At 45.0% G+C, this 471,548-nt stretch overlaps 3 protein-coding genes, 1 long non-coding RNA gene and 1 other non-coding gene across 19 annotated transcripts; 2 read left to right on the plus strand and 3 right to left on the minus strand.

Moving 5' to 3' along the window:
* Positions 1-245,550: 245,550 nt before the first annotated feature.
* On the minus strand, positions 245,551-359,283 carry PTPN20 (protein tyrosine phosphatase non-receptor type 20). 14 transcript variants are annotated; one of them, XR_015241687.1, is made up of 13 exons: positions 356,025-356,161; positions 333,951-334,104; positions 333,582-333,629; positions 306,451-306,548; positions 300,625-300,719; positions 294,635-294,744; positions 275,788-275,936; positions 272,695-272,785; positions 260,410-260,744; positions 256,233-256,448; positions 249,419-249,481; positions 246,792-248,556; positions 245,551-245,630 (listed from the first exon to the last, which is right to left on the minus strand). XR_015241687.1 is itself a non-coding variant. In XM_086680220.1 (13 exons), exons 4-13 carry the CDS (start codon positions 319,360-319,362, stop codon positions 248,491-248,493), a joined length of 1,260 nt encoding a protein of 419 aa, XP_086536346.1. In that variant the 5' UTR covers positions 319,363-319,380; positions 333,582-333,629; positions 333,951-334,104; positions 355,813-355,918; the 3' UTR covers positions 245,551-248,490. The 14 variants fall into 14 exon arrangements, 13 of the variants coding, with proteins under 13 accessions (XP_086536346.1, XP_086536345.1, XP_086536343.1 ...); XM_086680220.1 differs by lacking the exon at positions 356,025-356,161 and adding exons at positions 319,326-319,380; positions 355,813-355,918 and having other exon boundaries at positions 245,551-248,556; XM_086680219.1 differs by lacking the exon at positions 356,025-356,161 and adding an exon at positions 359,137-359,283 and having other exon boundaries at positions 245,551-248,556.
* Positions 356,345-372,942, plus strand: LOC147576038 (uncharacterized). Its single transcript, XR_015241688.1, has 4 exons — positions 356,345-356,822; positions 362,009-362,083; positions 366,906-367,145; positions 371,043-372,942. It is a non-coding gene; the product is annotated as an uncharacterized LOC147576038 (long non-coding RNA).
* On the minus strand, positions 366,271-371,026 carry LOC147576039 (FERM and PDZ domain-containing protein 2-like). The gene is made up of 3 exons (XM_086680228.1): positions 370,689-371,026; positions 370,070-370,193; positions 366,271-367,573 (listed from the first exon to the last, which is right to left on the minus strand). The coding sequence occupies exons 1-2, from the start codon at positions 371,024-371,026 to the stop codon at positions 370,121-370,123; spliced, it is 411 nt and encodes a 136-aa protein (XP_086536354.1). The 3' UTR covers positions 366,271-367,573; positions 370,070-370,120.
* FRMPD2 (FERM and PDZ domain containing 2) lies at positions 371,816-468,018 on the minus strand. 2 transcript variants are annotated; one of them, XM_086680215.1, is made up of 29 exons: positions 467,706-468,018; positions 452,937-453,062; positions 451,224-451,381; positions 447,132-447,197; positions 444,502-444,693; positions 442,818-442,950; positions 442,068-442,155; positions 439,649-439,784; positions 437,674-437,745; positions 435,374-435,548; positions 431,874-432,024; positions 431,114-431,252; positions 424,252-424,404; positions 419,115-419,300; positions 413,455-413,602; positions 407,542-407,764; positions 401,818-401,918; positions 400,361-400,453; positions 399,651-399,758; positions 399,445-399,561; positions 395,913-396,085; positions 392,005-392,115; positions 390,882-390,975; positions 389,933-390,018; positions 386,394-386,541; positions 384,228-384,442; positions 381,580-381,678; positions 376,184-376,527; positions 371,816-371,927 (listed from the first exon to the last, which is right to left on the minus strand). In XM_086680215.1, the coding sequence occupies exons 1-29, from the start codon at positions 467,728-467,730 to the stop codon at positions 371,879-371,881; spliced, it is 3,909 nt and encodes a 1,302-aa protein (XP_086536341.1). In that variant the 5' UTR covers positions 467,731-468,018; the 3' UTR covers positions 371,816-371,878. The 2 variants fall into 2 exon arrangements, with proteins under 2 accessions (XP_086536341.1, XP_025773856.2); XM_025918071.2 differs by having other exon boundaries at positions 424,252-424,407.
* Positions 393,547-393,665, plus strand: LOC112854896 (5S ribosomal RNA). The gene has a single exon (XR_003222979.2). It is a non-coding gene; the product is annotated as a 5S ribosomal RNA (ribosomal RNA).
* Positions 468,019-471,548: the final 3,530 nt, after the last annotated feature.

Genomic DNA, 471,548 nt, shown 5'->3' on the forward strand with positions numbered 1-471,548 from the left:
TCAGAAGGTCCTGAACTTCATCCTGCCTTTAGTGTGGTTTCTTGTCCATGGAGAGAATTTCTGGGGGTCTGTGAACTTGGATGGGGAAAATTTACATTTTTATTTTCAATAACCTGTAACTGAAACTTAGCATTTTCTAATATTAGAAATGTAGGCAACCAATCACAGTGGCATTAAACATACCTGAGACTTCCATTAATTAATAAAAAGGCAGTTAGATTACTATGTTGGAAAGTTGTTTTTAAAAATATTTGGAGTGCTCACTTCGGCAGCACGTATACTAAAAATATTTGGATAACTATATTTTAATGGAATTGGCTTCCTTGTATATTGTATATTAAAAAAAAAAAACTCTTTTGAAAAAGTGTCCACAGGTTTCATCAGACTGAGAAAATTGTCCAAGGCCCACACAAAAAGTTTACAAATCTCTGTGAAGGAAGGAAAGGACCTCTTCAAACCCATGTTCTTCCAGCACTATCTAGGATACTGCCTATGCTACATTTCAAAGGACTGCTTGCAAACTTGTGAACACCCTGTTCCCTTTACTTGGTAACTTTGGGCTCCGTGGGCCAGAATCGTTACTTTTCTTGGAGGGCTCACAATGCAATAATTGAAAAATTGCTGGAAAAAGCTTCTGTTAGTGTGTAAAACACAACCTATTTGTAATTCTTTTAAATCTTGCAGTGTCTGATTAGAGGCCATCCTATTGAAAGCCTCTGACCCTCAGGCCTGTAGCTTTTGGAAGACTATAGAGAAGCATTTTATTTATTTGGATAATTATCTCACATCACATTCAACTTCCCGTTAATGTAGCTCCCGTTTGTTCTGTGAAACAGCTTTCAAAACGGCTCGCCTGGAGGTAAGATGATCAAGTCACAGCCTTAGACTTGATGGATCTGCCCTTATAAACGATCCACACAGACTTTTACAGCTCCTTTTCCCCCACCCCCACCCCTGCTTTCCTCCTTCTCCATGTGTCCCTCACTTCCCCTCTCCCCTCCTCTCCCCTTCTCCCCCAGAATGCCTCTGACCTGTACCGGCTGGGGGTAACCTCTGCTCATGGGTAGTTTTGTCTCTGCTGGAGCCATACACAATCGAGGCCTGTGAAAAGGAGGGTTAGTCCGCAGGAGGCCGGGACAAGCTGGGCTATTCGGGATCTGTGTCCATTAAAGCCTTCTTGCTCTCCTTAACTCATTCCCCCTCCATTCAAACCAGCCTGAGGGTCAGGCTTTAGCCAGCACTAAAACCTGTAGGGTACAGATTCTCTGAATTGTTGGGAAAGAATTAAGGCATCAGCCAGGGACGGCTAATATTTCTTGCCTCATTTTATTGCTGAACAGCGGGACTTTAAGTCTTGAACACTGGAGCACTATGGCCCCCTTTCATGTAGCCGAGATGATGGGATAAAAATGTGTTTGGTGAAGCAATTCAGATTACCACCGGGTCACATCCTCGCTGGCTCCCAGCACGGCCTGCAAACAGCATCGCTAAGACAAGAAACAATTGCTGTGCAATTTCAGCTCATGCAGAACAGTGTTTCTAGCGTGGAAATGAGGCTAATTGTGGAGCTTGCCAACGAGAAGGTTTTGTTTTTAATAGCTCAGGCTGTAGCTCAGAATAAGAGTTGAGATGGCGGACTCTGGATTCCAGTCCTGAGAGCTGTGATTTCTGACAGCTTCCTCCTAAAAGGATCGGGGTCCTGGGGGCGTCATACACTGTTCTTATCGGGAGCCCCGAGGTCTTGGATTTGACGACTGGGATGGGGAGGAGGGCTCTCTTCAGAGAGGTGAGAAATTGTTAGGGGGCCCTCAGTCTTCCAGGTCTGTCTGCCACACTCTGGTTCCCTGAAGCTCAGAAAACCCCAGGGAAGAAGCGAAGAAGCTCAAATAGTTAAGAAGCTCGGTGTGTGAGTAAAGGAGAAACCAAAGCGGACAGTTCTGAGAGGGAGGCTCATTTGGTTTCTTCCAGAACCTCTACCCAAATAAACACCGCGTGAAAGTTCCTGAGCAACCGTTTCATGATCTTGTCCAGTGAGCTGGTGGGAGGGTCAGTTTTCGGCTCTCACTAGCTGGGTCCCCAGCCCCATCGCCTCTTTGGAACCCCAGCAGCCTCCCATTTACAAGAGAAGCCTAACCCCTGGGCTCTGTTTCAGTTCCAACACTGGATGCCTGAGGCTGTGGCCTCAGGTCAACCCATCCTTGGAAGTGAGAGAGACATTGTGACCTTTGGAGTCAATTGGGACTAGATTTGTGTGCCTGTTTCCCCCACTACCCAGCTGTATGGCCTTCAGCAAGCTGTTTGAGCTTTCTGGGGCCTCAGTTTCTTTAGCTCTAAAATGGGGACAGGAGCAAGGTATTCTGAGGATTATTAGCAGGGTTTTAGCATGAGAGAGTCCTAAATAGCATGGATCCCTGTTACAACTCTTTCTTTGTGTGTTCAGAAGAGATTGTAGCCTATTTAAAGTGGACGCAGACTTGGAGAAATTTGGTGAGAGGTTCTGCCTAGCCTCGCTCTGCAGAGGAAATGCATTTCTTAGTGCACAGCGCCAAGAGCTAAAAAGAAAGGGAAAGGAAGGAGAATGTTTCTGTGATTAGGAAGTCATAGACCTCTACCGGCGGTATCTGTGGGTCCCTGTCCGGAGATTGGTGGGGGCGGGGGTGGGTGTGTGACTGACAGCCCTTCATCTAGACTTCCAAAGCTCTGGGCCCTCATGGACAAAAGAGATGTGAGTGAGTTCCTTTTCTCTTTTAGGGTATGAGCTGTGAAAAAGCAGCCAACGGGTTTGCAGGGGCGCTGGAGACAAGAATCCCAGGGCCTCCCCAGGCCGCCGGGTCCGAGTGTAGTAAATCTGTGAAGTAACAGGCACAAAGGACTTTATAATCAATGACAGATTTTATTTTTGCTCCGGCAAAACCCATCCGTGGAGTTAACATTTTATAGGGAAATAGCTACCCACTTTGTGACTCCTCCTCAGCCCATATTCTCTTTCTGAAAGTCGGGAAAAGCTCGGAGAATCAAAGTCAGCTCCTCTGAGAACTGTGGCAGGAGAAAGCATGACTTCCCCTGGGCGGGAACCCAACCCTCCCGTTACTTCCTAGGGTGGCTCGGGCCATTCATTTCTGTTTTGCTAAAATACCCGTGACATGTGAATAAACCAGGATTATAGAACATTGTCTCGGTCAGTAATCTGAGCCGGCACGGGCTCTGGTTTGATGAAATATGGTGCTCTCTGAGCAAACATGGGAATTGGTATTACTTCTCGTTAAAGTTGAACAGTGGGACTATTTAGAACTGACGCATGAATGCGGCACTGTGGGGAGTGACAATCTGAAGGGGCCGATTTGGGGGAGGGGGCAGCGGTGTGTGTGAGTTGGCCAGAGCAAGGCAGTTAGGAGACTTCTGCGGGGGAGGCAGCCAAAGAGACACTTGGGAGTTAGGACCCCCTTTGGGGCTGCATGGGCTCCTTACAACCCCAAAACAATCCTTCTTGGAACCTTTGCAGGAAGGACAAAGCCTTACATCCTTGTCCTGGCATTTGAGCCCTTAATGTCTGGCCTGACTGTCCCCCGACTGTCTCAGTGAGCCTCTCTCCAGTCCTGCCAGTTCTCTCGAGCCCTGGGTTTGGAAGGACCCACATTCTCTCAGTACGATGCCAGCCTCCTCCGGCCATGCTTTTTCTAGAGTCACACTGTGCTATGCCACCCAGCACCTCTTTCAGAACCCAGGTGCACATCCCCCCAGCTGCCAGGAGAGCAGTCTCCTGATGGCTCACACCTGAGAACCTCCCCAGGCATTGCATCACCCAAAGCCGTCCGCTTCCCTAGGACAGCCCAGATGCAGCCACTAGGCTGAAGGGTGCAAAGGCCCGACCCCCTTGTCCCAAGGCAGGACAGTTTTGAAGGGCCGTGGGCTCCAGGACTCGCCGTGGGCTCTGCTGAGGCTCCTGTCACAGCCACATCACATTCACCTTCTCGGTCTGATGAATCCCGTTTTCCACGTGCATGTTCCCATAAACCTCTGCATGCACATTTCCATCGCACAGTCTGTTTCCTGAGACACCTGACCTATGATAGTTGGTACCAGGAGAGATGTGAAGAAGTGGGCTCTAAGATGGGATCTGGGGGCTACATCTACTGTCCAAAGGCAAAGAGGACTCTGATTGCTGTCACTAGAGTCCAGATAGCCCTTGGCATATGTGGTGGGGAACCAGAGGGCTCAACGTCTCAAATATTAAAGGTTCAGGGAAAGTGATCATTATAAAGACAATGGAAGTAGTCGGTTCCTGCTGAGTGGGATGGATTCATGGGAGAGAGATAATGAAAGGTTGAGGGTGATCAGTCACTAATTTAAGCCAAAGTGTGCAAATCAGAGAGCCTTCCCAGCAGCCTGTGAAGAACCCCCTGCAGCTGGTGCAGCTGGGGAACAGGCCCAGGACTTACATATGAAGGTAGCAGAGCTCAAGTGATGGCTGAATTTTTCAACCCCAGCAAGTCCGTTATGCCAAAGTCAGGGTCCTAGTTGGGAAGGAGAGGGACCCTGAGACTTGGAATGGGGGCATCTCGATTGATGCACTCAAGAACATGAAAACTCTATACCTGCTTGCATGCTCTGGGCCCGAGGAAGTATCTCATGCTCCCCTTGCTCGAAGATGATGCAGGTATAACATGTGTCCCTCTCGTAATCTACCCATCACCCCCTTTCTGGCTGCCAGGGTCATGTCACCACATAGCTCAGCCATGAGAGCGCTGGGCCCACCAACAGGGAAAGGTACAATAGATTGCAGTGTTTTAATACGGAGTCAACATGCACCAGCAGAAGATGATTGGGACTGGCTCCTGGTGGTGCAAGGGGGCAAGGATATAGAGCTGGATAATGGAGTGTTTCTCATTCCATTATCAGCCCTGTCCCATGCTGCAGGGCTTACACCGTGGCAAGGGCCCCAGTAGATGAGGCTAATATGCTTATGGGTTGGCTCTTGGATGCTTGGGAAAAGTAATGGCCCTCACTAAGTGAAGTAACAGTGACAAATTGCCATCGTAAACGCTGGAGAGACAGATTAAAGGCTCAGAGAAGTGGATATGTGGCAGTGGAGAGGGTCTATAAGGGCAGAAAACCACAAGCCTATATGTTCCATGGAAGGTCTCAGAGGACTCTCCACTTACCAAAGTGACACACAATTCAGTGGTGAGAGGAACACCAAATTATGAAAAGCTCAGTGATGGCTGTTCTCTGTGGGCTAGGGCTCAGGTTGGGAGTTGTTATTGATGAATTGGGACATCAGCAGAAGTGGGACAAAGGGATCCCCAAATAATGGAGCGCTAAACTATTCAAGTCAAAGTTAACACAACCTTCAAAACAGAGGGCATATGTAGAGTGTAGCCGGAGTACCTAACTCACACAGAGATGGGGAGGAGCTTACTAGAACACAGAGACCCTAGGGGGTAGAGAGATGGGCAACCAACAACAGTATTGCTTACTTCATTCAATCAATTTGTACAATCAGAACTAAACCAAGAATGAATGAATGAGACTGAGGGCAGTTACCTTAATAAAAGTCATACTCCCTTCCCCAATTTCTAGATCTAGACCAGTTTTTATGCCTGGGTCACATTGACTAAAGAGGCTAGATCTATGGGAGGAAGGAGCCGGCAACAGCACAGCAAGGATGATTGGTGATAATTTCTCATCCTTCCCCAAAGGGACCTATGGCCATTTGCTTAGGGAACAGCTATATATGGGGGACGGGCAGCATCCAGACACTTCAAGGATGGATAGACACAGGGTCCAACTTGACATTGATACTGGGTGCCCCAAACAAAACTATCCCTCTGTTAGAGCAGAGTGTATGGGGGTTAGTGAGTAAATGGATCCTGGCCCATCCCAGATCACTGGGCCCACAGTCTCATACAATAGCCACTTTCCTAAACCTCAGATGCATAGCTGGAGTGAACGTCTTTGGTAGCCACCAGAATTTTCACAATGGTTTCTTAGTCTGTAGGGTAAAAGCCATGGCAGTGGGGAAGGTAAGTGGAAGCTTACAGTAGGAAAGTCTAGGTAGAAGCCTCTGAAATTGTTCCCTCATTGCTGCCCTAACCATATTAAGAAATCAAAATCAGTATTATGTCCCAAGGGGAATGGCAAACATAAAAAAAAAAAAAATTAAAAGCACAAAGGATGCTTCACCAGACTGGTCTCTGCAGAAACCAGACAGACACTGGAGAATGACAGTGGACAACCACGAACTCAATCAAGTGTAGTGTCAATCACCCCAATTGCAGCATTGGTGCCTCAGCAGTGTCTCAGCTAGAATAGATTGACATGGCTTTGGGTACATGGCATGCAGCCTTTGATCTGGTGAGTTTGCTCTTTTCCATATCTTTCAAGAACTTAGTTTGCATTTATGTGGGGAAGATGCCCTTATACATTTACTAGTATGTGTATTTCTTTCCCTAGGGCCATGTTAATTCTACTGCCTCTGTTGCAATAGATCAAATGGACACTGGCAGGCATAGAAAGCCTAACCACGGGACATCACATCAGGTGATCACCCGAAGTGTCCATCATGAGCTATGTTCTCTTACGCTCACCAAGTCATGTGTTTGGGTGGGTGCTGTAGTAATTCTTCCGAGAAGGACACAGTCCATCTGAGACTGGGCCTGAATAGTGCCAAGGGTGCAATGAAGCTGTGCGAGCAGGTGGCTCAGACCTCTGTGCCATCCACAGATGACCACAAAGAGAGAGAAACCATTGCTCTTGTCTCTCTCTTTCCGCTTACACCTATGACCACTTGGAGCGTTCCCTATGATCAATTGATGGAGAAGGAAAATGTATGGGCTTCATCCGTGGATGAGTAGGCTCTGTATGTGGGCACGAACTGAAAATGGATTTCTACTGCATTGCAGCCTCACTTAGAGACGGCCCTGAAAGCCAGTAATGAGAGGAGATCCTCCTTACAGGCAGAGCTTCATGGGGCACACCTGGTCATCACCTTGTGTAGAAAGAAAAGTGATGTCAGGTAAGAATATAGGTAGATTTGTGGGCGATGGCAAATGGCTTGCTTGGTCAACTGGGGACCTGAAGAAAACAGACTGAAGTATCAGGGATAAAGGAGCCCAGGGAACAGACAGGTGGATAATATATAGGAGTGGGCAGGAGGTGAGAGGATCTTTGTGTTGTATGTTAGTGTCCACCAGAGAAAACTCACTGCAGAAGAGGCACTAAACAGCCAAGGAGATAGAATGGCTTGGTCGGTTGACGTCAGCCAGCTTCTGTCATCAGTCACCCCAGTGCTGACAAGTTGGTGTGTGAATGGAGCAGCATTAGTGCTCGCTGCCCACAGCTAACCTGTGCCCGCTGCCCACAGCTAACCCTGAGTGAGGGGCCATCTCACTCAGTTGTCCAGCCTACCAGCGAGGGAGACCAATGCTGAGCCTGTGCTACGACACCACCCCAGGATGAGCTTAAGTTATTTGGTGGATGGATGATGTCATTGAATTCATCCCACTCTTCCCTTAGCACCTCAGCCAATGCCACCAGACTTTCAGAGGGTTTGATGCACTGACACAGGGTCCCACATAACATAGTCTTGCACTGACGGACTAATTTTCAGCAAAAGAGGCACAACAGTAGACACAGGCCAACGGATCTTTTGGTTCTGTTACAACTCATCAGCTGCCAGCCTGGTCGAGCATTGGAAAACATGGCTGAGGTACCGTCTTGAAATGATACTCAGAGAATGGGGTGCCAACACTTCAGAGCATAATACATACTCTGAATCAATGATGAATATGCGATGCTGTGCCCTCAGCTGGTCGAATTCATGGTCCAGGAACCAGGCTGTCGAAGTAGGAGTGGCACTGTCACCATCACTGTCAGTGGCCCACTAGGGCAAACTGTGCTCCTGAGTCCTTAACTTTTGACACCCAGGCCAGAAATGCTTCTACTAGGATGCATAGTAGGATTTCCTTTCCATGTTCAGTGCCAGGTACTGGCCAATCCCTCCCAGCAACTGTGCTTAGAGGCCAGTGGGGAAGGACAGGAGTCACCATCCTACACAGGTAATTGGTCCTGTGCTGTCACACACTGGGGCAGAGAGGCTATGTTTAGCACCCAGTTGGCCCAGTGGGACATCTCCTGGTACTCCCTACACAGTTCCAACAGCAAATAGACATTGGCAGGAGCCACAGCTTGAGAAGGACACAGTGGCCTCCAAGGGTGACATTCTGGGTCACCCCACCAGGCAAGCCCTCGAGCCCAGCAGAGGTGCTAGTGGAGGTGGAAAAGAATCTAGAACGTGTAGTAGGGGAGAACGATGATGAGTATCGTTGGTCCTAAGCCCAGCTAACTTTCCTTATCCCTCTAACCTTCCTCTTATATGTTTTCCCAGGACAAGAGACCAAGCAAAATCTTTGGGACAGGGTTCCCAGATAGGGTGGGATCAAGACAGGAAGCAAATGGACCCAAGCTCCAGAGAAGGCAGCCTGTGTAGGTGGTGTGGTGCCACCCAGCTGCCCCTTCAGGACCCAGCCACTTACTCCTCCCACATCTGGAGCGTTGTCTGCAGATGATTCACTGCTGAGACCCTCCCTGGGAATAGCCCCAGCTGCCTGAAGAGCTGCCCGGCCCGTGGTCATCATGCTCTTTTTCTCCAGGGCCACCCTGTGTCCTTTGGCTGGTCCATGTGATGGTACAAAGGCTTGGGTTCCCTTGGCTTAATTTTGGACCCTTTTAAGGGGCCATCTCACTCCAGAGGCCCCCGTGGGAGCAACCACAGCCCCCACTGAAACCACTTCTCCCTCACCTTCTTGCTCTGCCCAGCCTGTCTCTTCACCCCTCATGGGTGATGTTCCGTGTGCCTTCCCCATACACCTGCTGCACTAGAATCCATCTCTGCACCTGGTTCCTGGGTGGCTGGACGAGAGACTGTTGTCCTGTGTGCCCACCCCATGGGTCATTCTCTGGGAGACATCCCAGTCTCATCTCTTCTTTGCGCTGGCGGCTGCCGTCAGTCCCCCTGGCCTGTCCCCCTCCCCGTAAGGTCTGGGCTGGGAGCGGAATGTGCCCACCGTTGCTCTTGTGGACCCTCTGAGGACAGAGCACCTCTCCCTCACTGCTGCAACCAATCCTTCTTCCTTGACCTTCACTGTGAGCACCCGGGATGGCCTGGCCTCTCTGGGATGGTCCCACCTTCCACCATCTACCCTTCCTCCAGCCAGCAGCACTTGGACCTCCCCTGGGCCACCTGCCAGTCCCTACCCTGGGTTTTTCAGAGCCCCACGCTGGGCCCAGGCTACTGGCTTCTCACCCTGCCAGCCTCACCCCGGCATCCTCCTGCTCCTCTCAGCATGTCTCTCCCCTTCTGCATGTTCTCCAGCTTCACACCTGTCCAGCCTCCCTTTCCCGAGTGGAAGGCCCAGCGTCTATACCCCTGAGAAAACTGAGGTCCCTGCAGTGGCCAGCTGTTGTTTCGACTTCCCAGGTGGTTTCTCCCTTGCTTTGTGACACAGCCCTCTGCTTCCCGTGCAGGAGGGAGGCCCCCCCGCCCAAACCACACATGTGGCTCAGTGTGGCTGCCTAAGAGGCTGCCCTCCAGCTGTATCAGTGGGTCCAGTTCACGGTAGCCAGTCCAACACCTGTCCTGGTCACGGTGAATCCCAGAGAGGAATCGCTAGCCGGCTCAGTCATTACTGATAGGATGTTTCCAAGCGGATTGGATGGGATAAATAAGCCCTATTCGTCAGGTTGCTCATGTGGAATGATGCCTGTTCCGGCCATGTTCTCTGTAACACAGAGATGCCCATCTCTAACAGAAGACACCTGTGCCAGCCGAGGGAGGAAGCGGGGAGGGGCAGAGATGAATACAGGGGGGAAGGGGAGGATAGTCATCTATTGCTGTGTAACAAATCACCCCCAGACTTACAGTGGCTTAAAATAGTACACTCTTATAGTTTCTATGGGTCGGTAATCTGAACGTCGCTTAGATCAGACTCTTTCTCAAGGGTGTAGTCAAGGTGTCGGCCGGGACCACAGTCATCTTGAGGTTCAAGTAGGGCAGGATCTGCTTCAAACCTCCCTCATGAGGCTCTTGGCAGGACTCTGTTCCTCGTGGGCTGCTCGGCCCAGCGCCCCAGCTTCTTGCTAGATTCTGAGCTCCCGCTTCTCTGCTGTTCCTCTACTCCTCTTTTTGGATGACTCCAACCAATCCCAGTTCTGAATGTCCATCTGGACCTAGGTCTGGATCACAGGCCAGTGTGTCCCATCGGCTACTGGATATCAAAACGCTTTCTTGGATCTCAGGCTTTTCCCTGCACACCTGCTTCTGCCGTGATGGATGTATGTAGACCTGAAGCTCCAGGTTCACTGCTGGCTCCTCCCCTCTTTAACCACACCCCTAAACCATGCACACGGCCATCCCCTTCTCCAGGTCTTTGTCATCTCTTGCTTCCTGTCCCCATCTGGCCTTACCTCTCATTCCCCTCCTCCTGGACAACACAGTAAATCCTTCTCATGTCAGAGTTGACTCCGTCGCTCTCCTGTTTATAAAGCATTATTCGTGCCCCTCGCCCCTGGTACAACAGACCCTCTCGGGCTAGCCCTGCCTCCACCACCAGTTTCCTCCACACCCTCTCCTCTCTGCACCCTGGTTTCGCCTGTCCCTCCTACCTACGCCCATCATTCCCCCAAACAAGACTTTCCTCAGCCTAAAATGCCCCCCCCACCCTAGACCCACCCTTGTAATCTTATCCCACCTTCAAGATTCAGGGTCAAGCTCTGTCTTGTCCCAGAAGCCCCCCTACAGCCTCCTAAGCCTCCAAAGCTCTTTCTTCACCTTCAGAATGAGACTTGCTCCAGACAGACCTATATATAGAGAGGTTCCTGCATGTGGCCCGTCCCTGTACACTGGGGGCTCCTGGGGAGACTGTGGCTGTTGAGCGTCTGTCCTGTGGAGGTGCTTAGGGAGCAAAGACAGGTCTGCTCCAGGGCTGCAGGAGGGGAGAGGGAGACTCAGAGGCCTGGGGATGATGCTTCTGCAGCCATTTACAGCTCCTTGCCCCCTGCTTCCCTCTTGCCTCCCCTTTGAGACCTCGAACACAAGGCAAGAGAGAAGAAGAGTAATGATCAGCTCTGAGCATGTTGGTAGTTTCCTCTGGTTCTAGAAGGTTGCTAGTCCTCCGTGATTTACTGAGGATTGATGGAAACCAAAGTTAAGCTAGCACAACTGAGAAGGAGGGGCTCACCAGCTCGGATAACCAGATTGTCTAGAGCAAGCAGTGCAGCTGGCCTTTGGGAAAACTCAAACCCCAGACCTCCACATTGCTAGAACCCTCCCCCGCTTCCTTCCTTCTTTCCGTCCTAAAATGAAAACAGCTCTAAGGTTAACTGTTATACAGTTACTACTTGGCTATTGTAAAAAAAAAAAAAAAAATGAGAACGATGTATAAGTCACCCCTATTAACATCCTGGTTACCATCTGGACCCAGAGTAGGCAAATTTTCTTTTTTTTTCTATAAAGGGCCAGTTAATAAGTATTTTAGGCTTTGTGGGCCACGTGATCTCAACTCTGCCTATGAAAGCCATCGTAGACAATATATAAATGAAAGGGCATGGCTGTGTGCCAATAAAACTTTATTTACAAAAATAAGTGCTGGGCCAAATTGGGCCAGTAAGCTGTAGTTTGCCACCTCCTGGTGTAGACATTTTCTTTCTGCCTCAGTTATCAGCTTCATTCTCTCCTATGCCAGAATGATGGGGGGTAGGAGTGGTGGGGTCATGGGTCCAGCAGCTCTCTGTTCTGTCCTCCATTACTTGTGGCCAATGAGGAAAGGCATGACTCCCTACCAGCCCAGTATGAAAATCTGGGGGGAGGACTTTGGCCTGGCTCAAGCCAGATGCCCAACTCTGGAGCAATCTGGAGAGAGACCTGTAGGAGGGGTTATTTGACCGCTTCCTGGTGGCGGAGTGCCGCACCATGTCTTAGATGAAAGTATGTAAAACGCAGTTTGAGATATAGAAAACAATCAATGTGCAGTACATTCTATATCCCTTGAACATAGCTCAGCTTTTGTGAAAGCAGTCTTGATTATTACTACGGCATGATTTTAAAAACCCAGATTTTTTTTTCACGTATCGTATTCCATCATCTGCGTTTTCTTGCTAAGAGTTTAGTTGGTCCCCTGACCACTTTTCACCTTTGTAAATGCACTTCAGGCTGTCGTATGTTTCTCCCAGTTGGTATTCTTCCATCCAGATGGACTCATAATTTTGCTCTCCTGGGACCTACTTGGTTTCTTATTGACATTTCCTCCTTTCCCCACAGCCCTTCTGCCAGCCCCACTTCCTGCCTTTAAGAGGTCAGATTCTAGGGGGCATGAGTAGGCTCATGTCCAGTCAGACCCTACAATGGCCAAAGCTGTGCTCTGTGACCTTCCTGCTTCTGCCCCTGTTGGTAGAGCCCCCCAAACCCCATACAGTGGACCCAGTGGAGCCCAGCACAGATTTGGGCATCTTTCTGGGCCAAGGCAAAAGTGCTGTGGATTCAGGCTGTTTGTCGAGCCCTTTGGCACCTTAGAGACCCAGGGGGAGACCCTCTCCTCTGTCTCCTTCCCTGGTTGCCCAAGGTCTTCATGCTGGGCTCACCTCCGGGGTCAGCCCATCTGTGTGCAGTTTCCTCTTAGGCCGGCCTGTCTGGTCTGGCTGACTGCTCTCCCTTCCCTGGCTCCCATTCAAATCCGGCCCCAGCTTAGACCTCAGTATTATTTAAATTCTGGCCCCCTGGAAATCACCATGGCCCTTTGGAAAGAGACCACATTGGGGTTTGTGGACCAGGGTCTGGCTGCTGGCTTCATCCTGGAGCAGGTGTGGCAATTTGGCAAGCTCTGTTTCCTCTTCTGTAAAATGCAGATAATAATGAACTTACCTCATGGGGTGGTTGTGAAGAGATAACAACTGAGATAATATGTACTGTTTTGGGCCCATCACAGGACTAGGGCGCCATGTTGATTGGCCAGGGACCTTCCGGGTTTTAGCACTGAAAGTCCTGCCCCACCCAGGGAACTCTCAGTCTGGGACAAATGAACACTGCAATAAATGCTACAGGGCCATCAATTCTAGTTTCTGCCTCTCTCCCCATGGCCCTTCCATGGAGACCAATATCCTAGCACACCTCCATTTCCAACTTCGAGACGTTCCCAGGCCATCCCATGGTTCCTTGGCTGCTGTGTGAAGACGCCTGAGACAATCCCATGGTCTGATATTCTCCATGTGCTGGGCTCAGTCTTAGCTTTCCCTCTAGCCTGGCCTATCCCAGGAGGATCCGGGCCCCGCTGGAAGGGGGGAGGCCATGCCCTGCTGCCACTAAGCCTATGTCTGGGCTCCCCCTGTGCTCATGCTGATGCTCACTCAGGCCTGCCTGCTGGAGACGGGGCAAATGTGCCAATGGAAACTTCCACCTCCCTGCCACCACCTCTGTCCTCCCCAGCATCCCGCTGCACTGCCAGGGCATCGCATAACCCAGCTGCCTCCCCTGGATGCCAGGTGCTACCCCTCCGGACTCCCTCTGTTCATAATGATACACATTGGGCTTTTTTACGACCCTTAGCTATTTTCAGGGAAGAGTAAATGGTTTGGTGCACTCAACATGGGGAGCACGGGAGGGTGGGGAACAGAGTGGGAAGGGCTGGACTGAGAAGGCAGCTAGGCACCAGTGTGCAGCCTCCGTGAACGTGGGAGCCCTGGGGGGGCTTGTCTGTGGGAAGGGGCTGACCAGGAGGGGCTTGGAGGACTGACTGGGGAGAGCCTGGGCTTAGGAAGCCCCCTGGGAGGGAGGTAATGAGAGGCCCCCCCACCCCCCTGCCTGCTCCCTGGAAAGGACTCAGACGGTTAAGCCTTCTCTCCTCCCGTGTTCCCAGTGCCTGCGGAGAGCTATGGATGGAGGATGCAAGGCCATCAGTTTCTGCCACTTTCTCTATTGCCAGGGCTGAGTTTAAGAGAGTTAAAGTCAGTTCCCCTCAAAGCGAGCTAGACTCACAGGCCATTCTAATGCCAGTTTGCCCAGAGGCGCCCTTGCCTCAAATTCATATTAGCCAAATTAACATTTTGTACGGCAGAGGATCGCCCTATATGAGATTGGTGGTAATCTCTTAGGATTTTCCCCTGCTTTCTGCTTTGTGAGCATTTGGTTTTACCCCACCCAGGACTCTAGAATTTATCACATTTGCCTACTTCAGGTAAAACTCATCAGATGTAGTGCTTTTTTCAATATGTGTTCCTTCGTGTGGTGTAATGCTTACTCTTGCTCCCTTTTGTGCATGATACAGAGTTTGGTGTCTGTCCCTGGTCTCGTGGGGACACCTTGGTGACCAGGGACCCTGAGCCCAAGGTTGTATTGGTTCCAACTCAACACATCATCAGACTGTAAAGCAGAAGTGCAGACGTGGGCAGAATCCTTTTAGCTTTGCTGAGGAAGGGTATTTGCTTATTTATTATACATATACTTAAAACTCATTGGAGAGCATGTGGTGAATATAAAAAGGCACCTGTTGGGATGAGCACTGGGAGTTGTATGGAAACCAATTTGACAATAAATTTCATATTAAAATGAACAAAATTAACATACAAAAAAAAAGCAAAGGTAAAAAGGATTCCTTATTTTTTTTTTTTTTAAATTTTTTTTTTCAACGTTTATTTATTTTTGGGACAGAGAGAGACAGAGCATGAACAGGGGAGGGTCAGAGAGAGAGGGAGACACAGAATCGGAAACAGGCTCCAGGCTCTGAGCCATCAGCCCAGAGCCCGACGCGGGGCTCGAACTCACGGACCGCGAGATCGTGACCTGGCTGAAGTCGGCCGCTTAACCGACTGCGCCACCCAGGCGCCCCATGGATTCCTTATTTTTGAACCACACAAAGTCATTTTTGACAGGCTATTCAATTCTCTCCCATCCTTACTCTGTGAATGCCTTCCTGTTCACACAGCTGAGATCATTCAGTGTTCGCATATTTGGGTTTTCCTTTTGCGACCAAACATCGGAACATAAGCATTTCTTTATGTCACAAGAAAACTTTTCAAAAGCATATTTTAATTGACAGCATATTTCTCTGGTTTGCTTTACCATGGTAGAGTTAACCAATCTTCCCTCATTGATTATTCCCGATTTTCCTATTATAAACAATACCAAAAGGAACATCTTTGTGCAATAAAATATTCCCCACATTTAGATTTATTGTGGCTTTGGCAAATTATCTGCTAAATAATGCCAAATAACAGATTTACGGTAGTGAAATTATATGATCAAAGAATAAAATAGTATACGGATTTTGTACATATTTTAGACTGTTATCCCCAAAAGCAACATCACTAAGATCAGTTTTTTAAATGTACCAAGTTTTGCATACTTTATAAAATCAGGTCTAATTCTTCTGGTACCACTGATGCTTCTAAGCCTGTCACAACCCCCCACCCCCACAGGGGTTAAATATTGAATTATATTTTCTTCCTGTGTGGTTGACTCTATTTCATCCCCTGCTGTTTGGTGTGGGTGGGATTTCCTGGGCCCATGATGTGAGGTGAGGCAGGTGAGCTTCGATGGCTGACTTATCACTTACCTGGGGCATGGAAGTTAGGCATAAATGGACCTCCTGAGCCACATTCCCTCCTCTGAACCCATTGGTCAGCCTTTGTACATCCTTCCTGGTGACACAGAGGGCTTCCCTTCAGGGTTGTAAGGAAGGATGAGATGCTGTGATGCTCCATGGAGCCCTCTGGCAAGGCTGCACTGTGGAAGAGGCAGCCCGCACCCCCAGGTGGCCACGGAGGCCTCCTTCCTGTGTGGTCGAGCTGTCTTCTCTGTATCCCTTCATCCCCCCCCCCCTCGTTCTGGGGAGCCCCAAGGTCCCTGAGCAGCCAGGCTGGCCCCTTACCCCCAATCCTGGGCAGCCACTCTGCCAGCGTGGGGTCTGGTGAGAAGTACCAGCTCTGGTCCCCCAAGCAGATAGATGGCAGGAGATTGGAGCAGGTGCCAGAATGCCCCGTCACGAGCAGCTTGGGCAGGCACCGGCACTACCCTCACCCCAGCCTGGCTCACAGGGCCCTTTGGAGTCCTATTTCTGGACTCTCACTGCACTCAGTGGGATTTGGAGATATTTCCTCTTTCACATCCACTTGACAGTGTTTCCCAAGGGCCTACCATGAGCTGAGCACTGTGTGCAGGTAGTTCTGGGGGTGCAGATACAAAGAGCAGGAGCCCAAGACTATAGGCAGTGTGGCAGCTCCTAGGAACTGAAAGCATAGTGGGAGGGGACACAGATGAGGCTGGAAAGGTGGGCATGGGGCAAGAAGGGAGCATAGCTATCTCACTGGGCAACCCTAACTGAGCCAGGGTGAAGTCCAGTAGGGATTCCTGGAGGAGGTGGTAGCTGGCTGAGAAAGAAACTTAGGGGGAGAGGAAGAAAAAGCATTCCACGTCTCAGGATACAGAGAGGCAGACAGAGAGGGAATAGGCATGGTCTTCCCAGGAAAGGCAAGTAACTGGGTAAGATGAGAGACAAGGATACCCTTGACTCTTGCAGACCTTTCAAACAATCGCAGCCACCAGGACCACTGAGCTGGACCATTGGGAGAGAAGGAAGAAGCACATGGCATTTCCTGAAACAGAGAGTGGGTTTGCAGTACGTGTCAGAGGAACATAAGGACCCTCCGTGGACAGAGGCATAGAGCTGGGGTCCTCCTGCCAGGCAGTGAACCAAAGAATGTGTGAAGCAGGACTGCCATCCATCAGCCTTCCAGAGCCCATGGCCTTATTGGGAGCTGGGATTCTAGAAACAATGGCTTTCTACTCTACCTGGGGAGGGTATCTGGCCTCTCACAGACCAGGAGAAGGTTCTCTGAAGCCTCGTCCGTGGAGGAGAGCAGGCAGGAAGAGTGGCCATCCAAACCAGACAGCAAAGGTAGAGGATAAGCCTCTGCCTGCCGTCTGTGTGACTCTGGACAACCTTGAACTTCCCAAGCATGGCGTCTGTGTCTGGTATACGATCCGCCCCACCAGTGCATGCCCAGGTTGCAACATCATTCCCTAAATTACTTGTGATGCCTGGCCTCTTCCACCTCAAAGACAGAGGGCCCCCAGGCGGTGTTCTTGAAACCTGCCACCACAGCCTTACCTCGGCAGCTTTCTGTGCCAAGGTGCCACGTGCCTGGGGATCCTGCGTAGCCCAGCGTGTCCTGGACCCTTGCCACCTGTCTCGGGCTGGTGAGCATCTCTCTGGAGCTAGCAGGGGCATCCGGCAGTGGGCTGGCAGGCTGGTGGCTTTTATATGCCTAGTATTGTTGGACTAGGCAGACCTGCGTCAGACAAGGCATATGGGTGGCTGTAGGCATCTGTGCTCCTGGCTGGGCCTGAGCAGAGAGCAGAGGACACTGGGCCATGCCAGCAGGCACACCCCAGGGAGGCCCAGCCACAGAATGAGGACACCAGACCCTCCTCATCTATGGCTTTCTTCTCCTGAGATACTTGTTTCCATTTGTTCATGAAAGGGCTGGACTGAGCCAGGCCCAGGGATGGAGAACGTGGGGTGGGCAGGCCCCAAGTTGGGACCTGCTGTGTCTTCTTGTGCAGGCAGAGGGCAGGCTCCTAGTGGGGAGCTTCCGGGCCACGAGCACTTTAGAGCAGGAGGATGTCCCTGGCCCATTCAGCCAGGTTCCTCTGACCCCCTGGAGGGCCAGTTCTGAGCTCTGGAAACTTATGGTCCTGCCCCGTGAGCTTGTATTCTAGTGGAGGTGAGCAGATAAAGTATGAGAACTCTTCCCGCAGGGTGGGCTCTAAGAAAGACCCGAAGCAGGGCCACCGGGAGAGCATGACAGCAGCAGGTTGGTCAGGGGGCTTCTGGGGAGGAGAGACTGTTGCGACTGGATGAAACCTAGAAATTGTATTAAACATATCAGCATGACTGCTTATGGGAGGGTGGGATCGGGGAAGGGACCGTGGATCGCAGCTGCAGGGAAAACAGATGGACGGACACAGACAGGGGTTTGCATGGACCAGTGGTGGGCTCTGAATGGAGGAGTTGGATGTGCTCAAATCTGTCTTTCTAACATCAAAGCAAAATACAAAATTAACACCCAGACCGAGGCACCAAAACTGATTGGAAACTCTGGGTACAAGGTATGCACGGGGCTGAGGATTGGAGGTGGTCTGGTGAGGGTCTTCCAAGTGGTATGGTCACGTGGAGACATGCCCGTTCCACCGGGGGACCCAAGATGTCAGTTTGCTCTCCCACGGGCAAATGAGGAGTGCTCCCATTTCTGGGCACAGGCGTGCCTGGCTGCCAGGGTGGCCGAGCAAATGGACGGGGAAGGAGCTGAGGACTAGAAGGTTCACCTCTAGAAGTCCAGTTATCCCCCCTTTTGGTCAGGCGCCTCCCCTGAGTCTGTGGTGGTAATTGTTGTCCCTGAATTCAGAGCTGCTTCTCTCTGCTTCCCCAGAGAGGATGCTGCACCTGTTTTGAGGGAGCACCCCTGGCTGTGCGGGGTGGGGACAGGATGGAACAATATAACCTTCCCTATCCCGGGCTTCCACAGCATGTCTGTTTTCAGCCCACCTCTCATTCCGTTCACCGGTCCAGGACCTCGAGTTCCAGAGCCTCCCCATGTTTTATTGAGATAAATCAGCAGATTTCTCATTGCCCACTTTACCATAAGTGTAACTTCTGCTTTTCTAACTACCCCGAAGTTCTATTGACCTCTCTAATCTGCCACCATCCCTCTTTTTCTTTTTTCCTTGATAGATTTATGGCTTTAATTGTTTTTCCTTTGGCCATTTTAATGGAATTTGGGAGAGTAAGTGGACAGAATGCCACATGTACCCACCACGTTTGGTTGAAATTGACACCTCACCATTTCTCTGACCCTCGGTTTTCACCCTAACATGGGGGTGATGGCACGAGAGTCAAATGAGCTCCTGGAGGCAACCACATCGGGGGTGCGGGGGAGGGTGGGACTGAAGATAAACATTCCTGGGTTTGGGCCTGGCCCTACCACACGCTGACTAGGTAGTTTGACCAAGTCCCCTACTCTCTCTGAGCCTCAGTTTCCCCATGAGTAAAAAGGAGATGGTGACACTGCCCCTTGGCAAACCACCAGGCATATGGTGGGTGCTCCCTCTGTGCTATTTTCCTTCCATAAGGGACTCAGCACCATCACGGAGACGTCTGTTGTATGTCCTAGTCATGGCACTGTGACCACTGCACTGAGTGTCCACAGCAGGGCAAAATCCGGTGGGGTTGTCTCTAGGGATGTCTCTCCCAGCTGTCTGCCCTTCGCAGAAGAGGCAGATTCCTGACCCACCATCTGAACTCTGAGGCCTTCAGGTAGAAGGTGGGCTAGTTTCCATGTGGGAACTCATGGGTCTGAGCATCACGGAGCAGGATGGAGAAATAAGGAACGTCTTTCTTTTATGTGTCTTTATGTAGTGGGTGGTTAGGGAGTAAGTAGCCCACTAGCTGGCAACTGAGGACAGAGCTTGCAGGTAGAAAGTAAGAGTTCTTTGAGTTCTGAAGGGCCCAGTGGTTCCAGAACGACTCCACCATCCGCAAGTGATACATGAAGTTCCAGATATCTGTTTCTTGGGTCATTTTCCTGCTTGACTACATTCATGAGAACAGTGGCCCTTTGATTACCAGGTTGCCAATGGTAGAATACATCTTAGACCCTGTCCTAGTTCTATAAGGAATGTGAGTCAGCCAATCCCCTTCTCCCCAAGCCTCAGTTTCCCCCACGTGTAAGAGAAGCAAGGGCACAGCATGAAGACACCTTAAGTATGCAGCTCTAATGATCTCTGGCCTGAGGGCCCCCACCCTCTGTCAAAGTCTCCAGCTGTCCTAGTTGGACATAAGTCTTCGTGTTGATCAGTAAGAGATTTTCTAGCTAATCACTTTGCTTATGGCTCTTAATCCCTTAGGAGACAAATGCTCTTTGAGGGACTACAATATTATTTTTGCACAACTCTGCAGGGTCCGGAAGCACATGCAACTGAAGGACAAAAACATCCTCCTTTGGTGGGGATAACAGGAAAATAACAGTGGTGATGAAGAAACCAAAGAGGCATGCCAAGTCCTGCCACGTGTGAGTCATCTGACTACTCCTCTGGCAAAATGGTCATGGCCTCTGGGGCTGGCAAATGGGACACATGTGGCAATTGTGTCTCTCTGTCCTGGGGCCAGACCAATGGTAAGAGTGAGGAAGTCTTTTATTGTGTGACCACCAATATGAGGAGACAGGGGTGAGATTTGGTAGACTAGGAACACACAGTCAGTCCATTGTTGGGTATGTCCATCCACAGGCTGTATCCAGAGGCATCCAGGAAGGTAGCGGTCGCCTCCCCTGTAGCCACATGGGGGCTGAGCATCACCCCTGGAGAATAGTCAGGTTTCTCTGGGGCCCTGTGGGGACTCCTGTCAGGATGGCAAGGCAAAACCCTGACCAATGGAACTAGCTAGCAACTTTGTCCTCAGGCAACTTTCTATGGATTATGAGTCTCCAGGTTCCATCAAGCCCATCAACATGGAAGTCTCCTGCATCGAGAAGCTTCTCTGTTACCGGCCCACTTACAGAGGCATAGAAAGTCTGCTGATTTGCTTTAAGCCTGAAGTTACTTTGTAAGACATCAAAATAATTATCAGACATATCCACTCATCGGAGGCAGTTTGGAACATACCAAAAAGAAAAATATACATAATCATCATTCCTATCATACAGAGTTAACTACCGTTGTTATACCATTCCATCCTTGACTTTTCCTGGTTGTGTTTTCATCCTTTTGTGCAGCCATGATTATACCATTGTACATTTTCATATCGTGAGGTTATATTTTTTACAAATGTTCCCTAAATAGTACAAGTTTGGTCAATCCTGATTGTTGCTTAATTAGTCCATTTCAAGCTTTGGCTGTTGTAAATAACAGTGCAGTGATCATCTCTGGGTATTTTAATTTTTAAGCCTGGGGTCAATTCTTTAGCATCAGTTTCTAGAGTGGAACTGTTCCATCAAAGGGTATGAACACTTTTATGTTCTTTATCTCCTATGGGAAAGGCTGACCTTAGGATTCCACCTGCCATGTGCCCAGAGGGAGCAGGGAAAGTGCTCTGTTCACAAAACTCTTGTCCCTTTGTCCTAGACCAGCCAATTGGCCTGTGAGTCTGCCCACAAAGTACGCCATGAGCCCCCCACAACCTCCCCCTATTCCCTCCATTCTCCTCTGTTGTCCATAACTGTGGGTAACCATGGTCTTCAGAAGCCTTGAAGAGCATTCTGGGCTGGGCGTGCTTGGCTAGTGTTGGAAATTCCACCAGAAGTCTTTGTTCCTAGGCATGCTGGTGCCTGCCCGTGGAAAGGCCTATAGTGCTAACACATGTGATCAGGCATTGCCCCCCAGCATGGCCCCACAGAAAAGGAGTGACTAACCAGAGTGCCTTCCTGTCTTCTCAAAGTTCAGGCCAGGGGTCCCAGGTTCAAAGAACTGTGTCTGACTCATTCTTTCCCATTCCCCAAAGGCAAGTGCAGTTTGAAAACACTGAGAGCACCTCCCACCCTATCCAAACAGAAGCCCATTCCTGGGGTTCACTTAGTCCAGGGTCCAGGCACGGCTGGCAAAAACAGCATCCAGGCCAGGGCAGGCACTTACTGTGGCTCCAGCTCATCAGAAGAAGGGCTGGTCTGGGAGTCTCTGTCAGCCTGATGGGGGGCCAGGACCCTGAGGTCACTGGGATCTGGGGAAGGGACAAGAAACGTGAACTTTACTAAAGGGAGATGTATTTTTCAGAAGAGAAGAAGGTTCCAGACAAACTCTCTAACTTCACAAATTTGCATGTGTAGCTGATGAAGGGCCCCAGTGCTTAGGATACTGAGGAATAGGTAGTAGGTGGGCCCTCTGAGCTCCATGGAGACACCCCAGCTGTGTCAGGAGTTGTGTCTACACTTCCAAGCTGAGGGTTGGAGGTCCTCACTGAACAAAGGTCTTCACCCTGGAGCACACACAGCAGCTACTCAGATATCTCTGGGGACCCAGAGCCTACCTACAGCCTCACAAAACAGCTTGCTGCATTGGGCAACCCCCCGTTCCTTTCACGTATTGTCAATCTTTGTAGGAATAAGGGCAGAAGTAAATAAGTACATTCCTCCTCATTGGAGCGAATCTTCTCTCTCCCAGAGAGCCCACCTGCTGGCTGCTCTCCCATCCAAAGGAGCCCGCAGAGTGAGGCTAGAACTTTCTTCACATGCTGTGACTCCAACATTTATTGACTCTTTTCAATGAAACACTCTATTCCTCCAATTGTTTCCACGAGGCATGGTTCCTACCTGTTTATCTTCCTTGGGACAGGCTCTGCATTTAAATTTCCCTCTTAGAATGTGGTATAGAGAACTAGACCGTCCTTCAGATGAGCCCACATGCACAGGAGCTGTTGGTGCCTATGTTCTGGGCGCCCCATGCCTCCAGAATCCATCTGCCACGTTGAGTAGTGTGGACAGCCACAGCCCAGAAGGGTCTTAGACCCAGCTTAGAGTCACTGCCCTGAGTATGAACGGCCAGACAACAAAGTCAGGATAAGACATGACACAATATTCAGTGTATCTCAATTGTATTTCATCTCAGTTATATTTTATAGACTGGCTGTATGAGACTGTTTATCTCCAGGTCTCAGAGGTGTCGTCACATGTAGCTCCAGGAGCTGCTTCGAGGCCCCTGCGACCAGGAGGTGAGAGCCCTGCAGGTAAGAAGCCTCGGAGGCTTCTGAGCAATGTGTGTGGAGTGGAGGATGGGGGAATGTGCTCTGTGCAGCCGTTACTCCTTTATATCACACCACAGCAACACCGATCTGTCACAATGCTCTACTCATCAAGGACAGATTCCACGTTTCAGAGCCCACGTTAAAGAAATATAAGCAGATCAAGTCAAATAGAAACTCCCCCTCAAAACTCTAAACTTTTCACACAGAATAACACCGAGGACTTTCTTTGTGTGGTTTCACATCTGCTCGCTCACTGTGCTTGCCCAGAAGCCCATCCTTGCAAAGTCACCAGCCCTGCACTTGCGCCGATTAGGAGAGTGTGGACAGCCTGCTTTTCCCTTCCTGTTGACTAGGGGGTTGGAAACAGACATTGAGGGGGTTTCTCCTAGGTAACAAGCTCCTGGTAGGCGTTCTGTATGTTGGACTCCTCCTGGTCCTTGCCACATCATGGGGAAATGCATTCTTATCTCCACTCCACATATGGGAAAACTGAAGGTCATGGAGGTTAAATCATTTGCCCTTGTTGACAAAACTGGTAATGACAGTTTGGATTGGAGTACAGAGCTGTTGACTCAGAGGTCCATGCTTTGTCTATGGCCTCAGACTCTACACCAGCGCCATCCAATAGAAATAGAATGTGAGCCATAAGTATGAGCCAAATACGTAATGTTATATTTGCTTGTAGCCACATTAAAAAAAGGGAAACCAGGTGACTCATTCCAGTAACATCTCTTTTTTAACCTCTGTCGATCCAAAATATTGGTACTTGAACATGGTAATCAATATAAAATTATTAACTTCACATTCTGTTTTTGGAGTATGTCTCTGAAGCCCATCGCGTAGCTCCCACTCACCGCACATCTCAAGCTGGGCCAGCTGTACCGCAAAGTGCACCATCACCACACATGGCTGGTGGCTATCATCCTAGATAGCTCTGCTATTAAATACAAAACTATCGCTTCATGTTCTCCCTTAGCCATTCTTTCAAGAGAATTTCATTTTTTTTCTTAGTGCTTTTGAATATATTTGCACTTTTTATAAGAAATAGACTGTAAATGGGGCGCTCGTGTGGCTTGATCGGTTAAGCATCGGACTTCAGCTCAGGTCGTGATCTTATGGCTCGTGGGTTCGAGCCCCGCGTTGGGCTCTGTGCTGGAGCCTGCTTCGGATTCTGTGTCTCCCTCTCTCTCTGCCCCTCCCCCACTCGTGCTCCATCTGTCTGTCTCTCTCTCAAAAATAAGTAAACATGAAAAAATTAAAAAAAAAAAGAAATAGACAATGAATTCCTATTAAAAGTGAAACTGGAGTGCTTTCTGACTTGTCTCAGTCTGCTCGGGCTGCCATAACAAAACACCACAGGCTGGGTGGCCTCAGTAACAGACACTGTTTTCTTCCACAGCTGATGGGCAGAAGTCTGAGATGAGGGGGCCGTCACAGTTGGGTTCCTCTTCCTGGTTTGTACATGGGGACCTACTCTCTGCCCTCAGGTGTCAGGGAGATAGGGAGACAGAGAGGATTAGCTCTGGTGTCACTTCGTATAAGGGCACTAATCCCACTATGACGCGCTACCTGCATGCCTTCATTTAATCCTCACTATGTCCCAGCGTCCCTGTCTCCAAGTACCATCATATTGGGGGTTAGGGCTGCAGCTTATGAATCTAAGGGGAGACAGACCTTCAGTCCAGAGCATCACCGAATAAAAGGCAGGATGAGAACATTTCTCAGCGCTCTGTGTCCTTGCAGTTACCTCGGGGGGACAACTTGGAAACTTCTGTTGGTGTGAATTGTGAGGCCTGCATGTTGCAGAAATGCCCCTGCGAAGTAAACCCGTGCATTCAAGCCCTGCCCTTCACAACTCTTGGCCCTTTTCCCCCGAGTCTTTACAGCAAGGGGCAGTGTCCTTAACCTCATGTTTGCAAGTCAAACCTGGAAGCTCTGAGGTTTGGTGACACGTTGGCAGCTGAATGGGTAGATAGAGCGGGAGCCAGGACTTAACCGCTGGCCTTCTGAGTACAGGGTTCTCTCCTACAGTCTGCTGTGCGAAGACTTGCTGATGCCTATTGCTATCCCCCGGGGATACTGGGGCTGTCGTGGACCCCATTCTGCTCACTCTGGCCTTTGTGTCCTTTCTGAGCGGCAAAGAGCTCTCACAGGTGTTGGGTCATTATCTGTGCCAAGTGCCTGGTGGCTTGGCCAGTAGGCATCCATGCTAGTGTCCAGAAAGACAAGATTCCTTTGCAAGCGACTGGGGGAGCTTCTGGGGAGGGACACCGGGGCAACAGGCCTTCGAACTGGTTTCACCTTGTTATTGAAGCTGCTGGTCCACTCTTGGGGGTATATAGTGATGGTGTGGCAGATCTTGGTTTTCAGCAGTCACAGCACAGAGACATTACGAGGACCAAGGCAGACATGTTCCTAAACAGAACCTGTGTCAGCAAGGGCATTGGTCTACCAGAAGATGACAGTAGGCCCGAGCCCCTGGGGGTCAGGGGAGATGGCGCTGGCCACCCAGGAGGTAGAATGCCAGGACAGCCTTGCTGAGGGGCAGGTGCACAGGACAGAAGCAGAGTAGTGTGGGTATCACCCCACCTGGAGAAGCCACCTCAGACAAGGGGGTCTCTTTCCCAGATTCGTCAGCTCTTTAAACCCAGATGATAGCAAGAAGAAATACGATATGCCAGTCACTTTCCGTAGGTCATTTGTTATGGGTTGAATTGTGTCCTCCCCAAATTCCTATGTTGAAGTCCTAACCCTTAGTACCGTATCTGGAAACTAGTAATTAGAAGTAATTAATTAAGACAAAGTTATTGGCCCCTAATCCGACAGACTGTCCTTATTTTAAAAAGGGGGGAATTTGGGGACATATATACGCACACAGGGAGAACACCACGTGAAAATGAAGGCAGGAATTGGGGTTATTCTTCTACAAGCCAACAAACATGAAAAGACTGAAAGCAAACCGCCGAAAGCCACAGGGCTGTTAACGTCCACATTCTTCCGTATAGAGTTCAGAAGGAACCCAACCTGCTGACACCTTGCTCTTGAACTTCCAGCCTCCGGATATGAAGCCTCAGGCCTCTATCTGGCTCAGGCCTCCTCTGGTGTAACTGTGAAACAATGAATTTCTATTTGTCAAGCCCCCAGCTTGTGGCACTCTGTTAAGGCAGCCCAGGCAAACTAACAAATCATGTCATTTCATAAGTATTCTGGTCCTGTGACAAAGGTGGTTCCGTGCCCACTTAATACAAGAGGAAAGCAAGGTTCAGAGAAGTGACTTACCCAAAGTTACTCAAAGGTGTCACACCCCAGCCCACTACATCCTACAACGTTAGTGGTTATTTCCTCTCAGGCTTTGTGCGAGTGTTCAACTCAGGGAAGGGCCAGACCATTCCCTCATGAAAACACTACCTTCTCTTAGGTACCTTCTCCAGATTCTTCTGAAAGGCAAGACGACCCACTGGGAACAGGGGCTGTGGATCACTTTCCAGGAACCTAGCTCCTGGACAAGCCAGCTCCACTGGTCCCTCCGAGCCAGGCAATAGACCCCAGCAGTGGACAAAATGTTTATCTAGTTCAGGCCTCCCCCAGATGGAGCTGTGCTCCTGCCTCAGAACCCGCCCTGGATGAAAGTCTCCGTCTGACACAGATGAATGGATACCCCGATCGTGCGTGGCTCATGACTTTCATTCACTCGGTCCCCTTACAGGCATGCACGCCTTTTCATCTTCTCTACAAAATGCAATGGAAAGCGAGGCTAAATCTCTAAAGAATTTTTATTGGCCCCGCCTGTCATTTACTTTGGCTTCATAAATCAAAGAGACGTCAGGCTGCAAAATACAGGCAGCCCCCTAGTAATATTCCATCAGGATGTGCTGTGGGCACTGTATATTGTACTTACTGGGTCAAACAAACACCTTTTCAGCTGTCTGTGAGTCCGGGTATTGGGAGGGGGCTTTCTTTCCAGTTAGTTTCACTCCTCTGGTGACACATTCAGGGAACTGGGCAGTTCTTATGCAAGGTAACTATTACTCTTTTCAGCGTTTTCCCCATTAGCTTGACCTAGACTCAGAAGCAATTTTTCAGAGGCCATAGGATAAAACCAATTACCCCTTCGGCCTCCTCCACTTACCCCCACAGGAAGACATAGGACACAGTGGAAGGTCCGACCCATACTCAGCCTAATACTGAACAGGTTCACTATGACACATGACGACGTCAAAGTACTCCTGGTGATTTATCCCTAAACGGATATTCCTGTCAACTTCAATTCCTTTCTACTTTTAGTTTTTTTCTGAAGAATTGCGAAAGTAAAACACGCTCGTTTTATAATATTGCCTGTTTACAGAGGTGTGTGAGTAAAACATGACCATTATTTTGATGAGAAAACAAATCATCCCGTATAGAATATTTTGCAATTGCTTTTTTTCACTGAACAATAAACTAAAGTATCCTCTAGAATGGGGAACCTGGGTGGCTCAATCAGTTAAGCGTCTGACTTTGGCTCAGGGAATGATCTAGTGGTTCATGAGTTCAAGCCCTGTAGCCAGCTCTCTGCTGACAGCTCAGAGCCTGGAGCCTGCTTCAGATTCTGTGTCTCCCTCTCTCTCTGCTCCTCCCCTGCATGCGCTTAGTCTCTCTCTCTCTCTCTTTTTTTTTCTCTCTCTCTCACTTTCTCAAAAATAAATAAAAACATTTAAAAAATAAAAAAAAAAGAATCTTCTAGATCAGTAGAGATTATCAACTCATTTGAATTCCTTCTGTGTTTTCCATATTTTGTTTAACCATTCCCCTGTAGGTGATATTTAGGGTGTCTACAATTTTTGACTCTCATGAATAATCCAGCTATTAGCATCTGTGTTTTTTGTTCAAGTATTTCTATAGGATACATACTTAGAATTAACTATTTTCGAACGTTTATTTATTTTGAGAGAGAGAGAGAGAGAGAGCAAGAGCATGAGCAGGTGAGGGGCAGAGAGAGAGGGAGAGGAGAGAGAATCCCAAGCAGGCTCTGTGCTGTCAGAGCAGAGCCTGATGGAGGGCTCGAACTCATGGACCGTGAGATCATGACCTGATCAAGAGTCAGACGCGTAACCAACTGACCTACCCAGGCACCCCTAGAATTAACATTTTTGATGAGAAGAAACTCCCACTTCAAGTATTGGGAAATGCCACCCACTTCCCAGTCAAAGCCATACTTCTTTGTTTTCCCCAATGCCCTGGAAGAGAACCTATCTTCCCACCTTGTTGCACCTTGGATATTATGTATGATTTACATGTTTTGCTAGCCTGAAGGGCAAAACTGATATTATGTTGTTTTAATCTGAAGGTGTTTGATTATTAGGGAGATTGAGCGTCTGATGCATCTATAAGCCTTCCTTCCTCTGTATGTGCCCTTAATAGCATGGCCCTGCCTTTTGCTATTAGATTGTTTCACGTTTTTATGCTTTCCTCAGCCAGACCTTTGTTTTCAAAATAATATGTCTGGTTCGTGTCTTGCTTCCAAAAGCCTGTCTTTGACTCAAGATTAGAAACTCCTTTGTGCCTGTCCATGTTCTTAGTTGCGAGGGATAGCAACCAACTTTATTTAACTCAGAAAAGAGATTTATTAGAAGGATGCTGGATATCTTAGTGAAAGGATGGGGTGTTTGGAAACAAGTTTGGGGGGAAAAGTCAGAGTGGAGGGAAGTCAGAGAACCAAGAACACAGCAAAATGATACCACGGGGACAGCGTGGTCACATGAGAGTCCTTGTCCCTGGATGCTTCCTGCCAAGAGGCTGTTCTCTTGATTCTGCTGCCATTGTCTACACTAGACCCTGGCTACTGGATGCTGCTCTCCCACCAATACCACCCCCACCACAGCACCGCCATTGCTGCCAGCACCTGCCAGCACCATCTCCGTCACCACTGCCGTTAGAGGGAATTCTGAACTGTCCCGATTCTGCGCAGCACCGCTTTCAGACTCCGTGTTCTCAGTGGGAATCTTAAGTTGTCCACACGCAAGCTTTAGCTGTCAGGAGTCAGGGAGAATAATCTAACGTTTGGATTGCTTGTGGGGAGATTGGTATCCTCATTAAGCCTTCCCATCTAGGAACATGGTGTGTGTTAAAACCAGCCACATTTCCAACAATTTTCACTCATCTGAAATGCAAGTCTGATTTGTATTCATTTATACATGTTTCTTTTCCTCTTTATCCTTTGTGTTTTCAAATGTTATCTGATATTTTTTTCACTCATCCTAATATGAGTCATTTTAATATGAAGTTCCTTTTCCTTACCTTTCTGCTCTATGTTTTGCTAGATTTCCTTGGTTTTATCGTTTTGTTCACTTAGCAATGAATATTTTGGGCATGTGGCATGGTGGAACCCATTTAAAATGTTTAAGAAGATGTTTCGTTCCAGAATATTCTTTTATAGATGTACTATCTTCCCGAATTTTTGAGAGTACTAATTAGAGTTTTTAGTTTGTTTTGTTCCCTGAATGATCTGTATGCCCACTGTGTCTATTCTACTATCGGCCTCTTCAGTCTTCACTTTGTAGACTGTAGACGCTAACCTGCTTTATCTTCCTGGTGCATCCCTGTTTGAAAACTAGGTTGGTTTATCCGATGTGGGTATAGTGGTCCTTTGCCCAGGAGGCTTTTTCTCTGATTGAACTGGGTGCTTTGGGGATCTGGGCACCTGGGCCAGGCCAACAGCCTCCCCCAGCGAGCGAGGGAGAGTAGGTGTTTAGGCTGAAGACACAGCTACTGAATGAGTTCAGTAGTGTTGAGGTCAGAAAGTAGGAAACTTCCTCTGGGCCCACCTGCCTCCTTTCCAGCCCCTCGGGCTGACCTGGGGTGTGCTGGCTGCAGAGGGGAGACCCCTTTTCCCGTATCCATTTGTCCAGAGGAGCTGACAAATGGCTTCCTCTGAGTTCCCACTTTGTGCTGGTGATTTTCCATCCCAGTCTCTGGCCTGTGCCAGTAATAACATTTCACACTTGTCTGACACCTTTTCTCTTCTGAGCTCCAAGCATTTTATAAGCAAACAGTTACTATTATTGCCCTCTGAATTCTGATGGAAAAGCTGAGAGTTACAGGATCAAAGCTGCCACAGTTGGGGGTGAAGGTGAGGCTCCCAGACAATCTGACCTGCTCCCAGTGCAGGCAGGACTGACCGAAGAGAGCACCCTGACCCCCGGGGAGAGGGGGGCCTAGGCCTTTAAAGAGGTCCTCGTGGAGAGGTGGCCCCGGGGGAAGGCTATCAGCCCTGGCTCCCTGGAGGCCCCCTCAAGGCCCTCTCATTCCAGTGGGAAGCTGGGGCCTTTGTTCTTTGCAAGTGACAGCAGAAGAGAATGGGGCTTTTGAAGCCATTCCCTGAAGGGAAGTGTGGGTGGATGTTTGTGGGGTTTTCTGGGGGATGAGAAGACTCACAGAAGCTGCCGAGGGTCCGTCAGCTTGCATTGAGGAATGAGGAGCAGATATTTGCTGTGTGGCCCCAGACAGGAGATAGGATTCAACTACTGAAAGCTACCTGAGGCCGGGTTTCCCTCTACAGAGGCCCTGCTGAGACAGTGAGCTGCCTAAGTGGGGTGAACGCCTGCTCCTGGTGGAACCTCAGTGGAAGCTTCTTCGGCTCTCAGTGCAGATGTGCATCAGCACGCGGGGCTCGGGCAGGGTGACACATAAGACCTCTTCCACCCAGACATTTGCATCCTAAGATTTGACTCTCACCCTCTATCCTCTGGGTGCCAGAAGCTCTGAGGCTGAGACCCTGAAACCCTGGGACACGCTGCATCTTGCTGGATCTGCGAAGCTTCTGGCTGTCGCCTCCTTCTTTTGTTCAGCAAGCCTTGATTTGGGATCTGCATCTCCCCTCTTTTGTAGGCAGCTTTGCCCAGTGGCAGCTAAGGATCCAGCTGGAAGGAACCACATGATTTTCAGCAGCCAAACAAGGCCCTGTTGACTCAAGTATCTGCTGAGTTGGAGTTGAGAGTTAGCAGTGAGTGGAGGGAGTGGTGTGTGTGCTGAATTCAGCTGCTCCCAGTCAGGTGGCTGGAAACTGGCCTTTATTGACCTGGGAATACATCTATTTAGGGAAGGATTCAAGGTGCCATGAGGATGGAGGGGACACGTAGCCAGGCAGCACCTGAAAAGTGGCCATCTCCTACCCCACAGAAGCAGGAGGAGGCAGGCAGCTGGGGCAGACTGACCTGTGTGATTACAAATGTGTGACTACATTTGCTAAGCAGATACAATGCTGAGCACATCTGTATATGTTATAACCCAGTTAGACCTTTCACAACTGAGTGATGGGTCTTATAATTCCATTTTACAGGTGGGAGATTGGGGGTTAAGTAACCAGACCAAAGTCTTAGCACCAGCTCCGAGCAGAGCTGGGATGTGAACCCAGTTGTCCTTGTCTCTGAGGCTCTTTCTCCTCAGTAACTGCCTTGAAGTTAAGTGCTACTAGCGGGGTCCCACAGACCGTGCCTGACAGGCCTGGAGCCTTTCCTGGCGAGCAGAGCCCTCCCGGGCCCCAAGTACTCTTTCCCAAGGGCTGGCTGCCCCATGAGCCCCGGGCAGCTCCTCGTGGGTCCGCCCCTGAGCCTCGCAGACACTATAGAGAGCTCTGGGCCCAGGCCCAAGCACAGCAGGGCAGCCCTTGTCCAGCCCTGCGGTTTGTGATCTGGCCATTCAAAACTGGCTCTGAGCAGGCACTTATCATTCTTCCGCGACCACCCAGTCAGCCCCACGCTGCCTGGAAATGAAGGCTGAGCTGCCCAGGCCAGCGGCTGCTCAGCCCTGGGCTCTGCTGCTCCCGCCTCTGTCCGCCACCCCCTCTGCAGCTGGCCCAGCCTGCCCAGCCCGGGGGATGCCGGAGCCCAGAAACAGCAGGGCCTGAACGTCCCCCACCAACCACAAAGGGAGATTCACAAATCAAAGGGGTCTGAGAAGACAAAGCTGTCACATCAGCCCATCATGGAGCCGGATCTCAAAATAACGCCGGGCCAGAGGCCTGCCAGCTGCGAATCACCACCCAGCCAGAACAGCCACGGATGGCCCCCGGCCGTGGGGAAAAACACCTTGGTGGCCAGCTGGCTGCTCCCGGCCAGACCTGGGAGGTGCGGGTGTCTGCCGAGCGGTTCCACGCTTCATGTCACGGCGGGGGTACCGGGAGCAGAATTGGGGGGCAGGAAATGGCCGCAGTGATGGCTCCTCTGCCTCTCCCTGAGGACAGTCTGGCTCCCTTCATCCCATCACCTGCTCCCAGCCTCCATGATGAAGAGGGCGAGGCTGCCACAGCCTTCCAGGTCACTCTCTAACCTGACCGTGATCCTATGCTGCTGGCCCTCTTCTTCTGCGGCACTGAGGGGAGTCGAGATGCTGAAATGCGTTGAGCTGAAATGATACGAGGCCTGTGCCAACTTGTAGACCTCAGGTTCAGCCTCAATGTTCTGGGTCCCTCACTGTGCGCCTCCTTCCCCTCAATGCTGATGGCCCGCGGCACGGACAGGGAAATACGTGCACGTGTCACCATCTCCCTCTCCTAGTTTAAGAATTTCCCTGACGTTCCTCTTCCCAATTGTCACACCATCCTGGACCCTTGTTCCTTCCTGCACCTTTTACTTCTGCTGCCTTCAAGCAATGACTTCTGCTTCCGTAAATATGAAATGGACAGGATGACAAAACACGTGGTTCCAATTGTGTTTTTGTTACTAACTCCTTTCTTTTTTCCAGGCCTCCTTTCTTCATTGCTGGGATGACGAGGTGCTCTCAGAGAGATGTATTCTAAAGGTTCAGGGGGCCAGAAGATGGTCTTTAGTGGACTCAACATTACTTAGGAGAATGTGTTTGATCTTGCGGAAAGGACGTTAATCTAAAGAAGGGTAAGGAATCCCTCCTTGCTTCTCTCCCTGTGAATCGTCTTGCTGCCATTTCTTCACTGGTTTTCCCTACCCACTCCCCCACCTGGGGCTACACACTGGAAGAACTGACTTTGGGCACCGTGGTGATCAGGCAGAGGGGGGCAGGGCATTGATTTGAGTGAGGTTTCGCTCACAACCATGCCCCAGACAAGTGACCAGGACCTTCTTCACCTGCAGCCAGAGTCCACCTGTCCCCAGCCCACAAGTGAGCAGGTGGGGGATGTGAATTACAATGTCCTTTTCAATCTTGGCTGGCCCTTTCCATCCACACATAGCTCCTCTCTGTGAGGCTGACAGGTGATATTCACATAATATACAACCAACAAAGTGGACAATTGAGTGGTGTTTCGTGTATTCACAATGCTGCACAGCACTCTGCTCTCTCTAGCTTCCAAAGTCTTTCATTACCCCATAAAAGTAGTAGTCAGTCTCCATTCCCCCCTCCTCCCAGCCCCTGGTAACTTCTAATCTGCTTTCTGTCTCTGGATTTGCCTATTCTGTATAGATCATATAAATGGAAACATACAATGTGTAACCTTTTGCGCCTGGTTTCTTTCACGTAGCAAGATGTTTATGAGGTTTATCCCAGTTGTACCGTGGATCAGTACCTCATTTCTTTTTTATGGCTGAATACTATTCCAGGGTCTAGATAAACCATAATTTGTTTATTCATTTATCCCTTTATGACATTTAGGTCGTTTCCATCATTTGGCTATTATGAATAATGCTGTTATAAAACTTCACATACAAGATTTTGTGTGGACAGATGTTTTCATTTCTCCTGGGTATATGCCTGAGAGTAGTCATATGGTAATTCTCTGAGGTCATATGGTAATTCTTTGTTTAACTTCTTGAGGAGCTGCCAAAGTGTTCTCCAAACAGCTGCACCATTTTACTCTCCCACCAGCCGTGCAGGAGAGTTTCAATTCCTCCATATCCTTGCCAACACTCATTATCATCTGACTTCGATTATAGTCATCCTAGTGGGTGTGAAGTGATATCTCATTGTGGCTTTGATTTGCATTTCCCTAATGGCTAAAGATGTCAAGTATCTTTCACTGGCCACTTGTGCATCCACGTTGGAAAAATGTCTGCTCAGATACTTTGCCCATATTTAAACTTTTTAAAATCATTACACTCTGGGAGTTCTTTATATACGCTGGATACTAGACCTTTATCAGATATATGATTTGTGACTATAGTATTTTCTCTCACTTTATAGGTTGTTCTTTCACATCCTTGATAATGTCCCTTGATGCACAAAAGTTTTAAAGTTTTTTGAAAAATTTTTAATGTTTGTTTATTTTTGAGGGGCAGGAGAGGAGCAGAGAGAGAAGGAGACACAGAATCCAAAGCAGGCTCTAGGCTCTGAGCTGTCAGCACAGAGCCCGACACGGGGCTTGAACTCACAAACCATGAGGTCATGACCTGAGCCAAAGTCAGACACTTAACCGACTGAGCCAGCCAGGTGCCTCATAAAAAGTTTTAAAATTTTACGAAGTACTCAACCCAGTGTTTGTGTTTGTGTGTTGACATCGTATCCAAGAATCCTTTGCCAAATCTATGATCATGAAGATTTTTCCCTATGTTTTCTTCTAATAAAGTAATAGCTTTAGTTCTTATATTCAACTCATTGGTTGATTTTGAATTCGTTTTTGTATATGGTGTATTGTTGGGTCTAAATTCACTCTTTTGCATGTGGATGTCTCGATGTCCCACTCGAATGGGTGTTTGGATGAGAAAGAGAGCTTGTAAAGTAATTTCTGTACCAGAGTTCCTACGTTTTGTTTTGTTTTGTTTTGTTTTTTGGTTTTTGGGGTTTTTTTTGTGTTTTGTTTTTTTTTGTTTTTTGTTTTTTTTTTGGTTTGGGTAAACACAAGTGTCTGCATAGAAATACATGCAGGTCGCTTCACGTTTTTTCAAGTTCATGGTTGTTACGTGAATTAAATTCGATAGTGTATGCAACACTTATCCAGCACAGAGTTCAGTGGGATCTAATAGTGGCAGTTACAGTCAGTTTAGGGGATATAAATTGTCAGACTCTTAAACAGGAAAAAAATTTGAGAATCCATCTCCTCCTGGGGAGATTTTCTCTGTTTCTCTCTGAAGCAATGGCCGCTCCAAAGCCCTGTCCTATATCTCATCTCACACCCACCAGATGTGCTGGTGACATCTCCCCTTTTGCTGGGTCATTTGGGTGGACAAGGCCAGCCCTCAGAGACCTTGCCTTGGGAAAGCAAGGCTGCTGCCCTGGAGCATCCCTAGAGACCACAGTGCCTTGCTTCTGACTGTGGGCTCAGCCCTGGCTGTCTCCCCATTAGTGGAGGACTGGTTCTCAGAAATCACCTCCACGCACATAGCTGTTCATCAGCAGCAGGAACGTGCTGTCCTGAGAACGTGATTTTCCATGAGTCCACAACCCAGGAACGGGATGCCAGATGAGTCTCAATGGAGCTGAGAGGCTAAGTAGTCATTATCATAGGTGGCCACTGTCAGGGGTGATGGTCCCCTCTCCTGGACTCCAGCTCCTCACCTGACCAGCAATAGTGACTACGACTGCTCCTGTTCTTCCCACTGATGCTATGGTCCAGAACTAAATGTTCTCACTTTCCCCTTAACGTCCTTCTTTATAGCTGTCTCAACCCATCATTCTGGAGTCACAGCACTGGATGCCCCAGACCAGGGAGCCCTCTGCTTTCTCCCCTCTCCTGGGCTCCTGCCTGCCTTCATCCATTCCTCTTCTGCTGAAGTCCATGAAGCAACTACAGCCTTTCTCTTACAGGCATCTTCACGTCTTTTGTTTGCTCTCCCCAGGCTGAGTCCTCCTGGCCACACCCCAGTCATGAACTGACCCAACTACCCTTTCTCAGAGCTGATATTCCGTGTGTTCTGTGTTGCTGGAGAAAATCAGTGTGTGCCCAGCGTAGCCATCAGAATCCCTTCACCACCATGGTTACCTCCAATCTTCCTTTTTGTTCTCACCTCCTACCTTGCAGCCCCGAGGGAAGAGGGGTAAACTCCCCTTCCACTGTCTCTTACACACTTCCCTGTGCCTCCTGGGGCTTTGCCTTTGGGGGGCTCTTCCCCCCATCTTGTAATTTTCTTTATTTACCCTTTCCTTGCTGGTTTCTGCTTCACCCTTCCTTCTTACAAAGAAATGAGTTTCAATTTCCTTCCCCCTGCCCCCCAATTACTGCTTGGACGCTCTCTTTTCTGACCAAATATCTTATTTCCCAGGCTCACGCTCACACCCCTCCTCTGTCCACAGGCTTCCACCCCCCTGTCCCCAGCAAACCTGCTCTGCTGGGCTGAGGGCTGCAGCCCGCAAGCTGAGTGAGCACCTTGTGAAAACCAACCCACATGATACCTTTCAACCTTCAGCCTCTGTGACTTCTCCACGACACTGGAACATGCGAACCATTTCCTCCTTCATTTTCAGGATGCTACGTGTTCATCTCTCCACCCTCCTGGAGCACTCCTTCCCCATTTCCTTCGCAGGCCCATTTTTCTGCTGGTAACTTAGATGTTGGGTCTCCTCCAGACCTGTCCTTGTCTGTCCTCTCTCCTGCACCTGTCCGAGCCTCCTGGCACACCTTGTCCACTCCGAGGTCTCCTGCGGTCTGGGAGGCATGGAGGTGGGTGTTCCCTTCCTAGCGCTCTGGGGGTCACACACAACCTGCATGGTGGCTGGGCTGGGAGGATCCGCTGCCTCTACCAAGGATGCCATGTAGACTTTGGCCTCTGGGAGTCTGAGCAGAGGACCCTCTGGAGAACAGAATTCTGGCGAGATCCTCAACTCTTGCTGCTGTGTGGCTTGTGGGGCAGCAGGGTGGGCACCGCCCGGGAATGTGTCAGATACGCAGGGTCTCAGCCCCTCCCCGGGGTCCTGACCCAAACACGTGCATTGACAAGGCCCCTGGCGGCTATACGTGCACAGCAGAGCGGGACAGGCTGCTGGGACCTGCGTCAGGCAGAGCAGGGGAGAGTCCCAGAACTCAATTTCCTCAGATGCTTTGCCTCCAAATAGAGGTCTGGTTTCCAAGAGAAATCTGATGGAAGGAGCCCTATATTATTTTCTGATGAGGTGGAAGCTTATGCTCAGTAAACAAGACGGATTCTTGTTTGAAAATAACTCTTGCCCCAGCTTTGCGGGCTACCAGGGGGAATCAAATTAAAGGGAAAACAGTAGCAGTGTAGATGTGTGGCTGTGCCAGAGGCAGGCAGATTGCAGGCTCAAACAGCCTGGGCCTGATAACAATCTGGGGGAAGGAGATGAGGGGGGTTTTCTTTGAGGGGCTGGGCGCACCCCTAAATTCCAGCCTCCAGGGTTCCGCTTCTTCCCCGACCCTCCCCACTCAGGCCCTCAGTGCCAATATGCATACCCTTTGCTCGCTAAAACCAGGCCTGTAGAGCACACGGCTAAACACGACCAAAATCAACCCTGGCTTTTGAGTCGTCTCCTGAGGCCAAAAACAATGGTCCCTCCTGCTGCACATTAACAGGGCGGTCTGGGTTTAGCTGGTAACTCACCCCGACGCCAGCCCTGCCTCCATAACCAGCAACCCCCCGGCCAGGCAGACAAGGCCAAGGCTGTTCGCAGGAAACAAGAGCTCCGCTGTGGGGCCTGCGTGCTCTGGTTCCACGCTCCAAATAAAGATGATGGGGACGGGGAGGAAGTGAGTTGGGACAGCCCCAGGCTCAATGGTTTCAGGCAGAATTGAGAATCCTGAAATAGAAAGCTCCTGCCAGCGCCCGGAAAGGGCCACGGGATCTGGGCTCCAGAACAGTCCCACAGCCGCAATCCGGGGCCTCTGCTGTGACCAGCTACCATCTTGTGACCTCCTCGTATGCACTGATCCCAGGCCAGTGGCCTTTTGTCCTTTCTCACTGGGTACCGGTCACTCACTGTTTAGCTCAGGTCTTAGCTGTCACTCTCAGGAAGGCTCCCTGTCCCCCCAGGGCTGGGGCCTCTGGCATCTTAATAGCACCTGGGCCCGCTAGTTCCTGGGGATGGGGCTCTGTCACAACCGCATCTTGCCTTCACTTGTAGGGCCACTGTGGTGGGCTCTGAGGCATACTGCTGGTCCCCCTTTAAGGGAGGCTTTGCTACTGCCTAGCTGCCAGAGGTATGGTTAGTTGACAGCCTTGGCTGCTTTCCCGCCTTATCACACTCTTCCTAGGACAGGCTCTGTCACCACTGAGCAAAGTGGTGATACCAGGGCATAGCTCTTCTCACTCACTGGGGTCTCCTCTATGGCAAGTGTCTGCTCTAGAGCCCCCAGGAGCTGGTGGAGACTTGGTCACTTCTGCATCCCAGCCTGACCACTCCCTGACCAATCCTCTGCCCTGGCTACCTTCACAAATGGTACTCCCCAGTGAAACTTTTATCGTCTTTAACTCTGCCTCCAAGCCTGCTCCCCGGAGAACCCGGTTGGGCTTGTCTGGCAGGGATGGAGCTTCAGAGGGCCTCAGAGAAAATAAAGTGGGAGAAGGAATGGATGGATTGATGGATGGATGGATGGATGGATAGGTGGATGGATGATGAGCTCAGCGCAGCATGTCTGTCCCAGCGTCCCACAGGCCCAGGGAAAGTTCTGGGCCTCAGTGCCCACTTTGGAGAAGACCTGATGGCCTGGAGGACCCTATGAGGCGCTTGCTTTTGAGGATGCGGCTGTTGAGATCTGAAAGGAAGGTAATAAAATAGATGCAGGGAGGCCAGCAGCAAAGATGACATGGACGGTGTGGCCAAGCTGCAGCACACAGAGCTGTAACCCTCGCTGCAGACCATGTTCCCACCTCCTGGAAAGGGAGTGAGGAGCCAGGCTATCATCGAGCCTCCTTTCCTGCTTAGGCTGCCTGAGGCACACACTCCCTGACAACAAGGTTGCAGGATGCCTATGGCGCATCCTGTGGCCAGAATCAACCTCAGATGGGTCTGTGTCCCCACTGGGAGTGGCATAAGAAAGGCCGGGAGAAGGTCCTGACCCACGGGCACCTCCCTGCCTGTCTTCTAAGGCCTAACACATCACCATTTGGGAGGCTTGTCTTTGTACCTGCAAAGCTTCACTTTTGGGGGGCAAAATGCTGAGGACATTGTGCAGCTTTAGGACCCTGATCCGGCCTTAGAAAAGCTGCCTCAGGCTTCAATGCCTGACCCCTCACGCCCTCCCCTGGGCTGCTAGCCCCATGTTGGGACTCCATAGCAGTGATGTCCCCTGGGCTACAAGTCTGCTGCACAGCAGAGTCTTGATCAATTATACGCCTGCCCCTTTCAGCTGAGGCTCCCTCATTTCTCTCTCTCCTCACCTGGCACTGCCTGGCACAGTGAAGCTCATCTAATGGAGAATGGGGTGGAGTCAGACCCAGGGGAGCAGGAGGTAACACCGTCAGTTAAGGCTCCGCGTTGAAGGCTGGTTTACTAGGTGTTGAGGGAACTGTCCAATTTTTTTCACTTAATCCTCATAGCAGGAGGTCAGTGCTGTTATTGTCTCCATCTCCTGAGGGACGACTGAGACACAGAACAGTTAAGAACTTGCTTGGAGTCACACAGCCTGGGGGTCAAGACACAGCAGGAGGGGGAGGGCTCCCTGCAGGCTGATGCTGGGTGGCCTACACGGGCTCCAGCTGTACCTCCAAGAGCGGTTTGTCCCCTTGCCCCGTCCAGCGTGCATTGTCCTAGTGGATTGTCACACAGGCCCAGGAAGCCTGGCAAAGATGAGAAAGAGCACTTCGATCCGGGGCATCTGTTTCCAATGATACGTCCACACTGTGTGTGCCGCAGCCAGACCTCCCTCCAAAGTGTCAGCTTCCAGTGCTGCTCCCTGGACGTGCCTTCTTGGGTCTGTGCTGTGCTTACGGGCCCCATCTGCCTGGTTGTCCCAAGGAGGCTGGGGGTATGGTGTGGCGTGGTATGTGACGGGAGGCCTGGGCCTCGTATAAAAGCAACCTTAGCCCACTCCTTGTGTTTAAGCTGCGAGGGCCCCTTCCTGGAGGACTTGGGCACAGCACCACCTTAAATTTGTGCCTAAGTGCTTGTGAGCTGCAGTCACTCCCTCCACGTGTCCTGAATCCCATAACACCTCTGGCATCTCCCTTTTATAGATGAGGCAATAGACTCTGAAATCAGGTGACTCTCCAAAGGCCTCCCAGAGGGATAGCAGGACAGCAGCCAGGATTCGGACCCAGCACACGTTGTGTGTCTGAGGCTTATTGGTAAGGTACTCAGTGTCCCCAAGTCAATCTAGACCATTCTCACTTGGGTGAGAAATTTCAGAGGCATGTGAAGGAGCATCCAAAGAGCCTTGAACCCCATGCACATGAGGGGCCATGCCCCAGCTGCTGGTCCTGCCTATGTGTCCCATTTGTCCTGGGTGTTTCCTGAGGCCATATCTTTATGCATAGGAGGGGGTGCAGAGGGAGGACCGTCATTGGGTCTGTATATTAGACAAACTGCTGGCAGCAGAGGGATCTCCAGGGAGAGGCAGAGGGGCTCAGAATCTGTGCGATGCACCAGGCCCTCACATAGATGCCCTTGTCCACATGTGCAAGAGGCTCCTAGAGTCCCTCTGACAGGGAGTCTTCACGTGGCCTCCCTCAGTCTTGGCTTCCTCCTCTCTCAGTCTGGAATACAGGGCGCCTGGGTGGCTCAGTCGGTTAACTGTCCAACTTCAGCTCAGGTCATAATCTCACGGTTCGTGGGTTCGAGCCCCACATCGAGCTAGCTGCTGTCAGTGTGGAGACTGGAGCTTGCTTTGGATTCTCTGTCTCCCTCTCTCTGCCCCTGCCCTACTTGCACTCTCCCCAAAATAAATAAATACTTAAAACTAATATATATATATATATATATATATATATATATACATATACATATATATATATTTAATAATAACACCTCCTTGCAAGGTAGTAGGGAGGATGTGAGACATGGTATAAACTTTAAAAAGCTGCAGATATATTAACTATTACTATAATGAGAAGCTGGGACAAGTATGGGGGCAACATTCAAGTATGCAAAGTGAGTGTTGGTCTTTAGAGCAGGGATTTGCAAATTTCTGGCCAGGGGCCTCATCCATACCCTGCCTGTGGCCAATGTCAGGAGAACCTTCAAGGGTCCTAAGAGACTTGGCTTGGCTTCTATGACGCACTGGTGAGATGCCATCTGGGCTTTTATTGAGCCAGTCAGTAGCCGTAAGCCAGGCTGTAAAGCTGACGCTGGGCCTTACCTTGGACATGTCTGTATGGGTGGGTCTGGTCCAGGGGGCGCCCTGGGGGCTCTAGAGAGGAGGTCGGCCATGCTGGGAGGAATGGCCCATCAGTCATTTTTCATCATTTCAAGTGACGACAGGCTGCCACTAGCTCTGCCCAAGAAGACACAGATGACACAGCCCAGTCCCTGGAGGCCCGTAAGTCAACAGAGGCCTGAGTGTCTTGCCTGCTGTTGGCGAGGTTTCCCTGAGTCCTAGGCGGCTCCTCCTGGTTTCCTGTTCCTTCTTTGGGGCCTAGTAGGCCCCTTCTTTCTGCATCTTGGGCAGAGGGGCTGGGAGAGTTCACTTTCTACTTCTACTCGGAGCCTCTGGCTTAGGCCTGGGTTAAAGCCTTCCCTGTGTCTGCCATTCTCCCCTCCCCTCCAACATTTTGACTAGTCCTGGTGGCCTGCTCTCATCAGAGAGGTTGCCATGCTGAGCCACATGGAGCTAAGGAGGAAGTGATTGGCAGTTTCACTAGCTTGTTGTGGGGTCAGGAGGCCTGGGTTACTCTCAAACAGAAGCAGCAAAAGGCCAGAGAACCACACAGGTGTCCATGTGATAATGGCAGATGGCACTTGTCATCCCCCAGTTACAGTGTGGAGAAATACAGCTCAGCGATCCAGAATGTGGGCTTTGATGCAGCAGGACCTGGATTTAAATTCACAGCGTTTCCAGCTGCGTAACTTGTTCCCCGAGCCTCAGTGCCCCCATCTGCCAGCTGGGGAGAACATTTGTCTCCCAGGGCTATGTACGGGTGTCCTGTGTGGTTAAGAGAGATAAATCCTTTACTCAAATGTCTGAGCCTTGTGTGCAAAGTCGTGGGGAAACCATGGGATCAGTACCGGTGTCATGGCAGGTATATGGTTCATCTCAGTCCTTAGGATGGAAGGTGAGGGATTATGGTACCCATTTGACAGATGGGGTAAGTAAGGAAAAGACGGCTATACATACGATTTGCCCCAAATCTAACTGTTAGTAAGAGGCAGAGCCAGGTTTGGAACCCAAAGTCTGAGCTGCTGTTTACTACCTTTTACGTGATCTCCAGGAGGTGTGGTTTTATGTACCTGATCCTCAGAATGCTAGCAGAACTGGGTTCCTCCGGGGTGAGACTTAGAGCAACAAGCTTGTTTTGGTACAAACCCAGCCATTATTGTGCACTTGAGAGAGATGAGGCGGTATTACCTTCTCCTTCCCCTCACGCCAGCTCCACCCCCACCCCCACCCCCAAATCGAGGCGGCTTCTAACAAAGATACATATAATAATATTATGATACCACAAAAATAACAAGCCAGGCCTAGGGGAAAATCAGTAAATGGAGAGAAGCAAGACTAGGTAATAACACACATATATCAACTGTGAGGACCAACTTCGGTGCTATAAATGAGCTTTGAGTTTCACTCTGAGCTTTGGCAGCAAAAGAGAACTTTGTTGATTACATCATTCTCATGGTCACAAAGAGAGCCCACCAGTTGCTCAGGAAACCAGAGGTTTCCACAGTAGAGCTTGGCAATGTTCTTCTTGTGTGGCACTTACACAGGGGCTTCTAGAACTTTCTAACCACAAACACAGCAATAGGACTCCCTTGGCCACCCCAGAGGCACTTCCTCCGTGGAAGCTGAGACCTCCGACTGGACGAGGTTTCTGCCTTGCTGCAAAGGGGGAAGGTCTGCTCCTCTCCTGCAGAACGCACCCAGACAGCTGGTCAATTCCGTTCAAACTCCATCACTGGATTCGGGAAGTTATCTAGTGGAGAATATCCATCCGAAAGGCTGTTTGGCTTCTACTGTATCTGTCCCAGAGGATCCTATTTTCTAGAGACATTCTGGCTTCATGGACACCCGTGGCAGTACCCACACAGAAGCAGGCAGGAGATTCTGACGTTAAACTTGGCTGCAAAGGGCTGAGAGGTGGGCTTTGGGGCACATGGGGCCATGGTTGGAAAAGCGATATTGTTGGTGAACCAGTTCATACGTCCTCTTGCTTCGCTCTGGCCACCTCAAAGGGAAGTCCAAACATTTTCTCAGCAACATGTACTTAGCTGTGTGCCAGGGGTGGTTCCATTTGACCTTTCTTGAGGGTGATGCCACAGAAAGATTCCTCTGAAATGCAAGTCTGTTTATTCCAGACTCCAGAGGGTGTTCCAAGTTCAAATGCCCTGCTCCAGTCTACTCTCCTGCCCTTCCCTAGAGGGGTCTCCGTTATGAACCCGAGAGAGAGCGAGGGGCTGCCTGGGCTCTTTGCTTGAGCAATTCTCCAAATTTCATTTTAAAAATAGAAGTGTGAGCAAGGAGGGTAGCAAATAGTTCCTGAGCACTCAATGTGTTTCAGTAGGATGGCCAGCTATCCCAGTCTGCCTGAAGCGGAGGGGTTTCCCGGGTCTCTAAAACCGGGACCACCCAGGCTCTGTTGCTCCCACAGGATTCCTGCCAGGCAGGAACTGTCACTGTCCATTGCGAAGGATAAAACAGGGGCTTTGAAGAGGCCATTTGACCCACCTGCGATCCCCATGGTCGAGTTCTTTCCACTAGCACATGTTGTCACTCCTGAGGGGATGGGGAGACTTTCAGATGCTACTAAGAAGATGAATCTAAGTTCTCTGGGAACTCCCAGATTTCCCAGGGCTGCTCCTGTTTGCTGGTAGGAAGGATGTTTCTTCCCTTGACCCCATGTTTCTATGGAGAAGGAATCCCCCCAATAACACTCTGGGCCTTACCCTTCTTCCCTCGAGGCTCAGAATGGGAATTGCCAGGCTGTGCTCAGACTCCCTTCTCTGTCTTGGGATCTTCCTGTCTTGCAGAGAACAGGTGTTCTGTGCACTCTTGGCCACATGGGATTGGAGAAGAAATTTCTATAGGCAGGCCCATTTTGCTGCATATCTAAGGGCATCTTCTCCAATCAGCTTTGCTAGTAATAGAGGTGACGTTTGACAGCCTTTGGTATGACTCCTCTGTTTATCTCCCGATGGATGTGTGAGAGAAGTACTATATTTTGAACGCCCATGACTTAGGGAATTTTTTCATCTGTCCTGAGACCTCTGGCAAGATTTATGTGTGCAGACCTTTGCAGCTCATCCCAGACACCCCATGGAGACCACAACCTCCTTCCTTAGAAGAGAGGAGTCCAGTGCAGGAATTGGTGCAAGTCCTATGGGAAGCCCAGGAAAATAGATGCTGAGCCAGGGCCTTGGGGCCAAATCCTCCTGCTGCTCCCAGAAATAGGAAGGAATTGACAGCCCATGGTGTTGCTCAAGAATGCAAGGGCTTTAGAAATTTCCTCCCCAGAAATGCCATGTGGCGCTGCAGGAGATCTCTGTATCTTTTCTGCCCCAAGACATCCTGCCCCTCTAGTTTCTGGCTGGAGCCAGAAAGAATTCTGCTTTCCTTCCCCTTCCCTCCTCCTCACTCTGCCTGGAGATCCTGAAATCAAAGGGGACCTCACGCCTGGCTTACACTTATCCTGATTGGTACCCCAGGCTGCCCAGCTTTGCATTTTCTATTTTCAGAGGGCTTAGGTTAATCTGAAAGTCCTGCTAGAGACCACCCACCTCCCTTAAACAAACAGCTCACCTTTCAGCCCAGAACCAACCTCGCTGCCTGGGATGTTTGATAAGCCGGGTGGCTAATTAGCCCTAACATCTGTGCTGCTTTCACAGGCATCAGAGCCAGAAAGCCAGGTCGGTGGAGCCACTTCTTCTGAAAGCCATTTCTTTGGCCAGGCTCCCTGCTCCTGGAGAGTGAAGGTCAAAGCTGAGGAGGCATGTGGAGGCGATAAGCGCCGCAGACTCTTGGTTGCAGGATGGACATGCAGAGCCAGGAATGCTCCAGACCACCGAGTCACACATGGGGATCCTCATGCTTCTCTGCTCCAAGATGCTCCTGGGGCAGGGATTGGGGGCTAAAGGTCAGAAGGAGCTCTGAATTTGTTCGCAAGACTTCAGGAGCTTCTCCTGGTTATCATCTAAAGAGGAAGTCACCACCTTGGGCTAGGAATGGCATGTATGGGGTATGCTGGATATTTCTGATGTCCCTTCTATGTGCTTGTCACTCTATCATCTCATCTTTGCCCCTGCAGGGAAGCTGTAGAAAGAGACTTAAACTGGGGCGCCTGGGTGGCTCAGTGGGTTAAGCGTCCGACTTCAGCTCAGGTCACGATCTCGCGGTCCATGGGTTCAAACCCCGCGTCGGGCTCTGGGCTAATGGCTCAGAGCCCAGAGCCTGCTTCCGATTCTGTGTCTCCCTCTCTCTCTGCCCCTCCCCCGTTCATGCTCTGTCTCTCTCTGTCTCAAAAATAGATAAACGTTAAAAAAAAATTAATTTAGAAAGACACTTAAACTGACAAAATCCCTGGGCTTATCTGTGGGTAGGGCAGGCAAGTGGGGAGTAACGGGGAGTAATGCTAAGGAACAGAGAGGAAGCCACAGTAGGAAAATGAAAAAGCAGTTCAGACTCTAGGGTTCAGGCAGGGGAACCAGGGAGCCTGGGTGCATGTAGGTCTACGAAAAGCCGTTTCAAGGCTCGGCTGGATTGTTCTTATATGGGGTGTCTCATGTCATTGCAGTCAGACGGTGGCTGTGCTGGAGTGTCTGAGGGCTTAGCTAGGCTGGACATCCAGGACAACTCACTGACATGGCCAGCTGTTGTCATGGGAGCTCAGCTGGGATTGTCACACCTGCACCTGGCCTCTCCATGTGGCATCAAAGTGAGCCGCTAAGAGGGCATCCCCCAAGCAAGTGTTCCAAGAGGCCCAACTGGAAGCTGCGAGGCATCTTTTGGTGTAGTCCCAGAAGTCCTTGAATATTATTCCCCCCACACACTGTACTGTCAGGTGGGTCTGCGGCCAGTCTGTTTTCCAGAAAGGGGATTAGACTTCATCTCTAGATACGAGGAGTAGTAGCGTGTGCCTCCAGGGAGGGAAGGACAAGATGGTGGCAGTTTGGAATCTTTCTGCTCCTGGACTTGCCAGGTAGAATGTGGAAGGCTGGCATGAGGGGTTTCTCTGGGTCCCGTCTGATGTTGCTGTTGGCTACAGCGATAATGGTGAAGATACTTCACATATGTACTTTACAAGTGACTTTCCTTGCATGAGGTGAGTCTGCTGCCATTGGCTCAAGCTCAAAGCCCGCTCGTCCTGGCAGGAGATGCCCTCGCTGGATTATGCATCCTCTTGCCTCAGCCTCTCCAGCACTGTCAAGCCCTGGTGGCTTCTCTCCATGCCTCTTGGGCAACAGGGTCACTCTTGGGTTCTGACCTGGCTCTCTTGCTCCTTGCTTGATGCCCAGCTCGCTGGCTTTACTTCCCGATGGCTCAGTTTTTCCATCCTTAGTGTGAAACAAGGCAGGACAGGGAAGCAAGAAAAGGAGTCAGAGAAAGCAAAACCTCCCTGGGTGGTGCAGAGTGGGCTTTGGGAATTGCCAAGAGGCAAACAAGGCAGCCATTTCTAGCTGGCCCCACTGGTCCCTCCCTGGCTGACTTTGGGCTCCTCCTTTCTAGGCTGCTGGTCCAAAGGGAGCACAAATCAAGGGCTGCGGGCCAGATTCCCAACCCAGGACAAGCTCTGAACTTTCAGTTGTGTGTGGAACCTGCAAACTGCACCAGTTTCTGGGCAGTGGAAATATGAAAAGTAACACTACCAAAATGCACTTAACTCACTCAGGGGCACACACACGCATTTGTATGTGTTCATGTGTATGTGTATGTGTGTTTAATGAGTTGGTCAATAATTTGAAACCATTGCATTAATAGGCTGTTTGCATTTACCATTCCTACTCCAGCCCCCACCCTATTTCCTCCAGGTCTTAACCATCTGGGGTTGGCCTTGGCTAGTAGTGGGGTAAACACAGGTGAAGACCATCAATCAGTAACACTGAATGTGACAGCCAGTCTGGAAATCATGGGCACAGATGCCAACAGCATTGACGGCTGGCCCCTCAATGTCACGTATTCGTACCTTTCTGGGACCCTCGACTTGAAACTCTGGAGAACATGATGGTCACGCCGATGAGGAACCACACTATACCTGTGGTGGGGGGCGACGAGGGCTTCATCTGTGGAGGGTGTTAGTTTGTCTCCCAAAAAGGAGAGAAATGGAATTTTCACCCCAAGAAGTAAGCCCTGGGACAGGACAAGGAGGAGAAAGCTGACAACATACAAAAAGGATAAATCTCTGAAATATGACTTTCCTTCCCCCAAAATGTAGCCCGGGAAATGCCACCCCCAGTTGCCAACATGAATACTTAGGTGCAGCCTCGGCTGAGGGCCAGAAGTAATAAAATGTAAAATACACACAGTCCAAGTCAACAAGCACAGAGAGTCAGGGCATGCGGTGTGTTCCAGTCTGACCTGGAAGATTCTGTTGGGCACCCGTTCCTACAGCCTCCTCCCTTGCCAGGTCTTTCCCATATTTCCTCGGTGAGGTCTCCCGGGGCCTGGAATAGGCAGCAGCAGGGCATCTCACAGCTCTAGGGTGAAGAATTGGAGACTCAGCTAGGGGACGCACGACAGGGTCCTAAGTGTTGCTCAAATCATGGTGCGCCTCTAGAGGAGTTAGCAGCCAGAAGCAGGCAACCCCTGTGGGTTCTGTGAGCTCTGGCGAGTCTCTCAGCTCAAGAGAGAAATGTGGAGAGGGCTGGTGTCTATGGATGCTCCACACCTGGGGAAGCTTTTAAAGCCACTGGGGGGCAGGGGTGACAGCTCGCCTCTTACCCTGATCCATGAAAATGGTCTGAGTGTCTGCAGAGTGGTCCACACTTGGCTCTTTAGGTCAGTGTTTCGGTTATCTATTTCTGTATAATAAACCACCCCAGAACTTAGAGACAAAACATTTTGTCATGTCCTTTCATGAGTCTGTGGGTTGACTGGACTCAGCTGGATGACTTCTCGCTCATTCACGGTCATCTGGACTCTAGTCATCTGGAGCTAGAGTCAAATGAAGACTAACCTAGGCTGGACATCCAAGGGGGCTTTTCCGCTCTTGTGCCTGGTGCTGGGGCTGGAATGGCTAGGACATCTTGGAGCTGGCTGGGAATCTTTCCCTACACACGGCCACTTCTTTTGGCTAGTATGGGCTTCCTCATATCATGGAAGCTCCAGGATGGTTGAACTTCTTCCAGAATGTCAGGCTTTCCCCACAGCAAGAGTTCCGAGAGACAAAGGCAGGGACTTCAAGGATACTCATCACCTAATGTGGGAAGTCACACTGTGTCACTTCCGTTGCATTTCATTGGTTACGTTGGGCGAGGCCAGATTCCGTGAGGGAGTGGATTAGATGAAGATGTGAATACTGAGAGGCATGATTTATTGGGGGAGGGGTGTCTTAGAGACCAGCTGTCACAGGTAGAAAGAGAGAATCTAAGATTGGGAAGGTTTGGAAACCTTGATTCCTTCTTATACTCACCATAGAGCCAAAACGACCGATGGTGGGGGTCGCCTGATTCATTACCTCTGACTGACAGATGGAACTTCTGGAATCCTGAGGGTTCCGGAGCCATGTCTGGATAGACCCCTGATCTATGGGTCATCCCACTATCACTGTATTCTGAAAGGCTCCTCAGACAACTCTGTTCCTTGTTTTCATGTGGCCTACTGTTCTGTTTCCATAGAAACTCCGTATTGGTCCTTGGCTCTTCATATTTTGTAGCGATTTTCTCTTCAATTGCTTTCATTGTCTGTAGCTTCTCATCTGTCTTCTCAATCTATGGAGCACAGGGTTGCCAGAATAATTCTCATCCGATGCTGCTCTTAGCCTCATGTTCTCATATACACATGAAATACAATTCATATGACCACAGAATTCACTCTTTTAAAGTTTACAATTTGATGGTTCTTAGTATAGTCACAAAGTAGTGTAGCCATCACTCCTGTCTAATTCCAGAATATTTTCATCACACCCCAAAGAAAGCACGTACCCATTAGTATTTACTTCCCCTTCCCCCTAGCCAATGCCAATCACTAATGTACTTTCTGTCTTTGTGGACTTGGACATTTTGGACATTTCCTTCAAGTGGAATAAACACATGGCCTTTTGTGACTGAATTCTTTCACTTGGTATGTTTTCAGGGTTGATCCATTTGTAACACGGATCACTACATCACTCCTTTTTTATGGCGGAATCATATTCCAGTGTATTGATATGCCACCATATTGATGCATACTCGGTTGTTTTCCACTTTTTAGCTGTTATGAATAATACTGTTATGATCATTCATATGCAAGTATTTGGGTGGACATGTTTTCATGTCTCTTGAGTATATACCTAGACATAGAATTGCTGGGTCATATGGTGATTCTATGTTTAACTTTTTGAGGAACTGCAAGCCTGTTTTCCAAAGTGGCTGCACCATTTCACATTCCCACCAGCCAAGTGTGAGAGTCCAGCTTCTCTGCGTACTCACTGACATGTGTCGTTTTCTGTATTTTGGATTTTAGACATCCTAGTGGGTGTCAAGCAGTATCACATTGTGGGATTTGTTGCATTTAAGAAAGGGAAATGAAAAGATAGAAGCATAGTTGGTCTACATATGAACAACTTTGGGATTATGAGGGCAGAGTTGCAATCCAAACACTCAATGGGGAGAATTCTGGCCTGTTTGCATCATCAGGTCTAACGTGTCCTTCCTTGATGGCACAGAGCTGAGCCTGACGGCTCAGAGTCGGGTCTCACAGACTCCTTTCGAATCCTTACAGCATTGACTTCCTTCAAAGGAGCCAGAGTCCCGCTCGCTTTTACTTTTTTTTATGTTTATTTATTTTTTTTTGAGAGAGAGAGAGAGAGAAGGTGGAGGAGGGGCAGAAAGATAGGGAGACAGAGAATCTGAAGCAGGCTCCATGTTGTCAGTGCAAAGCCCAATGTGGGGCTGAAACCTACGATGTGAGATCATGACCTGAGCTGAAGTCGGACACTCAACTAAGTAAGCCACGCAGGATCCCCCCTCCTGCAATCCCTTTTAACAGAATCAACTGACCAGCATTCTCTTCACGGTGGGTAGGACCTGGCCCACTGAGGACTTGACATTTTGTGGAGGCAGGGGCCTCACTGATGCATTTGAGCCAATAAGAAAAAAAACCAAGGCAGGATGCTACATGAACAGGCAGATGTGGGAGGACCAGCAAAGCAAACGCATTGACCTTGAGGCAAGTATTCTGGGTTCCCTTGGACTCCTCTCTGGCTCAGCTGACACATCTCAAAGGTGAGCAAATGGAACTGTTGACCTTTAAGCTACCTTCCAACTTTATTGCATCTGAAAGAAGAAAATCAATATTCTTTACCTGTGTTAGTTTTCTAGGACTGCCATAACAAAGCACCACAAACTGGGGGGCTTAAAACAACAGAAATTTATCTTTTCACAGTTCTGGAGACCCGAAATCCAAAATCCAAGCACCAGCAGGGCTGTGCTTTCTCTCCTGTTTTCTGGGGGTTCCCAGCAGCCCTTGGTGTTTCTGCAACTGCCTGCACAGCTCCAGTCTCTGGCTCTCCTGTCACCAGCTATGGTTTTCTTCTTTCTGTGAGTGCCTGTCTCTGTGTGCTTCTCCTCTTTTAGGGACACTGGTCATGTTGGATTAAGGGCCCGCCTTACTCCAGCATAACATCATCTTAACTTACATCTTAGTTACATCTGCAAAGACTCTGTTTCCAAAAATGGTCGTAGTCACAGGGTCTGGGAGTTAGGATTTCAATATATCTTGTTAGAGGACACAATTCAATTCACGATACTGCCCATGACCCAGTTTCTCTTACTGTATTTTTTTATTCTGCTTCTGGGTCCAACACAAGTGCCTTCTTTTTTTTTTTTTTTTCCTATTCCCCCCAACGCCACCAAAATCCCCGAGTTGGGTTCCTTCAAACTCCCACCATGGTGGTGCCTTTCTCAAAACCCTCATGGCAAAAGCCATAGACTTAGCCACCATCTAACACCTGTCACTAAGTCAGACCTTTCTCTGAAGTTCAACGACATGGAGTCTTTGGACAGTCTCTTCTTATCTTCAATTTCAGAAAGCTTGCAGTCCTTCCTTGCACTGACCTTGGCTTTTTAGCAGGTAGGGAAATGTAGAGTTGCCTAGAGAAGGATGTGCAGTTGGTTCTGTGGTTTGCATAGAACACAGTGTTCCCCCAACCACTAGCATGCCTGAGACCATGTCAATAACGTCGTTTCTCCACCCCGCCCCAAATCTATTGTACCAGAAACTCTGAGAGGGGCTCAGCATTGTTTCCTAACAAGTCTTCTGGGTGATTTGAATGCACACTGAAGTTTGAGAGCCATTGGCATACAGAAGTACTTTAGATTTCTTGGAGAGGTTGGTAAGTCAGAAGACAGGGAATGAAATGCAAAAGACGGAGAGTCCGCAAGTGATGAGTCCTAGCCCTGTGCTGTCTGGAGTATAGCAGGTCCAATATGAGCTGGCCTGGCAGGAACTGTCCGTAGGGACTTCCAGACTCTGGGGCCTCAGAAAAGGCAAGCCGTCAAAGAGCTGAGGAATTGGTCCCAGTTGTGCAGCCACGGTGAGACAGCTCATCATTTCTACATGGGGGGAGGATCTGAATTCAGGGATGAGATGTATCAATTTTTCCTTGCTCTGAATCTCAGTTGCAGGTGCTGAGGTCTGGTGTGTTGAAGTAATTACAAAGGGTAGGAAACCCCACCCTTTCCCTAAAGATACAAAAAGTAAGCCTCTTGAAAGGCCCTATTCAGGCCTTTTTTTTTTTTACCTGCAACCGAAATGTTATGTTAACTTTTCCAACAGAATTTATTCTTTTGTTCTTAGACCCATCAAAATCCCTCAGTTTAGGGATTTTACTCTTTGATCTCTTCAGTCTCACTTTTCTTTCCTTCTGTCACCAACTACTACCACCCTAGCACCTCCATCAGAATAATGTGACATGAATGTTCTGCTGATGGAAGGTTTGTGTATATGAGTGTGTGGGAGGAGGGGAGAGAGTGTATCACAGGACCAGCAGTGACAAAGGCAGCGACCACAATAATTGCCCATCAATTCCATTTAACAACTGAAATAGATTAACCTTTACTTAAAAGAGGCAAATAAAAAAAACCCCTCTTTTAATTATAAATAATACTCATTACAATTTAGAAAATACAGAAAATTAAAAAAGTTTTTGTTAGTACCACAACTCCAATATTTTAAAAATATTGCTTTCCCTTTTTTTTTTTGAGGCAACCTCTTATTTTTACATAGTTGCTGCTGAAATGAACATAATTTTCTATCTCATATGTTTCACTTAACATTTTTTTAATGTTTATTCATTTTTGAGAGAGACAGAGACAGAGAGACAGAGCACGAGCAGGGGAGGGGCAGAGAGAGAGGGAGACACAGAATCTGAAGCAGGGCCCAGGCTCCTGCTGTCAGCACAGAGCCTGACACCAGACTTGAACCCACGCGCAGTGAGATCATGACCTAAGCATAAATCGGACATTTAACTGACTGAACCACCCAGGCACCCCTTGCTTAACATTTTTGTATCATTAGGATCTTTGATCTCTTCATAGATTTCATTTTAATGGGTCTAAGTGTGTGTGTGTGTGTGTGTGTGTGTGTGTGTGTGTGTGTGTGTGTGTGCTTGTGCGCATGCCTATTTGGGGGCACAAGGTCATTTCTCTGTGGTTGTAGGAGGAGCCTTGGCTTAAGTTCACAGCTTTTATAAATAACACCTCCATATATATACCCTTTAGCTTAAAGCCTTTGTTATGATAGAATGTTTCTTAAATTCGCACAGATGGAAACAGGGAGTTGAAATATGCTCCTGGGATTGACACAGAATGCCACATTTTTTCTCCAGGGGCTCATGGCTGTTTACACTTTCACCCCAGGGCAGAGGGGGACCCACTTCATTAAACACTGCTCATCCTTTTGAGTATTCCTCCAGAGGAGAGAAATCATTCTTCAAGAGGCTCTGGCTTTTGTTCTCATTGTTAACTAATGAGGCTAAAACTTTCCCTTCTTGTTCATTTGTATGTTTTGCAACCATGTAATTTGCTGCTTCTGTCCTAGTGTATGGGTCCAGGGTGGCCACCCCCAGCCAGGTTTCATCCTGCTCAGCTTTTCAGCTGTCAGGTCACGGGTCAGCTATCTGTCCCTCCATCTCGGTCAGCTTTCTGAGCACCCTGGGAGGCTCTTAGGTTAAGATCTGTGAATGAAATGAACTAAGTGAAATCTTCATCAGGGCAGTGAGGGCTGTTTTGCTCTCCGTGTATCTGAGGTGCCCACACAGCGTCCCTGCCTCGTCTGTGCTCGGTGTTGAGGGAGTGTGTGCCCTCGTCCCCGTGGTATCTGATGAGAGTTACTTTGAGCTGTTATTTCCATCTTGGCATCTTGGTCTCTGGTTCTAGAAGTGTGGCTGCTGCTAGCTCTTCCATTTTCTCACAAAGTAAATCTATCTGAGCTTTGGGAATCTTCAGTGCCTTCTCTAGAAGTCCCCCACCCCCACCCCACCCAGGCACATGACTGCTCAGTTAATCTACCTGGGAAGCCCATCTGTCCCAGAGAGTTCAGGAAACTGAGATGATCGCATTTATCAGTTAGTTAAAGGGTTCATTTAGCCCCTGCCCTGAGGCATGCACAGAGAAACGTTTTCTTGGGCAAACTTAATTATTGCATCAGAAGAAAAAACATGTTCTCATGTTAGTCTTGGGGAGGTAGCAGGAGTCAGCAAGGCTTCCTGTAATTTTCATTACCAGTAATGGCATTTTCCACGATCCTGAATTCATTGGGTTATTTTTATTCTTTTTACATTCCTTGTCTAAACGGTGGCAGAATCTATCAAGGGTAGGCTTGATTAGCAGTTTTCATAAACTGAAGGAATTGTCAGGAATTTTGAAAGGTCACCTAATCCATGCCTCAACCCTCTGGCAGCGGAGTCATGGCTAGGTCTTTGTGGCTAGAAACCTCACTGATGGGTCAGGATTTCCAGAGAAATGACTTTTGCCATCTCCCATAGAAGGAGCCATTCTATGGTCTAGAAACTCCCAGTCAGGGAGACCTCTGGAGGTCCAACAGCTGCCGTTTGGAATACAGCTGAGGTGGAAAGGTGCCTTTCATTCCGTCACAGGGCTCTCGATCTGGGCTGGATACTGAGGTCATCTGGGAAGCTTTAGATCCTGAAGCCCATGTCACTCCAGATCAATTAAATCCACCTGAATGGAGCCAAGGTGAAGCCAGAGTTGACACTCACGGTTCTGTCTCTACTAATTCCTCAGATGCCTTACTTGGAAGGAACATTGAAAAAAAAAAATCTGCAAAGGTTCATTATTCCCGCACTGTCTGATATTAGAATCATCTGGAAAGACTAAACAGCCTGTCGATGTCCAGCCCATCCTCACAGGTGCTGACTGAATTGATCTGGGGCTTGGCTACTTTTTGAGAGTTCCCAGGGCTCTCTGTCTAGGCTTAGGAGTCACCCAGTTGATCCTTTATGAGCCTTCGTTGGTCCCAGGCCTTCAGAGGAACTAAGGAGAGCTTCAAGAAGTATCCACATATGCATGAGACCAATTGTGCAAGAGGTCTACAGATGAGGCCCATCTGGAGACTCTAGTGGTTCATGGAAACTCATATAACTCCACCTGTTCATTTATGAAACAGAAGGAAAATACTTAGAGAGATATAGTGACTCACCCAGGACTAGGACTCAGTGACAGCAGCTCATCAGGAATCCTGAGGTCTTCTGTCAACTAACAGCTCTACCAGAATCAAGCTGCCACTCCATGTGGGTTACTCAGAAGGATGACATCTCACTGCCTAGTGTGGTAGCCTGAGATGTGGCCCCCAGAAGATACCCGTATCTTTATTTCTGAAACCTACGGATATTAATTTACACGTGAAAACAAGGTCTTTCTGGATGTGTTTAGGTTAAAGATCCATCTTGTGTTGGAGAGATTGTCCTGGGTTGTCCCCAAAGGCCCCACATGCAAACACAAGTGTCTGCAAGAGGGAGACCAGGAGAGATTTTGTACACAGAGAGGAGAAGGTGATGGGAAGACTGAGCAGAAAGATATTTGAAGATGCTGGCCTTAAAGGTTGCCATGGTATGGCCACAAGCCAAGGAGAGTGGGAAACCACCAGAAGCTGAACAAGGCAAAGAATAAATACTCCCTTGAGCCTCTAGAAGGAGCAAGACCCCGTGACACGTTGATTTTGGACTTGGTTTCCAGAACTGTGGGAGAATAAGTATCTAAATATGCCACCAAGTTTGTGGTAAACTGTTACAGCTAGATAATGAAACCTTAGGATTATGCAATGGAGTTTGGAGTATATGTCTATGGGACTATTTCTAGACCACATTTTCCTGGGGTACCAACTCAGGGATGCAAAGTTACAGTCCATGCGTGGGGTCCAGATCTTCCCACAAGGCCCTCCAAAGTTGATTCCTGGCCCTCCAGTGGCTTACCTTGGCCTTTCAGGGAACATCCCTCACAACCTGGGAGCGCGAGACCTCAGGCTCCCAGGTCTACCTGTACGGAAAGTCTCCTACCAGGATGGGCACCAGCAGACTCCTGGTCCCTGCAGTGCTGAAGGAATGTGAGCTGCCTCTTACTCTTTCTTATAGCTGAGCCCAGGCCCACTGACACCTTGTCCAGGTATGGCTAGAAGAGGGAGGGCTTCATGGGGTCCTCCTCTGCACCACCGCCACCCTCTTCACTATAACTTCAGGCTCAACAGGACCTTCCTTACTGACCAAACACACATGTTGGATCTGCCCATTAAGAACAACTGGAATTTCACCCTTCGGAGTTCAATTCAAACATCCTTTTCTCTGAAAGCTTCCTTGACCTCCCAGTCTAGGTCACTGGGTCAGTTGGGGTCCCAGCAGGAAACAGATGGTATATTTAAATTGCGTAATTTGATGAGGGTTCAATGAAGACACTGGCTACAAAGTGGAGGCTGGGGTTAGGGAAGCCTCGAGGGGTGGGGTGGTCCTCCGAGGCAGTGGGGCTCACTTTTGGGGAAGGGATCCCTATCTCTCTCTACCCACGTGGGCAGAGCAGGAGTGGTTCTCAGAACCTGGAGGTGGTCTGGGGGCAGAGAGGAGCGGAACCTTCCGCAGAGGACGCGGCCAGTCTGGGCCTGCAGCAGGCCCACGTCCCGCCTCCTTCCTCCACCATTTGGTCTCCCTTGGTGCACCCGTGGGTGAACCCAGCCGTAGGCTACAGGCCCTGCGGGGGCTCAGATCTGCACACTTTGCCTGTGGGCCTCGTGTGTCTGTGTGACCGTGCGGCGACTGCCCGTCTGACGCCACACGAGTGTGAACTCCGTGAGGAAGTGAACGGGTGCTAGTGCTGCTTGCTGTGTGGCACTGGACCACACCTGCTGTTCACCCCATGTGTGCTCGCCGATGGGGGTGCCACAGAGACAGGTGGAAACCGGAAGACACCCGGAACCCAGTACGTGATCACAACCCCTCACTTCCTCTGTCCTCTGTCACCTCTTCCTGTACCTCGGGAGGGCCTGGAGGAGAGGGCCGAGGGGCAAACCCCCCACCAACATAGCATGCTCACCTCCACAATGCTGCGCGCTGACAGGCCATCCACGGGGCTTGACGTTTCCTCAAACATACGGCGACTGTCCCGAGATATTTTTGTTCTTCCCCTGCTAACTCCCCTCACACCCCCCGCTATGCACTGAACGTGTCTCCCCCCCAAATCTGTGTTTTGAAGTGCTAACCCCCAGTGTGATGGTACTTGGAGGTGGGGCCTTTGGGAGGTGACCGGGTTTTGATGAGGTCACCAGGGTGTAACCCCCATGTGTAGTGTTCACATAAGGGGACAAAGAGACCAGAGCCACTCTCTCTCTCTCTCTCTCTCTGTCTCCCTGCACCATGTGATGACACAGCAAGAAGGAGGCTCCCGGGATGGGAGCCCTCACCAGACCTGGCCATGCCAGCATTCGTGTCTGGGGTTTCCCAGCCTCCAGAACTGTGAGGAATAAGTGTCTGTTGTTTGAGCCGCACGGTCCATGGTATTTTGTTAACGCTGCCCAAACTGACAAAGAGCCCCTGACAGCCTCCTGCAGGCCCCTGGCTTCCCTGGGCCTATCCCCTGACTCTACTCAGGAAGTTTCTCTCCTGTCCTATGTGTACAGCTTCTGGGGGCGGGGGGGGGGGGGGGGGGCGGTGAGGGGGGACGGGGAGGAGGATTAGTGTCCCTGTGTGGTGGTGGCGGTGTCCCTGCCTGGAAAGGACACTGAATGATGAGAGGAATGGCTCTGGTTTCCCACAGAGCAAAAGTTAGCTCTGGAGCAAGGAATCTGCCATGCGGGGAACCGACCCCTCTCCATCCTCAGGGGAAGACGCAGGTCCTCAAAGCTGTCTCTTCGCATGGAGAGGGGGACAGGCCCACCAAGTGATGAAAGAGAAGCAACTGTGGCTCCAGGTCCGTGGGCTAGCCTTGGCACCATGGACAGGAGGGGCGCAGCCCCAAAGGGCTTGCACCTGACCACCAGGCAGACAGCCAGAGGCCATGTTAAGTGTCAGTCAAGAGCAGTCTGGGGAGAGTGGAGGACTTGAGCTGGACGCCAAGAGGACCAGGCCATTTGCAAGACTCAGAGAAGATTCTGGAAGAAGCCCTGAAGAGAACCTGTGTCTGCTGAGACCAACAGACAGACGGCTGATAGGGTGAACTCAAAGGCATGATGACTCTCAAGTCCTAGCTTCAGGTAGGTCTCAGACATCCTTCTGTTGTCTCCAGCCTCTTCTCGTTTGACTCACGCACATAATAGCTTCACAGTCTCCTAACCAGGTGTCTTCAACCCTGGCTGCCCACTAAAGTCACCAGGGACCTCTAGGAAAAGATGCTGACCCTGGGACCCCTCCCCCAGAGATAAGTATTGACCAGGCTGGGGTGCGGCTGGGTGACATGACAGTTGTTAAACCTCCTCCAGTGATTTTGATGTGTAGCTGGGGGTGAGAATCACTAGTGTAAGGGGTATCTTAAAGGGGGGGTGAGCTCTCTCTGTGCACGTCCCAGCCAACAGGTGGAAAACACTATCCTGGAGTCCATTCTTTCTGCCTTGGGAAACAAGATACCATCCCGTTGATCTTATTTGTGTGTTTTTCAAACCAATGCTGTTCTTCGGAAATGAGTGTTCATAGGCTCCGGGAGGAACAAAGGCTGAGTGCCGACTTTTCTTCCCTTGGAACATCAGCTCACAAGCTCACAGGCGGACCGTCTGCAGGGTCACTCTGCTGAGCCTGGGAGGGAAGCTTTGACTGCACCCATGAGAGCTCTAGAAAAAAGCCACCATGAGATATTAAATGTCATCACTTCCAAATTGCCATGATTATATACATATATAACTTAGAATAATTTTAAAAGCCACTTGAGAGTTCATCTGAAGACGTGTGGACAGAGTATTATGCACAGATATGCACACTGGGAACCACCGGCTTCTTCAGCGAGAAGGCGGAGGTTATGCAGTGGAGAAGACAGTTGGACACAGGGAGATTATGTCTAATGTCAAGCCAAAGGAAGATAAATAAGATCCGTACATGAAATATCAAAAATATCATCTCAACTGTGTAAAATACAAGGAAATGGGCCACAGTTTTCAGGTATTGAAGTCTTTCAAACATCAGCTCATGGAGTTATGGAGGAATTACTATTTCATTTTTCTTGTTTTTTAGTATTTCCTAGATTATACATCAGGCGTGTATTATTTTCATAATCAGAAAAGAAATTCTCCTTGAAGGTAGGGTTTCTATATTTAGCAAATATAAAGGGTATTTGGTTACATTTGAATTTTAGACAAGCATCAAACTTTCAGTAGAAGTATACCCCAAATGTTGCATGGGCACATGCCTACTAAAAAAAGTATTCATTATTTACCTGAAGTCGAAATGACCTGGGCATCCTTTACATTTATCTGCCAACACTACTCAGGGGAGAAAGTGAGCAGGCCCAGGCCAAGAGGGTGGGGGGAAACTTCCAGCAAAGGCCCCTGAGAGCTCCCAGGGCACCCGGGACAAGGGCCCTGCTGGCCTCCCTGCCCAAGGTGACGGAGGGCACTGTGCATGCAACAGAGCACCTCCTCTCACACTTTCCCCCAAGTCCTGCGACCAACATGCTCCTGGTTGCCTAGACCAGCAGTACAGCTGCTTATGTTGTATGTTAAACTTCCCAATGGACATCATATTCATTTTTTAAAATATTTATTTATCTTGAGAGAGAGAGAGAGAGAGAGAGAGAGAGAGAGAACAAGCAGGGGATGGGCAGAGAGAGAGAGAATCCCAAGCAGACTCCCTGGAGCCTGACTTGGGGCTCGATCTCACAAACCATGAGATCATGACCTGAGCCAAAATCAAGAGTTGGATGCTCAACCGACTGAGCCACCCAGGCACCCCTGGGCATCATATTCATAATTGCACTTAGGGATCTGTATCTCTGATGGGTCACTCAGCAAGTGGCAACTCCTCATACCTTCTGTAAGGTAGGGACAATTCTCAGCCCCGTTTAGAGGGTGAGGAAACCGATGCTCAGAGACAAGGGCAGAAAGGTGCTCATGTAGCTGGAGGATGGCAGCGCTCACTGCCCCCACTCAGGTCTGGCACGGGAAGTATGTCTCTGCATGGTGCTCTGTCCCCTCATCATTTTATCCCTTTGGCCTCTGAAGCGACTCGTTAGGTAACTATGAAGAGGGAAAACTAAGGCCCCTGAGTTCCCTCCCCATTCCAGCAAGATCCCATTGCTCTCTCCTTATCTTCCCCCTCCCCCTTCCTTCCTCTTCCTTTCTTCCCCTCTCTTCTTTTCCTCCCTTTTCTTTTCCTCCGTCCTTTCTCCTCCCTCCCCCTCCTTTCCTTCCTCTCTCCTCCTTTCTCCCCTCCCACCTCCTCCTCTCCTCACTTCTCTCTCCCTTTCCCTCCCTCTTTCCCTCTCTCTGGCTCCATATCCCCCCACCCCAACTCTGCAAGCTGCAGCGAAGGCTTCTGGAATATTCTAGTTCTGCTAGATTCCATCACTTGCCCCAGGACCTCGGGCAAGTCACTAGAGGGTTCTGTACTTCAGAGTTCTTACTTGCAAAACAAGAAGAACAACCCAGACTCAGAAACTTGGCTCTCAGTGGAAACCCCCTCCCCCACTGGAGTCATGGGATTCCCAGGTCGATTTCAAGAATCCTTCCCCCCATTCTCCAAGGCTTCTACTGCTTATTAATGGTCCTAATCAAAACACACAAAATTGCGTTCACAAGGTTGTTGAGTTTCTGGCTTGATTTCTTGCCAATCTGACCTTGTCCAAAGAGAACCAAGATCCAGACTTTGCAGGAAAACCCCTGCATCCATCCAGTTGTACTTATTTCTTGGTGAGATCCTTAGACTGAAGTCTTGTTGCAAACAAATTGCTTCCCATTCTTTTTCTTTTCCTCAGCTCCTTCAAAGTCTTTCACCAAACCAAGTCCTGAAACTTTTTTGGAAATCTAGAAAATTAAGTGAAACGAGAGCGCTGTAGAAACCTAAGAATATATTAAATGGTCTGGCACAAATTAATGAAAACCTCTTTGCTTGTAAAAGAGAAATAAAGATTCAGTTCATTCAAACAAGGAGAGCTCTGTGGAGGAGGCATACATTTTCCATTTGGCTTCAACACCTCCAGCACCGTGAGGAGGTGAGGAGCACGTGCCCACATCGTCTACACGTGCGGAGTGGAGGCCGAATCCTGTCGTGAATGCTGAGAGAGGGAGGGCCATTTTCATTTTCTGAATGAGGAAACAGGCACCAAGTGGTGTAGCGACTTAGCCAGGGTCACTCAGCCAGTGGTCGTGATCTTGGACCTGACCCTATTTGCTCCCCAGGGGGCCCGATGCCTCCAAAGCCTAAAGAAGGAAGGCTGCATCGGGGTGCCTGGGTGGCTCAGTCCATTGAGCGTCCAACTTCGGCTCAGGTCATGATCTCGCAGTTCGTGAGTTTGAGCCCTGCATCAGGTTCTGTGCTGACAGCTCAGAGCCTGGAGCCTGTTTCAGAGTCTGTGTCTCCCTCTCTCTGTTGCTTCCCTGATCATGCTCTGTCTCTCCCTGTCCCTCAAAAATGAATAAATGTTAAAAAAATTTTTTTTTAAAAAAAGAAGGAAGGCCGCATCAAAGGTCAGAACTGACCCCATGAACCTGTGGTTGGCCATGGACCATATCCAGGTCCTGCCTTTTGGGCCTACCCTCAATGCTCTGGAGAACCCCCTGAAGATTTCTCATCATCTTTATGGTCATTCTCGGGCCCCTTCTTCAGCCTGTCCAATTACAATATTTTTTCCAGCTTCACTATAAGGGAGAGTGCAAAGATCGTTGATCTCAACCAACAAATAAACTGTCTTTGAGTCCTTTTCATGAACTTGGTGGGCTGGGGCAAGTTATTTGACCTCCAAGACTTAGTCTCCTCATCTGCAAAGTGGGTATGCTAACTATCTCTCCCAGGGCTGCTCTAAAGATTAATTAAATGCTGATGATGCCAAGTAGCCTCCTCCTGTTCCACTGCAGATGCTATTCCCAACTCCTCCCAGCCTCAGAATGTTCCAGATCAGCCAGAGCCCTGCATGCATGAGGAAAAGAGCATGTGCAGAAAGCTTGCACACGGAGACACACGACATCCCTCTCTCAGCACACAGTAATGCGCATCTAGTCCCGAGAATCAGCCTGGACTGCAACTGTGTCTATGGTAGAATGATGTGCAAGGACATTCGATCTCTTTCTGGGGTCAGTGGGGAGTCAGGACTTGGAGAGATGCTCTTTGTACAATCAGGGTTCAGATCCAACAACCAGGCACCTGCTCCCTGGTGCTCAAGTAACCATCAGGAAGCTCTTGGAAAAGTGAGATCCTGGTGACACCCTGAGATGGTGGTGTGGCCAGTTCAGGTGACAGACTCCCAGAGCCCAGGAAGAGTAGTGGAGGAGCTTCAAACTGTTTCCTGGCCCCAACCAGAAGGAAATGTCCCTGCCAGGCGTCCTGGTGCTGGCCTGGCTCCGCGTCCCATCCACAGCCCTCTGCCAAAGACTGAAGTCATGGCCACCTCCTCTTCCAAGGCCCGCTCTGTGGCTATGCCAGAAGTTGGGCATTAACTTCCTTTCACTTATTTAGAAGGGATGAATTATGCTGGGGCCGCGCTAACCATCATTTGGAGATTATTTTTGGAGACAGAAAACTCTTTAGCAGCAGGCGTTGGAGGTTAACAGTGACTATGAGAGTGACATCTCGGTTAGTCCAGGCAGAACTGCCAAGGGGAGGCCGTCATCAGATGGCACCCAGGGGACCGCGTTCACAGACTTACCTTTGGAAGACGCTGCAGCGAGCGTGCCATTGCTCCAGCCAGGATGGGGCCTGCTCTGCTAGGACTGGACTCGCCCTCATTTATGTTGGGGTGGTGCTCAGGGGTGGATTGATGGAAGGAAATGGAGCAGGATCCAGAAACACCCACTACCTCACTCATGTTATCACACACAAGGGACCCAGTGTCAGCTGAATGAGCACCTGACCCTGACGTTTCAAAAGCCCGGTTCTTGGGACGCCTGGGTGGCTCAGTTTGTTAAATGCCTGACTCCCACTCAGGTCATGATCTCGTGGTTGGTGAGCTTGAGCCCCACGTTGGGCTCTGCTGACAGTTCAGAGCCTGGAGGCTGCTTCGGATTCTGTGTCTCCCTGTCTCTCTGACCCTCCCTTGTTCACGCTCTATCTCTGTCTTTCAAAAATAAATAAACATTAAAGATAGATAGATAGAGATAGATAGATAGATAGATAGATAGATAGATAGATAGATTTAGATAACAAAAGTCAGGTTCTTTTTAATCCTTTGCTGCAAAGGGCTGTCTGGCCCCTGGACTCGTTTGGCTAGCTCCCACAGACTTTGTGTGTTTCCGTGTTCATGACCACAGCCAAAGCTACAGTCTTTGAAAGCTTCTCAGAGGACCACTGTACACCTTGTCTCTACCCTGCGCAGGTCACACTGGGGGGCCCTCATGGGAGGTGCTGGTGGCTTCCAGAGACCCCGAAGGAAGGTTCTTTGCAGATTGGAGAGCAGGGCTTTATTCTTTTCAACCTCCAAGGAGTTTTAAAATTGGGAGGAGGCTTTGAGGTCATCTAAGCCAGTGACTGAATCCACCATGAGAATTGCATTATATGTCTGTGTTAGTTCGCTAAGGCTACCATGACCAAATACCAGACTAGGGGCTTTAACCACAGAGATGTATTCCTCACAGTTCTGGAAACCAGAAGTCCAAGATCAAAGTGTCAACAGGTTTGGTTTCTCTGAGGCCTCTCTCTTTGGCTTGCAGACGGCTGCCTTCTCCCCGTGTCCTCACATGGTCTTCCCTCTGTGCACGTGTGCCCCTGGTGCCTCTTTGTGCTTCCAAATTTCCTCTTCTTACAAGGACACAAGTCAGATTGGATGGGGGCCCACCCTAATGTCCTCATTTGACTTAACCACCCCTTTCAAGGTCCTATCTCCAAAATACGGTCACATTCTGAAGTACTAGCTGTTTGGGCTTCAACACGTGAATTTTGAGGGGACACATTTTAGTCTGTGACAGGGTCAAAATTCAGTACATCGGGATAAGTTTTAATCAAAATATGCTTTATAGGAACCATACTTACCCTTACCGTGTGTGAAGCAATGTGATACTTGCTGTCTTATTCAAAAATAGGATTCTATTAAGTGCTGCGTATGACCCACCAAAATGACTTCACAAACCACTAATGGCTGCAATCCACAGTTTTTCAAACTGTGGTCAAGGCCAAACACGGTGAGGATTGATTTCAACACTGATCTCAGGAGATATGCAAATGCTAATCAGGGCCAAAGCCCTTATCGTAATGACAAGGGAGCTGAGATCCTGAGTGGTTTTGAGCAGGCCTGGCCAGGGAATGCTGGTTATGTCTGCAGCCCAGGGCTGGGAACCTGAGGATTTGGGCTCATTCCAGAAAGGACAGTGACAAGAGAAAGTCAGGATAGAGGGTGACTGAGAACGCTGTCTGAGACACAGTGCCAAGGGTCAAAGTAGACCTAATTTGCTCCTATTCAAAAAGCAAGTGCAGGGCAGACAGTAGGACCCCCTCCCTGTGTCTCCCCACCCCCCCCCCCCACCTTGTCCCCAAAAGGGTCAGAAACTAGGCAGATGCAAAGATAAAGAGACAAGCCAGGGACAAGTGGCATGAGAACACCCAAAAGAAAGTCAAAACTCATCTATATTAGGTGCTGGCAGGTGGCCTGGAGATCAGTTCCTGCATACCGTGGGCTAGGTAGGTTTTGTCCCACAAGACCACCTCAGTTTATTAGCCATTTTTTATTAACATTTTTTCTAAAGTTTGTTTGTTTTGGGAGAGAGAGATAGAGAGCACAAGCACAAAAGTGGAGGAGGGGCGGAGAGAGAGGGAGAGAGAAACCCAAGCAGGCTCCATGTTGTTAGTGAGGATACCGACCTGGGGCTAGATTCCACGAACTGTGAGATCATGACCTGAGCAGAAATCAAGAGTTGGACGCTTAACCGACTGAGCCACCCAGGCAACCCCTTATTAGCTTTTTTGCTAAAGGACAAGGAGGAGTTCTGACTGGGAGTGTAACAGGACATCTCATAACTGAGCAGTGCCTTAATTCTTCACAATGAAATGCTCAAGGAAGACAAGGAGAGAAGGCTTTAACTTCTGGAAAGTCACTAACGTATGTCAAGCTATATAGAAAGCCATTTCTAAAATTCCAAGATAATCACCCTAGTACTTTGCCAGTTACCTTCCTAAAACATAGATATAATTCAGTCAATCACTTGCTTATATATACATTTATTGCTTCTTAATAGAATATACAGTTACTCCTTTGGAACAGAGTAAAAATTCTTCAGCATGGCATTTGAGATCCAGGGCCCTTCGATGTCTTCCTCCTATTTAAAATTTTCCAGCTTTCTCATTTGCCATTTACAGCCCCACCACTATTACCATAAATGCGTGTGCCTAACATGACTGGAATGATGCCAGATACACATACGGTGTTCTGCTTTTTTTCATAATAAAAAATAATCGCGAGCAATACCTTACATAAAAGAGTATGCTGCTTTTTTAATAATAAAAATAATTGCAAAAACAAATCATACCTTAAAAAGGGTGCAAAAAGAGTAACTGTACCATTGCAACAAGAAAAATAAAATCTACCACAGACTCTTATAAATGCATTAGAAGCCCCCTGTGTACCCCTCCACAGATGCACTTCACCTACTCTCTCCCAGCAATGGTCATCCTGAATATGGTCTGAATCGTCTTTCACTTTTCAGTGTGGTTTTCAGGATATTATCTTTTTTAAAAATTACATTTTATATATTGCTGGTGGTTAGAAATGCAGTAGACTTGTGTACTGATTTTTAAAAATTTTTTTAGCATTTATTCATTCTTGAGAGAGAGACAGTGCGAGCACGGGGGGAGCAGAGAGAGAGGGAGACACAGAATCCGAAGCAGCCTCCAGGCTTTGAGCCAGCATCAGCACAGAGCCAGATGTAAGACTCGAACTCACAAACGGTGAGATCATGACCTGAGCCAGAGTCGGACGCTTAACCAACTGAGCCACCCAGGTGCCCCTTGTGTATTGATTTTTAAATCCAACAAACATGGTAAATTCTTTTATTAATTTTAAACTATATTTGTGGGTTCTTTTGGGTTTTGCATATACAAAGTCTTAATGTCTATAAATAATGAAAGTTTTGATTGCTGATTTCCAGTAGCTTCCACTGTTTTTCTTTTTTCTTATTGAACAGGATAAGCCCTTTACTGTATCACTGAATAGGAAAGTGAAAGCAGGCATTCTTGTCATTTTTCTGCTCTTAAAGAGAATGCCTTAAACACCTTTACATATAATTTGTTGTAGATTTTGTTAGGTGCCCATTAGCAAGTTAAGAACAGTCCTCTCATTCTTTGTTCCCTAAAAGTTTTGTTTTGTTGGTAAACCATGAATGGATGTCAAATTATATGAAAGAGATCTTTGCATCCATAAACATGAGTATTTGATCTTGTGTCTTTCATCTGCTGATATGGCGAATTACACTAACTCATAACTAGACCAATTTTGTATTCCTGGGATAATCTCAAAATGGTCATGATACCCATTTTGCTTTCAAGTATTTTACGTTCTATATAGTATTCTGTTTAGAATTTTCCATTTCTATTTATAAAGGAAATAAGCTGTAGCTTTATGTTTTTCGGTTCCCTGTCAGTCTTAGTAACAAAGACTATCAGGTAGCCTCCTAAAATAACTTAGTGTGTGGTTTCACGTTTTCAGTTCTTTGGAATGATATTTATGATGCAGAATTGTCTGATCTTTGATGTTTGATAGAAATCAACCTTAAGGTGGTTTGGGTCTGTCGTTTCCTCGGTGGGAGAATTCTAGGAACTAGTAAGTTCCCCATTTTCATCTTGAAATATTTTTAATAACTTGTATTTTTGTAGACATGTACTATCTCATCATTTGTTGCCATGAAATTACTCATAATCTTTCTTTGTATTGGTTTAGTTTCTGCAATACTTGAGTTATATTCCTTCTCTTTCCCAATTGTGATGTGCTTTACCTCTTTTCCTTCATGCATCTTGCCCAGACTTTGTCTACTTGATTAACATTGTCAAATACTTGATTTAAATTTTGCCTATCCTCTTTATGTTTATTTTTATGTCATTAATTTCTGCTCTTGTATTTGTTTTCTTCCATCTATATTCCTTGCTGTTATTTTTCTGATTTAATATTTTGGATGTGTAATTTTGTGCCTTTTTCTCACTGTATTTCAGGCTATAAATTTCCCTCTAAGTACCACAAAAGTAATATGGAGTATTTCTTTTTAAGTTTATTTATTTATTCAGAGAGAGAGAGAGTGTGTGTGAGTGGGGGAGGGACAGAGACAGAGGGAGAGAGAGAATCCCAAGCAGGCTCCATGCTGTCAGCAAGGAGCCCAATGTAGGGCTCAAACTCACGAACCATGAGATCATGATCATGACCTGGGCTGAAACCAAGAGTCAGATGCCTAACCTACTGAGCCACCCAGATGCCCCATACACAGTATTTTTATTATAGTCATTTATAAATATTTTCTTATTTTTATTTTCTTCCCATGAATTATTTAAAAATGTCTTTATATAACTTTGAAGCACATTTTACCTTATCTATTTTATTACTTATTTCTGACTTAATTGTGTTGTGGTCAGAATATGTGATTTGTATAATATAATTTTTTCGAAATTTGTTGAGGCTAGCTTTATGATCGGTATGTGGTTAGATTTTGTAAATGTTTCCTATGTGGGAAAAGTGTATATTCTCCATTTGTTAGGTGTTATAGCTGCTTCTTGTATCAAATACTTAGAGATGCTGTGTTAAAATATTCCTTTAATAAGGTACATTTATCAATTTCTCCTTGTTGTTCTGGCAATTCTTGCTTCATATATATTTGAAGCTGCTATTAGTAGTACTTGTTTAGAATTTTCTTCTCAATTTTGATTTCAACTATTTTGTGTCTACGTTTCACAGTTAGCTCTTCTAAACATTACATAGTTGGAATTCATTTTTATTTATTTTTTTTTTTTCTCAGACAGATGGTTCTCATATTTTAGGAGTATTTTTGTTCATTTATATTTAGTGTGATATGCATTTATGCCTTCAATCTTACTATGCAATTTCTATTTGTCGCATTGTTTTTTTCTTTTTTATCTTCTCTTCTATGCCTTAATTTAGATGCTGTGCCTTAAAATCTGATTCCATTGTTTTCCCTCTACTTGTTTTAAAGGTATACACTCTATGTTTGTTCTATTAATGGTTACCTTAGCTTTTTCAAATGCATATTTAAGAGTTTCTAAAACTTATCAGGATCTTTATTGCCATCTCAAATGGTACCCTTAATATACTTTCTCTAGGTTGGTTACTTTTAGAAGCAGATTTACTGTGAAACTAATGAAACATGAGCTTCAAGACTCCTCATTACATGGGCTCTTTCCAAGATGCTGAACTTCATTCTGTTTTTAAAATTTAGTGTTCTTTCTCTTAAAGAGGTCATTTAAATTTTATAAGTTTAAGATCTTACAGAGAACCAGGATTGGTCTCTGATATTTCTAAATCATTCTGTGGATTTCTAACTTCTGTGCTAGCTCAGTACTACATTTGACAAGATGTTTCTTACATCTATTGTCTTATCTGTTTCAGTGAAGAGGTTCATTCAAGGGATCTAGATGGCCACATTGCTACAGCAGGGACTGAGATTGTGAAAATCCCCCAAAGACCTCTGGGTCCCTAAATATCTCCAGGCAGCAATCAGGCTGAGAAAGCTACTCAGCTGCAAACATAGCCGTTTCTTATAGAAAAGGGAGAACATTGAAGAGAATGGCTCCAAGAGCTTGAGAGAACAGTGAATTAGAAGCCAGTTCCCGGGAAAAGAACAAGTCCCTGATCAAGGGATGGTCCTACAATCCAGTCTGCAGTTGTCTAGCTGGATTTCAGTCGCTGTGACGTGCTTCTGCTTCTTCCTCCTCTGGGTGGAAGGGTCTATTGAGTTATCCTGCTTCATCTCATCTTTGTGTCTTGGGGTGGGGATGGGAGCAACCAACTTCTCTTTTTAGTTTGCAATCCCTGGGCCTGGCTTAGACAATAAGACCCTGGCCTTTGAAGAGCCTGATTCTGTAGTGAGAGGAGACTTTTGAGGGCAGGAGTGAGGACATTTCATCAGACGCCCCTGCTCTGGGCTTCAGAACGCCCCTGATCGCAGACTGGTTCGGCTCCCTGGAATGGCTCCAGAGTTGTTCTCAGGGGCTCCTGGAGTTGCTCCTAGTTTGTTTCACATCGAAGGCTGATGGTTGCTGGAAAGAGATGCCCATCTGGGCTTCCTTTTCTTCACATAAAATATAGTAAACTTAATTATAACTAAATATAAATATTTATTCATGGTGTTATATCATTTTTAACAACTGAACAAAATATTTTGGGGTGGTTACCAGAGTCAATTAAATTGTCTATTTAATTTAAAATCTCCACGCCCCTCTTCACATAAACCACAAACATCCATGCTTGTCTTCACATAAACAGTTACTGGAGGTACTCATGAAAGCTAATATGGGTTAAAATAAAAGTCAGTGTGGGTTAAGAGGGTAGAAACAATAAGATGAAACATGGGATGTCTGCTGCAAGGTCTTATATGTTTAGGATCTTAAAGGTGTTTCTGAGGTTCCAAGCAGCCCACAAGAAGAGGAAGCCATGATCACGTGACATGATTTGGTGTCCTCAGTATAAACAAACCATGACAACTACCCAGGACATTCACTTCAGCTTATGCTGCTGAGACTCAGGACTCCCATGGCCTCCAGCTGAATACTCACTGTTCAGGGCAGGCGACAGATCCTTTCCCAATGTCCTCACAGAGTCAGCAACTGGAAGTTTCCCTGGTTGTCTTTGGGTTTGCTTCACCTGATCCTGTGCTCTAACTCCAAACTGAGTGACTTAAACAACAGAAATGTATTGTTTCACAGTTCTGGAGGCCAATTGTCCAAAACCAAGATGTTGACAAGGTTGCTTCCAGGTCCTCTCCTTGGCTTGTAGATGGCCATCTTCATGTTCACGTCCACATGGCATTCACCCGCTATGCATGCCTATCTCTAAATTCCCCTCTTTATAAGGATACCAGTCACATTGGGTTAGGGCCCATTCTAACCACTTTACCCTAACTCGATGGCCCCTGTAAAGCCCCTATCCAAATAAATTATATTTAATAGTGTAAGCAAATGGTAATATAAACAAATAAATATACAACAACAACATATAAAATGTTTGGACGGAGGACCTGATTCAACCCATAACACCATTGTATCTCCAGTTCCTAACAGTGTCAGGCACAAAACCAACCCAAAAGAATATTTAGAGAGCTAGTGAACAAAGCCAGAAATTGGGGTTTACTTTATCAATAGACAGAGTGTGTTCAAGGCCCAAGATTTTATGTTATAGCAGTAATTCTAGGCTGGAAAGTCTAAAATAGGTGTTACTAAATGCTCATGTTAGTCATAAAAGCCTTAGTAAAGCTTAGCAAAGGATGTCTTACTTTAAGTTATGTGACTTCCTGATGAACATTCCAAGATAAACCAGTTGTAAAAAGTACCTCTAAGTAAATGAATGAGTTGGACCTACACAGGGTCATTATCCAAACGTAGTTAAATGTGAGGGGAAACCTTGCAAAAGTGATGACTTCGGCTTTAAATGGCTGGTCTTGATCTGACACTAATGAGATGCCTGGTTAGCTATCTGTTCTCATGGCTTCCAAAGGAACGTGCCTGCTTCAAGAGACTCCACTCTTTGCTCTCTGTACGTCTAAGCCTGGGAGGCTGGCAGGGGGGAAGGCGTTCTTCATCCCTTCCCTCCTCAAAAGTGGCTGTGTTTATTTTACTTTTCTGATTAAAATGGTAATGTATTGTGAAGCAGATGTCTAACAATTTTTGAAAGTGAAAAAGAAAAAAATTCCTGGAAACTTTGAGAAGTCCGTGATAGCAACTATTATGATTAAGGTATGTATAATTCCAAACGCCATCGACATACATATTTACATTTTATTTTACTTTATCTTTTAATGTTCTTTTTTTTTAATTTTTGAGAGAGAGACAGAGTGTGAGTGGGGGGAGGGCAGAGAGAGTGGGAGACACAGAATCCGAAGCAGGCTCCAGGCTCCGAGCTGTTAGCACAGAGCCCGAGGTGGAGCTCGAACTCATGAACCATGAGATCATGACATGAGCTAAAATCAGATGCTTAACTGACTGAACCACCCAGGTGCCCCCATATTTACATTTTATATATGATATATATATTCACCCAAATGAGATCAGGTAAGAGACCTGTTTTATTGCTTGAATTTTGAACTTAATAAACCATGGCCATGAACCTACCCAGAACTACTAAAACATGCTGAAGACTGTGGGTACCACTGTAAGAGGTAGCTCTCCCCAGTGCCCCAGCTCTCTGCTGATGGACTTGCATCATTTCTAGTTTTTTGCTACTATAAATACCATTTAATATAATTCCCCAGCTATATATATTTGTATAAATGCTGGATTGTATCTTAATGTTAAACACTTAGACGTAAAATTACCTTGTCAAAATGAGTGCATTTTATCCTAAAGATTTTCTTTTTAAAAAAATGTTTATTTTTGAGAGAGAGAGAGAGAGAGAGAGATGAAGACAGAACAGAAGCAGGGGAGGGGCAGAGAGAGAGGGAGACACAGAATCCAAAGCAGGCTCCAGGCTCCAAGCTGTCAGCACAGAGCCCAAGGCTGGACTACAACAGAAGAACCATGAGATCAGGACCAAGCCAAAGTCAGATGCTTAACCAACTGAGCCACCTATGCACCCCCTAAAGATTTTCTTAAAATATCCTTTAGAAATGTTGAGCCCATCCTCTCACCAATAGAGCATAAAAATTGTGTTTACCCACATCTTAGACACAACATTGGACATTTTTCTTTTAAAATGTTCCCAATTTGATGGATAGAACTCATAACTCATTATCATAATAATTTACATTTCTTTGATAATATGATCTCTTTACTGGTCACTTGCATTTTTTTCTCAAGCTTTTTCTCCTTTTTTTTATTGTTAAGAATTTTGCAGGGGCGCCTGGGTGGCGCAGTCGGTTAAGCGTCCGACTTCAGCCAGGTCACGATCTCGCGGTCCGTGAGTTCGAGCCCCGCGTCGGGCTCTGGGCTGATGGCTCAGAGCCTGGAGCCTGTTTCCGATTCTGTGTCTCCCTCTCTCTCTGCCCCTCCCCTGTTCATGCTCTGTCTCTCTCTGTCCCAAAAATAAATAAACGTTGAAAAAAAAAAAAAAAAAAGAATTTTGCAGTTGTTTTCAGGTTTTTTTTTTTTTTGTTATTATAAGTAGTAGTATAGAGAGCACGTTGCATATGTAAATTTTCCTGTTTGAGAATTATTTCTTTCAGACCCAGTTCTACACATGGAATTTCTGGGTTAACGGAAGTGACTTTTCATGTGGTTCTTAATGTCAGATGATTTTCGAAATAATTAAATAAGTTTGTTTTAGATTATTTAGAGAATATCAGCTTTATCACCATCTCTTTGGCTTTCAACGTGAAAATGCAAAAAAAAAAAACCAAAAAAAAACAACAAAAAAAACCCCACAACTGTTTTATCTCTGTTCTTACTCATTTTTTTCCTTATAAAATATATACTTTTACAATCTCCATTGCCCCATTTTGAAATTTTAATTCTTCCAATTTGGGATGTACATGTATTTTCCTTTTGCTTTATACTCTGAGAGATTTCTCCCCTTTTATTTTCAAGAATGCCTAATGAATTTGTTGTATTGGCAAAAATATCTGGGGGCGTCTGGGTGGCTCAGTCGGTTGAGCAGCTGGATTCAGCTCAGGTCATGATTTCGCGGTTTTTGAGTTCGGGCCTGCATCGGGCTCTGTGCTGACAGCTTAGAGCCCAGAGCCTGCTTCGAATTCTGTCTCCCTCTCTCTCTGCCCCTCCCCTGCTAATACTCTGCCTCTCTCTGCCTCTCAAAAATAAATAAATGTTAAAAATATCTGTACTCTCTAGGATGTTTTTACTGTTTTTGTTCTCTTTTCATGGTAGCTTCTTCCTGCTTTAAGTATGTTATTTTTTCAATTTTTATTTCTTCTTAACTAGCTTTTTCATCTCTATCTATCTATCTATACTTAAATCTTTTAATTATTTTGGTTTCTGAAGGAACAGATTATCAATGCTATTATTTGATGTTAGGTTGTCCATTCCTTGCATTTCTAGCAAGTTCTGCACTATTTGTAGGTTCCATACTCTGCAGAGTTTTTGAAAGCTCAGTGAAAAAGAGAAACTGGTGGGTCACTGACCACTTTATGGTTCCCATGATCCTCTGTTTCTTCTTTCTTTTGTTTTTAAAACATTCGTTTTCCGAGCAGCCGAGATGACTCTATTAGTTAGGGCCTGCATTTTGCCACAAAAAACAAAATCCACTCAAGAGTAACATAAACATATTACAGTTTTGTTTTCTTTTTTTCCCCTCATGTACCAGATCCTGGTTCAGTGGCTTGGGACTGACAGGATCAAGGTGTCTGATATCTTGTGGCCTTTCCTAATTGGAAACAGACCATGTTGGTTTCTAAGAGGGAGGGGAAGACGAGACAAGGAAGGTGTAACACAGAGCAGAAAGCAAAGCTTGACGGAAAGGCCCTGAAGACATCTGCTTTCATCTCATTGGCCTTTGAAAACATTCTTTTCCCAGCAGCCCTATAGCTAGAGGTGATCATGTGACACCATGACTATAGCAGATGCTGTCAGCTCCTGTCTGTTGCCCACTCTTCTTTCTTACCAATAAGCCTTGGATTATTGTTTAGTCTAGGTGTTGTTTGTTTGTTTGTTTGTTTTTCCTGATGGACTTTTGGGGCATTTAGGGGACGCCATGAATTACCTTACTTTAAACCCCCCTAGACCTGAGCACACAGACTGTTCACAGTTCTTGGAATTTGCTTGGCTGCCAGTCAAGAACTTAGTAAAATATAAATACTACTTTTTGAATACTTACCATATGCTAAGCATTTTTCCAAATGCTTTACATATATTAACACATTTTATCCCGCAACTGCCTTGTGAGATATATCCTATTATGATACCCACTTAACTGATGAGGAAATTAAGGCACGTGGTGGTTAAGTAACTTGCCCAAAGCCACACAGCCAGGGACAAATGCAAGAAACTGGGATTTGAAGGCAGGCAGGCTGATTTTTGAGCTTGTACTCTACTCAACTGTATCAGTAAGCCATAAGTGACTTTCACCGTCGAGTCTTAATTATGTGATGAGAAGGGATAACAAGCAGAAAAAAAATACACAACTATTTGAAGCCTATACTTTAAAAGGAAAGATGACAGATGTTTGAAGCCAGGGAGTTAAGGAAATCTTTGTGCTGAAGACTGTGTATGCCTCATTTCTCGTCAGTGTAGATGAGGTTAAAAACATAACCATCTTCTTCCTCATTCATTCTGTGTTTGTGGAAACTTCATTGTGATCAAAGCTGTCTTGGGGCAAAGTGTGAGCCCTGCTGTAAACGGAGCTTCTGTAAGGAGCACTGCCTTTCCTCACCAGCCCAGGGCTGTTGACATGGTGCCTGGGGAGTGTTGTTTGATTCTCCTTTGAAGAAATATGTTCCTCATGCAATCGCCATAGCATGGCCTGGTGAGAAGACAGAACGTAAAAGGACCCTGTTTCAAGCTCGCTGGAAACTGTGAGATCTCAGTTTCTACAGACTCTGTGTCGACCCAGATATGCTTTGTTTGCAGACAAAATGGTGCTGGCTTCTTCTCACAAAGGAGCCATCTTTGGTCTTTTCACAGAACGAAGGTGGCAACTCCAGAAGACTAGTTTACCTTCATTTGAGATCTGGGGAGACTCTCCAGGGCAACTCTTCTCCATATTTAGCAATTTGGATGATCTCCTTCTTTTGGCCTCTCTATCTCAACGCCTCTGTGTTGCAGATGAGGAAAGAATCAGAAGGTCAAGCATCTGTAGTTAATTGCTTTGGGCCAGAGTGATACATCATTTCCATTCACATTTCTTTGGTAGGAACTAGCTGTATGGTCAACATCACTTCAAGGAATAGAACTTGTACTCCTCTGCATAAGTGAAAGTAGGAGAGAACTAGACATTGATGAACAGTAGCTGCATTGAACATATAGACCAAAGCTCTCTTCATTAGGTTAAGATTTCATCTGGCTAACTTCTGAGCATCTATCTTTAGGCTACCCAGATTCACAGTTATGGAGTGTTGGCGAGGAAGGAACTTGAAGGCCACTAGTTCAATTAATTCTAAGTCAGGATCCTTGGCATCAATCCTAACAAATCAATCCTAATAAATCCAAACATCAGACCTCTCTTTTGCCACTTCCAGTGCTGGAGTCTCACCATCTCATGAACTGGGAAAACTCCATGCTTAGAGAGCTCATTGGAAAATTATTCCTTGTTCTGCACCTATCCTTTTTCTGGCACAACCAGTTCCCAGAATTAGTTCTCTACCTTAAATGGAGCTGGTTTTGTCCATTGCTCCTCCCCCATGACCCTTCCAATGCCTGAGGTCATCAATATGTCTCCTTCCAATCTAGGTTACATACATTCAGTTTCCTACTCCATCCCAACGTGACCTCCATCTTTTCACTGTCCTGATTCCCACTCTGTGTATCGCCTCCCTTTAGCGTGGAGCTCAGAAGCAAGCACCATCTCTCTATAGTCTGACCGCTGCCAAATAAAAGGTTATCACTACTCCATTCTGGTTTCTGCACAATTCTGGCAATGCCACCTCAGATAACACTAGTTTTCCCAATAGCCGTGTCACATACTGGGCTTGTAGTCCATTCAGACCTATTGGGAATTGACACCTAAGACTTAGCCCTCTTCCCTCACAGAGTTCTGTCCAATGGTGTATAGACAAAAACTGATGAAAATAAAAATGAGAACTCTTTATTAGTGGTTGGGCATGCATCCCAAGATCTAAGGCAGGCTTCCCTGATCTAAACTGGAACAGAGACCTTGTTTTAGTTCACCAAGGCTGAAGAGTAACCTCAGTTGTTTCCATCCTATATTGAAGACAACTGGGAAACAGTGTAAGTCTGACTTAACTCATCCATTTTAGGGTAAAGAAGCTAGAACGCACATAGGTGTGCACACACATACACACACACACAGCAAGGTGCCCTGATATGCTTACAGAAGACAAATCTTGGGCCCTGACCATCTATACTTAGATAGGAGAGAAGGAGGAAGAGAGATTTCTGGCCATGACGCAGGGAGTCCAAAATAATGGGTAAAATAGACAAAGTGGCCCTGTCCAATATTTAAAGGCTCTCAGTGAATGCACTTGATTTCATCTTGGCTTCAGATCTTTCCTCTATTTAATAGGATTGTTTTGGATCATGAGCTGATGATCCATCAGAGTAACTACCCCGATGGGTTTTGCATTATATGCTTCCATGTCATGTAATGCAAGGGGGTAAAATAGTCCTTACATATGTTCTGATAAAACTTAAATCAACAGAGAAATAAATACACTGTTATGCAAATCAAGTTGGTCTGTCATGGCTTGTTCTTGTTGAACCCATGCTGACTCACCTTCTTTCCCAGGTATGTCACCTTCTTCTATTTAATAGTTCCATTTAGAAACTTCTTAAAAAACAGTGTCTTATCTTTCAGAACCTATTATTTTCTTCGTTGTGAGCACCAGAACATACACCCACCCACTTCTTCACTAGACTTAATAGACTCTTTAACCTTTAAGGGGTTCTGGGGTGCCTGGGTGACTCAGTTGGTTGAGCGACCGACTTCAGCTCAGGTCATGATCTCACGTTTCGTGAGTTGAAGCCCATGTCGGGCTCTGTGCTGACAGCTCAGAGCCTGGAGCTGCTTCGGATTCTGCATCTCCCTCTCTCTCTGCCCCTCCCCCGCTCATGCTCCGTCTCACTCTGACTCAGAAATAAATAAACATTAAAAAAAATTTAAACTTTAAAGGGTTCCTTGTGCAGATTAGCAATATATTATATATATTAACAGTCAACATTTTCTCTAAATATACATCTAAAGTAATCCTTCATAATTATGAATGTGATTGAAATATGAACGAAAAATTTCCCAATATGGATACATTATTAAAAGCCTATTTAATCGAACTTCCCAAATAGTTAATTAAAAGTACAAGTCAAATATATAAGATTCTCTTTGATGTCTTAAATGCTTTGTAGTGGAGGCTTATAACAGTTATCCATATCTGAATTCTCTCTTCCTGTGTGCAAGGACCTTGCAGTTTGGCATGAAACTTTGGCCAATTCTGGCTGATGGGACAAGAATAGAAATTAAATGCACCTCTTCTGGGCTAAAACACTAACTTGCCAGAAGAAAACTCTTCAATGCCCTCTTGCCCTAACTCAGTGTGTTAGTTGTTTATCACTACATAACAAACTACCTCCAACACTTAGTGGCTTAATATAGTAAATATTTATTATCCCACAGTTTCTGTGGGTCAAGAACTCAGAAACAGCTTAGCTGGGTAGTTTGGGCTCAGAGCCTCTCCTGAACTGAGAGTCACGATGGTGGCCAGGGCTGTGGTCACCTGAAAGCTTGACTAAGGCTGGAGGATCTGCTCATGTGATGGTTCACTTACATGATTATTGGCATGAGGCCTCAGTTTCTCTCTGACTGTTGGAAAAAGGCTTTAGTTTCTTGCCATTTGCGCTTTTCCATAGGATTGCTTGAAGGTTCTCATAACATGGCCACTGGCTTTTTCCAGGATGAGTGATCCTAGACAGAAGAAGGAGGAAATCACAATGCCTCTTATGATCTGGTCTCAGAAACCATGTGTCATTACCACTGCAACACTGTATTAATTAAAAGCAAGCCACCCAGTACATTCTGCACTCAGAGGGAGGGAGATTAGTCTTACTTTTTGAAAGGGAAGTGTACATTAATTTGTGGTCATATTTTAAAACCACCACACTCACTGCATGTTCCAGGTGAGGTAACTAACTATAAGACCATGGAGCCTCTATCAGTCCGGGTCCCTGGGTGACTTAATGGAACAGAGAGCCCTTTGATGAACCAAGATGTACATGGAACATGAGATAAAGTCATTGGGATGTCGAGATTATTTGCAGTTACAGTGTAACCTAGGCTGTCCTGACTAGTAGTCATTTAAAATGTAAACATTAACACGGGTGCCTGGGTGGCTCAGTCAGTTGAGCATCCAACTTTTTATTTCACCTTGGGTCATGATCCCAGGGTCATGGGATCAAGTTCTGTCTCTGTGCTGAGCGTGGAGTCTTCTTACGTTTCTCTCTCTCTCCCTCTGCCCCTCTCCCTCACTTGCTCACTCTCTCTCTCTCTCTCATATATATATATATAATGTATATATATCTCATGTGTGTGTATATATATATCTCATGTATGTATATATATGTCTCATATATGTGTATAAATATATATCATATATATATAATGTATATATATTAACAAAACCACAATAATTGATATGTAAAAGTGGCCACACAATTACGAATCCCCTACATTGACATGGTTATTATCTTTACTTGTAGTATTCCAAAGATTTCATTTTTTACACCCACATGGGACTTCAGTAATTCTATCGGATCCCAATAAGTTTAGCAGATCTCAAAGTAAATGCATGTATACCACTTCAGAAGACAAGAGGTCGCCGATTCTGATCTAGGACAAGTTTGTATAGTCCGCAGTGATCCAAACAAAGTTACTGGCTGAGTTCCTTCAGATAATGAAGTTCTATTTGTTATATCCGGACTTTAAAGCCACTGCTTTTCAAAATCTAAATTCAGAGATTTAGTTTTTTGAAACTTGGTGTCTTTCCCAGAAATGATGTATTTCTAAAAGTTTCTTATGGCTAGCACTACCTAAACTATTGTCCTGTCATTATGATGAATTGGCCTACTCTATAAATATTAACTGGAAACTTAAGTATGCCTTATCAATATTGCATTATAATTAGTAGGGTCATCTTGAGGTCCCATCTATTAGGAGTTGAGAGATGGAGTATGTGTAATGTTCAATTAATTAATTATCTTAGAATACTCTGTGGGATTCTCTGTTTCATTAATTTCTGTGTGGGACCACAAAAGCAATCAATTTCTGGACTTTTCTTCCACCTGCTTATTACATGACACAGTACCCATGGTTGAGGGATTATTTTCATTTATTTATAGCTCCCTGTGTTTATTCTTTCTCATCAACAGAGAGGGTGAGAAACAGAACTCTATACTTTGTAAATAGACGTATGCTTCATAGAAAAATAAATACAACATAATCTTCCACTTATTAAAAGCAATACAATTAAACATATCTTAATACATGCGTTCTTCTTTTGCACACATTATATTAACCGTCTTCTTTTTTTTAATGTTTATTTATTTTTGACAGAAAGACAGAGCATGAGTGGAGGAGGGGCAGAAAGAGGGGAGACACAGAATCTGAAGCAGGCTTCAGGCTCTGAGCTGTCAGCACAGAGCCCGACGCAGGGCTCGAACTCACAGACTGTGAGATCATGACCCGAGCCGAAGTCGGACGCTCAACCGACTGAGCCACCCAGGCGCCCCTTGGAGTAACTGTCTTCTTTTGAATGCTATTATGATTTCGTGGCCTTCCCCAAAATCATTTGGTGTCATGCAACCTTCATTAGTATTTTCTTTTTCCTGATCATCTTGGTTGATGGGATCGCTTCAAAGCTGCTGCTTTGTCCATTCCCTAGCAACTTTACTGTCATTTTTTGAAAGCGGACATATTTATAGGCATTAAAAAACATCTTCCCTACTCAGTAATACTTTTGCAGCCCCCAGATTTGAGAACAAGAGTCCTGCCTGATTCCTCTTGGTGACAAATAGCACTGAAGACCCAAGCCTGAACCCCAAGGCACACTAGAGCTATGACGGGTTCTGCAGCTGTGTGGCCTGGATTCGTTCTCACCTTCCTCCCTATGAGAACTCTGACAGCATTCAGGTGGCAGTGTTCTCGGCCAGACATACTGACCATTGAGGATGCTTGCAGCTGAAGATGACCCAGGCTGGCCTGGTCTGGGCTACCATCATCTCTTGCTTGGATGATTTTAGTAGACTTCTGTTTCCTCCTTCCTCCCCAACCTCAATTTTGCTCATAATGTACAGACTAATTCACTCACAGTGTAGCCTGGGTCATATCAGTCTTCTCCCAAGATTCTCCCACGGCCTCTATCCAACAAAGGGAAAGCAACACTCCTACAGTGGCCTCCGAAACCCCTCACCATCTCTCCCACCTACTTGCCCTTCATTTTCCTTCTTGCTCACCCGTGTCCAGAACAGCTGGTTCTCTTACCGCTGGTCTGGGACAGCTAAGCACATTGGGGCCACAGGATTTTGTCCTTGCCACCCCTCTGGAGGGAAATGCTGAAATGCTCTTCTCCCAGGGTTTCCACGCAGACCACCCTCCCTAAAAAGGCCCTCTCGGGGCGCCTGGGTGGCTCAGTCGTTAAGCGGCCGACTTCGGCTCAGGTCACGATCTCACACTCCGTGAGTTCGAGCCCTGCGTCGGGCTCTGTGCTGACCGCTCAGAGCCTGGAGCCTGTTTCAGATTCCGTGTCTCCCTCTCTCTCTGACCCTCCCCCGTTCATGCTCTGTCTCTCTCTGTCTCAAAAATAAATAAACGTTAAAAAAAAAAAAAATAAAAAAAAATTAAAAAAAAAAGAAAAGGCCCTCTCCCTTCTTCATCCTCTCCTTCTCCTAAGCCTGCTCTGCTTTCCTTAAAAAAACGCATCGCCGTTTGTTCATTGCTACTCCCCGCCAGGTAGGTGCTGAGCCTCGAGGTGAAAAGGGCACACCTGCCTTGTTCCCTGCCCTGTCCTCAACTCTGAGGACAAATAACACTCAATTCAGAGTAGGTCTACCATAAATATTGTGGAATGATGGGGCGCCTGGGTGGCCCAGTCTATTGAGTGTTTGACTCTTGGTTTTGGCTTAGGTCATGATCTCACGGTTCGCGGGATCAAGCCCTGCGTCGGGCTCTGTGCTCACGGCACAGAGCCTGCTTGGGATTCTCTCTCTCCTCCTCTCTCTCTGCTCCTCCCCCACTCCCGCTCTCTCTCTCTCAAAATAAATAAACATTTAAAAAATATTTGTGGAATGAACGACTACATTAAACAGATGGATAAAGATGTGGCTCTCCAGGTTGTGACGTGTCAGGCATGCTTTGAACATGGAGCAACACTCTCAGAATGGAATCCAGGTCCTACTCTTCTGCCAAGACTCTGCAATGGCCTCTCCATTCCTACAAAGTAAGAACGAACTTCCGTACAGACACCTCCAAAGCCCTGCGTGATCTGAATATTAAAAGCATGCCTTAAACATGAAAAGGAATTAAAGTCTACTTCTAATTTCCGTCAAGTATCCACTTCATTGTTCTTCAGCAAAACAGCAGCGTGTGCGGAAAACCTTTCCGAGTCCTGTGGGATTCACACTCCTGAGGCACAGTTGTCCCACATTGCATAAGCTTGGTGCCAGCTGACTCGCTCCAGGCCTCACAGCCTGTCCTCACGGCATGCTGGGTCTGGTGTATCTCTCAGGGTAGACCACCCCCGTGTGACGGTCTTGTGAGCTCTGGTGCCTTCGAGGAGAACTGCTGATGTGAATGACCCATAGGCAGTGCTCGTCCTTCTGTGTTACTGCCTTGGACTCCTTGTATAAAGGTCCAGAGGGCACAGCATGACAGGTGGTGCAAGTGAGAATGACATCAACTTGGTATTTCTTTCTTTCTTGCATTTTGTCCCACAGCTAACTGGAGCAAGCTGTTATTCTCGCTTAGTATTAGAAACAGCATCTGACTCTTGACTTTGGCTCAGGTCACGATCTCGTGGTTCGTGGGTTCAAGCCCCTCATTGGGCTCTGCCCTGACAGTGCAGAGCCTGCTTGGGATTCTCTCTCTTCCCTCTCTCTGTCTCTGCCCCTTCCATGCACACACACTCTCTCTCTCTCAAATAAATAAATAAACTTGGAAAAAAAGAAAGAAAGAAAAAGCTGCCCAACAAAGAGTTCTAATGGAATAGGAGATTTTAGCAGACAGTGAGTTCCCCATCTAAGCAGGTATTCCAGCACAAGCTGAAGCATGGGTTTTACCAGAGTTTCTGGCAGGTATACCAAGAGCAGGCCGCATGGATGCTCAGTTTCCCATCCTGAGCACCGGTCCCACTGCTGAACTCCCTCCTTCTGTGCCCCATTGGCTAAGTTAAATGGCAGTCCTGTCCCTCGAGAAAACCCCGAAAATCCAAGGGCCTGCCCGATTACCAGGAGCATACTCATAACCGAGAGACACCCTCATGACTTCTGCAGGCTCATTTGCAGACAGCGGCAGTGCTGAGGGGAGGGAAAAGCTAGAACCTCGTACCTCCCAATCATACCACATGGACGCCTTAGAGGTCCGGCTGTCCTCCAAACCAATAAAATGAGGTTGATCTTCCCATCGGTTCTTGAGAATGCCTCCCTCCCCGTGGCTCAGTCTAGAGGATTGATATTTAAAAGTTAGTTTTGGCATCTGCTGGTATACATTCCTTCCAGATGTTACCCAAAGGTCCCAGGCCAGTTGAACTGACATGCAAGGCTCAAGAAAGTCCTACGACTTTGAATAGAGTCGCAATTGGCAGTGAGGCTACACTGTGCCTTGAACAGGGTTTTATTTGCTGAAAGCAGCAAAGGCAGTTTTAGCCTGTCCTCAACTCTCTACTGGCCAAAAATATTATTTACATTTAAAGAAAAATAATCAACTGCTTTTTTTGGTGCTCACACTAATTTTCCCTCTGTTTAGACTGGGGTCAGTGCAGCTCTGTTTTCAGCTAACCTCGACATCCCCAGCCTTCTGGTCTCATCTCTAATTAAAGAGATAGGACCAATGGCATTTTCAATTTCTTTAAAAGTGTTCAATAAACAAGCGTACATTTCAACATGCAGCATTCTATTTATTCTAACTCCATTCCTCCCTTCATATTCTATGTCTTTAAGGGACTTATCTCCACCACCACCCCCACACACACACACAAGCTTTCACATCTGACATTCATCCCAATTGGATGGGATGGGGATCCTGAGTTGAAAAACAGTGTCTCTTTTAGCTCGTCCAAATTCCTACAGAAATGAACAAAGTGGAACCTGGGAGTTCTTGGCTGGAAGGAATTTGTTGATGGAGATTAAGACCTAATGTTCTTCTTTCAGTTTTCAAATGTAGATCAAGAAACCGTCTGATTCTGGAAACTACCCTGTAGGAAAGATGGAAGAAATAATTTCTTTGTCACAGGGTCTGGGATGTCATATTTTAAACATGCACAAGGATCTGTGCTTGCAAAGGATTTTTGTTTTAACATATTTTTGGAGCCATAAATGAGCTCAGTTACGTAAATCTATTGGTACTTGCCTTCTTTCTTGTGCTGAAAACCTGATTTTGGAGATTGAGGGTGGGGAAAGAGAAGAAAATTTCAAATTGTATATATATATATATATATATATATATATATATATATATTCAAATTGTATATATACACACATATTTCAATCTCTCACCTATTCATTTTGTGGCAGATTGGATTTCTGAAGACAGGTACAACAATATCATCTGTCCTACATGCTCCTTTACAATGTGACTTTGCCACCTTCACACGGACAGGTGTCTTCTCCTCTTGAATTTGGTGGGCTTATGAAAAAAAAAAAAACAGAAAGGAAAACAAAAAGACAATGCCGCTTCCTCCTCCACTGGAATGCTAGTACTGGAGACCAGAGCTGCTGTGTAAAAAGTCTGACTGTCCTGAAGCTGCCATCTTGTGGGGAAGCCCAGGGGACATGGAGAAACCACATGTAGGAACTGAGTGAAGGGGTCATCAGATGATGCCAGCCTTTTGCCATCAAGTCACACCCACTTTTTCCAGGCTTCCCAGCAGAGGTCACAAACCTCACAAAGGAGAGATAAACCATCCTACTGCATTGTGACAGAATTCCAGACCCACAGCATCCATGGGCATAATACAATGGTGGTTTCACACTACCACGTTAAAATTTTATTTTAACATTTATGTATTATTGCGATACAGAGAGAGACACAGCATGGGCAGGGGAGGGGAAGAGAGACAGAGGGAGACACAGAATCCAAAGCAGGCTCCAGGCTCTGAGCTGTCAGCACAGAGCCCAACGCAAGGCTTGAACTCACAAACTGCGAGATCATGACCTGAGCCAAAGTCAGACACTTAACCAACTGAGCCACCCAGGTGCCCTTATGCTACCACACTTGTGGTGGTTTGTTACCTAGAAAGATGACCAGAACACCTTGCTTAACTTAGACAAGTAACATGCCATGACTACCATGCTGGACACTGTGGCCACGGAGGCTTTGGCACAAACCCTGTCAATCTAGGGCATTGACCAGGCATGTGGATAGATGTGGATGAGCAACCCTAGAGGTGGAACCCAGTAGAACCCAGTGAGAACATGGGGCTGGGGGTCAGGGGTGGGGTCGGGGGAGCAGGTAGGAGTCCATCTGTTGGCAAGAATCCCAGAGGGTATCCGAGAAAGATGACATTGGATTGGCTTTGAGTAGGATTTGGTCAGCAGATGAAAATGAAACAGCTCTGGGTAGAGAGCACAGCCTACTCATGGGTGCCAAATCATGGAAGACTTGGGATGGAGAGGGAACTGACTTTTCTCTGGGCTCGAGCTCCGTGTACATGAGGAGAGGGGAGTACAGCAGGATGCAACAGCATCAGACACGGCTGGGTCACAAAAGGCCAGGGTACTAGGCCAAGGAGGTGACATGTGGCAGTGAGGCACTGCAGAAGATGAGGAGATAGAGAAGAGTATGGCCTGCATTTCTCCATGGAAGCCTGTGTGTTGGGAAATAGAGCCCATGACCCAGTCCATTTTCCAACTCGTTATGGCCCTGACATGCCAGGAACTTCTGGGCAGGCTCTTGGGAAGAATCCTGCATCCTGGATTCTCCAAAAGACCTTCTGGCTCCAGCCAATCAGGCTTCGGTGGGGGGGGGGGAGGGTGTTCCTATGGCAGGGGACATCATTTCCTCTTCAGCAAGGACGTGGACACTCTTCTCACATGGGCTTTTCCAACCATGTCACTTCCTCAAAGTAACACAGGGCTCGGGTCTGGCTGCTCCACTAGAGAGCCCATGACACTCCTGTCCCCAGGAGACGGCCGGGGCTCTGCTGCCTCCCACATCCTAAACAGCAAGCCTGGGCCAGTCTCAGGCAGAGGCCCCCGAGCAGCCTCTCTGATGAGCTGTCTGGCCTGGGGCCCTCCCTGCCTTGCAACAGAAGCCGGGGCCTCCTGCCGAGACCATGGCTGCACTGAAACAGATCTGTCTAGGGGCCGCTTTGCTTTGAAATCTAGTGCAACCCCAACAGCAAAAAGTACCATTTACCTGAATGGCCGATCCTTGCATCCATGTGAGAAATTCAGCATAATGGTTGATTTACATTTACGGAGGGACTATAAGTAAACCCACATTTATGAGCACCCCCTCTGCGTTGGGTCCTGGGGTAAGATTCTCTCAGCTGCAAATCCTGGGCTGTAAGACCTGAACCTCAATGAAACTCAGTTTCCCAGAGGCGCTCAGTCTGTAGGGCCCAAGGCTGACTTGACAGACAGGCGCAGAAAGGGTTTGGCGTGTACCCAGTACTGGACAGGGCAGAGCAAATAGTCACGGCTATTATTATGCCTTTACCCAAAGGCAACTCTGCGAAGCACTGTTATCTCTTCCTCACAGTTAGCCTGCAGAGGCTGAGGACTTTCCTGGGGCCACAGAGCTCTGAGTTCTTGGGCTGGACTCCAAACCCAGGTCTGCCCTCCAGGCTGGGCATCTGCCGGCAGCCACCACCTCTGGGCAAGCAGGCTCGTCTTTTGCTGGGGCTTCCGTGGCAGCCACTGGTGAGATCTTTCTCTTCTGCAGCTACAGCGGATGGCTAACCCGGCCCCTCGCCATGTCACACTTCCCGGGTTAGGACTGAGGCCCCTTGCTAGAGGGTCACTTCCAGATGCAGAGAAGAGAATGGTGGTGGCCAGGACTGGGAGGAGGGCTGTAGAGAGCGGTTGTTTTACGGGTGTGGAGTTTCGGTCTGGGATGCTTGGAAAGTTCTGGAGACGAATGGTGGGGATGGCTGCCCAATGACATGAATGCACTCGATGCCATTGAACAGTACACTTAAAAATGGCGACAAGTGGTCACCTGGTTGACTCAGTCAGTTAAGCGTCTGACTCTTGCTATTAGCTCAGGTCATGATCTCATGGTTCATGGGATCGAGTCCCACGTCAGGGACATCTGATGTTCTGCGCTGACAGCAAGGAGTCTGCTTGGGATTCTCTCTCTCCCTCTGTCTCTGCCCCTCCCCCACTTGCACCCAAACTCATGCTCTCTCTCTCTCTCTCCTCTCTCTGTCAAAATAAACAAATAAACAAATAAACATTAAAAATGGTAGACATGGTAAATTTCAAGTTACATCTATTTTACCACACACACACGAAAGATGCATCCTTCAACAGAAGAAGCCCAATCTCCTGAACTTGTCACATGAAACTTTTACAGAAGGTCATTTAGTCAGGCCCTGTCACCCCTACCAGCTTCGTCTGTGTCAGTCCGTCAGTCCTTCCAGTCTCTCCGTTACGCCCTGGAAGCCCAATCTCTTCAGCTTCCTTGTACGCACACACCACACTATTTCTCCATCGTTTTCTTATTTGGGCTGTTCCTCTGCCTGGGATTCTCCTTATTTCTGCCTTACCAAACTTCTGGAAGACTCTACCCAGGCAAGACCTTAGCAAGGAAGCCTTTCCCCACCAGGCCTCAGGGTCCTACCCACACTCGGCTTGGCCATGTTCGGGCCCACCTTGCTAAGGACTGTGGTGATCACGTCTCTCCCCACTAACGGGAAACTACCCCCCATGTCCTCCCTGTGACTCCAGCTCCTTGTACCAGGGGCTGGCCCCATGTCCACCAGGCTAAGCCAGGAAGCTACTGTCAAGGCAGCCAGCAGAGTGGCGGGCCTTGGGCTGTGACCTGTAGCCCTCCCCTGGGAGCAGAGGTCTCAGAGGGGACTGGTCAACTCTGGCAACGGTGGTCTCTCCCTTTGGGCAGTGACATCACATGGGGGCTGGTGGGCAGAGCTCCCGGGCAGGACTGGCAGCCCGGGCAAGGACTGGAGGTGAGAGGGTAGGAAGAAGGTGGGGAGGTGTACGTGTCACTTCCCTGCAGGGGTCAGCAGCTGAGTGTGATCCGGCACCCTGCCCAGGCCGGTCTGAGCCCACCATGCTGCTGTCTACAGGGAGACGGGGGATCCAGAACCGAGCGGTGACCTCCTTGCCAAGTAGCTAACACAGAATCCTACCCTTAGCATCTCCCCACAGCGAGTGTCTTTGGGGATGCCCAGCAAAAGAGTGATCAAGAGCATGAATCATGGAGCCAGCCCTCCCAGGTTGGAATTCAGGCTCTGCTGCTCTCTGCGTGACCTTGAGCAAGCGGCTTAACCTCTCTGCGCCTCAGTGTCCTCAACAATACAATGGAGATCATAATAATAACAGCTTCATCCTGGGACAGTTCAGTGCCAGACCCATGGACACCACTATGCAGATCTTCGCTGGTATAATTATGACTGTGCTCCTGGCGTCCCCCTGCCAGCTGGTGGGAGAGTTTTGAATTACCGTTTTGTAGATGACAGAGCCAAAGAAGCCAGGTGACTTGCCACCTTGGGGACAAAGCCAGGTCACTGCTGCCTCAGGATAGATAGCTCACCTGACTTTTCTGAGATGGAGACGCCGAGCTGGCTGCACAGAAAGGCTTGGAGCCTAGCTCCGGCGGGCGGCTTTCCTGCCCTGCGCACAGCAGCCGCCTCCTGTCGGGGGGCAGGTCTGGAGGTCTAGGTCTGAGGAGCAGCGGGCCTGGGGTCGGGGCAGGGTGGGGGGGGGCGGGTAGGGCAACCGATGTCGCTCCCCACCCCCACCCCCCCCACTGTGCAGGCTGGCCTGAGCCATGCTGGGGGAGGCGGGACCGCTTAGAGCCAGAAGATAAACATATTAACTGAACTTTCCATCTGTCATTTCAGAGAGTCATTTACTGCCTAGCTGTGGTTGGAAAAATTAAGTCCTTGTAATTTAGAGTCAACATTTCTCGCGGAATCATGTTAGACGAGTTGGCGGAGTTTGCAGCCTCCCAGCAGAGCCGCCTGCAATCAAAACAAGCTGGCTGCGGTGCGCTGCCTCAGCTACCCTGCCCGCGGCCCGGCAGGCTGGCCTGCGCTGGGCACCGGGTGCTGCAGGCCCCAGGGCGGGCGGGGGCTGCCTGGCCGTGGGCCACACGGGGAGGGCAGCGGGGACAGGCCTCGGCTTGGAGGGTGGAGCTCCAGCCCCCTGGGCCTTCCCCTCTCTGCCTATTGCAAAACAAATCTTCCCCCGTGCTGGGTGACCTGGGGCTGTCCTAACAAAACACCACAGACTGGGGACTTAAGCAGCAGATATTTATCGTCTCACAGTTCTGGAAGCTGGAAGTTCCAGACCAAGGTATGGACCCAGATGGTTTCTTCTGAGGCCTCTCTCCTTGGTTTGTAGATGACCATCTTCTCCCTGTGTCTTCAAACTGTCTCCCCCGTGTGTGTGTGTGCATCTGCGTCCTAATCTCTTCTTACGCTGACATCAGTCGGATTGGATTAGGCCTACTCTAATGACCTCATTTTACCTAATCACCTCTTTAAAGGCCCTGTCTCCAAATATAGCCTCATTCTGAGGCCCAGGGCGTGAGGGCTGCAACGTGTGGATTTAGGGGTACATAACTGTGACCGTAACACCCTGTAAACTGTCCATTCCAGAGTGGTTCGCTTTCACCCTACCCAGGAGAAACTGGGTTTGTTGGTTCCATTTTGCAGAAGAGGAAAGAGGCTTCGGAAAGGCAGGTGGTTGCCCCGGCTCCCCCAGCCAGCTAAGGCACCTGGTGGGCCGGGGGGTGGGATTTCAGGTCCATGAGTTTTGCATCACAGCGTAGCTGTGTCCACCCCAAGGCCCCAGGCTGCTACGTGCCAGGCACCGCACAGACTCCTCAATCCCTGCAAAGGCTGCCCTGCAGAACGACAGGGGGGCTGCCTTCAGCTTAGGGCAGAACCATCCAGCAGTGAGTGAAATGAGGGCTCTGGGCATCCATCCCTGGGGAGAGCCATGCTGAAGGCCCTGCTTGGGTTGGGATGGAGTCTTCCATGATGGGCTCTTCCAATATATAGTCTCCTCTTGCTATACCCACAGATTTACCCATCTTGGAGGTCTTCCCCAGAGATTTTCCTGCCTAGATTTTCAGTCTAGTTTCACTAAGTAAACCTGTGGGGCCCACAAAATGCTAGATCATTTTGTTTTAAAATGATGGTTAAAATCACAGCAGGCTGCCCCAGAGAGGCTCAACCCTAGACCTCACACAGTATAGTGGATGTTTTAGGACTAGTCCAACTCCTCAGTTTGAGACGGAGAAGCTGAGGCCCTAAGTATAGCCCCGATTTATCAGACCTAATCGGTGGCTCAGGCTCTGGCTTTGGCATAGCCGTGTTGTGTGGCCTATCGGTCACGGGGCCATTTTGACTTTCCTGACCCAGTCTGGCAAAGGCTATCAGAACTGTGTGGGTGAAGCAATAGGTGAAGAGGAGAGGCATTCTTTGTGGTCCACCTGGACCCCAAGCAGAGCTGAGCCAGCCACGGGCACAGATATGCAGTGGGACATCCAAAAGCAAAAGGTGTGGGGGGGTACTAACAATGCGTGACGGACTAGAAAGCTGCTTTCTCAAAGGGACCTCACTCCATCCTGCCTCTTCCCTCTATAGAGCCGGAAAGCGAGGCTCAGACTTGCCCAGAGCAACAGCCAGCTAAAGGGAAGAACTGGAACGCAAGACCCTTGACTCCAACCCAATACAGTCCCTGTGACTCAAAGCTATTCAAGTCCCCACATGGTTTCCCAGCTCCCAGGGAAGAGGGTGGGGGAACATTTCTGAGTGATGGCTGATGGAGACTTCTGCATAGAGACCAGAGAGTCTGTTTCCCAAGAGCAGGGTGTGGGGGAACTTCTCTGACACCCCTCATGCAGTCAACTGTCAACCAAGGCCCCACTTCCTCACCACCTCCCCCCACTGCCCTCCGCTTCCCCTGACTGGTGAGAAGAAAATATTAATGTGGCTGCCCCAGGGATCCAAGGACTGGTAGCTCTCTGTGCGTGGTGTTGCTCTGCTCTGTTGGTCCTGCCGTCCTCCAAGGCTGCCCTGGCCCCTCTCTGTGCTGTCACACAGAGAAGGAAGGGCAGTGCCTGTGAATTGGAGGCTCCCATTTTCTGCTCAGAGATGCAGAAGGCTCCTCTCTGACCATGAGAACAAAGAACTCTCCTAGCAAAATGTGGCTCTTTTTCATGTCCAAGACAGCTTCGAGTGCCCTGCTTAGAAGCTCCCCCTGGCTATGCACTGAATCTAATCATCATAGAAATGCAGACCCCCTGCTGTGGGAATTTGAAGATGTCCTTGTGATTACTGTCCCTGGGGTTCATGCCTTTTATAATGTCTTGCCTTTGAGTGGAGACAGGACCCACGAACATGATGCCATATTGGTCCAGGGAGTAGGTTACATTATATGGCAAGAAGGATTGTGCAGATATGATGAAGGTCCCTAATAGGCTGACTTTGATTGAATAACAGTGGAGATTGTCCTGGGTGAGTCTGAGTGTCTCAGGTGAGCCTTTAGGGAGTTGGGCAGCTGCAGCCCTTCTACTGGCTTGAAAGAAAGCAAATAGCCATACCCGTGGAAGGTACCATGGTGAGGAGCCATGAGGTCTCTAAGAGCTGTGAGTGGCCTCTGGTTCACAGCTCCCAAGGAAGTGGGGACCTCAGTGCCACAACCACAGGTCCTGAATTCTACTAACAACTTGAGTGAGCCCCAAACAAGAATGCTGATGGTTGACACCATGATTTCAGCCTGGTGAGCCCCTAGGCAGAGGACCCTCCCCTCAAACTGCACCCAGACTCTTGACCCCAGGAAACTGGGAGGTGTCTGTGTTATTTTAAGCCACTAAGGCTTGTGGTCATTTGTTATCCAGCAATCAAAACTCAATGTATCCTCTTGCAGGCTTCTACTGATAAATCTCTCAGCGCCTATGAAGTAAGGTTTGACCTAAGCTTGGCACCTCAGTGGTGCCTCAATATATCTCAGCTCAAGCATGTTTGATAGGAAACGACTCTTATGACAACTGTATGCTTACAGTTGAAACACGATAATGGGACAGAGGTGGGAATAATGAGAGAGGGGCAGGAGGGGGACAGAGAAAGAAAGAGAGAAGGAGAGAGAGAGAGAGAGAAAGAGAAGAGAGAGAGAGAGAGAGAGACTCCTGTAGCTTTCCCAGACATAGCGCTTTTGCTACAACAAATGCTGTTGTCTTAGTCTTCTTTTACTTATTCACTCATTTTTAAACCTCTTTTCTAATAGTGCCAAGAAGGAAGCAAAACTCAGTGAATTAACCTTCACAACCTTTGATTAGAACTTTTTCTCTGGAGCATGGAGCATCCCTGCAGAATGAATTACTCTGGAGGGAGAGCCCGTCTGGGCACGGACCTTGCACGGCTCTGTGCTGGCCGTGGCCTTGGGCTGTGTGCGTATGAAAACATTGCACATTCTGTAAAGTGCCCAAGGAGGAATAATTTTGGAGATGGTAAATATCTCCACTTTGCAGCTGAAAAACAAAAAACAGAAAACAAAAAACAAAAAACAAAAAAAAAAAAGGGAGGGGAAGGCAGTCATTTCTTGTGGTTTTTGGATCCAAATGTCTGCTGTTGCCTTTCTCAGCTGGTGGTCAAAACAGGGAGGGTGATGCTGGACCATCAGCACCGAGAAATCTTCCCAAGAGATTTCCTGGTACCACTTGGGCTCCTGGAAGGCCCTTGTGGTGGCCAATGGTGCTGCCCTGAGACAGTTAGTTGGTTCTCTTCCTCTTTCCAGCGCAGACGAGGTTGGCCTTCCCTCTGGAGGAGAGGGCCATCTGACTCGTTCACTAGCAAGCTGTGAGTGGGAGTGCGGTGCGTTGCTTCTGGGGTGGAGCATTTAATTGTGGGGGAGCAGCCCACAGTTCCTAGCCCTCTCCATCTGCACCCCAGGTGGTAGAGGCTGTCAGCCTGCATTCTGAGTGCGGACAGGAGCAGAGTCCCCCGTCGCCCTTCTGTGGACGGGTGACCTGAATGAGGAATCAAGCTGTGTTGTTTGAAGCCATGCAATTTAATGGTTGGTTGTCACTGGATCACAGCTTCACTCGTACTGACTAATGGAACCAGTCGGGGCCCCTTGGGGCAGGCATTCACCCCTACTGCCCAAGTGTCTGGACGACAGAGCACAGTGACCTAAACCACACAGCAGTGCTACCTTATAGAGAATCGTCTGGGGTGAGGGTGTCCTGGACAGCTAGATTTTTTGGTCAATAGCAGAGCATCAAAACGTATTAAAATTCTGAAGTCACGGCGTTTCATTTCTTCTTACTTGTATACAGACGCAAACATTATATGTGAATTCTGTTTCCCACTTTTTCACTCATTTTAAACATTCCTTCATGTTGTTATAGAATTTGTAAGCACCGTTTTTAATGGCTGAATAAATATTTCACAGTGGATTATGAAAGAACTTACTTAATCGTCATCCTCTGTCCTGGGACATTGAGATTGTTTGCAATTTTACATTAGCGTAAGTACCACTGCAATAAACATCTTTGTGCATAAAGCTTGTTTTCTGTTTAATATTATTTACTTTGGCTGAGTTCCCAGAAGTGAAATACCTGGGCATAAATGTCATGAAACCTTACCTTTTTCAAACATTCATTTTCAGAGTAAAGCATTCATCCACCCCGATGCCACAGGATGGCCGGTCCAGTGAAAGTAACACAGTCTTTCATTAATGATGAAAATGGAGTCAGGCCTTGGCCATCGTCCTGTCTGTTGGTTATCACTCTCCAGGCCCACAGTGATGTGAGCCAAGCCCCACAAGGCCAAGCCAGCCTGGGGGGTCTGACCAAGGAATGAGGCCCCAACAACTTCAGCTCAGTACTCTCTGGTTCTAGCCTGATTTGTGACATTCCTGAGGGCCCACCCCCAACCCTTCCAAACACTTCCATTCTGTCCACGGGACCCTCAGGTGCTGCTGCCCTGTGAACCCCAGGCCCTCTACAGTCCCAGAGCTGACATGCCCTTTCCAGACTCCTGGAAATGGGTCCCAGTCATAGCTTGTCTCTCCAAAGGGCAATGCCCACCACTCACTGGGGTCTCATGTGCTGAAGCGTGAGAGGGATACTCTAAACTCACTCATATGAAACACCTTGATTGGACTACATGCCAGGGTCCCCGGCCCAGATTGTTCCTACCACCTTTTCTAGACCCTTCCTCTAACACATGGACCTAGTTTATATCCCTGGAGGCCTGAGACACGTGTGGATGGCTTCTCTAGGTACTCAACTCAAAACTGTTCTCTCCTTCCATCCCCAAGCCTAACCCATGTCCCAGACAAGCCTTTCTCTTCTTAAAGGTGTCAAGGACACCCTCCTTGACCAAATGATAGTCAGGTTCCTCTGAGCTTTCATCTTGGCCTCATCCTTGGCCTTCCAGGCCCAGTTCAAGTGAAGAATCCTGCTCAACCAGTTTATCAAGAATTCCCCCTGCCCTAGGTGTCCAACCTAGCTTTTCTTAGAAGTTTTTTATGCTGTCCCCCATCCTGCCTGCTGGCTGTAAATCCTCTCTCCCCCTTACTTCAATAATCTTGAGTAAAGTCCTGCTCTATTTAACACGTGTCAGAATGATTGCTCTTTGATGAGGGACATTCCTTTCCTTCCAGAATATCCTCACGAGGGAAGTTAACTGGTGTGGGGAGTGCTTTAGCCCTGTGGAATAGCCGCCAGCCTCACTTACCAGGTGTGTCCTTGCTACAAAGGACACTGTAATTGGTGCAAAGCCAACACCGGCCAGCTCACCATGCCTGCTGCCATAGTGATGCCACTCCGGCCATCATATGCACACCCAGACGGTGAGTCAGATGGCCAGAACCCTTTCTGGCCCATGGAGCCTTCAGTATCTCACTAGACATCTCTGTTGTAGAATTTCTGTGCCATCATCCTTTGGGAGTTGGAGAGGTAGTAAACTCTGGTAAAAGAATGTGCTGAGAGTCTTCCCTGGAGAACTAAGAAGCCCACACCACATTTACATGGCGTCCCAGCCCCACCTTCACCCCGCAGCATTTCCTTTAAGATCAGTTCATTCATTCACTTGACACTCACTTATTGAATTGTTCCCATGTTATTCTGTCTTAAACTATTGATGGGGATTTGATGTGTTCAGAGGGCTTTTTTTCCTCCACTTTTAATTTTATTGCATTTATTCAGCAAAGACTTTTGTGCAGCTCAGTATTCGTGAGGTTCTGGGGACACCACCATGAGGTATAACATGTGCCTAGGCCCTGCCCTCTTTCAGCCCCCAGTCTCAGAGAAAACTCTGGCAAGAAGCTGAGGCCTCATGCGGAGGGAGACAATGCCTGGGCTCATTGCCAAAGATCATTCTGGTCGCAGGGCAGACAATGGAGCCATTAGACAGGTGTTCCTTTGTGTCTGTGCACCAAACATTTAGAGTAGATTAATCGAGACCGTTTGTAAAGTGTGACAAACAATAAATGCTTAATATTTTTCCTGCTTCCTTCCTCACTCCCCACCTTCTTCTTTCCCCTTCCCTTTCTTTTCTTCCTTCCCAGGAGGTCCTTGAGGTCATTTGACTCTGGCCATGTAACCTGAAAGGAAGGTGGGGTTCCAGATGTCCCAGCAGAAATTAAAAGGGCACAGCCATTATCCAGAGTTCTCCAGGGAGAAAGCCTTGCCTTGGGGGCTGGGCCCTCATGAAGCCCCTCCCTGGTCCTGTGATGAGGAGACACCTGCCTCACTTCCTTTCCCTGTGGCCCTGGAGCCCAGTGATGCCGTGGCTGGGGCTGTTGGCAGAAGTCTCTCTCTTACCACCCAGCACCAAAGTCCAGTCTTCTATTATTTACTTAATATTTTCTTTAAATTGATTCACGTATATTGCCTACATAAATGAAATTTAAAAAGAAACTTTATACCAGAAGTATAAATATAGAATTATTAATATTTGCCATAAAGAGAAGAAAACTATATTAAAAAGACAATGAAAATAAAATAAGTTTATTAAACTCTAGCAAGATACTATTTTGCCAAGTTTTTCAGACTAAAACTGTTCTCTCTTTGTTCAAAAGGGAAATTATCATGTGTCAGAGCAGTGTTACAGACATGTTTTTATGGATCCAAAGAGAACTGGAAAGAGAATAACACTCACATTACAAAATTCAGTGTTACTTTATTCATTCATTTATTAAATATTTATTGGGTGCCTGAGTGGATGGTCCTTGGTACTAAGAATACAGCATGAAATATAAGATAAATAAAGTTTCTTCTCTGTAGGGCTTAAGATGTAGCAGGGAGGACAGACAGGGAACAAGGAAAAAGATGAAAAATATCTAATTGTAAGAAGAAAATTAAGAAAGAGAATGGAGAATACAGTGTATATTCTAAGTAGGGGTATGTTTTGCAGCAGGGGAGGGCTTGATAGATCCAATATGCTTTGGGCATATTGAGTTTGGGACATATTGCTTCCACGTAGGTGTTCAAATGATTAATTGAACCAGGCCAGTGTGAAGAGGTTGGGGCTGAAATGATCAACGTAAGGGTGTTGACTGCATCATCGGTGTTTGAAGCCACCGGCCCAAATATGACTACCCAGGGAGCGAGTGTCAATAAATGCCTGAGCCCTTGATGTCCCCCAAATTAATGGGTGAGGAAGAAGAGAAGGCCCAGCCAGGCTGAAGTAGGGAGACAGCCCAGTGTGGCCTTCCGGTTCAATGGAAGCATCAACGAGGGGAAGGTATTTGCAAAGGATGAAGTGATCACTGACAAATGTTGCTGAAGGATCAAGCCAGATGAAGACAGAGAACCCACCAGTGGGTTTAACAAGATGGCGGTCATCTTTGAGATGTTGGTGGGACAGTGGGGGTGAACACCTGATCAGAGCATGTTAAAGAGAGGTCAGGGATTGAGGGAGGGGAGGCACGGAATAGAGAGGGAACGTGCTGGTACTTCAGAACTCAGGTACGTAGCAGTACCTGGAACACCTCATGAACCACCGAAAATCAAGCTGTGGAAAACAAGGCCTAAAAATACATCCTGGCTGGGCGCCTGGGTGGCTCAGTCAGTTGAGCTTAGGACTTTGGCTCTGGTCATGATCTCGCAGTCCGTGAGTTCGGCCGGGCTTTGGGCTCTGGGCTGACGGCTCAGAGCCTGGAGCTTGCTTCGAATTCTGGATCTCTCTCTCTCTCTCTCTGCCCCTCCCCCACTCGTGCTCTGTCTCTCTTTCTGTCAAGAATAAACATTAAAAAATTTTGTTTTTAAAAAAATTCATCCTGGAAACCCCAGACGAATGGAGCGGAGCTTCTTCCACCCCCCCCCCCCCCCCCCGAGACTGGCAACGCTCCTGGAAGGGTGCCCCCCCCAACCCCCCCGAGGTGTGCTTTATCCCTGGGAAGGTTCTTTCCTCACTGGGTGCTGGGGAGCCCGCACACAACACGGACGTGTGGCGGGATCACCCGGTTCCAGGGCTGCAAGGCCGCGCACCACCAGGGCCCCTGTTCCAGAACGTAGGGAGGCGCCGGGGCGAGTCATGCTCCGGCACAGATATTTATTGATCTTGATTTTCACGATCCAAGAAAAGCTTGGCCACAGAGCTTTCTGGTCCATTCGCAAGGATGTGGGGGTTGGGCAACAGGGAAGGAAATGGGATTTTAAAAAATCTGTTCTTAAGAAAATAACTCTTTGTAAACCTGCGCTCCGCGTGCCCAGCGCACGCAGTAGTGAACCGCTCTGTTACTTGGAGCGGCGGCAGTGAATAGGGGCTCTGTTAGCGGCTGCTGGGGCCTCCAGAGGCAAAGCATGCCGGGCAGATCGGAGAACAGCCTTCCTGGAGTCCATTGTGAGTAGAGCCCGTGAGGAAGTGAGCCTTCCTCCTGCAAACCCTCTGCCTAAGTGAGGCAGAAAAGCCCTCCTGTTTATGTGCGTTCCCATGATGGCTCAACAGAGCAATTAAATTGCACCAAGGCCAGATCTGCATTTTCTCCCTGGGCTATTTCAAAACGGAGGCTGCCCTCAGACGGTCCTCATCTGCACCTGCCTTTGTTTTTGTATCTTTGACCACCAATATTTAAAAATTTTTTCTTTCATGTTTATTTCTGAGACAGAGAAAGACAGAGCATGAGAGGGGCAGGGGCAGAGAGAGAGGGAGACACAGAATCCGAAGCAGGCTCCAGGTTCTGAGCCGTTAGCACAGAGCCCAGCGTGGGGCTCGAACTCATGGACTATGAAATCATGACCTGAGCCGAATTCAGACGCTCAACCAACTGAACCACCCAGGCGCCCCTGACCACCAACATTAAGAAAAGCCTGCACTAACCCTCAGAGAAAAATTGGGGCAGTTTGACTTTTTAGTTTGTGGGAAGAAAAAGTCAAAAACAATGACTGAGAGCCTGCCCTGTGTCTGGCCTCTGGAGATGGCATCCCCTTCCATGGTCGATGACACTCTGTTCTGCAGACGGAAAAGTGAGGCTTAACGAGGCAAATGACTTGTCCGAGACAATGGGGTGACAGAGAGGCATACGCCGTCTCATAAATGGTTTCTTCTGATGTTTTCTAACCTGTCTGATGCACTGGCAGCCAGTGGAGATTTCCATCTTCAACAGCAAGAATTTCTGTAATGATGTATAATGTGAAGTTGTGGGCACCGATCGCCCCTAAGGTTATATCTAGCTTCCCGAGCCTGGCCTGCTCTGTTTGGCTTGCACAGTGAGTGTGGTTCCTGCTGGGGGCGGGGTGGGGGGGGTGGGGGGCATTTGTAACCATGAAGGTGAATGCCTTCATCCAGGCAGGCATGCCCCAGCCCCCCTTTCCCACCACTATTTCCTCCCACGGGCTCCCCTTCACTCCTGCACCTGTCTGGCCCCCTGGGCGCTGGCTTTGTGGCCCCGCCTAGAGCTCTGCTCACTCTCATATCCCATCTCTCATGTGATTCTTAGGTTTTCAGTACCATAAGCCACCTTTGTCTAGATAAAGAAGCTGAGGCCCAGAGAGGTTCAGCTACTTGCTCCAGGATGTAGAGCCAAGACTCAAGCCTAGGTCTCAAGGCCTTAGACGGCCATATTCAAGCTGTTTCCCTGCTCTGCACCGCCCCACCCTGTGGGTTATAAAGACCTCTGCTTTACTCTTTTCAAACATGCTGCGATGGAGAGCAGAGCCCTTGAGGCCTCAGCCAGTCAGTCCACAGGGCCACAGAACTCTGCTCACTTACCAATGGCAGCCCATCGCCATCATCATGTATTATTGTTTATTAAGCACTATGTGTATATTCTCCCAATGATGCCAAGAGGTTATAGTGTTACACCCATTTTACAGAGGAAGAAACTGAGGTGAAAGGATTGGCCCAAGGTCACATGGCTAGGAGGGGGTAGATTCAGGATGCAACCCCAGGTATGTCTGGCTCCCCTTCAGGCCCCCTGCCTCGGTGGAAACGAGAGCAGTTCCCAACACCACGCATTTCGCCTGTTGACGCACGTGTTTCCTTCGGGATACCAACACTGTGCCAGCTGTACAACCAAGGGGCAGATCTGGACAGACCCCGAGCGGCATAGTCCAGGCTATTCCTGAAGTGTTTTATTGGAAGGACGTAACTTGCTCTACCTCCTTCTTTCCTTCCCTAGTGTGTGGCTCTCCAGAAAGACCATGTTTCCTTCCATTCTTCTTCTGGGCTACTAATACGAATTTGGAAGCAGAGGAATTCGGATCCCCAGTCATGTTGCCCTGCTCTGAACCTCAATAGCCGTGGCGCTGACGTGTTAACAGTGTGGGAAGTGATTTCACCCTGTCAGCTTTGGAGACCCTTTCCCCCACCCCCCAAAGATCACCCATGACCGATGAGAGCCTCTTGGCAGTGTTAGATTGTATCTTAACATGGCAAAGCCCAAGGGGATCTGTAGTGAGCGTGCATGGAACGTGCAGAGGCTGAACGTATAATGGCTTCAGCCCCTCCAAAGAAAGCGTCCTCTCTGGGTGCATCTGGGTGGAGATGAGAGCACTTTCTCTGAAACTCGGCTTCCACTCAAGCCTTATGGCTTCAGTGCTACAGACCCAACGTGAACCTTCTGCGACGCCAACTCGTTTACTCTTGGCAACGCTCAGCTTCCTCTCACAATAGAAATGAAAGCGTGGAAGGCTTGTAAAGCAGACTCCAAAAGCATCATGCATATCTACGAACGCTTAAAATCCAAACTTTGGATGAGCTGTGCGGAGATGGATCAGAAACACATGGAGTAGTTTTTCTTTCAACTGCACCGCGGGCCTCAGAAATGAAGGGAAAAGAGCTTGGCATGGTCCACTGGGGAGTCACCGATCTCTGAGCACTGGAAGCATCAGCAAATGTTCCCCAGGCAGAAGATCGTTTGGCCGGCTTCCCCCGACTCTCAGTTCCCTCCCTGTGGGACCTGTTAAGGGAGAGAGGAAATGAGGGATAGAAGAAGCCATGAGCAGGTAGGGAGAAGGTCCTCAGGAGGGCGGACCGTGATCATGGGGGTTATAAAGCCGTGTGGGTGATTTGAAGGCTTTGGGACGAACCTCGAGTGTTTCTTAAAATCCACGTCTACAAACAGGTTCTATTGTCTTTTTCCTCGGTGATTCAGGCAGCATTCCTTCCGTGCTGGCTGTGGACCTTGCAAATGAGTGTGCACATCATTTAGAAACTATTCACATCCTGGAGTGGCCAGAGCACGTAGAGTGATTGGAACCATGCGGACCGTTTCCATGAAGCCTGGTAACACATAGGTCGTGCTGTCATGGGCTATTACTCGGCTGATGTTTGAAAGCATGATCTGTTATTTTCCACCTGTTTACTTTCAAAACAAAGCCCTATTGACGAAGTGAATTCTATTTTGAAGACCTCAAATGAGACTTTGAGATCAGGTCAGCTTTCGACATCCAGCCAAGACCAGATCCCATATGTTCAAGGTTAATGGCCATCTGGTCTAGAAAAGGCCAGAAGGATCACAAGATGTGTGGAAAACACATTGAAGACCAGCTCTGACTGTCTGAAGCACTTGCCGACCCACCCTAGAGTCGACGACCCCCTCACCGAGGCCACCACCACAAGACTTGTCGGGCTACGTGTCAGACTCTGGCACCAGGCACCAAATCCCATCAGAATAGCCCGATGCTTGTTTGTTGCTGGATGGGGGCAGAGTGCCGCCATGGTCAGAGCAGGAGTTCAGGCACCAGACTGGCCCGGGATTTAATCTCAGGCGAGTCTTTCAGCTTTGGGAGAACTGTCGGCTCACTGTATTCCTGCTCTGCTCTTTGTGGCACGCAGCTCACAAGGAGCCACTCAGCTCTGCTGCCCTGGATCCTGGGTCAGAGCCCTAGGTTTACACACCTTCCCCAAGCCTGTGGGCTTCACCGTCAGCACTCTCCCTCTGTTTCTCGCAGCTAAACATTTGCAGCAAGCAGGCAGCTCGGGGTCCGGGTCATGACATTGATCTCCTGTCGCCCTTCTCCAGGGGCTTACAGGAGGCAGAGTAGGACTGTAGGAAAGACACATCGCTGTCTGGGACCGAGGAACCAAAGGGTGTAGGCTTTGGACATGACCCTGAGAGTGAGTGGGGACCTCCCACCTACTCTCTCTAGCTCTGTAGCAGTGACTCCTGCCAGGCAGGGCTCCACAGGGGAGTAGGGTGACAGCGCCTCCAGGAGAGCCCTGCGTGGGGAGACAGATGTAACCATGGAGTGACTGAAATACACACCACAGCAGCCTGGTGACAGCGCACGACCGTTCTTGAACTTGTGGGTTCCTGTACTTTCTATTTTATGGTAACCATGTGGCCCTCCGGTAATTAGGAACAAAGGATGAAAGGTTTAAAAAAGGACAACGGAATACACAAAATGACAAGACAGAGGAGGGAACAGATGTGCAGCATCAGAGTGGAGTGAGGGGTTTAACTGTTGGGGTCAGGAGAGGCTTAGGGAAAGAGGATGAGTGGGGGCTTGTCAGACCATCTGCAGACACTGGGAACCAGGAGCGTGCGTCCCCAACCAGGAGACAGGGCTGCAGGGCTTGGAACCAGCATCAGCTCAGAGCTGCTGAAATGCCCAGGGGAGGGGTGGCGGGAAGGGAGGAGGAAGAGATCCGGGCTCGGTGGGAGAAATCCTGGGTGCCAGCTGAGCTTTTATCCTGAAGGCAGTAGTAAAAGGTAACTAAGCGAGGGCCTGACCCAGGGGCCACATTTGCATTTTAGAGTCTCTTTGGGGTGTGTGGAAACAGAGCTGGGGTCAGGAGACAACTTCATTGGGGTTTATTTTTAACCTGCTTATGAAGGCCAGCAGTGAAGACAGCCCATTTTGCTAGCGGTTTGTGGGAGGAGTGTCAGCACCAAGGCCGTCACACCTGCCTCCCCCAGGCTCCTCAGAGTCTCCCTCCTACTGTGGGGAAGGGGCCCAGCGAAGGGGCCATCAATCTTCATTAAGTTGGTCATTGTCTTCAAGAGGAAGGCAGTGCTTGGAAAGGCTGTTTCAGGGCAGCGCTGTGACCCCCAGGGTATTTAGAAATAAAGGCTAATTGACCATAGGAAAATCAAACAGATACCATCGCTGGTGCTGTGGCTGTCCCCCACCCCCACCCCCACCTCGGCCTCAACAATGGAGATGCCTGCTGGGGCCTCGCAGTCCCTTCCAGCCTGTGGAACTACCAAGGGACAGAGGGACCCCTCTTCGCCTCTTCGCTTGGGGATGTCCAGTGGCCGCGAAGTGGGAAGAGGGCACGCTGCCAACGTAGGGCGGAGCCTCTCCAGGAGGGCACGAGGCCCTTCCCTGCCAGCCCGGCCCAATGGGACACTCTGCCCCATCATTTGGGAGATTTTATCATCAGAATGAAAACCCCACTTCTAGAAGGAATTCAGAGGCAGGGCCATGCTAGGTGTTGTATTGTTCTTGGCTGAATATTTGATAGCATTCAATCTGTATAGAAATGGATCATTGGCAAAGTGCTTTCTCCTACATCATGTAGTAACTTCCCACTGGGCTGGGACTGGTGACTGAGAGGTGAAGACTCTGCTCTCAAGTAGCTCAAGGTCACTGTTGGTGTTTGTGTGTGAGTGTGTGTGTGTGTGTGTATGCACATACATGCATGCATGTAGCAGACATTAAACAGCAAAAGTCACCAGAGAAACTCAGGATTTCTGAAGGAAGTTCAGGGACAGATTGAGAGCATAGATAGGGTCAGCTAACTAGACCAGAACCCATTTTACAGTTACAGCTGGGGAAACTGAGGCACAGGCTGTTTAGGACCTCACAGCTAAAGCAGAGATTCAAATCCAGGCAACTGGCTCCGGCCCCTGCAGGCCCCATCACTAGAAGGCATCATGTCTTGATGGACGTGAGCACCCCACCTTCGTGGAACTGTCAGCAGCCATGCCTGGAGGAACCGGGTGGAATCCCACGTGGGTCCATGCTCACGCGTTACTACTGTTCTGCTCGAACCACTGGGGCAATGAGACGATCGTTCCTAACCTCCAAGGTTGCTGCTCTACGTGGGGGTGTGTTTGGGGAAGGGTACGTGTGACCTCCGATGAGCCCCTGACTTCACATGTTGCACCCATTTCATCATCCACAGTGGGGCCTAGCTTTCCAATGAGATGTTTCTCCTCGCCGATGTGTGTCGCCTGATTTTCAAGTGCACACCCTGACAAGATCACACGCTGTCTGTGTCTCACAGGTCCACCAATGAAGGTGAGTTATGTCAGGATCTTGCTGGACTTTCATTCCGCTGCTATCCCTTTAGCTCTTGGATAGCCGCCCTTCTCAACACCAGGGATGGAGCAGTGAATAAAACAAAACCAACAAAAGGAAGTGTTGCTCAGAGTGTTTGGGGTCAGAGCCGACTTCGAGAGGAGCACAGAAAAGACACCACAGCAACCGATCCTTATACATGTGACTTGCCAGGTGCCATACTGAGAAATTCCTGTCCTCTCCAGGGACAGAGGGTCCATACCCGCTGACCCACCACTGGCCAAAATAGCAATTCTCAAATTGCATCAGCTTCTCACGAGGGGCTTGAGACAACACTGATCTCTGGGTCCTGTCTGGGGCTCCTGATGCACTGGGTATGGGCTAGGGTCCCAGACTGCCCTGTTAGCAGGTTCCCAGGAATGTGGATGCTGGTCGGGGGTGCTTTGTAGAATCACTGCCCTGGAACACACTATGAGGAGAGTAAGATCAGAGGGGGCTGGGGGCCGAGGCAGACCCACAGGCAGAGCTGCCTTGGAAGAGGGAGAAAGAAGAAGCAAATGGGCACCCACAGACTGTTTCCACATGGGGGGACCTGGGTCAGGTGTGGCTTTCATCCTGGGAAATATGGCCCAGCTATGTCTGAACATTCACAGGGATAGGGTCACTGAACAACAATGGATGGAATTTACATTTTGCAGGATCTCAGATGAGAAGGGGACCACAGAACGTCCTTGGTTGTGTGAAGGGCAAGGAAGGAGCAAGGCGTGAATATTTGCAGGCTGCACCCTTTGCCGAATACAGCACTGTGTGTCTGACGTCCGTGGTCTCCTGAGTCCTCCCCACAGCCTTGAGATTGGTGCCGTGCTCCCTGTGTTCCAGATGAGGAAAGGAAGGCTCAGAGAAGTTCGATAACTTTCCCCAGCTCATACAGGAGTGAATGGGAGAGCCTGGGTGAGAACTGACAGTCACAGCCTTGTGGCCACACGGTGCTATTCCAACATGAAAAGAACTAGATAGAAACCAGGAGTAGCCATGGTTTTCTTTCGAATAGATGGAAGTTGGGTTCCCTAAAGCCTTTTTGTGGACGAGGAGCAGAAACAAGCTTGATCCTCAGAGACAGGCTGGTTGTACCCCCAGTGAGGTGAGAGAGTCCCAGATCACTGTGGATACTTGCGAGATATTTTTCTGCTCTCCTCCACAAATAATGGCCACTGGTCCTCGTACACATGGCTCTTAAGGCACTGGACAGAATCGTGACCCCACCCCCCACTTCTTATGTTGAAGCCCTAACTCCTCATGTGACTGTATTTTAATATAGGGCCTTTAAAGAGGTGATAGAGGTTAAATGAGATCATGGGGGGGGGGGGATCCCTGGTCAGATAGAATTGGTGTCTGTATAAAAGAGGAAGAGATGCTGCAACTCTCTCTCTCTCTCTCTCTCTCTCTCCCTCTTCCATGTGAGGACACAGCAAGAAGGCAGCCATCCACAAGCCACGAAGAGCCCTCCCCAGAACCCAACCATGCTGGGATCCTTATCTTGGACTTTCCAGCCTCTAGAACTGTAAGAACATAAATTTCTATCGCTTAAATCACTCAGGCTATGGTATTTGTTGTTGTAGCCCAAGCAGACTGACATAGGAGCATTTCAACTGGGCAATGGTCCTTCAGTTTAAGGAGCTGACTAAAAACTTAGGGCATTAAAGGGTCTCAGAATAGTGGGATGGGCTTTGCTCCTGAAACCCTTGCTCACCTGTGTTGGCTCTATAGACATGGTCCCATGTGGTTGGAGAAAGGGAATCCTGTGTTTAAAAAGACCTTTCTCTCCTCCCTAAAAATTTAATTAACAGACCCTTTATCCAAATATTGTTCTGTTTCTTATTTGACACACTGTGGGTCAGCGTTTTTCAAGCCAATGTTTTCCAGATGGAATCAGGGGACTTTATACACAGCCTAACGTTCAACTGCTTGTCACTTGGGGGACAGCATAATTATGTCACCTTATTGGTAGATTTCACTGACCTTTAATGACCTTTAATTTATTGATGTAACTTGGTTATGGACAAAGTCACATGAGGTCAACAAAGGATTTTGCTTTTGCATCATGGGCCAAGCTTGCAAGACTCGCACTATGAATAAGGAGGAATCATCTCTCAGCAGACACTTGATTTTTCTAGCCGTTATACTAGTTCAAAATGGTTGACTATTTATCTATCTATCTATCTATCTATCTTCCCCAAATTGCTAATGAAAACATGCTAAAGAACATAGAGGAGAAAATTTCACAACAGCAGTGAGGACAGAAAGAGTAGGGACCAGCACACTAAAAGGGTTGTGCCTGGCTCTATAATCAGGATCCTAATTCAATCACAAATAAGAACAACTAAAGGTCATCTGATGCTTGAGGGAAATCATTAACAAATTTAAGTACACTGCGAGCAAACCTCCTGCATCCAGCCTCACCTGGCCCTCACTCCCAGAGGTGGCTGGGGACCGCTAGCACCCAGCCTGCAGAGGGATTGAATGCTCACCATTCACCCCTGGAGGTTTGGGATCCTGCTCAGCCACTCACCATTCATTTTTCCACTTTTTAGCTTACGGTATTTATTGATATTAACTACTCTCCTGTCTCTTAAACAATGTGCTTTAAAAAGCCACTCTATTGTCATTTCAGTGGGGTTTGGTAAGAGAGCAGAGGTCAATGAATATGCGTAATCAGAAACACACTTTCTTATTATTCTTCTGAAAAACATTACATGAGGGTACGCTACAAAGTAATGAAAAGGGATCTAATGGAGAGAAGGACATGTGTACCTTCAGGAAAATGAAGCTAGAAAGCAGTACTCCGTGCTGGGACATCTAAGGATGGCAGCTATGTGGCAGGGCTACAAACACATTGGTCAAACCAAAGAGTCCCAAAAAGAATATTTTCGAGAAAAAAGTAGATTTCACAACATATAATATGATTTGGGGGCCAGACCATCTCAGTGCTAAAGTGAAGGCAAGGTATTCCTTTTTTTTTTTTTTAAGAAGAAGAAGAAAAGTGTATAATAGACATTCCAGGAAAGATGTATTAGAAAACCATATGAAAAGCAAGAAAATGTTGCATGATTTGGGGCAAATTGTAGACTACAAGAAAAGGGAATCTCTTTGACATGGACCAGTTCCATCTGAGAAGCACATGTTTCATGACAAAAGCTATATTCCTTCTCTGCAGTCCTAATCACCTACCGGAATATTACACAATGATAATATTATAAAGGCAGTTCATTTCTATATTTAGAATTAACTTATAAATAGGGCAAAACACCAGAGACTAATTACCGTCTTTCATTGATTCTAAGACACATTTTCCCCCATATTTTAGCCTCTCTGAAACTAGGATATGCTTTTAATGGGGTATCATTGGCAGCATGTGTGTATTTATTTACTTTTACTTACTGGAACATAAAGCAATGTGTGTCCTAGAATTCATGACCGCTTCAAATCAATAAAATATGATATATTGACAAAGGAAAAAGAAAATATTATAAACCTTAACAGTTTGAAGTAAGAACAGAAATGACAGGGGTACGTAGGTGACTCAGTCGGTTAAGCATCCGACTCTGGCTCGGATCATGATTGCATGGTTCGGGGGTTCGAGCCCTGCGTCGGGCTCTGTGCTGACAGCTCAGAGCCTGGAGCCTGCCTTGGATTCTGTGTCTCCCTCTCTCTCTGCCCCTCCTCTGCTCACACTCTGTCTCTCTCAAAAATAAATAAACATTTAAAATAAGTTTTTTTTAAAAGAATAGAAATGATAGTAGATGAGATGGAGAAGTGGGAAAGAGCAGGGAAAGCAAAGATTATAATTCCTTCAGCTCACATGGCTGAAACATAACAGGTGCTCTGTAAATAGAGATCAAGAAATAGCTTTGAGCATATTTTAAAATCATAAGGGTGAGCTTGGAGAACTGAAGAACTAAATGATATATGGAGATAAAGTTTAGACTGAGTAAAATCTGATGTAAGTAACTTAAAATTTCTTAAAAAAATTTTAATGTTTATTTATTTCTGAGAGAGAGACAGAGTGTCAGGGGGAGGGGCAGAGAGAGAGGGAGACACAGAATCCGAAGCAGGCTCCAGGCTCTGAGCTGTCAGCACAGAGCCCGACATGGGGCTTGAACTCACAAACCATGAGATCATGACCTGAGCTGAAGCCGGACGCTCAACCAACTGAGCCACCCAGGTGCCCCTAAATTTTTTTTTTAAACAGGAAGAGCTAAGAGGTGCTCTTGAGAGTTGGCAGGTCAAGAAAAAGAGCTCTGGGCATATTATTTAGAGCTCTGGAGGTCACCACCAGGAAAAGCAAAATCAGACATTTTGAAAAGTGATTGCCCTTGGAGAACAGGATGCACAGGGAAGGGGGCGGGGGGAGAGATTTATTCTATAACTTTCAACATTGTTTGGATTTTTTACTACTGAAGTGTCTCAGTGTTATAAAATTGAAGCATTAGAAAAATGTATTCTGCCACTGAAAAAGATACCACCAAACTTATTGTCTTATACTCTCTGGGGTAGGTGGATATGTAATTGCCTGGTATAGGGAATGTGGGTAATATAAACACATGCTTTGTCTTCTGTGTAGACGAGAAATGTAGCATCTCAGTCATCTGCTGGCTGAAACAGCCATGCATTGCTTGAACATAGAGTCAGCTACTCAAAATTTTCTGTTATAGTTTTTGTAGACAATTCTCTACCTGGGTGGCTTATAAACAAATATCTCTTTAACTAAATCGTTCATTTCACTAAAAATCTACTTGCTTTCCCTGGGATATAGCATTGTTCAAACCCAAGTGTGGAGTGCTAGAATTTATGGAGATTATTTGACTGGGGTGGTTCACTGATTTCGCTGGCTCCGAACATACTCAAGACTGAAACTATTGTGTCCATTTAATAAGGTGTGTGGATGTTAGGGAATTCGAGCCCTCATTAAAGTCTGTATTTTCTAGTGGATTCAAAATAATTTTCTATAGAGGATTATGGAACACACAGACACATACACACACACTCCTAAGCAAGAGCTCGGGCCTGAGTCACGGTCGGGCATCACGGTTTTCCCAGGAGGAGGCCAACACTTCCCGTGTTCCACTCCTTGCCAAAACTTACGGGGTCTGCGTTTCATCAGCAACCAGGAGCGGCTGCCCATCCTGTAGCGATTGGAGAAAACAGTCTTCAATTTGTCGACACGTGAGAGGATAATTTCTTGAAAGATCGTTCTTCCCAGTACTGTGAAATCGACATCCAAATCTCCATCTGGCACATTTGCTTTGACTGAATTGCTTTGCTGTGTGATGCTATTTATCCAGGTCGCGAGGGTGCCCCCTGTCAGGACTGATAACATTTTCTTAGGACATCCGTCATTATCCCACACCGCATTCTCTTCAAAAAGACGAACAGGCTTAATTCCTACCTCGTCTCGGTACCAGGAATTGTTGAGGTTCTTGTGGACTTGTTCTGCTTCATCATGTGACCTCCACCAACTGTGGAGCCCACGGGGTCCCTTTCTCATGTCGGCAACAAGAATTCTTAGAGGTATAAGTGTTCTTCACCCCGAGCCTATGATGTGGCATCATGGCGTGCGGTTCTTAGCCTTATTCCCAGATTCACTGTCTTCTCCTTTGCTCCTATCCTTCTTTTATTGTTGTTTCTATACCATTTTCGTCTATCTTATGTATCCTTATAAGTCACTTATAAGCGGGGAGGTGCAAAGAGAGAAGGGGCGGGGCACAGAATCCGAAGCAGGCTCCAGGCTCTGAGCTGTCAGCGGAGTTTGCTGCAGGGCTCGAACCCACAGACCGTGAGATCATGACCTGAGCCAAAGTCAGACACTTAACCAACTGAGCCACCCAGGCACCCTTATCCTAATCTTTTTGTAACAAAAAGGGATACATGAGTAACTAAAATAATGCTCACACCAAATCCATAAAGTATCTGTCCTTGTGCCCATTCCACAGATAAGAAAACTGATGAGTGGAGACTGAGTCCGCTAAGAAGGTACAGTTGGAACCATTGCTGTCTGAGTCCAAGTCCGTTGGTCTTGGCACCCTTTCCTGTCATATGAGAAAGGGCCTCCGCGATACTGTTTCTCGGAGACTGCAAGGAAATTATTAATGAAGTGACCACATTGTAGGGGATGTTTGTGTATGAACCACCAAAGCTAGGCGACAAAGCCAGTCACTGCTACGTGTCACCTGCGTCCAGGCCGTGATGGTTAGCAAGGCCAGTTGTCTGGGTCAGGGCTTGAACACACTGCCCGCTCTTCCTGGTGAGGCCAGAGGTGGGGCACAGCACCCCTCGCTGGGGACGGGGGCGCGGGCTAGCACTGCTGGCCCTCTCGGGCTCTCAACACGTCCTTCTTCACTGCCCTTCTGTGTCCTGCCCTGGGCGGCCGTGTTCTCCTGGGGAGCATCCTGCGACTCGGCCAAGCACAGATCCGCCTGCACACAGATGGGGGCAGAGGAGGATGACTCAAGACCGCGCCCCTTGGCTTACACAAATTCGTCTCCCCTTGGTCCTCAGAGGTGATGTGAGGACGGAGCCCCAGTACCAGCTCAGCTCTGGGTGTCCACATGGTCAGAATTCCTCAGCCCTTTGCTCCCCGCGCCTTGTAACTATAGTTTGTGAAGCCTTCCCGGCAGGAGTCAGGGCAGGTGCCCGGCTTACTTCGGTCTCTGGCCGCTGGATTAGCCCAGCACCTGGCACGAAGTGGGTGCTCGGTAAACACGGGCTTCTTCCTGTTGTTCAGTCCTGATTTGGCCCAAGTGGCTCTTGCCCTTCGGTCTTCCCCGGAGTGGATTCTGAGGCCTGTGTTGGCTCCTCCTCCTTCTCTTGGGTTTTGCTCTCACGCGCTGGACCTGATAAAATCTCCAACATGATTTATCAAACACCTCCCTCCTCCAAGCCTGAGACTCTTGGGGATTTTGAAAGGAAACAGGCTCCATGTGCTTCCAATTGGGCTCATCATGTTGTTCTGTCGGAGCTGGGGGATGTGCAGAACGCCCTGGAACTAGTTCATGGCTCCGCTTAAAGATGTTTTTCTTAGAAGCAGGAAGTTACGTCCTGCCAAGAAGAAATGAAAATAAAGCCCCCAAGAGTTCACTCGGGGTTCGCTGGGAGCTGTGCTGGGCTGTGCCGAGCTGTTGCAGTGGGCTGGGCCCCGCCTGGGAGGAAGTTGAAATGGGGCCTCAGCCCAGAGCCCCCCAGGACGCAGGCAGAGCAGGCCTTGGCAGGGCACCGTCTGGGGCAGAGCAGAGACGCATGTCCTCCCCCTGGCCCAGGGGCTCCGCGTAGGCCCCTTCCTTCTCTTGGGTCATCTGCACGTTCAGCGTTGCTGGCTGCTTCATCGGTTCCTCTGAATCTCCAAAGAGGCCCAGGGGCACGTGGGGAGGGCCCAGGCAAACCTGGAGTCCAGATCCTGGCTCTCATCTGATGGACGTGCTTCCTTGGACAAATCGCTTCACGCTTTGGGCGGCGGACCTGCCCTATGAACTCAGAAGCTTCTCTTCACTGCCCACACTTCCTTACACGCTCACCCCTGGCCCCGGCCCCCCAGCCAGGTTCACATGAGGGAGGCTATTTATTCAAAGTCATTTGCTGGGTGAGTGGAATTGAGCAAACAAACAACCCAGGAGTGTGAAGAGGATCCCCGCAGGCCTTCCTGGGGATGGGAGGGTGGGGGGAGTCCTCCCCAGGCTGTGGGCAGCACTGGCGTGGTGCTCCCAGGACAGGCCGCGCAGACCCCCGGACGGGAGCACCAGCAGCCCCTGCTGGAAAGGGCCAGGGGAGCGATTGCTCTTTCTCTTCTTGGCAGATGCACAGAATTTATATCTACCTTTCTACATCCATTCAATAAATACTGAGCCTTCCGTTTGCTCAATGGAAAAAAAAAAAAAAAAAACACCTAGGGATTTGGCATAGAGCCCAAACCAGTTCTGTCATTTACTGACTTTGCAATCTTGGGAAAATTATGTAAAAGTCTCAATTTTCTCCACTGCAGAATGGGGTAAACATCGCTACCTTTTTGGGTCCTTATGTAGGTTAAGTACTACCTAATGTCCCCTGCTCCCCAGGGAAACCTGGCCACTGGATCCACGTAGCTTTCTGCTCAGATGCCCAGCATAGCCCCAATGATTAACGGTTGCACGTTTGTCACCAAAGCGTGTTCTTGAACTCCTGGAGGACGGGGACAGCGTTTTATTCCTCTATCTGTCCCAAGCTCAAGAGGAGTCCCCTGCTCACTCCAGGATGGGTGAAGTGAATAGAAGAGTATTCTTTAAATAGTCTACATGTGATTTATTTTATTTCCCTTATCGTGTCCTGAGAGGGTCCCTGGGCTGCAGAGATGGACATATCACATCTGTTTGACAATGGTGGGTGGGAAAAAGGGGCTATGGAAGCAATCTAGCCAAGTTGAGGTGTCGATTATCCCCAAGTTGAAATACAGTTTAGTGCCGTTTTATCAAAATCCCAGCAAGATATTTTTTGTGAATATAAGCGAAATTATTCTAAAATTATTCCAAAAAATACATTCAAAATGTATATGGAAAGAAAAAGGAACTTGAATAGCTAAAACAATTTTTAAAAGTACTAATAAAGTGGGAAGAATCAGTCTACCTAATTTTAAGATTTATTAGATACCTATATTAGTCAAGGTTGTGTGGCATGGGTGGAGAGACAGACACAGAGATCGATCAGTGAATGAGATAAAGAACTAAGAAATAGATCCACCCACGCCCATGTACTTTTTTGACAAAGGGGCAAAAGCTATTCAACGAAGAGACGATGCCCTTTTCAACAAATGGTGCTGGAGGAATTAGGCATTCATTCACAGGCAACAGAGAAAAAAGAACAAAACAATTGTTGATAAACTTAAATGTAAAACATTGAAAGCACAAAACTTTTAAACAACTACAAGAAAATCTCCAGGAGGTAGGGCTGGACAAAGAATTAGACTTGGTACAAAAAGCACAATCCATAGATGGAAAATTGATAAATTAGACTTCACAAATATAATGATGTTTGCTCCACAAAAGACCCTGTGAAGAGCATAAAAATATAAGCTATAGACTGGGAGGAAATATTTGCAAACCATGTATCCAACAAAGGACTAGACCTATAACTAGGACCTAGAATGTGCAAAGAACTCTCAAAACTCACCAACAAAAATTCAAACAATTCAATTAGTAAATAGACTAAAGACTAGAGGAGACATTTCACCAAAGAGGGGATACCGATGTGAAATAAGCACACGAAGAAATCTTTAACACCATCAGCCGTTAGGGAAATGCAAATTAAAACCACAATGATATATCACTACGTATCTATCAGAATGCCTATCTCCAGTGCTGGCAAGCATATGGAGAAACTGGGTCACTCATGCAGTGCTGATGGGAGTTTAAAATAATACAGCCACACTGCCAAAGTGTTTGTCAGTTTCTTTCAAAAATAAATAGGTAGGGGCACCTGAGTGGCTCAGTCCGTTAAGCGTCTGACTCCGGCTCAGGTCATGATCTCGCTGTTTGTGGGTTTGAGCCCCATGTGGGGCTTTGTGCTGACAGCTCAGAGCCTGGAGCCTGCTTCGGATTCTGTGTCTCCCTCTCTCTCTGCCCCTCCCCAGCTGGCACTCTGTCTCTGACTCTCTCAAAAAATAAATTAAAAAAAAAAAACTTAAAAAAAAATAAAACCAATTCAAAAATATTGCATACCAAACAGTTCCCTTTATGGAATGCTCTCAATATTACAAACTTGTAGAAAAGGAAAACGGATTAGTGATTGTGAGGGATCAAGGAGGGGATGAGGTGGGACGGGAATAAATGTAGTTGTAAGAAGGCAACAGGAGGGATCCTTATAGTGATGGAAATATTCTGTATCTTGACTGTATCAGTGTTAATAATCCTGGCTGTGATATTGCACTACAGTCTTTCAAGATATTACCATTGGGGAAAACTGAGTGAAAGATATAGGGATCTATTGTTTCTTACGACTACACGTGAATCTGAAGTTATCTCAAAGTTAAAAAAAAATTTAATTGAAAACTAGTAAATATACTAAAGTTGAAATTAGTCCATTAAAAAAAAAAAAAAAGTAAGTAGAGCTCCTGGGTGACTCAGTTGGTTAACATCCGACTTCGGCTCAGGTCATGATCTCACGGTTCGTGGGTTCATGCCCCGCAGCAGGCTCTGTGCTGACTCTCAGAGCCTAGAGCCTGCTTCGGATTCTGTGACTTCCTCTGCTTCTGCCCCTCCCCTGCTCGTTCTCTGTCTCTCTCTGTCTCTCAAAAATAAATACGTTAATTTTTTTTTAAGTGAAAAATGTTAATGACAAATGGTCCATAGATATGGCAAAACTTTTTAAGGCATCGCTCAAGTGACTGATCATGAGAGGCACCTCCCGATAGGATGGTGTGGGCATTTGGAGTCAGAAACCCTGGCTTTGGGGTGCCTAGGTGGCTCAGTCAGCTAAGTGTCCGACTGTTGATCTCGGCTCAGGTCATGATCTTAATGGTTTGTGAGTTGGAGCCCTGCATAGAGTTCCACGCCGACGGTGTGGATCCCACTTGGATTCTCTCTCTTTCTCTCTCTCTGTCCCTCCTCTACTCTGTCTCCCTCTCTCACGATAAATAAATAAACATTAAAAAAAAAGAAATCCTGGCTTCAGTCCTGCTGTCAACACTGAATGGATCACAATGCTGGACAAGGCATCTAAGCCCTCCAGGATAGGGGTGAAATTTAAGGTAGATAAAAGAATAAGATGTATCTTCAGATAGGAATGAAAATGATCTTTTATGCAATACTGTTGTGAGACTCATTGAGAAAAAAATATTTATGAAACAGTAGCTGTAAATATCAAGGTTCTGTGTCATTGTGAGATCATATGATTTTATGTTAAACCAGAGAGTTCCTACCAACACTGTTCATTCTAGTTCTTACGTAAGAGGCTGCGTGCAGGTCCAGGTGGGTATTCTTTCTTCCTCCCACTGTCCCCCTCTTCCTTCCCTTCCTCCTCCCCTTCTTCAGCAAATGCGTATTGAGTGCCTATTATGTATCAGCTTCAGTGCTGGAGGCACGAGCTATAAAGCCAAATGAACATACTCCATGCTTTGAGAAACTCATAAGTATTCTGGTGGGGGTAATAGATATGCTCCAAATTACTACATGGGGTGGTGATTTCCATTCTACCAAAGCCCAAGGGAGGGTTCCTAATTCTTCCTGGTGGGTTAGAAAAGGATCGTTGGCGAAAGGGATGTTTAAAGCGCATTTTGAGGGTGAGGAAGGAGGAAGAGGAAGAGGAGTGAGCTCAATGTCTTTCATTATTCAGAAGGTTCTCACACTTCATCACATAGCAAGACAGCCCCAAGAGCAGCAAGAGGGAAAGCCCTAATGAGCAAGTAAATCTCTGCTTAGGTCACGTCTGCTACTCTCCCACTGGCCCAAGCAAGTCACAAGGCCAGCCTGAACCAGGGGTGGGGAAAGACTCCAACATGCCACGGGAGTTGCTCTAAGCTCTGTGGCCATTTTGGAGTCTGCCATGGTCTGTGAGCTTAATAAAAACAGCTCAATTCAATAGTTCCCCAGACTGCATCTCTCCAGGGCTTTTGGTCTCCCCTCTGCCCCTTACTTGCCACTGTTATCTCTTTTGGCCACTCAGTATTTATTTTTAACTTAACGCAGGGTCTCATCTCCCTCTCGGCTTTTCACACTCCTTTATTTATTGGAGGACGTGTCCTTTTGTAAGGTCCCCATCTTCTGGAGGCACTGGTCAGGCAGGAGACACTCACCTGCACAGGGGGGCTCTTTCCAGGCTGCTTCTCCTGCTGCCCTCCCTACGTGTCAGAGCTCAAAGAAAGTCCACAGACAGGGACCCCAATATGAAAGGGCACAAACTGATACTATTTTTATAAGGACTGTGCACCATTGGAAAAACTCTTCTCCCTGCCTTCCTACCCCTCCAATCATGGATGAAGTGTGTTCCTGGTCCCCAACCAACCTTTTGATGGCTGCAGAGAGGGAAGTTAGTAAAGTCCCAGTAACATAGGCTCACCGTTCCGCTTACCCTCCTGCCCACCCCGTCCTGCGGCTCATGGCCCCACTGGACACACTCAGGACCCTGAGCCTGGTGGCCTCAGGGCCCACATCGTCCTCTGCTGGATCTAGCTGGAGCTTCCTCCCAGGTGCCCCAACTCAGCAATGTCCCTTTAAAACCTGTACCTCGGGTACACACCTTCGGTGGGTTCCAGATGTCGCAGTCCGTGTGAAAGAGCACAGCCCAGCCCCCATCTAGCTGGGCCCATTTTCTGCCTTGTCTCTCTGCCAGAGGAACCTCCTGAAAACCCACTCCTTTCCACAGTAAGGATGCCCGGACTCAGCATAAGAGATTCCCACAACACACAAACAACATGGAAGGTTGTATTTTTACATCTCGTCTCAGGTGCCTGCGCATCCCTGCCACTGCCTCCCTTGTGGCAAGGACAGTCACCAGCCGTCCTGTCCTCTGCACTTCAGCATCAATGCCGCTGCGACTTGGGAAGGCCCTTCGGGTGTACTGACTCCACAATAGAGAGGTGGTGGCGGGACTTACTCCCCGTCCAACACATCCTAATGGTTTGGAGATCCTGGCCCCAAACCACACCGACTCACCAGCAATACCCTCAGCCAGGGGCGTGAAGCCTCCTGGGGTCTGTCACTTGATTGCTGACATGTGTGATGGCACAGAAAACTGCTCTTTCTGTAACTTATTTGGAGAGATGAGGAACAGGTTTAGCCAAAGTCTTCTGACAGCAACTTAAGAAACTGTGGGATGAAGGATCCCGGATGCTCCCTGATGCTGTTAGCAGTATCCCTCGTGGGTACCTAAATGTGATCTGTGGATAAACAGAGCCTCGTCAGAACCCAGACTTCTGCCAGAGAGCATCGTGCAGCCAGCTGGGGCCCGGGGAGCACTCTGCACTCTGGGATTGCTCTGGGAATCTGAAACTCGGTGCAAGACTCACAAGCACTGGGATGAAACCCCTGCACCTAGATAAATCTTGACCTACTGGAGTGTCACTCAAGGAGCTTCACTCTCCAAGCTCCTTTGTGAGGGTGAGCCTCCTGACCCAGCAGCAAGCAGTTGGCAATTGAGACCGTGTTTGGTTAGCGAGCAGGGAGAGAAGGCGATGAAAAGCAGATGAAGGCAGGAGTCGGGGATGGGGCTCCTCCTGGAGGGCATTCCACTCTGGGCAGAGGGGCCTGCCAAGCTGAGGAGGTCTCTGTGTCTCCAGCGTCAGCTCTGGTTTGGCCAGATTCCTGGGAAATGTTCCCATGGGGGGGGGGGGCACATGTCCTGTGCAGGACAGAGAGTTCTGATGTTGCAGCTTGCTGCACAAACACTCAATGCCCTTGATGGCAGGTGGCACATCAGTCAGTGTGGGTGACCTCCGGCTCCTCCCCGGAAGCATCTGCGGTCATGGATGAGCCCAGCCCCACCCACTGGATGGGAGACTCTTACTTTCAAAGGAGTGGAATAAAGATGCCTCGCTCCTGCCTTACCAGAGGGGCCCCTTCTGCTGCTCTCATCGCCCCCTTCTCCTGGCAAGCTCTTGTTCACTCATCAAGGCACCACTCAGGGGACACCTCCTCCAGGAAGCCCTCCTTCCCGGCTCCTCAGGCTTTATCACGCTGCGTGCATCACGTGGCATTGGCATAGGCGGCCTAGGCCCAGACTGGACACTCCTTATAGGCAGGCGGGTGTTGATTCTCTCTGACAAACTGGTGCTAAATAAACAAGTGTTCAATCCATAAATACACACTTTTGCCTTGGTTTCCTTAACTTCAAAATTGTGGAGGCAATTCATGAGCTTGGTATGCAAAATGAAATCTCGTTTAACTTAAAATTTAACTTAAAATAGCGTTTAGAATATGAACACTTAAAATAGAAACATTTAACTTAAAATAGCATGTGTCTACCCCCCTCGCACCCTCCCCAAGGCATATCCTTCCTCCTGGAATCAGATCACCAGCCCTTAAAAACCCAGGAAGGCTGGCCCAGCCCCTGGTCAGGCTGATGGCCTCCCCCCTCTGCCCCGGTGCTGCTGTCTTCTGAGCGTTGTTCTTGCTGTTGCACCCCGCTTCTACACTCCTTAAGCAGAGAGTGCTGGGCTGTGGACACGGGTGCATGGCAGTGCTAGGTCAGGGCAGGAGGCAGGGCAGGGGGGTCTCTGGCCCTCCTACAAGCTCTGCAGTGACACACCCACGTTCGGCGGGCCTAACTCCCTGTGTTCAATTACTCAGGCAGACGCCTGCTGCTACTCACCTCCATCCACGTGCACATGAACACACTCACACCCACACCCACACATGTTCCCAACACCTGCCCAGGGAGGCGGGACAGGAGGGCTGTCCAGGCTCAGCCACATCCTTCCCTGCCACCTGGGGTCCATGTGGGGCCAGGGTAACCAGTCCCTCCTTCTCTGCCTCACAGTGAATTTCCACTCCTGTGTCCTCTCCTGCCGGCCCTTCAGTAGCATCCCCTCAATCCACTCCCTCCCGTTAAGGCTTCAAAAAGAGAGGACTTGGGATCTTGACTCCTTCTCGTGAGTACTATTGCGGAGAATAGCCTCCCCGGCGCAAAACGGTGAGTGTGGGCAAGAGGCACTTACCTGCTAACGTCAAGTTCCCAGAGGGGCCGTGGAAGGTAGAACAGAGCAGAACAAAGACGGTCTGCGCCAAGGTAATTGACGTCTCTGCTGGTAACCAGCAGCTGTCTCACTAGGGTAAAGTTCCACCTCCCTGGGCCCCTCTGTTCACTCTCACACGAGGTAGAGATGTAGAGGCAGTGACAGTGTGTGTGTGTCACCTTCGATTCACAAAAGGTGTTGCTTTCTTCTTGTCGATGACCACCAACAAGAGAAGCACCAAACAAACGCCCGAGTGTGCACACTCACTGTTTGCCACTCTGTTTCTGTTCGGTTCTCACACGGCTTCTGGTAGGAATGCTATGGGCTGAGCTGTCTCCCCACGCCCGCAAATTCATAGGTTGAAGCCCTAATCCCCAAGGTGACTGCATTGGACGTAGAGCCTGAAAGGAGGTAATGAGGTTAAATAAGGTCATAAGGGTGGGGCCCTAATCCACTAGGGCTGGTGTCCCTAGAAGAAGAGATAGCAGAGTGCTCGCTCTCTCTCTGCACGCTCACTGAGGGAAGGCCACGTGAGGACACAGCCAGAAGGCAGCCCTCTGCAAGCCAAGGACAGAGGCCTCAGGAGAAACAAACCCTGCCAGGACTTGATCTTGGACTTCTCGCCCCAGAACTGTGAGAGAATGGCCTCTCTTGTTCAAGGCACCCAGCCTGTGGTATCTTATTATGGCAGCCCAGTGGGCTAAGATGAAAACCTGACCCGCTTGTCCAAAGGACATGATGCCCAGGTTGCCCAGTGAAAGACTAGGAGAAAAAGGGACCACATACAAGGGTATTTGTGGGGGATAATATTCTCAGATTTTTAGAGATGTTTATACGTTTAGTTTCAGTCTTTATGGGCTCAGAGAATGGTCATGAAACTATAATGCAGAAGAAAGGAAAAGAATCAGTCCTTGGCTTTTTTTTTAGAGTGAAGAATTTTTTAATGTTTATTTATTTTTGAGAGACAGAGCACAAGCAGGGGAGGGGGAGAGAGAGAGGGAGACACAGAATCCAAAGCAGGCTCCAGGCTCTGAGCCATCAGCACAGAGCCCGATGCAGGGCTTGAGCTCACCAGCCTGTGAGATCATGACGTGAGCCGAAGTCGGATGCTTAACTGACTGAACCACCCACGCTCCCCAGTCCTTGGCTTTTGAATTACAAAATAGATTCATGAAAATCGTGGCAGTGAAAAAAGGGTAAGAAAAAAAGTATTTTTAGAAATCTGTTTTTAAAAAGGATGGTGGAGATCGAGCTCACAACCAAGCTAAGCCTAAGGCCAAAAACAAAGACCTCATCTACAGGGAGAAAGACAAAGCAATCTGTATAGTATGTTAGTTGATAAGTGCTCCAGAAAAAATCGACAACAACAACAAAACACAGAACAAAGTATGGTGGATCCGGAATGTGGGGCTGAGGGACAAACTGAGAGACCATCCATCTTGAAAATAAAGATATTTATTGTTTTCTAAGAGGAAATGAACTACTAGCAATCAAAACAACAGGTGTTTACAACATAAAAACACGTGACTATGAATCCAAACCAAGTGAATGTATAAAAGGAAAATAATTAGAAATCCATGAAATAAAAAATAGAGTCCTTAAAATAAAACAAAGCAAATCATTAAGATCTATGAAAGATAGGATAAAAACTGGGCCCAGTGAAAGACAAAATTAATAAACTGGAAGATAGGGCTGTAAAATTGAAAGATAGTGTTGTCAAATACACAGCAATCAAAAAGGCTAGTAAAAATGGAAAAGTCGAGTAAAGCCAAATTTTGGTAGGGGTAAGGGATACAGGCACCTTATACACATCTAAGGGAGGCTTATGCTATATCACAACTGTTATGAAAGGCGGTCTTGCACTAATTAAATTAGGCATGTTCCTGGAGACAGGTAGAGGGTACAGATGGATAGATGAGTAAATTGGTAACACATGGTTGAGGCACATATAACATTATTATGCAGCAATTAGAAGTAATGAACTTGATGAACACGCAACATGGGGATGGCTCTTACAAAATACAGTGCTTGGTGAAAAATTAAGAAACGAAATGATCTAAGTAACACAATATGTCCCCACAAGTTAAAAATTCATGTTCAGGAAACAATACGTGTTTTTTAAGATCACATCCGAACAAAACACTACTCATGAAACAGACTGCAGGGGTCCCTCTTGTGGGAGTGGGGGAGGGGGAGGATCACGATGAAACAGAATAGCTATGTGAATAAAACCAGAGAGGGACCTTGCACGGAGCAGATGGAATGAAGTGAGGTTTATGATTAACTTGATCCTCTGAGTCTGAGCTCCATAAAAAGAGAAAAATAAAAGGGGGAAAAGGAAGCATGGATATTTGGAAGGGAAGCCAGAGTATAGGGAGGGGATTGGGAATCTCTGACATTCATCTAATGCAAGTTCCAGAAGTTGAGGGAAGAGGAGGGGCAATGTTTGAAGTGGTGAGAATTTTCAAGAGTTAACAAGGGACTGGGCATTCAGATTGAAAGCACATACTAAAATCAATGGGAATAAATCTATATCTGAGTACACATTGTAACCAAAAAATAACATGTCAGAGAGAAAGCTGGAGTCACAAAATTTACTTAAGAGATTGCTTATGAAGGAATCAGGCTTAGCACCGTTCCATCAGCCACAACAGGGGCAAGAAGACACTGAAAATTATCTTTAAAGGAACTGTCAGCCTAGAATTCTGCACCCAGTTAACTCCTATTCCAGAGTATTCAAAATAAAGGCATATTCTGACATAAAAGACTAAGATAGTTTAGCATCTATTTACCTTCATTGCAAAAAAAAAAAAAACAAAAAAAAAACTGCTAAAAGATGAGCTTCAACAAGAAGGTAAATAAATCCAGAGAAGAGTGGGATACAAGAAGAAATGGTCAAGATAGTTGCTCAACTACGTTGGCAGATACTGTTAATTCTTGATAGAAAAAATAAATATGGATCTCAACTTGTGGAAGGCGAGGGGCAGGGGTGTTCGCGGGGCGCTGGAAATATGCTGGAGCAGTGTCTTCTCTGGGATGAAGATAGAGATACCGAATAATTTTAGACATTGCTGGACAAATATAAATGTGATTTTGCCAGGCGGAAATCCTAGAGGATACAGACAGTGAAATTGGATTTTCAAAATGATAACATAAGCTGCCTACAAAAGATTTACCTGAAACAAAACAACATAGAGAGGTTGAAAGTAATAGTGGGAGAAAGGCAGGGGTGGGAATGGGAGCTGAAACGAGAGAATCCAGGCCAACGCTGACTCTGTAAAGGAATTAAGATAATCACATACTTATTGATACCTAAAATATAGTTTCAACATATCTTAACTGGATATACATTTGTAAATATAGAAATACATGAGATATATACACACACAATGTAATTGAAAACTGATGGCTACAACTGGAGGATTTTAAGGAACTTTTCTCAGAAACTGGTCAAGGTCAAGAAGAGCATTTTCAAAGGCCAAGAAGACAAACCCTCAACCTGGTGGCATGGCGTGATCATAATACTGCAAAAGTTTTGTGGTTGACCTCCAACAGGACTCTTTACTGGTCAGGCAAATGCCACTCACCTGTCCGCTCATATGTGGCAGGTGCTGCAGCAGGTATTGGAGGGGACGATGAGGTGATCAGGACCCGTCATTTGTCCTCAAGGAGCTCACAGACCCTCAAACAGACAGACTCATTAGGGTCCAGGATGGCATTCTGGCTGGCAGAGAATAGGAGGCTTAGGTGATCCAGGAAAGATCCTTGGGGCAAGAGCCTTGGAGACAGGTAAGGATGAGCGAGGTGAGGAAGGCAGGTGGGGCCACAGTGCAGAGGGATAGACTCAGGGGTACGAGAGAACATAGTATGCCGGGCAACTTGGCTGTGTTTCCTGGAACGTAGCAGGCAGGCGGGAGGGGAGGAGAACAGAGGAGTGAATGAGGTAGCAACTCGGTCATAAAAAGACGAGTTGCCTAGACGAGATGTCTGGACTGTTCAAAGACGATGAGCCAAGAGCATGAGAAGGGACAAGCACTGGGTTTCCCCAGCCCTCTGTCAGCAACTCATCCCCAGCATCAGCGGGGAGAGAGACTGGGGCCAGCTACAGACTTGCCTCTGGGCTGCTCTCACTAGGGGATGGTGTCGATCAAGCAATTACTTGTCACGTTGTTTTTTCTTCCCTTCAGCCTTTTCCTAGCACCTACACTGCGCTAATCCGTGCTTGCCACTAGGGAAAGGGAGAAAAATAAGACCTGGCCTGTTCTCCGTGGGTTAATAGTTTAGGTGGGGAGATTGGCACGTAAGTTAAGTGGTTGCCATCTAATGCAGTAAAAACTGTAATGGAAGTAGCGGCAAGGTTTCTGGGACGATTGAAAATGAGCGGGTAACTCTCCCGGGGAGAAGCAGGGAGGGCTTCCTGGGGGAAGCAGCCTCTTACCTGCTGAGTCTTGAAGGATCACAAGCCTCTGGCAGAGGGACCTTCCCGCAAAGGCACGAAGGCATGGACACTTACGGCTGTGGGTGGGTTGCGAGAGTTCAGTGGTAGAGGTGGTTTCATCATCCACGCTTTTCACGGGTGTGGAAACTGAGAGCCAGAGGAGTTAGGCTGCTCGTCGTAGGCTTTGCAACCTGTGACAGCAGCCACGGTCAGAACCACGGTCTCCTGACCCAAGCCTCTGCTCCTTTTGCTACTCCAGCTACATTCTCTTTCTTCACTGCTGCCTTAATTTTATTCAAAGAAATGATAATGGAAATGTATTTTCTGGAGCGACGCATTTGGGGAGTGTGCATGTGCATGTGGGTGTGGGTGTAAATTTGCTGCAAATGAGTGTGGTTCTGGGTGCCGTGTAAGCCAGATATCCATTAGCCGACCTCTGAAACCATGCCTTTGTGGGTGACAGATGTTTGGATTCAATTATGATGATGGGAAAGTTGCTTTTCCTTCCAAGCAAAGAAAGCATTATTTGAGGGTGAAAGGCAGCCATATATAACCTCGGTGATGAATATTGTTCATTGTGGAAACGCTCTTTAAAAGTGCCCTGTTTAAAAGAGGGTAATGCATTCAGAAGCTTTTAACCCACCGGATTTAATTGCAACCGAGTGCCAAGATAAACCCCCTGTTAACAAACCTCCAACTTTCTGCTGATTTCTCGCACTTGCTCCCAGCTGTGAGTGGAGAATGGAAGTCAGATGCTTGGACTGCTTGCAGTGCATATAAAGATTTCACGTGTGAGCCTCCAGCTGCTGTACAAACAGGAAAGTGTCCTTTCATGAAAAAGATGTCCAGGCTGGGGGAGGAGGCGAAAGCTAGCATCACACCGCAGGGTTATCTACTGACCAGCTCCAGGGTCTTACAAGTAATCCAGACTTCGCCAAACAGCCACCAGTTACTGAACTAAATGTGAATAATTTGCAGCTCACCTAAGGTTCATTGAGAGTAAATAGTTTTCATTAAACATCTAGAATGATATTTTCATTTATGTTCCAAAGTTGTCCCGAAGGGCTTGACTTGAGTTCAACTCTTATTACAGTACATTTTGTTCATTTTAGCAGATACTCATCAACACCCAATGTATGCCAGACCCTCTGAGTTGCCCAGTGCTCCTCATCAGAACCGTAGGGGAACGGGAGAGAAAAGTCTAGCATAAGCTCTTTTACTGTCAATCCTGATTAGTTCATCAAGTGAAATTAAAAAAGATTCTTTTCGTATTTATTTATTTTGAGAGAGAGAGAGACAGAGAGACAGAGAGACAGAGAGCAAGCCGGGGAGGGGCAGAGAAAGAGGGAGACACAGAATCCGAGGCAGGCTCCAGGCTCTGAGCTGTCAGCACAGAGCCCGACGCGGGGCTCGAACCCACAAACTGTGAGATCATGATCTGAGCCGAAGTCAAACACTTAGCTGACTGAGCCACCCAGGTGCCCCCATCAAGTGACATTTTAAGAATTAAGAGCAGGTGGACAAAGTTGAGAGGGAAGGAAATTGGTCCATTGTCTCTGTCCAGCTTAAGGTCCTCCATGCTCTCTGGCAGCTACAGACACGTGCATATTTCTTTAGGGTGGCATTTATCCCTCTCCATGGTCCACCTCTGGCTCCTTGTCTTACTTGGTCTCCACTGTCACCTGTAGACTCTTCCAATATCCAATTACACATAGTGTCTGTTCATGCCATTGCCCCTTGCTAGACACATTTTTTTCTCACCTGTAATATGTCAAGCCCCTAACACACATTCTCTCACTTAACTGTCCCAACAATTGTGTGGAATGGGTGGTCTGTCCCCCCCCATACAGATGAAACTTAAGGAAGTTCACTTGGCCAAGATTCCCCAACAAAAAAATGATGAGGCACAGAATTGATCCTAGGTCCATCTGCTTGCCTCAACTGTACTGCTCTGAGTTGGCCAGAGGAGGCTGAGACACCAGCTAATACTCTTTCCTGGGGATCTCTCTGATCCCCATCTGCAAGTAGAAGAGACCTTCTGTCCTCACAGTCTGGAGTCACCGCTTCAACTGCGGGTGGCCACACGGTACATGAGCATCATTCAGTGCTCTTGCTGCTGTGGCTGAGACAACATTAGACCAGAAGGACATAGGAAGTGTTTGGCTGAGTTCATGTTTTCAGCTCTTCTATAGTTCGGGGCAGCCAACAAGGAAAAGTCATTTCCAGATGATCTGCTGGCTTTCCTAGGCACCTGAGCTGCTCTTGGGAGGTCATCCTGAGCCTTCACTAGATCCAAACAATACCGCTGATACAATGTTTGGAAATTGCACTCTGCCACGATGGCCCACTCCTTCCTGCTTCCAGAGTGATTGGAAATGAATGTGAAGTGGTCATCGGTGAGTTTGGCTCATCTGAATTCAGGCCCGGCCTCAAAAAGTCCTTGCTGTCAGGTTTAAGAGCATCCTGACAGCAAAACTGTGACTGAGCGGCTCAGGAAAACAATTATGTGAGGGCAACTCAGAAGGGTCACCCCACCCGACCACCCCCAAAGCTGCCCTTGAATGCTAGGGATCTGGGCACAACCTTGTCTGAGGGAGGACCCTTCTCTGGAGGGTGAATTCATTCCCATGGAAAATCTTTTCAAAGATTATAAATTGAACTCAAAATCTGGTGACTTAATAAGCCACCTTACTAAACCCAGGGTGGATGAGAAGGTATCATACACCAGAACGGAAGGCCCTCGTTCACCGGCGTCACCCCTACCCATTCGATGAGGAGACACACACCTTGTCACTTGCCCAGGTCTTGCATGAGGGATGACAGGGCTGGACTGTAAACTTGGGCCCCTCAACTCATAAGTGACACTCTTCTGAGTAACTTGTGCTGCGGACCAGAGCTGCGTGGGCTCAGGGGACCTGGGGGCGGCGGTCGTGGCGGGTTTATGGGCCTCTCCGACCCATGTGTGCATGCGTATGTGTGTGCTTTCGTGTGAATGTGCCCCCAGAGCCCAGAACCTTTCCTCATTTCAAAAACCCCATCACACAATTGGCACATTCAAAAGATTTTGGGCTCCAGTAGGGACTTCAAAGGGCTTTACAAAAGTTCTCTTATTTGGTTTATAGGTCTCTAAGGCTTCATGTGTTTTTATTTTTTTGCACCAAGTGGTGGAGAATGTAATTAAACATGAACATTAAAATGTCAGGTAGTAATTAGCAAAGAAAAAGGGCCTGTGCTGCCTCCCAGGGGTCCTTTCCTTTAGGCTGGCTAGAGAGAGTAGGGCACGGCCCCCAGGAGTTTAGGCAAGCCCCAGACCTCCCAAAGTCCACCACACCAGTCCACAAGGGGGGTCGTCAGGGTCCACGGCTCTGGGGCCTAAAGATCATCTTTTCCCGTGCATGGATGATTATTACTGAGAACCTGCTCTGTGTCAGGACTTGGGCTGGACTTGGGGACAACAGAGGCCACAGACCAAGCTCCTACTCTGACAGACGATCTCAGTGAGGCCTTCACCAGGACCTCACCAGTCCTCGCCAAGCCTCCCCAAGTCCTCTCCAAGGCCATCAGGGCCTTGCTGCCTCTTCGGCTTTCACCCCTACTGCCCCTCAGGCACCGACAGCCACTGTTTGGTGTCCGCTCCTCCAAGCACGTGTGGTTTGCCTCCTCAGGGGCTTGGTCTATGTTGTTCTCTCTGCCAGAAGCCTTTCCCTCACTCTTTACCTACCAACTCCTACTGGTTTCTCAGGATCTGACTTAAAAACCACCTCCTTGGAGGGCCCTTTTCCCACTGGGCCTATTAAACACCCCCCCCCCACACTCCATCTTTTTCTCTCAAGGTAGCACGTATTCTGTTCTTTCCCTCCACTAATGAGAGCTTACAAATCTATTTTTCAGTATGTGTTTATCCTTCGACATGCCTTCACCGCCTGCTGCTGCCCATTGGGTGGGGCCGCCATTGGGTGGGGCCAGTGGACGAAACCAGAGCAGGGGGATCCGTGGCCATTCGTGGCAGTTACAGACCCTGCTCTTGGGTTAGCTCAGTCCTGAGCAGGCAGTGGGATCTGTCACCCCTGCAGCAGATGGCAGTAGGGTGCTGGGTTCTGTCTTGCCCTTCTGTCCCTGCTGCCCTCCTTCATTCAGGCCTCCCCCCTCCCTGCTGGACTGTGGCCACAGCCTCCTCCCCTACACCCTCTGGGAGAGTGCCCCCTGGCTACCAAGGTCACAGTTCCCACAGCAGAGTCTGTTGTAAATCCTTTGGTGGCTCATTGTGTGTTGCCACCATATTGCTGACACCCTTCCCCTAGCACTCCCCACGAAGGCCACCCATAAGACGTCCTGAATATGCCACGTCTGTCCTCCACACTCCCACACCTTTACCTGAACCCCCTCCCAAGCCCTCCCTTGCGTCTTCCCAGAGGCTGTCTTTCCTGCTTTCAGACAAAGCTGAAACATCATCTGGGACCTGCCTGAGCTCCCCCTGCTCTCCGAACAGAGCTGGGGGTGATAAGTGTCACTTCGCCTTCCCTCCTCACTAGGCCGGAAGGAGTCAAAGGCCCTGAAGGCAGGCCTGGCCCGTCACACTTTGGTTTTGAAATCTGAGCTCTAGGTTACAGTTCAGGCCCCACCTCAAGGAGGAGACGAGGCCTAACTCCGTGGTTGTAATTCACGCTGTCGCAGAGGTGTAACACGCATTTCTGCTGCAGGAGTGTGTGACCTCAGCCGCAGCACGAGTGTGTGCTCTCGGGAACCCTCACGGGGAAGGCCTCCTTCGGCAGCTCTCTGCTCCTGTTTCTGTTTCTGACACAAACCAGGAATCCTCACATCTTCTCTGGACTCCCAGAGGTGTATCCGGAACAAAGAGCAGCCGACTTTCTGCACACTCCATTTCACAGAAACATAATAGTTATAGTACATGAAAGCCACTCCTTTAAGATGGTCAAAAGCTATAGAATCTGACTACTTCATTAAGACCCCACAGGCCCAACGGTCCAGCATTCAGCATCTCCTTCTGTATTTGGCATGGGGCCTTGGGGTACCAGAGCTCCTGCCCTCACAAAGATCACCTTCTAGTGGCAGAAGGAGGCAGATATTAAACCAAGGAGGACCCCTCCCTCTCAAAAACAAGAAGTACGGCTGTGGAAATGCCATAATGGACCATGCCTGTTGTATGCATGCACACTAACGCATTTTAAGACTGTTTCCTAGACAGGGAGACCAAGTATCTGAAGGATGAGCGAAAACCACAGGAAGAGGAGAAGGAAGAAGAACTGAGTGATGAAAACAGCATGTGTCAAGGCACTGGGGCAGATGGCAGTGCGGTGATAACTGGGGAAGGAAAAGGCTTGGGAGGCTGAAGAGACAGTGTCAGGGAGGAGGCAAGAGAGGAGGGCGGGGAAGTCCACAAATAGACTCTGGCCAGGGGCAGGAATCTCTCTCCATCCCACAAGCAAGAAGAAACCCAGGAGGGGTTGAGGAAGGAGCAGCCCACTTAGAGTAAGGTGTGGCTTCTGCCGCAGGGAGAACAGGGTACCAAGGATCCTCAGGTCTCTGACACCTGTTCCTGGATGGTGGTGCCCCCTACTGACCTTGGAGAAGCCACTTCCCCAACAGGAGCCATTTCCTCCTACAGTCCCCACCCCCACCGGTGAAGACTCCTTACCTCTCACTGCTGCCGCTTTGTCCCATCTCTCAGCTTCCCTCCTTGTTCTCTGCCTCCTTCGTCTCTAGGACACCGACCGCCTGGGTTCCCACTTTCTCTTCTGCCCCCAGAGCAGCCTCTCAGCAGTCCTACAGGGAGGCATCACTATCCTTGCTTGGCAAATGAGGAAACTGAGGCCCAGTGAGCTTGTGGTCCGACCTCAGCTGGGCCTTCCAGCCAGGCAGCAGCAACTCCAGAGCTCCTGTCCCCACAGTGTGCTGCACTGAGGTGTGCCAGACGCCGGTGAGGACAGGTCCGCTGAGCGGTGGCCTGGGCACTCTTGCCCACCCGACCTGGACAGCTGGAGGTGGTGTGGAGGCCCCCTGACATCTCCAGCCTCAGCGAGGAGGGCCGAGTGGCTGGGGTCCCAGGCCCAGAGGCCCGGGCCAGCTTGGGATACTTGTTGGCTGGGAATTAAAAGCGGAATATGGTTTGTTGGATAGTGTTTTAAAAACACACCCTCCCACCAGGCATAATCAGGGGTCTGTAGTGCGTGGCTGCCTTGTGCTGGGTGGGCTTTGCCTCCTTGGCCCGCCCTTTCGTGTCTCAGAGCCATGAAGATGAAATCGGCTGACAAGTGCATATGGACAGCGACAGCCATCAAAAGGGGGGACCCCCGCAAACTGCTGGTGAAGGCCATCTCACGCGCCGCACGGCCCCTGAACAGCAAGTAAGTGTCCCCCCACACTCAACCTGCTTTCCCTTCGGTTTCCATGTCAGATTATTCACCTGGGATGGCTTTTGAGTAATGTACACTTCAGCCATTTCCTGCATCTGGAGAGCGTCAGGGGAGGATTTCCAAAGTGAAATATGTCAGCTTTAAAGTGCACCACATCCTCTCCCGTCCAGGCCCTCCCTCAGGTGGCGTTGTGCCCTGAAAGGCCCTTCCCCTACTCTGCCAGGCTGGGTCTCCTCCAGTCTGTCTCCAGGCTCCAAGAGAGGAAGAGAGAGCCGTTGAACCGGCCTTCGGGAGCGCAGACCCTGTCGCACAGAAGCCCGGACGAGCCCGCCTCGCTGAGTCTCAGTTGTGTCCTCTGTAAACTGGAGACGACCAGGGTGCCAGCCTCACAGACACGTGAGGGTAAACGAGTTAAGTGCCTGTGGAACAGAGCCTGCCGCAGGATAGAAAGAATATGTGTGTTAGTTGCTAATGTCTCAAACACCTTCCAGTTGCCGGCCACTGTGTCATTTATGTTCCATACTTATCCTGGCGAGTTGTCTCTACAGCCGGGGGAGGGGGGCATTGCTGCTGCGATTCGCTGGTTAGGTTCCTAGTTGCACAGTGGCTTGGCTACGTCAGCTCCGTGCCCTTGTGGGGCTGGCAGGGCTGGCCCGTAGGTCAGCTTTTGCAACAAAGCTTGGCTGGGTTGGTTCACGGGTCAGGTGAGCTTGGACTATCACCGAACTTCTCTGGGGCTCCATTCCCCATGTGTATAATGGGTAAATCATGAAATAAGGAGTCAGTGACCTCTCAGGTCCTTTAGAGACCACGGTGAGGATCCCTGCTCAAGATTAGGAGAAAACAGGGTCCCGGTGACTGCAGAGCTCTGGACAACAGGGCCCTCGGGACTCAGGAATTTCTAGATTCTGGCCCCAGGGAGGGAGAACCAAAGTGGAGTGCAGACAGAGTGCCCAGGCCTGCTGCAGCGAGGGTCACACACAGGCACCGTCCCCAGGGTCCCTATTGGGGTGGGTTTTCTGCCACCTCCCGAGAAGGCAGCTCAGGAAGTGGGGAGGCCTGGATGCCTTGGGCATGTGAATGGGCTTCCCTGGACCTGAATTTCCACACTGGCCTCGCAGAGCTGTCGTGAGGATAAAGTGTGTGCCTGGCACATGGCACAAGCTTGTCAACAGTGGTCCTTTGTGGTCTTCGTTTTTGGAGGGAGGCCTCTACCTACGAGCTCACTTCCTCTGCAGATCCTGCAAGGTTTAATGGGCTGTCCCTGTTGGAACTTTGCTTGGGCTTCCATGGGAGGCTACTGAGGTCTCGTGAGTGGGGGGTTGGGGAGGGCAGGAAAAAGACACAAAAGCAGGGACAGTACCTGGCCCCCATTCTCTCCAGTGGGACAAAAGAGAGACCAGACATCTGCTCTCAGATATCATAAGGACTGTGGAGACCCCTCTCACAGAGGGGAAAACAGAGGGTTGGAGAGGACCCGTCACTTGTCCCAGGCCACATGTGTGTCATTTGCAGGGCTCAGCAGATCCCAGGCCTCATTGCCTAGTGCTGGACACTTCCAGCTGAAGACACTGTTCCAGAATCCTGTATCGGCATCCATCCTTGCCTTTTCTTGGTTCCCATTGTCCTTTTTTCATTGAAGGTAAGGGTCCTGGAAAGTACTCAGCCAGCCCCCCTGAGGCCCTGTCCTTGGACCACAAACATCACAACCCAGAAATCCTGCTGACCTGAGGAGAAACGTGGTCTCGGGCTTTCTCCTGAGCTTGGGCAAAAATTACATTTGTATTTTCTCTTTCACGCCTTTCTTTTTTTGGCCAGGAAAAGAAATATGTCAACACAACTTTTTTTTTTTTTTTTAAGAAATCACTGAGTTATTATCATAAGCTTCAGCAGTGTGGGGTAGGAATGGCTGTTTTGTTACTTAAACTTTGATTACAGAGTAAACTTTGCTATGAAATGTGGTAAGTTGTTTCTGGAACTATCGCACCTCATGGGAGAATTGTTTTAGGAGTCATGTTCTCTGTTTTGATGGCCTCTTGGGGAGGGAGCTTCAGTGGGGCCAAGAGCCCTGGACACACCCAGGAGTCCATGAGCATACAGCTTGAGGCCACTGGGCCCCAGGCTTCCCTGCCTGGAAGAGAGCAATGCCCCTGGTCAGGGACATAAGGGGACAATTATTGAGTGACTGTGGTTGAACTAGCAGAGCAAGAACAGGGGAAGTGGGGTCCTATATGTACAAGATACCTACAGGGTGTCAGCCTCCCCCAGATACCTTCATAAATCACCCTCGCAGATTCCAGCATCCTCAAACCAACATCAACGATTTTCTCCATTTGATGAAAGCACAAAGGTGTCATTCACTTGCCAAAGACACTCAGTGAAAAGGTGGTACTCAGGCGGTTGAGCGTCTGACTTTGACTCAGGTCATGATCTCACAGTTTGTGAGTTCAAGCCCCATGTCGGGCTCGCTGCTCTCAGTACAGAGCCTGCTTTGGATCCTCTGTCCCCCTCTGTCTCTGCCCCTCCCCCACTCGTGCTCCCTCTCTCTCAAAAATAATAAATAAACATTTAAAAAAAGGTGGGAGAGCCCCCAAGGCTATTATGTCATGAAGAAAGGCCCATTGGTTGGTTTGGGAGAGAAAAACAAGTTGACAACATCTGTTTTTTTTTTTTTTCTCAGAACAAATGAGGGGGGCAGACCAAATATGGCAAGGGGGTTAGGAGCACTACAAGCTTAGGCCAAACTTCTGTCATCTTGCAGGAGGGCCCAGGCATGGGAGGTAGGAGAAAGGGACAGGAGAGGTGATGGAGAAGGAAGAGACATCAGAGCTACTGGTGTGCTGGTCCCAGCACACCCACGGATGGCCTAGCAGAGCCCAGCTGAGATAGTCTCAGATTCTAGGAGGAGTTAGAGTAAATGTGGGGGCTAATGATGGCAGCTTCCCAGATGCCAGTTCCCCAGCCCTCAGGGAGGATGACCACCCCAGCTGAAGGGGTAGGAGGAACCGATTTCTTGGCCTTTCGCCTCACATCTTGAAGAATCTCTAAGCCAATCTGGAACTACAGGTGGGGGGAGGGGCAGTACACACAGTCCAAAAGAACTCTCAGAAGGTGCCTGAAGTGGCACTTTCTATGACTCAGTGGGCTCCCATTCTTGCTCCCAGGAGACCAGAGAAGGGCCAGCTCCATTTCGAGGTCCAGTCTTTCAGACTCCCTCCAGTCTTAGAAGCTCACAGAAATTTATAAGCAAATTCTATATACCTGCCTATAACTAGCCCCATATAAATTGTCTGGGGACAGACACATGCAGTCACAGATGCCACTATCAGTGCAGATGATGCTCCCAACAGTACCTGACCCAAAGTCAGTGCCTATAGCAATACTAAACATGCATGAGTCAACCTCTAAGGTCTCAACCGTGGCTTAAATCTTTCTTTTCTGGGATCCCCAAACTACCTTTTGAGTTTCCTTGGGATTGGTTGTCCATGAAGAAATCTTTGTTCCAAGATTACAAGACTTATAAAATCACAGGAATTAAGGGGCCATGAGATTAACAAGTGTGGACAGTGTATGTTTATGGCCAGAAATTAAGGAGTCAGGGTAGACCAAGGGTAAGGTAGGATCTAGCCTCTGCTTAGATTTTGGGGGGGGTGGGGCTGGTTTTTCTGGAGTGGGGGAGGGTCCAGAGATAAGTTGTCAGGCAATTAGTCTCAGTGCCTCATTGTTTTAATGAAAAAGCCTGAACTGAAAGCTGAAAAATTTTTTGGGCAGATAAGTGAGGCAAAACAGGACAGAACCCCAGGGCCTGGATGAGAGCACTGAAGAAACATATTAAGCAGACTGGTCCACTTCTAGTCCTTTCTTTACATCTGTCAGAGCCCTGAACCATGGGGTAAGGTGAGAGGTCTGGAATGTTCAGTGACTTCAGAAGCCGGTTAACTACAGAGAACCAGGTGCATAACCTCAGCTGGCTGAGTGGCTCTACTCTGTGTCCACCCTGGGAGTGAGGGGAAGGGTGAGTGGGCACTTCCAGGCCCTTGCAGCCCCCCATGCAGCCAGAACCCACCGAGGACACTGTGTTGAGACAGCCTCTGCCAAGCCCAAGATGCCCGATGAGTGATAACGAGACAGAGGCAGCCCAGCCTGGCCTGGCATTCAGTCTCTGGGCAGAAAACCAAACAAGACCCGAGTGGGTTAGGTTTCTCCCGGGGCCACTCTCTCCTGCAGTCAGGAGAAAGAACGGGTTCTTATGAATTCAGGCAGGAACTAGGGGTCGTTGATCCGTGTTTTGTCAGAGCTCCGTGTGAAGGGTCTGCAATAAGGACTTAAGAAAGCAAAGGCCTTACCTGGACAATCAGGCCCTGTTCTGGGTGTTCCCTACGAGGACAAGATGGGACACAAGAGCACCAGCTTTGAGAGGGCCCAGACATTCCTCGGCAGGTCGTCTGAAGGCCCTGAGGGTCTCTGGGCTGGGGAAAAGCAGATGCAGTGGAAAGTCTGATGCAGAGGAGAGAACAGGCTTGTTTCTTCCAGAGGTCAAGTTAGGGCCCACAAGTGCAAGTTAGAGGGAGCCTGATTCCCGTGGGATCTAAGTGTGTCATTGGGGGTTCACTCTGAGAAGCAGAACCAGAAAGAGATGCGTGCTTTGATGGAGGGGCCTGACCTGACCCAGTGATGGAAGGCGGTTTGGCTAAGCCATCCCTCCAAGGCTGCTGTCCTCACAGCTGCTGCTCAAGTTTGCCCTCCATGCAACAGGCTGTCAGGAAGGGAGGGGCCCAGGCAGGCCAGAGCTACCAATGGGAGCTCGGGCTGAAACCATGTCCATCATGTGGCCTTGGACCTGGTGACAAGGGTGTCCTGGGCCCTCCATGGCAGGGTTAGGCACACAAAGCTGCCCTCAGGATGAATCAGCAGTCAGCAGCAATGGATGTGTGTGCCACTTCCCAGCAGACCTTTCCAGACTCCCAAGATCTTCCTGGGACTCACCCTAAACAGAAACATAGCTGAAAATGAGTTCTGGGAAATGCAGCTCAATCCAGCCACGCTGACACATTCTGGAGCCGTCACAGTAAGGAAGACCCTTCTTACTGTCAGAGCAGCCCTGAGCGGGGGTGGACGGCTTCTGGAGCACCTGCCCAGAACTCACTGCTTAGCATTGGCCGTCCGTGACATGAACCTGCTCTTATAAGGGATCCCCCGAAGGGGTCTCTGATGGTGGAATAAAATGGGAGCCTCCTGGAGTGAGGGTCAGGTAGAGAGAAGGGGTCCCCAACGGCCCCCATCACTAGCAGCGGCCTGATGGTACATATTAGGCAGCCATGTCTTAGCCTTGACATGCGGGGTGGCAGCCGCTCTGGGCACCCAGGACAGCAGCCTGGGTGGAGACCATTAAGATCCAAGCTTTCCCACCTTGAATGCTCAGTCCCAGATCCAGAGTCCTGGGTGGGAGGTGCAGAGACATTAGCTGCTGCTGGAAAAAGGCCTCAAAAAGCCCACAGCAGGAACCCTTTGGAAGGGACTCTCCTGGTGAGGGGAATGTTTGTTTATTGACTCAAGGAAAACTGTTGGAACTAATTATGTCTCTCCCCCAAACTCAAATACAGCACTTGGCTACCTTCACGCACAATAAAAAGGCGTCAGCCAGGCTGGCCCCATCCATCTTCCACTTCCCGATTCAAGATGATGGACATCTCTAAACTTCAGGTTTCGTACCTACCAATGAGGAGAATAAGCTGATCATCAGTGCCCCGTGCACAGGACTGGCCACGTAATCTGCAGGACCCAGTGTAAAACGAACATGCGGGGGCCCTTGTGCAAAAGTCACTGAGGATCTCTGGTAACAGCATGGCATTCAAATGTGTCCAGAGCGCCTCTCAATGCAGAGCCCAGAGGGTCGGACAGCTGTCACACCACAAAACTGGCCCTTGCCCACATGCATTCATTGCCCACAGCAGTGTTTCTGAAGCTTATAAAAATGTGCTGTCACCTTGAAAAAAAGTGAAAAAGAAATGTGTGTGTATGTATGTGTGTGTGTGTGTATTTATAAATATATAAATATAATCTCATAAGCCTAACAGTATGGATAATGCAGCACCCTTTCTTAGCCTAGACATATGGGTGAATCTATGTACAGAGAGAGGGGGAGGGAGAAGGGGGAGGGGAGAAAGTCTCCATAAGACTTTGGTTCCAAATTTCCGGGTGACCAAGAATCTTAGTTTGAGGTACCGTGGCAGGATCCCGACTTAATGAAACTAAAATCTGAGTCAGTTAAAACGTCCTCCAAATGCAAACTATCATTTTAAAAGAGCCTTTTAAAAACTATAAACACAAAGCCACAAAGTTACTAAATATGCATAGGTTATGCTCCCCCTGAGAAGACATCCTGTGAACCTAACAGAGGTCTGTGGACTCCGGCCTGCAGGGCTAAGTCTGTGGACCTCAGCCACCATTTGTGGCCTTCCAACACCTGGCCTCCAAGGGCCCCTGGCCTTTTCTCTCTCCATGCCTGTGCCATTAGTACCCGACTGCTTTGAATTTCCACGAAGGCCACATGTGTCTCCTGTCTCTGGACCTGTGTACATGCTGTTCCTTCTACCTAGAATGCCCTCCTCATTCTTAAATCGCACAGAAAACATTGCTATTCCCCTCCACAGTCCAACTCCTGTGTCACCTCTTTTGAGAAGCCTTCCTAGATTCCCAGGAGTTATTAATAATAATAATGAATAATGATAGTAAGTAACATGCATGGAAGACTAACCACGTGGTAGTCACTAGTGTAAATATTTAACAGGTGTTAACCACTTCTACTTCCTGGAAACCCTGAGCCAAACACATTATATCATATTATTTTATCTCCTATTAATTTCCGTTCTGCTGATGATGACCCTCAGACCCGAGAAGCACAGGGGCAGGGTTAAAGACCTCCATGCTGGAGTGTAGCAACCCTTGTTAGAAAACCATTAGTGGTGACCAGCTCTCTCCTGTGAGGGAAGTGTTGCTGTTGCCCCTAAATGCACAAAAGAGGTGCCCAATAAATGGCATGGAAATAATAGTGATGAGAATTATGGTTATTTGAATTCCCCTTATTGATAAATCATTTGGTATTTGACATGGATGCCTGGGTGACTCAGTTGGTTGAGCGGCTGACTCTTGATATCAGCTCAGGTCATGATCCCAGGTTCGTGGAATCAAGTCCCCATTGGGCTCTGAGCTGAGCATGGAGACTGCTGAATACTCTCTCTCTCCCTCTCAAATAAAAAATTGAGAAGATTTAAGGCATGGAAAATAATATTCCTATAATTTGTACTTGGATAATGTCCGATTTATTTACTGTGTGAATATACCAAACAATTAGGTTTTCTTTGAATATGAAATAAGCATGCCTCCCACTATTTAGTTCATACTGCATACATATATCATTTAACAAACTAAATTTCCCTAGGCGTTTAAATATAGCAAATGTAAACACTTCTTATCATTCAGTTAAAATCAGAAGTCTAATGTGACCAATTCTCTTAAGAAACTCTTAAATCTTTTAAGAAATCTTAAAATTAAAAAAGAAACTTACAAAATATTACAACGATTTAAAGCTAGTCAGTTGCATTACACAAAAGGAATCAGTTACAAAAAAACTAACCCAAGGATTTAAAGGTGTGCTTTCGTAGCTCCATTTTCATTTTAGTTTTTGGTTCTTATCCTTACTCTCTGCTAAGGGGTATAGCCTTACCTATGCAGCAGAGAGTGGGGGGCCCCACACCAAGCTGGCCAGGCTTGCTGAGCATCTCACTGACTCAAAGTCAGGGTAGACGTGGGGGGAGGCTCCGTGGTGAGTCGCCCTCAAGGTTCCTGACTTGCTCAGGATCTTTCTTTTAGGTACCACTGTCTTGAGTGTCAGATGGTGCTATCGCTTTTATTTCAATAATCAAAGAGAATCTGTAAAATTCACGAGAAAGATAGTCTCTAATATGTGCCCATATTTCTGCTTTTTCTATTGTTCCATCTTCCTGATATTCTCACGTTCCTTTCTTTATCATTTACATCCTGTTCAAAGAATTTCCTTCAAAACATCTCTTTTAAAGAAAGTCAGCTGATGACAAGCTCATTTATTTTTATTTATTTATTTATTTTGTCGGAGAGTATCTTCGTTTTGCCTTCATTCCTGAAGGTATGGAATTCACAGTTGACTTCTGGTCTTCCTGTACTTACAAAATGTTGCGATATTTCCTTCTGGCTTCCAGGGTTCCAGATGAGAATCCTGCTTTTAATCAAATTTGTGGTCCTTATAAAAAATGTGTTGTTTCTCTCTGGCTGATTCAAGGTTTTTCCCTTTAATTTTCAATAGCTTAATTACGATGTGTCTTGGCACAGATTTATTGGAGTTTATTTTGTTTTGAGTTTGCTCAGATTTATAAATCTGCGCTAAATTTGAAAAGCTTTAAAGCCAGTATTTCAAAGACTTTCAGCCCATTTCTTTCTTCTCTTTTTTTTTGAAACTTCAGTAATAAGAATATTGGATCGTTCATTATGGTCCAATAAGGCTCTGAAGCTCTGTTCCTTTTTTTTTTTTTTTGGTCTATTTTATCGCTCTTGTCAGATTGAGTAAAATTCTATTGAGCTGTCCTCAAATTCATTGACTCTACCCTCTACCATCTCCACTCTAGCACTGAGTTCATCTAACAAGATTTTATTCCTGCTACAGTATTTTTCAATTCCATAATTTTTATTTGGTTCTTTTAAATAAGCCCTATTGGTTTGCTGAGATGTTCTATTATTCCATTTGTTTCAGGAAACTTCAGAATTGATTATGGAAGCATTTTTATGGTGGTTGCTTTGAAATATTTGTCAGATGATTCCAACATTTGATCCCTCTCAATGTTAAGGTCATTTGATTGTCTTTTCTCATTCAGGTTGTGATTGTCCAGGTTCTCGTTGTAATGGATGATTTAGAGTGCACCCTGAGCATTTTGGCTACTCTAACAGTCTGGATTCTACTTAAACATTTTGTTTAGCAGGCAGGGTCCCCATGTAGGGTTAGCCCAAAGGCCTGGACTACTTTTGTCATCGTAGTTCCAATGATGATATAATTTTCAGGGTCTTTGTGGTATTATTTTGGTTTACTTAGTTTATCTCATTTTTTTCTGAGGCTCCCACTCCTTTCTGCTGGTGCTACCTGAAGGGAAGAAGGAATTTCCCAGGCCAGTATATGAATAAAGGAAGTCCCTGGGCTGCATTTTGGAGAGATCTCTCCTGTCTATGGTGCATGGAGAGCACTTCTTTGTCAGGTGCTTTTTGTGACAGGATCCTCTTGTTGGTGTCACCCTGCACCTCAGTGTCTCTCACTGGGGGAGAGGAGTCTTGAGCTTGAGAGGACAAAGAGGCTTCCAGAGTTGGGAGCATGTCGGGCTGGGATCTCTCTGCCAGTGCTGCCGGGCTTTCTGTGATCGATCCCTTAGGGGAGGAGAGTCTTAAGCCCAGTAGGAAAAAAATGCTTTGTCTGAGCAGTTGTTCAGTAGAGCTTGCCTGAATTAGTGCCTGGAAGGACCCCCATCTGAGGACAAGCCCACCTGGGCTGACTTCTGCTACCAGGCTGGCTGCTGAGAAATACTGGGCCTGGGTTTTCTTTTTCTTTCATATGAAGGGGTTGCAAGACCTGCAGCCATGTTGCTCCTCCCACTCTGAGGCTCCTAAACAATTTGCCTTCTCCTTTCCACCTTTCAAAATTCTTTGGCTGACTCTTCATTGTTTTCAGGGTTTATCATTGTCTTTAGTGGGAAGGAACAATGGGAAACAGGTCTACACCATCTTGTCCAGGACAGAATTTTCTTTTTGTTATTGATTTTTTGGCTTAACTTTCTTATCCTAAAAGACTGTGCATGAAGTGACGATTTTGGAGAGTCAGTAACATGTATCATGTCCAGAAGTAGCCTCCCTTACTGATAGAAACAAAAGAGAAGCCAGCCACAAAATACAGATTTATGATACTCTGATGGTTACAGTGTGGCAGAAGGAAAGCAGAGGTGGTTATCATGGTGAGATGAAGGATGGGAGCATTTATAGGAATGAAACAGCATTTTTACTGTTGAAATCACTAGCAAGAGAGAAGCACAGAGATTTGTTTTATGGTGTTTGAAATGATGCTACCTAATAAGTGTGAATATCCCAGAGGCTTTGGATCCTAAAATGACCCTCAAATTTTCCTAGCTGGAAACTTAGGAAAACATGCATAAATCTACTGAGAATGGGAATTTGAGTAGACTTTTGGCTTTGACATATAATCCACAGATTTCATGGCTGTTTCATGCTTCTCTATAAATGAATCTCTTTCTATAATCTTATATAATAGTGCTTACAACCAGGTGTGGTGAGACCAGCAAAGCAATGTTTATCCCAAATAACAAGTATTTTCAGAAGTGCTAGGCAGGAGCATGTCCATGAAATTCAGGATCTGGGGGCTCTGTGGGTAGGTACTACTGAAATATTTAAACTGTAGCAAACATTCAAGATTTATTTTCCAGACACCCTCAAATCAATTCACTTTTCACTTTGTGGTTTGCAGTTTAGTCTGGCTCTTTCTGATGGAAAAGCTTACTCATTAAATTGTGAATTCTACATCTCACCTATCAGTAGGTTTGACCTATTTCTATCACACTTCTATCATATATACAATGAAAGAAAATTTAGTGACCATTACTGATGGCAGAAAAATTTTGTAGAACTTATATATAAATGAATTAAGGTTATACACAAAGTTGTAATCATTATTTATGTAAGTTTCAAAGAAATTAGAAACCAAAGAAAGCACACAGTCTTAATTCTGTGGCAACAGCTTTCACTTTTTGTGTTGGCTGCATCTTTTCTCATTGGTTAAAATGTAATTTTATGGCTTTAAAAATGTTTGTTAGAAAAATGCAGCTGGACATAGGTTCTGGCTGAAATGACATTCTTATTGGTTATGAGAGTTTTAAAGATGAGACCTAGACCATATGTTCAAGAGACAAAAACCATTTTAAAGATATTATAACTCCTTAGCAAAAGCACCTGTGAATATTAGGTGTTACCAAATGAAATTGTGACTGACACGTTTCAAGCTGGTTTGGTGAAACTCATAAAAAGACAATATAGTCAATAGGGTCATTACAAATATTCCACCTTTCCACCCCAAGTACCTGCTAAAATTTGCTTCCCTCCCCAAATATAAAGCAGTGTATGGCTAAATGACTTGCTTGGACAATGAAATGCATGGAAGCCCTTAAAAGATTACCAAAAATGCCTTGCTCCTTTTCCTCTGTCTCAATGTTTATGAAAGCCCATATAGAAAAGTAGTCTTGATAACCTCACATCCTTGAAAAACTACAATGAGCATAGTTCTCTGCCCTGAATTTGACATGTTATATGAGTAAGAAACAAAGTTGGTTGTGTTGAGTCTCTGAAATTTAGGTATTGTTTGTTACTTAAATGTAACCTAGACTATACTGACTGATACAAGGTTTAAGGTTTATTCAACAATGTTGGTCAAGAAAGCTACTACTCTCTACTTTGCTTAAGTAATAAGAAAAAAAAGTCTTGGGGCGCCTGGGTGGCACAGTCGGTTAAGCGTCCGACTTCAGCCAGGTCACGATCTCGCGGTCCGTGAGTTCGAGCCCCGCGTCAGGCTCTGGGCTGATGGCTCGGAGCCTGGAGCCTGTTTCCGATTCTGTGTCTCCCTCTCTCTCTGCCCCTCCCCCGTTCATGCTCTGTCTCTCTCTGTCCCAAAAATAAATAAAAAACGTTGAAAAAAAAATTAAAAAAAAAAAAAAAGAAAAAAAAGTCTTTAATCCAAGAACTGTTAAGTCCCATCTTCTATAATTTCTTTATCACATCAAATTTTTAATCACTTAAACATTTAATCACTGTAAAAATATGTCTTATACTGTAGCCAATAGATTTGTTTAGAAAACTAGCAAGTAATGTTTATAGCGCATCTGTTTGTCCACATCTAGGAGGGCATTCATTCATGCTTGGAGGAGGCATATGATCCCCCCAGTTGATGGTAGAAACAAAATGGGAGGATCACAATGAAGACTGAGCATCAAGTGACAACACTCACGCAAAGACTGGTCACTGGGGCTGTCAGACCCCACCTGAGTCCCAGAATCTTTCATTTTTCTCTTCCCAAACCCCAGAGCCACTTGACCATTACACATATCATTATGTCTATCCTTACAAAGAATGTTCAAAAATGTTCAAATTCAAAACACTTAGAAAAATTTTTGGCACGGAGTTAGACTTCTATATTTATAAGTTATGAGCATAAGTGTTCATATTATTATCACTGCCTCATTTTTAAATGAGAAAACTGGAACTCAAAGTGATTAGTTAATCGGTCTAAAGTCATAAGCTTGTAAGTGACTAAACTAGGACTTTAAATTAGATTTTCTCAAATCCCATGTTCTTTCCACAGCATCGCCTACCTTTCCAATAGCTCACGTCTGAGCTACAGAGTTACCTCTCTCCAAAAAGAAATGTCAAAGAGCCAACACTGAAAGGCAAGTAGAAAGGGTTAGGAAAAAAAGTATTGAGATCTTGAACCAAAATGAAAAATGATCCGTCAGGATTTCTGTTCCTGATCATCACAGAGTAACTGGTTCCAAATTTGTCCTCCCACTGAAAATAACTGTAATTGAACAAAATACAAGAGGTAACTCTTTAAGAGCAGACTGGTGATATATAAGAGAAGAGAATTGCATGAAGTCAGCTGCACATTAATCCTGGTTTCTGCCCGGAAGCAACTTTCAACCATCATGCAGAAAGGTAGAGGTGGGGCTCAAGCAGAAAATATTTCACTAAGCTGAAGAGGCATAAATGAGAGAATCAGGAGTTTCCCAGTGAGCCCCAGAGGTCTGCATGGGGTCACCCATGGGTCTTTTGTGAGGTCCAGACTGTGAATATGCAAGATGAGACTCCAGATGGCCTGGAGGTAATCACATACCAGGGAGCTGAAAGCCAAGTAGAGACACAGGTTGTGCAGAGCTACAGTCTCCAGAGCTCCAGCCAGCCAGAGTTCGGAGATAAGTCTGACTGCCTCAGACATTCACCCGAGAACCAGAAAGGCCAGATCTAAGAGTAAGGACCACAGCCTAAAGTAAGGTTCTTACTTAGAACTAAGTTAAGAAGTTAGATTAAAAATGAAAACAATCAACAAACAACATTTATACTCTTCCCCTAACAGAGACCCACACTAAGCCTGACAGAACAGAAAGGTTCTGCTAGTGATTCAACTGCCCACCAAATTCAACATCCTATGAAGGAAAATGATACAACTCAGACACCCTGCATTACCTAAAGTGTCCATGCTCAATAAAAAAATTCTTATATGTTTTCGCTCTTATGTGGATCCTGAGAAACTTAACAGAAGACCATGGGGGAGGGGAAGAAAAAAAGAAGGTTAGAGAGGGAGGGAGCCAAAACATAAGAGACTCTTAAAAACTGAGAACAAACTGAGGGTTGATGGTGGATGGGAGGGAGGGGAGGGTGGGTGAGGGGTATTGAGGAGGGCATCTGTTGGGATGAGCACTGGGTGTTGTATGGAAACCAATTTGACAATAAATTTCATATTTAAAAAAAATAAAAAATAAAAAAATAAAAATAAATTAAATAAATTAAAAAATTCTTACATGTGGGGCACCTGCAAGGCTGTTATTTGAGCATCTGACTCTTGATTTTGGCTCAGGTCATGATCTCATGATCTCAGGGTCATGAGATCAAGCCCCATGTTGGGCTCTGTGCTGAGCATGCAGCCTGCTTAAGATTCTCTCCCTCTCCCTCTCTCTCCCTCTCTCTCTCTCTCCCTTTGTCTCTCTCCCCCACTCGTGCTCTTTCTGCCTCATAAAAAAATTCTCACATGTGAAGCAGATGGAAAATATGACCCATTATCAAAGAAACAGGAAAATGCATTTCATAATAGAGGCAACAAAGGGGCAACAGGAAGAGAATCCAAGGTGGTCCAGATGTGGAATAACAGGAAAGGTCATTAAAGTAGCTGTTACAAATATTTTTAAGGACTTAAAAATATAGTCATATTGAGGTAAATGAAAATTCTAGAATTAAAAACTAAAGTATCTAAAATGAGTAATTCATTTGATAGGAAAAGTCTTCTGAAGAATGAACAATTAAATGTGATTGCAGATCAATTGACATTTTCGAATCTGAAGACCAAAGGGAAATAAGACTGAAAAAAAAAAACAAAAACAGATCCTCAGTCACCTGTGGGATAATATCAAGCAGTCTAGTGTACATATAGTTTGAATTCAGGGAAATTAGAAGAGAGAATGGGGAAGAAAATATATTAAAAAATACTCCCAATATCCCCAAATTTGGTGGAAAATAAACTTATTGATTCAAGAAGTTCAGCAAACCACAGCAAGATAAATACAAAGAAAATCACATGTAATTAGATCATAGTCGACATGCTGAAAATTAAAGATAGTGGGGAAATCTTTAAAGCAGGTAAAGAAAAAGGACACACATTACAGACAAAGATCAATGATTACAATGATGGCTAACTTATTATAAACTACAGAAGCCAGAGGATGATGAAACATCTTGTAAATGATGGGTGGGAAAAAGTGTCAATCCACAATTCTATATCCAGAAAACAATCTTTTAGATGTGTGAATGAATAAAGACATTCTCACATAAAGGAAGGCTGAGAGAATCTGTAACCAGTAGAAATACTAAAGGAAGTTCTTCAAGCTGAAGGGAAAAAACAACAGATAGAATTTTGTATCTGGGAAAGGAAAAGTAACCGAAATGGGATGGATTGATTGACTGATAGATAGATAGCTAGATAATAGATATATTTATAATTATATAATATTTATGTTGAAAACTAGAAAGTATAATTATAAAAACTAGCAACATAATTATATACATAATGTATATAATTTCATTCTTTGTTGTACATAAATATAAAATTCCAATATATTTAAAGTATATATGCAATCCCATTCTTTGTTATTATCACCATAAATTTTATATCCTTATACATAGTAAATATAATATAGATAGAGAGAATGGAGTGTTATCATTTTGCTTTAACCAATCATATATTATTTTATAAAAATAAAATATAGTCTTTATAAAAACATGTTTTAGTTTTTTCTTAAATGATATAAAATATGTATAGATATACAATATAAAATAAAAATATCAAATAAAAATTTAAAAATTTTATAGTCTTCATAAAAGACCATATATAGGGTTGCCTGGGTGGCTCAATTGGCTAAGCATCCAGCTCTTGATTTCGGCTCAGGTCATGATCTCATGGCTCGTGAGATCCAGCCCCAAGTCACTGTCAGCATGGAGCCTGTTTGGGATTCTGTCTCCCTCTCTCTACTCCTCCCCACTTGTGCTTTCTCTCTTTCTCTCTCTCAAAAATAAATAAAGTTTAAAATATATATATATATCAATTTTATTCAATTAAACATATATGACTAGTCAAAGCAAAACGATAGCTCTGTATTCTCTTTGTATCTTTATATGATCTATTCTATTACATTACATTACATCAAATTATATTTGTGGTGATAATTGCACAAAGAATGGACTTTCAATGTTTAAGGTTCTCATACTTTACATGAAGTTACTATACTAATTCTCTGTAGACTGAGGTAAGTTTAGTATGCATATTATTATCCTTCGAGAAACCATTTAAATAAACACAAACATTTATAACTAAAGAGCAAAAGAAATTAAAAATTAGAATACCCAAGAAAATTCAGTTAACTCAAAAAAAAAAAAAGACAAGAATCAGGAACATAGAAGTAAAACAATTGGCTGGGACAACTAGAAAACAAAATGATAGATTTAAATGCAATCTACCAATAATTGTATTAAATGTAATTGGACGGACTAAGCACTCCAATAAAAACACAGACGTTATCAGAATGGAAAATGAAATAAATCCAACCACATGCTGACTATAAGAGATGCTCTTGGAATACAAATACACAGAAGCCAAAGGTAAAAGATGGAAATATATGCATTGTGCAAGCAGAAAAATAAGGTATGTTCACATTAAAATCAGAAGAAGTAGACTTCAAGACAGAAAGTATTTCCAGAGATACAGAGGTACAATCTTATAATAATTAAATGGTAAATTCATCAAAAATATATACAATCCCAAAATTGCATTCAACACATAACAGCATTCATAATACATAAACCAAAAAATAACAAATGGAGAAATGGAAAACTGTAAAATTACAGTTGGAGATCTTAATACCCCTTTCTCAGTAATTAGAAAAGCAAGACAAAAAAAAAAAAAAAAAAAACCAGTCAGATATAGAAGGTGGGACAAAATTAACAACCAACTTGACCTAACTGATATTGTTGGAACACTACACCAAACAATGGCAGAACATAACTTTTCCATGAGTGGACTTGGAATATTCATAATACAGACCACATGCCAGGCCATAAATTCAAAAATATTAAAATATAACAAAATATATTATCTTACTATAGTGACATTAGAAATCCCTAACAATAAATAGAAAAATCCCAAATATTTTAAAATTAAGTAATATACTTAAAAATAATCTATCACCAGGGAAGAAAGAAAATTTAAAATTTAGAAAATATTTCAAAATGAATGATACTTAAAATACAACATGTAAACATTTGTGGGATGTCATTCGGTGGTACTTAGGGAAAAATTTATGCTTTTGAATATTTATATTAGAAAGAAGGAAGATTTAAGATCAGTGGTCTAAGTTTCCATGTAAGGAGCTTGAAAAAGAAGAACAAAGCAAGTAGAGGAATCCTTGAATAGATACTTTGCAAAAAGAAGTTCAAAATGGTACAGCTGCTTTGGAAACTCTTTTGAAATTTCTTCTAAGTTTAACCAACAATGACCCAGCAGTTGGACTCCTAGGTATTTACCCAAGAAAAAGTACATCATATGTTCATAGCAAGATGTATACATGAATGTTCATAGTACCTTTATTCAACTCTATTCAAAAAAGCATAAAACTAAAATGACCCAAATGTGTATCAACAAGACAATGGATAAAAATAAACTGTCACATATCCATGCAGTGCAACTTACTCATCAATGAAAAAAAATGAATTATTGATCATGCAGCATAAATTAATCTTTCAGACGTTAAATAAATGAAGTCAGGCACAAAAGAATATGTACTGTATGATTTCATTTTTTCTGAAGTTCAAGGGCAAAACAAATCCATGGTGATTGTATTAATCATTTACTATTATGTAATAAATTATGCCAAAACTTATCAGCTTAAAGTAACAAAGCCTGTATTATCTCCACTTGTGTGGGTCAGGAGTCCAGTCATAGCTTGCCTGGATGCTTTTGGTTCAGATTCTTTTGTAAGGTTGTTTCAAGGTGTTGGCTAGGGCTACAGTTATCTCGAGGTTTGACTGGGGACGGACTATCTGTTCCCAAGTTCACTGGTGTGGCTGTTGGGAGGTCTCTGGTGCTTAGTGGCAGTTGGCAGGAGACATTAGTTCCTTGCCATTTGGGCCTCTCCTTTCTTATAGGCCTCTCCTGTGTCACTTGACTTCCCCCAGAGCTGGGGCTTCAGGAGAGCACAAAAGATTGATGAGCAAAACAGAAGTCATAGTCTCTTTGTAACCTAACCTCAGAAGGATAGCAAGTTACTTGCCACAGCCCATACACCAGCAGAAAGGATCACACAAGAGCATGAAGACCAAGGTGGAGATCCTTATGACCCATCTGAGAAGCTGCCCACCATAGTGACAGAAATCAGAACAGCAGTTGCTTATGAGTAACGACTGGAAGAGGACACAGGTAAATTTTCTGAAGTGATGGAAATATTCTCTAACTTAACTGGGTTGTTAGTTAGATGTCTTTTTGTCAAGACTCCTTAATTTATACACTTTAGACCTGTACATTTCACTACATGTAACTTTTTCCTCAATTTTAAAATATATTTGAAAGGATGCAATTTTAAGATATTTTTTAAATGATGATTTGTCATGTTAGATATCATTCGAATGAATACGGACCCTTATAGAGCAAACTAAATAAAGGTGACCACAGAAAAACACATTCATCTATCATGCTACGCTTCAGGTACATAAACTTCATAAAGTCAAAGAAATACAAATGCTGTATTTTCACAAGGCTGTATTTACTCTCCTCTGGGAAGGGTGTTCAAAGTTTTTAGCCAAACCTCTAAGACTTGGTTGGGGATCTGAGGACAACTGCACAGCCTCTTCTTTTAAAGTCAATCTCTACTTCTCAAAGATGGGGAAAGACAGGCAGCCCTGTTTAGGAACCTGGGAGCTCTCCAGGGAGATGAGACATGAAGCTGAAATCAGGATTTGGACCAAGGGCTTTTGGCCACAACCAATTCCCTGCCTTAGGATGCAATGTTTCTAACAGGGGTCACAAGGATTTTTGGACAACAAACACCTCTTACAAAAGAGTGTTTTGACAAATCAAGGATAAGTGAATTAGAAACAGGAAGCTTGCATTTCTCTTAAAATAGACATGGATTTAAAAATTAAGAGAGGAGTTGCTTGGCCAAGTACCTTTGAAGTTTTCCAGAACTAAAACATTTGGAAAAATAGTTCCACCTACTTTGAAAACCCAGAGTGCATGCAGATTGTCATCTCTTGGAATTGGAGCCATTGAAAATGAACCATTTTGCTCCTTTTCCTTTGTCATTCTTGGATGGTGATAACGGATAGTTCTATTAACATGAGTTGTAGTGTTCCCCTTTAGTCACTGAGAGCCACCTATTTTCCAGGCACCAAACTCGGCATGGGAAAAACCAGCTGGGTAGGTCTCTTACTGCCTATAATAGACTTAGCCAAAGGAGGGGATTTGAACCCTCCTCCCAAAGATCTGATTGGCTGAACATACAGTCAATCCCCATGGTAGCCTTGGGATCTTTTCTCTGGTGGTGGGATTTTAGCAGGAGTGAATTCAAGCACTGGTCTCCAGTAAACTAGTGACCCTGAGGACTTGTGGCGCCAATATCAAATATTTCCTGGGTTACAGAACCCATGAGGTCATCTATCAGAGAGGAAATGTGCAAGGGTTTATGCGTGTGTTTGCTAAGTCTTCAGCTGGGCTCCATCCTCTCCCTGTGAAGCAGTGGGTAAGGATGCCTGACAGTGATGCAAATTCTAAGTAGCATGGTTTGGGAACATCACATTCAATAACAGTGTAACACAACCCTGGGGCTGTTTGAAGTCCAGAGAAAACTCTGCCTGAAGGATAGTTGCCATACTCAATCTCAGTAGTGGTGGAAGAAACTGAAGAATCATAGGCCAGTATCCCTGTACACAGATAGTCTAGTCTTGGGTGTCCTCTCAGGACTCAGCCACTCCGGCAATGGCAGCAGACATGAGGCAATCTGGGGGCAGTAAAGCCACAACTAGTGTATGCTTATCATCTCCTCTCTTTGTACAGGGAAAAAGGTTAGGAATCTTTTCAGTTAATCCTAGAAATGCCTTCGATGTCAAATTTCAAGGACCTACTTGCTTTCTACAGCTTTCTTTAACAGTTCTTGGTTGCAGCACAGTATAGCAGAAAAAGGCATGGACTTCAGACCATTCTCTGGAGCATTTTCTTATGTAAATGACTTATTGTCTCTGGGCCTTAAAAAAAAGTGGTAATTGCAAGGGGTATAAGACAATAGGAGAGATTTCTCAAGATCGGAAATGGGTTGCAATGAGGGTCATCTTATTGCACAATTCTAGAGGGCACTCTTGACATTTTATTCCATGTAAGTGGTGCCTCTGGAATTGTGCAACTTGGTGCTACTCACTGATATTCATAGGTTCAGAGACTGGGATTATAATTTCTCAGAAGGCAAGATCTCTGAGCCCTTCTATAAGACTTTGATCTGAGATGCAGACCACAGGAAGCCTGGCTGAATCTGGAAAACCACCATGAAGTAAGAAGAAAATTTGGTAAGAAAACATTTAAAATAGCAACCAGAAAAATAAAACAGCCAGATGAGCCCATAAAGTTAAAGGAATGAAATAGGAAAGTATAACACTTGGAATGACAGTTAACAAATCCAATAAATGGGAGAAGTAACCTCCAGAGAAAATGGAAACAAAAAAGTTGTCTAAAAGGACTTTGAAATTGGTGAGTTTAAATTCCTAAAGAGACAAAGGAAGGAATACATTTATATAATAAGAGCAGGAGGTTATGAATCAACTATCAGAGATTATGAACTAGAACAGGAACATACAAAAATTAGAAATCTGGAAAGTATAGCTATTAAAATAAAAACAAACGATGATAAAAGAACTAAACAGAAGATTTAACAGAATCAAGGAGAATTGATGGTTGAGAAAACCAAACTGTGAAAAATTTCTTATAACCCAGTTAGTACAGAGAGAAGAAAGAGAGAGAGAGAGAGAGAGAGAGAGAGAGAAAGAAGAGAGAGATGAAAAACATGACAATGACAAAGATGCTAACAGACATGGAGGATAGATTAAGAACTTCCAGCTAACAGTCATTCCATAATGAAAGAAAAAAAGAGGTAATACTTAGAGTATAACATTCCAGAAGAGAAGAAAGTCAAATGTCCTCAGATTGAAAAAGTTCACAGAATTCCAAATAAGATAATTTTAAAAATTAAGCTGGTACATTTCCAAATACTAGCTAAAGGGGCTACCCTTTCACAGAAGGAAAAACTGCCAAACCCATCAATCCATTCTAAGACAGGGTGCCCTATGCTGTGCACACAATCACTCCCAAACTGCACACCCCACTCACCCTCTCTCCTAGCACCCACAACATGAGCACCCTCATATGACTTCCATCAATCATCCTCATAGTCTACACTCCATGCCATCATTCCCCTATAGCACACCTGCTCCCACACATCAGCCAGCCCCCTCAACTCTACAAACCCCATTCAGTCACACAAGCCATAGGCTTGTCAGCATGCTGGCCACCCCACCTCGTTGACCCACACAGACCCTCTCTTTGTCAATACCATCTTCTCTCCAATTCCCAAATCCTCCACCTTCCTTTACCAACCTTGTATTTCCTATGGCCTTTCCCCTCAGAAATGAAATCAAAGACCATGAATTTTAGGTAGCTGGAAAAGACATTTTAGAGTCAGAAAATTTCAGGCTTCCCTCTGAACCTCTCTTGCCAGCTGTCACCTATCCACCTGTTTGCATTCATGCAGAGTTTCTAGATAGGCCAATCTCTAGCCAGCATGTGTATTTCTTCTAGGCATCCTCAGCACAGGCTTATCCAGTCCCTGCTGGAACATTTCAGAGACAGTGAACCATCTACCTTTAGTACCTATAACTAGTAGGGCGAAATTTTTCCTCACATTAGAAGGCAGACTCTCAGTCTACAAACCCAATTTTTATTTGAAATCTCCATGCTGTTAAGGTTTTGGAAAAGTTAAATTGGTCAATTAGGATCTTCCTTTTTCCTCTGAAGCTGTGATTATGTTCTGGAGGGTCTTAGGTTGAAGCAGCACCAGACTCTCAAGACTTTTGCTTACCTGGTGTCTGCCAAGATGAACACAGTCACATCTGCTCCTGATGTTGGGCATAAGGTGCTCCACTGATGCCCCTCATCCCTGTTGCTGTGGCTCCTGCAGCCCACCCGTGCTATTGCTGGGAGTCTCAGGAATCTGCCTGTATCTCTGAGGAAACTTGAGGCTCTCAGTGTTGCCAACTAGTGCTCAGTTACTCCCTGGGGTCTCACTGCCTCCTTGAGGCTCCACCAGACTTTGCCCCAAAAGTGAGCATCTCCATTCTAACCATATACCCTGGTTTCTCCATGTGCCCATCCCTCTCCATACCCACCTCACTCCCCATGATTTTTTCTAGCCTCTAGAAGTCCTTCTTTTCCTTGGTGGTGATAATTTTTATTCACAGGCACAGAATGTCTCCATAACAGGCAAAGATCTTTTAGAAACACAAAAGTCAGGAAAAACCATTACCTCATCATCACCAAACTTGGACACCAAGAGGGAAAGGGGAAAATGCTTGAGAAAACAGACAATGGTGGTTAAATGCCCATCATCTGATCCACTGCATTCATATTAAATTGAATGCGTTTTTTTTCAGGCTTCTCCAGAGAAACAGAACCAATAGGAAATATATAGATCCAGAGAAAGAGACTGATTATGGGGGATTGGCCCATGTGATTATGGAGGCTGAGAAGTCCCATAATCTGCCATCTGCAAGTTGGAGGCCCAGGAAAGTTCAGGGTGTCCAAATTGTCTAAACCTGAAGGTCAGAGAACCTGGAGCACCGATGTCCAAGGTCAAGAGAAGATGGATGTCTCAGCACAACAAAGAGAGCAGATTCACCCTTTCCCCACCTTGTTATTCTAGTCAGGCCTCAGTGGATTGAATGATGTCCAACGACAGTGGTGAGGGACCTTCTTTACTCAGTCTACCAATTTAAGCACCAAACTCTTCCGGAAGCACCCACGGAGACACACCAGAAATAATATTTTACCATCTATCTGGGCATCCTTCCTTCCAGTCAAGTTGCCACATAAAACTAACCATCACAACCTATGTCTCCTTAGCTGCTATCCATGGCCACCAGCTATTCCTCCAGGCCCATAAGAAATGCCCTCTTGAGTCTTCCCTTCTTTAGGGAACACATCCCAAGATCTTTCAGCTACGTGACAGCTCTGTGATCCTCTCCCACTTTGGAAAACCTTAAGAAAGTCGAATAACCTTGAACAAATTTCTCCACCTTTCTTTGCCTTGGTTTCTTTCTCCATAAGATGGGGACAAGAATAGCTCAGGCCACATGGGCGGCCATAAGTGACACAGGTTCATTCACTCAAACTACAAAAACCCAAGAGGCAGGTTTTTGTTATCCTCCCCATTGTGCAGAAGGAGACAGGTACAACAAGTCGTTTGGGGAACCTTGACTGAGGCCAATGGAGCAGCAAGTGTGGGGTTCTGCAGTATGGCTTGGAAGCCCCCCACCTGTTAGCTTTCCCACAGTGCCAACCATGGCCTCAAACCATTAAATCATTCCCAGTGTTTCATCAGCCTTTTTCCTTTCTAGCATCATCAACTTCTCTTCTCTTCTCTTCCCTTCCCTTCTCTTCTCTTCTCTTCTCTTCTCTTCTCTTCTCTTCTCTTCTCTTCTCTTCTCTTCTCTTCTTTCTCTTCTCTTCTCTTCTCTTCTCTTCTCTTCTCTTCTCTTCTCTTCTCTTCTTTCTCTTCTCTCTCTTCTCTTCTCTCTCTTCTCCTCTCCTCTTCTCTTCTCTCTCTCTCTCTCTCTCTCTCTCTCTCTCAGAAATATTTCCCAAGATACCCGGATAGCTCAGTTGGTTAAGTGTCCGACTCTTGATTTCGGCTCAGGTCATGATCTCATGGTTCATGGGATTGAGCCCCATGTCCTGCTCTGTGCTGACAGTGTGGAGCCTGCTTGGGATTCTCTCTCTCTCCTTTTTCTGCCTCCCCCACCCCCACTCTTTCTCGCTCTCAAAATAAATAAACTTAAAAACAGTATTTCCTCTGTCAATTTGGTAAACTTATTTTTCTCAAGCAGTTAATCCAAATCAGTTAACCTGCTGTCTCCCTTTCTAGTTCATTTCTCCATGTTGTTTGGATTTCTTTCTTCCTCCCTTGTTCTGCGAACAGGCATCTTTGTTTCTTTGTTCACTTTTTAGGTCATTAAAGTTCCCTTAACATTTTCATTAAAATTGCCATTTAAGGAAATTACTTTCCCTCTGAGAATGGTTTGGCCCAAGTCCACACACTTTGTTAGGGTATCTACATTTTAATTATTTTCATAAATGCTCTTACTTTCTTTGAATTTCCTCCCTGCCTCGTTGATATTTAGGAAACTATTTTTGGATTCCATGTGGTTGGGTACTTTTAGGTCCTGGCTTTTCTACTTATTTCCAGTTTTATTGTTTGAGGCTCAGAATGTGGTACATATACCCTAGATTTTCGCCTGCTCTGGGAACCTCTTGACTGCCTGGAAAGTTTCCCTGAGAACACTTAATCCCCCACAAGGCCTCCTCTGGCCTTCATCATGTTGGAAGCTAGGGGCCATTTCCCTGTGGGTTTGCCCCAATTATTTTGAACCCCCTAGGGAGAGGAGTACAATTGTCCCAGGTAATGCAGGGGCAGTCACAAAGGTAGACACAGAGGGGCCACTGGTAAAGGCAGCTGCTGGAATGAGGATGCCAACCTTTGGTGGCTACAGCCGTAACAGCCTGGATCCCTCTGCAGACTGTAGGCAGAAGCATCCGAGACAACCGTGACATGGGGACTTAGTGTTTGGACTCTGGGGAAGCTCAAATGGCAAAGGCTGGTGGGAACCTAGCCTACACAGGAGCAGGTGAACATCCCTTGAATCAATGGAGATGAACAAGGACACAGAGCATTTAGCCTTGACCAATCACTCATTCCGTCCTTGACTCACTTATGTTTGTGTGCATTCCTATCCACACACAAGGTATGGGGGCTCCACCCCTCCGGGCTCTCATGAGCATGTACTGAAGAAGGCCAAAGACAGTAGAGTGACATCTTCACACCAACAGGCTGGGTGGTTATTGTCATAGCAGGAGAAGTCCACTGTCAGACCTAACCATGCCATGACCCAGAGTCTGCAGAAATAGCAAAAAGCGATCCATGCAGCTACGTGAATGTACTCTCTCCTGGAAGGACTTTGTGTGTGAAGATGTGTGGTCCTTCTCCTGTGGTGCTCGGATGTTATTTCCAGAGAGACAAGCGTATTGAATGAGAGCCACAGCAAAGTGAATAGAGAAGCTGAGTGCAAGAAATACGGGCCTGCATCTGTCTCTCTCTTCTTCACCGTCCAGGCCTGATTTCAAAGAAGGGCACTTAGACAGCCCCAGTGTTTCCCTTAGGGCTGAGTTTAGGGTCCTGCCTGCTGTGAGTCCTGCTCTGGGCCTTGTGTTCCACTTCTGGTAACTGGATATCTGCCTTGGTCCTACGAGCCCATTCTCGACTGGACCCCAGCTCCTCCTTGAGGATACCTCCCTGCAGCATGTGGTACTATCCCATTCATTACACAGTGAGGAAGCTGAGACCCCAGGAGGTCAGCGATTCTCCAGTGCCAGAAGCCGGTTAGCCCTGGAGCAGGGCTTACATCTATTTTTGTCCAAGAAAAGTCTCTTTGTTATGCCAATTGCCAGACAGGTGCCTGGGAACCACCTGACCCCAGAGTGCTGATAGGAGACACCTGCTGTTGGTCCTGGAAGTGCAGGGAGAAGTATCAGAGGGGGAGTCTGATTCCCAAACCCAACCAGCTTTAAACACGTGACCTTGGACACTTTATTAGCATCTTTGACCATTTTTCCTCTTTAGTGGATTAAAGAAGACAGACTTTGTGTGGATAATAGAGGAAATGTGCCCCCAGGCAGTGTCCAACACAGAGCGGCCGATCTTCCCCGTGAGTGCCATCGTCCCCTCCAGGCACCTGCTTGGTTCACGTGTGGTAGGTTTCTTGTGGCCTCCATTCGGCCATGTGACCTCTGCACTCGGGCTTTGCCACCTGGTCCAAACAACAGCAAACGCTTTGATTTCATTGCAGCAGGAAAAACAAAATCTCTGCCTAGCTTTTAGCATCCTTGTGGCCTTAGTCCTATAATTAAGTGTATATAAAAAACACACAGCTTTGACCACAAACAAGCCTACATAAACCAGTCCACATATCCTGAACAAAAGTGCTTTCAAACGACAGAGGCATGATTGAAAAGCTTACTGAGAATAACCGCACTTCACAAAAAACGAAATCCGTGACTCAGCCTGGCTCAGAGGTGAGAATGGGGAGGGTTGGCAATCAGAGGCTGTGGAGTGATCAAACCTTTCCTTTGGGGCGACCCATGTCAGGACAAAGAGCTCTTTAGAGAGTAGGGGCGTTGGGGAGGGGTCGCCACTGGGGTGGGAGCTGACAGGCTTGGCCTGAGACAGTCCCAGGGGAGCCCAAAGATCCTGCCAAAGCTGGTCACAGGAAGCATCAGGGAACATGACATATGACACCAGGCTTTGCAGATGTCCTGCTGAGGTGCTGGGGGATTGTGGCTACATGGGAAGGAGACATTTGGGGCCCAGAAAGTTCTCTTTATAATTCCAATTTCAAGAGCAAAGGGAGTCCATAAAACATGTAGGGGCCTCTGGTTTCTGACTCTGCTGTGTGTTCAAGTGTGAAATAGAGCAGTGTTTAGTGCAAGGCAGAGAAAACTTCTCAGGACGTACCTCCTGGCTCATAAGTCATCTCTGTAGGATCATACAGCCAGCTGGATTTTAGGTCAATGGAGACGTCGCATTCTCATTTTGAAAGCTTGTTTAAATGAGATATATATCCCAGATTCCCAAGCCGTATCTTCTAATTTTCTCCTTAGGCACCCGTCCATGCTTATATCACTCTGTTAAGCAACACTGCTGTATTTCCATCATCTCAAGGACCTTTGGGGGCATATCGCTGCATCATTTTTCAAGAAATCAAGACTAGAAATCGAGTGCACAAGGATGAGAGCTTTCCCTGCAGTCACATAGCTAGTAAGGGGTTCAGAGCTGGCCGCCGACTCAGATGGACTAGCTCCACGGGCCAATGCTCCAACTATAACAGGCGTGAGGGTAACAGGAGGCCAGGTCTGTCTCCTGAGAGGCCTCCTGGGTTAGTCAAGGCTGCAGGACCAGATATACTGAGTGGATCTGAGTTCAGAGACAGAGTCAGGCTGCCCCAGCTCCAGTAGACAAATGTAGCAAACCTCTATCTGGTAATTTGAGGGCAGAAAGGACTTTGGGGTGCTAATCGGGATGGGATCCACGCTTTCTCTGGAAAATGCCTACTCAGCCTATAAGAAATATGCAAGAGACAGAAGTAAAATCAGAAGGTTACCAAAATAGCCTAAGGCTTACATATCCTATGTCCAAATTTATACCTGACCCAGGAACCTAACAGGCTGTGACCTGGAGCCAGCAATGTCCCTTCCCCAGCTCGCTCTTCTCAGGGCGCATGCCGAGGCTTGTTGGCAGAGAATGGGAAGAAACTCTGGTTTGTTGGAGGTTTTAAACACAGAAGATGGCAAGATGTGGTACTTGGACCAAAAGAAGTGGCTGTCTTAAAAAGAAAAGAAATTCTTAGGGCACCTGGGTGGCTCAGTCGGTTGAGCGTCCAACTTCGGCTCAGGTCATGATCTCACAGTCTGTGAGTTCGAGCCCCGCGTCGGGCTCTGTGCAGACAGCTCGGAGCCTGGAGCCCGCCTCAGATTCTGTGTCTCCCTCTCTCTCTGCCCCTCCCCTGCTCATGCTCTGTCTCTCTCTATCTCAAAAATAAATAAAAACATTAAAAAAACCAATTTTTTTAAAAAAGGAAGGAAATTCTGATCCATGCTGTAAAATGGATGAACCTTAAGGACATTATGCTAAGTGAGATAAGCCAGTCACGCGCGCACGCGCACACACACACACACAGAAAACCACCTTACAATCCCCCTCGTATGAGGTTTCTAGAGTAGTCAATCAAATGCGTAGACACAAAGTAGAATGGTGGTTGCCAGGGCTGGGGAGGGCGGAATGAGGAGTTGTTTAATGTGTATAGAGTTTCAGTTTTGCAAGATAAAAAGAGTTCTGGAGATGGATGCTGGTGATGGCTGCACCTCAGTGTGAATGTACTCACTGCCACAGAACTGCACGGTGAAAAATGGTTCTTCTTTTATGCTGTGTGTATTCTACACAATAAAAAAATTTTTTTGAAAGAAAAGAGAAATGGCTTGAGTGAAAAGAGAGAGAGACACAGAGAAAGAATTCAAAATACATGTTCATTTTCTTATCACTCAACTGAAAAGAAATAGATCCCCAATTTAAAGTCGAAGCTACATGTTGGCCTTGTAAAGACAATCGGACTCTGAGGTGGATGGACCAAGCCTCCTGTCCCACTTCTTCCAGTTGTTGGCTCAGGGGACTTTGCCTCTGGGACCCTCAGCCTCTTCATTTACTAAATGCAGCAAAATAATAGTCAGGTTGTCATAAACCCTCAGTAAATTGTTATTAAAAGCTCTTGATGGCCTGGTGCCTCCTGCAAGCCACTTACAAAGAGGTTTATGAGCCTGGATGATAGAGCAGATCCTTGACATTAGCAAAGGAATTATCTAGAGCTCTCAGTGAATCCCACAATTCAAAAATAGTATTATAACAAGAACACATTTTAAACCATTCCAAAAAATGTTTATGCTGTGACCGGAGGTGTTATTATTTATATTTTAAGTTGGATGTCCAACAGAGGATAAGCAGTTCTTATTCTTGTCTTTTAATGCCCAAGAATTGCCAGACCTTTGGGAAAGCCCTGTGCAATGGGGAAGGCTTCCAGGTGACAGTAAGGGCTGGGGTTGGCACCTCTTTATTCACTGGGGTCAGCGGGTAAGTACTGTCATCAATTTATATCTTTCTCCTGGGTGAGCTTTGTATGGCTTATCTATTGCTGTACAACAAACTGCCCCCAAACTTAAGTGGCTTAGAACAATAACAGCCCTTTATTCTGTCATAAATCTGTTGTTGTATATTGTGGCTCGTCTCTTCTCTGTGTAGCAGAACACTGAGGGTTGGAGGGCCACCTTCCAAGATGGCTCACCCACATATCTGGCAATTTGGTGCTGGTTGTTGGCTGGGAGCTCAGCTGGAGCTATCGGGGGGGGGGGGGTGTCTCTGTTTCCCTTCATGCAAGCCTCTCCACAGGCTGCTTAGGTTACCTCACAGCATGGTGGCTGGGGTCCAAGAATGGGTGGACCCCAACCCCTGAAGGAAGTGCATGACATCGTTATGACTTAGCCTCAGATGTCACATAATTCCACTTCCTCCATATTCTATTGGTGAAGGCAGTTACACAGGCCCAGTTCAAGGAAGGGGTCATAGATGCCACTTCTTGATGAGGCAGTGGGGTGGCAAGCCTGAAGAGCATATAGGACAGAAGGTACTCTTACGGCCATCTTTGCAAAACACAATTTGCCACAAGTTTTGTCCTCAGTTCAGAGTAGTGCCTCTCCTCTTTTCAAGCCAGTAATCGTCTTTAAACCTCTCTAACTTCGCTTTGCCAGAAGGAAGGGCCTGTCTGGAGGACTCTCTAATGCCTTTCTCACTCTCCCAGAGGACTCTGAACAGCTTTCTGGTTTTCTCCCAATCTCGGTCCTGCTGAGAAGCAGGAGTGCGGCCTCCTGTGTATACCACTCCTCCACCACCTCAACTTGCTCTAAACTTCCTTCTCACTTGGTGCTCAGTTTCCAGCTGGAGAACTCCAGAACCTCTCCCGGTGAGGGCACCCATGTTAACCTGAGTTTAGTCCCGTGGCAGCGCCTCATAGGCCTGCTTCCCAGACTCTCCGTCAGGGCCGTGGCAGAGTGCTTCCCACTGTGGCCACTCTCACAGGCAGAGGGCCAAGAGCCCTGCTCCCTTTATCTGTCACTGCCTGACCTTTGCAAATATGTCGTCTCCTCACGGGGCTGAAGCCAAGAGAAGGTGCCAGCCCACGAAGCCATTCAGACATGCAGACAGACACAGGTCCAGTGGGCTGGGCTTCTCAAATCAATGATAAAGGACTGGTGAACATGACCAGTGAGGTGGTCCTCATCATTAGTCCTCTCTTGCAGGAGAGGAAACTGAGGCACAGAGAGGTTTAATGACACGTCCATGGTTATACAACTAGAACACACCAACTAACCATTTTTTAAAATTTATTTATTTTGGTTTTGATTGAGAGAGAGAGAGAGAGAGAGAGAGAGAGAACAAGTAGGAGAAAGGCAGAGAGAGAGGGAGACACAGAATCCAAAAACAGGCTCCAGGCTCTGAGCTGTCAGCACAGAGCCCGACGTGGGGCTTGAACTCATGAAATATGAGATCACGACATGAGCCAAAGCTTGCTGCTTAGCTAACAGAGCCACCCAGGTGCCCGTAAACATTTTTTAAGTTGAGTCCGGCAGGGCACCCAGGTGGCTCATTTGGTTGAGCAGTCTACTCTTAATTTTGGTGGTCATGATCCCAGGGCTGTAGGATCGAGCCCCATGTTGGGCTCTGCACTGAGCCTGTTTACGATTCAAGAAAGAGAAGGAAAGAAAGAAAGAAAGAAAGAAAGAAAGAAAGAAAGAAAGAAAGAGAAAAGAAAATCCAGAACATTTCCTATAATGTTACACTTTTGGCTTTCCATAAAAATGTAATGGATGTACTTCTATAGCATTTATCTCATGGATCAAAGTATGATGTAAGACTGACAAAAAGGAAATGAACTATTGGTACAGGCGACAACATGAATGAATCTTAAAATAACGCTGAGTGAAAGAAACCACACAAAAATGAATATTCGTTCTTTCATTTATAGAAAACTCTAGAAAATGCAAACTAATGCATAGTGACAGAGAGCAGATCAGTGGTTGCCTAAAGGTGGGGTGGGGAGGTGGGAGGGAGGAGGAACAAAGGGGTGTGAGGAAGGTTTGGATGTGCTCATTGTTCTGACTTGGCAATGACTTCACAGATGTCTGCATGGGTCAAAGTTGATCAGCTTGCACACTTTAAACGCATGTAGTTTACTTCATGTCTATTATACCTCAATAAAGCTGTTAAATACGAGTAAAAATTATTATGTGAGAGAGTGCTAAAATTATTTTGCAGCCAGGAAAAAGAATCAGGATTCAGTTGTATGAATCTTTTTGAGCAATTTTAGCTGGCAAAAGATCTACAACAATTTCTTAGAGCAGCAAATGTATTAATAAATGCTGAAAATGGAAATAAATCCCTTTTCCTGGAAGGTGGAACCACGCAGGAGTTTGGTTGTCCCTCACTCCACGAAAGGAATGTGTCATGGTGCTTTTGTTCTAAAAATGAAAAATGTCATCTCATCGCATCCTCAAAACTACCATAGCAAGTAGTATTTTTGTTATTCTTTTACAGATGAAGAAACTGAGTCTCAGAAAGTTCTAGGACACTTCTGATGGCAAATGGATCAAAGTCGGTTTGCCTGGTTCTAAAACGCACTCTCTTTCATCCATGACACATCAGTTCCCTCCACATGAAGACAAGGAGGAAGGAGGAGCTTGGATGGGCAATTGTGTTCTTTTCCCCCAACTGCCCCCAGAAAGGGAAAAACAGCTTCCACTGAAATACCAGCCCAGGGAATCAAGATGTGGGGGAGGTCAGACCATCCGTGTCTTAAGGGGTGACAGAGCTGGCAGCCATCCTTCCCCTCCCATTGGCCTCTCTGGCTCCCAAGGAGGCCTTCATGGGCCTGGATGCAGTCTTTTGGTGGGAGTGATAAGAACTGTGATGCTCTCACTCACCCTCCTTCCTCATCTTCTGGAATGGCATTTTGGTGATAAGAACAGAAAAGGAGCTGCAGGATGTCTTCTGACTGGGAGGCCCCTTTCACCCTGAAGGAGGTAAATTATGGCCTAAAGATAAGAAACAAGAAACTGACCAGTATCAGCCAAAAGGCTGTAGGCCTGGAGAGGTGGGAGTTTCAGCAGTGGGCTCTCCCTTCAGGTAGACGACTTCAGCAGGGTGCAGCAGTAGACTGAAACCAGGTGGGAGTTCAAGGCTGACCCCTATGAGGACGAGGAGACCAGTAGTCTCCATGGTGGCCAAGGTTGTATGAGTGCCAGGCCAACAGCTCCACCAAAAAGTCTGCTGTGTGGGCAAACAGAGCCTTGGGTGTCTCTGACGGGTGGCTGTGCCCAGTCACAGGTATCTTATCTCCAGATTCAATTGCTGAGGGTTACAAGACTCTTTCTAGATTCTCCTTCCATTGGGAAAGAGTTTGGACCATAGGTATGGGAGCTGGGTAGCCGAACCTTCGGGAGACCATCCACGGAACCAGCCTCTAGGGCCACATCCACAAAGTAGCTTCTTTATGGCTCTCCTCTCCTGAGCTGCACCAGACGGTCTGTGAGGAAGAACAAGGTGTGGGTGCTCAACGTACGTTCTCGAAAGGCTAGGTTAAACAATGTCAAACAAGCCTCCTTACGTTGTAAGTGTCCAAGGGAGGCATATGGTGCAGGGCACCTGCCAGACCTATTTGATCATTGTCATGGAAGCTGAAGTGCACGCCCACCAATGCCCTCGAGACAGTTTGGACTTACTCTGCAAGCTGCCGAACCAGCTGTCAGAAGCCGACCGTTGGCCCCAGCCCTTTACAGAGCTGTCTCAACTGAAAAGAGTCACCATGGCCCACACCACACTTCTTCCTGGGGAACCTTCATCCAACTGGCCAACAAAAGTTAGGAAGTCCTATCCTCCCACCTTCCACCTGCCAATGCTAGAGGGCCATCCAGCCTCAGGGATCCCAGTGGGGTCGGTGAGGCCTTTGCTAACTGTGCTGCAGCCAATCTCCCCCGCTCCTAGCTCCTGCCTCTGCCCCTTCCACAGTGCTGATCTGAGAGCATCTCTGCTCAATCTGCTGACATTCGTCTCTTCCTCATCTGGTGTATGTCTGCCCCTGACCCCCAACCTTCCTAGATTAGACTTATCAGAGTTGTGCCTATTTTATTGTCACTTCCCAAAGAGCTCAGCTGGGACAAAGTTTGACTCCTCCCCGAGCCCCAGGATCTAGAATGGTGCTTAGCACAGAGCACCTTGGAGAAGCTGCTGGAGTAAAGGAATGAATGAATGGGTAGGGCAGCTGTGAGTGAACTGGGGCTTTCTGTGTCTCCAGGTCATTCCACCACCCCCAGGACCACAGTATCTTTCTCACCTCCCAAAATATCAGGGCTAAAGACACATCTCATCTGGTTCTTCAGCCGCTGCCTCTGCCTGACTCTCAGATGGAAGGCCTGCCCCCTGCCGCCCCCCACGGCCCAGGTCTCCACCTTTAGAAGTAAATGTTCTTTCCTGTAACCTAGACTCCTGGGCGTGAGGGTCCTGAATGCCACGGGGGTTTGATGGGCAACAGAAATAAATGCTGAGTTTCGGTGAGGATTCTGGATACTGAGCCATCTCTGCCTTCCAAGTCCCAAGTTTGCTCCTTTGTGATTTTGTATCCGATCCTAAGGGTGCCCAGCTTGAGCCTAAATGGACGCCCAGCTGGGATGTAGGAGGGAAGACTAGCAGGTGGGTCTGCCAGAGACCCCAGGTAGTGCTTAGAACTTCAGGACCAGAGACATCTCATGAGAGCGCACTGGCCTCATGGGAAGAGGGAACCACAGTGCACTTCTAAGACAACAGTAGTGCTGCGTGACCTGCCAGAGGGGTGCTTCACAGGTGTAGAAAGGAAGAAGGGAAAGGCACAGTGGTATGGCTTCCACTACAAGTGTTCCCAGAACCCCATGCACTGACTAATGCTTATGTCTCATGTGCTACTCCCATTTGCAAAGGAGGTGAGAAAATATGGTCTCTCAGCTGGACATACCACTGCCCCAAATAAAATGGGCCTATTGTTAGTGAGCAAGAGGGAACAGTGCATACTGGGCAAGCAACTTAACCAGGCAGCTTTTCTGCCTCCATCCACCCTTTAAACTATGCAACATTTACACATCACCTTCCTATCCATAGAACATACACCTCCTGTCTTCAAAGGACACGACCTCAAAGTGCCACCAGTGCCACCAGCCGACCCTGAGACCTCAGAAGATCTCAGTGAGCTCAGTGGTGTCCAGCCCTCTCCATCAGGTGTCGGCATAGCTCATCACGGCCTGGCAAGCTATAACCCCAAAGACATTATCTTCCCCAATAACCTCAATATCAAAGGCACAGAAGGAACAGGATAAGCCCAGTATAAACTAACGGGAAACACTTTAAATTGCTGCTGGCCAGAGCAATGATCGAATCCAGCTGGTCAGAAAGAAGATTCCCTTCCCTAGCACTGGAGTGAATTCCAGGCTAAACAATAGGGTGGGGTCTCACTTGTCCACTGTCTTTGTGGCCCCTGCCACTTCCCAACTGCAGGATCTCCTTTGTCTGTTACCCCCTCGTCCGAAGTGGGGAGCCCCCTCCCCCTTCCAGGGGACTGTCTACTCACTTCCTATTGGTGCAGTTTGGTGGCCTGGAAACAATTTCAGGTGGTGAGAATCCAAATCCCGTTCATTTTTAGCAGACGATACTCTACCCTTGCAGGTTGGGCCCAGACCCTCTCTCCCCACCCATGGCCATTGGGCTCCATTGCAGGCAATGTGATATCTGATTGAACCAAATAACATTTTCATTTTTCAGAACAAAAATGATCGATGGGGGCAATTTCATGATTTAACTTAATTAAATGTTAGTTACTGTTGATGATGGCTTCCTTTTAAACATGGTTTAAACAGCACTCAATATTGACTATTTATTGATATTGCCCTTGAACATGCGCAATTAACATGTGTTAATTACTGTGGAAAATTTAACTGAAATTGGGGAAAGGTATTTTAGACTCCAAGTTACTCTGATTAATATTTCTTCTCCATTGCACCCAGGATTAAATAGTGCCATGCTTCATGTTATACTGTCTGTCGTGATTGTATGAATTGAACTCTTGTTGTCTCAGAATTTGTCATCTTTCCTAGTTCATCCTGATTGAATGTTAGACTTACCTGAGGCAATCGGTAAAGTTGAATCAGAGTCTTAGGGGTGAGGCTTGGGCATTACTGTGATTTAATATAAGGCAAGGGTTAAGAACCACAGCCCTCAACTGATATGTAGAATCTATGAAATTCTGGGCTTTTGTCTGGTCTATTGATGCTCCTGGAGGGACAGAGATCCACTCAGTAAGGTGTCTACCAGAGCTCTGCAGAACAGGAGAGGAAGGACCCTACTAAAGTGAGAGGGAGAATGACTCCTCCTTGGTGCTAGAGGAGTTACCCATGAGAGGGGACCATGGGCTACTGCAGTGAAAGAAGGCAAGGCTATTATTATTCGTTGTATGGATGTAACAAAGTTTCTTTTTCCACCCTATTATAACTGACAATTGGATTATTTCTTGTTTGGGAAATTACGTAGAAATTGTTATTCTTATAAATTTATTTAAGTATTAAATAGACATAAGCAATCTCTCTCATATAACTATAGACTCATGGATTTATTTTTTCAATGTGTTACACTTCTTACTTAAATTGTCTGAAATATGGCCAGTGGGATCCTCTTAAAGTTGGCTCCTGTATGCTTTTGACACATTTCTATTCTTCAACTACATCCTTACTTCTCAAATAATAAGATGATCCAGGCTCAGCTTCTACTTCCCCTGACCCAGACCTGGAATCAGGCATTTCACCCAGGATGGTTTATTTTAGGGGAGAGTCCTATCGAGAAACCAAGATCTGTTGTTACTGGAACTTTGCCCTTTCAATGGACAGAGTTGGGATGGATGGATGGATGTACAGGTGGTCACACATAAAATCATGAATTTGCAGTGATATTTCCAATTCCACTTTAATGGAACGGGATTTTTTTTCTTTATTTTAGCTTGTACCCGTATCTCCTTTATTTTATAGTGAAAATCTCAGTTCTCAATATTAATATATTTACACATTTGTTTTATCTTATAGTATCCAATCTATTTCCTGATCCAGGAAATATAATACGTATCTTGGGATTCCTCACTAATTAAATAAGTAATTTTGTGCCCCTGAAATTCCATCTGCCTCTCCTCACCCTTCCACATCCTAGAATACATGGATTTTATATTTTCCAAGTTTTTACCATATATATCTTACTCTGCAAGTTGTGTCTTCCATCTTTTATTTATTAGTTGATTCTGAAAATCAAAACCCAGCATATAGAATTTTTATAGTATGATTATGTATTCAGTTAAATCATATGAGCCATATGAAATCCCTTCTATTCAATCTCCTTTCACCTACAAAAAAATGTGGTAATTTCCTGTGGTTCGGCCAGATATTTTTATTAGACAAACATCTACATAAAGACAAGAATGTTTTCATAGGTCACTGAATCTTTGCTGTTCTACTGAGAATATTCCAAAGTTAAAGTCAAATGGATTCCCTTTTTTAAATGCCATTAATTGCTTAAGATTATGCCAAGTTTTAGCTCGTCTCATATTTGTACGATGACTTTTTTTAGAGCTTTTTGTTTTGTCTGGAGAATCTGATTGCCTTTCATTTTTCTTGACGACAGAAAGATCACTTGCCTTCTAAACCATATTCCTGTGATCTTGGAGTTTGTTAATCGTATCTTTGTTGAGTTTACTAATGTTTTGGAGGCCTGCTGCCAGCTTTCATTAAGCATTTCTGTTCATAGCTCTCCTGGGTTTCTTTTACCATCTCTTGGGTGTATGGTTATGATTTCTTGATTTCTTGATTTTTTTTTTCTGAATATGCCCCAATAAAATTTGTTGTTCTTTTATCAGGTAAGGTGCATGGAAGGGAAAGTTCCTGAATTATTGTAAGGCTGAAAAGTTCTGCCTTTACTCTCACATCAATTTGACAGATTTATAAGTGGATAATAATTTCTTTTTAGAATATTTAAGACCTTTCTGCATTTACTTCTAGTTTTTGGTGATGTTGGCAAGAAGTCCAATTTAATTCTCCCTTTGTAGCTATTTTATTTGTTATTTCTAGAAGCTATTGGGATTTTTTTATACTCTTTCTTCCATCTTCCCTGCTTAGCAGTCAGCAATTTTTTCAGCCTGAAGATTTTTTTCCTTTCCTTTCCTTTCCTTTCCTTTCCTTTCTTTCTTTTTTATTTTCTTCTTTCTTTCTTTCTTTCTTTCTTTCTTTCTTGAGACAGAGAGTGCATGCACATAAGTGGGAGGGGCAAAGGAAGAGAAAGAATCACAAGCAGGCTCCACACTCAGGGAAGAGCCCAACATGGGGCTCAATCTCACCACCGTGAGATCATAATCTGCCCCATAATCAAGAGCAGGATGCTTAACTGACTGAGCCCCAGGTGCCCCAAGATTTTCTTTGCTTTTGCCCAGAGAAACCTATTATTTCCTTACTTATTTCCTCCTCCCCATTTTCTCTGTTCTTACTTTCTGGAACTTCTCTTGGATACTGACTCTTGCCCCTTTTCATTTTCCAGTCCATTTACCTTTTTTCTAATATTTTTTGCACCTTTTTATATGATTGTTTCAAGTCTTAGGAGATTTTCTTTACATTTTCTTTGAGGCCTTATGCTGAATTTTGAAGTTTGGGGATAATAATATTCTAACTTCTGTATATGCTTTCATGCTCTCTACTAAGACACAGAAGTTTTCCATATAAAGTGGGGATATTTTTTGTCATGGTTTGTGGATGCAATATCATAATATATTCTTTGAATAATTCTGAGAACAGTAATCAGGATTTTATAGGGCATTTCACTTAAAGTCAAACTACTGACATATATTAAAGATTTCATGAAAATAGATAAATGTTATTAGGAAGAAGATCACAGTTAAAGGCAATACAACCAGGAAAAAAATAATGTCTCAGAAATCACAAAATATGAACAAAAACATGTATTTGAAGATAAAAAAATTTTGATTTCCTGAAATGAAAGAAAATCTTAATCTGCATATAAAAAACACATAACATGTAAGCAATAAAATAATTGCAAAGCTAGACAGAGCTTTCTTAAGAAATTGAATATAAGGGTAAATATAGAAAACCTCAATCCAAGAAATGGAAAACACAAGTCATGAATACTGCATGTCCCACAGCTACAATAAATGTTAGAAGATGATAAGAGTATTTCTCCAATGTGCTGGAGAAAATAATTATACCTCCAACAGCTAAGTCTTATTAAATTATAAAAGCGGTAAAAAAGACATTCTTAAATAAAACAAAACAAAATAAATAAAAAACAAAAAACAAAAAACCTCAGGGCACCTGGGTGGCTCAGTTAAGCTTTCAACTTAGGCTCAAGTCGCGATCTCACAGTTTGTGAGTCTGAGCCCTGCATTGGGCTCTCCGCTGTCAGCACGGAGTCTGCTTCAGATCCTCTGTCTCCCTCTCTCTCTGCCCCTCCCCTGTTTTCAATCTCTCTATGTCTCTTTCAAATAAATAAACAGTAAACAGTAGAAAAAAAAAAAAAAAAGCACATGGAATTTAGAATCCAAACCAGACATCATTGTCCATTCTTTTTTTAAATTCTTTTTAGTATTTATTTATTTTTGAGACACAGAGAAGGAATGGGAGAGGGGCAGAGAGAGAGGGAGACAAAGAATCCGAAGCAGGCTCCAGACTCTGAGCAGTCAGCGCAGAGCCTGACGCGGGACTTGAACCCACGACTGGGGGATCATAACCTGACCCGAAGTCAGACGCTTAACTGACTGAGCCACTCAGGCACCCCTGTGTCTGTTCATTTAAAAAGTAAAATCACTAGGAAGGTATAAAAGTGAATACCAGTGCCTTTTACCTTTTGATGACACTTTTTCTCAAAGGGTGAGAACTATCTCCACTTTCTCTGAACAACCAGTAACAAGATGCAGAAGAGGATAAGGAGGTAGGGCTGTATCCAGGATGGGCACTGGCGCCATCAGCTGCTTTGTCCATCCCTGGCTCCTTCCCAGTGTGGCCAGTTGTATTGTAGTCAAACTGCAAAGGCTGTTGCTGGTGCCCTTAGTCCATTAGTCTCCTCCATTACTCTCATCGCTGACATTGAGGAAATCTGTCATGGTTGCCTAGTAACCTTTCTTCATTTTACTGATCATGACCCAAAGAGCCATGATTTGATGAGGGATCAGTATGTCTCATTTGCTCATTCCAATCTGGACTGTGGATGATCGCCCCGGTTGGCTCATCCACTTCCTGTCACGTCACAGGTACCTGAGTTTGCCTTTTCCATTCTGGCAATGCCATCTGATTGCCATTTCTTACAGCCACTTTCCCACTGCAGACATTGCTGGGAAGACAGAGCCAGCCCTCATCTGGAAAAAAGAAGAAAGAAGAAAACAAGACAACAAAAAAAAATATACTGTCAAGGGGCTTGGAGTGGACACCACGTCCTTCTAAATACAAAATGAGGTCAAAAGAGGTGTGAGAAATTAAATTTTATGAACATTGACAATATAAAAATAACACTACAATAAACATTGGGAGACAGAGGACACATGAGAGTAAATCTCCTCCTCTTCCGTAGTATGAAATTAAGACAATCGCAAGATACTGTCGGGGCCAGTGTCACCAGTGCAGGGAGAAGACACGCATTTGGGAAATTTCCCAAATGTGTTTCCTCCTCCATGCACTCTGCTCTCCTAGGGGAGCATTTCCCCTCATCATTTTGGCCATGTCTGTCCTTCTTGCTGAGCCCTGGTGTCCACGCACCCCCTGGTCTCCATTCCTGCCTTCCTTCGAGCAAGAGGCCACCTCTTTTCCATCTCCAAGGTGAGGATGTAAGAAGCTGGGAGGTTCTGTATTTTTGTGCATGGTCCTGGGTTGCCTGGTGCAGATTCCTCACTGCCTTCCTGGGTCAGGACTGGCTCTCAAGCAGGCGGGAGCCTGCCCCGGGGGCTGAATGGCAGCACCTCTTTGGGACGGCATACTGGAGGCCACCAGGACCCCCTCAATTTTGGCAGGTCGGAACAGCCCTGATGGCATAAAAGGAGAGCGGATGATGGGGGTCAGAACCAGGGACACAAGGCGGCCATCTGCCCCACCCTCTTCTGGGCAAGCCTGCTCTGATGCCCATGCTCCCTGCCAAGCCTCCCCTCTGACCTGAGAAGACCCCTCCCACACCCATGCGTCTGGCATCACCTCTGGTCCCCTGACATGGACGCCTTTCCCCTGCTTGATGAAAGACAGGGACTGGAAAATCACTTTGGACTTGCTTCAAGCAGATTCTGTTTTGCATTAGAAACTCATCTCTGTTCTTCTGGGAGATTGGCTGCTGTTGTCAGAAAGGGAAATGGAAACTGAGAGCGAGGCCAAAGGCTGATTGAGGGCAGGCCACTCACTGCCTCCCAAGAGCAGGGTGGAGTACAAGGGAGAAGAGGAGCCAGGCCTGCCTCTTCCCTCATAAACTGCTTGGGTCCCAGCGTGGGCTGGCGGCCACCAGCGCCCTCCCTCTCTCTGGGCAGGTGTGGCAAGGCAGACCCAATCAGGGGTGCAGCCCTTGCCTGAGCCCCGTGCCAACGAGCCAAAGGCCAGCTGGTTCCACCTGCTTTTGAGTATTCTTACGACAGACGAAGAGCGTCCAGTTAGCCCTCTTTCACGGGGACTCTCCGAGAAAGAGATTATATGAAAATAACATAATCACATCTTGAATAAACTTTGAAACTAAATTCTTCTGAGCAGTTAAGTCCACCAGAAACAGCTATTTAGGGGAAGAATTTCCCAACACGGGTTTGCTCTGATCACCTACCTCCGCACGCCCACCCTATGTACGCCCACGACGCACCCCCACAGGTATCTGCTTGCACACACAGGCATCAGCTTTGGGGAGCAGGAACGTGGGGCCAGGGGGGCACAGTCTTGGGTCCCCAGTCTGCAGCGCTCACACTGTGGTTCCAAGTCCGTTGTCTTACTGTCGGTTTCCCTGCCCTCATTGCAAATCTTTTCGCGAATGTCCTGTCTCCTTGATCTAATTGCTCTCTCCTGGTCATAGCAGATGCCAGAACTATCACCCCAGAACCTTCCTCTCTCTTCTTCTGCTGGTATCTGCCCAAACGGGAAGGGGGCCACATTTATCAAGTGCCGTCCAAAGAAGCAAATATGAGGCCCACTTTCTAGATGAAGAAATAGAGGCTTAGAGATACATCTTGTACTGCCAGAACCATACAGATGTGCCTGGCCTGCGGGTGGGTGGACACTGACGCTCCCAGGTCTCCCCTGGGTCTCTGTCCCTGTTTGTGGCTGCAGCTGCTCTCTCACCAGGGTCCCTGCTTGCCCTGGACTGCTGCTGAGGATTTCTGCATGTGGCTTCTGAGTGGCTCAAAGGTGCTCATGCCTCTTAGGGAAGCACCATATATAAGTTGCAAACGTGGACTTCCTCCCTGAGTGACGTCAAAGAGCACAGCCCCTCAGGAACCAAAATAAGCCCTAGGAATCAGTCTGCAAAACTTTCTAGACCTTTAACCTGCCTCCCCATGACTTGTGAGAACCCAGGGGTTCTTGACCACTTAGACCTAGACTACTCTAGAACCTCCCAAGGTGATATCTATGGCACACCTGTGGGAGTTCCTGAGTCTCAGCCATTCTCTGAACTTTCCCTCGTACAGAAAAAAACAAGTCTGAGAATCTTAGAACAGTGACAAAGTAGAGAATCAGTGTGGCTCCCTCAGTAGACGCACCTGCCAGCACAGAGAACACTGAACGGTTGCTCCAGCGGGAGGCAGGAAGCTCGTATCAGCCTCTCTCAACCCTCCACCCAAGCAGAGGATTCCTCATAAAGATACTGGGTGCCATTAAGAAAGGAAGTAGAGGGGTGCCTGGGTGGCTCAGTCGGTTAAGGGTCCAACTTCGGCTCAGGACATGATCTCCCAGTTCGTGAGTTCGAGCCCAGTGTCGGGCTTTGTGCTGACAGCTTGGAGCCTGGAGCCTGCTTCAGATTCTGTGTCTCCCTCTCTCCCTGTTCCTCCTCTGCTTGTGCTCTGTCTCTCTCTCTCTCTCAAAAATAAATAAAGTTTGGGGCGCCTGGGTGGCGCAGTCGGTTAAGCGTCCGACTTCAGCCAGGTCACGATCTCGCGGTCCGGGAGTTCGAGCCCCGCGTCAGGCTCTGGGCTGATGGCTCAGAGCCTGGAGCCTGTTTCCGATTCTGTGTCTCCCTCTCTCTCTGCCCCTCCCCCGTTCATGCTCTGTCTCTCTCTGTCCCAAAAATAAATAAACGTTGAAAAAAAAAATTTTTTTTTTAAAATAAATAAAGTTTAAAAATGTATTTTAAAAAAAAGGAAGTGAATACTGGACACAGGAAAACATTGAATATGTGCCACAGGACCAAACCAGGGTCCCAGCCGGGAGCCGTGGGTCACAGTGCATATGGAGCAAGGGGGCCCGTGGGTCATGTATGGGGAAGAAGATGGGGAGAAAAGCTGTTGGCACGTCCCGGACTCCTCGTGCGTGCACCAGCGGCTTTCATCTGCTCAATCCTTGTGAAATTGCTCTCATTATCGTACAGGAAAAGGAACTCAGGGCTCACCGAGTTGAACAGATTCACGCAGCTACATGCTACAGTTTGCTAACCCAGGCACGTTAGAAAATTACTGTGCAAATGAAAAGAACACATCATGTGAACAACTTGGAAATGTGTTTTATTAAAAACATATATGTGCCGAGAGCTGCGTGTGCCTAAGGAACATGGCAGTCCTGTATCAAAGAGGCCTGTCTCTTAAAAGTATCAAGAGTCTGTGGTGTCCTGAAAAGGACCGGTGTGTTATAGGAGCTTTGTCACGTGACAATGTTTGAGAATCACCAGGCAAAAGGATCCAGCCCAAACACCATGGGATATCCAAACCTCCTCCCTGCCACCTCTGCCCTTGCCCAAGGCAGAAGGGAAGGGCATTTCAGAGAGAGGGCACAGCATGTGCAAAGGGAGAAGTTTGGGAAGGATATACTGCGTTCCCCCAATGCAGAGAAGGTTGGCGTGACAGGGCTTGGGCTGTAAGACCGGAGGGGAGGGAGAGAAATGTGCTTCCGGGCAGGACAGAGTATGGAGGGCCCTGGTTCACCCAGATAAGGACAGGGGTTTTTCCCCCCAGGCAGGCAGGAGCCCATGGTGGACGGTGGGCAGGGAGATATGTGAGCAGATTTCCACCTCGGGAGATTTTCTGGCAGCCACGGGAAGGGTGCATTTGTGGAGAAGGCAACAGACAGAGCTGTTACGAGAGACGAGAAGACGAGAGAAGGATGCGCAGTGGGCAGGGCGGGCAGAGGCCGGGGGAGAGAGGCAGCCCGAGGTATTTGGGAAGCTCTCACCAGAACGTGAGGTTGGCACCCGTGTGGACTGGCGTGCACCTAGGGAGACCTCAAGCTGTTGCTCTGGGATCAGGGTTCTTTCTTCTCCTTGCCTTCTTCCTGTACCGTGGAGGCAGCCTGGGGGCAGCACCAGCCTCCGTGCCCTCCTCTGTTGGGAGGTCAATGATTTGAAGCCCCCACCAGGGGCAGTGGGTCCAGCCTGCCCGGGAGCATCACTCTACCCCTGGTTGCCACAGCCCCTCTCCCACCAATTCCTCTCCCTCCCTGCTGTCCTCCATGACTCAGCAACAGTTCTCTTCTTCCTTCTGCACAGCAGCCCCTGAAGTTCGGTAGGACTTCTAGATTGGAACCATCCTGGATTGGAAACACATCCAGGTGAGCTTTTCAGGAGACAACACTGTAGCATGGGGCCTGAAGAAAGGGCTGCAGTCAAGGGGGGACCCTGAGCACGTCTGGGTCCAAGTATGGGTGTGGTTGGGGCCAGTGTGGGCGTGGCTGAAGGTCAGGTCAATAGGACACAGAAAGGATTCAGGATGGGGTGGAGGCTGTGCTTCACAATCACACAGGGGCAGAGGGTCCCAGTACAAGGGCACCAGGATGGGCCACCACGTGTGGCACAGGCCATTGAGGTGAGTCCTGAGTCACTCAGCCCACAAGGAAGGACACTCAGGGCGTCAGAGGGCCAGCAAAGGAGAACTGCCAGAGTCTGAGCAGGTGTGCCCACCCCCTCCAAAGGCTTTTCTCATAACGATCCCTGAGGCCAAGACCTGCCCTCCTCCCTTCTCTCTGAGACCTTCCACAGAGATGTGAATATTCATCAGCCCCGGAGCAGAAATGGCAGAAACTCCCAGTCCCCTGGCACAGCCCTCGAGGGACAATCCCAGTCAGTTACCTCCATCACTTACCCTAATCAATCCATCACCGCACCAGTGTGCCTGCCCAGGCTTAGGTTTCCTCCCTCTCCCCCACCCCTCGTCCTGTGCCACCTTCACCCCCCACCTCAGAGACAACAAGCTTTCTGAAAAGCCCCCACACAAACCCTTATCATTTACATCTTTGTGTAACTCAGTAGTCCGTGTATTTGATGAACACCCTCTGACCCACCGTCTGCACCAGAAACAGTACAGGGCCAGCAGAGGGGAGTAGAATAAAGACGAGCAAGCCACATCCTGTTCCCTTGGAGTCTCTAGGAAGGGAGAAGGTGCGTGTAGCTGCAGTTAGGCAGACCCCGTGGTGGGGCTCCCAAAGACCAGACCGATTGTCACGGGGGAGGTGACGTGGAATCAGGTCTGGGGCTGCTTATGCTCCCATAGGCAGAAGCAGGAGACGCCAGGGAATTGGGGAGGACATAAACCAAAGCAGGGAATAGGACAGTGCCAGAATCTTTGAGAAACAGCTGGACGTCCAACTGGTAAAACACACTGTAGGTTTATGTAGGAGAGAAAGGGCAAGTGAACTTGGACACAGACTGTAAATGACCCGGAATGCTAAGCTAAGCTTGAACTTTACTACTCAACCGGAGGCACATGGGATCACCTGGGGTGAGGCAGGGCAGAGCACAGAGGACTGCACGGAGGGGCCCAGAACCCCAGCACCTGAGCAGGCAGCCCAGGGTGTGAATGGCAGCAGGTCACGTGAGTGTGCCAGGGAAGCTAAGGAAGGCGGGCCAGCAGACAGACAGCAGGACATCTGGGCACACCTGCATCTCCTGCCACACAGCCAAGCAGAGAAGGGTAGAGTTGGGGACCTCCTTCCAGGAAGACTGGGCCAGGGGCGCTGGAGACCACCCTCCCCCACATAACCCCCCCCCCCATCAGTGCCTCACCTCTTTGTTTCTGCTATATCCCAGAGCATCTCTGCTGGGGAGAAGGTGGGCAGAGTCTCACTTTGTTTTTCTTTTGCCTGTCTTTTCTGTCTTAATCACCTAAAGTCATTTGAAAACAGCCAAGCCCATAGCAAAGATCGAGGAAGAAATACTTGGTCTTCTGAGCTGGTCTCCGAGCAGAGGTTCGGGTCGGAGGCCCGTGCAGCCTCCAGCACGCCTACTGTGCTGTCTGTGCGGTCTCTCTCCAGCCGGGAAGGGCACGTCCAGCCTGGGCGAGCTCAGCTGCGGCCCACCGCGGGGACTCCTCTGCCCTTCACGCTCCACTGAGAGTTTTCAATTGACTGTAGCTTCCTTTTCAGAAATCCCATTTGGCTTCAAAGTTACAGAAGATTGTTCTCCTTGGGGACTGCCGAGATGTTCAAAGTTTGCCTCCCAGAGATGACCGGAATTTGCTTGAAGTGTTTTTTAAAAAGCCATAATAATACCACTATTGTCCTTGACCCTCAAATGCAAAAATTCAAATCCTCAGCCATAAAGCGATCTTGAAAATCTCATGGAAGTATATTTTCTTTGGAGCTGAGGCCAAAAATTGAAAATTTCCTCCCCAGGAGGGCTCTCGTCAGCTTAAAAAAGAGGGACACAGAAGGCACAGGCGAAGAGAAGATTGTCTCAACGTACCGAGACCACTCCAGGTCTCTCAATACAAAACTTCCAAGACTTCACAGACCTTAATAAGGGGCAAGACTGGAAACACGGAAATAAATAGCATCTGTGCTATCATTTCGGTTGGAGACGAATGAGGGGAGAAGGGGTTAAAGAGCTTGCCTGGTTGCTATTGAAAGGGGTCAGGCGGGACCCCCTGAGCAGGTGCTATCAGAGAAGAAGCCAGAAGGACAGGGAGGAGTGGGCTGTGTTAAAAGTGAGGGAGGAGGATGGTGGGAGGACGGAGTGTGCAATGGTCCTAGGTGGGAGTGAGCTGGGTACTTGCAGGAATCACAGGCTGTGCAGTGTGGCTGGAGGGAGTGTACAAGGGGGAACGAGGAGAAATAAAGTCTGGGGGGAGGCAGTGTCCGGGTCCTTTGAGATAGGAGTCAGCAAACTGACTTTGTTCCACTAAAACTTTATTGATAAAGACAGGCGGTGGGCTGGATGTGGCCAGAGGGCGACAGCTTGCTGACCCTTGTTCTGGAGCCTCGTAGGCCAGGATGAGAACCTTTACCTTTCTTGTTAATGTGATAGAAGCCATTTGAGGACTTTGAGCCGAAGAGTAAAGTCATCTGATGTATGTTTTAGATCATTCTGGCTGTTGCATGGATAAGGGATTATAGGGCAAGAGCGGGAGGGGAAGTGAGGAGACCAGTTTGAAGCTGTTCAAGGTCTTTGTGCAAGAGAGAATGGAGACTGGCTCGGCAGTGACTGGGCACATATGTGGCCCACCTGTGTCGCTAGGTCTCCTCCCGGGTCTGAGGTAGAATTGCCCTTCCCCCCTGGGAAAATTAGGTGTGGACATGTGGTTTGCTTCAATCAATAAAAAGTGAGAAGTAGAAACCTCTAAGAGCTAGTGCACGATTCTCCCTTTCTTGGCCATATCATGGTGACATTAGAATTCTAGAAACCCCATCTGCCTGGGCCCATAAGTGAGAATGACATGGAGCAGAGGCCCCCACGTATCTGTAGTTCATGTGTAGCAAGAGCAAGAGATAAACTTTCATTAAATTAAACTGCTGAGAGATGGGGGCTGTTTGTCACTGAGGCATAACCTAGCGCCTCTGACTGAAATACACTTGTGGTTGGGAAATAATACTAAGGGGCCACGTTGAGGAGAAAGGTTCAAGGCAATGCTTGTGGGGCTTTGCTGATACGTTAGTTATAGTTAGTTTGAGAATAAGAGCTGGAGGAGGAATCTTCGGGAATGAGGCCTGAACGGCAGGGGGGAATGAAGGCCCCATGTAATGAGAAGCAGAAGGCTTGGGAAGGGCTAGTGTAGGACTGTCTGGGTTTAAATAACTGTTCATCACTTACCCGCTAAGTAACTCGAGCCCCTCGACTAGCCTTCTCACGGTAAGTTCCCTCATCTGTACAGCGCGAATAAAAATAGTATCTACTTGATAGGTCTGTCAAGAGGATTAATGGAGCTAATTCAAGCAAACTATGTGGCCTGGCCGGTGGCACAAAGGAGCTCCAAAATAAATGTTAGCTATTGTTATTGTCGTCATTGTCACCACCGTTACTATTTTTATCAGTATCTTAAGAGCCTTGTTTGTTTTGAGTCAATGCCTTGTGCTGGGTCTGTTCCAGGCACCCCGAGAAGTCCACGTTCTGTACCTGCGTCGCTGCCCAAAAGAGCCCAGCCTGGCCTGGCCTTCCCCAAGCCCCTCCTCCAGACAGACTGAGCCCAGATGCTAGCCAGCACCCCCCCCCACCCCAGTCTGGCTCCCACTCCCTGGCTCAGCTTCAAATGGCCGTTGCTTACTGACCATCGACAGGGGGCCTGGCCTTGCTTCCGTCTGCTTTTCCCAACTCCAGATGGCCTGAGAGGACCAGCATGGGGGACTCTTAGTTCTGTAGTGAATCCGGGGCGAGAGAACAATCCCAGCTGGCATGACTCTGGCACCGTCTTCTCTTTATCCTGGATTGCCCCTGTCTGGGGGGTAGGTGGAATCACAACAGAGGTTCTAGTAAGTTCTAGAACAGCATCACTCAATAGTTGCAGCTTCCTGGTCATAAAGAGGAGGGAACAGGAGCACAGCTTTTGCAACTGGTCTTCCCAGGATGAATCAAATGATTATTTTTCCAGGCCAGAAAGAGACTGTGGTGTACCCAGAGTTCCCCCCCCCCCACTTTAGGACCAAGTCCCTATTCCCCCAGCTGCCTGTAGTGTTGGCCATTGGCAGCCTGAAGCGGAGGTGATGGCTGCCTCAGCTCCCAGATTCAATGACTGATCAGTGCAGGGGTACAAAGGCCCAGCCCCCTCACCTACCTCGGGACCGTCCCACAGGGCCATGCTGGCACCTGCCCTCCCTGCATGAGTGGCTGAGGCGCCTGTGGGAACTGTCTCCCGGCTCGTCTTTTCTCTGTGTCCAAGCCTGCTTCCCTAACCCCTCACATGTGTTGTCCTGCACACTATCCCCAACAAACGTCCTGCGTAAAAATCTCAGACCCAGAGCCTTTTTCCAGGAAACTTCATCCGTGATGAAAACACACGAGAAGGACCCAGATCAAAGTGGCACGCCCTGTTTTGTCACACAGGGAGGGAAGTCGGGGCTCTTATCACTTAAAAGCAAACATATTTAGGGGCGCCTGGGTGGCTCAGTCGGTTGAGTGTCCGACTTCAGCTCAGGTCACGATCTCACGGACCGTGAGTTCGAGCCCCGCGTCGGGCTCTGGGCTGATGGCTCAGAGCCTGGAGCCTGCTTCCAGTTCTGTGTCTCCCTCTCTCTCTGCCCCTCCCCTGTTCATGCTCTGTCTCTCTCTCTCTCAAAAATAAATAAACGTTAAAAAAAAAAATTAAAAAAAAAAAAAGCAAACATATTTAGAAGAGAAGAGAAAAATCCTTCGTGTTACCCTGGCCACTACATGCAATTCTTCCCCTGAAGGTGCTGATGTGTTGAGAAAATTTGACATCTGGGGCCACAGGGGAGACCCTGCCTGGTACTGTAGGGAAGTCCTAAGCCCTGGGTCCCCATATAGGCTCTTGGCCCTGCAGGGTCCCCTTACCATGTTCCCCCCTACCTCTCTGTCACCGCAGCAAGAAATACATTTCTCAAATGGCTGCTGTCCCAGACAAAGGCCGATCTCCCTGCTCTCACATTAGTGGGTACAGATGCACTTTTGCTTCGCCATTCCTCTGGACGTGCAGGGAAATCTGAGATTGATTTAGGATCGGGTGTATGTAGACCCTTTGAAACTATGTGCAAAATTACTTTTTTAAGTTTATTTATTTATTTTTGACAAAGAGAGAGTGAGCAGGGGAGGGGCCGAGAGAAGGAAAGAGAGGATCCTAAGCAGGCTCCGTGCTGCCAGCACAGAGCCTGATGCGGGGCTCAAACTCACGAACTGTGAGATCATGACCTGAGCCAAAACAGAGTCGGACGCTTAACCAACTGAGCCATGCAGGTGCCCCATTAGGGAGAGAGAGAGAGAGAGAGAGAGAATCCTAGGCAGGCTCCGCACTGTCAGCATGTGGAAAATTATAATAATATTTTTTTAGACAGAGAAAGTGTTAGTTGCCTTTATCAGATTTTCAAAGGCCTATGACCCAAAAAAGATGATGACCCATGGCTGCTTAGAGAAAAGCATCTGCTGGCTACTGACTGAACGTTCACGCCCAGCTCTTGACAAATCCTTGGACACAGGTCCCCAGCTTCTTCACGACTCACTTCTGAGGCCAGAGACGCATAAGTTCTTTCTTGGACATCGCAGCCTTCCTTATCTCCGTACTTCCATCGGCCTGGCCAGAATTCAGGGCCACCTTCATCGGGTCCCTCTTCCCCACCACACATCTGCCTCTCACCTGAACTTTCTCTGAACTTCTCTGAACTTTCACCGGACGACTCCCTCTTCTTTTGGTGCCCTCTCAAAATGTCTACCTCAAGAAAGAGAGGCAACACACAAAACAATGTTAGGACTAAAAAGAGGTTTAGGATCCAAGGTGGGGGTAAGTATGGCACTGGGGTCAGAGTGACCACGGTTTGATTCTAGCTCCACCACATTTTTTTTAATGTTTATTTATTTTTGAGAGAGAGAGAGAGAGAGAGAGACAGAGCACGAGCAAGGGAGGGGCAGAGAGAGGGAGACACAGAATCTGAAGCAGGCTCCAGGCTCTGAGCACAGAGCCTGACGCGGGGCTCGAACTCACAAACCGTGAGATCATGACCTAAACTGAAGTGGGATGCTTAACCGACTGAGCCACCCCAGGTGCCCCTAACTCCGTCACATTTGAATTGCACCTCTCATGGCCTCAGCCAAGGCATTCCATCTTCCTGAGTCTTAGTTTCCTTTTCCAAAAAGTGGCAATGCCATTCATTGTTTGACAATTCAACATGACCGTGTACGAAGCTCAGCACCTTGCCTGGCCTGGAGTAAGCCCTGGTGAGTGTCAGTGTCCGAGGTACAGCACTGCAGGGCAACGGTGCACCCATCTTGATTATAAAAATAAATGGGGGGGGCGCCTGGGTGGCGCAGTCGGTTAAGCGTCCGACTTCAGCCAGGTCACGATCTCGCGGTCCGTGAGTTCGAGCCCCGCGTCAGGCTCTGGGCTGATGGCTCGGAGCCTGGAGCCTGTTTCCGATTCTGTGTCTCCCTCTCTCTCTGCCCCTCCCCCGTTCATGCTCTGTCTCTCTCTGTCCCAAAAATAAATAAACGTTGAAAAAAAAATTAAAAAAAAAAAGAACATCCATTTAAAAAAATAAATAAAAAAAATAAAAAAATAAAAATAAAAATAAATGGGGTCATTCCCATCTCTACAGTGAACCATATTTAAGGCAAAGTTCTTCAAGTGCACTTGGGATGGATAAATGTAACAATATCGAGTCACAGAAACCCAGTCACTTCCAGGGTGAAATTCTGCTCTTCCTTGTTGAAAGCTGGAGGTTTCTTTCGTTCTCTTTAACCCTGCCCCCTCCCCTTCTTCTCTGACCCCCCGGGGGGGGCACTGAGGGGTCCCTTTCCTGTCTCACTCCCCATGTCTAGTGAGGTGAGTCCCTCCAGATTCTACTGCCTTCTGGGTCCTGGGATGCTTCCTGGACACAATGGTCTGTGGGATTGGCCGTTGTCCCTGCAGCTCCCTGAAATGTGCAACCCCAGGAGCATCCAGGAGTGACTTTCCTCACTATTATCAGGACTGCAGGGGTCCCCACACCTCCCCCTGGAAACCTCTGCGCTGGCCCTTCAGCTCTGTCTCTCATCTACTCTCAGGGACACCAGAACTGGTTTTATGGGTAGGTGGCCAATGCAGTCCCACAGGACCCCGGACTCAGAAGGGCCCCATACTGGGGGGTTAATGTTCTTCCATTGCTGTTCACCCTCTGGATATTCTTCATAATCTTATCTTTGAATCTGTGTTTTATAAGAGAAGTCTCATGGCACAGTGGACCGTGCCCTGGGGCCTGGGGCCTCAGCTCACAGTGCTCCTACCTCCCACTGTCTGCCCAGCCCCAGGGTCCCCAGCATCTTGAACCTGCCCGGCCTCTGCCTTTCAACCTCTCTCCCAGTGACAGCTGCCACGTTTTGCCCCTAGAGGAGACCTGAGCACCAGCACGGGCATGGGGAGGGTCAAGGTCAAGTTCATGCCCCACACATCTTGGGGTGGGCCATGGCAATGGCTGTCCACTCCCCAGGTGGGCTGCACCACGGCATGTGCAGTGGGTGATTGGATAGGGCAAGACTCTCTTACTTGGATCCAGGTGATAGTTGTGTCCCAACACCCCATGGTCTCCTGTGCACTGCGGGCTGAGGCGGCAGGCCCGTGGGGACAGAAAATGCCTGGCTCTACACCCCTGCTCCTGGACGGCACGCAGAGTGGAAGTCCAGTGGCTGGCAGGAGGGAGAACCTGGCCTGTGAGGTCTACACTCAGGCCTTGAGTATCCCTGCACCTGAAAGAGCAGGACAGTAAATACAAATGGAAAACGTCTGATGGGTCAAGAGAGCGAGACTGCAAAAACAAAGACAAAAAAATCTTTGTGTGTGTGTGTGTGTGTGTGTGTGTGTCTTTAATGCCTTTCTGCTTTTTGAATGGGAGGTTTCTTATGAATTTTCATTTTGCCCTGGGCCCCTAAGTAATGGAGCTGGCCCCGCAGTCCTGGGAATCCCCTCCTCTTCTCTCAAGTGCCATGAAAACATGTGGGTGGGCGGAGGTGGGGTTGACAAGGCCCTGTATTTCCTGTCTGCCAGGCACGGGTGTCTCAACCAGCCCTCACAAGATGGAAGTGTTAGATGCTTCTGCAAGGGGGTCCTTCTCAGGGCCGCCTGGGTGGCTCAGTCGGTTGAGCATCTGACTTTAGCTCAGGTCATGATCTCATAGATTGTGAGTTTGAGGCCTACTGTCAGCACAGAGCCCACTTCAGATCCTCTGTCCCCCTCTTTTTCTGCTCCTTCCCCCCCCACTCTCTCTTTCAAAAATAAATAAACATTTTAAAAAAATGCAGGGAAAAAGAAGGTCCTTCTCAGAACTCTGCCCAAGGAAGCTGGTCTAAGCCCTCTTCGTTCTGGGTTTGTCTAAATTAGAGAGAATATGTGTCTCTTGATTTGTGTGTTCTCCATCATATTTTTTTGATGCTGTCAGTCCAAAATCCGGCCGCTCTCTTGGATCTTTAAGGGCAGGGGTGGGTTGGGCTCAAAAAGTGCAGAATCCATTGTCAAGTGCCCTTAACGTTTCCAGTTACTGCTCTGCCCACATTTGTACACCACTTCACATGAGGCCACCGTAGCTGTTATTGTTGTACTGCTACACATATTATATGTGTGTGTACAGAAAGGAGCACACAGAAATGAAATTTTGAGGTGGATAAATCCGGTAAAAATAAAAAACGAGGCATTGGGTAAGTTGCCCTACATATACACTCCTTCCAAATCTCTCGCTGCCGTAAAGCGTACGTGTGGTTTTTAAAGCGAACTGCATCAGGGAGTTCCTTTCCACCGGCTAGAATTGTCCATGAATCGTTTCATGAATCGTTGAACAAAGCCAATTAGATCTTGAAATAAAATGCATCAAGTAAATCAACTAAACAGCAAATAAAGAACTAAAAAAATTGCCCAAGTTAAAAAAAAATGCATCAAAGACCACAATGTAAGAAGAAAACACGGGTGTAAGTCCTCATGACCTTGGATTTGGCAGAGGATTCTCAGCTATGACACCAAAAGCATGAGCAACCAAAGACGAAAATAGATAAATTGGGATGCATCACTCTTAAAAACTTTGGGGTTTCAAAGTAAAAAAATCAACACACAGAGTGGGAGAAAATTTTTGAAAATCCTATCTTTTATAAGGCACTTACGTCTAGAATATATAAAGAACTGTTGTAACTGAATAATATAGAGACAAATACCCCAATTAAAAAATGGGCAAAGCATCTGAACAGGTGTTTCTCCAGAGAAGACACACAAGTGGTCGGTGAGCACATGAATAATCTCCAACACCATGAGCCATCAGGGAAATGCAAACCGAAAGCATGACGAGAATACACTTCATGCCCACTGGCATTGCTACCATAAAAAAAGTCAGATAACAACAAGCGTTGGCAACATCAGAACCTTCATACATCGCTGATAAGGATGTAAAATGTGCAGCTGCTGTGGAAAACAGTCTAGAGGTTCCTTAAAAGGTAAATCAGAGTTACCAAACGATCTGGCAATTCCACTCCTAGCTATGAACTCAAGAGAAATGAAAATCTATGTCCACATGAAAACTGGTATGAACTAACAGCAGCATTGTCCGCGATCGCCAAAAGGCGTAACTGACCCAAATGTCCGTCTACACATAAATGGATCAGCGAACTTTGGTATATCCGTATCACGGAATGTTACTCAACCATCAAAAGGAATGAGGTACCGAGGTGCTACAATGTGGGTGAATCTAACACACATGGTGCCAAGGGACAGAAACTAGTCACAGAAGACCACATACTATATGGTTTCATTTATATGAAATGTGCACACGAGGCCAACTGATCGAGATAGACTATAGCTTGGTAGTTTTCTACTCTTGGGGGAATGGGGCATTACAGCTAAAGGGTGCAGGTTCCTGTCTGGGGTGATGAAAATGTTCTAAACTTGACTTGAGGCTGCACGAGTCTGTGAATATATCAAAACCATCAGGCTACGTACTTTCTGCCTTTTGGGTGAATTGTATGATATGTGACGTATACCTCAATAACATTGCTTTTTTTAAAAAGATACTGTGGTTTTACTTAACAAGCAAGGTTGGCTTTTGTCCCTCCAGCAGCCCCACTACAGATTTTATGTGCCTGAGAACAAACTGGACAAAACACTCTGACCCCCTCACCCTGCCATGCCTCGTCACTCCACCCCTGCAGTACAACTGCTTTTGTATTTATTCCCCTTGTTTCCTGAAGCCAAGCCAATCCCACCCCTGTTGGCAATGGCAGAGTGTGATGGAGCGTGAGTCCATTTAGAAGCTGGGCCTTGCCAGCTGCCCCAGGACATGCCTGACCCCAAGGTGTGAGAGGAGCCTGTCCCGGACACCCTTCCCACTGCACTCTGGACTCCAAATATGTCCATGCCCAACATCGCATACCCGGGCCATTTCTTCTGGTAAAGCAGGGATGGATGTACATCCTACTCCATAGACAGGTTGCAATTCAAACTGCACCATTCAGGAAGGGCCCAGGGGAGCAGTGCCACAAAAACAGTGTTCTCTCATTCCCAGGGAAGACCTCAGGGTCAGTCCCAACACTCAGGAGCCAGGCCCTCCCATCCTGCAGATGCCACCATGGCTTGTAGTGTGTGCAGAAGAAGCAAGTGTTTGCTGACTTCCAGGGACCCTGGATTTGAACCATTCCCTCTGGACTATCAAGGCAAGACTGGGTCTCCTCTCTCTGGAGTCCTCAGTCTTCTCTTGCTCCCCCACAACTTTCTGAGATAGATCAAAAGGCACTAATTAGGGAACACCGGCTCTTCTAAGGGAGCCAACGGGGCAGCAGTAATGGAGGCCATGCAAGGGCATCATCTCAGTTGAAGGCAAAAGGGGAGACCTATCAGTTGTGCCGGGTTGGAGAGTGTGCCCCAAAATTCATGTCCTTCCTGGAGTTCCAGAAATTATTTGGAAATATGACTGTCACAGGAATGATTAGTTAAGTTAGGATGAGCTCATACTGGTGTAGAGTCGGTCCTCAATCTGATATGACTGGTGCCCTTATAAGAAGAGGAAGGGACACAGACACACAGGAAGAATGTTGGGTGACCACGGAGACAGGGATCAGAACAATGAATCTATAAGCCAAGGAAACCAAGGATTGCCAGCAGCACTGAAAGTGAAGAGAAGCGCAAGTAAGGCTCCTCCCTTCAGAGGGAACACAGCCCTGTCAATACTTTGATTTCAGACTCCCGGTCTCCAGAGAGAAAGTTTCTGTTGTTTGAAGCCACCCAGTTTGTGGTGTTTCATTACAGCAGCTGTGGGAAACAAATCCATCTTTATTCCTGAAGCAGCACATGGCTAGCTGTTTTCCTGATGTCCACAGATCTGAGGGCAAGACAGACACCGAACAAATAGCCACAAATAAACAGGTATGTGAGCATTGTCCTAAGAACTGTGATTAACCTCGCCGGAGAGTATAGCTGCATTGTGGGAAACAGGTGAGCATTCTGAGAAAGGGCCATTCTGCTGAGACTGTTTCCAGACTTTGGACAGAGGCACAAGAGCTACATGAAAAAACAAAACAATAAAAATTTCAGAGGAAGAAAAGAGATCATTTTTACAACTTTTGGGTGGGGGTTCCCTTCCACAGGAAGGATGATTCAATACCCAGAAGCCATAAAGGAAAGAACTGACTGATTAATCTCATGAAAAAAAATTCTGGGGATCAAAACACATATAAAGTTAAAAAAAAAAACATGAGGAGTTTTCTGACAAGTAAAGAATTAGTAGCCAAAATAGATCTCCCAAAACACACAAAAAAGAGAAAGCAATCCAATAAAACAATGGGTAAGAGATTTTGAAGGACCATTAGCCTACATAAGTGATGAATCACAGGAATCTACCCCCAAAACCAAGAGCACGCTGTATATACTGTATGTTGGCTAACTTGACAATAAATTACATTAAAACAAAAAAAAAGATGTGGGAAATGAATGTTGGATGCACAAGTGGGGCTCCCTCAGTCTTGGTTTGGGGACAAAAGGTCAAGGACAACACAGTGGGTACCCCCAGGGTCTAAATGCTGGACCCCTGATTCAGGACCTGCTGAAAGGATTGTCTAATCATTTACCTCCTACCCATGGGAGAGGCAGGAGGCAGGGCAGCTGGTCCCAGGGCAGGGAAGGATGAGATTGGAGAAGTCTCCAGATTGGGAGCAAGCAAAGAAAGACTGTGCTCCCAGCTCTTTGTGCAGTCTCGGTCTGTTTACCTCTATCCCCTCTTGAAAGTCCACCAAAATGGCAGTAAAGGAGGGAAAATAAGGCAAAAACTTCGATGGACAAAGAAAATGGAACAGAAGCAAGAGTGACAAAATCCTGGAACCTGGAAGGCAGCTGTATGAGTGGCCACAATGCAGTGGCTCTGAGAAACTGGAGGTCTAACCAGATGCAGGGGAAGCCAAGAAGCAAAGTAAAGTATGCTAGAGCTGCCAAAAGGGTATAGGGTACAGGGATTTCCACCAAAGGCAGTTTGGTGGAACTGAAAACGGATGACTGGTTAAAACTTAGTATGAGAAGATGTTGACCCGTGGTCCCTTGCCCCAATCTGTACAGGTGAAAAACTACCTCCTCAGCATCCTGGCAGAAGGCAGGGCTCTACTCTTCAGCGAGAGGGAGCCAGGGGGCTCTGGACTCAGGGACTATGGGCACTGATGCAGGTGAGGGCACCTGGCTAATGATGAGGATCGAGTAAAGCCCACATATGAGTGCTGAAATCCACACCGTGCCCCTCTCTTGCCTGAGAACTAGGAGCCAAGCTTATAATCCTTGTGCGAGATTTTGGGTGATTTCTTCTCTGGGGATACTGATCAGTCCAATAGAATTTACACAGACACTGGTTGTTTGGAACACCCCCTGGGGTAAAATGGCTAGACTCAGTCTTCCTCCAATGAAACCCCACCCAGACACACAGAGCTTGCAGTGTGTGTGTTAGAGTCTTACTGTGCACATAAAGTCAGAGATGAAAACTATCAAAGACTAAAAAAAGAGCTTAAAGGAAACAGACAACTCATGGAGCAGGGGAAAACAAGCAAAGTATAATTAATATATAATATAATATAATATAATATAATATAATATAATGTAATTGCTATCTCCAGGAAATAAGATATTACATGCATCCATGAAATGAGAACTTGTTGCTTAAAAAATAACAAAGTAAGTTTTAGAAGGATCATTCAGAATTTTAGAAGTATTCTTGGAACTCAATTGGCCGATATCCAAAACTCCATAAAAGAAGCTTCAGTAGAAAGGTTAAGAGACACCTTCTGAAAAGAACACGAAGAAAAAGGTGGAAAATAAGACAGAAAAAATACAAAAATTGGAGAATCAGCCCAGGGAGTCCATCACTGAAAAACAGAAAGGTCTGAAAAAAAGAGAACGGAGAAAATATATTGGGGGAGAAGGGTAAGAGGTTAGAAAACAGTGCAAGAAAATTTACCAGATTATGAGTAATCATTGTGAGCCTCCGGTTTGAAAGGACTCACTGAGGAGCACCATGTGAAGACCCTCACCAGTGCGCCCCAAGGATGAAAAGAAAATTCTGAACGATTAGAGGGATGAAAGTGGCCTCATGTGAAGGAAAGAGAAGAGCATCTGACTTCTCACAGCCGGCTCTGGGAGCCGGAGACAGTGGGCAACAGCTTCACGGTCGGAGGGGCAAGAAGTTCCATCCAAGCTGCCAATCAAATGTGGCAGCGGAATATAGCTAATTTTCGCATGCGCGAGCTCTCTGAACAGTTTCCTAACACAGAACGTTTCTCAAGAAGCTATTGGGAGAAGACACCTCTCCCCAGGAGGGAGAAAACCAAGGTAAGGCATTGGATTTGGCTAACAGGGACCCAGCGTAGGGAAGTCAGAGGGTCCCCAGGACCCCAGCACCACAGCGGGGCAGCAGCACAGAGAGCACACACCACAGTGGTGGGGGGGGAGGGGTGTGTGTGCTGGGAGGGGTGTCAAAGGGGAAGGGAGCTGAGCCTCCGCACACGCATCTGCACAAACTCCATCGAAGCCCCCTTCACCCCGAAGTGTAGGAAAGGACAGTCATGGAACACTAAACCAAGGAAAAGCGTGGCAGCCCCTCATTCCAAGCCAAACAAAAAGTTGTACAAAATGGGAAAGCGTGCTACATGGTTTAGCTGTGAGTAATATGAACGCAGTCACAACTATGTAAATACGGAATATTGATTTGGCCAAAAACGACCCTGTAACTACCGTGTCAGGCTTGAGGAGAAAGGCACGCACGCGTGCAGGGGGAGAGGCTGGGGTGCAAGAGCGGAGGCCTCCTCTGCCGTAGTAGGAATTCATCAAATAACATTTAAAGTGGAAAACCAAGAAATGGCAGTCCAAGCCTGTTATTTTAAAGTAAGGAGGAAAGCACCAGAAGAATTAGCTAGAAGAATTCAGAGTGATGGCCTCTGGGGAGCGAGAATCAGAAGCAGGGAAGAGAGACGCTGTTTCTCATTATAAAGCTTGCAGAACCATTTGACTTTTAAAACTATGTACGTGTATGACTTTGATAAACAGAATTTAAAAAAAAAAAAAAAAAACATCAAAGAAACAACCGGGAAAGATTACATGGACAAAGTCAGGACATTTAAAACTTTTTAATCAACATCGCTCCAATGAGTAAAGACCTCCGTGTCTTCACACGTTAAATGAGGGAGAGGGGCTCCGTATTCACAATTGCTTATTGTAATTGCTTATTATAATTATTTCAAGGATGAACCCCTTCCCCCCAGGCTTTATGGTGCCATGAGGAGACACCTCACCAGAGTGATGCTCCCTGTGTCCTGCACCCTGCCCCTGGTGGTGACGGGGGACAGTACTGTCCCCAGTTGTAGTTTGGATGGGGGGAGCCGTCAAAAGGCGGCCCCCTCAAGACTCATTCCCTTCTGGTCTGCTCTCTGTGCTCCGGGTAAATCTGACTGCTCTGCCGGCCCATTCATTCTCTCCAGAGGGCTGCCCTGAGGTGTGGCAGGGAGGATGGCAGCAGGGTGTGGCAAGGCCAAAACCCCGGGGGGACCGCACAGCCACAGCCTACTGTCCATCAGCAGGGCCGCCAATACCTCTGTTGTTCGTCCTGCTGAAACCTGTCTCCTGTGTCTCGTTTCTCAGTTGGACGTGAGCAGGGAGGAGAATAATGGGGTGTTATTTATGAGTCTCTCGAAACCTCAACAGCCATGTGTCAGGCGCAGTGCCTGGTGCTTTGTAAATGCACTGTGCCCTTTGATCCCCACAGCCCTCGGGGTGAAATTATTACCCCGTGAATCCGAGCCCGGGTCTCTGGGACTCCACTCCCGCTGTCCTTTCTCTGTGCTGCATGCCTCACTCGATGGACGCATGCCCGCCTCTCAGGGTTGGGTGAGGAGTCATCGGGACATCGTTGGGTGGGAGGCCTTTGCCCTTGGAGAGCATGGAGCACATCTTGGCCTCTAGATTTCTTTGTCTGTGGTGTCACTGATAATCCCAGCGAATTCTCCTGGCCCTGTCTCCCAACGGCCACAGATGTGGTGGCGATCGTGGCCCGGTTCCCTGCTCTTCTCAGCCCACACGTTCCCCTTAGATGATTTCATCCGCCACATGGCTCCAATTACCATCTATCTGCTCAGATTTATGTCTCCCGCCCAGACTGTGTGCGTGGCTCCAGATGCATGCCGCCCAGGCACATCTCACTCAGCGGCTCAGTGGTTTCTAGCGCTCACAGGTCCCCAGTGACCGCCTCATCTCCCTTCCCAGGTCTGCTTGTCCTCCAGTGTCTTCTATCACAGTCTCCCTGACACCACATCTCCCTAACACTGTCCCCCACCTCTTCCCCGGAGAAGATCCCTGGTTTCCTTCCTCCACACAGGCTACCGTATTTTCCTGCTAGGTACTGTGATAGCCCCTTAACTATTTGCCCATTTCCACTCTTGACTCCATCAGGTCCATTCTGTGCACTAGCCAGGATAGTATTTTAGAAACACAAGTCTTATCATTTCACTCCTCCACTTAAAGTCCTTCCAGGTTCAGATGTCACTTCCTTGGGGGAAGACTCCCTCAGACTAGCTTGAGTTCCCCTACTTGTTGCTCCTCTAAAATAGGGGACAACTGGGAAAAAACTTACTGCTATAATACTTTTGTTATTTGTACTTCTGGGTGACTGTCTTCCCTGCAGGATTTGGGAGCCATGAGACCAGCTACTCTAGCCGATTCCCCAACTATGTCCCAGGGCCTTGCTCAGAGGTAACATATAGCAGGGTTAGTGAGTATCTATTGAATGCATTACTTGGAAGTGGCTATTAAAATAAGTTACAAAAAACATTGAATAGATTGATATTTTTAATAGACTTTTTTTGGAGACTTTTTAGGTTCACAGCAAAATTTAGCTAAGTGTTCCAATATGCTCCCTGTTCCCTCTCCAAAGCCTCCCCCATTTATCAACATCTCCACCAGAGAGATACATTGTTATCACTGATGAGCCTATGTTGACACATCATTATTATCCAGAGTCCAGAGTTTACATTAGGGTTCACTCTCAGTGTTGCCCATCTATGGGTTTGGGCAAATGTATAATGACATGGATCCACCATTATAATGTCATAGAAAGTAGTTTCACTGCCTTAAGAATCCTCTGTGTTCTTCCTGTTCATTCCTCTCTCCCAGGCAATCCCTGGCAACCACTGATCTTTTTGCAGTCTTCATAGTTTTGCTTTCTCCAGGAAATCATAGACTTGGGATTATACAGTATGTATAACTTTTAAAAATTTTTGTATGTTTATTTATTTTTGAGAGAGAGAGAGAAGAGTGTGAACACGGAGGGGGAGAGGGAGAGGGAGACACAGATTGGAAGCAGGCTCCAGGCTCCAAGCTGTCAGCACAGAACCTGATGCAGGGCTTGAACCCGTGAACCGCGAGATCATGACCTGAGCCAAAGTTAGATGTTCAACTGACTGAGCTAACCAAGTGTCCCTCAGTATGTATAATTTTTTACCCATTTTTAATGAGGTTGTTCATTTTCTTATTGTTGAGCTTTAAGAGTTCTCTGTATATTTCACATAGGTCCTTTATCAGCTATGTCTTTTGTAAATATTATTCCCCAGTCCATGGCTTGTCTTCTCATTTTCTTGAATTATATTGATTTTTTTCTTTGAAGATGGAATTGGCTTTATTGAGCAAGTCATGAATTGGGCAACATCCCATATAGCAAGTAGAGAGATGTTCCTGAATTATGCTGATTCTTAAGGACGGAAATAAACCTGACACAATTTTAAGAGTTTGTAATATACATAAGATAGGTCCAGGGCCTTCCTTGTTCTCGGACCCATGCACAGTCACAGACTCATAGGAAATCCTCAGTCCGAGAGAGTTGCTTCATAAAGAGTTATAAGGGTATCTTCTCAAGAGTTCCAATGAAGCTGAACTGTGAATGTGGTAAAGCCTGTCACACCTGATGAGCCATAGTCACCCATCTCATGTCTCCTGGACTGGCCACTGTCCAGCCTAAAGCTTTGAAGTACCAAGGCTGAAAGTCCTTTGGGTAGAGAATCCACAGGGCATTGGTGGAGGAGAGGCAATCCAGGACTGATGCCAGAGATAAATTTACCTTCAAATTAATGACACTTGCAGGATGGACCTCAATTTACGGGATCCCCTTCCAAGGCCCTGGAAGGGCCCCAGCAATGTAAGGAAGAAAGATAGCTTCTCTTTGCGCTGGGGTCTGCCCTCTGTCATGTATTCTCCCTCTTTTAAGGTGGCACTGAAGAGGCCTCAGGCCTTTGGGGCTCCTGCTAAGAAGTTCGTTTGGGAATATATGATTTAACAAATAATTTGGAGAGATGTTTTTATTTATTTTTTTAAATCTTTTTAATGTTTATTTTATGATTTTTGACAGAGAGAGAGAGAGAGAGAGAGAGCAAGCAGGGGATGGGCAGAGAGAGAGGGAGACACAGAATCCGAAGCAGGCTCCAGGCTCTGAGCTGTCAGCATAGAGCCCAACGCAGGGCTCGAACCCTCGAACCATGAGATCATGACCTGAACCGAAGTTGGGCGCTTAACTGACTGAGCTACCCAGGCACCCCTTAGAGAGATGTTTTTAAATGTTGTAATAAAACAGATGAAAAGTTACAGTTTTCCAATCTGGAAGTACGGTTTTTCCTACTTAAATTTTTAATCAAGAAACTGAGGGGAAAAAAATCAGATAAAAATGACTGGAATATAAGACAAGTAATATAGAGGAGCTATGAAATCAATAGAAATTATTGTTAATCACATTGAATTTTTAAATGTTCGGATTTTACTATGAAGAGGAAGAGATGTATTACTAATAAAAATAGTAAGTAAGATCTTGGGGTGTTTAGTAATCTCAGTAAAAGTGTGAGTTCTCTGAAGAGACTATGAAAATATTGAAATTTCCTGCTGAACTGACCAAAACTGACAACAACAAAGAAAACACACACACACAAAATCTCATAAATTCCATTAGAACATAAGCATTGATGTGAACATTGCCATTCAGAGACTATATAACATTAATGACCACGTGGAGACTGGGAATGCCCTAAAATCTTGCCGCTCAGATACAATAGATACACGAAATAAGTGTTCCCCAAGCCTGATAATACTACAATGCATGTCATTATCAGTAAGCTATGTAGTTGGAAGTAATTTGTCTAAACTACCAAAAAAAAAAAAAAAATTAATGTTTTTGATTAGCCAGGCCCTGAAGACAGACCAAATTCTCTTTTTATTATGACTATAGAAAATCGCTGTCGGGGCGCCCGGGTGGCTCAGTCGGTTGAGCGTCTGACTTCAGCTCAGGTCATGATCTCACAGCTTGTGAGTTCGAGCCCCGCGTCGGGCTCTGTGCTGACAGCTCGGAGCCAGGAGCCTGCTTTGGATCCTGTGTCTCCCCTCTCTCTGTCCCTAACCTGCTCGCATTCTGTCTCTGTTTTTCTCAAAAATAAATAAACATTAAAAAAAGAAAGAAAGAAAGAAAATCGCTGTCATATGGAGGCAACAAAGAATACTCAGCCAACAATGTAAGGGAAGTATTATAGAAGTAGGTCTAAAACTTAATAAAAACTGATTTTGAAGAGTTTTGTGATGTTTTTGTTATTCATCAGCTTTCTAAAAAATTTGTCATTTATTGTAATTTTTGTCTCATTTAAAATAATCACTCTGATAACTACGTTTGTATTCGTACTTTTTTGTTCTTAAAGAAGTCCCCTAAGTGGAGTAACGATACTAGAATTGAGACCTGCCAGAACTCACTTGGGTGACAAAGGGGTGGACACAGGTTTCCCCGTGATGCAAACCCTCCTCTGCCTCAATCGGCCGTTGGTGGGAAGCTGTCTCATGTCCAAGGGCACGCAGAAACAACCTGGCAACCTGCAGAAGCAGAGCCTTACCTGCAGCAAATGAGCGAGCTCTCTGTCCCTGATACACCAGCAGAGAGGACCCTGCCAGGGAGCCCCTGCTTCAAGTAGGGACTGGAAGGGCATGTAGTCACCGGCTATCTAGACACCAGATAAACTGTGGCTCACTTCCAGCCCTGAGTCTTTTTTCAAGACTGGTGGTGGGGACTGTCACACTCCTGGAGAGCAATAAAGCGAGTCAAACTTTCTGGAAGACAAGTTCACGATAAATATTCAATGTGTTCACTCCCTCCTGCCCAGTGATTTCCCTTTCCAGGAATCTATGAGTAGAAATGATTGAAAATGCAAACAGAAATGCAAGCAAAATGAAGTTCCCACGGCGTTCACATGGCACAGTGATGATATAATATCAACAGTGTTTGAAAAAAATCCCTCCAAGATGTGTCTGCAGTTATGTAGCTATACCTAGAAGAAATTTATCAGAATATTTGTTAAAACGCTTCTGAGTGGTACAACTTGTGATTGTGATTTTCTTCGTGTGTGTGTGTGTGTGTGTGTGTGTGTGTGTGTGTAACGAACACAGATGACTTTGATACTCAGAAGAAAATGCATTTTTTAAAGGGACTAGCATGGTCGTCCTATTCCCACCTACTCATACCTATTCCCACAGGAATACCTTTAGTACTCAGCACCCTTTCTTTAAAAGAACTGCCTTCTGCAGAGAAATGGGCCCCACCCACGTTCCTTCTCCAGGATCCCCGGAGCCTTTGTCCAGACACCTTGATTCAGTAATGCTGGTGAACTTGGAGCAGTCCATTACAAGATTCCTTGCACGGCAACATGGGGGCAGCTCTTACCCCGGACGCACGAGCCATTGCGCGCAGCCTCTTGGGACCGCCAGTCCTCATACCCACCAGAGAGGTGTGGAGATGGCGAGGACCAGGATGCCTAGGAAGGCGTAACCTGGAAATGCCCGTCCTCTGGCCGGGGAGTCCTTTACCAGGAAACAGACACATAGTAAGGGCCTGTGCAAATGAACTTACCTCACCTTACCTTCCTGTAGAGTGAGGAGTGGGGACTGACAGATGGCTCTCTGAGGGCCCCGGTCTGCCCCATGGGCACGTCTGCCTCCAGGGTGCATCATGAGGACCACACAGCAAAGACAAAGAGTCTGCCCCGTGCAGTGTGGTTGGCACAGCAGACAGGGCAATTACCACTCATCCTGAAATCCAACTACCCTCTCCAGTCCCCCAGAGTCTCTTTTGAAATAAGGCTGGGGGGATGGAAATACATAAACTAAACATGCCGGGCAGGCATACTTTTTACAACAGAGATGAGGAAGGGAAAAGGAGCCAAAAGTAGTATCCCCCCCCACCCCCACCCCCCCCGTGCGCCTAGTTTACACAGGGTGCTGTGTATGCGTGGGACAGGCTGTGACAGGAGCCATCACCTCTGAGCAGATGCGGTGCTCAGCACAGGCACGTGCTCATGCCGGGCACAGCCTGCCTTTACAGCCAGGACACGGCCCAGTGAATGGCCCACACACAGCGGACCTCCGTGCAGGGGCTCCACACGAGGGGACTCTCCGTGGGACCTGGTACCACAAGGGAGTCTCCACTGAGGGTTCTGGAGAGAAAAAGAAACCCCAGGAGGTGCATCTGGAGATGTTGCCCTGTGCCAAGTGTCAGGGAGTCATGAGTGTAGGGTGGGCTCAGGGCAGCTCAGAGGCCACAGGCAGGGGGAAGCCCCCTGGTCTGGGTGCCTGAACACAGGGTGGCCCGTAGACTCCGCCCCCCCAGAGGCTCTGAACCCACATGCTCTGATCTCCCATATCCGGGCTCCTCTCTCAAGGGTGTCTACCCGGCCGGCAATGGCCCCAGAAAAGCGATGGGAAAGACCCCATCTGGAGCCTGTTCAGCCTTGGATCCTGTGTGTTAGTCAGGCCAAGTCATGACCTGAAGGAGCCACCCGATACGGAGGTTCTATCTTTAAGGAAACACTGGGTGCGGCCTTCAAGCTCGCTCAGAAGAATGTCGGAGGCAGAGAAGAGTGACCAACATCTCGGAGAAGCCAGGGAAACTGAGATCTGGGGGGGGGGAGCCATCACTTACTCAGAGTCCCAGCTGGCGACGGCAGGTTTGGAAGCGACTGGAAAACCGCAGTCTGAATAACCACAGCTTGGCTTTGGCCACAACTCCCTCGGGGGCGTTTTCCCCCCACACTGCCCGCTCATGGGCTTCCAAACCATCCACTTGGAAGCTCCCCATCACCAGCCTCTAATGAAATGCACTCGGCGTTCCCGACCACGGCTCCACCTTTACCGACCGCGCGGCCCCTTGGTCCGGGGCCGCACGCACTTGGGGGTGCGCCACTCTGGCCGCAGGAAGCCAGTCTGCTGTGAGATGTCGGGAAATGGTCTGCGGAGCCCTGATATGTATTACTTTCCAAATTTATCACGGCTCCGTCTTCCAACATAGAAAAATATGGTTTTGATTTGTTTGTCGACACATCTCCAAGCCCGGGTCCATCGGTCCTCCAGGACAGACCCCTCCCGGTGGGCTGGGCTCGCAGGAGTGGCTGGGCCTTCCTGTATGGTCCTGCTGCTGAGAAGGGCCCTGGCCTGGCCCTCTCCTTACTGGCCATCTGCAGACGCCCACCCAGCCTTGCTGGTCCTTTCCCAGCACATCCCCAGGCTGGCTGAGGCCATCCAGTGTACTTTCCCTGGCACACTGGGACCCATTGGCAGCGGCCGTACTCAAGCTCTCGAGCGGCTGGAACGTGCCAGCGTTGTCCGCACAGGACGCTCCCGACACCGGCCATAAGCCAGGAGAGGCGGGCCTGGATGGTGGTGGTCAGTTCTTCCAGAAGTGGGGCGGGCAGCCGGCTGGCCCCATGTCAGGCCAGAACCCAGAGGCCCAAGAAGCCCAGCGGTACCCATCAGGGCCATCCAGCTTGCTTCTCTTCCTGGTTCTCAATCTGTCTCTCTGTCTCTGTCTCTTTGCTTCTCTCTCTCTCTCTCTCTGTCTCCCTTTCTTTCCTTCTCTGTCTCTCTATCTCTGTCACTGTCTCCTTATCTCTGTTGCTGTCTCTGTCTCTGCATCTCTATCCCTGACAGTCTCTGTCTCTCTCTTTATCTCCCTCCCTTTCCCTCCCTCTCTGTATCTTTTTGCTTGTCTCTGTGTCCCTCCTTCTGTCTTTGTCTCTCTGTTTATCTCTGTCACTGTCTCTTTGGCTCTGTTGCTATCTCTGTCTCTGCATCTTTATCTCTAACAGTCTTTGTCTCTCTCTTTGTCTCCCTCTCTCTCCCTCCCTCTCTGTCTCTATATCTGTTTGTCTCTGTGTCTCGCTTTCTATCTCTATTTATCTCTGTTACTTTATCACCGTCTTTCCTCTCTGTTGCTGTCTTGTCTCTGTGTGCCTCTGTCTCTAATAGCCTCTGTTTCTCTGTCTGTATCTCTCTGTCTCTCCCCCTCCCCACCCCACCCCATCACCTCCAGGCTCATTTTCTGCCCCCGGCAGCAGCAGCTCTGTGCCCAGGGCCATGCAGGGCCCGTGGGAGGGGGTCCTGTCCCACCTCTGGGCAATGTCCTGCCACCACAGAGCCATCCCTGCTCCTCCCAGAGTGTGACCCTGTCCCCTCGCCACCTTCCTGCCTCCCCCTCAGCCTGGGGTGGAGAACAGCTGCTCAGATATCTGTTGTCTGTCCTGGAAGTCTGTGGTCTGTCTGGAAGCTGGTGGAGAGCTCATTCTGCCCTTTGCATTTGACTTCCTCAGGGTGGATAGAGTTTTCCTGTGTCTGTGACATGCCCAGGGCAAATCAGCTCAGGCCTTCTCTCTGTCAGCATAAGAGAAGCCACGCTGCCTGCAGCCCCCTGGTCCCACGGTGGCTACTCCCACCAGTTTCCCAGGCCAAACCCTCTGACTCACTAGCCCCAGGGATGGGGGAGCCCTCTCTCCCTACTCCCCACCCTCATCCCTGACTCAGCTTCCAGTGTGCTAGACCAATGACCTTGGGTGCCTGTCACATCCCCCAGGTTCCTCTCTAGGGCAACTGGGACCATAGCCAGATTGAGAGCCAGGGGCAAGGGGCCAAGGGTACACGAAAAGCATCCCCATCACTGGTGGGGAACTGTGTTAACAGAGCTGCCCAGAGAGATGCAGGCAGGGAACACAGGAGCGTAGGGGAGCACGACAGAGAGTGGTGGGGTCTGCGGTAACTCAGCAACCAGAATGGGCAACGACTCTCCTTTTACACAGGGTGGCCAGATCCTCCGATTTGTCGAGAGAAACTGCAGGTCTGGATTTCCATGGGAAAATTTTAGATTTTAGATTTTATTTTTTATATGTTGGGACATAATTAAACATTATATATTGACAGAACATACCCGGCCTGCATACCACCTCTGCGACCTGTGTTTGGAGTCTCGTATCACCCACTCCTTAACCTTCCAACCGTACGGCAGGGAGCTCCTCACAGGTCCCACAAGCCTGCCTAGGTCACGTGGTCGGGGCCCACCCGCAGAGCCACAGAGGTACTCAGAAGATCCCCGTGCGGAAGATCCACAGCTGTCTGTTCCTGACTGGTCACCTCCCCCTGGCCTGCAGACCCCTGGGCCACCACCCCCCCCCCGCCCCCGCCTCTGACACTGCACGGCCCATCACAAACAGAGCTGAGGCAGGAAGACCGTTCAAGCCACAGGGAGTCCCCAGAGGGCCAGGCTGTGGTCGACATGCTTGCTTGCGTTTCTTTCCTTAGGTTTAAACACAGCTACTTTCTGCTCCCAGTCAGACAAGCAGGTCACAGCACCCTGCCAGGGGTCGAGGCCCGCCACCCCCAAGGAGGTTCCTGCCTGCACACAGCCAGTCCCAGCATGGGGCTGCCCCTCAGGCGGCGAGAGGCAAAAGCACGTGTGGGCCAGTCACTGGCTTCACGGAGCTACAGCTGTGTGGTCTGGGCAAGTGACAGTTCAGCTTGACCCGCTGCTTCACCCATAAAATAGGAACACGAATTACTTCATGCTAGATGCAAAGGGACCAAACTAGGTAACTTCCTCAAAGTCCCTCCCAAAGATCCTGTGTGGGGTTATCATCACCCCCCTCTGCCCCGCCCCCCACCAGCCCTCCCTCCCCCCACTTTACAAGTGGAATTCTGAGCTCCAGCAAAGTGGGGCTATCTGTCCCCGGAAAAGCCCAGATTTGAGAGTTTGGTTTTCCTTTACATCGAGTCTAGAAGCACCAGGGCAGGAATGAAGACTTTCCAGCTGGCACAAGGACCAACTTCTCGCTCCTTCAGCTCCCTTACCCTAGAGTTACCCCCCTCCTCCAGGGTCTGCATTGGCCCCAGAGTCCAACATGTGAGTACAGCTGGTTAACCATCCCCACGGGGGCTGGTCGGCCTTAGTTCTTGACTTGGACCTGTGGGCTTCTATCACCTGTCCCCACACACCTGGCTCCCACCTCCTGCGGGTGGAACACAGGCCTAGAAAGTGTGTGTGTAACACTGAGCTTGGCCCAACCAACTCCTACACATCCTTCAGAACCTTGTTCATACATACCTTCTACTGGAAGCTGTGCCGGGCAACCCCAACCCCTCAGGCTAGGCTGAACCCTTCTTCCAGGTCTCTCCAGCACCCATCTTTGCCTTGATAGAGCACTCTTCACGCATTAGGAGTTCACAGTACAGTGAGTGACGTAACTGAGCAAGGTGGCCCCCTCTGGAGAAACCACTTGACCTGAGGGTCCCAGCAGCTGTTCCAAGGGCCCCCATTCCTTGCCTCGGATGCCACCCTAGGCTGCTGTTCCCCACTCCCAGCACACCACACCCTGTTGGGAAGCCCTAGGGCCCAGAGCCTGTGAGGACGGAGGCCACAGTCTGTGTTGGCTGTCCCACTCTGGGCTCTGGGAGAAGGCTCTGGGGAAAGGCCCTGGGTGAAGCCCCCTGGCCTCTATGTTACACTTGGCTCTTTCTGTGTGGATGCGGACACCTTCCCTTTCTTTGGCCAGGAACCAGATGCCTTCCCATCATGGACTGTGTGTGCCTTACTCAGGGCTGAGCTGGGATGAGGGGTCCAGGAGCTCCAGGCTCCCTGGGATGTGACATCCTGTGGTATTATTAGCACTGGAGGTGATGAGGTGAAAACAGTGTGTCAGCAAGGACTGGGGCTAGATTGCCGTCTAAGCGATGCCAGAGATGGGCACACGCTCAAAAATGTAAAAATATGTATTCCAGCCTTAGTACGGGGGCTAAGGGTGGAGGGGCACATGTCAGTCGGCAGCACAGCTCCCCCTGCTGGTCATGCTGATGATGTAGCTTGACCCCCTTGCAGCAAAGAGGGACAGGCGGGGACCAGCAGATACAGGGTGTGCATGCATGCATGCACCATTTTCCTGTCTCTCTCTTTGTCTCTCTCACACACACACACACACACACACACACACACTGGGCACTCCCTCTGCCCACTGGCACCACTCACAGACCAATCACATAGTGAACAAATTCAAAGCACCTGCTGTATACAGATACTGCCCCCAGACTCACCTGATCCAGGGTGACCCCTGACCTTCACTCCCTGTCTTCGATTTGTCACAGAGTCCTTGGGTCCTCCTTCCAGTGCCCCCACCCCGATACAACTGGTCCTAGCCCCTTACTCCCTTGCTGGGCCCTGTCCCAGGTCCTCAGGCCCCCACTAGGACAAGGGCCCAGGGTCCAACTAGGCACCCTCCCTCTGCACACTCCTGCACACACCCATCCTGCACATGGCCCCACATTCCACATGCTTCCACTGCCTGCTCCTGCACCTCCAGGCCCCATCCCACCCTGAGAAAGCCCAGACTCCTCACAATGGCAGTTAAAGCCTTCGGTGCTATGACCAACCTGAGGACGGGTTTCCCTGCCTCTTCTCGCCATGCATCCACCCTCCAAGCAAACCACAGCACCACAGCGCCATTTCCTGAAAAGGCCTCCCATCTCTAACCTCACAGACACCTCCTCGGCCCCCTTCCCCTGCACAGGTGTACCCCACTTTATACACAGCCCTCCCCACTCATGCCCATGGACAGACTCACACCCCATTTGTCTTCCCCACTCCCGTGCCACATGTGGCTCCCAGCCACTTAGCTCTCGACAGGAGACCCCCACATCTAGAAGCACCCACTCCCCTGACGCGCTCCTGTGCCCACCCTCGCCCCAAGCTCAGGGTCTACAGAGGAAGGAGATCACAGGCCCCGGTGCCCAGTTTCCCAGGAAGAGCTTCTGAAAGGAATTGCACCCACAGGAAGCTCTGGTCCTCCAGGAGGGCAGCGGCCGGCCGCCAGGGCCACATGTCCGGGGGTGACAGGCCAGCCAACAAGACTGTTGTTCATGCCTGAGCTTCTGGAGCCAGGCAGGCCCTGCCCCAGAGCCCCTTCTCCATTTGAGGAGGCAGCCGGAAAACAAGGCCTTGGACCCAACAGCCCAATGGCCTGTTTGAACGGCTCTCCTCAAGCAGAAATCTCCCACATCGCCTTCCAGCCAGGGCACTGCACCCCAAGCTCTCCTGCCTCCACAGCAACAACACCTCCAGCCTCGCTTGGCACTGTATCTGGGCCCAGAGCACAGAGGAGGCCTGTGGGGAGGGGGAGAGGGTCCAGTGGGAAGTCAGGCTCCTGGCTGGCCGTGGCCCTTTGTAAGGAGTCCTGTGGCCCCCACACTATCTCTTTCCACTTCAACAGAGGCGCCTTGGCCTGTATTGGGCTTGGGGACCCACAGAGCTAAACGCATATCACTGGGCCCCTTCCAAGCTGTGTCCCCAGGCAAACGACAGGAACTTTTCCTGCTTTGTTTCCTCATGCCCTTATGCTGAAACAAGCTTGGAGGACCCACGTGGAAGTTAAAAGAATATTCTTTAGCACCTGGTACCAACAAGTCCTTTCTAACATATTCTTCTGCACTGCCATCCACCCAGTCTGCTCCAAATTTGAGCATCCTCAGAGCTCAGAGACCTCCCCCAGACATGGTGGGCTGATCTCTCCCCTTCCCATTGGGCAGCCCCATTCTGGCTGCAGGGGCCCAGTTCTATTCTATGCTCAGCCTGATGCCCACTTCCCCCTTGGCCTGCAGGGTCAGGTCCTGGTACTTTGCTTCTCCTGAATGCTATTCTGAGTTGTGCTGACCCCTTCCCCACCTGCTGGCCCAGAGGACCCCCTGAGCCCCACCTCTCTGCTCTACTCCCCCCACCCTGCCAGGCCACCTAGGACTTCCGGCCTTCTCTGTTCCTCTGACATGTTCTGTGAGCTCCCGGGTCTTATTTCCTCATACCCAGCACATATGAGGAAGGACCAAGAGAAAGGCCAAGTTACCCTAGCAGGGTTTTTTGGTGAAGGGTGGAAGGGGTGGTGTTAAACACCTCTCTTTGAGAGACGACACAGAGACCCTACTAGCAACCGGGGTTTCTTGTCCCCAGGCCTCTTTAGAGAGTCTGCCCTGTCCTGCCATCGGTGGCTTCCCTTTGTCTGTTCCCTACTCATGCTATAACCCGGTCACCCTCATTCATGATCTTTGAGCCCATGATCACACGGAGGCCCTGCCACTTGTAGGCCATGACTGCCTTGGCTATTCCATGGCTGGAAGCTTCAGGACACAGCTGCCAAGAGCTGGGTGTCATCGGGTGAGGTCCCCTCTGAAGGGATCCCTCCCTCATTAGAGGCCTGGACACATGGGTGGGCACAGACATGCAAGGAGGGCCATGGATTTTCAGGACCTTTGAACCTGCCCCACCTGCCCACACAGTCACTGTGAAAACCAGTGACTAGGCTCCTCCTTGCTCTGGGCCACCCTGCTAAGACCCTGTCCCCATTTCTTCTGACCATTGATTCCTCTTCCTTCAGGACCGCTCTTAGCCATCGTGGAATCTTTTTTTTGGGAGGACCCACCCTTATGCCCCCTCCTCCTGATAAATAGAGAGTTATCCAATAGAGAGTCAGAGAGGCCAGGGTAGAGGTGGGGTGTGGAAAGGCCCTGAGAGAAAGTAGCGGGAATAAGAGAAAAACAAGACAAGCATGAGACAAAGGATTGAGTGTGTTGTAGAAAGAGTCCCGTGCCATGCTGTGGCCATGTCTACTGGCTGGGGTCTCCCAGGGTGTGAAGCAAAAATGAACAGGTCAACACAACCAGAGTGACCAGGCAGGACCCAGAAAGGCCACAGAAGATGGTCCCCAGGGGAACACTGCAGTGGGGTTCTTGCTCTCTCCAAGATTCTGTGTGCTCTGTGACTTTCTGGGGAAAGTGGGAGGCCCAGCCCAGGAGCAGGTACCCTGTGAAGGGCAAAGGTCACCTGCCTCTCAGGGAAGACGTGCCTGATCAGTGATAGGGGCATTTTGAACAGGGTGTGAGAGCCCCTGTACCACTCACAACAACAGGGCTCTACCTTACTAGGGGGCCCCCGGTGGCCCCTCATTGTCCCAATTTCCCAGACCTCCCTGTCTCCGGGTCACCATGCTCCTGCCACAGGTCCCCATGCCCCATACACACCCTATGTGGATATACTCCAAGAGATCAAAGCCCTTTCTAAACTGCGGTGCCAAGAACCTCCCCACCCACCACCACTGCCCAGCCCCCTGTGGAGGAGGGGGACCAGTCTTCCAGACACGTTGCTCCGTCGCTCAGTCTCACGAGGGAGAGCTGGAAGCCAACATGGTACTGGGCTCCGCTCGGACGAGGGGGGCAGCCCACAGCCTCCACACAGCGGCCTGGCCCTGCTCGTTGGACGCTCCCTCCTGGATCTGGATCAGCAGCTTCACTGACCGTTGGACCCCCGACTCAGGGCACCAAGGCCCTGACAGCCCTCTGGACATGGTGGAGGGAGGCTCATCAGGGACACGTTCTCAACACCAAAATGCCAGGTGCCGCGAACAACGCCCAAGCCTCCCCTGGGGTCATGGGCAGGGCATATATGGGCCAGGAGGTCTGGGCCACGTTCGGGTCCACCGCCACCCCCCGCCAAGTCTGCACCTGTCACCACCCAGAACCTCTGCCTGATGTCCCTCACCCCACCCCCACCACCCCACCAGCCTGCTCTCCACCAGGCAGACTGTGAGCTCGGGGCCTCACTCTCATGGATTCCCATGGCCAGATCACGGTGAGTTCTGCCAACGGCCCACGCCATTGGTTCGGTCAATGCCGGAGGCTCCAGCACCCCCACGCCTACCCCAAGCTCAACCCCTCCAACACAAAGCACAGGAAACTCCAGCACTGGACATGGAGCCCAGTCTATCTGTTCCAATTTCCACGGGAGTATGAAAAACATTTAACATGACAGCTCAGTTTCCTTCAAACAGGATCCAGGGACCCACGCGGGCGCTTCCCTGAGGCCAGACGTCTGAGTCAAACCGTGAACGTGGGTGATCCCTCATACCCAGATGTTGGGCACCAGGGAACCCAAACTTCCCCCATGAAGACTTTGGGTTCTGAAGGCCAGAGTGATGGCCGTCATCTCACAGATGAGTGTGCTTGGATCCGTTTCCATTGTGGGGGCTTGGCCAGGCAGAATCAGGGTCTGGCTCCTCAAGGGTCGCACGCCACCCTAAGAAGTGCCATCTGTGAGTGCCCCACCCAGAGCAGTGCTCAGTAAATTCTGGAAAGCGTCCCCTGACTTGAGGTCGAATGGGGGAGTGCGGCCTCGCTGGCAGCTTGACTCCCATAGGCACCGTGCCCACATGTGAGCCTGCTTCTCGGAGCTGAGGAATCGCGTCAGGACAACGGGAAATCTTCTCCCTGGGCCTCTGCCAAGTGGGCCCAATGCCAGAGCTGCGATCCAGGGCATCCCTGCCAAGTTTCCAGGCTCTTGTCATGCTTCACTCCTACCCAGGGGGAAACCCCTGCACTTTCTCACTTCTTTTGAGACACATCAAATTGAAGAGAGTTGGCTCGCATCTAAAACCAGGCCTATTTTCTCTACTCACATTTTTTGGAAGGGGAATCAAATTATTTTCCTTCGTTTCCATGAAATGCTGGTGATGGGCTCCGGGGGGATCAGTTCAAAGGCACCTGTTGCTAATTCCCAGGGCTGAGCAGAGATGGTGGAAACCGCCAACCGCCACAGGCTCTGTGATCAAAAAGAGAAAAGGCCACCAGTGTTCTCTGAAGTCCAGGGGTGGCATCTTGCAGGAGGTGGGCCTTAGAGGTGCCTTGCTTGTGCACGTGGCAACGACGAGCCGGGAGGGCACCTCTCCTGCTGGGCCCCGCCATCCTGCACTCCTGGGAATTCGCCCGGCAATGGACAGAGCTCCTGAGAGCAGCGTGGGACAAAGGCAAAAGGGCAAAAGTTGAGCTCTTGCCCCAAGTGGAGCCTGCCTGAGGCATTTGTGCCCTGGAGACAGACCTTTGTTCACTTGGTGCAGCAAGCGTTCTTTGAATACCTCCGGGGTATTTCAGGGAAAATCAAGCCTCACTGAGAATCTCCAATGCACAAAGTAAGGCTCACCACCTGGGCCTGCTCACAGGTGCCTCTGTGCCTGCAGAGAGTGACAAGGCATTGGTCATGCGGCCAGTGACAGAGCCCGTGACGGGGCAGGGAGAGAGTCCCAAGAGGAGACCACTCCTCAGCTGAGCCTCACTGGGTGACCCGCAAGGATTTGGCCCCTTCTTCGCACGCAGAGGTCTTCCCAGAGAGGACAAAAAACGACTGTGGGGTGCAGAACAGGTGTGTGAGCTTCTATCTTTTTAACCTAAAAAGAAGAAAGAAAATGATACAGCTCAGCTCTACAGACCAGATCACATTCGGCCGTGGCTGAAGGAATGTGTGTGCGCTGCCCCCATTTCTGGGACATTCTTGAACCTCCCCCTCCTTCAAATCTGAGGCCCTCCTTGACTCCCCCTACATACACACTCCCCATCCCTCTTTCCCCCTGCTCTTTCCTCCCTGGCACCTCTCCCCACCGCCGGCATGCGTCCGACTCATTTGTGTTGCTGACTATCTCCACTAATAACACACATGTTGCCGTGGTGTTTCTGTGGCCCATGCTCTTCTCTGAATACTTTCCACATATTAATGCATTTGATTCCATCAGCACGTCCCGTGAGGCACATGCAAACGGATCTGTAAAAGATCCCCCCTTTTACAGATGGGGAAACACGGACCCAGAGATGCTAAGTGGCTTGCCCTAAGTGACCACCTGGTCAACGGCAGAGCAAAGATTCAGTCCAGCCCTGCCTGGCCCCGGGGCCTGTGCAGTTAACCCCTGGGGCCATAATGTCTCTAAAATGTCATCTAGCCAAGGCTGGGGTTCTTGTCTATTGTCTAAGTACTATATTCCCAGAGCCTAAAATGGCATAAGGGCTTAATAAGTATTAATAAAGTTAATAATATATAATATTATATAATATATATATAATATATATATAATATATATATAATATATAATATATAATATAATAAAGTTAATAAGTATAAATAAAGTTAATAATAAAGTTAATAAATTTACATCACCTCCCTGGCCTATCTCCTCAGTAAGGCCTCTAACCTCCGCTGGGCCCCTCAGAACTGGACCTATACCCCCAGCAGCCATGCACCACAGCGAGAGTCCATCGTCCCCCAGGAAACACAGACCACACTCTGGGATGTATCTTCGAAGGGTCCCCATTGCTCGCCAGAAGCCCCTGGGGCCTGTGAAACCAGTGCACACACACCCCGAGTGAGGATTAGGATGCAGTACCATTCCAGGGGCAAGTGTCCACATTGGGATCAAGGCCTTCGGGGCCTCACTGAGGAGATAGCAGCTGGCCACGGAAACTCTGGGGCAATAAAGGCCGTAAAAATGGTTGAATCCCACCGCCCACACTTAGAAGCTGTATGATCTTGGCCAAGCGTCCCCAGGCCAAGGCCTCGGCCCGGATCCGTGGGTCTGTAAATGACACTGTAATGTAAATGACACACTGTAAATGACAACATGCAGGCTTCCCACCTTTGAGGACAGTCTTTCCTCCCTCCCTTTATTCAACGGCTCTGTGCCGAGCACCAAGTGGACACCAGGCTGGGGACATGGTTTTAAGGGTTGGTGACATAGCAGTGAACAGCGGCCCCCTTCTCGTGGCGCCTACGATCTAGAGTGAGAAGAAGGATAGCAAACACACACACAACACACAGTTTAATGAGAAAATAAAAGCAGGATAAGAGAATAGAGAGTTGAGTCCCAAGTATTTTCCATCTTTCCTCTTAAAACAATGTGTGTTCTGCACACAGTTCTGTCCCGTGAACTCCAGCAATGGGGCTGAGCTCCCCATCCGCCCAGGAGAGGACATTCAGAGAGCTCAGGTGGGGACCACACAGAAATGCTGGCTCCACCTCTCGCCAGCTTTGTAGACTCTGCTGAGGGAGCTCCCCGGGCCCAGGGAGAATGGATGCGGCCCCTACACAGAGTTCAGGTGGGCCAAGTGGGCTCAGGTCTGAGCAGCCCCTACCCTCTGAGTGGGCAGAGCAGCCGGAAGGAGGGTGGGAGAGGGGAGGGGCAGCCCTCATCTCCATCCATGCTGTGTGTGAATGAAGGCAGGTGCAGGTGGCTGTGGGGCAGGACTGGGGGGATGGAACCAGCCCCAAGCAAGGGTATGAGGCAGTTTCACGGGGCCCAGGGAAGGCTCCTACTCCTACCCGATGGGCAGCGTGATCTTCCAACGTCAGAGCACAGTCCTGGCCAAAGAGGCTGGGCCTGTGGGGGACTGAGGCCAGCGCCCACCTGTGCTGCTCAGGGTGGGGCTTGAACCACAGCCCTGGCCCAGCCCCAACGGACAACGGAGCAGACAACAATGACTTCCCAAGTTGGGCCCAGCCAGCCTGGTCCATCAACCGAGGTGAACCCAGCTCTCAGCACTCAAAGCGGTTGTGCCATCAAAGTTGTTCTTAAGTGCATTTGGGGAACCAATCTTAGGTTCAGATCCAACTTCTGCCCCTGTCAGCTCTGGGTTCTTTGGCGTGTTTTTTTACAGGTCCAAGGGAAGTCTTCCTAATCCGTCACCTGGGAGTGGTGACAGGTGCCTCGTAAGGCTGTCTTGAGAGCCGATGAAATGGTGAACTGTAAGCCTCAAGCCACAGCAAGTGGTTGTATGTCTTGCAGGCCCCAGCACACGGCCGGACCATGCTGCCCCCCCCCCCACCCGCCCCCCATCCACCTGGCAGGCATGGGTGCACAGGCTGTGCTGGGCCGGCACATTCTCATCCTGCCCACCTACTCTGGACTGTTTGTGTTAACGTCACGGCTCTAAAACATTATCACTGGAGGCCATGAGATTTCAAAAAAGTGCTTCCTTTCCTGAGCCACATGGTTCTGTCTATAATTAGTGTGAGTTTCCATGAGCACCTCGAAGAGGCGGGAGTGGTGGCCCAGCGGGCTAGGTTTGTTAATGTAAGGCATTCCTGGGGTTTCTGTGCAGCCCAGTCTGTGCTCCTCCATCCCTCGCTTCCCTGGCCCCTGCCCTCGGCAGCCACCAGGCCCTCATTAAGGGATTAGCAACATCGACCATGCACCGCCTTGGCCTTGTACTGGAGAACTGCTGGGCTCTCTGCTCTGTCCGCTGTGCCCCTTATCAGTACTCCCCAAGCCATGTTTGTGCTGGGGAAATCAAAGCAGGACTTGGGCGGAAATCATGGACCACTGGTGTCATGTGCTAATTGAAGACTCTGGGGCCAAGCATTAGGGAGGGGTCCAGACTTCCTCCATTCTGGGTCCTCTACTAATGGGATGTCAAAAAACACAGCTGGGGCTACAGGCTGAGGAAGCCCATGTTGCCAAGACCCGTGAGAGCACGATAAAAGGATGACACGGTCTGCTGTGTCTCAGGGAAGATGACAGGTCTTGCTTAACCAAGCGCTGAAGGGGATGTTCCTATCTAGGCTCGGTGCCTGGGTCACAAAGGGTGTGGCTGCTGGAACCCAGCCGCATGCCGCAAACACCCCCAGCACTCCCCCATCCCAGTGGCCCTCTGCTTTCATGCAGGCAGGAGGGAGGGGCCCTGCAGTAATATTCTCACGTTGTTCGAGACACATTTATGACTCACGAGATTGCTTAGGACAGTTCCGAGTGCCCACATCTCTGTCATTCAAAACCCAGAGTAAGATTCAAGGATGATTGTGAATAATGGAAAATAGCCAAACATACAGGGGAAAAAGTGATGTAACCCTGATCAGCTTCTACTATTGTTCTCTGTTTCCCAGGCTCTGGGCCCACCAGACTGTGAGCTCCCTAGAGGCGTCCGCCCCATCAATGTGACCCTTCTCGGCTCCTGTCCTCAGCAAGGCAGGAGCAAGGTAGGGTCTTGGGGCCATGTGAGTGAGTGAATGAGCTCACCTCCTTGCATGTGGGGGTGGGATAATCCCCAGGTAGCAGTCACGGCCCCCTCTGCCTCCCACACCCACTCAAGTTCGTGTGACACTGGGGGCCTTGCCCCAGCCTTACCCCAGCACCCAGCCCTTGTCCCCCAGCTGTCTCCCTCAGCCTTGCCCCAGCCCCCAGCCCCAGACAGATGGGCTGGAGCCTCCTACTGCTGACTCCAAAGCAAAGGCTACAAATGTGACGTCACTAAGGTCAAGATCTGATCATTTCCACCTAGACAAGAGAACTTGACATGAGTTCCTGTGCAGCGAGCATTCATATGCTCAGGAAATGTCTCCAAAGCTTCTGTGGACCAGGAAAGGGGCTACATGGGTACAACCTGACCTGAGCAAGCGTGGCCACCATCAGGACCGGCAGCATTGCGAGCATTCAGGTCAGAGCCCCTGCCCCACCCACTGTCCTCTGGTCAGGACTCCAGCAAAGGCACCTGCCATCCAGTTTGGAGTGACGGTCAATCATGGCCCAAGACTATGGGGTCCCACTCAATGCACCCATGTGGTCACCCACCATCTAGTGGCCCAGGACACTGTCCAGAACTCCCACTGGACCCCTGCAGAAGATGGAGTGTTCAAGGCTGGCTTGCCCATGGCTGGTGTGGCATGCCAGAGCAGACGCTTTATGGTACAATCCAATAATTCCCTGAGGAGAATTTCTGAGCCCAGCAGTATTCCTTCTGACTGTCGTCAGTGACCACTTTTGTTGAGCACGTTATGTTCTTCAACTTCTTTGTCATTCAAGCCAGCTTCCTCTGACAGAACGAACCTCACATGTATTGAGTACTGGCCATTTTAGATGACAGGTTCTGCCACCTCGAACCTGCAGGCAAAATCAAGCCTGCTGCCTTTGTGTCAATAAAGTTTTATTGGAAAACAACTGTGTCCATTCAGTTACATTTTGCTTGTGGCTGCTTTCAGGCTGCAACAGCAGAGATGAGTCACTACAACAGAGACCACGTGACCCACAAAGCCTAAGGTATTTACTAAGGGGCCCTTGACAGGTAAAGTGTGCCAACCGTTGTACCAGGAGGTCTGCAAAAGTGGTTTTGTTGCTTCCTCTTCGTGTCCCTGGGCAACAGACCCTGATTGCCATTTGAAGAGAAGCCATCAAGGCCTGCCAAAGTCAGACAGAACCCACAGCTGGTAAGGAGGGCAGACAGACCTCAAACCCATGTCATCTGTCTAGCTCTGAAGACCATACTCTTGGCACTGGTCATTTCCTTCAAATCTTTGGTAGAGCAAGCCAAGGTGCACTGTAGCCTTGATCCTGCTTCTAGGGCAGCTAGGACAACGGCTCTCAAACCAGCAGGGTGTCTAGTAACAACCTTCAACTTGTCTCCATAGAAATCCTGGTTAAAAGCAAAAGACAAATGACTTTCTCCCTAGTATCTCCCAAGATGCCAAAACTAACCACCCGGACAACTAACTCCCTCCTCTTCCCCTTGGGTTTGTGACATAAAAGTCAATCAGTTAATCAGCCTCTCCCTCTCCTGTCTGATTTGAGGCGTTATGTATTGGGGGCCCGAGCCGGTGGATAAGGCTGAACCACATGCACCACGGAGTCCTCTCTGGGACTATTAGAGCTCCCCTCACTCGGTAGTGAGACTCAGCATGGGGAAGGAAATTGTGGCTGCAGAGAAGCTGCCAGAGGCAAGGCCTGTAATTACTTAGCTGAGGGCCTTCTTGGGCATCCAGAACTCACTAGACCTTATCTTTAATCCCCAGGATTCCCCCAGAAAGCAGACGAATCGGTACTGGACTCCTCCTTGTTGACTGTCGACCTGTGAACATCCTTCCACCCTGGGAGAACCGACCTCGCTGTGAGTCTTGGGGGACACGGGGTGCAGCCACCAGGACAGCAACTAAGTAGGGTGGGCGAAGCTCATCCATCTTCCTGCCCCCTACACCCACTTGACTGCACCCCCTCAAGTCTGCCATCCAGCAGTGAGCTCCGCCAGGATTCAAGGGCAAAGGTGACAGCCCAGGACAGTGGTGCCGGTGTGGCAGCAGCAGTGGCCTGGGCCCCCATCCTTCAGGTGGTCCCTGGAGGCCGCACCCGACACGATGCCTGTCTGTTCCCCAAGCCTGTGCACCAAGCTTCTGTATCAGTCTTCCTGGTCTCTTCCAGTAAATTCAACTTCTACTGAAGTCAACTCAGGTCTGTGCAGAAACAGAGCTTGGAGAGATTAGACGGCTCACCCAAAGGGATACAAATAGTAGGAGGCAGATCTGGGACTCACTCTCAGCTCCGCTGGACCTAACAGACACATGCCTTTCCCTCTGGCCCAAGCTGCTGCTCGGGGAGCGGCAGCACTTGTTTGAAAACCTCGGAAATCTGCCACCACCCAGGTGCAGCATCGCACTGCCCGGAGCCCCACTTTAGTCAGCGCCCCAGCAAGGGCCCCACTGGCAACTGCTCAGCCCCCGGGAGAGCCTCTTGAGTTAACTCCTGCCTTCTTGAGAAACACATTCAAATCCCTGGACCATCAGGTGGTTTCCAGACATGGAAGTGGGGTTTTTAATCCAGGGGAATAGCAAGGAAGGGAGGGGTGGGCTTGGAAGGTGCCAGTGAGAGTGAGGATGGACAGTCTTACCCACGGCACCGGCCAGGAGGACTTGGGGTCGGCGGGGACGAAGGTGCTGGAGGGCCTGAGGCCAAGTAAAGAACTGAGAGAGCAAACCTGTAGTGACTTCCTTTGCCCCAGAGCGGGATGAGCAGGGGTGTGGCCACCGGGGCAGAGTGCTGCAGGTGGGGCGCTGAGAGAGGCCTAGACAGAAGGGTGGCTGCGTGGGGCAGCAGGGCTGTTCCGCACCTTTCTGTCTGACAGGAGTCTTGGGGGTCTCAGATTTTTTTTTAAACACCTGAAACTTAAGTTTCTGGGCCTAAAGACATGTGGATGGGACAGGTGTGGACTTTATCTCTGTCCTCTTGCTCCTGCGTCACACCCTCCAGACATGGGCTATCAGGGAAAAGTCGGACTCCTCCATTCGGGAACCCCTGGGCCCCGATTTTGCTGTTCAAAGCCAGGCGTCTATGTCCCTTGGCATGTGACTGCGTTCCCTCGGGGGTGGTCCTGCAGACGTGAGCACAACAGCCCCCGGCTATGTACTTCCCATACTGAAGTGATGTCAGCTCTCATGGGTACCAGGCAGAGACATGCTTGTGGGACTTGTGACTCTCTCATGTTTAAATCACAAACGTGAAAATAAATCGGCTTTAAAAAACGTAATTGTACTTGCTTTTGAAGAAAAACTTAAGAAATTAAGTCCCAGTCTCTTCAGGCCTCCAAGTGTCTTCAAATGCCTGTTGAAAACTTGGACAGGGGACTTGTAACATCCTTGTCGCCTGTCCTTATTAACTCAACGTTTTATTTAAATTGCACTTAGCACCTGCCTCCAATTACTCAGTTCTGGCAGAGAGCGGAGCTCCGGTCGAGCGCCCGGCTCTGCTGTAGCACGGCATTACCCCAGGCGGGGGCCCAGCCCGGCAGGCCGACATCTGTCTTCATCAAGCCCCGTCTTCCAGAAGCCTGCCAGCAGCCGCTCAGGAGGTAATAAGGACGGTTAGCGCGGACGGCCGAGATGCTAGCGACAGCCTCTCAGGTGCCCAGGGAGCGATTTGTATTCATTACTGTTCTCCCCACGAGTGTCCCCGGGTTTACACGGGCTGCTTTCTGGCGAGCCGGCCCCGGACGGCCCGGCCGGGCTGCGAAAGCGAGAAGGCAGAGGGGTTAAAGACGGTGATGATGCAGATGACGGCGACGGTGACACTAGGTGACGGCTGCTGGTGCTGACGCCGATGAGCCCTGCCACTTCAGGAGCATCTGCCGCTGCCAGGTCCTGTGCCAAGCACGTGCCCTGATCCTGCCCGGGTCACACCCACAGCTGCAGGCGACTCACATTCTCAGCTTCATCTTCCATTTTATAGCTGGGGCAGCGGAGACTGCGTCCTGGTCCCTTGCCCAGAAAAACTCAACCATGTCCTCCTGCCGTAAAGCCTGTCCCCAGCCTCTTCGAGAACATGTGTGAGAAAATGACCCTGCCCCGCACCTTGCCCTTCCCAGAGACAGTCTCCAGTCCAGTGGGGCTGGCTTCCTGGGGACACAGGGAGGGCAGGTGTGTGTTGGGTGGCTGTGGTCACGAGCTGTCACCTCAAGCAAGTTTTTCATTGATGGGCTTGATTGAAAATGGTTGATTACTGAATGTATTAGACATAGCCGTGAGTGTGTGTGTGTGTGTGTGTGTGTGTGTGTGCAGCTACATTTTAGAAGTGGAACACGGTAGGTCTGTGAAATAGGTGGGAACCATCACAATTCGTGGGGTCAGGGAGAGCCAGGTTGGAGTAGCAGTTCTATTTCCAACTCTGGGAACCCGGGGCAAAGTCACTCGCTGACCACAGCCCACCCCAGAGCCACACCCCAGGACCGGAACCCTGGGGATCACCTTTACCACCGAGGGAGGAAAGGTCTCTAATCTTGGAAGCCAGTTTCTTCACACGAGGGAACACTGCCATTTGGCCCCAGACTCCTATCCGCCCTACCTCACTATTATCTCTCTGGCCATCCTTTCCTCTCCCACCCTGTTCCCACTGAGCTGGCTGTACCCCATCACGTGTCATCCAGGCCACTGCTATAGGAACAGCCGTGCTGAAATGCAGCTGACACCGCTTCCCCACCTAAAGTCGTTTACGGGCTCTTGTCTCCTACCAAGTAAAGGGAAGCCCCCTCGGAACACCATGTCCCTTGGCATGGCCCTTGCTCAGCCCCAGTGTGATGTGCCACCGGGACCACTGGAAACCCCTCAGCCTGCCTGAGGGCCACTCCACCTCCACCTTTTCACCTCATCCAATCCCCAGGCTAGAAGAGTCTTCCCTCCTTGTTTGCATGTCAACAGTCAGACAGCATCCAGAGAGCCGCCCTGCATCCTGCACGTTCTTTCTGTGCCCACCCCAGCCCGGCCGCTGCACCAACCCTGCAAGGGGTCACCTGTCCCTCATCACCACTGGACTACAGGTGCCAAGGTCAGCCACCGTGACACATGTGCATCTGTATGTCTGCACAGCACCTGCCCTCCCTGGGGGGTGTTGGACTCTCCCCGGGCTACCCCCGTATCATGTGCTTATTGGTTAGCACGCTCACCTCAAAGCTGTATGAGTGATGTTGGCATTGCCCGTGCCCACCCTGGTCGTCCTCAAAATAGTTACAGGGTGGGATGCCCCACCTGCCATGTTGTAATTTCCTTTTCATAAAACGACTCCCCTCCCAAGAAGCAGAACAAGAACAAAAAGGCAGATGAATGAAGGGAAAGTAGAATCAAGTCTGAAACCCCCACCACCCGCCGTCCAGAGAGGGCAGTCTCAAGGTAAGTGATGTCTGGTGACGACAGGCCATGACCCCCCTCCCACCTCCCGCAGCGTCTCCGGCCCCATCTCCTCTGGCAGCAGACCTGCATTTCTGTCTGAAAGTTCCACAGCAGGTCAAACTCACCATGTCCCTAACTGAACTCATTATTGACTCCTCCCCATTCGCTCCTGTTCCCTGCTCCAAAGAATGACATCACCACCGCCCAGTCCCCACGCCAGAAACCTGGGAATCATTTGAGATGTCTACCCTGCTGATGAGTTAGCGCTGTGGGCTGCATTACCTCGCATTGCTGAAGTCCAGCCACCCCCGGCTTCCACCATTTTTCCCTGATTCAGACTCTCCTCTTCTTTGGCTTGGACTCTTTTTTGCACCTGCCCCTAACTAGTCTAGGCCTAATGTGGCTCCCTTCCAAACCACCCTCAACACAGTTCTCGAGATGATCTTTCTAAATGTCCAACATGATTTCAGCTTTAAATATGTCGATAGTTTCCCATACGTTTCAAAAAGAAAGAAGAAAAAAAAAAACAAAACCAAGCTTCCTAGCCTGGCTCATGCGTACTCCTCCACCCCTCTGTCTTTCCCTCCTGCCCTCTAAACACACTTTATTTCCCTGGGAACCCCTTCTAGGTGGGCTACGTTTTCCTCTACTCCCAGTGCTGAGCACAATATAGGGCAGTGGCACTCAGACCTGAAATTTTTATACCGCGACCCAAAGTTTTGCAGCCAGTTATGAGGACTCTTTTGATCAGGTCTCACGTGCATGAGTAATCTTAGGTGGAATTTCTGAATTAAGTTAAAAGAGACAAAGATACATCATGCTCTTACCACGGTCCAGAGGACCCATCTGAGTTTCCCTTCGTGATCAGAGTCTTGCGGTGTGCCTCGAGAAGTCAGTGTCTTTCCCAGGCACAGAGGTGGGAATTGGGGCGTCCAGACCTGGGATCTCTGACAGCATCCCCGTTACATCATTTGGATTTCTTTATAGACTAGAGAGCTTACAGCATCAGCAAAACACATGTTTTTGTGATTTTCCAATAGCCCTGATTCCTGCTACCATGTCCTGTTCCCAGGCCACTGCCAAGCTCAGCAGACAAAAGCCAGCAAGCATCTGAGCTCTCAAATGCATACAGCATAGCCCTTCTCATGGAAGGAGTTTAGAGAATGGAAAACAGAATGTGAAAGACCCAGAAAATGCTAGAGAGAGTGTTGTGGCAGGGAACAGACCAAGTAGTAATTGTAGAGACTCCATGCATTCCAGGGGTATGATCAGTGTAGAGAAGTCCCCGGTGCCTGGCACAACCATGTGGGCCACCACGGTCCCCTTGCTTCAGCCACCTTGATCTTTGAAACAGATCCAGTTAGTTCTAGAACTAACTGGAGTAGCATCCATCATCCCATTCTTCAGTCTACCTTAACTATGGCCCTTCCGTAGTAATCAGGGACTTATCCAGAGAAGAGCTGGTGGTCACCCTGTGGTCCTATCACCTTCTTTTTCAGATCTACCAGGCTGAAAGGGAGCAATTTCAACCCTTCTGGAAAGAGAGAATCCTCCCTGGGTCCCTAAGATCCATTTCTCTCTTGTGGTGCTATTATGGGCTGAACTGTGTTGTTCCCCTAATTCATTGTTGAAATCCTAAACCCCTATAACCGTATTTGAAGGTAAGACTTATAAAAAGGTAATTAGCTTTTTAAATTTTTTTTTAACATTTATTTATTATTGAGAGACAGAGAGAGACAGAGCATGAGGATGGGAGGGGCAGCGAGAGAGGGAGACACAGAATCCGAAGTAGGCTCCAGGCTCTGAGCTGTCAGCACAGAGCCCGACACGGGGCTCAAACTCACAAACCGCAAGATCATGACCTGAGCTGAAGTCAGATGCTTAACTGACTGAGCCACCCAGATGCCCCAAAGAGGTAATTAAGTTAAAACAAGGTCTTCAGAGTGGTCCCTAATCTAATATGGCTGGTGTCCGTATAAGAAGAGGAGCTTTGGGCATGGACATGTGCACGCATAGAGGGAGGGCCATGTGAGGACACAGGGAACGGCCACCCGTGAGCCAAGCAGAGAAGCCTCAGGGGACACCAACCGTGCTGACACCCTGATCTTGGACTTCCAGCCTGCAGGAAAGTGGGAAAATAAGTCTACTGTTTAAGCCCCCTAGTCTGGGGTACTTTGTTACAGCAGCCCCAGGGAATGAACACAGATGATCAGGAGCATCGGCCAAGGGACGAGGAGTCCAGCTGAGGGCGTGCCACGAAGGGCTCAGTGCAACAGATCCCGGGGTGGCAGGTCCCAGAGGTCTGTGCCAACGCCTGCGCCGTCCTCCCACTCGGGAGGACTTCTCGGCTCTGGTTCCTCTGGGCATCTCTGAATAGCACTCACTAACCATTTCTTGAGTGGAATTGGGTGGGTGGGATCTACAGCACAGCAGATGACCTAGAATCAGGACCCTGAGTGTGGGGAGACTTCACCCTGTTTCAGGCAGAGCAGTGGGGAGCAGAGGAGAGTGACTCCACGTGTTCCAGACACACGCCAGGCATCCAGGCATCACTGGGCAGCCAGACGGCTGGGGGCGGGGGTGGGGGGCAGAGGCCGGCAGTCCAGGCGTCCTGTCTGGGGCCGTGTGAACACCGGTGGGCCTACAGAAGGGCAGGGGAGAGGGAAGCCGTGGCAGCTTCTCTGCAGACAGACTGGGTAATGGGAAAAGGGAGACCGAGCAGGTGTGGCCAGGGACATACCTGGATGGAGAATTCTCCCATAAGCCCTGAGCACGACATATGGGCTGGGAGTCCCATCACACGTGGGCGCCGAGAGCCTGGGTGGCACCTTCCCTGAGCTGTTTTTCCGTGGGGGCGAAAATGACTCCATCAGCAGGTCTCCCACAGGGCTCAGCCAGGCAGCTGCCCAAAGTGCTGGTTCAGAGGTTGGGCATGTGCAGCGGCCGCTCCCCTCCCCCCCCACCCCCACCAAACTTCCCGAGGGCTGCCTTTCCAGCTCCAATACCTCTGCCTCTCGGGTCTGCCCAGATGTGCCCTGTCGGGAAGCCTCCTGCCTTCACTCAGAGCTCCCAAATTGTTAGTATAAGCATCTGTGGGAACCGGCTGTCGTGGAATCAGGCTAGGCAGCCCCAGACAAGCCTCGTGACTGCTTGCGGCCACGGTTCCCTTCTCCGTAAAGAAAGAGGTCATTAATGCCCACCTCTGTGGGGGGAGGACGATTAGAGGAAATGGGGTCTTGTCTCCCTGGCAGCCAGCCTGATGTTTGGCACGTGTCTAGATGGTAAAGGGCACAAGGGCTCTAAGAAGAGAAGTGGTTCGGGGGAGGGGGGCGGGCAGGGCGAGAGGTAAGGAGGAAGAGGGCGCGGGAGCCAGCCTGTGCTGAGCACCCCCTACCAGCACGCTCTGCAATTTAATCCCATTTACTCATTGCAGTCATCATTTACAGAAAGAGAAACTGAGGCTCTGAGATGAGTTAGTCTCCCAGGCTCACATGGCTGGTGGTGGAGCTGGGATCAAGACCAGGTCTGATGGGGCCAGAGCCCAGGGGCATTTCCAACCACCCAGGCTACCCTGCAGAGCTGTGTGGGGATGGGCACAGTGAGGTGGCCTTTGGGTTCCATGATACTTTGCAGGGAACAATCCAGCTCTGGTCCCAGAGAACAGCCTGCCCCTTCACTGCCCTGTGCCTCCGTGCCGTGAAAGGTGCTATCCGAGCATAAGGGTACCTGTGGCCACCTGGTCCTGTCCAGATCGAGCCCTTCTGAACTGCAAAGTGGTAGACAAACCTGCATGACCCTCATTGGGGAGCTCAGAGCAGCTGGGGGAATCACCGGCCTCCACCCAGCTGCACTCCTCTTTCCCATGACAAGTCACAGGGATTCAGCCCGGGGGAGAAAGGAACCAAAGCTCCAGCCTGTCTGTGGGGCGGGGGCTACAGACTCAGATTCCTTAGAGGGCCAGGCAGGAACAGTAAAGAACTGTTAGGTGCCCAGTGTGGGGCTCTGTCTGCCCAAGAAGCGTGAGCTCTCCAAGAAGGGGGCAGCCACTAATGGCATCTATGGGCTACCAGGCTGCAACCTCATGTAGACAGGGTCCTACAATTGGCCAGCACCTGCTAGCACTGCTCTGGGCTCACAAGCCCTACAGCCACCCCTGCCCCAGCAGACAGAGGAGGAGCAACGCCCCCAGTTATAGCCCCCATCTGGCCACAGTCTTCCCTCTGTCTGCAGTCCCTGATGCCCCGTGCCCAACACCCCTCTTCCACCAAGCCTGGCTCAAGGTCCCGTTGGTGGCACACAAAGCAAGTGGGTTCTGGAGAGAAGCCCCTGGCTTCCTCTACCTCCGGGCTGTGTGACCCTGGACAGTTGCTGAACCGCTCTGAACCTCAGTCTCCTCACTTACAGGTGGTTGCAAAGATGCAAAGCAGTTGTGTGTGTAAATGCTTTGCATGGTGCAAATGAAGGCTTCCCTGCCTCCTTGATATTAACAAGGGCAGCATTGGGAAGTGTAATATTAAGCCTGTGCTCCAATGGGATTCAGGTCTGATGACAGCAATTCCCAGCTGACCCAGGACACATCGAGAGACATAGGTTCAGCAGCTGAGAGTGGGTGGGTGGGAGAGGGGACCCTGCCTCCCAGGACCAGTCCTCTGGTACTGGCGTGGCTGCTGCACAGGCACGCAGCGCCACCTAGTGGATGTGATCAGCACCATGAATCTGGATTCCCCTTGATGGGGTGGGTCTCCCTCTGTGTCTCTCTTTCCCCAACACACACCCCACTGGGAATGCATACCACAGGCCCCTACCCACACTTGCACCTGTGCACAAACGTTCCCTAGCACCCCCCCCCGACTGCATCACATCTTGTAGTTGGCCATCAACAGCCATAAAGCAACATGCTTCCTTTCTCGTTCCAAAAACTGATTTGGTGACTATGTGAGGACAGCCAAATTGTCTGAAAAGGAAATGGGGTGAGGTCACATCTGCTTAAGGTCTAGTACATGCCAGCCTTCCAGCCATGAGGTAGGTGTCACTGTCACACAGAAAAATTAGCTTACCCAAGCCCACCCAGCCAGCAAGTGACTCCAAACCCCAGGCTTCACAGCTGATGACTTCGTTGCTCCAAATTCCACAGGTGATTCCAGTTTTAAAGATGGTTGCTATGGATCCTTGAACTAGAATTTCATTTGAAACAGAACAAACTTGGCCCATAATTGTACTTTTGGTCCCAAGGTGATTTTTGAAGCGGCACCAGAGCCCCAATTCTCCGTAATCATTGTCTTACCTCCACTGTCCTCAGTCTCCTCCCAGCAATGGAGTGCGTGCATGCGTGCATGTGCATGTGTGCATGTGTGCAAGCACATGTATGTGGTATGTGCAGGGTCTGCGTGGTGTGTGTGCATATGTGTGTGTGTGGTATGTGTGGGAGGGTACCTGTGTGTGGGATGTGTGTGTGTGTGTGTGTGTGGCAACTGGCATTTGCCGCACAGATGCTGTAGTCAGAGAGAGGGAGGATCAAATCCCAGTCCTGCCCCCTGTCATCCTGGGCGTGCCCACACCTCCCAGTGTTCATGCTTTTACGTAACCCCACACCTTGAATGTGGGCTGCCTCTAGTGACTTGCTTCTAATGAATAAAATGTGGTAAAAGTGATGTGATGTCTCCTTCAAAATTAGGTTACAAAAATGACTCTGGGTTCTGTCTCACTCACTTGTCCTGCTGGAAGCCAGCTGCCACGCGGTGAGCTGTCCTATGGAAAGGCCTACGCGGCAAGGAAGCTCATGAGAGAGGCTTCCAGAAACAAGTTGCAAGTAACTGAGTGGCACCCAACAGGCACTGGGTGAGCTTAGAAGCGGACCCTCCCCGGTCGAGGCTTGAGATGTGACCACAGCCCCAGCCAATGCTGGATGCTGCCTGAGTCAGGGGGACCCAGCTAAGCCACACCCAGAGTCCTGGCCCACACAAACTGTGAGGTGATAAATGTGGTTTCAAGCCACCAAATTTAGAGTGATTTGTTACATGGGCTTTTCCTTGCCTTTCTGGGGCCCAGTTTCCCTGAGGACATACTTCACACAGTGCCTGGCACATAAGAGACTCAGCAAATATTTCCTTTCTCCCTTCCACGCTGAAAAGCAGACTTGGTACGTCACTCTTGCAAACAGCATGGTGCCATGGGAAACCCGAAGTCAGGCTCTGTTTTGAGGCTGGAGGCTGACGGAGAGCCCACCCCTTCCCAGCCCATGACTGGGACACAGCTTGCTGCCTCTAGAGCATCAGGACCCAGCAGCTGGCTGGAAGACACATCTCATGGTGTCAGCTTGGGCCTCCCTCTCTCTCCCCGGGTGGAGGGAGGGTGCTCATCCCCAGCCACAGAAGCTCTTGGACCTCTGCCCTCAGTGGAGGGAATAGGAACCTCTCCAGGGCCAGGATGGGGCCAGGGCTTCCGCATTCAGAGGATCTGCTGGGTGACCGGGTGTGGACAGCTCCTGTGGCAAGCTGACTGCCTTTATTACGACCCTGGCACCACCCGCAGCTGCCCGGCTCCTGCTACCCCATCCCTGGGTCTGTCCTCCCAGCTGAAGAGTGGAGGCAACCCTCTCGGTTCCCTCCCCAGGCCGGGCCACCGGCATGCATATCTTCAGTCTCAGTGGGAGGGTCCCAGGACCTTACTCTCCAGCACGGGCTCTGGAAACAGCATTCAGGGTGGGCTGCTGGGTCACACTTGGGCGATGCTGTCCAGGCCCCTCTTCTACTGCTGCCCCTTGGGTCAGGTGCACTGGCGCCGACCCTGTAAAGTGCAGAGGACTCACCTCTGAGACCTCAGCACAGACCAGACCCCAAGACTAGGTTTCTACCTGAATTACCATCCCTCACAGAAATCAGGGCAGCAAAGTGTTGTCTGTCATGCTTTCTAGATGAGGAAAAGCAAACGCCAACGTTCAGGGTCTTTGGCAAGGTCATACAGCAAGGGGGGCAGTTCTTAAACATTCTTAAATCTCAAAATTCTTCGACACTTCTTCCAGTGAGAGGTGGGGTTTGCGCCCTCTCTCTCTCTGTCTCTCTCTCTTTCTTTCTTGCTGAATCTGGACCTGGAACTCTTGGCCAAGAGCAGAAATTCTGCTGTGCCAGTTTGGGGGCAGGCCGTAGGAAACTGGCAGCATCTACTTCCTGTCTCTCAGGACTTTGTTCTTGGAATTCCATCACCCTTCTCAGAGGAGGCCTGTGGGGGGGGGGGGGGGGCTCACATGGACAGGACCCAAGGCCCTGGCCCTCAACTCCAGCCAAGCTCCCCCTCCCAGCCTGCCCCAGCTCACCAGCCACCAAGTGAGGCATGTTAGAAATGGACCCCCAGGCCCCAGTGGAGCCTCCCCAGCTGGTGCCAGGTGGAGCCCACAAGCCTTTCCTGCCCCATAGTGCAGTTTCCTGAACTAAATACATGTTGGGCTTTAAGCTCCTAGGTTTGCATATACAGCAAGAAGTGGCGAGTACAGTTCAGCTGACTTCAAAGTCCGTTCTCCTAGTACCCAGCATGCTGGCCTCCTGACCTTCTCGTTGCTGGGGAGTTCACAAGTGCCGCGCTTGAAGATACCCCCAAATCACACTCCCATCTCACCGCGGCCAGAAAACGCCCTCCAGGCATCTTCACACTGCATTTCACTGCAATGACCACCCTCAGTCTAAGATGGCCCCCTCCAGACCCCTGCCCTGTACAATCTCCATCATTCGGGTGTGGGTAAGACTTGTGAATACCAAGTCACTCCCACAATGGAGTAACTCATACTGCAGAGGGACTTTGCAGATGGCATTAAGGCAACTAATCAGGTGCTCTTAAGTTAGGGAGACTTTTCTGATGAGCTCAGCCTAATCCCATGAGACCTTGATAGCAGTTCTCTCTGGCTGGTGGGAGATGAGGTAGTCGGAGTCAGGGGGCTTGGGCATGGAGGGGGTCTCCTTTGCTGAAAGGGAGGGGCAGGGACCAGGACCTGAGGGTGGTCACTAGGCGCTGAGGCAGTCCTCGGATATCAGCCAGCAAGAAGAAGGGAGTTCAGTCCCTGAACCACAAGGACCTGAAATCTGCAACCACCTGAGGGAGCTTGGGATCAGATTTACCTCCAGGGCCTCCAGGTAAGATCCTGGCCCCCTGATTTCAGTCTTGTGGGACCCTAGGCAGGTAGCCCGGGGGAGCCCACCTAGACCTGTGACCTACAGAACTAGGAGATGCTCACTGCGTGTCAAGTTGCTCAGTTTGCAACTCGTTACACAGCCATGGAAAATTAATACGATCTCAATCCTTTTCCTTCCAGACTCTTCCTTTCCTGGAAGTATCCTTCCTTTCTTCATTGCAAATGTGGTGACAGGTAGGCCTTCAAGCAATGTCTGGGGAGGGGGTCTATAGCCTGGGCCCGGGCCCCTGGGCCAACCCTGGGGGTTAAGTGGTTCCGCCCATCAGCTGGTCCGAGCGTGGACCTAGGATGAGAGGCCTTCGTGTCCACCAGCCAAACCTCCGTGGCCTCACAGAGACATGACGGGCAGGGTGAACCTCCAGGACTCAGGATCCAGGTGATGACCCCCAATTATCGGGCTCCTGGACTTCCCATTAGGGTGACTAAGACCAGTGATTAGCTGGACTCTGATGACCTAGACACTCCCAATTCCCTCATTTCAGGACAGGAATAGTTCCCTGTTCCCACAGACTTTCCACCCGAAGGACCAGTCCCAAACTCTTCAGACATCTGATTGAATCTGCTTTCTGCCCAAGCATGGCCTTCACTTCACTCTTACCTTCTCCGAGCCCAGCAGCATTCTGGTCCGAATCCACAGGGACACAGTCGAAAGAGCAAACCCTCAAGCTGGGGCACAGAGGGTGCTTAATGTGCTCAAACTCCCTCTCCTTCCACCTCTTCCCCACGCCTGGCCATACTTCTAGGAAGCCGACAACACAGCAGTCGCCATGCCCACTTTCCAGATGGGAATCCTGAGGCTGACAGCACGAACGCAGGCTGTGCCCCTTAGGATGCCCCCCTCAGGGGGACTTCTACTCACTTCATGTCATCGCATGTCTGCTTAGGTTTTTAAGGACAGTGATTTTGGTCTTCTACTGCCACCGAAGCTATCTTCATCAGAAAGATAAGTAAAGTAAATTCAAATCTCCCGTTACGATGACAGTTTTGCAATGTCTTAGGATTCTGTTGGGTTTTGCTTCATGCACGTGGAGAGGCAGTATTGTCATTAATATCCCCGGGGCTACGTTAAGCGCACACAGCTCAGCCCTGCAGACTGTTTCTTTTAGGAGAATGCACTGTCCCACGTTATCCCCCAAGTGCCATTTGCCGCCAGTTCTGTTTGGTCTGTTATTAGTTTTGCTTCACTGTCCTTATTCAGGTTTGTGCATGCCTGGTAGAGTCCATTTTTTTTTTCTGTCCCTTGATTTTTCTGCATGGTTTGGTTGAGGTGCGTCACGTGTAAGCAGCCTGTAGATGGATTTTTACATTTTCAGTCCGATGATATCTACCATTTAATTAGGCAAGTTAAACTGCTCACTTTGTGTGTGATCGCGGATATAATTTGACTTCTTTCTGCTCTTTTATAGTCTCTGTTTTCCATGGCCTCTCTTTTTATCTCCATTTTCCCTGCAGAGTCAATTTTTGCTTCTTTTATGGTTTTGAAGTTATCATTATTTTTCTGCCCTTGCAGTTGCTCCTTTACTTTTCCAGCACAAATACCTAACTTCACCTTTTTCTTGGAGCGAGTCTGCAGTATTCGTTGTTCCCATTCCAGGTGTGCCAAGGACGTTGCCAGACTTTGCTACCCACGCATGCACCCTTGTCCTCCATTTATTTCTGTCTGAAGTCGGTTTTACCTCTTACCTTTACATACAAAACGTTACTTCTATTTTTATCATTAAAAGTTAATTAGGGTTTCTGACATAGGTCAGGGATTCCACACCCATCCTCACTGGCCCCTCTCAGGTCAGTTTCGTCCCAGAAATGTGCACGTAACCCTCACCGTGCACAGTTGCGATATGCATGAATAACACTCACCCTGCTCCCAAGATTTCTCCTGTTTTTAGTTTTCAGATTTTTGACTATGCTGTGTCTTCCTGTGGACTTCTTGGGTGTGAAATAACACCAGTGCTCCAACAACATGATCCAGACTTGTATTCGCAAGAAAAATACAAACTTTGCGGCTAGCCCTTGAGTCTGCTGATCATGACCAGTGACCAGCCATGGGACATCTTTCCAGGTCTGTTGGCGATTGGTCCTGCACGGCTCTTCGTTCCTGTCTAGACAGCAAAGCGTGCTGTTATATTGCCTCCTTTTCGACCAGTTATATTTCTCCAAAATGGATTTAAGAAAGGAGTTCAAATAACTGATTGTAAAAATAACTGATCTGACCATCACAAGGTAGGTATATTGCCCCCCCACTCACACAAAAAAAGAGAGAGAGATAAAATGCAACAAAGAAACAAAAAGCGATAATGCACTAGACAGGCTTTGAACCAGCAAACACTGTTCAAACTACTCTTTGCAAGAGTAGAGAGTACAAGGAAATAAAACCATTTTAATTCTCCCACGTTTCCAATATTTTAAAATATAGTGTACTAAATATGTGTTACTTCTACTGTATTTTTCCTTCTCCTCTATATTTATGTCAAGCAGTGAGAGAGCATTATTTAATGACTTGACAAAAGTTTTTAAAGGGCACTGGACAATTGTAATTTGTCCCATTGATTATTAAGACAGCTTTTCAGTCTTTCAGCTGCATGGTTATGTCTCTAGTCCCAGTGACCGTGCAAAACAAAGACTAAACATGGTTTTGTGATAGCTCTTACCTGGATCATCTGATGGATGTAACTTTGTGTGGTCTTTGTATATCTTTGTGTTCTTACTTCATTTTTCAGGTTAGCCTGATAGAAAAATCAAATCATAATTATCTTCCATCAGCATCTTGAAATTGTTAACTCCATTTGCTCCCGGCATCTCTTGTTGCTGGTGTAAAGACTATTGTCACTCGGTCATTCCTTTGAAAGTAATTTGTTCTCTCTTATACTTGCTCTTGCTTGATTGTTTGAATGATTGGTTTCAGTCTTTACTTGGAAACAGCTATCCATACGTCAGCAGTAGCAAACAGTACAGAGACCTCTCCTGTCTCCTTCACCCTGTCTCCTCAGTGGTTTCATCCTACCTACCCACAGTGCAGCATCAGAGCTAGGAATGTGACATTGGCCCATCGTGTGTACGATGGCTGGATGACCTTTCACACTTGTGTAGATTCACGTACCCACCACCTTTTTCTTTGTCGTTAGTTTGCAGATTTTTTTTGTGTGTGCGTGATAACATCTTCTCAAGGATTGCTCTTGGTTTACCCTATTGGTAGTTTGTTCACCTACTTAATCTATAGATTTATGTCATTCTCCGTATTTGGACATTTTTCAGCTACTCTCCCTTGGCATACTTTCTCAGCCCCATGTCCTTTGCCTGGTCTGGGACTCTGATGGCATGAATGTTAGATCTTTTATGTGTGTGTTTCATATTTCTTTTCAATCTATTTTCCATTCCAATGGTCAGTTCCTAGCCTTCACCGTCCTCTAGTTCTCAGAAGCATCTGACACCACTGTCCTCTCCCTCGCCCCAGAGGCACTTTCCCCTGAAGACATCTCCTGGTTTTTCTACCACATCAAGGGCAGCTCCCTCTTTGTCTCCTTTGCTGGAGCTTTCTCATCTCCCCAGCTGCTATGTTTTAAGTTTTGGGTTTTTTTTAAATGTTTATTCATTTATTTTGAGAGAGAGAGAGAGAGCGGAGTAGGGGCAGAGAGAGAGGGAGAGGGGGAATCCCAAGCAGGCTCTGCACTGCCAACATAGAGCCGGATGCAGGGCTTGGTCCCATGAACCATGAGCTGATGACCTGAGCCAATATCAAAAGTCTGCCACTTTGCCAACTGAGCCACCCAGGCACCCCTAAGTCTTGGTTTTTAACTCTTCTTTTTTCTGGCTGCACTATTACAGGTGTAGTCTCATGGCTCTTCCTGTCTCTTTCATGTCAACAGTGTCTACATTTATAGATGTAGCCCTGACCTCTTGCAAGCCCCAGATGCATCCCTGACTCCTCAGCATCCCCACTTGGGTGACACCTGCATAGTCACCCAGCAACCCCACCCTGCCCCTCGTCTTTAAACCAGAGCCCCTGCTTTTCTACTCTCCTTTCCACCTCTACTCCAGACTTGATTCTTGGACGTTTGACATCCACTCTGAACTCTACACATCTTTTTCCCATAATGTGAAAGCTTAACATTCTCAAATTCTACCACCTTCTCCCCATCTCAGGAATACTAACTACTTTATCAGTAACTGACTCCATTACTCCTGTTCACCTTGTCCCAACACGTACATTGCTCTGTGACTTGGTATCACGGTCTGGGACACTCATAAAGAAAGCAGAGTTGACCTTCCACTTTAGAAACCCTGCCCTTGTTTTAGCCTCACCATGTTGTCCACCCCACGGTGGTATTTTCACCACATCATTGGAGAATAATGCTCCCTGACAGACCCATTCCCTATCTGTCTTCCTGCCATCCATGACTCTACTGAAGTTCCCTGTCTTCTCAGAGGATGGGAGCCCGAGGTCCCCAGTGCCCCCCTGTCACCAATGCCTAGGCTCGAATGAGGATAGAGGTTAGGACATCAACCTCCACACTGATGACTCTTCTGGAACTTACTTCCAGGCCTCTGGTGGACCTTGATTCCACTCTTTTCAGTGACACACAGACATGTCCTCACCTCAGGTCTCTCCACCCCTCAAGAATCCCTCCAGCTCCAGCTCCAAGGCCACGTCCTCCGATGTGGCCCTTCATGACCACCATCTACCCACCCTTCAACCTCTCCCCAGTTCTTGTTCACCTGCTTTTTATCTGTGTAAAGATCACCCATTTTTTTTTTTCATCCTGCAAGTGCCTCCTGAAATTATTTTGAACTCCATCCTCACAGCTCCAAATCTCTGGCCCTCCTACATTTTTCCATTCCCTCCTTGTCAGGCACTGGCACGGTCATAAGCCACCACCTGGCTTCCTCTCTCCCCTCCAGGCCCATGCAGCATGGAGGGGGAAGCCATGTAGCTGTGTGCCTTGGCTCCTTGACAAGCCAGTCCTTCCTAACCTCCACCGGCCCCTCCAGGCTGCTGCACAACCCAGTTCTGCATCCCTGGCTGGTGTTCCAGAAGATTCCCCCAGCAGCTGTTCCCAATCTTCCTCCTGCCCCCAAATCCACAAACCCACCCCCATTTCCTGAACTCATACCAGATGAATGCACTTCATAATTTATTGAGAATTTCATCCGATAATGACGTTCTCACCTTCTCTCCCCCTTTCCTCAGAATGTCTCTGCCTTCCCCCGGTGGGTCTTTATTGAGAAATATCCTTCCTCTTGTCAAGACAAACTTTTCCCCCTGGATTCTGGATCCCTCACCTTCCTGATTCCTTCCTGACCTCTTTCCATTTTTCTGTCTTAGGGCTTCCTTTTAATGTTCTTAGCTCTATTGAGATATAATTGATAAATCATGTGCACATTTAATTTAAACGTCTTGATGAGTCTGGACAGAGGCCCACACCTGTGATACTATAACCATAACCAAGTCACCAAGGCACTAAAGACATGCAACCCTTCTAAGACATTTTCCTTGGGTTATTTTTCCATTTTTATTTTTCGGTCGGAGCACTTAACATGAGCTCTATCCTCTCAATGTATTTTAAAGAGTACAGTTCCAGACCATTAACATGTAGGTGCTATGTTGTATACCAAAATTTCTAGAGCTGATTCATCTTGCATAGCAGACACTATACGGATTGAAAAACAGTTCCCTATTTCCCCCTTCCCCTGGCAACAACCACTCTGTTGTCTGTTTCCATGAGTCTGACCATCTTAGCTCATGTAAATAGGATCATGCGGTATTTGTCTTGTGACTGGCTTATTTCACTTAACATAATGTCCTCTAAATTCATCCATTTTGTCATAAACGGCAGGATTCCTTTCTTCTTTAAGGCTGAATAATATTCTGTTGAGTACATGTAGCACACTTCTTTATCCATTCATCTGTTGCTGGACATTTGGATTGTTTCCATATCTTGCTTCTTGTGAATAGTGGTATAATAAACATGGAGGTGCAGATGTCTCTTCGAGATCCTGATTTAAATCCTTTTGGATATGTATTTATTTAGCGGCATAGGGGCACCTGGGTGGCTCCGTTGGTTAAGTGTCCAATTTTGGCTCAGGTCATGATCTCACAGTCTGTGAGTTCGAGCCCTGCGTCAGGCTCTGTGCTGACAGCTAGGAGCCTGGACCCTGCTTCAGATTCTGTGCCCCCCGTCTCTCCCTGTCCCTCCCCCACTCGCTCTCTCTCTTTCTCAAAAGTAAATAATAAAACGTTAAAAAATTTTTTAAGGGGCGCCTGGGTGGCGCAGTCGGTTAAGCGTCCGACTTCAGCCAGGTCACGACCTCGCGGTCCGGGAGTTCGAGCCCCGCGTCGGGCTCTGGGCTGATGGCTCAGAGCCTGGAGCCTGTTTCCGATTCTGTGTCTCCCTCTCTCTCTGACCCTCCCCCGTTCATGCTCTGTCTCTCTCTGTCCCAAAAATAAATAAACGTTGAAAAAAAATTTTTTTTTAATTTTTTAAAAGATGTATAATTGCTGGATAATGTGGTAGTCCAATTTTAAAATCTTTGAGGAACCTCCATGCTGTGTTTTATAGTGGCTGCTCATTCTACATTCCCACTGACAGTGTTTTTTTAAGTATATATATTTTTAATTTATTTCCTCTTTTTCTTTTTTTATTTTTTATTTATTTCCCACTGACAGTGTTATAAGGGTTCCAATTTCTCCACATCCTTGCCAACGCTTATTTCCCTTTTTTTTTTTTTTTAATAATCGCCATCCGAACAGGTGTGAGATGATATCTCACTGTGGTCTTGATCTTTATTTCCTTGATAGTGATATTGAGCATCATTTCATATACCCGGGGGCCATGTGTGTGTCTACTCTGGGAAAATGTCTATTTAAGCTCTTTGCCCATTTTCTAATTGCGTTATTAATTTTTTTTTTTTTTTGCTATTGTGTTGTAGACCTTATATAAATTTTTAGAATTTTGGATATTAACCAAATATCAGATAGATGGTTTGCAAATATTTTCTCCCACTCCATAGGACGCCTTTCACTCTATTGTTTGCTCTTTCCGTTCCTTTTTAATTTGGTAGAGTTCCACTTAGCTGTTTTTTGGTTTTGTTGACTGTATTTCTGGTGTCAAATCCAATAAGTCATTGCCAGGAACAATATGAAGCAGTTTTCCTCCCACATCTTCTAGAGTTTTATAGCTTCAGGACTTACGTGTAAGACTTTCATCCATTTTGAATTGATTTTTGTGTATTGGTGTAAGATAGGGACCCAGTGTCACTCTTCTGCATGTGAGGTCCAGTTTTTCCAGCACCATTTATGGAAGAGACTGTCCTTTCCCCATTAGGTGTTCTGTCTTAACACTTCTCTTCCTCCACGAAACTCATGAAAACTCCAGTTATACATCTAAAATACTTCCTCAGCCTTGCTGCCTTTAGGATTCCTGTCTCGTCTCCTTCCCTGCTTCCCTTCATGATACAAGACTGAATAATCCAGTCGCCGTTTCCTGCCTTGCCCTCCCTCGCACTCTGCCCAGAGGCAGCGACCCCACCGCCCACTCCCCCTGCAGACCGGCCAGCGTGGCACCTTCGTGGTTCTCCTCCTCTCTGCTTTCTCCACCGTGTGCCTTGCGACCCCCTCTCCCCTACAATCTGGGTTTCTCTGATGTGACAAGCACGGGCTCCCCCCTCCCTCACATCAATCCTCAGTCTCCTTAGTGGGAACCTCTGGAATTCTGCCTTTGACCTGCCTCTCTTGCTACATCTCACCTGTGATTCTCAACCGGGAGGCACAGTCCTTTAAAACTTAATATCCAAACTGGGACTCTTTTGAAGAGTGTAAGAAGTGCCATTAATAATTACGTAGGGCAACAGGTGTCAAGCAGGACTGTTCTGGTCACCCTACCTACGGCTCGCCCTACCTATAGGAGCTGTCATACGGGTGGGCTGGGATTTGGGTGGTTTTTTTTAATGTTTATTTATTTTTGAGAGAGAGAGCATGGGGAAGAGGCAGAGAGAGAGGGAGACAGAGGATCCAAAGTGGGCTCTGTGCTGACAGCAGAGAGCCCGACGTGGGGCTGGAACTCACGAACCCTGAGATTACGACCTGAGCCAAAGTTGGATGCTTAACCAACTAAGCCACCCAGGCGCCCCTGGGGATTTGCTTTAATCAGATGGTCAGACACGAAAATGATTCCAGACATGCAGACACAGGAATGACTGTCACGAAGGAAGAGGTTTGTTACGCTCACAGATGGCTAGCAGCAGGAGCCACAGCCCGCTTGCAGAAAGCACCAGGGGCAGTAGGAGGCAGACGGAGAGGGGACAGTGTGGGCAAGAGGCTTTATTGTGCTTCCCACGGGAAAGAGTAGATGAGGCAGGGTTAGCAGGCTAAGGGTTGGCTAGTGTGAATGGTTTCAGCAGGGTCTGGGGTATAGGGTGTGTGATACCTGGCCCTGGGGTGATTAAAGCAAGTGGATAGTGACTCAGACTGTGAGACCCCAAAAACAAGGTTGTGGTTGGGCATGGGCTCTGGATCGGTTGATTTGCATTTGGAAAGCATACTCTTAGGTGAGTGGTTTCCTAGCTTCAAGAATTTTGGCTGGTCCTGGGAGGGGCCGTGGCGCTCCAAGATGACAAAGCATCAGAACAGCGAAAATAAGACGTGATTAATACTGTGGTCTCTCAGAGTCCCTGAAGAGACATTTCCAAAAAGTACACCCCACTCCACCCTCGCCCTCTTCCGACCTGCCCAGGTGAGAATGACTGCCTGGGTGAGCCAATCACTGATGCGTGTGCCCCAGCCCTTGGGTGTAGGAGAAAAGGAAGCGTGAGAACCTTTGCTTTATACAGGGCCACCCAACCCCACCGCTTACGCTGACTTGACACACCTAATACCTCGATTCCAAGTCTGTGTCCTTAGCCTCATGCCTGCCGTACCCCTGAACTAGAGTTCCACCCTACCGCCTGCTACTGCCTTTACTCCCATTCTTTCCTTTGCCCGAAGCCCTTTCTAACCCAATTACACCTGTCAAAGGGCCAGCTCTCGTGCAAGTCCCATTAAAATGCTGCTTTCTGGAAACTCACCTTGGTCACCCTCTCCAAGCTGGGCCCTGCAGCCATTTATGGGACTGTCAGCACTGCCCCAGCCCTCCTTCAGCCATGCACACCCCTCTGTTGGTGTTCGAGAGCCTCCTGTCTGGGTCCTGTGCAGGGAGCAGGGCGAGGAGGGGCAGCCGCTCTGCCAAACGCAGGTGCTCTTAGACTGAATTCTGTTGTGTTCCTCCTGAGTAACGTGTGTGTGTGTGTGTGTGTGTGTTAATGTGCCAATGTGTTACTCCCTGGCAACATACTTAAATGAGAGCAGAAGCCTCTGGGAAATGGTATCTTTAGCCAGTATTTCTCATCATATGCTCCAAGGAACACAAGCGTCCAAGCATCCTGGGTGGCAATAGGCATTGAGCAGAACAACAGACAATTTTGACTCTGGGTTAAGCAGAGCTACATTTCTGCTGAACTGCGACACTTCTCGCCACTTTAGATACCAAGGAGCTTTTAATAAAAGCAGTCCTCCCAAGGGGAGGAAAGGCAAATTTGCAGCCTTTTTTTTTCCCAACACACTTGGCTTTTTTTCCTCAGGCTCATGGGACCGGTGGTTTTGAAAAACACCACTTTAGTCTAAAAGAAATGCTCTCAGGAGGCAGTGGGGCCACGCGTGTGCAGATGGGTCTTAGGGCAGGTCACATCAACTGGGCTGTCACCGATTTCATGGGCATGCAATCATCCCCCGCCTCCAATTAAGGTGACCTTTGCCCAGAAAAGCTCACATGTCCCACCTGCTCCTTCTCTTTGGTCACCCCCAGGGACAGAAGCTAAGCCAGCCCTTCCCCTTCACCCCTGGCTTCAGTCAAGCTAATGTGTTTGCGGTTTCCTGAAAGCGCCACGCTGCTTCTGGCCTCTGTGCCTGTTCCCCAACCGCATACTTCAGCTGAAAATCATAGACACTGAACTATATCTCCTGATGCATATAAAACCCCATACATGTAAACATATATATACATAAACCACATATCCATGGGGTTTGGCATGCATATATATTAGTATGTATATGTATATGTATATGTATATGTATATGTATATGTATATGTATATGTATAGACCTAAAGGGGAGATGGAGCCAAAGTAAACAAAGTGAAAATAACAGGTCAAGTGGATTCGACTACGGATCCATTTTTCAACATCTCAAATGTCTTACCTCAAATGTCAAAACCTACCGTGTTTTTCTTCTCAGCTTGCTCTCCTACCCTCCAAAATGACCGCTTCTAACCTGTTCTCCTGAAATCTCCCATTGTCCGCACCCCCGGGGCCCCAGGCGGTGACCCTGTCTCACTTCCCTCTGGGGGGGGCGGGGAACGTCCTCGCTTTCCTTCAGTTCCTCGGGCTGCTCCGTCCCGGGCCGCCTGCAGGTGGCGCTGCCTCCCCTGTTGCGCGCCCGCGGACCCTCCGCAAAGGAGAAGCCTGCTGCCCCTCTCCCCACCTGCGGTCCCCCCAGACGTTACCACGACCACCGAACCTGCCTTAGAACTCCGAGCACAGGCAGGTTCCTCTGCCATATGTCCTGAGGGCACCCTCCCTTTTGTGCTTCTCATGTCTTCAACAGTCACTGTGAGATCTGGTAAACGTGGACATTTTAATCTTCTGGAAGAGTCTTAAAAGCACCATGTGAACAGCACTATGTCTACTTCTGCTTGTTAGGTTCTCCCTGACCCTCAAACATGCTCCATAATACTAATTGAAAGAAAGAAAGAAGAAAGAAAGAAAGAAAGAAAGAAGAAAGAAAGAAAGAAAGAAAGAAAGAAAGAAAGAAAGAAAGAAAGAAAGAAAGACGGGCACCTGGGTGGCTCAGTCCGTTGAATGTCCGACTTCGGCTCAGGTCACGATCTCATGGTTTGTGAGTTCGAGCCCCACGTCGGGCTCTGTGCTGACAGCTCAGGGCCTGGAGCCTGCTTCGGATTCTGTGTCTCCCTCTCTCTCTGCTCCTCCCCTGCTCACACTGTCTCTCTCTCTCAAAAATAAATAAAGATTAAAAAATTTTTAAAAAAGAAAGAAAGAAAGAGAGTAAGTGAATGGATGAATGGAAGTAAAGTGTATAACACCAACATTGGAGAATCTTGATCCGATAAGAACAGAAGTTGTGGCTTGGCAAGGACCTTCCCTGAGACTGCTCCGCCCCTCCAACTCTTGATGTCTAATTAAATGCCTCTCAGTAATTTCCTGTCCACTGACCGCTCATGACCCTCACTCTGCCCTTTGGTGCCCATCCCTAGCTTCCTCTGCTCTGTCTGGAGTTGGGCTCAGGGCTGCAGTGAAGTCTCTCTTCCCTGCTGCAGTTGCTCAAATAAAATCTGTCTTGCCGCTTTTAACAAATGTTCAATGAAATTTCTCTGTGATGGGCTATCAATGTGCATACACACACCCCAGTCTGGGCTTCCCTCAGCTGCCTCGGACAAGTCTCAGTTAAGCATCCCAGGTCATCATCTTGGACACACTGACTACTCGGCTTTTTGTGAAGAGTCAGAAGGTGACTGTCACAATGCTGTGTGTGCCTCCCCGGAGGGGAATTGGGGTGTCTGCCCTTCCGTCTGGACCAACACTGTATTTGTTGTTCATCGTGTCAGAATTGAGTCTGGGCCCACATATCCCACAGCGGCAAAGTGTTATTGATCTATATTTGTCCTCTTGTCTCTCAGGCTACCAGAATCAAAGATGACATCGCTAGAATCAGCTGGGCATGGAAACTGGAGAGAAGAGTTGGGGAGTCAACACTGGTCCAGCAGCTACTATGTGCCTGGCTCGGTGTTAAGCACCGTATCCATGCCAACTCACCCAATCTTGACAGCACCCTCCTTAAACGAGATGTTCTCACTGGGCTTCCCAGCTGGAGAAAGTTCCCACCCATATGGCCCCTCTCTTCACATGGCCTCTCAGTAAGTGGTCTAGCCTGAGCTTCTTTATAGCTTGGTACAGGCCTCCCCCAGAAGAGGCAGAAGCTGCCAGACTTCTTAAGGACCAGACTCAGCACTGGCTTAAAATTATCTCTTGCCTGCATCTTGTTGGTCAAGGCAAGTAAAAGATCTGGCCCTGGGTCAAGGTGCCAGGGACTGAGAGTAACTCTTAGAACAGAGCACTTTACAGGGAAGGGAAGATTGAAGGTGACTGTCTTTGGAGACCACTTACTGTCCACCCTGAACCTGGTGCTTCTACCTTGGGAAGGAGTTGTGGGTAGGTGTTCTGCTCACTAAGGCCAGGGAGCGGGTATCAGAAACCTGTGGGGTCATGAACGAGATGTAAATTTGACATACCTGGACCAGATGCAGGTGCTGAAGGAGTCAGAAAGGGATGAGGAGACTCAGTGCTGAATTCTAGGACAAACTGACACTTGCTGACTCTTAAGCCCACATGCCACAAATCCAAGATGGCCCCAGAGAGGGAACCATGGCCTTTTCCAACCTAGGTCTGGCAATCACTGGGCCACAGCAACCGGGCCACCAGTCTGGAAGAAGCTTGGGAACCTGAGGAAACGGCTGTTCTCAGGGCTTGCTGGTGAGACTGGTCGGGGGTGGAGACATATCAGACTCCAAACCTCACCTTCCAAGCTTTCCCAGAACACAGCCTTGGAGGCGAAAACACCTCCTGGTTGTTCTCATTCCCCAAATGGCTGTGTTTTATGATGTGTTAAGTTTTGGGGGAAAAAAGAAAATTCTTCCAGCTGTGGAGTTATCCCAGCTGAAGTCAGTGCAGGATGGTGATTTATGATCTGCTGAGTGCCAGCAGCGTGCTCGGCTCCACGAGAGGGCCTGTGAGGGGGAGTCCTGCCCGGGGCACTGCACCCCGAACCACAGGTACAACCTCCGTCGAGACCCTCCAGGCTGAGGTGCCTCCCCTGTGGGTTCACGACTCCCCACATGCTGGAACTTTCTCCAAGCCCTTTGAGCTATTGGCCTGCTGTTCCTGTTACAGTGACAGGTTAACGATCCATCAGGATATCTCAGAACATGGCCTTGGTTCCTGGAGATTCTTTGTGAGCAATGGCCTCCTAAGCAGGAAGCCCTGTGGGCATCTGACCTTGGCCTCAGACTCTGCAGCCTTGCCCCTACTCGATGCCTGGGCCCAGGGTGAGCAGGGTCTGTCTGTCCTGGAGGCCAACCCAGGGCCCTCAAAGGAGACTTTGTATGCCAGCTCCCCTCCCTTCTAGACTTGGATGTAAGGGCTGCTCTCCGCTGGTTTCCTTCCACAGGAGGCGAAGGCTGTGCCAGTGGAGAAGACTTCTCAGCTTCCTGGTTACCCAGTGACTTTTGAGCACAGTCACCTTATTGGAGGTGTCCTTTAGAGAGAGGCTCTCGAGGAGGGGCGTGCACAATGGCTGTTGTGTGTGGGCACGTGGGTGGGATGTGGTGGGGCATGACGGAGGTGAGACGGGGCTTAGTGGCAGGAAGACCATTTAGAGGCGATTATAAAGGATCTAACAAGGCTTGATCCGATGGCCTCCCCCCTTCCCTCTTTGGCAGTGCATATCCCACCCTCTCACGGTTCCCTTGCAGGCGCCCTTACCTCGGCAGCTGCCTATAGCTCCGGGTCAGTGTTGACCGGAGACTGGAATGAGCAGCCTGAAGCGTGAGAACTGGGGTTTTTAATCTCACTGCCTGTATCAGGGCCGTAGAAGTCACCTGAGCCAAAGGACAGGCGCTGGGCTCAGTGGGCTGTGTGGGCCAGTGCTGCTGGCAGGTAAATGACAGGTGCGCAGGAAGTGTCAGCATCCAGTGTTCCTGCCCAATGGGAGGCTCACTTTCAGCTCCAAAGACAAGCAGAGAATGGCTCCAGCAAGAGAATTCTCATACACACCACACCCATGCAGCCCACCCCTTCCCTCACCCCTGACCACAGGGGAGCCCTCAGCCCTACCAGGAGAGCCTGTGCTGAGCACCAGGTGCAGGGAAGGAGCTGCGAGCTAAGCACTGGTCCTCACCTCCAAACAAGAACCAATGAACCTCCCTCTCCCTCCCTCTTGTCTGTGTTTCTCATTTCCCACTGTTCTCAGTGAGTGAGTTGGCCCTGGTCAGGGTCCAGGATGAACAGGGCTCTGAGTCACATGTCCACCTTTTATCACCGGCGCCTTTTTCAGCTCCCTGAGATACACGGAGCAGGGGGATTCAAATATTGGAGCAACGACACACGGGGAGAGCAGGATCCTGGGGTTGACATACACTGACTGTGGCTTATTTTTAACCAGTAATCTTGGTTTGTCTGTTATTAGCGGAGGCTGCAAGGCAAAACAGGAATGCCAAAATTCAGAAGGATTAGCTTCATGGAGATTTCCAAAAATGCCTTATACAGAGAACACCAGGAGTCAAGATGGTGACCCTACTCTCATTAGTCCTGGCTGGCCTCTCCTGAAACATGGCTGGGAGAGAATGAGGCCAAAGGTGCCATTTCATCTGTCAGATGTTATCTACTAACAACTCCAGTAGGCGTTGCGTTATGAAAACTCACTGTGTCGCTTTTTATTCCCCCAAAGGAGGAAAAGTCCTGAGGGCCCTCTGACAATCCTTAAGCTATTTATTCTTGGTCCCTCAGTGGCTCTTGGTTTCTCTAAAAGCAAAAGATCGTTTGTGGCAGCCTGCTTCACCAAAACACGAGGAATATGCAGTGTGCAAATAAAGTATTTGCATTCATTCGCTCATGCAAAACCCTCAACCACTTGGAATTGAGCAGCAGGGACACGCCCAGAGAACAGTGTTGCTGAGAACACATTTAGAAACGACAGAGCAAAGTCCCAGCTGCCTGCTGGCCCAGCCCTCAGCCCTGACTCAACACCAACACCACCTTCACCATTAGCTGGTAGGGAGAAGGGCTTCCTTTCAAAGGAGAGAAGAATGACCATGGAAGCCTTTCAAAGGTCTAGAAGGCAGGAAACAAACAGCACAAAGCTAACACTCACTAGCTGACAATTAGGGCTGCACAAAACAGGAGCTGAAGGTGAGAGACAGACACTCAACAAAAAGGTAAAGGGAAAAGAAAAGCTTAAAAGTGAGTTGGCAGTGCTTGGGGAAAAATTCTTGTTCCTTGATCTGCCTGATGGTTCGGCCATTAATGAGTTAAATGAAAGCAATGAAATGTGCTCAGTATTTGTATGACAATTAGGTTTTCAACACAGTGGATTCCTCCCTAACAGCATCCAATTCTAAGTAAGGGAAACAATATCTACAAAACACCCCAAGTGAGACAAGAGGGACCCATGGATTTTATGCAGAGCCAAAATGTCATGTACACATCAAAACAGTTTCAAATATGCCAGAAATCAAAGAATGTGGAACTCACGAGGGCATCTTGAAAAAAAAAAAAAAAAACTATTGGAGGATGAATTCTAATCAACCTAATGGAATTTGTATAGATCCACTAGAGAGACAGAACAACCAAGTTTGTTACTGCATTCAGATATTTAATTCACTCATCCTTCGTCCTCAGGCCATAATTTCATACCAGAGGCTGAGGGAGAGATGGCATTTTTGCACGCGAGCTGCTCTCCAGGCCCAGCAGATGGGGGCGGGCTAATGCGGTCTCTGGAACTCCAAGAGGGGCAAGCAGCATGCAGCGTTTCCCAAACTTCTTTGCTCAAAGAATCTTTCTCTTATTGACTCTCCCGGGACGTTTCTGTGAAAGAGCCTTAGCATTTCAGGCTCCTATGCCCACATCGCAAGCCAAGGCCTGCGGCGGGAACCACACTCCAAAACACTGACGTTGTGATAGGTAAGTACTAACAACGTCTCTGTTCGTTCACTCGCCACTCATCTGACTTGTACTGAGGACCTAGGTCATCGTGGCCCAGAACAGAATAAAGCACAAGCGAGCTGTGGAAGAGCTCATAGGAAAGCCGTCAGTCAACAACGGCCTAATGTGATGTTTGCTGCCGCGATGGGCCACTCACTGTGAGAGTCCGGGGCCCCCGTGACGGGAAGCGTATAATGATTCCGCATCCGCCCCTGCATTTCATAACCGTGCTCACGTTTGGTAGGAGAGGGCTGTGACTGAGTAGGACACTGTTCCCTCCTGCCCTGCTCAGGAGAAAGCAGTGCTGTAGGGAAAGTGCAGAAGAGCCCGGAGGTACACGCTTGCCTGAACGTCCACGTACCCCGGTGTGGGCAACCAGGGAGCCTGTGAGTGGACTTGGAGGAGAGAGCACCGAAAGTCCATCTTTATGCATACCAGGAGCAGAGGCCTTGGCCAAACCAGCCTCCCCAGCCCAGGGCCCCTCGGCCCACAGATTGTTTTAGAGTCTCCCAGCCTGCCTCCCAGAGCATCTAGGCCAGCTGGAGATCCTCCTTGCCTCCCCTGTCCTCCCTCTGTCCCCAGGGCCCTGGCTCCTCACCCCGGTTCCTGGACAGGACCAGATGAGTCCTGGCCTCATCATTACAGCGAACCCCAACAATAGTGTATTCCCAGACTGTTTGCTCTCGTCACGATTTTGACTGTCTTTGAAAGCTCACCCTTTCATCTCCCTGCTTGTGACATACTCTCCCTGAAGGTCTGGAGCCAGAGGAGATAAAAGCATCCCCTGCTAAACGCCAGGCCCCCCTTAGAAATCCCTTATTCGTGGTCCTTGCCTCTGTCCAGAGCGTTGACAGTCTCTTTACCTCCTGGACGACTCTCTCCCACAGAACCCGACCTGAGAAGTTAAGGGGTGGCCACTGTGCCCGAATGCCCTGGCAGGAAGAATGTCACTTAGCTCTGGAGGCAGCAATCATTGCCAGCAGGCACCAGCATTATCTCCCCCAAGAGGTCATTAGAAGTCTCATAAAAATAAGCTGCTCCCATAAGTATGTCAGCCCAGGCACCCGAGGCCAGCCCCCACATGCCCCTGTTCTAACTGGCAATCCAGCTTGGACGGTCACTAAGAGACCTACACACTATTTCATTTTGTAGGTCCAGTAACGCTCAGACTCTGGAATGCTGCGCCTCTTTGATTTGGCCCCTTGTTGCAAATGGCTTTAATGTTCCACTTTGTTTTCTGCTTCATACGGGCAGAAATAGGCGCTTTAGCACTAGAATGCTGTGCTCTTCAGATGCATTTTCCTGGAGAATAAAACACTGCTAACATAGGCATTTCTGTTGGGCCTGTGAAGTACTTTTTCTACATTGGGCTTTTAAAAGGCTTGGTACTGGATTGCTCACGTCTTCGTGGTGATCCTGAGCAGAAAGGATACTGGCAGAGAATTTTTAAAGTGCTCTATGGGGTATAATTAATCCGAATCCACTCTCTGCATATCTGAAAGGGAACTTTAAGAATCATCACCAGTGAGGGAGCCATGATCTTTTGCCTAAAAGGACTTTGTCGTTTCCTTGGGGTTATTATCCCAGCCACGTTATGTGGTAGACTCAGTTTCCCCAGTTCCACTCCCCCTTCCCCACACTTTTCAGAAGACAAGTCCAAGACAAGATTTGATTTATAACAGAGGAACAGCCTTTACTATTAAATGAATATCCACTCTAAGTTTGCTGTAGCTATCTGCTCAGATTAAGGCAATTCCCTTGTATTCCCAGTTCGCTAAGTATTTTCTTTTCACTTTTAAAATCAAGAACGGATATCAAATTCCATCAGAATTTTTCTTCTGCATCTATTGAAGTGTCCAGAGGATTTTCTTTAATCTATTAGAGTGATGATTTATATTCATTGGTTTTACAATGTTAAACCCACATGGTATCCCTAGAATAAGCCCAACGTAATCATGATATATTATCCTTTTTATATTGCCAGGAAAATTTGTGAAAGGCCCTGAAATGAATCAAAAGGGTTACCTGATGTTCTCAAAGGAAAACTAGAAATTTTCTAATTGTAGGTTTTCTGATTTTATGGGAACCATACTTTTTATAATCCTTGAGCTATTTTACAACTCTGTAAATTGTACATAACTAACAGCAATACAAATGATTCTTACCCATAGACATGCAAGTTAATTCTGCTTAGGGGAGGAATAATTGATCCTTATTCCTACCTGCTATGGTAAAAGTCAGTTTATCATCTATTTGTAAATTTCAGCATTTATGTGTGGTTTTTGAGTTTTCCTATGAAACAGCTTAAGGGCTCCTTCATTAACTGATGAGTTAAAATCTTTTGATTTGTGTATATTTAATATTAAATGAAAGGAATACATACATTTTCTTTAAAAATTATCTTCTAACAGTTTATTTCTAGATTCAATTTGCTATTGCTTTAAGATATGCTGCATATATGCTCATAAGTGAAATTGACCTGTCATATCCTGACAGTTTCCTTTTCGGGGTTTTGGTATGGATGTTATGCTAACTTAATTCTTTTCTCCCATATAATTGTATAAGATTGGAATAATTTCTAATTCACTATTTTGTAGAACTTGCCAGTGAAGCCACCTAGGCTTAAACTTTTTATTGTGGAATGTTTTTAATCATGAATTTGACTCCTTGAATTTTAGACCTATTACAGTTTTCCATTTAGATAGTGTTGGTTTTAATACCGTTCTAGGACTATGTCTATTTCAAATTTATTGGCATAAACTTATAATATTCTCTCTTTTTTTCAGTTTTCTTAAAATTGAGCTATATAACTGACCTAAAACAGTATATGCGTTTCAGATATACAACATAATGATTCAATATTTATATATAATGCAGAGCGATCACCACAGTAAGGTCAGCTAATGTCCATCACCACACATAGTTCCAAAAAAAATTTTTTTGTTGTGATTAGGACTTTTTAAGAACTTCTGCTATTTTAGAAATTTTCAAATATGTAGCACAGTATTATTAATTCAGCACCATGCTGCATGCTACACCCCTAAGACTTATATCTCAAAGTTTGTACTTCTTGACCTCCTTACATATTTTGTCCACCCCCTAAACCACTAATCTGTTTTCTATGCCTATGATCTTGGTTTTATTTGCTTGTTTAAATTCCACATATAAATGAGATCATATGGTATTTATCTTTCCCTGTCTGACTCATTCCACTTAGCATAATGGCCTGAAGGTCCATCCATGTTGTCACAAATGGCAAAATTTCGCTTTTTGTGGCTGTATAGTATTGGTGTGTGTGTGTGTGTGTGTGTGTGTGTGTGCGCGCGCACACATGCATGCCTGTGTCTATCACATCTCTATTCATTCATCCATTGATGAACATAACATGTAGGTTGCTTTCATATCTTTCCTATTACAAATAATGGTTTCTTTTCTTTTTTTTAATTTTTTTTAATTTTTGAGACAGAGAGAGACAGAGCATGAGCAGGGAGGGGCAGAGAGAGGGAGACACAGAATCTGAAGTAGGCTCCAGGCTCTGAGCTGTCAGCACAGAGCGTGACGCGGGGCTTGAACTCACGGACTGTGAGATCATGACCTGAGCTGAAGTCGGATGCTTAACCGACTGACCCACCCAGGCGCCCCTGATTTCTTTTCTATATATGTATTAAGGCTACAAATTCCCCTTTAAATACTGCTTTAGCTGTCTCACAGAAGTTTCTAAATGTAATATTTTCATTATCAGTTTAAAAGTTATTTCAGGGCACCTGGGTGGCACAGTTGGTTAAGCGTCCGACTTCGGCTCAGGTCATGATCTCATAGTCTGAGTTCGAGGCCCACATCAGGCTCTATGCTGACAGCGCAGAGCCTGGAGCCTGCTTCAGATTCTGTCTCCCTCTCTCTCTCTGCCTCTCCCCTGCTCACACTCTGTCTCTCTCTCTCTCTCTCTCTCAAAAATAAACATTAAAAAATTTGTTTAAGTTATTTTAATTTTGATTATGAATATTCTTTTGTCCTATTATTTAGAAATACATTTCTTAAGTTTCAAGTATATGGGGCTTTCCAGTTACCATTCTGTTACTTTCTAGCATAATTGCATTTGGTTTACAAAATGCATACGATTTCAATATGGATTTTGGAATAAATTGGACCTTACTTTATGTTCCAGGGTATGGTCATTTTTGGTGGGGGCATATTATATGTGTCACAAGTGCTTGAAAAAATCTATATTCTGCAGTAGTTGGGTGCAGTGTTCTATATATGTTCTTCGGTCAGCTGGTTACTTCACGTTCTTCTATAATCTCACTGATTTTTTTTTTTTTTTTTGGATTAAACATCAGACATCTGTTTTCTTACAATTCTAGAGGCTAAAAATCCAAGAACAAGGTGCTGGTAGGGTTGATTTCTTCTGAGGCCTCTCTCTTAGGCATCTGGAGGGCTACCTTCTCTCTGTAGCTTAAATAATTTTTGTCCACTTGTTCTATTAATTACTAAGAGAGATTGGTTAAAATCCTCAACTATTATTTGTATTCTTTATCATTTTCAATTTATATATATATGCTTTGTTTTATATATATGCTTTATATATTTTAAGATTCTGTTATTAGATGTATGCAAATTTAGAATGGTCAATACACTTCCAGTGAACCTCTCTAGTCATACCTTTTGCCTGGATTCCATGTTGTCTAAAAGCAATACACTACACCAACTTTCTTTTGGCTAGTGTTGGCATCTTTTATTACACCCTTTTATATTCAATCACTTTGCATTCTTGTGTTTTAGATTTGTCTCTTGATATTTTTCATTTACCTTAAGCATTTGACCCACTTATAATTTATTGTAATAACTGATATCTTTGTGCTTCAAGCTATTCTTTTGTATGCTTTTTATTTGCACCACCCTCTAGGTTTCCTTCCTTTTATCCCTCCCTCCCCTCTCCCTCCCTCCCTTCCTTCCTTCCTTCCTTCCTTCTTTCTTTCCCTCCTTCCTCTCTCTCTCCTTCCCTCCTTCCTTCCTTTCTTTTTTTCTGTTTTCCCATTGTTACTTTCTCTTAGTTTGGAGATTATATACTCTTTTCCTATTCTTTTAGTAGCTATAATAGAAATTATAAAAAAAAAGCCTTTTTAAAGTTATCAAAACCTAACATTAACTTGTAAATTTACCCTTCTCCTGAATAATGCAAGGACCTTAGAACATTTTAAATTTATGTCATTTCTGAACAATATGCTAGTGTTATAATGTATTTTAATTCATTTTATGTGTACTCTAAATCCAACAAAAAATTTAACCCATTCTCTGGTCTTAATTCCATCATTAATCTGAGATTTTTTTTTTTTTTTTAATTTTTGAGAGAGAGCAAGCGAGCACGTGAGTTGGGGAGAGGGGCAGAGGGAGAGAGAGAATCTTAATCAGGTTCTATGGTCAATGCAGAGCCTGATGCAGGATTTGATCCTCTGACCCTGGGATCATAATCTGAGCCAAAATCAAGAGTCAAATGCTCACCCGACTGAGCCACCCAGGTCCTCCTAATCTGAGATCATTTTCTGCCATTTTCACTTTTAGAATTTCCTTTGGGAAACAGTGCTTGAGGACAACTCTCAGTTTTGTTGTGTCTGGTAATGTCTTTATGTCACTCTCATTCCTATAAGGTTTAGAAACCAAAATCTGGGCACTAGTGATGCTCATTTTTACTGGTTGGTCACTGTTTGTAGGCCATTTAAGTGACAGAGTTTCTATCTATCATCTCTATCATCTATTATCTATTTGCCAATCATCTGAACACTATCTAGTTCATATTGTCATTTCTGAGTGTGAACTATAGGGTTTTTCCTTAACTTCTGTATTATACTTGTACCTTTTTTCTTTCACATTGAGAGTTCTCATTCACAAGGACACAAAGGATGGATGAAATCAAATATTCTATAATTACTCATTTACTTTACCCAATATTACAATAGTCTCAAAATATCAATTCAATACAACTCTACCAATTGTTACCAAAAACAGTTAAACATTTTTTTGCCTATACTATACCTGCACTATTGTATTCTCTCCCATTTTTAAAAGATTATATCTACTTGTTAGGTAGTATAGCCATTGCATACTATAATTTCTCCCTTTTAACTCTTTTATATTAAAAAAACATATATCCATACATTTATAAGCATTAAATATATAAAAAATATTATATATATAATTAGAATATGTATATAATATCATTATGTCAATGACTAAGTATTTTTGTTATTTAAAGTGTGTTCTTTAGTAGCTTCCCCAGAAAGGACACTCGGAAACAATTTTTCTCCCATGTTGACATCAATATGCACCTTTTATAAATTAAGGCATATATTTTTTCCTTGAAAATCTTAAATATATTATTCTATTTTTCCTGTCATAAAATGTTATTGTCAAAAAGATTGATAGTAATCTAATTTTATTTTCCTCTTATTCTTCCTGCATAGATGCCCAAAAGATTTTTTTCCTTTTCTTCAAACTTCAAACTTTTCTTCAAACTTTTCTTCAAACTAATTTTACTAAAACATTTCTTGGTATTGGTCAAGCTCATTTGGTATTTTCAGGTATACACTGTGGTATTCCAGTATGTAATTTTAAATATTTTTTACTTCAGGAATATTTTCTTAAATTATAGTTTATTGTGTCTGCTCTGTACCCTTTCTTTGGCTTTCTTCTTTAAAACTTCTAAGGGTGCCTCAGTGGCTCAGTCGGTTAAGCATCCGACTTTGGCTCAGGTCATTATCTCAGGGTGACCTTACCCCATTTGTTTTCTCTCTCTCTCTCTCTCTCTCCCTCTCTCTCTCCCTCTTTCTCAAAAATAAACATTTAAAAAATAAATAAATGTTTCATTATCTACATGGTAGTCTTCTTTGCCCATCGTTGATAAGTCATGCTCTCAAGTTGTTTCCTTTCTTCACTTTGTTTTGAAAATGTTCCTCCTTGGAAACCTATTTCTCTCAAGGCATCAGTTATTGTGTTTGTGTTCTGAGTACACATTTAGTACATTTATTGTGTTTTAGTTCTAATTTTTTCAATTTTTGTTTCTAATTCTCAATTTGTCATACCACTTTGAATTTTTCTCATTCTGATTTTTGTTGTTTGTGTGTCCTATGTAATTTTTCTAATGTCTTTAAGCTCATTAAGTTAAATATTAGGTTATAGTTTTGATCTGTTTTTTTACCAGGTCTTTCTGGTGTTTCTTCATTGTCTTCATAAGTCCTCTAGCATTGTTTTTCCCCTTAAATTAACTTGTGTGGGATTTAATCATGATGCTTTCCCATTGTTCATTTTCATGTGAATTTAAGTTTCCTGAACTTATAAGTGGTTTGTTCATATAGATCTGTTAACTTCATTGAGCTCACCTTCTGAAGTTTTCTGCCTCTGTTCCCTTCATTCACTTTTTTTTTATTTAAAAAAAAATTTTTTTTAACGTTTATTCACTTTTGAGACAGAGAGAGACAGAGCATGAACGGGGGAGGGGCAGAGAGAGAGGGAGCCACAGAATCGGAAGCAGGCTCCAGGCTCTGAGCCGTCAGCCCAGAGCCCGACGAGGGGCTCGAACTCGCAGACCGTGAGATCGTGACCTGAGCCGAAGTCGGACGCTTAACCGACTGAGCCACCCAGGCGCCCCCCCACTTCATTCACTTTTATATAGACCTTCTCTTTTCTTCATTCCTATTATCCCTGTTTTGCTAAATGTTGATTCTACAGTTTTTCCTCAGTATGGTACTTGGTTCTGGAAAGGAGTCTTAGCTTATCAGCTTTTACAGTAGATAAAAGCTGGATTGCTCCAACTCCTTTAGGTTTTACCAAGTGCTCCTTGCACTTATTCACTTTTGAGGCAATCATCCAATTTCAGCTACTGTCCTCAAATTAGCTCACCACAATTTCCAATAAATATCTGATGGGTATTTTGGGGTCCATCTGTTTGTAAATAAAATGGGTTCTTCACCACAGAGTTTGAGAAGCACTGATGAAGGAGAGAGGAGTATTAGGAGACTTCATAAAAGAGGTGGCTTTTAGGCTGGGCCATGAGGGCAATCTAGATAGGAATGAATGTTGACATTCCCTGTGGGGAAACAGGTTCTACTTACATAAATGGGTTAGAAAAAGCTTAGGATGGAAAGCCACCACCACGGGGCTATAGCGCCCAAGGTTAGCTAGCAAGATATTGAAATGGGATCACGAGTAACTTGTTATATCACCTGCAAGAAATTACTTTCCATCTGATGCCAATATACTATTATACTTTGGATCACAAACACCACTTGTCCCCCAGACCCTTTGCTTCCTACATACACAAGTTAATGATTACTGACCAATTGTTTTCTCCACGTTCACGTGTGCAAGATCTTGTTTTCTTCACATTCACCACATGGGTAATATCTTGTTTTCTTCACATTCACCACATGGGTAATATCTTGTGAGCTCAATAAATATGGAGATGAAATCCCTGTTCAGGACTCTTGTCTCCTCCCGGACATTAGCCTCTCTCATATTCAATTCTATGTCCGCTCTCTTGCTGGACAAGGGAGAACTCTGTACTCGTAGTCTGTGACAATTCTCTAGGACTCTGCCGTTGGCCTCTGTCTCACTTTCTTTGGGGGAGCCATTCCCATGACTTCAAACATCATCTTTAAGGCAAAGATTCCTCCAGATCTAGGCCTTCATCCCAGACTTATAGAGCCACTTGGCGGTCCCATAAGCATAATAAATTCAACACTGTACAAACTAAGCCCATGGCTTTCTCCAAAACTTTTGTCACTGCATCCCATGTTATGTTTTTATTTTCACTTCAAAATATTTTCTAACTTCTCTTGAGGTTCTTTTTTTATTTGACCCATAGGTTATTTAGAAGTAAATTGTTGGGGCGCCTGCATAGCTTAGTCAGTTAAGCATTTGTCTCTTGATTTCAGCTCAGGTCATGATCTGAGATTGAGATCACAATTCGTGGGATCAAGCCCTGCTCTGTGCTGACAACATGGAGCCTGCTTGGGATTCTCTGTCTCCCTCTCTGCCTCTCCCTGCTCACGCTCTCTCTCTCTCAAAATAAATATATAAAAAAAGAAGTACACCATTTAATTTTCAACTATTTTGAAGCTTTTGAAATATCTTTATGCTATTGATTTGTAGCTAATTCCATAAACATACCTATAAAGCTCCTTTCCTAGGAATTATATTGAGGCTTATTTTATAAGCCAAAATATAATCGCTTTTGGTGAATGTCCCACATACACTTGAAAAAAATGTGTATTCTACTGTATTTTGGTGCAGTGTTATACGAATGTCAGTTAGGTCAAACTGGTTGGTAGTGTTATTCAGATCTTTTATATCCTTACTGATTTTTCCATTTATGCTATAAATTACTAAGAGGGGAATGGTGGAATCTCCAAATACAATTGTGGACTCATCTATCTTTCCAATTTTATCACTTCTCTCAGTTTTTGCTTCATAAATTTTGATGCTCTGGATTTGAAATGCTACCATTAGTATATAATAAATTCACAAATATATGAGTCTGTTGAGTCTCTTTCTTGACTATGTTGTTCCACTGATCCATGTGTGTATCCCTGAGCCAGAATCACATTGTTTTAACTGTGACTTTAGATGATACTTTGATTATTACTAAGGCAAATGCTCTCTCTTCCCCACAATTAACTTTTCTTTTTCAAAACTATCTGGATTCTTTTCATGTATTTAGTGCTCGTTGAGAGCGAGAGCAACAACTGGTCAAGTTCTTGGTAAATTAAATCTTAAGTATTTTATACATTTTACATATCTTTGTTGCTCAGAGGTATTTTTCCTATTGAAGATACAGAGGATGGCAGACTTTTCCTTTAAAGGGCCAGATGGCGGGGCGCCTGGGTGGCGCAGTCAGTTAAGCGTCCGACTTCAGCCAGGTCACGATCTCGCGGTCCGTGAGTTCGAGCCCCGCGTCAGGCTCTGGGCTGATGGCTCAGAGCCTGGAGCCTGTTTCCGATTCTGTGTCTCCCTCTCTCTCCGCCCCTCCCCCGTTCATGCTCTGTCTCTCTCTGTCCCAAAAATAAATAAAAACGTAAAATAAAAATAAATAAATAAATAAATAAATAAAATAAAGGGCCAGATGGTAAATATTTTTAGGATTTATGGGCCATATGATCTCTGCCACTACTAACTTGGCCATTGTCACTACAGCACAAAAGCAGCCATAGACAATATGTAAACAAATGGGCATAAAACTTTATTTACAAAAACAGGCAACATGTCAGATTTGGCCTGCAAGCCATCATCCGATGACCCCTGATGTAGAAAAAGAAATTTTTACACAGTTATCTTGTATCCAGACTTCATAATGATTTTTCTAATACTGTATTTTAGTTCAGTCTATTTCTATGTGAGCAAATACACAAACAAAAGATCGCTTTGTTCTAACTTTCCAGTATTTATATACCATTTATTCCTTTTGGTAGTCTTTCTGTATTGGCTAGATAACTCTACAGCAATACTATAGTGCTAACAGGAGTTACTGTTTTCCTAATGGGAAGGCTCTATTTTTTCACCTCCCAATATGATGTCGCTATTAGTTTTTAAAAAATGTTCTTTATCACATTCAAGTTTCAGATATGATAGTTACATTAGGCATGTTTTAAGATCCCTTCTAATTCAAATTGTTACATGATGAGGTCATTACTTACTTCCTTTTGATTATAGCTGTAGACAAATTGAGCACTCCATTGAGCAATCCATCATCCCCACTGAATACCACTAACCTGTTTTCACTTAATGGATACTTTCCAAATCTTCTAATTCAATTACTTAAATCTCAAGACAACATATAAGAAAATTAATTCTTCCCAGGTATTAAGAAAAAGTAAGTAGGAAAGGAAACTTTTTTGTTTTAGAGTTAAGGTGTTTTCATTTAAGATTTTTCAGTAAGAATAAATCACTGAAATGACCTCTGAGTAGTAAATGTAAAGTTAATTGAAAATTCAATAATGTTCTAGATAGCTTAGGGGTGAAAAGCCCAAGGAAAAATAAATTACCAAGACTTATAGGAGAATAAAACCTACAGTGTTTATTTCTGAAAAGATTTGGTCCAACATGTCAGTCCATCGAGGACATGCATCTTTAAAAATATGTATTTAAAGTTGAAAGTTAATAAATGCATATATGTTTTTATTTAAATGTTTTAAAAGTTCCTCTCAATAAGCACTCATACACTCACAAAGGTGTCAGTGGGAGTTTCATATTCATAGTCTAGGCAAAGACTGATTTATTTTTGGTATGAAACTTAGTATTTCAATTAGTCAAACATTTTCAATTTGGAATTCACTTTCCAAAAATGAAATAAAACAAATGCAATCAGTATTTCCATGTTTACTTATTTAATTTCCCTGAAAAACTAAAAATTAGTCCAGCTATAAAAATATGAGGCACACATTAAAGAAGAAATATGCTTACCATCAAGAATTGTGGCATTTTTTTTTACAAGAACATTTCAAGGCCTAGATAATAAAAATACGTCAGGCAATTCATAGTAAGTCTTTTCATTTAAGTAACAGCATAGAATCCTTCTCAGGAATACTGCTGTACATTATATCTATTATTTTACAAGAACAGAGAGAAAATAAAATGAGGGATACAAATATTAAAGGCCAATCATCAAAATGAAATTAATGTTTAGCATAGATTATTTATATGAACAATGTAAATAGGTAGAATTATCAATTTGATTTAATATAAAATATATTTTTGGCATATAATTATTGTTAAAATGAAAATTATCAAGATAATTCAACAAATCCAAATATGCATTCAGCCAAGGGAACAAAGTAAGCCTCTTAAAAATTAAAGATTTACAGATTAATATTAGAAATTTTCTCAGTATAATACATGAAATATTCTGATCTCCATTGAATCACACTGTACAAAAACGTGTCATTTGCTTCATAGCTTATAATCAGGTAAAAATGGTCACTAAAATTCCTTGACCAAAATATCACTGTAATTATATGAGTCCTATAATAAGATGGATGTAATAATGGCCACATCTTTTCAAAAAGAGAACATGAAAATTTTCATTCTCACAGCTATGAATTTGGTTTTCCAAAACCTGGCTCCCAAAGCCAACTTTTAAATGTTACAGCAGAGGTGGGGCAGTAATGGAAAGAAATGATTTAATGGAACTCTTAAAAAAAAAAACTATCATAGATCTTAGTTTAAGAAATATATCTGGCGTAAGAGAGAGATACACAGAATTATGTAATAATGCTTATATCAAAGTTTATTGATTAGCTAAAGGGCAAAGAGTAAGAGGCAAGTAAAATGTAATACGTGCTTTTGACAAAGCAGACTGAGTAATATGTTAAGTGTTAGGGTGGGATAGGAAAGAACTCAAGCTGGGCAAAAATTTCCTCTTGGACTTTCTATATAAACATCTATTTTAGTTTTGGCCTGTTCACCAGTGTGTTCATGTGATGGAGCAGAGGAGCTCTGCCCACCCATGAAATACTTCCCAGACCGACAGGTCCTTGTGCAGCTGCTCTAGAAAAGCAGCTTGTCCTCTGAGGTCCCTGGGGTCCTATAGAAACTATAGGAAAATGAAATCCAATTTGTGTAAAAAGTTAATCCATCCTAATTAGCGAACTGAGTTATTCAAATACCAGCTAAAAGTACATGCTCTAGCTAAAAAACATGGGTTAAGTATCTGTCTTGAAAATGCCTCCAAGAGGTCATGATGTGATCTTGCCTTTACTGGCCCTATGTTCTCCCAGAATAGGGGCTTTATAAGGTCCTGGAAATCCTCAGCTCCCTTTAGCTGCCTGTCCAAATAAAATCTTAATGAATACAGTTTAAGTCCTTTATTGGCTCTGTAATCCCTTCAACCAATTAGGCTGCAATTGTTTTATGCAACTTTTGTTTCATTGGAAAATGTGGGAAGATATTTTTATATTACCTAAGTAAGATTAATGGGTAAACACTGTTCACCGCAAACCAAATGATGCTGCCTTCCGGGAGTTGTCAGAAAGACAGTCAAATGATACACCAAGAAAGTACATTGTACGCCTAAGCAAAGCCCTTCAGGACAGCTGGAACATGTTCTTTATGAGGAGACTCCAAGCCATTGGTAATTTCAAGTGTGAGGCAACGGAAGTCTTTCTTAATCGAAAGTCAGAATCTTCTGAAGAACTTCAAGCACAACTTTATAACAAAAGCAATACTGCTCCTATATACGTATATATGAAAAACAACAGAATGTTAAGTAATTGAATACCAATATCCACTTTCAGAGAACATAGTTGTAATTTTCAACCATAAAGGTAAGTTCCCAAAAAGAGCAAACATCTAACCAAGAACTTCTTTATGTATATATTTTTTAAATATCAATAAGAAAAATGATCATACTATAGTGCTTGGTCTAGAGTTAGTTAACTCAAGGCTTAACTGAACACAGGGGAAACTCACCCCCAATCTCAATCTCCTTATATTGCCCTGGATAAACCTATGCTTAAAATTTTTTTAGGTGTAGCCTCAGGTCTCTCAGGCAACCTTAGTTCACATAAAATGCTTCATCTATCATTCAGCATTGGCTTAAAAACAGGTCAACCTAAAGATTTAGGTGTACCTGCTTGTTTTCATCATCCAGGCTTTCTCTCGATTCTCCTTCCCAATGATTAATAACTGGTCTGTAACATAAACGCTATCTTTTTATGACAGACCAATGACTTTGATAATTTAGTGACAAGTAAATATCTCCCAGCTGCTATCCAGAAACTTATAAATAACTTCAGATATGCTACTTAAATAACATGGCATTATGGACAAGTCATGTGTTTGGCGTCAGGAGACCTCAGTTTCCCTCCTGGCTCCCCCATGTGCTATATGAATGACCTCACAGAACAGACTTCATTACTCTGAATGTGAAGTACTTCATCAGTAATATCAGAGAAAAAATAAGGTCTACCTCAAACAGTGAGAATTCAATGACATCATGTAGGTAGAAAAGATTTACAAATTGTAACATGCTAAACATGTTAATCTTTATATTCTTTATTCTTTTTATTAGAATTTATGTAGTGAGGGCTTACCTTTGTTTGAATCATGCCATAACGCTGTTCTCTCATTTGGGCCACTATATTCTTGATGTTGAACTGCAACAGGATGACAGTGATTTTGTATTATTCACATGGGGGAAAATACAAACCCACAGATTGCCAAATAAGCACTCCATAATTCTTTCCAGTAAAAAAGATGTCAAGATATAACCAGAAAGGTCTCGTTTTCAACTATAAGAAAAGGCACTATTTTTAAGCTAGTCTAATGGATAAAGAAGACTTTAGTTTAAAAGGTTTCCAGGAAAAAGCAGGAAGCAATCATTTATAATAAGAAATGCTCTCCAAAAGAAATAACAACAAATTTGCCCCTGTGTCTACTTTTCTGTTCTCCAAAGGGAAATCTTAAAGCAGGACTGTAATTCTGGAAAAGTCTGAGCATAGAATACTTTTTCTGGCCACATTAGTAACACAGCTGTTTCTCATCTAAAAAGCCCTCTCAACTCAAATGGAGACCCTGAACAACAGTTGGCCCAATACCAGATTCTGCACCTGTGCATGGATACCAGCCTACCCAGTGTGGTCACTGAGCTGGTGCAGGTCTGCAAGGGGCTGTTACTAATCCACAATGAGATGAGTCCATAAACTGGTAGTAAGTGTTTAGAGACTCTTATGGCAATCTGACAGTGGCGCAGCATCAAGGAGGATCACCAGTGGAACAGGCCAAGACCAGCTCAAGTGTTGCTGAACTTGCCTGGAGAGTCACAAGTGGTGCTGAGGACCAGTCATGTCCAGCAAGACCACATAGACACATGAAATTTTAAGGTTTGTTAACTATAACCCCAAATTATATAAAAATCAGAGAAAATGTAACCATTCCTTGATTTTTTTAACTTTTCGTTTTTATAATAATTTAAAATTTTAATTGAACCTTTAAAAATGTGCATATTGAAATAATTATAGATGTACAATAGGTTGCAAAAATATACATGGAAATCCTATGTACCGTAAACCCAATTTCCCCCAATTATGCCATCCTACATAATTATAGTATAATATCAAAGCCAGGAAACTGACATTGGTATGATCCATGAATCATATTTTGATCATTACTCAGATTTTGCAAGTTTTATCTGCAATCATTTGTGAATTTGTGTACATATGTGTGTGTGTGATTTTGTGCAATGTTATCACATGTGAAGACTCAGATAACTGCAACCACAATCCAGATACATAACTGTTCCACCATAAGACTTTCTCATGTTATCCATTAGAACTACTCACCCAACCCAGTCCCTAACTCTTGGCAACCAGTCATCTGTTATCCATCTCTACTGTTTTGTTATTTCAAGAGGATTGTATGAATGGAATCATGTAATACCTAACTTTTTTAGGGTTTTTTTTTTCATTCAGTATAGTTGCCTTGAGATCCTTATAAATTGTGTACAGTAAAACCTTGGTTTGCGAGCATAAGTCATTCCGGAAACATGCTTGTAATCCAAAGCACTTGTATATCAAGGTGAATTGCCCCATAAGAAATAATGGAAACTCAGATGATTTGTTCCACGACCCAAAAATATTCATATAAAAATGATTACAGTACTGTATTATCACATAAAATAATAAAGGAAATACAAAATATAAAGAAAAATAAACAAATTAGCCTGCACTTACCTTTGAAAACCTTTGTGGCTGGTGTGAGGGAGACAAGAGAGAGGAGGGTTATTGTGTAGGATGATTTTCATTGTCACTAACAGATGGTGACTACAGTATAGTATTAATAAACTCTTGTCATATACTGTATTTAATGTAACTGGCAGTAAGGCAGCAGAGAAAAGGGTCTATATCTGCAGGCAGCCTGACCTAGAATGAAACAAAGCATTCCTAAGCTTACTCTTGTATGGAAAAGCGAAGGACTGTCCATAGGTGCTTTAAGTGGCAAAAAATACACCGTTGTGGGTTGCCAGTTGTGGGTACCTTCCAACATTCTGAAAAATCACCAATTTCTGTCAAACACTGTGGCCTGAGACCAAGCATCCAAGCATGGGAGACAATCACCCAAAATCTCACAGAGAGAGAAAGAGAGGAATCACTGGCTCAATTATGATCATGTAACATTCAGTGTCCCATATTATTCTTATTGCAAGATATCACTCATTTATCAAGTTAAAACTAGTTATAAATGTTTGCTCATCTTGTGGAACACTTGCAGGACAAGTTACTTGTAATCCAAGGTTTTACTGTATATCAACAGTTCACTCCTTTTTATCTCTTAATAGTATTCCATTTAAAAAATAAATGAAATGGATATATACCAGTTTGTTTAATCATCAGCTTACTGAAGGACATCTAGGTTGATTCCAGTTTTCATTTATTATGAATAAATCTGCTATGAACATTTACATACGGGCTTTTGAGTAATTGTAAGTTTTCATTTCTCTGGGATAAACACCTAAGAGTGCTACTGCTGATACTGTAGAGTAAGTTTAGTTTAGTTTTGCTTTTGTTTTAAAGAAATTATAAAACTATTTTCTAGAATGGGTATACCATTTTACATTCCCACAAGCAACAAATAATTAATCCAGTGTCTTCAACTCTTCACCAGCATTTGTAGGTATCACTATTTTTTTTATATTAGTCTTTCTGATACATGCCTAGTGATATTTCATCATGGTTTTAATTTCATTTCCCTAAAAGCTAATGAAGCCCAAAATCTATTTACATGGTAATTTGTCATCTTTTTATCCTCTTTGGTGAAATGTTTGTTCATATCTTTTACCCATTTTCTAACTGGGTCGCTTTTTTTTTTTTGTTTTTTGTTCTTTACTATTAAAGTTTTGAGTATGCTTTATATATTCTAAATGGATATTTAGGTATGTTTGTTAGATATGTGATTTGCAAACAGTTTCTCTAAGTCTGTAGCTTATCATTCTCTTCACAGGGTCTTTCACAAAATGAATCATTTTAATTTACTTTGCCCCTAAAAATGTTTGTTCTCACCACCTGTATTCAACCCAATACTTAAAGTTCTAGATAGCTGAATTAGGCCAGAGAAAGAAATAAGAGGCTTACAGATAGGAAAAGAAGAGATAAATGTGTCCCAATTGGCAACTGGAATGATTGCCTATGTAGAAAATCCCAAGGAATCTAAAAACAGAACAAAATAGAACAAAAAAAACCTCTTAGAAATAGTGAGTTCAATAAAATCAGAGCATACAAGATCAACACACAAAAATCAATCACATTTCTACATATAAACTTTGAACATGTAGAAGCTGATCATAAAAACACAACACCATTTACAACTGCTCCAAAGAAAATGAAATAGGATAAATCTAATAAATCACATATAGGATCTATATGCCCAAAATGACAAAATGCTGATGAGAGAAATCAAAGAAGACCTAAATAAATGGAGAGACATACCATGTTCATGGATTGGAGTATTCAACATAGCAAAGATGTCAGTTCTCTCCAAAGTGATCTATAGATTTAAAGCAATTCCTATCAAAATCCCTGTAAGCTTTTTTTCTGTAGATATAGACAAGCTAGTTAGAAAATTTATATAGGAAAGCACAGACCCTATAAAAGTTAAAACAATTTTGATAAAGAATAAAGGAATCACTCTACCTTACTATATAGCTACAGGAATCTATAGTGTGATATTGGTAAAAGGATAGACAGATGGATCAATGGAACCGAATACAGAGACAGAAATAGGCCCATACAAATGTGCCCAATGGTTTTGACAAAGGTGCAGAAGCAATTTGGTGGAAGAAGAATAGCTTTTTCAACAAATGGTCCTAGAAAATTGGACATCTATAGGAGAAAGAAAGAAAGAAAGAAAGAAAGAAAGAAAGAGAAAAAAGGAAGAAAGAAAACATATGTAAACCTTGACTTAAATCTCACATTTATACAAAACTTAATTCAAAATGGATTATGGACTTTGGGGTGCCTGGGTGGTTCAGTTGGCTGAGCATCTGGCTCTTGGTTTAGGCTCAGATCATGATCTCACAATTCATGAGTTTCAGCCCAGTGTAGGGCTCCACACTGAAAGTGCAAAGCCTGTTTGGGACTCTCTCTCTCTCTCCCTCTCTCTTGAGGGCCCCTTCTCCCCCCCCCCCATCAAAATAAATAAATAAATAAATAAATAAATAAATAAATAAATAAATAAATAAATATCACACTGCTTCATCTAGAGTCTTGTTACACAAAACAAACAAACAAACACAACCCTGCCAGATAAACTTGACAGTGTGCATAGTTGTGTAAATAATTTTTAATTATGTAAAGGCTAATGTGCTAAATTTTGGATTATTCACATCATTATGTGATAATACGGTAACCAGTAATGAACAACTGTTATTGTACCCTAAAGACTATTAGAAGAGAAAGGTCTATTGAGACCGTTCAAACTACAGAGCAGTCTCAGGGTTTCTGAAAGCAAAGAGGCAGTGTGTTCCCAATATTTTAAGAATTTTTAAGCAGGCGTGGTTACAAATGAAAATGGCTATAGAAATAACAAACAAAAAAGAAAGAAATGGTTACATATTCTCCGATTTTCATATCTGAGTTATAATTGATCGGATAATCTTAAAATGTCTCAGGTCACAAATGTCCGCCTCACAGAGCTGGTATGTAGCTTGCTGCATGTAAGACTCCCCATGTGAGTTCCACAACACACAAACTGGTCTATACTCTGTTCAAGAAGACCCATCCACTGGTCATGTTCTTGGATGTCACAGCAATACATCAAACTGCTCTGAAAGTTTCTAAACGTTCACTCTCAATTTCTAGGAATGTATCTTATGGTAGATAATAAACATCCACAGATTGGTGCTGGTCCAAGACCGCACTCTGAGTAGGTCTGGTGGGCAAAATTTCTGAAAAGAGTAGAAAGGGTATCAGTAAGAACATTTGACAGTTCAAGGTTCTGTGGGAAGCCAATAAAGAAACAATGGATGTATTTTCTATTTTTGAATTACTCCATCAAATCTAAGCATCCTTAATTGTAAAATGCATCATTATTTTATGTACCACTAAGAAAAACACTGTCAATTAAACTGACAGATGGCTTATTATAAAACACATTCTGAGTTTAAAGAAGGTATAAGGTGGGAGAAAACAGTGCTCCTTAGAAACATGAAATATAATATTTACAGTTTTTATAGTTTCTACAAGGAATATAAAATAAGGACAAATATAAACAAATTATTTAAGAAACTATGATGGGGAATATATAAAAGAAAATTATACTAACATTTTCTGCTAAAAGGCTCAAACAACATTAGTTATGGGAATGGGTAATATCAGACTTACACTACTAAAATTTTCAGCATTTTTTAGCACACCGGGGGGACTCACCAGTTTATATTAATCCACTGAGTTTGCTCTGGAAAACCATCCCTTTTCTCACTCTCAGTCTTATGGCCTGGAGTAGTCCTGACCGGCCTACATAGCCCAGTATCTCCCACAGTGATTAGTTCAGGGAAGGGGCTATAGCTCAGACACAGTGAAAGGCTGGGAGATACTGGCTCAGGTTTCTGACAAAAAGTAATTTCCTCTGTCCTCCAAGGAGCTACTGGGAGAGACCATTTTCCAACCCTCCCACATAATATAGCTTGAGGATAATGAGTTCTGGAACCAAAGTAGCCATTCCGCTGCCCCCAGAGAGAGTCTGGCACTGTTAGGGTTTAAGTGCAGAAGGCCCGGGGCGCCTGGGTGGCACAGTCGGTTAAGCGTCCGACTTCAGCCAGGTCACGATCTCGCGGTCCGTGAGTTCGAGCCCCGCGTCAGGCTCTGGGCTGATGGCTCAGAGCCTGGACCCTGTTTCCGATTCTGTCTCCCTCTCTCTCTGCCCCTCCTCCGTTCATGCTCTGTCTCTCACTGTCCCAAAAATAAATAAACGTTGAAAAAAAAAATTAAAAAAAAAAAAAAAAAAAAAGGTGCAGAAGGCCCAAGAGAGCAGAGACTGGACTGTTGTGACAACAACCTAACGCAGAATTTGCCTCGCACGGCAAATGCCCGGCAGCCTGTTTTCTCAGGATTGAGGTGTGGCTTTTCACATTCCTTGTGCCCCTGGTAAGAGTCACTCCTGCCCCTGTGCCTGCTAATAAACAGGTGTCTTCCCCTTCGCACTCCTGCAGTGCAGGAAAACAATTCAGTGAGTCAGTCTTTCTGGCCACAAATCTAAGGTCACATTCCCTAATCAGTTTAATCAAGAGTAAAGGTAATAGTATAATCAGTATGTGTCTAATTCTTGTGTCTATCTCTCAGCTGGTTCCAAATTTAGAGGGAAGCAATGAATTGTCAATGATCGACCCAAACCCAGCAATATTATTATCCTTATTTCGCATATGAAAAAACTGGGTTTCAGAGATGAGCAATTTGCACAAAGTCACCAAAATCTCCAGTGTGAGGCAAAACTGGCAGTCAAAGCTAGGGACCGCTCATTAAAACTCTGAAGTCTACATTTTTTCCAATGTGCTCATGTGCATGTATTTTCTGTTCATTAAAAACAGGCATACTTCACTGACATTATTTAACAGGATTTTAAAAGCTGTATGTGTGGGTAGAGGAAAAGCAAAGAGACATGAACTTGCAATCATTGTGCACCTGCTGTGTTCCCAACAATGCTCCATGCCACTCATTTGCATTATGTACTTTAATTATCACAACCCCCTCCCAGAATCTGCACCACTTGATTGAGAAGCAGGTACCCAAAGTTCACATGCCTTCTCTTGACTGAGTTCTCTTGAGGGCCAAATCATAGTCTTCAGGTACTAGAAGGCTGTTAAAAGTAGTAGAGTGTTTACTAATAGCATCAAGTTATCTGTTTAATGTCACTTACTGGAAAGTTCTTTTCGATGGCACAGAACACAACATCCACACAGAGGAACACCCCCGTCCGGCCCACGCCAGCACTGCAGTGAACAAGGACAGGTCCTGTAAGGTGGCTCTTCCTCACATAACGTACATACTTTATGAAGCCATCTACTGGGGCAGGAGTGCCATGGTCTGGCCAGTTGGTGAATTGCAAGTGTTTTATAAAGTGACTAGTTCCTGTCTGTTGAGAGAGGAGACAGGGAGGAGAAAGAAGGGGAAGAGAGAGATTTATCAACTTCTTGTGTTAAGGATCTCAATTCCATTTCCAATATAATAATAATAATAATAATAATAATAATAAATGATAATAATAATGGCTCTATGGTCATACAGTAATGCAAATAAGAATACCAATAGGTAGCATGAATTAATAGGCACTTTTGGGGGTACCTGGGTGGCTCAGTTGGTTGAGCACATGAGTCTTGATTTTGGATCATGTCATGATCTCATGATTAGTGAGTTCGAGCCCCACATCAGGCTCCCTGCTGGCAGTGTGGAGCCTGCTTGAAATTTTCTCTGCCCCTCCCCCACTTTGCATGAGTGCACGCACCCTCTTTCTCTCTAAATAAATAAAGAAATAAGTAAGTAAGTAAATAATTTTTAAAAAAAGAATTAAGCACTGATGACGCGCCAGGTACTATGCTAGAGACTTCACATGCACCCTTTCATTTAATCCTCACATCAACTCTGGGAGGTAGGTACTGTTTTATCCCCATTTTACAGATGAAACCGTAAGGATCAGGGTAATGGAGAGATGTACGCTAGGTCAGAAATCTCCCACGTCTAGAGCTTGGACTATAATGTAGGCTTCCTGAATTCAAATCAACCATCTTTCTTCTGGACCATGGTTGTGCAGAAAAACCCAGAATCCAAAAACCAAGAATGGGCTAACACATTAGGAAAAGCATTCTATGTTAGCTTGAATGTTTATGATACAAAATTTAATGAAAACAGCTGGGTGCTGCAAAGTTCCTTGACCAGGGGCGCACCAATCTCTTCTGGTGATGAGGACAGGGTAGGTGGTGACCAGGCAAGTGGGCTGTGCCCCCACCCTTATGCTGAGCCCTCTGGCAGCACAGGCATGAAACTCTCCTCAAGGTCGACTATTAAACACTTCCAGTTGACCCATTATCCTTTCCAAAAGGATGGCGCTTTCCCAGTGTCAAGCCCTTCATTTTGCTTCTCTGGGCACCCCTGCAGGGAAACTCAGGATGGGTTTCTTACTCCTCCCTTGCTTTTCCCTAATGCAGCCCTTTTTCCTGAGTTCCAAATAGAAATAAGTTTTCCTAAGTCCCAAATAGAAAACTCAGGTTTAAATCATTGGTACGTGAAATTGAATGATGAAAACAATACTGAAAATCTTGTGAAGGCACCAAAGTGAGGATAGCTTTACCACATATGTCAGGAGTTAAATCTCTCCTGCCACTGTTGACCGCTAAGAATCTGCACAAAGGTGGACTTCACCACTTTCCTGACCTAATCACTTAGACAGAAACCGTGATGCAGATTCTTCAAACACGAACGCCATGGTTCTGGAGCCTGTGGGCCTCAGCTCAAAGGCCACCACTGCTTGGATCCAAGCATTTGAGTTCTTACAGACAGATAATTCCTCTGTGCCTTTCACCTGCCTATACTCTCTAAGCATACTGGCTTTCCCCTGCCATAAAACGTACCTCACACATCATTTTGGAACTTCCTTCCCCACTAGACCATAAGTGTTCTAAGAGCTGATAATGTGTGTGTGTGTGTGTTTTCTGTCTCCAGCTCCTGGCACAACACCTGGTTACAACAGGAGGGAATCCACAAGTATTAGGGGAGTGAGGGTTGAAGCGAATCCCCTCAACCTTAGTGCACAGACCAAGCACAGTGCCCAGCACACAGCCAGCAAGTTATCCGTCAGTGTCAGCCATCATTCTTGGCCTCGCTGGTCACAACTATGCTCCAATCCTCCTCACTTTTCCCTCTCACCCTACTCCTGTATCTCATCAACTTCTCCCTTCGTACTCAGGTGCCCCATCCCACCATAAACTTTTTGAAACCTTCATCATTTCCCGTAATGCTTCGTCCATTTCTTTCCTTGCCCCCCACAGCCCTTCACTCTCTGCAGCCCCCTCACCGAGGCCACCTATTCTCCCATTCTCCAGGTCCCACAGAGCATAGAGATCAGGTTGCATACTCCTTGCTGCCCACTCCTATTTCCAATTCATCATTCCTTCTTGTGTAAATACCCCTCTTCCTTTTGAGTTTCATACCTCTTAGCTTTATCTTCTCATTTCTATTACCCAGCGGCTTTAGCCTCTGGTCAATTTGCTACGTTCACCAAAAATCCTGACCTTCTCTTTGCCACAGACTCTGACATCATCTACGGCAAATCCAGGGTCTCTACAGCCCAACAGACACCCTAACCTCACAGCGTTTGTATTTCTCTCTTGTAGAGGAGACCACTTGTTTCTTCTGGTCCTCACAGTGATGGTCACTCCTTGAACTTATTATCACCTATAATCATGTCCAGTATCAAAAATCTTCCTTCCAACAACAATGTGACCAAATGGAGCTCTCCTGTCCTTTATGCCCTCCATCTACTCCTAGTTGACCTGCTCCTGATTCCATTTGTCTCCCTAAGTTTAGACTTCATGGCTGATTATCTGAATCATTCTCTTACCAAACTGTTAACTCCTTTCATCCTTTGAATTTTACCACACATAGTGGACAACACCTCACCCTGGGTCAGCCCCTTAACCTGTGTTCAGGAATCTCATAGTTAGGCTGCCGGGAAGGAAATAATTTCATAGATGCACATTTTATTGCTACTGAAAATTTACTGGTTCCAACTTCATCATCTCCAGCAACCCTTTTCCTAGTCATTGTTTGGACTCCAATCAATTTCTTTGATCCTCTTGTCACGCTTCCTGTTTAACTCCCCATCTCTTTCATTCCTGTTGAACACATGTATCACTTTCCTGCTAATCAAATCCACTTATACCAATGCTCCTATAAACCATTCCTTTTGTATCTTTTGACTCTATTAAAGCAAGAAATCTATGAGTTATTCTAGATCAACACTTCCCACTAGAACTTTCTATAATGATGCAAATTTTCTAAATCTGTGTGACCCAATATGGCAGCCATTAGTAAGTAACATGGGACTAAACATTAGAAATGCAGCTGTTGCAAGTGAAATATTGAATTTGTTGTTTCATATAAATTTTAATGATTTGAATTTAAGCTTAAATAGCCACATATGGCTTCTGTATTGGATAACTTAACTTCTGACCACTCCTTCTGTCCCTTATAAGTCATAAATCACATATAAGTCTGCCAATTTTATATGAAAAACACCAAAGTCTCTGCTTTTCATCTCCATGCCAACTGCCCTGCTTGATCATGATACCTTCTGACTAAAATTCTTCAATGTCTCCCAATTATCTTCATAATAAAGTTTGTGCTTCTTAGCCAAACTCCAAGATACTTCATGTTATGACTGGTCCCTGCTTACCTTCTAGAGCCTCATCTCACCTCTCACTTTTCCCTGAGTTAAACTGTTAAACTTTTACATTCCCTAAACACTTAACTACTTACATTTCTCCATACACACCGCATTTCATATCTTGATTACCGACTTCTTATTTACATCTTTCTTGTTTGGGTAGTTCTCAATCCAGATGTTCCCTCCTCCAGTAAACCTTCCCCCGAACCCTAAGTAAAGCTAAGTACTTCCCTTCCAGGCCCCAAAGCATTCCATACAGATCTCAGTATTACCACAGACCACAGTAACTAGGAGTATCAGTAAGGATACCTGAATCTCCACTACTTGGTAAGGTAGTGATAGTGCCTGGCACAGTGGTTAGCAATATACCTGAAAGACTCAATACATATGTCATACTAGGCAGGAGCAGCCAAAGTGCATCCCAGGATTAGGCAACTTCCAATACTGATGCTCCCTGTCCCATCTTCCCTGTTTAGGGTTTTCATCTCTCAAGTCAGAGTTTGGTGTCTTGGTTTCTAGCACCAGGGAGCAGTAAAAACAAGTTACTCAAAAAAGTACCCCCAGTCTGTAACACAACCTAATCCTAACTTCTCCTCCTGATATGTGGCTTATCTAATGAAATATACATCTAATACTGATTTTTTTAAAAACTTACAGACTTCCTCACAACTTGAAATATTCGGATGATGAAACATTGAAGTATCTGGTAGTTCTCCATGAAGATACGACAGTTTTTCAATTCCAAAGGCTTCTTCATAGAAATGGGCCAGTAATGGTGGCATTTGACAACTCCACCTTCTATCTCTTTGGTTATCATGACAATAACATTAGAGTTATTTTCTAAAACCATTTGCCAGAAGTCATCTGTGGTACTTGGCAGTGGTCCTTGAGCAGCAATATAAAAATACTCTTCTCCAGAATTCATTATTCTAATATAACTAGCATTGATGTAGTCTTTGTTTTCTCCAAGAGGAACACGTGTTGAATCATCTATCATAAAAACAGAAATATCTGGTAGATAAAAGAAAAGTAGGAGATACAATACACCCTGGATTCATGAAAGTATTTCACACTGGTAAATTCATTCATCTCTTTGACAAGTAGAGAAGATGGCATAAGAGTGTCATTTCAAGAGTTATAGGAGTCCATGCATTTAAGTTCTTCCCTCCCCCAAACATAGTGGCATGACCTACAAAATACACAATGAGTGTTTTTTGTTTTCATCTGTTTCTACTAAATAGAGAAGGTTGCCATCAGAATCCAGACACTTTGAGAGATTTCTGTTAGATATGGCACAGGTATGATTAAGCCAAGGGAGTTACCTAACTCCTTTGAACTGAATGCAGCCAAGGAGGAGCCCTCTGAGGGGGCAAGGGAATGCCATTCTCTATAAATCCAGACAAGCTGCAAGCCCAGAGCAGTAAGGGCCAGGATTAAAAAAAAAAAAAAAATGACTGTGATAGTTGATCAGATCCAAACCCTAGGATTAATGGAATTCTACCAATGCCCCAACTACATGATAGTCAACTTTTATATCCATCCTCAGCATTCACTGGGTGAAACAGTATGTAATCAAAGCAAAGGTATTATGGCAAAATGATGTTATGAAGGGGATTTGCTCCAAGTAACATGGGACTCATGAAACATGAACTATTGCAACAAATATGAAAGAGGAAGCCAATTACTTGGCCTACTCACAAACTCCATTGGCCCCAGAGCTCTTTCTTCATTTTACATAGACATCTGGACCTCTGGCTCAACCACTGCTCCCACACAGACAATAAATGCCCTCAGCAAAGGACAGACCTTCCCTGCCAGGCAGTGGTCTCACCAAGAGCCCCTCCCTATTACTCAGAGTCCTGTGGGCCACTTATCTGGCAAATAGGGTATGACTGAGATAACTAAACAGGGCCTTACACAAGTTCTGATAGAACCCTTTTCAAATTCCAACATAGCAAACATAAACTTTCCTTTGTAAATATGAATAGATAGGAAAAACAATCACTAGATATATGAAGAAGGCTAGTACTTCACAAAAGGATACAATTTTTAAAAATCATAGCAAAGGTTTTCCTTCCTATAAGAGGGAAGAATACTTTAAAAGCTATTTTCATTTAAAATGAAATACAAAAAAGTTAGAGAGGGAGGGAGCCAAACCATAAAAGACTCTTAAAAACTGAGAACAGGGGCGCCTGGGTGGCGCAGTCGGTTAAGCGTTCGACTTCAGCCAGGTCACGATCTCGCAGTCCGTGAGTTCGAGCCCCGCGTCAGGCTCTGGGCTGATGGCTCAGAGCCTGGAGCCTGTTTCCGATTCTGTGTCTCCCTCTCTCTCTGCCCCTCCCCCGTTCATGCTCTGTCTCTCTCTGTCCCAAAAATAAATAAACGTTGAAAAAAAAAATTAAAAAAAAACAAAACAAAACTGAGAACAAACTGAGGGTTGATGGAGGGTGGGAGGGAGGGGAGGGTGGGTGATGGGTATTGAGGAGGGCACCTTTTGGCATGAGCACTGGGTGTTGTACGGAAACCAATTTGACAATAAATTTCATTTTAAAAAAATAATAAAAAAACAAAATGAAATATGAGAACATTATTTTATTATTTAAAAAGAATAACATGTTTATTGACATGTTATTAAATTATAAAGGAGGTAACAAAAGCAAAAGGTCTTCCTCATATATGAACATATATACAAATACATTATATTACTTTATATAAACATATAATAATAATAATAATAATAATAATAATAATAAACCTGGCAAGTATTCACCAAAATACTAGTGGCTATTTTATTACCTAATTGTTTATAGTGAACTTGTACCACTTTATAGTAGAAAAGTATTTATTTTTAAAAGGGAGATTAAATGTGTGAAAATCAAACAATCTAAACTAATAAAAGCTTGCCTTCAGATAAAAACCACAATTACTCAATTAAAACCTCTAAAGTGAGAAGTGAATAGAAAAACAAATTAGTGATTTAGAAAATTGGCTTAGAGATTTCCCCATGAACTCAGAAAAAAAGATGAAAACAATGATAATAATGAGTAAAATGTTAGGGAGTACAGAGCATATAAAGAAAATACATAAAAGGAATTTCAGAAGCAAAACTATGGAATACACAGTAGTAAGGAAATAGTTCAAGTGATGACAGGAGAAATGTTCCCCTAAGGGAAGAGACAGTTGTAGAATTTAGTGCTCACATGCACCCAGGCCCAAGCAGCATGTATGTATTCTGCATGCATCACCTCATCTGAACTTCAAAACGATCCTTTGAATGAGGTATATTATGCATGCTTTTCAGATGAGACACTTTTACTCAAAGTGGCTAAGTAATTTGTTCCCTATTATGCAGCAGTTCTTCTAGATTCCACAGTCTCCGCAAGTAACTCTATGATCTGCTGGCCCTCAAGGAAGACTCAAGGAAAGACCACTTCAAATGCCAGACAACATTACTGAAGACGGCCACTAAGACCTCAAGACTAGCGGAGCATAACGTCACAGAGATAGGAAGCAAAACTTCGCTACTGGATCACTAGAGGTCTTAGTGAGCTGTGCCACTCCCATTTCCAGTTCTCAGTTCCTGAATCCTGGCTGTGGCAGAAACATATACTGGATGCTAATTTGGAGCACATAGGACCTCCAAGAGAACACTGCCCAGCCCTTTAAGTTACCGCCACCTAGCTGGCACTGTAACTGAGTCTTCAAAAAGCCATGTCACTGTTCTATCAACCCAGCCGCTGTAGGAGGATGAGGAATATGTTAAGACCAGTGAATTCCATGAGCACGAGTCCACTGCCACAAATCATTTGCCTCAAGGTGAGCTCCTTGGTCAGAGGCAATGCTGTGTGGACTATCATGACGTTAGCTAAAGCATTCTGTGGGTCTCTGGAGGGCAGATTTGGTAGAAGTACTGCATGCAAAGAAGGCAAATCCATACACAATATCTATTCTGTAAAAAAACAAACAAAAAAAGGCACTGAAAAAAGCACTGTTCCTTCTGTGATAGAAGTAGTTCAATGTAATCAACGTGCTGTCAGGTATCTGGCTGAACACCCTGGGAAACAGTGCCATATTGGGGCCTCACTGTTGATCTCTACAGCTGACAGATTGGGCACTCAGCACAGGCCACAGCAAGGTTGACCTTGGTGACTAGAAGTTAATGTTGCTGAGCCTACTCATAACTTCTATTCTTGCCAGAACATCCACTTTGTTCATGAATCTACTGGGTAATGCACGGGTGACCGGGAAAGTGACTGGTATGCACAGAATGAGTCATTCTATCCACCTGATTATTAAATCCTCTCCTTAAGTCACCCTTCAGTGAACATTCACATACAACACAAATATCTTCATTATTTTTGCCCATCCCAAGAGGTCTAGCCACATACCTCTTCCTCAAGAACTCCTTGTAACCAACTATCCAATCATGTTCCTTCCAAGTCCCTGACCATCCAGCTAAGCCATGGGCCACAGCGCCTGAACTGGTACAGATTTGTACCTCTGGCCATTGCTCCTTCCAAGCAAAACGGACAACCAAGTATACTGCCCAAAGTTCTACCAATGGAGAGGATTTCCCTTCACCACTGTCCTTCAGGGATGTGCCCTCCAAAAAGTCTGTAGTGTTGCTGCTGTCTACTTCTAGGTGGTACCTGCATATGGTGCAGAACCATCTGTAAAGAACATCCCAATTTTCTCTTCCTCAGTCAACTAATCATAGGGAACTCCTCATGAGGTCACAGATGCAGGCTGGAAGAGAGGAGGTAAAGGAAAGAAGACCATGGACAGTTTGGTCCCTTCATCTAACTTACTTGTGCCTTCAAGGCTGGCTCAAACCCAACCTTGTATCTACAACTTCCATTTGATGATGGAGTGCTGCTTTGCACGCTCTACTTTCTGGTTTGATGGCCTATAGTTAAGTGTCCAGTCTCTACTAATACCTCATAGCAGGCAAAACTGTTCCTTAAAAGGTGAGTGGTTATACACAGAGATTGGCAGGGCTTTTCTAAAAGCCCATGGCCTGGGCTCTGATTCAGCCATAGGGGCCCGCCAAAGGCTCAAAACAGTACCCCTAGTTTCCACTGACATTGCATCTACTGGATCAACTGAGCAACTTGTACAGCAGCCTGGACTTGTAGAACTTGCACTTGTCCTGGGCCCCACTCAAAACCCATATTAGTGAAGGAGCCAGCGTAGCACACTGAAATGAGGAATATACTGTCTCCAAAGTCCAAAGAGGTTCATGAGGCATTCTACCTCTTTGGGCTATAGGAGAGGCCAGATGCAACATATTACCCTTCTCCTTAGAAGGGAATATTTTTATATTCCCCACACCACTGGACCTCTACAAATTTCAAAGAGGTCGAATTTTTGTTAGATTCATTTTCCACCCTGTGACACACAAATGTCTTACTGGTAAGTCTGGAGTAGTTAATTGCTACTTCTTATTCCCTAGATTCAATCAGCATAATGTCATCAATATAATGGACCAGTATAATGTCTTAAGTAAGGGAAAGCTAATCAAAATCCTTGGGAACTATGACATAGGGCTGGAGAACTGATCTATTCCTGAGATAGGGCATTGGATGTGTATTGCTGGCCATGTCAGCTGAAAGCAAACTGCTCCTGGTGGTCTTTACTAACAGATATGGGGAAAAAGCACTTGCCAGATCAACAGGTATACACTAGGTACCAGGGGATGTAATAATTTTCTAAAGCAATCAAATCACACCTGGTACAATGGTTGCAGTTACAGTCACCACCTGCTTAAGCTTATAATAATCCACTGTCATTCCCCAAGATCCACTTGTTTTCTGCACAGGTCAAATAAGTAAGATGAATGGGGATGTGGTGGGAATCACCACCACTGCACCTTTTAAATTCTTTATGGTGGCACTAATCTCTCTGTGCTCTCTCAAGAACGCAGCATCGCTTTTAGTTTACTATCTTCCTAGACAGAAGCAGATCTACAGGCTTCCATTTGGCCTTTTCCACCATAACTGGCCTCACTCCACAGGTAGGGATTCTGCCAGTTGCTGAGTATGCCTGTTCCAAGTATGCATTCCAGAACTGCAGAAATAACCACAGTGGTTCAGAACACACCGAACCCACTAGGAAATGGACCCAAGCTAAAACTCCGTTGCTTATCTGACCTCCATAAGTACCCCTCTTCCTGGTGGGCCAGGGTGACACTTTTGGTCTCCCAGAATTAGTGTCAGATTAGTGCCAGCGTCAGTAGTACTGGCAAACAAGACTCTTCTGCATTTAGGGGTTTGATGTGCCTATCTTTACCAGGACTTTGCCATATGTTCTCAGTTTTTCATAATCCCATTCTTTCTTAAATTCTATGCCCTCATTTTAATAGCAAACACCCTGCAAAGTATGGAATTCAAATTGCAAAGTAAGTCAGCCATTCATAGGATGAGACCCTGGGTTTGATTTTCAACATTCTGAGCTCCATGGCTACAGGAGATAAGGGTTTCTTTCAGGGAAAACACGAACACTTTTAGGTCATTTATGTGATGCTTGAGCTGGAAATTCAAATCCCTGAGATCATCCTTTTTTTCCCCTACTTGGCATAGCACAATTAGAAACAACCAGCCGATCTCATTATATTTGTTAGTTGACAAAAATGTTCTAAGGTATAAAATACACAGTCATCCAGACCTTGCTTCTTATAAGTATTTGTAAAGGAAAAGCCAATGGTGAGATTTTATTTATCTCTGTTACCATTATTACACCATGGATTATCACTGTTCTCTTTACTACTAGAAATAGAGTCATTAGTGCCTTTAAATTTTATCAGAGTAGGAAACCAATTCATAAAACTCATCCTTAAGATTCTGTTCCTCTAGAATCATTCTTGGTACCAAAATTTATATTAGTCAGTGTTCTCCAGAAAAACAGAATTGATAGGCCATATATATATATATATATATATATATATATATATATACAGTAGACAGATTTATTTTAAGGAACTGGCTCACACAACTATGCAGCCAGTCTGAAATTTGCAGGGCAGGCTGTCAGGCTGGAGATCCGAAGAACAGCTGATGTTACAGTCTTGAGTCCAGAGGCAATCTGGAGGCAAAATGGCTTCTTCCTTGGGGAACTTCAATCATTTTTTCTTAAGGCCTTCAACTGATTGGATGAAGCTCATCCATATTAGAGAGGATGATCTGAATTTCTTAAAGCCCAGTGATCTAAGTCTTAATTACGTCTAAAAATACTTTTACAACAACATCTAGACTCATGTTTGGACAAACATCTGGGTAGTGTGGCCTAGCCAAGTTGACATATAAGATTAAGCAGCACACAAGCTAAAAATTTTAATAGATGATTGGAAGGAGGAAGGTTTTCTTGAAACTTAAATAAGTTCCCTAGAAGACCAAATGAAAGAAAGCAAGAACTAAAACTAGGTTGGGGGTGGGGGGGAGGAAGTATATGCAAAACTACCAAGAGGCAAAAGTAAAGAGGTAATTAGGAAAAAGATGAAAGCCTTAGAAAAAAGATCCAAGAGACCAACCCTACAAATCATAGGAGCTCCAGAAAAAGAAAAACAGATTAGAGAGAGGAAGACCAATTACTAAATAACTGAAGAAACTCTCCTAGAGCTAAAGGAAGACTGAGTCTTCAGATTAAAAGGTTCTATGAATTCTACATAAGACCAATGAAATGAAACATACATGGTAACATTTCTGAATTCCAGGAAAAAATTAAAATGCCATAAGGTTTATGAATGAAAGAATATGTTTCTTACAGAATAAGGCCAGGTCGCCTGGGTGACTCAGTCAGTTAAGCGTCTGACTTTGTCTCAGGTCATGATCTCACGGTTCGTGGGTTCAAGCCCCATAATGGGCTCTATGCTGATGGCTTAGAACCTGGAGCCTGCTTCAGATTCTGTGTCTTCATCTTTCTCTGCCCCTCCCCCACTTGCTCTCTCTCTCTCTCTCTCTCTCTCAAAAATAAATAAACATTAAAAAATTTAGAATAAGGTCACGATACCATCGTATTTATTACCTGAAACACTGGAAGCTGGAGGACAATGAAGTAACACTCTGGAAAACAGTGAGGAGGTTCCTCAAAAAATTAAAAATAGATCTACCCTATGACCCAGCAATAGCAATAGCATGCTTAACTTTATAAGAAACTGTTAAACTCACTTCCATTGTAGCGGATGTAAAGTGTATCTCATGTAAAATGTATCTTATTATAGTTTTAATTTGCATTTTCTTACTGATTAATGATATAAACATCTTTTCACATATTTGTTATCCATACTTCTTCTTTCAAGCGGCCACTTAAATATTTTGCTCACTTATTGTTGGGTTATTTGTCCTCCTATCAAGCCATAGAAATTCTTTACATATTCTTCTTTTTTTAATTAAAAACATTTTTTAATGCTTATTTATTTTGAGAGCAAAAGAGCACGTGAGAGCGAGAGCGAGAGCAAGCAGGGGAAGGTCAGAAAGAGAGGGAGACACAGATCCAAAGCAGGCTCCAGGCTCTGAACTGTCAACAAAGAGCCCAATGCAGGGCTCGAACTCACGGACAAAAGAGATCATGACCTGAACCAAAGTCAGACACTTAACCGAACACAGCCACCGAGGAGCCCCAATTTCTTTACACATTCTAAACAAAAGCCCTCTGTCAGACAAATGTTTTGAATGTGTTTTCTCCCAGTCCGTTGTTTGCCTTTTCATTTTCATAACAGTACATTGAAAAGTAATATTTGTTTTAAATCAAAGAAGTCTAATTTGTTTTTTTCTTTTGCAATTTGGGGTTTTTGTGTCCTATTAAGAAAAACTCTGCCAAACCCAAGAACACTAAATTTTTCCCAAGTATTCTTCAGAAGTTTTATGGTTTTAATTCATATTAGGCCTATGATCTATTTTGAGTTAATTTTTATGTAAGGTGTGAGATAAGGGTATAGTTCATTTTTAAATATATGAAAATGCAACTGTCCAGAACCATTTGTTGAAATTACCCTTTCCTCATTGCTTGCATCCTAAAATTCAGATATCGTCTGCTCTGCCTTCCTTGCATAACTGTAGACAGCACTCCATGACATATATGAAAACGTGCTCTGTAAAGTGGAAAACTAATAGAAATCTAAGTCACTATCATTATTAGTTAGTTCTGAGTAGATCCTGACCCGAAGACAAGAAAAACAGAAAAAGTATTAGGCCATGACATGTGGTATGGCCCCACTCTTTTATTAGCCTTCAAAACACCTTTTAACCTCAGAGCTATTCCCTCTTCTGTGAAGTAGAAATTATGATATCCAATGGTCCACTTCAGGAGGATTTCACAGAGATTATATAAGATTATGCATTTTAAAATGCTTTGCAAATTATAAAATGCTATACAAATGCAAGATATTTACTTTATACCTAAAAATCCCTGGGTACATAATAAGGCCCATTCCTGCTTTGCGTAGTAGTATAGGGCCATAAATATGACTGCACAAGCTGAAACTTTGCAAAAGATCTTAATAATCAACAGGACAAATTATGATTGTTCTATAACCTTTTCCAAGGCACTATTTCTTCTTAACTCTATTCTTGTTCTACTAGGATTTCATCCCAGTGTTACTACTTTTCCTTTCTTTGCTTCAATTCATCTTTGTTGACCAAGCAACTTTTGATAACCCATTTTTATAAAAGGTAACGTGGGCTTATCACTAAAAAATAAGGAGGCAACAAAACTCTACGCTTTGCTATCTGTGCATGAGCTGAGTAACAGGTACACAGTGACCAACTGCAGTAGTATTTTAAAAGAAGCAAAAAAAAAAAAAATGACATGGTTAGTCACTGATCATGATGCACATCTGTTATTTACATAGTAATCTGCAGACTGAAGAGCTAGAAGTGAAGTTTGTACTTTATGCAATTACTCATAGTTAATATATTGTGATCACTGAAATTTGAATTGTGTTGTTGGGGGAATGGTGTTCTTCACTAAACACACTAACTGAAATTTGTGCATACTGGAGCCATGCAAAGTGAGGCTTGCATATACTTGCAGTGTGCCAAGATATGTGAATCTCCCAATTAGTCTTCCCAGCATTTGAAGAGAGGAATAAATGAATTATTTTCCTGGCTTTCTTGATGTGATTCTTTTTGAACCTTCTCTATTACTTCAAAAAATGTGTGGTGAAGAAATCAAAGAAACCTTTGAGGAACCTGGGTGGCTCAGTCGACTGAGTGCCCAACTCTTGATTTTGGCTCAGATCATGATCCCAGGGTCCTGGGGTTGACCCCTACATTGGGCTCCACACTGAACATGGAGCCTGCTTGAGATTCTCTCTCTCTGTCCCTCTGCCTCTCTGCCCCCCGTTCACATGCACATGCATGTTCTCTCTCTAAAAGGAAAAAAAAACTTTCTATGATTGTTACTTAAGGAGGCTTATTTGAGATTAAATTACACTGTAGTATAAGGCAGATAAATCAGTGGGCTTTAAAACAAAAGTTGACTGAATAACAACTGATTTTCTTTTAAGAGAAAATCAAAGGGTTTTACATGATTTTCCTTAGTTTTAGCCATTGAACTTTTGTTTTGTTTTGTTTTTTTTATTTCAGGAGTAAAATTTAGTGATTCATCACTTACATACAACAACACCTAGTACACATCACAACAAGTGCATGCCTTAATGCCCATCACCCATTTAACCCATCCCCCCAACCCAGCTCCCCTCCAGCAACCCTTGGTTTGTTCTCTAGAGTTAAGAGTCTCTTGTGGTTTGCCTCCCTTTTTGCTTTTATTTTATTTTTCCTTCCCTTCCCCTATATTCACCTATTTTGTTTCTTAAATTCCACATATGAGTGAAATCGTATAGTATTTGTCTTTAACTGACTTATTTTGCTTAGCATAGTACATTCTAGTTCCATCTATGTCACTGCAAATGGCAAGATTTCATTCTTTTTGATGGCTGAGTAATATTCCATTACATATGTGCACCACATCCCCTTATCCAATCATCAGTTGATGAATATTTGGACTCTTTCCATACTTTGGCTATTGTTGATAGTGCTGCTATAAACATGGGGGTGCATGTGCCCCTTCGAATCAGTAGTTTTGTATCCTTTGAATAAATACCTAGTTGTGTAATTGCTGGTGCTATTTTTAACTTTTTGAAGAAATGCCATACTGTTCTCCTAATCACTGAACTTTTTGTATCTTCACATCTTTTTTCTCTTTAGTTGTCACTCTTCTTGTACCCAGAGTAAAGAGTTCAAGTCAGACCAAATGTCAAACGTACCCCATATCCTAAAACAAGCTTCTTGTAATCCTCATTTTAAAGTCTTGTTTGCATTTGGTTCCTTGAGGGCTAACTGCACATGTAGGTGTAGGAATTACATAACTGGAACCTCTGACTTCTCAGACTAGCACCAAATTGTTGGTATTATCTCTTAAACATTACCCTGATTTCAGGAATATTCATCAATGTACTTCTGCACACTCTCCCCGCAGGAGATAGCAGAATTAATATTTTAACTATCTGGGAAGGTACTCATTAGTCTATAATAATAAAGCTATTTTAGATCTGAATGAACCAACTAAACATAAAGGTATTTATCTAATTATGGCAGTCACTATTCTACCCTAATTTCTATGATAACCACCTCAAGTCTAGTGGGAGAAACAGGAGCATAAATAGATAAATAAAATATAATTTGGTAAATTGGGGAGGTCAGTCACAAGATGGTATGAGACTATTAGAGAAACACCAAACCTAGCTTTGAGGAACACAAGGAAGGTCGGGCTGAGCTAGCTCTGAAAAACAGTAGGAATTACCTCAGAAAAGAAAGGAGGATGGATGGTTCTTGCAAGGACCACAGGTTCAAAGGCCTGGAGACAAAGAAAGAGAATGAATTCCAGAAACCAAAAGAGGTTCTGTCAGAGAGCTGTGGCAACAGAGGTGGAATAGATGCCATGATGCTAAAGAGCTTTACCATGACAGTAACAGGGAGCCAAAGAAGAGCTTGGAAGGGATTTGTGTTTTAGGAAAGTCATTTCAGTAGCTGCTGTGAGTAGATGGGCATGGAAGCAGTGAAGAAGACAGACCAGCCGAGAGATGAAATCGGCTCAATCCAAGCAGTGGTTAGAACTGAGACATGGGGGAAGATTCTGGGGGTATTAAGGAAGTAGAATTAAAAGGGCTTTGTGACCACTTTTGAATATTGCGCGTGACTCAAAGTTTTCTGGTGTGGACAACTGGGTGGTTACAGTAAATAAGATACAGGAGGAAGGAGAAAGGTCAAGATGGAGGAAGAAAAATGGTAAAGTAACACGAAAAATATTTTACTTTGAAAGGAATGTGAGGCATAGAATGAGATTTCCTGCCTAAAATTAAAAATGTCTTGTATTTTGTTTCTACTCTTTGGATGGCCTGAGACAGATAAATCCTGTGAGCAACTGGGTGGGAAGGAGAGGGGCACTAGCTTCACCCAGTACAGGGAAGCAATGTGGAGGGCCCTTAGAGAAAATCAAAGAGCAACCTCCTATTGCAGGGTAGATTGGCAGTTTTATTGTCCAAGGCAGAGGATATAAATAGCTCCACTGTATCCGTGTGTCTAAACAAAATGGCCAAGGAAAGTGGTTAGGGCTTGGGGTACCAAAAGTAAGAGGTGTCTCAGACTACTAGACTTTATATTTTGGATATAGTTCATGGCCTGACAAGTAGCATATGCATAAGAAGAAGGTTTAAAGACTTCTGTAAATAACCCTATGTTAGTTGCTGGAAGAAGTACCTGGAATAGAAGACTTGAACTTGACCATGTTCTAGCATATTTAAGAATATGCCCAGGCTACCCACTAGCTAGCTACCAGAGCTCTTTGTCATGATCACAGGTCAAAATGCCTAATACTGAAAGCCATACAACCCACTTTTTATCTTTCCCGCAATGTAAACAGGAAAATAAAACCATTTTTAGCTTACATGGAAGAACATCTCGATATCTGTTTTTGTCTCTGTTGCGTAGGTCATTCCCAGAGTTGAACTCACCAGGTAGGTTCTGAAAATCTAAAGTCTTTAAAAGGTAAGAAATATAAGTCACATATTTACTACGACAAAAAGAAACAAGAAAAAAAATCTGCCTTTGCTTAGTGTTCATGATCCTTAAACCTCTATATGGCATGACCCAATGTTAAATGTGTTGTACGATAAGTGAAGTCAAAACCGCATTAAAAAATACTACAGAAAGGGGCACTTGGGTGGCTCAGTTGGTTAAGTGTCTGACTTTGGCTCAGGTCATGATCTTGTGGTTCGTGAGTTTGAGCCCCACATCGGGCTCTGTGCTGACAGCTCAGAGCCTGGAGCCTGTTTTGGATTCTGTGTCTCTCCCTCTCTCTCTGCCCCTCCTCTACTCATGCTCTGTCTCCCTCTCTCAAAAACAAATAAACATTAAAAAAAATACTATAGAAAATACCTCAAATTTGAGATGTCAATCAACAAGTTGTTTGATAAGAAAATGCTAATCTCTCTAAAGATGCATTTTTCCCTTAAACTTCAATATTTTTCCTTTTTCATAAAAAAGCCAATACAGAACATTCCCTTCTTGGACTTAACCATAAATCTATTATTTTATAAGCAAACAAATAAAAATAACAGAAAAAAATATATATATAAACATAAACCAAAAAAAAAATATAAGCAGACTCACAATTTACTCCTTGGCCCATGAAGGAATTATCAGGTATCAATTAAGGAATTCTCCCTTCCAAAAAAATTTCATTACCAAGTGTGAATTCAGTAAACACTGATTGAACATTTAATACATACTCAGCACTTTTCTAGATACTGGAATATAAAAATGAACCTGAAAATTTTCCCATCCTTAAGGAGCTATCAGAGCAGTCAGAGGGGGACCTATGAGATCAATGTACAGAGATGCTAGTATGATGGTAACACTGATGACTGTCATCAAAAGTTAGTCATATGACAGTATGTGTGTGTGCGGAAGGCAAGGAGAGCGGAGGTGAGCAGGTACCACTCCAGGTAAAAGGACAGGAATAAAGGCACGGGGGCATACATCTCCTCTTGGGGAAATAGTGAATAGGATGAGAACAAGAGAACAGAGAACATGATCTAGCCCAGGGGGAAACGAAAACTACCCAGGAACGCCTTGTTTCATGTACAAAAGAAGCAGAGATGTATCCAGTCCTAGTCTATGAGAATATTTGTGGATAAAGCCTGTGAGTCTATACTTTTCAAAAGCTCTTCAGTAACCCTTCGGTAGCCAACCTGGCACCACCAGTCTTTAAATAAGTGCTGGCAACCACTGACATGGCCGATGAGAAGCTAGAGAAGGTGTTAAGCAGTAGGATAGTAAGATTTTTACCCTTTTAATTTTTATGCAAATTAATCCTAAAATTAATTTGGGAAAAAATATCTGTAGGAAGAACTAGAAGAATTTTGTAAAAGAAGAGTAAATGAGGGAAGACTAGTCTGAACAAATAGTAAAAGATCCCATGAAGCTACACTAATTAATAGAGTTTGGTAACAGCATATGAATAAACAAATCAATGGAAGAAGTCCAAGAATACATTAAAGTGTATATATCACTTCAGTATATAATAAAAGTGGCCTTTTACATCACTGAATAGAAGTTTCAAGAGGATCATGGGACAAGAGGATAGATATATAACGTGGGGTCCCTAACAAATACCTTATAAAAAATTAAATTCTAGTTGGATCAAAGATTTATACATTTTAAAAAATTTATACATTTTAAAAGATATTAGTAAGAAACATGAAATAATTATGATCTTAGAGTGAAAGGGCATCTAAAGGATACAGAAAACCCTGAAGTCCCAAAAGATTGCTGTATTTGACCACTAAAAAATACCACTCTTCTTACTAAATGTGTATGTGCATGTACGCACATGTATGTGTGGCACATACAACAAGGGAGGAAAGTTACCATATAAAGCACATACAAAAGAGACAATTTCTTCATTATATAAAGCTATCAATTGATAAGAAAAAGAATAAACATTAATTGAGCAAAGAATTGGAACTAACAGTTCACTAAAATAAATATAAAAGGCTTAAAAAAAATATGGAAAGTAATTCCTCTGTTCTCAAATAAGTGTCAATTAGATCATCAACAAGAAATCATTTGTCATGTAAGAGATAAGCAAAGATCCAAAAATTAAATAGCACAAAATACTGGTGGTCTTCCTAGTAATTTGTTCTAAAGAATACTAATACAGGGGTGGCTCAGCCGGTTAGGTGTCCCACTTCAGCTCACGTCATGATATCATGATCTGTAGGTTCAAGCCCCACGTCGGGCTCTTTTCTCACAGCTCAGAGCCTGGAGCCTGCTTCAGATTCTGTGTCTCCCTCTCTCTTTGCCCCTCTCCCCCGTGCTGTCTCTCTCTCTTACTCTATCTCAAAAATAAATAAATATTTAAAAAATTAAAAGAAAAAACAAACAAAAAACAAAGAAAGATATACTCGTGATGGAGTCTTTCATTAAAAAAAAGGATACTCATACATATGTACAGGCATATGAAGGGGGGTAACTGCTGTTCATAGTAGCCTAGAACAATCTAAATGAGCATGATAGGGGACTACGTAAAGAAAAGAAGGCCTTTAGAGCTATACAACTAACTATACTATGCAACCCTTAAAAAGAATGAGATTTTAGGAGATAGAGCTATATGTACTGATAATATATTTGGAAATTATTTCTCAGGTGACACATTTTTTTTTAAGGAAGGAAAGGGTAATGGTGAATAAAGTACATGCTAATGCTTTTCTGGACATTTGGATGACAAAGTTAATAGTGGAAAGGGAGCCTAGGAAGTCAAGAGAGAAAAAAAAGATACTTTATCCATTTTATAACCTTTCATGCTATTTAACCTCTTTTTTTAACTATATACACCTATTTCTTTAAAAACAAACTTAATATTTAAAAACAAAGACAAAGTACTCAATTTAAAAAACACAGAAAAAAAAAAAAAAGAAAAAAACCCTCTAGTAGTAATGTGGAAAATCAGAGACTTTTGTTAAAACCAAAATATTTACCATAAATTCCTGGAGGATTTCAAATTCTGCTACTTTTTTCTCAAGCACATTAAAACAATCCTTGATGGTTAATTGCTCATGAAAACTGAATATTAATGGTCGAACATGAGCCAGCTGAGCTAGCTCCCTTTCAGAAACAATTTGTATACCTAAGAAAAAGAAAAATTCACATTTGTAAGTTACTTGTACGTATGTGAAGGGAGATTTTCTTTCTGTTGTTGCTTTTTCTTAAATAAAGGCACAGCCACCTATGGATTACTGGAAATTTGTGTTTCCAGAAGTGAAGAAATCTGTTACTTTGAAAGAAAGTATTCTTGGTTTGAAAAATCATGATTATGTACTTTGAAATTACACAAAACCCACTATTCTTGGAAAAACTGTTAAGTGCTATATAAATAAAAGATGCTATAGACTGAGAAGTGTTCTATTTAACAATGTGAATTGAGTATATGTATTGACAATTATGCACAGCAAGCATGTGCAAACAAGACTTGGATGGGAAAAAGTGAGAACTTTTGTCTTCCCTCAGACCAAGTATTTAACATCCCTGGAGTTTGAGAGGAGAGGATGTGGAGAGTCTAACACACTTCTCACTCTAAAATAGATCAAGGACACTCATGCACACACAAACATACAACACAAATACACCCCCCACAAGGATAGAGAGGCTCTATGTGATATCACTAATAAGACTAAAAAATATATATAATATATAACTTGTAATTATGTATTATATGCATATATATATACATTATATAGTTACACATTTATAACCAATAATAATAGAAGAGAATACATGCTATTCAATAGTACACATGGAGGGTTTTTTTTAACGATGATGTTTTATGTCATGTTGACAATCTAGATTCCAAACAGCCGAAATTTTACAGATCATGTCCACTGACCAAAATGCAATAAATCCAGAAGTCAGTATTAAAAGAATATTTTTAAAATTTCAGAATTTTGAAGTAAAATGCTCACGTGAAGCCAGTTCTCAAAATCTCTTTTCAAAGCCAAATAATATGAACAAAAATAAAGTTAACACCAGCAAATATATATATATATATACGTATATATATATATATATGTGTATATATATATATATGTATATATATATATGTATATATATATATATACATATACATATATATATATACACAAGAAGCAATTCCACAAAAGAATGAGGATAAAAAGTAAAAAATTCTAAGAATGTGCACAGCCCTGTGAAACTCTTCTTGTCTTGGAACCCTATTTTAACCAAAAGCTCTTTGTGGGGGTGGAAGTGAGGGGCTGTTGGTTGGGAGAGATAGCCACAGAAATCCTAAAATTTCTCACAAATATCTCTAACCTGAATATGAGAGGAGATCTAGGAAGCCTAGAGGGGGAGCTAAAGTTCTGCAAGAGTAGAAGCCATTTTGATCATCGTTGATGCCCAACAGAAAAATACTTAGAGCTTCCCATGTATCCCAGCCTTGCTAGAACAAAAGCTGAGAGAAGGGAGAGAGGAAACGAAAGAAAAGGTAGAATGATTGTAATGGACACTGTTGTTGACTCTCCAACACTGATTCTACCCTGATGGTTAGTTAAAGCCATAAGTGATCATTCCACAATGACTCCCTTGCCAGTGAATAATTCACAATATGTAGATGACTTGATCCAATGGGAAGCAAGAAGTATATTCAGGGCTTGTGGGCAAGGAAGAGAAGCAAGCCTCTCTCTCATCTCCATCCCTTGCCCAGACATAGATACAGACATATAAGACCCTGATTATTACAAGCAGCCCTACTGTGACATAAAAGGAATGAGCTGAATACAGCAAATATGAAAAATATATACATAAAGAACCTATGCTCTTAATGACATCACTGAGAAACTGATCAAATTGAACTTGGAACACTTCCTACCTCTGCACTTCCATTATGGGAGAAAATATATTGCTGTGGTTAACATCATTTTGAATTTGGTTTCTTTTTATTGCGGCCTGGTCCAAGAATTCCAATCAAGGTGGACAGGTCAGGCTTCAGCTACAATAATGGCAATGGGATTTTTGCAGAGGGGCAGTTCTTTTCTAGCTATTTGGTTCGACATCATTGGACAGGTTTGAAGAACAGGTGCTTCCCCCTAACATGGTCCAAAAATAACACTGCAGAATGGTCTACCACAAAAACTGCTAGCTTTGCTGTAAGGAGGAATCTGAGGAAGCTGGACACCGCTGCTCGAACCACTAGCTCCTGGATGACACTACTATAGCAACCATGGAGGAATTAGAAAGTCAGCACCACAACTGTTGGTGCTAGTGATGTACCATTTCAGTCATAATGAGACACAAGGAATACCACGCGTGTTATGGTGCGTACCAGCAACTTGAGAGCTTCTCCACAGATTTAAGTCTTGGCTAAGTGCATACAACTGGTCAAACCCACATAACTTCAGGATTTCCGGGAAATGTAATTTTTAGTTTTCCTGCCTGGGCCATACAGAAAGACAAGTTAGGAGAAGGATGTGATCAAAGCTGAGTAAGCTAATCTATAATATCTTCTATTCAACAATTCATCCACACCCTGTGAGTTTTCTGTTCCTTTTCCCCTAACCCTTCTGCACATTTGTCATTATCTGCTCAGGCAAAATCCAGCCCTCAAAGTGTAGTTTATAATGGAAGATAACTAATCAAATCAAATGGAATGAGAATCAACAAGAATTCATTCATGCTCAAACTGAAAAATCAAGGAGATGCAGAACTATACATGTTACTGAGCAAGATGGAAATAAAATGCAAGATGAAGAAAAAAAATGAGCAATGCAATCTGGTAGGCAAAAAAATTTAATCCATTCTGAATGGAACATAACTTATATTGTAGATCTATGATCTGTAGGAAGAAGTAATAGAATATAAATTATTTTAAATGAGTTTAAAAGTGAGATTTTAAAAAACAGAATGGCCTCTTTTTTTAATGTTTATTTATTTATTTTGAGAGACAGAGACACGAGCGGGGAGGGACAGAGAGAGAAGGAGAGAGAGAATCCCAAGCAGGCTCAGCTATTCTCAGCACAGAGCCAGATGTGGGGCTCAATCTCACAAACTGCGAAATCATGACCTGAGCCAAAACCATGAGTCCAATCGATACTTAACCGACTGAGCCACCCAGATGCCCCCCAAAAAACAGAATGGCCTCTTATATTAGGTTCCTAAAGTAGTCAAATTCACAGTACAGAAAGTAGAATGGTGGTTGTCAGAGGCTGGGGGAGGGAGAATGGAGAGTTAAGTACTTAATGGGTACGGAGTTACAGTTGAGGAAGAGGAAAAAGTTCTAGAGATGGATGGTGGTATTGCTTGCACAGCAGTAAGAATGTACTTAATACCACTGAACAGTACACAGAAAGATGGTGAAGATGATAAATTTTATGTTCTGTGTATTTTACCACAATTTTTAAAATACTACTAACAACCCAGATTCTTTGCATCACTTATAGTCTGTTATCCAGAGATCAGCTGCTATTATAAAGCTAGATTCTCCTCATGGTCACAAAAAGATGGTCAACAGCAATCAGAGCCATGTATTTTCTTGCTTACAACCTATTTATTTTCTTTTTTAAAAAATTTTTTAATGTTTATTTTTGAGAGAGAGGCAGAGCACAAGTAGGAGAGGGGAAGAGAGAGAGGGAGACACATAATCCAAAGCAGGCTTCAGGCTGCAAGCTGTCAGCCCAGAACCCGATGAGAGGTTCGAACTCATGAACCGCCAGATCGTGACCTGAGCAGAAGTTGGACACTTAACTGACTGAGCTACCCAGGCGCCCCACATGCAAACTATTTCTTAAATGCAAGGACAAAGTTTCCCCAAGGCATCCAACAAACCTTTACCTGAATTTCAGGCAGGCCAAGTGTCTGAAACATAGCTGGCAAAACAAAACTGGCAAAACCTAACTGGCATATCCTCAGATCATTCAGGTTCACACCCTGAGTTAAAAGCAATTTCTCAACCTGCCTTGCTGCAGCTCGATGGAAAAGAGATGAAATGAGTGCTGAAGAATCAGCTAGAGTGATCACTGGTGCCACTATACAACATTTGCAGCAACCTCAACCCAAGTGCACAGACTAGGGTGCAAAAAAACCTTTGTGCAAAATTCAAGCCATCCTTCCAGCTCCTCCCTAGCTGTTCCCTACCGGTGCCAGCAAAACTCCCCTACATCTCAGTTCTGATGCCTCCCTAGGTCTTACCCTAGAGCCAGAGGGGAGGTCACACCTATGGGGGACAGAGGTTTAGATGGAGAAAGCATCAGAAAAGAGGCCAGATTTACATTTTTAAAAAATTTTTTAATGTTTGTTTATTTTTGAGAGAGAGAGACAGAGCACAACTGGGAGAAGGGCAGAGAGTGAGGGAGACACAGAATCCGAAGTAGGCTCCAGGCTCTGAGCTGTCAATACAGGTCCAATGCAGCGCTCAAACTCACAAATTGTGAGATCATGACCTGAGCCCAAGTCAGACGCTTAACCAGTGGAGCCAGCCAGGTGCCCTGCCACATCTACATTTGTATCAATATCACCTGGGAAGTGCCTTGAAAATAATGGAAAACAGTGTGGAGGTTCCTCAAAAAATTAAAAATAGATCTACCCTATGACCCAGCACTGCTAGGAATTTACCCAAGGGATACAGGAGTGCTGATGCATAGGGCACTTGTACCCCAATGTTTATAGCAGCACTTACAATAGCCAAACTATGAAAAGAGCCTAAATGTCCATCAACTGATGAATGGATAAAGAAATTGTGGTTTATACACATAATGGAATACTACGTGGCAATGAGAAAGAATGAAATATGGCCTTTTGTAGCAACATGGATGGAACTGGAGAGTGTGATGCTAAGTGAAATAAGTCCTACAGAGAAAGACAAATACCATATGTTTTCACTCTTATGTGGATCCTGAGAAACTTAACAGAAGACCATGGAGGAGGGGAAGGAAAAAAAAAGTTAGAGAGGGAGGGAACCAAACCATAAGAGACTCTTAAAAACTGAGAATAAACTGAGGGTTTATGGGGTTGGGAGGGAGGGGAAAGTGGGTGACGGGCATTGAGGAGGGCACCTGTTGGGATGAGCACTGGGTGTTGTATGGAAACCAATCTGACAATAAATTTCACATGAAAGAAAGAAAGAAAGAAAGAAAGAAAGAAAGAAAGAAAGAAAGAATAGGGATTTCTGGATTCAACCCAACAAATGCTGAATCATAACCTTAAATAATAATTAAATTAAAAAAAGAATGAGGTAAAAAATAAGTTTACAGACCTAAGAAAATAAAGATCAAAACTACATGATTACAGGGGCACCCAAGTGGCTCAGTCACTTGAGCGTTCCACTCTTGATCTCGGCTCAGGTCATGATCTCATGGTTTGTGGAAGAAGAGACAAAAAACAAAAGATAGTGCATGTATGGACATCATCAGAAGTTCAGAATAAAAACTTAAGATACAGTGAGGAACTCCAGAAATCATCCTTCCTGGTACAAGCGCAGAGAGGGAAGCAGCAGCTTCTACAGGCAAGGTATGATGTCCCATCCAGTTCCTTTCCCCTATCTTCCCTAAGGATCAGAAGCAGAAGAAGTTGGGAAAAGGGCAGCAAACTCTATTGTCCACAAAACACAAGTTAAGACACAATAACTTTGGGAATTGGGAGGGGAGGAAAGCATCCTAGGCTCAGACCATAACATATCCTCTACCCCTAAAGAAAAGACAGGTAACTGAGAAGGCACCATCTCTAAGAACCAGGGACACTGCACCTGTCTACAACTAATACTCAATAAAGACAACAGAGAATCCACTCCCACCCCCAATTAGGTTAGCAAGTAACATAATTACAAACAAGAGCATTCTGTTGCTGGGAAATGAACAAGGTCATTGACAGAAACCTTCTCTGAGGTTCAAGTGCAATGCGGAGACCTAAAGCAGAGGGTAGACATTGAAATAAACCCTCTGGCATTTTCCATTCTAAGCACAAGGTAGCAATACAGGAATTTGAAGCTGGTGATGCACTAGGAGTAACCCTAGCAACATAAAAACTCAAACCCTGCTCAATTCCTGACTAAACTGACTTAACTCACCAGACTGAAGGCCTGCAAAAGGAAGAGGTATGCCTATTCTTATTTACCCCAGTCTCTAGAACACAAGATATCCAGATTTCAACAAAGAAATTATATGTACACAAAGAAGCAAGTAAAGTAAAAAAATAAAACTGCCAAGAGATAAAGCAATCAAAGGGACCAGGCAGAGATAAAACATAAATGTTAAAACTATCAGACAATGAATTTTATTTTTTTTTAATTTTTTTTTTCAACGTTTATTTATTTTTGGGACAGAGAGAGACAGAGCATGAACGGGGGAGGGGCAGAGAGAGAGGGAGACACAGAATCGGAAACAGGCTCCAGGCTCCGAGCCATCAGCCCAGAGCCTGACGCGGGGCTCGAACTCACGGACCGTGAGATCGTGACCTGGCTGAAGTCGGACGCTTAACCGACTGCGCCACCCAGGCACCCCCAGACAATGAATTTTAAATAAGATCGAAGTTAAAGGCTTCAGTGGAAAAGTGGGCAACATGCATAAAAAATGCAGAATTTCATCAGAGCTAGGGAAACCATAAAAAATCAAGCAGAAATCCTAAAAATGAAAATTTCTATAATAGAAATAAAGAATGCTATCAGTGGGCTTATCTATGGGCTTGATACAGACTAGAAAAGAATCCGCAAACTTGAAAATAGGTCAATAGGCATTACTCAAACTGAAAGAGAAAAAAGAGTCAGGGAAGCCACAGTAGACAGCATCCAAGAACTACAGCCCAATATCACACAGATTAATATTCCTATAATTAGAAACCCAAAATAGAACAGAGAGTGGGAGTGGAATTGGGCAGAAGAAATATTTGAAGTGACAATGGTTGGGGATCCTCCAAAATGAATGAAAGACACCAAGCCTCAGATACAAAAGCTCATCATCAACAATACAAGTTATAAGACAACCCAGAATCCTACAACCAACAAAAATGTCTTTCAGAACAAATGAAGGAGAAATAAACACTTTTACAGACAAATACTGAGAGTTCATTAGCAGCACACTTGCACTGTAAGAAATGCTCAAGGAAGATCTTCAGGCAGAAGGAATATACTACAGAACAGGAAACTGACTCTACACAAATGAAAAGTTGTACAAATTCCATGAAAGTAGATAAATATAAAATTCTTTTTTTTCTTAATTTTCACTTTCCTGGAGGGTAACTGGCTATCTAAAACAAAAGCACTGAATACATATTTTTCATAATTATTGTTATGTAAAAGAAACATTTGACAACAATTGTACAAAAGATTCACAGGAATAATTAGGAAGACACTATTGGAAGGTCCTTTTGCCAAGTGTTATAATGTTATTTGAAGATAGAAAAAACAGACTGTGAAAAATTAAAGATGTATATATATTATAAATCCCAGGGCAACCAAGAGAACACTTTTAAAGAGGTATAACTAAAAAGCCATTGGGAAAATAAAATGTTATTACAAAATAATCCTAGAGAAATCTGCAAAAAAAAGGAAAAAAGATAAAGAATAGAAAGAATAAATAGAAAGCAATTAGCAAGATGGTAGAGTTAAAAGACGGTAATATAAATGCAAACAGTCTAAATACACCAATTAAAAAAACAGAAATCAGGAAACTGGGTGAAAAAGCAAGACCCAATCATACAATGCCCATAAGAAACCACTTTATATACAAAAATGTAGGCAAGTTAAAAGTAAAAGGATAGAAAAATATGTACCATGGGAACACTAATCAAAGGAAGGTGGAGTGGCTCTATTAACATCAGAGAATATCAAAAACAAAGTAGACTTCAGACCAAGAACATTACCAGGGTTAAAAAAGTCGTTAATTGGGGGAAGAAGGATGAATAAGGGGAACAAAGAGAATTTTAGAGCAGTGTAACTATTCTGTTTGACACTAAAATGGTGAAAACATGTCTTTACACATTTGTCCTAACTCATAGAATATACAACACCACCAGTGAACTCTAATGTAAATTATGGACTCAGAGCGGTATTGCTACGTCAGTGCAGATTCATCGGTCACAAATACACCACTCTGGTGAGGAACACTGATAGTGGAGGAGCTTATGCATATGTGAAGGCAGTGAGAATATGGGAAATCTCTGTACCTTCTGTTCAAATTTGCTGTGAACTTAAAACTGCTCTAAAAATTAAAGAGATAATTGCTAATGATAAAGAGGTCAAATCACAGAGAAGATGTAACAATGCTAAATGAGTATGCACCTAACAGAACTTCAAAATACATGAAAAACTGATAGTGTTAAAAAAAAAAAAAAGAAAGAAAATTTACAATTATCACTGAAGACTTCAAAACTCTTCACTCAGGAATCAATGGAACATGTACACAGAAATTCAGCAAGGACAGAAAAGAACTAAACAACAACGTCATCTAACTGGCCTTTATAAAACACTCTGTCCAACAACATTGTAAAAATTTTTCTCAAGTGCACATGGTACCTTCACCAGATAGACCATATTCTAGGTCAAAAATCAAACCTTAACAAATTAAAAAGAATTAATATAAATTATGCCCTTGGACCATAATGAGATTAAATAAAAATCAATAACATACCTGGAAAATCTTCAAATATTAAGAAAGTTAAAAGCATACTTCTAAATAACCCATGGATCAAAGAAGAAGTCACAAGAGAAATTAGAGAACAATTTTTAAAAAAAGCAGACTTTAGAATAGATCTATGTTTACCAAAAAAATTAGTAAGTAGTACAGAGAGTTCCCATATATCCTCTGCTATAGTTTCTCCTATTATTAACAATTAAACTAGGTTAGTACATTTGTTAGATTTGGGGGTTCCTGGGTGGCTCAGTCAGTTAAGTGTCTGACTCTTGATTTCATCTCAGGTCTTGATCTCATGCTTCACAAGTTTGAGTCCCACATCAAGCTCTGTGCTGAAAGCACAGAATCTGCTTCGAATTGTGTCCCTCCCTCTTTCTCTGCCCCTCCCCACTCTGTGTGCATGCACATTCTGTCTCTCTCTCTCTCAAAATATATAAACATTAAAAAAAGAATTTAATTAACCAATATTAACACATTATTATTAATATGTTAACTGAAGTCCATAGTTCATTCAGAGCTCCTTAGTTTTCCTTCATATCCTTTTACTGTTCCAGGATCCCATCTAGGAATCCATATGATCTTTAGTTCTCATGTCTCCTTAGGCTCCTCTTGGCTGGGATGCTTTCTCAGACTTTCCATGTGTTTGATGATTTTGGCAGTTTGAGGAGTAATGATCAGATATATTCTAGGATGCCCCTCTATTGGAATTTGTCTGATGTTTTTCTCATAATTAGCTTAGGGTTATCAGTTTTGGGGAAGATCACAGAGGTAAAGTGCCATATTCATCACAACATATCAAGGGGACCTACTATCAACATGACTGATGTTGACCTTGTTCACCTGTTGCAGCTGTGTATCATGTTTCTTTACTACAAAGGTCCTCTTTTTATCCCTCTTTCCATACTGTACTCTTCAGAAGAAAATCACTCTATACAACACACACTTAAGGGATGGGATGTTATGCTCCATCTACATTAGAGTGGAATACATCTACTTTAGAGTGGAATATCAACATAATTTATTTGGAATTCTTCTGCATCTCTTTCTTCTCCCCATTTATTTATATATTCAATTATTTTTTTATATTAGTATGGACTCAGACATTTATTTCATCCTTTGAGTTATAATCCAATGCTACATTGTGTTGGTGCTCAAACTGTTCCAGCTGTAGCCAATGGGAATGAAAAAGCATTCTGAGTGGAATGTAAATAAAAACACACCAAGAATTTGGGGGTATTACTAAAGCAGTATTCACAGGAAGATCTGTTGTATTAAGTGCTTATATTAGATCAGAAGAAATAACTTATCAGAAATCAATAAAATTGAAAACAATAGGAAAAATAATTGAAACTAAAACAGCTAGTTCATGGAAAAGATCAATAAAAAAGACAAATACAATATGGTTTCCCTTTTATGTGGAATTTAAGAAACAAAACAAAGGAAAAAAAGAGACAAAATAACACACTCTTAAATAGAAAGCATAAACTGGTGGTTGCCAGAGTGGAGGTGGGTGGAAGGATGGGTGAAATAGGTAAAGGGGCTTAAAGGGTACAAACTTCCAGTTACAAAATAAATAAATTATGAAGATGAAAAGTACAGCATGAGGAATATAGCCCAAGCATTGTTTGGTGACAGATAATGATTATACTTATTGTGATGAGCACTGAGTAATGTACAGAAGTATTGAATCACTATATTTATTGTACGCCCGACACTAATATAACACTGCTAATTATCCTTCAATTAAAAATTATCAAAATAAATAAAATTACACTGAATTTAAAAAAATGAAAATCTCTAAACTGATCACAAAACAAAGAGAAAAAACACACTTTACCACATCAAGAATAAAACAGAGGGTATCAAGTCAGATATTACAGACATTACAAAGTTAATAAGGGAATATTATAAACAGTTCTAATTCCATAAATTAGACAACTTATATTGATGAGACAAACTGCCAAAGCTCATTAAAGAAGAGAAAGATGATTCAATAGTCCTTTATCAATTAAAAACATTGAATATTGTTATGGGCTGAATTGTGTCCCACCCCCCCCCCCCCCCGGAATTTTATATGTTGAAGTCCTAACCTCTAATAATTCAGAATATGATTGTATTTGGTGATAGGATCTTTAAAGAGGTAATTAAGCTAGTAAGATTTTTAGGGTGCACCCTCATCAAATATGACTAGTATCCTTACAAAAAAAAAACCAAACAAACAAAAACAAAAAACACAGCTCCCAGATACTACACAGGGAGAAGACAGCCATCTGCAAGTCAAGAAGAGGCCTCAGAAAAAATCAAAACTGCCAACACCTTGATCTTAAACATCTAGCCTCCAGAATTGTGAGAAAATACATGTCTGTTATGTAAGCCACTCAGCCACTAGTACTTTGTTATGAAAACCCTAGAAAATGAACACAAATATGTATTTTAAAACCTTACAAACACATTCCAAGACCAGATGGTTTCACTGAATTCTAGCAAACATTTAAGAGAGCAATAATAATAATTTTGTACAAACTCTTCCAGAATATAAAATAGGAGGGGTACTTCCAAACCAACTTTATGAGGGCAGCTTTGCCCTGATACTCAAACCAGAAAAAGGCACTCCAAAAAAGAAAACCACAAATCAATATCTATCACGAACGTAAATGCAAAAACCTCAACAAAATACCAGCAAATCAAATCAAGCAACATATAAAAAGGAAAAACCACAAAGCTGGGTTTATCCCAGGAATACAAAGCAAATTCAACATTTGAAAATCAAATACCAACAGTACAGTCCATAAGTCACCATATCAACAGACCAAAGAATAAAACCTATAAGATCATCTCAGTAGATACAGAAAAAACACTGGGAAAAAATTCAACATGCACTCATGATGAAAACTCTAGGAAACTAAAACTAGAAAGAACTTCCTTAATATGATAAAAGATATCCACAAAAATCCTCCAACTAACATTATTCTTAATGATGAAAAACAGAATGTTTTCCCCCTAAAACGGAGCCCACTCTCTGTACTCTTTTCAATGTTGCACCAAGGTCCCAGCTAGTTCAACAAGTTAAGAAAGAGAAATGAAAAGCATATACATTAGAAAGGTTAAAAAATAAAACCGTGTCCATTCATAGATAACATGAGTGTCTACATAGGCAAATTCCAAAAAGAATATACAAAAACACTCCTAGAATTAAGAGTGAATTTAATAAGGTAAAGGGATACAAAGGCAATATCAAAAATATCAATCATATTTCTATATACCAGCAGTGAACTATGGAAGTTAAAGTATTTTATAATAGCACCAAAATGTGTAAGATACTTAGATAAAAGTCTAACAAAATATGTACAAGATCTGTATGTTTAAAACTATAACACACTAACTACTGATAAAAGAAATCAAAGCAGACCTAAACGGAGAAATGGTTCCATCAGAGAACACTACAATGATCCTATTGATAACGTTAGAAGTTGAGAATGCCACCAGCCCATTTTGGGCTCCTCATGCTACCAAACTGACAGAAAAAGAGGGGCTACTATAATGCTTGATACGACTAATTCTAATTATCAAGGGGAAATTGAGTTCCTACTAAACAGCAGGGGTAAGGAGTATGTTGAGAATGTAGGTGATCTTCTAGAGTGCCTTTACAGTGATTAAAGTCAGTGGAAAATGATAACAGTTAAATTTAGACATGACTGCTACTAGCTTAGTGATGAAGGGATGAAGGGATGAAGGGATGAAGGTTTGCATCATCCTACCAGACAAGGAACCACAACCAACTGAGGTGCTTGCTGGGGTCAAAGAGAATTCCAAATTAGTAGAAGAAGGCAGTTCTACCAGATACAACCTTGTGACCAGCTGCACAAATGAGGACATAATAGTTACAAGTAAGTCTTCCTTTTTCAATATAAATGTCTGACACAATATATCAAGTATTCACATACATTCAAATATGTAAATTAACCACATATTTTTGTTTTCTTTTATAGGATAGTAAAGGCGAAGTGTTAATCAGCTGAACAAGGAAGACATCACTCAAAGACAAAAGGGGAGAGGAGCCTAGGTGGCTCAGTCAGTTAAGGGTCCAACTTCAGCTCAGATCATGATCTCGAGGTCTGTGAGTTTGAGCCCTGCACCAGGCTCTGTGCTGACAGCTCAGAGCCTGAAGCCTGCTTTGGATTCTGTGTCTCCCTCTCTCTCTGCCCCTTCCCACTCACACTCAGTCTCTCTCTCACTCTCTCTCTCTCTCTCTCTCTCCCCCTCCCTCCTCCTCTCAAATATAAACAAACATTAAAAAGAGAAAAAAAGACAAAAGGGAGATTTTTATATTCTCTTTTGAGGATGGGGTGAGAAGGTGTTTTCAGTTGCACACAGGATAACTGTATCATCGTAGATGGAAACATATGTTTTTATTTGGAGATTAGGTATGGTTTAAAGAGATACATGTGGGTGCCAAGTTGACAAAAGATGGACTGTGGTTATTTTGCAATATGTCAATATGGCTAGGCTGAACTTCTTCTCCCAGAATTCCATTTCCTAAATGTTTCCAGTTAAGATGATTGACAAGAGAGGTTCTTATGTGAGACTTAGGACGGTGAACCTGAAACAATAGCAATTTTGTAGTTCACACACACTATAGCTTATCTCCTGACACACCTCATTTTTTACACAGAGGGAAAAACTTGGTATCATAAAAATGGCAATACTTCCCAAATGAACATGTTGCCACTCCAATCTGAATTTCAAAATATACATGGGGGTATATGCATCCCAATATTTACAGTAGCGTTATCAACAACAGCCAAACTATGGAAAGCACCCAAGTGTTCATCAACTGATGATGGATAAAGAAGATGTGTGATATATATATATATATATATATATACACACACACACACACACACACACACACACACACACACACACAATGGAATATTATTCAGCCATGGAAAAGAATGAAATCTCACCATTTGCAATAATGTGGATGGAGCTAGAAACTATGATTCTAAGCAAAGTAAGTCAGTCAGAGAAAGAGAAATACCTTATGGCTTCATCCATATGTGGAATTTAAAACATAAAGCAGATGAACATGGAGTGGGAAGAGATGCAAATGAAGACACTGACCCAACTATGGAGAACAAACTGAGAATTGATGGAGGGAGGTGGGCGGGGGATGGGTTAAATAGGTGGTGGGCATTAAACAGGACACTTGTGATAAGCACTGTAAGTGATGAATCATTAAATTCTACAACTGAAACTAATATTACACTGTATGTTTACTAACTGGAATTTAAATAAAAATTTGTAGAAAGAAAAAAAAGGGGGGTTGTGGGAATGAACAAAATAATTTAAAATACCACATGTAGCAAGAGCCCAACTAGCCTACAAAATTTTTTATTAAAGCACTATTGGCATACAATATCTATTAGCTTAAGCTGTATAGTCATTTTTTATCTTTGTACGTTATAAGATAATGCCCACAATAAGTCTAGTTACCACCTGTCACCAAAGTTATTACACTATTATTGACTATACACCCTATGCTTTACGTTACATCCCCATGACTTGTTTATTTTATTACTGGAAGTTTGTACCTCTCCTTTACATTTATTTTTTTAATGTAATCTCCTTTACATTTATTTTTTTAAAAATGAAGGGAAGGATTTGCCTTTCTAGGTAGCACTTAGAACTACTGTCGCATTTTAAAATTTTTAACAATTTAGTCATTGTAAATTGTTGCTTCACTGTGGTTCGATTTTCACTTCCCTGATTAAAAATTAGGTTGAGTACCTTTTTCAGATTTCCTCTTCTGTCAAGTGCCTACTGACATCTGTCTGGTCAACAAGTAACAGACTCGGGGGCTTAAACAGTACTTGGGCTGCTACAACAAGTAATAGACTCGGGGGCTTAAACAACAAATATTTCTTTCTCACAGTTCTGGAAGCTAGAAGTCTGAGCTCAGGGTGCCAGCATGGTTGAATTCTCTGTGAATGCCCTCTTTCCGGTTTAGAGATGGCTGCTTTCTTCCTGCATCCCCACATTATAGAAAGAGAGCTCTAGTTCCTTCATCCCTTTATAAAGGTACCAATGCCATCATGGGGCTCCACCTTCATAACCTCATTTGAACTCAATTACCTCCCCAAGGCCCCATCTCCATCTGTCATCACATTCGAGATCCAACATGAATTCGGGGAGCTGGGGGGAGGGCGAAAAAGTAGTCCATAGCAATGTCTTCTGCCCATTTTTCCTATTGTCTTTTACCTATTAATTTGTAGTTCTTTATGTTTTCTGGCATTAATCCTTTATTAGTACAGATCTCAGTCTCAGTAACAGACCCCAGGACAGACCTAACCCTAAAGTGAAAATTAAAAAGAGGGGAAAAGAAGGGGACTGGGAAAGAAAAAGCAGCTCCTGTCTGCTCTCCCTGGGGAGCTGGCCTTGCTTCTGAGGGCCGGGCCATGCCACTCTCTTATCATACAGAAACCAATGTCACATAGCACTGATATTAGTTGCCATTGCAAGACTGTAATAAAGCAAAACAAAACCACCTAATCATCATATCTTGACAGAACTCAAAAGAATAACCCGTAATATACCAACTGCAAGTTTCTTGTTCCTCATCGTTCCGAATCTCAGCTCTCAAAACCACCTGCTTGGTTAGACACTGATCTTAGATCATAAGCTTCCTGCTATTGCTGCAGCAGCAGTACCATGAATAAAGCTTTCCTTCTTTTTTCCAACCCAATCCAAGAATTTCCCCAAAGGTTCAGTTCCATGGATGTTTATCATATTACTTTATATTATAATAATATTTTTAAAAGAACTACCCTAACTGACCAACAAGAAGAGACTGACTATGCAGATAATTGTGCACTCATACAATGAAGTATCATTTAGGCTTTAAAAACTGTTGGGTAAATATGTGTTTATTAAAAAGGCATGTTTACAAAGGAATGTGTTCATTTTTATTTTAAAAATAAATTTGTATTAAAACTTCCGCTTCTGCCTAAAATGTAGAAAGCTGGTATAAGCATCACCCATACACTAACAACATGTAAAAGTTGAAAACTGCAAAATAAAAACCAATAAAAAAAAATCCACTGGAGAGCTGTGGCTGCAGGACAACCAAGTAGTCTGAAGTCTAAGGAAAGACAGACGCCTCCAAGGAGAGACAGGTCACCAACACGAGTTCACTTGTAGCAGCTAATGGGAGAAAGAGATGCCAGACACCACACAAGTGTAAAAGAAGTATTCAGATTTAAAAAAAAAAAAAAAACTTGATGTATTCCTGAAGGCTGAATGTGGCCTAATGTGACAATTTAAAATTCCGGGAAGCCACAGATAAAAGAGTTTTGCAACACTCTTGCAGACTCAACAGGCCTCCAATAGGTGCTCATTAAAAAACAAAAAATAAAGGAAACAGAGTAGGAAATGGAAGGAATCTTTCCCTCAGTGGTACAGGCTCGGAGGAGAAGAGTTACTACCACTGCAGAAAATGTATAAAGCCGTTACTTGGACCTACACCTCCGCATTGAAGAAACGTCTTCATTTGCAGGCGGAACAGCAGCAAACCCCACTGTGCACAGGTGAAGAATCACCGCCTCTGGGACAGGCAAAAGAAAAACACTCCACTCCTGGAGGAAGGGCAGGAAACAGTCTTAAGCTCAGGATCCTAAACCAATACTATAGTAAGTCTCTCACCACTAAGGAAACCCCCTCCGACAGGAAACCTCCTCCCACAGTAAACCTGCCAAAAATATAAAGCAGAGTTTGAATGCCATAATGAGGAGAGGCAGCATCACTGACAAAGCCCCTCCACTGACAACCAGGAACAGAGAACTTGCCTAAGGCCGAGACTGGACTACGACCACAAAACACTACCTGCCCTCCTCTCCAGGCCAGCCAGCACCAGGCTACCTACCACTAGAGCAGGGCCATGAGTGTAGGGAAGAGCACTTCTGAAGCACAGGTACATGGGGAAGGCCTGAAGCTAAGGATGGAACAGGAATGAGAAGGGAAACTCCAGCATTGCAGTTGCCACCCTAAGTACAATTCAAATCTTGAGAAAGATTTAAATTTTAAGTTAATAGTTCACTGTAGGTCATGACACCAACACAAAAGCAAAGTCCAGCTCATGTCCTAAACACACTAACTCAAGTACCTATACTAATGGCCTAACGGGGAATAGGCATAAATCCCATTTATCTCAATCTCTACTCTTCTACACCCGACATCAACACTCTATCAAAATTTACAAGATATACAAGAAGCAGCAACAATGACAAAATCACTGTCAAAAGAACAAGGCAATCTACAGAAAAAAAAAAAAAACAACTTAGAAATGACCCATGTGTTAGAATCATAAGAGAGGGAATTCTAAATAACTATAATTAATATGTGAAAGCTGTATGGAAAAGGTGAACAAAGTACATGAGCAGATAAGGAATTTGAACAGAGAAGGAAACTATAAGATAAAGTCAAAACCTTTGTGAGAGCTAAAGTATGCTTTCAAATGGGTTCATCAGGAGTAGACTAACACAGCTGAGGAAAGAGGCAATAAACTTGAAGATGAGTTGATAAAAATTACCTTAACTGAAACTCTAAGAGAAAAAATAGGAGGAAAAAAGGTAAAAAGCATATTTGTACAGCCCCTCTGGAAAACAATTTGTCAATTATATACACTTACAATTTCAAAATCCCAATCATAGATACATGTACCTTAAAGAAATGAAAATGTAGCTTTACACAAGACCAGTACGTGAAAGTTTGTAGTGTTTTTTATCCATAATTGTTAAATGTGGAAACACCCAACTGTGCCTCAACTGGTGAGTGGATAAACAAACTGGTATAGCCATACAATGGAATACTATTCAGAAAAAAAAAAATTAAATACCAATAAAAGCAATGGTGTACATGAATATCAATAGCATTACAAAAAAAACTGTACTCAAAAGGCAACATATTTATGATTCTGTTTATGCAACACTTTGGAAAAGAAAACTAACAAGAATGAAAAGAGATTACTGGTTGTCAGGTGCTTGTGTTGGGTTAGGGGAAGACTCAAAACAGTACAAGAGAAATTTAAAGGGTGAAGGAAATGCACTATATGCTGACGGTGGTGGTAGACCTTTTGTCTAACCTTACAGAACTGTATGCTAATTTTCTCATTAACTATTTTTGTGTCAGATCTGTATTTTAATAATTACATAAGTGTGAGATTGCCTTCAGTAGATTTGACATTTTCCAACTTTAAAAAAGTCATTAGACAAGATGATTCTGGCACTTGATCTAAGGTTGAAATGGGTGATCTCTATAGTCCTCTCTAGCTCCAAGGTTTTTGAGGTATGGGATTCCCCAATCTCACACAAAAATTTTACATATATATAAATTTATATGTTTTTATAATTTTTATAACTTTATATGTAAATCTATGTATGTTCATGGTTATATTTATGTTTATATTATATAAAATGTAAATACATATACACAAAAATTTTGACTATCTTCAGTATTATGATTTATTTTTTATACAGTTTGTATTTTATTTGTTCCTCATAATATACCCTATGTGTAATCCAAAAAAAAGTTATTATTTTACTTACAAAGTACATATACTGTGCAACAAATTAAAATTTAAAAAATGAGGAAGCAGGTCATGTGCAAGTCTACACAAATCTATAATTCCTAGTATAAGAAAATATAAATAGCTCATTTTATTAAATTGACATGTTTGGATTGCAAGCATAATTCATTCTAAGTCTATTAGAATGGAAACATGCTTGTAATCCAAAGCACTTGTATAACAAAGCAAATTTCAAGAACCATTAGCTCAGTTGTGATCATGTGACATTCGGCATCACATATTACTTGTATTGTAAGACATCGCTCATTTTTCAAGTTAAAATTTATTAGAAACGTTTGCTTGTCTTGCTGAGGACTCTCAAAACAAGTTACTCACAATCCAAGGTTTTACTGTAAATTAAAATATTTAAAGAAAGGGAGAGATTTGCCCTTATGAAGGTGAGGTGTGGAGCATTTTCTTCATTCTTAAAAAAATCCTAGGAAATCATGTTTGCTCCATCTAAAAAAGTTTTTCCTAGCTCTTTCCCACATTTATATTAGAAATTTCTTGGTTCATACCTCTGAAATATAGCTTCTTCAAGAATGTGATAATAAAAAGAGGATGAAGTCATACCGTGGAGCTGAGGAGGGACAGTCTGGGATGGCCCTGCAAGTTCTTCATCCTCACTGCTCCACTTGTCTCTTAGGAAGCCACTGGTGGCCCATATGCTTGGGTCACTGTCACTAGAAAAGAAATATATTTCGCTGTTCATGGTTTCAAACAATGTATACATTTCTTAAAGAATCTCTGATAATCTATATTAGTTATTCAGTTGACATTCATCTTTATTTAAGTTTAGCCATGTACTTCTGTTGTCAGCACTCAGAATTGGCCCACTTCAAAAGGGATCACTCTGAAGTCCCAATGTCTGATCACAAACTCCATCTCTTCCCACATTTATCTGGCTTGCAAACTAGCCATCTTGGATCAATCTACCTACGCCCCTTCTTTCCTCCTTCACCCAGGCTGTGAGAGACAAGTACTGAGGTCACTGGGATTTCTGATATCAGCACAGAGCCATGTGGAAAATACTGTGATGTATGTCCCTGTTGAGTCTCCTCTACTTTTCTTCCACGACAGCTAATTCTGAACCACCGCCCTCATTTAGACCCTATCTTAATTCTCTGCCTTAGTATAAACAGAGCCCCTTCTGGAAAATGCAAGCCAGGAAGCAAGAATTCGTTCAACTAATTCTCTTTTAAAATGTGTACTTATGGGGCACCTGGGTGGCTCAGTCAGTTAAGTGTCTGACTTCAGCTCAGGTCATGGTCTTGTGGTTTGTGAGTTCAAGCCCCACATCAGACTCTGCACTACCAGCGCAGAGCCTGCTTCTGATCCTCTCTCTCTCTCTCTCTCTCCCTCTCAAAAAATAAACATTTTAAAAAATAAAATGGGTACTTAGATACATCAATATGTTTCATTATTCTTTACTTTCTCCCTGATCACAATTAATCCTTCCACATTCAACTCCACACCTTCTATCTCCTAAGTCTTTTCTTTGAAATGACATTTTCATATATATATAATTAATCTCTCCCTATGTACAAATTCTGCCATAACATAAGAATACTCAATTCTCCCTAATCTTAAAAATAGAAACTCTTTTCACCCATAGCTAATATCATCCTCAATGGGGAAAAACTGACAGCTTTACCCATAAGGTCAGAAACATGACAGGGATGTCCATTCTCACCACTGTTGTTCAACAGAGTGTTGGAAGTCTTAGCCTCAGCAATCAGATAACAAAAAGAAATAAAAGGCAACCAAATCAGCAAGGAAGAAGTCAAACTTTCATTCTTCACAGATGACATGATACTCTATGTGGAAAACTCGAAAGACTCCACCAAAAAACTGCTAGAGCTGATATATGAACTTAGCAAAGTCACAGGATATAAAATCAACATTCAGAAATCGGCTGCATTTCTATACACCAATAATGGAGCAGCAGAAAGAGAAATCAAGGAATTGATCCTATTTACAATTGCACCAAAAACCATTAAATACCTAAGAATAAACCTAACCAAAGAGGTGAAAAATCTATACACTGAAAACTATAAAAAGCTTATGAAAGAAATTGTAGAAGACACACACACACAAAAAAAGGGAAAAGATTCCATGCTCCTGGGTAGGAAGAACAAATATTGTTAAAATGTCGATACTACCCAAAACAATCTACACATTCAATGCAATCCCTATCAAAATTACACCAGCATTCTTCACAGAGCTACAACAATTCTAAAATCTGTATGGAACCAGAAAAGACCCCAAATAGCAAAAGTAATGTTGAAAAAGAAAACCAAAGCTGGAGGCATCACAATTCCAGACCTCATACTGTATTACAAAGCTGTAATCATCAAGATAGTATGGTACTGGCACAGAAACAGACACATAGATCAATAGAACAGAATAGAAAACCCAGAAATGTACCCACAAACATATGGCCAGCTAATCTTTGACAAAGCAGGAAAGAATATCTAATGGAAAGAAGAGTCTCTTCAGCAAATAGTGTTGGGAAAACTGGACAGTGACCTGTAGAAGAATGAACCTGGACCACTTTCTTACACCATATACAAACAATAAACTCAAAATGGATGAAAGACCTAAATGTAAGACAGGAAACCATCAAAATCCTAGAAGAGAAAACAGGCAACAACCCTTTTGACCTTGGCCACAGCAACTTCCTACTAGACATATCTCCAGGAGCAAGGGAAACAAAGGCAAAAATGAACTATCAGGACCTCATCAAGAGAAAAAGCTTCTGCACAGGAAAGGAAACAATCAACAAAACTAAAAGGCAACTGATGGAATGGGAGAAGATACTTGCAAATGACATATCGGATAAAGGGTTAGTATCCAAAATCTATAAAGAACTTATCAAACTCAACACCCAAGGGGCACCTGGATGGCTCAATCGGTTAAACATCCAAATTCAGCTCGGGTCATGATCTCGCGGTTCATGAGTTCAAGCCCTGCGTTGGGCTCTGTGATGACAACTCAGAGCTTGGAGACTACTTCAGATTCTGTGTGTCCTTCTCTCTCTTCCCCTTCCCCACTCATGCTCTATCTCTGTCTCTCAAAAATAAATAAATAAATGTAAAAAAATTTAAAAAAAATTCAACACCCCCAAAAAAATAATCCAGTGAAGAAATGGGCAGAAGATAGGAACAGACACTTTCCCAAAAAAGACATCCAGATGGCTAAGAGACACATGAAAAGATGCTCAACACCATTCATCATCAGGGAAACACAAATCAAAACAATGATGAGATACCACTTCACACCAGTCAGAATTCCTAAAATTAACAACTCAGGAAATAACAGATATTGGAGAGGATGTGGAGAAAGGGGAACACTTTTGCACTACTGGTGGGAATGCAAACTGGTTCAGCCACTCTGGAAAACAATATAGATATTCCTCAAAAAATTAAAAATAAAGCAACCCTATGACTCAGCAACTGCACTACTAGGTATTTATCCATAGGATACCAAAATGCTGACTTAAAGGTGCACCTGCACCCCTATGTTTAAAGCAACCCTATCAACAACAGCCAAATTATGGAAAGAGCCCAAATGTCCATTGACTGACAAATGGATAAAGAAAATATTATACACACACACACACACACACACACACACACACACACACACACACACAATGGAATATTACTCAGCAATCAAAAAGAATGAAATCTCGCCATTTGCCACAATGTGGATAGAACTAGAATGTATTATGCTAAGTGAAATAATATGTAAGTGACGAATCACTAAATTCTACTACTGAAACCATTATTACACTATATGTTAACTAACTTTGATTTACATAAAATTTTTTTTAAAAAAGAGAAAAAAGCTGTGTATACATATATACATACAATGGAATATTATTCAGCCATCAAAAGTAATGAATCTTGCCACCTGTAATGACCTGGATGGAGATGCAGTATGTTCGTTATGCTAAGCAAAATAAATCAGTCAGGGAAAGATAAATACAATAGAATACCACTCATATTGTGGAATTTAAGAAGCAAAACAGATGAACATATTGGATGGGGGGAAAAAGAGGGAAACAAATCATAAGGGTCTCATTACAAAAGAAAACAAACTGAGGGTTGATGGAGGGAAGTGGGTGGGGGATGGGCTAAATGGATGACGGGTATTAAGGAGGGCACTTGTCATTATATGTATGTCATATGTTTATGTCATATATTGAACATTGTGTGTTATATGTAAGTGATGAATCACTCAATTCTACCACTAAAAACAATATTACAGTATATTTTAACTAACTAGAATTCCAATAAAAATTGGAAAAAAATAGAAACCCTTTTCAACCTCCTATCTCAAACAGATTTTTCAAATACTAGCCATACCCATTTTCTGTTCCTTTCCAGCTTCTTACTACTCCCTTTACTTGTGCTTTCATTCATAGCCCCATTTAACAAAAGCCTCCTAATTTGACTTCTGGTTCTAATCTCTGATGTCTAAAGACAACTGTTCCTAAATTCAAATTTAATTATGCCTGCCCATCACCTTCAAGATAAACCCAGGCTTCTTACATAAGTTTAAGACACTGGCAATCTGGCCCCAGCCAATCTGTTCGTCAGCCCTACTAATCTCCTTTATGTATCTTATGTTTTAATCTTAACAACAAAAAAAAATGCCTTTTTCTTTTGCTTCTGGAAGTGATTTAAAGTTTCTTACTCTTTCTCCTTCTCATCTTTTTTAAGATTACTGTAAATACCTAATTGCTCCCCACTTCTTGCCACCTGTCATCCACCTGGCGACCAGCAATCCTCTTTTTCTAGATAAACAGACAGACAGACATATGCATGGATACAGCAAAAAAAAAAAAAAAAAAAAAAAAAAAAGTCCCTGTACTTTCTTTTCATTCCAAAAAATGGACTAAAATATGTACTCCTTGATCTCACATATATCAACTTCCTTCACATTCTGGCCCACCTTACGTTTGGCTGTACCTCTTACCTTCTCAAGCTTCCTGGCATTCCAATTCACATGTACCCTACAACTCTTGACACATAACATTTATCACCATTAATAAGATATTTTCACAACTTCTTACCTTTGCTCAAACCTCTTCCTCCAGCTTGAAATTTTCTTCCTTTCCTTTTCTTTTTTATTTTTTTTTAACTTTTATTTATTTTTGAGAGACAGAGACAGAGCGCAAGTGGGGAAGGGGCAGAGAGAAAGGGAGACACAGAATCCAATGCAGGCTCCAGGCTCTGAGCTGTCAGCACAGAGTCCGATGTGGGACTCAAACCCACAAACTGTGAGATCATGACCTAAGTCGAAGTTGGACGCTTAACCGACTGAGCCACCCAGGCACCGCATCTTCCCTTCCTTTTCACCTGCTAGATTTCTACTTATTTAAGGTCCTAAATCCAACCTATGTATCTTTTCTTCAAAGAAGCTGGTGAAGCCCCCTATACATATTTATCTGTCTTCTATATTCACAATCCTTGGACTTTGACTCTATAGTAGTATTTACTACATTGTACTTAAATTTGTCTTTTACATATCTGTTTCCTTAATTAAACTATAAACTAGGGGTGCCTGGGTGGCTCAGTCAGTTAAGGATTTGACTTTGCCTCAGGTCATGATCTTATGGTTCACAGGTTTGAGCCCCGCATCGGGCTCTGTGCTGACAGCTCAGAGCCTGGAGCCTGCTTCAGATTCTATGTCTCCCTCTCTCTCTGCCCCTCCCCTGTTTTCACTCTGTATCTCTTTCAAAAATAAATAAACATTAAAAACAATTTTTACAAACCTATAAAGGGCAAGAGCTGTGTAATATTTTGCAGTTGTGTACAGTGTTTAGTATATAATCAGTATCTAGTAAATTAATATAAACTATTAGATTATAATAGTATCTCAAAATGCCTTTTGAATTATTATTTGTTCACCTAACGCACTTTTGAAAGTTATATATGCAAGTTACCTATTATACACATTATTATGCAGTGCTATGCCACTAATATTAGTTATAAATCTCTAAGGATATATGGCTCACTAAAATGTTCTCTTATTTGACATGATTTTGCATGTAACACCTAAATGTGAACAGTTTATAAGGATGAATATTATTTTTGTTTTGTTTTTCTAATGGAAATTTACTTTTCTTTTGGTTCCTTAAATTCTTTCATATATATAACCAAAAATTCACCATGCTAACAATTCTATTGTTTCCAGCACATTATTTTCTTTCTGGAACCAAATATCATTTCTAGTAAAATTTAGTTGTGTACTGAGCTTTACCTTACTTCAAGTACGCTGTCCTCTCCAAAGTTCCAAACACCATGACTCTGGAAACGTACAATTGTTGAGATGACAGAGAAATTACATTGTTTAGGGATATCTTTTTCATCTGTTAATACTGTATTTATGAGATCATAAATACATCTTATTTCTAGCCAAATCAGGCTGTACTTACTACAAAGAGCTGTATCTTGAAAAACTAACCAAACATTTGAAGGCCATTATTCACTGTCTCCACTGAGAGAGCTAGCTATGAATATGAATAGAAAACTCACTAAATAAGCACATTATACCTTTCTGTAGCATCTTTTAAAATATCCTCATAATCATTTTGGGAACTCTGAGGAGAGAATTTTACCTCCTCTGAGCTATCTTCCTTTGCCAAAACCTACAGGAATAAGAAAGGAAAGAAAATTATGGCTATGATTTTAGGAATGTATAGTTTAAAAGAAATATGATTTCTATAGATTTTTTATTTTTTAATGTTTATTTATTTTTGAGAGAGAGAGAGAAAGCACAGGGGAGGGGCACAGAGAGGGGGAGACAGAGAATGTGAAGCAGGCTCCACACTATCAGTGCAAAGCCCAACATGGGGCTCGAACTCACAAACCACGAGATCATGACTTGAGCCAATGTCGGACACATAACCAACTGAGCCACCCAGGCACCCCCTATTTCTATAGCTTATTAAGAAGAGTGCTAAGGTATTTAATAACAGAATTAAAACCACAATCACAGTTTGATTTCTATTCCTATAAAATCACTTGAAATGTATTTCTCCCTATTAAATATTTTCCAAACTTTAAAAATAGAGTATAAAGTACTATGCACACACAAATGATTTTTACTGAGTCACCCAAGTTATTTTACAAAAGTTGATAAAAAATAAGCTTCATTTGTGATAAGAAAAAAAAAAGACTATCACTGTAGCCCAGTGAAGATTCTTACAATGAATGCTTATCACATTTAGTTTACATACAAAATTCTTAGCACTATATTTATCTTTATTTTAATACTTATATAATCTAATCCAGTAATTAATTCTAAGTATGTTTCTGCCATGAGATTTTCTTCTGCCCCCTAGACTTTTTTCCACTTTGTTGCATTCACAGAGTCCTGTATAGTAAAAAAATAATAATAACAAAAAAAATGAGAGTAGAGGGGAAAAATCACATTAAATTAAAAATTCAATCAATATTTTAGCCCTCAATTCTGTTTCAATTAATCCATTCATTTGACAATTATTTTCTGAGGACCCAGTATGCACAGATAGTGGTCTAAGTGCTATGGATAAAACAGTGAACAAGAGAGGTATGTGTTCTGCCCTTGCAGAGCATATATACTCTCATGGGGAGAAAGAAAACACACAAGCAAACACATACAAATTACAGCTGGTGGTGTTACTGCAGTAACAGAGTATGGTGATACGTAACTGCCATGTACCTAAAAGGCAAAAGGAAGGGCTAAGCAAAGAGACAGGGAAGCATCCTGAGTGAAAGAAACAGCAGATCCCAGGTCCAGGCAGAGCCTCTGGCCTCTGCCTAACTGACCACCCTCACCTCATGCCTATTTCTCATGCAGCATCTCAAGTCACAGCCTATATACCATGTCTTTTCATCTTTTCTCAAGTATCTTTGACGACTCTGATTGTGTAAAACTTATTAATCTTTCCCCGCTCGCAAGTATGTGTGTGTGTGAGTGTGCATGTGCGTGTGTGTGTTTTGCTTATTCCATGAAACTTTTTAGACCTGGAATACCTATTGTGGGCATATATGTAGCCATCATTCCAGAACATGGACTCAAACACAATCAATTTTAGAAACAAGCACGTTAATGGACAGATGTAAACAATTACCCAACACTGTTCTTACCAAGCATATTCATTTGGTTGAACAAATCAAAACATATAAGTTATTAGGTTTTTAATCTAATATGAATAAGGATTGCTTGAAATTAACTCATTTTAGCAGTAGTTTTCTAAATATAGTAAATTCTAATGGATTAGCTAATTGTCATTTTGAATAATACATAAAACATAAAAAGTCTTTCCTTGTGGTGACACAAGTATAGCACAACATACAGAGTTGTTGAGTCATTATGTTGGACACCAGAAACTAATGTAATACTGTGTGTCAAGTGTACTTAAATAAAAATAGGTAGATAAATAAATAAAAATTGAAATAAAAAGATAAAAAAGTCTTTCCCTATGCAAGAAAATCATCTACTCTCAAATACTTTTCCAAAATTTTTTAACATTTGCTTTTAATATTTGGGGACTTAATTCACCTAGAAACAATTTCGATGTGAAGTGTTCCTCACCCACTCTGCGCAACCACCAACAACGATCTTGCGTTCAACTGGACATTCACAAGATCCAGTAGGCCACACCTGGTACCAGATGAGCTTTGCAGAGGATACGGTGGAAAACCACAACATGTGAGCAGGACAGTCTTACGCTTGCCCTCATTAAGAGTCCTAGCAGCATTCTAGTGTAAGCTCGGTGTGAAGCAATGGGTGGGTGGGTACCTAAGTCCCCCTCCTTAGAAACCTCAAGCAGCACAGGAACCCATATCTCTTGTAAGAATGCATGAACCTAACCTAGGGCTCACTGCAAGGGGATTCCCACATTCATGCCATTAGTACTCTCATTAAGACATTTATTGTCCTAGTCATAATCCTCCCTGTCTGGGGATCATTTTTATCATAGCCAATGCCACCTGGTAATACAGCTGATAGTCCACTTTTACCAGGTTTCCAGAGAAACAGGGTGCTAGAAGGCTAACACAAGACCATTTTCTCGTTGTGAAAAAGAAAAGGTTCATTCATCTTTACTCACAGGCAATAATGTCATTTTATTTTTCCTGTTGGAATAACCAATTATACCAGCACCATTAATTGAGCACACCATTCTAGAAATCTACAATGTCACATGAAAAGTTCCCATATGTGTATAGGTCTTTTCTAGAATTTCTATACAGTTTCATGGGTCTTATTTGCCACTTCCTATACTGTTTTCACATTTCCTTAATTCCTACAGCGTTCTAATAGGCCTTGACACTCTGCAGTGCCAGTGGCCCTCTCCACCACATATATACTCTTGCTTTCTTTCCTAATACTGTCTTGCCTATCCTTGACCTTCTGTTTTCCCAAAAGCTTTTTGATCAGTTGATCAAACCTCAAATATACACTAACAAAACAAAACTTTGGAATTTTTACTGAAATTAAGTTAAATTCATTTCGTATTTAAATTAGAGACAACTGTTTTCTTTATTATATTAACTCCTCTTATCCATTAATATGATACAGCTATACATCAAAATATTTTTAAATATTCTCAGGAAAGGCAATTCATACCATTTATTAAATTGACTCTCACATACTTTATAGCTGTAAATATAATAGTATAATCCGTTATGGTAGATAATTTGTATTTAATATTTGGTATACATATGCTAACTACTGCATAATGAGAAAATCACGTTTTTATATACTGTAATTTTATACTTATTCTATTATAAATATTTTAAATTTCCATTATGATTTCTTCTTTGACCCACGAGTTTTGAGTATGTCTTTAAATTCCAAATGCATATTTTTTCTATTTGTGGTTGATTTCTAAGTGAATTTCTTTATGTCAGAGATCACAGTCAGCGCTATAAACTTAAATATATAGTATTATTTGAAATTTGTTAAGATATATTTTGATTTGGTACATGGTAAATTTTTATAAATGGTCCATGTATGCTTGAAAAGAATATGGGTTCTCTAACTTCTGGATGCAAGTTCTATATATATGTTCATTATATATATCTTGCTAAATTTTTTTGTTATTTCTCTACTCTTATCTATTCTATTAATAAAGATATATTTTTAAATGGTCTACTCTCATAGTGAAATTATCAATTCTCACTTCTAATTCTGATTTACATATTCTGGTGCTTATAAATTTAGAATTTTATATCCTCCTTGTGAACTAAACCTTCCCGTATTATATAGTGGCCTCTAAAGCCTAATGTTTTTTGCTTTTAAGTTTGTTTGTCTGACATTACTATAGCTACATTACCTCTCTTTTGTTAGTGTTGCTCTGTGTATCAGGGGGAAAATGTTCCCCAAAGATTCCTTCTCATTAACCTATACAGATGACCAACGAATTAAATGAGTTCTACAGAGTTGGCTTAGTCCTGAAAGCTAGTTTATCAATGCTAATTGGTAAAACAAATCCCTAAGCATTAATTTCAGGATAATTAAAACAGGAATGTGAGGATGGAGAAAAAGGAGAACAATACTATTGCACCAACACAGTCCCTCTCTTCTTCCAACAAGACATGTTTAAAAAGCCATTTTCTTAGCACTTGCTCACTGAGAAAAAATGACACCACCTGAGTAAGAATTCCTACCATAATTGAAACCTGAGACATATTTCAAGTCACACTTCAAAATCAACTTGATTACATTTATCCAAGAAGCGAACTGTTTTAGATGGCTGCAATTCAAATTAAAGGCTCACTTAGGACTCTAATACATCTTTGATTGAATGAAATGTGATTTGGCCAGCAACGCCAAGAAGGTACAAGGAGAAATATACTAAATTACCAAGATGTCAGGTCTTTTCAGAGATTGCTCACTGAATCAAATTTGTGTCAAATTAAACAAAGGGCTAGATAAATTTTCACAAGGAGCCTAAGTTGGGTTTTTTGCACTGCATATGCCAAGGACATATGAGGACAAAGTGAAAGCAGTAATACTAGGAGACAGGAGCCTGGTTTCTAGTCTTTTCTCTGTGGTTGAAGAGCTGTATGATCACAGACAAATCATTTTAGCTCTCCAGGACTTAGGTTCTTCATGTCTAAAATGATTGTTGGAAGAAAAATGATTTGACCTAGCTTCCAAATACAATCATCTACAAGTCTATGAGTCTAGATAATTCCTACAGACAGCATCATAACTCAAAGGGCATCAAGTGGCTGTAACATCAAATTAATTCATGAAATGTTAAAAGCTAATTCTGGTAAAATCAGCTGGTTTTCCCAACATACTCTAAAAACCATCCAGAAATGATCGCTAAGATACTCTTTTCTAAAATGAAACTTTAAAGGATATCAAAACTTATCCTAGATAGGTCAAGCCATAAAATATGGGGGTAAAAAAAAAACAATAAAATGTATTTAGTTCTAGAAGGGAGTCAAGCATGGTTATAAAAACAATCTACTTGGGACATTCTATGAAGATGCTCATTTTGAAATTATCAGTCCTTCAAGTAGAAAATCCTTCTGATCAGAGAAAAGTATCAACAATGGAGCTGAGAGCCCAGCAGTACACTAAAAATTGGAGACTGCCAGTCAGATATGTGATCGTGGGTGGCCCTGATGCAGCCACCTTACATGTCACGGAGGAACGCACAGATTCTTACATGAGAGAACAATCAAACCATAGCACTGTTTTTCAAAGAGCAGCATGACTGTCAGCCCTTGGGTGGGGATGGCAACCAAACTGGAAAGTTAGGACAGCAATGTCTGTTCTTGGTACTTATTTTTATCTCTAATAATGCTGCAACTTACAGAATGTGAGTATGAGGACAGCAACATGGTAGAAGTCCCAAAGTTCCAGTAGATAAAAAAAACTGCAAGCCACCCACACGATGACAATGCATTTCACTTTTTGTGCTTTAATCCTGGCAGTTAATCTCCACAAGGGAGGAGACACATGTCAAGGTGAGAGTTTTTGCCCCAGATTTTTCCCAACTCTCTACCTTTCCATGGTTTGGAGATACTGCACCATGTCTCTATCAATTAAAAATTCCATCATCAATATACCTAAAAGTGCTTCAAATTTTATGTGGAATTTATTCTGTATCTCTATCAGTAGCACAAAATGAAATAGATGCCAAAATAAGTAAACTTTCCAGAATAGTATCAAAGGTTTTTTTTTTTTCTTTAGAGTCACAAAGAGTTGCACTCTTTCAAATAGATATTTGGGTCATCTTCAACACCAGAATGAAATGGAACTGAGAATTATTATGCTGAGGAGAACAAAATAGACACCTATTCCTTAGAGGGCTTACTCAGTGATTTAGGCATTAGTCACAATCAATTAGCAGAGATTCCCTCGTCTAGTTTTACCTCACGAGTCACTGATCTAGGTGTCTGACTTGATGAAGGCAAACTCTCCCAGGAAATCACGTCTTTCAAATTAGAGTCCTCTCCCTCCATATCTTTTCCTGAACAAAGAGAAGGGAAGAATTGATCAAATGCAAAGGGCTACACAGAGAAAGGGTGTGCCTTAATGAGAAAAGCCAAGCTACATAAGGGGAATCTACTTTCTTGTTGTAGAGTCATCTCATCTTTATCTCCTGTATTAATCACTTTTCTCCCTGCGTTAAAAAAATAACAGAGCAAACATGATCCTTCTTCTAGGATCATTCTCAGTTCATTTAAGTTAATTTTTGAGTGGTCCCTTTGTTCCTACTTCCATATTATTTAAGAAAGTACTCTTCAAATAAATCCTAAATATACACAACTTACAGAACATATGTACTAGGTATTACAGAATATAATTCTTTCTTCAGGGTCTACTTCTGGGATAAAGAGCAGCGTGTTACATATGCCTCAATTTGACTTCTTGAATTATTAATCATAAATAAATAAGCAAAATGTTAATGTATATAGAAAATCATTTCAGGCTTTATTGAAGAATATAATATGAATCCTCCCTACGAAACTCTGTGCTGGTTTTATTATAGGAGCATTGTTAATTACTCTCTTTCACTGAACAGAGTATTTCAGAGAGGAACCAAAGGAAATATTTTTCTCTGATCTTAGAACTAAGATTTCAGAGTACTGTCCCCCATATCATAGCAGCCATAAATATTATGATTTAGAAATTTTGTGACATGGCTATTATAAAATTAATAGTATAAAATATAGTAAAAAATATAGTAAACAAGTACTTTGTAACAAAAAGTGCACTTGTGAATGTGTTAAAAAGAAAACCAAATAGAAATTGTGAACTATTAAAACACATGAGTTGATTTTATATATATATACATATGTATATATATATGTATCTATCTTAAGAAACATCAATGAAAAAACAACATATCAAAACTAATGTGAAAGTTAGCTAAAGCAGTGTTTAAAGGGGAAATGTACAGTTTTAAATACATTTATAACAAAAACAGAAAAACTGACAAATATTAGGTTTATATGTAATCATAAAGACTAAGAAAAACTAAGGAAATCTCCAAAAAAAGTAGAAAGTAAGACATCATCAAGAAATACAGCAAATAGAAAATAATTTAAAACAATAGAACAATCAACAAAATCAAAGACTTGAAAAAAAGACTTAAAAATATGCAAACTTCTTTCACTACTCAATTTAATTAACATTAAGAAGGAAAAAGGGCACAGCCACAGACCCAACTATCACTTTTATTCATTTATTTGTTTGTTTGTTTATTTTTGACACAGACAGAGCGTGATCGGGGTAGGGGCAGTGGGAGAGACAGAGAGAGACAGAATCCAAAGCAGGCTCCAGGCTCTGAGCTGTCAGCACAGAGCCGGACTCAGGGCTCAAACCCACGAACTGGGAGATCATGACCTGACCTGAAGTCAGATGTTTAACTGACTGAGCCACCCAGGCACCCCCCAGCTATCACTTTTAGAACTAAATCCTTTTGGGGTGCCTGGGTGGCTCAGTCGGTTAAGTGGTTAAGTGTCAACTCTTTGATTTCTGCTCAGGTCATGATTTCACAGTTCCTGGGATTGAGCTTAGCATCTGGCTCAAGGAGCATTTGACACCAAGGAGCCTGCTTGGGATCCTCTCTCTCCTTTGCTCTCTGCCCCCACCCCCACTCACACACATTCTCTATCTCTCAGGATGAATAAATAAACTTTAAAAAAAAAACTTAAAAGAAGTAAGTATCTTTAGACAAATTTGATGAAATGGAAACTTTTATAGAGAATTATAAACCATCAAAATCTACTCAAGAATGTGTAGAAAGCATGAATAATATAATAGCCAGTTTAAAAGTTCAATAATTAAAAATCTCATCCCCAGGAGGTAAAAAGCATCTGGAGCCAGAGAGGCTTCCAGATGAAATTTTATCAAACTTTCAATGAACAAAATATCTTTCTTATACTAATTATTTTAGAGATTTTTTTTAATGTAAAGTTACCAAATTTATACTAAAAGGTTAAGAAAATTCTCACATAAAAACAAAATATGTAAAATACAAGTAATAAAAATCATAAGCCAAATTCAAAAATGGACATAGATGCAAAAATCCTAAGTAAAATATTAGTAAAAAGTGCAATGAAAGAAATGTGTAGATTTAAGTAACATTTATCAAAAAAATTCAACGTATGCTCAATATCATACAAATCTATCAATGTAACTGCGTACATAACAAATGTTAACTAAAGGACAGAAATCACAGTATCATCTGAACATATAACAAAAAATCATTTGAAAAATTCAGTAGTCTTTCAAGGGAGAAATAGAAGGGAACTTCTTTAACTGATAGGAAAGGTTATCTATTCAAAATATTGAGCCAACATTATACTTAATGGTAAAACTTTAGACATATTCTCATTGTTTAAGGAAAACATAAAAATGCCTGCTACTACTACCCTTATTTAACACTGAATAATATATGGGGCCCAAGCACTAAAACAAAAGAAGAAAGGGGGAAAAAAAAACCTTAGGGATTAGAAACAAAGCAAGTAAATCATATATATAAATACTGTAATTGTCTTACACAGAAAATTAAAGAGACTCTATAGTCAAACACTAGAAATAATAAGAAAGTTTGACAGGATAGCTGATAATAAATTAGAAACATTCCATAAACCAACAATAACCAACTAGACATTGCAACAAAAGAAAATGTATCATTCACAATAGAAATAAAAATATAAGGTAACTAGAAATAAACCAAAAATATATAGTAAAAATTGCAAACATTTTATTCAAGTGTAAAAAAAAAATACAATTACTAATGAACCCATATTCATATAGAAGAAAACCCAGTATCATAATAATGATAAGAATCCTTTAAACTAATTCACAGATTCAATGTAAATACAATCAAAATTCAAGCAGGATGTGTGTGTGTGTGTGTGTGTGTGTGTGTCCACGCGTGCACACTCTGTATGTAGACAAACTAGAGAATACAAGTCTAAGAACAGCAAAGACAACTTGGACAAGGAGAACAGATTGAGGGCATTTGCCCTATCAGATACCAATACTCATTATAAGCTAAAGTAATCAACAATGTGAATTAATGTAAGAATAGAAAAACAGATGAAGAAAAGAGAAGAGGGATTCAAAAACAGACACAGGCACATGAGAGCCTTTGCTATTTGATAGTGGTGGCACTGCCAATCAGTAGGGAAAACACTGAAACAAATGGGGTTGGGGAACTGGTTTTCCCACCAGAAAAAAAAAAAAAAAAAAAAGAAAGATTATATCCCTATCTCAGAGCATGATAAGATCAAAGATCAAAATATACAAGATAAAATAAAAGAAGCTATTTTTATTATCTCAGCATAGGAATAGATTTTTGAATTACAAAAACACAACTTATAGAAGAAAATATTGATAAATCTGAATATTCAATAAAAAATACTGTCAACAGGGGTACACCTGGCTGGCTCAGTCAAAAGAGCATCTGACTCTTGATCTCAGGGTTGTGTATTCAAGCCCCATCTTGGGTGTAGAGATTACTTAAAAATAAATTCTTAAAAAAACAAAAATAAAATATACTGTCAACAAAGCTTTAAAAATGCATTCACCAGGAAGAAGGGATATAAAGGATATATATCTAGGATACATACAGAATTCTTGAAATTCAATAAGAAGACAAGCCAATAGAAAATAACGAGTAAAGTATATTAAACTAGCGGCTACTCTTAGTTGAAGTAACAACAACCAACCTCTGCTGATTTGAGAATAAATGAAATTCATTGCATGTCCTCTGGACAACTCCTCTAACCACCTGAATGCTGAGGGTGCACATTTAACACTCCTGATACTGAAGGCTAAAACTGCACCATACTAAAAATCACTGAATATATATGTGTAGAATTATATCTGGACTTTTTACTTGGTTCCATTGATTCCTACTTCTGTCCTTATGCTAGTGTCATAGTATCTTAATTATTACAGCTCTGTAAGATGTCTAGAAATCAAGTGGTTTAAGTCTTTCAACGTTGTTCTTTTTCAAAACTGTTGCTATTCTTAAAGCATTTTTTAAAGTTTATTTTTATTTTGAGAGACACAGAGACAGCGAGAATGGTGGAGGGGCAGAAAGAGAGGGACAGAGAGAATCCCAAGCAGGCTCTGCGCTACCAGCAGAGAGTCCAATGCAGGGCTCAAACCCACAAACCGTGAGATCATGACCTGAGCCGAAACCAAGAGTTGGATGCCTAACCGATTGAGCCACCCAGGTGCCCCCAAAATTGTTGCTATTATTTTTGGGGGGTAATTTAATGGTAATTAATTTCAAAAAGTAATTCTGAAATAGCATGGAAAGAAAAAGAAAATCCTTATGTCACATCATTTTAAAAAAAAGAAATGAAATAAATCAGAGATCTAAATCTAAAAACTAAACTGTAAATTTTAGAAATAAACAGGAGAGAATGTGATTTACAATTATGCAAATGTATTAGTACACAAAAAACATGAAAGGTAAAATAAAAACTGATAAATTAAATTTCATCGAAATTCACTGTTTAATAATTTCTCAGGTTTCTCTTGATTTTATACAATCAGTAAATTTCCAAGTGTCATATATCATACCTTAATTTCACCTCTTTGATCCCAGTTCATTCATGTGGCTCATGATTTTGCTCAAGTTCCCTAATCTCTCTATGCTTCAGGCTCATCATCTATAGAACAGAAATACTAACAGTGCCTGTATCATAAGGATGTTATAATGATGGAGGGAGTTAAGATGGCAGAAAAGTAGGGGAACTGGGATTTTCCTCGTCCCTCAAACACAACTGTATCGAGGTCAGATCACTTGGAACATCCAAGAAATCAATCTGCAGAGTGGCAGAAGAATCTCTACAGTAGGAGGGAGACAGCTTGGCAGGATCGAGGTGTGTGTATGTGACTTGCGGGAGATAAAACAGCATAGGCACGAAGGGGAGGGAACCCCTTCTGTGGAGAGACAAAAGGGAGAGAAAGAGGGGTTATGAAAGGGTGGTATGGAGTTAGCACAAAAGGAAAACCTCTCTGGACCACAGACTGAGGAATGAGAAATACAGAGAGCGTCAGTTTTTCTTTTTTGCAAACAGCCTTAGGCGCTAAAACTTAGAGGTTCGAGTGCACAACCTTCTCTGGAGTGAATCCAGGAGCCTTGGCATATGCTCCTGGGGAGGAGCAAAGAGGCCCTGGAGTGCATAATGTGGTACAGCAATCTCAGAGGTGCACTGAGAGAGAACAGTCCCTTTCTCAGACTCTGGGTAGAGGGTTTATTGTGTACCCAAGGACAAAAGACCCTGCAGGCGCCAGCCAAAGGCCTTTTATCATCAGGGTGGAAAGGCTCTACTCTGGAACAGGGGAGAGGAGACACACCAAGCTGGGTCCTTTAAGGTTTCGGGTTTTGAACCCCAGAGAATCAAAGATATTTATGTCCTAACGTGGAGGCACCCAAATATATAAATCAATTAATCACAAACATAAGCAAACTTATTGATAATAATACCATGATTGTAGGAGACCATAATACTCCACTTACAACAATGGACAGATAATCTAGGCAGAAAATCTGTAAGGAAACAACAGCTCTGAATGACACATTGGACCACATGGACTTAACAGATATATTCAGAATATTTTATCCTAAAGCAGAATACACATTCTTCTCAAGTGCACATGGAACATTCAACAAAATAGATCACATATTGGGTCACAAAACAGCCTTCAACAGGTACAAAAAGACTAAGATCATACCATATTTTCAGATCACAACACTATGAAACTTGAAATCAACCACAAGAAAATATTTGGAAAGCCCCCAAATACATGGAGGTTAAAAAACATCCTATTAAAGAATGAATGGGTTAACCAGGAAATTAAAGAAGAAATTTAAAAATACATGAAAACAAATGAAAATTAAAACATAACAGTCCAAACCCTTTGAAATGCAGCAAAGGCAGTCCTAAGAGGAAAATACATTGCAATTCAGGACTATCTCAAGAAGCAAGAAAGGTTCTAAATTTACAACCTAACCTTACACCTAAAGGTGCTAGAAAAGAAGCAGCAAATCAAGCCCAAAGCCCACAGAAGAAGGGAAATAACAAAGATCAGAGCAGAAATAAACAATATAGAATCAAAAAAAAATAGTACAAGAGATCAATGAAACTAAAAGCTGATATTTTGAAAGAATAAACAAAATTGATAAATGCCCACACAGACTTCTCAAAAAGAAAAGACAGAGGACCCAAATAGATAAAATCATGAATGAAAGAGGAGAGATCACAACCAACACCACAGAAATACTAACAATTATTAGAGAATACTATGAAAAATTATATGCCAACAAACTGGACAATCTGGAAAAAATGGAAAAATTCCTTGACAGTCACACACTACCAAAACTCAAATGGGAAGAAATAGAAAATCTGAACAGACGTGTAGCCAGCAAAGAAATTGAATCAGTTATCAAAAAATCTCCCAAGAAGTAAGAATCCTGGGCCAGATGGCTTCCCAGGGGAATTGTGCCAGACATTTAAAGCAGAGTTAACACCTATTCTTCTCAAACTGTTCCAAAAAACAGAAATGGAAGGAAAGCTTCCACACTCATTCTATGAAGTCAGCATTACCTTGATTCCAAAACCAGACACAGACTCCACTAAAAAGGAGAATTACAGGCCAATATTCCTGATGAACCTGGATACAAAAATTCTCAACAAGATACTAGCAAATCGAGTTCAATAGTACATTAAAAGAATTATTCACCATGATCAAGTGGGATTCATTCCTGGGCTGCAGGGCTGGTTTTAATATTTGCAAATCAATTAAGTGCTATGGTCACATTAATAGAAGAAAGGATAAGAACCATATGATGCTTTCAATAGATGCAGAAAAAGCATTTGACATAAAACAGCATCATTTCTCAGTAAAAACCCTCAAGAAAGTTGGGATGCAAGGAACATCAGAAAAGCCATATATGAAAGGCCCACAGCCAATATCATCCTCAACAGGGAAAAACTGAGAGCTTTCCCTCCAAGATCAGGAACACGACAGGGATGTCCATTCTCACCACTGTTGCTCAACATAATGTTGGAAGACCTAACCTCAGCAATCAGACAACAAAAAGAAATAAATGGCATCCAAATTGCAAAGAAGTCAAACTTTCACTCTTCACAGATGACATGATACTCTACGTGGAAAACCCGAAAGACTCCACCAAAAAACTACTAGAGCTGATACGTGAATTCAGCAAAGTCGCAGGATATAATAGCAATATACAAAAATTGGTTGCATTTCTATAAACCAATAATGAAACAACAGAAAAAGATATCAAGGAATCCCATGTACAACTGCACCAAAAACCATAAAATACCTAGGAATAATCCTAACCAAAGAGGTAAAAGGTATGTATGCTGAAAACTGTAGAAAGCTCCTGAAAGAAACTGAAGAAGGCACAACGAAATGGAAAAACGTTCCATGCTCATGGATTGGAAGAATAAATATTGTTAAAATGTTGATACTAACTAAAGCAATCTACACATTCAATGCAATCCCTATCAAAATTACACCAGCATTCTTCACAGAGCTACAACAAACAATCCTAAAATTTGTACAGAACCAGAAAATATACCGAATAGCCAAAGTAATGTTGAAAAAGGAAACCAGGGGCGCCTGGGTGGCGCAGTCGGTTAAGCGTCCGACTTCAGCCAGGTCACGATCTCGCGGTCCGTGAGTTCGAGCCCCGCGTCGGGCTCTGGGCTGATGGCTCGGAGCCTGGAGCCTGTTTCCGATTCTGTGTCTCCCTCTCTCTGCCCCTCCCCCGTTCATGCTCTGTCTCTCTCTGTCCCAAAAATAAATAAACGTTGAAAAAAAAAAAATTTAAAAAAAAAAAAAAAAAAGAAAAAGGAAACCAAAGCTGGAGGCATCACAATTCCAGACTTCAAACTGGATTACAAAGCTGTAATTATCAAGACAGTATGGTATTGGCACAAAAACAGACACATAAATCAACGGAACAGAATAGAGAACCCAGAAATGGACCCATATATATATGGCCAACTAATCTTTGACAAAGCAGGAAAGAGTATTCAGTGGAAAAAAGACAGTCTCTTTAGAAAATGGGAGAACTGGACAGCAACATGCAGAAGAATGAACCTGGACCACTTTCTTACACCATACACAAAAATAAACTCAAAATGGATCAAAGACCTAAACGTAAGACAGGAAGCCATCAAAATCCTACAGGATAATCCTTCAGCCACCTCTTTGACCAAGGCCACAGAAACTTCTTACTTAACATGTCTCTGGAGGCAAGGGAAACAAAAGCAAAAAATGAACTACTGGGACCTCATCCAAATTAAAAGCTTCTGCACAGAGAAGGAAACAATCAACATAACTAAAAGGCAACCGACAGAATGGGAGAAGACATTTCCAAATGACATATCAGATAAAGGGTTAGTATCCAAAATCTATAAAAAACTTACCAAACTCAAGACCCAAAAACCAAATAATCTAGTGAAGAAATGGGCAGAAGACATGAATAGACACTTTTTCTTTTTGTTGTCTGATTACTGAGGCTAGGACTTCCAACATTATGTTGAGCGACAGTGGTGAGACGCTTTTCCAGAAGACATGCAGATGGCTAACAGACACATGAAAAGATGCTCACCATCACTCATCATCAGGGAAATACAAATCAAAACCACAATGAGATTCTATACAAATTTTAGGATTGCTTGTTCTAGCTTCTAGAATAATGCTGGTGCAATTTTGATTGGGATTGCATTGAATGTATTGAATGCATTGAATGCATAGATTGCTTTGGAAACCAATTTGACAATAAATTATATATATAAAAAAAACACAATCACAATGAGATACCACTTCACACCTGTCAGAATGGCTAAAATTAACAATTCAGGAAAAAACAGATGTTGGAGAAGATGGGGAGAAAGGGGAACCCTTTGTTCTGTTGGTGGGAATGCAAACTGGTACAGCCACTATAGAAAACATTATGGAGGTTCCTCAAAAAATTAAAAAGAGAACTACCCTATGATCCAGCAACTGTAGTACTAGGAATTTATCCAGAGGATACAAAAATGCTGATTCAAAGGGGCACATGCACCCAATGTTGATAGCAGCACTGTCAACAATAGCCAAATTATGGAAAGAGCCCAAATGTCCATCAAATGATGAATGGATTAAGGTGTGGTATACACACACACATACATACAATGGAATACTATTCAGTGATAAATAAGGAATAAAATCTTGCCATTTGCAACAATGTGGATAGAACTGGAGGGTATTATGTTAAGTGAAATGAGTCAGAGCAAGACAGGTATCATACAATTTCACTCATATGTGGAATTTGAGAAACTCAACAGATGAACACAGGGGAAGGGAAGGAAAAATAAAACAGAGAAGGAGGCAAACCATAAAAAACTCTTACACACAGAGAACAAACTGAGGGTTGCTGGATGGGAGGGGTGAGGGGTGGGGGGTGGGCAGGGGCAATGTGTTAAATGGGTGATGGGCATTAAGGTGGGTACTTTTCAAGATGAGCACTGGGTGTCATATGTAAGAGATGAATCACTGGGTTCTACTCCGGAAGCCAAGACTACACTGTATGTTAACTAAAGGATATTTTTTAAAAAAAGATGTTATAATGATTAGATGAGGTATTATACCTGAAGCACTCAACAAAGTGCTTCACACAGGGTCAGCATTTAACATGTTGGTTATTACTGTTAATGTTTCAAGAATTCACTTTCTTCATTTACATTTTTTAAGATTTATTCCATTAAACCATGTGTTATTTTTCAATCTGTTGAAAAGAACTATCCAGAAGCTAGAAACAATGATACTACAGTAGCAACAAAAAGCCCAGTGCCCAGATCTTGGTTCCTAAATACTATTCTCCAATAAAAGGAAACAAATCTCTGTGGAGAAATGGCTGAAGTTAGGGCTAGGGTGTGGGTAAATACAAGATAAGCCTGCAGTATCTTGCAAAGCAATAAATTAATGAAATGCTAAAAAAAAAACAAAAAAAAAAAACCACAAAACACAAACATGGGATAAAGACAAGACACAGGAGTCAACCTGAAAGACATTCCAAGGGCCAAGGCTAGAACAATTTGAACAATAAGCTAAATGACAATTGGATTATAATAAAGTATAAAATAAATACAAATGATTCCAAACTCATAAACAAATGATCAAATAAATAAGTAGGGGAGAAGAGAGAAAATATTTTTATAGAATAATCCCAAAAACCATATATATACCTCCTCTTCCAACAGGTAGAGTTTAATTCTTGCTCCCTTCCCCACTCATGAGAGCAGTCTACACTTAGTGGCTCACTTCCAAAGAGTGAGAAAAGGGAAACACAATAAATTTGTAGTAGAGAAAGCACCTCTAGTAAATACCACCTTAACCATTATCAGTAATGTCATGTGGATGTCATGTGCCTCCTGACATCATGTGACAAGAAGGGAATTTCACTTCTGGGGTGTTCCTCTCCCAAACCTGTAATATTTTATGTCAACTACGTTTCTTAGAAAACTTCTTGGAGCAGCGCCAAATTCTAGTCCCAGGCTGTCTATCTCAGACCTTTATATGGGAAACAAATAACCTTACAGCTCTTAAAAGCCATCAGTGTTTCAGTTTTTCTACCATTCACAGCGGTACCTAATCCTGGCATTCAATGGGTCTAGTAGATTTGGGAGATTCACTTACTTTCCTGGTCCTCCCAAAAGTTGTTTCAAATCTTGCCTATTCTCCTAAGCCTGTAACATATCCATATCTTCCCCTCACTCCCAGCAGTGGACCAACCTGCACTTCACAGACAAAATAAATCCATCAGTTGGAATTCTCTTGCATCCTTGATGCATAACAGACCAATCCTCCACCTCTGCACATCTGACCTCTTCCTAGGGTGGTAGGTAACACAGGAGCCACGCGCCCTCCATTTAGGCATTGGATCCCTATTCCTACCCTGCAACCACACATACATCCTGCTCTTCATCAAAATTTTCACCTTGTTTAACATCCATTGTCGCTTTTTGCCTGATTCAGTCTTTTATAATGGGTACAAAATGATAATTTTACAACCCTAGCACTGCCCCCCACTTGCTTTTGTTGTGGTACAAAACATAAAACATAAAATTTACCATCATAACCATTCTTAAGTATACAGCTCAGAAGTGTTGACTACATGCATATCGTTGTGAAGAAGACCCCCAGAACATTTTTAGCTTGCAAATCTGAAACTTAGTACCCATTACACAACTCCACTTTTCCCACTCCCCCCAGGCCCTAGTAACCACTATTATCTTTCTGTTTCTATTGATTTGACCATCTACGATACCTCATACAAGTAGAATCATACAGTACTTGTCCTTTTGTGACTGGCTTATTTTACTTAGCATAATATCCTCAAGATTCATCCATGTTGTAGCATGTGACAGGATTTTCTTCCTTTTTAAGGTTGAATGATATTCTATTGTATGAATATACCACATATTGTTTATCCATTCACCCATTAATTCCCAGTCTTATCAGCTATAGCTGACAGGCAGCATTGTATATGTTTAAGGTGTACAGCGCAATGATCTGACTTATGTACACCCAGAAATGACTACCAAACCAGTTTAGTTAGCATTCAGCATCCCATACAGATCCTCTTAACTTTCACATACAACACACAACACTGTTAACCAGAGAGACATCAGGTTGTATATGACATCCCTAGCACTTTATCATCTTATACCTGTAAGTTTGTACCTTTTGATTATCTTCATCCAAATCTCCCCTCAACCCACCCCCTCCACTTCTGGTAACCACAAATCTGATCTCTTTTTCTAAGGTTTTGTGCACTTTTTCATTTGTTCAGATTCCACACATAAGTGAGACCACACAGTATTTGTCTTTCTCTCTCTGATTTTTTTCACTTAGCATAATGCCCTAAGGTTCCATCCATGTAATTGCAAATAGAGGGTTTTCCTTCTTTTTTATGGCTGAATAATATTCCTGTGTGTGTATAGTTCCATTTTTTACATGTGAATATTTCATTTTCCCAGTACGATTTATTGAAGAGACTGTCTTTTCCCCATTGAATATTCTTAGCTCCCATGTAAAACAGAAGTTGACCATATATGCATGAGTGTATTTCTGGGTTCTCAGTTCTGTTCCATTGGTCTATGTATCTGTTTTTATGTCAGTACCATACTGTTTTGATCACTATAGCTTTATAATATAGCTTGAAATACAAAGTGTTATGGTCTTTTGTGGTGCCATATAAATTTTAGGATTGTTTTTCTACTTCTGTACAGAATTCCATTGGAGTATCAATAGGGATTGCACTGAATCCATAAACGACTTTGGGTAGTGTGCACATTTTTAACAGTTTTAATTCTTCCAGTCCATGAACAGGGTATAACTTTCCGTTCATTTGTGCCTTCTTCCTTTTCTTTCATCAATGTAACGACACAAATTTTAAACACAGACACAGTAAGAAACAGAAAGTCCAAATAAAGAAGTTGAATTTCGGTCAAAAATCTTGGAAAAGACATGCAAACAACCTCTAGGGCTCTATGACTTCACTTATACCAAATATTTCAGGAATAAATAATACCAATTCTACACAAAGAATTTCAGAAAATAAAAGAAGATAGAATACTTCCCAAAAACGCTTTATGACACCAGACATCCCCTGCTATCAAAAACAGACAAGAATATTAAAAGAGAACACCACTACCTCTCATGAACATATTTAAAAAAAAATGTCTTTAATTACCTTGTGCTGGTTCAATTAAATATCCATATTCAAACATTCCAGAAGGATCACAGATCTAAATTCGAGAAGTTAAACAATAAGCCTTTAGAAGAAAATATAAGAAAATATCTTCATGACCTTCAGAAAGTGATTATTTCTAAAACAAACACCAGTCATAAAGAAAAACATTGAAAAATTGGACTTCCTTAAAATTAAAAATTTCTCTTCATCAAATGATATTATTAAGAAAGTAAAAAGGCAAGAGTGCCAGGGTGGCTCAGTCAGAAGAGCATACAACTCAATCTTGGGGTCATGAGTTGGAGCCCCACATGAAGTGTAGAGACAACTTAAAAAAAAAAAAACCTTAAAAAAAAGTAAAAAGACAAACCACAGAATGGGAAAAGATATTTGCAATACATATATCCTATAATAAACTCACTTAAATGACACATAAAGAACTTCTGCAAATGGGGGCACATGAGTGGCTCAGTCGGTTAAGCATCCAACGCTTGATGTTGGCTCAGGTCATGATCTCATGGTTTGTGAGTTCAAGTCCTGCAACAGGCTCTGTGTTGCTTGGGATTCTCTCTTTCAGTAAGTTATAAATAATAATTAAATAACTAAAATTGCAGGTTTATATGTTCATATCAGAAGTAAAGTTATTAATTTAATAATATTTTGTTAAGAGCCCCCTGATAGAAAGGCTGTGGTTTTGATGCCCTGTAGAACACTAATCAGTTTTATTTCTAATTCAGCAAAGTTATTTCGAAATGCCTTCCCTAATAGACAACACATACCCTGTTCCTCAAAATGCTCTTTCAACCAGCACTACTCCCTGATTATTTAATGAGTTGAATAAATTACTTGAGACAGCTTTTTTCCATATTTGGAAGGGTTTTCCTCTAATACAAGGTAGCTAAATGAAGTGACACTTGAATGCTGAGTGATTTTTCAAGCATATATGATTTTAACCTTTAGAAAAAAGGGATTGTCTCCTTGTCTACAATGCTTTTGAGAATTTTGTCAAGTCTGAGGCTTTCAAAATTTGATTTGAATAAGTGAAAAACCTTCAAGTTTACTAGACCTTGCACTTTTTAAATAACCTACCTTCTTTAAAGGAATGCAGGGCTCTGTTAAGAATTTTTTAAAACTAAAAAACCCGCTAGATTTACTGACCCACTTTTTGTGCCTATAACAGACAGCTTCCTCTCTGCTAATTTATATACATAATGGCATTTATTGTTACAATAGCATCTCATCGTCTAGTTAGATTTTATATTTAATAGTCTAGCAGTCTCTCAAGAGATTCCCTTATATGATTCTATTCAAACTTATATAGGCTCATATCAGACAATCACGATTTCATCACTGAATACCACAGATCATTCACAAGTTCAGCCAGAGTCTCCCTTTGTAATCTCGGATTCCATGCCTTGCCCTCTGGAGCACCACAGAACATGCCCTTTCACAATAGCTCTTGGCACACTTGTACACTGGTGTAACATCTACTGTTAGGTTCTCTTCTCCAGGATTCACATCCCTACTTCCTTATTCCACTCCCTTCAATTCCTCTCTTATTCTACACTGAAAATAAATGTGATAAAACTTACTTCATGTCTGAGAAGTCCTTTACTGTAGCTTCCAGTGAGATAATTTGATAAGCTAATAATATGATGCTTTTCTTTTTTTTTAAGTTTATTTATTTATTTATTGAGAGAGAGAGAGAGAGAGAGAGAGAAAGAGACAAAGGCAGCAAGAGAGGGAAAGAGAGAATCCTAAGCTCCGTGCTGGCAGCATGGAGCCCAACTCAGGGTTTGATCCCATGAACCAAACCATGAGATTATGACCTGAGCTGAAATCAAAAGTTGGACGCTTAACTGCCTGAACCACCCAGGTGCCCCAGTATGATGCTATTCTGACTCTAATGCACAACCTGGGACCTGTTTTATTCACCCTCACTGAAAGCTTTTGGGATTTTCCCCTGTGAGTGGAAATTTTACAGTAATGTTCCTTGATGTGGTGTCTTTTTTTTCCTTTTGTTTCACTAGTACTTGAACTCACTCTCAAACCTAGAAACTTATGTCCTTCAGTCTGTGAACTTTTTAGTAAGTAGCTCCTCAGTTGCTTTTTTTTTTCCTGAATTCCTATTAGTTACATGCAGACTATCTTGAATTCATCTTCTAATCTTATCTTTGCTCTATTTTTTATCTCTTTATCCTATTTTCTGAAAGATATATCTAACTTTATATTCAATTCTGATATTTCTGTTAGCAGTTGCTAAATTTCTAACAGCTCTTTTTATTGATTGATTGGTCCTTGTTTTGACAATCCTGTTCACGTTTCTTGGTGCAGTATTGTCTCAGTTCTCTAAGCATATTAATTACAGTATTTACTTGTTTTCTACCTGCATTGTCTCTGAATTCATTCTTTTTTTAATTTTTTTTTAACATTTTTTTTTTGAGAGAGAGACAGACAGACAGACAAAGCATGAACAGGGGAGGGGCAGAGAGAGAGGGAGACACAGAATCCAAAGCAGGCTCTAGGCTCTGAACTGTCAGCACAGAGCCCAACACAGGGCTCGAACCCATGAACTGTGAAATCATAACCTGAGCCGAAGTCAGACACTTAACCAACTGAGCCACCCAGGCGCTCCTGTCTGAACTCATTCTTTTCCCATTTGTTTATTTTACTCAAAGGTTTTCCTTAGATATCTATCTGGTGACCTTTGGCCATTCATTCATGCATAACACTAAGATATTAAGAAGGGGTGTGTGTGTGTGTGTGTGTGTCTTTGACTAGTAGTAAGTAGTCCTTGTTATATGAAAATTCAAAGACAGAGGGAGACACACATACATTGTCCTTTAATTGAGAACTTCCCAAAGTCTGTAGATGTTTCCTCAGAAAAGCCAATTTCCCCAGAGATAAATCCTCTGATTTCCTGCCGATGGTGTATAAACCTGGCTACCAGCATTGTTAAGAGCTGAGTGGAAGAAAATGGACGGTTGATGGGAAGGAGGGAGGGAGAGGCTTAACCTTGTGCTAAGCACAAACTTTCTACTACCGTTCCATTTTCAGTCTAACAGCCCTCTCCCCTCCCAGTCCAGCCAACCTCCAAACCAAACAACTCCTCCACCTCCACCTCTACAGAGCAAGCCTCCTGTCCTTAGCCAAGGTAAGAAAAGAACAACTGTCTTGTGTCTAGAAAATTCTAATATTACAGGCTTTCAATCATTTTCCTGTTTCACTCAGTACCTTCAATTCCTGAATACTTCTTAGTTCTAATGCAAAAATCTAGCTATTTCTTATTGGCAGCTTCTCCTACCTCATCCCTTTCTGGCAGTGGGTTTCTTCTCCTCTTCTCTGCTAAAGTCATCACCCATCTGCTTTCCATCTTCCAAAATGGTTAGACTCTTTCACCTTCCAGTGTCTCCTCTCCTGTCAAGATGCTGTATGGGTTTACATCTTTCCACTCCCTCACTACCTCTTTAGTAGGATTTCTAGAGGGAGCATACACTAAAGCCTGTACTTAGTCTGCCGTGTTTTAGTGCAAGGATTGTTCAGGTTCTTGTCTCCTAAATACATTTTAAACAGTTTACCTTGGTCATGTTCAGAGCTGAATTTTTAACATAACAAACAAAAAACTTTAATTTTATTCTTACTATATTTTACCTTGTTTAGTTCCTTTTCCAAATCCGCTGAGATTACTATAGCACTTTCCCCATATGACTATTACAAGATAAACATTTATATTACAATCTACCTGCATACAAATGTCCACAATATATTGTAATCTTCTTGGGAGAGACCATGCTTTCTCTACTTCCCTTCCCTTCCATGTCTGGCCAGGCCAAAACATGCACTAGAAAAATGTTTGTGGAATGATGAATTTTGTTACCAACTGTCATTGTGTGGTCCATCTTATCACATGTTTCTCTAGCAATAAGAGTACTTTTACCAGGTCTGGACAAATGCAAGGTGTTGGGCAACATGGAAAGCTTTTCTGTTAGGGTGTGGACTTCTATCATGGGTTCTAGATTAGTAGATTAAAATGGTATTTTCCCAAAACCAGGAAAATCCCTTGGCCAGAAGAAGAGTGCAAATAAAAATCAAAGAAGGAAAGGAACAGGTCAAAACTGGAGAAGAGGCGCTAGGCATCTGTGCAAGGAATGAAATATGAAATGGAAAGTCATATAAGGCACAAGGCCATAAATTAAAGAGGTCCATGAAAAATGAACACACATAAGAGACCCATTTTTATGTGTGCTCATGTGTTGTTTATGGGCAGACATGAAAGTTTAAAAGCACCAGGCTGGAGAGAACACCCTCTTGTCCCACCCTACTCATTCCTAGATTCCCTAGCCTTGGGATAAGACAAGGTGTCCCTTTTTTGCTCAGTCTGAGATCCTGTCCCTAAAAAGTCTAAGCCTCAAGCTCCTATGAATTACTCTGATGTCCAACCTTTTTCCTCGGCTCAGGCACTGGAGCAGGCCTTGAATAAGGCTATTTGTAGAGCATGTCCTGAAAGTCTGGGTGCATGGCATTATACACTGGCATATCGGAATGGTCAGGAAGTTAAAAACCAGGGAGAATGTGAATGAATTAATTAATGGTAGTAGAAAGATGGCAACCTTTATTACTTCAGTGATTTAGGAAAAATCCAGAATGTGGTTTCTTGAAGGGTCAGGTGGTAGAGATTTCACAGGAGTTGGGTAAGCCTGTGGGATTTTTCCAATGGCGAGCAAGGCTCGCCGAGGCCTAGTAGCAGCCGAGGCCTAGTAGCCTAGTAGCTAGGCTAGCAGCAGCCCCTGGTGTGGTATCCTATAAATCTTTCTTGTGGATGGAGACCCCTTGACCAATGGCCAGAGTCAGGATGATTCTAGAGAGAGGAGAAGGAAGAGGGAAGGACATAATTATTAGGAGAGATGTGTGGACTGATCTCATGACCTGCTGTACGTTAATTCAGCATTTATTTAGGAGCTATGCAGCCTGTCATTATACTCATATGAGGCACAGTACCAAACGTACTTCCCAGTGACTCCTCTAAATACCCCATCTGGCTTATTGATAAGGGGACATGAACTTAGAGAACCTTAAAAAGTACAAGGTACAAATGTTGCCCTTTCTCAGACACATGGGTGGGAAGGTGATAAAGAAGTATCTCAAGAAAAAGTGGGGTTGACTATAAAAACTAAAAGTGAACTAGCGCAAAGAACCTACTGGTCTAGTGTGGCCTGGACATTTACCATAATGAAAATGATGCTCTCTTCCAGGATCCTCAGGAACTAACAGAGAGTAGCATAAACTCTGGGCTAGGTAGCTAGCTCAGGGCCTACACAGTTCTGAATAATTCAGAATACTGGACCTGATGCATCAAAATCACCAGAAATTTCAGGTCATTGTGGTTAAGTTTTAAGGCGCCTAAAACATGAAGAAGGCTGATGATCTTCACATAGACTTTGCCAATGGGACATATCAATGGCTAGTAAACTAGTTAAACTAGTAAATGATCTCCTGTGTGTTCTACCACTTTTGGAATCCTAAAAGGATGACTCCTGACTTCAGCAAACATTGCTAAGTTCAAGCACCTATTTCACTTTGCAAAGGGATTCCAGGGAAGCTTCAGGGCCATGAAATTCTCCAAATAAATAATTTCCTGGGGTTTGGAGGTTTGGGTCATCCTAATCTTAGGGTAGCCAGGAAGGAGAACAATTACACTATCAGGATGAAGAAAGCTTTGTCTTGATCCAGGGCTGCTCTAGATTACTCTAGATGGAGATTGGTTTAATCCCTCTTGTTCTTAGTGAAGCTCAGTTCTTAAAGATCATTTCATTCACTTAATGTGTCATAAGCTACCTGTTTAGTTCATCGAAATTTGGCATAAATCAAAACTGCTAATCTGTCATTTCTTTAAGGACAATATATTGCAGAAACCACAGATCAGGGGTACCTCTTGTGTTCTTTGATTTCTCCCACCACTAAGAGCAGCTCTGAAATCATGTTCAACTCAACATTTATTAAACATTATATATTTACAATATACAAAGCACTGAGCGTGCTTAAGCAAAGAGGAAAAAGACTCAACCTTTATCCTCAAGAAGTCTGTACTTCAATAAGGAAGTATAAAAGTAACTATAACATGAGACAATAAAACAAGCACTCAAATAAGAATATCAATAAAGGCTTAAGGGAGCCCAGAAAAGAGAATATAAATTCAGCTGGAATTCCATAAACACTATAAATGCTTTTAAAGGTGATTTGGGGACTATGTATGTGACTACAGATTTTAATTCATTTAAAGTAATTCAGTTCTTAGGGTGGACGAGTTAAGTTGACAGAGAAGTAGGGGGACCCTGGGCTTTCCACATCCATCAAACACAGCTGTGTTGAGGTCAGATCATGCGGAACACTTAGGAAATCGATCTGTGGCCTGGCAGAAGGATCTCCACAGTTGGAGGGAGACAGCATGGCAGGTGCAAGGCTTATTTTAACAAACAAATCAAAGCACACCTAGTTAAAGGTCCAAACACCACATGACAAGCAAGAAGGAGCTCTGATTGACCAGTGGGAAAGGGCAGCCAAAATGCAACAGCAGAATACACACAGCACATACCAGAAACACTTCCTGAAGCGTCAGGCTCTGGACAGTGTGAGACGCCTTTTAAATATAGCAGTACTCTCAGGTGCAAGAAATATAACAAGCTTTCAAAACACACACAAGACAGAAACATAGCCAAAATGACAAGATGGAAGAATTCCCCCCCAAAAGAAAGGTCAAGAAGAAATCACATCCAGAGACTTGCTCAAAACAGATATAATAAGTAAGGGGGCCCTGGGTGGCTCAGTTGGCTAAGCATCCGACTTCAGCTCAGGTCATGATCTCACGGTTTGTGGGTTTGAGCCCTGAATCAGGCTCTGTGCAGACAGCTCAGAGCCTGGAGCCTGCTCTGGATTCTGTGTCTCCCTCTCTCTCTCTCTGCCCCTCCCCTGCTCATTCTCATGCTCATTCTCTCTCTCTCTCTCTCTCTCTCTCTCTCTCTCTCTCTCTGAAAAATACATAAACATTAAAAAAGGTTTTTTTTTTCAAAAAAAAAAAAACAGATATGGGGTACCTGGGTGGCTCAGTCAGTTAAGCTTCCAATTTCTGCTCAGATCATGATCTCACGGTTCATGAGTTCGAGCCCCATGTCAGGCTCTGTGCTGACAGCTTGGACCCTGGAGCCTGATTCAGATTCTGTATCTCCCTCTCTCTCTGCCCCTCCCCCACTCTCTCTCTCACTCACTCTCTCTGTCTCAAAAATAAATAAACATTAAGAAAATTTAAAAAAGATAGAAGCAAAATATCTGAAGATGAATTCAGAACAGTCATATAACTACCAGCTGGGCTTGAAAAAAGCATAGAAGACAACAGAGAAACCCTTGCTTCAGAGATCAAAGACATAAAAACTAGTCAGGCTCAAATAAAAAATGCAATAACAGATGCAAAATTGACTGGATACAGTCAAAATGAGGATTAAAGAAGCAGAGGAGAGAATAGGTGATATAGAAGATAAAATTATGGAAAACAATGAGGCTGAAAAGAAGAGGGAAAAAAAACTATTAGATCACAAGAGGAGACTTAGGGAATTTAGTGATTCCATAAAATGGAACAACATCTGTATCATAGGATTCCCAGAAGAAGAGTGGGGAAAAGGAGCATAAGGTTTATTGGAACAAATTTTAGCTGAAAGGAAATCTGGGGAAGGAAACAAGTATTCAAGTCCAAGAGGCACAGAGAGCTCCTTTCAAAATCAACAGAAACAGGTCAACACCATGACATATCATAGTGAAACTTGCAAAATACAAATATAAAGAGAATTCTGAAAGCATCTAGGGGCAAAAGGTCCTTAACCTACAAGAGTAGGCACACAAAGTAAGCAGGAGACCTGTCCAGTGAAATTTGGCAGGCCAGAAAGGAGTGGCAGGATATATTCAACGTGTTGAATGGGAAAATTATGCAGCCAAGAATTCTTTATCCAGAAAGGCTGTCATTCAGAATAGGAGAAGAGATTGAGTTTCCCAACAAACAAAAACTAAAGGAGTTCATGAACACTAATCCAGCCATGCAAGAAATTTTAAGGCAGACCCTTTCGGTGGAGAAAAAAAAAGACTAAAGCAACAAAGACTAGAAAGGACCAGAGAACATCCCTAGAAACATCATCTCTACAGGTAACAAATGGCACTAAATTTATCTTTCAATAATCATTCTGAATGTAAACAGACTAAATGCTTCAATCAAAAGACACAGGGTATCAGAATGGATTAAAAAAAAAAAAAAAACAAGATTCATCTATATGCTGCCTACAGGAGACTCCCTGTAGACCTAAAGACACCTGCAGATGGAAAGTGAGGAGATGGACAACCATTTATCATGCTAATGGATGTCAAAAGAAAGCCAGAGGAGCCACACTTGTATCAAACAAACTAGATTTTAAAACAAAGACTGTAACAAGAAATGAAGAAGGGCATTATATCATTATTAAGGAATCCATTCATCAAGAAGAGCTAACAATTGTAAATATTTATGCCCCTGACTTGGAGGTACCCAAATATATAAATCAATTAATAACAAACATAAAGAAACTCATTGATAATAATACAATAATAGTAGGGGACTTTAACACCCCACTTACAACAATGGGCAGACCATGTAAGCCGAAAATCAACAAGGAAGTAATGGCTTTGAATGACACACTGGACCAGAGAGACTTAATAGATATATATATTCAGAACATTTCATCCTAAAGTAGCAGAATACATATTCTTGTCATGTACATGGAACATTCTCCAGAACAGATCACATACGTGGTCACAAATCAGTCGTCAACATCAATCATACCATGCATATTTTCATATCACAACACTATGAAAGTTGAAGCCAACCACAAGAAAAAATTTGGAAAGCCCTCAAATACATGAGAGTTAAAGAAGATCCTACTAATGAATGAATGGGTTAACCAAGAAATTAAAGAAAAAAAATTCATGGAAGCAAATGAAAATGAAAACACAGCAGTCCAAACCCTTTGGGATGGAGCAAAGGCAGTCCTAAAAAGAAAGGATACTACAATTTGGACTTCTCTCAAGAAGCAAGAAAGATCCCAAACACACTACCTACCTTACACCTAAAGAAGCTCGGGAAAAAACAGCAAATAAAGCTGAAAGCCAGCAGAAGAAGAGAAATAATAAAGATTAGAGCAGAAATAGATAATGTAGAAACAAAAAAAGCAGTAGAACAGATCAACAAAACTAAGAGCTGGGTCTCTGAAAGAATAAACAAAATTGATAAACCCCTAACCAGACTCATCAAAAAGAAAACAGAAAGGACCCAAATAGATAAAAATCACATTTTTTATCACAGCTGACACCACAGAAATACAAACAATAATAAGGGAATACTACTAAAATTATATTCCAACAAACTGGACAATCTGGACGAAATGGACAAATTCCTAGAAACTCACACACTACCAAAACTAAAAAAGGAAAAAATAGAAAATTTGAACAGATCAATAACCAGCAAAGAACTTGAATCAGTAATTAAAAATCTCCCAACAAGGGGCACCTGGGTGGTTGAGTTGGTTAAATGTCCGACTCTTGGTTTCGGCTCAGTTCATGATTTTACGGTTCATGGGTTCAGGCCCCATGCTGGGCTCTGTGCTGACAGCGTGGAGCCTACTTAGGATTCTTTCAGGATTCTCTCTCTCCCTCTCTCTCTGCCCTACTCACACTCTCTTTCTCAAAATAAATAAACTTAAATCTCCCAGCAAACAAGAGTCCTGGACCAGATGGTTTCCCAGAAGAATTCTACCAGACATTTAAAGAAGAGTTAATACCTATTCTTCTCAAACTGTCCCAAAAGAATAGAAATGGAACAAAAGCTTCCAAACTCCTCCTACGAAGCCAGCATTACTTTGATTCCAAAACCAGACAAAGACCCCACTAAAAAGAAGAATTAAAGGCTAGTATCCCTGATGAACCTGGATGCAAAAATTCTCAACATGATACTAGCAAATTGATTTCAATAGTACATTAAAAGAATTATTTGCCGTGGTCAAGTGGGGTTTATTCCTGGGCTGCAGGGTTGGTTCAATATTTGTAAATCAATCAATGTGATACACTACATTAACAAAAGAAAGGATGAGAACCATATGATCCTGTCAATTGACGCAGAAAAAGCATCTGACAAAATACAGCATCCATTCTTGATAAAAACCCTCAACAAAGTAGGGATAGATGGAACATGCCTCAACATCATAAAGGCCGTATATAAAAGACCCACAACTAATACCAATACTGGAAGTCTTGGCTTCAGTAGTCAGACAACAAAAAGAAATAAAGGGCATACAAATTGGCAAGGAAGAAGTCAAACTTTCAGTATTTGCAGATAACATGATACTCTATGTAGAAAACTCAAAAGAATCCACAGAAAAATTGCTAGAACTGATACATGAATTCAGCAAAGTCGTAGGATATAAAATCAACATGCAGAAATCTGTTGCATTTCTATACACCAATAACAAAGCAGCAGAAAAAGAAATCAAGGAATCAGTCCCATTTACAACTGCACCAAAAACAATAAGATACTTACGAATAAACCTAACTAACAAGGTAAAAGATCTGTACTCTGAAAACAATAGAACATTTATGAAAGAATTGAAGAGGACATACAGAAACGGAAAAGCATTCCATGCTCACGGATTAGAAGAACAAACATTGTTAAAATGTCTCTACTACCCAAAGCAATCTACATATTTAATGAAATCCCTATCAAAATACCACCAGCATTCTTCATAAGAGCTAGATAAAATAATTCTAAAATTAGTATGGAACCACAAAAGACCCCTAATAGCCAAGGCAATCCTGAAAAAGAAAAGCAAAGCTGGAGGCCTCATGATTTCACACTTCAAGCTGTATTACAAGCTGTAGTCATCAAAAACAGACACATAGATCAATGGAACAGAATAGGAAACCCAAAAATGGACCCACAACTATATGGCCAACTAATCTTCAACAAAGCAGGAAAGAATACCCAATGGAAGACTGTCTCTTCAACAAATGGTGTTGGGAAAACTGGGCAGCAACATGCAGAAAAATGAAAAACAGACCACTTATTTACACCATATACAAAAATAAATTCAAATTGGATGGAAGACCTAACCATGAGACAGGAAACCATCAAAATCTGAGAGGAGAACACAGGCAGCAACTTCTTTGACTTTGCCATAGCAACTTTCTACTAGACATGTCTCTAGAGGCAAGAGGGAAAAAGCAAAAACGAAATACTGTGACTTCATCAAGATAAAAAGCTTCTGCACAGTGAAGGAAACAGTCAATAAAACTAAAAGGCAGCCTCTGGAATGGGAGAAGATATTTGCAAACAACATATCTAATAAAGGGTTAATATCCAATCTATAAAGAACTTACCAAACTCAAAACCCAAAAAACAAACAACCCAGTTAAGAAATGAAGACATGAACAGACACTCTTCCAAAAAAGACATCCAGATGGCTAACAGACACATGAAACGATGTTCAACATCAACATTGTTGATGTTCAACATCGTTATTAGGGAAACACAAATCAAAACTGCAATGAGATACCACCTCACACCCGTCAGAATGGCTAAAATTGACAACCCAAGAAACAACAGGTATCGGCAAGGATGCGGAGAAAGGGGAACCCTCTTGCACTGCTGGTAGGAATGCAAACCGGTGCAGCCACTCTGGCAAAGAGTATGGAGTTTCTTAAAAAGACTAAAAATAGAACTACCCTACAATCCAGCAATTGCACTATTAGGTATTTACCCAAAGGATACAAAATACATATTCAAAGGGGTAGGTGCATCCCAACGTTTACAGCAGCATTATCAACAACAGCCAAACTATGGAGAGGGCCCAAGTGTCCATCGACTGATGAACGGATAAAGAAGATGTGGTATATACAAACAATGGAATATTACCCAGCCATCAGAAAGAATGAAATCTTGCCATTTGCAAGGACATGGATGGAGCTAGAATATATTATGCTAAGCAAAATAAGTCAATTAGAGAAAGTCATTATATGATTTCACTCATATGGGGAATTTAAGAAACAAATTAGATGAATATACATATGGGAAGAGGGAGGGGAGAGAAGAGAGGAAAACAAACCACCACAAGAGACTCTTAATGATAGAAAATAAACTGAGAGTTGACGGAGGGAGGTGAGTGGGAGATGGGCTAGATGGGTGATGGGTATTAAGGAGGCCACTTGTTGTGAGGAGCACTAGGTGTTCTATGTAAGTGACGAATCACTGAATTCTACTTTGAAACCAATATTGCACTGTATATTAACTAACTAAAATGTAAATAAAGAAATAAATTTTAAAAAATAAAGTAACTTGGTTCTTGCTCTCTTTTACTGTGGACTTTATTTTTTTAATTTTTTTAAGTTTATTCATTTACTTTGAGAGAGAGATAGAAAAAGAGAGACAGCAGGAGAGGCAGAGAGAGAGAGGCAGAGAGAGAACCCCAAGCAGGCTCCGCACAGGGCTCAAATTCAGAAACCATGAGATCATGACCTGAGCCAAAACCAATAGTCAGATGCTCAACTGACTGAGTCACCCAGGCGCCACTTACTGTGGACTTTCAATCCATCTACATGTTTAACTTTTAAATTTTGCAAGCACACTCTTTCCTCGAGAAAAGAATATTGCATTCACTAGGTGGCAATAAAGAACAAAGCTGTAAGTTACCATATATATTTAGAATCTAAAGAGTTCTGCCAATAAAATATGACAATTGCTACTTTCATTGTAATTTCTTTCAGGAAAACCCACCCAGTTTGGTCATGTGCATAGTAATTACAAAGGTCTTGAGTAAATGGGTGCCTCAGCTATCTTTTTGTGTGCTGTTTTTGTCCTTTTCAAAAAACCTAAAATAAAGGAATGGAGTGTTTAGAACATAAAATAGGAAAGAAACTGATTCAAAATTGTATTTTAAAAGACCTCAGTAAAATGTATATGTTGATCATATTCTTATGTTTTTTTTTTATTTTTTTTAAACATTTATTCACCTTTGAGAGACAGAGAGTAATTGGGGGGGAGGGGAGACAGAAAGAGAGGGAGACACAGAATCAGAAGCAGGCTCCAGGCTCCAAGCTGTCAGCAGAGGCCAACGCGGGGCTTGAACCCAAGAATCGTGAGACCATGACCTGAACGAAGTCAGACACTCAATTGACGGAGCCACCCAGGCGCCCCAAATTTGATCATATTCTTTAGTAGAAGGTCAGAAGATAATTGATAGAACGGTTGGTGAGTGCATAGCTATCTCAAAAAGGAAAATGCAGAACACACATTAAAAAAAAAAAATCAAGTTACACAAAATGAAATAGATAATCCTGAACAGTAATCATAGAAATGGAAGAGAAAAGGAAACTCAAGATATCATTTCAAAAATTACCTTTCTTCTTGCTGTGATAACACCAAATATGGTGAGGTTACAGTAGAATTGGTATAATCCTGGTAAAATGATTAACTTTTTCTGGAAAATAATTTGGCAATAGATAGTAAAAGCAGTACAAAATTCTTGGGGTGCCTGGGTGGCTCAGTCAGTTGAGCATCTGACTTGATTTTGGCTCATGTCATGATCTCACAGCTTGGGATTCTCTCTCACCCTTGCTCTCTGCCCCTCCCCAACTTGTGCTGTCTCTCTCAAAATAAATAAATAAACTTAAAAAAAAAAAAAAAGGCAATACAAAATTTCAGACCTGTTAGCTCAAGGAGCCCAATCCTGGGAATTTATCCTAAAGGAGGAATTCAACCAAAGAATAAACCTGTAAATGTTAACATGTTGTCAATAGGAATGTCTATGATGGACAGAAGGAAACTGGAAACAACATATATGCTTGGATAAGTAATACCACAATGAGAAAAAAAGCTGTCTCCACGTCTTTCAGAATGTAGACAGGACCAGAAGGACTTCTGGAGTCAGAGGTGAAACAGCAGAGAAGCAGCCCAGCAAGGACAGCCCTATGTAGAGCTCTGGCTCAGACCTCTAGGCCAGGGAGTAACACTGATGACAAGGAGAGCAGTCTAGGAGAGGGACCAGCAGCTGAGCCCAACATGGAAAGAATGAGGAGAGGTATAAAAGAAATGTTGAAAAATGATGGCAAGCTGCTAATGTTTGAGACAAGACAATGACAATATGGATCACCTGGGACACAGTGGCATCTCATCTAAACACCGTGTTAGTTATTACATACCAAAAGCCTTCCTTGTGTTTCTGTGCTTGTTTGTACTTTCCAAATTCTCTGCAATAAATACATATTACATTTATTATTATATATAATCATATATTACATGTTATATAGGTAACATATTATTTACATAATTGGAAAAATGTTCTATGGAAAGAGTATAATAAAACACTAGAATCTATTCCTTGCTACTCAAAGTGTGACAGCTTGTTAGACATACAGAATCTTGGACTCCTGCACAGACCCAGTGAGTCAGAATCTGCAGGTTAACAACAAATTCACAGGTGGTTCCCACATGTATTTATAGTCTGAGAAGCACTGCTCTGGTTCCTTCTGCTCCACATCCCCCAAAGTGTGTGAGGCATGAGAACCTACCAGACTCTGCTGTGGCCTTCCTAGGTGCAGACATGTTGTCCCCACGCCCGGATTAGATGGGTAAAAGGCTTCTGCAGGTACTGAGCCTTGTGCCTTGAGAGTCAGGCAGAAGTTCTGATTAGTATCCTGGGGCCAGCACACAATTGTTGTTCACCTGGTCAAACACACAATGCAAAGAAATTTCTATTAGATTATTACTGATATTTACCCAGTCATTGTCACTCGATGACTTAATTCTTTGAATGCCACACTTATGCTAAAGTAGGTGTTGGGGATTCAATATTGAATGGATAAGAACTGACTACAGAGCCCGTCTTCAAATAGTTCATGTTCAATCTATAAAAAATCCTCAGATAGAATAAGCATGTTTTCTTTTCTCATCTTTGTCTGTAAATAATAGGCCTGTAAAATCATGGCACATTACTCCTTCTGGTTAAAACCTAGAGTACTTTTTGTTTGGCAACTTCTCCATTAACTACCTGCAAATGATATGGGATTGCTGTAATCTGAATCTAAAAGTTAATGTTTTGAAACATATTTTATTTTTTTTAATTTATTTAAATGTTTACTTCTGAGAGAGAGAAACAGAGACAGAGCATGAGCAGAGGGAGGGGCAGAGAGAAAGGGAGACACAGAATCCTAAGCAGGCTCCAGGCTCTGAGCATCAGCACAGAGCCTGACATGAGGCTTGAACCCACAAACCATGAGATCATGACCTGAGCCGAAGTCAGACGCTTAACCGACTGAGCCATCCAGGTGCCCCTGAAACATACAAATTTTAGAATTTTGAGATATAGGATGTTAAAAAAGATTATTTAAAACATGGATATAAGGCAAAAAGGTAGGTGGCATGTCCTTTTAATGTTGACGTTGATATTTAACAGGCCCTTCCAAGGATTATCAATTATGTAGAGAATTGTTAACTACGACTCATTGTTTAAATCCTAGACTTAATAAAATTACATGTTAACCTATAGATTTTTCTTCTAGTAGGAAAGAGAACATCAGAGATTATCATCTATTGCCCTGTCAGACCTTAAACCAGGCTTTCTAAATCTAACCTAGAGTTCTTACTCTAACATTCATTCCAATTGCCTATAAAAATCTGGATCATCAAACCTTCTCTGAACTACTTTCACCAACTTCCTGGTTTCTTCATTAATCAATAAATTGAATACAATCTCTATCATGGTTTCACTTCATATTTTAATGCGTCACACTTTTAATTTTATTTTTAAATGCTACTTTGACGAAAGGAAAAAAAATCTCTTCTTTTTAAAAGGACAGCGGTGGCCTCATGACTGGTACTGTGGTAATGGACTTCAGTGGTGAGCCTTCCTTGGAAGCAGACCTGAGAAGTTAAAGACCTCACTGGTAACTAAGAACCACTGAGAATAATGCCCAAGTTTCTGCCTTCCAAATACATGACTGAAAATATTTAAAATGATACAATCTTAACTAAAGACAAAAAAATGAATATTTTTTAGAAATTTTGCCAGACAATTTTAAGATGCTCTTTGGTAACGGGAGATACTCTTAATTAAATATCAGGGTTTAAATATGCTATATACTGGGGGCGCCTGGGTGGCTCAGTTGGTTAAGCGTCCGACTTCAGCTCAGGTCATGATCTCATGGTTTGTGGGTTCAAGCCTCATGTCAGGCTCTGTGCTGACAGCTCAGAGCCTGGAGCCTGCTTCTGATTCTGTGTCTCCCTCTCTCTCTGTCCCTCCCCTGCTCACACTCTGTCTCTCTCTGTCTCTCAAAACTAAATAAATGTAAATAAATAAATTAAATAATTTAAATATGCTATAAGCTGCATTCCACCAAATCAAACATATAAATGGTCCTGCACTCCAACAGCTCATCATCTTTATGTGAATACACACCCCCCACACACACACAAGATCTCTCTAGCACACAGGTAAGTAGACTGAAATTCATATTAATCCATACCAACAGTCACCAGTATCAAATCTTTCATATAAGCCAGTACTTCTCTCAGAGCAAACAACTCTGATCAGAAACACATACCCATTTCTAGCATTTATTAGTGCGATGAGTTTGAGACAGCCTATAGAAATATAAAAATCAAACTGGATGAATTTCCCTTCTCTTACACTTGATCTAGTATATCGCAGGACAAATAGATAAAAGAATATCTTAATTAAGCTGATTAACATTTAATTCAGTTTGTGAGTTGCAGCCACTATAGTAAATCAGCAACAGCATAAGATTATAAAATTCAACAAGTGTGTATTAAAGCCTAGAGGGTCTATAAAGTCTACAAAAGTAAATTACATAATAAAAAACAGAATCTTGGGGCGCCTGGGTGGCGCAGTCGGTTAAGCGTCCGACTTCAGCCAGGTCACGATCTCGCGGTTCATGAGTTCGAGCCCCGCGTCAGGCTCTGGGCTGATGGCTTGGAGCCTGGAGCCTGTTTCCGATTCTGTGTCTCCCTCTCTCTCTGCCCCTCCCCCGTTCATGCTCTGTCTCTCTCTGTCCCAAAAATAAATTTAAAAAACGTTGAAAAAAAAATTAAAAAAAAAAAACAAAACAGAATCTTCACTTATTATAATGCCAAAGAAAACTTCTAAGGGAATATAGTGAAAGCTGCTACCATATTACCCACCTCCTCCAATGCTTGACTAAGTAAGCCCCCATCAGGGCTTCCCCCCCATAATTTCTGTTTTTTATAATACTTTCTGGACTCATCTCCCCAAGTTGAACCATAAACACCTTGAAGGCAGGAATTTTAACTTGTTGTATCTTCAGTGACTAACACATTCTACACACTCAAGAAATGTTTGATGGGTTCACTAATTATTTAATTCCATGAAAAATGTGTATGCATCTGCATAGCATGCCAAGAACTCTGGGAAGTCCCAGAGGTCAGATCCCTAAATGAAAAGTTTCTCTCCCAACTCCTGAAGAAGTTTTCTACACTATAGAAAATCAAGGAATTAACCCTGAGAAGGGGAAAACATTAAAAAATTATTACTTGCTTTGGGATACAGCACTGAGGACAGACAAATAAAGTTCCAATATGGCACAAAGTGGTCCCATGTGACCACAAGAGGAAGAAAACACGTGTTTGATTTCCCAAGAAACAAATGCAGGACATTTTTCTTTGAGAGGTAGAGTGACACAGAAGAACCAATGAATACTGTACATATTCTCCAATGCTTAGTTAAGGTGCGATTGTCAGTCTGTCTCACATGCTCTCAAAACTAAAGCAGATGCCAGCAAAGGCCATTCCTGCATATCAGACTTTATGTTGGAAGCAAAATGCCAAAATATAGTTTGAAATGACATGCTCAGCACCTTGTCCTGACAATTCTAACCTCTAGGGCTGAGTACTTCCAATTCTTTTGAAAATTCTTCTCTCAGACCTGTGTTGGCCTAGAAAGAAGAGAATGAAAGAAATCCAAATGCCCAGTACTGAGTAACTACTGCCCTACCTGAAGTCCACCTCAGGTATAAAAGCTCTTTCCTGTGAACTCTGTATTTCCGGTGACTAAATTCTCAGGGCAAGCCTCTTGGACTAGTATTATGTAGCATGTTTTACGCCACTTAAGAATTGCTTTTAGTTTTGTTGTGTTTTAAAGGAATAGTGTTACTGCTTTTTCCAATTATAAAGATAACCAGTATTCATGTAGAAAGTGAAGTTCCCATCAGGAAATTTCACTTTTGATCAGTGGCTTCCTAGTCACTCTGAAGTGTGTGTGTGTGAGGGTTGGGGGGTACAAAGCAGGGAGGGATGGGGTGCTGAAGTGCACGAGAGCCGCTGGCAGTTCTGGCTGGCACAATCAGGCAAGAAAAAGAAATAAAGGTATTCGAATTGGGAAGGACAAAATAAAACTGTCTTTATTCACATGATTAAGATTTGTGTACATAATTATACCTCAATAAGGCTGATTTTTAAAAAGCCATAAAAAAAGGGGCGCCTGGGTGGCTCAGTCGGTTAAGCGGCCGGCTTCGGCTCGGGTTATGATCTCACGGTCCGTGAGTTTGAGCCCCGCGTCGGTCTCTGTGCTGACAGCTCAGAGCCTGGAGCCTGTTTCAGATTCTGTGTCTCCCTCTCTCTGACCCTCCCCTGTTCATGCTCTGTCTCTCCCTGTCTCAAAAATAAATAAAACGTTAAAAAAAAAGCCATAAAAAGATAATCTACTTCAGTAAGAGTAAAATAAAACACAGAAGATGATTGTGCTAAAATGACTTTAAAAATCAAGTTATTGGGGCGCCTGGGTGGCGCAGTCGGTTAAGCGTCCGGCTTCAGCCAGGTCACGATCTTGCGGTCCGTGAGTTCGAGCCCCGCGTCAGGCTCTGGGCTGATGATGGCTCAGAGCCTGGAGCCTGTTTCAGATTCTGTGTCTCCCTCTCTCTCTGCCCCTCCCCCGTTCATGCTCTGTCTCCCTCTGTCCCAAAAATAAATAAAGGTTGAAAAAAAAAATTAAAAAAAAAAAAAAAAAAAAATCAAGTTATTAATGGAAGTTTAAACATTAAAGAGCTGTTATCCACCATCATGGAAATGAGAGAACTGTTACCCCTTCGCGGGTCCTTACCATCTTGTTTGTATTATAAAGCACTGGAAGTCTGTGTCAACAATGCTCAGTCACTTGCAACCCAGGGACTGACATAGTTACCATGAGCCACACTCTGAGCAAATACTTTTTCAATTATTAGAATGGCATTAGTAAAAATAACTACTTACTAACAACATTTGAAAATGACTTCATTACCTAGATGCTTCTGCTATTTAGGTGCCAAGATAAACAATCTTCTACTGCTTGTTTCATTCACGACATAACTTGCTTTGGCATCTTCCCTAGAACCTCCTGAACATCATATCCATCTGTCTGTTGTTCTTCTTTTTTTATCTTCCCTCTTACCTTCCTCTCGCTCTTTAGGAAATAAAGTTTGCCAGTAACTACACGAGAGTGCCTGCCTGTTTTAAAATATGTAGCTCCTGTACCTTTAATCAATAGACTTTGGCTTGTATATCCCAAGGAACTATTTATTTATAGGGTACAGCTGAGCCTTTCCATAACTAAGATTATGTCAGTCACAAACATATACACATGACATATGTGTGCAGACAAGAGTTGACATAGCAGGCCTTAGGCTGCCACACTTAGAAAAACCTACTTGCAAGGGTGGCCCTTGGCTGTCATCTGGGAACTTTCCTGGCAAAGTCATTTCCAGGAATTGCCCTAAATGAGAAGTCATTTCCCTAAATGAGAAGAGTGACTCACTGTGCCTACACTGTATAAATGATGTGGTGTATGCTGAACATCTGTTTTCCTTCTGGACATCTGGAATTTCAGTGACCACCATCAGTCACACAAATACTGTGTGTCTTCATGACTGACCCCCAAGAAAGACCCTCAATGCCTAACCTCAGGTGAGCTTCCTAGGTAGACGTACTTCACAGGAGCTGTCACAATTTGTTGCTGGGGGAATTAAATACATTCTGTGTGACCCCACTAAGAGTGGACTCTGGAAAGCTTGCACATGGTTTCCTCCTGCAAAGGACTGAATGTTTGCATCCCTCCAAAATGCGTATGTTGAAACCCTAATCCCAATGTAATGGTATTTGGAGGTGGGGTCTTTGGGAGGTAGGTCGTGAGAGTGAGACCTCATGAATGGGATTAGGGCCCTTATAGGAAGCAGAGAGCTCTCTTTCCACCAGTGAGGACACAACAAGAAGATGGAAGTCTGCAACCTGGAATAAAGTCCTCATCAAAACCTGACCATTCTGGCACCCTGATCTTGGACTTTTAGTGTCCAAAACTGTGAGAAAGAAATGTTTGTTGTTTAAGCTACTCAGTTTATGGTATTTTGTTGAAGCAGCCTGAACTCGGACAAAAATTGGTTCTGAGAAGTGCCAATTTCTCAGGGGTGCTGCTGTAATGCAGGAGTGCTTTAGAACCGGGTAATGGGTAGAGGCTGGAAGAGTTTCAAGGTGCATGCTAGAAAGAGCCTAGACTGCCATGAAAGGACTTCTAAAGGCAATTCTTGTGAGAGCTCAGGAAGCAAAGAAGAGTGCTATGGACAAAGTTTCCATTTTCTTAGAGAATACATAAGTAACCACGAATAGGATTTTGGTAGAAATATGGATGGTAAAGGTGATTCTGATGAGGTCTCAAACTAAAATGAGGAACATGTCACTGCACAATGTTAAAGGGTCGAGGGGAAAAGGTGGACAGCATATATGAACAGGTAGAGAATTTAAGTAGAGTGACAGAAACTACTTTAAAAAAATCAAATGGAAATGCTAGAAATAGAAAACAATATCAGAGATAAAGGATTTCTTAGATGGATCTATTAGAAGACTGAACACAGCTGAAGAGAAGAATCGTAAGCTTGAAGACAGGTAAATAAAGATGATCCAAAATGAAATAAGCAGATGAGTGAAAATCAGAAGATCGTTCAAAAGTAGTGGATCATTATCGAATGGCCTAATTTCTGTATAAGTGGAGTCACCAAAAGAGAGAATACCTGAGAAATGTCCATAATTAATATATGGTAAGAAATCACAAATCAAAGATGTGTTCAGAACCTCAATTGGGGGGAGGGGGGAGTGTATGAATTACACACATCATAGTCCACATGCTGACAAACAAAGATATTGTGGGAATCTGGGAGGGACCTATGAAAAAACTGACAGAATTCAGGGTCAGCATACTTGCACTAAAAGATGTTAAAAGAAGTTCTTCAAGAAGAAAAGTAGGCCACAGATGGAAATTTGAAGTTACATACCAAACATGTGGAAAATACCAAAAACGGTAAGAATGCCAAAGAATGGTAAAAATATAAAGGATTTTTTAATCTCTTTAAAAGATAATTGCGACTTCGGGTTTAGCTTTAATGGGCAAAGAGCTAGGAAGTCATCACTCTCATCTCCACAAGAAAAAAAGATGAAGAAAGTAAAAATCAATGACTTTTCTTAGATCCACCAGCGGACTGAGGTGGCAGAGAAAATCGCCACTCCAAATCTGGAGAGACAGGCAGATACATACAAGTGCTGCTGAGATCAGCTTACCTACAACAGAGGCATCAGAGCCGGTAGGGAGTAGAGAGAATTAAGCTCACTGCTTTTACAAAGTGCTGTAGGCTGAGCGTGGACTACTTTGAAAGCGAAAAACCCCTGAGGTGAAGGAGGTCAGAAGGTACAGACTTCCAGTTATAAAGTAAACAAGCCCTGGAGATGTCACATACAGCAGGTGACTAGAGTCAATAAAACTGTAGTGTATATTTGAAAGTTGCTCAGAGAATAGGTCTTGAAAGTTCTTACCACGAGAAAAGAATAACAATTGTGCGGTGACGGATGTTATTTAGTCTTATTGTGCTGATCTCCCAATATATACAAATATCGAATCATTATGTGGTTCACCTGAAATTAATATAACATTCCATGCCAATTCTATCAATTCTTTAAAAAATGGGAAAAAGACAGAATTCGCCTAAAGGAGAGAAAGAAATTAACAATACGCCTTGAAAATAACCCAACATGATTAAATAACAGGAAAATGCAAAATAAAACTGCAGTAAGATACCATTACTCCAACTAGAAATCCCAAAATTACAAAGGCTAAAAATTGGAAGTGTTGACATGATTTGGAAAAATTACAAGTGTTGGCAATGATCTGGACAAATTATGTATTCTCACGTATAGTGGGAGAGTGTAAAATGATACAAATGCTTATAAGTAAAGTGTGGCAGTTTCTTTTTACATTACATATGTACTTACCACAGAAGCAGCATGCTCACTCTTAGATATTTACTAAGAAAAATTTATTAAGCAAAATGAAAACTTACACGCACATAAAGACTTGTTCATCAATGTTCATAGCAGTGCTTTTCATAATAATTCCAACCTTAAAACAGTCCAAATGCCCCTCATTGGATGATGTATAATCATAGAATGGAATGAAATACTGTTCCAAAATAAAAAGGGGTGAAGTGAAAAAAACAAACAACTGAGGGTCCAGACTTGCAAAAGCCTCAATACTTATATGAATTTTAGCTCCAAGAACTCCACTGGGTTCCCATGAGAAAAAATATTTTAAAACATACCCTTGTATTTTAGATGGGGGAGGGGAGAACAGCGTAACCAATTTGGGACAATTGGACAATAGGGACAATTTGCATTGTCCCTAAAGCGTTCTCCATAACAAAAGCCTGCACTCCAAGGAAGAGTACTTGACTAGAGCTTTATCTGACCTGGAGGAAGAGCAACCGCCAACTCTAGCCTCCTCTAGCCATCTGTCTTAGGTAAAGAGATAAGAAAAGAGACTAATCAACAATTCAGAAAATCACATCCTGAGGACTCAGGCCCACCAAAAATACAAGATCTAATCCTAAAATTACACAATGCTTTTCTTCCTCAAAGCCCTACCATATCATCTAGGCTTCAGTATGCTAGCATATGTTAGCAGTGCATTATAACTGAAAAAGTTGCAAGCTGCAAGTTATAAACTCCATGTAAGGAGGAGTTCTTAGGAAAACCTAGAGACAACAGAGGTATGGAAAGATTTTTTTTTTTTTAAAAGAAAGAAAAAGAAAGAAACTAGAAGAAACTGCAAGCTCTGACACCTACAGCTATAGGAAACATTAGACAAGAGTCCAGTTTCCAGCCAGAATGACACAAAATCTCACTCTAAAAGCCTAAAGGAGTGCCTGGGTGGCTCAGTTGGTTGGGCAGCTCACTACAGCTCAGATCATGATCTTGCAGTCTGTGAGTTCGAGCCCCACGTGGGGCTCTGTGCTGAGAGCTCAGAGCCTGAAACCTGCTACCAATTCTGTGTCTCCCTCTCTCTGCCCCTTCCCTGCATGCTCTCTCAAAAATAATAAACATTAAAAAAAATTTTAAAGCCTACGGACCTCAGTTCTTATTATTCAAATACTATGTCTGACTTTCAAGAAAAATTACAAAACATTCTAAACAAGCAAAAGAAAAACCTTACCATCTAAAGAGACAAAGCAAGGGGCGCGTGGGTGGCGCAGTCGGTTGGGCGTCCGACTTCAGCCAGGTCACGATCTCGCGGTCCGGGAGTTCGAGCCCCGCGTCGGGCTCTGGGCTGACGGCTCAGAGCCTGGAGCCTGTTTCCGATTCTGTGTCTCCCTCTCTCTCTGCCCCCCCCCCCCCGTTCATGCTCTGTCTCTCTCTGTCCCAAAAATAAATAAACGTTGAAAAAAAAAATTTTTTTAAAGAGACAAAGCAAGTTCAGAACTAGATTCCAATATGACACACATATCCAGTAGGGATTTAACAAAAACTAAGAGCTCTAGGAAAAAGAAGTAATAATGTGTAAGAATATATGGGTCATGGACACAAACAATGGCAAACTGTAAAAATAAATAAATAAATAGGAAATGTTCAAAGTAAAAAACACTGTAACATAAATGAAGAATGCTTGTGATGAACTCATCAGTAGATTGGACATGGCTGCAGAAAGAATCAGCAAGCTTGAAGACACGTCAACAGAAACCTCCCAAACTAAAAAGAAAGAGAAAAAAGAAGGGGTGTAGGGGATAGAACAAAATATATAAGAACTACTGGGCAATTTTAAAAAGTGTAACATATGTATAATGAGAATGCCAGAAGGAGCATAAAGGAAGGGAGGGAGGGAAGAAGAGAGGGAGGGAAGAAGGTGGGGAAGGAAGGAACAGAAATACCTGAAGTAAAAATAATCAAGACTTTCCTCAAATTAATGACAGACATGAAACCACAGAACCAAGATGCTCAGAAAACACCAAGGAGGATAAATATCCAAAGCATATTATATTCAAACCGAAGAAAACCAAAGACAAAGAGAAAATCTTGAAAGAAGTGAGAAGGGGGGTAAATACAATACCTATAGAGGAACAAAGACAAGATTTACATCTGATTTCTTGTAAGAAACCACACAAACAAAAAGACCATAGAGTACTTTAAATGATGAAAGGAAAAAAAAAAAAAACCAATTTAGAATTCTGCATACAGTGAAATTATCCTTCCAATGTGAAGGAGAAATAAAGACTTGCTCAAACAAACAAAAACTAGGGGATTTTCCCCAGACCTCCACATAAGAAATTTTAACAAAGTTCTTCAAAGAAAGGAAAAGGCCAGAAACTAAGAACATCACAGAAAGAATAAATGAAGGTCAAGTAGAATCTCTTGTTTTTCCTATTCCTAATTGATCTAATAATTTTTCAAGTAATAATGGCAACAATGTACTGGGTGATTATAGCATATGGATAAATGAAATGAATGACAGCAATGTCATAAGGGATAGGAGGGAAAAATTGGGACTACTGTGTAATAAGATAAATGTGTAAGGCAAAATGGGGAGTACCCATGAAACAGCATAATGTTATTTGAATGTAGACTTACATTTATTATAAATGTATACTGCAAACACTAAGGTAACCACTAAAAAAAATAATTTTTTAATTAAGAGGACAGAAAATGATTTACCATAAGTGACTGACCACAAAATGATTAATTAAAATCAAGGAAGGCAGAAAAATGGAGGAAGATAAAGAAACAAAGAACAAGTACAAGTAGAAAACAGTTACAAACACAGTAGATATTAACCCCACTATATTATTATCACTTTAAATATGAATAGTCTAATAAATACATTCACATGTCAGAGTAGACTTTTTAAAAGCCTCCAATATAACTTGTCTCTCAGAACCCCACTTTAAATATAAAGACAAAGATAGATTTTTTTAGATAGGGAAAGAAATAGATATAGCATGCTAACACTAATCAAAAGGAAGCTAGAGTATCTATATTAATCTCAGGCAAAGCAGACTCCAGAACAAGGAAAGTTACCAGAGACAAGGGGTGGCACTACATAATGATAAATCGTCCATTCTCCAAGAGGATATAACAGTCCTTAACAGGTACACATCTAACAAAGTGTCAAAATATGTGAGGCAAAAAGTAATAAAACTACAAAGAGAAAGAAACAAATCCACTATTTTAGTTATAGAAATCAGCACCTTTCTATCAGTAGTGGACAGATTCAGTAGTGGACAAAATCAGTAAGGATACAGTTGAGCTGATCAACACAAGCAATCAACTGTATCTGACATTTATCAAATACTTCCTTCAACAATAGCAGAATAAGCACTCTTATCAAGCTTACATGGAACATTCACAAAGACAGGTCACATCTCAAGCCACAAAACATACTTTAAGACAAATTGGAAAGAGTATAAATCATACAAAATATGCTCTAAAAACACTGTGAAATTAAACTAGAAATAAGTAACAGAACGATAGCTGGGGATTAAACAACATGTGATTAGATAACACAGAAGTCAAAGAAGTCTCAAGAGAAATTTTAAAATATTTTGAACTAAATGAAAATTGAAATACAACTTATCAAAATTTGTGAGATACAGCAAAAGCAATGCTTAGGAATAAATTTAAAGTACTAAATACATATATATAAAAAAGAAAGATAAAATCAATAACTAAGCTTCTACCTCAAGACATTAAAGAAAAAGGGGCAATATAAACCTAAAACAAGCAAAGAAAGAATAAAAATTAAAGCAGAAATAAATGAAGTTGATAACAGCAAATCAATAGAGAAAATCAATAAAACCAAAAGCTGGTTCTTTGTAAAGATAAATAAAATAGATAAACCTATAACCAGGATAACCACGGAAAAAAGTGAGCCAATACCAAGTACTAATATCAGAAATAAAAAAGGATTATCACTACTGATTCTACGGACATTAAAAGAATAAGAGAGGAATATCATCATGCCCTCAAATTTGATAACTCAGATTAAAGAGATCAATTCCTTATAAAACATAAACTACCAATATTCACAAAAGAAAAAGTTAATCATCTGAATGAGCCTATGTCTATAAAAGAAATTCAATCAATAAAAATATACCAATTACCTCCAATCTCTTCCATAAAACAGAATCATAGAGAACACTTTCTAACTCATTCTATAAAGCCAACATTGCCCTAACATCAAAACCAGATGAAGACATTAAAAGAAAAAAAAAACTATAGGCCAAAATCACTCATGAACACAGATAAAAAAATCAACAAAACTATCAGCAACTGAATCCAAAAATATATCAAAATAATTATACACCATGACCAGCAAAACTTATTCCAAGTATGCAAGGTTGGTTCAACATGTGAAAACCAACTGACGTAATGCAACAAAACAGTCTAAAGAAGAAAAATTATATTATCACGCCAATATACATAGAAAAAACATTTAACAAAATCCAAACACATTCATGATAAAAAAAAAACTCTCAGGAAACCAGGATCAGAGGAGGGGAACTTCCTCAACTTGACAAAGAACATCTACAAAAACATCTACAGGTAACTTAATGATGATAAACTAGACGCTTTCTTCTAAGATGGGGAACAAGGCAAGGATAACCTCTCCCACCATTCCTATTCAAGACCAAATTATAGAAGTCCTACCTAATGCATAACACAAGGGAAATAAAAGATACACAGATTAGTAAGGAAAAAATAAAACTACCTTTCATCTCAGATGACATGATTGCCTAAGAAGAAAATACCAAAGAATCAACAACAACAAAAGAACTCCTGGAACTAATAAGGAATTATAGCAAGGTTGAAGGTTGAAGTTAATATACAAATGTCAATTCCTTTCCTATATACCAGCAATGAACAAATGAAATTGGAAATAAAAAATACATCATTACATGGCTTCATCCAAAATGAGATACATAGGCATAAATTTAACAAAATATGTGCTGGATGTATATGAAGAACTCTACAAAACTAATGAAAGAAAGGAAACGTCTAAATAAATGAAGAAATATTACATGTTCATGGATAGAAAGACTCAAAATTGTTAAGATCTCAATTCTTCCAAATGTGTTTTATAGAGTCAGTGCAATCTCAGTCAAAATCCCAGCAAGTTGTTTTGTAGTTACCAATAAACTCATGCTAAAGTATATGTACACAATGAAACACTACATGGCAATGAAAAAGAATGAAATATGGCCTTTTGTAGCAACGTGGATGGAACTGGAGAGTGTGATGCTAAGTGAAATAAGCCATACAGAGAAAGACAGATACCATATGTTTTCACTCTTATGTGGATCCTGAGAAACTTAACAGAAACCCATGGGGTAGGGGAAGGAAAAAAAAAAAAAAGAGGTTAGAGTGGAGGAGAGCCAAAGCATAAGAGACTCTTAAAAACTGAGAACAAACTGAGGGTTGATGGCAGGTGGGAGAGAGGGGAGGGTGGGTGATGGGTATTGAGGAGGGCACCTTTTGGGATGAGCACTGGGTGTTGTACGGAAACCAATTTGACAATAAATTCCATATTAAAAAAACAAATAAAGTATATGTGAGAAAGCAAAAGATTCAGAATAATCAACACAATACTGAAGAACGAAGTAGGAACTGACACTTCAGGGTTTCAAGATTTACTATAAAGATACAGTAATCAATACAGCATGACATGGTGGGGAAAAAAAACAAACAGATCAACAGAGAGACCCACACAGACCCACACAAATTTGGTCAACTGATCCTTGATAAAAGAGCAAATGCAATTCAATAGAGAAAGAAAATTCTTTCTGACAAACGGCACTGAAACAACTGGACATCCATATGCAAAAAAAAAAAAAAAAACAAAAAAAACTAGACTTTACACTTTTAAAAAATTAATTCAAAATGGATTATAGGCCTAAATGTAAAGCACAAAATTATAAAACTTCTAAAAGATAACTGTATTGGTGCCCAAGGGCTATCATAACAAAGTACCACAAACTGGGTGACTTTAAAAAAAAAAAAAACTGGGGTGCCTGGGTGGCTCAGTCGGTGAAGCATCCGACTTCGGCTCAGGTCACGATCTTGCAGTTTGTGAGTTCGAGCCCCACTTTGGGCTCTGTGCTGACAGTCTGGAGCCTGGAGCCTGCTTTGGATTCTGTGTCTCTGTCTCTCTCTGCTCCTCCTCCTCCACTCTGTCTCTCTCTCTCTCAAAAATAAATAAACATTTAAAAAGTAAAAAAAAAAAAAAAACAAAAAAACACCTCCTAAATAGCTCAACAATTAAAAAAAAATACTTAATGGGCAAAAGATCTAAACTGATGTCTCACCAAAGAATATATGCAAATGGAAAATAAGCATATGAAAAGCCGTTCAACATCATATGTCATTAGAGATCTGCAAGTTACAACAATGAGATGTTACTACATACCTATTAGGCTAAAATCCAAAAAAACCTAAGCAAACCAAATGCTGTTAAGGATGGAGATACATTGCTGGGAATGCCAAAATGGTACAGCCACTCTGGAAGACAATTTAGCACATTCTTACAAAGCTAAGCATAGTATTTCCATATGATCTGGCAACTGTACTCCTAGGTATTGACCCAATTGATTTTAAATATATATCCACACAAAACCCTGTGTTCAAATGTTGATAGCCGCTTTATTCACAATCATCAAAAACAGGGGTGGGGGAGGTGGAGCTGGAAATGCCCAAACTGTCCTTTATTAGTTGAATTGATAAACAAACTGCAGTACATCCACCCAATGTAGTATTATTTGGTGATAAAAGGAAATGAGGGGGCACCTGGGTGGCTCAGTAGGTTAAGCGTCCAACTTCAGCTCAGGACATGATCTCACCGTTCCTGAGTTCAAGCCCCACGTTGGGCTCTGTGCTGACAGCTCAGAGCCTGGAGCCTGCTTCAGATTCTGTGTCTCCCTCTCTCCCTGCCCTTCCCCCGCTCATGCTCTGGTTCTCTCTCTTTCTCTCAAAAATAAAAAAATATTAAAAATTTTTAAAAAATAAAGAAAAAGAAAAGAGCTATCAAGCTATAAATAGATATGTAGGCACCTTAAGTGAATGTTGCTAAGGAAAAGAAGCCAGGCTGAAAAGGCCACATACTGGATGATTTCAACTATACTACAAGTCTTTTATCATATATGTATTTTGCAAAATCATCTCCAAGTGTGAGACTTGTCTTTATTCTCTTAACAGTACCTTTCACAGAAGTTTTTAATTTTAATAAAGACTAAATTATCATTTTTTTTTCTTTCATGGTGATCCATGGATGATTCCTTTTGGTGTAGTATCTAAAAATTCATTGCTGAAACCAAGGTCACCCATATTTTCTCCTGTGTGATTGTTGTGGGCAAACGGTATTCCCTAAAAAGATATTTTGAAGTCCTAACCCCCAGTATCTGTGAACATAAGCTTTTTTGGAAATAGGCTATTTGCAGACGTAATTAAGATGAGGTCCTAATGCAATGACTGATGTCCTTTTAAGATAAGGAAAATCTGGACACAGACAGAAGAAAAAATCCATATGACAAGAGAGGCAAAAACTGGAGTGATGTGTCTACAAGCCAAGGACAGCAAGCATTGCTGGCAACCACCAAAAGTTAGGAAGGAGCAAGGAAAGATCCTTCTGTAGAAACTTCAGAGAGAGCATGGCCTTGCTGACAAAATCTCAGAATCTTGCCTCCAGAACTGTGAAAGAATACACTTCTGTTTTCTTACAGACATCCAGTCTGCGGTACTTTGTTATGGCAACCCTAAGAACCAATACATATTTCGGTACCATGAAGTACAGTGTTGTATAATAGATACCCAAAAAAAATGTGGAAGTGGCTTTGTAATTAGGTAATGGATAGAGGACATAAGAGTGTTGAGGCACATTATAGAAAAAGCCTAGTATGCCTTGAAAAGACTGTGGGTAGGGGCGCCTGGGTGGCGCAGTCGGTTAAGCGTCCGACTTCAGCCAGGTCACGATCTCGAGGTCCGTGAGTTCGAGCCCCGCGTCAGGCTCTGGGCTGATGGCTCAGAGCCTGGAGCCTGTTTCCGATTCTGTGTCTCCCTCTCTCTCTGCCCCTCCCCCGTTCATGCTCTGTCTCTCTCTGTCCCAAAAATAAATAAACGTTGAAAAAAAAAAATTTAAAAAAAAAAAAAAAAGAAAAGACTGTGGGTAGAAATGTGGACATTAAAGGCGACTCTGGTGAGGGGTCAGAAAGAAAAGAGGGGGATGGTGTAAAAAGCATCTCCAGTCTTCGAGAATACATGTACCGTCCAAGAAAAGAATGTTGCTAGAAACATAAACTTTAAAGGTTCTTCAGGCTAGGCCTTAGAAGGAAATAATGAGAGACGCCTGGGTGACTCAGGCGATAAGCATCCAACTCTTGATTTCGGCTCAGGTCATGATCTCATAGTTTGTGAGATCAAACCCCACATCAGGCTCTGTCCTGACAGTGTGGAGCCTGGAGCCTGTTTCAGATTCTGTGTCTCCCTCTCTCCCTGCCCCTCCCCTGATTGTGCTCTGTTTATCTCTCTCTCAAAAATAAATAAACATTTAAAAAAAATTTTTTTCCAAATGAAATAATGAACATATTATTGGATACTGGAAGAAAAGCAATCATTGTTACAAAGTGGCAAAAACTGCCTGAAATGTGTTCTACTGTTGGGTCGAAGTAGAACTTGTAACTACAGTTGCCTTAAACAAAGTGGAGGTGAGGGGCACTGACCACCCCCACCCCCGCCATGGTAAAAAGTACACCTATAACTTTTGACTCCCCAAAAATGTAACCACTTATACTCTACTATTGACTGGAAACCTTACCAATAACACAGAGCCAACTGACACATCTGAATGTATCATATCTACAGATATATCACATCTGTATGTCTCATATACTATATTCCTAAAGTAAGCTAGAGAAAAGATGATGTTATTTAAAATATCTTAAGAGAAAATACACTTATAGTACTACATTTATCAAAAAAAAAAAAATCCACATATAAGTGGACCCATGCAGTTCAAACCCATGTTATTCAAGGGTCAACTGTAATGAACTTGGATATTTAGCTGAGGATATTCCTAAGCAAAGTGTAGAAGATGTGACCATGGGTTCTCCTTGCTGCCTATATAAGAAAATGCAAGAGGGAAGAGATAAATTGAGAAAGGAATTGTTAGGCGAAATGGAACCAGCATTTAATGATTTGCAATATTCTCAACCTATCCAATATATCATGCTCTGGAAACAAGACTAAAGGTATGGTTTGACAAACTTCGGTAAGAGCATGGCCCTGCTAATAACTTGATTTCAGACTTCTAGCTTCCAGAACTGTGAAAGAATGCATATATTAGGACACTAAGAGCACAAACCACAAAAGAAAAATTTGGAAGACTCTTAAAAATTTTTCTTAATCCCATTCTTCAAAAGATTACATTAAGAAAATATAAAGATAAGCCACACACTGGAAGAAACACCTATATGGAAAAGGACTTGTATTCCAAACATGTAAAGACCCTTATAAACTCAAGAAGACAAACAACCCAAGTTTTTTTTTTAATGAGCAAAATATTTGAATAGACACTTCACCAAAGAAAAAACTACAGATGGTAAATTAAACATAGGAAAAAAACGCTCAACACCATTTGTCAACAGGAAAATGCAAAAGGAAACAATGAGATGCCACTACACACTTATCAGGATGGCTAAAATGAAATACAATCACACGAACAATACAAAGCAGTTCTGGCAAAAATGGAACAACTGGAACTCTGATGCACCGCTGTCAGGACCCCTTTACTCACTACCTTGCCTTAGTTTTCTTAAAAGCACTTTCCATTACCTTAAGATTTACCTATGTATGCAAGTCCTTGTGTATCTGCTCATATGTGTACTGTCTATCTCCCTCCGTATAAGTACCACGAGGCTGGTGACCTGGTCTGTCTTGTCACCACAGTGTCACCTCAACACCAAGATGAATGGTAGAAAGTGGGCACTCAATACATATGTATTAAAAGGCAGTAAGAAGCAGAAAGAAGTGACACAAAGATAAGTAAATTTGCAAAAGCAAGGAACCCAGTCATAGCAGCCTACAGAGGGGCAACCTGATGTAAAAGAAAGTAAATTTAGACCGCCAGGACTGTGCGCATTCGAATTATCTGGGGAGCTCTGCACAATACGGATTGCAGGTCACATCAAATGAATGAAATCAGAGAATGGGATCCAAGTATTGATCATTAAAGTTCTCCAGATGATCCTAGTGTGCAGTCAAGATTAAAAACTACTGAGGAAATGGAACCTAGGCTTTGGAGCTGTACCTACTTGGGTGAAAATCTTGGGCAAGTGACATAACCTCCCTCTGCCCCAAAAATCTCATCTATAAAATGGGAACAATATATACCTCCCAAAGACTGAGATTCTATATAAAGCTCTAAGTAAATGTTAATGTGCCTCTCCAGGGCAAGCTTGATGAAATCTTCATTGCTTGGTATGACAAATGCTACTTCAATCATCAATTCATATCTTCCATTGTTACCTGATTATTGAAGTGAACATTTGCATTGGAGAGGTTTAGAAATGCTAACTTTCTCAGTGTTCTGATGATGAGATGCCACCTGAAGCTATGTCCATTTTAAATCTATGAGTAACTAAACTTTGAAGGGAAATCTAACTTATTATTTATACCAGCGATTCTCAAACCTGGATGCAGGTTAGAATCAACTTAAGCTTTTTTAAAAATAATCCATACCAAATGTCCAGACCTTGCGAAAGCCCATTAAATCAAAATCCTTGGGGTAGGTCCAGAGCATGAGTATTCTTTAAAAGGCTAATTGATCTGTAATTCTAAAACACAGTCAGGGCTGAAAAATACTTATTTGCACTAATGACACCCCATGCTAACTACATATCCGAGTCATTTGTGGAGCTCTCAAAAAAAATAGATGGATTCCAGAACCCTGCCATAACTTAGTCATTCCGAGTCCATGGACATGGAACTTGGCATTTTGCAAAGCATCATAAAACTTCCCCCTGGTGATTCTGACAGAAACCCGCAGGGAACCACTACCTTATACTATGAATTTACTCTCTCTGTTGTGTACCAGCAAAGGTCCTTTAGAACTTTCCTGGCATGTTTAGAACTTTCATGGCCGCCCATGCCAAGCCTTCCCAGTTTCTTTTAATCAGTAACTGATGCAATACATCACAGCAAGTCTAAAGTCTACAGACCTTTTCAAAACATTTTCATGTGCAGACTACTGACCCACATCATTTACCACACACTGTGCCCAGCACCAGCTATGCAGTCCGCTGGCCTTTCTAACCAAATCCCATTAGGCTGCCGATTTGGGAATGGCAAAATGGAATGCCCAGGCCTCATTTCCCTTTAAGTGGTATGTGATACCAGGACTAATGACATTAACCTCACTGGTCAGATGAGTCTGAATGAAATCCAAGTTGTTTTCTGCACCTAGAGGCAAACTTAAATTTGCTTCCCTCAGACATAATAAAATCTAAGGAAAGGTGATCTCTTAATTAGGAGCATTAACAGAGTGCCCTGTAATTTTCAAGCTCTACTAAACCCAGCAGCAGGACCCTTAGTGAATGATTTTAGGGGAGTCAATCAGTACACATACCACCCTGGCTGCATTACCAGACAGATGGTAATAGCATTTAAACAACCAGGCATTATTCTTAAGCTTATTAAATACATTAATTCATGTAATCCTCAAAATAACCCTATTGAGCACATACTGTACTTTTATTATTCCCATTTCATGAGTTAAAAAAAAAAAATACACACGGAAGTTAAATGAGTTCCAAAGACACAGAGCTAGTAAGTGGCAGTTTTTGAACCCAGGCAATTTGCTTCAGTCTGTTACCTTAACTAGTAGATGAGTGATGGCCAAACAATCTTTAAAAAAATTAAAAAAAAAAAAATTAAGTTAGTCCGCAGCAAACACTGGATATCAGACTATGTGTACTGTGGGTAAGTGACTTAACCTCTCTGTGCCATTTCTGCACATGAAAAATAGAGAGGACAGTACCTGCCTCAGTGAGTTGGGGTGAGGATTAAACAAGACAATGCATGTGATGTGCTTAGAACGACACTTGACATTTTTAAGAGCTGTCAGTGTCAGCCATTATTGTTATTTGTACCATAATACGGCCCAAGTGGTTGGGGAGAAATGACAACCTACTAAACTGAAAATCCTCTCTGGTGATCTTAGATCTGTAGATTCTGTAAAGTCCCAGTATATCAGACCCGATAGGAAACACAAAACAGACTTTCACGAGAACTTTGTAACTGTTACTGTGACAAAGCCCCAGCCCATCCAGGCCAAGACTGAATGAGTCTGCCAGTGACACCCCTGTTTGCTATAGTTTAGCCTTTTTAAGCCAACATCCCCTATTATCAGGCTATATAAATACAACACATTAGGAGACAGGCTTCGAAATAACTGCAAACAGTGGACTACAGGACCCTGTCAGTTGGTAAAGGTCAGCACCCCTCCCCCGGTTATATGTGCATAAACCAAAAGAAAAACAAAACGAGAGCTCAAAAATAGGTAACATTCATCATGTGCTTGCTACTTATTAAATGTTTTCCATAGGTTGCTTCATTTAATCCTCAAAACACCGTTCCAGGGGCTAACATTCCCAGAGAAAACCACAGAACCCCACTGGTCGATCTCACTCTAAATTCATTTCTACACACCTCGAACAGGTATTCAACACTGCCTGACAGTCCAATCCCATTTCCCTAGTCACTTCACTTCTCCACTCTGCGGAAGAACTACGTCACATGCGTCTCCTCAAGAGTCTAACACCTCTTCTCCTCTCCCCCACTGTCCTCTCAGTCAATGACTGCATTACAGACAGATGGTGCCACTACCACCTACCTGCATCTGCACCTGTTGTCTCGGCTTCCCCTCTAGTGATACTGGAATATGTGCTCCTGATCAATTCAAAGCCAACCACCCACCTGCTCTGGATCTCCTCCCCTCTCAGATATTCAACGACCTACCCTGTAATGTTCCCCTCTCTCATCTGCATCATTTCTCTCTTTCTAGGAGTTCAATCCTACTGGCATATAAATATATTCTAGTTTCTTCTATCTTGGAAAAAAAAAAAAAAACCCACTTGACCTAAAGGCCCCTCTAGTCCAAAAAGTTATTCTTGTTAAAATGATTAAAATCCTAATTCCAAATCCATCTTACACAGTGGCATTCGCCACAGTTAACCACCACTTCCTTCTTTTTTTGGCTTCCCTTTTTCTTTTCTGGGTACACTCTCAACCTAGGTGGTTTCAGCCAGTCCCTTAGTTTAAATACCATCTATGTGGTAGTGATTCCAAAGCCCTGACATCGCACAGGACTTCAGATACAAATTTCCAATGGCCTCTCTGACATCTCAACTTAAAAATCTACTAGATTTGTCATGTATATTTCACCATAATAAAACAAAATAAATCTACAAGGTGACAGATGGAGAGAGGGATGGAGAGATAAATCAATATGTGAAAAATAAAAAAACAACACAAGAACAAGTGTGGTTAAATGTTAGTGGTGGGACCTAGGTGGCGGGTATACAGAGTTCAGTGGAAAATTCTTTCCAACTATGTTGTTTGTATGTCGCACGTTGGGGGAAAACCTAGTAGGCATCTCAAACCTAACATATTCAAAACATTAATTCTTGGTTCCACCCCTTCCAAAAATGAAACCTACACCCCACCTACATTTTTCCCCATCTCATTAAACAGCAAGACAAAAGAGTAGGCGAGGCAAAAACCCAGGACGCAGCTTTGACTAGCTATCTTCCCCTCTGGACTATAACTCCATCAAAGCAGGGGCCCTGCCTATCTTGTTCATGTATATCCCCAACTTCGAGAGCAGTGCCTGGCACACAGGAGGTGTTCAAAACTAGCTGCTGAATTAACTGATGAATTAATGCTCCGTTTCTTGCTAGGCCCCTCAACCCTCATTGGTCCTTGAGTGAGACCGGAGTTCTTGGCCTCGAAACCTCCCCAGCCCAGGCCAGCGAGGACCATACCATGTCTTAGTATCTGATTATGGCTTCTTACCAATCATATCGGCTCCATGCTTCTCAATGAGAGTTCAAGGCCTTTCTTTACCACAGAGCCAAAGTGTTTCCTGCCCCAAACCTGTCACACACAGGAACCACAACACATGTCACAGTACAGCTGGACATCACACTACACAGGCTGAGTCTCCCCCCCCCCCCCCCCCCCCGGCCTTGGCTTCTCTTTGCCCAGGGCCTGCCCAAAACCAGCACCTGCAGGCCTCCTGGGGACTGGGGCCACAACACACTCCTTCTGCCCCTGGGCATCAAAGGCATCTTCCTCTCCGGGCCACCGGGTGAGCCCAAGACGGCACTCTCACGCTGCTGCGCAGCAGCCTCCCCCACCCTCCCCGCTACCACTTGGCCCCAGCCACAATTCCTCACCTGGCCTGCCCCGCCCTGCGTGGCACCAACCGCCCCCTGCCCGCCCCCAGCCCGCCTTGCCAGTTGGGTTCTCGCGGGAGCCCGCAGACCCAATCCCAGCCACGCCTGCGAGCCTGCGCACTGGAGCCTCACCCTGCGCCACCGCCCTCTGCTGGCCTGGCTGGAGCCTGCAGTACCTCCCCTGCTGCCCTTTCAAGGCCATACAGCGCTCCCTGCGGACCCAGCTGACGCCTCCCTGCGGGTCGCTGGTCCACCACCCCGCTGTACATACCCCTTTCCTAAACTAAGCCCTGACGCCAGCAACTCTCTGAGCCATGCCCACATCTTGAACCACTGACTTTGTTCCCTAGGGATGGCCTCTTGGTTCATCCGTACCTCTGACTGTCCCCCTCTACTGAGTCGCAGAGCGGCCAGAGTAGGAGTGGATTTGCAGTGTCAGAGCAGGACAGACAGAGTATTTAGGAACGTTGGACAGGATAGACTACTGCAGAAGTCACTAACCCGTGCCGGAGTGCGAGGTCAGTTGGCTACAGGTCGGTTGAGAGTTTCTGTTCGGATCGTCGGTGCAGGGGCAATTCAGGATGCAAACATTGCCTCAATCCACGAAGCTGGAATCTTTTTATCTCGGTGAGTACATCTCTCTCCATTTGGTCCTGACCCGAGCCATTCTAGCAGATCCATTTCCCTTGAAGTCATGACAAGACCTGCCTGGCTCAGCCCACGGCCGTCAGTGTTGGTCCAAAGAAGACAGCCATATCCTTAAGCTGAAGGCGGACTCAGCAAAAACGGCCACCCTCTGTCCAGGCACGGAGGGGTCAGCTTCCTGCTCTATGAGTCACTGACAATAGGTAGCTGCCTTCTCTCCATCAGAGTCCTGGTTTTCCCTTAGCAGCCAAGGCACCCTCCAGGCAAGCCATACCAGTGCCAGGGTAAGATTCCTCTTAAAGACGGACCCCCTTGTCTGATGTATCTTTTGTTTTTCATAGTCTCTAATATCAGAACTCTGCCGTGGTCACCATTTCACAAACATGAACAGCATGAATGAATTGAAATGTTATGTATACTGTTATATGTCCCTACATAGAAGGCTATCTTAGGGACACACAGAAGAAAGAATTCCCACCCACAGCGTCAGGAAATCCCCGAATGGAGACTAAATGAACACTTGGTCAGAGTGGATCCTGAGGTCTCTATCCACCAACCTTCTGCTAAACCACACAATAATCTCAGAGGCCACCAACCCAGAAGGCTTTTCTTGGTTGCTTCTGCGGAAAATTGAAAGAACGATGTAGTATGTTACCAAACTTTCTGCCATGCTTTGGAGGCCTTTTCAAACTCTTGTGTCTAACCAGTCACCAGTAGTGCAAAGAGTCTTGCAGGCCTAGATTTCAATCCCTGCTCTGCTACTGAATAGCTGGTGACCTGGAGCAAGTTACTTCCTAATTTCTGCCTCAGTTTCTTTAAAAAAAAAAAAAAAAAAAAAACAAAGTCCAGGGGCACCTGGATGGTTCAGTCGGTTAAGCACACTCTTGATTTCAGCTCAGGTCATGATCTCATGATTCATGAGATTGAGTCCCAGCACAGAGCCTCCTTGGGATTCTCTCTCTCCCTCTCTTTCTGCCCCTCCCCCGCTCATGCTATCTCTCTCAAAATAAATAAACTTAAAAAGAGTCCATAGGGTTGTAAGTGCTTAATGAGACAAAGTACAGAAGCATCCAGCACTGTGGTGCTAAATCCTGTTTCCCTTTCCCAGAGGATGGATTCACAGAGTTTGCTAGGGCTGTGGATCTTCCAGAGTTTCTGTGCTGACTGTTTCTATCTCTCATTGTCTGTTTCTCTCTAAGCAAAGTACCCGCTGCAGCCATGGTCTCTGTCCTGTTGTGGGTAAGGCTGGATACCCTCCACAAATTAGACCAGGCATATTGATGTCGCGGTCATTCCAAAAGCAGGTCTAGGAGACTAGGTTGCTAATATTCCCTTTCCTTTGGGCTCCAGAACTCAACCTTACAGGACTCTTTACCACACAACCCTTGGTGCTTACTGCAGGCCTGGTCCCAATGTGGTCCTCCATCCCAGATCTGCCTCTCGTAGTCCATCCATCCAGGTTCCCTTTCCAGGCTACCTATGGAGTCTCTTGGTTATCCCCTCTCTGCTCTCCCCACTCCCCCCCGCCCCCAGACACCACCTCCTCCTGTCCTGCTGTGCCTGGGGCTCACTACAGATCCCTGGGAAAGCTCAGATGGGGGAATAGCAGTGACCAGCACAAAGAGGTAATGCTGACTGTGTCATCTCACCGTCTGCACCCCCACCCCTGGTCTGGACATCCAGCCTCCCTCTTGGATGCACCTGAAGGCCAGCCAAAGACCTGCTCTCTGCTGAGGTGGGGCCCTTCTGCTTCTTTCAAGTACAAGAATTTACTGACAAAATGGCCCCTCATCCCAAGCCATGGGTCTCCAGACACAATCAGAGAGGACCCATGAGGGGCTTCCAGACTCCAGGAAGCACTGTGCACCTCAGAACCCAAAAGCATGTTTTCACAGTCCGCAAGGTCCACGCTCAAGTCCAGAGTTTTCTAAACTTGGTTTGACCTAGGGAAGAGCACATAACTAAGAATAAGAAACACCGGCAGGAAAGAAAAGAATCTTTTCAGCAACACTACCCTTCCATTGGATCTGTCACGGCCCAGGCCTCTGCTTGGCAGCCTGATTTATTTTTAGATGATGTTCTTCACACCCAGCACCACCAAGTGTGAGTGGATGGGGATCGTGAGCTTGGAAGAAGCCATGGGGCCTTTCTGTGTGTTTCTTTCTCTCTGCTTAGCTTTGAGACACTTCACATAAAAGGTTCTATAAAAATAAATTGTGGAAAGTGCAACGCCAATAAAAAGCCCAGTGGGAGCCGAAAACTGTTTTATTTAAAGAGCAGAAGGACACACACTTACCTCGTTGTGAATTCCCCGCTGCCCGGTCCCTGAGCCTGGCACATGGTAGATGCCCAATAAATATTAATTGATTGACCATTAGCTGCTGCTCATCTGTTTGCAGAGTGTCAACCAGCCCATCGTTCCGCAGGCACACACCACACGGAGAGGGAAGGGATCCGGAGGCTTTGACAAGGAGAGTCGCTAAGTTGGCAGGCTCGCCTGTCACCAACTCTTGTACATAAATGCCGCGCCTTCCGCTTCCAGCTCTACTTATTAACAGTAAAATCATGATGTGGCAGAAAGTGAACTGCAAACACTGACAGATTCTAACAGGGGAGCTGGATGGATGCCTTTCAACCCTCACGAATTACCGCTTGGTCTGTGCCAAGCGCTGGGCTCTACAGCAAGAATGCAGATGTCATCAGCTGATTGCATCTTATTAGCTAGACAGAATAGGGGGCACACGGAAGACAACGTCTTTGTTTCCTTCCAGTGCCATTCAAGTTCGATATCCAGATGCATCTTTTTCCTGGGCCCTTGTATATCAAATCTTGGGCAGGCCCATAACTATGAGCACCCAGAACAGTCCCATTTCAGTGTAAGATTCCCTCTGTCTTCTGATCTGTTAAGCTCTCTGCCCTTGAGGCTGGGACTGCTTTGGGTTGGAAACGGGTATGGGAAATGGACATATCAGTTTCTCCTCCTCACTCAGCTTCACACCCACATCCTACTTTGTAGACCCAGTGCCTGATACCTCTGCAGCTGGAACGCAGCCCTGGGCCCTCTGGGCTCTGCAGGTATTTTGAGTCAGCTGTTTGTGCTGGGAGAGAATCTTGTGGTTTCCCCAACAACTCCCCTGCAAGGTGTCTCCAGGCGCAACTCCATTGCCTGGGTGATGTTGTCTCTGGACAGCTGTTTACAATGCCCTCCCTCTGCTCCCCCACTCCAGAGTACCAATGAGTTTATGTAGTCTGTGCTATGAGTACAGGTGCCAGACAAATGGGTAAGTGGGGGCCAAAATGCAACTTGGTTTTTGTCCCCCGATGAGGGGCTTGTCAAAGGGAGAAAAGGCCACCTTTGCATAATGTATCAGCCACAGAAGGGGGCTTTTTAGGATTCTCACTGATACACCCTCTGTGTGAGCGGAGGCTCTGACACTCCTCTCTCTCTCTCTCTCTCTCTGGTTGGGTCATGCCTACTTATTTTACAAGAGCTGTAGGCTGTGCCCCACCTGTAGGGCCACTTGACTATAAGAAAAGCTTCCACGTCCTTACCCTACCAAGGGTATGACAGTTTATTCCTGGGCAGTCCTTTTTCTCTTTGCTCCCCCACCAGGCTTATTTTTTCTGCCATCACCTCTCACCTTTACACGGCTCAGGCATGGATTAGACACAAAGACTTTTGTCCGGTACGTGCTGGATAGCTAGCTTGTGCGAGCACACTGTGAGTGTCCACGTTCATCGCTATCTTGAGAATGCAGAGATCCCATCCTCCTTGTATATTCCCATCAAGAAGAATATGCAGAAGAACATGTTGTTCAGCATTCAAGGTCAGGGGCTCTGGGGGTAATCAATCCAGAGCGTCTCCCTTGTAATGAAGAATGTCCAGACAGCAGGCCTTCATCTCCTTGGAATGCTGGCCATGTAGGAAGGAGAGGCTACAGATAGTTGCTAGGCTAGTTGCTACATTATAAAAGCTTGCTGCATGTAGATCCCAGCAATGGTTGCTTTGTCCAGTCAGCCACTTACGGACTCCTTGTATGTAAGTTGCAGGAGTAAACCGATGTCTTGACATCTGTGTCTGGGTCGTTTCTTTGGCCTCACTGGACCATCACCCACACTTGGCTTCAAGTCTGTTGGGATGCAGCTACACACCCGTGTGTCCCCCACCACCACCACCTCCAACTTCAGGAGACACACATCAAGCCTTATAAATTATTCTCTTAAAGTTCTCTCATACAGGGAAAAGCGCCACCCTCCCTCACAGGTATGGAAGGGAAAATACCATAGCATTCCAACATCTGTTTTCAGGGGAATTGTCCATTACTGGCCTCCTTACCCTCTAAACCCTTATAAGCTATGGGTGGGTGATCACCAGTGCTGCTGGCTTGCCAGGGAAGGTGCCTGGAGTAGTTCACCGAATGAAGAAGGGAGACCGCTGCATGGGGCTGTCCCTCTGCTGCTGCTCCCTTTATATGTTAGCACCTCATAGCACTGTTAGCCTTAGGGTCTGTTCTACAGAAACTCTCGTAGGTAAAACCACACCATGGCATTACCTTGAGCCCTCAGTGATGGCGCCCTTTGCAATGGAATTCATGATGATCCCATCTTAATGAAAACATCCTTCTGGGGTACCTCAGATCCAGAGACATCTCAAATTCAGAATGTATAAAACCAAACTGATCACCAAATATGATATTCCTTGATCATCCCCATCCTAGTTAATGGGCCCACCATTCCTTCTGCTCTGGAATCAGCAGTGGTCTCCAAAGTGATCTGATTACTTTTTGTCTTTCCCTATACCAATCCTTCCTCCACCCCACAAACCAGACTAATCTTTCTGATGAGAGTTCTTATTATAACAAACACTGCCGAAAAGCCAAGCTTAGTTCATAATCTGTCCACACCCCGTCCTCGGCTCCTCTCCTGCCTCTCAGCCCCCTGCTTACTCTGTCTTTATGCTGAATCATTCCCATGCTCTTCAAGGCTTATGCCTCTCCTCTTAGAGGAACATCTTGCTACCCCATTGCAGACCCTCCCCTCAGGTAGCATTAATATTTCCTTCTAGGGAAAAAAAATCCCTTTTCTCTCTACATTACTTTTTTCTATACCATCATTCTAGCACTATTCCCATTGATAGTAACGTGTCTGTGTTTTATCTCCTTCACAAGACACGAGCCTCCAGCGAGTAACTGCCATCCATGGTCATCTCTACCCCCTGCACCTTGCCCAGAGCCTGCTATATGGTAGGTACTCGGTGAATGTGTGTCAAATGGAAAATGGGGCAGAAACATGTAGAGCTGTTCCGATATTCTTCCTGATGATTTCTCTCTAGGATTGCTTGACTCTGAAGCTGAGTCACTTATTCGGCAGCCGAGATTTGTGTAGCTGAAGGATGAAATTGCAATTTATGAAAAAAATATATATACTTGAAGTGTCGCAGCAATAGCATGATGTAGATGTACTGTGGGAGAGTCAGACACAGACTGGCCGCAGAAGCTGAGAGCTCTCACTCTTGGTCAACGGATCTATGACTTAATGCAGAACCCACCCTGCCAGTACGTGGAGCAGCCGCAATATGGTTAAAGCAGAGTTGAGAAAACCATTGTTTTTAATTAAACTTTTTTATTTTAAGGTAATTATAGATTCATATGCAGTTATAAGAAACAATACAGATGATCCCCTGGACCTTTACCAGTTTGCTCTAAGGATAACAACTTTATTATTATACAACTAGTATAGTATCACAACCAGGATATTGACATTGATCTATCTCTCAATCAGATAGATTGAGTGTGTGTGTGTGCGTGTGTGTGTGTGTGTGTGTGCTGTTCTATCCAATTTTATCATATGGGTAGGTTCTCCATTTCTAGAACTTCGTCACTTCAAGAGTGTCATACAAATGGAATCATACTGCACACACTTTTGTGACTGGCTTCTTAGCGGAATTCTCCAGAGAACCATCCAAACATGCATAATTCACCCTTTGGGGTATGGATATACCATGGTTTGTTTAACGATTCACCTGGTTGAAAAGCATCTGGATTATTTCCAGTTTGGGGCTATTATAAATAAAGCTTCTCTGAACATTAATATACAGATCTTTGTACGAAAATGTTTCCACTTCTCTGAGATAAATGCCTAATCTCAAGTTCTGAGTCTCATGGTAACTGCATACTTACTTTTTTATAAGAAACTGCCAAACTATTTTCCAGAGTGACTACACCATTTTACAGTCCCACTGGCAATGCATGAGTGGCCCAGGTTGTCCACGTCTTCACCAGAATTTGGTGGTGTCACTATTTATTTACCATTCTGATATGTATATAGAGATACCTTATTGTGGTTTGATTTTTGCATTTCCCTAATAGCTAATAAGGTTGAACATCTTTTCCTGTGCTTGCTTGTCACCTGTATATAATCCTCAGGGAAATACCTGTTCATACCTTTGCCTATTTTCTAATTGGATTTTGGCTTTTTACTGTTGAGTTTTGAGAGTTCTCTGTATAGTCTACATACTAGTCTTTGTTGGATATGTGGTTTGCAAATACTTTCCCCCACCTTTCTTTTTTTTTTTTAGAGAGACAGAGAGAGTGCAAAAGAGAATGCACACATGAACAAGAAAGAGGATCAGAGAGAGAGAGAGAGAGAGAGAGAGAGAGAGAGAGAGAATCTTAAGCAGATTCCATGCTCAGCATGGAGCCCAACACAGGGCTCTGTCCCACAAACCTGGGATCATAACCTAAGCCAAACTCAAGAGTCAAATGCTCAACCAACTGAGCCACCCAGACACTCGTGTTTTTTCACCCTTTTAATAGGATCTTTCACAGAGCAAAATACCAATTTACCATTTTCGTTTTATGTGTCATGCTTTTGATGTCAAGTCTAAGAACTCCTTGTCTAGCCCTCAATCCCAAGGCTTTCTTGTTTGTTTTTGTTTGTTTGTTTTCTGAAAGTCCCATAGTTTTACATTTACATTTAAGTCTGTGATCCACTTTGGGTTCATTTTTGTACAAGTTGTGATGTTTAGGTCAGTCCGTTTTTTTTTTTTTTTTTTTTTTTTTTTTTTTTTTTTTTTTTTTTTTTGTCTGTGGATGTCCAAATGTTTCAGCAATATTTATTGAAAGGCTACTTTCTCTCCATTAAATTTCTTCTGCACCTTTGTCAAAAATCAGTTGGAAATATATGTATAGGTTTATTTCTGGGTTCTTTATTCTATTCTGTGGATCTGTATGTCTATCCCTCTGCCATACTACACTTAATGAAGGTAGCTATCTAGTAAGCCTTGATGTTGGACACAGCTATTCCTCCCATTTCATTCTACATGTTCAAAATTATTTTAGTTATTCTAGGGCCTGTGACTTTTCAGAACGTATTTTTTATTTATATAAATTATATTTAAAATACAAAATGTATAAAACAAAGTTTAGAAGACGCTTGTCTATATCTGCGAAATACCTTGAAAGGAACTTGACAGGAATCCCATTACACCTCTAAATTAAACTTTGTCAGGGAGAATTCACATCTTTGCTAAGTGGAGTTGGGAAGCCCGCCTTAGCTCTACAATTTAGTGGTGACCATGTATATGTTTGGGCAACCTCATACACATGGCATACTGGCACATAACAGAAGCTTAATAAGTATTTATGGCAGAGAGGAAGGATTGGAGAGCCAAGCAAAGTCTTGAAGAGTGTACATCCATGCTTTCCAAATCTGGCCATATATACGATCCTCTGCTGAGCTTGATAAAAGGACAGTTCTTTGGTTTTTACCCCAACCCTGCTGGTTTAGAATCTCCAGGGGTGAGGCCAGTGAAGCTGTATTTTTAACACCCTCTGTAGTTGACTTGACTTAAGTACAGCCAGATTTGAGGATGTGCAATGCAGAAGCCAGACAGGGAAGCAGTTTGCGCTCAGTGGTCTGAGTCCCTTAAGACTGCACTGTCCTTTCCAACATTTGCCTTGAAACAAAGCAAGTAGCAGCTGCAGTCAAGTCCACCCAAGGCAAATTAACATGTTCTTCATGAGATATGGCTCAAATGGGTTAACAGCCCTGGGGGGAAGGGGGGGTCCTTTCCCCTAAGGAGGAGGACTAGATTCATTTTGAACCTGTAGGCATCCCTTTCTTTTCCAAAAAGGAAATAAGCAACCAGGGTTCAGCAGAGCACAAGCAGTTCCAAAATTGTAAATACTGTTATTTATTCACTTCATTGCATGCTTGATTAATTCCCTAAACTTGAGGTCTGTGAAACCGTGTAATAGTGCACCAAGGAAGCTGGCTCCAGCCCTGAGTGCATTTGAAACAAGACTGTTCAGATGCCCGGAAATTTCTCTTTAATTAATAACAAAACAAGGCAATGGATCTATCAGACTTCTCTCATAAAGAAAACAAGAAATTAGGAATCAAAGCACATGGAGAAGAGTTCGTAAATTAAATTTTAGAGCATAGGCTTTTCTAAACCTTTGTGTTTGTCTGTTGTCTCTTTTTTTTTTTTTTTTTTCTGGTCCAGTCTTTTTATTTTCAACTTAAAATTCATTATACAAGTAATATAGAAAAGTAAAGGTATTTTTTAACAAAATGTATTCTCTTAATCTATCATCCAACCCCTGGGTGATTTCTACTCCCTCACTATACTAGTCTGTGTGTATGTGCATATGCCTTTCTGTGGATGTCATTAGTACGCCATTTCAACATGCAACTTGATGTTATTATACCAAACACTGCTCTAAGTCGTGACTTTCCGTATTTGGTTTATTGTCCTCTTCGCTATATAATATCCCATTATGCTACCATCCCATAATTGTCTCTCTTTTTTTTTTTTTACCATACTGTCTTTAATATCACCATATTTTATTCTCTGCCATTTTGATTCTATTCAATTTTTTCACCATGCTGACATAACTGTCTTTAACATTACTATATTCTAAGGGATTTTCACCATTTTCAAGTTGTTTTCAGAGAGAGCACTCCAATGAACATCTTGAAATATGTGGGTATTTTTTTTCTTATTCTGAATTATTCCTTTGGGATAAATTCTGAAGACTGGCACTGTGAGGTATTGGGCATAAGCATTTCTATGGCTTTTGGTATTTCTGATTATACCAATTTCACCCAAATTTTGCCAAAATTGGATAGTATTTTTTTTTAATTTTGCAAATGTGAACACAAACTAATCCACTGAGATTATTTTGATTAGACTATGTATTTGTCAAGGTGCCTGGCTGGCATAGTCGCTTAAGTGTCCAACTTCGGCTCAAGTCATGATCTCATGGTTCAGGGTTCAAGCCTCACATCTGGGCTCTGTGTTGACAGCTCAGAGCCTGGAGCCCACTTCGGATTCTGTGTCTCCCTCTTTCTCTGCCCCTCCCCTGCTCACACTATGTCTCTCTCTCTCAAAAATAAACATTAAAAAAAAACTTTTTTAAACAGAATATGTATTTGTCCACCATTTGCATTTTTATTGTGTACACCAGCTACTGAAATCCTTTATTAATCTGTTATAAACTATAATGGGATTTCTAAATATTATAGGTATTAATCTTTATTCACAATTATGTAAGTGCTTCCCCATCCATTGCACCTAATTCTACATTAATTTTGTCATCGTTGCTGCACAGAAGTTTTTACGTTCTCAATACTGTCAACTCTGTAGTTCTTCCTTGTTATGCTTTTTTATTGCTGTAGGCCAGAAGAAGTGTGTTATTCCTGTGTAGATCTGGTGAGACTAGAATCTGCTTTCACCAGCTTTTCTCTGTGTTGCTTTTTTTTTTCCTAATCAAACGGTCTGTAATTTTAATAGATGAAGTGAGATTTGAATCAAATCCTCTTTTCCAGTTATGTGTGTGAAGGCGTCTTCCTTCCCCATGTTGAAATGCTGACTGCCACGTATCCCCTCTTTTGTCATGCTAAGCGTGTTCCTTGGCGCACACTGTGTCCCCCAGCTAATCCCACGTAATATTAGCTTCTTATTATGGCCGTGGCTATATATCATAATATCTGATAATGCCGGATCTACCACTTTGCTCTTTCCTTTTTATTACATGTTCCCATCTTATTTTTCCTTCATAGAATCTTTAGGATCAGGTTGTGGAGTTCAAAAGGAAAATGCTTTTAAAAGAATCTACAACCATATGGAGTTGCACAGGAGGAACACAGAAAGATGTCAAAACACATTACTCCCATGGCCTTTGAGCTGTCTCTCAGCAGATTCCCTTGAGGGAACTGACAGCACTTTGAAGGCCATGGAAACTCATTCAACCAATGGAGAACTAAAGAGTGGAAACTGGAACACTGCATCTGTCCCTGAAGGTGTGTACCAGGGCAGCAGCGAGACCTCACCCTGAGCTGGCTTATCTTGACATAGGTGGTTGGTTCTCAAATCCTTTCACAAGGGGAAGCCCTTGTGAGCGCACTTGTGCACGCACGCACACACACAGACACCAAGCTTTATTGGACATAAACCCCAGAACCAAGGAGAGGTCATGACCACTATTTAAAATGAGTCTCAGAACTGACAGGCATGATCTTCTTGAAGTTAGTTCTTAACTGGGCCAGACCCTCCATTCCATGTTGCCTTCTCAGGGACCCACGGGCTTCTTTCCTGGTTGTAGGGCTCGTGCGTACATTCTCCGGACCAAGGGCATCTGAGGCCTCTTCCATGTGATCACTGTCAAAAGGATGTGCGTGCAGAAACTTCGGGTTCTGCCTTTGGTGACTGTCCAACTTTCTCTGTTCACCTAAAACAATAGGCAGCTTTTACTGGTTGCCCTCACCATTTGGCCCTAGCCTTTTCCAAAGAGAACAGTTTAATTGCCTTCTCGATCCCACCAGACAGCAGGGATTGTTTTAGCCTCCTAAGAGAGAAATACTTTGTGAGAGAACTAGTAGGACTCATGACATCTGAGGCAAAGACATGTGTGTTACACAAGTGCATGTGGAACACACATTCTAGAGGAAATGTAAAAATGCACCAGGAGTTCAATCAGATAGATGCAGTGTGAATCTGCCCCTTCTGGCTGTGTGATTTTGGGCAAATTAAATAAACCTTCTAAGTGCCATTTATAAAAGAGGAATAAGAATATCTTTCAAAGTTGATATGAGGGCTAAATGAAATTATTTATTATCTCATTGTCTAAAAGGACCAAAGAAAATAATCTCTAATATGGTTTTAAAAAATGCATGACTCCATCCATAAGGAAAATCCTCTTTATACCCTCCCCACTTCCAAGATGAAAGAGAGAATATATACAACAGAGATCCTTAATCTTTAGGGGATTGTGGACCACTTAGAGAATTTAAAGAAAGTTAAGAGTTGCTTTTTCAAAAAAAAAAGAGCTGCTTTTTCCAAAAGAAGCATGCAAGTCAATATTCTAACTGTAGATGCCTTGAAGCTCATCTGTGGGCTGCTCCAAGGAGCCCAGGCTGAGAGCTCACTTAAGCACTTCCCTGCAGGCCTGCCTTCTATCAGCAGGGTGGGATAAGTGACTGTGGCAGGCCTAGGCCTAATGACATCCCAAGCCACTGTCATAGCAGAGGGCTATTCAGTCTACCCAGATCCTGACACCCTTGCCATGGACCAATACTTCTACCCGCCCCTCAAGTTAGAGGGCAAGTCTGACAAAGTTGCCCAGTTCCTTTGTCTACACAGAAAAAAAAAAAAAAAAAACAAAAAACCAGTATTGAATGGGTTCCTAAGGTTGCACCATCTCACTGGAGAGAGAGTCTCCTTTGTGATTTATGACTAAAATGCACTAACACTGCTTGAGTCCTTACTCACCAGGCAGTGTGCTAAACCCTTGACAGGCATTGTCCTCTCTTACAGAATGAGGTGGCTTTTGCTATCTCCATTTGGTAGTCAGCTGAGTCTTAGATGGTTTAAAAGTCGTTTGCTGCAGGTCACCCCCCTAGTAAGTGATGGAGGCAGGCTTGGAGCCTGAGCCCCTCCAACCAAAAAGCCCTATTGTCTCTTCTCTGCTACCTGCTCCAGTCTCCAGAGGAACAGCAGATTTCCTGGGACATTTCATAAGTACTGACACTTGGGGTCCTTACTTGTTTCCCTGTAGGTCCCAAAAGCATTGATTACCCCATCTTCCCTTAGCTCCCCAGCCCTGAGGAGCCCACTCTGGAAATATTTCCCTCCACATATAAGCCACACCCTGCCTGCTCCACACTTGTATGAATCCATCATTGCATCATCCCCAAGGCCGTCAGTGTCCAACTTTCCCATGGATGGCAGGCATGGTCTTCAAAGCCCCCACGTGATCTCCTCTATGAACTTGTTGCTTCCTATTTCAGATAAGAACCAGTCCTTTTGTCATATTTGAATTTCAAATAGCCACCCACCTTATTAGCTTGCCTGCCATTGTCCTCTAAGAAATCCAGGTCAGTCATTTGTGGTGAAAATGTAGCTATGACACAATGGGCTAAAAGTGAACAAGACTGTCTCAGGTACACCCAAATCTTCATGAGCTGATGCCTCAGTAAGTTTCAAGGTGCCTTGAAAATGTGTTTATATGAAAGTTTCTTGAGTATTTAGCATTTTTAAAATAATGGAACAATTCTCTGTCTCCCTCTCTCTGCCCCTCCTCTCTTTCTTTCTTTCTCTCTCTCTCTCTCTCTCACACACACACACACTCAAAAATGAATAAATGTTTAAAAAAATTTTTTTAAATTTTTTAATGTTTATTTATTTTTGTGAGACAGAGAGAGATAGAGCACAAGCAGGGGAGGAGAAAAGAGGGAGACACAGAATCTGACGCAGGCTCCAGGCTCTGAGCTGTCAGCACAGAGCCCAATGCAGGGCTCGAACTCACAACTCACTTCAGATCATGACCTGAGCTGAAGTGGGATGCTTAACCAACTGAGCCACCCAGGCACCCCTAAGAAAATTCTTTTAAAGAAAAAGGGGCACCTGGGTGGCTCAGTCAGTTGAGCATCCCACTTTGGCTCAGGTCATGATCTCCTGGTTCATGAGTTCAAGCCCCACGTTAGGCTTTTTGCGGATAGCACAGAGTCTGCTTCTGATTCTCTGTCTGTCTGTCTGTCTGTCTCTCTCTCTACCCCCCCCCCCCCCACTATCTCTCTCTCTTCCTCTCTCTCTGTTTCTCAAAAATGAACAAACATTTAAAAAAAATTTTAAATAAGTAAGTAAATAAATAAATAAATAAATAATAAAATACTGGAACAACATATGTTATAGGCACTTTAACAGAACATTGGGTGGGTTTACCAACCTGTCAAGAGTTTAACCCGCTCTGCTCCTAGTCAGAGGATTTTTGTCACATTTACTCTTCCCTCGTCTTCATCGGTACAATCTGCCTCCAGCTCTCTGACCCAGTCCCAACTTCTGGTGGCATCCTGAGTTAACAGAATGACTTTCTCGATCAAAAAAGAGCTCACTGTGAGCCACAGAGGCTGTTGAGAAGGACTGCACTACAGGGCACCGAGACACTTCTCTGAAATCTATGTAGCCCAAGGGTAGGCAAGAGCACACAAAAGAGGAATGAGCACTTCACAAGCAGCCCTCCCAAAAGAGACAGGGCACTGGGCCACATATAGATGGCAGCAGGGGAAGGCCCCGAACATGTGGTCCATGGAATAAAAGAGCTGGGATGATTTATGGCTGTCACTTACCCACTGTGTGACCTTGGGAAAGTCCCAAATGGGAATGACAGTGACCCTATCTTATAGGGTGTTGTCATGGAACATGGGCCGTGGCGAATGCCATGACGAGGTGTGACCCCCCTCCCCTGAGGGGATGCAAGGGGAACGAGGTGATGCCCACAGACCATCACCCAGCCAAAGTGGACTGAACACTGAGCCCAGCCTCAGTCCACCCAGAGTGACACCCACCTGAGGGTGCCATCTTCCGGGTCCACAGCCTCCTCCAGGTCTTCCCATTCACTGTCACTCTCACAAGCCTCTTCTGCAGGCAAAGACTCCGAGGGGGCACTCCAAGAACAGAACTGTGGCAAGGGAATGGTCCCTGAATCTTCCTCCAAACATTCTTCACAGAGTAGCTGGCCTTCCCATGCAGAGTTGATGGTAAGATAGGCTTCATTTTCCACAGTGAGAGAAGTGGCTTCAGGTAGATGGCACATGTCCCCTTCCTCATCATCCCTGTCCAATTCAGGACTAGAAAACAGAAACCCATGTGTCTTCCAGCATTGATCAGAAACTCCTCTCCCCATCTTGCCTTGCTTTCAGGATGATCATCACAGCACATCGTAGGAGAGCCAGCCAGGGTCCAAACAGCTCCTGCCAGAGACTGTTCTGAACATTGGATAAGATATGGATGGCCCCTGTGCCTGAGGATCCCCTGATTTAATGGGAAGAGTGAGTGGTGAACAAATGTTACAATCCAGGGAGAAAGTGCTATAGGAGCGGCAGCACAGAGCATTATGGGAGCAAGGGGAGCTCCTTACGGAGCCCAGGAGACCATGGGGGACTTGCCAGAGGACATGGCATCAAAAGCAGAGCTATGCCTCCATTCTGGGCCATGACTTCGGTTCTCGGGAAAGCTTATTAACTTCTCTGGGACCTCAGTTTTCCCATCTGAAAAGTGAGAAGGTCGAGAAATTTATAGGATTTCTGGGATGCTTAGAATACATAATTCTGGTACATCCGTCCATGGCTCCTGGTGCAGGGTAAGTCCTCAGTAAATAGGAGGGGCTGTTATCGCTATGACTATGAATGCCGTTTCATAGTTAGAGGGAAAGGGCCAAAGCGGGAGGCTGGGAACAACTCAAGCAGGTGACCTTCAAAGCACTCTGTGCAAATATCGAGTCCTTTTCTGAGCGCTGAGAAAGTGCCTATTTGGAAAGGCAGCCAGCTGGAGTGACATTTACTCCCGGTGTGACACAGGAGGCAGATGAACGGTGAGTGGGGCGCATTGTCTGGCAGTGAAGACGCAGACACAACATGAAGAATAAGCCTTCCAGGGGCTGCCCAAAGGTCACCACACACGCCTTTTGATTAGAAAAAGCAGTCCATACAGACGGCAGAGCATTTTGTACAGTGCTTCAAACATGCAGAGAATGTGCTCAGAAAATATCTGTCGAAAGCCTGGTTAGAGAGGGTGAGTAGGAAAATCTAAAAAAAAATGCACAGGTTTAGCTTTTCACCAAACACGCAAATCCTCATTTATCAGCCTCTGTCACCACACCCAAAGCAATGGGTTGGCTTTATTATGTGCCCGCTGTCCTCCCTTCCCTTTCTCGAAACGCCTCTTTCTTGTAAACTCAGCTCTGGTGCCCCTCAATAGCTACAGGCCCCCAAACCCCCAGAGAGCCTGTCCTCCTCCCTGGGAGAAGTGGTATGTCTGTCCCAACCTGAGTTTCACTGTCAAAAAGACGTTATTTCTGCTCAGGAGACCTACAGGTATATGTCAATGTGTGTTTCATGTAAATATATGCACATTCACATGCACAAAAAGGAGACTGTACGCTACCAGGAATAAAAGGAGAACACTCACTTTAAGAAAGTAATATTTAAAATCACTAAGCACTTTGAGGAAAAATCAGTTTAAAACCTTAAAGCACTTGACCAAATTGTGTAGAAAATGCATTTTCTTATAAACATGGAAGGGGACAATGTGGAAGTTTCATCAGAATATGGGAAATCCAGCCTGCTGCCGAAGTCAGCCCACACCGCACCCCACCCTGTCCATAGCAGGAACCTGCCTACCCTCCTCCCTCCAGGCAGAGGACAAGCAGGTGGCAACACGTGCCCACGGGCCACTGCAGTGCCTGATAGTTCACCCCTTACCGCCCGCCACCATCTTCCTCCAATCTTTCTAGTAAGCTCCTTGCAAGAGGTGAGGGGGTCAGAGTGTGTGGAGAGGGCGTGGTAGCCCCTAGGCCAAGTGGAAGCCTTGAATCTGCCATCCCCATTCATTCCTCTGAGTCCAGCATTTAAAGATAACCATTTGGCAGACAGCAAGGCCCTTCACCTGAGGCTCAACCAAAGAAAAGGTGATCTGTCCCCCTACCAGGGGAGCAAATAACATTGCGCCTTCCAAAGTGATGTTCCAGGGTGATGTGACTTGATGTGATTTTTGCCTTATGCCCTAACTTTAGAAATAAACCTTGCATAAGATGCAACTCTAGCCAAGTGCCAAGCCATCCTGCCAGCAGGCACACAGTTCTAACCTTCCTCCATGGAAATATACTGTACTGCTTTATTAACATGCTTTCTAAAGATCTACTGCGATATGGCAGTCTCCAGATATACAACTGTAAAAGAAAAGAGAAAGGAAGGAAGGAAAAGTAAAACCTCATCTTCTCTATGACTACTCTGGGCTTGCTGGGGTGCCCACCTGGCTTTAAGAGTAGCCACCTGGTAGACGGTAAATTCTGGCAGTTTGCTGGGAATTTCAGTTGACAGGACCTGTTCTTTAGCTGGAAATAATTCAAGAAAGAGAAAGAAACTGACTTGTGTTAAGTTCCCGCTGCGAGCCAGGAGCCAGGTGCTGTGATAACACTCTGCCTGTGTTACTTCTTTTGGCCCGCGAGGTGCCCTGTGGGGCTGTTGTGGTCTTTGTTTACATTTGAGAAACCTCAAGCTCCGAGAAGTCAACACTCCCGGCACACACAGTATGTCGTAGAGCTGAAGCCAAGGCTAGACAGTCAAGGAGTCCATGCTCTTTTTGTTCTAAACTCCAGAAAGAGCAGTTGCCTGGGACAGCCGCCTCAGAACTGAGGTACAGACACTTCTAAAAGGCATCTGCGAAGAGCCACAACCCCACCAGGAACTGGGGGAATGTGTTCAGAGGCGGCTGGGCATGTGTCGTGCTTTTCTTCCCATAGGAGACAGTCACTATATATGCATCTAGAGCAAGCTAGCGTCCCATTAGAGGAGAAGCTAACGTGGTTTGAGTCCTTCCTTCAGAGACAGAGAAAGGTCCCTGAATAGGGGGAAGAAAACATGGTAAAAGTGAAGTAAGGAAATGTGAGAAGACAGAGCATCGTCATTACCAGGACCATCACAGGAAAGGTCAAGTGCAAAGGGGAGGTGTTGACCATGGAGGGAACCAGGACAGAGAAACAGTAAGACCGTCCTACTTGTGGCTCCCTGGACCACATCGGCCTGGACAACAAGCATGGGGCAGCAACCACAACCAACTGAATATCAAAAGCGCTCCCAGAATGTTCTGGAAAAGCCCTCAGGATTCTTGTGTAACTCTAGGAGAGAAAAACCCCCTCCAAAGATGGAATATTTTGGACATCGGGTACACCCTTTCAAGTAGGAACACTAAGTCAAATTTAATTTGATTCAGAAAAATAATATGTGATATTTCTTGCAAAAATAATGACAAAAAAGATAGGACACAAGCATCTATGTATAAGTAGAACACAGAAAAAGGCAGATTTCACTTTAACACAAGGAAGCACTTTCTGATCAACAACCACATGGTGATAAAACGGGCCACTTTAAGAGGTAGCAAGTTCTGGGGTGCCTGGGTGGCTCAGGTGGTTGAGTGTCTGACCAGCTTAGGTCATGGGTTCGAGCCCCGAATCGGGCTCTGTGCTGACAGCTCAGAGCCTGGAGCCTGCTTCGGATTCTTTGTCTCCCTCTCTCTCTACCCCTCCCCCACTCATGCTCTGTCTCTGTCCCTAAAAAATGAATAAACCTTAAAAAAAAAAAAAAAGAGGTAGCAAGTTCTGCATCCCTGGAGGTATTCAAGCAAAGCAGGCCCCCTACTGCGGGGATATTACACAACAGATTTCACGACGGGATATGAGGTTGGATTAGATCATTTTTTATCGAACAACCCCCAGATTCTGTGACTCCATGAATGAAACAGTGACCAAACTAACAATTAGTAAAAACAAACAAGCCAATTATTAATAGCTGATAACTATATCAGATTACAAGCACATGGCAAGTTAAACTCCAGTATTGTACCTAAACCCACAGTCACTTTATAATCCAATGCTCGTCATTTCCATCCATCACCCTGAACTCTCTGGCAGTAAAACTTTTAAAAATCCAAAAGAGGAGCTTCATGCCTATAAGGAAGTACAGTCCCTTCTATATTTCCTATAAGATAACACTAATAGTTGTCCTTGGATAAACCTCTGTAGATTATTTCCTTTATCATGTGATCAAATGTATCTATTACTGCCTAGAATGCAATTGTAAGAAGCTATAAATACACTTGTATTTATGCATTTTCAGACAATGAAAATGAATTCTACTGGTGAATCGTGCTTGCCCACTCTGTTCTACTTGGCACACTAGTTTTTGTTTGGCGGGTGCAGTATACTTATAAAAATTGTGTCTGGATGCTTTTAGGGAACACATGCCTGGCACCTGTTAGTCACAGATCTCGCCCTGCCTAACTGCATTCATTACACCTGCTGCCTCAGACTTCATGTCACCTATCAGTCCCTACAGATCTGCCCTAGTTAGTCTTCCAGGATGAGCAACAAAAAAGAGCCATTTCATAGCAGTGGGTTTATACAGCGTCAAACACAAACCATTGTTCCTCATTATTTGCCTGCTTTGTGCCTGTGTATCTAGCTAGCACGTGCCTCGAAGTAGTATCTCACCCTTTCTTAGTATTTGTACCTTCTCTCTGCTCCTAACGGGTTCCCCTGCACCTTGACTCTACATGATAAATACCATCAAATTGAATCAAAGAGAATGTTTTTCAGCAGAACAGGATGGAAAACTGGAAATACTTGTGGGGGACGGGCACAAAATGAAGCCTGAGTTAAAATGACTATTAATGGGGCACCTGGGTGGCCCAGTCGGTTAAGCATCGACTCTTGACTCTCACGGTTCGTGGGTTCAAGCCCCTCATCGGGCTCTGCGCTGAAGGTGCAGAGCCTACTTGGGAGTCTCTCCCTCCCTCTCTCTCTGCCCCTCCTGCCCCCATCTCTCAAAATAAATAAACGAACTTTTTAAAAGTGGCTATGAAAATGAACGTTTCAGTCTGGTGTTTGAAGACATAGATTTTTTTTAAGCCGGTGTTGACTGTAAAGTGTAACGTTAGCAATAAAAAATGGTGATGCATACAGGGAACTTCTTTCTTACCACAATGCTTTAAAAGGCCATGAAGAATGCACCACAAAGGTTTGTGTGCTGGGGAAAAACAGAGGCCTGCCATCCGCAGGCTCCAAGGGTACTAGGGGACCATGGGGTGAGGGTAGCTTTCCCAAAAGCTCACAAACTGTGGTTGCAGCCACTCCAAACCTTATGCTTCTTTTTTTCCCACCTCCCCTCCAAAGGCCTAGCAGAGTCCTGGGCCCAGTAAGCATCTGAACACAGTTATTAACTGATTGCAATTCCTAGCAATGAAATGATACCATTTACAAAGTGTCTGCAAACGTGGTGATTCTTACCTTTCAAGTCCCCTCATATCACAAACTGAATAGCAGTTTTGCCTCATATCCCTTTCCAAAGAGGTGGCCAATGTGGATGCATCCATTTCTTGCTGAAGTCTGCATAAATGAGGGGGGGAATCCTGAGGACGCATCGAGGAAGTGGCCCAGGGTCTCTCTATGTCCTGGTCCCATTGTGCCTTGCCAGTGGCCTTTTGGAAAGACTCGGGCCCGGGACCCAAGCTTTCCCCTGTGTCTGGGGAGGCACTGTCCCTCCGGCTGTCCTCTTGATCCAGACTCGGGCTCTGCTCAGAGTCAGTGCAAGTTGCCCTGGTGAATTCTTTGTCTGCTGAGAGCACGGGTGTCTATTAAAAGAAATGCTAAGGGTTATTGGATCAATGGTGCACACTAAGCAAAGTCTAAAAAGTGCTTCTTTTAAAAATAACCTTTTTTTTTTTGTGATTGTAGGGCAAAGCAGTTAAAAGATGGGCTCTGGGGTCAGTCGCCCGCTGTCAGGACCCCAGCTCCCACTGGGCCCGAGATGACCCAAGTAACCATCTCTAAACCCCTTAGCTTCAGGCATTGGAAGCTCTTGATAAATGTAAACATTATTTTTAATAATTTAAAAACTTCAAAAAAACATGGAAGCAGAAGTAACACTGACTCTTTCTCCCACTTTCCAATAAGAAATGGGTTTTGTAAACTCTTGTCTTTATCTGTCCTCATCCATGATGTTTCCTTTTCACAGCCTCATCTCCCTTCCCATCCTGATTCCCTTCCCTAGGTGTCCCCCTCACTTCTCCAAACATTACTGATTGCTCTCAACTGTTTACATCCCTGTTGGGCCTTTTAGGTTCTGATTTTGATGACACACTGTGCACATTAACACCGTTCAACTTTCTATTGGAGAAAAAAATCTAGACATCGATGGAAACTATGCATTGTTTACAGCACAACTTTCTGGGTTATCTGACTGTACTGTATTTTCCACTTTGAGCTATTTCATAACTCTGTATAAACAAATTTGTTTTCCTCTGAAATCTCTTTCGAACCAGTTTTAATATCTACCTGGTTCCTTCACTGAATGGGTTAGATAAAATCTTTAACATATATTCATTTCTACATCTATGTGAGAGTCATGATTTTACCTTTTCCTGAAAATTATCTTTTAGCACTTCCGTCCCATGACCTACACCCCTGATGTGACAGAGAACACAGACTTTAGAGCCAGACAGGGCTGAGCTCCCATCCCTGCCCTCACCTGTAACACAGATACTATTACTCTGCCCCCGACACTGGATATCTCCTCGCCTTGCCGATTGCCCACTCCTCCAAACTAGAGGGGGCTATGTTTCCAAAGCTACACTTTTATTTAATTATAAACCACGAATTCTTATTAGTCTACTGATATACAATGTAAATTATACGGGATATACCAAAAATTAAAATTTGAAGTGGATGAGATAAGAAATAAATAGTAAGAGCATTTATATTTTCTCTTGTAATGAGACCTCCAAAATCTCATTTTCAACCATTCCTCTCCCGCCAACTCATCATCCCCAGTACTTACTCTATAGCGATCCTTCACCCTCTTCAAGGCTTCCAGTCCATGGTACCTTACCACCACCACTTCCCTACTAACTCCACCCTCTTCCTCTGCTAAGATTCCATGGTTCTATCCCATAAACACTCCCTTAAAAATAAAGAAAACCCCGAGTTCCCATTCTGTGTTATGTGCCTCCATTTTGCCTCGATTCAGTGTTATATGCAGGTGCCATATTGTAATTCCAATTCCTAGTGACATTCTATGTGGGCTTTATGCCTGCTTCTGAGCCACTGACTAATGCCAAGCGTATGGGCACAGGTGTCAAGTGGACACTCAAGACTTCTAGATAATCATTCTCCACTTCCTTTGTGAAGTCCGTTTCCTGTTCTCTCCTATTCTCTCTCCCTCTACTCTATTTCTCATCTCTCTCCTCAACCATCGCCCTGACCTTGCCTCTTACTTGACAGTGAAAATGGGCACATTCAGATAAGAATCTTTCACCTCCCCACAGCAATCGGTCAACCAGCCTGCATCCCTGTCCCAACCTCCTCCAAGCACCAAGCCATTCATTTCTCTGTTCTTCAAACGCGTGCCTGTACTCACTATTTCTGTCAGTGTCTCCCCACTTCTCCTTGCACCCACTCCACCCAGGCCTCTGCCTACATCATTCAACTAAAGGAGCTCTGATCAGGGTCTCCAGTGACCTATGTCTTCTAAAGCCAAAGGACAATTCTCTGTCTTCACCTCACTCTGTCTCCTGGCAACATAACTGGTTTCTCCGTCCTTGAGAGCATCCTTTACTCACTTACTCTACTTGAGTTTCCTCTGAACTCTGCCCTTGCTGGTTTTCCCACCACTCCCAGGCCCCTACTCTTCTGCTGTCTCATTTCTTTTTTTTTTTTTTTTAAGTTTATTTAGTTTGAGAGAAAGACAGTGCGAGTGGGGAAAGGGCAGAGAGAGAAGACAGAGAATTCCAAGCAGTGTCCACATCATCAGCGTGGAGCCCAGTGCAGGGCTCAAACTCACAAACTGTGACATCATGACCTGAGCTGAAACCAAGAGTTGGATGCTTAACCGACTGATCCACCCAGGCGCCCCTGCTGTCTCATCTCTTTGAATTGGACCTTTCAGTGTTTGGGCAGATCCCATGGCTTACTTCTCTGCACTCTTTCCCAAGGTGATCTCATCCACGTCATGGCTTCAAATAACATTATTTGCTGACAATTCCCAAATCTACCTTTTCCAGCCCTGACCTCATGCCAGGTCTCCATAAACAAATGCCTAATTGACATCTCCCCCTGACTGTTCTATGGCATTTCAGTTCTAGATGCTACTAAGAACTACCACTTCTCTGCCGCGTACTTTAAGCTGCATTCTGTAAATACATTCCGTCTCGGCAAGTACTATCGTCATTCAACCAGATGTCCAAGGCAAACTTTGCTCTCTTTCCATCTGACCACATCTAAGCCAAAAGTAATCCTTTGGGCTCTACCCCCCAGATGTATCCTACATCTGACTACTTATTATCAACTATTTGCCTGCAACCTGATTCCAAGCTACATGCAGTATCTTACTTGAATGACTGAGGGCTTCTGTGCTCCAGTCCATCTCCAGCTCAGTGGTCTTTCTAAAGTATAGACCAGACGAGGGTATGCTCCTGCCTAACCCTTCACCCTCAAACCACTTCCAGCACCGTGGCCTCCCATCGCAGCCAAGATGCAATCCGCACATGGCCAAGACCTATAAGTCCCTACACAATGTGGCCCCTGACTCCCGCTATAGCTTCTCCCCTTCCACGTTCCCCTCCATTAACTGCGGTCCAGGCACACCTGTTACTTTTTGTCCCTCAAACATCCAGGTTCATTCCTTCACACCTGCTATCACTTCTGCGTGGATTGACTTTACTCTAGATTTTGTATGACTGCCTCCTTTCCATGATTACTTATTCTAGTTATGAACTAAATGCTCCCTTCATTGGTCTTCTATCTGACCTCTGAAGCCACATGAATGAATGAAAATTCCTCTTCCACTTGGCCTTCCAGTCTGAGGAGAAAGAAAGCATGCCTACCACACCTCACTCCAAGCCCTCACACGGGACTTTTCTGGGTCCTCCTAGGTGGATCTATTCTCCAGAACAGAAGGACCATTTTTTCCTGGCATTTCCCAGATACCTCAGCAAAAACACAAGACACAAGCCCTGTGGCCTGATCTTTGTGCATGTGAAGCTTGACCTTCGCACCCTGGTCAGTTGCTCAACACAACTGCTATACCTACCTTCTTTTCCAAGCTGGCAGCTTTCTGATTTCCTTTCCTTGGCAATTTTATACACCAAAGTGTATATCAAATGACCTCTTGGAGTCCAAGAATCAAAAGGATCTGGGTCACAAAATCCCCTGTGATATCTCTAGTGACTGTCACCCCAGTGATAAGGGACCGATTTTATCCACATCTTATAAATGATGACTCATGAGACCTAGAGAAGTCAGGCAATTGTCCTAAGGTCCATGCAGCCAGTGAGTGGCAGAACAGGTGCAGGTGATTGCAGGGTACCCACACAGATCCCTCCCCAGGACGAATCCCTCATCTTCCAGCTGCTGGGAATGCTGGGTACTGACAGCTCACAGCTAGCCTTTCTGCAGGAATCATGCTCAACTCAAGGGAGCTGTCTCAGCCAAAGTCAGGTCCCCTCTGGGGCAGCCCCACTCCAGCACTGGTTGATACAAAATGCAAAGGCACAGGTTCTCTTGCCCTAATTCAAGACGGCTCAGAGGGGCCATCCCAGCTCCAAAGCTCCCTGTGGCATGAACACAGGCCCCCGTTGCAGCTGCACACAGTAACTTCCCTGACTGTCCAACGCTGCCTCCCTCACCCTCACAGGGGTGTCCCCAAGAGCAGGCTCCATAAACCTCCTGCACTCAAATCTCTGCTGCAGAGTCTGTGTCCCGGGGACCCCACAAGTGGCATTGCGATCAATTTTATCTGTCAACTTGGCTAGGCCACAGAACCAAGGCACGTGGTCAAACAGGAGTCTGGATGTTCCTGGGAAGGCATTTTTTAGATGAGATTTGCATTTAAATCAGCAGATTTTGAGTAAAGCAGATTACCCTCCACGATGTGGGTCAGCCTCATTCAATCAGTTGAGGGCCTTAGGAAAAAACAACTGACATCCCCAAGAAAGAATGAATTCTGCCTCCAGTTTGCCTTGGGATGCACACTGCAACATCAACTCCTCCCTAGGTTACCAGCCTATTCTTAGAATTTAGACTGTACCCCCCACAACCACCTGAGCCCATGCCCTAACTGCCCCCCACCTCCAACTACCCATATACCCACACACATACACACCCCGTAGATTCTATTTCTCTGGAGAACCTAATATAGGTATCAAAGCAAAAATTCTGAATTTTCCTGATTTCAATGCCTCTTCTTTGCACTAGACCATACATGTCTAATTCATGCTTTAGGAGGGTGGACATACATCCTGTTCTCCATTTCATTCCTCACAATGGAAATTCTTACCTTCCCTCAGTCTGGTTTTGTATGGATTCCCCTTGATCCTGGTTTCCCCTCTCTGAGGCTTGGGCTGCCAGAGGCCCTGGCTCCAGAAGATTCACAGACAAGATCTAAACATGTTACTTCTCTACAGGAAGACCCAAACATTGGAGAGGCAGAGTAGGGAGGGCAAGGAGAAGAGAGAGATAGAATCTCATGAACTTCTCACAGACTGACGTTTGGAGGCCAGCTATTTTCCTGCCCCAGTGGAAGAAAATGGCATTGAACCCTACCTAAAACAAAGTGGGGTTTCTCAGGACCCACCAGACAAGAAAAGGGGTGCTTGAAGGCACCAGCGGGTACCACCCCCCCATCTTACCTGCCATCCCTGGTCTATCTCAGGCAGTGCACCTGGAGGGGGTCGGCAAAGTAGGAGCGTGACTTCCTGTGATGCCCCTCGCAGTAAATGGAGCACCTCCTACAAGAAACCAAACTCTGTGGTTAGATGTGGGAGTGGCATGGCTGTGATAGCTTCTCCTTTGGGCTCCCCACTATCTCTCTGGCACCATCCCCTTGATCTGTTTCTCGCCTCCAGAGAATTCTGGAGAACACTGCTCTGGGCCTGACTTCCTGAAGGGAGAGAAGCCAAAGCCATGGGCCTGAAGTTCCCATGCAGGCAATGCAGACGTGCTGGGCTAGAAGTGGCCAGGGTCTGCCCAGGGTCTTTTCACGGCAGCACCTGCCAATACTGATGCCTTTTCTTCACTGAGAGAATGACTCAAGCAAATAGCTATTCATCACTTCGACCTCCCTTTCCTCTCAGCACCCCCTCATCTCAGGGGCCATCAGTCATGTACGCTCCGCCACCCCAATCTCTAAAGCTTGCCCCTTGGCCCCGAGCTTTGCTCCACTACTCAGCTCGGCGTTCGGAACCTCTCACCTGTGAAATTGCAGTGCCTTCTTCTCTGCTCCCTGCCTCCTCCAGCGTCACCCACCTCCCTTCCTCCACATTGTTCAAGAGAGCTCTTTCCAAACACAGATATAACCAGGTCCTTCTCCTGCTGAGCTCCCCCTCTGGCTCACCTCACACTCAACAAGCTCTGCAGCCCAGTTCGCAGGACCCGTTCTCACCTGCCTCTCGCCCCCACTCTCTCTTTCCCACCTGTCCCCTCTGCTCCCGTACCCTAAGCTCCCACCGTGCCGAGCCTCTCCCTCCAACCCACTCTCTCAGAGCCCAGGGTGCCTTGACAGCTCCTGTTTCTTATCTAGGCCAGGATTTCTCGGCCTCTCGGCATTACTGACATCTTAGTCTGGATAACTCTGCTGTGGGGCTGTCCTGTTATGGTAGGATGTTGAGCAGCATCTCTGGTCCCTGCCCACTAGATGCCAGTGGGCACCCGCCAGTTGTGACAACCACAAACATACGTGAATTTTTTGCCAAATGTCCCCTGAAAGGTAGTATCATCCCCACTGGAGAACCGCTAATCTGGACGCCACATAATACCCGCCCCCCCCCCCCCCCCCCTGGCGACAGTGGACTTCCACAGAATGTGTTTCTTCCCTCCCCGGTTCCCCGGGGCAAGCAGCTTTGTCTCTCATGACACTTGTTTTCCACAGTCGGGTCTGTTTTCTTGTTTGTCCACCCCAATGCGAGCTCTGAGACCACGTGTATGGCCCGCCTCTGTGTCTTTAGTTCCTCAGAGAGCTGCTGACCCAGCACTGGTTCTCTCAAAACAGTTGGCTCCCACACTAGATAGATGAAGGTATCACCACCCAAACATACGCTGTCCCGAGGATTCCCCACCTCTCACAACCCGGTCCAGAGTGACTAATCCACCTTGCTCTGTGCTCTGGAGGTGGGCCTGTGCAGACTGCAGCCACGATTCCTGTTGGGCTCAGCCAATGGGAGCATGGGTGGGGATCAGAGACATGAGGAGAGGGAGGTACTTCCTGTTGGGCTCAGCCAATGGGAGCATGGGCAGGATCAGCGGCAGAAGAGAAGGGAGGTGGATGTCTGTTTTTCTGTCTTCCTCCCCATGGGGCTGTGCAGAATGGCTGGGTCTGCCACCTAGTATCACAGCTCATGTCACCACGTCCACTTCACCAGCTCTCTCAGTTTCCCGGGTTGTATAATTGCTCCTTCCCATATGCCTTTGGACTTGAGAGGGGTGGACGGGGAAACTGCACCCATTGTTCCCAGCCCCAGGGCTCTATACTCTCCCTTGAGCTTCTTAACAACCAGCTCACACCTTTATTAAACTCTCCTCAAGTGACTCAATTTCCGGCCAGGACCCTGACTGATATGCATAATACTTCATTGAGATTTTGTGCATATGCATAATATTTCATTGAGATTAAGAGAAGTGTCCATTTTTCACTCTCTCTCTTCTTTAAAAAATTTTTTTTTTCAACGTTTATTTATTTTTGGGACAGAGAGAGACAGAGCATGAACGGGGGAGGGGCAGAGAGAGAGGGAGACACAGAATGGGAAACAGGCTCCAGGCTCTGAGCCATCAGCCCAGAGCCCGAGCGGGGCTCGAACTCACGGACCGCAAGATCGTGACCTGGCTGAAGTCAGACGCTCAACCGACTGCGCCACCCAGGCGCCCCTCTCTCTCTTCTTTTAATTACATTTTTGATCACATACAGGACAACCAATGCAACACGACACATCAAAAACTGTAAATTTAAAAGAGAAATGTGAGGAAGGGCAGAAAAGGACCTACTGTAATCTCTTCAGCCCATATATCCCCCTTCTGGAATTTTAGGTGTGCTTTAGCCAGCACAGAGCCAGGGTTTTATCTTCACTTCCATTATAAACCTAATTAAAAGCAAGGCTTACTCAAGGTCAGATATTTAAGAACTGAGACAGAAAATTAAATGTAAGAATGTTCCACCAATTGCTCTCTTTATCTGATCCAGGCCCCTGGTGTGACTTTCGAGAGCCCAGGGTATTCCTTATGTTAGGTGGGCCTGAAAGAAACATGGGAGGGGTCAGTGTGCACACAGGGCCAAATGGTCTCCTACCTGGAAGACGAGGCCTTCTGTGGGCCTTCCATTCACGGCCAGGATAATGTCACCAACTGCAATGGCCCCGTTCTCCTCAGCCGGCTGCCCTGGGAAAAGCCTCTTAATTCTCACCAGATCATTCTTGAGATGGCTGCAGCTCTCTCTCTCCATCTGCATGAAGCTGAATCCCAAGCCACTGGCATTCTTTTTCAGAGTGACTTCAAACTTAGGACCTGTATTGTGGGATGCGAACAAGGTAAATCTGACAGCAGATTACGAACGAAACTGACCAGCCTTAAAATGCAAACTGTCAAGCAGGCAAGAATTATTTCTGCTTTACACAAAAAGATTTCATTTTGCTAATTTTTATGACAGAGTCCGTTACACTTAGATCCATTAGATCAGTGCTGTCCAATGGAAACAAGGTGAAGTGCAAATGCAAATGACGAACCATGTATGTAATTTCAGTTCTCGAACAGCTACATTTTAAAAAGTAAGATGGGGCACCTGAGTGGCTCAGGCCCTTAAGTGTCCGACTCTTGATTTCAGGTCAGGTCATAATCTTACGGTTCGTGAGTTTGAGCCCCACACTAACAATGCAGAGCCTGCTTAGGATTCTCTGTTTCCCTTTCTCTCGCTGTCCCTCCCCCACCTCTCTTTGCCCCTCTCCCACTTACACTCGCTCTCCCTCTCTTTCTCAAAATAAATAAGCTTAAAAAAAAGTAAGAAGAAATAGGTAAAAATAAACTTAATCATATAGTATACTTAACCCAATATATCTACAATAATACCATTTCAACATGTAATCAATATGAAAAAATATTAGTGAGAGATTTTGCATCCTTCTTATGAACTAAGTCTTCAAAAATTGAATATGTATTTTATCAATTTGGATTGGCTATATTTCAAGTACTCAATAGCCACACGTGGCAAGTAGCTACCATATTGGACAAAGCAATTCTAGATAATCGGCAAAGTTTATATGTAAAGATATAGTTTATAAACAGACATAATATGCCCATATCGTTTAGTAAAACATATATCATATATATTCCTACCACTCCTTTAGAACCTCAATCACTTTTAGCACACTTGAAACAAAATTTTGATCACTAGACCATGGAGAAAATTATGGTAAACTCTGTGGAAATTTTTTAGCTGCTGTTTTGTTCAGCCATGTGGATGAACCATAAGACAAAACAGCTACCTCTGGGCACCAAAGAGGGACACAGCCTCAGGAACCTCCATAGTCTAACAGCAAAAGAGGTCTCTGGGTCTCTCCTGGTCTGCCTTCAACTCAGTCGGCAATCGATCAATAGGACAGAGCACTGGCTGGTAAACCTTAATTTGGGGCAAGAATGAAAGCATCTAATGCTTTTAGGTTCAGGTGTATTGTGCGACCAACTTCACCATCACTGCCATTAGGCCCCTCCCCTCATCTGATAGTCAGTTTGTCAAAGGGCCTCATTTGAGTGAGCAGAGGAGCAATGAAAAAGGAAACAGACTCATCTTATGCACATGTGTCCCCCTCCACCCAACCCCATCACTCACTATGGCTACCTTATATTCAACCTGACTTACACCTTCAGGAAAATCTCCGTAAAGGGATTGAAAAATGGCTAAGCTCCAAATCATGAAATACAAAAGAAATACATGTTTTCCTAGCAGGAAACAAAGTCACCAGGGAAGTGCAAAGAGGCCACCTCTCAGAAGATATGCAAATGATGTCCCTGCAAACCTATGGAGGTTTACGGTTTTAAATGATGCTAATAGTAAGGTTAGATTTCTGAGCACCTTCCTCTCCCAGCCTGCCTCATCATTCCCCAGATCTTTTGTTACAAATATCTTGGCTGGAATGTGGAGATCTGGTCAGGAAATGCATGACCCTTTCATTCCAATTTCATTCCTACATATTTACACACAAGCATTCGGGCAGCTGATCAAGAAACCTCGGAAAACTTGGGGAGAATTATGCCTAGCAATTGTTTGGGGACAATGTATTTTTTTTTCCCAGAAACATATTCCATCAGATTGGCTTCCACTGCATCCGAAAGCCAGCCACATCGTGCTCACTGTCCTTTGAGAACCCAGAGGAAGCCTTCCTGCTCTGTCTTTTGAGTAGAGAATTCAAAGGCAGCACAGGATGACATAACAATAGTAACACTCAATTCTCTCTTCTCTCACCATCTGTCGCTGAGACACAGCTCGCAGGCCTGCCAGGCAAGGCTGTTGCCAAGGAAACAGCCGTGCATCCGTCTGCCATCCTGCCATTAACAGAAGGACACTGCTGTGTGGTCCTGGGGCCTCTTCTCTCTAAGACCAGTCTTGCAACCTAGAAGATGGGTGGACAAGCTCAGTTTACACTTCATATAGCCACCAGGAGGCTCTCCCTTCGCCCTGCAATTGCTTCTTAATTTTCTGATACTTCCACCAGCTGCTTCATTTGAATCTCAAATGAAAATCTTCAATCTAGCCTCCTTGTTAGGATCCAGAGCCATATTTTCCAGTGCCTGTTAGACAAATGTTCCTGGAGGTAACACATGTACCTCCATTTCTGTGCATTCAAGGCCACATTCATCTTCTTCCTCTCTCACATCCTCACTACCCTCTCCCCATACTGCCTAAAACATTCCTCCTCCTGCACCTGCTTTCTCAGAACATGGAACCATCCCTCAATTAATTTCCTAGAGGCCACACTTGCAGTGATCCAGCTTGCCCCCTTCCGCCCTCCAAATGTCCATCTGCTTTCTAAGACTTGCCTGTTCACCATCAGAAACATCTCCCCCCAGGGCTCCCCCTCCCCCACTTCCTCCCCTATTGCCAATGCCCAGCTGGACTGTGGCAAAGCTCCAGCTAACTTGGCTTCCTGGACCCTATCTTCTCCTCCTCAGTCCATTCTGCCCTTGGCTACCCATGGATTGATCTAAGACACAAACTGAACATGTAACACTTTTTTTTTTAACTTACACCCAAGTTAGTTAGCATATAGTGCAACAGTGATTTCAGGAGTAGATTCCTTAATGCCCCTTCCCCATTTAGCCCAACTCCCCTCTCACAACCCCTCCAGCAACCCTCAGTTTGTTCTCTATATTTAAGAGTCTCTTATGTTTTGTCCCCCTCCCTGTTTTTATATTATTTTTACTTCCCTTCCCTTATGTTCATCTGTTTTATATATTAAATTCCTCATATGAGTAAAGTCATATGATATTTATCTTTCTCTGACTGACTAATTTTGCTTAGCATAAGACCCTCCAGTTCCAACCACTTGGTTGCATATGGCAAGATTTCATGCTTTTTGATTGCCCCGTAATACTCCATTGTATAGATATACCACATCTTCTTTATCCATTCATCCATCGATGGACATTTGGACTCTTTCCATACTTTGGCTATTGTGGATAGCACTGCTATAAACATTGGGGTGCATGTGCCCCTTCAAAACAGCACACCTGTATCCCTTGGATAAATACCTAGTAATCCAATTGCTGGGTGGTAGGGTAGTTCTATTTTTAGTTTTTTGAGGAACCTCCATGCTGTTTTCCAGAGTGGCTGCACCAGTTTGCATTCCCACCAGCAGCGTGCAACACTCTTGATCAAAAGATATTTGAAAATGACATATCGGATAAAGGGCTAGTATCCAAAATCTATAAAGAACTCACCAAACTCCACACCCAAAAAACAAATAATCCAGTGAAGAAATGGGCAGAAAAGATGAATAGACACTTCTCTAAAGAAGACATCCAGATGGCCAACGGGCACATGAAAAGATGCTCAACATCACACCTCATCAGGGAAATACAAATCAAAACCACAATGAGATACCACCTTACACCTGTCAGAACGGCTAACATTAACAACTCAGGCAACAACAGATGTTGGCAAGGATGCGGAAAAAGAGGATCTCTTTTGCACTGTTGGTGGGAATGAAAACTGGTGCAGCCGCTCTGGAAAACAGTGTGGAGGTTCCTCAAAAAATGAAAAATAGATCTACCCTATGACCCAGCAATAGCACTGCTAGGAATTTACCCAAGGGATACAGGAGTGCTGATGCATAAGGGCACTTGTACCCCAATGTTTATAGCAGCACTCTCAACAATAGCCAAATTATGGAAAGAGCCTAAATGTCCATCAACTGATGAATGGATAAAGAAATTGTGGTTTATATACACAATGGAATATTACCTGGTAATGAGATAGAATGAAATATGGCCTTTTGTAGCAACGTGGATGGAACTGGAGAGTGTTATGCTAAGTGAAATAAGTTATACAGAGAAAGACGGATATCATATGTTTTCACTAACAGAAGACTATGGGGGAGGGGAAGGAAAAAAAAAAAAGGTTAGAGAGGAAGGGAGCCAAACCATAAGAGACTCTTAAAAACTGAGAACAAACTGAGGGCTGATGGGGGGTGGGAGGGAGGGGAGGGTGGGTGATGGGTATTGAAGAGGGCACCTGTTGGGATGAGCACTGGGTGTTGTATGGAAACAAATTTGACAATAAATTTCATATTAAAAAAAAAAAGTTTCCAATGATTCCCATCACCTAGAGTCCAAACCCCTAGCAGGGTATCCTCAACCTCTGCCAATCTGGCCTCCCTTTTCTTTCTGGTTTGATTTCCCATCCTTCCTCCTGACACACTCTTTACTCTTGTTACACAAAGCATATTTCAGGAACCAGTGGCTGGACATCACCTGGAAGCTTTTTAGAAATGCCAAGCTTCCATTCAGGGGCCTTGGCCCTGCTAACATTCCTTCTGCTGCCATTGTCATTCAGCACCAAGCCCGTGATCCCAGAGTGACAATTCCTACCTGTTATCGCTGCCAGCAAGATGCCAGCAGCAAGAAGTACCTTTTCTAATCACGTTCATTAGAAAAAGTCTAACAGAGAGTACTAATAAATTATGACTCTGTCCTCAAGTTAGGTCAACCAAGATCACCAGCATAAGTTAATTGCACTACAAACCAGAAGACTGCTTTTGGAAAGGAAGCAAGCAGGGGCCCTTCTGCTCCCTCAGTTTGCCAGAAGGGCCACAGGAGTCCTTCCTCTCTCTGCCAACTCCCCAGTTACTTAGAGGGCAACGCCAGCTCTGTGGCTTACACACTGAGACATGTAAAGGCTCCCACCTTCAGGACGAGAACTGAACACAGCATGGTAACATCCACATGCTGTTTGGGCGCTGCATAGAATAACAGCTTCATGCCTTCGGCTCAGGGTGTCTTGAATTTCTACTTCACTGGGAAAAGAATCCCAGGACAATGTGGCCTGAATTTACCCAGGGTGATGGGAATAGCATGAACTGGGAAGAGGATGCCTACAAGTGCAAAGGCCAGCTGGTAACAGGTCCTGAGAGCCGATGGAAGCACTGGTCAGCTCAGGCTGGAGCGGAGAGTGTGAGAGGGCAGCCAGAGCGAGGCGCAAGAAGTCGCTCCAGCACATCAGCTCTGTTAAGCTCTCTGATTCTAGAATCTCAGCAAGGGAAAAGCAAGTTTTTCAAGGGTCTTTGCAGGGGTGAGGTATTCCGCTTGGGAAATCTTTCTGCTTCCTCCTGGCTTTCACATCACCATAGAAAAGTGAAGAAGTGAAAGAGAACAAAAAGACAAAGAAGAAAGTCTTGTTTGGTTTCCTGCCTGTCCGCCTCCCACCCAGAAGCAACTGCAGCTTCTGATGTTGTCCAGGAAAGCTCTGGAAGGAAGAAGAACAGCTCCCAATAATGGTGCACTCACCTGCCCAGAACCCTTGAGGCACTGCACAGCCTGCTTGTGGGTGAGGCCACACAGACTCACTCCGTCCACCTGCAGGAGCCGGTCACCTGGGAGGGGGACAGATGTCATGTCTCTGAGCTCCCGAGGCTGCAGGAAGCACTCCTCTGGGAGGCCCCTGCCCAGCACCCTTCCATGCAGCCTCAAGGAGGGACAGGAAGCTGAGCTGTGAGGAGCCCAGATAGGTCCTGGCTGCCAGCCACCTCTCTGGACATCTTTATAGATCAATGATACAAAAATCTTTCTATTATTGGCTCACAGAGAGGTTGAGCCAACTCTGTAGAGCCATATCCTCCCTCCTATTTTCCTCCAAAACCATTTTTGAAAGTATTTTCAAGTCACTTAGGGATTGTATTTATATCCCGAGGATGTTTTTTATCTCAAAACAGGTCAGAAAGACCTGGTTGATGCCAGAGACACAGGAATTCTAGAGAAATTAGAAGTGACTAAGATCCGAGGTTCCCTTTCTAGCTCAACTGGCCATTTTGGAGAGCAATAACAGTCACCCCCTTGCTTCAGTGTAGTGACTGTGAGGAAGGCCAGAGAGGAGGCTTGCCGGTGTCCTCCCTGGATACGAAAAAGTGGGGTCACCAATGCATTCTCTGTCCTCCATGGGAAGCACTACTTTCTCCCATGAAGGCCAGCAGCAATGGGCTTATTTAAAATCTCATATTTTAAAATCACCTTTTGCTTCCCAATGTGCCACTACAAACATTTGATCCCCTTGTTAACTTATCATGCAGGTGGAACAGGTTACATCAGCCCCTTTCCCAGGTGAGGAAACCAGGACCTGGAGAGGCCATCATTTGCACAAAGTCTAGGGTGGGAGTGACTCAAGGCCTGGAGGCTGTACCCCCCAGGCCAGGGCTCATCACATGACTCAATGCAGTTCCCAACATACTCCGTCCCTTACCCCGCAAGATCTGCCCTTCCTTGGCAGCTGGCCCTCCAGGAACGATGGATTTCACGTAGATACCCCCATAGGGCACGCTTGTATTAATGCCACCCTGGAAAACACAATGAAAAATTCACCACCTGTCTGCCCCCTCCTGAAAGAGCCTCCCCAACCTCCCTAAGAGATTCCCCCATCTGCCTGACACTCTATCCCAATACCTCATTTCCATGTGACTTGTTCGTCCAGACTACATTATTCGCTGTGCAGCAAGGTTAGATGCCCAAAAGGAGTATAACAACACAGCCAGCATGAGGGAGCTGTGCCCCACACCCAGCCCAGGACTGACCCATGGCAGGTGTTCAGAAATTGAAGTCACATCAACGCGCCACATCATCTCTCCATAAGTAGCAAACAGCATACATGGATGCAGCCACAGGCCCAAAGGCAGGCCTGACACATCCTGTGTGCTTGAATTTTGATTTGTAGGTACAAACTTAGAATTAACTACACAGTGTTCTATAACTTACTTTTGTTTTTCTAACTTAACAATAGATCGCGAACATCCCTACAGGTCACGAGATGAAGATCTAAGTTTATCTTTTCTTCTGATTTCTTCACACACATATCCAGCAGTGGGAGTATATCATTTTTGTGCAGTTTTTTTTCCCCTCCAGGGTCTGCAGATAGAGCTTAGAAGCCAGTGCAAAGTGATCACCCTGGACCCCACTCTGGTCAAGGTGACTCTGTTCTGTCCTTGGAAGCGGGAACACCAAGCTTCACCGTGACGCTGCTCTGGATGACCATGGGTCACCCCCACTCACCTTCAGCTTATGTCCCTGCAACCCCACTCTGCTGCGCCTTCCTGGTTGTACAGCATGACCACAGAGTCAGGACCCCATCACCCAATCCCACCCGCACTGCTTGGAGTGCCTGATCATCCTAAATCTCCCAGTTTGTCTTTGAACTCCTAGCCCCACCCTAACGGAGGCCCCACTGACTTTCTTGGCTCACCACTTCTCGTGTGCTTCTTGTACCCAGGACCACATTATCAGAGGTTGCTATATGAGTGGAATGCCCACCAAGGCTACAGATGAACATCTTTTCAACTGTGTACTTCCCGAGCTTGCCTAATAATTCTTACAGTCACGCTGAATCCAAGTGTCCCATCTTCTTTAACCAGTTCCACAAAGTAGATTTCACTGGCATTGATTTCTGAAGGTGGTGGAGGACAAGACGTACCAGCATCCTGCCCCTAAAGAACACAAAAATAAAGAAGGCATGAAGGCACTTGCCCTACGTAAGCCGATAGCACCTCTCAGCTCTCACCAGGATTACGCACCCAAAGAAGCATGAATTTCAGCTTCAACAGGGATCATTTCCAGCTTTATCAGATCTTCCCTACATGACCTTGGCCCAGTCCCTTGGTCTCTCCAGCCTTGGTTTCTCAATCCACAGAACTGGCATGAGAGATCCCCTTCTCACTGTGACTATGAATCATACCCAGCACATAGCAGGGCTCAATAAATATAGGTTCCCTCCTGTTTCCACTCAAGATGCACATATCATTTTGAGAACTAAAGCCATCTAGGCACTTCCTGGTAGCTTCACACATGACACCAGCTAAGCGATGTTGTACACCAGATATACAGTAGCTTCTTGAACAGAAAAAAACCTCAGGGGAAACTCTGATCATCCCTAGCAAGAGTAGCTGCACTGGAGCTCTACTTAACAGTGGTTGAATGCCTGAGGAAAGGTCAGAAGACAAGAATTATCTCCCACGTGCCAGGGATTTAACTCCATACTATGGCAATTATCGTGTGTGATTTGTTTGTTCATTCATCCAGTCATGTAACAACGTTAATTGAGCACCAATTATGTGTCAGGCATTGTGCAAGTTGAGGGGACAGCAGTGATAATACAGACCTGCCCCTACTGAACTATTGTTTAGTAGGGGAGAAACTTTTAGTGAACTGTACCCATGGGTGGAGATAGAGCCACGGGCTAGAAGCCCAGACTTCTGTCGTGTTTGCCCCCTTTACTTAGCTGCTTTCGGTTCACCATATTGGAAAATACCATTAATACCATAGGAAAATAAACAGGCTGAAGTAAGCTAGAAAATTATCAGTCTAACAGAGGAGGTTCCAAAGAGACCGGCATAAAACATGAAATTCCAATTGTTCCAGAGACAGTCCACCCTACAGAGTCTGGCAAGATGTTTTGTCCAAACTTTAAAATCCAAAGAGTAAAGCAGCCACTAAGGGTAAAGTCCAAAGCAAGAGTGTAAACCCCACTATGCCACTGAAAGTTACCAGCCTGCAAAACTGGCCTTGTGGCCCAGAAGAGCCTGTCTTGCACAGGTTCCATAGCCTGTACCATGGTCAGCTGTGGCTTTGGAACACCATCACTCCCGTCAACTGCTCACCAAAAACTAGCTCACAGGTTTGCAGCCTCAGAGGCCCCAACCTGAATCCCTCTTGGCCCTGCTTCCTGCCAAGGAGGACCTTCTGAAGTACAGCCCTATGGTGAAAGCTTCTGCTCTACAGTCCCACTTCGCGGATTCAAATCCCAACTCTACCACTCACTCCCTGAGAGACCTCGAGCATATTCCTTTCCTCTCGTGCCTCAGGTGCCACACCTATAAAAAGGGTTGATGATAATAATTATCTCATAAGCTTGTAATGGCATCTATGGCCATACCACCCTGAATGCGCCCTATCTCATCTGATCTTGGAAGCTAAGCAGGGTCGGGCCTGGTTAGTACTTGGATGGGAGACCACCTGGGAATACTGGGTACTGTAGGTTTTTGCCTTTGCCCTTTGGCCTTTGGCCTCCTTTACCTCTCCTTTGGCACCCTCCCTCCCCAGGGAGCACGGCTCCAGCCAAGCTTATGTGATATAAAACATATAGGTGCTCAGGATCCTGCCTGACACATGGTTAATCACTCCATAAATGTCCGCTGTTAGGATTATCCTCATACTGACCCCTTATCCCTGCTCTTCATGGGGTGCACTGTCCAGATGAGGCACCATGACTGATTAGGAAGGAGCTAACATTCCTGGAGCCCTACTGCGAGGCGGATCCTGGGCACTTCTGTCCCCACAGCTCTGTGGACAGACATTACCTCTACTCATAAAGGATAAAAATGAGATGGAGAGAAGTGGGATAACTTGTCTGTGTGAACCAGAGTCCCAACAAGAAAGCAAAGGTGTACAGGCTCAACCTGGTCCATGGAGGAGAGCCTGCGCGAGGCCTGCTTTCAGAGGTGGTGGCATTTAAAGAAACCAGCAAGGAGGGCTAAGGACACTGGGGCAAGAAACAGTAGGTTCACTTACTTTCTCTGAGCCTGAGGAGCAAGAGGAGGGAATGACTGATGGAATCTACAGAGTAGTTCTATGGTGAAGAGCACCTCATACAAGCTGTGCTTTCAGAAGAGGGACGAGGCCAACCTGAGCACAGGCAGGGTGACAATATTGCCCCCACCCACCCCCAACTACTGACTCAACCAGGGTATAAAACAATAGCATATACATATATTGGTCTCTCTTCACTTCCTGGCACAGAGCTCCTTCTACCCTTGTAATTTCTTAAGTCTTAAGAGACTGGGAGAATCTTTTATACTAATTTTTGGACTTTGACCCCAGTTCCTGACACAAAGCTCTCAAATCCCTTGGAATTTCTTGAGTAATAGTCTTTTGTTCTAAAGGGGCAGCTCTCGGTGGGTTTCTGGATAACTTCAGGATGGGGGCTAGTTACCAGAAAGACAAAGCCATGATTAGAAGCTTGGAATTTTCCACCTCACTCGACTCCCCATCGATTTTGGGGGGGGAGGGGGAGGGGGAGAGGAGCTGGAGAATAAGTTAATGATCCACCATGCCTATGTGATAAAGTCTCCATAAAAATACCAAAAGCATGTATGCGCTGGAAGGATGGCATACCTCAACCCCATGAGGACAAAAGGTCCTGTTTTCAGGATCCTTCCAGGCCTTGGCCTATGCATCTCTTCACTGGTTGTTCACTTGCACCCTTTAAAACATTCTCTGTAATAAATTGGTAATACCGAGAAAACTGTTTTCTTGGGTTCCATGAACTGCTGTAGGCAATTATCAAACCCAAGGGGGAGACATGGGAACCTCCAATTTGTAGCCAAATTTGGACAGAAGTGTGGGTAACCTGTGGATCTACTACTTGTGACTGGCTTCCCAGATGGAGGCAGTCTTGTGGGACTGAGTCCAATCCCACAAAACCTGTGGGACCTGGTGCTAACTCCACTCAGTTACTGCCAGAATTGCTTCTGGTGAGAAACCCACACAACAGTGCTGTAAGTGTGATGTCGTAAGTGGGGTCCTAGTGTGAGAGTAAAGGAAAGCAGAGAGTTTTTTCTAGACACAGGGCCTCTCCTGGGCACAGCCAACGAGTGGACAGAAGGCTGACACCGTCTCTGAACATCAGTTTTGTGGGGCCCAGAGCAGAAGGGAGAAAGTTCTGGAGGGCAAAAGGAGACCTTTCTACCAAGTGTCCAAGGAGACATAGTTCAAGGCGGTGGCGCTGGGACTGAAGCTCATAGCCCTCTGTATCCCAAAGGTGGCTTGTCTTCTTCCTCCCTGGCGTTGTCAAGAGCAAAGCCATTGAGTTGGATCTCGAGGGACAACTAGAGGCCAAGAATTATGGGATGCCTGATTGTTCATACATGTCCCTTGGTAGCGTCAATGTTATTACCAGTAACAATTATAATCAGTGACTGAGGACACTGAAGGTTCAAAGACTGAACCCTACAGCCCGGGCATGGCCCAGGCATGGCTTTGCCTTTTCCCCTTTATGTTCTTCTCCGTAGCCGTGCAATGCAGGCATTTATTTCCATTTTGCAGACGAGAAAGCTGAAGGTCAGAGGGAGTAAGTAAATTCTATCTAGCTAACATGGCAAAAAAAGAGCAAAGAAGGAATTTGGAGCCAGGACTATTGGAGTCCACACTGTTCTCTTTTCTCCAAATTCTAGAGAGTGAACCAAGGGATGATTACCATTAATGGCAGAGGGGAAAGCTAAGGCCTCACCCTGGACAGTAAGCTCTGAGTCTGAGCCATTTCCAGTTCTTCAGTATTTTTCTCCTGGTCCTGTGCGCGTGATGAAAAACTTCCCAGGTGCCCGTTGCTTGGGCTGTCTGTAGAGAAGACCCCAGAATTGGCTGGGCTATTCTTTTCCTCACTTGGGGTATTTCCACAAATACCTATGAAAACAAGCCAAGAAGTCAACAGCTTGGAAAGGCTGGCATTTCAGTGGCATCATGCTACATGGGGTACAGTATTTTCCTCCAATGACAGAGAGACCTGTTATAGCTGCTGGGAACGATGTCAGTTTAGCACCTCGGAAAGGATGATGCATTTAGAATAGAGGAAGGGAAGATTCTGAGTGTGATTTAGAAACCTAAGTATGACCCAACTATGAAAATATGGGAGCAAATGGAGAGTTAATAATGCCAGCTCCACCTTATTAATTTATTGCCATGTGATGGGCAATACATAAACACACACACAAGCACACTTATGTATACACACACACACACACACACACACACACACACACACATCTTTTCGACATATCCACCAGGATGGTGTTATCCCAGTTCAAATATGAGAAAGCAGAGTTAGAAGGATTAAGTAGCTTGCCCAGGATCCCACAGCAAGCATGTGGTGGTGCTCTTAAACTCAGCCTCTTCCAGAGATCCCGCTGAGCGTGCCTGTAATCACCATGTGATCCAAAGACTAACATGTTAGGTCTTTTGGGGAGGATTTGGTAATAACAAGATGGCGGACTCCTTGTGGGTGAAGGCTAGGCAACTAATTCGTATTTACTCCATGTCTGACCCTTGACCTGGCACAAAACAGGGGAAAGAACATGAGGTCAGGAATCAATAGACAAAATCTTGGGCAAGGTACTTAACATTTCTGGACCTCAAATTCCTTATTAGTTAAAATAGAGATAGTATCAACGACCTTTGGGGGTTGGTAGGGCTTAGAAGTTATACATGCAGAGAGATCTTTCATATAGACAGAGAGAGATGAAGAGAAATTAGTTTAGTACATGGTAGAGCCTCAATAAATGTATTTACTATTTTTTAAATGTTTATTTATTTATTTAGTTAGTTAGTTAGTTAGTTAGTTATTGAGAGAAAAGTTGCAAGTGTGTGCAGGGGAAGGGCAGAAAGAGAAGGAGAGAAAGAATCCCAAGCCAGCTCCACACTGTCAACATGGAGCCTGACCCGGGGCTCAATCCCATGATGGTGAGATCATGATCTGAGCACAAATCAAGAGTCTGATGCTTAACCCACTGAGCCACCCAGGCGCCCCAATGTATTTTCTATTAACATGTTAATATTAGCTGCTTAACAAATAAATGTGGGAGGAAGGTATACTAGTCTGACTTTTTTTAGATCTGGATATATAAACACACAAGTAGGTTTACTTTTGATACAGACTCATTAGCACACAGGGAAGTACCCAAACTCACACATTGAATGAACTGTAATTTAATGAATTAGATTGGAAGTTATTCGAGCATAAAGGTATTCAGTAGGGAATGGTGGGGCCATTGTTCTTTAATGCCTTATCCCTAGCCATTTCGTCCACAGATTCTACTGTCATTGTCCTTCTGGCAATGTTGTAAGCATCTGTTCATTTTCTTCCACACACTCCATGCGAGATGAGGACAGGATTTATGATTGAAATAAAAAGTCAAGCTATACAACGTGAGCCTGCCTAACAGAAGTACAAGCTAGGAGACCTTCTGCAGAAATTAAAACTCAATCTGTCGTAGAGAGTGATGGCTCCCATGATGGGAACGTTATCTGTCTTGTCCTTGACCTCGGGTCCAGAGCGCCTGCCCCCAACAGCAGCCTAACCACAGACAAATGCACAGCAGTCAAGGGGTGCCTGGGTGGCTCAGTCGGTTGAGCATCCAACTCTTGATTTTGGCTCAGGTCATGATCTCGAGGTTTGTGGGATCAAGCCTCATGTTAGGCTCCGTGCTGACAGCATGGAGCTTGCTTAAGATTCTCTCTCTCTCTCTCTCTCTCTCTCTCTCTCAAAAAAAAAAAGAAAAGAAAAGAAAAAGAAAGAAAGAAAACTTTAAAAAAAATGCACAGCAGTGAAGCCTTGGCAGCTGTGTGAGGAACGCCAACTGTGGTAATACACACTTACCAACAGGTAACTGGGGCCCTAAGGTGGAAAGACATGTAATTCACAGGCATTATGGGAAGGCCGCTGTCCAAAATTCTAGTGTGAAACTGTGGTTTGAGCCTCACAGACTCTGGGGGCCAACTGCTGACACCTCCCATCCCAATAGCCAGCCTTGAACGACGCCGAACCGATCCCAGCCCAGCTGCATCGTTTCCTGACAAAAAAAAAAGGATGGTTCGATTCCTCCTTTCTGTCCTAGTCCTGTGCAAAATGTGGAAGGGAATGAAAGGAAGGCTAAAATAGGATGTGAAGAACAGGGACAGTGCTGGGAAATCCAGCAGACAGTGTGAACCGGGGCTGGTGTCTCACAAGTGCTGGGGCCGAGCCCCCAGGTCAGCTCCAAACACAGGGTAGAAAGCACATGGCTGATGCTCCAGCTTTGCTGCCACCTCCCATCCCCTGTGGCTTCTGTCCAGCGGCAGCTACCACACCTGGGAAAACCATCTGGCCACGGGGGTCAACGTGTGCAAGACTGAGAGAACGCACGTGCCTTTCACAGGGCAAGGCAAATGGGGTGCCTACGTTTAGGACCAAGAAAACGTTGGCTGGTGTGATGTGAAGCATTTCTGTACATAAGGGGAAACTGTCCAGAGAACAGGAGTGTGAGAAAGAAATCCAGGAGCTGGGATTCGCGGGCAGTCTGCGGTTCAATTACAGGATCGTTCAACCAAAACGCAGTAGTGATTCCAGGTAACTGGGAGGGAAGGGAAAGTTAACATCCCTCCTTACTTCCACTCATCTCCCCAAACCTGCTCCAAAAACATAGCACGTAATAATGTTATTCTTTGATGTGGGAAATTGTTGCTCTCTCATACTTACCTAAAGGATAAATACAAGTGTCTCTTAAAAGAAGTTGACTCTCCAGGTTGATCTCCAACATGCCAAGTCTTAGCCAGGTAAGACCAGTGCGCTTGCGATATGAGCTCACCTTCAAGAACAGCTCTCCAGTCTCCTCCCCAGCTGATTGCCATATCCAAGCCCCAGCTATGTAGAAACTCTGGAGCAGCCACTTTCCATAAGGACTTGAGTGACAAAAAGAATGTCCTCCCTGTCACGCAAGAAGAGTGAGCAGGAAAACACACAATGGCTGTATCGGTCACATCTGGTAAAGAACTGGATGGAGGAGACCACTCCCCTTGGGCAGACCAAGCAAGAGTAGAGCCCATTCTGCGCAAAGAACTACAGAATTTAGTGCTTTGTGCCACAACACTGCCTCTCTGCAAGCCACCAGCATGAGAAAAGCGACGCCAAACCTATGTAATCTCAAAGATCTAGTACCTCGTGGTGATAACAAACTCCTGCAAATGGGGGAGGTTCTCTGGCTTCTGAACACAGATGAAGACATACACACCTTTTGACTGAGAAATGGTTAATTCTATGCTCTCGGGAGAATTCTGAATCATTCTAACAGCCATGTCGAACGTGAAGCCCTCCAGACTGATGTGATTCAAGGCTAGAATCTGCCCTCCTGGAAAAATAAAGCATCTTAATAATACCATCAAGGAAAGAAGGAGACATTCCTTAAGGTAGTGTGTCTGGCAATTTAAAAAGACATACCTGGTTTGATCCTTTTAGCTTTTTCAGCTGGTCCCCCAGGTATAATAGAAGATATGAAGATGCCAGGGTCAACTTTGCCAACATCTTCTCCCTCATTGATGACAAAACCTATAATCCAATGGTATTTAATAAGATGATACTTAATGATTTTGCTGCCCAGAGAGGTTAGGTTATTTGCTTGAGATCACACAGCTACCAAGTGGCACTGCTTATATCTAAGTCCTCTGATTCTCAAACAGCTCCTTCTACTCTGCCGGACACATGGATAAAAGTTGACTACCCCCCATTAGTAAGCACAGCTAAAGCTGGGAACACAGACCCATCAATGGGCGCTGAATTTTGCCCCAGTAGATTCAGAAATAGGAAAGAGATGTTTTTTTTAATTTGGGTGTACTGGAAACACAGTGTTACATTAGTTTCAGGTGTACAACATAGTGATTCAACAAGTTTATACATTACACTATGTTCACAAGTGTAGCTATGATCTGTCCCCATACATCACTATTACAGTATCAAAGGAAAACTTTGACCCAGAAATTCCATTGTTTGTTAGGGACACTTAAAGGGAAGAAAAAGAAGTGATCACTGAAAAAGGCAAGTTGAGAGAGAGGCAGGAGAGGAGAGTAGAAAAGTCAAAAGGGAAAATGGCACAAGCCTCCCTTCTGCCCAGAGGGAGAAGGCTGGGTCTCACCTACCAGAAGCCCTCTTACCAAAACCACGACGTGGATCCCGGCGCAATGTCACATGCACGATTTCTCGTTCCGGCTCAGCTATAAAGCTCTTTCTCCTGTTACTTTGTGGCTCTAGAGGTGGAAACAAAGCCCCACGTTGTGCTTTTCCTCAAATTATCTGAGACCTAACACAAAAGGGGTAAACAGTGTTTTACAGACACACGTGCACAGGTGCACACAACACTGGGAATGGATCACTGAACACACACTTCTGATTACCATCACTGGGTCAACACGCTTGCTTCATAGAGCCTCACTGGGTCAGTACAGGCTCATGATGAGCAGAGACAAGAGTGGGGGTGGGGGGCATGGTACTTGTTTTCTATACAACTTCCTACAGCTAGTATCTTTCTGCATTGGTCTTGGGACAAGACAGAATTTGAGCAAAGATGTACTTGCGGGCAGTGAAAAGTCAAACTAAAGTTAGAGCACGGACATGGGACAGCAAAGCATTCCCCTCCTGGGTCTCTAATAATTGGGGGTGACATAGTCCCATAGCTCAGCAAGGGTACCCTGGAGGGCTTCCCCCAGAGCCTGGGTCTTAGAGGGGACCCAAAGCAGAGCTCTGAGGTTGTTCTGGATGAGCTGGAGTCCTGGGGTGAAGCACTCCAATTCAGGCCACAGAGCACATGGGAAAATCCCCAAATATGACCCACAGCTCAGAGCTGTCCACATCTCTCCCCCCCCCCCCGAAGGGACCTTGGCAGACCCTGGTGGACAATTATGGTACAGAGCAGCACAGAAGGGACTGGGTGCCTCAGTCGGTTAAGCATCTGACTCTTGATTTCGGCTCAGGTCATGATCACAGGGTTGTGAGATTGAACCCCGCGTTGGGCTCCATCCTCCTCGGTGTGAAGCCTGCTTAAGATTCATTCTCTCTCTCTCTCTCTCTCTCTCTCTCTCTCTTTCTCTCTCCCTCCCTCCCTCCCCCTCTCTCTCTCTTTCCCTCTCTCTCTCTCTCAAAAAAAAAAAAAAAAGTGCTGCTCAGTGGGATTCCCCAGGCTTGGGGGAATTGTCAAGCCTAAATATCTTCTCTAGTTCTGGAATCATTTTGTCTTTACTTTCCCTAGGGTCTTCCCCAGAGGATGTACAACAGGGAGAATGCTGCCTGGTGATATTCGGGGTCGGGGAAGAGCTGTAGCTGAAATGGACGGTGCATTTCTGACCACAGCACTCCACAGAAGGTCTTCTTTGTGTGGGACCAGAGCGCTGAGAACCTTCACCAGCACTGACACATTTCAAACCCACATGCCCCCCGCCCAAGCCAAAGTGGGACTGCAAGGGCTCTTCCTGACCATAAGTCATTTTGACATTAATTGAAAAATCACAAGGACTGTGAATACGACTGGGAAGGCAGCGTGCAGTGGTGGCAAAAGCTTTAAAAGCAAGCGTCACGTGTAGGTTTTCCCAAACCTAGCCCACGTCCCGGCCCATACCCCTGTGCACGCTGGGAACAGGCGGCCCGGAGAGACGGTCACGAGTCGTCGGCTTCTGGATCAAAGAGATGGTCTCCAGCTGCTCCCGACCCATGCAGGGGCTGCAGGGAAAGGCCACAAGATGAGAAAAGATGACTCTAAGAGGCAGTTTCCTGGCATTTCTGAGTATGGTTCGTGGGGAAGGTAGCCGCATGCCTGGCCAGCCAGCAGACCCGCAGACACACCCCATCACGGGCTGACGTGGCTGTCAGGAGTGTACTAGAAAGAATAGCTTTGGGGTCTTTCTGACTCAGAGGGGACCCTAGAGTCACCTGGGCCCCCTATAAGCCTCCTACTGTCTCTCCTTTGTGTTGGATATGAGGCCCTTCCAAACCCCCGTTTTCTTAACCATATAATAGGAATAGTATTCTTATTTCCCACACTCGTGAAGTAATATCACACGTTTGGCTCCAAAACAAAGTAACGAGTATGAAGGGTCCTGATTTTTTGTTGTTTGCTTTTGTGTTTAATCCAGCGCCCCCACTGTGATGGGCCCTGAGGGCTCCACGCAGTAACTCACCTGCCTGACCCTTGCAGGCTTTGGGTGGGCTACCCCCTAATCATACCAAGCTACGAACAAGAAGTTCTCATGCAGGCATCCAACTGGCCTTTGCAGAGCCAGCATTCTAGAGAACAAAGAATATCCTATGCCCTAGGGGAATAATGAATTAAGCGATGACACTGGCCCACCCCCAGGGTCAGCTGTACACACGATAAGCTACCTTGAGGGATGAGCAAAGTAGAGAGAGAGTAAGAGGGAAAAGTAGATGCACAGCCATGGGGGCTCAGAGCCCTGGAAGAAGCCGGAGTGGGCCTCATCTGAAGAAAGGAAGGCCAGGAAGGCCAACCTTCTTCCCCCAAGACTGTCCCCAGCCTCAGTGAGCTCACAGCCGCCCCACTGCTTCAGGCAGCGAGACTAAGGCAGGGATGCAGGCGCAGGCAGCTTCCCACGGAGCCTCTTGCCTTTCCCTTGGATCGGTGATGCCAGGTGCTCTTGGCATGGAGCCTGGCACCGCTCTGTTCAGACAGGCCAGAACTAGAAAGGGAAGGACAGGAGTGAAGGGGGAGAGGAGGTGGGTGCGGGGGCCAGGGGCAAGCACAGAGCCATTCTTCAGAGATTAGGAATGAGGCCTCGCTCTGGCTTGGCTTCTGTTTATACTGTGCATTTCAGCAGATTCAACCCTAGTCGACTGGACCCCCACCAGGGGTCAGGCCCTGGGCTGGCAAGACACTGAGGGCAAAGGTGGATCAGAGGTGGGCTCCGCCTTCTGGGAGTCCCCAGCCCACGGCAGAACGTAGAACAGGTGCCTTTCGCACCACGTGGAGCCCACCAAAGTGCCCAAGGAGAGGCACTGCACAGCGCTCCTGGGTTTACAGGAAGGACACTCCCAGGAGTCCTGGAGGGGCCAACAGAGGCTCTGAGGACAAGGTCACTGGGGAGAACCTTTGGAGAAAGGGAAGGACTTTCATGCCCCAGGTTTCTAGGGCCTGCCTGATCCCGCCACATGTGCCACTGTTGTTTAAAAAGGATAAGGGGCTGGCACTTCCTGCCAGTCCCACAAGCACAAAACGCTGCATGATTCCATCCCTAGGAGGCCGCTAGAGTGGTCACAGGCATAGGGACGGAAAGTAGAATGGTGGCTCTCCGGAAGTCAGGGAGGGGGGTGGGAATTGTGGGTTTGTGGCTAGAGCTTCAAGTCTGCAGGATGAAAACGGTGCTGGAGATCGTTCGCACAACAACGTGAGCGTGCTTAACACTGCTACTGAACCATACCCTTAAAAATGGTTCAGATGGCGAATTTTATGTCATGTGTATTTTAATGCAAACCTTAAAAAAAAAAAAAAGACCATTTCCTGGAAGCCTCCACACGCTGGCCACAGAGCTGAGGAAAAAGCAGAGGTGCTACTGTTCTCTGGAAGTTCACTGTTTAACAAGCAGACAGGTAGATACATGTGGATGTCAGGGTAGAAGGGCATGAAGGGCATGGGCGGTTGCTCTTTTTTTTTTTAATTTTCTTTTAATGTTCATTTTTGAAGGGGAGAGAGACAGAGCGTGAGTGGGGGAGGGGCAGAGAGAGGGAGGGAGACACAGAATCTGAAGCAGTCTCCAGGTTCTGAGCTGTCAGCACAGAGCCCAACATGGGGCTTGAACTCATGAGCTGTGCGATCATGACCTGAGCCAAAGTCAACCGACTGAGCCATCCAGGCACCACAAGGGCGGCTGCTCTTAAAGGAGCCAGTGACATCAAGGAGCCACCCCTTTGCAGGGACAGTCAGGAAAGTTTTCACAGGAAAGGTGATGTGAAATGGGGAGCCGGCTTCTCAGGGAAGGAGGGTGAGGCAGGGGTGGTGTGTCAGGGTTGATGCCCCCACTGACATCTCCATTCTAAGGTGTGCTGAGCAAACAACTCGGGAATGGCGCCGGGATTGGGGTCCCCCCTCGCCTGTGTGAATGCCGGCATGCAGTGCCACCCTTCCTGTCCCGGCTCCAGCCACCAAGCCGCAAGCTCCAGGCTGCAGGCCAACAGCACAGCCTGCTCCTGCCCACACAGGCCCCTGGGCTTGTCACGTCTGTGACTGCCACAAGGCGGGGACTGTGTCTGTCCTGCTCATATTGCATCCTCCGCCAGTAGCCCGGGGCTGGCACACAGCAGGTGCTCAACCAATTTTTCCAGCAAGACTAACTTGGGCCTTTACTCAAGGAATCCTACCCTCCCTCTCCCTGTGCCCAAACCTACCAGCCGTCACGACCTGGTGTCACATGCCCCATGCAGCCTTCTCCAGCCCCCTCATTTGGAAATAACCACATATGTTTAACCCATTCTATCCCTCTAGGGGGTGTTCCTACCATGTCCTCCAGAGACGAGGAGAAGGGACCCCCGTTAGGACACTGACCACAGACCCAGCCCGTGTTCAGTGCTTTCCAGCATGGTCTAATTCCCACAGCCATCCAGGGGGTGGGTGTGTTATCACCATGGACAAATGAGGAGGCGAAGGCACTCATTAAATAAGTTGCTCAAAATCATACAGCAATAGATGGCTGAGCAGGCAGCAAGATGCTGAGCTGGCTCCAGAGCCCCGTCTGAAGGGGCCCCCGGCTGAGTCATCTTTGCACCAGCCACAGTAGAAATGCTGAACATCTCATTCATGCCACGGAGACCGACAGAGCCAGATGGACGTCCGCTCTCGGCCCACCTCAGACTCTGATCACGGCAGCGGTGAGCAGTCCCACGGGAGCTCAGGCTCGGCTCGTGCTGACGACATCCAGTGTGGTCCTCCTTCTGCCCTAGAGCTTGTCGTACATCTCGGCTGCCCTCTGCCCCCGCTATCCCCCACTTGCCTGAAAGCACGGGGGAATTCGTGCCTCCCACGGACAACGTTCCAGCAGAGGGGGTAGGAGCCAGTCCGGAAGTGTCCGCCTGCCTGTCCTTCAGACAGACAATTCTGGGAGGACTTCTGTACACTTCTCATTGGGAAACAGCCCTGGATGCCCACACCAGCTACTCCGATGGCAGTGCCCTCCTTGGTTCGATTTCCCCCTCCTGTCTCACCCTGCTCACTCCTGCTTCCTGGCACCATCTCCACAAACCACTGCATTCAGTCATTGTCTCCGGCTGTGCTTCTGGGGCCTTCCAGATGGCCAAGGACCCCGTTTCCCTTTTCACGTAAGGGCTGCTAGTAACCTCCAAAGCGAGTTGCCAAGATCTCTGAACATTGGGCATTTGTGAACTAAGATGGAAATAGTAGCAGGGTTTGCTGAGGACTCTCACCCGGCTTTCTCTGGAGTAGGCTGGTTGCCATGGAGTGCTGTGAGGCCCTACTGTGCGAGCCCGTGGGCAGATCGCCGGAAGCCCCTCATCCTCGGGAAGGATCCTTTGCAATCAACACATTCTCGAGGTGGCCTTGAGTCAATCATAGCTTCTTCTGGCTTTTAAAATGTTGTAAAGCACTATTAATTTAAATGCCAGAGTAAAAACGGCCACAAATTCTTTGACACTCCTGCATCAAGAGGTGAAGTCTAGGGGCGCCTGGGTGGCGCAGTCGGTTAAGCGTCCGACTTCAGCCAGGTCACGATCTCGCGGTCCGTGAGTTCGAGCCCCGCGTCGGGCTCTGGGCTGATGGCTCAGAGCCTGGAGCCTGTTTCCGATTCTGTGTCTCCCTCTCTCTCTGCCCCTCCCCCGTTCATGCTCTGTCTCTCTCTGTCCCAAAAATAAATAAACGTTGAAAAAAAAAAAAATTTAAAAAAAAAAAAAAAAGAAAAAAAAAAAAAAAAGAGGTGAAGTCTGTTTGTCCTACCCTTGAATCTGTGCTGACCTGTGACTGCTTTGACCAAAAGAGTATTTCAGAAGCAACACTGTGTCGGCTCCAGGCCCAGCCTTTAGGAAGACTGCCAGCCTCCCCTTGACCTGTTGGAGTCCTGAGCCGCCATGGAAAAGCCTGGCTACCTGGCTGGAGGCACCATGTGCAGGGGGGGGAGGGGGGGGCCTGAGACCAGATAGGGAGTAAGAGGTGCCCAACAGAGCTCACCTTCCCAGCCATCCCTACCAAAGGGCCACACGGCCACACGTGTAAGCGAAGTCATCTTGGAGCCTCCAGACCAGTCCTGCTGAGTACTGTCCTGCTGAGTGCTGTTAAGTGACCCCAGCCAATACTACATGAAGCAGAAGAATCACCCAGCCGAAGCCTGCCTGAATTTCCATCCCAGAAAACTGGGAAACAGAATAACAAAATGGCTGATGTTTTAAGCCACTGTGCTTTAGAGGAGTCTGTTACACAGCACTAGGTACACTAACAGTCGTGCTCGGTCATTGCTGATTTTGTTTGTGGTGCACGGTGATGCATATCTGCATCAACAGAATTTGGGGCGTGAGTCTAAGAATTACATATATATGTATTTATATGGAAAAGAATTATAGATAGATAGGTAGGTACATACATACATTGCAGTTCGGACAAATTATCCGTACCCTCTTGCTGAAGCAAATGTATAACTCATTCCAGAAAAACACCTCCTCCAGAAAACCTCCATTGGTCATGTGCTGCCTGTGAATCCAAGCTATTTATATAACTTGCCATGTAAGTGTAATCCAACTTCGAGGCTGTTTCTACATTTACGGATCCATGTGTTATAATGTAAGTTTCTGTTTAGAAGCTCATTATTTTCAGTTACAAATCAAATGACAAGCAATCCATCAGTAGAGAGACAGAGTAGTATAAAGGTTAGGAGTGTGGATGCCAGGGTCAGATGGGCTCAAAGCCCGAACTCTCCATTTTGTCCCCTGTACACTTGGAAGAACCACAGAAACCTCTTCGCAGGGTAGTGAGGGTAAAATCAGTTGATGTGTGCAAATGCTTAGAACAGTACTTGGCTCATGATAAGGCCAGACAGGCTAATGACAACTTGTTTATTTTGTCCTCTTCGATTTTGTTCCATCACCTAGTTCTTTCTCCACCAGAACAACATAGAGCAGCCCAGGGGGATGGTGTGTCTGCCCTGTGACATTAGCATAGACTTTGCCCAGAGCCCGCCTTCAGGAAATCTCCATGGAACTGGCTGATAGTTGAGTGAGCATATACTCCCCTTAGATATCCGACATCTTTTAAGTAACTTCTTCAGGTACAGAGTGCCCCGGAGGGCCAAGTACAAGGTGGCGTGGACTTAGAGAACGGATGTGTTAAACCCACCTGCCTCGGATCCTCCGTGCCGCAGTCTCCTTGCTGGTTTCCAAGGTGAAGTTATCCAGAGACAAGCGCCGCAGGCCCCCTGCAGTGGCTTCCGGCCCGGGTGCGGGTGTGAACAGCGCGTTTTCCGAGTCCGACAGCCGCTGAATCCAAGTGAGAGGCTGAGACTGGACCAGGTGTGCAAGACTCGTATTGGCCATTTGCACACACTTATCATGGTCTGAAACTTGGAAGAAAAAGATAAACAACATAAACACACGCAAGCATGACCCTCGATGTATCACTCTCAGGGCAACAACACATCACAGACCCCGGTTTCTATTGTTGCTTTTCTTTCTCCACAATTTATCCTCAGGCTGACTCACGGGGTCCTTGCAGTTAGCCAAGCCTTCCTAATTAGCACTCACTAGTGAAAGCGACCTCGGAAACACAACAAAGGTAAGAGGATTCTCTCCCTCCCCCTGCAGCTGACAAGCCCCCAGCCAAGGGTCTGATGGGTGTTAACACTCAGGGCGATGTCACAAATGTCAGCAGAGCCTTGTGTAACATCTGCTGTCGCATCCCCTCTGCTCAGTGCCTTTACAAAACTGTCCTCCCAAATGTAACAAGTGGGTCTTCAAATTACCTGGGCTCTAAAACCAGGCCCTGGCCCCTGGATTGCAGTCTTTAATCTGTACGCAGTTTAGTTTCCCTGGTAATATTTAAGATCCAATATTCTTAAATATGAATACGTATCAGGTGTATTGAGCCTCCCAGCCTCAAACTTCCATTTCTCCTTCATGTGGAAGGATGTAATAAATGGCTCTGATGAATCCCCTGACTCGAGACCATGCATGTAAGTGACTCTTACCACTTCACTATTCATGTCATTCATAAGAAATTGAGATTTGATTGATAGAGTTCTTAAATTAACTAGGCTTTATAAAGCCAAGTTTGTATTTTGAAAAAGGAAAATGATGACTATATTCGGGCCATCTGCTCCCTGCTAAAACGGGGAAGGAAAAAATGCTTGGGCACATGGCGCCTGTGTGGCTGCAGTTTTCTCTGTCTGCATATACGCGTATCTAAAGCACGGTGAAGTGCTTCCACTCTGAGGGTGTCCGTGAGCATCGATTTTTCTCAGGCAGAACCCCCTTTGCTACACTCGTGTCTGGTTCCTTGCCAGGGCTGTGCCCCCTGAACAAGGTAGCCTTTTATAAATATTTCTTGAGAACTTTCTGTGTCTGAGACGTTTGGTACTATTACTCACCCACAGTGGGCAAGAAAGAACAAAGGACTATAGTCAAGTTAAATATGACCTGCAGCTTTTGCACAAGTCGTATAGTATCTTCCTCCAGAGCCTGGGCCCATTCAGACACGAGGCAACAACAACAGTAACATCAACACAACAACTCACGTATGCTGAATGCTTATTATGTGACAGGGACCGTGGTGAACATGTTCGCTATATGGCCTTATTTAAACTCCACAATAACCCTGTCGGGTAGATATTATTATACCCATTTTATAGAGGAGGAAATGGAGGCTAAGAGAGAGCTAATGATTTGCTCAAGGTGTCAGGGCTTGTAAGTGGTAGGGCAGGACCTACACTCAAGTCAGCTGACTCCACAGTCTATACTAGAAATGGAGGTGCCCAGGACACAGAGACAAAGGCAGCAGCATGGGGATGTATCCGAGACATGCTCAGCCTTCTGATCACCAGGGCCCAAAGGGACAGTGATCTCAGGCTTAATTATGCACGTGAGATAACTTCATGTGTTCAGCAGGCTGCAAGACAACATGCAGTGTAGCCGGAGAGCAAAGAGAAGGACTCAGGGCAAGACATAAGTGAAGCTTCAGGCCAGGCTGGGAAGAGTCTGACATGCCATCCTAAGTCTGGGCTTTTCCCTGCAGACAGTAGAAAGCCCCTGCAAATTTTCAGCCTGAAAGAACACAATCATATTGGTGCTTTTAAAAGGTCACTTTGAAGGCCAAGAGCAAGACAAATTAGACGGACATGACGGCCAGCAGTGAGCCCAGTTGAGAGCACTTGGGGACAGGTGGGATGTGATGAGAGGATGCGGGTTCAGACCCCCTCCCCCACCCAGTTTCTTGCAGAGTGAGTGGGTGGTCTCAATTGAACAAGACAAAGATCATGGTGGAGAGAGTTGTGTGGGAGGATGAGATCAATCATGGACACGCTGAGTTTGAAGGCCATATGGGGCCGTTAGATAGATGGACATGGCCGGTTCTTAGCTGGATGCAATCACTGAAAATAGTGTCTGCAGACAGAGTTTCTAACGTGAAGAAATATTTTTAAAGGCAAAGAAAAATTGTCTAATTTTTCCAAAGCAGACATACAAACGGCCAACAGGCAAATGAAAAGGTGTTCAACATCACTCATCAACAGAGAAATGCAAATCAAAACCACAATAAGATGTCACACCTGTCTGAATGGCTACTACCGAGAAGACAAGAGACAGCAAGTGTTGGTGAGGATGTGGAACAAAGGGAACCCTGGTGCCCTGTCGGTGGGAATGTAAACTGGTGCGACCACTATGGAAAACAGTGTGGAGGCTTCTCAAAAAATTAAAAATAGAGCTACCGTATGATCCAGCAATCCCCACTTCTGGGCATGCACCTGAAGGAAATCAAAACACTACATTGAAGAGATACGTATACCCCGTGTGCACTGAAGCGTTATATACAATAGCCAAGACATGGACACAACCCAAGTGTCCATCAACAAAAGAACGGAAGAAGCAATGTGTGTATATGTATTTTTATATATGATATATTTTATATATGATATATTTTACATAATGTGTGTATATATACCTCATATATGATATTTATACATCATATATATGATATTTTTTAGCCGTCAAAAAGAAGGAAATCCTGCCATTTGAGACAAGATGGATGGACTCTAAGAGTATTATTCTAAGTGAAATAAGTCAGAGAAAAACACATATTGTGTACTCTCATTTATATGCAGAATCTAAAAAGCTGAACCAATAGAAGCAGAGAGGAGAATGGTAGTTGCCAGGACCTGGGGGCGGGGGGTGGTAAGGGAGGTTAAGGGAGATGGAAAAATGTTGGACAGAGAGTACACACTCCCAGCTATAAGATGAATAAGTTCTGGGGATCTAATACATAGCATGGTGATTATAGTTAACAATACTCTATTATATCTTTGAAAGTTGTTAAGACAGGAGCTCTTTTTTTTTATTTTTTTTTAATGTCTCTTTATTTTTGAGACAGAGAGAGACAGAGCATGAATGGGGGAGGGTCAGAGAGAGAGGGAGACACAGAATCGGAAGCAGGCTCCAGGCTCCGAGCTGTCAGCACAGAGCCCGACGCGGGGCTCGAACCCACGGGCCGTGAGATCATGACCTGAGCCGAAGTCGGACGCTTAACCAATTGAGCCACCCAGGCGCCCCAAGACAGGAGCTCTTAAACGTTATCACCACACACACACAAAATGTAATTAGGGGAAGGGATGGAGGTTTTAAGTACGTTATTGTGGCAATCATTTTGCAATATATAGGTGTTCAAACAATCATATTTTACACTTTAAACTTACATATTTATGTCAATAATAATGCAGTAAAAGAAAAAATACAAGAGAGTAGCATCACCTCAACCCAGCCCAACAAAGAAAAATTGCCTGAAATAATCCTTTTAATGCAAATGTTAGATTCCTGAAAACTCTTAGGCTGGTAGTATTTGCAGTTTGAGAGAATAATATATTATGAGCAAAATAAGCCTACAAGGTCTAGTTTTGCAAGGGAGCCTGTGGATCTGTATAAATATTTTACATTCAGTGGTATTAGGCAGTAAAAGCAATATTGATGATGTTTCACGCTGTATCTCAGCAATAGCAGGTAAAATATAATTAATTTACATTCATTATCTCCAGCTCCCTGCAAACATCCTAAAACTGCCACTCTGTGATCTCAGTGAAATATTTATAGCTTATTTTGGTTTGCTGCTAATATACCCCCTTTGTTTTCTATGTTTCGTTCTGCATCAAAACACTCAGTGATTTCGTTTCCTGGTTGATGCCGTGTCCCAGGACCACAGAACCCAGCATTCACCGTCTCCACATGAACTGGATAGCACTGAACAAAATCCCCACAAGCAGAAGCTGCTATTACTTCCCACACGGAGCCATGAACATGAGACATGGACCTAGAAACACCATACATACTAGCCCAAGAGATGCCGGTGTGCTCACCTGAGGACACCAAGGCTCAGAGAAGGCAAGTGAGCTGCCCAAAGTCACACAGCTAGTAAATGTCACTGCCCTGAGTCTACTGGGCTGCAGGGGCCACATTCCAAGCCAGGGATTCTCAACCTTTATGTGTATCCAAATCACCTGGGTTCTTTGTCAAGTGCAGACTTATTCAGTAGATCCATATGGTGCCTGAGATTCTGGATCCCTAGCAAGCTCCCTGATGATGTTCATGAAGAGACCACTGGATGAATATGAAGGCTGAAACGACTATATTATATTGTTCCCTTTCCTAAGTAAAGAATAAATAATGCTTAGAGATCAATAGCAAATGTGATAAATCCAACACGCGAAGCCAAACTTCTCTAGTCCGAAAGTCCCTGTTCTGGCAGGTTATGAAAGGCTGTACTGCAGAGTGAAATGCACAAGCACTAGGCTAGGGGAGCCACAGGTTCAAACCTCAGCCCTGGCACCCAGCTGGCACGTCACTTAACTTCTCCATGCTTCAATTTGCTTCCCCCAGTAATGCTGGTCCCTGCCTCATTCAGCTGCCAGACAATTGGGGTTTAAGGAAACAGTGTATTACGAGCATAAATGAGATAATTCATGGAAGGGCTTAGCATACTGCCTGGGAAAGTACTAATAACAGTAACAAATGGTTCCCTAGCACTTCCTAAATATTCAGTAAATATGAACTAGTCTTTTGTGATGTGTGGCCTCATTTTCACTAATAGTCTCTTTCCTAATTAAAGCAATAATACATGTGCATTGTTAAAGTTTGGTGACTATTGAAAAACACACAAAAGGGGAAATAATCATGTCTGTGTGCCTGACTCACAAAGGGAATAACAAGCCCACAAAGGTACTTTGGTGCAGTTCATTTCCATATTCTTCCTTTCTCATTTTATAACACATTAACACCAACCAAATTACTATCCTGGTGTCTATGCCCGTGCTATCCAATACAGTAGGCACATGTGGCCATTTAGGTTTAAATGTAAGTTAGTTAAAATTACATAAAATAGAAAATTTAGTTCCTCAGTTCTATTTGCCACCTTTCAAGTGCTCAGGAGGTACAAATTGGTAGTGCCCCCCATAAAGAATGGTGTAGATAGCCCATCATTGCAGAGAGCTCTATCCACGCCAAGATACGGCTTCGTGTTTTGCTCTCCCTCATTGAGCACCATATTATGTACATTTTCACGTGCCATCAGTCTCCAAAACTGACTCTAATGTCTAACTTATAGACATGTGTTGTGATTTATTTCGCTAGTCGTCCGTGTTTGGGGACTTAGCTTGCTTCCAAACGGTCACTATCACAAATAACGTTCTAGTGAATACCCATGAGCCCATAAACAACTGTGTGTTTCCATATTTATCACCTTTGGATAAATATTTGTCAACAAGCAAAATTGCAGGGCTAGTGGACATGCACTTTTTTTTAAAGGCTTTTGATATATGTTCCCAATTGTACTTCAGAAAGATGGTATCCATTTACCCCACCCACCACCATGTTACTTATTTCAGCATTTACCAAAGAAAAACAAAGCGTATTTCATTTTAAGATGGTATTTCTTGAGTTGTTAGAGACATCTAAAATTTTGTGGAGGTTTCTGGGTCAACTGTATACATTTACACAAATTATTTTATGAAACAACAAACTTTCCGACCTGGAGGTTGAGAATATAGTGTCTACTCACCAGCTGCAACTGGCAGGAAGCTCATCTGGGCATTAAATCCATGCTGGGCAGAGCAGAGTCCCAGTAAATATTTACAGGTCTTGGCCGAATCAGTGACAAACGTGTGCTTTTTCCCAGTGATGCCACTTGTGATGGTGAACTTCTTTCGCTGAAGGAAGCAAACAAGGACATGAATGTATTGGTCATTTTGACCATCCTTGAAGCACAAGTGTCCAGAGAGTTATCAAATGCTGGAGCCCTCCATTCAATATCAACGTACTAGGCATCCAGAAGTGTGTGACAGGTACTGTCTGTCTGACCATGGCCCAATATGTTTTCTTTGATTAAGAAAATCCCTTTTTTTTTTCTTCATTCACAAAGCAAATGTTTGTTTATCGGGTCATGGCTATCCGCCAGGAAGTACGCTAAAATAAAATACGAAATGAGCCAGGCACACACGTGGCCCTCGGCAAGGAGTGAACATAATCCCCCGTGTGCATTTTGAAAGGCCATTAAGTTACCTACAGTTTTCATTGCACAAACTCCCAGAAGGTGCAGACAAAATTTCAGCTGGTAGGGTTAGAGAAAAGATAAGATCGCTGTATGTATCCTCGTATTACTTACTGTATGGACAAGGCTCTGTTCTAAGTGCTTTCTGGGTATTGATTCACTTCATCCTCAAGGCTACAGAATGAGGGAGGTCATACCATTATCCTCATTCTACAGATGAGGAAACACACCAAGAGTCCTCAGAATGCAGCAGGAATTGAAGCCACATCACCAAGCAATCCTTCTCCTCATTTATACCTTCAGGGCCCACATACAAGGTGATAATATTGTTCAGCTCAGTGGGAGAAACTGGAGAGGATTATCTACATGGGATTATCTATATGGAGCTTTGTGGAAAAGATCCATAACTATTTTCAATGCACGATGTTAATAAAAACAATCGAATACAAAGTAAATAGAGATGATATTAAGTATGGATTTAAATATAACTTCTAAATAAAATCTCTGGTCTATGGGGCACCTGGGTGGCTCAGTCAGTTAAGCGTCTGACTGAGGTTTCAGCTCAGGTCACAATCTCATGGTTTGTGGGTTCGAGCCCCACATCAGGCTCTGCACTGACAGTCCACATCAGGCTCTGCACTGACAGTGCAGAGCCTGCTTGGGATTCTCTCTCTCCCTCTCTTTCTCTGCTGCCCCCCCCCCACTCTATCTCAAAAATAAATAAGTAAACTTTAAAAAATTTAATAAAATCTCTAGATATTCTAGGTATTTCAGTAAGAACTTTGAGCTTGCTCTTAGAAAGATAACTTTATAAATACAGGGCTTATGCTTGAAAGGGTTCCCTGAAACTCCTGATCCTGGTTAATGCTAATCCCTTTTAATTCATAGTAGTTAGCATTTCCAAGAAGCTCCACCCACACTGTCAAGTATTAACAAAAGGCAGATAATTATTCGTTACTTTTCCTCTGAGAAACTTTTTTGCCCATAACCTAATTTTAAAAATCTGAGCATTTTCTGAATATTCTTTCACTGTATTGACACATGTAATGTTGAACCTCCTTATACTAATATGAGTGGACTTGGAATCCAATCGAACTATACCATATCTAGCATTTTTTTAATAATGTATTTTCTCAAACACTCAGACGCTTCCCTAACATCCTTGATAATTTTTTCTTAATATTCCAATTATAATGATGCCTGAACTCCAGCAGTCGAATATTTGCTTTTCCAAACTTGAATATTTGCTTGGAATCCATCCCTTTGGTCAGTACATGTTGATATGCTCTCATATAGTCTTGACAATGTTACATTAAGTGCACCCAAGTATTAAAAAAAATTTAGGTAAGTATTGTCATTTTGTAAAAATCTAATACCTACTCCTTGACAAATCTGAAAAGAGAGAATCATCCACATCCACACACACACGTTTCTTTCAACTCATAAACTCTTGGCAAAACTCTCCTTTTAGACACTAATGCTTTAAGGTATTACACACCACAAAGAGTGGAATTTCCTGTCAGAAAGCTGCAAACAATCTTGACTTTAGTAGTCTGGATTTTTTTTTTTCCATGTTGATAACGTCATTTAATGAGACACGCACATCCGCGAGCAAACTTTCACACAGGCGAGCTGCTCTGTGAACAAGGTGATGTAAAACTTGAATCTCAGAGTTTTCCGTACAAACAAGAAAAACGTATTTACACCCCTGTCGTTGCGCCACAAACACACTCGGTGCTTCCATAACATCACGTTCACTTCAAAGCATTGTTTTACCATTTTGCCATTGGAGCTAATGAAGTTGAGAGTCCTGGAGGGGCTCTGGCCAAGTCTTCACCTGTTCTTGCAAAGCGTGGAAAGCGAGCTTTAAAATGTTCAGAGCCAGAGGCCAGTCTGACAGATATCTTCAGTTGTAAGAAATGAAAAACTGTAGTTTAATTCTTAAAAACACCCCTATCAACTGGCATTTCCATCCAATCAGGGATATGCTTTATAACTGTATATACTGCACTCTCAATACATCACACGATATTTTTCCTTTATGGATAGGAATCACATGAAATAGAATTTACTAGATTCCCTTCACTTGTTGCACAGAAGCCCACAGCGGCACTGCAAAGAGCAAGTGCATTTCTGTGCAAAGCTGCATGTTTTATGCATCTTACCAATAATAAAAATAACTTTCAGCCAGCCATGCTAGAAGAAAGTCTGAATTATATTTCTATTGCCTCTAGAGAAAATACTACAGAAGTGCCATGACATGGAAAACAAAATCAGAGCACATGCCACCAACATTTGAAAGAAGAAAGAAATTATAGCTCATCAGGGAGTTCATTAATAAAAGTAGCACTTTTTGGCTTCATAGTTTTGCAGTATTTGTTCACTTTTTTAAATTCACAAGCTTTGGTGATTTCTTTTCTCACTCTAAATGACTATTCACTTTCATTTCATAGTTTGTACTCAGAACTTTGTTTTCTTTTTTCTTTTTTTTTAATGTTTATTTTCCTTTTTTGAGAGAGAGAGAGAGAGAGAGAGAGAGCATAAGCATGAGTGGGGGAGGGTCAGAGAGCAAGAGGGAGAGAGAGAATCCCAAGTCCCCAACATGGGGCTCAAACCCACAAACTGTGAGACATGACCTGAGCTGAAACCAAGAATCAGACCTTAACCAACTGAGTCACCTAGGAGCCCAAAAAGGACACACTACATACAGAGAACAACATTTTCTTTTTTAAGGAGAGAGAGAGAGAGAGAGAGAGAGAGAGAGAGAGAGACTCCCAAGTAGGCTCCACCCTCGGCACGGAGTCAACTCAGGTTCCATCTCACAACCTGAGACCATGACCTGAGCCAAAATCAAGAGTTGGAGGCTCAACTGACTGAGCCACTGTATTCTTTTTCTTAAAGAGAGCTCTACAAAGCCTGTATCCTCTCCTGCCCTCGTGCATTTCTCTTCAAGCATTTTAACTACTGCTAATCACCGAGAACAGTTGCTAACTCGGGGAGGTTCATCATTCTACAACCAACACTTTCTCAACTGAATAATCTGAATTGATGTTGTCTCTGTCACAGACAGGCTGCCAACACACCTGTAAATCACAGTCTTCGAAAATGACATCTTTTTCTATCTCGATTGCTACTTCCCTGCAGGCTGGAAAGATGAATGGTCTGCAATTATTTGAAGTATCTTGGCTTCTGCTTTTAGGCAAATTTCAGACCAGCTGCTGGAGCTCACTCCTGTATTGTTCATAGAGTTCCCCGTTTTCTGTGCAAGATGCCTAATTTGTGGCAAGCAATTGGTGACATTATTTCATGGGATGACTTTGCCACAAAAAAGACATTCATGCTGAGGAAGAGGATGATCATCAGGGCATGGAAATCCTAATTAGTGGCAAGGTTGTTTTGTTTTGTTTTGCTTTGCTTTGCTTTGCTTTGCTTTGTTTTATTATTTTAAGCTACTAAGTCTGTCTTGTGAACCTGATGATTTTCCAGCTTTAATCAAGAAATTGTCCCTGGCCATAGGAAAATGAGTATCTATAAACATTAAAACAACTTAAATATAAAGCATTTACTTAAAGGGATTGTTCAACTTTATAATGTCAAATTTCTACTTTTCAAAATTATATTTTAGGTTATATGCCTTTTTACAGATGTTTTAAAACAAATTTCTTTGAAAATTTTGAATTAACCATGACCTAAAGAAAATAAGAAGCAATGCAATAGTATAGAATTAATTTAATCATTAAAATTCCTCAAATAATCTTTCAATTGAATTAAAGTAAGTCGAGTCATTAAAATTATTTTAGAAATTACAAATATAAATGTTGTTTACTTTTAGATATGGTCAAAAATATTTGGGAAAAAGTCAATTTCCTAATAGTGTATTATAAGCCACTTTAATGAACTCAATTAAATTTTGTTCAGGTATTACTTTTAGATATAAGCTTTTTTTCTAAAGACAAACAATTATTTTTCAGACAGAGAAAGAGCGCATGCACACGCATGCACATGCAAGTGGGGAGGGGCAGAGGGGGAGAGGGAGAGAGAGAGGGGATCTTAAGCAGGATCCACACTCAGCACAGAGTCCTATGCGGGGCTCCATCCCACGACCCTGGGATCACAACCTGAGCTGAAATCAAGAGTCATATAGATGCTCAACCAACAGAGCCACCCAGGTGTCCCAAGACAAACAATAATTTATCATTAAATACTATCAAGAGTGGTATTTGAACAATATGTTATCTTCAATGGCCAAGATGGAAGAAACAATTAGGTTCCACTTAGGAAAAGCTAACATCCGATTGCTGATTATTAAAACAGCAATCTAATCAGTAGGAAAATTCTTAAAACCCTAAAAGAAAATTAAATGGAAAGAAAAAGCTAATTTTTTGCATGGGCCAAAAGACAAAGAACTTCACATTTGATAACGAAATCATCGCTAAAGTAATGGCATACTGGCTTCAGTGACCCACAGGACAGGCAGGTAGATTAGGGACCAGAACACTCTCATGTGGGGACACACATAATGCTTTGGGTGGCAGATTTATTGTAACTAAATTCAGGAAGTATATAAATACTCATGCAAATGGCGTTGAAATACAGTTTCAAACATTATACATTTAACAGGGATTTTTTGTTTCTAAAAAAAGGCTCTTCAATTTTCAGTGGGTATCAAAGTTTGCAGTCCCCAGTGTCCTGTAGCACACCTGTAGTTCACAGGAGACAGGCCAGATGCCTCAGCATGCTGTGCGCACGGGGAAAATTTGAAACACAAGGGAAATGTTTCAAAACCTTGCAGATTTCACCCTGCCTACAGCAGACTCTCCCCTCCCATCTCCCACCACCAACCTTGCTTTCAACATCAGTGGATTCCCCAAATTAAGAGACCTCTACACAGAGGAAAGGCGTAGTAGCTCTTTTGGCTGATGGCTGATGGCTGATTGGGGGTATAGAGGGACTGGGCAAGACATGGTGGGGAGAAATAGCGCCCTGAGAACTCTCCAGGCCCCCGGTAGGCTTCTTCCAAACATGCCACAGTACCTCGGAGTACTGGTTAGTACTGGTTAGACAGTCCGTGACCTTATCTGGTCAGAAGATGATCACAGGACCCCACTGCGCCTTTGAAGGGGCAACAGATCAAAGGAAATTGAAACCTTTATCAACTGAGTGATACTCACACAAGTAGAAATCTTTCCAATTTCTCTCCACTGAAAGCGTAAAGTTGCAATTCTGCTGTTGTTTTTCACTTCGTACACTATGATGCCCTTGGCACAGATCCCCAAGGCCATCTCACTTTCTCGTGTCATCTTCTCTGGGAGGACTCGGTGAACCAGCACACCATATTCTGGGAGTTTCTGAGTGACCTACAGCAAGAAAAAGGCCAGTTAAGAAGAGACAAGTCACACTAATCCAAAATAATGGGCTCCAAACCATTTTAACAGACGTCTTGAAAAAATTTTAAAAAGAGTAGAATTGCAAACTGAGTTTAGGAAACACTGAGTCAAACAGATCTCCTTACTACAAAATTTCTCACCTCTAATATGATAGCATTTCCTATCTTATTAACCCTAGGAATCCTTTTTTCATGGAGTACCTAAAACAAAACACTTGGAACACGTTATTATGAAAATGATACAACAGAATAATAATATTCTGAGCAAGTTTTTAGAATGCAGACTCTTTTAGGTCACCTCAAGGTAAAGGATTCTTTTTCATAATTGTGTCCACCAAGGCCTATTGCAATATTATCTCGTACAAACCCTTCACTTTATAGATTTTTACAGAAAAACTGAGTCCTGGGCACAGAAAGCAACCTTCCAGGTGGCTAGCATCACTGTTAAAGCAAGATAAGCCATGAACATCCTGCAGAAAAAAAATGAACAATCACTGGCATTTCTCACCATGTGGCAGTGCCTTGGCCAGGTCCCCATAGCCCAAGGTCTGTCCTCAATTTACCAGGTCAGGAGACTGAATTTTGTCAGAGCCCTGAGGGTCAATCAGAGATGGGGACTGCATCAGGCCCACCAAACTCTTAAGAGATCGGGGTACAAATTTGACGCAAATGTTTTTATGTCTGATTGGTAATCACATCTCTATCCTGGGGTCTACCACCTTCGTCTTCACCTGAAAGATTCCAGTCCTCATCAGAAGGCTGATGCACCGGGACTCACAGCAGGGACTTCTTGCTCCAGGGACTGGAAACCCTCTCAGAAGGGTTTCATTGGTGAGATCTGGTATCCCATCTCTACCCTGCAAAAGAGAGCAGTCTGCCCTGGCCAATTTCTCCCACTGCCACACGGGGTAACAAAAATAGAGAGAAATTACGACTTCTGAGGGCTCCTTTCTCAGGATCCTTGCTGTATTTTTTATTTCTGTTAATAATCTCTGCAGATAGGGGCACCTGGGTGGCTCAGTTGGTTGAGCTCCTGACTCTTGATTTGGGCTCAGGTCATGATCCCAGGGTTGTGGGATCGAGCCCTGTGTCAGGCTCCACACTAAGTGTGCAGCCTGCTTAAGATTCCCTCTCTCTCTCGCTCTCTCTCTCTCTGCCTCCCCTGCTCACATGCACTATCTTTCTTATAAATAATAAAATAAAATAATAAAAAATAAATAATCTCTTCAGACAGGTTCTGCTGCCTGCAGAGCCTACAGCTCTTCACATGACCTTGATTAAGTTTCTGGGCCCTGAGCCTCCTTGTTTTAACTTTGGAGACACTGTTCATCACCATCAATGTCATCAGCAGTAGCCTCCAAAACACTATTCATTGAGCATTGGGGCTGAAATATCCAATGGCCAGGCTAGGCATGTGCTTAAGATACTAGAGTCATCTCAAACCAATACGATAAAATTCTTTTAAATAATTTGATGTGATATTTCTAAAAAAGTGTAAAGCCTTAAAATGGTCTTCACTAGAATAAAGAGGTCTTTGCTAGACTTGCTTACATTTGGAAATTGTTTAGTATTTAATTTTATTTTTTAATTATGTAGAGAAGGACGTGATCCTCAAGTACTTAGAGGGACAAAATTTTTAAGTGGTGAAGCGCCATCCTAAACGTTTCCCCTGGATGATGTCACTTAATCTTCACGTTAACCTTCACAACGATCACAACAGACAGGTGTAGCTACCTCTTTTCAAATCAAAAACCAGAGATACACTTCGGAGTCACAAATGGAAGTACGAGTCTGATTCCTTCCGCAACTCCACTCTTCACAACTAAAATTCAGAGTTTCTGTAAAGTTTGGAAACATGGGTGCATATGCATAAGATCCTCGCGGGCATTTTCAATCTGTAAAAAATAAATAATGTTCTCTATGTCTCCATGCTCTACTAGGGAATTTTCTGTAGTGCCTCTCCTGGTCATTCCATGTTGCAGTTGCCGATTGCCCTCAGAGGGTCACTGTATTTCCAGGTGCCTAGAGGCATCTCACTATTTTCTCCTGCCCCCTATAACAGCAGCCAGGTTTAGACCGGACCCAGGCTCTCCTGGCTCCCAGCCTATGCAGTACCCTTGCTGTACTGAAAACTGTTGAAACAAACAGGCTGGTCCGTCAAGAAATTGATAACAACTCATGATCCTTTGACCCTGTAATTCCATTCCTAGGGATCCGTCCTAAGAAAATATACCGCGTAATTAAGACAAACCCTTCTCATGGTTGGTGTCGACTAGCGAGGTTGGGCTGGGGGACCAGCTGCCAGAGATAAATATTTCCTAAAGGCAATACTGCTTTAAAAGGGATCATTAGGCAGCCTTTAGAAAGGAGATTTACAAAGCATTTGTAATTATCTGGGGAATGCACATGTTACAATGCTAAGTGGGGTAAAACACAGGGTACAGCCAGTATGATTTCAACTGCTAAAAAAAAAGAAAGAAAAGAAACAAAATGTCTTAATAGAATATGAAACCCCTAGTTAGGTGGGAAAAAATGGTTCCATGGCTGAAGAAGTTTGGAAAACATTGAGTAAACCTTGAACAGGTTGTTCTGGGATTAATATGCTAATGTAGTTGTGAATCTTCCAGAGTATGCTGTTCAGCGTTACCCAAACTGGATTTCCGCCAAGTCTTCTAGTGTGAGATGATGAACTAGCAGAATTAGTCATCGGTGAACTGGAGGCCAAGAGGCACCATCTGATAATGGAAAAGAGGAGCCACGAGGAACTGTAATTAGATAATCCAGTGACTCTTCGTGAAGTAACTGGGCTCTGTGATGGGCTCTGAGAATTCAGGGCCCTGACATTTACAGCCTAGTAGAGAGGACAAGAAAAGTATAGAAAGGACTAAAACGTAGAGTGTCTTAGCAATATCTGTCAACAACATTTACAACGTTCATAACCTGAGACCCGGTAACTCCACTCATGAGATTCTATCCCTAAGAAATTAAGCACCAATGCAGCTAAAGACTTATGTAGAAAAAGTGCTAATCTCAGTATTGTTTAAGATAGCCCCCTATTAAAAACAATTTATGTGCCAAACAACAGAGTATTGAGAAAAAATTTAGGGTACACCGTGTGCTGATTTAAAATAAAGTTTCAAAATGTTGGTGAGAGGCGATTATAAAAATACACAAAACTGCATCTATAATATAAACCCAATTTTAAATGTGTATGTGTATACACAGTGTGAACGCACAGAACAAAGAATTAATGCGACAAAATATAACTGTGCTGTCTCCACAGAATTCCGAGCAAATTGTTACTTTTATCATTATGGGGGTGGGGGAGATTTTGCTTAACACACACTCACCCAAAAGAGAAGGGTCGCAATGTGCTCTGGGGGTCACAAAGCCCTCTCGTGTGGGTGTCTCACGCCCCAGGGCTGGCACACAGCCTTAGCAAGCCCAACTAGCCACCACGGGGAACTAAAAGCCAGTATTCCTCAACACTGATAAGATGGCATGCGAATGAAGCCAAATCTATTCAATGTTTTCCAGCAATGACTGAGGCAAAGTCTTCCTGTATTTCTGCTTATGAGATGGTGGCTTCCTTCACAATCAATTCCATCAATCAACCAGGAGAGGGAGGGACACAGAGCCAGGCAAACAAAGCTGGAGCCTCGGGAGGGGGGATCAGGTGGGCATTCTCGGTCCTACAGGGGCCCCCGCAGGCCCTAGCCCTTGGCTTCCCCGCCTGGTTCTGTGGTTCTGTGGCCACCCTCCATCAGACGTGCGCTGATGGCTTTGAGGTGCGCACTTGTCCCTCATCAAAGGAAGGCCGCATCCTCTTACAAGCAGCATGCACGAATGCTGGGTTATAGGAAGCGGTGAGTGCCTTGCCATCAGGGCGTTTCAGATGAAGTGCTTGTGGACTCACATGTGCGAGGTGTTGCCGACAGTCTATTAAATGACACACCAAAAAGAAAAGGCCAGATGTCCCCTGGGCAGGTCTGCTTTCCAATGCCCATCTCTATTAAAGGCAAAAAATAAGATAAAAATAAACCACGGACATGTTTCTATCCATCTTGAGAGACTTTTGCACAGGGAAATGTATAAATTCGGAGCTTCTTTTGAAACAGCTCCTCAGCTGTAAAGGCCAGCCAAGCATCCTGCCCTGGGGAAGCCAGGGGGTGGGGGCTCCCATGTGCCCCCCTCCCAGCTCCATCTGCCCCGGGCAAAGCGCCCCTCCCTCCTATCCTGACACATTATTATTGTTTTCATCAGATAGCACACTATGCAAGTCTCTGGGTCCCTGTCTTTCCTCCCCAGGAGATGCAGAACTCCCTGGCGGGCAGGGAGCAGGTTCTCTCTGTCTCCATTCCATGCAGCCCTCGGCCCAGAGCTGGTATGTTATGGAGTGTACAAAGGCTATCCATCCTAGGCTCTGTGTGTACCACAGATATCAGGGACCGGAATGCCACTGCTTTTGCTTCAGGGCTGAAGAGAGTGTAGACCAGAGCCATACCCATACGCACGAACCACACCATCTGTGCTGTGCGGAGGACAGTTGCCTGGAAGGCCGGAAACCAGAGGTCTTCCCATGGCTTTGCTTTTGGCTCATACCCCAGTTTTGTACTTGAGTGTTCTCCCGTATGTCTCTGTGAGAAAAGTGACTGTGAACTCTGTGATTAAAGAAGGGCCCTACCATCCCCACCCCAGCCCACTAAATTTGGGGGGATCATTTCCAATATGCCACCTGCTCCCAGAACAGTCTCCTTGCCCTGCAGGATGTTAGAGCTTCCTTCCTCCCAGTCTCAAGTCCCTCGCTCATACCTCCTTGTGGGTCTAAGCACATCCAATCCCCCAGAGAAAGCTCCAGAGGGGAGGGCTGGCTGCATTCCCTTAAATACCAACACCCCCTCTCAAGAGTACAGAGGTCTTACCCTCAAGAACTCCAGCTCGGCATCCTCTCCCCAGAGCACAGGACTGAGACGGTGCATCTCCGAGACTTCAACTTGCAACCGGAAAGCAGTCATCCTCTCAATTAGACTCGCTGGGATGTAATCTTCAACTCGAAAATAAGCTTTACTCTCTATCTGCTGGAAAGATGCAGGAAAAAAAGGGGGGGGCATAGTCAAGGTGCCTTTTATGGAACTCTGAGCACAGCAGAAGCCTCTGCAACCCAAACTCCAGTTAGGGCGCCAGGGCAAGGATGCTCCCTTGAAGTGCCCACCAAGGGTAACATTTTACACTGTATTAGAAGTTGGCCCAAACCGTATGACATGAATAGAAGGGAGAGAAGAAAGGGGCCACCTGTTTTTGAGACCTTCTGTATGCCAGGTGGTCCTCAGAACACATTAGCTCTTTCCATCCCACAGCAATCCTACGAGGATATTTCTATTGCCACTGGCAGGATGAACAAAATGAACAAGGAAGGAAGTCATTCAACAGGGCCGAGATCACACCACTTAGTGACAGAAACATGATTCAGTCATCCAAAGCTCTCACACCCTCCCCGATGCCACACCGCTTCCCAAAAGCCACAGCAAAACCCTAGCCCCAAAACTTTGTTCCTTTTTATGCATTTAGCATTTCCGGTCTGCATATGCTCTTAGTACACTGTCACATTCTCACAAAGGAGGTCTTGCCTATGCCGGCATCTCACCACGAGGGGATCAAGATGTTGTCTCCTGAACAAGAGATCTGAGAGCCCCACCTTACCCCAAGCCTGAACCTCCATCCAGTCTGCTCTTTAGGGAACCTGAGGCTGCCACCCTACAGTGAGCAGCTAGGAGATCAGCATCATTCGCCATCTGATGCAGGGTTCCCTGATAAAGACTCTGGGGCAGAGAGGTATGCAGAAGTTTTGGAGGGGTAATCTCAGCTCAGGTCATGATCTCACAGTTCGTGAGCTCAAGCCCCACATCGGGTTCTGCGCTGATGGCATGGAGCCTGCTTGGGATTCTGTCTCTTCTTCTCTCTGCCCCTGCCCCGCTTTTGCTCACGCGTGCGCGCGCTCTCTCTCTCTCCCTCTCTCAAAATAAATAAGCAAACTTAAAAAAAAAAAGTTTTGGAGGGGTGGTCTTGGGGTACACTATAAGGAATGAGGAAGGCAGAACTTTCAGAGGAAGCTGAAATTGCCCTTGTATTCCTGAATCAGCATGTCCTGGTCTTAGGCAGCCCCTCCCAGCTTAAACTTGGCCAAGTCATTTCCCCATAGGTGAGGATAATTACCCATGAGAAAGGCAGCTGGGAACTGGGAGGATCTTGCCTTCTCAAGGCTGGTGATGGGCAGGTTGGTCTGATGAGGGGATCTGAAGGGAACCATCCCCATTTCCTGGTATGGCACAGACCTATCCCCATGTGGCCATGGACTAAGAATCCTCAACTGAGAGCTAACCCATGCCAGTTTTGAGCTAAGCTCAGACACAAATGGAAAGAAATTGCTCAGCAATCTGCTGCATAAAAAAGCATTCGGAATGCTATTAGCATGGCCAAAATCCAGAATACTGACAACACCAAGTGCTGGTGAGGATTTGGAGCACCAGGAACTCTCATTTGTTGCCGGTGGGAATGCAAAATGGTACAGCCACTTTAGAAGACAATTTGTCTTCCAAACATAGTCTTACCATATGATCCAGCAATCATGTTTCTTGGTATTTACCCAAGGCAGTTGCAAATGTATGTCCACACAGAAGCCTGCACGTGGGTGTGTATAGCAATTTTATTCATAATTGCCAAAACTTGGAAGCAAAAGATGTCCTTCAGTAGGTGAAATGGATAAATAAACTATAGTACATCCAGACAACAGAATATTTTTCAGTGCTAAAAAGAAATGAGCTAACAAGCCATGAAAAGACATGGTGGGGGGGGGAGGCGGGACTTAAATGCATATTAACTGAAAGAAGTCAATCTGAAAAGGCCACATGTTGTATGATTCCAACTATATGACATTCTAGAAAAGGCAAAACCATGGAGACAATAAAAAAAGATCAGTAGTTGCCAGGGGATGGTTGGCAGGTGGGGGTGGGGGAGAAGGAAGGACAAATATATGGAAGACAGAGGATGTTTAGGGCAGTGAAACTACTGTATGATACTCTAATTGTGAACACGTGTCATTATAAATTTGTTCAAACCCATAGAATGCGCAACACCAAGAGCGAACATGAACGTAAACAATGGATTCTGAGGGACGACGACGTGTCGATGTAGGTTCATCAACTGAAACAAATGTACCATGTTGGTGAGGGATGTTGATAATGGGGGAGGCTGTGCATGTGTGGGGGCAAAGGAATACACAGGACATCTCAGTACCTTCCACTCAATTTTGCCATGAACCTACAAGCACTTAGGACCTTTGACCCAGCTAGGAATATGTCCAAGAGAAGAAGTCAATATGCAACTAAAAATGCCCTAGCAGAAGCATTTACTTCTATGTCATTCATCACAAAGAAAGATCGGAAGCAACAGGAACAGTAACAGCAGTAGTTACCACTTACGTGGCACTTCCGGGTGATGCCCGACAGGGGCGGGGATGGAAAAGCGAGCAGAGGTCCAGCCCTGCTAAGGCTCCCACTGTCATCGTCGCAGAGGATGACAAGGAAGGCCGCAGGAAGGTGCGTCAGCAAGCAGGAAAGCGGAATGCAAATGCAGGCGGCAATGCTTACACCTGTATAACATCCCCACGTGTAATCAAAGGCTGGAAGGGGATGCACCCAGAGGAAGAGCTGTTCTGTCGCATTGATGTGATGGAGGAGATTTATTTTTATACCAACATGTCTTTGTCTCCCTTTCTAAAATGCAAATGTAATTATGTCACTTCCCTGCTTAGAATTCTGCAGCGGCTCCCAGTCTTTCACTACAGTGGTTTCCAAATTAAATTTTTCCCCCCAGCCATAGAACCATTTATCCAACAAGATATAAGCCCCTTAGGGGGGCACACGAGGTTTTTCCCGGATCTGGCTGGTGGTGCCGCCCAGCCTCACAGCTGCCTTAGCTAGGGCTGCAGGGAAATGCCTGTAGCCCTCTCCTCCTGCCACACCGCACCCCCCCCCAACACGGACACAGGCGCAGGCCCTCCTCTCTGCGTCTCCCCAAGCACCCTCTGATGAGCCCACCGCAGTGCCTGGCTCACAGTGAAGCGAGGCCCTGGAAGTGAGTCCTGGCTGTGCTCTCACCAGCTTACCTAAGCTCACAGAGGCACAATTTTCCTCAACTGCCAATGGAAATAACACGGACTTTGCAGGGTTGACATAGGGCTTAGATGATACCAAGAGTAGAGCAGGCCCTCCATAAATTAGGACTGAGGGTGTGGGCCCAAATGAGTGGGTTTGTGTAATCTGTTGCCTTTACACATACAAGAGAAAAGGAAAGTGTCTGCCTTTGGGAGCCCATGTGGGGACAGCAGAGAGCGTCTTGGAACTGCTCTGGTCCACAGCAGTGAGAGAGGTCGAGGCTCCGTGAATCTGGGGAAGGTGCTGGAGGTGGAGGATGGCTGATAAATGCGTATACCACGCAGGCGGTGGTAAATGCTCTGGAGAAAAATGCGGCAGAGTGAGGAATAAAGAGGGCCTTGGAAGACTCTGGACATGGCTGTCCCTTCTGAAGATCTACTGGGAAGAAAGCAAAACGAGAATGCTATGGGCTAAAAAGTGTTTTCGAACTGCAGCTTGTAACACATTAGTGAGCTAATGGTTAATGGTTCATAACCAGCATGAACTACAATAGAATAGGAAACACCAATGTGTAACAGGTACAGAAAGGGTACATCTTATTTCCTAAACTTTTGTTTCAGTTCTGTTCTATGTACATACCCACGTGGGTTGGGTTATAATGTCTACCTTTTTTTCTTTTTCAATCCTGGGTCACAGCACAGCACATTTGAAAGCCACTGTTCTTGAGAGCCATTTTAACTTTCGAACTGGTCCTTGCTCTTAAACCCAGCTACTGAGGCAAACAGGCACACTCCCCACCCCCCACTGTGTGAGGACTAAAGACACAGATCTCCACCAAGGCGTCCAGACTCTCTGGTGGTTGCAGCTTCTCCCTCTCCGACTCCAGGTGCGTTAGCCTGCTGGGATGCCATAACCGATGCCACAGGCTGGATGTCTTCAATAACAGACATTTATTCTCTCACAGCTCTGGGGGCTAGAAGTCCAAGATCAAGGTGTTGACAGGGGTGGTTTCTTCTGAGGCCTCTCTCCTTTACTTGCAAGTGCTTATCTTCTCCCTGTCTTCACCTGGTCTCTCCCCTGTGCTCCAGCATCCCTGGTGTCTCCCTGTGAGTCTTAATCTTTTCTGATAAAGACTCCAGTCAGAATGGATTAAGACCCGACCAGAAAGCCTCATTTTAATGTAATCACCCCTTTAAAGAGCCCGTCTCCAAATATAGTCACACTCTTGAGGTACCAGAGGTTAAGGCTTCAACGCATAAATTTTGGAGGAACATTCCTCAGCCTATAACACAAGGCCAGACCAAAATGACCCCAGCAGACTCAGAACTTCGGCTAAACGCAGCTCCTTTGTTCACCAAGGATGTAGCATGGCCAACCACTAAGTGCTCACTGGTGGTAGACATATTTTTAGCCATGTGCAACCATTTCCTCTTTCTGGAAATGGGAACCATCCTTCCTTCCCCTCAGTCCATGTATTTGCATAGTGTGAACTCTACCCTGGTTCTCGGGGTGCCATGTAACTCAAATCTAACTAATCAGAGCATGGCATCTCCCTGCACAGTGACTGCCTTGAGTAGGCACATGACCCCATCAGAACCAATGAGACAGAACTGTAGGATCTCCATGGCATTACTGAGAGCAGAAGAGAGAAAGAGAGAGGGACAGACCCTCCCTTTGGTTCCAGGCTGCGACCTGGAGGGTAGAATCCAGAAGCCACCGAAGGCAAAACTGAAAGAGGAGAGCACGGCCCAGAGATACAGAAGCCCAAGTCCTGTTGATGTCATTTGAATCCCTGAGCCCAGCAAGCCCTAGGCATGGTAGGACCCCAGGCCTGGAGGCTAAAAAGAGATAGGAAGAAGCTACCAGGTAAGCAGTAAAAGGACTAGAAGCCTGTCATAACAGTAGGCAGGACCTGAACACTTCAGTCTTGCAAACCAGTAAATTACACGTTTCATTCAAGCCAATCTGAGCTTGATTTGCTGTCACTTGCTATCAAGAGAGTGCTGAATCATCCCTTCTCCTGGCCAAGGGGTGTGGAGGAGATGTCAAAAAGGACCAGAGTGGGGTTCCTTCTACCTGTGGGGAGGCCAGGAAAGTTGTGAAGTTGGGGTTGGCCTTGGAGGGTACGTGAGGTGGGGATGGGTGTACAGATACTTTCCGGAAAGCAGTCAAAGGCCCCGGGGAACAGGGATTAAGCCTTTTACATTTTTCCCTTTGAGCAGTGGATTCTTCCTTCACACAGTTCTCAGGTTCTCTCTTGAGCGTAGCTTCTCCAAGGTAAGCACTTCCTAGAGGCACCCAGCTTATGTCACATAACGATGGCAATACCATCCAAGAGAGAGCCCAGGGGGCTGGTGGGGAGCCCACCTTGCTTGCTCACTTTTCCCTCTCCATTTCTACCGACGCAGCCAGAGATGGCCTCCACAACTGCATGCCACGTCACACTGCTGGGTCGCATGACTCAGTCTCAGTTGAGGTCTGTTGCCAAGCCCCTTTCCCCTCATCTGGAACACGGGTAGGGGCTTCCTGAACCCAGAGCAAAGTTGCACTGCTCTCTGTCACAGCTTACCTGGCTGGTCCCTCCTTCCTATCTTGTGTCCCCACTTTGAATCCTAAATAAGTAAGTAAATCGCTTAACATCATCCCTCCTTGCTGTGATGCATCTGCAAATTAAATAGCCAGTAGCCTCTACTAACTCCCTGAGTACTGTAATACGAGACCATCATAGGCAAAATCAATCAAAGGAATATATGTGTGATTCTGCTGCAAGGACAGGGTTTGGCCAAAAAGAGTAAAGCTCTGAGAAGCAATGTTTCCAGCAGACTCAGCACTGGCCTTGGAGTCAGACACACCTAAGCTCAAATTTAGACTTTACCATTTTCTAGCAAATGAGTCTCAGACTGTTCTTCTAGAAAATGTGAGTAATACAATGTTGCTATGAGGACTGAGTGAGTTAACACTGTGGGAAAAGTCTAGGTCAACGGTAGGTACAGAGTGATCTCTTAATAAAGGTTGTCTTTTCCTGTTGGTGATGATGAAGGGGATGGAAACTCAATAAATTAGCAAATTATTGTTTTTAGGAGAAACCTCAAATTAGAAGTACATTACAATGTAGACACTTGACTTGTCCATCTTTGTACTCCCAAAGCCCAGCAAAGCACTCAGTGAAAGCTTGTCGGATGGATGGATGCATGCATGGACGCATGCGTGCATGGACGCATGTGTGCATGCATGCACGGATATATGGATGCATGGATGGATGAATGGATGCATGGATGGGTGGATGGATGGATGGATGGATGGATGGATGGACACATGCATGGATGCATGGATGGGTGGGTAGGTAGGTGGATGGATGGGTGGGTGGGTGGGTGGGTGGGTGGATGGATGGATGGAAGGATGAATAGATGGATGGATGGATGCATGGACGCATGCATGAATGCATGCATGGATGCATGGATGCATGGATGGATATATGGATGCAGGGATGGGTGAGTGGATGGATGCCATTTACCTCAATCTCAGTGGTAGATGCTGAAAACTTCTCAAAGTCTCAGTCTCCACATTTCTAGTAGTTCCCATAACTGCTTCTCCAATGACCCCACCACAGGCCCCAGGTTTCCACCCTCACCTCCTCGGGGTAGTTGCCAAACTCAGCCTGTAAGGCAAGGACCGCCAGCTGCAGCAGCGTCTCATCATTGCAGTACAGCTTCCCCTCCAGGATGTCTTTCCGAAGCTGCAGATAAAATTGGTGCCTTGCCTGGCTGTTCCTGGGAAAGAAACGCAGGAATAAGGGTCACTGGAATGCTGAGAGGGGGAAAGAACACTAAAACCGGAGGGTTTTCTCAGTCTGGGAAGCAGGGAAAGGAGAAAAGATGGGGTGCAAGCTAAAAGAACCCAGAGGGCGATGCCAGCAAGATGAGTGTGGTCTCCTTTACCCACATCATGCCTCCTGCCACAAGTTGAGGGCTACTGTGTGCCAAGCACTTGACACAACACCCACGGAGATGTTTGTTGCCGTGGTTCAAGTGAGAAAACTGACGCTCAGATGTTGTTTTCAGTAAGCAAAGGAATAAAGAGGCAATTACCCAACTCCCAAGCCACACATAACCCTTTCCTCCAACCCTAATCTGCTGCTCAGGGAGGGCCATTTTGGGGTCAAGGGAGAACTTTGGCTTTGAGTGGACCACGTTTGAAACAAAAGGGCAAGTTCTCCTTTTGACCGGGACCCAAATACGGACTTCCCCCTGTTCTGTCATATTGGAATCTAATCAGCAAGATCGACCACAATGACTGTTGCTATTTATGCGTAATTTGCCATTCACCAAGCACATCAGCCAGCACATACACAGGTCCCTGAAGGAACAAACGAAAAATTTTGGAGCACTCACTGGAGCTGTGCACAGCAACTGACAAAGAACTTTATCCTCAGAAAGAGTGTGAAGGTATTTGAGGCGGTCTTCTTCTGGGGCTGCTCACTCCAGCCTTCAGGGGCTATTTTGCACAGCCTGGTTTCATCGTCCAAGAAAAAGAACTCCTTGTCTGAAACAGAGAGGGAAGGGCAGTCAGACAGACTCCACCCCTTCACACCCACAGCCCTGAGCTCTGCCCAGAAGGGTCAAACAGGAGAAAAGCAAGTCATCTGGACACCTGCTGCCACAGGACCTTTGCTGGGTCTGTGGAGGGGCCAGGAGTCAGAAACAGAGAGGAGAGAGTCAAAGAAGAGGAACTCAGGCTAAGAGGAGAAATGTGATTATTCATCTCAGAGAAGATATCACTTCATAGCTGCCTTCCAGCTATTTATCTATAGAGATAAAGTCAAAAACAAAGAAATGACTATTTATTCTGCTCTTTGCCATGGGCCAGGCCCTCTGCCTCAACTGGACCATTCTTAAACTTCCCCAGCCATGGGCATGAAATGGGCTGAATGTCTGTATCTCCCCAAAGTTCTTACCCCCAATGTAATGGGGGAATGGGGAGCCTCTGGAAGGTAATTAGGTTTATCATGGGGCCTCCATGATGGGATTAGTGTAATAAAAGGAAGAGACCAGGGCTCACTTTCTCTGCCATGTAAGGACACCATGAGAAGGTGGCCATCTGCAAGCCAGGAGCAGAACCTCCAACCCGACAAAGCTCAAACCCTGATCTTGGACTTGTCAGTCTCCAGAACTGTGAGAAATAAAGATCTGTTGTTTAATCTCCCCAGTCTATAGTATTTTGCTCTAGCAGCCCCAGCAAACTGACCGGGCTTAAGTGGAGTCATCTTTGCCTTCTGACCTGAATGTTGCCAGCTTGGAAACTCCACTCCAAGCTCAGGACTTCGACCCCTGCTGCGTTTGTCCTCCAACACTGCCAGGAGGGACGGTGAATCAGCCCCAGCCACTGCAGGCACTGCCTCCTCACCTCTGCTCTCTTCACTTGAAGCCTGACCCCCTCCCCCACTCCCTCTGGGACCCCCGCAGGCCTGCCCCAGCCCTGCTCTGCCCACACCCTTCTCCATGCGTCAGTCTCCCAGCCCAGAGGCACACTGCAGCAGGTTCCTCGGGCACAGGAGTTCTGCCAAGTTTTGGAAGGCAGACCCTTTAAGTGGATAACCAGCCTTTTCTCTCAAAAGCTGTGTGTGCTGGAGAAAGGGAAGGAGGTCTCCAGAGAAGACAAAATAGCATTCACCGCACAGCGCCCAGACCTCTGCCCCCTCTGCCCTCAGCCCTTGCTCCTGAATCTGACCACTCACACCAACTCACCCTTCCCTTGGGGCCACTTCTCCCCAGTTGATACACAGGTGTCCATTACTGTTTGGCTAGCAAACCCTCCCAGTGGGTTTATTTCCAAGCCCCACACTGGGGACTTTTGAGCATTTTACTCAGAACATCCCAGTTAAGCGGCTCAAGAGTGCCCACATGGAGGGGTCTGGGACACACACCTGACTGGGGGGAAACAGTCCAGGATACATACAAGGTTGGGACTCAGAACAAGCACACTGGTTTTCTTTCAGTTGCATGTTACAGATCAATAAAGATACAGTGTTTCCTAAAGATTCTTCTTTTCACACTTTACAAAAGATCGAGCCAACATCAGTCCATCACATCGAAGCATATCGTGCTCGTTCTTTTACTTGGGAGAGGGGTCTCTTGGAGGTCTGTGGAGAGCTATGGGGAAAGGGCACCCCCTACCCCATCCTGTCCCCCCGCCCCATTGGCCACTAACCAACCCCACAACAAGCTCCCGAGCCCCTCCCACTGGGGATGGGAGAATAGAGAAACACCAAGATTATGATTCCTAAGCAAGAGGGGCTGGCCAGGATTGAACCTGAGAGCCCAAATAATCCAAACTCGACCTCCTTTCCATTCTCCCACACAGCACTTAGACAGCGTCAACTACAGCAAAGGTATAATTGCGTGGCTGGAAATAGGAGTCCCTAATGGAAGGGCAGAGCTGGTAAAAGGGAAGAACTGGGCAGAACTGGGAAAGGGGAAGATCTTCATAACGGCTCCTGGGTGGGGTGCTGAGTTCCCGTTAGTCCTGTATGATTCGATGGAAATTAAAAAAAAAAAAAAAAAAGTTGTTGTGGTAAAATACACATAATAAAAAAATTTTCCATCTTAACCACAGTTGAAGGTACAGTTCAGTACTGTTAAGTATATTCGCATTGCCATGCAGCTATCTTCACCACCCACCTCCAGAATTCTACTAGAACTGCTACCCTGTACCCATTAAACCACACCCCCTACTCCCCCTCCGCCCCGCCCCTGGCAACCGCCATTCTTTCTGTCTCTATGATTTTGCCTCTTCTTGGTACCTCCCCCAGTTGGAGTCATACAATATTTGTCTTTTTGCAACTGTTTTATTTCACATAGCACAGCATCTTCCAGGTCCATCCCTGTTGTAGCATAGGTCAGAATTTCCTTCCCTTCTAAGGTGGAATCATGTTCTATCATACGTATATACCAGTCTTTGCTTACACATTCATCTGCCAATGGACACTTGGGGGTGCTTCCACAGTTTAGCTACTGCACACAATGCTGCTACACACATGGGTGCAAAAACCTCTCTTGAAGACTCTGCTCTCAATTATTTTGGGCATGTGTGCAAAAGTGGAATTGCTGGATCATGTGACAAATCTATTTTTAATTTTTTGAGAAACCACTCTGCTGCTTTCTGCAGTGGCTGCACCATTTTACATTCCCATCTATATGGAACTGCTTTTTTTTTTTTTTTTTAAGTAGGCTCCAGGCTCAGTGTGGAGCCCAGAGTCGGGGGGACCTGACCTCACAACCCTGAGATCAAGACCTGAGCTGAACTCGAGTAGGACACTTGGGGCACCTGGGTGGCTCAGTCAGTTAAGCGTCCTACTTCGACTCAGGTCACGATCTCACAGTTTGTGGGTTCGAGCCCCGCATCAGGCTCTGTACTGACACCTTGGAGCCTGCTTCGAATTCTGTATCTTCCTCTCTCTCTTTCTGTCCCTCCCCTGCTCACGCTCTGTCTCCCTCTCTTTCAAATATGGATAATAAAACATTAAAAATTAAAAAAAAAAAAAAGAGTAGGATGCTTAACTGACTGAGCCACCCAGGCATCCCTACATGGAGATGCTTTTAACATTCACTTATCTAGCATCAGTGCTTCGAGACTGATCAACCAGATCAACCAGACCCAGCAAATCACAGAAACCCATAGCCTCTTACATATACGATTTCATTATAATCTCCTGCACTCCCTTGACACTTTGCAATGAGCACTTGAAGCTTCACCATGCTAACTGATGTCTAAATGCGCAAGGTGAGGCATCCCAGCCTCAAGCAATTTTCGTAGAAGGACGAGCGTTCGGGTAACCAGGTATCTGGGTTACGTGAGGCACCAGGCCAGCAGTAGGTTATGCACACACGCTTACCTTTCATGTAAGCCAAGCCAAAGTAGGTGAGCTCCCCAAGGTTGACAAAAGACATGACAGCACTGAAGACAGCTCCTGCCGTTGACATAATGTCACATTTCACCTCCAGACACTGCCCACTCAACAGCACCACGCAGAGGGCCCTGAGAGCCAAATAGGATTTCCCTTTTTTGGTCTGAAAATGATAATAGTATCAATTGTAACAATAACTTACGAGACAGGAGTCTTGACTGTGGGCTAGCTACTGTGCTAAGCACTTTATACGCATTGTCTCACTTAATGAAAAACAACCTTATGAGATAAGTATGTTAGGGTTCCCATACCGTAGATGAAAAATGAGGTTCAAAGATACTAGTTAAGGGATGACAAGCATAGGAAGGGACGGTGCCAGAATTAGTAGGAGGCAGAACTGGACCCAAGTCCGCATTCTATAAGGCTCTGCAGGGACTCTAAAGGCTGGGAGGCAGATCCAGTGGATGTCTCCCCCTTGCTGAAACCCCAGCTGCCCCTTGGGCTCCGCTTCCTAGAAGGGCTTAGGCTTCTCAGGGACCTCATCCATGGATCATATGTCCCAGGGGTGTCAATCACCCTGAATCTGTTCCTCCAGCCCCCACCCCCACCCCCAGTGCACAGCAGAGAGAATAGGGGTGGGCACAGATCCAATGAGGAGATAGGAGTTAAGGGGATTGTTCTGAACCGAGAAGTTGCTCAGCAGAGCCACATCCAAAGATAAGCAGCAGCCAGACTTCTCTCTTCACCCTGCTGAGATTAATTCTAGATTCATCTGCTACCACAGCCCCACCCTGACCACAGCTGCCACCGCTCAGCCACCCATCATTCTGCCCCCACATGGGCTTGTTGCCTGTGTCTTTGCATGCAATGTCCCCTGCTTAGAATACTCCTCCTCTCCTTCCCCACATGGCAGGTTCCTACCAGTTTTTTAGGTCTGGCTCAAAATCCTTGTCTGTGGCCTGGAGGGCAGAGCCACCCACTCCCTTTTCTACTTCCATGGCACCTTGTGCTCAGAGCCCTGGCACTGAGCACTATCTCTAAGGACATAGGCTGAGTATCACCTCTGTCCAAAGCCCAGCCAGGGGTCTGGCCTGGACCTCCATCCAGAAAGTCCTCATTAGAGGACAGTCATGGATATGGACACTGACATGTGTGACTTTAGTGTCATGGAGACCATGCCTGTGACCACATCCCAACCCTTGTGGCACCCAGGGGCAGCCCCCACATTCCAGGGGCCAGTGTGGAACTGAGGTCCCTGTATGAAAGGGTTCCTACATGATCCTGGGCAGGGCTGATCACACAATACACTCTGAGGCACTCTGGTGCAGAGGCTAAGAGAGAGGTGTGGAGGCACCCATGTGCTCTGAGGGGCCTCTGCTTGGGTTTAATGTTCTACAAGGGCCCCCTTGAAATTCTTAATAGTTGTGCCTTTGAACGTGTGTTTTCTAAGTGGGGCCCAATGGGACAATGAACCTTCTGCTGCCCACCTGCCAGGACAGGTCCTGGCTGCAAACTCCCTGACATCCTGGTGCTCCAGCCCAGCCCAACCTGTCCCTCCCGCTGCCCCTTTCCACTCTCCAGGGAAACCTATCTCTCCCCTCCTCTGCAGGGGGCTGGCTCAGGAAGGTCTCAGTAAAGCACACATACCCCCAAGACATCTTGGAGCAGGTCATGGCAGTGGCTGTCCCCACTCTGGTCTGGTATCACGAAAGCTCTTTGAGTGTATATCAACAGGGACAAGTGTCTTGCCCACCCTCAATCCGGACACCGAGTGCCCCTCCAGACGGAGGCTGAACCCCTTGGGGCCCGACAGTCTTCCCTGGGCTGGGGCAGCAGAGCTAAGGAAAAGGAGATTGACTTTTCCACCTCAGTAAATGGACAAGTACGAATATGCTAGAATGTAAGCTCCAGGTGGAAAGGACTCCATTTTGCTCACATTATATAGATCTGGGTTCTGGAGTGGGGCCTGGCCCCGACTAGATGCTCAAACAATATTTCCTGACTCATTAAGGTGACAAAGTTGAGCTGCATCTGGAAAGCCAAGCAGGATGAGCTGCAAGTAGCAGAAGGCTCGTCTTCAAGGAGAAGAGGAAGTGCTGAAGGACGGGAAGCAGGAGTGGGACTTGGCAGAGGGCTCTGGGAGGAGCCTGGAAGAGAGAGTGAGCACCCGCCCCCCCAGGGCCCTCCCAGCCTGAGACCCCACTCAGGGGTCAGTCGGCCTCCAGGCCTTCCCCGCAGTGTGGCTCCCTCCCCACCCTCCACCCCTGCCCAGTCAACCCAGAGGTTACCACAATTGATCCAGGCAGGTGCACAGTCACTGGGGCCTCTCCAGCCAGCAAGACGAACTCCGGCCTGGAGAACTGTGGGAAACACTCGGAGTCACTCATGGTCAGAAGAGAAGTCACATTCCAGGGATCTGGGCCCCCCCCCCCCAATTCTGGGACTGGGCTTCCCCCATGGGCTCATCTCCCCTCATCCCCTATCTATTCCCCCTTCCCCACAGCCAGCAGGGAATAGACTCCAGGGAAATGGGGCTCAACTGGGCTGAGGCCCCAGCTAGGCTGGACATTTCAAAGCCAAAGTCTTAACGGTGAGTATAGTGCTCTTATGGTGGGTGTCTCTTTCGTTATATGTTTCATAATTCACACATCGTTACATAATCTTTTATATGTATCAAAATCATAAAACACATTATATGAGACAAATAGATATTAAACGCAAGAGATTTTCTAAAGTAAAAATACCTTTAGATTTAAGTTTGAGGAAACATTTTCCTAGCTCTGCATGTTGAGTCACTAAGGTACATGGGCAGCTCTTCCCAATTGCACACTGTTTGTATCACACTTGTGACCGGGAAATACTTTGATAACCATCGCTGTTTAGACCTAGCCATCATCCTGTGGGGTGATTATTCTCAAAGCATTGGGCAGGAAATTGAGGCTCCAAGAGGTTAAGAAACTTGCCAAAACCTAACACCAGAGAGTGATAGGATTTGGTGGGCCCACAAATGTGTTCCCCAAAAGAATCAACAAGACTCCTATCTCAAAAGGGCAGCTGGCACGTGACTTGTGTCCTGTAAGAGTTTCCAGTAGAAGCGTCCTTAGTGAGTGATCATGAAGAAAAATCAAAGAAGGTGAAAAAGGCCTCCTCGACCCTGTCTACATCCTCCCCCTGCCCCCACACCAACCAAGCTCATGAGAACCTGCGAGTGGCCTCTGAGGGCATCAGGGCCTGGCGGGGAGTGTGGGAGCTGAAAGTCACAAGGGGGAGGATGTCCTGAAGCTGCTCTAGGCTCAACTACTCTCGAATTAAAGAGATTTAAGCAAATCTCTCTGCAACAGACAAAGGTTTTCTGGGGGCACCTGAGTCTGATCCCCAAAGGGATCTAGATGCACAGGCAGAACGCCTGGCAAAGGCAGCCTCCTCAGCGAGCAGCCAGACCAGCGGGGGTGCGTCCTTGCTCCAGGGGGCCCTGATCCCCTCAGGATCACTGAGGGCTTGTGTGATTATTAAGACAATTTTTCAGCTCATGGCAGTGTTGTTCAAGGAACGGGGGTGCTTCTCTTCTAACCACCACAAGTGGCTGGTTCCAGGGCTGTGTCCGGCAGAAGGTGCACCCTGGACCACCCCTGATCTCACCCTCCAGCGCAGGCTTAGTAAGCTGGACCCTCAGGAGAGACCGGCCTGCCTGCAAGGAGACACTGTTCCCGGAGACATGAGCACACTGCAGGGACCACTGGACATCCATCCCCCTGTCAACCTGGACGTCAAGGCCAAGGCATCCTGGCCTGGCTACCCTGTAGCCTCTACTCCTCACACTTGCCCAAACCCTATTACCCTGTGTACCAAGCAGAATGGAGAATCTCCCTTCCCTTTCTGCTCACCCAAACCTTTGCTCCTGCGTTTTGCCTGCTCACAAGGCCCCCTTCCAAGTACATTCGGCCTTGTCAGCTCTCTTATTTCATATGCCTTGTTTTGCCATTACTCCACATTGATGGCAGTCAACTTCCTGAACAGCTGGACCTGGCTACTTCAACCTTCTATCCTACACAGCACTTACCACAGCAAGGCCACTCAGTAAACACCTATCGCCCGGATTGCAACTGTAAAGTTTATTTTAATTTAGTTCTGCAAATCTCAGCCCAGGGGGCCTGGCCACCCCACCCCCAGAGGAACCTGCCCACTTTCAACTACTGTGTCAGCCACACACAGGTCCCCACTCACACCTCTCTGGAGAACGTCCTTCGGTCCCCTTTTGCTCACCTTTCCTTTCCTTTGCAGAAAAGCCCTTTGAGAAGGAGTTGCCGGCTGTGAGATTTCTGCTGCCACAGACAGAGCGGTGCTGGAGCTGAGCCGCGGTCCCTCCTGAAGATTTGGGGGAACTTCAACTGGAAAAGCACTGGCCAGTGGTCAAGAAGGGGAGAGATGATTAACAAAGGAAACAGCCTCCAACAGTCAAAGCCCACACGTGCAGGTGCTCAGCTGGACAAGGTGTGTTCGCACTTAGCCTTGGCCCCACGCTTATGGGAGAAATTACCGTGTCCACTTTTCCAGTGAGGCAGCTAGGGCTGCATAGGGAAGGAGTGGGGCGGGGTCTGAGGTGCAAGGCCACAGTCCACTTCTTCCCCACCCCCAAGACCCTGCTTTGGCTCACTGTGCTCAGGACAGGCAGGTCCTGCGACGCCAGCTCCTGAACACCCTGACACAGGTGATGGGATCGCAGGAGGTTCTGACTTTCCTGCTTAGAATTTAATATATTGTTCAGGGGCGCCTGGGTGGTTCAGTAGGTTGAGTGTCCGACTTTGGCTCAGGGTGTGATCTCACAGTTCGTGAGTTCGAGCCCCCTATCAGCTCTTGGCTGTCAGCGCAGAGCCTGCTTCAGATCCTCTGCCCCTCCACCACACAAGCACACACACGCTCTCTCTCGCTCTCTCTCTCAAAAATAAATTAACATTTGAAAAAATAAAGGAAGTGTTTCAAGAAAAAAGAATTTTATATATCGCTCAAAATGTTTTGGAAGTAGGGGAGCCTGGGTGGCTCAGTCGGTTAAGCGTCCAACTTCGGCTCAGGTCGTGATCTCACAGTTCGGGAGTTTGATCCCCATGTCGGGCTCTGTGCTGACAGCTCAGAGCTTGGAGCCAGCTCTGGATTCTGTGTCTCCCTCTCTCTCTGCCCCTCCCCCGCTTGGTCTCTCTCTTCTCTCTCTCTCTCTCTCTCTCACACACACACACACACACACAAAATTAAAAAAATTTAAAGGAACAAAATGTTTTGGAAATAAAAAAGACACATTGTTTCCAGCATCAGAAAAAAAAAAGCTATTTTCATTGGGCAAATAGAAAATAGGGGTTTTTTGGTTTTTGTTTTTTTTTTTTTTTAATTTTTTTTTTCAACGTTTATTTATTTTTGGGACAGAGAGAGACAGAGCATGAACGGGGGAGGGGCAGAGAGAGAGGGAGACACAGAATCGGAAACAGGCTCCAGGCTCCGAGCCATCAACCCAGAGCCTGACACGGGGCTCGAACTCACGGACCGTGAGATCGTGACCTGGCTGAAGTCGGACGCTTAACCGACTGCGCCACCCAGGCGCCCCTAGGGGTTTTTTTTTTTAATGTTTATTTATTTTTGAGACAGAGAGAGACATAGCATGAACGGGGGAGGGTCAGAGAGAGAGAGAGACACAGAATCTGAAGCAGGCTCCAGGCTTTGAGCTGTCAGCACAGAGCCCGACACGGGGCTCAAACTCACAAACCATGAGATCATGACCTGAGCCGAAGTCAGACGCTTAACCGAGTGAGCCACCCAGGCGCCCCAAAAATAGAGTTTTAAATAGCAGGCAAAATCACTGTAAGGTGAACTAGACTGCATCCTGTCAAGCCCCAGCTCTGTATTGGACGTCAAGTACTGCCACAGCCCTTGGCCAAATCATGGAAGGACAACAAATCAATACATAAAAAAATAAATACCCAAGTTACAAAATCCCTAATGTTCCAGATGCAGGAGGATATCGTCTCATGTGGTTTCGAGTAGATTCAAGCATCTACATTACATTCATCCCCAAACCAACCGCTTCTCCCTGACCCCTGTCCTTTGCATCTCTCTGTCCCTCTGCCCTTTCCTCCTTCCCTCTCTCTATTCCTTCCTCCCTCCCTCCCTCTCTTTTTCTCAACTCTGCCATTGTCATGAGAACAATCCCTGGGCAAGCCTGCTGGTGAAGAGCCAGGGCGCCCCCAGATAACAGCCAGCCACCCCCAGAAGTGAGGCTGACTAGCCAGGCTGCAGCCAATCACAAAGGCATCTGGCAGAGTCCAGAAGAACCTCCCAGCGGAGCACAGTCTGAATTCCCAACTCCCATAATCAAGAGCTAAATAAACCATTATCTTCAGACAGCGTGTTTTGTGGTTGTTTGCTATGCTGCCTCATGGGGCAACAGAAAATCACAACATGGAAGCGTGAACTTGGTTCCCAGGGGAGACAGAATGGCCCAAAAGCACACCTGCCATCAGGCCCCTCATCACCTTGGCTGCATATCTGCTTAAATGTGTTTTTTTTTTCACCTGCCAATGGAATAGGGTCAGCTTTTTCTGGAGAAGCAAAGAGTTTTGTATCAGTAATCAGTAAAGAAGCAAGACACAGCGGTCCCCACGCGGAGGGCCCACCCCCTGGACACCTTACTGCTTACCTGCTAACAGAGAGGCTATGGTGACTGGGTACTGAGGTGCTCAGACCGGGCTCCAGGGAGCTCTGGGTCTCTGTGCTTCTCTCTGAAACTAACCAAACAGCACGGTACAGAGCATGAGAAGAGGCAAAGAGCATGGCTCTCTTGAATCAAGTGGATATCAGCAGCATGACTTACAGGCTATGTGACTTATTTACCCTCTCTGAGTCTATTTGCTCACATGAGAAATGGAAATGACAGCTACAGGGGGTTCAGAGGAGGTTTTTTTTTTTTTTTTTGAGGGGGAGAATAAAACCTAGTGGCAAAGAGTACCTTGTTTTAGGGACAGAAAACAGTAGTATTAATTTTTTTAAAAACCTCCGATTCAGTTGAAGAGTAGAGACAAGATTATTCTAAAAACCATTCCTTGGACACGCCTACAGCAACAACAGAAACAATCTTTTACAGATTGCTTTTCCTTTTGCTCCACCTAGAAACTAACGAAAAGAAAGTCTTCCGTTATGTTGTGTGTTGAAATTTGTTCTTATCAGCTGGGACAGTTAAAACTCAATAAAAAAAAAAAATTATGTGTGATATAAATCACTGTAAAATTATAGCTCCAGGTGAAGCTTTCCTCAGTACCCAGCCCCTTCCCTGTGGGGGCTCTCTGGAAGAGGGGAGCTTGCCCGGGTTTTCTCTGCCACCACGGCACGGACATCCGGCCCACTCGGGGCGGGAAACAGTAGAGTGGGAGTCTCGGGGCACCATACCCACCTCTGCAGGGGTGCAGACGCTCCAGGGCCCATACTGTTGTGTTCTCGCAGCTCGCCTGATGCAGCCTATGCCTGAGCAGGCAGCTTCTGTCCTGCTGTGCCAAGGAGCTTTCTTCCATGAGTCTCCTCTCCACCTGAAGGTCAAGTGCATCACACATCCACACCCCAAAGTCAAGAGGGGACATTTATATAGACACATACAGACTGGCTGTCAGATTAAGTCAGTTCAGAAGTATCTGTCCACACAGTGAGAGCCTAACAGTGGCAACCAGAATGTGCTCCGGACCCCACCACCCACATGCGCCCTAGAGGTAATTCACTCCCCTCCCCCCATATCAGCGCACTCAAGCACAGCCGTGCCTTTGCTCATGTGCTCCCCCAACTGGCTAGGGTCTCCCTGCTAAGCTCCTCTGTGCCTTCAAGACCCAGAACTATGTTCTTTGTACTTTCAAAGCTCTCCACTTCTGCCCTCAAGGCAGAGGGAAGTGTCTTTTTGTCACTTTCCCTCATCACATCACTCACATCTCCTTCTATGACACATTATATCATGTTTGCTTGCTTGTCTGTCTGCTCCCACCCCCACCCACCGACCTTACTGTGTGCTTTATGCTTCATTGTAGCTCCTCCGGCTCAATGAATAGGGGCAACATGTTCAGATGCCAAGAAAGAAGGGATCCAAGAAGGAGGACAAGACAGAACAGGCATTTTCTGATTGACTGTGGACAGCATCCACCCCAGCAGTCCCCTCCTCTCCATCCACACTGCCCCTGTGTTAGTCTTGGTCTCAGTTCTCCAACCAGCCCCCTGGACTGGTGCACAGGTGCCCGGCCAGTCTCCAGCCCTGCCTCTCTCCGGTTCCTCTGAAATGCAGACCTCCTTGCATTTCTATCACAGGCACCTCGCTTGCCTCTCCCCAGTCCCAGCACTGCCCCGGCCTCAAGGGGGCCAATGCTGAAGTAATTTCTGCCCCAGAGTCCCCACTCCACCCCTGTGCGGTCAGGTGGAGGCTGTCTCCACCTGAGACCACCTTCTGGGTGGGCTTATTTCCCATCCTGTCTTCCCTCCCCCACTCCCGCTCTCCTACGGGCACTTACTCAATAAATAACATGCATAAGCATCACCATTTCTGGCTTTGTTTGGAGGGAACCCCATGTAAGCCAAATGCCTACTATGTGCCAGCCTCTTACTAGGTGGTGGGGAGCACACGGGGCAGCAAATGTGACAAGTGCAGCAGGGGGACCCTCTGCAGACACAAGATAGCAGAGGGAGGGAGGGGCCAGGGACTGTAGGCACAGTCAGGGAAAGTTCCTTGCACGAAGCCTAGTTGAATTTTGACAGGTGACCTGACTCACGGATTACAAACATGTAATGTCATTGTTTCTGTGTAAAGAGCTTCTTTGAAAGATTCCAAGAATCTCAGCCACATTAGAAATCTGGGCTTGCTCAATCGTCTTTACCAGCGCTGCCCAACAGAACTGCAAGGCTGGGATTGTTCTAGATCTTCCGTGTTCAGTATGGTCATCAGCAGCTGCACGTGGCTACTGAGCACTTGAAACGTGGTAGGTATGACCGAGGAGCTGAAGATTTTACTTGCATTTCAATTAACTATAATTTAGCTAATGTAAATGTCAATAGCTCCCCCTAGCTAGTGGCTCCTGGGTTGAGAAGCGCAGATCTACACTGACCTCCGAGATGGTGCCCAGAACCAAGCCAGCCAGCCGTCTAACGTGGAGACCGGCAGAGGTTGGGTATACGGCCACTTCTTCCCAATGAACCCGACAAGCTTCCAGAACTGACTGCAAGGGGAGCCGCCTGCGAGGCTGGTCTTCACACATGGTCAGCAGAATGGAGCTCAAGGACTCACGGAGCTGCAGAGGCTGGAGAGAAGAGGGGCTGCATGAGAGGCCTGGACAGCTGAGCCCAATACCTTGTCGGGTGTGTGGTGGGGACTAATGGAAACAGATGGTCTCATTACCACTAGACAGACACCTGCTCCTTCTGGAGCGTTTGGGGACGGACACAAGATATATCACCGAGGCCACAAAATGCAGAGCAATGATCTCTACGCCAGCTGTGTGAAGTTTGCTCCTTTCTAGTCTGGAATGTTCTTTGGTACCCAGAGGGCACAAACCTGTGCTTGGAATACCTATGAAAAATAGGTGCCTGACAAAGTGGGCATCCACCCATGCCAAGTACACACATCAAACCAGGGATCAGCCTTCAACTCACACCCACCTGGGTAACCTGTCAAATTATTTCTCGATTACTTCTCAAATGCAATTACTTCTCAAATTACTTCCTCAATTACTTTCTGCCAAATTACTTCTCGAATTATTTAGGTGGATCTCACTGGGCCTTTCCCCTAGAATGTGAGCTCCAGAAACATAAGGGCTGTGCCTTTTCATCCTTGGGCATTTCCAATGGTCAGCACAAGGTCAACAATCACTGGTTGAACTTTATGTTACATGCAGCCATGAAGCAAAAGAAAAACTATTCGCTTAAGCATTTCCCTTGCGCATTCAAGTAGCCACCATTTATATTGGGAAAGTACTCAAAATCAGGCTTTTTGTCCTGCTCACCCATACCGTGAGTCATTTTCGAGGTAAGGGCTGCCCTACCATTTCCTGCCATGGAGCATCAGTTGTGAATTCCCATCTCCATGTGTAAGAGGGATGCTGCGTTCTGGACTCATACAGCAAATCCCAAGGCCTGAACTACAAAGTGGGAGACAGTCCCTGTCTTCAAGGACTTCACAGTCTGATGAGAAATATGGTCACCAAAAGAGACAAGGACTGGGACGCCTGGGTGGTCAGTCAATTAAGCATCCAACTTCAGTTCAGTCATGATCTCACAGTTTGTAGGTTTGAGCCCCGCTTTGGGCTCCGTGCTGACAACTCAGAGCCTGGAGACTGCTTCAGATTCTGTGTCTCCCTCTCTCTCTGCCCCTCTCTTGCTTGCACTCTACCTCTCTCTCTCTCTCTCTCTCTCTCTAAAAAATAAATAAACATTAAAAAGAGAGAGAGAGATAAGGACTCAAGTCTTGGGAAGCACAGACATGGTGATAACACAGAGGAAAAGGTCTAACCCAACCTGGGGAGGGAACGAGGAGCTGGGGGAAAGAACTTGAACTAAATCTCAAAAAGCACACTGGTGTTAACCAGGAGAAAAGTCGGGGGAGGAACCGCAGATAGAAGGAGCAGTATATAGTAAGGATGGCATGTCTGAAAAGAAGGGCACTGTGGGCAGGACAGAGCCCAGGGGAAAATGACAACACAGGGCCCCTTGTTCAAAACTTTTAAGAATTTCAAGACGGTGACATCAGAGCATTACATCAAGCATGGGCCCTTGTAAGCGCGGGGCACTATTCGATTACACAGGCCACACGCCCGTGAAACTGGCCCTGATTATGGAAGAGCTCCAGAGAGGAACCAGAGCTACAGGTAAGAGCCCAATTTGGGGCTCCAGGTATGCCCTGCTGAGAAGTGGAATCTAACCCCATGAGTAGAGTGGGAAGGTAAGAAGGATATCACACGAGGAGGGATGAGAATACAAAGCACCAGGAAACACTGGGATGTTGAATTAGAGAGAAAGGTGAGATAGAAGGAAGGAAGGGAGGGAGGGAGGAAGGAAGGGAGGGAGGAAAGAAGAGGGAAGGAGGGAAGGAAGGAAGGAAGGAAGGAAGGAAGGAAGGAAGGAAGGAAGGAAGGAAGGAAAAAAAGAAGGAAGAGGAGAATTCTCTGGCTCTTGTTACCCTGGTCTAAGAAATTCTTATAGTGTGAGATGAAAATTTGCACACACACACAAACACACATACTCTGTAGTCAAAAGTTTTATACAGTGCTGTGATAAAAGTTTAAAATTTTTCTATGCTTTAAGCTTTCTTGGAGTCTTTAATAAATTACTCTGCAAAATCTTGAAGAGGAAGGTAATAGAGGGAGCATTTTCCCAAATCAATTGAGCACAGAACCCTTTTTCAGGAAAGCATCTCACGTCAGGAACGGCTGCTTTAAAGCCTGTTTTATAAATCTGCATCTATAAAATCCTCTAGTTTGCCACTTCCTCTGAGCGGATAAGTCTTATTTTGCTTGCCAACCCTAAATCGTGGCTGCCTGGATGGCCATGTTGAGTAGCATTCTGCGGTGGTTTCTAAACTCAGCGGGAGCACTTCTGTAACCCGTTGGCAATGCCTTCCTAGAACCCAGGAGGACAGAGTGGTGACACAGAGCTCAAGAGAAGTGGTCCCTGTCCTGAAGAAAACTGCTCATTAAATCCAAAGACATGACCTGGCAAGACTTTGAGTACCTTGTTTACAGACCTGATTTTGTGGGACATGAAAGCCTGCTGACCAGTAGAGGGTCATTCCTAAAGAATAGACGTGCACCTGCTCAAGAGAAAAAGCACAAGATCAGATTTCGGTCACCTCTGGTATTCCATAGTCCTGCAAACAAATCACAATTCCATTTCCACGTGCGGCAGACAGTGTTGGCCGGCTAGCCCCCCCACCATCTGCAACTCCCGTGAACTTCCCGTCTCCCACTCTAGCGGCTTAAAACCACAGTGACCGTGACACCCCACTTTGGCAAGAGACGCAAGGGGAGTCTGTTAAGGGGCTTTTGAGAAAGCTTTTGCTTTACTGACAATAAGAACACAGTCCGTGGTCCCACTTTTTCCTCAATTTTGCCTCGAATGCTGACAACATATATGGATCATAGCTGCCATCTTGGGACCATGAGGCAACAGGCACCAGAAAAAAGACCAGCAGCTAAAAAGGGTAGAATGTAAATACACAGCCTGGATCCTCGATGACATTTACTGAGCCGCCAACCAATCCCGAGACTCCTTATGAAGCAAATAATAACTCTATCTGTGGTGCCAGCCGCTGCACTTTAGGCTTTCCGATGGTGCATAGCTGAAACCATCTGCACGTGTCACACTATGGGACAGCCTGCTTTAAAAGCATCACCTGTCAGAAAACAAGATGAAATGGAAGAACATTATCTGACTTCTCCACCCTCACTTTCTTCATCTTCAAAATGAGGATTCTGGGGCACCTGGGTGGCTCAGTCGGTTAAGTGTCTGACTTTGGCTCAGGTCATGCTCTCCCGGTTCATGGGTTTGAGCCCCCCATCAGGTTCTGTGCTGACAGCTCAGAGCCTGGAGTCTGCTTCAGATTGTGGGTCTCCTTCTTTCTCTGCCCATCTCCCGCTCACACTCTGTCTCTCTTGCTTTTAAAATAAACATTAAAAAAAATTTTAATAATAAAAAGAAAATAATAATAATAAAGTGAGTATTCTACCTGAATACTCATGAGGATTGAGTAAAAAGAACCTGCAAATGGTCATGAAAATTTTTTATCATTATCGGACGCGGAGCACTTACATGCCAAGCTCTGCTCCAAGCCTTTTACTTACATTAACTCATTCGGTCCTCACCACCATCCTGTGAGGTTGGTATTTTAATTGTCTCCATTATACAGAAGAGGCGACGCAAAGGCAACTTTGGGAACTTTCCCAAAGAAGACCTAAAGCCAGGCCCCGGAGCCTTGGCTATGTTGCTTCTGGATTATACTAAGTTTTCAATCGATGTCAATCTGTTATTGTTGTGGGGCTTCTACCGTAATTGACAAGGCGCATTCCCCTTAGGATCACGGGAAATGACTTTTGAGAACTTCAGAAGGGACACGCTGAGTTCATAAAACATAGTATGTGGAAAATACACGCTTATTTGAGCCATCCACTCAGTTAAGTACAAGTGACTTTGGTTTTGGCTTCTGGCATCCCTAGGTCAAGAGCATGTGTCCAGTATCACACGTGCCAATTGTCTCTCTGACCTTATATCCCCAACCCGATCAACCAGCCCTCTGAGGAACGTGACTAGACACCTGCAGACAAGTTCACAGATTTCATCCTCACCTCTGGAGAAATGGTCTTGAGAGCAGATGCTGGAGCCGCGCCCTGAGCACTGCCAGAGGCACCGTCCACACTGGGGAACTGACCTGGATTCCAAATGCTCTAAGTACCCTTGGTGGTGCCTAAGGCCAAAGTGACAACAGGCTTCCTCCCAAATCCCAAATACAGCCCCTTAGTATATGCTGCCTGGAGAAGGGTGGTGACAGTTTTGAATGCAACTCCTGGTGCCATGGGAAAGAACAGCATGATCGATTGTTGATGTCTGCCATGAGCACAGAATGGGGTGATAGTGGCTTGAGTGACTCATAGTTAGAGACCAGCGCACACCTTCCACCTGCACTGGAACTCGCCAAGCAGTGGGAAAAATGTCTCTGTGTTCTGGGAGAGCTGGATACTGGTCTGAGGAGAGGAGTCGGCATACATCCTCCAAGGCTCAGGATGGAGCCCAGAGCTGGGGGAAGATTGTGAGCACAGCCTCTGCTAAGACCACTTTCCTGACTGCTCACCTCACCTCCCACAGGACCTGAGCCAAGTTGGATGCAGAGAGGAGTCTGCAGTGGACGGAAGAGAAGAGCAATTAACAGAAATGAATGGCAGGGATGTGTTAAGAGGGGTAATGGCCAGGTGACCTGGCCTACTAAGCACCAGTTTGCCACAATTCATCCCCCCCCCCCCCAGGAAGCTAAGTCCCCTGCATTCCTGGGGTGCATCAGCATGCACCCCTCTAGTGGCTGCTCAGAAAGTCAGATCCCCCTGGGGTGCCTGGGTGGCTCAGTCGGTTAAGCGTCCAACTTGGGCTCAGGTCATGATCTCACAGTTTGTGAGTTGGAGCCCCACATCGGGCTCTGTGCTGACAGCTCAGAGCCTGGAGCCTGCTTCGGATTCTGTGTCTCATTCTTTCTCTGCCCCTCCCCCACTTGTGCTCTGTCTCTCAAAAATAAATAAAATGTTTAAAAAATTATAAAAAAAAGAAAAGAAAAGAAAGTCAGATCCCCTGGCTCCAGCTGTGGCATGTCAGCTGACTCCAGACTGTAGGAGGCGCCACCAGAGAGACCCAAACAGAGGGACTGAGAGGCACCCACATCTGTATCTAACACAGGGGTCCAGGGATTTATCCCTGAGATTCTGTCAGTGCAGGGAAGAGTAGAGGGGCTCGGGGTGCTGGGTGTGTGCCTGTGGGTGACAGAGTCAGGGCCAGTGCAATGGGGAACTTGATGCTTTCGCTATTGTGATCTGACTTGGAGACACGTGGGCCCAGATAAACCAACCCTGGAAGCCACCAAGACGCTGTTATCTGAGCCCGAAGGAAAAGCAGCCTCCATTCCAGGACACCTTCTCCTTCCAAGAGAGGCGGAATTTCCAGACTGTACTTTTCTCCTGAAAGGATGGCAGGAAGAAGCAGAACTCGCTGATTAAGAGCCCACTATGCCCTGAGTGCTGTGCGCCTGCCTTACACCACTTTCTCCTTAGATTTTCTTCTTACGGGGGCGCCTGGGTGGCTCAGTCGGTTAAGCATCCGACTTCAGCTCAGGTTATGCTCTCGCGGTTCATGAGTTTGATCCCCACATGGGGCTCGCTGCTGACAGTGCAGACCCCACTTCGGATCCTCTGTCCCCCCGCCCCCCCCCCCCCGGCCCCTGCCCTCCTTACTCTCTTTCTCTCTCTCTCTCTCTCAAAAGTAAATAAACATTTAAAAAAAGAATTTCTTCTTTTAAACATTGAATATAATGTTTACTAGACCTTTTGCTATCCAGAAGCAAAACAAGTCCGTGAAAAAACTAAAATTACCACTGATGTTGCCACCCAGAAATAATCACTGCAGGCACCTTGGTGTATATATTTTTAGAACTCTCTCTCTCCCCTGTGTGTGTGTGTGTGTGTGTGTGTGTGTGTGTGTGTTTACTAAACTAGGGTCACATTATACATGCATATATTTAGGTTCTTTTCAAGCCATTAAATAAGCCCCCACAGCCTCACTTTAATGCTATCTTATTTACTGGACATTGCTTCCAGTTTATCACTAATGTCAACAATACAACAATAAACATTACTGCAGTTAAATCAGTCTTTACTCCTACCTTAGGATCAACTCCTGGTTGGGGACGTTTTAGGGTTTTGCTACATGCTGCCACGGGTACCCATGGTTCAGACCGTGTACCCACAACTTTCCCAACACTTCTTTTTGAATATTTATAATAATCTGATGGATTAAGTCAAATTAACCCCGTTTTACAGGTGTAGAAATTGAAGCTCAGAGAAGGTGACCTGTCTTCATCGAATAACTAAAAGACTGGCAAAATAAATAAATAAATAAATAAATAAATAAATAAATAAATAAAAGCCTGGGAATAATATTCTTTAAATCCATTCTGCCTCAGTGTTCCTCGGTGCTAAACTGGGAGCTGGGGATGCCACCCCGAGGACAGATCCAAAGTCCTAGGACCAGGCCTTTCCCCGGGACAGGCCCAAAGGTGCCACAGAGATGCCCCACAACTTACCTGAGATGCGTCGGGCTGTTCATCGTCACTCTGTTCCTGTAGCAGTTCAGGGGCCTTGAAAGGAGCAGCCTCTATGTGAGAAATGTGGTTCTGGAAAGAAAGACTTCCGGCTGCAGACAGCAGGGCTGACCAGGGACAGACCACATAGTCCGAGGAATCTGAAAACAAGGCCATGATGGGAGTATAGAGACATGACCACTGTCCGGAGGGCCAGTCGTAGGACTGCGACCAGCAGGTGCCCCTGGGATGGACTGAGCAATGCCCAGGGAAACATGAAGTGGATACAACCCAGATACATGCGTGCACAAGACCACGTGTTACCAAGGGCGACCACAGTGGTGGCCAGGAAACCAGCCACCTGCATCCAAATTCCTCAGTGCCCCAAGCGTCTCAAGGTCAGAGGTCCACTTGGAAATAAGCCCAAGTCTGAGTTCTTTGGAGCCAAGCCTGGGACCAAGGCAGCTGGTCTTCTGGGCGTACTGTAGGGGTTCATCAGTCTCCCCTCCCCCATCCCGGAACCGACACCCGGGGCAGGGAGGAGGGAGTGAAGAATCACGGGGAGGGTGAAACTGAATGAAGGTAGAGGTGCACAGCAGCCTCCTTTATCTTCCCACACTGGGACCCGCCTGATTGCTCATGTGGTCTCACTCATGTGTGGGGAGCCTCGGCTGCGGTCTCGCGGGTGACTTCGGAGCTGACATGTGAGTGTGCGTGCTCAGCCTTTGTTCCAGTTATTAACGTAAGGCTTCGCAGCTCCAAATTCACCTTTCAATACCTGCTCCCTGAAGCAAGCTCTCCTTTACAGCGAGTGCGTCATGCAGCTTTCTCAGTAGAGGGCGCTAGAGAGACATGGCGGGAGGCGGGGCCCTCCTGCTGTTTTGGGTCTCAGAGCGCGGGCGGGAGGACACTTGGTGACGCTCTGCCCTGACAAAGGACCCGTGGTCCAGCACGCACCTCCCGGCCCCAAGTGATCACTGCTTCTGCACAGACGCCGCGGGCTCCAGGCCTCCTGGCAGCACTAGCTCCGGAAGTTATGTCTCCCCGCTGCCCTCCTCCATCCAGAGGGTCACCCTCGCCCCTGGTGGCTATTCCTGTGCCTCGCTTGTCCAGTCAATGCCAGACCCTTCTGGCCCCGCAAAGCAGCGAACTTCGCCTTCATCGTGGGCTCCAAGCACAGCAATTCCAGCAAATCTGAACCCCGATCTGGGGAAGGGGCTTCCCTTCCAAGTTTGTCCCTCACTGGTACTTCCCTCAGTCCTGGGGAACCATATCTTACAATTACTCTTCTGTTGGAATTTAATAATTCTTTATATTAACCTCCCTCCCGCTCTTTAGACCACCTAGCGTGTGGGTTCTAGCCCCTGATGGGGCACAGGTGATACACCATCTGGCAGGAGACAATATGGGAGTGTCAACAGGGCAGCCCCCTGCCTCCTGTCCCTTATGCTCAGACTGTCCAGGTGTTGGGAGAGGCCCATATAGCTGCAGCCGCTAGAAGCTCCCTAGAAGCAAGGCCTTGTTTCAACTCTGCTGCATGCCATGGGTCCGAGAGACAGGCCTGCCTTCCCAGGGCAACTCCATAGGCAGGTGTCATTTGACTACTTGATCTAATGCTTTGGACTGATAACAGATCTGAGAAGCAGCAGTCAGAGATGGCTTGGGAAGCTTTGCGTTCAACTCCCTGCGATTCATGTGGCCCAAACACCCTCTTACCTTCACGAATGTCTTCCAGGAGCCGCTCCGCAGCTAGGTACAAGAGGGACCAGATTTCCTCCTCCGACAGAGCTTCGCCCCTGACCTGCAGGGCGCTGGCCAGGGTCACAGAGGCCGGGCTCATACCTGCAGAGACATGCCTGTGGCAGAGTCCCCACAACGTCCACCAGCTCTCCGGGCCCGTACTCACCACTCCAGCCCAGGCACAGTCCAGCCCCCTCTGCAGCCTGGCAACACCATGTTTTCATCACCTGCATCCCCGGGGCTGGGCACAGGGCTAGGCACACAGAGGAAGCTACAGAAATGTTTTCTGGGGGGACCTGCGAGGCTGCCTGGCTGAATCGGTGAATGAGGAAATAAACTCCGAAATGAAAGCTTAGGCGAATGAATGAATGAGTGAATGAACAAATGAAGCATGAGAATGGCACCGCCCTCTGAGCTGGGCTGCACTGTTGAAAAGAGCTCCCTTGGCCCAGGTAGCATCCTCTGCCTGCTCTCCTCTCTGTCTGGGAAAGTAGGTTAGCGGCATTTTTTTTAAATCTCCACTACATGATTCATGGCTTTTCCCCTGCCACACGCCGAGTCGGATGTGGCGCCAGCATCAGCCCTGTCTGTAATGATCACGACACCTGCCTGAGGAGTGAAAATCACTGGAAGGAAGGCGAGTCCTGTGTTTTGAAAAAGTGCATGCTCAGGGAAGCGTGGGACTGACCCGCCAGAGGAGGGGTGAGGGAGGCTGGTCTTCTCTTTTCCTCTCTTCTTAGAAGGGCTCCTTTCGACCAAAGCTGACATTTAAATGTCTGTCCTCCTGACACAGCTGCCACCCACTAATCTCCAGCCCCAGGTGGGGTGACAGCAGGAAGAGGCCAGGCAGGCTTTTCCTAATCCATTTACGTCATTGATCTTTTCTGTGGCCTCAGGGAGGGCGGGAGGGCGGTGTGGGGGGCAGGGCAGAGAGAGCACTTTAGGGCACCCTCATCCCTCTGTCCAACATGGCCAAGCCAAGCTCTCCACTCACCACCTGCTCAGCTCTACGTACTCCTGTAGTCCAACCTCCTCCGGCCTCAGGAAGAGAGTTGGACTCCCAGAAGAAAAAAGCCTTGCACGTCCTCCTCTCCCCTGGGGACCAGAGGTGTGCTGGAGCCAGACCTAGGCCGGAAGCTTGATGTGTGAGATGCTACAACAAGGAGTCTGCAAAGAAAGCCCGTCATTCCCATTGGCAGACAGGAAGGCAGTCCAAGGTCACCCAGGTAAAAAGTAATAGATTCAAAGCTAAAGTGCAGAGCCTCTCTTGTCTTTCTTTTTTCTCTTCCTCCTACTTCTTTATCTAAACTTGGCTTGAGACATATGGATTAGGCATTCCCCATGCTGCCACATGTTCCCAGCTCTCTGCAGCCAGCGTAAAAGGCTACTTATTAGAGAACAAACAAAGGGACAAGATTAGGACTCTCAAATACGAAATCTCTGAATCTCAAGATTTCTCACGAAATACCAAATGTGGTGTGGTTTGTTTTCCCATCACTATATGACTAGAAAAAAATTGCATTAAAAGAATTTTAGGGTGGTGTGGTGTGGCTAGTCAAGACCATCATTTCAATATAGTAATTCAACTTTCAACAAATAGTGCTGGATTCATCATGGGAGAAAGAAAAAAAAAACCCTCTTATCTTATATAAAAATTAATTCAGGGCACCTGGGTGTCTCAGTCGGTTGAGAGTCCGACCTTGGCCCAGGTTAAGATCTGGGGCACCTGGGTGGCTCAGTCAGTTGGGCGACCGACTTCAGCTCAGGTCATGATCTCATGGTCCATGAGTTCGAGCCCCGCGTCGGGCTCTGTGCTGACAGCTCGGAGCCTGGAGCCTGCTTCGGATTCTGTGTCTCCCTCTCTCTCTGCCCCTCCCCTGCTCATGCTCTGTCTCTCTCTGTCTCAAAAATAAATAAAAACATTAAAAAAAAAAAAAAAAGATCTCACAGTTCGTGAATTCAAGCTCCACATCAGGCTCGCTGCTGTCAGCACAGAGCCTGGAGCCTGCTTTGGATCCTCTGCCCATTTCTCTCTCCACCCCTCCTCTACTCATGCTCTCTCTCACTCTCTCTCTCTCAGAAATGAATAAACATTTAAAAAAACTAAAAATTAACTGAAAATGAGTCATAGACCTAATATAGAACATAAAACTGTAAGTTTTTAGGAAATAACACATCGAGGCAAATATTCAGGATCTAGGATGAAGCAAAGAGTTCTCAGATTTGACACTGACATCATAGCTTAGCCTCGCCTACCTTACATGTGTTCAGAACACTCAGATTAGCCTACAGTTGGGCAAAATCACCTAACACGAAGCCCGTTTTATAATAGAGTGTTAAATATCTGATGTAATTTATTGAACACTACTGAAAGTGAAAAATAGAGTGGTTTAAGTGTATCGGTTGTTTACCCTTGTGACCACCTGGCTGACTGGGAGCTGAGGCTCCAGGCCACTGCCCAGCATCACGAGAGAGGATTGTAGTGCATCCTGCTAGCCCAGAAAAGGATCAAAATTCAATGTCTGAAGTACAGTTTCCACTGAATGTGTGTGGCTTTTGCACCATCGTAAAGTCAAAAACTTGTAACTCAAGCCATTACAAATTGGGGTCATCTATAAATAAAGAACTCTTGGGGAGCCTGGGTGGCTGAGTTGGTTAAGCGTCCGACTTCGGCTCAGATCATGATCTCACGGTTCAAGAGTTTGAGCCCCGTGTCAGGTTCTGTGCTGACAGCTCAGAGCCTGGAGCCTGCTTGGGATTTTGTGTGTGTGTGTGTGTGTGTGTGTGTGTGTGTGTGTGTGTGTGTCTTTCCGCCCCCCCCCCCCCCCACTCACTCTCGGTCTCTCTCTGTCTCAAAAATAAATAAACACTAAAAAAAAAAGTATAAATAAAGAACCCTCACAATTCACTGTAAAAAGACAACCTAATTTTAAAATGGGTAGAGACGTCAACTGTGCTTCAATAATAAATAAATTCAAAGTAGAATAAAAAAATGACTACAATAGGCAAAACTGAGAGTGTCGCAGGCCAACTGGAATGTATGGCCACCCAAATCTTTTTTTTAAAATGGGCAAAGACTATGAACATACATTTCTCCAAAGATGTACAAATAACTGATAAGCACATGAAAAGTGCTCAACATAATTAGTCATTAGGTAAATGCAAATCAAAACCACAATGTGATACCATTTCAGATCTATAAGGATGGTTATAGCCAAAAAGTGTTGACAAAAATGTGGAGAAATTGGAACCCTCACATATTGCTGATAGGGATGTAAAATAATGAAGCCACTTTGGAAAACGGTTCGGCAGTTCCTCAAAGAGTTAATCATAGAGTTACCATGTGACTCCACAATTCCACTCCTTGGTAGATACCCAAGACAAATGAAAGCATATGTGACACCAAAACTTACGCACAAACATTCATAGCTGCATCCTTGATAGTATCCAAAAAGTGGAAACAACCCAAACGTTCCTTAACTAATGAATGAATATACAAAATTGTATCCACATACAATGGAATGCTATCTGGCCATAAAAAGGAACAAAGTCCTGCTACATGCTGCAAGATGGATGAATCTTTTTTCTTATACCCCTTTATTAAGGTGTAACTGACATACAAAAAGCTGTATATATTTAATGTATGCAACCTGATGAGTTTAGAGATAAGTACATATTCATGAAACCATCACCACGATCTATGCCATACAAGACTGATGAATCTTGAAAACAATCTGCCAAGTAAAGGAAGTCAGCCACTAAAGGTCACATTTCATATGATTGCATTCTTAGGAAATATCCAGAAGAGGCGAATGAATAGAAACGGAAAGATCAGTGGTTTGGCAAGGGTTTGGGGGAAGGGCAGGTGGAGAGTGACTGAAGTGGGTACAGATTTCTTAACAGCTTGATGACAATACTCTGGAATTAGTTATGATAGTTACACAATCTTGTGAACATACCAAAAACTTCTGAATTGTGAACATTAAAAGGTGACTTATGGTATGTGAATTACACCATAAATGTGAATAATTTTTTTTTAATTTTTTTTACATTTATTTATTTTTGAGAGACACAGAGACAGAGCGTGAGCAGGGGAGGGGCAGAGGGAGAGGGAGACTCAGAATCAGAAGCAGACTCCAGGCTCCGAGCTGTCAGCACAGAGCCCCATGTGGGGCTCGAACCCACAAACCGTGAGATCATACCTGAGCCTAAGTTCGGACGTTTAACCGACTGAGCCACCCAGGTGCCCCCATAAATGTGAATAATTTTTAAGAGAAAAGCAAGGAATGGAAAGGAACTTATAATTAAAAGACAGATCATGAGGTGCGTGGGTGGCTCAGTCAGTTAAGCATCTGACTTCAGCTCAGGTTGTGATCTTGCAGTCCATGAGTTCCAGCCCCACGTCAGGCTCTGTGCTGACAGTGCAGAGCCTGGAGCCTACTTCAGATCCTGTGTCTCCCCCTTCTTTCTGCCCCTCCCCCATTCATTCTCTTTCTTTCTCTCTCTCAAAAATAAATAAACATTTAAAAAAAATTTTTAAAGACAGATCAAATTAATAAATGAGTAAAAGTAAATATAGTATCTAGGAATGTACATGTGAGGGACAAAGCTACAGAAACAAGAGGATGACTGTAAAAGTCTGGATAATGATTACCTTTGGGGGAGTGAGGGCCTGTGATTGAGATGGAGGATATGGAAGGGTTTCTGGAATGGGGGGCAAAGTCCTGTTTCTTAGCCTCAGTGATGGCTCAAATAAGGTGTTCATCTTACAATGACTCGGTAAGCTAAACATTTGTTGTAACGGTTCTCTGGGTCCGTTCTTTTACGATAAGTTTAAAACAATTTCAAGCATTGCCCTGCTAAAAATGTTTTTAGGCAAATCCAAAAAATAGCACTCCATTTCCACCTCCTTTCTTGAAATACAAATCCAGCAATTTTCATCAGTTATGTTAGACTCTATCTGAAATGCTGCCAACAAATGCCAACCAGATTAAGAGGCCCAACCATTCTTTCCATCTAGGGTGGATAAGGAAACAGCCAACATCTAGAAAAGCACATAACTGCTCGGGTTGGCTAGTCAAACACCCCTCTCTGTGGTTGGAACCAAGAGTTCTTTGAGGCTTGAAGTTGCCATTCTCGTTGCTGGTGTATCAGGATTACAGCTTCCACGTCAAAGGCAACAAACCCCAAACACAGGAGGTAATGCCTGTGAATTAGTCATCAGCCTCTCCATTAAAAAAAAAACAAAATACGACAACAACAAACCCATCCCACTGTTCCAAGACATGTGCATGCTCCCACTGCAGAAAGAGATGTCTACGTTCTGCTTTTCTGTACAAACTCTCTCTGACCCCAGGGCCACAGATGAACGTGACATTCTGTCCACAGGAGTGAGTTGTGCCTCCAGGGAGTGCCAACACTTGGGAACCATTGGTGGCCCCGAATCTCCACGGCAGCCCTGACCACACCCCTCCACTCTGGTAGGCAGTAACCTGTTTGGGGATATACTTCAGGGACTCCATTTCAGTCCACTAGTCCTTAAGAAGCAACCCAAATATATGTTAACATTGCAATATTGCAAATTCCATTTCAGGGCCAGCTGACAACACCAATACAAGGAGACACTCCCTAGCGCTTACTGTGCACCAGGCACTGTTCCAAGGGCTTTATGTGCACCAGTCCCGGTTTATGAGACAGCCGCCATCAGCCCTGCCCCGGCATGCCGTGATGCCTCCGGGCTTGCATCCAAGTGTTTGTCTACACAGTCTGGTGGTGAGGTACCACTGCGCCGTGAACTGGAAGGGGACCATTAACCATCTAAGGGACAGAGAGATCCCACCACACAGATAAACCCTGCCTTCCTGCCAGTGAGGAAGCTCTGGGAAAGCGTCCAGCCCATGGCCATGCTTCTGGGGGGACAGCTCTGTTGTCTCTCATTCACTTCCCAGGCTCACACCTCTGTGGGCCAAGTCCTGTATGTTGACTCGATTCTCCGAACGCTTCTGCAGTCATCTCGTAACCCAAAAGTCTCCTCCATCTGAGGCCTCATTGCTGTTCAGGAGTTTCCTCAGGCTCCCTTCCGTAAGTTCCCACGCTTTGGTGCATTCTGTCTCTAGGGAGTCTCCTCTACTGGCCTCCGGCTTCATAGCCCTTCTCTGGTCTGGCTCGGCCTAGAAGCTCTGCCCATGCCCTCGACATCCTTGCCTCAGCCATCCCTTTATTTAACAAATCCTACCAAGGAGTTAGTATATTTTAAGCTGTAAATAGAAACATGAAAATATACCATCCTACCCTGGCAAGTCTTACATTCTAGTGGGGATGGGCAGAGGGGCACCGATACCGAACAGGTAAACAGAGGAACAAAATAAGTCCACAGAGAGATAGACTGTGAAGAAGAGGTAGACAAGGCTGTGCACTTGAGCCGGAGTGGTCAAGGAAGGCACCATATGAGCTGAGACTTGAAGGTTGAGAAGGTGCCTGCGAGGGAAGTGGAAGGGACAAGGCACACTGCCTCTGGTCTCGTGGGGACAGCCAGTGGGTGACCACCCCCTCCCTGAAACACTACCCGTTGCTTCAGATCCCGGTTTCCCGTGACTCCCTCTCGCTGTCCCTGGAATGTCGTCCCCCAGGGTGCTAGCTCCGGCCCTGCGCTGGTTTCCTATGGCTGCTGGGACAAATTACCACCAGCCTGATGGATGAAAGCAACAGAAATTTATCATCTCAGAGAAATCAGTTTCACTGAGCTGAAATCGGGCGGTGGGCAGGGCCGCATTCCCTCCAGAAGTTCCAAGGGAGGGTCTGCTCCTTGTCTCTTCCTGTTTCTGGTGGCAGCCAGCATTTCTTGACTTGTGGCCACATCATTCTAATGTCTGCTTCCATGGTCTCATCACCTTCTCCTCTTCTATTTTAAATCTCCCTCTGTCTGCCTCTTACAAGGATATTTGTGATTGCATCTAGTAGGGCCTGCCTAGATGATCCAGGATAATCTCCCCATTTCAAGACCCTTCAACCTCATCACATCTGCAGTTGTTTTTGCCATTTAAGGTAGTATTCATGGATTCCACAGATCAGGATGTATATATCTTTTTTGTGGTGGGGGGAAGCATTGTTCAACCTACCACCAGCTCTTTTTCATTCAACAGTCTACTGTTGGCTAAAAAAAGACGTGAGCTCTGGGAGGTTGAAACTCCAGCTCCCTAACTTCCTGGCTATGTGAGCTTGGGCACAGAGCATATATATACTTAACCTCTCTGAGCCTCAGTTTTGTCATCTGGGATATAATGTTAATCATAGCATCTACCTCATGTAACTGTTAGGAAATTATATTCCAGGGCTCAGTATGTAAAATGTGATGAACACATCTTATTTCCATTTCTTTCCATCTCTGCTCTAACCACCCAGAAAGGGATTTTAAGCATCAAAGCTGCTGAGAAGTTTCCAAGTATGAGATTCTTAAGATATGGTGTTAATTGTTTCCATCTGTCTGCCAGGATTGAGGTGCTATAAACAACCCATTTTAAACCTTAGCAAAATGCCTAAAATATCTCAAGGTCCCCAAAATAGACACCCTAGGGAGGAACCAGGGAAGGATGTGGGGCTCCCAAGGAATCAAAGCTCTCAGAATGATCCTTTTCCCTTCCTCCTTTTGGTCCTTATGTTTCCCTTCATTCCTTCTCCCTTTGGACATTCATTAAAAACCATCTGCTTGCACTCAGACCAAAATCTGAGCGAAACTTTCCAGAAGGCAAATGGCATCATTCCCCCAGGAGGAAAAGTCAGCTTCTGCCTCATCTGGGCTCCATTGAAAGCCTCATCTGGGCTAAAGGTGTCAGGGCTCTTAACTTCCGGCACTCTCCTACTGGGAGATCCTTGGAAGCTGATCTCAATTCTGAGTTCTTCACACAGATCCTGCCCTACTGCCCTATATAAATACTGGCTGTAGCACCAACGTAGTGTGACCTTGAGCAAGAGCACTCTCAAAATCTCTTCTCCCCGCTGTAAAATGGAGATGATACATCCTGCCTTACAAGATGGTTGTGAGAAGCAGAACAAGCTGGTGAGAACATGGCAACTAGCAGATGTCCTACCTTTCTTCAGTGTTCCCAGACGGAACCTTGCATTTGTAGAAAAGAGAATGGATGTTCCAGTACAGAAAAACATTTAGAGTGTTTTAGAGAAGGGTTTTTCTCATCGCCCATATTTGCTTACATTCGACTTACCTCATATTTGCTACATTCCTATATAACCCGTGCTGATAAGACCAGTTTTTTATTTGAGTGAATGCATTCAGGGCAACTGCATATTTTATAGGAAATGGAAAATTAGTATTGGACAACAATAGAAGGTAATTATCTATTTCTTTTAAATCCTTGAATTCTTGCCAGATAATATTGCCTTCCAATGGTCCCAAAGCCTGGTCTTTCATTGTGAAAGGAGCCATTCGTTTGAGAAATGTGAAAGCCTAGGGTTCCAGACAGACTTTCTTCTTGTGATAATCAGAAGAATTTAAGTAAAATGTCAAAAATATAATTCACTGTTATTAATGCACTTCGTGTTCCACCTGTGTTCTTTGGTCCTGCTTGTCCTTTAGGAAGAGCTGTATCCTCCATTTCTAAGGCTGCAGGGCCAGTTTTAATGTAATTCATACTCAGAGATGATTGATTGAGTCCTCACCAATTTTACTTGAAGGCAATGCCTTCCAAGGAGAATAGCCCTTTGCAGCTTATAGAGTTTGCATACATTTTTGTGATTCCCACAAAAATCCTTCAAGGCGAGGCAAAATGATCCCCATATCCAGATGAGGAAACTGAGAATTTAACTGACTTAAGGTCCCCAAATTTGCATGGCTAGTAAGTGCCATTTAAGTTTCTAAAGGAGGGGATGGTGGGCTTGTAAGCTAACAAGACTAATTGAAGCTACGTATGTTTAAATCATTATTCAGTTTATTCAAAGTTGTGAATTTTAGGTGAGAATCAGTCTTGTTAGGTTGATAAGAATGGTCTGGTATTTCAGGACAGCTGCTTTGGGGCTGTAGAAAAACAATAATAATAAAATAAAATAAAGTTGTGAATTTTAACAGCTGCTGTCTTGAGCCTTCAAATTCAGCTTTAAAGTATTAAGATCCATTCATCTGGTGATTTATATATAAAAAGAGCTACTTCACATGATTTTTTTTTAATGTTTATTTTTGAGAGAGAGAGAGAGAAAGAGAGAGCAGGGGAGGGGCAGAGAGAGGGAGACAACAGAATCTGAAGCAGGCTCCAGGCTCTGAGCCGTCAGCACAGAGCCTGACATGGGGCTTAAACTCACGAACCACAAGATCATGACCTGAGCCAAAGTCGAATGCTTAACCGGCTAAGCCACCCAGGCGCCCCTATTTCACATGATATTTGACTAATGTTCACCTAATTTATAATATAACTGTTGTCAGCAGTTCTCCAGAGAGCCAGGTTTATTGATATATATGAAGTTAAATATATTTATTTAAATTTAAATATATTTATTTAAATATAAATTATATTTATAGTTTTTTGTTTAAATTGGCTCACATGAATGCGGGGCTGGCAAGTCTGAAATCCACAGGACAGACTAGTGGGCTAGAAACTTGTGTAGGAGTTGATGTTGTTGTCTTTTTGTTTTTAAGTTTATTTATTATTTATTTTGAGAGAGAGAGAGTAAGTAGAGGAGGGGCAGAAAGAGAGAGGGAGAGAGAGAATCCCAGAATCCCAAATAGGCTCTGTGCTGTTAAGCGTGGAGCCCCAATGCAGGGCTCAATCCCACAAACCATGAGATCATGACCTGAGCCAAAATTAAGAGTCAGATGCTCAACCAACTGAGCCACTCAGGCACCCTGATGCTATAGTCTTGAGGCACAATTTATTCTCCTTTGAGGGAACCTCGGTTTTGCTTTTAAGGTTTTTCAACTGACTGGCTTGGGCTCACCCACATTACATATATCCCTTAATTTAATGTCAACTGATTATAGACGTTAACCCCATCTATAAAGCACCTTCATAGCAAAAGTCTTACCATTGCCCCAATCCAGTCTCCATCCTACAGAGAGACCTCTTCCTAAAACACATTTGACCATATGACTCTTCCACATTAAAGCCTTCAGTGGCTTTGTGTTTTCCATAGAATCATTTCCATTTCCTGACTCCTAAACAAAGCTTATGCGACCTCCAGTCCACCCTTCCACACTGATCTCCAGCGACTTCCCCTTGCCTCCATAGCCTCTCTCCAAGTTCCAGATGCACCACACCCCTCTCATCTCCTGTCCTCCCCAGGGTTGTGTGGGGACACTCCCACCTGGAGCTCCTTCTTCCCTGACTGAGTGAGTCGGGAGCCGTCTGCACTCTGTGGACCAGCAACATACAGAAAAGATACCAATACATGAAATGAATGAAATACTTACGTGACACTTTCTTTAAAGGTCCAACACATTTCCTACCTGGCCAGATACTTTTCCACACCTCTTCAACCTATGGAGAAGTAAGTTCTGACCACTTAGTCTCAAAATATACCACTTGACTGGCACCAGCCCACCACGAACTGGTCCTTTTCCACCATTCTGTGGATCTCCTTCCTGCTTTCCTTCACCACCTACTCTGTTTCCGACGATGTCGGGCTATTATAACCATTTTAACTCAAGGAATTATAGGGAAAAGGAGGTAATTCAGTAAGAACTAAGGCAAGAAAAAGGAGAAGAGCGATTAGGAATGGGGCTACCGGTGACCAAGAATAAAATGAAGACCAAGTCTGGGGCGGGGGAGTTAGTCTGACTGTCTCAGGCAAGAGAGGTCAGAGAGGAAAACGGCTGAAAACATTGACCTCAGGGCCAATAAATATTGAAAGGAAAACGGAAATAAGAAAGCATAGTGGCTGAGAGGGCAGGTTCTGAGGTCAGAGTCGGGCTAACCCCTGTCTACCTTGGGTAACTTATTTTTTTTTCCTCGATACTCGTCTGTAACATGAATTATTGCATCTGACACGTGGTAGCTTCTCAATCAATGCTAGCCGTTCCTACGACTAACATTGAATATAAAGTGAGGGCAGGGGATAGGGTGGGGACAAACCCACAGAGCTCGGGCTTGAGAGCAGAAATGGCTTTACCAGTGGGACTACAGATGCCAGCGACCCCAGTCCTTGCTACTCAAAGTGTGATCCCTCAGACCAGCCACGTGGGCGTCACCCAGGAACTTGTTAGAAATGCAGACTCAGGCCTTCCCTGGGCCCTTTAAGTCAGAATCCGTATTTTAACAGGATAATCTGCACATTACAAGTTACAGACAGAACTGCCCTAGGTCCTGTTGCTTATTTGGAAGACCCAGTTACAGGTGGACAATGACTGCAGCCAGTTAGAATTTAGAGATAGAATTACTGTGTGAGGTAACCAGGGAGACCCCTACCTAGTCCTTGGCAATGCTCCAGGGTATTTGGGTGACTATTCTCTTAGATTAAAGGGGAGGAGTTTGGTGGAAGACTTATGAACTGAGGCCATAAACTCAGGCCGGCTGCACAGTGTCAGGCGGGCTTACATGGCCTGAACACAGAAGCCGTGAGTGGAGGGGACCTGTACAAGGGGACAATAGGTGGGAGAGAGGTGACTACCAGCATCAGAGACTAGGCAAATTGAGAGGGGGAGAGATGGTGAAAAGGGCTGTTTTCCTGTGTCCTCCCTTACAGGCTGCACGCCCACCCCACACTACCCTGTCCCACCGAAAGCACTCCCTTGGTCCAGCCACACCCTCTGAGCATGGCCCGCCCTTCCTCCATAACCTCAAGTCCAATGAGCACGACTGACAGAGAGGCAGCCTGGGTAAGGGGCAGCACCCAAGAAGGGTTGCATCACTTTCCAGAAATCCCTGAAGGCTTAAAATACAGTTTGTAGAGAGCAGAATCACCTTCAATTTCTAGAAAGGCAAAGTAAACATTACCTTAAAAATAAAAGGATTAATGCAGACCAACTTGGCCAAGATAAATTCCATCAAACACAGATATCCCCTAGCAGGGGAGTGAGCAAGGATTCTGCAGGCATCTGAAAAAGTCCAGTGACTTCTCTTCAAGACTGCGAATAGCCCTCAACCTTCTCCACTCTGTATTTAAATCCACAGTCCTCTTTCTTTATCAGTCTTTTCAAATAATCTAACATCGCTTTGCACCCCTGAATCCAATCCTGTATTTCTTGTTTTGGTGGTTGATGTGTTTCTCCATAGAGAGAAACACATATTCCTCTTAACTCCTTTCTTCATCCCTGCTTCTCCTGATCATCATATTCCCCTCCCCGTGGATTCTGCCTCTTTAAAACTCTCTGGGCCCCTTTGCTGTGCTGAAGAAGACTCCTACTCACCAGTGAAAGTCAATGAATGTCCAGGGATTTTGCAAGCTGGATGTTAAACATAGCCGTTGTAAAAAATCAAATTACAGAAACTTCCAATTAAATAAATTATATTAGGGGTGCCTGGGTGGCTCAGTCGGTTGGGCAGCCGACTTCAGCTCAGGTCATGATCTCGCGGTCCGTGAGTTCGAGCCCCGCGTCGGGCTCTGTGCTGACAGCTCAGAGCCTGGAGCCTGTTTCAGATTCTGTGTCTCCCTCTCTCTGACTCTCCCCAGTTCATGCTCTGTCTCTCCCTGTCTCAAAAATAAATAAACATTAAAAAGAAAAAAATTTTTTAAATAAATTATATTAATAATATATTCAATATATTTCCTAATTGTTTCACTACATTTCATTATTGTCCATGCTCTTCAGCTCATTTAAATCAATTGCATTTGCGTGGTGGAAATACTATATAATGGTGTGCTAATACACAGCTCTTCAAACTTTGCATTCAGTGATATCACACTGGGAGCTTGGAATTGACCATAGAGGCAGTATTCACACCACAGAAATTGACAGAAGCTACAAAGCAGGGCTTGGTTTGTTGTTTTGTTGATTATCTAGACTTAAGATAGTGATGGAGAAAATGTTAATAATTCAGATTAAATCTAAAAGTGTGTTGTGTCTACAGCTGTTATATTGTGAATAGTGCAAAAATTGAGGAACTATTCTTCCAGAATTCAAAAATTATGATCCAGTTCAGCAGTTCCTCCTGTCACGGAGAAATGAGCAAAGTTAAAACATTCACGTTCATTGCTTAACTTTCTTCTGACTTGTCAACGTAAACAAAGATATCAGCCAACATTCATGTTGGAACTATACCCAGTGGTCCATTGCAAACATAGACTGACTAAGGATGTAAGAGTTCAGCAAAATCAATGTTTGCATTCTGTGTGAATCTATTGGCTGTACGGAACTTGCAAAAGAGACTATGCTGTATTTTACTACTTATAAATTGTGCAACATGAGCATCCTTCATATAAATAAAATTTATAACAAACCTGTATTATGTACATGTATGCATGTTTGTTTATCTTTCTTTTCACACTGCTGGCAGCCCTTGCTTGACAGGTCTATACATCCCCAAACTGTTTCCTTAGGTTAGTCTATCTGTCAACTTTCCAGGCTTCATCCCCTCCAACCCAACATGTATATTACTACCAGAGTAATCTTTCTAATATTTAAATGCAATCATGACATCCCCTCATTAAAATTATCAATGGCTTTCCAGAACTTTCTGAATGAAATGCAAGCCATAGAAGGCTTTCCTTGCTCTACCCTATTCACCTATGCAGACTTCTTTCTTATCAGATACCCACACTCACGTCTCACTACAGTTATGCCAAACTGCCTGATATTCCCAGAACATGCTTTACTTATTCATGCCACTGGGCTTTTGCACATGCTTTCCTCTGCCTGGCATAGCTTGCCCCAACCCCTCTCCTCCTACTCCTGCTAGTTCCCACCCAGCATTCAAACTGCTCTCAAACATCATCTCTTCCGGGAGCCTACACCACTTCAGCACTTGCTGCTGCCACACGTCACCTTGTAGGCTCACCTCTTTTGGCTCCTGCGCTCACCCGGAAGAGCCTCTGAGCAGAGAGAGGTGTCCCTAGTACTTAGCACTTGGCTTGGCAGCCAGGAGATAGGTGGTAAGTGCTTGCTGAATTGATTACTTTGTCCATTTCAGCTCTAATCTGTAGCAAATGACAGGATGTAGCCAGGAGAAATATGCATACCTCATCTCTGAATTTGTTATTTAAAAAACAAAAGCCAGATGAATCATTGATACTTTTATTCCCCATTGTTTTGTGGAAGTCAACCGGATAAAACCTGAAACTCTTTACTCTAAAGCATTGACCTTCTTTAAGCATAACCAAATTGCTCATTTCTGAAAGATAGTGAGTTATCACTTACTAAGAGCTACGTCTATGCCTCAAGCATGTGCTAAGTGCTTGATATATGTCACTTCGTGTATCCTTAATCGCCCTATAATGTAGGTATTTATTATCCCCATTTTACAGATGAGGAAACTGAGTCTCAGGGAAGTTGCCTTCGCTTTGAATATGAATTCACTAAAAGATGCTGAATAGCAAAGCAATGACTTAAACAAGGGTTGGTCTGACTCTAAACCCCATGTTTCCTCTGCTGAGCCCATTCTTACTGCTTTAAAGCAAATTCACCATTTGAATCAGGTCCCACTAGTAGCCTGGAACAAATAACACTCCAAATAATACCACAGAGTCACTAGCACAAGACTTAGTCCAGTCGTGTTCTCCTTATTCCTGATACCCAAACCAGTGAATGGATTTGCCCTTCCCCCGACCCAGATTTACAGAAGAAAAGTGAACAACACGGAGAAATACCTGTGTTCTGAGTCAGAGGTTGCATGTGAAATTCTCTGTGATCGTGATCGGGTCTAGGCCTCCATCACAGACAATTTTCCAACAATGAGCAGGGATCTCGTTCACCTCTCTGCTGAGCTGCCACGGCCACGGGCGCTGCCGCCTCTGTTTACTGTTTGTTACTAAGCACTTGGCTGCCCAGCGAGTGAGTCAACGGGGCCTTTCCTTTCCTGCCACTGGCTCTCTTGCCCTGAGCCCTGTGCAGTCTCCAGTCGCAGGCAGAGCCATCCCGCCATGGCTTCGTCCCCAAGGCCGGTGACCTGTGAGAGAGCTTGTAAGAGCTCAACTGGATTAGGTGCCACTGAAGACAATAGGATTGTGGCTCAGCAGGGGCTTTTACACTGATGTCACTTTATCTCCTGGTCCAATCAAAAGAAAGAGCCCTGCGAAGAACCAGGGGGCCCGCCAAGAGCCGAGTCTTAGTTTCATTAATTCAGCAGCCCTCCATGCCCTTTAACAGAGGCAGACTTTAGACTTGTACCCAACGGGGCAGAGTAACATGCAAGATCGTGATGAGGAACCGTGACCTGGAGCTGCCAGCGGGAAGGCAAGAGGAATGCCTTGATCACAAGAATCACAAGAAGGTTGTGATTTTTACACACACACAAAAATAATCCTCACAATAATATAAATAAATAAAGGGGCAGAAGGAAACTTTTGCAGGTGACGGATATGTTTATGGCATAGATCGTAGTGAGGGTTTCACTGGAGGATATTTATCTCCAAACTCATCCAATTAAATCCATGAAATATAGACAACTCTTTTATGTCAGTCATACCTCAATAAAATGTTTTGTTTTGTTTTGTTTTGTTTTGTTTTGTTTTGTTTTTCAAAGAAGGATGTGTTTGGAGAAGGAAGAAAAGGAATTCCCACACTCTCTGGTATTTGGATGCAGAAAGGAACCAGCAGAGAAGGATAGGAAGAATTGGATCACAGTTCTGCAGAGGTAAGAGTGAAAGAACGGATCTTTGGAGCCCTCTAGATCAACAGCAATTTCAAAACTGAAATTTTTGTTTTTTGTAATTTGTTTATTAATTTTGAGACCCAGACAGAAAGCGAGCGAACAGGGACAAAGCAGAGAGAGGGAGAGACAGAATCCCAAGCAGCCTCCACGCCATCAGCTGGGCTCACACTCACATACTGTGAGATCATGACCTGAGCCAGGATCAGGAGTCAGATGTTTAACCAACTGAGCAACCCAGGCACCCCGCAGAACTGACTTCCAAAAGAAAATGAACATTTTACTTCACACATTGACCAAAAAATAAAATAGTGACACTTGATGAAGCCCAGTGCAGGTGAGGGCATGGTGGATGAGCAGTCCCATGTCGGTAGTGGTAATGTACGTTAGCATACCCTCTCCGTGGGGCATTCGGTAATATTCATTAAAGCTGTAACTGCGCACATTATTTGCCAACCCAGTTGTGGGGAACTGACCCTGTGAACATGCTTGCAAACGTTCACCCACGCATATGAAAAAGGATACTTATTGTAGTATTTTGTTGTTGTTGTTGTTGTTGTTGTTGTTGTTTTTGTGGGGAAAAACTGAGAGCCACCAAAATGTCCATCAATAGTGGACAGGTAAGTAAATTGTTGTTCACACACAGTGAAAATCCAGCTACACAGCTGTGCAAAGGAGGTGGATAGACCTGTGTGTGCTGGCATTCAACACTTGCCCCAAAAATCTTTCAAAACACCACAAGTGTGGATTCGCCCTGTATAATTCCTCTTAGTGTAAATGAATATATATATATATATATAATGTTCTTTACATATATATTATATTACATATTCAATTATATGTATTACACATTCATGTATAGTCTTAAGGAGGAATCACTAGAAACTTAATAGTGTTTGCTTTGTTGAGACCATTTTAAATGCTGTTAGTCATTAGTTATGACTTAATCAGGAAAAATATTGTCCATGTTTGGACTTTCCCCCTATACCCTGTGTTATATAGGTGTTTTTTTAAGTGGTGAACATTATATAATATCTTACAAAATTTATGTTTTCCAGCTCAAACCTACTTGCATTCCACACTAGGCTAGTGACACACTTTATGATCATCACAATCATCTTGTGCTGTTTCTCCCAAATTCATCAATTCATTAGATTCAGAATGGATCTTGGTAACATGTAGATTTCCAGCACCACCCCAGACCTGCTGACACTGAATCTCTGAGAGAGAGCCAGGGGATCTGCATTTTAGCAAGTGCCCAAGTAGTTTTTATTAATTTGTTCAGGCCAACCATGTACAGTGGAAGAAAATGAGTCCCAGAGGGAGAATATGAATACTTCCAGTCATGGAGCTGTTTCCTGGAAGAACAGAGAGTAACATCTAAGTCCTTGACCCCCAGGAACATGCTGGTCTGCTTAAAGTCACCACTGCCTTCACCCTTTTTGTCACAAATATTAGCACTCGGCTGCAATTTCCTCCTGTACCTATTTCTGCCAAGATTTCATTCATTCAAATTAAAGCAAGGAAAAACCCTAATTCAGTACTGAGATTTTCGAATTTGCATAATTTTAGAAAATTCAACTGCTTCACTTTCAAGAACCATGTTTATTCATATTTAAATACAGTTCTTTATTTTTTTACTTTATTTTAATTTTTTTTCAACGTTTTTTATTTATTTTTGGGACAGAGAGAGACAGAGCATGAACGGGGGAGGGGCAGAGAGAGAGGGAGACACAGAATTGGAAACAGGCTCCAGGCTCTGAGCCATCGCCCAGAGCCCGACGCGGGGCTCGAACTCACGGACCGCGAGATCGTGACCTGGCTGAAGTCGGACGCTTAACCGACTGCGCCACCCAGGCGCCCCTAAATACAGTTCTTTAAAGTAGGATGTAGAATCGAGCAGGATTTAATACTAAGACCAGTTCCCACTTATGCCCCTTATTTTATGCTTGTTGCCAAGGATATGTCCAATGTCTACAGTGTCGTATATTGCAAATCACCTACATCTAAAGTGATAAAGTTTTATTATTCTAAACAGAATCCAAGATCTCTCATACATTGCTGGGGAGAATATAACAAGGGTACAGCTATCCTGGAAAAGAGATTGGCAGTTTCTTTAAAAACTAAACATATTGTTGCCAGTAATTGAACTCCTAGGCATTTTTCCCAAAGAAAAAAGCTTCTGTCCACCCCACAATTTGTACATGATTGTCAGCTTTCTTTACAATGGTCAAAAACTGTTAACAACCAAAATGTCCTACACGAGGTGAATGGTTAAGCAAAGCGTGGAACAGTCATACCACAGAAACCTACTCAGTAATAAAAATGAATGAACCACTGGTACATGCCACACTTACGTGAATCTCAAGGGCATCAAGCTGAGTGGAAAAGCCAATTTCAAATTGTCACATACTGTATGTCTCTATTCATACGACATCCTTGCAATGACAAAATTATAGAGATGGAAAACTTATTAATGATTGCCAGAGGTTAGAGATTGTGGAGGGAGGGGTGATTATAAAGGGCGAACACAAGGACACCTCTGTGGTGACGGGAGAGTTCTGTGTCTTGCTCTAGGTGGTTATGGAGGGGAAGTGCAGCTCTGTCCATCCCCAACCCCCTGGCCTGACTCTATCTCCGGTAGCTTTAGCTCACCTGGCTTCCTCTGCAGGGTCCAGTTGTCTTTCTTGCCCCTCTAACCACTTCCCTGACAACCTACCTCTTCTTTGAGACACAGGACATGATGCCCTGCTACCCCTGCTGCCATCACCTACTGACTCCTAAGTCCACCACTGAGACCATGGCAAGAAGGCCAGCTTCGTCCTCGTCTGAAGGCACCCCT

This window comes from Puma concolor, chromosome D2, assembly GCF_028749965.1.
Source record: "Puma concolor isolate L17-30 chromosome D2, mPumCon1.1.hap2, whole genome shotgun sequence".
NCBI classification, from domain to species: Eukaryota; Metazoa; Chordata; class Mammalia; order Carnivora; family Felidae; genus Puma; species Puma concolor.

Bases quoted from the DNA above. Each gene is read 5' to 3' on its own strand.
- FRMPD2 (XM_025918071.2), bottom strand. From the start codon at position 467,730: ATGCAACCTCTGACTCAGAACACAG. The intron at 444,694-447,131 runs GTCTGTAAACAA...TCTTCTCTCCAG, and splicing joins TTCATGTCCCACAAAATCAG to CCTCTGCAGCTCCGTGAGTC. The intron at 432,025-435,373 runs GTAAGCGTGTGT...TCTCTGTTTCAG, and splicing joins TGGCTTGGCTTACATGAAAG to ACAAGGAGTTCTTTTTCTTG.
- LOC147576039 (XM_086680228.1), bottom strand. From the start codon at position 371,026: ATGGGGAGAGGAGTTTCTGATCAATGCTGGAAGACACATGGGTTTCTG. The intron at 370,194-370,688 runs GTGGGTGTCACT...CTGTTAACTCAG, and splicing joins CCGGAAGATGGCACCCTCAG to GATGCCACCAGAAGTTGGGA.
- PTPN20 (XM_086680219.1), bottom strand. From the start codon at position 333,984: ATGTCTGCACCTAGGAAGGCCACAGCAGAGTCTG. The intron at 260,745-272,694 runs GTAAGCTAAAAA...TTTTTATGATAG, and splicing joins ATATCGAGATGTTCTTCCAT to ATGATTCAACACGTGTTCCT. The intron at 248,557-249,418 runs GTAAGCCCTCAC...ATACGTATATAG, and splicing joins ATGGCATGATTCAAACAAAG to GAGCAGTATTGCTTTTGTTA.